Source organism: Triturus cristatus, chromosome 6 (assembly GCF_964204655.1).
Source record: "Triturus cristatus chromosome 6, aTriCri1.1, whole genome shotgun sequence".
NCBI lineage: Eukaryota > Metazoa > Chordata > Amphibia > Caudata > Salamandridae > Triturus > Triturus cristatus.
Window position 1 is genome coordinate 1,428,276,483 of NC_140589.1, and position 576,716 is coordinate 1,428,853,198.

Here is a 576,716-nt window from a genome sequence, read left to right on the forward strand (position 1 = left end):
TTGTGTGCCAGTGTAGGGAGAAATGTAAGGAAATCACGGTATGGCCTAAATACTGTGCACTACTGCCCTTTCTTTTTTATTTTCTTTATCCACAGTATCAAAATATCAATAAAATACATACAATTCTGATAACAAGGCATAAAAGTAATTAATTTCATTCAGTTATACCACAAGATGAAAATTACGCTAGATTGGATTAGGTTATCCTTCAGCAAATCATATGACCAATCATTGCCCCCCATATGTATATACCTAATTTGCGTTTCCTCGATACCTTTACAGAATACAGACTATGCTCCAAATTATATATATTATAAAACCAGGCTCGCCACCTTTCAAAAGTTGGTGCTTCCAGCTGAAGCCAAGAAGACGCTAGACATAGTCGAGCCACCGCCATAGCAATAAAGAGCAGAAACCAAAATTTATACATGGGTCTCCCTTGCTTGAGATCCTCACCAATCCCCAGCAACATCATAGAGGCAGACATTTTAACGCTGACCTCCAAGATTTCTGTCATGAATTTCTCTATATGTTGTATATATGGCTTTAGTTTAGCACAGTCATAGAAAATATGGAGACTATCAGCGTTATCCGTGCCACATCAGAAACATTTGCCAACATTGCCTCTCCCCCATTTCATCATCTTGGCCGAAGTATGATAGAGATTAAATATGGTTTTAAAACACTGGGCTTTAATGTTTGCCGACAAATTTCCCCGGCAATAACAATTGCCTTCTCCATAGACACCCCTGGATCTCTCACTTTTGCTGCCCACTTACAATTTTGTTTTTCCAGATCATCCCTCCTTGAGGCTAATAGGATTTTATAAAGAACCCCTATCTTTTCTTGGCCCCTAATAGCCTCAACTATTTTAAGTGGTACCATTGCCGTGGGTAATTTGCTCAGGAAGTCTCGTATTTGTAAGAATTTAAGAAACTGATTGATAAGGAGAATTTTTTTTTCTGCTAAATCTGTAAAAGCAGCATAATGCCCCCCAGCCTCATAAAAGTCCCCGATTTGAAAAATGCAATTCCGTCTCCAGCTACTAGCGGCTTGGTCATGAAATATTGATGGCAATATGCCTACAGCCGTGGTTGGAGTATAAAAATGTAATCCCTGAATTTGTAAATATTTTTGGACTACATTCCAAACTTTGAAGGCTGCCCCTAAAATTTTAAAACGTGTGCTTTTATAATAGCTCATATCCAATTTCTTGAACAGACAGTTCTTGACCTCTTGACCTAACACCATCTGATAAATTGAGGGAGCCTCAGCCATATTGCTGACATCTTCTCCAGTCAGCATTATCCGCATATTCAATAAGAGGCAAGAACAGTAATAGAGTGTGAAGTCAGGGACTGTCCACCCCCTCCCCCCCTCTCTCTGGGAAGAGTCATAAAGTGCATTACTCTGCGGCGTTTCCCAGGAGTCCACAAGAACTTAGCGCAAAGTGCCTGAAGATGTAGTAGCTGGGCACGGGATACCTCCAGCGGTACTGACATAAAGAAATACAACACCTTAGGGAGTATATTCATTTTAAGGATGTTAGCTCTACCCACCAAGGAAAGATGTAGGCCGTGTCAGCTGTCTAATGACTGCTTTACCTTGGTAGTAATATCCCCCCAATTAATGTCAACCAGATCTTTCAAGTTTTCTCGGATCTTAATTCCCAGATACGAGACCTCATTAACCACTCTAGGATCGCTGGCCATGATCTGTTTAGTACACAAAATCTGGGTTTTAGATGTATTCATCTTATAGCCCGAAACCACGCCGAACTCGCATGCTAGGCGTTCTACTTCAGATATAGCCGTGAGAGGATCCGATGTTATGATGGCAAGATCATCAGCATATGCAAAGACACAGAACTGGTCTTCCAAAACTCGAAAAGGTTTAATCTGGGTGCTTCTCTCTAGCATAATTAAAAAAAGATTAATATATAGGGCGAACAGCAGGGGCAACCCTGCCGTGTGCCTCTAGAAATTCTTTTAGGGTCTGATACCAGACCCATAGAGCAGATCCTTGCCGAGGGCGATCGAAATAGTAATTTTACAGCCTGGATAAAACCCTGACCGAACCCTATCCGCTGCATAACCCCTTTCTTAGTGATGCAGTCCAGACAGGGGACTTGCTGCACTGCACAGTGCCACTCTCCCAAATATCTGGGCCACGGTGTCATGTGCACATAGTGGGAACAACGCATTGAAGTAATCTAATAGTAATCCCAAGGGCCACACTTACCAGTGGCCCGCAATATCAAGTCAATAATAAGCAGTTGGCAACGTAGAAGGTTCAAGCGTTTATTGGCCACAACAGAACTCTACATAGAGGAGCCTCATCGAACCTCACCCATCAGGTGCGCCAAGGAAGACTGCTGGCTCCTTGACAAGATCACACTTATATACATTACAGATTCAGCATACAAAGCATTGTAAGTGGAAAAACACCAGTTAGCCCTAGAGCTTCTAAATGAGCTCATACCATCCGCCCGTATAAGGTTACTATCTTGTTCAGAGAAGGTCGGCCGGGTGACTCCCTTTCGTCTCGGGCACAGAGGAATTTCGCTTAGTACTCCCTACTGCAGATGTGACCTTGGGCCTCGGCCGTAAATACAATTCACCCTGTCTTTAGGCTGGTACGAGCTAAATAATGCAGACGGTGGATAAAGAGAGACACGTGATCTGAAGCACGACCGTTCATGATCCAAGATGGCCACAGTATGGCTTTTCGGCCCTTTCTATCATGCAAGACACAGAGACCAGAAGAGTTACTTTATAAGGCAGTTCTTGATGCATATGGAATAGAGGTACAGTCTAAGATACATTATGCTATCTACACATATTTGACTCGAGTCCCAAAGAACGGCCCTTTTTAGCATAATGTAGCTATCCATGGAACTATTCTTCGAAAATTCCCTCGTCTATTTGCATTATGTCGTGTATCCCTTTCTGAACTAATTGAGCGTTTACCTTACCCAGGTTTGCTTTAGGAGTAGGTAAGGCAAGGCGAACTTGGGTGGCACAATAGGAGCAACAAGCGGGCCCACATTGGATGCAGATACAACAAGTGAAAAGGAAACCTCCTATTCCTAGGAGGACCATGAAGATTTTCCAACCCCAGGTGGCAAGGAGATCCCAGAACCAGCCTGAAATAGACCACGTTCCGGTCTCCGTGTGGATCTCAGATGCCAATCGATGTAACTGCTGTATGGCCAGATGGACCGAGGGGGCGGAGTCAGGTATATATTCGCAGCAGGAGCTGCCAATCACTCTACTTGCTCCTCCGCGATCAGCTAGGATAACGTCTAAAACAAGGCGGTTCTGAAGCGTCACAAGTCGGGTCGCTTGAAGCTCGACTGTGATATTGGTCAGTATCCCAGCAGTGGTATTTACTACTCCCTCGACTACCCTGGACAGCCTTCTAATTTCTTTACTAGTCAAAATGGGTCCCCATATAGGCAGAACTCCCTTTACTATATCAACAAAATGTTGGGCAGGGGTATCAGTGTGATCAGTGGCATCTCCATTAGTTTTTACTGAGTCTAAACTTCGTCGATTCAGCGAGTGGGATCGGTGGTAATCAGAATGCGCTATATAAACAGGCGGGTATAAGGAGGACAAGTAGCATTTACCTGACCATCCTCTGGGAAGCCAAGTGTAAGCATTTTCTCCACACACAAAATATACATTCGGGGGAGTGAGTATAGGTGGGCTGCTAAAGGTTTGTAATCTATAGGTATAGTTACATCTACTATAACCAACAAATAAATGGCCAGTACCACGTATGCAAAAGGGGGATGAGCTATTCAACACGGGGACCGGGATGATTCTTTCATTTGACACATTTCGCTCCTGGAAATATCTAAAATACTTGGTAAAGTTGAAGGACACAAAATCTGATACTTCATCCCTTAACCAGGTGTCATTCTCATGATCCGTATACACATTCATACAAGCGGTAGGATCCAGGGTACCGTCCGTACCCTCAGCATTTGGAGTGAATCCCTGATGTCTTTCTAGGCCAGAATCGGGTCATAATCTTTTTCTGAAAATCGGTGCCCATCAACTGCATAATGTTCATACATCATCGACAAGAATCTAAACCATGCTTCACAACTGCCTAAATATGACAACGGCATTGAAATGAACAGATCATGTTTGTGCATTACTGAGGGGAGGAGCCCACATACCCAGCAGTTTGTGGTATTCGTTGAACTGTGGGTTTGATGCAACATTTCAATGAAAGCATTATTCACATAAGTCTGGCGGTGTCTTTCTTTATGCGGGGCAAAAGTCTGAAAATGGTGCTCCTCGGGGACGGGGTGGTAGCTATCAGGGTATGCACAGGATAGCGGAACTCTAGATAAATGAACATTCTTAAGCATAACATTAATGAAACAACTATTATGACAATAAAAACAATCTTGGCACGCAAGCTCCAAGTAGAAAACATTGGCAAATGTGGATGCAAAGGGCGGTGTACTATGGGACGCTCCTCTTCAGGGACAAAACGAGAAAAAGGATACATTCTCACTAAAAGTCCAATCATAAGCTCGGGGAAACAGAAAATCTATAAGCAGTCCAACCTGCCGGAGGGTGCTTCTTTCCTGTGTCCGTTATAGAGCCTCACAGGCAGACTCCTATTGTTCCATGTAATCACAAAGAGGAAAATGAACACAAAAACTTCTCGCACCGGGGTTGTGCTTGGCGCAACTCTTGCAGAAAGGAAAACTCCACCTGGGCCCCCACCAATCAACCAATGTCTCTATCTTCTTTCTGAACAGAGCAATATCAAAACGTTCCAGGCTCTCAACGGGTTCAGTCCAGTGTTTTTACTTATTCCCAGAGGCTACTCAGGTATCTCACTTTCATTCTCTAGCCTGAGCCTGGGATTGTTGCTTTCGGCCGGGGCCGCAGGTTATAGCGAACATGACCCGGTGTTTCAGGATTAATGAAAAGAACAGGCACAGTAGGGTCAGGTAAGGGATTGAGGGTGTGACTTTCCCTGTCACCTGTTGCAACCCCAGATGCCTGATTACTTTTTACAGATGTCACCGAACTCACGACACCCTCCGCTCGCCCATCCGTTTCTCCTTGGGCTTCCGGGGAAGGTGACTCTTCGGTCGATTTATCGCTTTCGTGTCTCAGCACCTCGCTTTGGTCCCGTTGGTCATCCGGCAAGGGAAGCGGGACCTTTTTTAGGTGAGACACATGGATCCAATGCCACTTCCCTTCAACCTTCACAGCCGTCCTCGTGGCCAGAAGCACCTGGAAAGGCTTGGTCCAGCGTGGGTCTAGACTCGATTTCCGTTGGTAGTTCCGAACCAGTACCCACTGTCCAGGCTCCACGCCGTGTCCAAGACCCTCCGGCAGAGGCTGCAGAACTGCTGCTATCTGTTGGTGAATGGAACGAAGATCTTTAGTCAGTGCATAAAGGTAGTCTGCCAACATAGGGTACTCGATGTCTCTAAGGGATTTTGGTCGCGGCACACCCCATACATTAGCGGGCCTACCAAATATCACTTCATATGGCGATATTCCACTGCGGGAGTGAGGAGTGGTCCTTACAGATAGTAAAGCCAGAGGTAAGAGATCAGGCCATTTTAGACCTGTGGTGTCCTGCAGTTTAGCCAATTTCAATTTTAGGATCCCATTAAATTTTTCCACCAATCCTGCTGATTGGGAATGGCGAGCCGCATGAAACTTCTGCTATATTGCCAGCCCCTTGCAAACATGTTCAACAAGGTCAGCATTGAAATGTTTCCCATTGTCACTCCAGATCACCCGGGGTACCCCATAGCGAGGAAAGAACTCTTTTATTAGGGCCTTCGCGGTGGCTAGGGCAGTATTCTCCTTGGTAGGGTACGCCTCCACCCACTTGCTAAACGTACAAACCACCACCAGAACATATTTAAGATTGTTAACCCGTTCAAACTGGATGAAGTCCATTTGCAGCACCTCAAAAGGTAGGGTGGGTGGCGCAAAGCTACCAGTCAAAACAGGGATGCTACCACCTGGGTTATGCCGTAGACAAATCATGCAATTCTGAACTAGTTGCTTCGCAGTCCTGTGGATGTTGGTATTATACCACACAGGATCCAGTATTGCGCAAATACCTTGAATCCCCACATGCGCAGGACCGTGTGCCATGGACACGACTGCATTCACAAATGCATTCGGCAGCAGCCACCTACATCTTTCTGATAGATCAATCCAGCATCCATTGTCATCCAGCTTTCCTATCTGCTCTTGCCAGTATTGTAGTTCTTCAGGGTTTGCTTCTAATTGCAATTCTCTTACGCTGTCTATAGTGTTGCTGAATGCCTCTGCTTCTATCATTCCTTTATGTGCACTCATTACGAACATGGAAGTGGTATTGGATTGGGCAGTCTCTTTAGCGATTCTGTCCGCAAAGGAATTACCCTTACCTACGTCATCAACTATTGCTTTATGAGCACTGCATTTAACAACAGCTATGGCTTGGTGCAGGGTCAGGGCGGCCAACAACCTCAACACCAACTGACCATTCTGTATTTTCTGACCATGGGATGTAAGGAAACCTCTCTCCGCCCACAATCTTCCAAAGCTATGTGCTACGCCGAAAGCATACTGGCTATCGGTGTAGACATTTATCCTCAACCCTTCACCCAATTCACAAGCCCTCAGTAGTGCGACTAACTCAGCAGCCTGGGCCGATCGATAAGGTACCTTGGCCGTCTCAACTATTGTTTGCAACGTGGTGATCGCATAAGCAGCGGTCGTAGTGCCATTGGGTAACTGAAAACATGAGCCATCGACATACAATTCCCCTTGAGGGTCAGATAAGGGAATATCTGTCAAATCTATCCGCCCCTTCGTTTCTTCTTCTGTCCGAAATATGCAATCATGTATATCTTGACTTTGATCCTCCGGAGGGAGGGGTAGTAACGTGGCGCGGTTCAAGGTGACACATCGTTTGATAGTGATGTGTGGTGCAAACAGGGTCAATTCGTACCCCGTAAGACGCGCACTAGTTAAGTGCTGAGTCTGTGTCCTGTTCAACAATACGTCCACAGCGTGGGGCACCATCACTGTCAGGTCCGTATTCAGGACGAGCCCTTCCGATTGTCGGATCGCCACTGCAACCGCAGCCGTGGCTCTCAGGCAACTGGGAAGTGCCCTGGCGACATTATCCAATACCGCCGAAAAGTATGCACAAGGTCTTTGCTTACCACCAAATCCTTGTGTTAACACTGAAAGCGAGCAACCGTCCACCTCATGCACATAGAGTACAAAAGGCTTCCGGTAATCAGGGGTGCCAAGCACAGGGGCAGAGCAAAGAGCAGATTTCAAAGAAACAAAAGCTTTCTGACATTCAGCTGTCCAAGGTAAAGGTTCATGCACATCTTTAGTCGTTAGATGCAGGAAAGGTTTAGTCAGTAAGGAATAGTTAGGGATCCATTGGTGACAGTAAGAAGTTATGCCAAGCAAAGCGCGGACATCACGTTGCGTGCAGGGAACAGGCATGTTAGATATGGTTAGAATACGATCAGGGGTTAGCCGTCATCCCTCCTTCGACAGGAGATGACCGTGATAGGTCACCTCCGGTAGACAATATTGAAATTTTGACAACGAAACCTTATTACCATGGTCCGCCAAGTGCTGTAACAACGCAGTCGTCGCCATTCGGCAACCATGCTCAGTATCAGAGGCCACGAGAAGATCGTCCACATACTGCACTAAAACGTTACCGGGTGGCAAGGTTAATGTGTCTAACAACGTTTTAAGTGCTTGGCTGTAAATACTAGGACTCTCTGTATAGCCCTGTGGGGCGCGACAAAATCTGAAACTGCGACCTCCTATGGAGAAGCCGAAAAGATAACGGCTATCTTGATGTATGGGAATACTGAAAAAGGCGTTTTTCAAATCAATGACAGAGAAAAATCTAGCCGTCTGGGGAATCATTGTCAAGATAGTAGTGATGTCTGGCACTACGGGATATTGGGGTATGACAATCTTATTGATTTCACGCAGGTCAATCACAAAACGATAAGTATCAGCATAATCAGGACTCTGATCTATCGGGGCCCGTTTAAGAATAGGAAGAATAGGGCTGTTGCACGTGTTAGAAGCCGTCTCTTCCACCACCCCCATGCAGATCAAATCGTGAACAATGGACAGTAATGCCCGCTCCCCTGCAGGGGCAATCTTATACTGCGGAACTCTGGGTAATCGAGCATTTTGTTTCAGAGTGATCGAAATGGGTGGTATGCTCAACAACCCTACATCAGTATCTCCAGTGGCCCAGAGACTCTGTGGAATCTTTGCAAGCTCAGTGGGCAGAGGGTCCGTTTTAGAGAAACATTGTGCGGAGGGAGGTAAGGGTTTCCTAATAGTCAAGTAAATACCGTCTGGAGAGCAATAGATGCAGGCATACAGCCTCTTCAGTATATCCATTACCAAAAGATTCTCACCACATTGTGAAGTCAGAAGGAAAGGTGAGTCAATTGAGATCGGCCCCAAGTTAAGAGAAAGAGGTTGGGAGATGGGGCTTACCACTGGAGTTCCGGAGAAACCAACAGACGTTATTCTGGCCAGACAGAGCAGCCCCAGGGACAAGGGCGTGTGAAACAGAACTATTCATAGCCCCCGTGTCAACTAGAAACTTCCCCGATGCATCCAATAGACGAGCATGTACGTAAGGTCCATTTTGATCGATCGGAATTGACACGCGTCCCCCACTCTGTCCTCGGCTCTCCTATGCCTCAGAATAGCCTGCCGAGTCGTTACTTACACATCCTTCATTATAATACTGCTTCCCTTGACCATGGTCGAAACAATTCTGGCTAGTCTCACCTTGCCCAACTCCTTCCTGTCTCGTATATCCACCTCGACGACCACTGCCACGGCCTCTCCCTTGCCCCCTCGGAACGCCGGTCTGTGCCTGCAACAACGGACACTGAGCTCGCCAGTGCCCTTCCTGCTTACAGAATGCACACTGGTTGATTCCTAAATCCGTTCGTCCTACACCCTGTCCGAGCCCCGCCCCTCACGGGGCGAAGTTCTGTGTTCCCCGACCCCTACCGCGCCCCCTCTCAACTTGCTGTAACAAGACCCTAGTTTTCAAGTCCTTCGATCTCTTTTCCGTCTTTTCCTTACTCTCGTTCTCCCGATGCTCATAGTATTGAGCCATACTTAGAATAGTCGAGGGGGTTGATGTGGTCCAGGTACTTTCCGCAGCCTGAAGTCGAGCTGATATCTCGGGCAACAGGTTAGTTACAAACCTATTAACAAACAGACGTATGCCACCCTCCTTAGACAGATCTTGCCCGCTAAAATCAATGAAGACTCCTTCAAACCTTGTGAAGAAGTCGGACACGTTCTCGTCCTTCTTCTGCTTGCACGCAGTCAATTTGTCCCAATCCACCTTCCTAGGAGGGATTAGGGAATGCATATAGGTTATTATTTTCTCCGGCAAAGTCAATATCTCAGTTCTAGGTTTGTCTCCTGGCTTACGATCCCTATCCCAGTCTCTCAATTGTTCCCATGTTCCCCCAAACTCAGCCACATGATCCTGGTCATGCACCTGCCGCCATATGTCCACCGGCACCAATAGAGCAAAGAATAGCTCGATGTCAGCCAGTGTCATCACCGCCGAGGAGGCGGCTTCTGTCAGTTCTTTATAGTATGCGGTAGGATTCTTTCTGGGGTCAGGCAACTGAGTTTTCAATGAAAGTACCGCACTACGTTTCCAGGGGGTATATACCCATTGTTCCTGGAAACGGGCGTCTACTCTTGGGCGGGTAACTGCCCCTTGTGCGTCTACTATCTCGGTTACTTCAGGGTGATAAATAGGGTGCACCTCACGCATTGGGAACTGCTGTACCCCTGCAGGGCTAGCTGCTTGCAGGCGCAATCTGTAACTGACCAGAGTGTTCACATTCCCGTACACCGCTTCTGGACTTAGCTGAGATCTATGGGCCTGAGTGTGGATATCATATAGGATGGCCGGAGCTCTTTCCCCTTTATAGGCTTGTTCCCATAATGAAATAAGGCGTTGGGCCATATGGGCCAGCGTGTGCTGCTGCATTACTGGTTCATAATCTCGCATGGTGTTCCATATGTCAGTCAGGGTATAAATAGGTTGCTGCATCCACTGGGATGCCTGGACTGCAATAACCTCCTTCTCCTCGGCTCCTAAGGCTGATCGAGTGAACAACTTCCTGCCATCTAATGAACCGGTCGGATGTACTGGAGTTGAAACAGCTGCGAAAGGAGTTGCACTCGCGGAAGAGGAGGTCAGGGCGGAAGGGGAATACATGGCCCCCGGTGACAGCTGTGGAGCTTCAGCTGTCGAGGCCGACAGCAAATTGGGCAATAAGGCCATAATTCCTGAGACAGAGGAGGACAGCCGAGAATGATCAATGACAGGCACAAGGGAGGGGGGCTGAGGTGCCAATGCGACTGAAGTTGCTGTAGAGGCAACTGGCGCCGGCATGGGGTCAACGGTCTTCGCTCCAGCCGCTACAGTAGCAGCTGTTACCTCCAGATACAGCCGTTGCGGAACATACGGGGGTGGTGGTCGCATGTCCAGCATGTCTTCTATGTCATCCTCTGCATTGGGTCGGGCCACATAACGTTTATCAACTTTCAATCTAAACTCCCGATTCATACAATCGATTCCTTTCTCTACCCTTGCTCTGTCATAGGCTACAGCTTTCTGAGTTACGGTCTGTCCCGCCTTGGCTCTCGCCAGCTTCTCCCCCCTCATCCGTCTCTGCTTGGCCTCTTTCTGCCAGGCGTTTAAGGCATCAAACATAGATTGCCTACTGTGCCTGGAGAATAGTTGCTCCTGTAGAAAGGCCACTTTCTTTTCGTCAAAGGAACCAGTCTTTGGCCACTGCAACTCTTCATTACCTTTAGTATACGTATGCCACAGGGTGTTGAACAATATGGGGGCAATTCCGTGCTTCACATACATGAAATGGCTAGGGCTGCCCTCCAGTGGGGCAGGCTGACTCTCGGCCAACCGAGAGTCGCTGGTCCGACAACAACAACCAAAACAATTCAATTTGCTGAAACACGACATGTTGGTTAGTAGACAGACACAAATAACATATAACAGACTCTATGCCACAGATAATATGTATGTCGACATTACTCTCTGCAGTTCAACCTATCCAAATTTGATGCATCCAAACAAAACGAACGGAGCCGAATTATTCAAAAAGGATCAACAAAATCACAACAGGCCGTCGTTCAATAGACTGGCAGGAGACGATCAGACAGGGGTAACCACGGACTAGACTACGGACCATCCCATGACCTCCCTGGTTCACCACTGAGACTGTTCTGATGTAGACCAAGCCGTACCTCAGATATGTCTCGTAGCTACCCAGTTATAGCCGCAGGTTTTTCCGAGTGCAATCCGGCCGTGCATTACTCACAAGTAACAACTAGGCATCTAATCTGTATCTCAAAGCATCACAACGGATCCGCGGAGTCTCTACAGTCAGTCCCTACCGGACCCCCCCTGCAAGACCTCCGTAATTCTCCTAGGGTACTCACGACCCCTCAAATCAAATACAGTTAACTGTTCCAGATGCACCGCTCAACAGCGCGTGCTTCAAACAAATGCACCGCTCAACAGCGCATGTTTCAAACAAACAAATTACTCACCAGGTGCACCCTGGTACGAATGTTCGTTCTCCGCTGCCAACTTCTTACCACCAATATGGTCAGCTCCTGGGTCAAGCCCGTAGGACCCCGGTGAAGGGTCACTAGCAGCAGAGGGTACCCCGAGCGGGAGCACGGAGCGGACGTAGACTCCCCTCCGCCCACCCGGCCAAGACGCCCCCAATTCTCTCACCCGTTTACGGGGAGGGAGAAGACCTTATCACGGGGTCCCTTCGTGGTCGCCAACTGAAGTAATCTAATAGTAATCCCAAGGGCCACATTTACCAGTGGCCCGCAATATCAAGTCAATAATAAGCAGTTGGCAACGTAGAAGGTTCAAGCGTTTATTGGCCACAACAGAACTCTACATAGAGGAGCCTCATCGAACCTCACCCATCAGGTGCGCCGAGGAAGACTGCTGGCTCCTTGACAAGATCACACTTATTTACATTACAGATTCAGCATACAAAGCATTGTAAGTGGAAAAACACCAGTTAGCCCTAGAGCTCCTAAATGAGCACATACCATCTGCCCGTATAAGGTTACTATCTTGTTCAGAGAAGGTCGGCCGGGTGACTCCCTTTTGTCTCGGGCACAGAGGAATTTCGCTTAGTACTCCCTACTGCAGATGTGACCTTGGGCCTTGGCCGTAAATACAATTCACCCTGTCTTTAGGCTGGTACGAGCTAAATCATGCAGGCGGTGGATAAAGAGAGACACGTGATCTGAAGCACGACCGTTCATGATCCAAGATGGCCACAGTATGGCTTTTCGGCCCTTTCTATCATGCAAAACACAGAGACCAGAAGAGTTACTTTATAAGGCAGTTCTCGATGCATATGGAATAGAGGTACAGTCTAAGATACATTATGCTAACTACACATATTTGACTCGAGTCCCACAGCATTGTAACTTGTAGACCGAAATCTCCCAAATTGTCCTGCACTTTCTAATCCGTCACTGGCTGTAGTGATAGAAAGTCAGTGAGTAGCAATGTGTATTTCACTCTCTGTGGATGGATGGAACCACATGACACAAGAGGACCTCATCACCCCACCACCAGTGCACCAAGAGCCGCGTTTGCAGAGTGGTGTAAAAAGGGGCGTGGCCTCGGACCACCTCTCTGCAACGCAGCTCTGTGGTGCATACTGGAGGTACCTGGTGGGCTAGTTGGCCCCCCAGGGACTCTCAGTATTCAAGGGGAATTAATTCCCCAAGATACAATGCACCAGGGGGCGCGTTTGCAGAGTGCTGCAGGGAGGGGGCGGGGCCTCTGGCGAGATACCGGCTTTTTTAATTTCATTTTTGTTTTAAGGGGGCTGTGTTTCCCACTTCTTTTACAATATTTGGGGCCCTGGGGACCCCATACCCCAGAGCCTGATCCATTATTTTCGAAGAAAAAGAAAAATGGGAAGGAAGCCATGCGGCCCCCCTCCTGAGGCCAATTTCGGCCCTAGGGACCCCATCTCCCCAGGGCATGGCCACATATTTACTTTTTTAAATATTTGTTTTAAGGAGGGGGGCTGCGTGGCCCCCCTCCTGAGGCCTCTATTGGCCCCCGAGGACCCCATTCCCCAGGGCTGTGCCTCTTTTTTTTAAATTTAAGTATTTTATTGAGGGAGGGGAGCTGCGTAGCCCTCCTCCCAGGCCACTTCTGGCCCCAGGGACCCCATCCTCCGGGGCCTGGCCTCATGTTGGGGACTGTGGGGGGAGCCCCAATGCCCCCATGGTCCCGCCGGCTCCCCACCTCCTGTGGGAGCCGGCATTTCTTTTGAGCAAGGGGAGCTGCTGACATGCAGCTCCCCATGCTCAAAAGCAATTCTGCTTTGCTTCCTTGAAGCGAGAGCAGGATTCCCTTATCTCGCTTCAAGGAAGCAAAGCAGAGTTTGCTATGGCAGAGCCGGAGCGAACAGCAGTGTCCCAGGGGTGGGCACTCCGGGACACTGCAGGAGCCGACCCTTGGGGGTGGCGGTCCCCAGGGCCATTGAAAGGCTCCTGAAAGGGGGCCGCGCGGCCCTTCTCCCTCCATGTCAAAGCCCCAGGGAGGTGGTGGTACCTAGGGACCGTGGGTCCGCAACAGACCCCCGTATTTAAATATTGAATGCCCCTGGGAGGTGGTGGTCCCTGGGGAACTGTGGGGAGGGACAGGAGCCCCCAACAGTTTTTTTTTAATTTCAGCCCCGGGGAGGTGGCCGTCCCCAGGTCTGCGGGGGCCCCCGCAAATAAATCAATGATTGCCCCTGGGACCTGGCCCACCCGGGGGCTTTTTGAAAACGAAGCGCGGATTCGCGACCCCCTCACGAATTCTGCCGTTTAAAAAAAAATGCTTTTTTGGCCCTGGGGTACCTTGTGGGACCCTTGAGCAGGCCTAGGGGGTCAGGGTGTTTCTACCCTGCCCCCTTTTCTTCTTTTTCATGTTTTTTTCTGATTTCTTGTGACTCAGTTACCGAGTCACAAGATGGCTGCCAACACTTCCTGGTTTGGAATGTTGGCAGCCAATCAGAATTGAGCTCATGCTCGGGAGGTTTTGCAAATCCTCCTTGGTGCTCAGATATCGTTATTTTTTCTTTTTTTAATTTCTCAGGAACCACTGAACGGATTTACACCATTTAACAAAAATGCTCTTTCTGAACCGAGACCTACCTTTTTGCCAAATTTGGTGTAATCCGTTCAGCAGGTCGGGCTGTAGCTTTGTCTAAATTTTCCTATGGAAAATTACATGGGGAAAACCCGTTTTGGGACCACCTTTTTACTCGGCCCCCGCTTGTTGAATCACCCCAAAACTCTCAAGACAGGAGCTGACCGGAGCGCCCCACTAGTTTAGAAAATTTCGCGAAGATTCGTCAAATGGCGCCAAAGTTATTGTGAAAACAAAAAATGCTTTTTGAATAGAAACGAGGTCCTAACTATAACTACCTACTGATGACCGCCAGTAGGTGATATAATATTATCTACTGGCGGTCGCTAGTAGATAGTTATAGTTAGGACCGTGTTTCCATAGGATATCTGAAAATTCTATTTTGAATAACTTTGGCGCCGGTTGACGAATCCTCGCGAAATTTTCAAAACTAATGGGGCGCTCCGCTCAGCTCCTACCCTGAAAGTCTCGGGGTGATTCGTCAAGCAGGGGCTGAGAAAAAAGGGGGTCCCAAAACGCGTTTTCCCCATGCATTTAGTCGAAGGTACAGCCCGAACGGCTGAACAGAATTACTTGAAATTTGGCAGAGAGGTAGTCCTCAGGTCAGGCATGTGCCTTTTGCATATATGGTGTCAATCTGTTCAGTAGTTCCTGAGAAAATTGCAGTTAAAAGCACATAAATATCTATAAGCGCGCACTGTGCGCGCACCGTGCGCGAGCGTAATTCTGATTGGTGGTTACATGTCAGTCAACGTTAAAATCGGTCGAAATCAGGAAGTGTCGGCCGCCATTTTCTGTGTTTTGGTTGTGTGACAGTGAAAAAGAAAGGTGGAGAACATGAAAAGGGGGCAGGGTAGAGAGTTCCTGACCCCCTAGCCTTTGTCAGGGGGTCCCTGAAGGTCCCCGAAGGATGAAAAAAAACTATATACATAGGTAGTTTATTGTAAAATAAATATATTAAAAATATAATAATACATACATAACTTAGCATTTAAAAAACCTTGCAAATTCACTTAAAAAAACCATAGGTTTCACACATGTTATAGTTAGCTGGACATTTCACTCGTAAAAAACCATTGAAATTCCCCCGTTATAGTTAGTTCAGATAACTATAACTCGCGCGACCGCCACTCTATCACAAGGATGATGTCATGAGTGATGTAATATGTGATGTCATGAGCAGTGGATTGGGGCGCGCGAGTTATAGTTATCTGAACTAACTATAACGGGGGAATTTCAATGGTTTTTTACGTGTGAAACCTATGGTAGGAAGCAGAGCACACGCAGGACTTCAGGTCAAACTGCTTTTAATTTTCCAATTGGCTTTGCAGGACGCGTTTCGCTATATTAGCTTTCTCAAATGCTGCCAAACAATTCACGGTTCTCCCGCCATCCCGTTAAGCTGCCTGCCTCATTTTGATTGGTTGAGGCAGTGCTGACGTCGTGCCACAGGGAAAAGCCGAACCCAAGAGTCCAGGTACAAGCGGAGCAGACACCAACGTAAGTACTTGCCCCAGTGGGAGGTGTCTGCTCACGTCTCCCATGGCCGCCTAGTTCATGTAGGTTTCGGTGTTAATGTGAGCGGGATAGCAGTGTCCTGGGTCCTTCACCCCACCCCACCGCCAAAGATCCCGATGCTCGCCTGTGCACACCGCCTGAGTAAGCAGTATGTCCCCTGCGAAGACGCCGTCCATCAATGATAGCCAGGCAATATTCAGGTGTTCCGGTGTCTACCGCATAGTCTGTAGTTACTCCAGCATTTTGCCATACAACCACCGGACACTTGGGGGTGGGTACTCTCAAGGTGCTCGTGGCTCGCACCAACAACATCCACCAATTCTCCCCTCTTTTTCGAAGGAAGCAGAGCACACGCAGGACTTCAGGTCATATATATATATCTATCATCAACAGAGGAAATGCCCGGCGCTAGTTCCCAGATTCCTGTTTTCCTTTCAGGGAATAGTCACACATTGGGTTATGCACTGAGAAAAACACACTCTTTACATCTTAAGTGTCCATGCAAAATTCTATCATTATCGTCCTTCCTTGTTGAGACATGAAACAAGTTGTCTTCAACTTTGGTAGAAGTAACATTTGAAGTACATCACATGCTTGATCACAAAATCACATAGTAGTGGTACAGAAAAGCCAAGCCAACATGTGTTTCGTGAAATTAATTAGCTGCTTCAGGGCTTCAGAATTTCAGTTCTTTTATACTAATAGTCTTCTCAACTCTTGATAAATAGATCCCAGATTCATCCTGGCAATATGCACTGTATAATATAGACTTCCAATATCAGGAAAAATGGCTATAGCCTCCCATTGATACGAACACCAGTCAGTTACCTGTAGCTAAATGATGTACTTCAAATGTTACTTCTACCAAAGTTGAAGACAACTTGTTTTGTGTCTGAACAAGGACGGCCGATAATAAAAGAATTTTGCATGTCCATTATTTGCTATAGCTTGGCTTCCACATCACTCTTGTTTCCTTGCTTTTCATTGGCCATCACCTTCAAAAGAACCCCAGTTTATCTTTCTCTTGTCACTTCCATGGAGCATGGACCAAGTATCGCTTCCTGTCTACAGCCAGTGTCCTTCCATTAGCCGGTTGCTTCTGGAGGTGCTTTTTTTGTTTTATTTATTTTGCTTTTTGCACTCCATAAGAGTGCATGTGTTTACAGTCTGTCTGCCCCGCTGTGCGTCCTTGCTTGTACCGTCCCTTACCCACCCTCCTTCTGCTGTGGTTTCACTTTCTGTTAATATACCTAAAGGCTTAGGAGTCCAAGTATGCTTAGAAACAGACGTTGCGGAATCTGTCAAACTAATAACAAGGTTGCAACTATGTAGGTAGGACATTGCAAAAAAAAGTGACATATTTTATACAATCAGTGTCATGCCTCGGAAACTGACACTAACTTAAGATGCAGTTAAAGGTTTGATTTGGGGAACTAAAGATAGATAATGGAGGAATTACTTTACTAGGAGCCTTGGGTCAGTATTGGGGCTAAATGTCTTGCCTTAGAGTCTGTATTAGCACTTTAGGGCTGGACTTTCAGTCCATATTAGAAAGTCTCAGGGTGTCTACATGCAGTGAGAGCCAGTCTGGTTGAGGCCATTTCCAATAATTTAGCTGTTTCTGGAAGGGGCGAGTTTGCCGAACAGGCTCTATGGCAGTGGAAACTGAAATGTAAGGTCTTCATTCCCTTGCCCCCAGTGTACTTCTCCTGCCTCAGCATCCACTGCCCTAGGTTTAATAAATCATTTGACTCTGCTTTCTAGCTTAGCGTGATGCTAGCTGTTCCCCAACATACCTATCATTTAGGTGTCCGCCTTTAGCCATGACGTATCACAGACCCTTAATTAGACTAGCAAAGACCTCAAAGTACTGCCTATGAGACCAACTGCCCCATCACAACTGTTTTTTCAGAAGCACCAGACTGTCTCATAAATGACCAACTCTGCCTCAGCCCTACAGGTCTTTCAGAAACGCTTTCTTACAAGTTACTGACTCTGCTCCAAATTTACTGCCCCTCCAGAAATACCACTTAGGTGGGCCAGGACCCTCACCCAGTAGTAACTACAAGCACTGGCAAAGCCAATAGCTTTGCCTATGCGAGGTCTATTGGCTTCCTCAATGTGGTTTTTAGCCATTTCGTATTGCATCGTGGCTGCTGTACAGAATGGCTGAAAGAAAAAAAAAAGGCTATGACGTGGTAAACCCTGGCCACATCATAGTGATTAAAAAAACATTGACAAAATCAAATAGTAGAGCCAGAGCAGATAGTCTGCTGTGCAGCATAGCAGAAAGTAAAAAAATAAAATATAAAAAGCACTATGACAGAGTTTACGTCATCTATTGGCTCTGCCAGTACTTGTTATTGCACCCGACAGCCCATAGGTTTTACAAGACAGCCATTGTTTTATTCACTTAGCCCTTATTTTGATTATTTATGGACAGATTTGAAGTTAGACCATCTTCCCAAGCATCAGGGTTCGAATCTTGCAAGGACTGTGTAATGGAGCTACTTGTTAGTGCCCTGATCTATCTCTGCGCATATAGGAGATGAGACCTGAATCCATACAATCATTTTGAAAGCCTCATGCCTAGAAACAGCAGCACTGGCTCAGGGTGGTTTGACCACTAATCATCAAGGAAGAACAAGACAAGCACATTTCTTTCAAAATAAAATATTAGCACATAGGACTGATGTTTTTAATGCACTTTTCTTAAAAGTTGATTCCTGGCGAAGCAAGTGCATGCGCTGTCTCAGGTGAGATCAAAAAAGGAATTAGTGCTGTGGTTGTAGCAGCACTTTTACATGAGGTGGATGTCATTAAAGGTCCAAGCCTTGGATGTGCTCTCTAGAACCTTGATAGTTATTGCTAGTCCAAACAAATAAAATCCCTCATTGCCACAGCATTCCTTCTGCAGTTCCAACTATATGTGAATTCTCCAGTTTTAGGGACTTTCTGTCAAAGGAACTTTTTAAAATGAACATTTGATACATTTCCAATATACTCTTGCACAATCAATACTCATATTCTGCGCAGCCTCACTTAACTGGTATTTTGTGTGCACATTCGACTGGGATCACACTACTGGTCATGAACTTCGCAAAAAGTTGCCATCTCTGCAGAGTTTAGGTGTCTTATCATTTTCACTAGGGTCTCGGTTTCCTATTTTCAGTGGGCAAAAAGTGTAAATCAGAATTAGTCACGTTGTAGCCAGGAAATGGTCCAATTATTTCTGCTCTTGGCATCTGGGTCAAGGAATAAGGATATTTTCTCACACCTGGTTCTGGGCTCTCTCTGGCGGAGTATCAGCTGAAAAATAAAGGCCATTTCCTTCCATACTACAGCTCTTGGTTTCATCCACAACACAGTGGAATCTAGGTCTCTGTTGTGGTACTGGTTCTAATGAATATGTTGTTGGAGGGGAAAATGAGTTACAACGCAGAAGCATCAGCTATTTCCATGCACTTTGTAATGATGTGGATGACCAACCCAAACCAGACTAGGGAATTCGAAGGAAATCGTTGAAGTCTTTGTTCGACATTAAAAACTTTAGAGTGGATTTTTAAAATAAAATAATTAAGATCGAGGGGCTTTTTCTAGCACACCAATTTGAAGTGTCTTTATCGCATGCACAGTGGCACCGTCCCTGCTCTCAACCGTGACAGTTCTGGCTTCTGAAACTAAATCAATACCCAGGTTGTGCTGCACATTTACATTTTGTGTATGTGCACTGTGGGGCTCCACTGCAGAAAAGGCCCCTTCTTTTCATGCCTCTATGTTTACCAACATGTTTTTTAATGAAGTTGAAATGTAATACTGGAAACCACATGCTTCTGATTTCTTATACTTTATTCAGAATACACTTTCTGCAGCAACTTGACATAAGAAAGAAAACAGTAGCAGGTGTACAATTCATAAAACACTGATACAGTAGAAGACACAAATGTTACTATCGAAATATATCTTCACACAGCCGTCAACCCTGAAAATAAACTACTTTGTCAAGTTTTCGAAAGACTTTTTTAGAACATCCACTTACATATATGCTTTCACAACACCAATGAAACATTCACCCAACAGAGGCCTTGACACCACAGTTTGCAGGTGCAGCATCTGTCTGCATAACGTGTTCAGCCTAATCCTGAGTTCCACTAACGTCTTTGCCAGTGGCAGCTGGAACGGATCGGGAGTGGTAGGGCGGAAGGCAGGGGTAAAGAAAAAAAAGAAAACTTCCCTCCCCACCAGTCCAATGCAGCATTGTGGTTGGTCTGAGTGCCATGGTTTGGCGCTCAGCCAGGGAATGGGAGCCTGGGCATGCTCGCCACCCAGGCTGTAATGCAGCCTGAGTGGAGAACATACAAAGTGTGCATGACTGTTTGGCCAGCCCAAGAGGGCCAGCCAAACAGTCATTACACACTTACAGAGTGCCCGCCCACCACTCCTCCTGCCTGCTCTGAGAGCAGAGAAGCCCCAGCCAGCAAAGACGCCGCAGCACGTACAAATAAAATTATAATAACAAGTTATTATTTTATTTTTCCTTCATTTACACTGCTGAAAGCAGTAGGGCGATACTCCACCTTAGCGGAGGAGCCTCCACTGGTCTTTGCCCTCATTCATTTCCCACTGGGTGCTATTCTAACTGGTAAATGCACACTCATATTGATTGCTCTGTGTCTCCGTATTTACCAGAAGTGTAATTTGCTCGTCACTCCAATGTCCGTACTTCAGAATTATGCACTAATAATTTATCTTAGTCCCCATTCCAAGGTGAGTAAACTGAAAATGTGAGCCATTTGCGTGCACAATTTGCAGAAAGTTCAACCTGGTGAAAATCGTGGAGGCAAACATGCAAGGAGTGTAATTAGTATCCAACTTGGAATCCTTATTTAGGCGTAAACCAGTTTGTGCACATATAGGGGCTTGCACCCAACATGGAACATCGCCTTGTATTAGCAGCAGTTTTGGTGGGAATAACAGCATTCATTCTGGAAGAGTAGGTGGAATAAGTTTCATTCCAATAGGCAGGAATATAACTGAATTTCTAGAAGTTAAAATTAAGCCTATTTCCAATTGTCACTAACAAATGTCACAAGGCAACAGACTCCCTGTCCGCCCTATACCTGGGGTTTAGTACAAGTTACAATCTTGTTAATGGAGCTGGAAAAGGGTCCTGTTTCAGAGGAAAGGTTGATTTAAGAGGCTGCCTGAGAAAGATGTAGGGACAATTGAGATGTCTCAGTTTGGCTATGTGGAGAAAGAGCCAGTAGTAGACAACCCTGACAGCTGTCACGGTGCAACTATCTATTCAAATCTTTACTTATGTACCAGAAAATCTATTTCATGAGTACAGTAAAGGTCACTATAAATTCAAATATTTGTTTGCACTTTTAAGAAAGACCAATTAAATTAGCTCACTCAGAAGAAATTAGATCAACACTGTTTTTGAGGGAACACATCTTGTCTGTTTATCGGTTGACCTTAATGCTGAAGAATGAAGTCAAAAGTGTAATCCATCAAGTGGCTAAAAGCCTCCAAGAAAGTGAGTTCAGTAGGACTTCCTGTGACATAAAGTCCTTGTGTTGTGCAAAACAAAGGCTTAAGCAAGAGTTATAAAGCCATGAAAGGGGCGATTTGAACCGCCTTGCATAGCTTTGAAGAAAGGTAACAACGCTACATATGCAGTGGTAGGCATTGCAAGGTTGGAGCATGGACATTGTCAAGCATCCACCTATTAAGTTTGAAGCAGTCCCAGATTTACTGAAATCAGTCACCCTGGAATTGCGCCCAAATGGTACGCCACCCCAACCATGGAGTAATGAGGAGAAATATGTTTATTTTTCCTCGTTACTTCCTCTTTCAATGCATGATGCATTCTGCCTCTCACATAGAAAGAGGAAATTGCCTCTTTTGTTTTTGCGCAGCAAAGTATTCTTTCCATCGCAAAAAAAAAAATCCCTGCCTATAACACAGGCATATTTGTACCATGATGCACGGTGCCAGCATTGGTGCTAGGCAGCCTCAAATGCGGCAGTGCAGGTAGAGAGCTCAAGAGCGTCAGATCAATGGCCACTGAAATTATGCAGCAGTGGAGCATCAAATTATGTGGCAGGTATGACTAAATTATGCAGAAAGAAAAGGCAAATTATACAGCATAGTGCAGTATAGTTTTTGATACTATTACTTCATTTTTGGGGAATTTCTATACATGGTAATTCTGCCTGGGCAAAGATTTCAACTCATTAGAGCAAGTTTAAAAACCAAAATACAGACAAAATCAAAAGAAGACGGACCAGTTAACCTTTGCAAAGGGCCATCCACTCAAGGCAAACCCATGTTGCCCTTTTTTTAGTAACTTGATCCGCTTGAGCCAGAAACTTTTTGTTGTTGTTGTTAAAATCTGCAGATCATGGAGTAAATGATGCATTATATAGCAGATAAAGCAAATCCATAAGTATGCGTAAAAAGACACGGCTGCCGAATCGTGGCCCTGGTAATTTCTTAGTAGATATTGCGCTGTTCAGCTCTCTCCCGTTCACGCAGCACAGCTAATTTGCTTGCTGCCCTGCACTGCATAAACTTTTGCTAGGTATACGTCTTAGTATCAGCCCATGTTGACCCACACAGTGCCTTTGATTTGCTTTCCGGAACAATATGTCTGTAACCCAAGGCAAGTAAAACCATTTTTGTGATAGATTCTTCGACTCCTACAGCGCTGCCACTGCATTTACTTCTAGGACTTGACTTGCCTGAGAACCAGAAGAGCCTTAAAACCTAATTCTACTGGGCCATATTTATAATGGAACCCACTCTCAAATGCCTGATAGGCTCTCACAGGGGTGTAAAACTCCTAAGGTCCCTCAGCTAATCTTTCGCCATCATTACACAACAGAACCAGAGATCTCAGTTGTCAAGAGGCAGCATGAGCGCAAAACAAAAAAAAATAAAAAAATAAAACTCAAAGAAATACTACTACGGTTGGTAAAGTAGCTGAATTGCGTACAATAATGTGTTGTAATCATGCTTTCAACTTTTTCACAGCAATTGTGTAAAGTATAATTGAGAATACAGTAGTACCACGGCAACAAAACAAATGATTTAAGCTGTCAGGTTTATGTGCAGTAATAAATACTCTGATGAAAGAGTAGGTTTGTAGAAACAGCTTGGAAAAGGAAGATTCTTCAAGGGGATGATATGTACCCAATAAGAGCTCAAATAATTACACAAAATACTGTGGATATGATCAAGAACTTCAAGACAATATGTAAATATTACAACATTTACCTATTAACTTATTTTCTGGATGCAACAGACAAGTGAAATTTGAGTCATACTCAAATATTCTGTTATATTTGGAGCTTGGAACACATTTTTCTCAATTTATTGCCAGTAAAGCCAGCATAGATACATGTGTAATTGAAAGAGAGGCGCAAACCAAAAATGGCTTTAAACACAAGGTGAGTTTCATCGCTTGTAGGCGTGCTGGCCTGTTTTGAATCACTGAGGTCTTCTGCTAACATGTTGCCCTCAGAGCAGTGGACAGTACGGTGATGGACACACTTTTGCGACAGCCTCTCGTTTGAAACCAAAATAAGTATTTCATGAACGCATGCGTGCCATTCTCAAGCGTTCATACGAGCTGGCCATGGATGGCAGTATTAGGAGTGTACGGACTGAACTGTGATTAAAAAATGAGCTTTTGAGAAAATTGGGAATCGGAAAATTGAGAGCAACCAATGAAAAAACTATTGTGAACGTTGTACTTTCTGAAGATTTTTCAGCACATTTGCAACGTATAGTATGTGCTTAATCATGTTGGTGTGTGTTTTGGTGCATACTGTGGACAGTGACGAAGGACTGAGCCCAGGTCGGGCAATCTGCAGATTCCCACTGAACTGATCGGCATACTGACCCACCGAGTGGATCGTGCTCACCGCAGTGCAGTTTCGATTAATCACACCGTTTTGAGTTTTGGAATCTAGCCACGTTTTTTTATTTCATTAGGTTTTGCTGGATGTACATGCAGTTAATGTCCAGCGCATGCTCATTCTAGATGGCTTCCATTTTGAGCATTAGTGCTTGGAGACAAAGTGCTTCTTGATGATGGACCCTTCTTAAAAGTTGCATTATTGTATGTACTTGCAGGTATTGCATCTCTGCATGGTAATGGGTCAGCTTACATCTAACTAGTGCCAGGTGAGTGTTTGAGTCATTTCGAGATAACCTGAGGAAAAAAATATAAAATTCGAAGGTAACATGGGAATGTTTCCAGTCCAGGTAATGATTTACTTTATTATCTTTCAACCCCTTCTCAGAAACAATCATGCTGCATAATTCCTGAAGACAGCAACATCGTCCAGTTTTGGCTATAGAGCAGAAGTGAAAGCACTAGTCTCTATTGTGGCTTTGGTCTTTCCTTTAGACCTTGTTGAAGTCGCCTCTGCGGCCACAGCTGTAGATGCAAGACAGCGACTGGAAAGCCAGACATTGGTAACGTGTCAAGGAGAAAAAGATGAAGACCCACATGGATTCCTACAGGTACATGCCATTTATGAGGTAGTCAGACTCCTCGGAGGTTAGTGGGCGGGCTTTTTTCAGTTTCTGCCTTACCAAACGCAGTCGGCATATTACCATAAGCAACAGCAAGGCGGTGATGGCCAAGCCCAAGGCCAGAGGCAACACGGCACCTAGTAGAAGAGAAGATATGACAAAATCAGAACACTGACACAAAGGCATCACAGCCACTTTCAGGTCAAACCCCCTTTACAGCTACATTGTACCTCATATAGTGTAGTGTGAAAAGCAAAATGTTATATTGAAGTGGACATTGTGCAAATAGTATTTAGTTCTTAGCCCAGTCCTATTTCCCCAAACACATGGAATGTCCACAGCGCAGGTCGGATAGATTATAGATTAGAGATATTTATGCCAAGCATGAGAATAGATAACTTTAAAGCCTGGATGCAGTGTACCCCACTAAAGTCTCAACAGTTTCTTTCCTGCACTTTAAACCACAGAGAAGGCGGAAGAGTAGGATGGCCCATCTGAAGAACGTGCTGCTCTAATACAATAGTTGAGTCACAAACTTTTATACTCATTGGAACTTGCAGTCGCCTTTCTCAGTGAAGTGTGAGATATTAAAGAGCAACAAAAATGAAAAACTGGTGGCAGGAATAAGTAACAAAAGGGTCAGTCCTTTACCAGCACACAGCAGAGTAAGGGCCAAAAGGCATCCAGACGTATTACTCCCATGTAAGAAGGCTTAAGGAAGAGTGTGCTGAAGCTCACAAAAGCAGAAATCAAAATCAACCACTGGTAATCATAGCTGCAAACACTGCTCAAAATAATAGGCAAACCTAACTAAGAGTAAGCCAGCCCTTGCTTAGAAGACCTATGTAGAATGCACATATTACCAATGGTGGGCAGAGAAAGAACTAAACAAGTTTGGAATACACAGGCCATTAAACGACGAGGCCAATTGACACATAGAAGAGAGTGTGTATGTGGTTATTTGGGTGTGTAAGTGGGTGAGTGAGTGCTTGTATGGGTGTGTGAGTGGCGTTGTGGGTGTGTGAGTGGTTGTGTGGATCTGTAAGTGGGTTTGTGAATGGTTGTATGGGTGTGTGAGTAGTTGTATGGATCTGTGAGTGGGCGTGTTAGTGGTTGTGTGAGTAGTTGTGTGGTTCTGTGGATGATGTAACCAGTGATGTCATTTGAGATGTCATCAATGATGTCACTGACCATGTCATGAGTGATGTAATATGTGAGATCACAAGTAGTGCATTGCGGGTTGTAAGTTATAGTTAGCTCAGGTAATTAGAACTGCTGAATTTCAGTGGTTTTTCATGTGTACAATCTGAGTCTAACTATAATGTCCCAGGAACCATTGTCTTTTTCAGTGAATTTCTAAGGGTTTCTTTAATTCTATTTCCTAACTAAAACGTCCCTGTAACCTTTGTTTTTTTCAGAGAATTTCTATGAGTTTTTTAAATTTTAATCCTAACAGTAGCTAGTCACTTTTGAGAGTGGGTGGCTGTGTGTGAGCGGGTGAGTGTCTGTGTCAGTCTGAGTAGGTGTGCGAGTACCTGTGAGTGGGTGTATGTGTGTTTGTGTGTGTCTGTGACTGCCTGTGTGGCTCTGTGAGTGGGTCTGTGAGTGCCTGTGTGACTCTGTGAGTCAAAGTCTGTGAGTCGAACAATCAAAGTAGCATTTGTATAGAATTTCTATGAGTTTTTTAAATTTTAATCCTAACAGTAGCTAGTCACTTTTGAGAGTGGGTGGCTGTGTGTGAGCGGGTGAGTGTCTGTGTCAGTCTGAGTAGGTGTGCGAGTACCTGTGAGTGGGTGTATGAGTGCTTGTGTGTGACTGTGACTGCCTGTGTGGGTCTGTGAGTGGGTCTGTGAGTGCCTGTGTGACTCTGTGAGTCAAAGTCTGTGAGTCGAACAATCAAAGTAGCATTTGTATAGCACAGCGAATCGCCCCGGGGGTATCCAGGCACTGTGCTGCAGGTATCATTCAAAGAGCCAGGTCTTATGTCCCTTCCTGAAGTGGTTCAGCGACAGAGAAGTGCAGAGGTGGAGGGTGTTCCAGACTTTGGCAGAGGTGGGAGTTGGATTATCCTTCAGAGCAGTGGATATGTGGTGTCTGAGCAAGGGTGAGGTGTGCGGATCTGAGGTTTCTGGAGGGTTGGTGGAAGATTAGACGGTGGGTCATGTAGTCTGGCCCTTGGTTGTGGATGGCTTTGTATGCGTGGGTCAGGAGCTTGAACTGGCATATCTTCTAGACAGTGAACTGGCTTTCAGGTGCTGGGTGATGTGTGTCCTATTTGACAGATTGATGATCAGTCTGGCCGCTGTGTTCTGGATTGTCTGGAGTCTTTGCATGAGCTCTGTGGAGGTGCCGGCATAGAGTGCGTTGCCGTAGTCGAGCTGGCTGGTGATGAAGGCCTGCGTCACAGTTTTCCATGTGCTGATGGCGAGCAATCAGAAGATTTTGCGGAGCATGAGGATTGTGTGGAAGCAGGCTGAGGCGACAGCGTTGACCCGTTGTTTCATGGAGAGTTCGCTGTCCAGTATGATGCTGAGGTTGCATGCATCGACCTTTGCCGTGGGGGTGGGTCCGAGCTCCTCTGGCCACCAGAAGTCATTCCAAAGGGAGGTATGTCTGCCAAAGATCAGTTTTGTCCATGTTGAGTTTTAGGCAGCTGTCTTTCATCCATGTTGCGCCTTTCTTGACACAGTTGTGGAAGTTAGTCTTCGTCAAGGTGGGGTTTGTTGAGAGTGAGAGGACGAGCTGACTGTCATTGGTGTAGGAGATGATGTTGGCATGCGATCGGATGATGTCTGCGAGAGGAGTCATAGAGATGTTGAAGAGGATAGAGCTAAGGGATGAGCCTTGGGGTACTCTGTAGATCGTATGCTTGGGTTGCGGGTGAAAAGAGGGAGGCGGACTCTCTCAATGTGTCCCGTGATGATGGAAGTCATCAACCTGAGCGCATCGTCCGAGGTTCCAATTCGATGTTGTGTGGTGGGAGACGGTGTGGAAGACTGTGGAGACATCCAGGAGGATAAGGGCGGCTGATCCTCTTCTGTCGAGTGGGGCTCGGATGCCATCTGTTGCCATGATCAGGGTTGTTAGTGGGTCTGTGAGTGCCTGTGTGAGTGTCTGAGTGGGGATTTGAGTGCCTGTGTGGCTCTGTGAGTGCCTGCATATGTCTGTGAGTGGGTGTGTGAGTGCAGCTATGCATTTTGGGCATTTGCATACCTAGAGTATTTAAAACGGAGAACCATGGACTCTGCTCTCACCAGGAAACAACAAGAAGGAAACAACTCTTCACATCACTATCCATCAGATTGTACTCCAATAGATCAACAATGAATTCACCTCCATTAAGCATTTCATATCGTTTTTTAACGTGGAATACAAGAGGAAACACACTTGATTTGCCTTCACTAAGCACAAGAAGTTCGGGTAGTTTGTGCTTTACTGAAGTGGAGCTTCAATTAGGGCTCCTGCTATGTTTGTATTTGTAAGTGTCTCCTGTTGAGGTTTAAATTCAGTGAAATCAGCTCCAGGGCCAGAATTGAATGTCATCTTTTCCAAGAATAGTCCCTAGTTTTGCCTAAAACGTCTACTCAACTGGAGTACTTTCATTTGGTTAATTAGTAAGTGCTACCTCGTTGGGTAAATATCTTGTGCATATTTTGCACTACAGCTGCGTAAAAGACCACAATGTAATGCTTTTAGTGACCTTGTGTGCTTGGAATTTCAGCAAAATGATTGCCCCTCGAGCATCTTCATTCACAAATCTGCGATAACGTGAATCCGCTTCAACAGAAGTTGACGAGACAACAAAGAGGGCAATCTCCACCAAACAGGGGTACTTCCTCTTAAATAAATGAAGTAAGTGCTTCTTTGTTTAGTGGAGATGTCCTCGTATTCCTCTGCATCAATAACGCATCACCAAAATCGACTGGAAATGCACTCGGGCCCTTTTGTCACGCTGTCCATCAACGTGGAGAAAGGCAGAACGACCTCTGCATACTACTAAGGAAAACGGAGCATAGCACCACTTTGCTTACAAAGGCAAGTCAATTTATTCTGTGGTGGAAAAATAGTCTCAAGTCAGATCCCGTTTTTATTTTTCACACTGGCTGTACATAAAAAAGATGTATGTATTAAGAAGTCTCCCAATTACTCAATGTGTATCCCACGATCGTGGAAAATACACATTAGTTGTTTAAATACCCCTCACACACCAAAAGGGCCCTTGGTGTCATGCTTCATCATAGGGGTCTTCCTGCCCCTCTACGGGACAGGGCGTGCTACGACCTACGTTTGCGCGGGAGCACTGTTGTTGGTGAGACAGCTATGTGTGATGCGGGGGTGTGAGAGGAAGGGTCAGGAGTGAATAAGGAGTGAATTAAAAAATACCTGGCTCTCAGGTCTAGGAAAATTTATTTTGCCGGTCGAGCTGGTATTGTTAAAAGGTGGGGTAAGGAGGGTGTAAGCCTCAATGAGCTATATCTCCTAGTGGTGTCGACATGTTTCGAAGCTTCCCCATGCTTCTTCGTCAGGACCTTAAGGATCCCTTCCTGTCACTAACTCTGTTGTGTCAAGTAACAAAGATTGTGAGAGAAAAAAAGAATATGTAAAAGGAAGTAAATAGCCTCCACGATATCAATGCCTTAATAGGTCTTACATAGTCCTATTAACCTAGAGGGAAATAAAAGGCGTATTAATTACGTATGAAGTAGTTCAATCCATTGTGTGAGTACGGTGATCTGTAAAAAAAGGTGAAGAGTACTGGTCTCTTGACGCTATCCGTAACGTTATCACGTGATCAGTGATGAAAGTACTGTGTGACAGATGGACATACAACATTAAACATAACACACACATAACAAAAAGCACACACTCTAATAAAAAGGGGGGACTAGTTCAATGTAATCAAATTCCCCACAAAAGTATGGACATACTTGCTCACAGGAGATAAGTAACCTCATGAGCTCGTGAACCGAGTGGTGGGCGTGCCAAGTGGGCTACCTGCATGAAGAGAGGAACAGGAGAGGCAAAAAGTGGGCAAACGACCAAAATACTAGCGTTGTCAAGATGTTACCTCATTCTCACTGAAGCGCCGTACTTACGACTCCAGGGATCAGTGTCCCGCCAAATCAACCACCCCGGTCGGCTCCGTCGATAGAACTGAATCAGACGGTGCGCGTTATAAATAGCTACATCAATTAGTGTAATTGCGCCTAGGTGGTAAACGCCCAATGCGCGCTGATTCTGCAAACGGAGACCCGGAATCGGAAGTAGACCGTCCGGGTCATTCCGACCAATTGCCTGAACCAGGACCGAAGGGGGAAGGACCCCATGGGAAGGACCTGGGTGTCTTGATCCACTGCCTGTCTAAAATACCTGATCGGATTTAAACGGAGTGGATGTTGCAGTTATCTGCCCATCGAGGCTACCTGATGAAATAAAAATAAGGAGTAGGTGCTCTAGTTGACTAGGACTTGTGATCGGAATGGTCACCCGGAACATCCAAATAAGCCTGGGATTACAGGAGATGGATCTCAGGGACATAGGTGTCCAAGCCAATGCCTGCATAAATATCAGACTGATCGAGAACAGATGGTTGATTAAAGGAATGGCAGGTGTAGTGGCCCAATCGGTTTCAAGAGAGCGTGGTACTAGTGGGCAAGGAGTGTATGAACTAGTACTCAGTCTAAGTGCATGGAGGGATTGGTATAACTCCATAAACGAAAGGTAGGGGTCACATTAGTGATGGACTGAATAGCATGACGTCAATAGGGAGAACCTGACAGAGTGCCAAGAAATGTACAGTGATACAAAAATGATTCCAAGACTAAAAACATTGAACCTACATTCCTAACAATAGGAGGAGGTGGCAAAAAAACCCACATTGGAGACGGAGAGGTACCTGATAGGGACAGTTTTAGAAAAATCGCCCCCAGACAGATCAAAACTACAGTGAGGTTGTAGAGCCTTAGATAGGAAGCCATTCAGTCTGTAGTTGGAATTCTTAAAGATGGAACTGGTTCCATGGTATATCGTCATTTAAACCATGGATGTGAGTACCCAAGCGAAAAACCCAACGCTGCTCTTTTTCCAGAAGGCCATGTTCGCTGCCCATTTGTTCAATCACTGTCCATTGTAGATCATTAACGCCATGTCCACTAGAAATATAGTGGTTGGACATTTTGGTAGTACTACGCCCGCATCTGACATTACTGCGGTGTTCACCAATGCGTGTCTTGATGGGTCTCGTGGTCATACCCACATACTCCAGACCACACGGGCAGGTGATTAAGTAAACAACGTTTTTACTGTTGCAATTAGTAAAGTTCCTCTGGTCCCATTTCTCGCCATTGCGGAATTGAATATGTCTGCTTCTCTTAGTGAGTGGGCAAGTACTACAGTTGCCACAGGGATGATGACCCTGTACTGGAGGTAGCAGACCTTCAATTCTGGGCTGGGATGTATTCTTGGGTCTGGTGTGGACAAGCATGTCCTTCAGGTTGCGACCCCTCTTATGTGCAAACATGGGTTTCGTGATGTTCAAGCCACAGCTGTTGAGGAGACGCCAATGTTTATTCACTATCTTAGTGATCCTGTTGGAGTGTGTGTTAAAGGTGGTCACACAGATGGGCCTTTCATCAGTCTGAGTGACCACTTTGTCTTCCAAGAGAGCTTCCCTGTTGTTATTCCTTGCTCTCTTGAGGGCTTTAGCAATGATCGGCTCGGGATAGTTGGGCTCGATCAGTTTCAGGCGTAGTTCGGATGCTTGTTTCTTGAACTCTTTGACCTCCGTGCAGTTTCTCCGAAGACGGAGGAATTGACCATAGGGTAGATTTATCCTAAGATGACGGGGATGAAAACTGTCAAACAAGAGTAAACAGTTCTTGGCTGTTGCTTTAAAGTGCGTGGTGGTTTTCAATCTGCCCTGCTCCGGGTAGATATTGAGATCCAAGAACACCAGATTGTGAGCTGACACAGTATGTGTGAATTTCAAGAACAAGTTCTGTTGATTGAGCCACAACATAAAAGCATCAGTTGAGTTTATATCACCTTCCCACACAACCAAAACATCGTCTATGTATCTTTTCCAGACTTTGATGTGAGGGAGGAAGGGATTCATTCTGTGTAAGATCCTACTTGTCTCGAGATGGTGTACATAAAGACCCGCTAGACTAGGAGCGAAGGTACTCCCCATGCTGGTACCGTGTCGTTGCTCATAGATGTCATCACCATACATAAAGAAATTACGGGTAAGTGCTAATGATACACATTCCATCACCAGATTGCGTGGAGTATGGTATTCCCACGGGGCAGAAAAAAGTACCTCCTCAATAATGAGTAATGTTTCATCATGGGGCAGGATGGTGTACAGGCTTTCCACATCAAGTCCTATGAGTAAATTCCTAGTAGGGTCAAACTCAATGTCCTGTAGTATTTGCAGGACATTCATGGTATCGCGAAGGTAGGTGCTAGTACCTTGAACCAGTGGTCGAAGGAACGCGTCCGCGAACCTGGACAGTGGTTCCAAAATAGAATTTACGCCAGAGACGATTGGTCTACCGGGGGGGGGGGGAGTTCAGATTTTTATGGATCTTAGGTATCGTGTAGAAGTACGGGATCCTGGGGTTGGTATTGACCAGGAACTCCGCCTCCTTCTTAGTAATCCAATCATTTGCCAGGGCTTCCTCCACCATCGTGACAATTCTGATCCTGATTGATTCGGTAGGATCTATCTGTAGAACGCCATAGTTCCTGCGATCGTCTAGTAGTTTCCTACATTCAATATCATAATTGACTGTAGTTTGTAACACAATTGCTCCCCCCTTGTCCGCTGGTTTGATGATAATATCATGGTTCATGGATAGTTCACGAATGGCCTCCTTTTCTTCCCTCGTGGTGTTATGAAAAGTTTTACTGTTCACTGTTGGAATCTCCTGTATCTCACCCATCACTGCTTTCTCAAAAGCAAGGATCTCCACCGGTAGTGCAGAATTAGGGGGTACAAAGGTGGATTTATTCCGGAGACCTGTGTCCTTTCTCATTATTTCAGTGGTTGGTAGATCGCTGAAAAACACCTTCAACTTTAATTTCCGGATGAATTCATTGATCTCAGTCAGGGTCTTGAATTTATCGAATCGATTAGTGGGAACGAAACCGAGTCCTCTCTCAAGGACCCTGTTTTGTATTGGTGTGAGGATCAGATCAGTGAGATTGACCACTAAGTTCACTTTCGACTTGTTGATGGTTGGGGAGGCATGTTGCTGGTCATGCTCCTGGTTGAGACCCGTGGGGTCTCGGTCTCTGGTGCCGACCAATGGACATTGAATCCCCCTCTGTTTCGTGCTCTTCGTGGCCCTTGGCGTGCCCCTAAAAAAGGTTGCGGGGTGTAGTTATACTCAAATTCTTGTGGTGGAGGTATCCACTGAGGGAAAGGTCCGCCCATCATCGGTGGACCATATGCAAATGGGGGGTAGGTAGGGGGTCCTTGGTAGCCGTTCCAGCCACCACCCCTTTGATAAAAAGGGCGTTGGTTGTAATTACCCCTCCCTCTATTGGACCGTCTGCCACTGCCCCTGCTGGAATTGGAGTTATCTGAGCCAGTATCAGAGGAGTCATGATCATAATTCTGATTCTGATTCTTAGGGACATAGTCGTCTCGTGTGTAAGGATACACTCGTTCGTGGCTGAACCGTGCAGTATCCTTCTTGAGTTTGTTGTATTTACTCTGTTTCAATGTCATCTCAAAATCAGTTATCTCCTGGTTGAGTTCCTCCAGGCGTTTTTTAAGGACACTCGGGGATATATAGGCCTTGAGACGGACTTCTAGGTTCACAATCTCAACCTTCAGTTCCTGTGTTAGTCTGGTAGCTGTTTTTATGATTAGCACTAACCAGTCCCTGGTGCAGTGCCACGAAATTAGTGACCAATCACGTTTAAAGGTTTTATCTTGTTGAAAGATAAACGGTTCGTTACAGACTATCAGGCCCTGGGGGGCTGCATTAGCCCGTAGGTATTCAGTCATTAATAGTCCATGTAAAGCAGTTCTGATCTGTTCTCTCCTCAAATTGGCCAGTTCATCCCAATCAGCATTGTTGGGCCCTGGGTCAGTGTTGCTCAGCCCCTCAAAGGGGTTGATGGCGGCCAGAATCCTTTCAACTTCGTCATCTGCGAAGGTTAATCCCATGTTATCTGCCATCTTGGTATCTCATAGAATGTGATTATAGTGTGAATGAAAGAGGTGTGTGTATGTCTGTCCAAAGGTGCTAGGAGTCCAGTGTCCTAAGAGGTAGTAGTCTAGTGAAGTTTATTATATCAAAGGGGTAGATAGCCCCTGGTCTACGGGGGTAAATAGCCACACGTAGAAAGATGTATCAAAGTGCTGCTAATAGTAGCACTGATGCTAGAAAAACCTAGAGATGTAAAAAACAAATAAACTCCCACAGCTGTACGCTGTCTATCATATAAAGAAAAACAAAGAGAGGAGTAGAGAGGTACCACTCAGCGAGTGGGGGAGGTGGATACTTCCTCCCAGTCAGTTATACATAAACAAAAAGGATCCACCCACAAGTACAAGAGATCACCCAATTACTCAATGTGTATCCCACGATCGTGGAAAATACACATTAGTTGTTTAAATACCCCTCACACACCAAAAGGGCCCTTGGTGTCATGCTTCATCATAGGGGTCTTCCTGCCCCTCTACGGGACAGGGCGTGCTACGACCTACGTTTGCGCGGGAGCACTGTTGTTGGTGAGACAGCTATGTGTGATGCGGGGGTGTGAGAGGAAGGGTCAGGAGTGAATAAGGAGTGAATTAAAAAATACCTGGCTCTCAGGTCTAGGAAAATTTATTCTGCCGGTCGAGCTGGTATTGTTAAAAGGTGGGGTAAGGAGGGTGTAAGCCTCAATGAGCTATATCTCCTAGTGGTGTCGACATGTTTCGAAGCTTCCCCATGCTTCTTCGTCAGGACCTTAAGGATCCCTTCCTGTCACTAACTGTGTTGTGTCAAGTAACAAAGATTGTGAGAGAAAAAAAGAATATGTAAAAGGAAGTAAATAGCCTCCACGATATCAATGCCTTAATAGGTCTTACATAGTCCTATTAACCTAGAGGGAAATAAAAGGCGTATTAATTACGTATGAAGTAGTTCAATCCATTGTGTGAGTACGGTGATCTGTAAAAAAAGGTGAAGAGTACTGGTCTCTTGACGCTATCCGTAACGTTATCACGTGATCAGTGATGAAAGTACTGTGTGACAGATGGACATACAACATTAAACATAACACACACATAACAAAAAGCACACACTCTAATAAAAAGGGGGGACTAGTTCAATGTATATCCATGCCAGAATCAAATTCCCCACAAAAGTATGGACATACTTGCTCACAGGAGATAAGTAACCTCATGAGCTCGTGAACCGAGTGGTGGGCGTGCCAAGTGGGCTACCTGCATGAAGAGAGGAACAGGAGAGGCAAAAAGTGGGCAAACGACCAAAATACTAGCGTTGTCAAGATGTTACCTCATTCTCACTGAAGCGCCGTACTTACGACTCCAGGGATCAGTGTCCCGCCAAATCAACCACCCCGGTCGGCTCCGTCGATAGAACTGAATCAGACGGTGCGCGTTATAAATAGCTACATCAATTAGTGTAATTGCGCCTAGGTGGTAAACGCCCAATGCGCGCTGATTCTGCAAACGGAGACCCGGAATCGGAAGTAGACCGTCCGGGTCATTCCGACCAATTGCCTGAACCAGGACCGAAGGGGGAAGGACCCCATGGGAAGGACCTGGGTGTCTTGATCCACTGCCTGTCTAAAATACCTGATCGGATTTAAATGGAGTGGATGTTGCAGTTATCTGCCCATCGAGGCTACCTGATGAAATAAAAATAAGGAGTAGGTGCTCTAGTTGACTAGGACTTGTGATCGGAATGGTCACCCGGAACATCCAAATAAGCCTGGGATTACAGGAGATGGATCTCAGGGACATAGGTGTCCAAGCCAATGCCTGCATAAATATCAGACTGATCGAGAACAGATGGTTGATTAAAGGAATGGCAGGTGTAGTGGCCCAATCGGTTTCAAGAGAGCGTGGTACTAGTGGGCAAGGAGTGTATGAACTAGTACTCAGTCTAAGTGCATGGAGGGATTGGTATAACTCCATAAACGAAAGGTAGGGGTCACATTAGTGATGGACTGAATAGCATGACGTCAATAGGGAGAACCTGACAGAGTGCCAAGAAATGTACAGTGATACAAAAATGATTCCAAGACTAAAAACATTGAACCTACATTCCTAACAATAGGAGGAGGTGGCAAAAAAACCCACATTGGAGACGGAGAGGTACCTGATAGGGACAGTTTTAGAATAATCGCCCCCAGACAGATCAAAACTACAGTGAGGTTGTAGAGCCTTAGATAGGAAGCCATTCAGTCTGTAGTTGGAATTCTTAAAGATGGAACTGGTTCCATGGTATATCGTCATTTAAACCATGGATGTGAGTACCCAAGCGAAAAACCCAACGCTGCTCTTTTTCCAGAAGGCCATGTTCGCTGCCCATTTGTTCAATCACTGTCCATTGTAGATCATTAACGCCATGTCCACTAGAAATATAGTGGTTGGACATTTTGGTAGTACTACGCCCGCATCTGACATTACTGCGGTGTTCACCAATGCGTGTCTTGATGGGTCTCGTGGTCATACCCACATACTCCAGACCACACGGGCAGGTGATTAAGTAAACAACGTTTTTACTGTTGCAATTAGTAAAGTTCCTCTGGTCCCATTTCTCGCCATTGCGGAATTGAATATGTCTGCTTCTCTTAGTGAGTGGGCAAGTACTACAGTTGCCACAGGGATGATGACCCTGTACTGGAGGTAGCAGACCTTCAATTCTGGGCTGGGATGTATTCTTGGGTCTGGTGTGGACAAGCATGTCCTTCAGGTTGCGACCCCTCTTATGTGCAAACATGGGTTTCGTGATGTTCAAGCCACAGCTGTTGAGGAGACGCCAATGTTTATTCACTATCTTAGTGATCCTGTTGGAGTGTGTGTTAAAGGTGGTCACACAGATGGGCCTTTCATCAGTCTGAGTGACCACTTTGTCTTCCAAGAGAGCTTCCCTGTTGTTATTCCTTGCTCTCTTGAGGGCTTTATCAATGATCGGCTCGGGATAGTTGGGCTCGATCAGTTTCAGGCGTAGTTCGGATGCTTGTTTCTTGAACTCTTTGACCTCCGTGCAGTTTCTCCGAAGACGGAGGAATTGACCATAGGGTAGATTTATCCTAAGATGACGGGGATGAAAACTGTCAAACAAGAGTAAACAGTTCTTGGCTGTTGCTTTAAAGTGCGTGGTGGTTTTCAATCTGCCCTGCTCCGGGTAGATATTGAGATCCAAGAACACCAGATTGTGAGCTGACACAGTATGTGTGAATTTCAAGAACAAGTTCTGTTGATTGAGCCACAACATAAAAGCATCAGTTGAGTTTATATCACCTTCCCACACAACCAAAACATCGTCTATGTATCTTTTCCAGACTTTGATGTGAGGGAGGAAGGGATTCATTCTGTGTAAGATCCTACTTGTCTCGAGATGGTGTACATAAAGACCCGCTAGACTAGGAGCGAAGGTACTCCCCATGCTGGTACCATGTCGTTGCTCATAGATGTCATCACCATACATAAAGAAATTACGGGTAAGTGCTAATGATACACATTCCATCACCAGATTGCGTGGTGTATGGTATTCCCACGCGGCAGAAAAAAGTACCTCCTCAATAATGAGTAATGTTTCATCATGGGGCAGGCTGGTGTACAGGCTTTCCACATCAAGTCCTATGAGTAAATTCCTAGTAGGGTCAAACTCAATATCCTGTAGTATTTGCAGGACATTCTTGGTATCGCGAAGGTAGGTGCTAGTACCTTGAACCAGTGGTCGAAGGAACGCGTCCGCGAACCTGGACAGTGGTTCCAAAATAGAATTTACGCCAGAGACGATTGGTCTACCGGGGGGGGAGTTCAGATTTTTATGGATCTTAGGTATCGTGTAGAAGTACGGGATCCTGGGGTTGGTATTGACCAGGAACTCCGCCTCCTTCTTAGTAATCCAATCATTTGCCAGGGCTTCCTCCACCATCGTGACAATTCTGATCCTGATTGATTCGGTAGGATCTATCTGTAGAACGCCATAGTTCCTGCGATCGTCTAGTAGTTTCCTACATTCAATGTCATAATTGACTGTAGTTTGTAACACAATTGCTCCCCCCTTGTCCGCTGGTTTGATGATAATATCATGGTTCATGGATAGTTCACGAATGGCCTCCTTTTCTTCCCTCGTGGTGTTATGAAAAGTTTTACTGTTCACTGTTGGAATCCCCTGTATCTCACCCATTACTGCTTTCTCAAAAGCAAGGATCTCCACCGGTAGTGCAGAATTAGGGGGTACAAAGGTGGATTTATTCCGGAGACCTGTGTCCTTTCTCATTATTTCAGTGGTTGGTAGATCGCTGAAAAACACCTTCAACTTTAATTTCCGGATGAATTCATTGATCTCAGTCAGGGTCTTGAATTTATCGAATCGATTAGTGGGAACGAAACCGAGTCCTCTCTCAAGGACCCTGTTTTGTATTGGTGTGAGGATCAGATCAGTGAGATTGACCACTAAGTTCACTTTCGACTTGTTGATGGTTGGGGAGGCATGTTGCTGGTCATGCTCCTGGTTGAGACCCGTGGGGTCTCGGTCTCTGGTGCCGACCAATGGACATTGAATCCCCCTCTGTTTCGTGCTCTTCGTGGCCCTTGGCGTGCCCCTAAAAAAGGTTGCGGGGTGTAGTTATACTCAAATTCTTGTGGTGGAGGTATCCACTGAGGGAAAGGTCCGCCCATCATCGGTGGACCATATGCAAATGGGGGGTAGGTAGGGGGTCCTTGGTAGCCGTTCCAGCCACCACCCCTTTGATAAAAAAAGCGTTGGTTGTAATTACCCCTCCCTCTATTGGACCGTCTGCCACTGCCCCTGCTGGAATTGGAGTTATCTGAGCCAGTATCAGAGGAGTCATGATCATAATTCTGATTCTGATTCTTAGGGACATAGTCGTCTCGTGTGTAAGGATACACTCGTTCGTGGCTGAACCGTGCAGTATCCTTCTTGAGTTTGTTGTATTTACTCTGTTTCAATGTCATCTCAAAATCAGTTATCTCCTGGTTGAGTTCCTCCAGGCGTTTTTTAAGGACACTCGGGGATATATAGGCCTTGAGACGGACTTCTAGGTTCACAATCTCAACCTTCAGTTCCTGTGTTAGTCTGGTAGCTGTTTTTATGATTAGCACTAACCAGTCCCTGGTGCAGTGCCACGAAATTAGTGACCAATCACGTTTAAAGGTTTTATCTTGTTGAAAGATAAACGGTTCGTTACGGACTATCAGGCCCTGGGGGGCTGCATTAGCCCGTAGGTATTCAGTCATTAATAGTCCATGTAAAGCAGTTCTGATCTGTTCTCTCCTCAAATTGGCCAGTTCATCCCAATCAGCATTGTTGGGCCCTGGGTCAGTGTTGCTCAGCCCCTCAAAGGGGTTGATGGCGGCCAGAATCCTTTCAACTTCGTCATCTGCGAAGGTTAATCCCATGTTATCTGCCATCTTGGTATCTCATAGAATGTGATTATAGTGTGAATGAAAGAGGTGTGTGTATGTCTGTCCTAAGGTGCTAGGAGTCCAGTGTCCTAAGAGGTAGTAGTCTAGTGAAGTTTATTATATCAAAGGGGTAGATGCCCCTGGTCTACGGGGGTAAATAGCCACACGTAGAAAGATGTATCAAAGTGCTGCTAATAGTAGCACTGATGCTAGAAAAACCTAGAGATGTAAAAAACAAATAAACTCCCACAGCTGTACGCTGTCTATCATATAAAGAAAAACAAAGAGAGGAGTAGAGAGGTACCACTCAGCGAGTGGGGGAGGTGGATACTTCCTCCCAGTCAGTTATACATAAACAAAAAGGATCCACCCACAAGTACAAGAGATCACCCAATTACTCAATGTGTATCCCACGATCGTGGAAAATACACATTAGTTGTTTAAATACCCCTCACACACCAAAAGGGCCCTTGGTGTCATGCTTCATCATAGGGGTCTTCCTACCCCTCTACGGGACAGGGCGTGCTACGACCTACGTTTGCGTGGGAGCACTGTTGTTGGTGAGACAGCTATGTGTGATGCGGGGGTGTGAGAGGAAGGGTCAGGAGTGAATAAGGAGTGAATTAAAAAATACCTGGCTCTCAGGTCTAGGAAAATGTATTCTGCCGGTCGAGCTGGTATTGTTAAAAGGTGGGGTAAGGAGGTTGTAAGCCTCAATGAGCTATATCTCCTAGTGGTGTCGACATGTTTCGAAGCTTCCCCATGCTTCTTCGTCAGGACCTTAAGGATCCCTTCCTGTCACTAACTGTGTTGTGTCAAGTAACAAAGATTGTGAGAGAAAAAAAGAATATGTAAAAGGAAGTAAATAGCCTCCACGATATCAATGCCTTAATAGGTCTTACATAGTCCTATTAACCTAGAGGGAAATAAAAGGCGTATTAATTACGTATGAAGTAGTTCAATCCATTGTGTGAGTACGGTGATCTGTAAAAAAAGGTGAAGAGTACTGGTCTCTTGACGCTATCCGTAACGTTATCACGTGATCAGTGATGAAAGTACTGTGTGACAGATGGACATACAACATTAAACATAACACACACATAACAAAAAGCACACACTCTAATAAAAAGGGGGGACTAGTTCAATGTATATCCATGCCAGAATCAAATTCCCCACAAAAGTATGGACATACTTGCTCACAGGAGATAAGTAACCTCATGAGCTCGTGAACCGAGTGGTGGGCGTGCCAAGTGGGCTACCTGCATGAAGAGAGGAACAGGAGAGGCAAAAAGTGGGCAAACGACCAAAATACTAGCGTTGTCAAGATGTTACCTCATTCTCACTGAAGCGCCGTACTTACGACTCCAGGGATCAGTGTCCCGCCAAATCAACCACCCCGGTCGGCTCCGTCGATAGAACTGAATCAGACGATGCGCGTTATAAATAGCTACATCAATTAGTGTAATTGCGCCTAGGTGGTAAACGCCCAATGCGCGCTGATTCTGCAAACGGAGACCCGGAATCGGAAGTAGACCGTCCGGGTCATTCCGACCAATTGCCTGAACCAGGACCGAAGGGGGAAGGACCCCATGGGAAGGACCTGGGTGTCTTGATCCACTGCCTGTCTAAAATACCTGATCGGATTTAAACGGAGTGGATGTTGCAGTTATCTGCCCATCGAGGCTACCTGATGAAATAAAAATAAGGAGTAGGTGCTCTAGTTGACTAGGACTTGTGATCGGAATGGTCACCCGGAACATCCAAATAAGCCTGGGATTACAGGAGATGGATCTCAGGGACATAGGTGTCCAAGCCAATGCCTACATAAATATCAGACTGATCGAGAACAGATGGTTGATTAAAGGAATGGCAGGTGTAGTGGCCCAATCGGTTTCAAGAGAGCGTGGTACTAGTGGGCAAGGAGTGTATGAACTAGTACTCAGTCTAAGTGCATGGAGGGATTGGTATAACTCCATAAACGAAAGGTAGGGGTCACATTAGTGATGGACTGAATAGCATGACGTCAATAGGGAGAACCTGACAGAGTGCCAAGAAATGTACAGTGATACAAAAATGATTCCAAGACTAAAAACATTGAACCTACATTCCTAACAATAGGAGGAGGTGGCAAAAAAACCCACATTGGAGACGGAGAGGTACCTGATAGGGACAGTTTTAGAATAATCGCCCCCAGACAGATCAAAACTACAGTGAGGTTGTAGAGCCTTAGATAGGAAGCCATTCAGTCTGTAGTTGGAATTCTTAAAGATGGAACTGGTTCCATGGTATATCGTCATTTAAACCATGGATGTGAGTACCAAAGCGAAAAACCCAACGCTGCTCTTTTTCCAGAAGGCCATGTTCGCTGCCCATTTGTTCAATCACTGTCCATTGTAGATCATTAACGCCATGTCCACTAGAAATATAGTGGTTGGACATTTTGGTAGTACTACGCCCGCATCTGACATTACTGCGGTGTTCACCAATGCGTGTCTTGATGGGTCTCGTGGTCATACCCACATACTCCAGACCACACGGGCAGGTGATTAAGTAAACAACGTTTTTACTGTTGCAATTAGTAAAGTTCCTCTGGTCCCATTTCTCGCCATTGCGGAATTGAATATGTCTGCTTCTCTTAGTGAGTGGGCAAGTACTACAGTTGCCACAGGGATGATGACCCTGTACTGGAGGTAGCAGACCTTCAATTCTGGGCTGGGATGTATTCTTGGGTCTGGTGTGGACAAGCATGTCCTTCAGGTTGCGACCCCTCTTATGTGCAAACATGGGTTTCGTGATGTTCCAGCCACAGCTGTTGAGGAGACGCCAATGTTTATTCACTATCTTAGTGATCCTGTTGGAGTGTGTGTTAAAGGTGGTCACACAGATGGGCCTTTCATCAGTCTGAGTGACCACTTTGTCTTCCAAGAGAGCTTCCATGTTGTTATTCCTTGCTCTCTTGAGGGCTTTATCAATGATCGGCTCGGGATAGTTGCGCTCGATCAGTTTCAGGCGTAGTTCGGATGCTTGTTTCTTGAACTCTTTGACCTCCGTGCAGTTTCTCCGAAGACGGAGGAATTGACCATAGGGTAGATTTAGCCTAAGATGACGGGGATGAAAACTGTCAAACAAGAGTAAACAGTTCTTGGCTGTTGCTTTAAAGGGCGTGGTGGTTTTCAATCTGCCCTGCTCCGGGTAGATATTGAGATCCAAGAACACCAGATTGTGAGCTGACACAGTATGTGTGAATTTCAAGAACAAGTTCTGTTGATTGAGCCACAACATAAAAGCATCAGTTGAGTTTATATCACCTTCCCACACAACCAAAACATCGTCTATGTATCTTTTCCAGACTTTGATGTGAGGGAGGAAGGGATTCATTGTGTGTAAGATCCTACTTGTCTCGAGATGGTGTACATAAAGACCCGCTAGACTAGGAGCGAAGGTACTCCCCATGCTGGTACCGTGTCGTTGCTCATAGATGTCATCACCATACATAAAGAAATTACGGGTAAGTGCTAATGATACACATTCCATCACCAGATTGCGTGGTGTATGGTATTCCCACGGGGCAGAAAAAAGTACCTCCTCAATAATGAGTAATGTTTCATCATGGGGCAGGCTGGTGTACAGGCTTTCCACATCAAGTCCTATGAGTAAATTCCTAGTAGGGTCAAACTCAATATCCTGTAGTATTTGCAGGACATTCTTGGTATCACGAAGGTAGGTGCTAGTACCTTGAACCAGTGGTCGAAGGAACGCGTCCGCGAACCTGGACAGTGGTTCCAAAATAGAATTTACGCCAGAGACGATTGGTCATCTGTTCTCGATCAGTCTGATATTTATGCAGGCATTGGCTTGGACACCTATGTCCCTGAGATCCATCTCCTGTAATCCCAGGCTTATTTGGATGTTCCGGGTGACCATTCCGATCACAAGTCATAGTCAACTAGAGCACCTACTCCTTATTTTTATTTCATCAGGTAGCCTCGATGGGCAGATAACTGCAACATCCACTCCGTTTAAATCCGATCAGGTATTTTAGACAGGCAGTGGATCAAGACACCCATGTCCTTCCCATGGGGTCCTTCCCCCTTCGGTCCTGGTTCAGGCAATTGGTCGGAATGACCCGGACGGTCTACTTCCGATTCCGGGTCTCCGTTTGCAGAATCAGCGCGCATTGGGCGTTTACCACCTAGGCGCAATTACACTAATTGATGTAGCTATTTATAACGCGCACCGTCTGATTCAGTTCTATCGACGGAGCCGACCGGGGTGGTTGATTTGGCGGGACACTGATCCCTGGAGTCGTAAGTACGGCGCTTCAGTGAGAATGAGGTGACATCTTGACAACGCTAGTATTTTGGTCGTTTGCCCACTTTTGCCTCTCCTGTTCCTCTCTTCATGCAGGTAGCCCACTTGGCACGCCCACCACTCGGTTCACGAGCTCATGAGGTTACATATCTCCTGTGAGCAAGTATGTCCATACTTTTGTGGGGAATTTGATTCTGGCATGGATATACATTGAACTAGTCCCCCCTTTTTATTAGAGTGTGTGCTTTTTGTTATGTGTGTGTTATGTTTAATGTTGTATGTCCATCTGTCACACAGTACTTTCATCACTGATCACGTGATAACGTTACGGATAGCGTCAAGAGACCAGTACTCTTCACCTTTTTTTACAGATCACCGTACTCACACAATGGATTGAACTACTTCATACGTAATTAATACGCCTTTTATTTCCCTCTAGGTTAATAGGACTATGTAAGACCTATTAAGGCATTGATATCGTGGAGGCTATTTACTTCCTTTTACATATTCTTTTTTTCTCTCACAATCTTTGTTACTTGACACAACACAGTTAGTGACAGGAAGGGATCCTTAAGGTCCTGACGAAGAAGCATGGGGAAGCTTCGAAACATGTCGACACCACTAGGAGATATAGCTCATTGAGGCTTACACCCTCCTTACCCCACCTTTTAACAATACCAGCTCGACCGGCAGAATACATTTTCCTAGACCTGAGAGCCAGGTATTTTTTAATTCACTCCTTATTCACTCCTGACCCTTCCTCTCACACCCCCGCATCACACATAGCTGTCTCGCCAACAACAGTGCTCCCGCGCAAACGTAGGTCGTAGCACGCCCTGTCCCGTAGAGGGGCAGGAAGACCCCTATGATGAAGCATGACACCAAGGGCCCTTTTGGTGTGTGAGGGGTATTTAAACAACTAATGTGTATTTTCCACGATCGTGGGATACACATTGAGTAATTGGGTGATCTCTTGTACTTGTGGGTGGATCCTTTTTGTTTATGTATAACTGACTGGGAGGAAGTATCCACCTCCCCCACTCGCTGAGTGGTACCTCTCTACTCCTCTCTTTGTTTTTCTTTATATGTATTAAGAAGTCTTCAGCTTGCTATCCACAAAAAGCAATGAAAATGCAAAACTCCATATCATAAGATTCTCATTCACAACTTGCTCTTTATTGGGAATGGCTAAAATCTCACCTGGACAAGTTCAGTGAGCTTCAGGAAGGAAAATTTCCTATTTTCCAGGTGATACAAGGGTGCCAAACCCAGCCACAACGTCAACTCTTTCACTGAATCAATGTGATCCCGCTTTGCTCATATAGTAGAACTCCATGTCCCATGACATTATTAATAGGCAAAGGGGGTAGATAGTGCAGAGGTGACAGGCTTTGAGACAGAGACAAGGTGGCATCTAAGAATCAGGCATCCACTGAACCATAAGTCATGGAGGACTGATGAAACTCACAGTAACAGAACTATATACAAACTGAAAACTCGAGAGGCATGTCTTAGTTTTACATCTTCAGAATTTATACATCTTCAGAATATGAAACAATAGCACATGCGGATGGATGGATGAGATGAGTTATAAATGACAACAAAATAATCTTGTGATACATACTCTAAAGCCGGCACTTTGAAGCTCTTGGAGTTCAAAACTTACCAAAGCGCTTTATGATCTGTGTTCCTGACATAATCTCGGGAAAGTAAACTGGAGTGAGTTCTGATTGGGGTTGAAACCTCAACAAAATGGTACCTTGTTGTGTGAAGTAAGCCTACAACGAGTTCCAGCAGAACTACCTCAAGGCAGCAAGATGGAATAAGTAGTGGGGAAAGGCGGGATACCTGAGACAGCATAGGGAATGACTCAGTCTTTAAAAGAAAAATTCTTTGGAGATTGTAGAACTTGGAATCCATCCAATAGTGAAGAGTGACACAGGTCACACCCGCACAGTGGTATCTTCTTGCCACTAGTTGGTAAGAATGGAGCCCCCCCCCTCTTTACACTTAAGTCCTGATGAATGCCCTGGACCCACCTGGGCCAACACGGCAGAAACATGTCGACCGCTTACACTACGGTTAGGGGACAATAATGTCCCCTCACACCGTTTATTGATTTTAATATCATATAGTTACCAACCACATTAAAACATAATTTGATAACTATAATGATTTTTACTCACACTCACTTTCTCACAGGCCCACACTTAGTGTAGAAGTGCATCCCTGTCGTCAGGTGTATGCCCGCCCTCTAACAAACCAAGGTTTTAGAGGGCGAGGACTGGTCAATGATGAAGCATGACACCAGGTGGTGTGTGAGACCAGTTTGTCACATTTTGTGAGATGCCTTCACTCACAATATAACTCAAACCCCACAGTGGTCACTATACTAGGAGCAGCTCTTATTGTGGTTAACAGTACATAATAATACCTGTTAACTCAAATACGAAAAACAGAAAACAAACTCGAGCGCCCAACTCAATATATTTAGAGGCGCCATCTTGGACTTGTATATATTCGCAACAACGGCAGAGCCAGTGAGATTTTAATATAATGTAAAACCGATTCTACAGATCTAAATTACTTATATTTATCCAAGCAATAAAATAGGCCAGTACATAATAATACTGTAATTTTAAAATCTTCATTATAAATCAGAGACTTCCATAATTCAGTTAAATCCGGTTTAGATATGAAAAAAACGGACTAATGCGCCAAATGATTTATTATAAGCGACGTACTGGAATGGTGTGTCTTTATTATACAAGCCACCCCTATAATAATATGTTACAAAATTACTCTGAAAAGAATAATTTGACTCGTTCCTATTTACACATTTATATGAATCACACCCTATTAGAGTTCTATTTACTTCAGCTATTATTTATGTTAAGAAGACACAAAATTAACGATGCTCCATAGAATTAGCATACCCCTCACAAACAAAGAAAGTTCTTATACATCCTTGTGGGATAATAGTTTATCTCGATGCTTATCCCTTTAATAACTGTGATTGGTCTCTACACATATTCATCCAGTCCTTTAATTAAAATCAGAAACACTCCGAGTAATATCCGTTATTTGCCTCACGCGGTTAACTTCCTAGGAAATATTGCAGTTCCTGATCAAAATTTAAACCTTCTTCCACCGCCCGCAAGCGCATGATCCATTTCGCCTCTTGTCTGTGCAATTTGAGCTCTCGATTACCTCCCCGTGGGTCCTTTGTCACATGCTCAATACCAAAGAAAGTAAATGACTTATTTCTACCCTGTTTTTCGCATGTATTTATGTGCTCAGCAATTGGATATCGCATATCATTCTGATTTACAGCTCGTAGATGTTCACTGATCCTGATCTTTAAAGCTCTTATTGTGCTACCCACATAAAACTTCTTACATTTACAGACAATAACATATATAACATACTTCGTGTTACAATTGATATTGGTAAGTATTGCGTACGTTTGATTGGGAATCATAAAAAATGGTTTTGTTTTATCTTGGGCCCATTTACACATGCCACAGTTTCCGCATTTAAAGAAACCCTTCATCCATGGTGTCAACCAGTGTTCTTGTAGTGCTGTTGTTGGATAACTCGGGCAAAGTATTGATCCTAACGTTCTTCCTCTCCTATATGTAATCTGTTGTGTAGTAGCTATACACCCTTCCAGATTCTTATCAGGCCACGGTATACTCCAGTGTCTCTTTAAGCTCTTATGTAGCACATAGCTCAACGTGGTGTAGTCTGTAACTAGTCTTATATGTGTTGATTCTTGTTTATTGGTCTTGTCCAATTTTTATGTATCTGTCCACTTTGTCCTCATTGCTTTCTCTTTGGATTTAGCGATATTCCTTTGTGAATAACCTCTCTGAATAAATCTTTTCTCCATATCCTGTAAACACAATAAAAAATGATCATCTTCACTACAATTTCTCCTGGCCCGACCATTTCGGCTCCTGGAATGGCCCTGATTTGATGGTGACAGCTTTTAGCATGTAGAAAGGAATTGCAGGATGTTGGCTTACGGTATATTTGACTACATATTCTTCCCTCTTTGATATACAATGTCAGGTCCAAGAATATAACTTCAGATGTACTATGATGTGTAGTGAAACGGATATTTACATCCTTGTTGTAGGAGACAGGATGGGAATGAAAACCAGATCATGGAACAAAAAGAACTGACAGTGGACAGATACATTAAAATTGGACAAGACCAATAAACAACAATCAACACATGTAAGACTGGTTACAGACTACACACAGTTGAGCTATCTGCTACATAAAAGCTTAAAGAGACACTGTAGTATACTAAGGGCTGATAAGAATCTGGGAGGGTGTATAGCTACTACACCACAGATTACATATAGGAGAGGAAGAACGTTAGGATCAATACTTAGCCAGAGTTATCCAACAACAGCACTACAAGAACACTGGTTGACACCATGGATGAAGGGTTTCTTTTAATGCGGAAATTGTGGAATGTGTAAATGGGCCCAAGATAAAACAAAACAATTTTGTATGATTCCCAATCAAACGTACACAATACTTACCAATATCAATTGTAACGCGATGTGTGTTATATATGTTATTGTCTGTAAATGTACGAAATTTTATGTGGGTAGCACAATAAGAGCTTTAAAGATCAGGATCAGTGAACATCTACGAGCTGTAAATGAGAATGATAAGCGATATCCAATTGCTGAGCGCATAAACACGTGCGAAAAACAGGGTAGAAATAAGTCATTTACTTTCTTTGGTATTGAGCATGTGACAAAGGACCCACGGGGAGGTAATCGAGAGCTCCAATTGCGCAGACATGAGGCGAAATGGAACATGCGCTTGAGGGCGGTGGAAGACGGTTTAAACTTTGATCAGGAACTGCAATATTTCCTAGGAAGTTAACCGCATGAGGCAAATAACAGATATGACTGGGAGGGTTTCTGATTGTAATTAAAGGACTGGATGGATATGTGTAGAGACCAATCACAGTTATTAAAGGGATAAGCATAGAGATGAACTATTTTCCCACAAGGATGCATAAGAACTAGGATGCTTTTCTTTGTTTGTGAGGGGTATGCTAATTCTATGGAGCGTCGTTAATTTTGTGTCTTCTTAACATAAATAATTGCTGAAGTAAATAGAACTCTAATAGGGTGTGATTCAAATTCTAAAACATATTATTATAGGGGTGGTTTGTATAATAAAAACACACCATTCCAGTATGTCGCTTATAATAAATCATTTGACGCATTAGTCCGTTTTTTATATCTAAACCGGAATTAACTGAATTATGGAAGTCTCTGATTTATAATGAAGATTTTAAAATTACAGTATTATTATGAACTGGCCTATTTTATTGCTTTGATAAATATAAGTAATTTAGATCTGGTAGAATCGGTTTTACATTATATTAGAATATCTCACTGGCTGTGCGGTTGTTGCGAATATATACTAGTCCAAGATGGCGCCTCTAAATATATCCAGTTGGGAGCTCAAGTCTGTTTTTTGTATTTGAGTTAAGAGGTAGGAAACGCATGAGGACGTGACCTGTAATCAGGCAGGCGACGCGGGACCTTAGTTTTTGATGGAGGTAAGAGTGAGAGCTCATGCGAGTTCTGATTAATTTTAAATCGAATTACAAAGTAGATTAGGATTTAAATATGGATAATTTTTCCCTTTTTTAGATACGAATAGCACGATTAAGTGCGGTTATTGAAGTAGCTAATTTGAATACATATATGCTTTCGAAGGAAGCGTGGACCTAATCTGGATATTAGAGAGGAACTACATTGAATATAGAGACCTCCATTGAGATACTGAATAACGGAGCTAAGCGAGATATGTGCGAACATAGTGTAGTTTATATTGCAGTTGCTGAGATAAGTTTAATATCGGCTTCCACCTACAAATGTTAACCCTGCAATGTCCCTATTGAATTCTTTAGGCTTCTCCTCTACCTCTAGAATACTTGCTGGACAGGTATGATTAATATATTTAAGCAACCAGTTTTTTAGCACCTTATGTACAATGGGTGTTTTGTGTGCATTTAGGGAGCACTAACTGAATGCTCACCCCCACACAATTAGTTGAATACGTTATTAATCCTGAGTGAATAGAAGTTTTCATGATGAACCAATGTATATGAGGAGATCTGTTTTGTAAAGGCAATTATTTCAATAGATTTGATAACCACAATTTAGGATATATGGAACTTGGTGCTGCACTGGGTGAAAAAGAATGCAATTAATATATTTTTTAACATAATGTTAAACCATGTACAACAAGTATTACAAAAGTGGTATTTTAATTGTATTTTTAGCCCTAATGAAGTCGCAAGGGTAAACCCATTGTGAGGAAACGCATTGGCTTGTGGCTAAAGAGAAATAAAAGGAACACATCGAAGAACGGGAACTTTGAGTCTATTTTATCTTCCAATAGATAAATACATATTTGTGTTGTAACACTGTGGGCGTGTGCCTTGAAAAATAGTGAATTGTGTTTTTGGGGAAATTGGGGAAAGCAGGGTGTGTCTCCCTTTTTCAAGGGCACCGCAATAATAGAATTGTTCAAAAAGAATTATAGTGCACTCCATTCGAGCGCCACAAAACCAACACACCTACCATTAGTATAAAAAGCCCTACCTGCTGAAAGCTGCCCATGATGTTTGGGTACAATCTTAACATGAAATGACATTATACCAAAAGAAATCCCTGCAGAAATCTGATAAATTAAGCACAAACAGCTTAATCTAAAAGAACCTATGAGCTATTATGAAAGTCTGAAATGCTGCTGTGCAAACCTAAATCAGAGTGCACAGTTAGTTTCAGGTTGATAGGTTAATGGAATCACTTTAATTCTCCATTCAATAAGAGAAATGTTTAGAAATGGCCTAGAGAGTGACACAGCCAGGCACTAGAGAAGAAGCAAGGGTTACACCACTGGAGTTTAATTCATAGGGGCCTGCCACCTCCTGCTCAACTCCTGAACATTTTTCACAACCCATATTCATGCGTGAGGTGGACTCAGTGAAAGGTTACCAAGACGTTTAAAATGGAAGTGGGCAGTTGCAGCTCTATGGACAATAGCACTTGAATGACATGATGTCAAAACGCACAGTGCATTGTAAGTGCTTGGGGAGCCCCCTGGCCTACTACCAAGCAAGTGCTACATGATGTTCGCGCCCACAGAATTCCAGATGTGAAACCAAAATTTTGATCAGGCCACGGGCCTGTAAAAAGCACCTATGAGGGTATCGGACAAGGTAATGTTCCTTAAGGCACCTTATAACATTTTTAGAACACCCATGCAGTTACACAGTCTTTCATCTTAAACTTCAAAGTCACACCTGTTGTTGTAACTCAATATAATGGCTATGGCATCTCAGAAAAGAGTCTGATAAACAGTCACAGTTGCATTGGGATAGCTGCTCTCATTTCAAAAGTAACACAAAAGTAGCCATGCAAATACACCCTATAGCAAAAATGTCCAGAACCTGTCCACCTGCTTCAGGGTCCTCACCATGCTGCTGTGGAGAAGAAGACCATCCACACCAAAATAAACCCCTGGTATGTTAATATTGCATAAGGCCCCAAAGGGCACCTTGCAAAGCCCAAAGGCACATCTGACAGGTGTTTTGTTTGACTAATGCCATGGCTAGAGATCATCAGATAGTTGCAAATGCTTTTGATATATTCCAGGATGGAATTAATAGAAATAGACACTGGTTAGGTGTCAATGACTCATTAACAGAGTTCTTATCAGTTGGGAGCGTGCACTGGTTCAAGACCCACGGATCTGCAAACTGTTGTAACCAGGACAGAAACTGATATTGCTGTGAAAGACAAAGTGAAAGCCTTCACAGCCTATTTTGATCACAAACTCTCCATGGATAGCCAAGGAAATAATATAACCAAATTTTTTATCAGTTGAAATGCTAAGAAAAGGAAGACCCTGGATTTCTCAGGATATATCTTGTACAGGTTAAGCTGTTATTAGCTATGCTGTATCAGTGGGGACATCTAAGGTCAATCTCAGTAAGTTGCAATTGTTGAAGGAATCAGATCAGCTATACAAACAGTATGTGACTTGCCAGGATCCGCTCAGGTTTCCTCTTGCCAATGGATGTAGTACTGGCTAAAAGAAGAGGATAGAACACAGTTCAAGACTCTTATAGTAATTCTTATGACAATGTCGGGTAGTGATGTTCGTTATTTGAAGCAACATGTCACTGCCTACTGATCTGTTGGCAAGCATCTGCTGGTCCCACCCAAATTTATCTGAAAAAAGGCTGGGGGGGGTGGTCCTATTGTAATGACGCACACACTGTGAAATGCTTGGAATGAAGAACTAAGGCAATTGAGCCAGCATCAATCTATTAGGAAAACCTTAAATACTTATTTATTTGAGTGAATTGACTTCCGATCAAATTCTACACACTGTTCTGCTGCTTGGTAAGTTTTAGGAGCTTTATAAATCAATTTGATAATGCAGCTCAGGTGGTCTGCTTCAGCATTATGCTTTTGACAGATTATAAAACTTGCTACACCAGATAGTTGTTTGTATCATAAGTAGGGTGTAGATACAGTATGAGCAATAAGCAGTGTGATTTTGCCCTTAGCTAATTAAATGGCAGAAGGATCAGTGGAAGGCACTTCTTTTTGCCAATTAAATGGCACAAGGATCAGTGGAAGGCACTTCTGTTGTCTTCTGTAGGGATACAAGTTTAAAGAAATTGCCACATCGTGCCACCCCTGCCAACCTCTTTTGATGGTGTCTGTTATGTGCAGTCTTAAGGAGGTCGTCTCCTGACTTCCTTTAAACACACCTTGGATGGTGAGTGTATAGGTGGACTCATGGTGCTGCCTTCTGGCTTCAGTGTGTAAATTACGTCTCGAGTCTTTGAGCAGGCGGGGACCTCTATTTGTTGAATATCAGGCTCTCCATAATATTATTTATCATAGTTCCCGAGAAAGTGTGGAGCCCCCCCCCCACGTCCCTGTGCTACAGATGACCTTGTTTGGCAACAGAAACATGATGATCTGTCTTCCCTACCCCATATGATGGTCTCTGCCATTAGTCACCTTACTTTTGATATGGCTGCACAAGCTCATAAGTTGGGTATGTAACACTATAATCTATTTCAAGGTTTGAGAGACTTGCAATAAATTAAGACACCCATCAAGCCACAGACAAATGTGCAGAACTGCTAGATAAAGAGACCCACAATGCAAGGTCTCCAATGGCCTTCATTACATTCCCAGGACCAGCCAGCGGACATGTTACTTCTGGCCTGTGATTGGCCTGCATTAGACTCCCCCATTTTTTCATGGTCTATTTGACTATGGGCCTGATTTGGATGTCGGTCGGAAAGCCTTCGACCGACATCCTTGGTTTGAGTTCCAACCACCTACATTATTATTAGGCAGTCATTCCGGCTGGCTTCCGACAGGCCCGAGGAGCCCGTCAGCCAGCCGGAAACAGCAACATAATATCTATGGATGTTGTTTCCAACAGGATTTTCATGTCTGGCTTTCCGACATTAAAAGCCTGTTGGAAAGGGACTTTGGGGGTCCCTGGCAGGGCCCCTTCTCCCTCCGGCCTTCAGTTGGGGGCCAAGTGGGCACCTATGGTTCCCCCTGTGTTAATCCCTGCACCATGTGGCAGGCACTGTGAGGTGTCTGTCACACAGTGCTGGGATTTACACAAACTCCCATTTCTTTATGGGAGCTTGTGCTGCAGGTGGAAACCACCTGATAGCATAAGGTCCCATAGAGAAATGGGGGTTTATAATGCGGAACCGCCGACCTATGGTCAGTAGGTTCCCACACCGAGAGGGTGTCAGGCTGACTTAAATCGTAATTAGGGCCTATGCTCTCCCCTCTGGCTTGCAATTAGAGAATAAACTTAGAGACCAGAACATGCCCGGTAAGTATGGCTCCTCATCCAACGTGTTTCATTTTACTGCAGTCGCATTGCATTCTTGGGACTCACTGAAATTAGTTTCTCACCTTTAAAAGAACTATAGCTAAAAGAAGACCCTATAGAAACGCAGTCTAGGACCTGAAAGGCCAAATACTTCAATCAGAAACACAGGAATACACACTTCCTGATCCACTAATACCAGATTTGAAAAATGACATTTAATGTAAGCCAGTTGATGTAAAACACACTGTCCTGTCTATTTAAAGGTTTTATACAGCGTTAGCTGGACCATTGGGTATCAGAGCACTTTATGGTTTAAATCTTTTTTATTAGCATTTTCAAGAGTATCAAGCAAATACAGCAGCAGATTTAAGTCTTTAGGGCAGACGTCTTCAAACTGTGGGGCGCGCCCCCTGGGGGTCCGTGGCGGCATTCTCAGGGTGTCGCAAATGTCTCAGAAAAGAAGTGCAAATGAAGATGGCCTGGAAGCACGAACGTATTCATTTATTTGTCCCGTTTCAAGGCTATCTTCATTTACACGCAGCCAAAGGGCTATAAAAAAAAGCATGGCAACTGTGATTTTAATTGGCATGGGGCAGAGGTCAGTCGGTGTATTGCCAGGATCAATTACAGGCCTACAAAGAACAAAAACATATTCAGTAGCTGGTTTTAAATGTTTTTATTCAACTTTACGTTAACTGCATATTAGAATAATACACACACAAATTAATTAGTGGGAAAGGCACTCATAAAGGATGAAATCTCAGTTGGTTAATGCAATTGCTGCAGATGTCTGTGTGTGTGAGAGAGTCAGAATTTAATCCTGCTTGGTGCAGTGGGGAATAGTGATTTTGTTTTATAATGCTACAAGGTCCCTGTTTTTGACAGGAAGCACTGCGAGTGTCATTATTTTTAAAATGTTACTACACACAGCTTAAGACAGGCTGCAGCAATGATTTAGGCTCAGAATTACAAAGACTTTGCGTAAAGTTTGTGTTACTTTTTTTAAACAAACCTAACGCAAAGTTTATAGGTATTAACAATTCAGTGCAAATCACAATTTGCACTGGATTGTACCCAAATGTAATACAAGGCTGTGCAGCGCCACTGTAGGGACAAGATTTACTAATGCTTTGCAACAGGTTTGCGTTACTTTTGGGATGCAAACCTGATGCAAAGTGTTTTCTTGGGATTTACTATCCAAAGCAAGTCAGGATTTGCATTGGATAGTTTCCCAAAGTAACAGAAAGGCTTACTACATGCTGCCTTGAATTACTTTGTATCAAGGGTTCGTTTCATGGGTAGCACCTGGGTGTCTTTGCAAAAGAGACATCAGGGTTCATATTCCTTGCTTGCATTAGTGCATAGGGAACCCTTGCTGCAGAAGGGACACCGTGTGGGAGCTATTTTTTCTGAAAGGTATAGAGAAACTGTGTCAAGACTGAAGTGATGGCAAGGCACAGTGGGGAAAGGGGTGAAAACTGTGTCAAGACTGAAGTGATGGCAAGGCACAGTGGGGAAAGGGGTGAAAGAGGATCATGTGACCGCCTGCTACTAAGGAATGCATATATCATTAGAGAAGCATTTGGTGTTGTACTGGGGACCAGGAGTGTGAGGGGCTCACAACTCTCCCAACAATGGGGAGTAGTGTTTGTTGGTCAATTTCTGTTTTTGTTTCAAGCATTTACTCTTTTAGAAGCTTCACATTACTGTGGGTTATGAGCTGCAGAAAGAGTACCCCTGAAATGGTGTCACATGCTCAAATCTCTGTGCTTAGTCCTGCTCCTCCAGCTTTTCCTGTCCTTGCCATAAAGTTATGGAGGGGGGCCTGACTTCAAAATATTTAGCTTAGGGGGGCTCAGCGCAACAAAGTTTGAAGACCTCTGCTTTAGGGGAATACAACCACCTAGAGGCGAAACAAATGTAATGCCTTGCTGCAATTGAGACATAAACAAAACCAAGAAGCAAAGGAAACCACCCCCCCAAAGAACCCACCCCACCTAACTCCCCCTCTCATATCCACTCACCCATTTGCATTATCTGCACCATTGTGTGTAAATGAATGCGGTAATTTCTCAGTGTGTCCCTCTGGCTTAGGGACCTCCGCAAGACGTAGGAGTCTGAGATACTTTGAACACGTCAACTCATAGAATTCCTGTGACAATAGCGACACATAAGGGTCCCATACCGCCTGAAATTCCACCTCCTCCCTGCCAGTGACATGGAGATCTTCTCCATTTCAAAAATGTGCCATATCCTGTGCAACCAGTTTGTATGTGTGGGGATGGTCGTTGTTCCCCAGTTAACTAGGATGGCCTGGGCTTCTGCTCCCAGCGCCATACCAATCTGTCGGCCACGGATGGATTTTAAAGGGTAGGTAGGAAATTTTGGGAGCTGTGTATCGAGATGTTTGTCTATATCGTCTATTACCTGAGTCCAATATTGCTGTATCCGCGGACAACTGTCGCTATGTGAAGGTTTAATTTTATTTATCCTGACCGGTGTGTAATACCAGTGTGATGTGATCTTAATTAGCACCTCTGTAAGGGCCGTACTGCGTGCCGTGTGGCGTGCCCAATAGGCTATACCCTCCTATTCTTTTGCGCTCAGTGTCTGCCCCAATTCCTCCTCCGATTGTGCCGGTCCAGCATGAAATGTATGAACCTGAGTTTGAAGTAAGATTGCGTATAACTCTGAGGTAATGCCTTTATCAGACGATTTGGCAAAGAGCCACCTTTTGTACTGGGTCAAGCGGTGTTGCGTATTAGTGCGGTTGGCGGGGTGCATGATCCAATGTCTTAGTTGTCGATAATGGAATCGTTACGATTCCAGGAGCCCAAAGTCTTCACGCAGCTGGGAGAATGAGAGTAAGCCCTCTGAATCGAAGAAGTGGCCCTTGGAGCAACATTCCGACGCTCTCCAGGTTGCAAAATCTGATGCCATAGCTCCCGGAGTGAAGTACGGGTTCTCAAAAAGGGGAGTCAGCAGAGATGGATAAGTGGTCAGACTTATATTTTAATGCTAATTCTATCCCAAGCTGTCAGCATTATTCGGGTTATTGGGGACAAGTACAGGCTTCTTGGTCTATGTACTTTGGGGAGAAACAGGATCTTCCAAAGGGTCATACCCGCCATCGCTCTATCCTGGAAGAGCCAGGGCTTATCCAATTTTGGGCAACTCCACTCCACTAGATATCTCAATAGCACTGCCTTAAAACAGAGTTGTAAATCCGGGATTCCTAGCCCCCGGGCCTCAGGGGGAAGAAAACTCAAGGAGACCTTCATGCGCGGCTTCCGCCCTGCCAAACGAACTGCGCAAGTTCTGACTGGAGGTTGGCATTTGTACCCCGTAGGGGAGAGAGGGGCAGGGTCTGGAAGAGATATAATATCTTGGGAAGGGCCGTCATATTGCAGGCCGCTATCCGTCCCAACCAAGAAATTTGAAGGTGTTTCCACCTCCTTAGGTCACTTCGTATTTGAAGGAGGAGTGCCCCATAGTTGCTGTCTATTGTTGATTGGATCGTGTTGGCTAGGTTAATCCCTAGGTACGGAATAGTCTCTGAGGCCCACAGCATCGGGTACTGGGACGCAGGAAGATCTACTGTACCCTGAGGTACCGAGAGGTTTAGTGCTTGAGATTTAGTTATGTTGAATTGGAACCCCAAAACTGCCCCTAAAGCCTTCAGTTCCCCCATAAAGGTCGGTAGAGAAATAATCGGGTGCGCCAGGGATGCCAGGACGTCGTTGGCGTAGAGTCTGATGGAATGTCTATCTCCGCTAAATGGGACACCGGTGATGTCCAGATGGTCTCGGATCCTCTGGGCCATAGGCTCCGTATACAGAGCAAATAATAAGGGCGAGAGCAGGCAGCCCCAACGGGTACCTTTGTGTATGGAGAATGGGGTTGAAGTAAAGCCATTAATCTGGACTGACGCAATAGGGGCTTGATTATAGTTGAGGATGTGGGTCCTGCATTTGTCCCCGAACCCGAAGTACACTAGCACCTGGGTGAGGTATGGCCAGTGGACCCGGTCGAAAGCTTTCTCGCCGTTGACCGTTAAAAGCATATATTCGCCCTGGAACCTGTTCGATGATATGCAGCGCTCTTTTAGTGTAATCGCTAGCCTGCCTGTGAGGAACAAAGCTTGCTTGGTCCGGGTCTACTAAGAAGGGGAGATATGTGTTGATTTTGTGGGCAATAATACTCGTATATAATTTAAAGTCAATATATAAAAGGGGAATAGGCCGGTATGAGCTGCATCTTTGTTTGTCTTTCCCCGGCTTAGGTAGAACTATTATAGAGGCTTTAAGCATTTCAGATGGGATCGACCTGGGCTCGGAAAAGCAATTTTAGAGTTTTGTGAGGATAGGGGCTAGGGTGGAGCAAAAGGAGTTGTAAAAGGCCGCTGAAATCCCATCTGGGCCTGGCGACTTAGAAAGCTTAAGGCACTCTATCGCCGATACGACCTCCTCAATACGAATGTCTAGGGACTCCGCCTGATCCGGGGAAAGGGCCGAGGTCTTGGCCCCCTTCAGATATTGGGACCTGGCCTCTACGTCTAAATGTTGGCAGTTATATAGGTGCTCGTAAAAGTCCTAGAAGGTGTTCGCTATGTCTGGGCATTCCGTGAGAAGGTCTCCTGCGTAGGAATAGATCTCAGAAACACCCTGTTCTTGTCTTTTAGCCCAGAGGGTATTAGCCAGGCGCCGGCCGCACTGGTTTTCCCCGATATAATATAAGTGTCGTAAGCGGAGTATTCTGCCCTGTCTGTGTCTAACACTGCCAACTGAGCGCGGATGTGGGATAGTTGGCGCCAGACCCTTGGAGCTCCCAAGCGCTGATGTATGCATTCAAGTTCCCTGGTTCAATCAGTGAGGTCCTCTCTCCTTGCCCTACGCAACTTATCTGCTCAAGATATAGCAATGAATTCCACTCTAAGGACAGCTTTGAGTGCTCCCCATAGTGTCGCAGGTGATGTCTCAGTCGGGGGCAGAGAGAGCGAGAGTGTTACTGCTCTGTGGTCAGACAGCGCAGTTGTATGTATTTCTACCTCTTGTGTGAGTGGTGGTAGTTTCTGGGTGCCCAAAAAATAGACCAGCCTGGCATATAGTTTATGGGCATTGGAGTAGTATGAGAATGCTTTGAACTGCGGGTGTTTGGCCCTCCATAAATCCACCACCCCGTAGCTGCCCCAGTTGCACCAGACCCTCCGTGGACAATGTTTCCGACTGGCCGTACCTCTGCGCTGATCTATCTAGTGAGGTGTCGAATACCAGGTTCAGTTCCCCTCCTAGTAGTACTGATTGATCACCAGATCCCAGTGCACCATGTGGGAACCCCTCTTGTTTCTCATTGGGAGCATAAATTGTACCTATCACAAGTGACCTCCCTGCAATGGTGAACCTATATATTAACAGAAGTCCCCTGATTTCTTCTACCTTCTGCTCTACTACCCCTCGAAAGGATTTGGCCACCAAAATAGCTACTCCCGCCGATTTAGAAGGGGAGGACAAAAAGAATTGCTGCGGGAAGGCCCTAGATTTTAATCTGTGACAGTCCTCAAAGAGGAGGTGAGTTTCCTATAATAGGCATATATCTGCCCGTGAGGACTCAAGGTGATTAAGGATCGCTCGCCTTTTGATCAGGTTACTGAGCCTACGCACATTGAGCATTAAAATTTGGAGGCTGCTTCCCATCATGTGGGCAGTAACTGGTTTCTGTTCTGTCTAACCCGGAGGCCCCTACTCTCCTCCTGAAAACCCAGGAAGGTATGCAGTGCATGGTGTCAGTGCAATGTATAAAATAGAGCAGCCCCTGTGTGGGCGAGTGCAGGCCTCAACAAATTCCCTCTCAAAATTAACAACAACAGTAAGGAAAAATAGAAATATAGTTTTACGTCTAGTCCTGTGGTACAATGAAACCACATGGTGGAACCAAAGGGGGATGTAATGTGGTCAGAGGCTCGACTCTCCCTGCCCGCCGCCCCTCCCTTATGTTATACATTATGCAGAGGCTGGGTCCAGGCTCAGGGGGCAACAATTTTGACCAATGTGGAAGGGACTGCCTCCAAAGCTGCCTGCCGATCCTTAGCGATCTCCTATGGGTCTGCCTTGGCTAAGGCCCGCCGCCGTCCTACTGTCTGCCAGCCGTTTTTCTTCGCTCTTTGAGACGAGGGTGGTGTGTCCTCCGTACGCTGCACCTCCTGGGGTTCTATTCCCAGCATGTGGCATGTCTCTGCGATTGAGCGTAATTGGAGGAGCTTTCCCTCCCAGCGGAAAATTAGGCAGAAGGGATGGCCCCACGAGTAGGAAATGTAAAGGCTGCGGAGCTGTGCTGTTGACTGGCGAAACTACCGGCATTTCTGCAGGGTGAGAGCTGTGAGGTCTTGAAAAAGGGTGGGGGAGTGGCCCTGGAAGACAATAGTGTGGGGGCTGCGTGTTTTCCTTAGTATCTCCTCTTTAATTTGAAAGTCATGCACGCAAACCAGTATGTCCGGTGGGTTACAAATATTCTGCCTCGGGAGGCCCATCCAGTGTGCTCTGTCCAGCTGAATCTGAGATTGCAGAGGGCCCCCCAGGATGTGGTGGAAAAGCTCTCGGACAAAGCCAAAGATGTCTTCCCCCTCTGCCCCGGACGCCACTCCCGTAATTTGCACATTGTTCCTCCGGGAGCAATTTTCTAAGTCTTCTAGGTGTGCCTGCATTTCGATGTGCTACTCCCGGAGTCGAATAACCTCTTGTTGAAGGGTCTCTGCCTCTTCCTCGCGGCTCGCTTCCTTTTCTTCCAGGTCCGCCACGCGCTCCCTCAGAGCGTCCACATCTCTCTGGGTCTCCTTTATCTCCTGTGCGAATTCTCATTTTAGAGAATGAAGGAGGTAAACAGTGCCTCCAGAAACGATGTGTCACCGGTTCCTCCGTGGTGTGATCTGGTTGGGACCTTGACCCTCCAGGCAGCATGGCGGTGTCCTCTGGCGTCGTCCCCCCGGTGCAGGGAGAGGCGGTCTTTAATCGAGCAATCTTTTTTGGGGTTGCCGGTTGCCATAGTAAATGGATTAGCTCTGTCAGTCACCCAGAGTCTCCTAGTTCGCCGTGTGTCATCTCGCATATTCGGGCAATTGTCCACTAACACGCCTGGATTCTCAAATTGAGCAGAAGAATTGAGGGGCGACCCCCAGCTCGGGCGGCTGTGTGCACCTTGCTAGATACCCTACTGTTGCGGGTCCGGGGCTGGCAATTGCATAAGAGTGGGCCTTCGTGGCAGCGCTCCACAGGCTGTTACTTGCTGCCTCTCTCTTGTGACCCTGGATCCTCGACGTGCGGTAACACGGGGAGCCGACGGGCCTCACGGTGTGCTCTTCACCGTGTTCGCTGCCCCCTACTCGCTGCCGATAGTGGCACTTGCTTTGCTGGGCCGGCCGGCCTGCGAGTCGAAACTTGGGGGGGAAAGGGATGTGTGCAGGGGGGTATGGGGCACCAGCGAGTCTCCCCGTAGCTCCACTCTGGCACCCTGAGCCCTTCTCTTCCTTTCGCGCCTGGGACGTCGTAGTAGAGTATGGTCCTTTTCCTGCCCTTCGAACCACAGGGGGAGCGTGACATGCCAGGTAATGATATGCCTTCTGCTGTGTGTGTGTGTAGTGATGGGGAGGCGCAGGACAGTGCAGATCGCAGCCTATCTCCTTTCCCTCTTCGTAATTGTGGCCACTGTGTTTGTCACCAGCCTGCAGAGACTTAGCTAGCCTCTCGTTTGCTTCCGGTGGGGCGATAAACTTGGGCTGGTCTGCCCACGAGAAGTTGCAGTAGGGGGGCGAGCCCTGGAGGGCACCTCTCTCCTCCGGTTCAATCTGGACAGCTTTTGCTTGTCCCTGCCTGCTGAGTGTGTTCTCACGAGGCCCCCCCCTCAGACCAAGATCGGCGTGCCCCTCGCAGCCCCGATCCGGCCCCGAGTATAGGCGTTGCAGCTGTCGCAGAGTCCTCCCCTCGCCACTGCCAACACCTCGCCAGCCGCCTCTCAGCAAGTCCGCCAGGGGTCTCACTGATGCAGTCCCCTTTGTGGCTGCCAGTGGCCTTTCCGATGCTGTGTGTGTTCCAAACCGGGCCCTGGAAGCGCTCTATGGGACGGTGGCAGGCAGGAGGGTTGTCAAGGCTCGACTTGCCTCGGCGCCATCTTGGCCACGCCCCCTATCAGAGCACTTTACTGCATCAAGAGCAAGGTAATAATCAAACATTCAATATTATATAAATATAAACAAGGGATGTATAATTCTACAGAGGAGCCCACAATAATATATACATAGAAACAATTCTAAGGCCATGAAGGATGGAAATTACTGAAATGAGGTCTAATCAAAAACAAATTAGGGACCATGGAGAGAAGCACATCAAGGACAATAAAGGTGAACACAAAGAAAGAAGTAGCCAACAGATCAACAGGAGCATGAACTGATCCTAAGAGCCTATTTGAACCAGGTTCAGTTTGATTCATGGGCTCCAGTATTTATTGAGGAGATGGCATTTCAGGTCTGTTTTGAAGCCTGGGAACGAGGGGTTGCAGCGAAGGTCCCTCAGGAGGGAGTTCCAAATGCTGGGAGCATCACCTGAAAAAGTATGAGTCTGAGTAATTTTCCTCTTTAGTTTGGGAGGCACGACAAGAAGAGCAGTGGAGCTTCTCATGGGTCTGGAACTTCCTGCTTTTGGGAGTGTGTTGTCTAGTCTAGGGGAATGAGAGTCAAGTGCTTTGTGATGAGGCAGGCAGTCTTGTAGATGCATATTCCTTCAATGGGAAGCTAGTTTAGGGACTTGAGGGCAGGTGTGATGTGTGCATACTGTTTAAGGTCTGTTATAAGCCGTGCTGCCATGTTAAGTAGTGATATGAGGGAGACAAAATGAGTTTTCGGGGTCCCTGTGAGGATAGCATTCCAGTAGTCAAGTTTAGAGAGGACCAGAGATTGAACGACCCATTTGAAATCGTCCGATGGAATGAATTTTTTTGGGGTGTTTAAGTGTGTAAAGCGCTCCTTTGGCTGAGATTTTTATATTATTTGTCAGTGACAATTTTTTGTTCAGGGGAAACCTAACGATTTAGCTGAGTTGGATAGAGTGAGCAAACAGTTTAGGGCCTTAAGGTCAGTGATCCAACCTTGGATTGGAAGGTGGTTGCTTTTAGAGGAGAATACAATAACTTCCGTTTTGTTGGGGTTTAATTTTAGATGGTTGAATTAAAACCAGGATTGAATCTTACTCAATGTGATGTTAATATGTAGGATGTGGCTGTGTGATTTTATTTTGTAGTAGAGTTGCGTGTCATCTGTATATAGGTGATATTTGATCCCTGCTTGTTTCAGGATGAAAGTAAGGGGTTCCATGAAGAGGTGAAACGTGAGGGGGGGAGTATTGAGCCCTGGAGGACACCAAGAGAGACAGAAGTGGGTTTTGAGAGGCAAGAATTGATTTGGATTTGTTGTGTTCGATGTTGAAGATAAGAAGTGAACTATTTTTAAACTGCGCCATTGAAACTGGAGCGTATCTTCAGTGATTCCAGTAAGGATGAGTGGTTGACTGTATTGAAAGCCGTTAAGAGGTCCAGTAGGATGAGAAGGCAAGCATCTCCATTCTCTAAGGATCGATGTATGTCATCTGCAATGTTGAGCATGGCGGTTTCTGTGCTACAGTCTTTCCTGAAACCAGATTGGAAGTAGTCAAATAGGTTGTATTCGCCTATGTGTCCGTCAAGTTGTTGTAAGATGCATTTCTCCATGGTTTTAGCTAGGAACGGGCTGTTAGAGATGGGTCGGAGGTTATTGGGATCATTAGAGTGTGCCCTGGGGTTTTTGAGAATAGGAGTGATTTGACCTCGTTGGAGGTAATCCGTCACACACCCAGATCCGAGGTAGGTATTAATTATTTTTGTCCAACACGGGGCCATGATGTGGTATAGGTTATGTACTATTTTTGCAGGGAGAGGATCTTTGGTGTGCGACGTCGGCTTTAATTTTGCAATAATATTAAAGAAGCTCAGTCATGGGACTGAAATTTGACCAATTGGCGTTTTTCAAGGTTGTCGTCTATTCCAATTGGCGTTGATTGATTATTGAGAAGTTTGTGTGGTCGGGCTGTCGTGGAGGGAGGGGTGTCAGGGAGAGTGGTTAGCAGGGGAGGAAGGGAAGTGACTTGAGGGAAGGATTGAAAAATTTTAGCGATTTTTGTCAATGAAGAAGCTGGCAATTTTATCACATCGTTCTTTGGAGCCTATTATTTTGTGTGGGGCAGATGTGGTTTGTCATTTGACAATGTTAAAAAGAGTTCTCTGGGCATGTTCTTTACACAGTCAAGTTGGATACGGTAGAAGGAGGCTTTTTCTCTGAAAAAGTGCTTCTTGTAAGCCAACATAGCAGTTCTGAGGAGAGTTTGATGTAATGACGTGGGGTTTTGTCTCCATGTCCTTTCTGCCAGCCTGAGTTGTCTTCTTTTGTTGTTGAGATCAGAGTTAAACCAGGATTTAGATTGTATAGATCTTTGTTGTTTTAGTTTGAGCTGTGCAACTTAGTCGAGAACTTCTGTTATCGCATTGTTGAAGTGGGCAGTGAGCTAATTTGCATTTTGAGAGTGCGGGAGACACTGAAGTTGTACACAAATCTTAGATTCAAGTTCTGTCGAAGGAACTTGTTTGAGGTTTGTGGTCCAAAGCTTATGTTTGTTTGTTAAGTCCACGTGAGGTTTGGCGATGGTCTTGAATTTGAACATTATGAGATGATGGTCAGACCAGTCAATGGGTACAATGTTATTAAGGGAGACAGTTCATTATGTGTGAAAATAGCATCTAGAGTAGCTCCATTGATGTGGGTTGGTTTGCTGCAGAGTTGCTTTAGGTTGTTCATCTTAAGAAAGTTCCTGAGGTGCCTGACTGTGGAGTCTTCGGCTTTGTTCCAGTAAATGTTATAATTGCCCAGAAACAGGTCCTTCAAGTCAGTAGGGGAGAACTGAGTTAGTAGGTCAGATAACTCTTCGTGAAGTCTCTGCTAGAGAATAAGGTCAAAGCACGGCTGAGATAAATTAAAATATATATATGAAAAGTCATTCAGGAAAATGATCTGAGTCTATAAAAGGTTTCAGTGAAATTTGTCAAATAATAGTGATAGCATCCCAAGTAGTTTTCTTGAACAACTTCTTAATGAAAAGACCACTATTTTCACCTCAAAGACAATGAAAACTTTAAGGCATGAATAACGCATCTTGCATAGATATTAAAACTTCTGGAAATGAAATATTCAAATGTGTTTATTTGCACATGAGCTTTGATTTCAGATTCTTTTGTGCTGAATGCACTATTTTTCCTTTTATCAGCTGAGCCTTGAAAGATTCTCTGGTGAGGGACACAGTGTATGCTACTTGAGATCCTTGGTGCATGGTTAAATTACTAAACATTATTGAAACTTTAAAAATGTTGTTCAGGCCTTATAGAATAGCTAAGGCTTTACAATGAATGTGGTATCCGATATAGTGATCGTTCGTGCACTGGTGTGTGTAACCTCAGAGAGTGGTAGGTCATCCACCTCCTGATAGAAAAGACTGCGATAAGGCACAGTATAGCAAGTGCTACGAGGATCCTCCACAACCCCTCCTGCCCAATACTCTTGCAGTACACAAAAGCCTAATCACATGAGAACTACTAACTCTTGGAATAGTAGCCCAAACCAGTGCCCACTTATGCCTGTCTCAGAGGACATCTGAGTTCCACAATATTATAATGGAAAAAGGGGAACTATGCACTGTTACATCCTACACTTGCAATGCCTGTCGCTTCACCATGCCCACTGCCACTCTTGAGTCCTTGGGCGTGGCAGGCAGGAGTAAGCATGAAGTAAGTGAGAGTGAAGGGAACTATTGAAAGGAGGGTGATGGAGTGGTGAGGGGATCTCACTAAGCAAGCAAAAAACAGAAGGATATTAATAAGAAGCAGTACATGTGTTCTAGCCATAATTACTATGTACATACCTTAGGATGATGAAAGCAAAGGAACTGACTATTTTAATTGTTTTCTTTACACCTTAAAATTCACCCGATCTACCCTAAGAATATGTTAGTTAATAAATAATTGGATAGTGCAAGTCAGTTTCCATTTGGTCTCCAGATTTATCCCTTTGTTTGATGGCTGCTTTAACATTCAAGGGCGTGCTTCTAAGGATAACTGTTGGTTTATGCATATGCACATGTATTGCTATATATACGTGTGTGTTATTGACATATGTCATTCTTTGGTGCTGTGTTGTTTGTAAATGGTTGCCAAGGTGGAGAATTGTAACAAAAAAGAGTCACAAGCAGGAGGAATATAACTGTATACTTTTCCCTAATATTGTACATTTCCTGGTGCTATACAGAAAAGGAGACAACCTGACATTGAGTTTAGTTAGTTCATTGTGTGTGTGTGTATATATATATATATATTGCAAAAGGATGACGACGCCGTGTGTGGTTTCTAAACGTTTATTCTTCTGCCGCTACCAAACGCGTTTCAACTGCCAAGCAGTCTTGCTCACTGGTACGAATCAAACAAACGCGGCCATATTTTTAAAGTGCATCACGTGCAAAACAATACTACATCTCCAAATGACATAAAAAACAGACTCGTAGTTTTTTTGTAAAACCGCTCGTATGTGGTGTTAACTTTAGGCATTGTTACTTAGTTTTTTAAACGTTTTCCTAATTTCTTTTTCAATTCATACATTTGCAACATTGTTAGTGTAGTTACTGATACTTTGGTTACTATTGTATATTATTTAACATTTTGTTAAAGCGTTTTTTTGAATCTAGTTCAAGTGAACTTTATCAATACTATTGTGGAAACAAATGTATAACATTCAACTGAAAAAAGCATGTGTTAGACTCTTTTCAAGTTGTCACAACATAAATCACATGTTGATCTTCTGAGTGTGCTTATTTAATACTAGCACATTACTCGCATACATGTACATTCTATTCGTGTCTTTTTACCACTTCATAATACATTTTTCACGCTATACATATACCAATCTTGCCCCTGTGGGCCGATATCATGATTGTAACCATCACGCCCAAGTGGGCTTAGACCGACCTATGATAGTTGCATAGCCTAAAACCATATCTAGCTAATATTTTGAGTCTGTTTAGTTTATATATTTCATTTCTAATTAAAAAACATATTACCATTTGACAGCACTTGACTATTAACATCTACAAATGAGTATGTAGGTCTTCCTCCATATTCAGGCCTTCCGGTTGTTTACAATTTAGTTCTATGATGTATCGAGACTCAAGTCTGCGTAATTTTTTGACTCTATTGCCTCTTCTTACATCTGCTTTCACTGAATCAATTACATAGTAGGTTAGTCCTTTTATATCTTGCTTATGGACTTGCTCAAAATGCCGGGCTACTGGGTATAACTTGTCTCCATTTTTTATCGCCCTTAGATGTTGTAACACACGCTTGTGTACTTCCAGAATTGTGCTACCTACGTAGCGCAGGCCACAAGGGCACTGCAGTACGTAAATTGCATAGTCTGTCTTGCATGTAAACCGGCCTTTGATCTTCCTCATTTCTTTTGTGAGCCCTACTCTGTATTGCGATGTGTTTATGCCATGTAAACACGCCTTACATTTGGCGCACTTGGTGAAACCTTGTTTTTTATTTAACCAAGTCGTCTTTGCTGGTTGTTTTTTCATGACATTACTCACTAGTGCCTGTTTGAAGGATTTTGCCTTACGAAAAGTAATCTGCGGTTTTCTAGCAACTTGTTTTCCAAGCACTGGGTCATTTTTGATTATGTGCCAGTGTTTATTCAGAATTTTTCTCACTTCATCATGTTGTTTGCTAAAATTAGTAATGAACCTACATTGGTTCCCATCATTATTAGCTGATTTGTTCTTTGAATTAAACAAAATCTCCTCTCTTTTCTTTTTTGATGATTTGTTTATTCCATTGGCTATCCAGGTCTCAGGATAACCCCTACTTTTGAATCTTCTAGTTAGGGTGTTCAGTTCCCTTGTGCATTCATCAGGTGCACTGCAATTACGCCTTACTCTTAAACTTTCCCCATAAGGAATGCTTCTTTTTAGATTCACAGGATGGAAGCTGTGGGCATGTAATAAAGTATTGCTAGAGGTCGGTTTTCTGAACAGTTTTGTTTCCATTTTACCATTTGAAATATAGATTGTTAAATCTAGGAAATTGACACTTTCTTTACTTATTTCACTTGTAAATTTCAGATTAAGCTCGTTGTTTTGAATCTGAGCTAAAAACAGTTTAATTTCTTCTTCAGAGCCTCTCCATACTAAAAAAAGATCATCAATGAATCTACTCCAATGCATTATATGGTTTTCCCATTCATTGTGATATTGTACCCGGATCACCTGCTCCTCCCACCAGCCCATATGCAAATTAGCATAGCTGGGGGCGAAGCAGGTGCCCATCGCGGTACCGCATGTTTGGTGGTACAATTGCCCTTCAAAAAGAAAGAAATTACTGGTCAGACACTTTTCGACCATCCTGATTAACATCTGGGTATGGGCCCAATGTTTGATAGATCTGGTGTTAAGAAAGTGCCCCACTGCTCTCAGGCCATCTTTGTGTCTAATGCTTGTGTATAATGTTGACACATCTATGGTTACTAGGAAATAATCATCTTCCCAAGGAAGATCATAGATTCTTCTCAGGAAGTCCCCAGTGTCTTGTATATATGAAGGGAGTGTTCTGGCCAACGGATTAAGAAATGAATCAACAAACTTGGATGTATTTTCTAGTGCACTGCCCATAGCTGATATTATCGGGCGGCCAGGAGGGTTTTTCAGATCTTTATGTACTTTTGGAATTAAATAAAGTACCGGAGTAACTGGGTAATCTATTTTCAAAAACATCAGCTCATCATGATTTAGGAGGGTTTGATCATACCAAGATTTTACCTCGTCATTAAATTGATCATTACTACACAACATAACTGACTCCTCAACTTTGACATAGCAACTCTTGTTGTTCAATTGTTTGTATGCTTCTGTGAGGTATTGTTTCTTCCCCCATAGCACAATATTGCCTCCTTTGTCTGCATTGCGTATAATGCAATTGTCATATGAAGACAGTTTCTTAATCAATACATGATAGGCTTTCTGTTTCTTGTTCAATTTATTCATAGTATAATATGAATGTTTACCCAGATTTTTCAATTTATTTAAAACCAAATCGCTATATACATCAGTTACATCCCTTGGAGTCATTGGGGTGAATTTCGAGCTCTTTTTGAACCCTGATGGTGCATCCTGATAAATGTCAATGTTCTCTTCCTGAGCAATTTGTGATGCACTGCATACAGATTCATTGTCATTTTCTGCCACCAAGGTTCTCATTTCTATAAGCAGGTTCATGTCTCCTACTGCTAAACTGCTCGTCTGTTCTGGTGATTGTTCCACTGGTGTGTATTTTAGCGATGGGTTTGATGAAAAATGTTTCTTTAATTTTAGCATTCTGATGAATTTGAATAAGTCAATGCGTGTTTGTACATAATTCAACTCTGCTTCTGGGCAGAAAGATAGTCCCAATTTCAGAATTTCTTGTTCATCTTTGGTGAGAATAATATCCGTCAAATTGATGATCGTTGTTTCTTTGCTGTCATCCATTACTTCATTTGTTGCTTTTTCGGCTCTCTGCCTCCTGCATGCTGCCCCCTTGCGCCTCTTCGACCTCTGCCTCTTCCTCTTTGCATTGTTTGACCCTGTGTTGGTGGCCTTAGACGCAAATTGTACTTCCTCTCTTCGCGTAAAAAATCAAACTCCTCGATTATTGTGGGTACAGATCTTTGGGCATTTGCTTCTTCTTCTAGGTCTGTGTCGACTTCGGAACTTTGGAGGCTGCTCTGCTCAGACTGTGGCTCGGGGCCCATCATGCTTGCTTTCCCTAGTTTTTGCTTCCTTATGCTGTCGAACTTTCTTGCGAAAGTATAGATTTGGCCTCGATCGTAGTCCTGTTTATCTCGCAAAAACTTCTGTGCTTTGCGTTCCTTTATTGAGATTTCTAATTTTCTTAGCCTTTCTTTGATGTCAATTTTAGATTGTTTAATGGCTTCTTGATTTTCATCTTTGCTCAATTCTTCTAATAATTGATCTATTTCAGCCAAAATTTTCTTTCTGTCTATATCCGCATATTTTATCAAGATTCCCAGCATTCTACGGGAAGCATCGTTGTTGTTAGCGGCCCACTCCTTCAACATCTCCGGGTTGGGCTCCTCGTAGCTTGGTGCTACCATTATTCTTAACCCCCTGGGCACTCTCTGAACTTCAAGGTATCGCTGCAGGGACTTTGATTCCCACCATTTGGAAAGTTCTGATTTTTGGAGCTTTTCTAATCTTTTCAAACGCATTGTAACATTGGATTCATTACTTCCACTGTTGCTGGTTCCAGCCAAATTACTCTGATTCGTATTTGCATCGTTAAATACTTCAAGTGCTGCCTGATGGTTACAATCATGATATCGGCCCACAGGGGCAAGATTGGTATATGTATAGCGTGAAAAATGTATTATGAAGTGGTAAAAAGACACGAATAGAATGTACATGTATGCGAGTAATGTGCTAGTATTAAATAAGCACACTCAGAAGATCAACATGTGATTTATGTTGTGACAACTTGAAAAGAGTCTAACACATGCTTTTTTCAGTTGAATGTTATACATTTGTTTCCACAATAGTATTGATAAAGTTCACTTGAACTAGATTCAAAAAAACGCTTTAACAAAATGTTAAATAATATACAATAGTAACCAAAGTATCAGTAACTACACTAACAATGTTGCAAATGTATGAATTGAAAAAGAAATTAGGAAAACGTTTAAAAAACTAAGTAACAATGCCTAAAGTTAACACCACATACGAGCGGTTTTACAAAAAAACTACGAGTCTGTTTTTTATGTCATTTGGAGATGTAGTATTGTTTTGCACGTGATGCACTTTAAAAATATGGCCGCGTTTGTTTGATTCGTACCAGTGAGCAAGACTGCTTGGCAGTTGAAACGCGTTTGGTAGCGGCAGAAGAATAAACGTTTAGAAACCACACACGGCGTCGTCATCCTTTTGCAATATTTAATTGACTCGCCCCGAGGAGTCACAAGCGACGACGCAACTCTTGTTCAGGAGGGGCAGGAAATACTCGAGGAGCAGGCGAGAATATATATATATATATATATATATATATATATATATATATATATATTACCTACTGGCGGTCGCCAGTAGGTAGTTATAGTTAGGACCTATTTTCCATAGGAAATCTGCAACATTCTATTCCCAATATCTGGCGCCGGTTGATGAATCTTCGCGAAATTTTCCAAACTTTTGACCAGATCTGGTCCGCTCCTATCCTGAAAGTTTTGTGGTGATTCGTCAAGCGGGGGCTGAGAAAAAAGGGGGGTTCCAAAATGCGCTTTCCCCATGCAATTTCCCATAGGACCTGTTGACGCAGCTACAGCCCGAACTGCTGAACGTAATTACACCAAATTTGGCAGAAAGGTAGACCTTGGTTCATAGTCGTGCCTTTTGCTTAAATTGTGTATATTTGTTCAGTAGTTCCTGAGAAAATCAAAAGTAAAATCACATATATATCTAGGCGGAGCCTAACCACACATCTCATCGTGAGATCTGATTGGCTGTCAGCACTTCATCCAAGAAGTGTTGGCAGCCATCTTGGCAGTTAATAGAAGTTTTTAAGACTTTAGTTACATTATAAATCATTTGTTGATGGTACCATACTCATTTTAGGAATTGTGGTATGTTCTAAGGTGATTTTACCATGTGAAAAAGCCTTCTGCTGGGATATCATGAATCATGTTTGAGAGAAAACTATTTTCACATGCTTTTCCCACAGAGGTTTGGAAGGTGATCTATAAGCTAAACTGAGAGCATATTTTCTGTAAATTCACATTATCTTTCTTAGTCATGTGAGAATGAAGTCTGACATTCTCAGTAAAACATGTACATCCAACAAGGGCAGAGACTGTCAGTTGATTCCTTTGTGTTCTACTGCAGCTTCCCAGAGTGTTCCAAAGAACAACTAGAGCGCTAACACTCCTACTTATGATAAACGTATGGCACACCTGAAGCCATCTTGATTGGAATAAAGTGGTAACTCTTAAAACATTTAATTTAAAAAGGAACAAAATGAGGGGGTTCATTTTGCCATAGAATGTATGATTAGTGCTGCAGAAAGAAAAATTAGGGCACATTTTGAGTGACTTCTCAAATCCTCTTCTATTTCATTAAAGAATTCTGACATGCAGACTGAAACATGCACTTTCAATACCAGCAGCAGACTTCCCTGGTGAGCAGTAGCTTTACTACAGTGATCTAATGAGCAACTAGAGTGCTAACATTCTGAATTTATGGCAAATGTGTGACACATCTGAATGCCTTCTTCATTGAATCAAAGTAAAAAACTGACAGTATGCCTACTGAGGAGACTGTAGTAAATGAGGAAATTAGGAAACTTCATAACAAGTCTCCCAAGATGGCCACCAGAGACAAAAGAGCCCAAATGTAGCACAAATATCACCGAGATGTAGCCCAAGTATAGCCCAATGACAGAAATCCCAGAGTCTTTTAAAGAACAACTAGAGCGCTAACAGTCTTACTTATGACAAAAGTATGGCACACCTGAAGCCATCTTGATTGGAATAAAGTGGTAACACTTAAAACATTTAATTTGCAAAGGAACAAAATGAGGGGGTTCATTTTGCCATAGAAATTGTGATTAGTGCTGCAGAAAGAAAAATTAAGGCACATTTTGACTTCTCAAATCCTCTTCTCTTTCATTAAAAAAGTTCTGACATGCAAACTGAAACATGCACTTTGAATACCAGCAGCAGACTTCCCTGGTGAGCAGTAGCTTTACTACAGTGATCTAATGAGGAACTAGAGTGCTACCATTCAGAATTTATGGCAAATGTGTCACATCTGAATGCCTTCTTGATGGAACCAAAGTAAACAAGCATTGAAAATGCAATAGGTCTCGCCCTCGTTTAAGTTAAAGCAATTCTGTTTGTAATTAGGTGGCTTTTTAGCTTTGCTTTTATTAGTGTTTTTCAAAATGTCATGTACATAACATGCATATATGTATATGTATGCATGCATTTATATTTGTATTTATATAGATATGCAGATTATATATATGTGTATATATGTATGTATATATATATACACATACATATATATAAATGCATATGCATATATGTGCATATGTGTGCGTGTAGAGAGAGGTAGAGGTGTAGAGGTAGAGGTGTAGAGGTAGAGACGTAGAGGTAGAGAGTAGTAGAGAGAGAGGTAGAGAGAGGTAGAGAGTAGAGGATGAGTAATAGAAAGTAGAGAGTAGAGAGAGAGTAGTAGAGTGTAGCAGAGAGTGAGTAGGGGAGAGTAGTAGAGTGAGTAGTAGAGAGTGAGTAGTAGAGAGTAGTAGAGAGTGAGAAGTAGAGAGTAGTAGAGAGTAGTGTAGAGTGAGTAGTAGAGAGTGAGTAGTAGAGAGTAGTAGAGAGTGAGTAGTGGAGACTGAGTAGCAGAGAGAGAGAGTAGTAGAGAATGAGTAGTAGAGTGAGTAGTAGAGAATGAGTAGTAGAGTGAGTAGTAGAGAGAGGAGTAGTAGAGAGAGTAGTAGAGAGTAGTAGAGAGTGAGTAGTAGAGAGAGAGTAGTAGAGAGTGAGTAGTAGAAAGTAGTAGAGAGTGAGTAGTAGAGAGTGAGTAGTAGAGAGAGTAGTAGAGAGTGAGTAGTAGAGAGTGAGTAGTAGAGAGTGAGTAGTAGAGAGTGAGTAGTAGAGAGAGTAGTAGAGAGTGAGTAGTAGAGAGTGAGTAGCAGAAAGAGTAGTAGAGAGTAGTAGAGTAGTAGAGAGTAGTAGAGTAGTAGAGAGTGAGTAGTAGAGAGTGAGTAGTAGAGAGAGAGTAGTAGAATAGTAGTGAGTGGTAGAGAGTAGTAGAGAGTAGTAGAGTGAGTAGTAGAGAGTAGTAGAGAGTGAGTAGTAGAGAGTGAGTAGTAGAGAGTAGTAGAGAGTGAGTAGTAGAGAGTGAGTAGAGAGTAGTAGAGAGTGAGTAGTAGAGAGTGAGTAGTAGAGAGTAGTAGAGTGAGTAGTAGAGTGAATAGTAGAGAGGGAGTAGTAGAGAGAGAGTAGTAGAGAGTGAGTAGTAGAGTAGTAGAGAGTGAGTGGTAGAGAGTAGTAGAGAGTAGCAGAGAGTGAGTTGTAGAGAGTAGTAGAGAGTGAGTAGTAGAGAGTGAGAAGTAGAGAGTGAGTAGTAGAGAGAGTAGCAGAGAGAGAGTATTAGAGAGTAGTAGAGAGTGAGTAGCAGAGTGAGTAGTAGAGAGTAGTAGAGAGTGAGTAGTAGAGAGAAGTAGAGAGAGAGTAATAGAGAGAGAGTAGTAGAGAGTAGTAGAGAGTGAGTAGTAGAGAGTAGTAGAGCGAGAGTAGTAGAGAGTAGTAGAGAGTGAGTAGTAGAGAGTGAGTAGTAGAGAGTGAGTAGTAGAGAGTACTAGAGAGTAGTAGAGAGCGAGTAGTAGAGAGCAAGTAGTAGAAAGTGTGTAGTAGAGAGTGAGTAGTAGAGAGTAGTAGAGAGTGAGTAGTAGAGAGTGAGTAGTAGAGAGTAGTAGAGAGTGAGTAGCAGAAAGAGTAGTAGAGAGTAGTAGAGTAGTAGAGAGTGAGTAGTAGAGAGTGAGTAGTAGAGTAGTAGTGAGTGGCAGAGAGTAGTAGAGAGTAGTAGAGTGAGTAGTAGAGAGTGAGTAGTAGAGAGTGAGTAGTAGAGAGTGAGTAGTAGAGAGTGAGTAGCAGAAAGAGTAGTAGAGAGTAGTAGAGAGTGAGTGGTAGAGAGTAGTAGAGAGCAGTAGAGAGTGAGTTGTAGAGAGTAGTAGAGAGTGAGTAGCAGAGAGAGAGTATTAGAGAGTAGTAGAGAGTGAGTAGCAGAGTGAGTAGTAGAGAGAAGTAGAGAGAGAGTAATAGAGAGAGAGTAGTAGAGAGTGAGTAGTAGAGAGTAGTAGAGAGTGAGTAGTAGAGAGTGAGTAGTAGAGCGAGAGTAGTAGAGAGTAGTAGAGAGTGAGTAGTAGAGAGTGAGTAGTAGAGAGTGAGTAGTAGAGAGTGTGTAGTAGAGAGTGCTAGAGAGTAGTAGAGAGCGAGTAGCAGAGAGCAAGTAGTAGAAAGTGTGTAGTAGAGAGTGAGTAGTAGAGAGTGAGTAGTAGAGAGAGAGTAGTAGCGAGGGAGAAGTAGAGAGAGTAGTAGAGTAGTAGAACGTGAGTAATAGAGTGAGCAGTAGAGTGAGTAGTAGAGAGTGTGTAGTGGAGAGAGAGTAGTAGAGAGCGAGTAGTAGAGTGAGTAGTAGAGAGTGAGTAGTAGAGAGTGAGTAGTGGAGAGTGAGTAGTGGAGAGTGAATAGTAGAGAGTAGTAGAGAGTGAGTAGTAGAGAGAGAAGTAGTAGACAGTGAGTAGTAGAGAGTAGTAGAGCGTGAGTAGTAGAGAGTAGTAGAGCGTGAGTAGTAGAGTGAATAGTAGAGAGAGTAGTTGAGAGTTAGTAGAGAGTGAGTAGTAGAGAGTTAGTAGAGAGTGAGTAGTAGAGAGTAGTAGAGTGTGAGTAGTAGAGAGTAGTAGAGAGTGAGTAGTAGAGAGTGAGTAGTAGAGAGAGAGTAGTAGAGTAGTAGAGAGTGAGTGGTAGAGAGTAGTAGAGAGTAGTAGAGTGAGTAGTAGAGAGTGAGTAGTAGAGAGTGAGTAGTAGAGAGTAGTAGAGTGAGTAGTAGAGAGGGAGTAGTAGAGAGAGAGTAGTAGAGAGTAGTAGAGAGTGAGTAGTAGAGTAGTAGAGAGTGAGTAGTAGAGAGCAGTAGAGAGTGAGTTGTAGAGAGTAGTAGAGAGTGTGTAGTAGAGAGAGAGTAGTAGAGGGTGAGTAGTAGAGAGTGAGTAGTAGAGAGTGAGCAGTAGACAGTGTAGTAGAGTGAGTAGCAGAAAGAGTAGTAGAGTAGTAGAGAGTGAGTAGTGGAGAGTGAGTAGTGGAGAGTGAGTAGTGGAGAGTGAGTAGTGGAGAGTGAGTAGTAGAGTAGTAGAGAGTGAGTAGTAGAGAGAGAGTAGTAGAGTAGTAGAGAGAGAGTAGTAGAGTAGTAGAGAGTGAGTGGTAGAGAGTAGTAGAGAGTAGTAGAGTGAGTAGTAGAGAGCAGTAGAGAGTGAGTAGTAGAGAGTAGTAGAGAGTGAGTAGCAGAGAGAGAGTATTAGAGAGTAGTAGAGAGTGAGTAGCAGAGTGAGTAGTAGAGAGTAGTAGAGAGTGAGTAGTAGAGAGAAGTAGAGAGAGTAATAGAGAGAGAGTAGTAGAGAGTAGTAGAGAGTGAGTAGTAGAGAGTAGTAGAGAGTGAGTAGTAGAGAGTGAGTAGTAGAGAGTAGTAGAGAGGGAGTAGTAGAGAGAGAGTAGTAGAGTAGTAGAGAGTGAGTGGTAGAGAGTAGTAGAGAGCAGTAGAGAGTGAGTTGTAGAGAGTAGTAGAGAGTGAGTAGTAGAGAGTGAGTAGTAGAGAGTAGTAGAGAGTGAGTAGCAGAGAGAGAGTATTAGAGAGTAGTAGAGAGTGAGTAGCAGAGTGAGTAGTAGAGAGTAGTAGAGAGTGAGTAGTAGAGAGAAGTAGAGAGAGAGTAATAGAGAGAGAGTAGTAGAGAGTAGTAGAGAGTAGTAGAGAGTGAGTAGTAGAGTGAGTAGTAGAGCGAGAGTAGTAGAGAGTAGTAGAGAGTGAGTAGTAGAGAGTACTAGAGAGTAGTAGAGAGCGAGTAGCAGAGAGCAAGTAGTAGAAAGTGTGTAGTAGAGAGTGAGTAGTAGAGAGTAGTAGAGAGTGAGTAGTAGAGAGAGAGTAGTAGCGAGGGAGAAGTAGAGAGAGTAGTAGAGTAGTAGAACGAGAGTAGTAGAGATTGAGTAGTAGAGTGAGCAGTAGCGTGAGTAGTAGAGAGTGTGTAGTAGAGAGTGTGTAGTAGAGAGTGTGTAGTAGAGAGAGAGTAGTAGAGAGTGAGTAGTAGAGAATGAGTAGTAAACAGAGTGAGTAGTAGAGAGTGAGTAGTAGAGAGAGTAGTAGAGAGTAGTAGAGAGTGAGTAGTAGAGAGTGAGTAGTAGAGAGTGAGTAGTGGAGAGTGAGTAGTAGAGAGTGAATAGTAGAGAGTACTAGAGAGTGAGTAGTAGAGAGAGTAGTAGTAGACAGTGAGTAGTAGAGAGTAGTAGAGCGTGAGTAGTAGAGAGTAGTAGAGCGTGAGTAGTAGAGAGTGAATAGTAGAGAGTAGTAGAGAGTGAGTAGTTGAGAGTTAGTAGAGAGTGAGTAGTAGAGAGTTAGTAGAGAGTGAGTAGTAGAGAGTGATTAGTAGAGAGTGAGTAATAGAGAGAGAGTAGTAGAGAGTAGTAGAGAGTCAGTAGTAGAGTAGTAGAGAGTAGTCAGTCAGTGTCAGTCAGTCAGTGTCAGTCAGTCAGTGTCAGTCAGTCAGTGTCAGTCAGTCAGTCAGTGTCAGTCAGTCAGTGTCAGTCAGTCAGTGTCAGTCAGTCAGTGTCAGTCAGTGTCAGTCAGTCAGTGTCAGTCAATCAGTGTCAGTCAATCAGTGTCAGTCAATCAGTGTCAGTCAATCTGTGTCAGTCAATCTGTGTCAGTCAATCTGTGTCAGTCAGTCATTTTCAGCTAGAGCAGCTCTGCTGACCTGGTTCTCTGGCTCTAAAGCAGCTCTGCTGACCTGGTTCTCTCTCTCTAAAGCAGCTCTGCTGACCTGGTTTCTCTGGCTCTACAGCAGCTCTGCTGACCTAGTTCTTATGCTACAGAGCAGCTCTGCTGATCTAGTTCTCTGGCTCTACAACAGCTCTGCTGACCTGGTTCTCTGGCTCTAAAGCAGCTACGCTGACCCAGTTCTATGGCTCTGAAGCAGTTCTGCTGACGTGGTTCTCTGGCTCCAGAGCAGCTCTGCTGACCTGGTTCTCTCCCTCTAAAGCGGCTCTACTGACCTGGTTTCTCTGGCTCTGCAGCAGCTCTGCAGATCTGGTTCTCTGCTATAGAGCAGCTCTGTTGACCTGGTTCTTAGGCTCTAGGGCAGCTCTACTGACCTGGTTCTCTGGCTCTAAAGCAGGTCTGCTGACCTGGTTCTATGGCTCTAAAGCAGCTCTGCTGATTTGGTTCTCTGGCTCTAGAGTAGCTCTGCTGACCTGGTTCTCTGGCTCTAAAGCAGCTCTGCTAACCTGGTTCTCTGGCTCTAAAGCAGCTCTGCTGGCCTGGTTCTCTGGCTCTAAAGCAGCTCTGCTGACCTGGTTCTCTCCCTCTAAAGCAGCTCTGCTGACCTGGTTTCTCTGGCTCTACAGCAGCTCTGCTGACCTGGTTCTCTGGCTCTAGAGCAGCTCTGCTGACCTAGTTCTTAGGCTCTAGAGTAGCTCTGCTGACCTGGTTCTCTGGCTCTACAGCAGCTCTGCTGACATGGTTTTCTGCACTTACGATGCACGCACCCGACTTCGCGAAAATATATTTAAAAATAATATAAGTTTACTATAAGTACAAATATATTATTTTGATGAATATCTTACACAATCTCTTGCCTTAATATGTATATTAAAGACACATACATATCATTTTGGAACATACATTTTTTGTGCGGGAGTCGCGCACCCAGCGCGCCCCAGCACGTATATGATGTCACGCGGGACCCACAACCGCGCAAACATCTTGTACCGTAATGCGCATGTGTCGCGAATGCGCAGGAGCAGGAGTCGCAGACTGGTCGCATACCAATCGCGCATATCACGTGATATTAAATGTATATGATGTAACTGAAAAACACGCAGCCGTCACACACCATACGCGGATCCTTCATGACTTTTCTAAAATGGCGGCTAGAATGCGCGCACCCACCGTGATGTGTACACTTTGAGTGCGCGACTGCGAAAAAAATTGAATTTTTTTTTTAAAGAAAATAATATAAGTATATTAAAATAAAAAATGAAAACAAGAAAATTAATCAATATTTCAGTTTTAATAAAAAAAATGTTTTTTTGCAATTTTCCGAAAAATATATAATGTTATTTAATGAATAAAATATTTATAAATAAACAGCTAAAAAACTGTAGAAAATCAGTACAAAAAAATAGATATAACTACTATCACACTTAAAAGTTAGCATTTAAAAAACCTTTGAAATTCACTGAAACAAAACATAGGTTTCAGAGACGTTTATTGTTAGAAATTAGCATTTAAAAAACCTTAGAAATTCACAGAAAAAACCATAGGTTTCAGGGGTGTTATAGTTAGCTGCCCATTTCACTCATACAAAACCATAGAAATTCCTCCGTTATAGTTAGTTCTGCTAACTATGACTCACGTGCCCGCAATGCACTACTGATGATGTCACATATTGCATCATTCATAACATGGTCAGTGACATCACTGATGACATCACTGATGACATCTCAAATGACATCACTGATGACATCATCCACTTGACAATCTGATACACCTCATCATACACTAGTACAACCTTTCATCACTCACTGTAAAATACAGAGTACCATATTTGAAACCATTGACACACCAATATCAGTTACTACATACCCACTCACCGATTCCTAAGTCTACACACACAACTACCCATTCAACAACAGAATTATCTATACATGCAGTCATTAATTAATAGAACACTATCAAATGCACTTATACACATATATAGACATTGACACATCAGCAGTCATCTTAGTCGGTTATGCAGTCATCCTACTCACTCATGAAAAAAATGTATCGCACTTAAATTTACTCACTTACACAATTATCCAACAACACCTCATTTATTCAAACACATAGTAACTCATCGTTAATATGTTAAAAAAGCACCATTACAATTATACACTCATTCATATAGTTACTCTCACAATCACTGACTCTTACACATACACCAACTCTCACATACAATGCCTTTTATTTTGTTACTTTGTTGAAGATGTACAACTAAAACATATATTCGCTCACCAGCACACAAATAAATACACTCAGTCACCCAAACAACTGTTTCCACATGCACTCTTAAACCCATACACCTAGTCAATCAACCATTCACACATCTATGCAGTTACACACACCCCATCCAACCACACACAAACTCAGTGTCCCATACAAATACTCACCCAACTAATCAATAACGAATATACACACTCATGTAGTTAGTGACCAACTGATGCAGCACGTTATACAACAGAGACAGTGCTGCACACATTCACATAATTTAGTTACTAATCCATGTATTAAGTGAGACACTTTTAATTACTCACTTAAAAAGACAGTCAGACAGCTACTAAATCCTCCATCCAGACAGTTATATATCCACTCAATCTTCAATACAGATTGGTATATATATAATACATATTTAAATTTCAAACTAAACCACATTCAGTGGATGATGTCATCAGTGATGTCATCAGTGATATCATTTGAGATGTAATTAGTGATGTCATCAGTGATGTCACTGACCATGTCATGAATGATGCAATATGTGACATCATCAGCAGTGCATTGCGGGCGCGTGAGTTATAGTTAGCAGAACTAACTATAACGGAGGAATTTCTATAGTTTTGTATGAGTGAAATGGGCAGCTAACTATAACACCCCTGAAACCTATGTTTTTTTCTGTGAATTTTTAAGGTTTTTTAAATGCTAATTTCGAACTATAACGTCTCTGAAACTGTTGTAACTTATGTTTCCCCGCTGCTCAGCTAGAATGACTGTGGCATGGAATGTTGGATGGATGGAATGTTGGATGTCTGTGAATGTCAGTTGGGTATGGGCTGAGCAGCAGGACAGCTGCTCCTGGTGGGGTTTCCCTTGTTAACTTAAATAAAGGAACTTAACCAATCTACTATAGAAGACCAGTACGTCTTTTTGATTACAACATTTTGGCGATGTTTTGAAGAAGAATCCACGTGTGCCACCTATTGGAACTTAATGAAAGAACTGAAACCTGACAGGTACATGAAATAATAACGAAAGAAACCACAAGGTAAAAGTTTTTTTTTTAAGGAAATTAGAAATACGTATGTACTGCTGTCTGGCACCCAAACCCCACCAGTGACCTTGCCAACGGTCGCCCTTTAACCCAAGCGTGCCAGATACGAGTTTAGTACATGTTTATCGGGGGCAAAGATCGGGCCTCAGTGCTAATTAATGAAGTTTCAGGTTTCAGTGTGATGAATCCTTAGGTGCGTCGATCGGGGGCAAAGATCGGGCCTCGGTGCTAATTAATGAAGATTCACGTTTCAGTGTGGTGAACCTTTGTGTGTGTCGTTCGGGAGCAAAGATCGAGCTTCGGCGTGCATTTTGAAATATTTTACTCGGGGGCAAAGACCGGGCCCCGCTGAGAAGCTGTTAAGCAGTTGGTTGACTGAAAAATACGGGCCCCGTTGTAGTATGTTGATGTTTGGCAGGGATGCATAACATAGATTCTTTGGAAGTGTCGAGCGAGGAAAAAAAAAATCGAGCGCCGGTATGAAGTGAAGGGAAGACTAACACACATGAAGGATGCGGTGTGTTGTGGAGGATTGTGGTGTTCAGTATTGGTATGAATACTGTCGACAGGATTGAGGATTACCTGGATACAGAGATGTGAAAACAAGATTGAATCATATGGCAGCTTCGTCTGGGTTTGATGCACGAACCCGTGCAGATTTGATGAACAGCGCATTTCCTGCTTTGCGGTATTTAAGGCATAAGTCATTGACTGGTTTTTTTGGAATACTTAATTGTTCATCGGTAAAATGATATTTAAAAAAAACAAAGGAATGACAGTTTGTCACTCACCCCAACGGTTTCAGCTCGTGCTTACTGACCTTTGAATTAGCTTGAGCCCAGTATTCTTTACACGCATTGTCTTGCAGCTTTCACGCTATACTGCATGGACGTGCCGACAGCCACCCGGCTTAGCGTCAAGAACGTTCCGCCATCTTGTACTCAATCCATTTTACTCAATTTCAACAAAACTTTATCAGTGCGTGTGAAACATGTATTATTATGGATTTTACGATCGGAGGTTAACAGGTCTGCACCCCTGCATCAGAGCTTCCATTACTCAAAGGTATTTGCTGTAAGTTTTGGTTTATAACGTAAAAGTACAGTCAAGAGCTTCAATAGCTTGGAAACAGGAACGACAGTGATTATTATTTCCCCTGCCTAGAACTGGGACAGCAAGTCCGGGAGTGAGTTAGACAGCCCGGAACTAAAACTGAGATCCCAGATGATGGTCTGAGGGTCCAGACTGTGCTCAGAACTGAGTCAGAACCGAGACAGTGATCCCACAAATGGGGTCAGAGCACACAGAAGAAGCTTAAATAGGACAAAGGTTCCAGTATTGGAAGCGGGTCTGAGAGCCCAGAAGAAGCTGAAGCAGGACAAAGGTCCCACTAAAGGAAGCAGGTCTTAGAGACCATGTTGGGAACAATGTCCCGGAACTTGAAACACAACGGAAAGCCCAAAACACGGGGTCAAAGAGCCCATGTTGGGGACAAAGGTCCCAGAACTTGATCCACAACAGGGACAATAGTCCCAGAAGCAAAAGATTGTTGTGTATGGGTTGGCATTGAGGTGTTAGGCCACTCATTGGTTTGAGTTGTGTATGAGATGGCTGTGTTATGTTAAGTCACTCATTACTACATATTTCTTGTTGGTTGATAGTATGGGGATAAGTCTCCCATTGACTTAGTGTTTGAATGTGAACCACGACGGATAGCCATGTCCCATATTTGGAATTGGGAAGGGACACAGGTCCCAGAAATTTTGAAACACTTTTAATATTGTGTATGAGGTGGTGGTTAATGGTTGGGCCACTCATTGGTTCGAGTCGTGCATGAGATGGCTGTGTTCTTTTAAGTCATTCATTATTAGGTATGGTTTGTTGTATAATGTGTGTGAACGTGATATTTATCGTATCAGTGGTTGTGTTTTGGATGTGTGTGTAGAAGTGTTTTGAGGGTGATCGTCTTCTGACCTGCGGTGCGCACGGTGTGTCCTGATAATTGTATTGTTTTAAGGTTGGTTCCCTATATGCTTCTTGTCGTGCCGGTCTGGCCAACTGGTGTGATCTGTGCCATATGGGTTTTGGTGTGATGTAGGACAGTGGTTTATTCAGGAAGTGACGTGATACTTTGGTATGAATTTAATGTGGTGTGAAACCTTTAGTATAGTTTCCCTGCGAGTTGTGATGTTGTATGGTGTAAAAGAATGTTTTTAATTATTCACTGTGTGCGAGTTGAGATGTAGTATGGTGTGATAGGGAGATGACATGTAGTATGATGTTTATTTTATGTGAGTTTGGTGAGATATAGTATGCTGTGATTGGATATTTCTTCATGTGAGTTTGATGAGACGTGGTATGGTGTGACAGGGTATGAGGTGAGATGTTTATATTGTATTGCATTATTTTCTTATTATTAGTGCATTGTATTCAATTTCTTGACTATATGTTATTTGCCATATTGTCATTATTTTATTGTTTCATCTAATTTATTTTACAATGCGCTTGTTCCCCGTAAAGAAGGGAGATATGTTGTAACTTATGTTTCCCTGCTGCTCAGCTAGAATGACTGTGGCGTGGAATGTTGGATGGATGGAATGTTGGATGTCTGTGAATGTCAGTTGGGTATGGGCTGAGCAGCAGGACAGCTGCTCCTGGTGGGGTTTCCCTTGTTAACTTAAATAAAGGAACTTAACCAATCTACTATAGAAGACCAGTACGTCTTTTTGATTACAACAGAAACCTATGTTTTTTTACAGTGAATATATATATATTCACTGAAAAAACCATAGGTTTCACACATGTTAGAGTTAGCTGGACATTTCACTCGTAAAAAAACATTGAAATTCCCCCGTTATAGTTAGTGCAGGCAACTATAACTCACGCGACCGCAATCCTCTGCTGATGACATATGTGTTTTTATGAAAAAAAAATATTTGCAATATATGTATAGCTAAAATTTAATGGAAGAAGACATGGGCAAATAAGTGTCCAAATACAGTATTAGCATCAGCAGAGGATTGCGGTCGCGTGAGTTATAGTTGCCTGCACTAACTATAACGGGGGAATTTCAATGTTTTTTTACGAGTGAAATGTCCAGCTAACTCTAACATGTGTGAAACCTATGGTTTTTTCAGTGAATTTGCAAGGTTTTTTAAATGCTAATTCCTAACTATAACGTGTGTGAAACCTATGGTTTTTTCAGTGAATATATATATATATATTCACTGAAAAAACCATAGGTTTCACACATGTTATAGTTAGCGGAAATTTTACTGATAAAAAACCAATGAAATTCCCCCGTTATAGTTAGTGCAGGCAACTATAACTCACGCGACCGCAATCCTCTGCTGATGCTAATACTGTATTTAGACACTTATTTGCCCATGTCTTCTTCCATACATTTTTAGCTATACATATATTACAAATATTTTTTTTTCATAAAGACACATATGTCATCAGCAGAAGATTGCGGTCGCGTGAGTTATAGTTGCCTGCACTAACTATAACGGGGGAATTTCATTGGTTTTTTATCAGTAAAATTTCCGCTAACTATAACATGTGTGAAACCTATGGTTTTTTCAGTGAATTTGCAAGGTTTTTTAAATGCTAATTCCTAACTATAACGTGTGTGAAACCTATGGTTTTTTCAGTGAATTTGTACGTTTTTTTAAATGCTAAGTTACTTTACGCCATTCGTGGCGTGCGCGGCCACTTAACGCAGTTCGTTCCGTGCGCGCACGGTGCGCTTCGCGCACCGTGCGCGCACAGTGAGCACGCGGTGCGCTTCGCGCACCGCGCGCCCACTTTACGCAGTTAGTGCCGTGCACGCACGGTGGGCACGCGGTGCGCTGACAAAGCAAGAAAGCACGTCAACAAATCTGTTTCTGCTTTCCTCCGAGACTATGGTATGGGTGCCATTTACCACAACAACTTGCGTTATGACATGCAAGACATTTATAGAGGAGATGGTGTGCACTTCAATGATGAAGGGAACAGAGTCTTCCTCTTGAACCTTAGACTCTGCATCGGTACTTACTTGTAGGTACCACTAAAAAATCATTTCATAAACACAACGGCTCTTTTTAGAGCCCCCTAATATCTAAACACTTAAATCTGATTTTCATTTTTTTTTTTTTTTTTTTCTACCGTACGCTTACCGTAAGCTTACCGTACGCGTACCCCGTGATTTTTTTTAAAATCCATAAATGTTTTCTTTGTACTTTACAGTCCTTCTTTGACCCCCTCACAAATGTAAGGGGGTCTGTAACTCTCCTCATTGCCCCCTTTTCTTGTTTTCACTCTTTTTTTTCTGAGTGAAATACACAAAATGGCGGCCGCCGCTTCCTGGTTTCGGCCGATTCGAATGTTTACTAAGATCTAAGAGCCAATCAGAATCGCGCTCGCGCACGCCACCGTACGCTTACGGTAAGCATACGGTAAGCGTACCGTAAGCGGGCTCAGATATATATATTGATTTAAAGGCTATTTTCTCAGAATCTACTGAACAGATTTACACCAAACCTACAAAAGGCACTTCCTTGACCTAGGGACTACCTCTCTGCCAAATTTCGAGTAATTCTGTTCAGCCGTTCGGGCTGTAGCTCGTTCTAAAGGTCCTATGGAAAAATGCATGGGGAAAACGCGTTTTGGGACCCCCCTTTTATCTCAGCCCCCGCTTGACGGATCCCCCCGAGACTTTCAGGGTAGGAGCGGAGCGTAGCGCCCCACCTATTTTGAGAAATTCGCGAGGATTCATCGACCGGCGCCAAAGTTATTCAAAATAGAATGTTGAGGTTTTCCTATGGAAAAGGGGTCCTAACTATAACTACCTACTGGCGACCGCCAGTAGGTAATATATATATATATATATATATATATATATAACAAGGCTCAGAGTGAGATGAAACGCGTAGATGTGTTGCCTGTGATATGCGAGCATTTTAATAAACACTTTTGCCGCACTGTATGGAGTGCTGTCTCTAGTTTATGCCACTGGAGCGGTTTTGAAGATTTAGCGTCCGGGCGTGGACGCCAGCGTGCATCCTCAGCGAACTGCCTGCACACCCCACATGCAGAGAATTGGCTGCACACCGCACACGCAAAGAGGGAATTCGATATATATATACATACACACACATATATGAACACTTAAGGGTGCCAGTGCATAATGTGATCGTGCGCAGATATGTTTTGAAGCAAGAGAGGTACTAGACCTGATAACGATTTTAGCAGCTTACACAGCAACCCCACACATTTTCCTACTCCCTGCTGACGAGAGGCAACTACCTCGAAACACGTGTCCAGGGATGGCACACGCCACGCATACTTGCATTCACACTCGAGCATAGGTGTATCCGCCGACGCTGACCTTCAGGGACCATGTTCATTGGGGGAACACGACTGGTAGGTGTAGCAGTGTGCGACCAATCTGGTTTAACTTTATATTCAGGCTCCCTTGAGCCGGTGGAGTCGACGGACTCATGGTTACGCACCTGCGCGCTACGAGAGGTACTAGACCTGATAACGATTTTAGCAGCTTACACAGCAACCCCACACATTTTCCTACTCCCTGCTGACGAGAGGCAACTACCTCGAAACACGTGTCCAGGGATGGCACACGCCACGCATACTTGCATTCACACTCTAGCATGGGTGTATCCGCCGACGCTGACCTTCAGGGACCATGTTCATTGGGGGAACACGACTGGTAGGTGTAGCAGTGTGCGACCAATCTGGTTTAACTTTATATTCAGGCTCCCTTGAGCCGGTGGAGTCGACGGACTCATGGTTACGCACCTGCGCGCTACGAGAGGTACTAGACCTGATAACGATTTTAGCAGCTTACACAGCAACCCCACACATTTTCCTACTCCCTGCTGACGAGAGGCAACTACCTCGAAACACGTGTCCAGGGATGGCACACGCCACGCATACTTGCATTCACACTCGAGCATAGGTGTATCCGCCGACGCTGACCTTCAGGGACCATGTTCATTGGGGGAACACGACTGGTAGGTGTAGCAGTGTGCGACCAATCTGGTTTAACTTTATATTCAGGCTCCCTTGAGCCGGTGGAGTCGACGGACTCATGGTTACGCACCTGCGCGCTACGAGAGGTACTAGACCTGATAACGATTTTAGCAGCTTACACAGCAACCCCACACATTTTCCTACTCCCTGCTGACGAGAGGCAACTACCTCGAAACACGTGTCCAGGGATGACACACGCCACGCATACTTGCATTCACACTCGAGCATAGGTGTATCCGCCGACGCTGACCTTCAGGGACCATGTTCATTGGGGGAACACGACTGGTAGGTGTAGCAGTGTGCGACCAATCTGGTTTAACTTTATATTCAGGCTCCCTTGAGCCGGTGAAGTCGACGGACTCATGGTTACGCACCTGCGCGCTACGAGAGGTACTAGACCTGATAACGATTTTAGCAGCTTACACAGCAACCCCACACATTTTCCTACTCCCTGCTGACGAGAGGCAACTACCTCGAAACACGTGTCCAGGGATGGCACACGCCACGCATACTTGCATTCACACTCGAGCATAGGTGTATCCGCCGACGCTGACCTTCAGGGACCATGTTCATTGGGGGAACACGACTGGTAGGTGTAGCAGTGTGCGACCAATCTGGTTTAACTTTATATTCAGGCTCCCTTGAGCCGGTGGAGTCGACGGACTCATGGTTACGCACCTGCGCGCTACGAGAGGTACTAGACCTGATAACGATTTTAGCAGCTTACACAGCAACCCCACACATTTTCCTACTCCCTGCTGACGAGAGGCAACTACCTCGAAACACGTGTCCAGGGATGGCACACGCCACGCATACTTGCATTCACACTCTAGCATGGGTGTATCCGCCGACGCTGACCTTCAGGGACCATGTTCATTGGGGGAACACGACTGGTAGGTGTAGCAGTGTGCGACCAATCTGGTTTAACTTTATATTCAGGCTCCCTTGAGCCGGTGGAGTCGACGGACTCATGGTTACGCACCTGCGCGCTACGAGAGGTACTAGACCTGATAACGATTTTAGCAGCTTACACAGCAACCCCACACATTTTCCTACTCCCTGCTGACGAGAGGCAACTACCTCGAAACACGTGTCCAGGGATGGCACACGCCACGCATACTTGCATTCACACTCGAGCATAGGTGTATCCGCCGACGCTGACCTTCAGGGACCATGTTCATTGGGGGAACACGACTGGTAGGTGTAGCAGTGTGCGACCAATCTGGTTTAACTTTATATTCAGGCTCCCTTGAGCCGGTGGAGTCGACGGACTCATGGTTACGCACCTGCGCGCTACGAGAGGTACTAGACCTGATAACGATTTTAGCAGCTTACACAGCAACCCCACACATTTTCCTACTCCCTGCTGACGAGAGGCAACTACCTCGAAACACGTGTCCAGGGATGACACACGCCACGCATACTTGCATTCACACTCGAGCATAGGTGTATCCGCCGACGCTGACCTTCAGGGACCATGTTCATTGGGGGAACACGACTGGTAGGTGTAGCAGTGTGCGACCAATCTGGTTTAACTTTATATTCAGGCTCCCTTGAGCCGGTGAAGTCGACGGACTCATGGTTACGCACCTGCGCGCTACGAGAGGTACTAGACCTGATAACGATTTTAGCAGCTTACACAGCAACCCCACACATTTTCCTACTCCCTGCTGACGAGAGGCAACTACCTCGAAACACGTGTCCAGGGATGGCACACGCCACGCATACTTGCATTCACACTCGAGCATAGGTGTATCCGCCGACGCTGACCTTCAGGGACCATGTTCATTGGGGGAACACGACTGGTAGGTGTAGCAGTGTGCGACCAATCTGGTTTAACTTTATATTCAGGCTCCCTTGAGCCGGTGGAGTCGACGGACTCATGGTTACGCACCTGCGCGCTACGAGAGGTACTAGACCTGATAACGATTTTAGCAGCTTACACAGCAACCCCACACATTTTCCTACTCCCTGCTGACGAGAGGCAACTACCTCGAAACACGTGTCCAGGGATGGCACACGCCACGCATACTTGCATTCACACTCGAGCATAGGTGTATCCGCCGACGCTGACCTTCAGGGACCATGTTCATTGGGGGAACACGACTGGTAGGTGTAGCAGTGTGCGACCAATCTGGTTTAACTTTATGTTTTGAAGCAATGTTGCTTAGGTCTAATGTGCTTGCATTTGTAACGGGATTAGGGTGAGGTGGGCAGTAATAAGTATTTCTTGTTAATGTATATCAAAGAGTTGTGAAACCTGTCAATTGCAAAATAAATGAAACATTCAGCAACACACAATGAATGTCAATAGCATGTGAAGATGGCTGGGGCAGTGCTGAATACAAAAAAATGTGGGTGGGCACATGGCAAAAGCAGTGATGACATTGGCCCCTACACGTGAACGTACGAGAATGGTCATTGGGAATTACCTTTTATCTTCAGAATTTAATATTTTTCATGGTGCTGCCAATATTCACCGATGTTATAGCGTGCGAGTGACTGACTTACGAGTTCTAATCGAGTATTCTTGTCTCCTTTATTACCTATTTCTTTCCCAGGTTATGGACTAAAAACTATGATAAATGTTCAGACGATGGTGCCAGGTCATTTAGCTAATTTCATTCAAATTGAAGTTGTCCTGCCTTTCGCCCTGGAGACAACTGCAAAATGTTTTTTAAGGAATACAAGTTTTAATGGTGAAAACATGTTTTAAAAACACCCCGACTCGGTGGCTATTGCTATTCTTTTAATGCCTTTGACATATATGCCCCAGTACCACCCAAACTCAATGAGTATTTTACAGGTTCCCATGTACTGCAAGTAGAGTTTTAAATATTGAAAATTGTGCACCTGATCAATGCCCAGTTTGCAAGCTATCGTTTTACCTTATTAGCTCCTCCTTGTTTATAAAGGGATGTACCACCTTGAAAGCTGCTACACTGTTACCCATTGTTTAGGATGCATTTTATGACTGTATATTTGCTCTCAAAACATCATGCTAAGGTATAACCTGCTCTACACGAAATATAGCATGCACAACTAATATGTGACCTTCTACAGGCTCTGCTATTGCCATCTAAGAATGCCCTAATGAAATGTATAGCTCACACCCCACCTACCAATGTGCAATGCATTTACTGATTGTAAAACAAAGGAAATAGCATTACAATATTGTGCTTTTTATGTTTGCTAACGTCCCACAGCCAAACAAAATGATATAGGTGATAACTAATTTAATAATAAACATATTCAGAAACAGGTTACACGATATGAGGAACATTCTAGATCTCAAGTTGGGTTTGTACAGAGTAAGGGATATGGGTAGGCCAACACGAAAAAATATGTTTAACAATAACTCTGTTTCCACCAATGACTCATGTATTCATTTATTTCACGGGCCCTCACAAACTCGAGGCTGTGCAAAAGCTGTACTGTTTTGCACAAAGAAATGAGAAGCATTGACTGTTGCCAAATGCCTCCTTAAATACCTGATTCAGTGCTTTGAGGTTTCAAGCCTCCTCAGACTTGCATTAGTTTTCAAAGTAATTCAAGGCTTCTGCAGAAGGTTGGGGGTGATGGAGAGATCCACTGTGCCTATCACCCAAGGGTTTTGGATGTAGTGGAAAGAGGAAACAATGTATGATGTATTATAGAACAAACTGATTGTGCCTTTGCTGAACTGTCTTGAACACATGCACTTCCATTGCATTTGCTGGTAATAAAATGCACCCCTGATTGACTTATTAAATTGAGTCCATATTACCATTACTGATAACTGATGATCTGACACAACAGTACTGCAACAAACTGAATAAGGCTCTCGTTGCCTTCATTATCAGAAGTTGCAGGCCTTTCCAGACCCACTGGCACAAGCTAGTATCTTCAAAAAGGTGATTGGGTCTTTGTGAAAGCCCCCACAAGACCTCATTTTCTTTAAGATTGCTGCAAAATAAAATTCCAGCCATTCTTAAGAGCAGAAAAGTGTGTCTGTTGGACTTCTTGGATACACAGTGCCCACACAGAGAAAGCAGTGTCACCAGAGCAGCTGTGAAAGACCGCCTGCTCTAAGAGCTGCCTGCTCCACCTGCCACACAAACCGTCCACAGCTCAAGGTCTAGGAAGCCTCCTTCTTTGCAACCAACGGTCAGGTGAGACTGCACATAGGGACACATGAACATACTAGTGACCTTCTCCACGCGTAATGGCGGAGACCTCAGTAAGAGACACCAGGAAATGACATTGGGTGGTTGCTGTTCTGTATACTTTGTGCCTGCGATAATAGGGCCTGTGTGATTCATCATGTTCAAAGAGCTCCCAAAAATCATGGAACTTAATGGAAAACAAGGAACTTTAAATGACTCACTATTGACAGATATTGTGACTGCTACTATTAATCAAGCGAAAAACAATTCCAGACTTGAACGAAGATAAGAGAGAAATTATTATGTCAAATTGATGGAAAAATATGTCTCAGTGTTGAATGTATCAAAATGTTATGTCTGCACACATCCACCAAACAACACCAAATATAAGATGTCTTACACGTGAGTGTCATAAATAAAGGGTGTACGTTGTGTCTTTATGCAGGAGCTGTTGTACGACACAGGACAATATAATACTTCAACAAAGACATCACCAAATAATGTCTCAAGGAGGATTCGTGGAAAGACAATTCAACTTCCTGTATACCCAGAAATACAAGAAAAGAAGAACTGTCATTGAGAATCCTGTAAGAATTTCTGGAACAGGGTTTAGGAACTACAGTTTAGGATTATTGGAGGAAAAACAAGTACTGGACATTTTGCTGGCAAGGGAATTGGAACTGGTATGGTAATTGGACAGAAATATTGCACATACATCTCCAATAACAGTTAAAACGTTCATCACAACATAAACAAAATCCACTGCCTGACACAGAAATATCAGGACACACGAGAAGGAGGCACATGGGAATCATTAACTGCGTCACTCGGAGGGTGAAGCACCTGGTTGTCGAAGCTATAATTAATACTCCTCTGTGTAGTTTTGACAGTTATTTCCCAATGTGGAGAGGGGAGAGGACGTAGCGTAACGGCTCGAGCGGTCGACCTTGAAGCTGGGAAACCGGGTTCGAGTATGGGTAGGGAGGCTCAACATCCTGTGATTCTGGGCAAATCACTTAATCTCCACGTGCCAAACAAAATGAATGTATCCGTCTGTAATGCAACTGGTGCTCATGTGAAGCGCTCTGATACCTTCGGGTCAAGTTCGCACTATATAAAACGTTAAAAAAAAAAGTACTTCCTCAACAACAGCACAGCTGTGCCAGACGCAACAGCCAGCAGGGCAATGTTTAGAAATGCATGCTGTTTATAAAACGCGGTTACAAGAGCCGCAGATAGGAGACACAGAACAAGCATAAAGAACAGAATAAGGAAGAGAGGGACATCATAGCCAGACTGAATACCATAAAAACTTCTGTATTTCGAGCTAGTCCCGAGAGGCACTCCACTCAACGCTGCTGCGTTATAAGTTTACACTGGGCAATCTTACTGACCGTTTGTTTTATTAAATGTTGTGCACCACAGTTTCACCTAAGGGCCAGTGATGGGAGAGAATGTGCTCTTTCTGATGCCAGTGATTTACTGAAGTCCATGAACAGGGGTTCCATCATGGACCGCTCAACACATTTCAATACCTTGGTATATAATTATGCCTCAAGTGGAAATGCTGTGAGAAGAAGGGTAAATAATGAGGCAATACAAGAGATAAAATAGCTGCACCACAGACAGGGAAAGAGATTCAACACTTGCATAGTAACCGTCACGATGGTCACAGTATCGGTGCCAAATGCCATTGGCATGGGTGCACTGTAGAAGGTCGTTTACCAAGGCTAGAGGCAAACAATCTTAAACTGAGGTAGAGGGCAATTTTGTGTCAGAGGAGAATTCTATATCAAGTTATTTTAAACGCAAGATGGCAGAAAGGATTCAGAAGGTGGTTTGGCTTCTTCAGGTTTGTAAGTGTGCAAGGAATATGAAGGTAAATTATCGGCACAGTATGTGCATGGAAATAGTAACAGCGGCTGCATTTCGTGGACAGATTTTAGTATTAGGGTAAGGAAAATGCAGGTGGGTTTGTTGCATGGCGGTCAAGGTGGATTTGAGATGGTTAAATTAGGAAGGAGTTTTGATGAAGAACCAGGAGAATGCAGATGTTGCAGTTAGATTTGCTGAGGACAAGGCTCAGGAGATGAAAAGTGCTTGAGTAGGTCTTAGGGGCTGAAGCTTCCAAGTAGGTTATTACTTGACAGTGCATCTTCAGTCAGCTTTTAAGGGAAAATGGATACAAGGAGCAGAGATTAACAGAATAATTGACTCTTCTCAATGTGTCCTATTCTAGACAGGGGTGTTAAAAGTCTGACGCGCTTAGAACGAATGTTCTATTAAACAAGACCTCCCAAGCTCAGCCATCGCCGCTGTTATTTCCCGCAACCTACGCGGACGCACCCGCCTGACTCCCAGATTGAATTTCTTTCCAAGGGCCCATCAGTACCTCCTAGGAGCCATCGACCGCTCCAAGCATCTCCTCCCTGACGCCACTATGACTAAATGCATTCGCCGAATTTAGGCATTGCATTTATACCAGGCAATTTTTTGTAAATTTTGAGTCCTGATGATGATCCCACTATACTAGGAGCTAGGGATCGAAACGTCACGTCGACTTTCTGTAACAGTACCACATTGTATCCACTGTGAAAATGTTTTGTGGTTGTTGTAGGCCAGAGCTTACTTAAGTTTACTATTGTATTGTAAGCCCCCATGTTTGCTCCCAAAGCCTTTTGCCTGTTATTTCTTCTTTTTATTTCTTTCTATTTTGTTCTTACTCCTTTCTCTCTGTTGAAAACTCGGTACAGGATTGTGCCCTTGTTTCATCAGTCTCTACTATCCTATTTTGTAATTTTGTGAAACTCAAGATTAAATGCTCCTTTGTCCGGCTGGACACAGGAGGAACACACATAGGTCTCATTGAAGTCTATGGTGAAATAGTCACCTTAATTAAGATTACGCTAGGGTCCATTGTTTTCAAAAATATAAAATTATATATTACCAAGACATCCTCATTTATGGTTGACTCACTCCTGTCTACTCAGCTAACAAAATAGCCAAAAACAAAAATACACTACAACTAAATATCATCAAAGCACCAAATGAAGGTTCAGAGTCAAACTGTGGAAAAAGGTCACCTGCAACCCCCCCCCCCCCCGTAAAAAACACAAACAAAAAAACCCGGAACACAAGAACAATAAATAGCAATGGAAAAGAAGATTAAGGAGCTCCAGAAGAAATGCACCGATTGGGAAGACAGGTCTTGCAGGGACAATATACATATCCGCAATGTTCATGAGAATGTAGAAATCCACAAATAATGGACTACTGCAGATATTTATTTTACCACATTATTTGTGAAGATTAGTCCCATGTAATACCATTATATGAGCGCACAGAGTGGGTGCACTCAGATAAACGCCGGGTTTGAGGCAGGGAGACATAATTACAAAATTAGGCTTATTGGAACTGAAAGACCGAATAATGGGAAAAGCGAGATTCAGTGGCGAAATCACATTCAGAAATCAAACGCTGGATTTGTTCAAGACATATCACAAACAACGCGCTATGGCCCTGATCACGGCGGAACTACGACAGAGACACATCTGTTACGAATGGACATTTCCTTTTGGAATATGGTTCCAACTGCAAAATAGATCACTCGTGGTTCACACAGTGGAAAAGCCCCAAGTGATTATGGGACCAGCGAGAGGGATGCCAGAAACCTCCAAAACATGGAGCTAAAGGTGAAGATCGCATAGTAAAACTCAAAGAGAAATAGCGACCAATCGTTGTTTATAAAGGAATGCACCATCTTGAATACTTGTACGGCGCTTTGATGCCAATTAGTGATGGTTCTTGTTTTACAAAATGATGTATGTAAGATGCAAATGTCCAAATGTTTGCTGCTTACCTGTTTCTGGGGCAGGGTGACCTCCTGCTACTTTGCCCTGTGATCTGATTTTACCATTGTCATTCGTAGTTCCTTTAACTTTTCCCAAAGAACTGATATCTGAAAAACAACAGACAGGAGATCAGAATAAAGCTTGCATGGGACACGTGCAGCTAAATTGCTCAGTTATTAATTTACATCGCTGGACATGCAAAGACAAAAGCAAGTGAAACTATTCAGCAATTTTAAATTGAACAAGATAAGAACTTGTATTACACATTTACCCTCCTAAAATTTTTACTTTGAGGAGATTTTCTCTATAGCCCTCCAATGGGCCCTTACATTCCATTTGGTGATTGAAACTGCAGTGAAGGTACATAGGACATTCCTTTTGGGCACTCCCTTTCAGCTTGGAGACAGAAAATATTATGGCATGGTGATTTTGGTAAACACCCCCCCCCCGATAATGGGCAGTGCAGAAGAAAGAAATACAAGGCCATCATGATCCTAAGAGACTTGCAGACTTATCCGAGGGCACAGACAGAACCATATGATAAAACTGAGGAAGGCCAATGTGTCATGAAGGATAAGACTCATTTTTGAGGCAGTCACTATCCACTGCACAACGAGAGACACACACCAGAAAAAGTCAGCACTTTATCCCTTTGGTAATGATATGGCTCATACTCAGTTTATATCTATGTCTGTGATAATCTGGACAGATCGGAGAGGTATAACTGCTCAGGGGATGTTTTGCTGGCCTGCATACTTCAAGGTATTTCATCAAAATGGTCCTATGGGATCACACCTTGTGCTCAACCGCCTAAAAAAGAACACAATCCCACCTATTAAGCTGACTTATTAGCTTTTTGGTTCAGTACTTGGTTTTGGTTTCGTTTTTCTCTTAGTGAGTTCTTGTTTGGGAATGGGAAAGAAGGACGAAGCATCCCATTTTCACACCCTATGTCACCTGGTAACCTACCTCTTCTTAGCTGATCTCTCTGGCACAATAACTATAACCCTGATATTGGCTTCTTAACAATTATAGCCCTACCAGGTTCTGGGTGAATATCCCACTAGTCCCCACAGAGCACAAAGAACAAGTTACTTACCCTCAGTAATGCTATTTGGGGTGTATACTTCCTCACAAGGGGAGAAATGCCCAGGTGTTAGAATGGATCCGGAAAAAATCCAAATCAGTACTCTATCTTGCTCTGGCAATGACGAACAAAGTTGCGTATAAGCACCACCCATGCACACTGTACCTTTAAGGAAACGCATTGTGAATTGTGATTTGAACAAGGATGGCTGGTCCTGCAAATGTGAAAAGACCAGAAGAGCTAACAAATAACCTTTTGCAGTGCCCACAGCAAGTTCTTGCTGGATCAAAGACAAAACACACAACAATACATCTGACAGTTTAGCCTGCTAAGGGTCAGTCTGGGTGGTACCACACAAAATCATAAACTTGTCCCAGTGCTCGGCATACACAGATTTCGTTGAACGATGCCTAACTGCTAGGATAACAACCTTGAGAGGGAGATCAAACGGAATCTCTGTGGATGGAGGTACGCTTGCGCAGGGCTGGATGCATGCAACACTGCAAGACACTGTGCCAACTATGGGTGTAACTGCCATTCATGATCTGCTCAGTGTCGGTGAGTGAGTTTACCTGCCCTGGAATTTAAAGACCTAACCAGGTGGGTCACAATTGGGGTTATTCTCTGATGACACAGCCAGTCCCAGTCAGAGAGCCTCCTGACACAGGACTCAAGATCCCACTCCTCTCAGCTTGTTGCAGTACCAAATGGCAGTGGTCTTATCCATGAGAACCTGCACCAGCCTACCCTTGATGGTTGACAGGAAGGTCTTCAAAGCCAAGCGGATAGTCCCCAATTCCAAAAGCTTGATGTGGAGCAGGGTTTCCGCTCGACACCACACTCCTCTGATTTCCACCTTGCCTAGATGACCTTCCCAGCCCAGCAGCAATGCGTCCATCACCACAGTCAGATCTGGGTGGGATAAGGGGAGGGGCCTGCTGCCAGACTAATCGCAACTGAGCACACACCACTGCAGATCTTTTGCAGTCTCCTACGAAACCTGGATGGAACCTGATGAATTCCCATGGAGCTGTGCGCACTGTGACCTCACACCACTTTGCAGAGCCCACATATGTCACCTGGCAAAGTTGATGAACAGGATACAGAAAGGCAAGAGGGCCCAGAAGTCTGGGAGCCACTCTTACTGAGATCCAGGACTGAGGCTGAGAGATCAGGATCAGAGTCTGAATGCCCTGACCTATGCAGTCCAGGGGAAAGGCACGGAATTGCACCATATCCAGGATGGCTACGATAAACCGCAGCATCTGTGAAGGAGTCAGGTGTGTATTTGGCATGTTAATAGTAGTAACCTAATGATGTTAAAAGGTTTACCATCGCCCGGAGGTGGTGTATGACTGCCTGAGGCAAGCCCACCTTCAACAGCCAGTTGTCAAGGTAGGAGAAGACTTGAAAACCCAACCTCCAAAGTTTTACTGCAACCACCATAAATAACGTTTGTTAACATCCATGGGGCACTGGTGAGGTCAAAAGGGAGCACCATAAACTGAAAATGTTCCTGGCCTACTGTGAACCACAGATAGCTTCTGTGGGCTTGCAGGATGGTGCTATAGAAACAGGCATCCAACAGGTACAAGGCTACCACCCAGTCTCCAATATGTAGGGCAGACTGAACCTGTGCAAGCATCTTGAATTGTCCTTTCGCAGAAAGGCATTGAGAGGTAAAAGTTTAAAATAGGACGAAGACCTCCATACTTCATCAGTACAAGGAAGTAGTAGTAATAATACCCAGTTCCTTTTTCTGAGGCTGGAACCCTCTTTATAGCCTCTTTGACCAAATAAACGTGCACCTCCCATTGCAAGATGGACTTATGGTCATCTGTCAGCGGTTCGGATGTTTGTGGAAGGCGTAGCACGGTAGGCAGAGATGGGAAGGCGTAGCCACATTTGGACACTTTGAAAGACTCATCCATCTGAAGTGATGTCTTGCCACCCCACGAAAAATGGCGGCTCCTGCCTCCCACAGACGGACTGTTAGCTGGAAAGGACAAACTAAAGCAGTTTTTAAGTTGTTGTCAGAGGGGCGGAGGACTGTGCCATGTGTTGTCCATAATGTCCTGGACGTTGTCGTTAGGCACTGCAGCCTGAACTCAAAAAGACTGGTCGCACTGGCAGTGATGTATGATGTTGTCAATAGGTCAAACCCATGGCATATCTTGGAAATGGAGGAAACTGCATTGCAGTTGTGGGGAGACCCAATGAGCGAGCTGTGGCATGACTCTCTTTGAACCTATCTAGAGTCGTATTCACATTCTCACCAAAGTGGTAAGAGTCATCGAATGGCATTTCCATGAAAGATGCCTGGACACCCCCTGAGAAGCCTGACAAACCTTATCCAAGAGTCATCATACATGCCAATTGCCCGACCCAAGCAATTGGCTGTGTCCAGGACAGACTGGATATTAAATTTAGCTGCATCCCGGCCATCCAGAATAGTTTGTGCTAAAGATGTCTGGGGCCGTTGGTAAGATCTGACCAACCATGTCCCATAGTGAATGGGTGCAGAACCCAAGTAGGCAGCTGTCATTTTCTTGGTGTATGGCAAGGCTGGTGATGGCAAACATGCATGCCAAATGCCTCCATAGGTTTGGATTCGTGGTCAGGAGGGTTCGTAGGAAAGGCATTTGGATTGACTTTGCTGGTGGATGCCTAAACCACCAAGCTCTCTTGCGCTGGATGCTGTGTGAGAAAGTCAGTGTTGCTCAGAGCTGGTAGGTGGCAGCGTGTAACCGGTCTATTATTTGAAGGGCTAGAACATTGTTTTCTCTAAGTACCCAAGAGAGTATCCACAAAGGCTTCATTAAAGGGTAGAAGAGTTCGGTAGGTGCATGGGGAGGCAGAAGGACCTCTGTAAGGACATTAGTTTTGACCTCCAATATTGGGAGCTTCAGGTCAAGGACCTCTGTGGCACTTCTAATCACCACTGCAAATGATGCACTCTTCTCTTGACTGGACCAGGAGGAGAGACTAATCCAGTGCTGGGGAAGTGTCCAGACCACTGGCATCCTGTTGGACTATTTGCCAGTACGCTTCGTGATATTGTGGGACGAATTTATCCCCCTCACCATCGAAAGTCTGACTTTGATCTGAGTCTGAGCTGAAAATGTGATTTAGTGTATGGGAGCAACTGTGTAGTAAGAGGAGCACGGTGGAGTTGAAACAATTGGCAACAAGTTGTGCCACAATGGAATCAGGGTGCGGCCTTGGCTGAGATGATTTTGACTCAGAAACGGAAACCACTATAAGTTGTGGATCCTCTTCTGGCGGTATTGATGTTGAAAGGAGCAGCGCAAATTGTGGCACCGGGACCAAAGCCAGCCCCAAAGACAGTGGGGAACCAATGTGGGTTTGAAGGGCACAGACAAGGATGAGGGTAAACCCGCCGGTGGTATCCCAACTGGAGACCCTGGTGGATCCTTGGGGATCAGACGTGTGTCAAAAATGCACAGCATTGCCTCCCTAAAGGCCTTGATTTGATGCGATGTCACCAGCGGACCTTGAAAGGCAGGGTGCATTGAGACCAGACTCAGAATCGGCTTTTCTGGAGTTTGAAAGTGAGCTTGGATGGAATGGGGATACCCTAGTTTCTTCTATGAAGGTAGAGAATGGCGGGAGGAGTAGATTTCTGCTTGGACTTCTGATGATTTTTCCTTTTACTACCAGAAGGCCAAGGCAGGGAGAGGAGTTGGCCTAACGGCTAGTGCGCTCGACCTCGGACCTGGGGGACTGGGTTTGAGTCTCGGTAATGACGCTGAACATCCTGTGATTCTGGGCAAATCAATTAATCTCCCCGTGCCTAACAAAGAATGAATGTGTGTCCTAATGTAACGTAACTGGTGCTATGTAAAGCGCTATGATACCTGATTGGATTCAGGTCAAGTTCGCGCTATATAAAACTCTGCAAAAAGTCTTGTAATGTTTTGCAATGCTGACCTTCTCTTTGCAATCTTGTATGTCCTTTGGGTTCATCCTGCCACAGGAGTCTCCGGTCTTGGAGTCGATCTCTGATCCCAAACACTAGAGGTATATCCTGTGGGGATCTATCACAGACATTTGCTTGCAACAGTCCTTACAAGGTATGTACTCTGTCCTTTTAGAAGGGGACAGTTCCATTGCACTCTTGAAAAAATCTGATTGGAAATAAAATCTGAACAAATTTTATCAGAGATGAAAGAGTAGAGTTCCAAATCTGTGCCAGAATGAGTGGATAGAAAGGAACTGATGTTAGCGCAGAAGAGTGGTGCTTACTGACTGGCAGGAGTAGTACTTTAGAGTTTTTCCGGATCCAGACTGTGTTGGTTTTCTCTGCATGTAGCCAGGAGGCAGAAGTGTCTTAGATCACTAGATGAGATGCCTTCATGCTTCGCATGAGGGGGGGAATCGAAAACATTAATGTAAAACTTAAGTAGGCTGACTGAAGTGGCTACAACGAAAGTCTAGAAACTGAGAAGAATGCTTTAGAAGAAGAATGTATATGGGCAACTGCACCCTCAACCCCTTGAGAAAGCTTACAGTAGGAAAGGGTCAGCTTACTGCAGTTACTATGAACAAGTAATTCTTACCATCTTCTACCTGGAAGAAGCTAACTCAGTACATACAGGGTAAGAGAGCAGGGAAATAAATACCCAGTGCTGACAGTGAAAGGTCAAATGTGTAGTTTTTTCAGATGGCAGGATTCTGACGCAAGATTGGCATTCCACTTGGGTCACTTCATTAGCCCGACCCATCCACCGCAAGAGCTCAGAATTAATACCTAGTGACCTCAACATTTATCAATTATGAAAACTGTTCTTGGAGTGACAGATATCAGGAAGAGGCCATAAGCATTAAGACTCTGGAGATGAACACATAACTGGGCCTGGACAGTTATAGCAGGAGTCATTACAAGATTTTTTTAAGGTCAATTAATTCATCATTTAAAAAATCAAATGTTTAATTTTTTCCATCAGACTGCTGGGATCATTGACACTTTGAGCAAAGGAGACACCTTTGTCAATCCTTAACTATGTAAAGGCCACAAGAAAACCATTCGTGACATGCCATGGATCTTATTACTTTGGACCTCAAAAGGTTCACAATGCATTTGGCCAACACACTAAACCATCGACTTTCCCACTTTACATAAATTGTGCTTAATGTGGATCGCCAAAAAAATAATAACATACAGATAATAGTTTGTCCTAGAAATTAGAGACGAGTGGGAAAGCTAGCAATTATACTCTCTCTAGAACGCTTTTGATTCTGAGAAATGGTCACTTTTCACTCAACTGAGTTGCCGGTACAGGTCCTCCAAGAACTGGAACACAAGAAACCCAATACCGGTTTCGCCCTTATTAGGGCTCATCATCCAGATATAGCTTGGTTCCAGTGGCACAGTGAGCACAGGACCACGTCTGGGCATACCAGTCACACTTAGGATAAGAAAAACAAAGGGATGAATAGTATGCTTAAATTTATCTTGGGCTGGTCTGCTGAGTACAAACTGAGGTGACATGGTGGGTGAAAACCGATGGACTGGAGTGTAACTGAGTAATTGCCAGTAGCTAAGATTAATTCATGCATCATCTTGTTAATGTTGCAGCTGTTACTCAAAGTGCGCTGGGTATGCCCAGACGTCGGTCCCTGTGCTCAGTGTGCCACAAGAACCAAGCTACACCCAACCGAGGAGCCACAATTAGGGTGAAAACCAGTCTTTTTTTTTTTTTTCTTTTTTTTGAAACCGTTTATTACAAGACTCAAAAAATATACAAATATGGGCCTACAACCTTCCGGCCGGCCGCTAGCAATAAAAGGAGCATACGATATACATTTATAAAACACATGGTGCTGCGGCCGAGCATGCACAGGAGGTAACATCGTTGCGAGCCACACTATCCAGACCCCACTATACGGTTCCATTTTAAACTTAAAGAACAACAAATACAAACAAACCCACAAGGCAATCCTCAATCGGAAATAGCAACACGTGCTCCCCTAGAGAGGGGATCCTAGCCATCCATAGGAATCTCAAGAGGGGGGGGAAGAGATCAGAACTAGGGCTGGGTACACCTAATGCCCAGGTACCGGGGGGATGAGTTGGCTAAGGGGACAGGGCCGGCGACGGATCGGGCAATAACGGTGAAGCACAGATTCCCCCGCGGTAGGCGTTCCAGGGGCCCCATACTTTCACCCATGTCGCAGGCTTACCTCTCGCCACATACACCACCTTTTCCCGAAACATGCACCAATCCATATGTTCCTTCCAGGCCGAGACAGTCGGGGGCCTCTGGGATCCCCACAGTTGAGCAATATCACGCTTGGCAACCATATACCCCAGAGTCACCCACCACGTCTGCGGCACCGAGTAATCGGTAGGCTCCCACACATTCAACAGGCATCTCCTCGCTTCGGGCAACAGCGCCACATGCGTGACCACTCGCAGCACCTCATGCACACCACGCCAGAACCCCTCCACCTCCGGGCACTCCCACAAGATATGCAGAAAAGTCCCCAGCGCACCACACCCACGCTTACACAAACCGTCCTCAGCATAGCCCATACGTAGGAGCTTTGGCCCCGTCATGTAGACCCTGTGGAGTATCTTGAGCTGGACGAAACGAAGGCGAGCCGGTATGGCCACCTCTTTCGGGGAGGCCACCGCGGAGATCCAGTCCTCGTCGTCCAGCTCCAGCCCATCGGCTACCCAAGCCTCACGAAGGGCAGTCAACAAGTCTGAGCGGTCGTTGATCAGTCTTTTGTAGATCAGTGAGATCGTGCTGTCAGGGACGTGTCCATCCAGCACTCTATCCTCCAGGGGGGAACACTCCGGGATGGACGCAACGTCCGGAAAGACGGAGCCCAGCGCATGCCGGACCTGCAAATACCGAAAGTACTCGCTGCCCTGCAACTGAAATTCCGTCTGCAGCATCTCGAACGTTTTAAATCCTCCCCTCGTCCAGAGATCCCCCACTTTGCTAATGCCTATTAAATCCCACTTCTCAAAGCCCTTCGAGGTCCACAAGGAGCCCAACCGCTCAGATGCGTATAGTGGTGACGCCCGGGTCAAACGGTCCTTCCACCCCATTGCAGCATTGGCCGCGTGCCACACTCGCACCATGACACGCGTGGGGCCCGTTAGGCGAGCGTCGGGCGCGCTAGAGTAGAGCGCTCGATTATGGTCACCACCTGGAAGTAGCATCCTATCCATTTCAAACGCCGGGTTTAAGGCGGGCCCATATAGGCCCTGATTAATCGCAGCTAGCTGGGAGGCCCAATAATACCGTTTAATATCCGGGAGGGCAATCCCCCCGTCATACCAGGGGAGCGTCAGCTTAGCCAGGGCAATACGTGGCCTCCCGTCCCAGAACAGGCGGCGCTGCAAACTCTCCACTTCGCGGAAGTAGCGCGCTGGGACGAGGTCCATAGTGTTCTGCAACGCGTATAGGAAACGCGGCAGCGACATCATTTTAAACAATGCCGCCCGGCCGAGCGGCGAAAGCGGCAAACGCCGCCAGCGCGCGACATCCTCTTTCAGACGCTGGAGGGGGGGAAGCAAGTTCCGATCGTACCGAGCCTCCGGGTCCAGAGTAATGAAGACACCCAGGTACCTAAATCCCTGCGGGGCGACCTGGATCGGACAGCCCCGCGGGAGGATAGGAGCCTCCCCAGAGAGAACATACACACACGATTTAGCCCAGTTGATGACCAGACCGGAGTTACGACCGAATGAATGCAAAACATCAACCAGTACTATGAGTGATTTACGTGGGGAAGCTAGGTACAAGAGGATGTCATCAGCGTATAGGGATACGCGGTCTTCATACTCAGGGGTCCAGCGGAGACCACGGATGGAAGGCTCCCACCGCAGCCACTCCGCCAGGGGCTCCAAGGCAAGTGCAAAGAGGAGCGGCGATAAGGGGCAGCCCTGCCGTGTGCCCCGGCCCAGCTCGAACGGAGCCGACACTCTTCCGTTCACCACCACCTGCGCCAATGGGCCCGAATACAGCAATTTGACCCAACTGATGAACCCTGGGCCAAATCCAAACTTCGCACGCATCGCCCAGATATATGGCCACTCAAGCGTGTCAAACGCCATGGTGGCGTCTAAGGACGCCAAAATGGCCGGCTCCCGTATGAACGGGGCACGTGCGAGCACACCGTGCAAACGCCGCAGATTAAGGGCTGTGTTGCGATGGGGAATAAAGCCAGATTGGTCCTGATGAACCAAATCGCCCACCACGCCGACCAGCCGATTGGCCAGTACCTTGGCGAGAATCTTGGGCTCCGCATTCAGTAGCGAAATGGGCCGATAGGATGTAACCCGGTCCCGAGGTCTCCCTTCCTTGTGGATGACCACGATTGTAGCCAGACGCTGGTCCGGCGGGAGGGAGCCCACCGAGTGTGCCGCCAGGAACATAGCCCGAAGGTGGGGTGCCAGCGTATCCGGTCGCAACTTGTACAACTCGATAGGGAGACCATTCGGACCCATGGCCTTGCCGGAAGCGACCGAGCGTATGGCGAGGGCGATCTCGTCGGAGGTGGGAGCGGCGTCCAACGACACCCTGTCCTCCCCGGAAAGGGACGGCAGCGCGATATCACTGAGCAGGGCACGGGAATCCTCTTCCGAGCAGGGAGACACCGGGGAATACACCCCATGGAAATAATCCGCGAAGCAGGAGACAATTTCTTCTGGCTCAGTTACACACACACCATCCGTTTTCTCAATCAGCGGGACCACACGATTCGCTCTCTCTTTTTTGTCCAACCACGCTATAAGTTTACCAGCCTTATCACCCACATCATACAGTCGCCCCTGTTGTTCTCTACTGAGGCCCCTGGCCGCCTCCGTGACGAGGGCCCTGTAGGCCGCTTGCTTGAGTTGGAGGACATGTAATGCAGCATCAGTCACCCCACCTTCTAAATTCCCCTCCAACTCGGCTATTTCAGCCTCCATCCGGGTCACCTCCTCCCGCTCGTGCCTCCGGGCGTGGGAAATAAGGGATAGGGCCTCCCCTCGGAGTACTGTCTTGAAGGCCTCCCATAGCGGTACGGCCGAAGGCACAGACCCCACATTCTCATCAAAATATCGCTGAAGGGATTTAATCAATTCAGCGCGAATGGTGGGGTCGCGCAGGTACCAAGGATTGATTGGGACCACCCTACCCTCACCCCTCGGAAAGACATCAAAGTGCAGTAGGAGCGGGGAGTGGTCCGAAATACCCCGTGGAAAATGGCGCACCTCTCCCACCCTCCCAACATAGGCCGCCGGGACAAGGACATAGTCTAGTCGTGAGAGACTACCATGGGCTCCCGAGTGGAAAGTGTACTGCAGCTGCGTGGGGTGTTTTAAACGCCAGCAGTCCACTAATCCAAATGTATCCAAGAGGCCGGGTAGCCACGCCTGTGCCCGGGGGAGGTCCCTAGGGGGGTGACGATCCAAAGACCCAGATACCACCGCATTAAAATCCCCCCCCACAACTAAAAGCCCCCCCGGAAGGCCAAGGAGAAGGCGCCCAAGGTCCGCAAAGGTGGTCGACTGCAGCCCCGGTGGGATGTATACTGACACAAAGACAACCACTTTGCCCTCCAGTCTTCCCACCAAGACCGTATAACGTCCCCTGTCATCGTGGAGCACCTCATCAATCTTCAACGGGAGCGAGTTCTTCACCATGATGCCCACACCCCGTGAGCCAGACGTGAAGCCTGAGTGAGCCACTAGGCGATAGCCACGCCGATTCATGGCGCAGAAGGAGTTGCCAATGAGGTGTGTCTCCTGCAGAAAGACTACATCGGGCGAGATTCGCTTCAAAAACTGCAGGACCACACCCCGTTTGATCCTGTCCCCCAGTCCATTCACATTCCAAGACAACAAAGTTAGTTCCCTACCCCCATCATATACAGAAGCCATCATTCGTCCCCCGGAGAGCACTTTAGAACTAACACAATAATACGTTTGCCTTGTGATAAAAACGAACAACACCCCATCCCTACCCACCCACCCCAACAGAACTCCCCCCTCCCTGCACCCCTGCATGAGCCCAAACAGCCCCCCCAACGTGCAGTGTGCCTGTCGCCCCATATATAGTTAGACTAACTAAACCCCCTAGAGGAGGAGGGAGAACCCCCAATAGACCCAACACAACCTCCATAGGAGGGGAACTTACAAAAACTGACGCAGAATCAAAAGTGGCATCATTTTCGTCCAGAGTGAGGCCCAGTATTAGACCCTCAATCCTGATCCAGCGTGCCGTCTCCCCCCGCCGCCCCCCCCCCCCCGCCCCCCCGATCACGATCCCCGGGCAGAGTATGTGAAAACCAGTCTTGGCATGCTTGTGGTCAAGTTCAGGGAGGTCCTGGCTGCTCGGACTGAGCTGTTCCTATTAGAGCAGGATCAAGACTGATTTGCATATGGCTGGGTCCAAACTGAGGTGGGATGGTGTGTGACAAATGATGAACTGGATTGCGTCCCAAGCGACTGCCAGTGGCTGAGAATAATTCAAACATTCCATTCATGAAAGATTGAAGGTATTTATAGAGCGCAGCAGCTGCTCTAACCAGAGCATCCCAGTGCTAGTTGCCAGAAAAAACAACAGATTGGAAGAATTCCCCCTCAGGAACCCTAGAGATACCATGAAGCGAAAGGAGTAGAAATTAAGAAAGATCATATCTCTTTAAAGAGATGGGTATTCAAGCAAGTCTTAAAATGGTCTCTGGAGAAATAGTCCAAAATATGATAAGGAAGAGAATTCCATAGCTTTGGAGTCAGGTAAGAGAAGGTAAGGTCTCCGATTTGTGTATCTTAGAAATGCACAACATATTTTGGTGAGTCGAACGAAGGTTTCTGAGGGATTGGTACTTTTTAATCTTGTGTTTTTTATGTACAACGGGTCCTTCTGTTTCATCGCCTTAAATGTAAATGGAAGGTTTTGAATCTTATTCTTTGGCTTATACGTAGCCAATGTAAAGTCTTTAAGCTCTTCCTAATTGAGTGCCATTGTGGTATGTTCAGCACCAACCCCACAGCAGCATTCTGTACCCACTGCTGTCTGTCTGTCAGCTCTTAAGGGACCCAAGGCACAGGATATTTGCATAATCTAACCGTGATGTGATTAAGGCATGGATGATGTCCTTCCATGTGTTTCCTGTCAGAAACTTAAGAGTCTTTCTCAAAGCTTTCACTAGGGCAAAGCAAAGTCCAGCAGTGGTCTTGACTTGGGACTTAAAGGTGAGAGTGAACACAATCTTAAAACCCATGAGTTTTTGCATCAGTAGTGGGGCTGGAGGGTTACCCATTTCTGATGGGCAAATGCTAGTCATGTCAAATTTTGAGGATGTGCCAAAACATCAGGATCTCAGATTTGTCAGAGTTAAGCATAGTCAGCTCTTATGCATCCATTCAGCTACTGCCAAAAACACACCTGGAAATACATGATGTTGAAACCCCAGGCTTGTACGATGGAGGCAAGGGGAGCCATCTAGATGTTAAATAAAGTCGAGCTCAGAACCGATCCCTGCAGGATGCCCACTTAACCTCCAGAAATGCAGAAGTGAAGGGGGGTTAGGAATACAGCTTGTTTTCCATTGCAACAAAACGATTTTAACCAGCTCCAAACAGTACTGACAATGCCACCCTTTTCAAGTCGCTGCAGTAGGATGTCATGAGACACCGTATTGAAAGATGCAGCTAGATCAAGCAGCACTACAATAGATTTTTTCCATAAAGTTTGAGACGTGTTTTGATAAAGTCTTGCTCCTCTATGAAGGCCGGTTCTGTGCTGAAACCAGCACGAAAGCCGGACTGCGAGAGATACAGAATATTATTCTCGTCTATGAATTTGATGATTTGAAGATTGACCAAGGATTCAAGCTTCTTTCCTAGCACTTGGAGTAAATAAATGGGTCTGTTGTTACTTGGGTTTAGCGGGACCAAGTTAGTCTATTTTAACATAAAGAGCACCATTTCCTTTTTCAAGCTTGCGGGGATGGATCCAAATTCCAGGGAGAGATTAAAGAGAGAGATAATCTGTAAATTTAGACTCGGACACTTCACAATGTTCATTACCTTGTTTTTGTTATAGTTGCTACCCTGAAAAATTACCAGTAGTCACTTTTTGTGTGCTTGATAATAATTATCTGTCTCAGATTAGACAGGAGCTTGGGCTCGTGAGGAAGGCCCAAACCTACTTTCGGGCAGAAAGCTGAATATGAATAAGTATCTTACCATTGTTCTGTCATATTGAAATCTTTAATTGATTTGCACGTTTAGTGACACCAGGCAAAGTCGTGCCTCAATTAACTTTTTAGCATTGCTCACCATGTGTACAAACGTGTCCAATAAGTGGGGCCACAGGACCTCAACTTGAAGTATCAGTAGAGGGCTTCACAAGCTGCACCCAAACACATGGCCATTATCCACATCTTAGCACATCTTAGAAGCCCTTGGACCCGTAGGCTAGAACATGTAATATCCAGATCACAGACACAGTTTTGATATGATGAGCTAACCATTTCACATAACATTGATCATGCAATGTCATTATTAATCATCATCCTCGAAAAATAGTGCACTTGCTTAAATATTATCCTACCACCTGAACTGCTGATTCTTATCACATTACTCACAAAAAGATCACAGAAAGGTACTATTTAAATACGGTGAAAGCGCGATACAATGCAATCACAACTCAAGGAAAAGTTCATCATGTTTAGCAGCATCTCATGGTCCTATTTAAATTCCATTTACCAACCTACGTAATTCCACTGCACTTCCTATTTATGAAAACAAAGAATGACTAGTCCAAACGTGGTTCAACTACATGAACCTGCATGGCTTCAACCCACAGTTTTCAACCATCACAAAGTAAAATGAATTCAGTCTCAACGACCTCTTGATCAAGGAACACATGACCAAAGAGACCAGGGCACCATAGTACCAGATCTCTCTCCTGATAAAAGTGAAACAACTGCTTGCAGAAACCATACACCTCACACCTGGACGGAGGCAAAGTCTTGCTCCGTGGCCTCCAAGACAACACCCTGGTACACCAAAACGCTGCAGCATACCTTAAAGGGCTGAAGAAATATGACCATATAACCACCACCCTTATGATGAAATCTACTGGCTCCGCCTGCATACATGAATCACCTTCAAGACTAGATAGATTATCTTTAAGCCTACCAGGATGGCACCCTTGACTATCCTGCAAACAAACTAACCGTCTGTACCAGATCACGACACACCTGCAGTTAGGACAAAACCAAAATGGAGATGAAGAACTGTAAAACAAACAGAAAACATGCCTTCTCCATAAAATCTTCACGACTACCGTAAATCTCTCCAACTGATACCGCTGCTATCACAGTCTCAAGCTCTATTTATAATGGAAAGGAACACAAACTACAATTCACAGACCTTCAAAAAGAAAACTGTCAGCTTACTGAAATTACAGGAAGTCACAGAAAACAGCTGAGCTAATCACTCAAATAGTGTGCCTGGATGAAATAATTTAAACATAAAAAAAATATTCTAAAGAGCAATAGTTTGGCATTTGATAGGGTGCTTCTAAACGATGCTAAGTTTACCACATACATAGAGGCTACAAAAATTGATTTTTTTCATTGATTGCAGAAACAAGACAGGGGGAGGTCTTAACTAAAACTGGGGGAGGCCTTACCTAAACTAAAACTAGGACGAGCGCTCTTTGGACGCTTGAGCCCATACAAAGCCATTTCAAGGGGCATCATAACAGAATATGCAATTTGCACAAAACGCAAAAAAGTGCCTAGAAAAAGAGAATTATAATTTCCAAAGAGAAATGTTACAGAGGCTTTTTTTTCTTTTTAAAATATTAAAAAGTTAGATGTGTGTATGTTATTTGTCACATTAGGTTAGCTTTATCAACTGTTATTTCTTAGTGAATATTAGTTGAGTCTCAGATACATTAATATATATAATATGTTAATTTGTAAAACGATACAATCTTCACCTCTAAATGTTACTTGTTAGGTGGCTTCTTCTTAGCCTTAATTCTGACAAAATGCAGATCAATAAATTACATAGAATGCCTAACCAGGTCAAATAATTGGGAGTTATTATCCCACAATCCTGAAATTACATGATGAATAGGTTAAAATAAAAATAAATATGTTACATCAGCACCAGGCCTCCATTAAAAAAAAAAATATATATATATATATTCCTGGAGTCTAGTGGATGACCCCATTAGCCACCAAGGTGGGCAGAAAGGCTTCCATTTTAAAAAATTGGGGGACAGCACTTGCTCATTCCTGTGGGAACACTCCCACCCACCCTGGTATCTGGTGGGTGTATTCTTGCTTCTGAATCGCGGTCTCCCATGAAGGATAGATACCGCTGGAAAGGGAACATTGCCCCCATTCAACCAGTACGTCTCGAGCACCTATCGGTGGCAGAGTTATGCCCCCAAATACCGATCAAAGTGACACCTGTTGCCGCCTAATAAGCACCAGAGTGACAAAAAACATCAAATAATTTCAGGACATGAAGGGAGCTCTTCCCTCGTGTTCTGAATTAATTTTTATAGAGAAAATCCTTCTGCTGCTTGCACCAGAAGGATTCCAACAGCTGTATGGAAAACAAACCGTTCATGTCAGGATCGGATTGGGATCACAATTTGGCCCGGGCACTGCCAAAAAAAGTGGCCTGCATTCAGGTGAAGATGGTGTGAGTTCCCAACATCACCTGGCCCCCACAGCGAGACCCATTATTCTTTACCCACTATGCCGTGATTGAGCAGGGCTGTGGGCGAAGTGTCAAATACAAACACGGTTTCTGGGCTGCATGGGCCACGGGGGAGGGGGGGGGGCGAGGCGAACATGGCTCAATGGCCTGAGCAACACCTGGCCCTCAGGGAGGCCGATTCTGGCACACAATCACCCGCTACCCAGCCCACCATCTGCGTGATTGCTTGGCAGGGCAGGGGGTCAAGGAGAGGCCACAGCTGATAATCGCTGCATGGCATTATCACACGGCTGCCCAGCGAGGCTGCTTTACGCTCCCAGTCCAGTGCCCTCTGTGGACTGGGAAAGGGGAAAAAAATGGTCCACAGAGGGCACTGATATACCGGCCCTTCGGCCAATGCGCGAGTGCCCGCAGTACCAATCCATTCCTGGTTCACGTCCTCTGCATTGTTGAGGTAATGCAGCGGACGTGAACGTCTTGTCATCCTCATAGATGCAGTTTTGGTCCTGGGAAACTATAACTAATAGCTGGCTCGTATTCTTAAAATACTTCCACTGTTTCAAAATTCTTCCAATAGTTCTTAGTAGGGCATGCCCTTTTTTGCATTTAGAAAGATTGTGTGAAAATGTCAGTACCCAAAGATGAAATCCTATATTGCCATGAAAAAGAATACTGCTTATGCTTGTGGAGATAAATTTAAGTTTTCTTATTCGCGAATGCTGGGGATATTTTCCTGGAAGACAGTAAGATCAATAAATCATTTAAAAGAATATGGTTCAAAGGGGAACTCATAGGATTAATCAAAACCAAATTGTTTCTCGTGCTTGATCTTGAAGTAAAAAGTGGAAATTAACTTTCATGGCTGGTATACCAAGCAGGTAAACCTAGCTACCCTTTTTTTCCTTTCTCATTAGAGTAGAAGATAAAGCTTCACTGATGAGTACTGAAGTCTGATTACAATGATCGCTATTACAATTAGTTTGAGCTCAATATGGATGAAAGTCCAACAGTTATAATTAAGGTGCCTAATGTACTCACAGGACAGAACGTTGTGTGAGGCAGATGGAACAATAAACCTAGACCTTAGTCAAGAGCTGTGAATGTACATGGACTATAGACGGATGGAGAAGATCTACAACTAAAATATAGGTTGGCTAGGTAAGAGCAAGCAAGATTAAGTTGTAACTGGGTGTTTTCAGTTTGTTCACTAACTGATAAAAGAGGGGAATAGTGAAAATGGAGAAGCAGTTTCCTATGCCAATTAATCGATTGATTCTCCCGGTTAGACTGCTTCTAGGAACACAGAGGTGATTTGTTTAATATTTTGCACTTGTGCCTGAGCACAATGATCCTCATAAAGCACGTTTAATTTTTTAATACTTTGAGAAACTCTAAACCCAACTCCCATTTGTGATTTAATGGGGCCATCTGCCTTGTTTTGCCTTCTCCTGGTAGGTGTTGCGTTGGCTGAAAAATGATGTCTGGGTGCTCATGTACATTGGCTTCGACCACGTTCCCTCAGGTTATGGTGGATCTAGATATCAGTAAAAAAGAGAAAATAATGTTCCAAAAAACACTACAAACAAAAACCAAAAGAGAATTTTCCAGTGTTCCAGAGAGAAAAACAGAATAAGGGGTTAGCTGCAGAAGCTGACAAAAGATTGTTTTGGTGCCTATAGTGCCAAATCTGTGTTCCTTTTTTGTAAAAATAGTTTATGGAATATATACTGTACTGATAAAAATCAGGTGGATTGGATTATTTGCAAGATTCCTCAGGCCCTCTGTGCAGTCGTGTCTGGTATCGCTATACTGAAGAGATACACAAGGAATACACACAAGTACCACTAACGTTCTCCTTCATGAGGAAGGCCTAAAATCTTTTTCTAAGTTTAAACAAAAATAAGGAACCTTATATTCCCTCTTATTTTTTAGTAGGTCAATTAAATGGAAAGATGTCTGCAACCCATCATATATTGCTCACAGGGATGCTAAAAGATAACCCTTTGTTATATCTGATTGTGTTCCAAAGGTTAATATCAATCACCAGTCAAGGAGAGAAACAATTCCATCACGCACACAAAGATCCCTTAAGGTATGAAGAATGAAAATATATAGATGTTTTGCTGTAATATTTTAGCGGATATAGGGCAGTAAACTATTTGCTCTGCAGGACATTTGTTAAAAGAAATTCTCACCCACTCTCCATCTGTTTTAGTGCTGACCTCTATGAACTTAACACTAAGAGGACCTACAGAATACTGATCTGAATCCACCTTCCCTGATAATATTTTCTGTGGGAGGGAGGTAAAAAAGATAGAGGGTCCAAGTTTCAGAAATTACATTAAACACTACAAGTAAATTATTTGGAAGGCATTTCAAACCGCCAGTCAACACAAGGCATTTTAACCTTAGGCAGCATAAACTCAAAATTATACAGTTAAACCAATTGGAAATACTAAAATTGCTTCTCTTTGTTGTGCCTATTTTAAAAGATGTGGCTGAATCTGTAGACAAGCACAAGATCAGGACAGCTTAGCATAAACTTACAGCGTTCCACAGATTGAGGCCATAATGCTACTTCTGAATTGCTATCCAGAAATAGAGCTAGCCTATCATGATGGGGCAACACTTTACTGACCATGAATCCTTCCGACCTTTGAGACTGATGAGAAGTATTCTCCATAAAGCAGTCTGTTTCATCAAATGTCTTTGGAAATTCAACTGAATAACTCCTCCTTTCATAAAACTCCTGGTGAATTGCAATAATTTTGAGATCCGCAACCTCCTCTTTTACAAGGTGAACAATGGCTCCCCTCTGTACCTTGAGACCGACATCAAGGTGGCCACAGGGCTTCACAAGATGTGCAGCGGTAGCATCGCCACAGAGAAATCAAGGTAGTGCAAAAAGGAGAGCTCAGACACGAGGGAGTGAAAGTTTATCCCATTTGAAATTCGCCAAGCTTTATGCCTTCTCTGCATCACCAAGCTTATTTATATTGGCTTTTCAAGCAGCTTTTTGGTTATCAGATGCAACAGTTCACCTAAACCATGTTCTGCAACTTATCCTCCTTCTTGGTCAAGCGCCTCCCAGCTAATGACTTTCCAGCCCCCCTCCAATGCTGCTCCTCAAACCAGAATCCATCCTCTCTTGTAACCCCCAGCACGGGAACCCTGCTGTGACCAGCCTTTCTGAAGGACCATCCATCCTCTATCTTCTCTTGTTGCACTGAACCGCACTGCACTATTATACAGCGCTCTATTGCTTTGAGGCTTTTCAGAAAGGCGCCCTGCAATGGTTTCAGGAACATGTAACCCTGTGTTGAGTAGTGTGGTTCTCCGATTCTTTAGATTAAAGAATGCCTATTATACTTTAGCATGGAAAAATCCTAACAAATGACTTACATCTACTTATAACATCACATATACAGCATTAGTACTGCAATCATTATTCACATAAGACATTTAATTTGGTGCTTACAGCCCACCAGTGTGCGTGGACTGTGTGCACAATACAACTAGGAAGGCACAATCATTTAATGCACTTATAAAGTGCAAATAAAGTCAAATGTACATTTCACTGCACTGAAAACCCTTTTGATTTAATTACCAGTTCCATGAGTGAGGTCATACAGATCGACACATTTGTTACCATAGGAACATTTAATCAGAGCGCTAAGCCCAGGTTCTTTAACATCTTCGCTATCTGATTGTGGCTCTGTTGATATCAATGTAATGAATTTGCCTCCATTTAATACAAAAATCAAATCAAACCTGGTTTAATGTGTTCGAGGGATGGGGTCTTTGTTTCAGTCTCTTCTTCAACTGCCCCTGGGGGAAAAAAGAAAACTACATAGTTTACTTTCTGTGCACTCTATTGAAAACAACCTTTGATGTAACGGTCTTCATTAATTCATCACATTCTTTGTGAGCCAGCCATTATAAGTACTGTATTTCAGGGGCATGGATTGGTAATATGGCTGACAGCATGTAAATGTGTGATGCTCCAATAGAATCCCTTGAAATTCATGCAGAATCCTGCATACAATATAAAAATCACAAACCTCAATAAAGCAGATCTGAAAGTCAATCTAACCTACTGAATTAAATAAGAAAGGGCCCTCCAGCTCCCATTTTTGGGTGGACCGGTAAGATGCAGTACACTGCGAGACAACACCAAGTGCATAAGAAGCGCAAGGGAGTAAATAATTGAAGATTCTCTTCTGCCGAAACCAGAAATTTTAGAACTCTGAAGGGTATGTTTTAGCGACTCATTGGTTGAGGTATGATATGCGGAAAAGTTACTACGTGATAGTGTCAACAAAGTGTGCCTACAGTGGTGCAACTATGGGTACAACAAAAACTCAAACTTATGCAAAACAATTAAACAAAATTACACAGCTGCTGCACAAAAAGCAGAAAAGCCTGAACAAAGCCGCTATCATAGGAGAAGAAACAATTGCCTGAGCCCTCACCAACAAACCTACTCAATGTCATCCAATGGTCTAGATTCAGCCTGGAGAAAAAAAGACACAATGGCAATACAGATTAACTTAATTATACTGGCGTGAGCAAGGTAGAAAAACAGACAGATAGAAGCACCAATGGGATCTGAAACTTAAAACGTAGAATTGTAAAACAAGATTAGGAAGTTAAACTAAATAACCCAAATGTCGGATACGAGAGTAAAAGATGTGTTACAATGGTCCCGGCAAAATAATCTGTCCTGTGAAAGCAGAGATCAGGTCAAATTAACCAATTCCAAGAGAAATAGGTATTAACATCCTACAGCTAAAGGGGATGTCTTCCTCTTTGGTGCAGCAAGGGCACAGTGCTGGCTCTTCCCCACCTTACACAGACAGCACCGGCTAGCACCATCCTAATCCAGCTACTCCACTTCAGGGATAGGACGACAAATGTCAGCATGTGTGTAGAGAGGTGAAGATACCATCTGAAGGATACAATATCATATTATTTATGCACAAGGTATGACATGGTGGGCTGAACATAAGGGATCATTGAGTAATTTTATCCATTCCCTCCTTTATGATGGGTATGGGGTTCCATGCCATGGGTTGCTTTAGATGTTTCCTACCTGATATTGTATTGTATTGTAATTGCATTTATATACAGTTTACCACCCCATACGAGGCGTCAAAGCGCTTTTTTGGCGAGTAGCATTCTTCTTCGGAACCCATAAAGGATTAATGGTGAATTAGTATAGTGAAATATGAGAGTAATTTGAGTGGTGGATATGTTAGTCAGTTATCTGGATTGAGAAGGATAGAACAGGAAAAAGGTTTGCATTTATATAGTGCTTGCTACCCCTGATGAGGTGTTGGAGCGCTTTTTCGCAGAGTAGCACGTTATTGTGGAACCCAAAAAGGATTAGTGGTGAATTAGCATAAATGAAATATGAAATATATTTACCAACTGGTTGCTTTCGGCTGTTACAAGCATTTGTTGTCTCTTTGTATTTAAAGACAACTGCCAGTCCCTTAATTCTTTATACATTGAATGGTGATCACCTTGTGGCAGGATCTATTACCAGAAAAGATCAAATTGTGCTTTGCTTGTCTTATTTCATGAACACTTGAATATGTCACTTGCTCCATTCATGATTATATGTATGACTCCAATGTTTAAAAAAAAACAGAAGCCAATCGTCATACTCAATTATGGGGGAAAGTAACTACCGACCATGTGAGAAGGGAGACCGCTGAGCTTACTACACCAGGAGGATGAACTTACAGTGCCAAGGTGCTGATACTCATTTCTCCTTTTCCGTTTAGCATTGAAATATGATTCTAAATTATGATCAGGAAAACAGAAGGAAAATAGACAAAAAAGGTATGGAAGGTAGGCCACTTAAATGAGGAATTGCCATCAGCCTGCAACCAAATCTGAAATAAAATTATCCTGAAGGGTTGGCTTAAGTTGATGCACGACAGCAAATGCATGTTTCATTCCAATCTGTTGAGCAGTCGCTATCTGTTTCAAGAATACTCCAGGTACAGTAGCGCTTGGCCGCTTTTAAGTTTATGGCATGCTATTAATTCATAATATATAGGATTAATGCATTGCATTCTATTGAATACCACACATTAGCTTTGGATTCCTTGCGTTATGAAGAGAGGAATAGTTCATGAATCTAGCTATATTACTTATTCTTCATGTGACTTTATTCACGATTAGATTGTAGAAAATATAAAAATACTGGAGTAAAAGATGAATGTAAGAAATGCAGTACTCATATTTCGCATCATGCTCAAGTGTTATTACATCCAGCATGCGCCACAGGAGAGGGTAATCCTCATCATTGTTGGAAACTCAATGAATCCTTATTGTGAATGGAATTTGATTAAACAACGGAAATTCAAGGTTATCTTAGTAGGGAGGAGCAAATGTCATATGTCAGTCTCTGAACATTTACCTAAAAGGCAATCTTAAGGCATATGGTTTGAAGCACAAAACTAGCATATAAAAAATCCTCAAAAATTGGAAAAGTATTTAAGAGATCTGAAGAATATGTGTTTCAAAGGGTATAGATACTTGAAGACAAAGAAGCAAAAACTAAAATAGAAAATACACAAAATACAAAGACAGCAGAATGCAAACTAGTTTGTCTGAATCAGAAATAAAGTCACAAGAAGACAAGTACTTGGAGAATATTAGCCTCAAATATCAGCAAGACAATACTAGATAAAACCACATGAAACATTAGACAGGCCATAGGAGAGCTATTTGTGAAAAGGAAGAACATTTGTGACACTTGATCAATTTTCCACAGTAACTTTTATGTATCTAAAGAGTTCAGTTAGGGTACAGAAGACGACTATTTGAATAAGCAACATATCCCAACTATTAAAGAAACCAAGAGAAAACTGAAGCTCCAGTAACAAATTTTGAAGTGAAAGAAGCAATAAAGAAGCAATAAAGAACTCAAAAAGGGCTAATTGCCCCGTCAAGGTGGCTTTAACAGTCCCTTTTACAAAATCATGTGCAGAGACAACGTCCTACTCTTGTTAAACCATATAGATATAGTGTGGAAATGACAAGTTTACAGTTGAGAGAAAATATCTACTCATTTTTGAAATTTACAAAACAAGTAGGATCTGCTGACTAAATACTGGGCTTCAGGAATAGATCAAGTTGTGAGGAAAATAATAAATAAGGATCAATTCATATTTACAAAAAGGAGGTACATTCATGATATGATTGGCTTAATTTCAGGTATTGTCAAGAACTGTGAAGAGTGCTGTGGTGATTTAAATGAAGCTCAAAGAGCTTTTGACAATGTAAACTGGAATCTTCTATTATCAGTTCTGAATATGTAGTATTTAGATGTTATTCTCTATGTCTGCGATCTCAACAGTGAATAGATTGTTCTCTACAGTCTATAAGGGATGGCATCACTATTATTTAATATCACCTTGGAAATTGTAACTCCCATTTTGAGGAATTGTGAGCGTTTTTGAGGTAATGAACATGGCCTTACAACGATTCAAACTCTGCATTATGGGGTTTGCAAGTAACTATTAACTTCTGATTCAGGTGCAGTCATTATGTGGCCAATATGTAACTTGAGAAATATTTCAGTGTACAGTGAAATGGGGTAAAACAGTGAAAACGTTTCTATTGAAAGGGGATGCCAAACCCAAATATTGAACTTGGCCCTTTAAGTGAGATAAATACTTTGCCATAGCTAGAGGTTAGGATTACAAAAGGCAGGGAAAAAATAACAGAACAAAAAAAAAAAAAGTTCCATATTTGAAGGCATAAAAGTAACATTGAAAACTCATAACACTCTAACACCAGGTTTATAGGACAAACTAAATTTAATAAAACAGATACTCCAATCATAAATCACATAAATATTCACAATAAACGATAGTAAACCATATTAGCATGTGCTAATTACTACTAGTAAACTGTTTACAGGTCTTTTGGAAATAGGGGAAACAAATATTGATCTTGCCCTCAAGCTTATAGACCTCACTGGAAAAGGGGGAATTTGGTTTATGAAACATTTAAAGACATGAGATTTTCCTTCAACCACAGACAAGTTGATGTTTAAAAGTGAAGATTATATTGACACATGTTGTTCGTGATATAAAAAAATAAGTTAATCAATCAATAGCCATTAGAATTAATTTCAAGAGGAAAATGGTTAATATATTTAGTTTAAAGTTAAAAAGAGGTGTATTCTACAAAAATGAAAAGAGTGAAAATGCTTGACACTGACACCAACAAGGCTGGAATTAAGGTAAAGTGAGAAGTCTCATACATGTTATTTTAATGTTAAAGGACTACAGTCTTCCAGGAAAAAACATCAAATAAAATGTCCAGAACTCTAGGAGAAATGATTATGATGGATGAGAAGTTTGTTCATTTAAATGATATTCATGCAATTAAATAATTGCATATAAAGCTATGGATCATAAAACATGTTATGGCTTACAAAAAAAACATACAACATAAAATGAAAAGTTGAAGGCTATACTAAAATTGAGGACTGTATTAAGGAAATATCTCCTCAAGTGACTCTAGAAAGAGTGACATTTTCAGTGAGAAAACGGAGTCCCTTTATTGAAGGTATTTTGGAAATATTTCAGAACTACTTTGATTAGAAATTCTAAGGTGCTAATAAGCTAGACGCCACTAGCGGAAGACTGAATAATTTGCATGAATTTCACTGCACACTGCCCATCACAGTAATTCAACATTTATGAATTGTTGAGTAACCAAGAATTGGCTGACGTATTGAGTATAGTCTGTGTGAAATAGTACTTCCATTGTCTCACTAGGTATTAGGCATATTCAGCAATATCCATCACGTTTGGATGTATGAAAGGCCCTGCATAAATCAAGTAGAGAGTATACTTTTTAATCCGGAAAACAATCATTTCTCTAGAACACATTTTTTTCTGATGCGCAGTAGGCTGCTTGGTAAGGTTTGAATTGTAACTTCCACCATAGATTCATTTTGGTTCGCTCCCCGTTCTCAGAGGTATTAAGTTAGGACAGCATTATCATTTGGCAAAGAGATCAGGAGAGAGAATATTTGAAAGATTCTAACTCTGAGTTCTTTGTAACTAATGCTGGGTCAGTCAACTCACTGAATGGGATTTGTTTAAATCAACTCTCAGAGGCAGGTTCCCCCAGAAGAGTGTAAGAAATTGGAAGCTGGGGAGGATCAGGCAGGATTCACCTGAGAAGGAAGTAAAGAAGCTAGAACCTCCATTAGAGGCTGATGGAGATAAATAATTTTAGGCAAGTTGACAATAAGCAGGTCAAATTCTCTGCTGTCCTGGATAGGCAAACATAACAAGCTTATGAATCAAAAACTATACCGGTGTTCGAGTACCACTGAGTTCGATCCGGTATTAAAAACCTCAAAATCTTCAAAGCAAAAGTACATCTTAAAGGATTCTTGATAATAGCAAGCGTGCACTAAGATCCAGTGTGTAAGAGATTCTGAAAGCATTGTAAAAGCACTACGGTACTAGGCATGATAACAATGAGCCCCATCATAAACAGCATTATGAATGGTTTGGGTTTTCCCCACGGTGGATGGTTGGATCACTAGAAATAAGATTCTAGCTGTCTTGGCTTTTGAAGTCTTTATGTAACTTAATTAACTTCGTTTTGGGGGAAGAGTCTATAACAGACATTTGGCAAATCCTTTATGTTCAGTGAGTTATGTCGATGGCCTGATCAAAGAGCCTAGAACATATAATTCAATCACCTCACTGAACTGTGAATGGAAGCTCTTTTCAAAAATGTGAGGTGCTCACCTCACTTGGGTATCAGGGGCCCTGGTGTACAAATATGAAGAGGAGTCTATTGCTTAAAGATGCCTGTCATTATTGACACATACCTTCATTCACTCCTTTGACAGATCTTACACAGACTTTTGAATTGTCTATTTACATGAATGGCTCAAAGCAAACACTTGACTATATACTCTGTACTTGCCTATCTATTCAAGAAACTAGGCAGGGCACTGACCCACTGGTAGTTTAGTGTTGGGGATTCACATTTGAAAATATTTTGCATTTAAAGAGGAATCCATAAGGTTGTCCTTTGTTGCCAATACTGTTTGCTGTGTCTATTAAACCCCTGAATTAACGGCTCATGTGGAACAATAAAGTTCTACTCTTACGTTTCAAGACTTATATCTACTATTAAAATATACTTGGCCGATTTGATTTACGTAGTTGGTATATACTATCTCTGCTCTGCAGAGCTGATAAAGTGGAAGATTTGAAGTCTAAACACATTTAAGCAAAGAGAAAATGACAATTTTAGATTATGAGTAAGGAAAATCCCAGACAGAGGTTGCTGGGTATTATCTTGTAAAGGAGGTTTCAGTGATCAAGAATGTATTTAACAAATAGTGCCCCCTTTGCTCTGTTTTACTAAGAGGATAAGTGAAACTTGTACTTGTGAAGTTTCCATGGCTAATATTAGAATACTGGTCAGAGAGGCTGCACCATCCTGGAATGTTTCCATGGTCTGCAGGAGGTGACAGGTGGATGGAAGGATGGAAGGACTGTGACCTTAGTGCTAACAGACCACCCTTTTGCACCAGCAGCGAGCCTCAAGCAACCAACTCTCCTAAAAGTGCAGCCAAATGAGCAAAACTTCAGGAAACACATGACAGCCCCTGTTGCCACAACTCTGCATCATCTGAAATGGGCGCCAAAGCATCCTATTACAAAGTGATATGAAAATCTGCATGCACACACAGACAAACGCCTTTCCATCACATTCTCCACTTACCATGGAATAAAAATAAATCATTTTAGTAGAGTTAAAACAATAGGATTCTGTGAGATAGATAAGCCACGTGCCTACCTCAAAAAACTGCAAATACCTATGCTATCTGTTTGAAGGAGACTGAGAATACAGCCTTTTAGAAATGTCAGATGAAAAATAAATGCATGCAATACGTTATATAACAGCATGATAGGCAAAATAATTTACAGCGTAATTTTATCATGCATATATTTTTAGATGAGTACTGCAGAAGCCATACAGCCAGCAAATTAAAAGGGCGAGTGATGATTTAAAGTAGACATGAATTTACCATGAACATCTACACATTCACTGATGCAGTCCGCCTCTTGTAGGAAGTTGTTTTCATTGCCTTTACAGCCACCATAGAAGAAATGCATGCACGTGCCAGAAGAGACATCGAAGTACCAGCGAGAGAAGAGACCCTTGCAGGGGCCAGTGACAGGGGGAGCTAAGCAGCGCTCTGATTTATCAGAGGAACACACAAGAAAAAAAATATGTTTATCATATTCATGGAGAAAACGTTGAAGCAGGACATTAGTAACTCAAAGTGGCAACTAAAATGCATACGATATAACCAACAAGCTTTTGACAACAAAAATGGACATTTTAATACACCATAGAATTAAACAGACATTAACAAGATGAGCAAGATGTTAAGTCATTCCTGGGCTAATGCTACATCAAAATCCCATTACACATGGGGTGTGCGTTTAAAAAGGAAAACAAAAGGGGTAATGGAGTTTTAGATTTCATTGCAGAATTTTGAGTCGTGTCCTGTGTAATGGAAGAATTAAGCAGCATTATAATTCAGGATAAGTAGGAATGGAAAATTACTGTCAATGCGGTAGGTTTACAAGTCTCTTAGCAACAACAATCTTCAGTATGATACTCGACATTCCCCACATCATAAGTGTTATGTGTGAATTGGCACAGCAGAATGGTTATTCTGCCTTCATTATAACTACCAACTACAGGAAAGCCACTTTAGGCAGGGGCAGTGGAAAGGGGAAATTCCTACATTAGATAGTAACTTTTTGTCGTCCACGCTACAGTACTGGATATTAGGTGGAATTGTTGATGCACATTTTTGAGCAATTGTCATAGCCCTCAACATTGTTTGAGATCTCACATTGCTGCGTTTATAAACTTCCCTCAACAGAAAGGTCCTCCCTTGAATTGTGTTTTTCTAACTTTTCCCTTATTAAGTTTTTCATTTAAAGAAATAAGTAAATCTAATCCTGTAAATATACAATGATCACATTTGTGCTTCATGCATAGATTGTTTTCGTTTAAAATACTTTGGCAGGACATCAATGCTCAAAGTAATCATGCTCCTATGATCAGTTTCGCCAATGTTACCTTGCCCTGCTCTCAAGCCATCTTATATTATTGCAGGTCTCAGTTGTACGGACACTTTGGCTGACAACTCACATCCCTATCTAAAATGGATCCCCAGCAAACGCAGAAAGGCACATGTAGAGTTTTGACTTTTTACCTGGTATAAACTGCTCACTGTTTTCCTTCATTTCCGGTATCCTATTCTGCTCAGACCTTTCTTCATTAGGAGACACCAAAGGCTGCTTTCCTGCCCTGGTTTGTTGGTCATTTACTATGTTAGCAACTTTATCCGTTTTAGCCGATTCCATGGTCTTCTTCTCTATGTTGCTGTTCACTGAATGAGTCACTGTTTTTCTATCAGGACCAACTGAAGGAAAAAGAAAACACTGTTAGCACACTTCTGAATCTATCTCCACACGTGGCACTCTCATGCCTAAGAAGGCCTATCTGAATCTCTGCATTTGCATTTTTCAGAGACGCGTGACAATATCATCAGAACAGTGCAAAAACAGCCCCTGCTTTTTTGCCGCCATCTTTCTGAATCAAAAGTCATTGCTGGGAACCTTGTGGTCAGAGACCCCAGCAGTGCTTTCATGTGAACATATGCAAATACTACTGCAACTGTAAATCAATGCCGCAAGGCCTCCTTTCACAAAATATTTTACATGGTTGCTGCCGCAGTGGTAGGTCACAATATTGAGGGTGAAATGGTGACTTAAAAAAATATTACTTCCACAATATCGACTACCACTGTATGTCAAGGCAATTATATACAGGTACCTTGCAGGGGCGGCTCCTCCACTAAGACAGAGGAGCGTCGCCCCACTGCTTCAACTGCAAGCTCAATACAAAGAATAAAATAATAATAAAGCTCAGTTTTTATCATTTTATTTTTGGTTTTGAGCACGACGTTGAAGCCAGGTTAGGTTAGGGGGGGGGGGGCTGGCTCCTGTGACCCAGAGGGAGGAGGAGTAGCGGCTGCACCTTAAATGTGCATGACAATTTAGCCAGCCGTCTTGGCCGGCAAAACAGTCAGGAGCGCTTTGCATGTTCTCGACAGGCTGTATTGCACAGCCTGGGAGGAGAACATGCACAGCCTCCCAATCCCTCTATGAGCACCGAACCACGGCGCTCAGACCAATCACAATGCTGCTGTAAGGGAGCACCGTGATTGGCTAGGGGATGCTGGGAGGCTGTGTGCTTCCTACTGCCGGAGAAGGGGGCACAAAAGAGGCAGCCGGCGGTATGTAGGTAAGTGCTTTTATTAATTTTTTTCTTCCCCCCACCCCCTCTACTCCCACCCGCCTCACCATCCCCGTTCGGTAGCAGCAGCTACTGGTACCTTGAAGATATATTAATAGACTATATTGTAGATGCAATATTTTGGCAGGTCTAACTACAACACAGGTCAACTATAATTTGGTGATATAACACAGACAGTCACTATCTAAATAAGACCCCTACTGATAGTCATAAAAAAAGAAACAATTGTTCAAAGGGCCTTCATCAGCATATCTGACTTTAAAAATAGACGGAGGCCTGTACCATATTGGTAAAATTTCGACTTGCTTCACTTTGGTTGAAAGTGTGGGGGGGGGGGGTTGAGGGTATTTTTATTTTCTCGCTACTCACTTGTTAATGTGTGACATTTCTGTATGCAGTGTGTTTACGTGTGGAATTTCTACATCATATGTATGTCATTTTGAGTGACACCTAACTGCTACTTGAACGTCGCACTAGCAAATTGTAAATTGTAGCATGTTTTGTATTGAGTGTAAGGTTCTAGAGAGAGTGTGATAGTGCCATGAGCTATGCTTGAGGTGTATATTGTCTTTGTAGTTATAGGCCAGGTGCCCAAAATAACGCGTGTGATAGTGTATCCTGAGTTCCTTCTTCAAGAGAGCTACAGGAACAAAAAGCTCCTTTCTGACTTCTATTAGCCAGTGCAGCTCTCTGCGAAGACCCCGTAAACAAAGTCTGACTCTCGATTTTAGGTCCCACTTGCTGACGCATCCATAATGCATTCCCTATAGTGTGCCCATCACAGCAGCCCCTCTCTCGGTTCACCACCACAGCAAGACTTCTTTAGTAACATCCCCGCAGCAGTGCCATGCAAGAACTTCTTAATGACTCCGAGAGTACATAAAACCAATTCTTCGGGTATGAGGAAGGGGTCAGCTTCCAGACTCTAGCTAAGAAACTGAGCTGTTCTGCAGTGCTCTAGAGGCAAAACCAAATTGTTGATGTTATTTCTCTGTCCTGATGATACAAAGGCCTAAACTGTCAAAGCAGCAGCAGGAACAAACAGCACTGGAATGCTGCTGCAACAAACACACACTCGCACCAAAGCGGTCCACTGCCTTATTCTCACAACTTGCATGACTAGTGGTTCCAAAATAAGAGCATGGTCAAACTTTCTTTTCTGTTACAGTGGCTGTCACTAGCACAGGCTTCCACCAGAGGAGGTCTCAAGTTGCTTCTTTATACCACACTAAATAGTGCATCCTGCTGTTATTTCCCTGCATTTCGGAACTTTCCTTTTCATTTTCCCATCAAAAATGCCGCAGTACAAGATCCCGATTAAAGAAATAAATCAAATGATGTATACGTTTAAGAACTCTAAAAACTCACATTTTAAACAGCCTTTTCGGTACAGGGGTGTTTTAACCCTTCTTTGATGCAGCCTCACACGGAGGCATGGGGACTTGACTAAAATACATGCTTTGTTTTGTTTCTACAGTACTCTGCTGTCATATTTTAGTTCTGTCCTTTGATTTATAAAGCTTTCAAATAAAAATGAAAAGGTGCATGTATTTGAACTCAACCTTATTTCCCTACACCCTGTTGCATAATATTTTACCATAGTGATGGCATTCAATTAATTTTACACAATGCTCTGTAATTTTTATCATGCACTGATCAGGACACAGTCAGTTAAAATTGAGTAAGAAAATCCATCTTTGTGAGACCTGTGCCTAGCTGATCTGTTCAATTTGGCTACTGTAATCCACTTAATATAGCTTTAAAATAGACTGACTTATTTCATTTGGGTGTTTAGCTTTTTATCCATGTTCCTGATATCCACACTAGGCCACTTAAGCGATACCAAAAACGATAAATAGCCCTGTGGTGTCACCTTCTGTGATTACATTTCTTCTGATGTCACCTGAAAATGAGAGGGGCTTCACGTCTTCTCTTTCGTTCAGGCCCCAAAACTCTTAGGACCGGCCCTGAGCAGTGCTAGCTCTCGGCGGGGAGCGCGTGCACCTGTTTGAACACTATGGTGCACTGGTGGCTTGAAGCCCAGCACACTCCTATACCCCGCCTTGTGCCCCGGCTGCCACACTTCATAGCCCCTTCAAATCAACACGCATACTCCACAAAAACAGACTCCCCTTGCGCCTCGTTGTTTACTGAGGAAATTAAGTCATGATTGAGACAAATAATGATATTTTGGAAGGGGTGGAGAAGCCTCTGCAATCACTTCAATCACTTTCTGAAAGGGAGTGAAAAAACACAAAAAGGCGAAATGAAACGTTTAATCAAGACCCTTCTCATAACACGATGGCATTATTTACACGAAGGTTGGAAAATGCAGAGCGGCCTACTGCGTTCGAGCATTAGAACTATGTCATCACTGTATCTTTTAAATTACAATTATGCCAAGTATTTTATTTACTAGTTTACCCAAGATGACACACAAAAGTGCATCTAAAAGTAAAATGTTATGAAGTGATAGCAGACAAACTAAATACACGCAGAGGCACTCACTGTCTGCATCAAGGAAGCACTCCCGTCAATGTGTATCTTTGTTGTTCAACGGGCTATAAAAAAAGTTGTTTTTCGGGTAACATCTCTAAGTGTCGACTAACAAGTGTAAAATGTGTGGGCACGAATTTCGGACCATGGTTTCGTCTTTGTGCCAAGTCGCCAGTGTAACTTCACTGCACCACTCTGCACATTATCAAGGGGATAGATTTTGTACACTGAAATAAAGGCGAGAAGTGGCACAGTGGCTAGAGCTGCAGATATTGTAAGATGGGAAACCATGGGTCTGTTGTAAAGTGCTTCAATGTCCCTGGGCCAGGTTCGCGTCATAAAAAATGCAATAAAACGTAAAGCCTATACTATATCCAGCTGTGAAGACAAGTTGTGTAATGGCTATGACAGGGGATTGACATGAAATAAAATGGCAACTACTTTTGAGGGTATGTAGTACTACAGGCCTGGATAAATGCATTTACCTAAATTACAAGCGACTACTTCAAATGCCTAGATCTCCTCATCTCCTAACTATAAATGTCTCCATTTGAGTACAAAATGTTTGAATTGAGCCAAAAACGATCAGCTGTTTTGAGGGATAGAGGTTTAAAGAATGCTTAATTTACTGTACGAAAAGTTGATAACACAGTGTAGAGGAGGTCCGAGATATCCGGCCTGGGGTATTCTCCTTATCAGAATTTGAATAAAGCAGAATAGATGTATGTCTCGATCGTGTAACTAACTTATTTTCAGGAGGGTCTCAATACAGGCATCACTACCAAGGGTGACGGTGGGCTGTGGCACTCAACAGGTCATCTTGTGAGTCTAGAGGCTCAATGGAGGCACGTGCTTGGAATGAAGAGGGCATTGAATAGGTGGCACAGATGATCACTCACTTCTGTACCTCATCCATTCTCACATCTTGTGGGTAGCACAAGCACACAGAATGCTAACGAATGGGTCAGAGATGGTTTGTCCTGTTAGTCATTTGTTTACCCATGATGAATGAACAACGGGTCTGTGTATGATGCTTGAATCATGGCTGCGATGCTTGATAGAACACACTGAGACCACCATTCTGCTCCTTTTCTACTGAAGCCAAAATGAAACCAAAGTTCTTTTCAAGGAACTCCAAAAAAGGCACTTAAATTAAATCGTGAATTTCCAGCGCAAAACAAACCTCTATTTCCTCTTAGGTATATGTTCACCTTCCTATTCTGGTGTCCTTGGACTTACAAGGTATCTAGCACCATGTGTGTCTGGGATTAGTTGTAAACAAAGAAGGCAAACAAACAAAACACAAAGGGAAAATGGCAAAAAAAGTAAAATATAGCCAAAAAAGAAAACGGAGTAATGGCAAAGGGAAAAGGCAAAGCTCAAAATAATAGAAACAACAATTACATTAACAGTGGTCACTAAAACATATTGTAAAACAGACAGCTGTATACGACCAAAAGGCTACATTTTCATTGGCCCCTAGGTGGTTGATGTCTACCGAGGAGATTCATGGTTTGTACCACAGGACAAGTCTCTTTTTGTATCAACAGACGTCACCTTATTCACATAACAGCTGCCAGTGAACTTCTCAGAGTTCTCATAAAGCACTAGTGTTCAACAGGACAGATAATGTGCTTATACTGGTAGACAAGCTGCTGGAGAAGACATACATTTTCCTCACATGGATGAGGAAGGTATTTATGATTTTATTCAAAATGTGTTCTCTTTTTAGTTGAATATTTTCCCGAAATAACGGTTCATCGAATAGCACCAGAAGATTAGCATTTTTCACAGATTGTAATCACTTTAAAACTCACCACAATTCCTGAAATTAGTATGGTAGAATCAATAATACATTGCATCCCAATAGAACAAAAACAGTGGAGCCTTATCACCAAAACAACCATACACACAACAGGTAGGCTTCTTGTACCATTCACCTAAATAGTAACATGAAAAATACACCATCTAATGAACAAGTTATGTAGCTGCGGCAACACTTTCTGGTGGCTGCTTTATTCAACATCAATTCCTCACCTTTGGCATATCCCCAGGATCTAGAAAATTCTTTCCGCAATGCTCCCATGCGCCATTAGGTGACTACATACCACCATGATAGTTACGGAGAAGAGTCACCTCTGTGTGCTGATATACATTTCTTGTAACTTTCTCCTTTTGCGTCTTCATATGTGGAGCGTAAAACAAATTGTCCGAGAGAGTGTGCTGAATTCCTAAGTTGGAACCCTTTTGGACAGTAAAGAGACCACTCCAAAGAATGAGGCGACTGAAGGGCAGTGAAAAATCTGTTGTTATAAAAAGTATCCACCAGAAAGATCATTGCCAAAACTTCTAACCACAAATTCCTCACATTTAGAATGCATACAATAGCAGTACCTCCCAAAGGTGAAGGGTCTGTGGAGTGGATTCAGACCAAAAAGCCCTGCAGAACCAAGAGGATGAAGTGACTTTCCCACCATACCTAACTGTTAAGGCAATAGTGTTTCTTGAACTTATGCACTGACACCCACATCACAACCTGGCAGACGTACAGAACAAGACAACTTACGCTAAACCTATTTGAGCAACCTTGGCCCTGGTGGAATGAGTTGCAGACTTTCTGGGTGGTACTTCTTGGCCAGTGTGTAGCAGATTTTGACGATCCACCTAGACAGGTTACTCTTTTGCAGCGTTTTGTCCTATTTTGCCTCAGAAAATCCCACCAAGAGCTGGTCATCCATGCAATGGACTTTTGTGCATTCGATCTAAAAGCTCATCACCCATCTTCCTCTTTCGAGGGGTGAGGAAGGACAAAAATTTATGCCAGAGTCATCTCCTGGGTCATCAGGACCAATTTGTCTGGAAAGAAGGTGGTGTAGAAGGTTTTACCTAAAACACCTATGGTTCATTCATACACACCGCAGATGTAATGGCAATAAGGAAGACAGTTCTTAGTGTTAAGAACCTTATGGAAAAGTTCATCTCAAAAGGCATGCACAGAAAAATGTCATGACATTTTGAAAACTTGGTCTCAGGCAACTCCACAGGCTCCCCGTACAGAAGAGATGACATTGAAGCTGCTGATTCACACGCTAAAGGCTGTACACAACCAAGGACCCGCGTACATCAAACACCGTCTAAACTTCCACCTACAGCCGAGAAGACTACGCTCTGCCTCCACTTCACTTGCCCAGACTCTCCGCATCTACCGAAGGAGAAGTGGACGGCGCTCCTTCTCCCACATCGCAGCAGATACCTAGTGCAGTCTCCCCCCACACCTCCGGGCCATCCTCACTTACAGAATTTCGAATGACCGTTGAGACCTGGCTGTTCGAATAACCCTCCGGGACCTGCAAGTGCCTGGATAACTTATTGGGCGATTAGCCGTGTTTTATAAACCCTGATTGATTGAACTCCCATTAATGTATAACAAACGCTTTGGGGGCGGGTAACAAGTGCCTCAGACCGTCTATAAAACGCATTACAACTGGTGCCTTAAACAAATTGGTAGGGCTAGTAAACACAGAAAGGCTGAAAGAGTCAACAAAATAACCATTCCCTTTGTACCCCACAAGGCTTTGCTGGGATAACAAAAGAACTTAAGGATTGCTGGCCTGCTGCCGAGGCAGATGTTTCTCCTGAAGTGAAAGCTTGATCAGAGAACAAATACTAAGGCTCAGGTGCTATAGGTAGTCCGGGGTGATGAAATTTAATTGGGCGCAGGCTGGACTAATTTTCCTCAGAACTATAGGCAAGAGAGGTAGCGGTGAAAATGCAAGTTCTCAATAGATGAGATCTAGCTAGGGCATACCCAACTGATCAAAGATACCATGAGTCACTCAGGGATGGAGATGCCACTCATATGCCCCCAGACAACGCCTACTCAATTAGTCCACTTTGGCATTCAGGGACTGTGCAAGGAGATTTGAGACTTGGAAGATATTTTCCTATTCCAGCCACATCCAGATGGGTAATGTCTCCTGGTACAAAATCCAGGACCCCATTCTATCCTGCTTGTTGCCGTACCCTATGGTGGTGGTGTGGTCTGTAGGGACCTGCCCCAGCCTCCGTTTTATTGATGTCAGGAAGGCTTTTATAACCAGGTGAATCACCAGAGTTCCAGAAGAAGGATTCAGAGCTGGTGCTCTGCCAGAGACCAAAAGTCCCTAATATCCTCCCTCCCAGATGGCCTCTGTTAGACCTGGCACCATTGGCATGGGTCTCCCTTCCATTGTTTGCGGTTGCCTCATGTGTTTTTGCTGGTTATAGATGCTTTGGGCACTGTGCCACTGCTGTTCAGTGCCACAGTGCAAGTGCTCCCTAGGGTAAATTGATGTATGGATTAGTGACTCCATGATTGGCTTGATTGGTTTACTTGTCAGACCCTAGTACAGTGCACTGCGTGTACCCAGGGCTTGTAACCAATGCTGCTGGTGGGCTTGCAGCACTGATTGTGCCACCCACCGGAGCAGCTTGTAAAGTGTGTCTCAGGTCTGCCATTGCAAAGCCTGTGTGCAGTCTGGTACTGCCATGCTGACTGGGCAAGGGCACCCACGTGCCAGTCCCTAAACCTTCCCTTTTATACATATTAGTCACCCCTATGGTAGGACCAAGGGCAGGGTGCATTGCAGGTAAAAGGTAGGACATGCCCTGGTGTGTGTGGCATGTCCTAATAGTGAATTACAGCCATTTTCGTTTTTCACTATTGCAAGGCTACCTGTTCTCTATAGGCCAGAATGGGTAGTTTGATTATTACATTTTATAATTCTAACTGACTCAGGGAACATGGTAGAAATTTGCGTTTAGTATGCCTGAACTCAGAATGATAAAATACATCTTTTAGTGAAGTTGGTTTTAACATTCTGTGTTTGAAAATATCACTTTTAGAAAGTAGGTATTTTCTTGTCTAACCACCCAAACCTGCCTCTGCTAGGCTGTGTATTCCTTGTCTGGAGTTTGTGTGACAGGGGCTGGGGGATTCCAGGAGACAGGGTGGGTCAGCACGAGGCTGAATAGAGAGATCTGCATCTAGATAGATGGGAGGTGTTGGACCTGTCAGCCCTAGGGTGGTCTCCCCTTCTATTTTTGTATCGTGCCTCATTTTTTCCACCCTCATTTTTATGTTGGACTAGGTCTCCGGGCGCCTTTTCATTGCCAGGCAGTGTTAAGGTGCAGGTGCTCCCTTCTCCCAAGATGGCTGCCACAGACCCCTGCTACTGCAGGGTGGTCGCTTTTCATAGTAGCACCCTAGCTGCCAGGAGCTGGCTGGGACCCACAACAATGTTGCGATACCAGCCCGCCTTTTTGTCCCATAGTTAGAGCGGGGAAGCTCCTGGAAGAAGCTGGAACCTTCTAGAAGGGAGGTGGGGTTTTACTTTTGCCGCCTTGGCTAGAGGTCACCTGACCTAGGGCTACTTAAGAGTGGGAAGGAAGCTTTTGTGGTGAGTTGGCCATTGGGGTGAAGCAGAGCTGGAAGAATCCACCAGGAGTGTAGGCGGTAGGGCCTAGCCAGGGACTTATGCCTCTGAGAGTGACAGGATTTAGGTACTGCCTCTTAAGTGAGTGAGGTGCCCTGTGAATCCCACTGATCTTGCCCAGTAGTAGGAGGACCCAGAGACTCTCTGCCAGCCTGACTAGGAAGGACCTAGTCGCCCTCTCCATCCCTACCCCTGTAACAGAACCCCTTAAGGGCGCCAGATACATCTGCGCCAAAAGACTTCATCTGTCAACTGAGAACTGAAACCTAACTTTAAGAACTGAGACTGCATGACAAGAGCGAGCTGTAAGCCTTGAATGCCAGAGCTGAGACTGCGTGTCCAAGCTACCCTAGTGAACAAAATACTAAGCCGATTGCCAAGTCACCGGGGATCGACCAGGTACTAGCGCTGTGACCCCCGCGCTCCCTGCCCTGGTCTGGGACCCCCGGCAGCGTGCTCCGCTGAGCACCATATCCTCATCCTTAATTTGAGCCCCCCCCCCTGCGACGACGAAGCCAGCGCGCTCACCGCCGCGGCCTGGAGGCCTGGAGGAGTGCCCTGCTGTGTCGCGAGGCCCAGGCGAAGTCCGGGGCCCCGTCGCTGCCGTCGCAGCCGTGTGAGGAGAAGCGCAAGGTCGGGGCCGAGTTCCCCCAACGTCGTGAGGACGGACGCCGAGACGGAGGTAAGCCCGGAGGCCGAGATCCCCCCTGGTGCGCCCCCTGCTGGTCTGGAAACCACACCGCACTTGGCCCGGGTTGTCCCCTCCGTGGGAATCCCCTCCCCTGCCTGCGCGACGGAGAGACCCCGCCGAGGGATCCTGTCCGTGTCCCCCCTCCTGTGTTACTGAGCGCGGTGCTCTGTGAACTGCACCGGAGCATAGGGACTCGCTCCTCAAGTCCAGTAATCTTCCCCGCTGGAAGCCGTTCAAAGTACTGACTGACATTACTCTCGTGTGGCGCTTCACGCCACCGACTCTGCTTCCTCAGCCGGAGAGACCGGGACGGCGAGTAACCCCATGTGTTATATGCACTGCTCGAAAGTAACTATATGCCAAGGAATGCGAGTAGCGCATTGTGTTATATGCTCTGCTCGAAAGTAATTACATGCCAAGGAATGCGAGTAGCGCACTGTGTTATATGCTCTGCTCGAAAGTAATTACATGCCAAGGAATGCGAGTAGCGCACTGTGTTACATGTTCTGCTCGAAAGTAACTATATGCCAAGGAATGCGAGTAGCGCATTGTGTTATATGCTCTGCTCGAAAGTAATTACATGCCAAGGAATGCGAGTAGCGCATTGTGTTATATGCTCTGCTCGAAAGTAATTACATGCCAAGGAATGCGAGTAGCGCATTGGGTTATATGCTCTGCTCGAAAGTAGTTACATGCCCAGGAATGCGAGTAGCGCACTGTGTTATATGCTCTGCTCAAAGGTAATGACATGCGACTGATTACGAGTCACGCGATGTATTAAATGTTCTACGCAAACGTATCCACATGCAACTGATTGCGCGTAGCGCTATGTTTATATGCCTTGCTTCACAGTACTAGGGGCCCTTGATCACGAGGAGCGCTCAGTTCTACAGGCGCCATGTTAGTGAACCCAATGTGTCCCCTTTCAAGTATTACGCTTAGTTAGACGGCCGGTTCAGGGAAAGACTTTACGTAAGCGCGCACGGCGCTAGAACAAGGTTAGGCACTGCATAGATATCACCCAGAGTGTCGAATGTAATGTCACAATGGTATTATGATTCATGTATTACCTTGTTATTTCCTGAACTGCATCTGACCAGCTATACTTGGATAAACTTGAAGAATTTGCATAATTTAAACGGTGTGGCGTCCCTTATTGTGTGTGACTCTAGTCCATGAGAAGCGTGTGGTGTATGGTTGCTTAACACATAGCCCTCTGGTTGCCCGACCGGCTCGCGCCACGCTACCGCCTATAGGGCCTGGTGACCCCAGGTTCCTACATTGGTGGCAGCGGTGGGATCCTTGGGACTTGTGACCATACAGCACCCTTCCGTGAGGCGAAGGGCGCCACAATTAAACGCCTATCCTACATTTTTTTTGTTCCACAGCTCAGAAACCATTGTTGCTGGATCATTAGTTCCACTGTCCAGGTAGAGAGTGCAAGAAGCCTGGTTAGCTATTGACTTTTGCCTACACCCTAGGAATTTTCTCCTTAGTGTCTAGGTCCCCATCTGCCGGAATGGAATCCCGGTTAGCTGACCTCGAGGGGTACACAGCGAAGCAACTAAGGGAGTTCGCGCAGGAGTTGGGGGTGCCTGGGATGCGGAGAGCCAAAGGGCCGGAACTCCGTACCGCCATTAGGGCATGGGTAGAGGCCCACCCAGACGGGAGAGGGGATGAGGGACAGGAAGCGCCAGAGGCACCTCAGGGGGAGAGCGCCCAGGAAGTCCTAGACATCTTGAAAGTAGACATGTCTGAGAATGTGCCCCCAGGAAGACGTTCTGGGGCCAGTAGTAGAACAGGGTCCAGGAGGAGCGCGTCTCCACAAGAGTACGAGGACAGGAGGGAAGAGAGGCAATTAAAATGGGAGCTGGCCAAATTAGAGCAGGAGAAAGAAAGGGAAAGGGCCAGATTGGAACAAGAAAGAGAGAATAAGAAATGGGCAATGGAGGAGAAGAAGCTGGCGCACGAGCTTCAGTTAAAAGAGCTGGAGTTACGCGCCCTCCAATTGAACGCGTCTAACAAAGACAATGGTGGCAGCATACCCAGGGAACCTCAAGAACCAAAATTCTACCTACCCAAAGAAGTCATAGCCAATTATACATTAGGGGATGACATCATGAAGTGGTTGGAGGCATACGAGGTAGCCTTAACGGCCCATGGGGTACCCGAGAGTAACTGGGGAGGTGGTCTCTACCGGTATATACCTCCCACTGTTAGGGACACCCTGTTATATTTGGCCAAGGCGGATCAGGTTAAGTACGCCCCCAAGAAAGAGGCCTTGTTAAAGAAGTTTGGCCTGAACCCCGAGAAGTATAGGCAGAAGTTTCGTGGCAGCCATAAGCTGTCCACCAAGACATGGGTAGATTTTTTTGATTATGCGAGGAAGGCACTAGATGGTTGGGTGCGTGGCAGCGAGGTACAGGACTACCAAGGGTTGTACGATCTTTTTTTAAGGGAGCACCTCTTGGATAAGAGCTTTCCGGAGCTGCGCCAACATCTGGTGGACCGCAAGCTGAAGGATCCTCGAGAGCTTACGGAGGAGGCAGATATTTGGGTGAGCACCCGGGTGTCTCACAAGGGCCCCGGGGGAGATGGCTCGAAAGGCGGACAGGGTTTCCCCCAGAAGAAAGAGGGGGGAGATAAAAAGGTGGAGTTCTCGAAATGTCCCCAAAATAAGTTTGGGAAGGGAGTAGGAACCCCACCCCCGTCCAATTCCACAAGACCCACTTACCCTGACAGGAGTCAGCAGCCAAGGATTGTGCGGTGCTACGAGTGTGGGGAGATTGGACACTACAGAGGAGATCCCAAGTGTCGCAAGCGACCACCAGCCCCATCGGGCGTGAAGAGTCCCGGGGTGAGTAGTATAGCGCTTGGGGTGGAGCTGCCCTTAGATAGGGAAGGGGAGTGGACAGGCCTGACACTGGTTTCACTCGGGGATAGAGAGGTGGTCCCCGTAGTGTCCCTGCCCCCGAACACTGCTAAATATCAGCAGAGGGTGAGAATTAATGGGGAGGAGGTGGAAGCTCTGAGGGACACAGGGGCCAGCATGACCACTGTCGTGCGGCGGCTGGTGTCCCCAGACCAAGTAGTCCCCGAGGAGTTCCATCCGGCCGTATTGGCTGACGGCAGTTTGAGTCACTATCCAGTGGCTCGTGTTCCATTCGAGTGGGGAGGAGTCAAAGGCCTACTGCGAGTTGCTGTGAGCCCTGCCTTGCCTGTGGGGTGTTTGCTAGGGAACGACCTGGAGCACACCAAATGGAAGGACGTCGAGTTTCACGCTCACACTGAGATGCTGGGATTACCAGGGTGGACTTGCGTGAGCACGCGGTCCATGGCTGCCCGGCATGGAACTCACCCGGAGTAGGAGCCTGGAATCATGGCCCAACCCAAACCCAAACGTGGGAAGAAGAAGGTGGTAGAGGACATACCCCGTGAGTCGGATGGGGAGGCCGCAGAGGTGCCCCCGGAGTCCGCGGAGGTAGATGTCGTTCCTGTGGAGGACTTGCCGACCCTTGCTGACTGGCAAGTGGAAGGAGGGCCTACCCGGGAGGAATTTTGTCAAGCACAAAGGACGTGCCCACTCTTGAGGGTATGCGGCGGCAGGCCGAAGCTCAAGTGGCTAGTCAGGAACTGGGAGGTTATCATGTGTATTGGGAGGATGGTCTCCTATACAGTGAGCCCAGGGTGCCGGTACATGGATCTTCGAGGGCCATAGTGGTCCTCCAGTGTTACCGGGCCTTCCTGCTGGAGTTAGCGCACGAGATCCCCTTAGCTGGACACCTGGGCCAGGACAAAACCTTTGCACGGTTAGTCCCCCATTTTTATTGGCCCAGGATGAGGATTGCCTCAGACGCCTTTTGCAAGACCTGCAAGTCTTGTCAGGCGAGTGGCAAGACTGGGACAAAGTTGAAAGTCCCGTTGGAACCGCTCCCCGTGGTCGGGACCCCTTTTGAGAGGGTCGGTATCGATATTGTTGGGCCATTGGACCCTTCGACCGCAGCGGGACACCGGTTCATCTTGGTTTTGGTGGACCACGCCACAAGGTACCCAGAGGCTATTCCTCTGAGGACCATCACTGCACCGGTGGTGGCGCGGGCACTGTTGGGAATTTTTACCCGAGTGGGATTGCCGAAGGTCGTGGTGTCGGACAGGGGCACCAATTTCATGTCGGCCTACATGCAGGCCATGTGGAAGGAGTGTGGAGTGACCTACCGGTTCTCCACCCCTTACCACCCCCAGACTAACGGACTTGTAGAGCGCTTAATAAGACATTGAAGGGGATGATCCGAAGCCTTCCCGAAGGCTTGAGGCGTAAATGGGACGTCCTCCAACCTGCTTGTTATTCTCCTATCGGGAGGTACCGCAGAAGGGAGTCGGGTTCAGCCCGTTTGAATTGCTCTATGGCCATCCCGTTAGGGGTCCCCTCAGTTTAGTGAAAGAGGGGTGGGAGAAGACTTCACAGAAGCTTCCCCGTGACATTGTCAGCTACATGCTGGCGTTCCGCAGCCAGATGGCCAAGCTGTGGAAGGCAGCCACAGAGAACCTGGAGGCTAGCCAGACCGTGATGAAGGAGTGGTATGACCGCAACGCTCGGACGGTCGAGTTGGACATTGGACAGAAGGTGTGGGTTATGGAACCTGGGGAGCTGTGTGCCCTCCAGGACCGGTGGACTGGCCCGTTCGACATTGTGGAGCGGCGAGGCCAGACCACATACGTTGTGGATGTAAAAACCCCCCGTCAGCCCCTCAGGGTGCTCCACGTCAACCGCCTGAAGCCGCACCATGAGCGATCGGAGCTTGCTCTTCTTATGGTGACGGATGGGAGCGAAGAGGAAGAGAGTGAAGCTCTTCCTGACCTTCTTGCGGCACAAGAGAAGGATGGTTCGGTGGAAGGTGTAGTCCTCTCCCCATCCTTGACCCCAGAGCAGCAGAGGGACTGTCGCCATGTCCTGGGACAGTTCGCCTCGTTGTTCTCCCTCACGCCTGGAATCACTCATTGGTGTACCCATGATGTGGACACAGGGGATAGCCCCCCGGTGAAGAACAAGTCTTACCGGCTCTCTGACCGAGTGAAGGATAGCATCCAGCGTGAGGTGGCAAAGATGCTGGAGCTGGGGGTGATAGAACCTTCCAGCAGCCCGTGGGCTAGTCCAGTGGTGTTGGTGCCGAAAGCGGCCCCACCGGGTACGACGCCAGAACTTCGGTTCTGTGTGGACTACCGGGGGTTGAACTCTGTCACGAAGACAGATGCTCACCCCATCCCACGTGCAGATGAGCTGGTGGACCAGCTGGGAGCAGCCCGGTACCTCAGCACCATTGACCTGACATCCGGATATTGGCAGATTGCCATGGCCGACGGAGCACGGGAGAAGACAGCGTTCTCCACCCCAGAGGGCCACTACCAATTTCGAGTGATGCCCTTTGGGCTCAAAAATGCTCCGGCCACATTCCAGCGGTTAGTGAATCAGGTACTATCTGGCCTGGAGTCCTTCTCAGCAGCCTACTTGGATGACATAGCTGTCTTCAGTAGCAACTGGGAGGACCATCTGCGACACCTCCAGGAGGTATTGCAGGCGCTGCAACACGCTGGCTTAACTATTAAAGCCAGCAAGTGCCAGATTAGACAGGGATCTGTCGTGTACCTGGGACACCTGGTGGGCGGAGGTAAGGTGCAACCCCTCCAGGCCAAAATTGAAACCATCTTGGCTTGGGAGCCCCCCAAGACCCAAACAGAGGTCCGAGCTTTCCTCGGCCTCACTGGGTATTACCGCCGGTTCGTCAAGGGATATGGTACCATCGTGACCCCCTTGACGGAGTTGACCTCAAAGAAACAACCTCGCAAGGTCATATGGACACCTGCATGCCAAGAAGCCTTTGATACGCTGAAAAATGCGATGTGTACAGCTCCAGTACTAGCAACACCCGATTTCAGCAAGGAATTTATTGTACAGACCGACGCCTCAGAGCACGGCATAGGTGCGGTGCTCTCGCAACTCAACACCGAGGGCCAAGACCAACCTGTGGCCTTCATATCTCGAAGACTCCTCCCTCGGGAACGGCGATGGAGCACCATTGAGAGAGAAGCCTTCGCGGTGGTATGGGCTCTGAAGAAGTTGTGGCCATACCTCTTTGGCACTCACTTCCTTATCCAGACCGACCACCGCCCCCTTCGCTGGCTCATGCAGATGAGAGGCGAAAACCCCAAGTTGTTGAGGTGGTCCATTTCCCTACAGGGGATGGACTTTCGGGTGGAACATCGGCCCGGAGTTGACCACGCCAATGCTGACGGTCTCTCCAGGTTTTTCCGCCTTAGTGAAGAGAACTCCCTAGAGGTTGGGTAGCTCTCCCCTCTTTCGGCTGGGGGGGACGCATGTTGGACCTGTCAGCCCTAGGGTGGTCTCCCCTTCTATTTTTGTATCGTGCCTCATTTTTTCCACCCTCATTTTTATGTTGGACTAGGTCTCCGGGCGCTTTTTCATTGCCAGGCAGTGTTAAGGTGCAGGTGCTCCCTTCTCCCAAGATGGCTGCCACAGACCCCTGCTACTGCAGGGTGGTCGTTTTTCATAGTAGCACCCTAGCTGCCAGGAGCTGGCTGGGACCCACAACAATGTTGCGATACCAGCCCGCCTTTTTGTCCCATAGTTATTATTATTATTATTAGAAATTTTTATAGAGCGCGTAGTCACCCTGAGGTATCCCAGCGCTAAGGATCCCTACACCTGTGGGGTCGGGGGTGAGAAAAAAAGGGGGGGGGGACAGCAATTTTAAACAGATGTGGTTAAAAAAATTAAGGGAACAAGTGTGTAGAGTGGGGAAGCTCCTGGAAGAAGCTGGAACCTTCTAGAAGGGAGGTGGGGTTTTACTTTTGCCGCCTTGGCTAGAGGTCACCTGACCTAGGGCTACTTAAGAGTGGGAGGGAAGCTTTTGTGGTGAGTTGGCCATTGGGGTGAAGCAGAGCTGGAAGAATCCACCAGGAGTGTAGGCGGTAGGGCCTAGCCAGGGACTTATGCCTCTGAGAGTGACAGGATTTAGGTACTGCCTCTTAAGTGAGTGAGGTGCCCTGTGAATCCCACTGATCTTGCCCAGTAGTAGGAGGACCCAGAGACTCTCTGCCAGCCTGACTAGGAAGGACCTAGTCGCCCTCTCCATCCCTACCCCTGTAACAGAACCCCTTAAGGGCGCCAGATACATCTGCGCCAAAAGACTTCATCTGTCAACTGAGAACTGAAACCTAACTTTAAGAACTGAGACTGCATGACAAGAGCGAGCTGTAAGCCGTGAATGCCAGAGCTGAGACTGCGTGTCCAAGCTACCCTAGTGAACAAAATACTAAGCCGATTGCCAAGTCACCGGGGATCGACCAGGTACTAGCGCTGTGACCCCCGCGCTCCCTGCCCTGGTCTGGGACCCCCGGCAGCGTGCTCCGCTGAGCACCATATCCCCATCCTTAATTTGAGCCCCCCCCCTGCGACGACGAAGCCAGCGCGCTCACCGCCGCGGCCTGGAGGCCTGGAGGAGTGCCCTGCTGTGTCGCGAGGCCCAGGCGAAGTCCGGGGCCCCGTTGCTGCCGTCGCAGCCGTGTGAGGAGAAGCGCAAGGTCGGGGCCGAGTTCCCCCAACGTCGTGAGGACGGACGCCTGCTGACGCAGAGACGGAGGTAAGCCCGGAGGCCGAGATCCCCCCTGGTGCGCCCCCTGCTGGTCTGGAAACCACACCGCACTTGGCCCGGGTTGTCCCCTCCGTGGGAATCCCCTCCCCAGCCTGCGCGACGGAGAGACCCCGCCGAGGGATCCTGTCCGTGTCCCCCCTCCTGTGTTACTGAGCGCGGTGCTCTGTGAACTGCACCGGAGCATAGGGACTCGCTCCTCAAGTCCAGTAATCTTCCCCGCTGGAAGCCGTTCAAAGTACTGACTGACATTACTCTCGTGTGGCGCTTCACGCCACCGACTCTGCTTCCTCAGCCGGAGAGACCGGGACGGCGAGTAACCCCATGTGTTATATGCACTGCTCGAAAGTAACTATATGCCAAGGAATGCGAGTAGCGCATTGTGTTATATGCTCTGCTCGAAAGTAATTACATGCCAAGGAATGCGAGTAGCGCATTGTGTTATATGCTCTGCTCGAAAGTAATTACATGCCAAGGAATGCGAGTAGCGCACTGTGTTACATGTTCTGCTCGAAAGTAACTATATGCCAAGGAATGCGAGTAGCGCATTGTGTTATATGCTCTGCTCGAAAGTAATTACATGCCAAGGAATGCGAGTAGCGCATTGTGTTATATGCTCTGCTCGAAAGTAATTACATGCCAAGGAATGCGAGTAGCGCATTGGGTTATATGCTCTGCTCGAAAGTAGTTACATGCCCAGGAATGCGAGTAGCGCACTGTGTTATATGCTCTGCTCAAAGGTAATGACATGCGACTGATTACGAGTCACGCGATGTATTAAATGTTCTACGCAAACGTATCCACATGCAACTGATTGCGCGTAGCGCTATGTTTATATGCCTTGCTTCACAGTACTAGGGGCCCTTGATCACGAGGAGCGCTCAGTTCTACAGGCGCCATGTTAGTGAACCCAAGGTGTCCCCTTTCAAGTATTACGCTTAGTTAGACGGCCGGTTCAGGGAAAGACTTTACGTAAGCGCGCACGGCGCTAGAACAAGGTTAGGCACTGCATAGATATCACCCAGAGTGTCGAATGTAATGTCACAATGGTATTATGATTCATGTATTACCTTGTTATTTCCTGAACTGCATCTGACCAGCTATACTTGGATAAACTTGAAGAATTTGCATAATTTAAACGGTGTGGCGTCCCTTATTGTGTGTGACTCTAGTCCATGAGAAGCGTGTGGTGTATGGTTGCTTAACACATAGCCCTCTGGTTGCCCGACCGGCTCGCGCCACGCTACCGCCTATAGGGCCTGGTGACCCCAGGTTCCTACAGGAGGGGTTGCACCTGGGACCTGAATAGGGCTGGGCCTTCCCTCCACAATGCTGGCTCCACCTCCTGTGGTGTGTCTGATGTCCCTGCCCTGCACTGTGAAAGGAAAGTAGGAGACATGTCAACAAAGTGCTCCAGGACTGACCAGAACTGGTTTGGACTAGGCAAAGGCCTCTCTGACTTCAGAGAACAAAGAGAAAAGGAGTATAAATATTGGGACCCAGACCCAAGAACTTTAGATCACTTCTGGGAATCAAGACGAACCTTTGCTGAGGAGAAGAAGCAGGAAGCAGAAGGAGGAGACTACCCATGTGCTGTGTGTTTGGGGGTTGGCCTGCAGTGGTTGCTTCATTACCAAAGAGAGGAGAAAAGGACTGAGTGTGCTTTCTATCAACTTGAAGAAGAATCTCCAAGGGCTTGAACTAGAGCTTGCCTCCTGCCTGAAGTCTCAGGGATACAAGACTTCACCAACCAGCTCCCCCATGAATTTCCTTGCTGGGAAGTGAAGTGCCTGCTGTTGTGCTGGGCCTTCTGAGAGACTCCGTGTCGCTGGGACCTGGAAGCGCGGCGCAACAACGAGAAGCTTGTCGCCGCCGTTGTCATCGCATCGGCGAGGAAGCGAGCCGCCGCTGCTGCTGTCATCATCCCGACGCATCGCCGGAGAAGCGGGATGCTGCCACAGAGGTCATCGTCGCATCACCGGAGAAGCGCGACGCAGGGCCTGTCGCGGCTCCAAAGATCATCGAGTCGCCGCACGGCCGTCGGGCGTGCACGCATCACACCAACGTTCTCGCATCGCAACCAAGACACCATTTTGTCGCATCGCACCGGAGAAGAGTATCACATCGAGGTGCCAGCGTGTCGCATCGCACCGGAGAGCAGTAAGAAACCGACGCATCAACTCACCACACAGTAAGGAAGCGAGCATCAACTCCCCTGCGCTCCAGAAAGGAACCTACGCATCCACTCCCCTTTGAGAGACTATTTTTGAGTACAGTATTGTGGATTTTTGTTGTTCGGTCTTGTGTTAAGTCTATATAAAAATACTTATTTTTATAACACAACCTGTGTGGTGTCCATTTGTAGTGTTGTCACTATTACTGTATGTGTTCACAAATGCTTTACACACTGCCTCTGAGATAAGCCTGCCTGCTTGTGCCAAGCTACCAAGGGGGTGAGCAGGGGTTATTTTAGGAGTGTAGCCCCTTACCCTGACTAGACACAAGGGTCCCTATTTGTCACAGGTACCTACCTATGCCAACTAGAGAGCCCCAAATCTAACAGCCTCCCCAACTCAGCAGATGCATCTGTCTTCACTGTGAACTCTGGGAACGGAAGCAAGAGTGTCTGCACCGGTCAGCCACCACTGTGGATTCTGTGATGTCTCCTTCGAGATCTGAATGGAGAGTGAGAGAAAGCCCTGATCCTGGGCCCACTGGGATATGAGGGTCTACTGAGCACCTGCATGTGCCACCTGACTTTTGGGATGAGGTGAATTAATAGGCCAGAAGACCAAGAAGACTCAGAGACAGCTCATAGAAACCAGTAATAATCCCAAAATATTAGGATCATATTCTGAATGTCCTATAATTGGGGCAGAGGAAAGGCCTAGAGCGCCACTGTACTAAAAACTGCCCCAACAAATGGCTCACACTGCAAGGGGCTCAGGTGGGACTTTGGCTCATTGATGGTGAAATGTAATGATGTCAGGAGTTCCACCTTTATGCAGAAGTGGGCTAAACTGACTGTAGATAACCTGTCTTTATCAGCCAGTGAGTCCTGCCCACTTGGGTGGCACAACTCACTGCAGAGTCCAGGTACTGGGGTCAAGGTAATTGAAGTATTTTCTGTCGCTGAGGGTCTGAACAGGAGAACAGTCAACTAGCCCTTGCAGTCACTTTGGTGTTCCTGGGTTCAAGATGTAGGTCTAGTCCTTCTCACTCAGGCAGCAGGGCAGCAGAGTAGCAGTCCTTCTTGAATAGCAGCACAGTAGTCCTTTGGAGTCTTCCACAGGGCCCATGCTTGCTGTGCCACTGGATTCAAGCTAGCCTCGCTGATGAGGGGGGATGCCCCGAAACCGTTCTCATGATGCTTGTTTCCAGTCTAGGGAAGACCCGGCTTGGCAGTTCGGGCTGGACTGTTCCCATGAGGTGCAGGGTCAAGATTGATTTGCATATGGCTGGGTCCAAACTGGGGGTGGCATTGAGAGCAAAAGAACAATGGATTTAACCCAGATCTCTTGACTGAGGGTGAATGTTTGATTCATTCATCATTCCGTCCATCATTTGTTGCTGCAGCAACTTTTTGTGGCATTTTTAGGATTGTGACTTATTTTGCCATTAAAGAGGGTTTTAAATTTCACTTCTTTAGACATCAAACTCTTTATTCTTACCAGCTCTAAATTGAAAAATATCACTCATTAAGTGAAATGAGGTAACCCAATAATATCCTATGGGAGAGGTAGGCCTTGGAGTGGTGAAAACCAAACTTAGGAGATTTGTACTACCAGGAAATGCAAAAGTTAAATGTACATGTCCAACTTTTTAAATACACTGCACCCCGCCCTCTGGGATGAGTAGGAACTACCCTAGGGCTGACATATGTATTAAATAGGAAGGCCTAGGCCTGGCACAAGGTTTATTTTGCCATGTTGAAATGGATGTTTAAAACTGCATACGCAGGCTGCAATGGCAGGCCTTACTACTAGCATTTAATTTATAGGCCATTGGTACCAGTTTACTAGGGACTTACAAGTAAATGCCATGTGACAATTGGGTGTAAGCTAATTTTATCATGGTTAAAGGAGAGACAACAAGTACTTTAGCGCTGGTTAGCAGTGGTAAAGTTTGCAGATTCCAAAGGCCAACAAAAACAAATTCGGCAAAAACAGGAGGAGTAAGACAAAAACTTTGTGGGAAGACCACCCTAAGGCTGACAGGTCTAACAATTGCCATTCATTAATTGAATTGCTCATTTTAGAGTAAATATTAGGATAGGTTGCAAATAGAAGTTAATTAGGTTTGTAAGACATCAGTAATAAACTCTCTTATGTGAAACCAAGGCTTAAAATAATGATCTTCTCTACTTATTGGTTGATATAGATCAATAACACATACTTTACTAATTTACATTGCATTACTCACAGTTCTGGCAAAAGGCTTCATCAGAACCATCAGGACACTGAACCACTCTGTCACAAGCCAATGTGATGTCTATGCAGCAACCGTCATCGCAGGTAAACTGATAGCGAGAGCAAGATCCCGTGCAGCCTGTTAAAGCAGAACATACAAATAACATTCATGTTCTAGAACTATAGGGAATAAACCTATACATGTTAAATAAACGGAGATTCAGTGGTAAGAAGATATATGAATCAAGGTACTTTTGACTTCCATGCAAAGATATGTAACTACTAGAAAACAAATAATAGTTCTAAACAGTTTACTAGATAGGATTTCCTAAGATTCTCAAATCAACATCAGGAAATGTGCAAAATACAGAAGCTAATAACTTAGAGATGATAAAACCTCACAAGTTGATTCCTGCAGAGAACTTATTTATAATGAAATCTCCGTGCCTATTAAGGGCAAGAAAAAACGTCGAAAATCTCCAAAATACTGTTTGGCTCAAAAGAACAAACTGATTTTTTTTTAATCGGCAAAACAAGCTTTCAGTATTCTCAAAACCTGGTTTTACACTCATGAAACGATTTACTCACGCAAAGATTTTCTAGGAGTAAATCTACAATCAGGGCGGGAAGTGGGCATCACATTCCTTGAATGCCCTGTAAGCTTGTGAACACCCACAGACTTATAAATGTCTCCAAACCTTTGTCACCTGTGAAAGGCAGGAGTAAATCCCTATCCAGGATGGAAAGGTGTGGGGAACACCCACAAAATGGTGGTGGTGGTGTTGTCAGGAAAGGTGTTTCTCCAAAGAGAAAAATGTTTTGGGTTGACAACGAAATCAAAAGGAGCATTGGAACTTGTGATGCCCATTTTATTCATGCAAAAATATATGCTATGAGTTTTTCTCAGAGTACATCATAAAACCTACAGCAGCCTTGGGGTTCCAAGCGTAACCTGGAAACATTTTGTTAATGCCAAAAGTCACAAATCTATAGTTATGCAAGATCCCAAATACACGCAGCTGTAGACTTATTATCTTTTTTTAGAACAAGGCCCAAAGTATTTATTTCTTTGAATGGGTATAAGAAACGGCACACATGACCAACACCAGTGGTTCCCCTTGTTATATATTTAGTGATGATTCAATTAGAAAGACATAAAATATTACTAGGAAAAAAGCATACAATTCAGTGAAGGCACTCCTCCTTTCAGCTTCAGCATCACCTTACGTTGTAGGTTTTACTGGCATAAGTACTGGCAAGAACTCTTTGTGTCGATCAGCAAAATAGGTCTCCTAGCACCATCCATGTTCTGTCACAGACCCATCTTCATTCAGGTATCTGCAGACTGCCAGGCGGTGCCATGAAGCTCATAGATTACGGATTAGGAGATGAAACTAGGTAGAAAAAGCGCACTGAAGTCCAGACTATGATATCCATTGCAAAAAGATGTAGCAATACTACACCTGATAATACTGATTGCGTGGAGCAAATCTGCACATCCCACATGTGATTAAACACAAGATGCGCACCTTGCAGTATCAGTATTAACGTGTGGAATCATTGCACATGGTGACTTTTCAAGTCTTGAAATCAATGATACATATATAAATGGACAGCATCAAATACATCTTAGGTTATGTTATGATTTCGCCTGCGCAAGTATCTGATGTAATTTACTACTAGATCAACTCCCGCTACATCGTCCCTATATTTATCTCAAGTTTTTTTTCAATTCAATTTTCTTTTTTTTGTGTCAATTACATTTTTAGTGTTAGAGTTTCAATGTGTTTCATTTTTTCAACTTATTTTATTTTCTCTTATTGATTCTCTGTTACTTACCCTATTTTTAATATGTATTGCGCTTCATCCTCACAATTATACAACCATCTGCATTTTATTTAATTCAAATTAGCTTTCATCTGTACATTACCATTTTGCAATCACTTAGCTATACCTATAATCATTAAGACAATTTTTGATTATTATTAATAACATCATTTAAATTGTTCACTTTTGGGTGCTAACCCCAAAAAACGCATATTCAGGTTTCAGCTTGTTTGCAATATGTTGCCTTTAATATTTGTATTTGTAAATGTTGTCATTACTTGTAATATTTTAATAATGCATTATTGTTTGTGGGCCACGGCCTCATTTGTATTTTAAACCACTATTGATGATATTTTTAAGTATAACAGTCACCTTTTTTTAAAAAATTAATTCAAATTATTTAACATCCTCTAATGTTATTATATATTATGCTTTTATTTATGTTATTTGGAGGGAGCCCACCTAAAACTTTCCTTTAGTTTTTTACATGTATTCAAAGTAATGTTGAAATGTAATATTTTAACTTCCTCATGTATTATTTTAATTATACTTCAAATGTTTGGTAAACATATTTTTACATGAGATAACTTGCATTCCTGTATAGTTTTTAGGTCGAAACCCACCAGACAGCACAGCTGTCTGCTAGCAAAAGACATACTGGGGGCATGCAAAAAGCTTATCTAAAAATGCATTTTCTCAATTTCTTAAGAAGGCAAGGATTTGCCTTCTTGCATTCACATTTGCTTACATTCTATTAGGTGCCTTTCTTTGGTTTTTAGCCCGAGAAGCTTGTGTTTGTCCCGCCTGTGGAGCATAGCCTGCTTACCATCTCATTGGCAGCTTCTATTCTTCCCCTAGTACAGACTCTCCAGGAACATTTTATTTTTATTTTTGGTGAAGCACTCCATGAGAATGCATGTCATTTCCAGTTGTCTGCCAAGTATGCCTTTCACCCTCCCACCCCTCTTGTGCTTCATGTCACTCTCTCGCATCCATGGGGCTCTCTGCCCCACCTTCCTTATTCCTCCGCATTCACAAAAAAACAGACATTTGCACATTGTGTATGATTACGCTCTCTCTTATACCAATTGTTCTTTATTTACTCCACAGTTTCCAGATTTTATTGGAGCTCAGAACACTTTCCACTCTGGCTTGCGCTATCCCGTGTTAGCTTCCACTCAGTACTGAGATACGTTATTAATATCTCTGTAAACAACTCTCTCTCTCGCGCTGATCAGTCAGTAGTCTGGCCACTTTCCGGACTCCACTTCCTCCGCCACGCTGGAAGCAGCACACTGTGTTCGGATTAGGCGATGGAGCTTGTTTTGCTGTGTCCAGCTGTTCCCACACCACCTGGTGGAGGATTATTTTGTTTGCAGCACACAGACGTTTCATTCTCTTTTGGGCTCCTTTCGACGGCGGTGCACCACCTGAACAACACAGACAATGACCCAGCCCCGTCGCCTGTTACGTAGGAAGCCAGAGAGGTCAGGCATCCCCAAAGCACAAACGAACCCGCAGCCACAGGAGTTCAAGGAACACAGATTTACATTGGTAGCTTTTGAATATACATTATGGTAGAAAATTCACCTACATATGGAACATTGCTTTCTGCAATGAATGCCAAGAATGAATTATCAGCATCAATTTTTGATATGCTGTCGTTGTCTGCGGTGTCACACAAAACAAATGAAAATGGTACCTAACAAGTACCCAAATAGGAATAGTAGTTCCTGTGCTATGCTTATTACCTCTCTAGGTAAGTAACTCGTTCAACATTAATGATGTTGCATCATACCACTAATATGATTACAATTAAATCTATAATTGTATTCGGCATTGTTATTGTAATTGCTATTATTATTAGTTGTTGTATTAGTGGTATTATTATTCGCTTTCATTTTACCCTTTGGTCCTTTTTATTTACTGATCCAAATCTGATCGATCGGTAAAAAAAAAGCACCGCAGTCAAACTGGGGTGGTGTGGTGAGCAAAAGAATGATAGATTAAACCCAGATCCTTGTGGCTGGGGGTGAATGCTTGCATTGTCCAGCATTCCGTCCATTAATTGTTTCTTTTGCATATGTCACCCTAAGTGGGAAGGGTATGCCCAGACGTTCGTCCCGTGCTCACTATGCCACTGGATTCAAGCTAGTCTGGCTGATGAAGGGTGATTCCCTGAAACCGGTCCCAGGATGCTTGCTTCCGGTCCAGGGAGGACCTGCCTTGGCAGTTCGGGCTGGACTGTTCCCACAAGGAACAGGATCACGACTGATTTGTATATAGCTGGGTCCAAACTGGGGTGGTATGGTGAGCAAAAGAATGATGGATTTAACCCAGAACCTTGTGACTGGGGGTGAATGTTTGCATTGTACAGCAACCCATCCATCAATTGTTTCTTTTGCAGCAGTCATTTTGAAGGCGCACAAATTGTATTGTGTGCATAGCATACATAAAACAGGAGGCAGCTGGCAGTCTCATTGGCTTTTTTTTTTCTTTTTTGGTCATGCTGTACTGCACGGCATCAGGAATGCATGGTTAACATGTCCAGGGCGGAGGGAGGGGTCAAGGGGACCCTGGACGCCTTTATTGTAAGAGCAGAGTCCCTACTCGCCCATGAAATCTTACTGACGGAAAAGCGGCTTTCCCTGGACTCTTTAATAGCCAAGAAACGGTCCTCGTTGGGAAACTTAGCCCTTAGTGTAACGCCGGGAGGAACTCTCCCTGACCCCTTGCAGGTGGCGGACCCTAGCTCACAGGGGTCCCTAGATCCAGTAAAGTCCGTCTGCCATAATTATCTCCCCGACTCCCAGGGCGCCGCAAGCTGCTGGCTCTCAACACCCTGACACTGTCTTAGGAGAAGCAGAAAGGGGGGGGCCTAATGCACTCACAACAGTAGTAGCTACTGAATCCAAACAATCGCCTACCAGGGAAGTGGTAACTCGATCAAAAAGATCTCATTTACAGCCAGGCCCAGTAACCACAGGAGGGACGCACACCCCTAATCCCGTGAGTAAGCCTAGTCGCAGAGGACCAACCAAGACCACCAAGAATCTTGAGTGCTCTAAATGCCCAACTTGTAAAACCATAAATGGCTCGACAGGGCTATATGAAGCCACTACAGCACTGGAAGGAAAATTGGAACAGCTATTAGTCCAACATCTAGGCCCGGTATTATTAGCAATTTCCAGTTTGGAATGTATGATAAGGAGGTTGGTAGAACCAATCTCTGAAAAGCCAGATGGGATTTTTCCACAGAGGAGGCAAAAGGGTGGCGGGAACGAAGAGGAGTCACATAGGGTTGCCAGTGACAAAATGGTTACCTTTAATAACGAACTTGATCCCAGTAACTGTAGGGAAGCCACTTTAGCACAAGCATACACTGGTAATAGGCACTCTGGACAAAAATCCAAGGGTAATTCACGCACCCCCCCCGACCCAAACACCGCTCCCCGTAGCCCAAATGAGAACGTAGTCTGGCCCAACACTAGTAACAACACTGTTTGCGCACAGAATACCCCAGGCCTCCCGATTCTTGATTTACCCCCTGCATCCAGTCCCTACACGTTAGTGTTAGTAGGCGTCCCAGGCCTTAATAAAGATGTCGAGGAATCAACTAGCACCCTGATAAATAAGACCATACACTGGGTGCGTAACAAACCACATGGGTTGAGGCTCGAACACAGGCACATCTTAATGGCTAGGAGGGTGGCCTGGATTGGGAATAGTGCGAAAAGATTCACAGGTGACTGCATCATAGTTAATTTTAGACACCCCGAGATGGTGAGAGAACTACTTGACAATCGACACATGAACGGGGGTTTAGAGTCATGTATATCGATGCTACCCCTGCACTTTTTTTATAGGAATAATATACCTGACATTGGGCAAGGATGGCGGGGGCCCTGGCGTCCCAAAAATTGGAGAGAGGTGGCACCTGTATTTGACACAAATAGATTTGCACCGCTCTCTTGTCCCTCCGCATTGGACGAACAGGACTGACTGTTGGAATTAGGGAGCATGGTGCCTGAGCTGGCAAATCCTACCTTGGACAATACTGTAGACGCTAAAGGGATTCCGGAGCAAGTGGCAGCAGCCGCCCCTGGTGTAGAGCAAGGGACGGAAACGGAAGCCAGGCCGAAAACGCCACACGGTCTGGACAAGAGCCCCCCCCTAAGAACGATGCCTAGCAAGATTATGGGTATAGCTCTAAACCTTAGGGATTTGGGGATTATTTCCTGGAATATCTCAGGACTCGCAACCAAGATCCAAAATACTGAATGGTTAGCATTTATAACAAATTTTCAAATCATTTGCCTACAGGAAACATGGGAAACTAACAAAACTGCCCCATTCCTGGAAGGATATAAAATGTTTTGTGTGCCAGCCCAGAAATCCAATATGGGAAGAGCCAAAGGCGGACTAATCACGTATGTAGCATTACCATTGCAGGGGAATTGGCAAGACTTGGGGTGGGATTCTGCATGCCTCCAGGGCATAAAATATTCTTCGGTGGGCCAAAAGCTGATTTTTATAAACTTCTATAACGCGGGACAATCATTAACAAATCTGATGGAATTAGAGGATAGACTGGCCACCCTTCAGAACTCAGGGGACGAGGGCTATCAACTAATTCTTATGGGCGACTTTAATTGCCACCAGTGCCCACATCTGAAATGGGAGGGTGGCACTTGGGATAATTGCCCCTCTATTAAGGGTTGGCACCTGGAGCATTCCAGAGAGGGTCTTTCCCTGAGCACAATATTGAGTGAGTTCGCCCTAACCCACACAATGGATCTGATTGATCGGGGGAATTCTGATGATATAGCCCCTTCCTTTAAAGGAAGAGGCTGTAACTCAATAATAGACTACATTTTCATTCCCACTGTCTTAATACACAGAATAGGCCAGTTTATGATAGTACCCAGCGCATTTAGTGATCACAACCCCTTGGTCATGTCTCTAGTGGACGTTCTCCCAGGCACCAAAACAGATAGAAGGACCACCACGGGTGAATTCAAGGCAAAGGATCAAGGAAGAAGAATTAAATGGGAAAACATCGATGGAGAACAACTCCATAAAGCTCTCCTTGCCAATGCCGAGAATCACTTGTGGAGATGTTTAGATCCCACTGTTGAGGGGACGGATTTGATTGCAGCGTTTGAGGGCACCGCACAGCATATAGACACCCTCTTAAGAAGCAAACCAAGGCCCCAGGCAGATTTCTGCCCTAGGATGGTTCGACAAGAACTGCTCTAGAACCCACAGGGACCTAAAAATGGCACTATCAACCGCCCCTAGGAATAGAGGAGAGATTGCAGCGTGTAGGGCCCGGTACAAAAAGGCAACGAAGTTGCGAAAAATATCCCTACAAACAGAGGCCTGGGAATCCCTGAAAGAGGCTGCAGAGCTCCACGACATGACCAGTTTCTGGAGGATCATAAACGCTCCATGTTTTCAACCCCCAAATAAGCCTCAGGTGGCTTTCCATATTTTGCCAGATGAATGGATGGCGCATTTTAGTGGCCTATACAACCGCGGTGAGTCGGAGGAGTTGCCAAATAGCGGCATAGAATCACTTGGTGATGATTGGTCTCATTTCACGGTCGAGGAGGTCAAACTGGGAATTGAGGGCCTGGTGATGAGGAAGGCCCCAGGCCCAGATGGGATACCCCCGACCTTTTTAAAAGCCAGGTAGATCTCTGGGCCCCGGTATTGACTAGGGTGCTGAACACAGCCACTGAAGTAGGCATGCCCAGATCCTGGTCCACGGCTACGATCGTACCCATATTCAAAAAGGGCAATAAAAACGACCCGCAGTGTTATCGCCCAATTTCCCTTATTGATGTCTCGGCAAAAATTTTAGGAAGAGCGGTTTTAAACCGTCTGTTGACTTGGGCCGATGAAAATAACATCATCGCGGATGTGCAATACGGGTTTAGAAACGGGCGTTCTACCACTGATCAGTGCCTTAATCTGTATCTCTTGACAGCGAAGTACACTGTGGCCAGGGAAGGCACCGTTTACCTGGCTTTTATGGATCTCTCAGCAGCATTCGACTGCGTGAACAGAAGACGACTGTGGGAGATCCTGGTTGCGATGGGCGTCGAACCTGGCCTGATTCATATCTTACAAACACTTCATTTAAATACCACAGCACGGGTCAGATTTGGTGAGAGAGGGGAAGTGACAAAGGACTTTGGGTGCAGTGGAGGGGTGAGACAAGGGTGCATCCTCGCCCCTTTTCTGTTCACGCTCTATATTAATGGACTTGACAAAGCACTCAGAGAGCTGGAGGCCGATTGTCCCTGCATTGGGAGGAGAAGTATACCAGTCCTCCTCTATGCAGATGACGCGGTACTCCTGGCACGCACAGGAAGGAGCCTGCAGACCCTCATTAGCGGTTTTGTACGTTTCATGGCAGACTTAGACTTAGTTCCCAACTTATCAAAGTCTTATGTCATGGAAGCGGGCAAAACGCCCTTAAGGAATTGCACCTTCTCTATAGGCACCCATAAACTTGAGAAGGTAAAAACCTTTAACTATTTGGGGATCATGTTCGATAAGGACCTCTCTTTCAAACCCCTCGCAAAGCACAAATGTAGTCAACACCCGAGAGCAGCGGGGGCAATCATGAACTATGCAAGTAGACTTGGTCGGTGGTCGCCCAACAAAATAGTAACGTTATATAGGTCAGTTTGCTGTGCTAAGACTCTGTATGGGAGCGAGTTGTGGGGTTTTATAGATCCAAGCAAAATCCAAGTGGAAGAAAATAAGTTCCTAAGGAGATTATTGCAAGTACCCCAATGTATCCCCTCATATATCGCCCACGAGGAACTGGGCATTCCCCACCTCGGTGACAGGATACAGCTCAACCCGTTAATTTGCTGGATCAAGATCTGGACAAATCCCGAGGCATTGTTAACTAGACAAATCCTGGAGGATTGTATGAGGGGGGATAAGGGCCTGCTAATACCCTGGCTCAAATACATCAGGGAGGCATTAGATTTATCGGGCCATGCACCCTTTTTCAACAACCCATCCACGCTGGCCAAAAATGACCTGGTTCTCACTAAGGCTGACCACCTACGACATATAGCCAGGGCAAGAGTGGATATAGAAGGCCAAAAACATAGTGTCCGTGACTATCAGCTCACAAAAACCTCCGTGGGGATGGAAGTCTACCTGTCTAACACATACAACAAACAGGATAGATTCCTGATGACTAGATTTAGGTTAAATCTTTTGCATCACATTCTGTCAGTCCCCGCCGGCATTGTGAGCGATGTTAGGACAAAAGGGTGCTGCGGCTGCGATCTGCGATCTCCGCAGGACACCCTTCATTTCGTCCTTCTCTGTCCCTTTTACGCACTACCAAGGTCCCGGTTCTTAAAAACAGTCCTAAAACGAGCTAAAATTAGACAGGCCAAAGTGGCCCTTTTGTTCCTTAAAATGTCGACTGATCCTTTTGTCTTATTTAGCACTGTGCACTTTTTGCAACTTGCAGTCAAATTAAGATTGACCAAAGGAGAGGCCCCCTGAAGCAGACAGTGGACAATTTGTCTGGGAATGATTTGATGTACTCAGATATATTTTACCCCCTTCCATGAATGATTGTCGTATATAAAGGCTTACTGCACTGGATTGTTCGCTTTTATTTTTTTTTTAACTTGTTTATATATAGGGATTTTATATCATTGATTTTACTGGAAATGTATATAATTGATTCATATCACTTTTACTGGAGTCTAACATTGTTGTATGAACTGTATCTTTTATGGATATCTTGTTTTTTATCCGAATAAAGATTATTGACTTGACTTGACTTGAAAACAGGTTACGAAGGCGAGATCTATGGGCTTTGTCAATGCATATAATTAATTCAATCAGCACAGTAGCAATTTAATATGTGTATGTGATTGTGAACGCACAAACTGATTAAAGCAGGCAAGACCATGGGTAAGTTTTATTATGTAGTGACATGCAGCAGAATTAGGAGGAATACACATTGTTGATTGGAGTGTCAGCTACGCCTTGGAGGGCATGAGATGTCATGAAGAGTCAGGAGGTACAAATATGTTGCCGGTACTAGAGTTCATTATCTGAGGCGATAGGCACACTTCAGTTAATTGGGCAAACCCACTGGCCGCACATACGAACTGGAGGTTAGACTCAGATCGGAAACGCGATGGCACAGGCAACTATATTGCACTAGGTTGAGCTTGCCTCGTGTCAAATTTCAATTTTATTGGACAGGTACTGAAGATATACTGCAAATGTTATCAAAGCAGTGGGAGTGGCCAAAGGTGTGCAGAAAACCGTAGTTGTGCAGGTGCAACCACCCAGCAGGATACCAGTGAGGATGAACACCCTTTCACTAGACATGCTACAGCCCAACCAGAGTTACCAGGCACAGGACAGCCCAAATTATAACCACTCCTGCACTAGAAAGAGCACCAGCTCCTGCTGCTACTTCTCACACAACCCCAGCAACCACAGCAGCTCCTACCGCCACCGCCCAGATCGGTTACCGCTTCTCCTACGTCCACAGCAACATCAACAACAACTCCTGACGCAATTGCCACAGCAAGCCAAGCTGTCATAGCCACACATGCTGCCACACTTGCCACTGCAGTCACCTTAACAGCTCTTCCTGCTGACACAACAGCCCCCTCTGTCTGTGCCACAGCCACTGTTGACACTGCAAGAGCAATTCTGCTCCTGTCTGCACTGGAGCTTTCATCATGCCCAGGGAGGTCTGTGAGGAGGTAACCCCACCCACCAAAAGTGACTTTGTGCTAGCCTCCATGAAGGAGGAAGGTGAGACTGCCCTCTCTTGGAGCATTCTGCCATTCTAGAGTCTTTGACTCCTTCACGCCGAGTGCACGAGAACACATCTGGGCCTTGTCCCGCCTTCTGATCCTATTGCATCAGTAATGAAGGACCTCAGACAGCTTATGGCAACCACAGAAGGAAAACATGCGGCCCCTTTAGAGACATATTAGCAGAGGGCAGTGCCCATCTCGACACGGACTTGAATATGGTACATTAAAAAATGATGGTATCTATCATGCAGAAGGGGGACAGATCTGCACAGTTGCCAGGTCAGGTTGGCACAGCAATAGCCGGTGCAAGAACAGAAGTAGAGACACACAGTCTGCCAGATATTCAACAGACTGACTGCGTCAATCCGTGCCTTCACCAACCAGAAGGACGGACGGCACTGCAGGCTGCATTGAAGGGACTGATTAGGACACTGGAATATCACAATATGCTGCAACACGTAGACTACTTCACAGCTAGGAACATTAGCACCACTCCCTCAACGCTGTATCCATCTGCTCCACCTTCTAATCCTCCCCGGCCTCCCCATCCAGATCATGGAGGAGAATGTCCCGTGCTGTCATCTCACAGGGGCAGGAAATACCCCTTCAATGAAGAGTGCTTAAAGGGATCACAGACCATAAGGAGTGTATGACAGAGCAGTTGGGCACGGGATACTTTGGGATAGGACTGTAGGTAAACAGTGTTATGTGAGTGCAGTTTTGGGCATCCAGTAAATTACTAAAAATGGCTGGTGCAAGAAACCCCGCTATGACCGCATTCGCTATGTGTGACGTCAAAGAAAGAGAATATACCAGTGGAAGGACCTTTGGAAAGGGCTGCGACATGCCATGCAACAACACCACTGGGTTCTGGTGTGCACCTCTATTACAGTAGTGGAGTCCATGCAAAATAATGCAGTTCCCACATGATGGAAGGTTGGCAGTCCACACACCAATGTTTGTGCTCAGTTGATCCCCATTGGAAAAGAAGCGGTGTTGTTTGGCGGCCATGCATACCCCAAACGGAATCGCAATCTCAGATAACAGCACGTTCGGGTAGTTCATCCATGGCCGGTTAACAGGACAGCTTTCTCTGACAACTTTGGACCAGTAATGCCATTTGTGCCTGGAGTATGCTCCTGCACAACCAACAGGATGACATGCTAGATCAGAAATCGTTTCTGCTGTAGCTCACTATAAGGAATGGATCTGAGGTGCGTCCATGGTAGTGCTTGCGAGTGAGTGTTACTGTAGACTGCAAATGTCTGGCTCAGTTAAACTGCAGTGTGGAGGAGATATTTCAGCCAGTTGTAAAAAATTTTACATGAAGAACACTACAACCTGATAACTACTGGGTTCAATAAACATCATTTGACTTCTAATTGCGATATTAATGTTAGAGGATAACTTTAGCCCTATTGTCCCGGTTGACTCTCTGTCTGGAGTCACTTTCTTCACCTTATATTTGTTGCCCTGCACCTCCTATCCTCCTCCCAACCAACCCACCAGTCTAGGCCCAAATTCCGCCCAATCCGGCAACAAGTTCGAGGCCAGTAGCCAATCAAAAACTGAGGGTATTGTAATATTTTTAAACTTCATTTTCAAATCATTTTTTAAAATTATTATTTTTTATTCTTTACCCTTGTCCCTGATTCCTACAATTTCTTTCCAACAAGTGCACACTATTAATTGCCATTGTTTCGTTTTCCTACAACCACTGGTAAACCCTTCAATATTTTCAGACCTACACTCGTATTCACTGCGAGCCTGTTTCTGTGGTAGCTGCCTGTGGTTACTTGTCACTGACCCTGATTTAGATAATCACAATCATTTTGCTGCTGTCTTTCAATATGTGCAGCTTGCTGCTACTTTCTGCCCGTGCTAGGGCGGGTTCCTCTTTGTCAGTTGATTCATATCAGTGCTGTCATGTCACTAAACCTCATATAACATGTTTTAACAACTGAGACTGCCCAATCGCAGCACGATCGCAGAGAAGCTGCAAAAGTGCCACTTACCCCATTCAAGGTACGGGGTACGGTTAGCACCATCAGGGAAGGTGAGAAGAACATAGCCAGCATGATAGCCTCATTTCCAGAAAGAAGTAAAATGTCATAAAATAATTTAATCTACCGCTCATGGTTCAACAAGAAACTTGATCAGCCACTATCAGAGGTCCCATTAACGGTGGCCCACTACAGTGACAACTCTCACTATGTGGTATTAGCCAGCCATATTTCTAGAACCCAGCAAATGTCAATTCTGTGCAAAGTATGACCTAGTGTGCAGTACAATTTCACCTACAATATATCTATACAAAACTGTACACATAAGTACAAATATTCTTACGTGAACCAAAAAAATAAAACAAGCATTTGGCAAAGCCAATAACTCTTGCATTTGGGACCTATTGCCTTTGCCAAAGCTTTGCTGATGCTGGGCAGCATCGGCCAAATAATAAAACAGCATCGTGACGTGATGTGTGCATGTGTATTGTGACGCTACTGGCACCTGTGATATTCAGCGGACGTCCACATGCATGATAGCGTATGCATGTGTGCTTACTGGACAAGAGAGTCAATCCAAGATGTTTATCAACGTACTTGAGCAAGCGGAGTGGCATTGCAGTATATGGGGACTACTATGTCCTTCAACAAATGTTAAAAACGTGAGATTAAATAAACAAAATAATTCCGGATGGAGGGCATAAAGGAGGGGAATAGCATCATACAAGGTCGAGAGCAACAGAGAAGATGGTGGGTTGGGAGTGGGTTATTTCGAGGGGAGAAGGGCACAAGGGAGTGATCTGCAACACGTACTCTCCTGGAGTGCTAATGAAAAAGAAAAAAGTTGTTTCCTAAAGTGAGCAGCGGAAGGATACAAGTCAGCCAATTGAAAGGATGGTAAAATAGCTATGCTCCGGGGAAGGAACAAACACCAAAAGAGGAAGGAAAGCCACAAAATAGGAAGCAAGCAAATAGGAGTGACAATATCAACCAATGGAAGCTGTGGGTGAAGCCTGAGCCCACTGTATGTTCTTGTTATAGCCCACAGAGGCAAAGCTTAAAAATAACAAAATGTGAGCGGTACAGCAGGGTGTCATATCTGCTTCATTTTTCTATCGACCAGCGATCCAGTAATTCAAGTCTATTAATCTTAAGAACTTGAAGCAACACCACTGTTACTTGCCACTTTTAATGTAAACTCTCTGGAAGGCTGCACCTTGTCTGTAACAAGGGGTATCCTTTAGTCGCAATTGAGGAGGCCAACGCATGTAGCCATACTCTTTCATGTTATAGAAATTGGGCTTTTTGTAAAGTCCACCCGCAAACAAATGGTTGGCAGTCTTTGTGCATCGCCCTGAGGAGCAGATGAGTTGTTATGATCTGGGCGCACTCAGGGAGAGGTCATAGTCTGGGCATGCACAGGGGCTTATACGCCCAGGTGACCTCACGTTGGCCCTATTTGTTGCTGCTCTCCACCCGGAAACTTCAGAGAATGGCTGTTTCCCACCGACTGGTCCCTTTAATTTAGTTATAATAGAGGATTCCATTAGAAAATATGGTAGAAAAAGGTACATGCTTATTGCACCTGCTTCAATTTAAAAGTGGTCTAATATGAATTTGAGGTAGGTAGGTTTGAAGCATGTTTGGGGTGACGGTGGCCTGATGGCAGCCTTTAGGATTTATCTCTTAACAGGTTTTATCACATTGAGGAGTTTCCGTTTGCTGGAAGGGATTTGATTGTGCTCCATCAAATATGGCTCGCCATATTTATTTGAGGTCAAAGTTTTTACATTTCCGTATTTGTTAAATGGTAAAAGAATATATATCATATGCACATTACATTTACTAGTGGTGAGTCATGTTTGAAAAAGTGGTTGTTAGACCTGGCATCATTGGCATGAGTCTCTCCTCCATTTTTTTCTGTTGGCCTCCTCTGTTTACGATGTTTTTGCTGGAATATTGCTTTGGGCACTGTGCCACTGCTGATCAGTGCCACAGTGCAAGTGTTCCCTATGTTAAATTGATACATTGATTGGTGTTACCATGATTGGCTTGGTTGACTTACTGTTCAGACCCTAGTCTAGTGCACCGCGTGTGCCAAGGGCATGTAAGTTAACTGCTGCTGGTGGGCTTGCAGCACTGGTTGTGCCACCCACAGAAGCAGCTTATAAATTGTGTCCCAGGCCTGCCATCGCAAAGCCTGCGTGCAGTCCCTGACTGCCATGTCGACTTGGCAAGGAAACCTACTTGCCAGTCTCTAAAACCTTCACTTTGCCACATTTCAGACACCCCTATGGTAGGCCCTAGGGCTGGGTGCATTGTTGGTAAAAGGTAGGTCATGCCCTGATGTGTGTGGCATGACCTAATAGTGAATTACAGCCATTTTCGTTTTTCACTATTGAAGGGCTACCTGCCTCCCATAGACCAGAATGGGCAGACTGATTATTAACTCCATTATAATCTATCTGACTCAGGGAGCATGGTAGCAGGTCGTGTTTAGTATCCCTGAACTCAGAATTTAATAACACACCCTTTAGGATGGATGGTTTTTAAATTCTGTGTTTGAAAATAGCCCTTTTAGAAAGTGGCTATTTTCTTGTCCAACTATCCACCGGTCTCTGCTGGTTTGGTGTGTGTGTCAGGGGCTGGGTGGCTCCAGAGGTCTGAATGAGTCAGTGTGGGGTGAATGAGGTATCTACACTTAGAGTGGGGGAAGAGTAGTCCCTGATAGCCTGCCCTCCCTGACACAATGCTGGCTCCACCTCCTGCCGGGCGACTGATAGCCCTGCCCCTGCCAGTGACAATACTGGCTCCACCTCCTGCTGGGCGGCTGATGACCCTGCCCTGCTCAGTGAATAGGCCAGGTGCCTCGGCCTGGCAACACCCACAACAAACCTAGGATGGGGGGAATTTCCCTGCGTGGACAAAGGGAACTAAGCAGAAAAGGGGTATAAAAGAAGGACCCCTGAACCAAAGAACTTAGATCACTTCTGACAAGGAAACCTCTACCAAGGACAAGAAGCCTGCTGATCCAAGGACTTGCCTCCCCCTTCTGCCAGTGTGCTGTTTGCTGGGGGAAACCTGAAGCTGCTTCTTTATTTTTGCCAAGGGACAAGGAGAGAGGAACTTGGTGTGTACTGTCAAGCTTGAAAGAAAATCTCCAAGGGCTGGAAGAGTGCCAGCCTCCTGTTGAAGTGACAGGGCCAAAGGACGTCACCCTCTGCTGGATTGCTAGTTGCTGGAACGTGTTGTTTCCAGTACACAGGGGAAATCTGCAGTCTCGACGTCGCCGGACGCCGCCGAATCCAGCTCGACATCGTGAGTACGGCTCCAGTGTTACGAGCCTTCGACGCCGGCCGCCGGGCCCGATCGATGCCAGTAGCGATGCCAGTGAGTAGTGAGTTCGGCTCCAGCTCCAAGTGACCCCGTCCCGACGCCGGTATCGACGCCAGTGAGTAGTGAGTTCGGCTCCAGCTCCAAGCGACCCCGTCTCGACGCCGCTGCTGATCGCATCGACGCGACGCCCTTCTCGACGCCGTGAGCGCTGCTCCGGCCCGACACCTATCAACGCCGCTGCGGATCGCCCCAAAATCCGAGGCACGATCGACGCCGACCCCTCGACGCCGACCCCTCGACGCCGTGGATCATCGTTTTCTTCATTCCAAATGTACTGTGTTTGTGGGGTCTGTTGCAACTCCAGGCTCGACGTAGCGCTCCTCGCGGTCGACGCCGAACCTTGGGAATATCGTAAACTCGACGTCGTGTGACTCCTGTGGGGGTCACATTGTTGCCAAGAACTGTGCTTTCAGAAGAATACTTACTTTTGTTGCTAAAGAACTATTTCCTAAGAAGAAACTTTACCTGAACTATTATTTTTCCTTCCAAAGAGTATTTATTAAGATTGTGGTATATTTTTGTCGTTATTTGGTCTTGTGCTAAGCCTTATATAAAAATACTATTTTTATAATAACTCCTGTGTTGTGTCCATTTGTAGTGTATTCACTTTATTACTGTATGTGGTCATAAATGCTTAACACACTGCCTCTGAGATAAGCCTGTCTGCTCTGCCAAGCTACCAAGGGGGTGAGCAGGGGTTATCTGAGTGTGTAATCCCCTTGCCCTGACTAGAGAAGGTGGGTCCCTATTTGTCAGAAGTGTATACCTCTGCCAACTAGAGACCGCCGGTTCTAACATTGGTGGTCAGCGGTGAGGATTGAACTTTGCATTTATGACTCATGTGCAGTGATTAGTGTACGCTACATAGTGAAAGCAGACCATAGCGCAGCCACAATCTGTTTTGGTAGGATCTTCTATTTTTGTTCTCCGCTTTCCTGGAGCTTATTTTTTAAACACTGCCAGTTTTGACCATGGAGGATGCCGGAGCTGCTACCCCTGCTGTTATTGTTGTGGAGGAATTTGATAAAAAATTGATAAATAAGTACAAGAAAAAGGAGCTAGAGCAATTTTGCAAGCAGTTTAAAGTTCCTACCACAGGTCACAGAGTGAGAGAGGACTTCCTTAAAGCGCTGAAGGCCTGGTTAGAGGCCAGAAATCCCTCTGATCCGGGGATGGTAGAGGAAGTGGAAGAGGCCATGAATGGGCACGTGGCATCTCCCGGCAGCAGTGTTTCCTCTAAGAGCCTTTCTCCTGAAGAGTTGGAAGACAGGGAGAAGGAGAGGGAGTACAAGTTAGAGATGGCAAAACTTAAATTAGGAGGGCAGTTGGAGTTAGAAAATGCAAGAAGCAAGAGAGAAGCTGAAATGGAGAGCAAAAGAATAGATTTTGAAAGAGAGAAATTAGCGTTTGAACGTGAGAAGATGTTGAGGGAGATGGAGCTTAAAACTAAGAGTTTAGAGTTGAATCCCTCTGGTGGCAGCACTCCATCTGTGCCTACAGAAAGTAGGTTTTATTTTCCCAAAGATGTGTTAAAAGATTACAGTAGAAATGAGGATATTGGTCAATGGTTCAAAGCATATGAGTTAGCATTGTTGGCCCACCGGGTCCCTGAGAAAGATTGGGGAGCGGGGTTGTGGGGTCGCTTTGTCAATGAAGGAAGAGATACCTTGTTGGACATGCCTGCTGAGAAAAGCATGTCTTGTACTCATATGAAAGTTGCTTTAATGTTAAGGTATGGCTTAACTCCAGAAAAGTACCGACAAGCCTTTAGAGAATGTAAGAAGTTGCCTGGTACTACGTGGGTTGAATATGTGTCCTTTTTTTTGCAGAGCCATGGTTGGTTGGGTAAAGGGTAGCAAGGTGGATAGTTATGATGCTCTTTATGATTTGTTTGCATGGGAGCACTTGTCTAATAACTGTTTTCCAGAGCTATGCCAGCACCTTATTGATAGCAAGATATCTAACCCTAGAAAACTTGCTGAGGAGGGGGACCGCTGGGTCAGTACCAGGGTCCACAAGGGTCCACTGGGAGACTCAGCCAAAGGTGGGCAGGGTCCCCAGCAGAAGAGTGGGGGGGACAGGGGTAAACAGAGGGAGTTTCAGAAAGGGCCCCAAAGTAATCCCCAAGGGAACCAAGTGAAGGGTTCCCAGCCTCCCCCTGTAAAGAAGACAGAGGTCCCGACAGGTAAACCTGTTCCCAGGGGCCCAATGACCTGCTACGTCTGTAAGCAGGTGGGACACCGTTATTATGATCCCAGTGTCCCATGAAGGATTCGAATGCACCACCGCGTGCACCCCCCCGTCAGGTTTCGAATGTAGCCCTGGGAGGGAGCGAGATGGGTGCCCCCGGTGGGTGGGGTCCCGCAGAAATGTCCCTGGTCTCTTTAGGAGACGTGGAAATGGTCCCTCCAACCCCTCTGCCTAATAACACTAAGAAATATAGGCAGTGGGTGACCATTAATGGCCATAGGGTGGAAGCTCTCAGAGACACCGGAGCAAGTGTGACAGCTGTCAAGTGTCATTTGGTGTCCAGAGAGCAGGTGGTCCTTCATGCATTCTACCCCGTTGTAGCTGCTGTCAACTCACAGAGTAAGTGTGAGGTAGCTCAAGTTCCTTTTGAGTGGGGGGGGGGGTCTCAGGTACTCTTCAGGTTGCTGTGAGGCCCGCCATGCCTGTTGATTGTCTCCTGGGCAATGATTTGGAGGACTCCCCTTGGGCTAAGGTGGAGCGAAAAGTGCATCTGGAAATGTTGGGTCTGCCGGAGTGGGTGTGTGCGACCACCCGGTCCATGTCAGCTAGTAAGGGTGTTGATGGGGTCCTGGAGCCTGAAAGTATGGCCCAGGACCCAACCATGAAGAGAAGAGGCAGGGTGCGTGGGAAACCGTCCCCCACCGTTCCCACGGTCCAGGAGGGAGCAGACCCTGAGGGGGATGCCCTGGAACCTACAAGGGAACAAGTGGCTGAACTGGGAGACCTGCCCGAGCTGACCCATTGGCAGCAGGATGGTGGTCCCTCCAGGGAGGAATTTTGTGCTGAACAGAAAGTGTGCCCTTCTCTTGTGGGTATGAGGCAGCAGGCCTCAGCCCAAGCGACAAGTGATCAGTCACGATCACATTGGATTTACTGGGAGAACGACCTCCTGTATAGCGAGCCTAAGGCTGCTGAGCCCGGGTCAGCCCGTGTGCTGGTGGTAACCCAGCGCTTCAGAGCCTTCCTACTGGGGTTGGCTCATGACGTTCCATTAGCTGGACATCTGGGGCAGGACAAGACTTATGACAGGCTTGTCACCCATTTTTATTGGCCTCAGATGAGAAGGGATTCAGACATCCATTGTAGGACCTGCCAAACTTGTCAGGCAAGTGGGAAAAGTGGGCGGAAGCAGAAGGCTCCCCTCCAACCTTTTCCCGTAGTCAGTACCCCCTTTGAGCGAGTGGGGATTGACATTGTGGGGCCACTGGACCCCAAGACAGCCATGGGCAACAGGTTTATCCTGGTCTTGGTGGACCATGCCACCCGGTACCCGGAAGCCATCCCTCTCCGCACAGTGACGTACCCCGTGGTGGGACGGGCACTGATGGGTGTTTTCTCCTGCATGGGGTTCCCCAGAGAGGTGGTGTCAGACCGGGGCACCAACTTCATTTCTAATTATATGAAGTCTCTGTGGAAGGAGTGTGCGGTAACCTACAAGTTTACCACTCCTTACCACCCTCAAGGTAATGGGCTGGTTGAGAGATTCAACCGGACCCTAAAAGGCATGATTATGGGTCTTGAAGAACCAATAAGGCGTAAATGGGACGTCCTCTTACCATGCCTGCTGTTTGCTTACCGTGAGGTGCCACAAAAGTCTCTTGGGTTCAGTCCCTTTGAGCTTTTGTATGGACACCCGGTAAGAGGGCCTTTGAGTCTGGTCAAAGAAGGCTGGGAGCAATCTCCCAGGAAACCTCCCCAGGATGTATACAGTTACATGCTGGCCTTTAGGAACCAGACTCGGCGCTTCAGAGATCTTGCTCAGGCAAATCTGGAGGCCAGCCAGGAAGAGATGAAGCGGTGGTACGACCAGATTGCCACTCTGGTTGAGCTTTAACCTGGTCAGAAAGTTTGGGTCATGGCCCCTGTAGAACCTTGTGCGCTCAAGGACAGGTGGACTGGACCATTTGAGGTTGTGGAGAAAAAGAGCAATGTCACCTACTTGGTGGACTTGAAGTCTCCCAGGAACCCCTTGAGGGTCCTGCATGTCAACCGGTTAAAGCCCCACTTAGAAAGGTCCGAAGTGGGCATGCTCCTAGCCACAGATGCTGGAATGGAGGAGAAGAGTGACCCTCTTCCTGACCTCCTGTGTGCAAAAGAGCAAGATGGGTCAGTGGATGGTGTTGTCCTCTCTGACACACTGACCCCTGAGCAGCAGCAAGATTGTCGCCATCTGCTGGGACAATTCCCTGATCTGTTCTCCTTAATCCCTGGTGTCACTCAGTGGTGTGTCCACGATGTGGACACGGGGACAGCACTCCTGTGAGGCACAAGGCCTACAGGGTGACTGACAAGGTCAGAGCATACATCAAGGAGGAGGTCTCCAAGATGTTTGCCCTAGGGGTGGTTGAGTCCTCTAGCAGTCCTTGGGCCAGCCCAGTGGTCTTGGTCCCAAAGGCTGCAGCGCCTGGTGCTTCACCAGAACTTCGGTTCTGTGTGGATTACCGGGGACTCAATTCGGTCACCAAGACTGAAGCGCACCCCATCCCCAGTGCTGATGAGCTCATAGATCGGTTGGGGGCTGCCCGGTACCTTAGTACGTTTGATCTAACGTCTGGGTACTGGCAGATCGCCTTGACTGATGGGGCAAAAGAGAGGTCTGCATTCTCCACACCAGATGGGCACTACCAGTTCCGGGTTATGCCCTTTGGGATGAATAATGCCCCTGCCACATTCCAGAGGTTGGTCAACCAGGTATTGGCTGGACTGGAGGATTTCAGCGCCGCCTACCTGGACGACATAGCAGTGTTCAGCGCCAGCTGGGAGGAACACTTGCGCCACCTCCAGGAAGTGTTGTTAGCCCTGCGCAGAGCAGGCCTCACAATCAAGGCCAGTAAGTGCCAGATTGGGCAGGGTTAAGTGGTGTACTTGGGGCACCAAGTAGGGAGCGGCAAGGTGGCACCCTGCAACCCAAGATAGATACCATCCTTGCACTGGTCTCTCCCCTGAGGCGGAAGCCGGGGGATTTTACTTAGCGTTTAGCAATTTTATCGCATAGTTTTTAACTTTGATGTATACTTTGCTGTTTAACCTTTTTAAATCCTTTTAAACCCTAATTGCTGCTACTTACTTGTTCGCCGCCTTGCCATCACTCCTCGCGCGTTCTGTCACACTCTCGCGCTGTGAAGGAAGGGGCCGGCCATCTTGGGTGAGGGAGGGGTAGCGCTGCAGCTGCTCGACGCCTCACGCCCTCCCAGAGTACTTAACCAGCTAGTTTTTGCATCGCGCTGACTTGCACTGGTCTCGCCCCTGAGGCGGAAGCCGGGGGATTTTACTTAGCGTTTAGCAATTTTATCGCATAGTTTTTAACTTTGATGTATACTTTGCTGTTTAACCTTTTTAAATCCTTTTAAACCCTAATTGCTGCTACTTACTTGTTCGCCGCCTTGCCATCACTCCTCGCGCGTTCTGTCACACTCTCGCGCTGTGAAGGAAGGGGCCGGCCATCTTGGGTGAGGGAGGGGTAGCGCTGCAGCTGCTCGACGCCTCACGCCCTCCTCACACGGATAAATGGGAAGGTAAACTCGTCCGCGCAGCGGGCGAGTGCAGCGGGCGCGCCAAAGGCAAGCCCGTCTGCGCCCGTCCGCGCCTGTTCCGGGCCAGGGGGCCACGACCCCTGTTGTATTCTCCTCACAAATCAAGCAAACATATGACCGCTCAACTCTTATGAGGCTCCAACCCGCCCCCTCCTCACAATGTATCATATATGATCCTTTACTATTAAATAAGGACGCCTACTTGACCTGCCCACACTGCAGCATCATGATCCGGACTTATAACACCATGGTGGCTGTCAATCAGCAGAATGACACCAATGAAGTGGTCACTCTGATGGCACTTATTAATGCGCGCTCCTTAGTTAAACACAGCCAAGAAATTGCTGACCTTATTATCGACAATAACTTGGATGTACTGTACATCACGGAAACCTGGGCAGATGACGCTTCAGGCCCCGATCTTGCTGTAGCAGTTCCTTCTGGTTATAAAGTCTACCGACAGGACAGGCTTGGAAAAAAGGGTGGGGGGCTAGCGATCATAATTCGAGAGTACCTCGAAGTTCGAACCTCACCCATCCCTGTCACTACTTGTGAAGCTATGTATTTCGATATAAAACTTACAGCCCTCTATAATTTTAAGGGTGTACTTCTATATCGTCCCCCGGGGACCAAAGCAAACTTCCTCACTAACCTCAGCGTTATAACAGAGGTCATAGCCACAGAAGCATCGGTTACAATGATGGGCGATGTGAATTTTCATCTAGAACAACTGGAGGACAGGGACACCGCTGCCCTCATTTCGGACCTAGAAATCATGGGTCTCAGACAATTAGTCACCGCCCCTACTCACAAAGCAGGACACACGCTGGATGGTATTTTCTCCAACGCAGAGGGCCTACATATATCACACATCTCGCCCATGCCTTGGACGGATCACTATGCCATTTTCAGCGCTTTAAAAATTAAGGAAGCAGCGAAGAGCAAGGCTGTATCTTCTATAACATCCCCCTTTAAAGTTTGGAAGAATCTAGACCAGGATAAACTCGTAGCATTACTAGATGAAACCTGCCCTATCTTATCTGCTGATCCTATCACCGCTAACAACCAATTTCACGATTGGTTCAGCAAGGCTTCAAATCATCTGGTACCCATTAAACGTTACTCCAGGAACAGAAGCACTCCTACTGCTCCGTGGTTCACCGATGAACTAAGAGCCTTAAAACAAATAAGCAGGAACAAGGAAAGGCAATGGCGCAGAAGCTATGACCCCAAAAATAAGATTATCTACAAAGAATCCTTGGCCACTTATAAATCCACGATTGTGGCTACCAAAAAAATATATTTTTCCGAGCAAATCGAAACATCTAAAAATTCTAGTAGACAACTGTTCACCATTACAAAAACTTTGACTGGTAATGCGCCAGATCTACATCCTCCCCCGTCCCAATTACTTTGTGACGCGTTGTCAGAATTTTTCTACTCTAAGGTTAATAACATCTACCAAGCCTTTTCTTCTCAAAATTACATCAGCAAAGTTCCCCCTGCTTATACCAGCCCCAGTAGTTCCATGACCAGCTTTAGGACCCTTTCCACCGATCAGATGATCACTATCATGAAATCTATTAAATCAGGCTCGGCCTTGGATCCCTGCCCTCCTGCAGTATTTTCCATGGCGATGGACACTACCGCCCCTGTCATCACCCAGGTCTGTAATTCCATACTGACCTCTGGGATCTACCCTAACTGCCTTAAAAACACGCTGATTAAACCTCTATTGAAAAAACCCAGTCTTGACACTGAAGAGCTCAAGAACTACAGGCCCATAGCTAGTCTTCCCTTCCTAGCTAAAGTGGCAGAAAAGGCGATGAATCAGCAGCTCTCAGAATACCTAGAGACAAATCTGCTCTTGGATGACACACAGTACGGTTTCCGTAAATACCACGGCACAGAAACTGCCCTTCTCAAGGCAGCCGATGATATTAGAACCACTCGTGATCAGGGCATGACAGCGTTGCTTGTACTGCTGGATCTCTCGGCAGCTTTTGATACGGTCGACCACAAGATCCTGGTCGACCGTGTTGGGAAGAAGGGTATTGACTATCTGGCTAGAGAGTTGCTCTCGTCTTTTCTAGCCGACAGAACTCAGGTGGTCACCCTGGGACCATATAAGTCAGCTAAGCTGTCGCTCCCGTGTGGGGTTCCCCAAGGCTCATCCCTGAGTCCGACGCTATTTAATATCTATGTGTCGGACCTTGCAAGTATAATAAAGGCATCTGGGATGAGCCTAACTTCTTATGCTGATGATACACAATTGGTATTGGCCATTAAAGATAAAGGGACGGAAGTGGCAGAACGCTTTCAAAATACCATGAGCCTGATAGGAGAGTGGATGGCAGGGAACTGCCTAAAGCTCAACTGCGATAAAACGGAGGTGGTCATCTTTGGACCCCTCTCTCCGATCTGGCCTGCTTTTTGGTGGCCCCCCGAGTTCAGCACTCCACCCAATCCGACCTCCAAGGTTAGGAACCTAGGGATTATTTTTGATGATCATCTCAACTTTATGGCACATGCCAATAAAGTAGCAGCTACCGCTCACCACAAATTAAAGATGATAAGAAAAATCATGCCAGTTCTCCCAGATGCTGCTGCCAAAACTCTGGTGACCTCCCTGGTCCTTCCCTCTTTGGACTACTGTAACTCGCTTTTTCTTAATGGTCAAATCAGAATTATAAAAAAACTACAAACCAAACAGAACACGGCAGCACACCTCCTGACAAGAACACCCAAGTTTGCACCCATCTCGGACACCATCAGGACACTCCACTGGTTAACCATCAAGAACAGGATCACTTTCAAATCTCTTTGTATAATTTATAAAACCCTACATGATCAAGGTCCACGCCCTCTCAAGGACCAACTTAAACTTTATAGACCAACTAGACAACTCAGATCCATGACTCTTAATAATCTAGTGGTCCCACGCTCTAAAACTGTCTCATGGGGTGACCGCCGCTTTACGGTAGCAGCTCCCAAGATCTGGAATATGCTTCCTCATCATATCAGATCCAGCAAATCATTATTTCAGTTTCCCAAGAGCCTGAAAACTTGGTTGTTTAACCAGTAATCCCCCTGGTCTTTCCAATGCTGTGGAGATTCAGTCGTTCAGTCTAGCGCCGAGACGCCTACGGGTATTCGTTCGCGCTCTATAAATGCCAAAATTAAATTAAATTAAATTAAATTAAATTAAATTAAATCCTGGCTTGGGAACCGCCCAAAACCCAGACTCAGGTGAGAGCCTTCTTGGGTCTCACGGGTTACTACAGGAGGTTTGTCAAGGGGTATGGCAACATTGTGCACCCCTTGACCTCGCTGACTTCCAGGAAGCAGCCAAGACTTGTGATCTGGACTGACGCCTGTCAGGAAGCCTTTGACACCCTGAAAACTGCAATGTGGACAGCACCGGTCCTCCAGACGCCCAACTTTTCCAAAGAGTTCATTGTCCAGACGGACGCTTCAGAGCATGGTGTGGGGGCTGTTCTAGCACAGATAAATGAGGAGGGCCGAGACTTACCTGTAGCCTTCATCAGCCGGAGGTTACTTCCCAGGGAACAGAGGTGGAGTGCAATAGAGCGTGAGGCATTTGCTGTGGTCTGGGCGCTGAAGAAGCTAAGACCCTACCTGTTTGGGACTCACTTCCGGGTTCAGACAGACCACAGGCCCCTCAGATGCAGATGAGTGGTGAAAACCCAAAGCTGTTGAGGTGGTCCATTTCCCTACAGGGGATGGACTTTACGGTGGAACACCGCCCTGGTACAGATCACGCCAATGCTGATGGTCTGTCCAGATTTTTCCGCCTTAGTGAGGAGGACTCCCTGGGTGAAGGGTAGTTCTCCCCACATTTCAGCTGGAGGGGACACGTGTTAGACCTGGCATCATTGGCATGAGTCTCTCCTCCATTTTTTTCTGTTGGCCTCCTCTGTTTACGATGTTTTTGCTGGAATATTGCTTTGGGCACTGTGCCACTGCTGATCAGTGCCACAGTGCAAGTGCTCCCTATGTTAAATTGGTAGATTGATTGGTGTTACCATGATTGGCTTGGTTGACTTACTGTTCAGACCCTAGTCTAGTGCACCGCGTGTGCCAAGGGCATGTAAGTTAACTGCTGCTGGTGGGCTTGCAGCACTGGTTGTGCCACCCACAGAAGCAGCTTATAAAATGTGTCCCAGGCCTGCCATCGCAGAGCCTGCGTGCAGTCCCTGACTGCCATGTCGACTTGGCAAGGAAACCTACTTGCCAGTCTCTAAAACCTTCACTTTGCCACATTTCAGACACCCCTATGGTAGGCCCTAGGGCTGGGTGCATTGTTGGTAAAAGGTAGGTCATGCCCTGATGTGTGTGGCATGACCTAATAGTGAATTACAGCCATTTTCGTTTTTCACTATTGAAGGGCTACCTGCCTCCCATAGGCCAGAATGGGCAGACTGATTATTAACCCCATTATAATCTATCTGACTCAGGGAGCATGGTAGCAGGTCGTGTTTAGTATCCCTGAACTCAGAATTTAATAACACACCCTTTAGGATGGATGTTTTTTAAATTCTGTGTTTGAAAATAGCCCTTTTAGAAAGTGGCTATTTTCTTGTCCAACTATCCACCGGTCTCTGCTGGTTTGGTGTGTGTGTCAGGGGCTGGGTGGCTCCAGAGGTCTGAATGAGTCAGTGTGGGGTGAATGAGGCATCTACACTTAGAGTGGGGGAAGAGTAGTCCCTGATAGCCTGCCCTGCCTGACACAATGCTGGCTCCACCTCCTGCCGGGCGACTGATAGCCCTGCCCCTGCCAGTGACAATACTGGCTCCACCTCCTGCTGGGCGGCTGATGACCCTGCCCTGCTCAGTGAATAGGCCAGGTGCGTCGGCCTGGCAACACCAACAACAAACCTAGGATGGGGGGAATTTCCCTGCGTGGACAAAGGGAACAAAGCAGAAAAGGGGTATAAAAGAAGGACCCCTGAACCAAAGAACTTAGATCACTTCTGACAAGGAAACCTCTACCAAGGACAAGAAGCCTGCTGATCCAAGGACTTGCCTCCCCCTTCTGCCAGTGTGCTGTTTGCTGGGGCGAACCTGAAGCTGCTTCTTTATTTTTGCCAAGGGACAAGGAGAGAGGAACTTGGTGTGTACTCTCAAGCTTGAAAGAAAATCTCCAAGGGATGGAAGAGTGCCAGCCTCCTTTTGAAGTCACAGGGCCAAAAGACTTCATTCTCTGCTGGATTGCTAGCTGCTGGAACGTGTTGTTTCCAGTACATAGGGGAAATCTGCAGTCTCGACGTCGCCGGATGCCGCCGAATCCAGCTCGACATCGTGAGTACGGCTCCAGTGTTACGAGCCTTCGACGCCGGCCGCCGGGCCCGATCGACGCCAGTAGCGACGCCAGTGAGTAGTGAGTTCGGCTCCAGCTCCAAGTGACCCCGTCACGACGCCGGTATCGGCGCCAGTGAGTAGTGAGTTCGGCTCCAGCTCCAAGCGACCCCGTCTCGACGCCGCTGCTGATCGCATCGACGCGACGCCCTTCTCGACGGCGTGAGCGCTTCTCCGGCCCGACACCTCTCGACGCCGCTGCGGATCGCCCCGAAATCCGAGGCACGATCGACGCCGACCCCTCGACGCCGTGGATCATCGTTTTCTTCATTCCAAAGGTACTGTGTTTGTGGGGTCTGTTGCAACTCCAGGCTCGAAGTAGCGCTCCTCGCGGTCGACGCCGAACCTTGGGAATATCGTAAACTCGACGTCGTGTGACTCCTGTGGGGGTCACATTGTTGCCAAGAACTGTGCTTTCAGAAGAATACTTACTTTTGTTGCTAAAGAACTATTTCCTAAGAAGAAACTTTACCTGAACTATTATTTTTCCTTCCAAAGAGTATTTATTAAGATTGTGGTATATTTTTGTCGTTATTTGGTCTTGTGCTAAGCCTTATATAAAAATACTATTTTTATAATAACTCCTGTGTTGTGTCCATTTGTAGTGTATTCACTTTATTACTGTATGTGGTCATAAATGCTTAACACACTGCCTCTGAGATAAGCCTGTCTGCTCTGCGAAGCTACCAAGGGGGCGAGCAGGGGTTATCTGAGTGTGTAATCCCCTTGCCCTGACTAGAGAAGGTGGGTCCCTATTTGTCAGAAGTGTATACCTCTGCCAACTAGAGACTGCCGGTTCTAACAGTGGTTAAATCAAAACGATGCTAATCGCATTTTGTCATGTTGTCTATCTATCATGCGTCTTTTCTATCATAGGTACAAAGTGTTTGTGGCAATTCTTTTACCTGGTACTTCTCAAGTTTATATATTACCGAGTATAATAGGCTGAAGCCAAACTACCAAATTGTGATCCTATGTGTGAATAATACCGAGTGCCTACTAATGAGTGATCCTGCTGCACTCTCTGTATTTCTATGAAATCCACTTGCGAGTCTGTCTTCCAGCATGGTTTTTAGGTCTCACCTACGCAGCGCTCATGCGCTGCATAGGCAAAAAGACCTTTTCTGATCGCTTTGGCTTTTCAGCCAAAAACGTGCACGTGTTCCATTGCCTTCAATGGCAACGAATGCACGTCTGGAGATTCACTTGCGGGAGCGCACGGCGCCATAGAGTAGCAATTATCGCTCCTGGCGCTGCTCGCTCTCGCAAGTGGAATGCTTTCACTCGCCCCCTCTTCTCACCCCTAACCCTGCTGCCTCCTTTTAGCGCAAGGAACGCACTTGTTTTTATGCTGTAGCTAATTATGGAAAATAACCATGCCGTGCTTTCTGGTAACGCTAGCCGTGGTGCCTAAGCAGATAAATGTTTTGGAAACTGAAGATTGCTGCCGGTAAAATGTTCCAAAAGTGTTCCTTTTTCATTTTATTTTTAAAAACAGCTGAGACATCATTACGTTTTTCACTATGCTGTTTCCCACGTATAGCATGGTGTTTGCCTTTATTTACTCCAGCAGCAGGGCGGTCACCTTAAAATGCTAGTGTTAAATGTGACGTGATTGTATAGTATTTAAACACATATGACGGCGGAAGTCCAAGTTGGCGTCTCACAAGGGTACCCATGGCCGCCAACATCTGGGGCACTGGATGGAGCTCGAGCCGCAGCATTATTTCAGATGAGACCCGAGGCGCTCCGGAAAGCACACTGAAGCCTGGGTTCTGCATGGGAACAGTGTCCCCCAGTTGTGAGGGTTTCTGTTCATCTTCTCAGGTGCAGCTGCTGCTGCCACACAGCGTCACCACAGATGGGGTGGGGGTTGCAGGTGATGTGGCATAAAATAAAAGAGGTTATCATTTTCTTGAAGGCTTGCTACTCTATATTCAGAATATTGTTTTCACCCTTGTATCGACTGTGATCAGATTCTGTATTTATACTTACCTAAGTTATACCATCTTAAAGGCCTGAAACGTTGGCTACAATTCCAATTGAATCAAGTCAGAGCTTTCTTCACACAGTCTCTACAGTGGCAAAAGTCGGCCGTATGAGTGACACCAGCTGCCATCTATCTCCCATAGTTCCTCTCTGGAGTGTCTGATGCACTGTTTAGCATTAAATAGCTCTTTATCTATTGGGGCGGGCATTGTCTGCACTTCATCTTGGTGTATTTCATAAATTCAAAGTCATTCTGCTTTGCTTGTTACATACAGACATTGGCCCTTCACTCATTCATATGGTCACCCATTCATGTACCGTTCCATCAGTGCACTCAATAACTCACTAATTCCTTCATTCATACAGCAGTGCTCTCATTTATCTGTTCATTCATCCAACTACTGAAAATCATTCTCACATTCATCCATTCACACACACACAACCACACACAAACAATTCGTGAAGATTTACTACAATTTCTGAAGACTTCAATTTATAAGTCTGCTGTTTTGGTTTTGCCAGTGCTTGTTCAGTTTTTTTTTTGTTCCCTTTTTTCAAAAAGGTTTTTCTCTCTGGTTATTGTTATGTAATTATGATTTTTTTTATAAGTTGAAATGATTTCCCAGTGATATCCATCCTCACTATATTGAACCTTTCTGCACACAGGAGGTGGGGAAATAACCTATGCCATCGGCATACTTTTTGTGGAAGAAAGAGCGAGGTTGATTCTTGCAACTACAAGGAACACCCCCAAAAGCATTTTACACTGAGCTACCCAAAATGATGGCCCCAAAAACAAACAAAACAAGCATTGGCATAGCCAGTAGGTCTCGCTTTTGGGACCTTATAAGTGTTTAACCATGCAACAGTTAATGTTGTTGCACCAAGGATGTTGTGCTGCATAACTGAATACTTATAAGGTCCCAAAAGCGAGACCTATTGGCTATGCCAATGCTTGTTGTTTTAGCCATGTGTCCAAGGGCACATCCTACCAGCCTGGCCAGTAATGCATCTTCCACTGTTGCAGATTATTTTCTTAACTGTTGCACAGTGAGTAAAAAGACTGGGTAAAAGCAAACCCTATTATTATAGTACTGAATGTCTCCTTTTTCTCTGGCTGCTTTCACTATGGTTTGCCAGACACTGAGATTTTGCACCCGATTTTTTTTTGTATAGTTTTCACACCAAATGCAGCCCAAGATTAGGTTTCTAGACCCTCTAGCGAAAGTGCAGGCTCAATGACAATTTACCACCTTGAGACAGTAAACCTGATGGACTATATCCCGCAACCCACCTGCACCAGTATTTCAGAATTTCCCTGCATTGGAAAGATGGAACCATTCCTTATTCTCCCCCCCCCCCCCCTTTTTCTCGCCTCTAACTATGTAATCTTAGCGCCAAAGGGTCCTCTTTGAGTTTCTAAGGCGACCTCTCACTCGCATACCTTTGCAGAAGAACAGATGTGTTGTTCTGAATTGAGAAGGTCGTTCTCTCAGCGAGCCATGAAGGCCAGGCTGGCTCCTAGATGCCTGCCTTTGGCCCCCATGAAGGATGTTCACAGCTTCTGCTTGCTTGAACGGAGTTTCTCAGGAAGCTGAAAATTTCCTCTCGGCTTTGTACTTGCCTGAACTGGAGCACAGCTTAAATCCCTTTTCTGATTATTTTTTAAAGGGCAGGCCTCGCATCAAATGCAACAATTAACATTTAATCTAAAGTTAAACTAAAGAAGAGGAGCTTGCTAACGCCCTTGAAAAGTCGAAGGACAAGGCCCGGAGAGGCCCAGGTGCCTGCGCAGAGATTTCAACATCGGGGTAGGCCAGCTGTGGAAGAGGTGGTGCCTCTGACAAAGGTCGGTCCAAAGAGCAGAAAGAAACCATCAGTCCTGTGGTTTTCTAAGAGCTCAAGGAACAGGACAAGGTTTTTTGTCACTCTCTTTTGGAATGATCCTATATGTAATATTTACTTTGTACTAACATCAATTAATTAAAAAATACAGTTACGACTGCTGGTGGATTTGTAATGAAAGAATGGAATCTCCTCAAAACGCCAAAACGAGGTCATAAACTGACATTTGAGATTTGCAAATGATTTTTCTAGCTTATTCAGGAAATACCCAATACAAGACTCTGGGATCAGAAATAATGTGAGGTAACATTTCTTTTATTATAAGTTAGTAACAACTGCAGCTGGATGCAAATAACATAAGACTATAAAATGAAATGAAGGCAGAATACTTGTCATAAGGACTATGGATTACTAGTTAATTGTTTAACACATTCAAAAGAGCGAATGTCATGCTTAGCCTTCTTTGTTCCATTAGCTGAAGATACAAACGAATATATGAATTATATACATAGGAAATTTAACTATCAATGAAAAAGGAACTTGGAAAATAATTTTTGGGACATTGGTTTAAAGGTGAGAGACCAAAAGACCAGTTCGTCGATTGTCTAACTGATCTGTTTACAACTGCATGAACCCTTTTCACAAGGGCAGGCAATTATCTGCTACTCTTAATCTGGGACAAATTAGGAGGTTCTTAGAAGTTGCACTTACAAACATTGCATTGCATTTCTTATGCGGCAACTCTTAAACTGTACTGGGCACATAGAAATAGACATTGTCATAAAGATCATGAAAATACATCACCAGGTTGATTTCTGGTTCTCAGAACTCTACACTAAGGGTAAAAACAGTGTATGTGTATTTTGAAACCAGAATTACAGTACAATACTCTTGGATTAACCCCTTCGACGCTTATGACGGAACGGTTCCGTCATGCACGTCGGTTGGGCTGTGCTTATGACGGAACCGTTCCGTCATGGCCCCGCCCGCGCTCAGAACCTTCAGCACTGCGCGGAAATCCGCGCAGCGCTGAAGGGGTTAAGCGAGATCATTTTGTTTAACAAAAATGTACGACTTGTGCATACGTATAATGATGTGTAGAAAATGAAAAATCGTTATAGATTATAGGTCACTGTTAGACATGGCCTTTTCTGCAGGGTCACCCCCAAACCTTTTGCCTTCCTCCTCCTCCACTTTTTTGCTGAATGAGTTTTTGTTGGGTTTAGGACTCTGGGCACTTTACCACCGCTAACCAGGTCTAACGTGCATGTGCTCTCTCCCCAAAATGTGATAAGATGGACTTATCCACAATTGGCATATTTAATTTACTCATAAGCCCATATTAAAGTGCAATGTATGTGCCCAGGGCCTGTAAATTAAATACTACTAGTGGGCTTGCAGCACAGATTGTGCCACCCACTTTATTAGACTTTAAACATGTCTCAGGACTACTACTGCAGAGCCTGTGGTTGCAGTTTAAATCGCCATTTCGACCTGGTAAGTTAGCCTACTTGTCAGGCCCAAACCTTTCCTTTTATTACATATACGTAACCCCTAAGGTAGGCCCTAAGCCGCCCTCTCGGCGGGATGCAGTATATTTTACAGGTGGGACATGTACTTTTGAGTTTTACATGCCCTGGTTGTGGAAAACCGCTAACTTCATTTGTCACTACTGCGGGGCTTATCTCTCCCATGGGTTAACATTGTGATTGCCTTAAAACATCTTTTAAGTGTCATTTCCAATTGGGAAAAGATAGACCTTTGGAGTTTGGTGTCTCTGAACTCACAATTTATTATCACAACTTATGGTGAAGTTGGATTCTATGTCGGGACTGGAGGCGAGGATTATGCCTTCTCTCTTCACTTTATTAAACAGCAGCCATTATTTAACAAGAACTTAACTACGTTTCCCATGAACACTTAGGAAAAAGTAGTTTAAATAAACATCCAATCAGGAAACAGTCCTGTGGCCTCCAATCAGGGCCATCTCAGCCTGACATAGTCCAACCTCACTGGCCCCTTGTCCTCTTTCTTCGCTCCTGCGCAGCCGAGATAAGTACTTTGAATCTCCTGAGCGTTTGCTCATGTTGCTTATGTTTGTTTTGTATAGTAAAAAGGTTGTCTTTATTGGGGCTCTGCTGCGTCTCTCCGATTATTATGACTGTTGTATTGACAATGCTTTTATAATCATTACTGTGTAGTGTGGCTCTGCTGCGTTTCTCCGATTATTGGTTTATTTTTTTCCCTGACAGTTTATCGCGGGAGCGTTCTCGCTCCTACATGGCCTTTCTCTGTTGCGGCTCTCGGCGCTGACCTCCCGCCGCCAGGGGGCGCTGGAGGCGGCGCAGGACTTCGGCACACGCGTTTGAATCCCTCACTGAGGGGTTTGTTCGGCGCGCTGCAGTCCTGTGAGCTACTGGCCTGAGGGAGACGCCCATGTGGGTCCGTAAGACGATCATGCCGCTTCGTAATTAAGGCCAATCGCGCTCAGATTGCATGCTCTGCTGCCCAAAATTGACACAAGCGGCAGCAGAGTCTGTACTGTGTGTTCGCAACGCCCTGCAAGTGTCTATATTAATCAGGCTTCTGACGCCTGTTGGCACACAACCCAGGCCGGCTTCCCACTGAGACATATTATGGCACCAGATTTTGTGTCCTAGGGCATAGCCCCGTGCAACAGCGAGATCCTCACACAGAAAGCTAAGGCTGTCACCCAGCCCCCAATAAAGTAGTGCCTCTTAGGAAGGCCCTCTGGTCTGCCATCCAGACACCAGTGATAGCGAACCTCATTCAGTCCTGGTATTCAGTTATAATGGACTATGAGGAAGACTCTCAAGGGGGGCAAAAACACCCTGGCCGACCTCTCTTGGGACAACGAGTTTTATGATGCCGTGGATGCATCTATATATAGAGCAGTGGAGGAGGCCATGACTCTCCTTGAAGAGTCTGTCTCGCAAGATCGAACAGGCCTTGGCAAAGTTGTCTTCCCCTCCCGGAGCACCCATCCCCCTACCCGAGTCTCCAGGGATTCCTCCTTCATCAGACAATGTCCCTTTCCCCTGACCAAGCTTGCCTGTGATTCGGGGTGGATTTGGGCACCTTTGATAGGCTCAAACAGGCCTTTCTAGCCACCCAACCAGCCTTGCCAGACACAGTTGAGGGTTTCCCGACCCTGGACAACACGGCCCCTCCCAATGGTACAGGGGACGATGACACACAATCCGGCCAGTCCAGACCATGGCTTCCCTCCCTCTCAGAACACCTCCGACATGCTCGATTCCGATGATATCATCCACCCTCGGTCCTCTGAATGGGCCCCGGCAGACAAGGTCGCCAGTTATGTGGCGGGCGCATTCGCAAGCCTTTAGAAAAGGAGGCCCATAATTGCCTTGGAGCGGAGTGTCCACGGCCCTCCCTGGAGGGTAAGGTGGCACTCACCTCAGAGATCAACACGTGTATGGCCACCTTCCTGCAGAAGTTCATGAAAGATCCCAAAAAAGGGATTGACAGGTCCTGGCGGGCATGCCAGGACAAACTCCTGGACACCTTAGGGCCCCTCACAAAGATCCTGGACATGGCCGAGGAGGCCAAGCAAACAGGCTCCCTGATTACCCCAGAGTCCCTTTCAGGGTGGGCGCAAAGGGCCATTGTATTTTTGGGCAACACCAACTATGCCCTTTCCACGAAGCGTCGCTGCTCCCTCCTCATTAAGGTAGACCCCAAGTTAGGGGACCTGGCAGATTCAGAGGCGGGGGCATTGCACAGGGAGGGATCTTTGGAGAGCCATTTGTCAAGGAGTTAGGTAAATTGTTAAACACCTTTACCTCTCTTGATAAAGCTCAGTCATCGATTAGAAAGGTATTTCCCCGGGTTTTCTGTGGGGCTGGTCGAGGTAGGGGCCGCTCGACCGGCCGCCCTTCCAACCAACTCCCCCCAAAAGGGCAAGGATCCAGACAAGGCCAGTACCAGGACCAGTCCCAGTTCGGGAACTTCTATCCCACAAGAGGCCGGCGTGGCAAGGGCTGAGGATTTCGAGGAGCAGCATCCTCCTCCAGCCCCGGTGAGTGTTCTCCCTTTTTTCTGCTTAGGGGTACGGGGAAGGCTGGGGAATTTTTTCCAGTCTTGGACTTCCATCATAGGGGACGCGTGGGTGCTTCAGACGGTTCAGGTGTTCCACATAGAGTATGTCGGCAAACCCTCTCAAGAGGTCAGGCCCCATCCCATCCAGTTATCTCAACAAGAGGCCACCCTGGTGTAAAATATTTCACGTAATGCAGAATGGAATCAAGCGATATGCATACAAATACTGGGCAGGAAAACGGTGAAATACTATACCTGTGTATTTCCCAATGTATTTGTATGCATATAGCTTGATTCCATTCTGCATTAGGTGAAACATTTTAATATCAACTCCTTTCCTCATACATTTCCAGTAACTAAATGTTTTTCAGGATGGGTAGTCTCCCAACATGGAGCTGCCACTACTCCGGCAATGGCAGCCATTTTGAACTAACCAAGCTAGTCTAGTACTACGAAGCAGGATGACAGGGCGTTTTTTTCCCGCCGCGTGGTTAGGAAAGGGCTTTATAAACGGAACCGGCCCATGCACCAGTTAGTATGTGGTATCCAGGGAGAGAAGTAGGTTAATGTACCAGAGGCGGCTTTGACGAAGTAAGTGGCGGGGGGCTTCTTTTTTCCTACAGATGGAGTAACCTACCCACCTGTGGAGCAGCAACAGGAGTACATGATATATAGACCTGTCCCCCCCCCCCCTTTTTTAGAGTGTGACTACAAGCCCCTCTACCCCTGGCTTTAACCATGATGCAATATTATAGCATCTACAGAAGTACGTCACATGGATTATCTTTTCCAAGATTTATGTTGTACTGTCACGTGGTGTCTTGTTTCACGAGTGCTATTTTACGAGTGGTGTCACCCATTACAGTGTGTGGCATGTTCATGACACACTATATGAGCACATAGGATAGACCATATGAGCACCCACTATATATAGTGCAATATTTTGATAGTTGCATGCACAATTATGCTAATGCGACCTGCCAGCACGGCTGATGGGTCACTGTTTTTAATATATCTTTTTGTTTTCTAATTACAGACACGGATTAATCACTAGAACCATATGTATACAGTGCACATTAGGTGTGCATGGCTTGTGTCCTTATTAAAGGATTCACTAGGAATGCTACACACAGGGCTGGACGCCATAGAGTCCTGATGAAGAGCTATTAGGGGAACAGCTTGAAACATGTTGACAAAAACACATTACTGAGACAACCAGACTCATTAAGGTCAGGTTTCTTCTCAGTAAACGACCCCTGATTTCTAACCATACCAACTAGGGGCGGGAATAAAAGAGTGGGCAACTAGTTAGGTATTTTTAGATTTTCTTTCCCTTTCCACTCCACGTCACTACACTACACATAGTCTACAATAAAAAGTGCTCCTACGTAATTCGCAAGTTGCAGCACGCCTCAACCTGTAGAAGATTGAGAGGAACCCCAATAATGAAGCATGCCAACTTGGGGCAACCCTGGTGGGTGAGGGGTCTCTAGAAAAAAAGTATTTTTTCTAGACAAGGAATTACAACAAATTCTTGCTGTATCCTATCTAATTCCTTAAGGGCAGATTTTCTTTGATATACTCGATTTTTGTCTAACTACGTAACTGTCAGTAGGATAAACCTAGCCTCTACATCTGCCTCCCTCTCTACTTTGGTAACTAAGCTTCACCAAGGTCCTCAGGCCAGCGGTGGAGTTCCTGAGAGCTCGTGGTATACGAATGATAGTATACTTGGATGACCTGCTCCTGATGGACGCATGCCCACACCAACTTCTGTGCCACCACCAGACAGCAGTGGATCTTCTCCAGAGCCTGAGCTTTGTGGTGAACGAGAAGTCGTCGCTCCTTACGCCTTGCTAGAGCTTTACATTTCTAGGCTTCGCAATAGACTCCACTTCCTCCACTCTCAGTCTTCCCTCTAGAAAGGTCTCAAAGATTCGGCATGAACTGAGGCGTTCCCTCTCCAAACAACAGGTGTCACTCAGGCAACTGGCCCAGATAGTGGGTCTCCTCTCCGCCTCGATCCAAGCCATTTTACCGGGTCCTCTCCACTATCAGGCGCTACAGCATCTAAAAGCGGTATTCCTACGCAGAGGCTGCCCATATTCCCACAAGGTGGTACTTTCCGAGGAGGTGCAAAAAGAGATCCAGTGGTGGCTAGATCACATGGAGGCCTGGAACGGCCGAGCGATCTTCGGATTAGCCCCAGACTTGGTTATAGAGTCCGATGCCAACAGAGTAGGCTGGGGGGCCTGATGTGGCGATTTTTGTACGGGAGTTTGTGGTCTACAGAAGAACGAAGATTACATATCAACTACTTAGAACTCCTGGCAGGCTCCTTCGCTGTTTGTTGTTGGACGAGGGACTCTATCCAGTCATGTGTCCTTCTAAAGATGGACAACATTTCAGTGGTCCGGTATATCAACCATTTAGGGTACACGCGATCGAAAGCGCTCTCGGACCAAGGCGCCGGCTTTTGGCAATACTGCCTGGACCGTCAAGTCTCGGTCACGGCAGACTATTTGCCTGGACGGGAGAACCAAGTGGCAACTTTCCAGTACCGCAACTTCAGGGACTCCAGTCTCTGGAAGCTCGACCCGGGGATTTTTGCAATGCTGAACGACCGTTGGGGACCTTTCTCTGTGGACCTATTTGCCTCGAGATTGGACCACCATTTTCCCCACTTTTTCAGCTGGAGGCCAGATCCACTAGCAGCGGCCACGGATGTGTTCCTCCAGGACTGGAGTCAGGAGAAGGGGTACACTTTTTCCCTCTTCGCAATTATCACAAGAGCGACAGCACAGGTCAGGACACAAAGAGCGGAAGTGGTAATGGTCACCCCTCTTTGGAGATTGCAAGTTTGGTTTCCAGTTCTATTGGAACTTTCCTGGGATTCTCAATCCTACTCCCCCAGTTTCTGACTCTCCTCCTGAGCCCCGATCAAATTCCCCATTCACTGATTCAAGGGAACTCGTTGTGGCTCATGGCGTGGCGGATTACAGGGAATGATGGGAGGTCCCAGGCCTTTTGGAAAAGGCTGAAGCATTCATGTTCAAGGCTTAGGCAGATATCACGGTCAAAACATACAGATCCGCTTGGGGAAGATGGTCCCATTGGTGTATGCGACGGAATCTTAATCCCCTAGATGCAGATGTAGTGCATTCTGAATTTCCTGGCACATTTGGCTTCCATTGGCCTAGCTTATAGGTCCATAAATACCTTCCGGTCAGCCATTTCTGCTGGCAATGCCGCTAAATGATGCGGCGATTGGGGAGCACCCCCTCGTTTGCAGGCTTTTGCGAGGTATAAGATTCTCACTACCTCTGGAGCCCCGTTACTTGGCCCTTTGGGATTTGAATCAGGTTCTTAACTTGTTCCTCTCCTGGCAACCTAATCGTTTTCTTTCAAGGAAAGAGTTGTCAGCCAAGCTGTCTATGCTGCCGTGTTGCTGACGTGAGGGTGCAGGAGATCACGGGCAGGATCTTAACCCCTAGCGGAGTAACGTTCACACTCCACAGAAGGACGAAGTGCCACACACGAGTAATCACTTACCCAGAGTTCCCCGACTTCCCTACGCTGTGTGTTGTCCGTTGCCTGAAGGCATATGAGGAAATGACTGAAGAGCTCCGACCTCCAGGGGAGCGACTGCTCCTTATTGCATTGCGCAAGCCTTTTAGGGCAGTTTCGTCGCCCACAATAGCTAGGTGGGTTAGGTAGGTCATACAGGAGGCGAGTATTAACCTTCAGATTTTTGGTGCCCACTCAGCAGAAGGCGCAATGACCTCTAAGGCATTTGACTTGGGACTCCATTAGGAGGATATCCTCAATGCGGCAGACTGGTCCTCGGACTCCACCATTAAAAGGTTTTACTTCAAGCCGGTGCTGGGTATGGCTCATCTCGAGGTGAGCAAGCTTTAAACTAGCATAATCCTCGCCTCCAGTTCTGATATTGAATGAAAAATCTCCTAGCTAACGTAACAAAGTTTCAATTCTGTTAAGGCGAGGATTATCCCACCCTAGGGATTTCATAAGACAATTGCCCTCCCAGTACAAGCGTAAGTAATACAATTTGAATTCTGAACTGTTTGGTCAATGTATTCGATGTGATTGCAGAGTGTCTGATTTCACTGCTATTTGTCCGCAGGCTTTGATGCGTTTCTGCTCGGATGGTGACAATGTCCCTTTGCCCTTGTAGGATCTGAGGCAAATAAACAAGACTCATGAAAGTGATCCAATGGCTGATTTTGCGCAACAAATGAGGACAAGGGGCCAGTGAGGGTGGACTTTTTCGGGCTGAGATGGCCCTGACTGGAGGCTACAGGACTGTTTCCTGATTGGATGTTTCTTTAAACTACTTTTTTACCCCAAGAGTTCATGGGAAACGTAGTTGTGTTCTTGTTAAATATTGGCTGCTGTTTAATAAAGTGAAGAGAAAAGGATTAATCTTCGCCTCTGAGTCCAAATTAAAATTGAAACTTTCTGTTAGCTAGGAAATCTTTCATTTTTAATTAGAAGTCTGAAAATGCCACTTTTAGAAAATTCAACAAAAACAAGAGCAAGCCATAAGTTCCTGTGAACTGGGTATAGCTAATCAGCCACAGCACAATTGTTCACAAGGAACTCTTTCAAATCAAAAATTATGTTTTTCGCAAGGTATTAATGTCTTCAAGCGATTTAAGCGGAATTAGCATATGATGCAGTCAATATGTTTGACATTTATCATTTTCTTTTAAGTTTTATAAGGTAATGACTTCAGAGAAACACATGACTGGAAGTGCCTAGGGTAAGCGTATGTCATCTCTATTAAATTAACAGCCCACACTCATTATTCGCAGTCACACTAATCCCTTATCATAATTACAGTTCCCAGAATCTCCGTCCTGAAGAGACTCCGTAACGATAGAGGGTCGAAACGGCATTGACAAATGATAAAGGATAGTCCAAGAACACTAGAACATACTCAAGGACCTATGATTTACTCAACCTCAAAGGACATCCTTTTAACTCCAAAAACCAACCCCCTGTCAAACGGTCACTGTAGCTGTATTCACTGTTTTGGTTATGGTCACTCCACTGGGGCCACATAAGTCACACATTTTCTGAAATAATTTTGTAAATAGTGTCAATACACAGTAGAAGTTTAAGATGTTTCGTTTTCTAATTCCTTAAAACTGTAGTTGCAAATAAAAGGCACTCACATCGGCTGAAGTCATTACCTAATAAAACGTAAAAGAAAATAATAAATGTTAAACATATTGACTGCATCATATGCTAATTCCACTTAAATCGCTGCAAGACATTAATGCCTTGCAAAAAACATAATTTTTTATTTAAATGAGTTCCTTGTGAACAATTGTACTTTTAGAAAGTTGGCATTTTCTTACTTTAGCTATTTAGTGCCTCTGCCTGTCTCTGAATACACATTGGGTTGGGTGCTTTGTGCATTCCCTCTAGACAGTCACACAAAGGGAAATGGGGTGTGACATTTGCATTCTGGTGGCCCATCAACAGGCTGATGGGCCTTACTGAGGCAAGACAGCGAGAGAGGAGCTGAGACTTGCACCTGAATAAGGCTGTGCCTGTCCCCGCACAAATAGCTGCATACACCCCTGTAGTGATTATGGAACCAGGGCAGGAAAGGCAGGGACTTTCTGATCTTCAAAGGCCTCTGTGAAGTCTCCCCCATTTCAAAGGCACATTTGGGTATACGTACTGGACCCCTGACACCACCAGAATCAAAACTTTGCTGGAACCAAGGACATTCTGCCAGGAAGAAGAGCTGCTGTGTTGTAGGAGGGACTGCTACTTTGCTACCTGCATTGCTGTGGTGGCCAGCTCCCTTCTTCCTGGACGTGAGAAGGACTTTTACATCATTGAACCCAAGTTTCTCCAAGGGCTTGCTAGCTTTCCCCCTCTTTTCTGAAGTCTCAGGGTCATAAAAGACTTCTTCCAATGCTGCTGGTGCTGCTTGACTCCGCCATCTGGGAGTCCTACCCTTGCCTGAAGTGCCCCCTCCAGTTCTGGACCTCAGAAGTGGATTCTGCAGTGGTTTTCTGCAAAAGGCGATGCACTGAACTCTTTGCGCTTATCGGATCCGATGCAGTGCTGATTCGACAACTACGTGGGTCACGACGCGAGGTTCGACAACACAGCACTGATTCAAAGATGCTGCTGCGAGGCTCGACTCTGATGCATCAAACTGACTGCATGAATCAGAACTGATGCAGGGAGTCCTCGAGCCGACACTTCGCCATACAAGGTACTTTTTCAGTGGGCCCTGTGTGGGTCCTGTAGCCATACTGCCCTTCATCGGGGTCAGCCTGAACTTTAGATTTACCCCAGTCTAGTGCGATCTCAAGTAACATTTTAGCGCTAATGACTTCTTAGCACTGATTTCGGATTTAAATTTTACAAATTCATATCTCACCTTCTACTGATTGGATTTTATGTCATTTTGGTCTTGTTTTACTGATGTGGAGGCTTTTTGTGGTATTTTCCCTGTGTTACTGTGATTTAAGTGTTGCACAAATACTTTACACATTGCCTGTTAAGTGAAGCCTGACTGCTCTGTGCCAAGCTACCAGAGGGTGAGCACAGGCTAATTAAGGTTGTGCATCTGACTTACCCTGACTAGGATTGTGGTCCCTACTTGTACAGGGTGCATACTTCTAACAACCAGAAACAAAAACATTTTGAGGATGTCTGCAGATCTATTTGAAACTGGTTTGATGGTTCTAGACTGCCAGACACTTGAGTCATATTAGAAGAACTATTCCTGCATTCCTTGTCCTCGGGTGACAGTAAAAGAAAGAAATGTGGGCTGACCAAATATTTTTGATCTTGGGCATCCTTGAAGGACGATCCAGTTGCCTTTTGTATTAAACTGAATGTTTCCCTATTTAAACCACAGTCTGCCTTTCATTTTGGAATGTGTTGACTTTTCGCTGTACAGACAGAAGCTGTGCATTCTGCCCACTGTTTATTGTAAGACTGCATACATATACACAAATGTTTTTTATTTCATTAGCAATTAGCATCCATTATAATTTGTGTTTGATGCCAGCGGTCCCTTGGCAATCCCTCAGAGAAAATAAGCGTTAAACATCTAGAGCTGTTGGTATATTGAAGCATCTTACCACTGATCGGTTTTTCAGAGAGTCTCATTGGCATATCATTTAGATTTCACCATCAGAGAGGGGGTGCAATTAATTAGGAACTGTAACAAATTGGGTTACTGGCTGGGGTGGTTGAAATCCATCTCAAGCACCAACCACAATCCTCGTCAGAGTGAAGTCACAAGCAAACCCCAAATTAACCTGTGCTCAACCACCGGGTAGCTTTGCACAGAGCAGTCAGGCTTAACTTCGAGGCAATGTGTAAAGTATTTGTTCAACACTTCGAACAGTAATAATGTGAAAACAGATCACAAGGAGAATCCCACAACAAAGTGGAAAAACACAGTCATTTTTTTTTATAAATAAAACAAGACCAAAATGACAAGAATGAGTAGAACCAGTGATATGCAAGTTTAAAGGTTTCAGTGAAAATAGCACCAAAAACCACAAAGCGCCAACTGTGGTTATCTGGTCATGCCGGGCCGGGACAAAGTCACATGTTCAGGTCGACTGCAATGGAGTGAGGGATGCCTACAGGAACTCAGTTAGGCCCACTGAACAAGAGTACCGTAAATCCTGGTTGTGAAATGTTGCGAGGGCCTGCCTCGAGGACGTGTTGCACAGCCGAGTTGATGCTAGGTCCAGGTTGGAGATGCGTTGAGCAGCTCTGATTTAGGGGAGCTGCGAGGCTGCTGTGCAAGGTCCTGCACCTCCAATGAGGAGGACTTGCGATACAAGGTCCTGCGTCGAGGATGCGCAGCACACTGGCTGGTTCCTAAGAAACTGTGTGACTTGTGAGGTGGAGCCCTGCGTCATCACTGAGGATGTCGCAGTCAAGGTGCTTGCGAAGTGAGGACCAGTGTTGAGGATGCGCAGGGGCAACGGCTGTTCTGATAAGGCTGAAGAGTTGGTGCCTGAGGTTCAATATTTATACCTGGTTCCTCCTTTGAAGTGGGAGAAGCTTCTAGAGGTTACCCTTTGAAGTGCACAGGTTCCCTGCCTCCTCTGCCCTGGCTTCAGACTAACTTCAGGGGGCATGCAGTCCTTTGTGTGGTGGCAGGACAGAGCCAATTCAGGTTTAAGTGGGAATACACAAATACCAACTGCCAGCTACACCTAGCCACGTGACCCAAAAACAGACTGCAGGTAAAAGAAATGGATAAGGCATGAAGAAGCCAACTTTCTAAAAGTGGCATTTTCCAATTTGTAATTCATTTACCATAAAAGAGGATTGTTCATTACAATTCCAAATAACTGGATACCTGTTCCCATTTGGAACTTATCCCTATTCAACGCAATAAGGTAATCCCAAAGTTATCCTATGAGAGAGGTAGACCTTGCACACATTTAAGAGTTTTTCACTATCAAGTCATGTAAAACTTAAAATGACATGGTCTTGTTATTAAATACTTTGCCTCCTGCACTCTGGGCTTTTTAGGGCCTACCCTAGGGGTTACTTATATGTATTAAAAAGGAAGGGTTGGGCCTGGCAACAGGTTTATTTTGCCAGGTCGACATGACAGTTCAAAACTACACGCACAGGCTGCAGTGGCAGGCCTGAGACATGGTAAAGAGCTACTTAAGTCTGTGGCACAATCAGCGCTGTAGACCTACTAGTAGCATTTAGTTTGCAGGCCCTGGTCACAGGAAGTATCACCTTACTAGGACTTACAAGTAAATTAAATACGACAATTTGGAAAAAACAATGTTACTACGTTTTAAAGTGTGAACACATACACTTTAGCAATGGTTAGCAGTAGTAAACTGCGCAGAGTCCTAAGACCAACAAAAAGAAGATCAGAAGAAAATGGAGGAATAAGGCAAATGTTTTGGGGGAAGAACACCCTAAGGCAGACAGGTCTAATAGTAACAAATCACAAATGTCATTGCAGTCACATGGACTTAGCACAGCAGCCAAAGAGACCTCAACATAGAGACTTAAATAATTTCAAGGCCTGTAGGCCCAGTGTAGATAATGTATTGGTAGAACCAGCAAAAGGATAGGCTTAGGTAAACAGAAGGTAATGCACATTTATTTTAAAAACGACTGTGAATAGGACATGCAACTAGAAAATACGTACAGAAACTATAGAACATATCATCAGGATTGAGGAACTGTAAAATGACTTTAAATGGTCTGAGCAAGGCAGAGGATTTTAATTGAACATGTGCAAAATAATCATGTGAAGGATGAGCACAGAGGGAACAAAGTGGGATCATGTTATGTTATTCTACACATTGGAATAACAATAATGAATGACCTTCTTTAAGGTTATTGGAATGGTGAGCAGCAGATTCACTCACTTTGAGAAAAGTAAAAAGAATATTAATGGAAGCAAAGTCAACACAAATTAAGCTAATGCTCAGTGACACATTTCTGGAGGAGAGAGAACTCTACGTTGTTTAATGCAACTGAAACATGTACACTTAAGGACGGAGATTGCTCTAGTAGTAGGAGGAAACAATGTTTTTTCCTTTATCATGTACAGATGGTCAGACACACTTCAGTGGCTGACGCAAACAAAAAGGCAATATGCCATTAAAAGTAGAACGGCGATAACCACAAGGTGGTTCAAACTGCGTAGTGACTAATGTGAACACTCCAGGTACAAACATTACTGTTATTATCCATTTGACTACTAAAACATTTTCAACTCTTCCACCGCTTAACACTTTCTGAAATTCTAGCCACCTTTTATTCCCACCGTATGTCTAACTCAGAGCTTTGTTCCCTCATGAGAGGGGGAAGGAAGGATGGCCATGGAGAATCAAGGAGAGCACAAGAGAAACGGGGCTTGCACAAATAATGTTGATGACAGGACTACTGCACGTAAGCAGCTTGTAGTCTCAACTCTCTTCCATCTCTGGCTCAAGCTAATACAGTATCTTTGAAACCTTGGATGAACAATAAATAACATATAAAACTAGGAGAGTTAGTCCTTCTCTACGAATGCCAATTCTGAGACCACCTGGCAAAAGAAATTTAATTTCCCGTTGTGCAGCGAAACCTTCCAAACTACCATATAGCTGCTTTAAAATCCAGTCGTTCTTCAGGATTTGTTTGAAGATCTCGTTGAAGCAGAGTGTGTGCCTACCTTTTTGTGCCAGACGTTTGCCTCTCTTGTATTGGATTCTGTTTGCAGGACTAGACATCCCACTTCTGCCTTCGCCATGATTGCCATGACTGTGGCCTTTCTTGAAAGGGGATACAAAATGAGTTAACGATGTCAGTGGTCACCAGTAGCACCCCCAGGACGTCTTCCAAAGATAAGGAAGTATGTAATGAACTATCTCAGACACTTCCTTTTTTGTAAACTACAGACATTTAAGATCCTATGTTTGGCCAATCTCACTGAATATGTCAGTTGTTCACAGATGTGACTGCACACTCCTGGAAGTCAGTGTCTCTTTTGGATTTCGCCATCTATGTGCCCGAGAAATAAAATATCTCATGCTGGTTCTCATTACCTGGACATATATCTTTCACCTGTGGATATTTTTATGCCCCCGTTTGTAACCGCTTTTAAGCTTGGTCACTTTTGTTTCTATGTTTTGACAAATTTTCCCCAAATCACTAAGAGCAATCAGTAAGAGTAAGTCTCCCTTTATAACTACCTCAGCATGTGTGTTGGTTCCTACTTTTCACCTCAATGCAGCTTAAGACCTGGTCCACTGTCATTCTTCAAACTGGTGGTGATACTTGCCGCCAAGGAGCTGGAACAGCCCCATTCAGCTGTAGCACCAGTGAAGGTACTAGCTCTGCCGGGCGATGCGCAGGCAAGGCCTGCAGGTTGAGGGACCAGCTACGCTAATGATGACAATAGAGACAGTGGGTGCCCTGGCTTGATCATGTAAGGGGCATGGCAGAGGCCAGGTAGTGCTGTGAGCACAAAAAGGGATAGATGCGGGCAGGTGCCAGATGGCATCAGTGGTTGTGTGTGGAGTTAAGGCCCATAGTCAGAAACCTGACACCTGATTCTGATGTGTTGCTACATATGTGGATGCGTGTAAGAGATTGTGATGTTGTGGGGTCCGGATGCACAAGCACTGCTAACTGCACCAAATCCTGTTACAACATGTTGTTGATACATTGACTTCAAGTAAAATATCGTGCCATGTTGTAATGTGATGTCACTGGTATGACTATGAGGAGGAAGGAATGTTTTGAAGGTAGACAGTAAAAGACAGCAGATGGCGGCAGCTCTTTCGGTTACTTCAATGACTCGTGGTTCCTCTTCTTAATACAGGTCCTCGTGCCAGCTCCCCGTGACAGTTCTCCCGTCCAGCTTGCCCGCAGTCCGCTACCCTCTGCTGCCTGTCTACCTGCTGCCCTTTGTTTATGCCCCCTCTGCTTGTTACTTGCTCTCTTTTGCCTTCTGCTCGTTTTTCTGCCCTCTGCTCAGACTTTCTGCTCATTTTTCTGCCCTCTGTTTTGCCTTTTTATGATCGTTTTTCTGCCCTCTGTTTTGCCTTCTTATGCTCGTTTTTCTGCCCTCTGTTTTGCCTTCTTATGCTCGTTTTTCTCCCCTCTATTATGCCCCCTTCTGCCCTGTTTTGCCTTTTCTGCTCGCTCGTTTTTCTGCCTTGTTCTACTGTTTCTTCCCTCTTCCTGCCGTTTCCTCAAGACCTGGCTTTTGACGGAGACCTCGCACCCCAGCGCCGTGATACCCCCAGGGCTGACAGTGCCGCGCTCTACAAATGCTGATTGAGTGATACATACATCTGATGCATAGTGGCTACACAACCAGACCCGACACATTAAAAATGGTGGTAGGTGAAAGTGCTCTGTGCCACGCATTCATTTCACCCCACACAATTAAGTAGGCCACAGTGGCCATTTGAGTACACTTCACAATATTTGTTTTTTTCATAGTTGTACATTTCGAAAAAACATTCATATTCTTAATGCAGGTTTACTTTCTTACTGCATTTAGACTACAGCGGAACAGCAATATTGACTATGCACTGCAGTGGTTAATTACAAGGTCAGAACTACAGAAGGGAACCGGCTGGTGTTTATCCAGTGACTACAAAATATATTTGCACTTTCTTTCTGCGCTCCTTGAAATAGTTCCACCTGTCGTCATCTTATCTATGCTGGCTGAGGCTTTGAGGGAAAAAAAATGTCTGTCGGCAGAACGCAGGGCCACAAATGCACTCCACATAATGTGCTTGTCGCTGCCTACTCCAACACCTACTTAGCACTGCGTTCTAATTATAACGTTTATACTGTCTGGGGGAGGTTACGTGGGGGTGGAAGGGGGTCAGTCAAGAGGCAGTCTTGGCAGAGGGCAGTCTGCCTTATTTAGAGATTCCCATCTGCCTTGAGAGGATCTCTGTGCTGTAAAGGGAGTCCCACGCGGTTTGCGTGTTTAAAGTGCACGCTCGGCATATTTTCTCTCGTAAAGCAGGAGTTGCTTTTTCAACACAAATAAACGGTCCCAACAGGCGTGGAGTTTTCGCCTTGTATGTGGGGGTCACTTAACATTTTCCCACCCCACGTCCCCACGCTTACAATGGTGGACCACCAAGGGAAAATGAGTGAAAGCAATCGCTCTCAATAGTGCGGGGCACCGCAATTGCGACATGGTGGCCCTAGACAAACAGGCCGCCGGGTTGGAGGTTTACATTGACAGAGCCAGCATAGGCGCTGCTGACGTAAGACAGGGCTTTCCTCCTGTCAGCAGACCGAGGGACCCGTGAGTTTGGAAGGAAGGAGTATCGCCGATGATTCGCAGCTGTCCCTCCAAACACTAGATGGGTCTTAAGTATTCAGCAATATTGTGTGGCCTAATAATGTAAAAAATAGGCCTGCACCTTTTAATCCTATTTGACCATGCAACTACGTAGATGCAATTTATTTTAGCACAAGTAGTTATTTTCTGTTGGACATGGTTCATCTCTTGGACATGGTTATAATTTCCTAATGTGCCTGACCTTAGGTACACTCCTCTCAAACAGCTGCCATTACTACTTTATAGGAGTTACTGCTTGCTCTAACAGATCATGTCAGACCACATATCCGTTGTTAGGTATCCTGAGTACACAGTCATTAACAGATGCGCAAATTCCTGCAAATGAGTGACCTATATCTCAGTTTACAATGGGAGAGTATGTGGCCTTAATGTCCTTAAGGCCACATACTCTCCCCATGTAAACTGAGATATGGGTCATAGGAGGTATAGGAGCTGCCGACTGTGGATCTGGAGAACCAGGTTCAAGCCTCGGAGTCGGCTCAGCACCCTGCGATTCTGGGCAAATCACTTAATCTCCCCGTGCCCACCAAAAATTAACGTGTCCTCGTGTAACGTAACTCGAAGCTGTCGCTTCAAGGGCCTAAAACCTTTGATTATTCAATTTTGATTAACTGATCAGCAATACATTATCTACCTGCACTTTTGTCCTGATGATGAGCCTTAGTAATTGGGGTCGAAGTGACATTTGGGGCAGAGGAAATTTCTCCTGACTTACTACATGATTATATATATTATTTACCTTATCATTGTACTCATGTACTAAGATTTCTTTCAAATCTTTTTATGTACGCTGCTTTTTCTTTGTTTTCTTTAATGTGTTTTACATACGCCGTTCACAGGCACTGTTTCATGAGCACGCCGTTCACAGGCACTGTTTCATGAGCACTAAGTGTTCACTTTATTTTCACTGCACCTATTGTTGCGTAATATTGATGCTGCTTTTCACTACTTTGTGCTTTCAGACACTGATATAAACTCAGTAATATATTTGGTACTCCCTTTGGTGTTCTCATTAAGTGTGGAAATGTTTTTACACTATAACCGGTTTAGACACTGTTGCAGATATTATAGACTACCCCAGTCTCAACTGGGCCTACGGGTCCCCTGTGGTTTGTTTTGTCGATATACTTTAGGCACAGGTACGTCCTCTAAAGGAGGGTTCTCACAGGAGCAGCTCCCCTGGCTTGCAAATGGCTGAAATCGGTTTACATTTAGGTGAAGCAAAATGATTTGGAGTAACCTCTTCAATTCCTAAACAATACAAATATATAAGTGTGAACAAAAACTCAACTGCAAACCAGCGGGCAGAAAGAGTTGTTGTCCTGTAATTAATTAATGGATAAACAAAACTTTGTGTTTTGTACCGATTCACTAGACAGAATAATTATATGTATTTCGTATCATCTGGTAAAATTAATATAAACGCAACGTTTTTGGGTCTGTTCTAGAGTAAACTTAAGTTGTCTCGCTATTCTCATATAATCTAAAAAAACTAATAAATATTTTATTCCTTTTCTAGCCATCCCTCTACCAACCATTATTATTGCGCAAGCACATCAAACAAGTGCGGGGGAGAGGACACCAGAGTGGCAGGCACTGCTGCCTCCATCCTGTTGGCACAACCAAACGGATCTGCACTCTATGGGGGCGGACTAGTAGAAATTGTGTATAACTCATTGTTTATTTATCTCGTGTTCTGTATGAGCCATCACTAAGGCACATTATATGTTCACAGCAGTACTTTGCAGTACACGGTTTATCTGGTAGGAAGTCACTCGAGGTCACAAGACTAGACTGCTAACCATGAAAATGTTGAGGTACCGAAGGTATTACTCAGCCTGGAGGACTCCTGGACTCTGCATGTAACTTGCCAGGTTCACTTCATACTTTTCTCTTTTTTAATTGAATTTACAATGACTACCACGTTTATATGCAGCCTCCAAGAAGTCAGCTCCATGTTATTTCTACTAGTAACTTTTACTTTCTGCCAGGCTACCATGAAACCTTAGCCTCATTGATATCCAGTCCAGATAGACAACACTATAGGGCAAGGCGATTACCAATTCCAATTCAGTTATTTTTCAATTTTTTTTAAAGTCCTTCTTAGGTTCAAGTTCGTCGAATACCTTTAGCTAGCCATCCTCTAGGTGCCAGCATTTTTGCTGTGCCTTCTGCTACTGACAGATGGGTCTGGTGAATTGCCCATTTTCATGTCTCGCATAGGCAGCGCTTGCGCGGTCTCTTCGAGACATGCTGCATTCAGGACATAGGCATTCAAAACGAACAGCGCCTGTGGTTGGTTAGTTGGCCTGCCTTTCTAAATTCCTTTACTGTGGTTGGTAAATACTGTACATCTGTCCCGCCACTGTGTGCTTGGTTCCCTCCCAGCGGAGATCACCAACTTTTTTTTTTGGTTGGCCATCTCTGGCCATATGTTGCCTCTTCGCTCGCACACCCTCTCTTCTGTCAATGCTGCCGTCCTTTCTATGTCGCTGCCTGTGATTATAATTATGCCTTTATCTTTGGGTTTCAGGCTTGTTTTCCCTTATCACAGCCTTTTATTGCTCCCTTTCCCTGCCTCCTCACTCACTCCTGTTCATTCCTACCTTCCCACTCGGTATCTTCCCCATAACTGCAAGCCCTCTAACCTCCCTTTCTTCGCTTCAGCATACCATGAATTGCACCCAACATAGTTTCGATGTTTTAATGCTACATATTTCAACTCTTAATTCTTATTCCTCGTCCACCCTCTTGTTGCTTCTTCCAATATATTGCACTCATGTATCAATGCACTAAGAAATATATATGTAAAACTTTCATGTAAGCATTACACTGCATTTCCAGTTATTAATAATGTTCTAAAATATCTGTATAAAATGTAAAGAGTCACGCTTCTGGATGCCTTATTACCATTTTGTAACAAGCATTTGAAATGCATTAGGTCTCGCATTACTGAAAGTTTCAGCTATTGGCGTTGTGAATAATAATGCAACGCCAATTACTCACACTTTCAGTAATGCGCGAGCTATTGCATTGCAATTTTCTTTTCTATTTATTTATTGTTTGGGCAATCACGGCACCCACGCTTATTGCTTAAAAAATAAATAAATAGAAAAAAAACATGTGCACTGCAATAGCTCTCGCATTACTCAAAGTTTGAGCTATAGGCATTGCATTATTAATAGCAACGCTAATAGCTCAAACTTCCAGTAATGCAAGACCTATTGTATTGCAAATGCTCGTTTTATGTTAGCCACAAATTAGAGCAGATACCAGGCCAAAAGTAACCTAATGCTTCATCAAGAAAGCAACATACAACAGCCTTAAAAACACGCTTTTTGAGCGCTCCTTCATTTTGTATCTTCATAAATAACCAGTGAAGATTTACACACACCTGTCAACTTACCAGCATTTCACAGGTGTCGCCCTCCTTTCAATGTACACATTCCTAAAAAGCTAAATGCCACCCTAAGCTTCAAACAGGCACCATCTTTGGAAACCTGCATCAACATTTAAAAATATATGGCTTTCCACCATGCATATTAATAGTATCACCGTCTTAAATATCTGGCCTTGCCCTTCTAGAACCTACTGGTAGATAGGTATGTTTACATGTACAAAGCAATAACCGCTGCAATAACACATGTATGTGGCCGTAGGGAAGCCCAATCAGAGCCTCCCAATAAACAATGCACTCTCCAACATCGGTCTGGGAAGGCATGAGCAAAGGGTGGTAAAACAGACAGAATGAGCGCGTCACGCATTTCTGTTAAGGGCTCAGTTATTTTCTGGACGAGAAACACCACCCTTTTTCTTTTTGTTTTTGTTTGTAACATGAGTGAATTAATATAAGGGTACTTTTTCCATCATTTACTTGCGTTGCAAGCTGGCATGGAGCAGGCTGGCAATATTTGTGTAGCTCTAGACACAGTTTACTTCATATTGACTCTAACACAAGTCGCACACAGCGCCAGTCCTGCTCTTACCTACACTTGTAAAGTCATTGCACAAATTCTCTAAAATTATGTATGTGGTTTGTGGTGCCTGGATGGAACAGTGTGAGGCACAGTATGTTGTCTTTCTGCAAGCAGACCGCATGAGCACTCTCTGTGATGACATGGTGCAAAGACTTTAGGCGGCAAGTTAATGACTTAAAATAATGGAACCTTGCCACACATCAGAGGGGTTAGAAGCCACCAGTGTCAAACAACTCGGACGTCGGATCCTTACAACCTTGGGCTTTGCCTTTTTACATTTTGGGTTTTCAGACACTGTACGAGAGCTGTGACAATGTTTAGAAAGCTAATGAACAAACCTGACGCCAATATAATGTGGCTCCTCTTTAAAAAAAAACATTTAAGGAAGGAAAACCGAGGATTTAAAGAGTGAAGAATTCATGAGTGGGAAGGCATATATTAACAGACCAGGTATGTGTACGTTCCTGTTCCTCCAGAGCGATTCACACATTCAGTACTAAAGGTTTCAGATCATCAATGCCACTGAGAACATGAGTTGCAGAAAAACAATCATACAGTCTAAGCGAATCAGTGGGATAACCTTGAATTTCTAAAGCACACAGCTACCTCCAAAGTGGTTTCCCGGCGCTGGGGGCCCTCGGGAAGATTAAGCGAGCTATTGTCCAGAGTCACATGGTGCTTGGCTGACCTGGCGCCGGGGATCAAACCGTGAACCCCGTGGCCCGGAGTCAGGCACCCTGGCCGCTGTGCCACACCTCTTCCACTCAGCCAATCAGTGGGAGAAACAAGAGGTTTACGAAGAGTAACCTAATATTTAGTTGAGGCCCACTGTAGTTTTTTAGAGCAACCAGTGTCCATTTGTCTAATACATTTTCTGCAGTTTAATGCTATGGTCACAAAAGTCCCACATGGTCAACTCAGTATTCACCATTCAGAGGTCAACCATTGAGAAAAATTACAACACCACGAAAGAACCTCTTTAGCTGAATGAGTGCTTTACAGGCTAAAGGACTTCATCACGGATTATTACATTTGTGTGTGGATGAGTGAATGGGATGCACTACCAAATGTATAGGTGAGTGAGTGGAAGGATGAATGGATCAGACAAATATAAAGGGCTTTATTTAGTGTTTGACAGACGGGACAGTCCATCACCTACATGGCAGATGTCCCGTCCTCTATATTTCAAGTGTATTCTAGCCTGGAATACTTGTAATACCGCGGGCAGGCTAGCTGTCACTTTTTGACAGAGTATCTCGTCCGCCAAACTCTAAATAAGGCTATTTGTCTCCAACTGCTGGAAATGTTTTTTCCAGTCAGTTCTGCAGCTTCTCTTCAGCCAGGTGTCCTGGAGCATCTAATTCTCTTCAGTCAGCTGGGCACTCTTGGAGTCACCAGTCCTTCTGCTCTTTGTTTCCCAACATCAGGTAAAGAGGAGGTCAAACACTTGACCCCTAGAAGGCAACCCCAGTCAGAGCATACCAGCAGGATTCAGGAGCCCTTGAGTCCTTATGCGAGTCCTCCTCTTCCAGCAGGAGGCCAGAGTCAGGAGCTAGACAACAGAAGTATTCTTCCATCAGAGCTTTCTTCCGCAGATGAAGTCTTCCTTAGTTCAGGAATATTCTGAGGAGGTGACAACGGTGGAGTTGTCAGATCTATCATCTGCAGTAGACAGTGAACTGGAGAAATTCTAGCACTCAATCCCAACTATTTTCTCATAGCCCCCCAAATTTACCCAGGAATCCCCGTTTCAAGATGATGAAACTCAGCTGCCACCAAGCATGCATGCCTTCACTTATTAAGCCACTCCGCTATTTAGATGAGCTCTCCTCTAACCTGTCAGGGACAAAACTGCAGCCTGTCTGTTTTGGAGGGTTCTGAGAATGAATAGAAGAATCCCTCCTTGGCATCTCCAAGTCAAAAGAGGTCATGCAAATGCAAAACTTTGTTCTGACACCTGTTCCTGTGCACTCTCAGCTAGCAAATGCCTGCTAAGTGGTCTGTGGTTAACAACAATTGCTCCTTCCTAGGCTCAGGGCAGGCCATTGTGCTCTACGTCACAGTCATTAATTCTCCTAGCTAAGCATGTGTATTCTAGCTCTGGAAGTGTGATGAGAAATGGATTTAAGCAAGTTCTAGCCCAAGAAGCATATAGCACATTTTTATTAAGTTATTTTTCTGCTTAAGTTATCACAAATTTTAAATTAAGCAGAACATTTTTTTAAAACATATTAGTAGCCTTCTTCTATTATGAAATGGGGAATTAAGATTGTAATACCACTTCCGCTTACTAGTGGAAAAGTCTACCAAGGCCTACATAGCGAAATACCTCTTGGGTTTTATTTCAATGTGAGAGCACATTAACCCCAATATGTAGCCTGCCCTGGCTTATAAGGCACACCTTGCGTGGGGGGGAGGGGGGGACTTATGAATATATAAAATAGGCCTTTCCTACTCAGCAAAGGTATTTTTACCTGTCCTGTTTCCCTGCAGTGTATTCAAACTGCAGATCAGTAAGAGCACAGTGGCACTCTTAGCAGACATATATTTTTTTCATATATGTAGGTGGAGTAAATGCAAACTGTCACTCGAGGCACCATTTACAATGGACTTATTTGAAAGTTAAATAAGCCAAATAGGGAATTCTAATGTACAGCGCACATGTTAGAGGGTAGCACAGGCAATATACCGCTGTTTAGGAGAGGTAAAGGGCTCAGAGTCCTAAAGCCAGCAAATCGTAACACGCCAAAAAATGGCAGGGGGTACGGGGGAGGGGCATGACAAAAATGGGATAACGTATTAAATAGCAGAACTAAATAAAATAAAAAACGCATAACCACAACAATCTTATTGAATAATTAACATGTCCTTAGCAAAAGAAGAAGTGAGAGGGCTATGAAAAATGTCACCATGCTGTATCAATAAGAGAGAAGGTCAGTAAAGTGAATTACTTGTTATGGACGGTCGTGGTGGTGTTACTTCCGTGTCACACCCCGGGAAACTTTAGGAGGTGCTGCTACAGTAGGAGACATTTTTTTTCTCTTAGCATTGCAAAGGGGCAGCACTTGGATGTGCAGGCTACCGCAGTTCCCTGTCAGCCTTTTGACTGTAATGAAGTTTCTGCAACCCCGCTCACATATGTTGAAGTTCCAAAGCACCAGGGAGGAGAGACAAGCCTTTACCATTGTGAATAGAACAGAAGAAATATAGAAGGAATTTTACTTAACTCTGCTTTCCTCGGTGTTCTTTTCTTCTAGCCTTTTCTGGGTGGCGGCATGGTCAGACATCTTCCTGATACTAACCACATTTTGTGAACAATCTAAGATGACTTTGAGAACATTTCCTCTAACAGCAATTTCTGTATAAACCATAAATAAAGAAGATAGTAGTGGAGAGGGATGTGTCACAACACACTTGATTTCCAATTTTTCATCATGAAAATTGCGCACCTGATGTACATTTTTGCCACTGTTTTTTCTGCAGCAAGAAACTTGTGGATTCCTGAGTTTCAGAAATGTCATTGCTGACTATTCACTACCCAAATTCATGGTAGGATTGGTACCTTACTATCACTCCTACTTTTTTGTTCTTCTATCGAGAACTTCAAGACTGCCTAAACATTATTCCCTTCCCCTAAGGCTTTTTCCTCCCCTTGGGACTGATTCAAGAAGACATTGGTGACATTTCAGGTGTCTAACTGAGCAGGGTGGCACCGTGGCTACTGGCAAAGGTAACCTTGCATCTGATGGCTCAATGCATCCACTACAGGATTTGTGTTTGATCTCATGGTCACAGGTTAGAATCCTGGTGGGTACACTCAGTCTTTCATCCTTCCAAAATTGATGAAATCCGTTCAGTGAGTTGGGTGAGAATAATCATCTGTTATTTCATGTCAAGATAATATTCAGGATGAACGTGCGCTTTTACAAATACACGTTTATGTTAGGGAATTACAGTTAAACAGAAAGGACAGACCTCTTGGTCCAGCTCTTGACAAGTTGCAACAGAAACAATTTCAGAACCAACTGATCCGTATGAATTCATCTCAGGACATGGCTCAAAAACTGCAATAATGGCCACAGGAACCACAGCAACTTTGTATGGAAAATGTGCCCTGAAACAGACACTTAAAATCCTCTCCACTGATATTCAGGTAGTTCCAACTTATATTACCCGTTTTTTTAGAGACTTTTTAAAATGCAAGGGGTTTTTAGACACTATTATGGAACATTGTGCCTTCCACCGTGCACAGTTTTTTAATGTGTATGCCTAAGTAGGATTTTTGAATGGGCCTCTATCTGGGGTAGCCCTAGCCTCGGCAGCACTTTTAGTGACTGCCTCTGACCAATATGTGAAAACAACAACTGATGGACAGAATGCAGAACAATGTCATACATTCACCCCAGTACAGAGATCTGGGCCTAAATCCATCCTTTTTTTGCTCACCATGCCATTCCAGTTTGGACCCAGCCGTATGCAAATTAGTCTTGACCCTGCGCCCAATGGGAACAGTCTGGCCCGAACTGCCAGGCCAGGTCCTCCCTGGACTGGAAAAAAACATCCTAGGACCGGTTTCGGACTTTCAGCCCTCATCAGCCAGGATAGCTTGACTCCAGTGGCATGGATAGCAGGGGACCCATGTCTCGGCATACCCGTCCCACTCGGGGTGACAAATGCAAAAACAACAATTGATGGACAGAATGCAGAACAATGTCATACATTCACCCCAATACAGAGATCTGGGCCTAAATCCATCGTTTTTTTTGCTCACCATGCCATTCCAGTTTGGACACCGCTATATGCAAATCAGTCTTGACCCTGCGCCCAATGGACAGCTATGCTGCACTCCTGCTAGCATTTAAAAGAATGTCTGCTTGAGTGCCCTGATGTTGAATACTCTGCAGTATAGTCACTTTGTGATATCCTCCAAGGGAATATAGATGTTTTAACCTATGTCACACAGTCCGGTCATTTAGTGGCAGACACTACTTGGGTAAAAAGAACCTAAATTACATTGTTTCATGGTAGCTCAAAAGATGAAATAATGAATTAGGTGTGGGTACCTCCCTGCCAAACTTGCTGATTTCATCAATGCCTTTATGCATATTCAAGATAGACTCTAAGTAAGATGTATTGAATAGAGAAAGCCTTGAGCTGCGTCATCTGTCCCCTTTTAAGCCTATCCTTCGCGTGAGACAGACAGTTCAAGTGATGTTTCAGTTCAAAAAGATGGCGGAGCGCTGGACTGCTTTCAGTGCGGGTATTCTGGGCATTTGGTTTAAGCGTCCTCTATACACACGCAATGGTCCTCGGAAAATGTAAACACACGTCACTTATGAGGGAGGAAGAGATGGATGAACCTATACTGCTGTACATGGGCATGTCTGTAAATAATACAGATGATCAGTTGCTCCTCCTACAAATTACCCTGAAGACCATGGAAGGATTGGCTATTAATATTTCTGCCGTCTTCAATTGTTGATCCAGTGGCATGTTCATAGCGCATGACTGGGCATTAAAATTAATATTCCCACGTTCTCTAAATAGGTCCCAGAAGTTGGTCATACAGATGGGATGGTACTGCCCAGGCTTCAGGAACGGTGAAAGAGATTTTCTTTTCTTTGCTAGTCTCTGTTGGTGGCCACAGAGATGCTTTCTTTTGATTTAATAGTCTCTCGTAATGGTACTACAAGTTTTGCTATACTGTGCTATACTGTCATGAAAGAGGCAAAATCCATATTAAAACTGGGCCACCAGACTGATTTCATTGTCTCCGCTGTTCTGTCACGACCAACGCTATGATACAGGAAGTTACAGGTCACCCATAGAGGAAGTTAAGGAAGTCAAAATAACAACAGGTTTAAATGTAGCAAACCTCTCCAAGTTTACCTCTCATTATCATATATTCTCACAATCTTCATAAAACCATCAGTTCACTCCTTTCCTCCTCATCGGGAGTTTGACAGTTCCATCCCTCTAAAACCCGGCTTCAATGTTCCTCTCAAATCAGTCTGTTCTTTTTCGGAAAAGGAATTAGAGGTCATTAAACCATACTTGCAGGGAAATCTATGGAATCGACTACTTGTCCATTCTGAAACACTCAGCCCAAACAAAATTCAACCCTCATAATAAACCAAGAGCCTTATTGAATAAGTTTCCTACTCAAAATTCAAAATGACTAGCTTACTCACCGATTCCACGTCTTTCCATAGGTAGAACAGTGACCGTGATGTTATCAGAGCTCCGTTGACCAGCAGTGTCAGTAACAGTTAGTTGAAAGGCGTAAGCTCCCTCCTGCAAATGAGAGACCTGAAGCGTTCCTGGCTGGGGCACCTGATTGGAAGGAATTAAAAAAAAAAAAAAATTAACCAAGGCTGGTCTTGTACTTTGTCTTGGAAAAATGTTCTTAATCATTGCTTGGCTACATATTAATATTGAAATGGCAAGGAAGTAAACAATATACACCAATTACTCAGTAAATCATATTGAAACTAATCACATCTAGAATCACAAAGAGTCTTTCAGGGGTGCTCAGGTTTGGGTACAGGATAAATGTTCATGTTAGTGTATTTGCACATAAGGTAATTCTTTTTTTTATCTACACAGGGAAAAGCAATTTGCTTGGAGGCACATGAGCTCCTTTCATCTAGGAATTTATTTTTCAACTTTTAGGTAAGCTACCAAGAATATAGAAACAATCATTGGCATATCCAATAGGTCTCGCCTTTCGGACCCTATAAGTGTTTAGCCATGCAGTGCATTATTCTAGGTGCTGTCCGGCCTGTCTGAAGAGTTATACAATAACTACACACTGGGTGTGAAAGAGACTGAATAGTTTTTGTGCATGAAAATAGAACGGCGTGAGTGCGAGTAAGAAACAGCAAAACTGCTTCTTGAGTATTATCGAGGAAGTTTGGGATTCAGTAGGTTAGCAGTGGAGATGCCAAGAAAGCGATTTACTGGAGAACGATGTGCCTGGCTTTTTAAAAAAAAACATATATACAAGGCAGTAATACACACAGAAAAAAAGTGTCCAAAAATGATAGGGTTAGCTCTCCTAAACGGATAGGCGCTGGCTGGCACAGAAAAAAAGAACGGACATCAGCACGCCGGATGGCGGTTATATTGAGGACGCGGACGTCACGATGACGAACATGAGGCCGACGACGTCACATGGAGACGACCGATGACATCTACTAGCGTGCAGGGGTACTGCTACGAAATTTCTTCCAGCTCCAGCGGGACGCTTGGAAGTTCAAAGGTAATAAACCTGCGGCTAGATGTCTCTATCAGATTTCTGACCACATCCTTGGAGGGAGGTGGCTTAGTGAGACCTTCAGGCCACCAGTGGAATGAAGAAAAATTATTCTTTGCAAAACAAAATCAAATGACTTGACATGCACAAATCAGTAATGATGGTCAAACCGTTATTGTAAAAATTAATGACCAAGATGTTAAATGTGTCTGAGCACTTCAAGCACACCAACTGATAGTGAGGAGAATCCATGCCAACCCACAATATTTTACCTGGAAACCTAACTGAAATTACAATTGATGGCCCACCCTTGGCAGTGCTGGCCACGGTACCCAATATTTGATATCCATCAATATAAAAATTCCCAATGGACTATGTCTCTTGGAGGCAGATAATATATCTTCTGATAAAAGAAACAAAATCCAAATTAACCAATTTAGTACCAACACCTGCAACATTCCAGGAGATACAGTTAAAAACATCTGAGTTAGTATGATTAATCACTAGAAACAAGTGGCAGGTGAGAAGGCTGGGTGGTAATAAAGTTAGAATAAATATTATAGCCCTGAACCTGTACTCCACTACCTTACGATAATATAAAATTATTTTGCCACTTATTTTTATCCATGTTTTCATCCAAAAGGGCAAACAGATTTGAGAGCGTGACATTATAAACAGGACGGGGTTCAGGTGAGCTAGTGTTGGTGTTAAGCAGCATTGTGTAGCTGCTCACAGAGGTCAAGTGCATTACAGTTAGGTCGAGTACATTTTTCAAGTTACAAGACCTGCAGGTCTAGTAAGAATTTGGGGATTTTTCGAGCCCTGTGATGTATACAATTGTAAAGGTATAGGGTTGGAAGCCTTTGTGTTTTGTTCCTACTTAATAAGGATTACACAATATTCAGTGGCTTTCTAGATGTCAAGAAAGCTTTTGATTCTGTGCAATGGGAGTTCATGTTCAGGGTACTAAAACAAATTAACTTTGGTCTGCATAAGATACGCTTGTGGTAACTGGGCAAGGCATGGGAGAATAGTGCCAATTGTCAACGCTGTTGTTTGCCCTGGCTGTGAAGCCATGGGCTTCCATATTACGAATAGAGATGGAGGACAAGGATATACAAACAGGACGCAAGTAGTGTTGCTTTATGCAGACGACACTAGAGTCTAGGGTATATGATGGATCTTGTGTATATCATGGATCTAGAGAGGGTGATCCTATGAATGTACAATTGGTCGACAAGGTCAGGAATTTATCTGGATTAAAAATCAAACTGAACTAAGTGTTGGCTGTTTCTGATGACTTCTGTACCACAGACTGGAAGACCAACTTCCGGATCTGGGAAAGCTATGGCACCCCAAGTCCTTAAAATATCTAGGTATATATGTGGCACAAATGAGTGAGGTCTTGATAGCTGTAAATACAGACAGGGAAGGTGCCCCCTCTAAAATGAATTTACAGCTCAGGTGTGTGTACGCATTCCAGGGTATTATGTGCCAAAATGATAGTCCACAAAATTGACAGTATATTCGAAACGTTCTGATGCAGGGAGGATTCTGCCATAGAAATAAACTGACTATGCTTAAATTGCCTAAGGGGCAGAGCTTTAAGTGGGCCGGGTCTCACTGGTGCTGAGCACTGGCAGTTTTTTAAAGGGGGCCTCGAAACGGGTCTCTATCGGGCTCTGTTTTGTGCCCGGGCACAGGAGTCAGTTTTCAGCAGGCACATCGATGTGCACATGCTCACACTGCTCACTTCTCACTAGTGGAGAAGATATGGCAGGACGTAATGCCAGGTGAGCATTATAGGGGAAGGGAAATCATTTAAATAGTCATTTTCTCTCTGGATTTCCCTACTCTTTTTGAAACTCAGGAGCAGCAACATTATCGTGGTGTCACCAGGGCTGTAAGTGGAAGCTTTTTCAATATTATATACAAGCCATGGATGCTGCTTATTTATCTTATGCAACTAAAAACCATCCACAAAGCCAATAGTCCTGACTTTGTTGTAGGTATGATGTTACTTTTTGTATCATATATCTGGATGCAATGACAGAAACAGCAAAATATGCGTGGCACACTATGCTAAGCACGGATTTTTAGCTTACAGGTTTTTAAGCTATGCCCTTAATTACATTGCCCACGCCCCATAGAGAGACCCCCGTTTTTTTTATCCCACTTAAAGCCCTGCCAAGGGGGATTATTTCTCCCAGATTTTGAACCTTATTATTTGGCAGCCCAGTTGCAGCATTTACAGCTGTGATTAGAAGGCATCCCCAACCAGGAAAGAACACTGTTTTCAAGATGCTTTTGAGAGGCTGAATTACACTATGCAAATTTAATACCAAAAGAGGTAGGCCCAAATCTCCTATTTGTTGTTGAAAAAATGGGGAAAAAATAGTAAAAAGGTAGTGAAGCTACTCCCTTCATGGTGAGGCTGAAATGTGGGTATAGCCATGTTTTCACACGGTAAGATGGGGTAGGGGCTGAAGTGGCGGGCTGAATAGTGGGAAGGTAGAGGTGAGGTCTGTGAGAGAGAGAGTCTATGAGACACTGTGAAAGGGAGACTGCCATGATCGGTCTGTGGAAATGATTATTCTGGTTATAGTATTCTGAAGGATATTGCTTATCCATCTAAACTGTTTAGGTCTGTAAAAGATTTAAAAAAATACATTTCATACTTTTTGTTGCATTTATATCTCTGACCTGGAAGCCTTCAGAAGGTTAATGTTTTCGCAGGTGGAAAGAGAAATATTAATTCTGGAGTGCAGTCAGAAAAACTGAGATACTTAAAGGAAATCTTCAGAGCTTCCCCTTTTACAACTCATACCTATCTTTAAATCATCTAAATAGGTGGCATGTGTTTTAAGCGCTGCCACCGTGTCTTCCTTAATACAGCACCACAAAGGTTTATCGTTAGTGAGTAGAAGTTGGTTAGTGACCACGCAGAAGCACTGCAGGATGTGACATCAGTTTTAAGAGTGTGCCCAACCCAATGCTTTACAGAAAAGTGGTCAGTTTCTGATATTTCTCACTTTCCATGGAGCTTGCTGCTTTGCTCTACTCCTGATAGTATCACTCACGATGTCACACATAAGACATTGAAATGTGACACCGAAGTCTAACGAAAACACTGAAATGCCATGCATAACCATACTCAATCATGGCCGCTAGGCAATGAGCGGGTTTGAAATTTGACTTGTCCTCTCTTTGGTCGTTTGATGTTGGCAAACACGGGAACAGTGCACAGAACGCGTATCCGCCGGGGCAGCGCCTAGGGCGCCCAGCCAGTCACTCGTAAAGGCAGTCGCGAGGACAGGCTCACTCCCACCGCGGTTCAAAGCTCTGTTATCTCAAGAGTAGGTGTAAAGTGCCCAAGAGGGTTCTCTTGGTGCTCACTGCTCCGGGGGCGGATCTGTATAATATCTGTTTGCTGGTTGGTTGTTTATGCAGTATTGTAAAGTGCTCTGATGCCAGCGAGCCGAGTTTATAAAATCACTAAAATACAAAAGTAAATAAACGTATTTCTTTTGTCCCTTTTATGAACACACTAGTATAAAATTAATTATTTCACACCTTCCAGTCCTTAGACGCCGGAAGCAAGAAGGCTATCCTTTCTGTTCTTGGGTACGTTAGCTAGCGCAAGCAGGATTTTTACCATCCTCTGGACAAGTGTCTGAATAATACAGGAGGGCTCATTTTTACCTGACACCAAGCGTCATGGCTGAGCAATCCTGCCTTAGAATTGGTCCCTGGGCAAAGTAACTCTTAGGAACATAAAAAACAAGGCCCCCTCCCCCAAAACACACACACAGCTTCCCTGAACAGGTGTGGATGATTCCCGGAGGGCACAAAGCAGCTCGTTACTTTTATTCTAGGAAGACACCGCTGCGAGCGGTGGTCACATGCCTGGCCCGTGCCCCTATATCAGACCCTGGGGGAGGGTCCCAACTAAACAAACCTTCTACATACGCACTACTGCTCTTCGGAACCGGTGACGGTGGCCTGCCATGAGCAGGCAGAGTTCACACTTTAGTGCTAGAGAAAAGGGAAATAATGTGTGACGGCTCACGAGAACCACATGTTGTTCAATGCCCCCCAGGCATGGACAACACCCTGCCTATCCTCCTCCCCGACAGAAGGCCCTTCTACTAGCAGATGGAAACATAAAAAAAAACCACCAAAAAGACCAAAGGGGACGGGGGCCACACCAAACGAAGGAGTGTCCCTTTCCATATCTCTGCGACTGTTTGACGAACACGGAGACGTTAAAGCAGGAAAAGCACAGCCCGCATCATTCCCACGTCCGTGTGTGCGTGAGTCCCAGCTGTTTGTATGAATGTGACACGCAGCGCTGCAAGTCCCTGAATGCAAAGGGGAAACAAGCATCGGTCTCTTATCTTTATGGGGCCATGTGTTTGCCCCCATAAAGATAAGAAACTGCTTTACGACAGCAGCAAAGCAGGTGAGCCAGTCTGGCTCGGAGAGAAAGGGTGTTAACAGAACACCCTCATTTCCAATGGCAGGCCACCGTTTAGCATAAACGGTGACGCCAGCCAATGGAAGTGAGGGGCGGGGCTTAAAGCCCTCTTCTGAAAGTCCTTCTTACAAAATCTCACGCGGAGCAGGGCTCTGCCCTGCAACGCAACGCAAGACCTAAAAAGAAGCTAAACATGTCCTAAAGTTGAGCAGGCAAGACCGTATTACGCTTGCACCCAAAGCCCTACACTGGCTACCAGGGATGAGAAGAATCACTATGCATTGCACAGCAGGCGATCTATGAAAGAGGATCCATCTTCCTACACGCAAAACTCACGCTGTACATTCAAAAAAGAACCTCAAGATCCAAAATGGAAGCTGCTTCTCTGTTCACACAAAAACACTTGGGAACAAATTCCAGAAGAGAAGGAAGATCATAGAAAGCCATCTAGAACTTTGACAAGCAATAACAACTTGGCTGTTTCCTATATGACGATTCAATAAACTGGTAGGCCACAAGTGACTTGGTTTGCATTAACAACGTGCTAATAAGTGATACAGCAAAGGTTAGAGGCCAGTAATGTTAGAACGGGAATTATCCCCCAATCCATTTGGTATTGAAAAAAACAGCCACTAACTGGTATGCAGTGTGCCACTCAATCTTCCAGGTCCCGATGACGCTGCATCTGCTGTAGTATTGATAGCTACGCCCCTGGCGCTTAACAGTACCTTAATCTCAATCTGTATACTACTCTACGCAGAAGACGCTACTACATGCAGCTGCTACAAGTCTGGTGCCTCATGAACAACATCAAAAAGCTGCACTTTTAGAAACCTCAGCCAACATTTTCTTTCAACCTACACAATAAACAGAGCAGCAACTTACTCAAGAAGTAGTAAAGCGCTTTGGAGCCACACCAGGAGGTAGGAAAATGCTACTGAAATGCTGAAATACAACATTCCTAGCATTTACATTACTTTTCAAGTTCAGAAGCACAAAGTATAAAAAAAATGTTAATACTTACAAACTTATGAGTGTGGCTAACCCACACTAAACATCTGCTATACTGGCTTAACAATAAACACAATACTGCTGGAAACTACCTTACATACAACAGATTTATCCGCACTAAAATTCTATCCAAACCTGGAAATACCCACAGATCATATTTCTGTCGCTTGAAATATTGAAATTTGCATCGGCAGCTGAATGTTAGTCTGCTAAAACTGGCCAAGAAGGGACATTTAAAATGAATGGCAAAAATTTACAGAGCAAGTGGCTATCCTCACAATCAGCAAAAGGTGTTGACCTCTTGGCCAAACTTGGAGAACTTGGTTCTAAATAAATAGTATATTCATAAATATATATAGAGCAGCGAGCTGATTTAGCTTAATTTTGAGACGTTTTCACTTTTAATTGGGTTACCATGTTTGTATGGCTTTTGAAATGAAACAGAGGAGAAGGACTAATGTGCTATCCCAGCTCATTAGTGGTATATCTGGGAGGGGGGTTCCTCTTGCAAGTCAAATTATAATGGTGAGAAGGTCAGAATCGCTGGGGCCCTCGCCCAAATCACTGGAGGGAGATTGTGTGCTAATAAATTTTAATAATTGTTCAGCGTCATACTAGCTCAACTGCAGGGAGTCCCTCCAAAAGGCACTAAGACTATAGCTCTTCCACTACACTATTTCTACGGCCACCGTTAGGGCTGACCCTAGAATTTAGGGCGTACTCAAGGGGATTTAGATCGAGGCCTGGCATTGTAAGTGAGGTAGGGTTACCCTGCGAGAACGGATTTGCCCCACTCTCTGATCTGCAGCAATGTGACTGACTACATCACCAGCCTACCATGGGGCAGGATACTTTGGGCGGTCAAATATCTGTTTCCCCTTCAGGAACTATTAACAGCGAGGTGAGGCAGGAAAATGTATATAAACTCAAGATAGCGACTTCGAATGTGGCGGGTATTACAAGTAAACTGGCCGATGTACATTGGAAAAATATCTGGCAGGGTTAGGTTATCACCTGCTTACAGGAGACATGAGCCACGGAACCGATTTTTATAAATGGGTACAGTTCATTTCAGACTATGGCATCTCCTTCAGTGTCAGGCAGGGCAAAGGGGGGCCTTTTATCCTTGATCCCTAATATAGCTCCAATAAAATTAAAGAAGTGTGTAGGGGAAAGCCCATATTTCCATCTTCTCATTTTCGAGTTTCCTAGCCTATGTACCTGGCTGTTAATAAATTACTATAACAACAACTTTGGGAGTAACATGCACCTAGTTGTCGATCAGGTAAATAAGGCAATTGATCAGGCTTCAAAGTTAAGAAAGAAGAATGAGCCTCTAAATATTATTTGGATGGGGGGGGACATAAACATACGTCCTTGTAAATTTACTCATGACGACTCTGTGGACTGGAGGACACGAGGGGCAACCCGGCCTATCATTTTTCCCATAGTACTTATGGAATGAGTTTGAACCAGACCCTCTTTCTGAGAAATATGGTAATAATTAGCGAGGTCCTTACTTTGTCTGATCTCCCTAAAAAAACTTTCAGGCGAGAAACACAGGAATCAATAATTGACTTTATATTGATCTTTAGCGATAGCTGTAGGTATCTAGATGCACAATTTACGACCTACAGCGATCATGCGATTTTAACATGTGAGATCCCCCTTATCTTTAAGGAAGCAATTACTCAACAGGAAGTAGACCTCCCTTCAAAGTCCCAGCGAAATGGTTACCAACTACGATGGGCCGAGATAGTCAACCTTAATCTTTTCCCTGAATTAATAAGGATTCCTTATGATAAAATTGTATGTTGTCTGGACCTAGGTAATTCCCCTTCAGCCTTGGTATCATCCTTTATAGAACTCTTAGGACAAATAAAGGTGGTACTTACCCGGAACACAAAAGATAAAGCTGTAAAGGCTAAGGGTTGGTTTGACTCACCCTGTTCGAAAATGCAGAAGGCTCTCCCAACAGCGTTGAGAGCCAAGCCCAGAAACCACTCCGCAATTACTTAATTCCAGAGGTAATTAATGACCCTTACTTGAAATTTCAAATGGATCCTACTTTGGATACTAATGTCGGAGAGGATGACTGGGTGGTATTTTTTGGAAACATCTTTTCTCGCAGTGAGCCCTCTGTCCCATCACCAAAATCCTCAGTTGACTATACTCATGTCAATTTAACATTTACGTTGGAGAAAGTAAGGAGTGGGTTGGAGGCGTGCAGTATTAGGAAGGCCCCAGGTCCCAATGGGGTCCCAATAGATCTTTTTCAGGTGAATGAAGATTTGTGTGTCCCCCTGTTAACCAATGCCTTTAATAACATAGCAATAACGGGCCCGCCCCCCTCATGGTCAACCAGCGTGATAGTTCCGATTTACAGAAAGGGCGATAAGGGTAACCCTAAAAATTGTAGACCAATCTCCCTTATCGACACAACAGTGAAACTCATGGGATGCCTCCTTATCGCGAGATATGGGCACAGGACAGAGAAATTTGAATCCAAACCCAATATGGGTTTCGGCGTGGAATGGGGACAGTAGACCACTGCCTGAACCTTTCTTTAATCATGGACAAATACACCAGGGCGAAGAGTGGGAAAAAGTATCTTGCTTTTATGGATTTATCTTCGGCATTTGACTGTGTTTCCCACTCTAAGCTCTGGTGTATAATGGAAGGTATGGGTATCGATCAGGCCATAATTGACTTTATCCGCCAATTGTACTCCAAGGCTTCGGCATGCGTTTGTTACGGGAAAAACGGTGAATGTGCCCGCCATTTCAAGATCTCTAGAGGGGTAAGGCAATACTGCATCCTCGCCCCATTTCTTTTCTCTATTTATACTAATGGGGTAGAGAGGGCCCTTGGGGATGCAACCTTGGACGTCCCAGTCTCAGGCTCTAAGCGAATGCCGATTCTTGCCTACGCGATGAGGCTTTCCTGATGGCCAGAACAGGGTTAGGTCTGCAGAGCCTTATAACAGCTTATGCAGCATTTATGTCCTCGCTGGATTTAAAAGTCAACCGGTCGAAGTCATTCATAATCGTTGCTGGGGCTGGCAAAAGAGAGAAGCCACCACATTTGTATATGGATTCTGGTGAAATTGCGGTGGTTTAATCATTCCCTTATCTAGGGGTATTATTCGACAATAAACAAGAATGGGCACGGCTGGTCAAAGGAAGAGCAATGGGAATGGAGAGGAGTTTAGGGGCAATAAAATCCTTCTCCAAAAAGTTCGGGGCAAAACCATTAATTACAATCAAAAAAATCTATTACGCTAAGGCTAAGTCGGCAACTACCTACGGGGCAGGGGTATTGGGTAGGACACCTAGTGAGCCATTACAAACTATCGAAAACAGATTTATGACACTTAGTGAGCCATTACAAACTATCGAAAACAGATTTTTTAAATCAGTGGTTCCCTTCCAGAATCATTCTCGAACTATGTAATCCACATGGAATTAGGCCTGTTGTACATCACTGATTTTATCAGATCGGGCCCCCTCCAGCTCTGGCTCTCCATTTGGCTCAGGGATAGAGTGACCATAACCCAAAACATAATTAGAGACATCTTAAAGATGGAGAACCATGGCAGGATCAGGTGGCTGGAATATGTGAAACAGGAGCTGACCACTTTGGGCTTGGCGGAGCTTTTTGAAAACCCTACCACCTGTAAGAAGATGTCCAAACAGAAGCTGGCCGATACTTCATGCGCCGGGCTCAATATGTCCACAGGGAAAGGAATTACTGTAAGCAGACATTCCCATCGCCCAGCATAAATTTATCCTTTTGAGGTTCCGTCTGAGTTTAGTCCCTTTAATGCTAGGGTTCCCAGAGAGAACCTTAAACACAGGGAACTGTGCCTCTGCCCCTGCAATTCAAAATCCCTTCAAAATGATCTCCACGTATTATTTTTTTGTGGTTTTTACAAGAGGGAAAGAAATCGATTTATCGTATCTATTTTAAAACAGTACCATTTTAATCAATGTCGGGTCGCCTTATACTTTTTTTAAATCCTTGCCTGATCCTTTAGTGTGTTTTTCATTAGATTCATTTCTGTGGGCATGTAGGAACAAAAGAAGACATTTACAACTGTAAATAGGATATGGATAATTTTATTCTCTCTTTTTTATTAATATGGTTCCTGTTAAGCATAATTTTATTGTAGAATAGAAAGGAGTGTAAATGTATACGCATTCGAGATCTAAAGGAATTTTCTTTTTTTTTTTCTTGTGAATGTTTATATAACACTACTATTTGCATCCCTGTGTATATTTGCTATGTACTTTTATGATCTTAAATGTAAAGATCGAATAAAGTTTTAGAATCGACAGAGTGATGGCTGAAAATAACTGGAAGTAAGTATACTGCTGGTACAGTCTATTCTATTTGCGTTGCAAGGATTGAGGGCTAAAGCGGGGTCGATGTTTGGGGCATAAATTGCAAGGGCTGGTCAAGCTTTGAGCTGAGGAGTTGCTGGATGAGGAAGGTAAGTAGTGAGTAAGGGTCCAGATAAGCATGTGTGGCTGACTGACTGGATATAAAATCACTACGGAATGGAGTAAACAGTAAGTTAAAAAAGTGGAGGGTAAATATTAGCTATTCACAAGACTGAGTATAACGTAGTTACACTGAATATACATGGTTATAACCAGGAAGCTAAAAGCAGAAAAAGTAGGTCTTATATAAGGGGTCAAAAGGTCTCGAAATATTAAATCAGACATTTTTCAAGACAACCGCCGAAAGAAGGAAAAGAAAGGCGCTGCAGCGAGAGATAAAACTAGTCTCTGCAATACCAAGGTTAAATCGACCTGCAAAGTACATTTCTACCTATCTATCTGATAGGAAAGTAGCATTTGCTTTCTCCGTGTGTTTTTCAAAGGAAGGGTCGCTATGGCAATGTGGGCACCAGCGAGGAAATAAAATGTGTAATGCAAATAAGAGAGATGTGAATGCCACTTATTCTCAGTTTGGAGGTCATTCGCAAATGGCTCAGGGAAGTGGCTGTTCTAACACAACTGATCACCCTCGGCTGCCATGAATTAAACTCATCGAAGAACAACTTTCCTCTTGTGTCTAGAGGGTGTCACTGTTTAAGCAGAAGGCTTACCTCCGGTATACAGTGTTCCTTGTAATGCAGAACACTTACCTCCAGGTATACAGAGTTCCATGTAATCCCTCATTGTATCCACAACTTTTTAAATAATGGGACAAAACTACACAAAACACAGTCACAAAAAGTTTTAGTAAACGTTTTAGTTTCAAGAAACCCTGTTGCCAGAGCAAAGTGCAAAACTGCATCGCCTCTCTTTTTAGATCTTGCCTACTAGACAGCGCATGCATATCTTTGAGACGTATTGTCAGCTTCCAGTGGGCTTGTAGCTCTCCAATTACGTGCAATTAATGACTTCATTGTTACTCTCATTTACTTGCTTCTTATTTCCTAGGTCGTGTGGGCTTTCCTTCTTTGTGCATTTGTTCAATCCCTGGACTATGGACGCATTGTGTCATTCCAATGCTCGCTTTCCAAGCGCTACTTTTTTCCTTTTTCTTATAAGCACTTCACGAGAGTAGGTGCGTTTTCTAGTTGACTTCCTCATATAATTTTCTTTCCCCTTAGGAGAGCTCCATGTTCCTCTCCATTTCCCTTGTGCTTCTCCTCAATAGCTCTATATGGTTCTCTTTTGCCCGTTTCCCCCCAGTCCACACCCTCTGTGTTGCTTAACACCCACCAGCGCACCCCGTTTTGCTTCTGTCCTGCATCCCTGTGTTGCTTCCACCCCAACCGTGTTGCTTCTTCTCACCACCTGTAGTCACTTGTTGCTTCCACACCGGCTGTTCTTTTAGCTAAACAATATTGCTTCCCCCAGCTTAAAACAATGCCTTCCTGCTTATTAATTATTTTAGTTACTGATCCAACTCAAACTGTTAAATAATAAAGAATAAACAAAATACATCCATGTCATTTCGAAGGCAAGCATGAGTGGTGCTAAATGGTGCAGCTGACCACATCAAAGGGCTCTTTTTTTATTCTTTAACCATGCTGCACATCATCCATGATGCCGTGCATCCAATGCTAGCTTCCCCAAGATTTTAGACACCATCTTTTTTTCGTTTTATCCTCCTCGCCCTAGTTAGTCTTCATTTCCATACTCACTCCCCTTTATTTGATTGTGCTTTCAAAGGGCCATGTTTTCAACTAAAACTCTGCCTTTCATTCTTGCTACCTGGAAGGTCAATACTATAAGGAATGTGAATACTATAAGGATGCTCTTGAAGTAAGGGTTGAGGGCAGGTCCCATGGAGAGATTTGTACATAGCCTAACAACATTAGATTTATTTTATTGCCCAACTGGCTGCCAGCTTATCTTGCCAGCTCAAATTTTATGTGTTGAAATTGTCTCATACGAGTCTGGCATCTGCACATTCAAATGACCGCAAATAACTTATTTAAAAAAAACGCAGCACCCTTATGTACAGCATTCTAATAAGGGGACATGGCCAAAATGAGAACGACTAAACCTGTTCACAATTTATTTATTTATTTATTAGATTTGTAAAGCGCAACAGCTACCCAAAAAGGGTTTCCCGGCGCATAGGTACAGCAGGACCTGTCAGGAGAAAATTTGCAAACTATTCAGGTTATTGTTCGAATAGCCAGGTCTTAACAGAGTTTCGGAACCTGACGTGGTTTTCTTCCTTTCGGATGAAAAGGTGGAGTGTATTCCAGATGGATGGTCCAAGGTGGGTGAAAGATCTGCCACCCACTCTTGCCAGTTTAAATCTTGGTACACAGAAGTTAGACGCTGCAAGCGAACGAAGATTACGTTTGGGAATGTAAGGATGGGCCAGGTCTTGAAGGTACTTTGGAGCTGTACCTGCTTTGATTTTAAACATATAATTCAGGGCTTTAAAGCGGATTCTGCTTTCCACCCTGAGCCAATGAATTTCCCGACGAGAGCTTGAGACCCCGGTGTTTCTAGGGATTCTGCACAGTAGACGAACAGCAGCGTTCTGGGCAAGTTGTAGTCGATTGACTACCGTTTTGTTAGAACCGAGGTACAGGATGTTGCCGTAGTCCAGCCGTGATGTTATGAGAGCATTAACAACGGTCTTTTGGGTGGAAACGGGCAACTTCCAAATTACTTTCCTCAACCATTTGATGATGGTGAGGCATAGACCCACGACTTTGTTTGCCTGTTGGCTCATGGACAGGGAGCTATCCAAGATGACTCCCAGATTGCGAACTTGTGTCACTGGGGTAGGGAAAGTGGCCATCTGGTCGGGCCAGTGTGAAGGAGTCCAAAGATCTTGATGTTTCCCTAAGAGTAGAATCTCTGTCTTATCTCCGTTAAGTTTTAGTTGGTTTCTTGTCATCCAGTTAAGGATGTTTTGAAGCCCTAATTTAAGGGGAGAAGGGGATGTCGGATCGGCTTCAGATAGGGAGAAGATGATTTGGGAGTCGTCAGCGTAGGTCATAAGGGTGAGTCCAGATTCTTCGGCTAAATCAGCTAGGGGTCTGAGGTAAAGATTGAAGAGTAGGGGACTCAATATGGATCCCTGTGGCACGCCATGAGGGGCATTGAAGGTGTTGGAGCACGCCGATGAGGATGCTATTTGGAAGGTCCTTTCCTCTAGGAAAGATTGAAACCAGTTAAGCGCTTTTCCACGTACGCCATTTCTGCATAATGCCTTGATGAGGATTTCATGGGATATGGTGTCAAAGGCCGCGCTCAGATCTAAAAGCACGAGCGCGACCGTTTGGCTATTATCGAGGAGATGTCGGATGTGTTCCGTAACTCCGAGAAGAGTGGTTTCTGTCGAGTAACCTACTCGAAAACCCAATTGAGAGGGGTGCAAGAGCGAGTTTTCTTCTACAAAGGTGGATAGGACTGCATGGACGTGACGTTCCAAGCATTTAGAGAAGGCGGGAAGAAGGGATATAGGTCTGTAGTTAGCCAGACATTCCGGGTCAGCTGTGGGCTTTTTTAGCAGTGGTGTAATCATGGCGTGTTTCCAGCAGGAAGGGACTGTGGAGAATTCAAATGAGGCGTTAAGCGTGTCAACGATGACTCCAAGGGAAAAATCATCCAGTTGTTTGATAATACTAATCGGGATGGGATCTCTGGGAGAGCCAGATTTGATGTTTTTAAGTAAAATTTTCAGTAATTCTACTGAGATGGGAGGCCATACTTCCAGGGTATTTTCACAGGAGGAGGTCTGTTCCGGGACAGAGGGGGAAGGTGGTACGTTATTGTCGGTGTTAATGTCCCTCATGATTTTTACAACTTTCTCAGAGAAGAAGCAAGCCAGATTTTGACATTGTTGAGTATCCAGAGGGGGAGCCGAGGCTGTGGTATAGGCGCCAGCTAATTCCTTGACTAAATTAAACAAGGTTTTCGGCTTGTTAGTTGCTTCCTTAATCGTGTTTGATACAAAAGAGGCGCGTGTTTTTGCACAGGCAGAGGGATATAACTTCCTGGCTTCATGATAAGTTTTTTTAGCGTCAGGGGCGTAGTCTTTACGCTATTTGCGCTCCAATGCCTTGCATTTAGATTTTTAAATTTTTAGGAGGTCATTGAACCAAGGGGCAGGGTAGCGGTGTCTGTTTCCTTTGGTAGTCGTAGTAGGTAAACAGAGGTCAGCGGCATCATTAAGCCAAAGCCAAAGCCGACCCGTGCGTAAAGGTCTGTTGAATTCCCATCTCGATCCTTGATGTGGAAAGTGCGGCCCCTCAAGATTAATCCAACATAAATCACTAAACTGTAGAAAGATGTAGGTTTATTACAGCAAGAGGCCCTTTCCACCAGTCTTCCACTTACTTGCAGTTTCCACTGCTCACAGTTCCTGTACACCTGTTGCATAGGATACCTCGAGAAGAACTCCAGTCAGCATTTTTAGCCCTACAAAGCTAGACAGCTGCCCCAAGATACCGCACACCTCCTGAATTAAAAAGAACGCACACAAGACTACTTGTGCGGGGAAACAGGGAAAAAGGAATGGGAAATATGTAACCATGGCAGAATTAGGCAACAAAAATAACTCCAAGAATAACTGCATGATAAATGAGAAACCTTCAGTGAAAAAAAGAGATCATAAACTGACGAGAAAGTTACTCAGATATCCTGGACTTTGCAGATCTTCCTCTAGGCAGCCCTCAAATTGTGTGGTTGTTGTTTTTCTTCTTCCCTCGTTTCCGAATTCAAATCCTCTGGCCCAACTAGAGAGGAAGTTGCATCATTGGTAGACACATATTTTTTCTTGGAGATATTGTTTCTTCTCTGAGAGTTCATGCTCAAGTGGGCTCAGTCGCTACAGTAGACAGTGGCTAGTAGACCACAGACAATGGCTGTGGGTATCATTCCATCATGCACAAGATGTGGCATGAGCAATGGCATGTTCAAGGTGTGGGGAGTGCGCCCATGGGCTGTGGTGTACTCCACTGTTATGTAAAACAACATTGCCACTGCATGCCAGCAGCAGGCAAGCACATGTAGAGTCACACTTGAAATAATCCGAATCCACAAACAGTATCTTAGAGAAAGACCGCAAATGTTTGAATCCACCAACACTAATCATAGCACAAGTAGTGACCACAACGTTTCGAAGAAGATGGCAAGTATGCTGAAGTAGAAGTCTCCTGAGACAACAACTTAGAGAGACCGAGTTAGTTGATTGTCAATCAATCAATCAAAAGACCTTTATTCGAATTACTTGAATTCATAAAAGTACAGACATAAAAACAATTCATCATTACAATATACACAACACAATATCTCTAAAAGTTATAAGGAACTAAAACAACAGTCTTTCAGGGATTTTCCATCATATTGCGTACACGGATTATTAATCTTAAAAAGGTGCTAGTGCGAAAAATCAGTTCCTCAGAGTACAGGGAGAGTAACATTTGACGAGACTCCATAAGAGAGAGGGGTCTGTGTTTTCTAAAATAGGGTGTTAAAAACCAGTTAATATATTTTAGATAAAATTTACAAAAGAATAAAAAGTGTAACTCATTCTGCTTACTGGTGCCATCACAGGGGCAAGGGTTGCGGTCAATAGTAGAATTGTAACCCAAAGGGAAACCCAGCATGAATTTTATGGAACCTGCCCTTAGTCGAAATAACAAAGACCTCTCCCAACCAGTCATAGGAAGAGTAAGATAAAGTGGGAGAGGTTGCCTGGGCAGGTCATTCTCAATATATCTAATAACCGTGGCTTTCAATGTTTCCCTTTCCAACCGTTCTGCCTCATAAAGTGCATATAGTGCTTGTTTGACCTCTACCTTATCTTGACAACCAATACTGGAGGGATCTACAAAGAGATCACCTTTATTCACGGCGTTTAATGATTTTAAAACTCCAGCTAACCATGGAATTAAAAGTCCGTGATCACATTTAAGACAGTCTTTAATTATATCTTGTGTTAGGGAGGCTGCGTTATTCCTCCAAATTCTCAACCAGAATAAGACTGGTCTGCTTCTAATGAAATCACAGACATAAGGGAGGTTTAGCTCTTTGTGGCAGATAAATTCAGAGGACGAAATTGGGGCACCCAAAACTTTTCTGCAAAAACGTGTCTCTTCTCGTTGGATGCCGGGATTTTTAGCAGTAGCCCAAACTTCGGCCCCATAGGTGGCAACAGGAACACACTGTAATTTAAACAATTTTAAAATAGCACTGGTTGCACCTAATTTCTTAGGGCGTGGGAGACTCAGTATTGAATTGATGGCCTTCGAGAACTTGCTCGTGGCGTGGGCAGAATGCCCACTCCACGAGTTGTTCGCAGCGAAGGCCACCCCTAAATATATAAAAGAATTTACAGAGTCAAGTTTATCAGACCCGATATGGATGGTGTTAAGTTTCCGTTTACCAGGTCCGCATGACATAATAAAGGATTTTTTAAAGTTCACGCGCAGGTCTAGGCCCTCCATATGATGTACAAAATTTTCCACAAGCACACGGAGGGCATTAGGGGTGCGGCCCATAAGGACCGCATCATCTGCGTATAATAGAACTGGCAAGGGGTGCCCCTGGATAGTTGGGACATCTCTAGTTACTTGTTTTAAAGCCATTGCTATGCCATTAATATAAATGATGAACAACAGGGGTGCTAAAACGCACCCCTGTCTGACCCCCCTGCCAATTTTTATAGCACCAGAAACTTCTCCTCCCGACCCAATCCTGACTTGTGCCCTGAGATCGGTATGGAGATGTGCCAAGAAGTGTACTAAGGGCTCGTCCAGTCCATAACTGAGAAGCATTGACCACAATTTTGATCTGTTTACCAAATCAAATGCGGATGAGAGATCCATGAAAGCGAGGTATATAGGAGAAGATCGGGCGACGGTATACTTATCAATTATTAATTTTAAATTCAAGCATTGCTCGACCGTGCCCACCCCGCTCCTGAATCCCATCTGACATGGATCCAATAGGTCAGAATCTTCAGCCCACTCTACCACCCTGTTGTAAATAACTCGCCCAAGTATTTTTAGAGTATTGTCCAGAAGCGAAATTGTTCGGTAGTTTGCTGGGTCTGACCTGTCGCCCTTTTTATAAATTGGAACGATAATACTAAGAGACCACGTCTCGGGGATGGACGCTCTTGACAAACTATTAAAAACATTATATAAAATTGGTGCCCATAAGTCTGAGCTGTGTTTTATAAAATCTATAGGTAGGCCATCTGGTCCAGGGGCCTTGTTACCAAGGCTCTCTCTAATGGCTGTCGCCACCTGAGAGGGGTCAAACCGTAAATCTCCCAGCTGTCTCAGATCCGGGGTGATTATTTCTTCAGTGGGAGCAGCATAAATATTGGAGAAGTGGGCTTCCCAGGTAGGGCCAGTTATATTGCAGCCAATAGGGGATAAGTTTTTACCCATATCGCGCATTTTCCTAACAGCGGACCAAAATTGCCCGCTGCTCTTCAAATTGGCGCTATCAACCAGGGACTCCCACTGTTCCATCAAAAGTGCCGCCTTCCTTTCAGCTATTTTTTGTTTATAAAATTTCCTAGCTGTTTGTACCTCCGCTGTGTTCCTTGGTTTGGTGGTTAATGCCCTACGTAATTCCCTATTTGCCGTAGAGCAAGCCGAATCGAACCATCTAGGGTCCTTCGTCTCAGGGGGTATGGGGACTAACAAATAGTTTTTAATTGCCACGCATAATTTACCAAAATCGGTGACTATTCTGTGGCAATCCCCATCCATTGATAGACAGGAGTTTACCAATGCTAGGTGATCATTCTTTACACGGTCAAGTAGGGCTTCACAGTCAATTCTCCTCCATTTAAGACGGAGACCGTCACCCGATGGCGTGATGTCTCTTGCGCCATTGAATTTAGCATATACTGGGCTAGGGCCCAAATACAAGGTGACTGTAAGGGGATTATGATCTCCGTATAGGGTCTCTACCACATTTGAATCAGTGACACAGTCTGTTAGGTAGGGGGATGTAAAAATGAAATCAATCGTCGATTTTGAATCTCTCCCTCTAAACGTGGGGGCACGGGTCAACCTTGGGGATTGGCTTGCTTCCATAGCATTGCTAAGAATGTGTTCATTTAAAATCTTAACAAGCTCAATACCTCTGCGATCTGCTAGATCGGGGCAACTTTTGTCCTCTGATTGGTGTTTACCTGAGATTTTTGCGTTAAAATCACCCCCAATAAGAATCCCTGACTTCTCGCCTGGGCCTATGTTCATGTTCGTATCAAGGTGTACCAATAAATTAGAAAGTGCTGCGTAATTCCTATTTGGTGTCGAATTAAAATCATTGTTATAAAAATTGATTAAATAAATCAAGGTCTTTCGTTTATATTCGAGAACCTGAATGTTTGGGTTCCCGAATGATAAGTCCTTAAAAGTGCCACCAGCCAATATTCTGATCCCAATAAAAAGTCCTCCCATTGCTCGACCGTGAGCGGGCTTAGAAGCGGGTACACTAAAACAATGATAGCCCTCTAGGTACACATTCCCTGTAGCCCAAGTCTCTTGAAACATAATGACATCTTTGCCATCCAATAACTGGACCCACTGCGGGTCAGACAGTCTTGATTCAATGCCTGCAACGTTCCAGCTAAGGATAGACAGGTCATAACCGCTTGGCCTGCCTAGATGCTTGACACTGGTGGTCTGACTGTAATTAGTTTGTGGCGTTAATGTTACGTCCTCACATGCAACTGGGAATTTGACAGTAGTAGGCTGTGTGGCCATAGGTTGAGGTGTGATAGTGTTAAAAAATGTAATTCCGGGCTCCACTGAGATCGGGGATACTAACGTGATGCTAACAGTAGGGGCCGGTAGATCAAAAGGTCTGCTGCGGACATTCTCCACCAATGATGTGTCAATCGAGGTTCCAAGGGCGTTGGTAACATTATGGGCCAATAAATTATCCAAGACAGCCCGATTGTTCAGTGGCCCATCCAATTCAGCAGCAGTCGAGGTAGGTAGCTTAGGAGAACTGCAAACATCACAATCCACAGCCATTGGCTTGTGACTAGAGAGTCAATCGACCCCATCCAAGCCGTTCAGGCAATTAAAGCGATTAAAATGGAAGTAGGGCCTGTCCTGCACTTGAAAATTTGGATGTTGTACACGATTCCTATATCTATGTCTATGTTCCACCCTCACCCACTCATCTTGTGTCGGGATACGATGCATATGGGTAGGGGGGAAGAAAAAGGATACTGGCATGGTCTGGATAGTAGAGTCAAGTGACCTATTTATTCCTTTATAAATGTGCCGCACAGTGCCCGGGTCCTTAAAGCTTGTCAGGATACAGTCCCCTATTATTGATTTCCTAGTTTTACCTAACCAGGGGACCCTTCTTACCATAATAATCTCATTGTTAAAATGGGACGGTAGGGGTCGATTCCAATTCAGCCATTTGATGACCTTGTATTTTAGTGATTGGTAATCTTCGATCTCCCCTAGTCTTAAGCGGGGGACGCCTGCTAGGACCACCGTTAGACTATTAGCCTCTGGTGGCAAGTCTGGTCTCCGTGGACTTGGAGCCGGCCGACCCGGGGAGGGTAGAGAGATACCACCTGCTTCTAGATTGCCGTCAATAGTCCCTGAATGGGAACTTTGAGAGGCAGAATTCAATGTCTCTCTGGGCCTATTGGATACATTGCAGCGCGGTGCATGGTCTAAAACAGCCATTAATGGTTGTAAAGGAGGGACAGTAGTCGCACTCTGGGGGGAGGCTTTGTTATTACCCTTCGTAATTCCCTTTTTAGTAAGGTTTCCTGCGGAGGGATAAGGTCCCATATTATTGGACTGCTTACTAACTAAGGTGTTCAGATTAGTAAAAGCTGTTTCCAATAAGGTGAGCCTACTCTCTACTTTTATCAGACTATCGCTAATGGGCTGTAGAAGAGAACGCAGTAGCGATTCTAAGCTCCCTATAGCTGTAGAAGGGTTAGGTATATCAGCCACTGGGATGTTTAGAATAGTAGCTCTAGTTGGACTAGAGACCTTTGAGAGAAGAGCGGTGGGAGCAATCTTATTATCCCTCCCAGGCTGGGGTACAAGTGTGTGTTTCTTCCCGAAATCTAGATGCGACGGTTTGACTTTCCCCCTGCCCCCCGTTGACTTTTTACTACGTTTACTCGGTGGGGGCCTGTGCAGCTCTACCTCAACTCTTTGTTTAGGCTTGCTTTTCTTGGCTGCGTGCGGAGGTGGAGTTTGGGTGACCAGATTAACAAGAGTAGGACAAGTCCCAGAAGGGGTTGTATCTAGGAGTTTTCCAGGGGCCAACTCAGGGGAAGTGGGGATGTCCCGCAATAAGAGAGGAAAGTCCTCAGGGGTCAGAGGTTTTAGACTAAGTGGGGGCGTGCCATCCTCTTGGGTAATGGGGTACGGGATGATCTCTGGCAGGGGCGTATTCTTCATGGAATCAATGGAGCGCCGCCGCTCAGCCCTGCGTTTCTCCAGTGAATTTTCCTTACCTACATCTTCTTTGGTAGGTTTGAAGTACTTGTCCAACGTCCCTGCATTGCAGCCCCCTTCCCTGGCAGTCGATTTGCAAAGTCCTGGAGAGGGCATCCTCCTTGGCTGGTTTTGTTTTTAGGAAGAAAGGGGTATGGCCCGGCCCGGCCTCCTTTGGCCCCTGACGGCCACAGACGGCCCGCCCTTTGCCCGGGCTTAGCCCGGCGCGTCCCACACGCGTCCCGCGAAGCGGGTCTCCCTGTAATTTATGGCGCCTCCTGGCGCTTGCTCTGCGTCACTGCGTCGCGCCGCCGCTGAGGCTGCCGGGAAATGCAGTCCCGGGGCGGCGACGCGGTAGATGGCGTGTCCTCTGTAGTCCCCTGGACTCTTGGCGGTGTCGGCGGTAATGGCGTGGCGTGGCCCAGCAGGTCACAGGTAATTTCTGGCAGCTCCCCCCGCTCCGCCGGTCTCCCTGTAATTTATGGCGCCTCCTGGCGCTTGCTCTGCGTCACTGCGTCGCGCCGCCGCTGAGGCTGCCGGGAAATGCAGTCCCGGGGCGGCGACGCGGTAGATGGCGTGTCCTCTGTAGTCCCCTGGACTCTTGGCGGTGTCGGCGGTAATGGCGTGGCGTGGCCCAGCAGGTCACAGGTAATTTCTGGCAGCTCCCCCCGCTCCGCCGGTCTCCCTGTAATTTATGGCGCCTCCTGGCGCTTGCTCTGCGTCACTGCGTCGCGCCGCCGCTCAGGCTGCCGGGAAATGCAGTCCCGGGGCGGCGACGCGGTAGATGGCGTGTCCTCTGTAGTCCCCTGGACTCTTGGCGGTGTCGGCGGTAATGGCGTGGCGTGGCCCAGCAGGTCACAGGTAATTTCTGGCAGCTCCCCCCGCTCCGCCGGTCTCCCTGTAATTTATGGCGCCTCCTGGCGCTTGCTCTGCGTCACTGCGTCGCGCCGCTGCTGAGGCTGCCGGGAAATGCAGTCTCGGGGCGGCGACGCGGTAGATGGCGTGTCCTCTGTAGTCCCCTGGACTCTTGGCGGTGTCGGCGGTAATGGCGTGGCGTGGCCCAGCAGGTCACAGGTAATTTCTGGCAGCTCCCCCCGCTCCGCCGGTCTCCCTGTAATTTATGGCGCCTCCTGGCGCTTGCTCTGCGTCACTGCGTCGCGCCGCCGCTCAGGCTGCCGGGAAATGCAGTCCCGGGGCGGCGACGCGGTAGATGGCGTGTCCTCTGTAGTCCCCTGGACTCTTGGCGGTGTCGGCGGTAATGGCGTGGCGTGGCCCAGCAGGTCACAGGTAATTTCTGGCAGCTCCCCCCGCTCCGCCGGTCTCCCTGTAATTTATGGCGCCTCCTGGCGCTTGCTCTGCGTCACTGCGTCGCGCCGCCGCTGAGGCTGCCGGGAAATGCAGTCCCGGGGCGGCGACGCGGTAGATGGCGTGTCCTCTGTAGTCCCCTGGACTCTTGGCGGTGTCGGCGGTAATGGCGTGGCGTGGCCCAGCAGGTCACAGGTAATTTCTGGCAGCTCCCCCCGCTCCGCCGGTCTCCCTGTAATTTATGGCGCCTCCTGGCGCTTGCTCTGCGTCACTGCGTCGCGCCGCCGCTGAGGCTGCCGGGAAATGCAGTCCCGGGGCGGCGACGCGGTAGATGGCGTGTCCTCTGTAGTCCCCTGGACTCTTGGCGGTGTCGGCGGTAATGGCGTGGCGTGGCCCAGCAGGTCACAGGTAATTTCTGGCAGATTGTCAAAATGTATGGAAAATGCTGACCCCTCCGTAACGATGTAATGCACTGGAACTGGAATCTGGGGATTGGAATGTTGAAGAATGTGGGGAACGGGAGTTGGGCAGTTAAAAAGGGATATAGCGGTTGTAGATGCTGCTGCGCTGTTCAAGGACAATAAATGTAAAGAGAAGCCTTCTTGTTTTGTGCGGTTTCTTGAAGATTACATTGGCGACGAGCGGGATCATTCACGCAAGCTAATATCTTCATGTGATCGAGTCTAAAGAAGAAAAGACAGCTCTGCCTTCTGGAGACGAATGAGCCGCAACAGAGCACCGTGAGTAATTGTGCTGGTGCAGGTGCGACACGCTATGTCTGTGTGAGCTGCAGAAGTTCATTAAAAGTCATTTTCTTCAAAACTGAGCAAGCCGTGCACATGCACTCAACTCCTCAGTGAATCAGGCAGCAAGTGATGCATGTCAGCATATGAATAGCGTTAAGGACGCTACTCAGGTTAACACGGCGGCCATATTTGAGACATATGAATATCAGCCTGAAGGACTAAAACTGTGTGAAAAAGACACTGTTCAGACTAATACGGCGGCCATTTTAATGTCAAGCAAATATTAGCCTGAAGGATTTCTTTGTATTTGGTGGCCATTTCAAAGGCAGGCGAAAATTTATTTAAGTTGAAATTGAGCAGCCAAACAATGAAAAGAAAGGAGAAACAATAACAAAGTTAAATCCATACTATTTTATATATATATATTCTCATTTTCTTTTCTTTTTCTCTCTTCAAAATAATGTCCAACAGAGAATCAAGCAGTTAAATTAATATCAACACTTATACAGAAATATATAATGGAGAGCAAAACACAGAAACTGTTTCCAGCTCAATTTTTAGAAGACCTTTACCTTTTTAGGTAACTGGTCAGCAAAATATTGTGCAAACATGGGAAAAATGGGTAAGATGATTTGAACATTTTCTAAGTGCTACATGTGGAAAATATACAGATAAACAGGCAAAAGATCTTTTACTTAATTTGGTAGGTAATGATGTTGAAGATTTAATCATCACTATTCCAGAACAAGAAAGAACAACATATAAAGGACTTATTCAATGTTTAAATAACAAATTTGATCCACAAAAGAATCTGGATTTTGAGAGATATAATTTCAGTGTAGCTTTCCAGATTGAAGATGAATCTATGGATGAATTTGTAACAAGACAAAGGAAGTTCGTTACTTTTTGCGAATTTGAAAAATTCAATAACGAAGAAGCAATAAGACTAAGGATAATTCAAGAATGTTCTTCTGTAAAATTCAGAAAAAAAGCTGTTAGAAAAAAATATGATTTACAAACAATATTACGCATGGCTAAAACGGAAACAAGAGCACAAAAGCATGCTGATAATATGGAACATGGCAGGATAAAAGCTGTAGAACAAGTACAGCAAATGTCAAAGAAAGATGTCAGTATTGAAAAGACAGATGCATAATAAAGAATAAAGATTGTGTTACAGGTGTGGATTTTCTGCCCTCATTCAAAAATGTGTCCAGCACTAGGTCAACAATGCAGAGAATGGGGATGATTTAATCATTTTACAAGTGTATGCAAATTCAAAAAAGATAAGAGAGAGACCTGGAGTAAAAAAGAAAACTGGAACAAGCAAACATACTCTGAATATATCAAAAAAAGTAATAGGCAATGTTAAACATTTAAGACAAATGCAAAGCATTGAACATAATTATGAGGATGAAGAGCCGGAACAATCTGAAAGATTATACATGATGTCTGAAGAAAATGGATTTATCCAAATTAACATGATAAGAAGAGAAGAAATTAGGAAAACAGCATCTGTAGATATCACAATCGGTTCTCAAAACGTATCCTTTTGTGTTAGACAGTAGTGCAACTTATAACATAATGTGTGTTACTGTATATCAAAACATGGAGAAACAACCATTTTTAACTCCATCTCATGTAAGTGTTTTTCAATGGGGAGCAAAACATCCTGTTCGGTGTTAAGGAAAATTTGAAGAAACTTTAAAGTATGGAGAAAAGTTAACTAGAGAAGAAATTCACGTCCTAGAAGGTGAAGTTCCTGGACCATCTTTGTTGAGCAATGTAACAGCCCAGGTTAGGGCTCTCCTAGCAATGACTTGCAATATTACAACAGATCATCCTATTTTAAAACAGTACACAGAGTTGTTTGCAGGTCTAGGAAAATTGAAAGATAAAACAATAACATTACATATTGATGAAGCTGTAAAACCTGTTGCACAAACTCATGGGAGAGTTCCGGTACATCTACAAACAAAAGTTGAGAAGGAAATAAAATCGCTTCTTCAACAAAATATTATTGAACCAGTGTCTCGGCCAACACCATGGATATCTCCAATTGTAGTGGTTCCAAACAAAGATACAGAAGACATAAGAATTTGTGTGGATATGAGAGTGGCCAATATAGCAATTGTAAGGGAAAGGCACCCGGGTCCACATTTGAATGACATGATATGTAATATCTCTGGTGCAACTGTGTTTTCGAAGTTAGACTTAGAAATAGATGATCAGTCTTGTTACATAACAACATTTTCAACGCATTAAGGTCTTTTTAGATACAAAAGATTATATTTTGGCATATGGTTAGCTGCTGAACTTTTACAGGAAATGAAAAAATATAATACGACCAGTCAAAAATGCTATGACTTATAGTGACGATATTTGGAAAAAAAAATCCAGAACAACATGATCAAGCTTTAACCCCTTCGGTGCTCATGACGGAACGGTTCCGTCATGAGCCACGGTTGAGCTGTGCTCATGACGGAACCGTTCCGTCATGACCACGCCCGCGCAAGAAACCGTCAGCACAGCGGCGGAATTTGCGCAGCATGGAAGGGGTTAAATGAAGTTTGTCAACAACTTGTAACAGCTGGCTTAACACTCAACCTTGGAAAATGTGACATAAATAAATCTGAATTGACACATATTCTCTCATAGAGGAATGAGACCTGATTCTAAAAAAGTGTCACCTTTAAACTTAATAGCTGTTCCTAAAGATATATCAGAACTATGTTCATTTTTGGGGATGGCAAGTTATTGTTCACAATATATAAAAGATTATGCTACCATAAGTGCTCCACTTAAGAAAATAATGAAGAAAAGTAAAATGTTCAAATGGGATCTGAACTGTGAAGAAGCATTCAAGCAAATAAAACAGGTCTAGAGAGAAGTCTGTACTGTGGAAGAACGGTAAACTATAATTGCTGCTCTTTTAGCTAGGCTTTTGCTTCCACCTCCCTTGACAAAGGAGCCATATGCACTATGTTGTACAGCTCTAGCTGCAATGTTGTGCTCCCTAGCTGAATTGCTTGGGAGTTCTACAATCTCAAGCAAGCCATTCTAAGAGACAGTCGAGGGGAGAAGAGGGGGTGTCGCGCGGGGGAGGGGGCCGTTCTACAATCTCAAGCAAGCCATTCTAAGAGACAGTCGAGGGGAGAAGAGGGGGTGTCGCGCGGGGGAGGGGGCCGTTCTACAATCTCAAGCAAGCCATTCTAAGAGACAGTCGAGGGGAGAAGAGGGGCTGTCGCGCGGGGGAGGGGGCCGGCCGGGGGAGGGAGTTTTAAAATAAAATCAATCAATCCTACCTGACCAGGTCTGCGCCGCCGGCCTCGGGTCCGTTCTGGCGCCAACAGGAACAGCCACATCACTGCTGGGAGGTAGCAAACGCCTCTCAGCCAATCCTGGCGCTGTAGCAGCACCAGGATTGACTTAGAGCAGGCCAGGGCAGTGTTACGCTTTGCCCGCCTGCCCATTAGGAGACCGAGGTTCGCTCTCCTAATGGGCATGCGCCAGCCTGAGCAGGCACCAGTGCGCATGACTGGGCACGGTGCAAACATTTGCCACCATCCCCACTCATGCGCACTTGTGCCTGTGCTGCTGCCTGCCCCTGACAATCATGACTGTCAGTCAACATGACGCCAGACCGCCCACCCCCTTCAGACTCTGAAGGGGGTGGGCGGTCCGACGTCTGACGCATGCTGACTGACAGTCATGATTGCCAGTTCTCCCTCGGAGCCGCTGCGGGCTGCGGCTGAACTTAAATAAAACAAAGAGTTTACGGTGCGGGTGCGGGCGGGGGGGCAACGCCCCAACGCCCCCAATGGACGCACCGCCACTGCATATTAGACAGTAGACTGGGAACTTCATGTGTTTGCGGTGAAAAAGGAAGAAAGAAGCTGCTCACAATCAAAAGATGTCTTCCAACTGGAATGGAGTGATCATATCTGCAACATTGTTATTAGCAAGCTCTCTCGTATTTTATATTAGTGTGTGTTTCTAGTTAGTTAGCGCCTCTCTTTCAAGGACTCTCTTGCCCTTTGTGATTGCTGTATGTTACTGCTGACGGCGATTACTGTTGCCTGCCACTTTGGAGGTGACGCTTCTTTATCCTTCCCTATCTTGACTGGTGTAGTTACTGCTGAATCTGATTTCCTTGTTGCCCCATTGAGACTTACTTTGTACAGTTTGCTACTGCAACAGTAAACCGCCAATGAAGGAGAATTGAGACTCAGCTGAGTTTCATGAACTACTCATTATGGGGAGTTCAACTACTCAAATAGTGACTTTGATTTTGATGCTCCCTTGATCTCACTTTTTTCGGGGTCTATTTATGTTAGGTTTCCTTTTAGATAGAATAGGGATTAATTCCTTTATGGAACATGCTTGTTAATTTGCCTCATTGATGACTCTTCCTATATTTTTATTGATAATTTCTGCAAACTGATTTATTTGATTTATTAATTAAATAAAGGAGAAATAAAAAAAAACCTTGCTAATCTCTTAAAGAGAAAAATGTTTTGTATATCTACTTAAAACTCTCATCATTAACTGAACTTAAACTGTAAATTATGATGATGATTGACTTGATTTGATTTAGCTTCCATTCAAAAATGGTGGCAAAGATCCTTTGCCTTGAAGGAGATTTGGCACAGAGTTGGAGCCCATTCTTGTAAGTCAGAGGTTGAACTGGTACTGGAGAGAAAAATGAGTCCTTCTGCCCTATCAAGGCTCTAAAGGCTTCCCCAATGAAGCAACAGGAAACTCGGAGCAGTGGCCTACATTACAGTCATCACAAGGCAGAAATGTGCAGGCACAACTTTGAATCTTTCAGGATTGTAGTATGGGGCATTCAAGTGTTTATTTTCCATCTGGCCCAACCGAGTGCTTCCTTTCTGTCTATATAAGGTAGCCACAATGACACTATGCTTCCGTTTTCAAGTTTTCACTTAAGTGACTCAGGCATTCTGGGAATATTAATCTTGGCTGACAAAAGCCAAATTAATTGAGTTGAAGTACTGTATGTATGTATAAATGTATTCGATCAATAGCATGATCATTTACACCAGCAAAATCACAGACAGTATAAAAATTCATTACAACATAAAAGTCAAATTTACAATAAAATAGGGTTTCGCATCCTCCATCAGCATAAAAATGTATAAGATTTTGTAATTTCATATGAGATTAAAAGAGGAGAATTCCATGTTTAACTCCAATCTAAAATATGAGAATTTAAATATTCTAAGCCCCAGTGATCCAATAGTGACATTAGGACCGGGTTGCTTACATGATCATTTATCTTTCACAGAATAATTTGTTATCATTTTTGATCTCACCCACCAAGCAAGGACCAAGAATCTAGAGATTGTGAATACGAGCCACCTTGTAGTATCGGACCTAAAAATATGTAAGGCATCCGAGGGGCGTGAGAAGGAAAGCAGACGACAGGCAGGAATTATCCAGGTTTTCCTGCGATTGACATAGGTGGGAGAGAAAAGGATCAAATGTTCTAGAGTCTCAGGAAAAGAGTGACAGGACGGGCACAAATATGTTACAGAGTTGAAGTACTGTATGATCATGGTTTGTAAAGAAACAAATAAACACTGTAGCCTTGGGGTTCTGGTTACATGAAGCCAAGCATACTGTGCCTCCCGCCGACTTTCTTTTTTTAAACATCTGTGCTACCACTGGCTGGAGTTATACAAGATCCATGGTTCTAGAGTAGGAAGCAGGTGTTCCATCAGCACAAACGTATTATAACATCTCGACAAACACCAATTGAGAACAGGAGAGAACAATGAGACATGGTCTAAAATTGTTTGCTGAGATTTGACTGTAGCAAAGGTTTTCACTCATAAATCAAAGACTGCAAGTACCAGGATGGAAAAGGAATAGGTCAGGAGAAACCAATGAGAGTAGACGTTCACAGCTCTCATTAAACCTACAAGTAGACCATGTGATGCCAGTGTTAATTAGACAGCAGGTTTGATTTGTATCGACATAAAGATACTTATGGATATATAGTGGCACACCACCATGTCTTTCCACTATATCAATGATTAGGCTTGGGGAAGCGTTTAATAATATCGAGAAAATAAAACAGTTTATAGTAAAATGTGCAAAATTAAAGCGTAGGCTTTAATGAAAAATAAAAATGCATCTAAATGCAAAAAAAATTGGTAGGCGACCCCATTTACTCCTACTAGGCCTCAAAAGGCTGAAGCAACAGTGCCTGACAAGCTGATGTGACTAGAAAATGCTTAATGTGCATAAGATGTTTATTTCTTGACCTACTCATGGACATGTTTTTCATAATGAATAATAGTTGCATAAATGCTTACATCGAACTCTTCAAAATGTTTCTACTTACACAAAGAACTCTGTCAACTAATGATTAGAGAGCTGTCATTTAGTGAAGATGCAGCATTTCTAAAGGGAATGAAAAATGTGAAAGTCTAAGAGAGTTAACATTGTATTTGATAAGAAATGTTTCACTCAACATGCTGTCTTTGGACTATTGTACTCTTGGTGAGAAGACAAGGATAGATCTAGTTTCCATGAGAGCATCGGAAGCTGACTGGTCGACAGAAGAAAGAGGAAGCAACAGGAAGACTGCAACAATAATTTGTTTGTCTATAATAGTATGTATTCCTAGAGTAAGGTTACCCTCATCCACTCTCAGACCTCTCTGACATCCTTCCCCACAGCACATCTATTTTCCACGCAGCTTTGAGACTCTACTAAGTTTCTTGAACCACTCTCTATGGGAAGTTCTGCTTGGTCGACTATTGAAATAGTGAGCCGACTTTTAATACTGAAGCTTTATTCTTTTTCTCTCACTTTCGAACTGGACCTATTTATGGATTCTGACTGACACCTTTTCTTCCCATCCTTTAATATGGGTTATTTCCTTCATGGAAAAAGCTTAATGCAAACTAATTCGATTTATCAATTGCTTATTAATTGAATATTGACTTCTAATGAGATTCTAACGACTAAGATGGATTAATTCAACTTGTGATTTTAAAAAAATGACTTACTAAAGATTTGGAAAATAAAACCCTTAAATCACAACAAACTCTCACTGTTGACTAAAATTAGATTAGTAAATTGTGTTTATAATTTCATGTGGTGTACAGCTGCTGATTATCCTCACTCAATGTCAAAAGTCCATCCACCCAGATACAGCGGGGATTAGCCCGGATGATCGTGAACCAAGATTTTAATTTAAACTAATTCCCGCTACAGCAGGCTCCATCTCTGATCTCTTTCTAAAGATTTCAGGAGGGTCGTCTTGCATTTATATGTGTGAAGTACAAGCATTAGTGTATTGATAGGCATTTACTTACAACTACTTTCCTAATGTAAGTTTATGTTCTCTGCAGTTTCAACTTTAGTGGAATTGTCAAGGTTTTGTTGATTCTTGGAATGAGAGCGCTTAATAAGGATGAACTGTGATAGATTATTGGCTACTGCTTTTAAGAATTCAGATATTTCTTTATTCTATGTTTTTACACCTCTTTGTGTTGCCATCAATAGTTGCATCAGAATCCATGTGTAAAGTGCAGAACACATCAGACGAGTTTCTTTAAAAGAATCATTATACTTGGGTTTCTCATGTTTGGCTTTTGAAATTATATTTGTGATAAAATTAAGAGGCGCCAAGTATGTCTGACAGACAACACTCGCTTCCCACCTTCTGCTGTGACTTTGTGTTCAATTTGGCAAGGTTTTAAGCATGGCCTTCCATGAAAGCAGGATCTGATTGAAGGGGTCAACAGGATGTTAAGAGGGCCTTGTGGTAGTTGTTCATTTATTTGATTTGACGTTAGGTGAAGGATTTTAAGTTGTAGTCTCCAGCCACCTTAATTCATCCTGGTTCTTAGTTTCTCTTTCCTCCATCCATTACTTAGAAACATTACTTGTTGGTAAAATGCCAACAAAATTGTAGCAGGGTTGCCTGAATGAAGAAACGCTCAACAATAAAATCATGTGGCCACATGGATCGCCCCTGGACTCCACAGTCAACCACACGAAGGCTTGTGGTTAAACATCTCAATCATCTTCCTGTGTTTTCATCTCAGTAACCAAGAGATATCAAAGCAGGGCCCCTCTACCATCCTCATCTGATCACAGTGAAGGAGCAACAAACTAGCAAACGTGTAAATGTTTCTCTTTTGATGTAATTTGTAATGTGCCCCATAGAACTTTGGTCTTCTTTAAGCATTTGTTCTTTAGTGGGGAAAAAGTGCCCGCCTTGAAAATTCTAGCTCGCAGCCGAAGAACCTTATATATTATGCTATGCTATAACTCAGTGCATTATATACAAATGCACTGTGAGTCAAGTGATTGCTAGTGCAACTACTAATGGCACACAAACCAATGTGTGTTTGCCCTGCCTTCACATAGAAGTAGCTTTAACACTGAAGGTTTTGCTACAAGAGGGAGCTGTAACTGTTAAAGGTAATGATGCAGTAATGGCATCTAACCGTTTTTGCTTTGTCTCAGAATTGTACTACGCTCCTCCTTTCGTTCAGACGCATGTAGGTGGGAGGGGCGTCATTTTGAGCGTTATGATGCATTTTACAGATGTGCCTGTTAACCTTTTATCCATCCTACGTACACCCTTTACAACAAAGAGCACATTTACTTAAAAATGCTGAGATCTACTGGTTTTGCCAAAGCTCTTTGAATGTGTGGGCTGCATTGGTCATACCACAAACAGATCTGTCAGTTGTATTTCAATCTGCCAAGAGTAGCTTATTTTATGTTGAAAACACTATTTAAAAAAAATATAACTGGCAACAATTCACAACACATATGGTGCAATATGGTGTTCTAATGAAGCACTGCACGTTTGCCTGCTGACAAGTCAGAATGTCGCAAACAACATCTACTGCTGAAAATGTCAAATAACACAATTACATATCTGTGTATGTGATATGGCCCTTACCATCAACAAATTCAAATACTGCAAAACAACACTATTTTCATAATAGTGCCCGGTATGAATGTTTGTCATTTTCACAATTACATAACTTTGGGTGCAGTATAAAAAGTGAGAGTGAAGGTTCTACAAATAAGAAACAAAGCTGATTAACACAGCCCATTTATGACTTGTGTATCTTGGGCAATAGCCGATCCCTCCTAAAGCCAATCAAATCACTGGTACTGATTCTGGGAACAACAGGGACGCCTGCTGCTTTCTGGGGTGCAGAAACAGTGAAACAGCACAAACATAACTACTACCACATGTGCCACTAGGGTTGCTCCTTGGCTATTATTTTAAAGGTTATATATAGAATACTATGCAAGGAAAATAAATGTGGCACATAAACATGTTATTTAATGCAACTGTCCTATTATGTGAACATTAACACATTACTACAGGGCAAAAGGTCGAATTGCAATTTATTACCAGAGCAGAGGGCACTTGACATACGGAAAACACTGTTAACTGCCTAACAAATTGCATGACTGGATATCACAATTACTTAACACTAAAAATGTAAACATGAAAAACGCCAAGTATTAATACCGCACCACTCCCCCATGGTGTAAAAAACAAAAATCCATTGTATCCCCCCCCCCCCCCCACTCCGAGTGACAAACCTATGTTTTCACAATTATTCTTTAACATTGGCAGCTTTTAAAATAGTTTATCATTCAAACACTTCAGCATGGTCCAGTTATCCCTTTAAAAATGTAATCATAGCCTGGCCTCCATAAGGTGTAAATGTATCCAGAATGTGATCCTGTATCAGAATTGGTTGCGGGTGGGGGAGCGGGACTTTGACAATTAATCAGAATTCCTCCCCTTTGACAACTACTCCCAGCCAGGAAATAAGGGACGCAAGATGTCACTTATGGCCCATTACGAAGTGGGACACCGACGTTCTTTTTCCCCCTAAAACACTGCATTGTTTTCAGCAACATGCTATTCTTGGCCAGTGCCTGGTGCACGCCCTAAGATCAAATTAGACCCCCACCTGCCAGTTTGAAGACCTCTAGCATAACCATATATGCAGATGCGGAGAGTGTAATATTCTATTTATTGCCCTCTTGAGAGAGGCAAGAGGAATCATTACCCAGTTGTGGGTTCACCTCTCTTGAGGTATGGCAACTCCACACACTAAAAAAGTCATTAATAGATTATTATACTCTGTGCAGCCACGTGTGTTTATACCAGAGCTCTCCAAACTGAGGGATGTCTGGGGCTGACACTGATCCGGGGGGGGGGGGGGGGGGGATTGCGGTCAGGTAGCAAGCAGCACCCACACAAGCCCAGTATAACAAAATGAGAAAATATTGTTATTATAACTTAAAGTTAAGCGAGGTACCTCCTTGTGATTTGTAAAATAAACAAAGGTAGAAGTTCCATGGAGAAAAACAATATTGCTATTTGTAGAAACACATATTCAAGCCCCATTTTTGATCCTTACAAAGTATCGAAACATGAGCAAATCGCCGGGATTTTATTCTTAGAAAAAGTAGCAACCAGAGCAGCTAGTACAATGTTGCCTAAATTGTTACCCCATAGGATAAACAGTGGTATAAACAAATATGTAATTAACAGAGTGCCACTTAAAGATCGAGGAGTGGTTAAGGCGACATAGAAAAGCGCAGTTCTGTTCCGCGTTAAAATTTACTAGCACACTGGACTGCTCAGTGCTCACACCGAACAGGTTGCAAGACGATTTAAAGAACGGCTGGCACGCCCAAGCCCTCACCGCGGAAAGGTCACCCTCCAGCAGCCAAAACGAAATGTTGCTGAAAAGAGATCCGTAGCTCTGGCGAGTCGAGCGAGTCTGTATCTGCAGCATGGGTGCACCTCAAACAATTCCTCCTCAGAAAGAAGAAACATGACCCCGGGGCCGTCTGTCATTTCATAGCCCCGTTATTTAGGCGATGCCCTTTGCTTAATTAGCTCAGTACATGTGACATCCATCACGCACAGCTCGTGAGGCCGCGAAATACATTCATGTTGCTGGGAGATGGCTGCACGAAAGACATTGTTTCCCGGTGGTAGGCATCCTTAGGTCTGAGGTGAGAACTAGAAACTGCGCTGGAAAAATGCCCGAGTGCCCCGCCACATACTAACCTACAGGAAACAAGGTACAACGCGTTTCTGTTATGGACAGGAGATACAACGATCTAGCCTGTGCTTTAGTTTAACAATACTGTGTGGTAGTCCTGGGTCCCGTGTTTAGGTCGCAGGAGGTATTAATGTATGAAAGAAGTCCACGACTGAAGCGTTTTGTTCCTAATACATGATTAAAGCAATCTTTAAACCTTAACTAAACATGCGTTCTTGACAAACAGCAGAATGAATTGTTACAGCTACACAGCTCTAACACACGCGACTTTTCGAAATGTTCACGATTGTTGCCTTAGATCCAGAAATTAAAAGAGGTGCTTTGTTCTACGGGCCATGACCCACAGTTTCCAAGAGAAAACAATTTTCTGGAAAGCATTATAAAAAATAAAAAAATAAACATAAAAAAGGAAATAGCTTTGTTAGGTAAACATTCACCACCATTTGATAGCAATCATAAATTTAGCTCGAAAGTAACTAATGGTCTGAAAAAAAATCACACCACCTCCAAAGGTGGTAAAATGCAAGAATACATTAAATTTCAGTATAAATTAAGGTGTTCTTGTGGGTTCTCTTAACTGGGTAGTGCACTTCAACATAGACTCAAATTATCAGGTCTCAGCCCTTAGACAGGGATTGTGGAATACTCCATTCACCTCATGCCAGAGGATAGAAAGGATGGCCGATTTTCTGGGCTAGGTAGAGAGGGTGGCAATAATAGCCCACGGATAGGGGAACTAAGAGTCATACAAAGCAAGAGGTGGAAACGAGTAAACACTTCTTTGTCACATTTAACAGTCTCCATAGCACCAACCCTCACTTAACCAGGCAAGACACAAAGTCCTGTCAGGGGATACCGAGCACAGCAGGCATAAGTAGCCAGAAAATGTGTAGAACCGCTTTTATTGCACCTACTAGTTTTCACCCGTTTTGTGACCCATAGCTTTGTTTTCTTTCCCCCAATTTTCTGGTGGCGAGGTTCCTTCACTTCCACGCCATTCCTTCCGGGAGTCCTTGCTGGCCCTCCTTCTCATCTGTTACCCACAAGACTATCTGAGAGCTTCTAAAAACCAATGTCAGTGTTTCTGTGGTTCTCCGGGAGAAATCCCAGTAAGCCCAAGGACTTGTCACAGCCTCGGTTAGCCAGAACATTTATAAACCAAATATTGTTTCTTGGTTATAATTGCGTTTCTGGTCAGGGGTGGCATTGAATTGTGGGTCTTATTATGTTCTTATATTAACCAAGATGGAGGTGAGAGTTTCTAAGAGTGGATGGAAATACTCCCAGTACTCTGGTATGCTACCCCGATACCTGTGACATTATTAGCATTTGTGTTTCTCTTTATCCCTTCCCCCTTTTCCCCATTTTATGCTTGTTATTACGAATATACTATAAATGGAAGTAAGACTGTACCTGGGAAGGGAGACAGATGTATTGATTTTGTATCGTCTCTGCTACATTGCACACAACAGTGTGCCAGACCCAAACTTTCACAGGATGATTCCTGGGACCAATCCACTCCAGGCCACGTCCCATACCAATTACAAAGATTCAATAAGATCTCAAGGTTGCAGGTCAGCATCAAACCTTTTTGGGTACAATAAATCGACTCGATCCCTTCTTCCTGGGGCACTTGGGAGACCAGGAGCAGCTTACTGCAAAATGCGAATACAGGTCCACATTCAAGCACTGGAGGGCAAGTGAGAATTACGTCATGTAGATTATTAGGAATGGCACCTCTGGAAAAGTTTCAGGGGAGTCAAACGTATTTCAGTCCATCATAGAACAGCGTATATAACCCTTCTTGCTAAACAGATGCAGTTTCAGTCTGATCAAGCCAAAAGTAACTTTATTCTTAGTCTATGACGAAGGATGCCTAGGTGTGCAGCATGTCACTAATTATAAATCACAGCTCCCTATTTGTAGACCATTGAACCTTTGTAGAAAAATCTGAGACAATGTTTGGGAAAAAGATATACCAAACAGGCCGCCCAATTCAGGATTTGACTTTGAAAAAAAAGGCAGAGATGTTGTCTCGTACATTAGTCATTTCCAACAATTGGCCAAGAAAAAGCTTTGGGCCGGTTTACAATCTTGATGGATGGGATAATTTGTCACAAACGTGACAGATGTTCTGTCCACCAAATAACAAGGGGACCGTACCTGAGTCACAGCCAACACAGCGCCACGCAGCAGCTCTCACCTGGCTCCAGGGCTTGGGGGCAGAGTCGCTGGTAGTCTCCCTCGCCGTCTCCTGTTGTACCGAGGCCGCCGTGGAGGAGGACTACAGCCCCCAGCAGCCACTCAGTGACCCGCCCACATCCGGCGGAAAGCGCGCCCGGAGGCGCTACTTCAGTCAAGGCTCCCCCGGTGGAGCGGGGGACCGTACCTGAGTCACAGCCAACACAGCGCCACGCAGCAGCTCTCACCTGGCTCCAGGGCTTGGGGGCAGAGTCGCTGGTAGTCTCCCTCGCCGTCTCCTGTTGTACCGAGGCCGCCGTGGAGGAGGACTACAGCCCCCAGCAGCCACTCAGTGACCCGCCCACATCCGGCGGAAAGCGCGCCCGGAGGCGCTACTTCAGTCGAGGCTCCCCCGGTGGAGCGGGGGACCGTACCTGAGTCACAGCCAACACAGCGCCACGCAGCAGCTCTCACCTGGCTCCAGGGCTTGGGGGCAGAGTCGCTGGTAGTCTCCCTCGCCGTCTCCTGTTGTACCGAGGCCGCCGTGGAGGAGGACTACAGCCCCCAGCAGCCACTCAGTGACCCGCCCACATCCGGCGGAAAGCGCGCTCGGAGGCGCTACTTCAGTCGAGGCTCCCCCCGCGTCGCGGGACGCGCGCGGGCTGAACCCGGGCAGAGGGCGGGCCGTCTGTGGCCGTCCGGGGCAGGAGGAGGCAGGGCAGGGCCACGGATCCTTGATTATCGACGGACTAGTAAGTGAACAGTTCCACGCATATACCTGCCTCACAGGTTATCGCATTTGTCATCATGATGTCGAAGTCTAAGTCATCTAACCAATCTGGCACAGGAGAAAAGAGGACCATGGATAACTACCTGGTAAAAGTTGTAAATAAGATCAACAAAGATCGGAGACTCTCATTGGGTAGATCGAGCCTTGAAGTATCCCCAGTGGACACATTAGCACCTAATACTGAAACATCTTTTTCAGAAAGTTGTAGGGCTAATACTGACACTGACACTGTAGATGTGATTGCCGATGTACCCCTTGATGTGGTTAATGTTGAAAGCATCGGTGAACCTATTTCCTTAAATGACTCATCCCCCCCACAGACTATAGCATCCTGTTCAAAAACCACCCCAACTCCTTCTCCTATGCAGAGGAAAGTGCGGGCATGTAGGAAAGCACCAGTGAAGAGGGTGGTGTCTCACAAGTCTAAAAAGCAGGGTACATCTCAACCAAGTAGGGGGGTTATACCAGATTCGTTAAAAGAAAAATTGGGGACTAATGATAAAGCTGAGGGGGTTTTCCTTCATACAGCCTCAATAGGACATCTGGTATCAATCATTGAGTCTAAACTGGAGGCTTTAATTAGCCCCTTGCTGGCGAAGTTAAATTCAGTCTCTGCAGAAGTAGACAGTTTAAAGGGTCTCTTGGCTTCTTATGAAAATCGACCTTCCTCTTTAATAACCCCTAAACCGGCCGTTTCGGCCTCTGTGGTCCATAATCCAACAGATGGTGCCTTGGGACCCACTTTGCATTTGTCGGGTATTTACAGCAAGGGAGCTTCTATGACTCCGGGGGATAGCAGCCAGTTAAGTCGGCCTATAAATGCGTCATCCACTGCGATACCAGTACTTTCTTCTTCTTCTATAGTCACTTCATCAGGCAAATCATTCTCTGCACGCACATGCCCACAGAATATTCAGAAGCCTGTAGCTGAGGGAGATGCTGGGTTTATCAATTACAAGAGAAATCATATTGTTAATCTCCCACCACAGTGCGCACCTTACGCAGTGGTATTGATTAATGTTCCTGAGGTCGACTCTAGTATGCTTAACTCCAGGCAGGAAACTCACGACTCTCTAAAAAATAAGTCACTTGCCTGGCTCAACAAAAACTGTGGCTTTCCGCTGGCATTTTCTAATGATATTTTGTCTACCCGTAGAGTTGGCTGGATAGGAGAAGGCAGGAAAACTACCAGAGGGGACTGTATCATAGTTAATTTTAAATACCCACAGCATGTGGCAACCGTCCTCCTAAGAGCCGCCTCCCTACCCAACCAAGTTAATTCAGTCTCTGCTAGACATCTGGGTTATTTTTATAGTTATTTGAATTGCTCGCAACTACCACGGTCCCAACAGGATGAGCATTATGAACCTGGTTTAACTAGGGGGGGGGTTGGTTGCCCTCCTAACTTGCCACCGAGAGCCCCGATGTATTTTAATAGAGGGGATATACACGGAAATGAGCCATCTAGCAGGCAGAGGGATTACACCCTCCCCCTTTTTAATCGATATTCTGCCCTGTCCTCATTGGAGGAAAACGACTGACTGTTTGACAATATCAGGAAGTCGAACGATAAACAAGTTATCTGTGACCCGTCTAACATAATAGCGACTGTCCTTTCGCCCTCTCCACTTGAATCTAATAAAGTGGATGCTGTTATGGTGAGCATAGGAACTAAACGGACCAAGATCATAACCTTGCCCTCCATCGCAGACTCCCTTTTAAATTCAGATCCCTGCCTTGTAGAACGAGTAAACGATTGTACAGTGGCAAACTGTGATTCCAATACAGGTTACAGCGTTGTTACGTGGAATATTGCAGGTTTGAAAAGAAAATTAGATTCCCCTTTCTGGCGGGATTTTATTAACATAGGGTATGATATAATATGTCTTCAGGAAACTTGGTGCGAGGAACCTATTTTTATTGAGGGATATTCAGCACACAGTTTGAATGCAGTGAGTTCGATCGCTGGAAGAGCCAAAGGTGGTCTCTTGCTTTTAATATCAACTAAATTAAACTCCTGCAAAATTAAAAGTTGTGTTTCAGTGGATGTCTATTCTCAGGTATTACGTCTAGAGTTTGACAAAGGGAAGATTTGTTGCTGATAAATTTTTATAATAATGTATTCACTGCTGACAGAGGTAAAATTCTGATTCAGCTAGAAAAAGAAATTGTGAGGACACAGGCCGTTTCAGGCCATCAGTCAATCGTCCTTTGGGTGGGTGACTTCAATATAAGTCCTTGTCCTTTTGCCACGAGTAACTTATGTGGATTAAGAAGGGAATGCGGTAATACAGAGGAAAACGATTGTTTACACTTCCCACATTGTGCGTATGGCACCGCCCTAAACATGATGCTAGCTAAGTTTGACTTGGATATGTTAAGTTGCACGAAAAACAGTACTAACGAAAACTGTCCAACTTTTACTGGAAGAGGAGCTAACTCATATATTGACCACATTTTACTGTCTAATGATTGTGCATACTCCAACTTGTGTGTTAATGAGCAAACTTTAAGTGATCATAACAGTATCTCTTTATCACTGCATAGCTGGGGTTACAAAAACATGGATGCCAACAATTGTATTAATAATATCGAGGCAGTAAGACCTAATGGGTTTAGGATTAAATGGACAAAGGTTGTCCCACATGAATTGTTGGAGGAGGTCTTAAGAAAATGCAACATGGAGGTAAATTATTGTATTGGCGATGAGGTAGACTCGCATGTTGTACTTGACCACCTATGTACAATTAATGAAACAATTGACAACCTACTTACAAAACCATATAAGGGGAAAAAAGATATCAACACTGGTTGGTTTGACAAAAGCTGTACTCAGGCTCTCCATGCTTTAAAACAAGCATTGAGCTCCAAACCTCGAAACTGTACAATAATTAAAAATTGTCGTGTTTATAAAACATCACTTATTAAGAGGAAAAAAGCTCTCCAAGAGGAGGCCTGGAACAATCTCAGCTTTGCGGCCGAAATAAATGATAGTAAATTATATTGGCATACTATAAACAGTCCTTTTTTAAAAAATGATATAGTGCCTGAAATAACTTCTCACGTTGACTGTAAATCGTGGATGCATCGTTTTTTAAATATTTTTAACCCGGATAGGTTAATTTTAGATTCCCATCAGGATAATGAGTTTACCTGGCCAAGATTGCCCCTGGCTATTAGCCTGGACGAGGTCTATGAGGGCCTAAGTAACAGCAAAGGTGGCAAGGCGCCTGGCCCGGATGGGGTCCCGCTGGATTTATATAAGTCCGAATTACATCTGTGGGCCCCCATTCTGACCAGGTTATTTAACGCAACAGTGGAGGGACAGATGCCAATTTCCTGGGGCCAGTCCATGATCATTCCCCTTTTCAAGAAGGGCTCCAGGTCGGAGGCAAGTAATTATCGTCCCATTTCCCTACTGGACGCATCTATAAAAATTATGAGCAGAATAATTTTAAATAGACTTGAGACCTGGGCCAAGGTGCGTCTTGGCTCCGTTTTTATTTTCACTATTTATAAATGAAATTGATTCGATTTTAAGCAGATTGCCCTCAGACCCCCTGTGATTGATGGAAGCGTTACTCCTATTTTATTATACGCAGATGATGCGGTTCTTTTATCACGAACACAGAATGGCCTACAACGCCTTATAGATAGATTTGTATTATTTACCAAAGATAGGAAACTGATAATCAACAAGACTAAGACTTTTGTTATGACCTGCGGAAGGAGGGTGAAATCTAATTCTTCTTTCTTTATTGATAAAGTCAAGATACAATCGGTCAACAGTTTTTGTTATTTGGGGATAACATTTTCTAGGGATGGGAAATGGACTAACGAGGACGAGAATGTGAGGTTAAAGATGAATAGAAATACCAGTAGTATTTTTAGATTCGCGGCTAAATTAGGGCAAAGGAGAATGAAAGATATGCTGGCTATTTATAAAGCTAGGTGTATTTCATCCGCTTTATATGGGGCAGGAGTATGGGGACACCATCCTGTTAATAGTTTACAGAATGATGAAAATAAGTTTTGAAGAAACTGTTATGTGCCCCCTCCTCAGTTCCCAATATTTTAACTCATATGGAAGCCGGTATTGACTTTATTATGGACCTAGCTGCATTACGCCCATTGTTACTTTGGCGCTCCATCTGGTCCAAAACTGAGACAGTATTTACACAAACAATCATTAAGGATTGTTTGAACCTTGATAATTTGTCTCGTATACCATGGCTGAGCTATATTTACCACTGGTTTAATCTTCTGTTTGATTGTAATATTCGTCTGAACCCTGAAGCAGCTGCACTGATACCAAAGAAAGATATAAAATTGAGGTTTCTAGCACATAAGAATGCGGCTAGAGAGAATCAGTCAAGTAATTTAATAACAGTTGCTTCCTACCTAGATCTGAATTTAAGGAGAGGTTTCCAGACATATCTTGCGATTGTGACTTATAACTCCCACAGATTTGTCCTAACCCGCCTAAGGCTAGGGATTGTGCATCACTTAGTCTCATTCCCGGATATGAAGATCAAATCTAATATGCTGTGTCCTTGTGATAACATTTCAAAACAAAGCTGCTGTCACTTTTTATTGTTCTGTAAATTTTATTGTCATTTTAGGAAATTTTATTTAAAACCTATCCTTTTAAAACATAAGATATGTTCTACCAAATCAGCAATGAAGTTTTTAACAACTCTGGAAAGTCCTGATACCTGTTTTTTTGTGGCATCCTATGTGCTAAAATGCATGAATATAAGGAAGTCCATAGTCTGTGTCGATTAGTTATATTTTGTTATGTACTTTGCACATTTAGGTATCGCTCAGACTTTTATATGCACTTTGTAGTTTGAGTGAACTCTGGATGAACATTGTATTTTTGGTACTGTTTCTATACTTAGCATCTTTTGCACATCTGCACATATTAGACACTTTATATGGAATCTGCACTTTGTTAAAAATATAATGTAGATGCTTTGCTGGTAAACTAAGTTTAATTCTGAACTGTTCAAGGAAGCACTATGCACTTTAACAATGTTTTTACATATTGTCTTCTGTCATGTTCAGTGTACTAGATATTTTTGTTTGCTATGTATTTTTATGTGTTTTGTTCTGCTTATATGGTTGTATTTTTACATACCGAATAAAGCTTTTGAACGAACGAACAAGTTCCATAGGATATAATGAAATTGCAATTTGGCAGACGGGATATCCGTCACATTTGTGATGGAGCAACCCTGTCCGCCAAGATCGTAATCAGGCCTAGGACAGACAAATCCATCGCTACTGCCTTTTATTAGGTGTTAAAATACGATTTAGAAGAAGCTTTATCTATGGTAGGCCAATCCACTCTGATTCAACATTCTGAATTAATGCTCAACCACAACAAAGATTTGAGAGACAATGGTTTCTGAGACGCCAACCAGAGCAGTACAGAGACAGCAGATGCTCACATCTATGGAATCAGAGATCTCTACATCTATGGAAGAACTATGCAGATAGGCAAGGTTTAACATAGAGCGAAGAAGTACAGAGGCACGTTGATGTTTTTGTATTTACTGTGGCAAGTTCAAGCATTACACCAAGAATTGTTCCAATCTCTCAGGAAACACATCTGATCAGACCTAAGAAATAATACCTGGATTGGGCAAGAAAGGTTACCTGGAATTTTAGATGGAAAATTGCAATAGTATACAATTTACTACATCAGCAAACTAAACTGACAGTCAATTTCTTTGGCATTCTAGTTTGTGTTAGCTCGGAGAACCAGAAAAACAGCAGGAGATAATAGTCAGTCCAGGGTACAGCGAAAGCCGGAGAGATCTCAGCCAGACTGCCCCTATTTATTTTCCCTGACATGCTGCAGTGATGTTATAATAAGGTGGCACTAAAACAGCATAGCACTGCATTCCTCTCCAACCAAGACTTTGTTAAGCACATCAGGACCAAATTTCTCGCTAAAATTTATTTGCCAATATGTGGGTATTTTTTTTATTTTTTTTTTACAGAAGAGTCCCAGTTCATTAAAACGGGTGGCACAGCCATTTTAGAAGGGGGAAAACTGGAAATGAGAAGATAATTGGATTTACCAGTATCAACTGCTCCTTGGTCTGTAACGGGCAATGTAATTTAGCATGTGATTGATAAAAGGAGTCCGGAGATGCAACGACCTATGCAATTCAGAGCCTGGAGTATTAAATATACCCTAGGCTAGACCCACATCGCACAATTTGTTAATTAAATGAATAGGTTATTGGGGACATACTTACCATTGGTTATGCCGTGAAAGAGGCAGCATCTCTGGCCCACAGCTGCACTCCAGGAGCAGACGAGCTTTCCTTAGACATGCTATCTGTGCCCCCACCTAGCGGATACACAGGAGGTCGGTTTGATAAACTGCCTTGTTGCATGTAAAAGACAACTGGACTGCCACTAAGATGCCATCTATCGCGAGGGGTACGTCGGGAGACATATAAACAAAGTACAATCCAGGATTTGCGACAAGCTATTCAAGGCATGATGCTATTACCACTCCTGAATGGCTAAAGAGCATATAACTAGTTATTAGGCATCCTATAGATCAGGGGTCTCCAACCTTTTCTTGTAATAAGAGCTACTTATGTTCAATTAAGCTTTTGAGAACTACTAATAGATTAGTGTTGTAATAGTGACCATATCAGATTAGATTACATTAGTGCCACCATATGCAAGACAACTACCCACCCCCTCAGTGCATTGGGCAGGGTTGCCAACAGTAATGTAAACAAGCATTTGCAATGCAATAGGTCTTGCATTTGCGAGAGTTTAAGATATTGGCATTGTAAATGACAATGCCTTTAATTTATGTTTTAAAACTAACACGTAAATACGAAGAATTGTCATTTACAATGGCAATAGCTCAAATTCTCGCGAACGCGAGACCTATTGCATTGTAAATGCTGCCGCGGCACCCGTGAATATATTTAAAAGAAAAAAAATCATATGGGCGCTGTGCAACAACATAATGGGCGGCGCCCGTGCATTGCAAATGAAGCGGGCGCAGTGATCATTTTTCTGATGGTGATTCGGTTAAAGTAGCAGGACATGATGCTGGCCTGAGGGAATGGAGTGAGAATGAGTATTTGTGTGAATGATCAGGCCACTGATGGTGTGTTTGAAATTGCCCTGCTGTCAGAGAAGTCTGCTGTTAGTGTGGGGACGCCACATTTCAAGGTTTGGCCCCGCAGTAGATTGGGGTTAGTGTGCATCCGCTGGCTTAATGTTCAAAGTTGATCTAAGGAGCAGGATGCTTGGGTTGAGGCAGCTCAGACTTCTATCAGGATCGCAATAAGACACTGTTCCCTTAATGGGACACCCGCACTAGTGAGGCCTGTGGAGTTGACTGCTTCCTATGCGAAGACCTCACACCACAGGCAGGTCTAGGGAGCAATTCTGGCCCACTGCTTTCTCTGAAATGACCTCGAAAAATGTGATACGTGTAACCGTGTATACTGTGACTTTATCTTGCACAAACGCTCATGGTCCTGGAGATTGAGTTTGTGCACAGGTGAAGAATTTCTCAGATGCATAACCATTTCCCCATGACCCCACCAAAAAAAAAAAAAAGAGGTGCGACAGAGCAGTTACTGGAATATTCGGGTATCAGTGACTGAAGTACGCGGTGCCAGAAACAGTGTCAGTGCTTTGAGAAACTTTAGGAGGAAGGGCAGTTTACTTGCTCCACGTTTACTGTCACCATGGCATTCTCGTTTAGGGTCAAAGTACCTATGCTTTGGGGCAGTCGTGCATGTCTTTCATGGCGCAAAAATGACAATAACTGGACCATCAGCAGCGCCTGATATGATGCAGTGGCCAAAAGGGGGTTTGTCCGGACGAGAAAAGAAAACAGTGGCAGTGTACGAGAGAATGACTGCAGAAGAGGGGTTATGGCAGCTAGAGTGTCTAAGATAGCATGGTGCCTGGCAAAGTATATGTTTGCAGCCAGGATGGGATGCAGATTGGGTGGTGTTTTTACTACACTAAGGCTGGGTCTGGCTGAGTGGCTATAAAGCAGGGTAAGTCATGGGCAGAATGGGAGGCGGTGAAAGTGGTGGTGTTCGGCAGACTGACTGTGTTGGCATGGTGTCTGAAGTGTACCTCGCATGAGGCATGTCTCGAGAGTGGCCATGATGGAGAGGATGCATGTTATGTAGAGAAGACTGTGCTCGGCACATGGGAGAGACTAGGCAGAGTATTAGAGTGTATTACGCCGTCCTACAGTCGATAATGGTGCGGTGTTTGGTGGTAGTCACTTTCCAGCAGGCTGACTTAAATCAGGAAACATTCAGGCGAGTAGATGAGATTGTTGTGGGTTTTATACGGTGCCCATGCATATTTAAAAATAAGGATCAAATGGGCGCCGTGCAACAACTTCATGCCCTGCACCCATGCGCCTTGTTTACATTAATTAAACAAAGAGTCCTTGTTAAGGGTTAATACAAGCTATACAGTAAGGACACGGTAAAAGGTCCAGTCCTGATGCAAGGTTACAAATGAAGACAAGGCGGTACTAAGGAGGGACTAAGACGCCTATGAATGAATTTGAAGCCAGCTTTTACGAAGGACACTGACAGAACCCAATAGAAAATATGGGAGAAGAGTGGGCGGGCTTCAAGTCCATACTTTAATACTGCATGCCTCGCAGAGCAGCACATGTGCTGCACAGGCTCGACCTAAAAAGGCTTGGTCAATCTGGAATGCCTCTACATGAGTAATACATAACAGTCATAGCTGCAATGTCTCTTGAACCAAGGTAATATTTGTAAAACGTCTTCCCAAAGCCACATAATTCATCACTCAAATATCAGATTTTAATGTATTTTGGAAAGTTTGACATTTTCTCCAAATATCAGCTTAGGAGTTCTAAAAAAATACACAAATGTTTGTCTTGAATATACACTCTCAATTTTGGTATACATATATTAATTCAACCAAGCAAAAGCTTCTAATTTAGTAGGCTGGGCTAGCCTGGGCTGCACACTTGTGAGCTACTTACAGGTAGATGGAGAGCTACCAGTAGCTACTCGCTGGAGAAGCCTGCTATTGAGATATTGTGTTATACTGTATTGAGTAAGAATAATGAATGTTGTCTATATACCTACAACATAAATACTATTCTTTAGTCCACAAAATAGATTAAAAACATGAAAAGAACAAATCTAACTTTGGCATGCATACAACCCGAAAATGTGATAGTTTTCTGCACCTTCATGTCAAGTGAAGGATCTCCGTGGAGCAAATTCCATTCATATCGGATAATCCCATGGTCGTCTATGCTCTCTCGGCCATCCAAAATCGCCCAATCTGTCGGTAACTGCAGCACCACATCTTGCCCCGCATTGCTACGTGGAGGTTCATCGATATCTGAGGGAAAAAAGTACAGTAGATGAGGGAGAACAAAACTACTTCTGTACATAGCAAATTGCATTGACAGTATTTTGAACATTTTGCTAGAAATAGTAAACATAGCTTTAGGTGTCAGAATGTGGAAGCAAGGCACTCTTGAAAACAAGACAAACATCAAGACAAACATAACTTTATTTTCTATGAGACAAGATCCTTGGAAAATAGACAAACAAAATGTCAATGTAGAAAAATCAAATAGAAATGCACATAAATAATAATAGAGTAACAGATTTCATTGTTATGCCTGTAGTGAATAATGGATCACTACTTGTATGGAGGAACAGGTTAAATACCTTACTGGGTCGTTATGTAGCTTTGAGAGGACAATATGTAAAAAAAACTACACATTTTAAAGATGGGGTTTGTGTGCAGTGGATAGCAATAAAGTCCAGTGAAACTGCTACAAGGGAACCAGAGAAGGTGTCCTAAGAGGGACTGGACGTATTAGTTGGTTATTTGTTTGTTCTTACCATAATGCTAGTCATGAAAGAGGGTCAATGGATCTCTATCACAAATATACTAGTTTCTTCTTAATTTGTACTTGCATTGAGGCTCCCATAAACTCTCCAGGAGAATGGCTCCTCCCCTCCCCCGTCACTGTCCCTTATGTGCTATAATGTTCTCTTCCGCAGCAGGGCACACAATTCGTTTTTTTAATCCTTTATGCTTCCTCCAGGCCTTGCAAGATTTATTGTTTTTCAACAATTTTTACTTATAGTGCAACTAGGGGAGGATGCCACCCTTTGTTTCCTTGCACTCTGTCACCCCCTCACACGCCCTTGGTCTAATTCTGTTTCTGGCAACCATTCTCAAAGAAGTGAATTGAGAAATGCTTAATCTGCAGGTCTTCGTTTGCTGAGTTCAATGTGACCAGTGCTGTGGACTTCTTCAGGACTCACAAGGGCAGCAATTAGCCATATTCCGTCTGGGAGCAGACTTGGTGGCTCTTCAAGGCTGATCAAATAGCTTTGGCATCACAACCTACATAAAGCCCGAAAGATCCTTCTTTTCCATTCTTGCTTGTATACATAGAATGCTTACATTGGTGGCCCTGACTTTATGGCACTATCTCAAGAATAACAGTGGTTTCTTGCAACTTCAATGATCTTTTCAGATATTACCTTTCCTCAGCGTTTATTTTGGCTCATCTTTACTGCCACCTACGTCATCCTTACCACCAGTTTATGGCCATCTTTCTCAGCTTATCACATTTCTTATTGAGGGTCTCTGTATTTTTCTCAGTCTTGTAAAGCATTCACAGAATGCTTATTTTGGATGCAGACAAGTAACTGCAAAATCTGCATTCTCCTTTCATATGCTTCAACTATGCCAAAACTGCTGCTCGCGGAGAATTCATGCTTTTCCCTTAAATGCTCTTCTCCTAGGGTGTCTCCACAGTTTATTGTTCCTGACATTTTCTCTCTGCCACATTGGTCTCTGCTGTGCATGCCCATCTGCATCTCTTCAGCTCCCACAAGCCATTCATTGAACAAATCCCAATGGACCCACCAAGAGGGGCAACCTGCTGTAATCTATGGAGCCAGATGGTATGTATCAGAAGGTATATTCCATACTACTCTTATATTTACAAATTTACATGCACATATAACAAATATCTAGCTAAATGTGTGCCATGGCTTTGACTGGAAATGATATCCAATCCCATTCAAGTGATGGACACAAAGGGTTGTAACCTCTCTTCTATAATGATGCACAATGCATTAAATAATTAGTTCCCCGTCCAATTAAAATATTTTTTCTTCACTGTTTGTGTGCACTGTAGGGCAAGAAAATTAATAGGATTAGAGATGTATACATTGCTCAGGAGATTCAGAGAATGTGGTCATTCCCCATCTTCTTCACTTGACATCAGGTTCAACAGTCAGGTCATCCTGTGGGCTGTGCAAGGCTCTGCTCTTGATGAGGCTCCCATGTCCTGACATGGACTGCGCCAATGATTTGCTAAGATGGTTCCCATGCACATTCACGTTTTTTAGTTAAAGAATGGACATTTTCTTTTATTTTACCGCTCATGTTCATTTGTTGCCCGCAAAGAAAAAATAGATACTATATTTCCTTTCAATTTAAAAGAAAAGCCATGAACTAGAACATATTTCTAAGCTTTGTAGGCTGTAGGAGTGGACCATCTGAAATTGAGGGAGAGAATCAGAATTTATATAAAAAGTTGAGTACATTTCCCACCCTCAACAAGTTTTAAAAAGACTTCTAACAAAATGGAAAGATGTGTGAATTTTCTGTCAACCACATGGAAAGAATTGATCCTACGGCACATTTGTGTTTTGGGACGGTGTGAGGGTGAGACTAGAAGGTGACTAGCAATGGGACATATTACTATCAATCACCATAGATCTCTTGAAGTGACAAATCTTTCTGAGAGATAACACAACATAAACCAAGAGTCTACTCTTTAGCCATTTTGAAAATTCGACATAATTTGAACTTGGGCAATCTCTAACAGCCTAACCAACAATAGAACTGCAGGGATCACTGCTACCAATGAAGAATTAGATTACAGTTCCTTTGTTACAAAGCAGCTTGGAAATTCTATATTTGGACACCCCTTTCCTTAGATGCATGATTCATCCCTAGTCTTGATGTGGAAACTAGATCAGAGCTCTTAAGAATGCAAAAATAATCATGGAGGACGGCTATGAGAGGCTGATTTTCTGGAAAGAAGTACCTTCATTCCAGTCGGGGTTAACGAGACAGGACTGAAATTTAGAGTTGTATTCACTCTATGAAAACCTGTAGCTTGGATTAAAATATTTGTCAGTGTTTTCTATCCACATGTATCGTCATTTGATGTTTGAGTTAGTCAGGTTTCATTCATAGTGCTTCATTGTTGATATGGCAGACATGGACATTACAACATGGCCGTTTGCTTTTTGTACATCTAGGGAGTGACCACAGGATGTAGAAGCCATTCGTAATCAGCCAGACACCAACTGCTCAGTTTTTCCACTCCGGCATTTAGCGAACATGCCAGGTGGTTTGTAATTAGGAAAATTCCCTGGTGCTCCAACCACCTCTAGAGACGCAGAACCTCCTTACAATAGACCAAGTGCTCCACTATTCCTTGTTTGTTGCAGTACCACATGCTGTCTGTGAGAACCTGCACCGGCCTCCCTTTGATGGACGGCAGTAGGGCTTTCTGAGACAGATGAATGGCTTGCAACGCTAGAAGGATGATGTGGAGCAGGCCCTCAGGCCGAGGCCACAGTCCCCTGAAAACTACCTCTCCCAGGTGACCTCCCCACTCCAGCAGGGATGCGTCCACCTTTTACTAACAGCTCTGGGTGGGTAAAGGGAGAGAAGGCTACTGATAGGTCAATATAGTTCAAGCAGCCACCACCTCGTATCGCAAACCATCTCCTCTGAGATATGGTTGGCATCGGTCAAATTGCCATTGGATCTTTATATTTCATAGAAAAGCCTGCATGTGCTATTTGGCGTAGCTGATTAGGAGGACGCAGGAGGCCAAGAAACCTCATAACTACGGAGTCTGAAACATTGGGATCATAGCCCAAATGTCCTGGACTAACTGAGGCAGAGGTAAAGCCATGAACTCCACTGTGGCCAGTATTGTTCACATTAATGGAAGCCTCTGCAAAGGAGTCAGTTGGGCTTCAGCTTATTGAAAGTGAGCCCAACAATGTCAAGAGGTCTGCCATCATGCGGAGGTGGTCCACAACTGACTGTGCTGAGCCCACCTTCAATAACCAGCTGTTGAGGTACATGAATATTGGTATGTCCGTCATCTGAAGACAGACGGAGACAAACTGCCATTTTTTGACCAGTGCTGATGGATCCAAAACGAAGCTCAGCAAACTGAAAATGCTTCTGGTCACTCAAAACAAAAGATGCTGTGGAACTGCAGGATGGGTACTAGAAAATGTGTGTCCTGCAGGTCCAAGGAATCCACCCAGTCGCCTGGGTCCGGGCATACAAGATCAAGACCAGAATGAGCATTTTTAAATTGGCTTTCCGCAAGAAGGCATTTAGATACCATATGTCCAGCATACGGCTTGGGACCCCATCCTTCTTCAAAATGAGGATCTAGCAAGAATAACAACCCCTCCACTGCACAGAAACAGAGGTCAGTACAGAAAAAAAAAAAGGTATGGCATAGCCTACACATTTTGAATGATCTGGAAGACCCACCCGTCAAAGTGGTGGATCTGTAACCTGGGAAGAAATGTCAAATGCATGTTGAATCCATGCAACATTTGGTTTGGTCTCAGCGCAGTATAGCTGTAACTCTAGTGCCTCAGCTGCCTTCCAGACACCAGCACAAATGAGGCACTTTCTTCTGTTGGTGGTCCAAGTGGCAAGTCAAGCTCCGTCTCAGAGGAGGTGACAAGCCCACTGGCATTCTGTAAATCCATATATAAGCCATCCTCAGTATAGTGAGGATGGAGCAAGCCATCATCATAATCATCAACATCCTAGGGTGTCCCCTCGCTCCAGCATAGATTCAAAACCAGAACCAAAAAGTTGATAAAGCCTCTGCTGGCAAATACAACATGGCAGAGGCAGTGCTTTAGAGTAAGGTTGCATAACGACCGGTTGCTATTTTGTAGCGCAACATCAGTCTGGCTGAGCCGAAATTAGTTCAGGGGTCAGACACTGGCATCAGCAACCAATCATCTTCCGGTATCATCATGTAGATGGGAATGGCTTGAAGCTCAGAGCCGAACTAGAAGTCTGGTAAAGGTGTTGAAGCTAGCCGGATAGCAGATCCCAAGGGGACAGACGGTCCTGAAAACTGACCCACAGGCGGTAACCCGAATGGAGGCCTCTGTAGTTCCCAGGGGCCCAAAGGTGCACCAGAGTAAATCAGAAGCACACTGAAAATTTGTAGCATTGCCTCTTTGAAGGCCTCAATCTGCTGCAGGGTGAACAGTAGCCGGGGAAATATGAGGTGCGCTAACACCAGTTGAGGAGTCAGTTTCGTGGTATGTGACCTCAAAGGAGTGCGATGGAGATCATGGCACCCACAGGCCTTCTCTTGGTTGTCAAAGTGGCGGGAAGGAGTCGAGTTCCACTATGCACTATTATGCTTGTGATTGGTCTTGGACTTGAGCAGTTGCAGGAAAAGGATCAGGACCAAGTTTGCACCAGCGACTTGAATCAGGAGCAAGTAGCAAAGGCCACGCCTTCTTTTTGTGTTTGAGGTCATATACCTTCAACTCCAGATCTCAGATTGTATTCGGTGCATGAAGGCACACTTTTTGCACGACTCAAGTTGTGGCCAAAAGCCAGACACCAAAGACACACCTCTTGCAGGTCCGGGCGAACATCTGCTTCCTGCAGAGACAGCATGGCTAGAAACATGATGTTTTGGGGTGGGCCATCATTCCTAGCACACTTGTCTGGTACAATAATTTAGGAAGTCATTAGACAAACCAACAAAGTTGGGAGTGAATCTTGATTTGCATTGGAAAGCTTAGAAAGAAAGGAACCGATGTTAGCATGCAGAGGTGGCGCTTACATGTGGGTCAGCTAAATTACTTTCAGAGTGGTGTGAAGTCAGTGAAGAGCCGCATGGCACCACCTAGTCGCAGTTGAGAACGTTTTCCAGATCCAGTCTGGTGCCTGGGGATATTCTAAGGTGAGGACAGTGCAGTCAGAACTGTTCATCAGAACCATATTTTTGTTCACCATGAACATATTTAAACAAAATAGATTTTGAGGACACGTTGAGAAGGAGTAGGAAGAAGATCAAGATTTCTAGGAAATGCACACAACAGCCATCACAAACGAAAAAGATCATCAGTGTCACTGGGATTAACTCAGAGCGCCCCCAAGTTTGACCTGGGATCTACGCACCCCCTGACTTAACTCGTGGACACCTGTAACTCTGGTAGTTGTAGGAGTAGAATTACCCAGTAATATGCTTGGGAACATGAGGAATCGCTTCACAATTTGGGATTAACGACGAATCAGCAATTCCACACCAAATTACCCTGGTTACTCCTCATCTACCGCATATTTCATGCAGATGGAGTCTCCAGGTGAAAGACACCAGAGCTGCAGAGTTAACGCAGATCTCTTAACTCATAGTCAGGCCCCATTTGAATAAAAAGGAAACTGTAATAGGGTCAGTTTAACCAGGTGTCCAACCAAGGGCTCCCAAGAACTCGTACACTGCTGACAAAATCACGGCTCTCACTTGGTTTAAATGGTGTGCCAGCTGCCTTGTGGAATATTAACACCTCAAGCTGTTTCTACTTCAATGCATGCTGATATTGCCATTTTCTTTCTGGAAACCAGACATGCAGGCCAGTTTGACCGGACAAAAAAGACTTTCCAAATATATCTTTGGCCAGCAGCATAGTAGGTAATAAAAGATCAGAGGAATGCTGTGTAGCACTGCAAAGTAAAGTGTTGAATTGAGTAAGGCCTGGCGAAAGTTAGCCAAGACTCTTACTTCTTTTTCAGATATATTTAATCTTGTTGCTAAACAGGCTTGGATATTTGTACAGCGATTCCTTCTGGTGTCACTTCATCCCAACGTTAGGGTCCCCAGCCTATCTGGCAATCTGGGTCCATGTTTTAGGTGTTCATTGGCATCATTGATGAGTCAAGAGATTTTTGGATATATCTTGAGGTGTGCCTCAGTTTTGCTCAACGAGTAACAGGAGGGAGCACCCACTTACAAAATAGTAAGCCCATTGCTATTCACAAACGGTACATCTATAGTTACTACTGGCAAAAATGACCCAAAACAGTGGTAAATGTACTCCAGCTCGGGCCGGAAGTAAGTCCAGCACCGCCAATGGTCAACCACTGGTGCTGCAACAACCTCCTACTGAACCTAATAAAAGCAAGGACCTAAAATAAAAAGGCCAAAGGAACTGATGTTAAATTAAATTAACTTACTTTAACTTTTTAGAAACATACATTATTTAATGTTAAGCACATTTTATATAAACATCATTATTAGTTTTTTTATAAAATATGGTGAGAACCTTTTTAAATTTTAAAATTAAAGTAACTTCAATGTTTTAAAATATAAATAAATGAATTCTATATATAACTTTTAAAACTCTTTAGATCGTAATAAAAATATCATTTTTTTACATTAGGTGGGACTTTTCAATTTGATCCTTAAGGAAAACACTTTTATTAATATAAGTATTTTAAATTATATTACACGAATTCATATTTATCCTAAAAATATTTCTACTGCTTGGATTTAACCATTAATAATTTTTTTTCATTAACTTACTATAAGGAGATTTCTGTCCCAATTACGGAGGTCTTCAACAAGTGTGTGAAATGAAAAATACAGTTAGAAAGGCACTATTAGCAGTAGCTTTTCAGTTGTATATGACGTTTGTAAGGACTCTACCCCCTGTTTCAGGGAGGGGGTGCAAGTCTACCATTTTGAGTAACTTTACACTCATAAATGGTCAACAGCCTAAAGTAGTAAATTTACTCAGACGTATAAGAGTAAACTTAAGGCATGTCAATTTACTCACGTGTCAGTTTACCTTTGTGAACAGCCCCTATGTGTCAAACCTACATCAATTTAACCAACATCTTCGAATATTAGGTGTGTGAACATTCAGATGCCCACTCAGTCTTCCTATTAAGCATAAACCTTCTCTACGCTCTCATTATAACCTCTACAGGCCGCAGCAAATTTACTCGCCCCCTCGCTATGATGGGTCAGATTTTATCAGACCCAGGTATATTCAGAGCCTCCTCGCCCCTTCTGGTGATCTGACAAACAACAGGTTGTTCTGTTTACTCACAAAGTGAAGGAGCATAAAAGATTCCTTTTGATTTTGTTTTAATCTTGTCACATTTATTTTGTGTTCAGAGACAGAGGTAAAGTCAGTTTACATCTGCAATAAAAACAAATTCTCTGACTGCAAAGTTTGAGGATTTTGTAGAGTGAAATGTCTGACAAATGTGCTGTACAAAAAGTGTGAAATTAAAGGCTGGAGGATGTCATGTTTTCTTCTAACACATTTAAATAGCTAAAAAGGGAACTGCACAAACATTTCCAAATAAATTTCAGTAGTTATGAAAACACTTGTTTTGTAGTTCTGTGAGATGAACAAAAGTATTTTAATAGGATGAAACCAAATCAGAACTGTGAGAAGTTGGCCTGATGTATGATGTCACTAGTTCTAGTGTACACCTTATATCAGTCCAAATACCCTTATGGTGATTGGTTGTAAAGTCAACCTTATAGACCAGCTATCCTAGTGGTAGCATGGACAAGAGCAGTCTTAGGCTAAACTCTGAATGGCATGTGAAACCAGCTGTGATACCATATATAATCCCTTGAATACCAAATGAAAGGACACCACAACAGATATATATATAAAATAAAGTGTATTTATTCTAAGCAAACCCTCAGCACTCTTTATGAGATTAGAGGCAAGTACAACACAGTCTTATTTATGCATACATTAAGTCACACAGGTAAGTAATACAGTTAGGCCCTAGGGGCCACGCAAACCATATACTAAGTAAGTGGTATAAGGACCACGGTCACGGAAATAGAATAGGCCTAGGCCTAGGGAATCGCTGGGGCTACACTACACTAGCGTTAGTTAGGGAGTGGGAGGCCCACGGGATTCGTGTGCAGAGTGGAAACACTCACGCGTAATGCGTAAAAGTCAATAGCAATAGTACAGTTTAGAAAACGGTAGATTTAGGACACTTCCGGAGTAGCTAGGAAGTTGAGACTTGAAAACTAGACACTAGGATAGTCACTATCCTGATGAGCACCGGAGTACCCAAGTTACCTAGCCCACAGGCTGCGGGTGCATAGGGGTGAAGATGCGTCGTTTTCGTCGTCGACTCCTATGGATGCCTGAAGAAAGATGCTGACAGGCAGTCAGTGAAGAGTGTCCGGTGGATCCCAAGGCTGGGATCAAGAAGAGAAGAAACCTGCAAGCAGAAGGGACAGAGTCAAGGTCACTAGCCAGTGACCACGTGGAACCAGGAAGGAACCAGGCGATGTCGTGAAGATTGCAGGTGAAGGTGAAGCTTGTCGCTGCAGCCAGGAGGACCAGGAAGCGTCGAGGACGACCAGGACCAGGAGGCGAGCTGTCCCACGAAGGCTCTTGCTGTCGGAGGCGTCGAAGTTGGACTAGGACTCACCAAGCCTTGGCAAGCGGAACCCACGAAGAACGAAGGACTTGCTTCTGGTGCAGACCAGGAAGGTCTGGGGTGCTTCTTCTTTGCAGAGAAGCGGGAGCCAGTCTGGAGGAGCCAAACCAGCGCAGAAGATTTCAGGGTGCGTCGTCACAGAGGCCACTAGCCAGCGGGCAAGCAACCGGACAGACGCGGCAAGCAGGAAAATGCTGAAGGGCCCCACGCAGGACTCGTGGAGTGTGGGGGGCTGATCTTCGGTGCAGATGGTGCTTGGGGTTGGGGCTTCTCAATCCCCGGTGCACAACTTCGAGGGTACCTCAGAAGCTGCGCTGTAAGTTACTAGCCACTTTTTCCAGGTAGCCGGTCCCACGTCGCTCGTCGCCTCCACGGATCTCAGCTCTGCTGCAGATGTGGATGAGGGTCGGAGAAGTCTGGAAGTCAAGGCTCTGGTCGGGCTCTGCAGTCGGTTCCTCGTAGAACGGTCGCAAAGCAAAGGGTAGTCTCTTGATGGTGCCTGTTTGCACAGGGTAGCCACTCCTTGGCTACAAGGGAGATTCTTCAGTCTTCTTCTTTCGTCGAATGTCGAAGGTCCAGAGTTTCTGTTCAGTTTTGCAGGTTCAGGATAATCTAAAGTCTTGAGGCCCAACTCCCACTCTTATACTAATCTGGGGGGCTGGGATACCTGCTAGGTCACGCCTTATGGGTGGGACCTGGGAGGGGGTGGTTACACCCACTTCCCTTTGTCCAGTTTCGCGCCAGAGCTGGGGCTGGAGTGCCCCAGCGCCGGTTTGAACTGGACTATGCAAGGAACACCTTGTGTGCCCCAGGCATGTCTCATTCCTTTCAGCCCACCCTGCCCCAATACACTAAAGGCTGTCTGGGGAGGTGCTAGCACCTCCCCAAGCAGGAAACCTATTGTCCAGGCCTCCCTGGCTGGGATCACTCCCAGCAGCAGGAGGTCAGACTTGTGTCTGTGGCAGCAGCATCCATTTTGTGATGCTGAGGCTTTGGTTAGAGTTAAACAGCAAAGTAACATTTTAACATGTCTCTCCCTCTAGAAGGGAGGAATAATATCCTCATCACCAGAAATGGTATGGGGGTATTATTCCAAAGTGTTAGACACCTTACACGACATGTTTTGATAAAGCCAAACCATAGTTACCATAACCGTTTAAGATTATAAGGCACTTTAAGAGTATATGGTAGGCTATATCATAGAACAGCTATAAGGACATGGTTCCGAAAGCTGCAGACAGGCTCAGCTCATGCTAGAGCACCATCTCACATGTTACCAAGCACTCTGCCTCCAGGATTGTTAAGGCCTGCCATAGGAGTGACTGATAGGTACACATGTGTCTATATATAAGGCATACTATATCTAAGCAAGGGGTGATTACACGACCTTGCCCCAGCTGAGTGATCAGCCAGTTGTGTCTGATTGGAAGGCCAGACCAGGGGTGGCATAATACATGCTGCAGCCCCTGGGAGGCCTAGGGTACACCTATGCCCTGGGTACCTAGGGTACACTGTACAGGGTCCAATAAGGTGATCCTTACCAATTGGTTATGTACCTAGGGTACATGGAGTCCATTTTAAAGAGAGAGCAGACAGCCTGAGACCCTGGATGGCAGGATCTCAGGCCAACTAAGTCGAAAAACCAGCTAGACACTAGGCAAAAAGTTGGGGGTAACCATAGTCAGATATCCACCTTCCTACACAACCCCCCCCTTCAAACGAAAGGAGATAAGGCTGGCCTTGACAAGGTAAGCCTCTATTGCCTGAGTGGCCATATAAGGAAGAACCAGCACTGGCATGGTTACCCCCTGTCTCATGGTCCACTAAGCAATCCCTCATCCTAAAGATATCATAGGGTCTCCACCATAGGGAATCTCTACCTTTGGTGTGTCTTTGCAAAGTAAAAGGCTGGTGTTGAGATGGAGTACTGAAGTGAGTGTCCTCAAAGTGAGGCCTCAGCTTCCTCCAATCATCCTCCACCATGGATGCCTTTCTTTCTCTAACTGAGTTGCACTGTGCTCTCAGGGTCAGCCTCTGGCTACCTAAAGCTGGAGGCTGGGTCCCTTTTGTGGGCTTACTGGAGGGACAGGTCAGGTTTGGGGCCCTAAGGTCCCATGTTTGCCTGTGCCCAACAGAATCCCTCTGGGGGAGGTCCCTAACTACCTGTGAAGGGGATCCCTCAGGAATGTTTTTACCCATCACCTGGCTAGGGCTACTAGCCAGGCAATCCTCATTCTTTTGATGGGGGGTTCTTGTGGACAGGGGCCCTCTTGGGGTCCACTGGCCTCCCTGACCTCTGCAGCCCTGGGCTGACTGAGGCAGGGTAGAGAGAGGCAGGCTACCTGCACCAGACTGGGTCCCACCTTGGAAGGGGCCACTGACATCAGAGGCTCTGCCAGGCCAGGCCTGGCTACCTCTGGGGCAGTTCCTTCACAAGGGGTGAGGTCAGATCCCTGAGGAGGCTGACCTTTTCCTAATGTCTGGGGAGAGGGAGATTTTTCTTCCTCCCCACTACTCTCTGTTTGTGTGGAGTGATCCATAGTTTCAGGCTTCACTACACCTATATCCGTCTAAGTATGGGCTGAGACCATTACAGCCTTGCCAACCTTTTCAGGAAGGCACTCAGTTTGTGTTTGAGCTGTGACTGTCACAGCTCTGCCAATTTCTACAGGGAAGTCTGTCTGTGCCTGGGCTGTGGCTACCACTGCCCTTCCAACCTTTTCAGGGAGGAAATCTGCTTGGACAGGGGTTGTGACTGGCACAACCCCACTACCCTTTTGGGAAAGGCCTACCATTTTGGAATGGGTGTCTTGTTCAACTCCAGCCCAAGCTGAGAGTTCTAAGTCATTCCCCAGTAAGCAGTCCACAGACAAGGTTGGAGACACTGCCACCCTTTTAGGGCCAGTGACACCTCCCCAGCTGAGACATACCTCTGCCATGGGATGACTGTTCTGTTTGCCATCAATGTTAGTCACCTGGTATGAGAAACCAGGCAAAAGCTGCTCAGAGGGAACTAGCCTATGGGCCACCATAGTGATGCTAGCTCCAGTGTCTCTGTAGGCCTCAGCTTTTCTACCATTGATGTAGGGTTCCTGTCTGTACCTACCCAAAGTGTTGGGACAGGCAGTGAAGTTGGCAAACCCCATGCCACCATCACAGACAAGAGTAGCTGCTGTAGGGGAATTGGCTAAGCCAGGATCCCCCTGTGTTCCCCAAGAAAACCCAACCAATTTTTTGGGGGCTCTCCCACCACCTGGGGGATTACTGCTGACAGTAATAGGTGGTGTGACAGGAGTAGTTGGAGGAACAGTTTTGTTTTTAGCCTGTGGACAACTGCTGTCAGTTGTCCAATGCCCAGGAGTTTTACACACATGGCAGTAAGGCTTTTTAACTGTGGTAGAGGAGGGAGCTTGGGACCCACCACCCTGTGTGGAGTTTTGGGGCCCTGAGGAAGATTTCTCTTTTGCTTTATCCCCACCCTTCTCTTGAGGCTTGGTGGTATCTTTCTTTTGGTCACCACCCTGATTTTTAGGCCTAATCCTGGTCCTGACCCATTTATCTGCCCTCTTTCCCAATTCTTGGGGAGAGGTCAAATCTGAGTCTACCAGGTGTTGATGGAGAAGCTGGTTCTGACAATTACTAAGGATCTGCTCCCTCATAATCAAGTTGTACAATCCTGTATAGTCCTGCACCTTGCTGCCATTTAACCAACCTTCCAAAGCCTTAGTGGCACAATCCACAAAATCAGACCAGTCCTATGCCTGTGTCTTCTGGGTGTCTCTGAACAACAACCTATATTGCTCAGTGGTTAAGCCAAACCCATCTATCAGAGCACTCTTCAGGACTTTGTAATTGTTTGCATCCTCATCACTGACTGTGAGGAGCTTGTCTCTACCTTTGTCAGAAAAGGAGAGCCACAAGATAGCTGCCCACTGACTCTGGGGAACCTGCTGTACTTTGCAGGCCCTCTCCAAAGCAGTCATCCACTTGTGGATGTCATCCCCATTCTGATATGGGGGGACTATCTTGCTTAGGTTTCTATGGTCATAAAACCTATCCCTATCTCTAGGAATGTTGCTGCCACCAGTGGGTTCTAACCCACTTAACTTTTGTTCTCTAGCCAGAGCAAGCTTCTCTTTGGCAAGGGCAAGTTCTTCCCTCTGAATCCTCAGATTAGCTTCCCTCATTCTGGCTTCATGCTCCTTTCTCTCATGGGAAGTCATTCCCCTGTGAGAGGAAGCATTAGAGATGTTAGAGACATGGGAGTGGATGGATTCCCTTGAAGGGGATCTGTCCCTCCTGCTTCTCTGTGTAAGCCTACTTGTGGGTCTGTATGGGGGGACCCCATGCAAACTCCCATGTAAACTTAGGTTAGCCTGGCTAAGTCTTCCTACTTGGCCCTGGCTGTCTACCTCTCCATCTGAAGCCCCATCTGACTCCTATGTGGTGGGTAGACCCTCCTCTGTGCCTAGGGCACCTGCCTGAGATGCCCTAAGAGCATCATACTCCTCTAGGAGTTGTCTTAACTGAAGGAGGGTAGGGTTTGCACCCTGTTTTATTCCTCTGGAGGTACACAAGTGTCTCATCTCCTGGAATGTTAAGGTATCATATCTAGAGGGGATCTTTTGCAGACCTGATCCTCCTGAGAGAGCATCTACTTGATCTCCTCTCAGAGACATGATCTAGTGAGGGTGTGGTGTGTGCACCTACCTACACTAGTTGTATCTACTAAACCTCTCTAGTAGTTGTAGTCAGGGTGTGTTACTCCCTTCAACCTACAACTACAAAGTCCAGTAGGACTTAAGTATAATAATCTATGTTATATGTACCTAGACAATATCTGTGTGATCTTTCAATTCAGTATCTCAAGATTACAATGGTATTACAACAGCAAGCTCAGATCCCAACCGCTGCTCACCAATGTGAGAAGTTGGCCTGATGTATGATGTCACTAGTTCTAGTGTACACCTTATATCAGTCCAAATACCCTTATGGTGATTGGTTGTAAAGTCAACCTTATAGACCAGCTATCCTAGTGGTAGCATGGACAAGAGCAGTCTTAGGCTAAACTCTGAATGGCATGTGAAGCCAGCTGTGATACCATATATAATCCCTTGAATACCAAATGAAAGGACACCACAACAGATATATATATAAAATAAAGTGTATTTATTCTAAGCAAACCCTCAGCACTCTTTATGAGATTAGAGGTAAGTACAACACAGTCTTATTTATGCATACATTAAGTCACACAGGTAAGTAATACAGTTAGGCCCTAGGGGCCACGCAAACCATATACTAAGTAAGTGGTATAAGGACCACGGTCACGGAAATAGAATAGGCCTAGGCCTAGGGAATCGCTGGGGCTACACTACACTAGCGTTAGTTAGGGAGTGGGAGGCCCACGGGATTCGTGTGCAGAGTGGAAACACTCACGCGTAATGCGTAAAAGTCAATAGCAATAGTACAGTTTAGAAAACGGTAGATTTAGGACACTTCCGGAGTAGCTAGGAAGTTGAGACTTGAAAACTAGACACTAGGATAGTCACTATCCTGATGAGCACCGGAGTACCCAAGTTACCTAGCCCACAGGCTGCGGGTGCATAGGGGTGAAGATGCGTCGTTTTCGTCGTCGACTCCTATGGATGCCTGAAGAAAGATGCTGACAGGCAGTCAGTGAAGAGTGTCCGGTGGATCCCAAGGCTGGGATCAAGAAGAGAAGAAACCTGCAAGCAGAAGGGACAGAGTCAAGGTCACTAGCCAGTGACCACGTGGAACCAGGAAGGAACCAGGCGATGTCGTGAAGATTGCAGGTGAAGGTGAAGCTTGTCGCTGCAGCCAGGAGGACCAGGAAGCGTCAAGGACAACCAGGACCAGGAGGTGAGCTGTCCCACGAAGGCTCTTGCTGTCGGCGGCGTCGAAGTTGGACTAGGACTCACCAAGCCTTGGCAAGCGGAACCCACGAAGAACGAAGGACTTGCTTCTGGTGCAGACCAGGAAGGTCTGGGCTGCTTCTTCTTTGCAGAGAAGCGGGAGCCAGTCTGGAGGAGCCAAACCAGCGCAGAAGATTTCAGGGTGCGTCGTCACAGAGGCCACTAGCCAGCGGGCAAGCAACCGGACAGACGCGGCAAGCAGGAAAATGCTGAAGGGCCCCACGCAGGACTCGTGGAGTGTGGGGGGCTGATCTTCGGTGCAGATGGTGCTTGGGGTTGGGGCTTCTCAATCCCCGGTGCACAACTTCGAGGGTACCTCAGAAGCTGCGCTGTAAGTTACTAGCCACTTTTTCCAGGTAGCCGGTCCCACGTCGCTCGTCGCCTCCACGGATCTCAGCTCTGCTGCAGATGTGGATGAGGGTCGGAGAAGTCTGGAAGTCAAGGCTCTGGTCGGGCTCTGCAGTCGGTTCCTCGTAGAACGGTCGCAAAGCAAAGGGTAGTCTCTTGATGGTGCCTGTTTGCACAGGGTAGCCACTCCTTGGCTACAAGGGAGATTCTTCAGTCTTCTTCTTTCGTCGAATGTCGAAGGTCCAGAGTTTCTGTTCAGTTTTGCAGGTTCAGGATAATCTAAAGTCTTGAGGCCCAACTCCCACTCTTATACTAATCTGGGGGGCTGGGATACCTGCTAGGTCACGCCTTATGGGTGGGACCTGGGAGGGGGTGGTTACACCCACTTCCCTTTGTCCAGTTTCGCGCCAGAGCTGGGGCTGGAGTGCCCCAGCGCCGGTTTGAACTGGACTATGCAAGGAACACCTTGTGTGCCCCAGGCATGTCTCATTCCTTTCAGCCCACCCTGCCCCAATACACTAAAGGCTGTCTGGGGAGGTGCTAGCACCTCCCCAAGCAGGAAACCTATTGTCCAGGCCTCCCTGGCTGGGATCACTCCCAGCAGCAGGAGGTCAGACTTGTGTCTGTGGCAGCAGCATCCATTTTGTGATGCTGAGGCTTTGGTTAGAGTTAAACAGCAAAGTAGGATTTTAACATGTCTCTCCCTCTAGAAGGGAGGAATAATATCCTCATCACCAGAAATGGTATGGGGGTATTATTCCAAAGTGTTAGACACCTTACACGACATGTTTTGATAAAGCCAAACCATAGTTACCATAACCGTTTAAGATTATAAGGCACTTTAAGAGTATATGGTAGGCTATATCATAGAACAGCTATAAGGACATGGTTCCGAAAGCTGCAGACAGGCTCAGCTCATGCTAGAGCACCATCTCACATGTTACCAAGCACTCTGCCTCCAGGATTGTTAAGGCCTGCCATAGGAGTGACTGATAGGTACACATGTGTCTATATATAAGGGTAGATATAGGCATACTATATCTAAGCAAGGGGTGATTACACGACCTTGCCCCAGCTGAGTGATCAGCCAGTTGTGTCTGATTGGAAGGCCAGACCAGGGGTGGCATAATACATGCTGCAGCCCCTGGGAGGCCTAGGGTACACCTATGCCCTGGGTACCTAGGGTACACTGTACAGGGTCCAATAAGGTGATCCTTACCAATTGGTTATGTACCTAGGGTACATGGAGTCCATTTTAAAGAGAGAGCAGACAGCCTGAGACCCTGGATGGCAGGATCTCAGGCCAACTAAGTCGAAAAACCAGCTAGACACTAGGCAAAAAGTTGGGGGTAACCATAGTCAGATATCCACTTTCCTACAAGAACACTTTAGTTGGTGATGTTCAAATGCCAAATGTGTTGTTGAAACCCAATTTCCACACATTATTATTATTTATGCACTACATAGTTCATAATATATTTATTAAAAGTAAGTTTTCAAAGATGAACGGAGACACATTCCTGCCCTGATGGCAATGCTACTAGTGAACTAAGAGGCAAGTCAGGGGTCATGTGTACCATATAGGTTGGCTAGATTCATATTATGCATGGAGCAAACGTTGAGTCTATTAAATCAAACCACATAGGCTTTTTTGTACAGCAGGAATGCTGAACTCACATATTGGAAGGTGCTCTTTTATGTGAGCATGAAGAAAAAGGTGGCTCTGCAAAATAAAGTGTTTGCCGAGGGTGACATTCTGAGACCAGTTTATGGGTGAAGTACATTAATTACAGTTAAGTCAAATAAATTATTCAAGTTATTAGACCTGCAAGTCTAGTAACATTTTTATGATTTTTCGAGTCCTGCTCTATAATGACTGCTTGAAATTGAGAACACTAACTAACGGATAAAACAAGTATTAGCAAAGCCAAACAATCTTACTTTACCAATGCTGACCAAGTAACGCAACTGGCTTTGCCAATGGCTGACTGGCTATTTTAAAAGCATAGGAAATAGTTTTCAATATTTCCAAAATATACATCTTGTTGACAATCCCCAAACCACTGATTGGCAGAAGACACCAACGACCTGAACTCATGCCTTGATGCCGCCGAAACATGGATGTCCTTCATTTACCTGAAACTTACCACAATAAGCATTGGAACCATTGGAACCCTTCAGGCCCTAAATCATATTTAGTTGAAGGGCATGAGCCTTCACCATTTCTGCCACTACATCATACCAAACACCTAATTCCTCAGTTACCTCCTAGATTCCAAATTCACCTTTGTAAAGAATGTGCTTGGTACCACTCTCCCCATTATGTAAATTCAAGACCTTTCCATGCCACAACAGCAGCTTTTGCTTTATTGTGTATCAGATAAACTGCAACAAACTCTTTCTGAAAACAAGCACCAAGTCCATACAGGCCACAGATCTCAAAACTATTCAAGATACCGACTCTTCAGAGATTGAGGATCTGACCAATTCATGTAAACGGTCAGACCAATCTCTTACTCCTCTTAAACTGAAACCAGGCCCAGACCCTTATCAAAACACAATGAGTTTGCTAACATGTCCTGGACATAGAGGAATGTTTAAATTAGTCCACTGGCACAAACTTGGGCCTTCACTGGCTTAGTTCAGGGGGTCACACAATCACCTCTTTTGACAACCCAATATATCAAAGATACCCTCCCACCCAAATAAGAAGCAAATCCAAGAGAAAGTGATGCGTTGCAATACTTTATACCACATCCTCGTGAAGTACTTTAATTCTACATCTAAACTTCTCCTTCGAGTGTGTAGTGACCCGTTACACTGTCAATTAGAGTAGCTCAATTCCCGTAAATGCCATCTACGAACCTTGGGATATCATGGTCATACTCACATTGCTTGCCATATCCTGGAACTTGTATTTGCCCATGAAACTGGGACTCAGTTGTTAAGTATGCAGCCTTAATGATGGTCTGATCACTTCTTAATCGTGCTCCTAGTCATCGATTTTAGGTATCACCACGCACACACAATAAGACGGAAACTATGCCACCCCAGTAAAGGCACAGAGTGCATTATGCACCAGGAGAGGAGTTTAGATAACAAGTGGGAGGATGTTTTAATAAAGATATACAAAGTATGCAGGATCATACGTTTTTATTAACAAAGTATACAAATAAACAACGGCAGAGAGAAATAAAATCAGATGTCAAGCAGTAGACGGAAGTGCAGGGCTAGAAATTGTGGGAGGGGGCAGAGGGACTAAGAAATGGAGGCATTTGAGATCAGATGTAAAGGCTTTCAGCAGGGTATCATCCGTAGATAAGGGATGATTATTCCAGACAGCGGGAGTGAAAAGATGAGGGAGCTTATTTTTCTGTTTTTAGATCTGGGTATGTTGAGGGCCATTTGGTTTTTGTCACCCGAATGTGTTCACCTTCTCCTTCCAATAAATATTTTCAATGAAAAAATATTCACAGATGAAACTGTTTGATTACAGGTTATGTGTAGATACAACATCAGGCTATGAAAAGCTTTTTAAGCAAATTTGCATATGAGCATACAGGGCTTTGTTAATAATGCAGAAGAATTTAAGTTTGAGGGAGAAGAGGCATAGAAAGTGAAAGACGATAGCAGCGATATGATTCTGTAGATGACCCTAAAATCCATCAACAAAAATCCCTTTTGCTTACCTGCAGGTTCCGGATTTGGGAGCCGACTTCTGAAAGTCGAACTACTTGCTTCGACAATTACGCCCCCCCCCCCCCCCCCCCCCTCAGTCAGATACAAAACTATAGCAACTTCTGAACAAGCATTGACAAAGCCAATCAATCTGGCCTTGACAAACGGATGCAATAGTTGTTTTGTTTTGCACTTGCAAATATAACTTAAAACGTGACCAGCTGATCCTCCTAATACAAAGTTCAAATTTAAAAAACATTCACCAATGGCTCTGTTATTACTAGTGATGTTCATTATAAAAACAAGCCTTTCAGTTGTGTCATGCATTTTATTATTATTTGTGAAGACCATAATATAATACCTAACCAAATAGTCAAATCACAGACAGCTACAATGTAACAATGTCAGTTAAACACCTTAGAACAAACTTTAAAAAAGAATGCAGGAAAAATAAATAGCCTGTATAGTTAACAAACTAATAAACTAAATAAAAAGTACACTTTGAGGCAGCTTTCCTACTTAGGCAAAATGAAATATATATAGGTGGACGTGAACAATGTGAACAGGCTATGTGCAATCAGTCAAAGTGGAGAGAGTCAATCAGATAAACAGGCTTGCCCCATTTTATATCGCTGTAGTGGGAGGAAGCAAAACGTGAATGATAATGTTACACACCAGAGGATGAAGCAGGCTGACCAAAAGCCCATCTATGTACATACATTATGTATGCTTTTATGGAAAAACAATAGTCATGTGAGACATCTAAAGCGGTCTCAAAAGGTCAGACTGAAAAAGAATAATATTAATAAAACTAGTGTGTGACACTCTACCTTCTTCCCTGCTTATATACTAACAGGACCAGCTCGAGGTCAGGCAATAGCTAAAACGGTGTTGCACACACACAGCTTCTGGCTAAAGCCAATGACACCTCTCATAAAGATTACCTTTAAAACAACCCTGATAGCAGAACAGACATAGTAAATGGGACACCAACTTTTAATACAGGAGTTTTAAAACTGTTCATAGCATCTGTACATGCTTGGAAAATACTACGCAATTCACATACTTGCCGAGGAGCAAACTGAATAACTCCTGACTGAACTGCTGTCTTACGGTCAGAGAGCGTCTGGACATTGATGCATGTTCGCGCAGTAATCTTATTAAAAACAACTGGTTTATGCTTTTACTGAGACAAACCAATGGTTTCCTTAAAATATCCTTCAATCTTCAATAGCAGGGACTAAGCTCCAGACATACCCTCATGGCGATAATGAGGGTGCAAGCACCAGCGATTTAATGTGCAACGTACTTCATCCTCAGCGTACATCATCCTGAGTGGAAGGGTGGAGAAGCCAGCAGATTCTCCAACTGTTGCTATGGCTCTGTTTAGTGACAGATGGTAAAAAGGGCTGATTTATAAGTGTTCATAGTTGGAAAGGAAACTTTATCTAGCAAACAAAGTTTCTTTCAGATTAGGCATGTTTATGATGAGGTTTCCTTTTTATAACAACACTTTATTCATTTTAATAAAAACACCGATGAGCAAATGCCGACACAAGGGCTCCTCACGACATTGTTAGGATTACCACAACCCACGCACCCCGTCTCCCTGCATTCACAACCCCATGGTGTATGATGCTGGTTTTATGTCAGAATATGGTTTGCTAATATATCTGCTGACAGACATATTGTGTCCTAAATAACATTTACAAAAATATTGTCCTATTGGATAATGATATTCTATTATAACACCGCTGGAGCAATACTTTTGTAAACAATATTTAGGAAGCTATATTTCTGTAGATCAGTGCTTCACAAACCTTTCAGAACCACAACCTAACTTTTAGAATGACATTTGGGACCCACCTAGCTTTAATGGTCATGAGGCAGGCAATTTCTTAATGTAACTAAAGAATTATGTGGGAGCGCACCATCATTTACAGACCGCACATTTTCCATAAAAATGGGCACTAACTTTAAACAGACATAACGTTTTACTAACAAAACCATACTTCACGTAAATGATAACGTGTATAAATTGGGTTTAAATTAATAATCATTGTGCAGCGCAAAGTAAAATGTCTTGATTTGTTTGGACCCTATTAAAATCTTTATTTCCATTACACTTCAGAATTACAAAAAAGTGCTCCATTTTTGCTTTCCTAACTGCTGAATGTTGAACGTTCATTTACAGGTATTTATATTGTGTTGTGTGTTACAAAAAAAATGATATCCTATTGCCTTTCCTATCACACTCCCTGCACCCCAGCAAGACTGTCATATAATTCACTTTACTTTTCTTTCTCTGGCTGCAAAGTGAGAGGAGGGCGTAAACACCGATTCCCATGTTAAGAAAATAAGCAACAATTTGTCAGAAGACATAGCCTGACATGTGACCTCGGTCTTTAAAGCGTAACAAATGTAACAAGATAAATACAGATTTTTTAAAGGCATCTTAAAAAAAAAATTGTTAGCGACCTATAGTTTGGGAAACACTGCTGAAGATAATATTTTGTTAACTATATGCTTGTACTGTACCTATGGGACTTAACCACAGCAAACTGCAGGCATCTTTATAGATTCTGGAGGTGCAGATTTTTGTTAAAGAAGTTTTTTATACATACATCTCCACACCAATGTTAAATATGGATGTACTTAATGGTATTTGATAGGGTGAAATAGGCAAGAGAGCAAAACAAAACTGACTTAATACACAAAACAATCTAAAAATGCATAATTCCCTTAACATTTTAACTGTATATAAATTGTACAAGTAATCCCTAAACAGTGCTATTATTTAAAATAAAAAATATAAATCAAACGCAATCTATAGACAGCATCAAATACACAAAGCATTCAAGAAGTAAAGGGTAATCACAAGAGGAAAGACGAAACAAGCAAATATAAACCAATTGATCGATTCCAAGAACTCCACTGATGTGGTGACATATAAACACCATTACTTAAAATTAAGAATACAGTTTTACGAATGATTACCAAATGCCCTCAAACTGTTTCAGAATCCTGCCATTTCCTATATTTAGACTTTTCTCTAGAGCCTATTTGCAACCTACGTAGGTCAAAATTTTAGTCAAACGTTTTGGACTCTCGTCTTACACCATAGACTTGGATATTCCTTTTTGCCAACAAGGGTGCTGTTCTAATGATGCAAACTCTGAAAAAATACAAATATATTTATCAAACTTGAACATGATCAATTTTCATAACTCCTGAGCTTGCTAAAATAACCAACAAAGTTCTATTCATATCTTCCTCAATAAGTAATTTTCAGGCTGCAGTAATAAACCAGTCAAAAGGCCCAACACAAATCACTCACAATGTTAAATTTTTGATAACTTAACTGGATTCTAGTAATTTTAGGAAACTTTTTGTTTTAAACAGCCGCTTATCTCCTACATGGAGAATTTATTTAATTGATAATACTGCCCCTAGAAAAAAACACCACAAACAAATTGTCCTCATTTTCAAGGACCACCATACTTCCAAGATTACAGGAACCAAGCCTGGCCATGACATAGAAAGGTATCGGAATACAGGTGAGTCAAATGAATTAGTCCTTCCAGAGAACTGAAAAAAGTGGGGCTTTTAGAAGGTAATGAAGACAACATAAAAAAATATTTGGATAAGCTATCATGTAACTGAGATCATAGATAATGCCTTTCATGCAACATTACATATTGGCCTCTCCTAGGTTTAAGAAAGAACAAAGGCTCAAGACAGGGAGAAGAGAAATATGCCTCTTGGCAGTCACATCGAATAAGAGGTCGCAAGAAGTGTGTCTGATAGTTCTTCTGTTCACTGATAACCACCAAATCAAGCTAAAGGTGTGCTGCGTGGCCTCAGATCAGGATTGTAGAATCTCATATGGATAGAGGTTTGCTGAGTTATAAAATCACAAAGTAGTGTAAAAAAAAGTGTACTTGAAGAACTGTGACACAGAGTTCTGAAATGCGTGTTTGGAAAAGTTTTAAAGTTATGCAGGGGTAAGACTATCATAGCGGGCATTAGACATAGCTCAAAAAAATCTGTCACTTGCTCACTTTATTACCAAACTATAGCTCAACAGTTGGCTTGTGTGTGCCAACAACTACTACTCTGTCTGTAAGAGTACGAGTGTGCACACTAGAACGAACTGTGGTGCAAAATGAGCATAGTTCTATGTCAGGGAGCCAGAAATGGGGTAGCCCGTGGCGTACACAGCGCAGTTAAATTGATGGGCAGATGCCCAGCACCGCATCACCATTCCCTGCTGGACGCTACCCTCCCCAAGACCATCCAGTTTTGAGGGGGGGGGGGGCTTACAGCCAGCCGGCTGGCTACCTCTAGCCCGCCTCCAGGGGAAGGTGGGCTTTTCCGGTGCAGACACATTTTGGGGGAGGGGGCCGGGGGTAGGGGGGATAAATACCTGTACAATATACAGCGAGGCTATCAAGCGTGTGCTTTCATTACGATATGGAATTCAGGAAGAAGATGGCAATGTGCCCTGACCTAGGCTTGGACCAGAAGGAGGTCCAGCTATGGATGGAGTACATGGGGAAATTCATCCCCCTGCAGAAGGAGCTCTACACCAAGGCCCTCCAGAGACGGGCTCCCATAAAAACCCCACCACCAGGCTCTGAAGCAAACATTCAGCAGCCCTTTAGAGGGCACCAAGGGGGGCTGGCCATAAGGGTTTTGCCAAGAAGTTCACGTCAGGCACTTTAATGCGGTCTCTTGCACCTGGGGAAAAGCATGTAAATTCTACCACAGCTGCTTAAAATGTAGGGCCCGCCCCAGCCTCAACTTGCAAGGGACCAACAAAAAGCGTGCATCACCCAACCAGGCAGTGAGGTTCAGGTAGCAAATACCCAAACTAGTTGTAATCCCATTGCCATGCCCCCCCAGCAGTCCACTGATCCCACCCCTTCCTTATGGACCAAGGGACCCTCCCCCATCAATCTGGTGGCCCTCTGCAGCTTGTTGAAGCACGACCCAAACTTTAAAGAGAGTGTGCCATTAGCGAAAGGGTTCCTGGAGGGTTTCACCATCCCCAACACCGGGCCTAGGGTGAGCAGGAGTGCCTGGAACCTGAAATCCACCCTCAAGCAGCCACAGGTGGTGGACAGGAAACTACGTAAAGAGCGGGGCCTCAGGTGGGTGGCAGGCCCGTTCCTGATTTCCCCCTTTTCTGAGTTTGTAGTTTCACCACTAGGTGTAGCCCCAAAACAAAGAGCCAGGCGAATTTCAATTGATCCACCACTTGTCGCACCCCGCGGGCAACTCAGTTAATGATTGGCTTGACAGCGAGACCTGTTCGGTAACATACAAAATATTTGATGAGGCAGTGGACCTGGTGAGGAGGGCGTGTTCAGGGGCAATGCTGGCCAAAGCAGATATAAAATCAGCTTTCAGACTACTCCCTGTCCAACCCAGCAGTTTCTTCCTCCTGGGCTTCCAGTGAGGTGGTAAATTCTTCTTTGACAAATGCATGCCCATAGGTTGCTTCGTCTCATGCTCCTTCGAGGCTTTCAGCACTTTACTGGAATGGGCGGTGGTGGTGGTGCATCCAAGGGGCTGGTCCACGCACTACCTAGATGATTTCTTGTTCACTGGGAGGGCGGACACAACATATTACAAGTCCTTCTTACACGCTTTTCAGTAGTTAGCGGGTGAACTGGGGGTACCGCTTGCCCCAGTGAAAAAGGAGGGCCCGGCCTAGGATTTCTGAAGATAAGGTAATGTCACTGCTGGCAGACATAAAGATGGTTTTGGCAAAAGAGAAGGCTACATTAAAGGCCATCCAGGGACTACTGGGCAAGCTGAATTTCATATCTAGAATCATTCCAGCTGGGAGCATCTTTGCCAGAGACTAGCCCAGGCAACTGCAAAAATCACCCAAAAACTCAACCTCGTGGGACTTAACAAGGGGCTGAAGGAAGACCTACTAATGTGGGCTCAGTTCCTGAGGTACTTCAGTGGCTCCCTGTTGTGGAGGGCCCCTTGGGCATCCAGTCCTAAGCTGTCCCTATTCACAGATGCATTAGGTATATTCAGGAAAGAATGGTGCACACAGAAGTAGCCCAAAGCATGGTGAAAGAGGTAAGTCAAAGCAAACATTATGGTATTGGAACTGTTCCCCTTAATGGCCTCCCCCCACTTGTGGCCCGCCGACTTAGCCGACAGGGGGGTTCTTTTCTGATCCAATAACATGGCTGTGGTGCAGGCTACCAACTCACACTCTGCATGTCCTATGGTCCGGAGTTTGCTGAGGAAGTGATAGAGATCAGGGTGTGTACAATATTCCCACTACCACGAATAAAGTAATCTCACAGTTACACGCACATGCATACATCATACGCTAGGGCCCATTTCACTAACATACGCTCAAATACTCTACCAGCAATAAACCTGTGGAAGAAAAACACTCCTGAACACCCTGCATCTATATCGAGGTCGATAAGACCTGGTTTTTGTGACTGTCCCTAAGCATAACCTATACAAAATATACAACAATAATCAATAATGCAAACTCAATAATTGACAAGAAAGAATATCCAACACCATGTTTAAAATTATATTGCTTTATCTAAAATTAGTCAAAGGAAATCAATCAGAGTAAATCATTTCTCATAATTACCTATTCTAGCTAAATGTCAGAACGGGTCAGGACAAGTCTCTCGGTAAATGTCTCTCAAGACGAAGTCCCTTCAGCATCAATCCTCAGCAACGCAGATTCGATACGCGGCAAAGGCAAAATGGCAAGTGGCAAATGGCAAGTGGCAAAAGACCCTCTCTAGACTAACATCTTATAGACTCTAAACAATAGAAAGATACATTGGGAACATAGAAAAAATCATAATGTCCGCCGGACTTGCTGAGCAGAGCGAGAAGGAAAGGATGTAACATTGCTACATTTGAGAATCTCCGCTCAGGAAAAGTACACATAGCGAAAACTACGGAACAGGAACCAAGAAAATAAAACATGTATCACAATTATCTTGCTTCTCCTCGGCCATCGAGCCACAGTTCAGAGCTTCTCTCTAAGGCTCCTTTGTTTCCCAAGGCTGCCAAGGACACTTTCACTTCTCTTGGAGAACTCCCAAAAACTGCTGCCGTCCTCATGGAAAGTTTTCGACAAGGACCATGGTCAGTTAGCTTCAGGACCATTTCCAGCAGGGGTCTCCCTCGTCTCAGTTTTCATATTATAAATCACAGCCAGGCTCACTATTCAGCCATCTTTCTCAGGCCAACATAGGCCTTAATAGACCATCTTAATTAAAAGAGACAAAACAACGTCTCTACAGCATAGTGATTAAACAGTGTTAACCCCACTAATACCCTTATGTGTATGCATTTATCTAGCACTTGCAACATAGAAAAGCATTAATTCGAAAAGCATTTTGTGCTCAAAAATAAACAGCACATAGCAACGTTTAAACATGAAAACGCATTTAACTCGCGTATTATTATCAGTCAGCACATTTAAGCACACTCACGTGTAACTCTCCCTTGTTAAAACAAACGGATTGATTAATATAAACGCACTTGCACAAGACAAATAATTAATTATTAATTATTAATACTTAGCACAACGAATAGACATGCCAGAGCTTCAAAAGCCCCAGAATTTTCAAACTGAAAACTCTGCTCCAGCAATCCCCCCTTTGGTGATTTTATCACCAAATAAACCCTAAAAAAAAAATAAAAAAAAAATTTGTGAAAATTTAGTCCCATTTTAGGAGAAATCAGAAATGTCTTTTCCCCTTTACATAACATTAAACACCAGTCACTCTTTCATCATCCCTTTTTGTCTCTAAGTAAACACTCTCCCTCAATTCTTCTAGTTCAATTTCTTGACGTTCTCTTTTCAACCTCTTGTTTTTCTTCTCTTTATTCAATTTCTTCCTCCCTCCCCTGTTTTTACAACACACACACACCAATCTTATTATTAATAAAGCCACAATTATACAAGACAAGGGAAACAATATTCTACCTATAATAGTACTACCTATCTTTGCAATAAAATCCTTAACAGCTATCATTTTATTAGCTATTTTAGTCCACAAACTCTCAGCTTCAAGTGGTACTAATTCTTCATGCAAATCAGTAATATTTTTGATATAGACCTTTAGGTCTCTGCTTTCGTCTGGAATGTAAGTGCAACAATATTGAACTTTCAGCATTCCACAGACTCCACCCTCCTTGGCCAATAGAATATCAAGGGCAAGTCGATTTTGCATAGACATGGCACGTACGGCACTTAATTCCGTATTCACCAAAAGAAACCCTCCAGCGGTATTTGTCGATAAGCGATCAACCACTGTGGACAGTTTCCGAATTCCATAAGCATTCAAAGAAATTCCCACTGCTGGAATCAAAACCCCAAAAATATCACCCACTATTTCAGACCAAGTTTCTCTCTTAAAACGCATTAGTAAGTTAACATCTTCTACATCTGTTACTTTATCTATATGAAAAATCTTTGGAAAAACTAGGCCCACATAACACGTGCCATACCAATGGTCAGGCAACTTGTAATAAGCCTTATTCCCACAAACATAATATACTCCTGGAAAAATTGTATCTTCTCCACCTCTGAAACCCCAACCTGTTGCAATGAAGTATGTATCATGGCACTCACTAGTCCCGACAAAATATGTATCATATTGGGATTTCCTTCTTGTAATACAAAGTTTACCCTTCTGTGGTGCATCTAGAGCTAAAGTTGGACTAGCCCCATTCTTCAACTCTTTTCCCATCTCAATGTCCCAAATTGTCTCACTCACTTTATATTTTCCTGCTTTCTCATGCATGTTCAATCTCCTTTCTTCTACCATATCCAGGAAAGCTTTCTCCTCTCCTTTCAAACTGCAAGTTAAATTATTCTTAAAAATGTAATCTAATGTTAATCCTTTTTCTTCAATAAAAATCTCACCAAAAGTGTTAGCTTCTTTAGCTGGATTCAGCTCTTTGTTCATTGGCAAATGCCCAAAAATACTATCTCTGTTAGACATCTTATAATCTACTTTCCCTAACAAATAAAAAACACTACTTAAAATACTACAGGAAATACCATATGTAGCTGGTAAATGATGATAAGTAACACCCTCTGAAACGGATGCAGGTAATTGCATACAGACGTAGCAATCCCTTACTTCCATTGTCTTCACATATTCATATAATAGTTTCGAAAAAACATTACTAGAAAAGTTATTAATTGACCTATCTTTGTGTATGTAAGTATTACTAGTTCTAATTGGAACTACTTTTTGTGAATTCTTCTCTACATTTGTCACATTCTCTATATGCATTTCAAACTCTACTTTAAAAGTAACTAATAAAACTAAAGCACCCCATAGAAGCATTAATAATCCAGTACAGCAGCAGCACATCCTACACCACCTTTTAAAGAAGGCACATCTATTTCTATTATCCTCTATGTTAGCCATTTTAGTTTAGCCTCTACTACTCCACTACTTTTGGAACTTCTTCAATTCTTCAGCAATTCTTCAGCTTTCAGTTTATCCAAATGATCCCTCTGTTCACTTGATCCAAGTGAATCCTTCTTTCACTCAGTTTGGATACTTGTCATTCTTCACTTCAATTTCTTCAGCATCAAATTGTATTAGATCTCCAACATCAAAATCCTCAGTACTCGACTCTTCTCCAATGTCAGTCAAGAGTACTTTCAGAATTTCACCAGTATCTTCCTCAACCACTTCTCTCAAGATCTCTTCCGGATTATCTCGAGTCACTGTTTCTTCTTTTCCTCCTCCAGACAGTGCCACATAAGACCATTCCGGTGATCTGTACTTTTGGTTGGGTTTTCTTACTCTTTTTATTTCCACTGGTTCGTTTGACTCCTTTGATTCTTCTCCTTCAGCTTTTGAACTTTGACTCGAAACTTCATTCACTTGTTCAGCTTTCGATGTATTTGCTCTTATTATTTTGTATCTCAGCCTCTTAACTCTGTTGTTAGGCCAACGGTCTCCTCTTAACACCTTTTTCGGCTTTATTTCTTTATTACTTCTTTCTCCAATCCAAGTTCTCTTTCTCAGAACTCGACCCTCTGTTTGTTCATCTTCATCATCTGTTTCAAGTGCCTCTTGTTTCCGTTTTCCAGCAGCTCTCTTCTTTTCCACAGATTTTTTCACCACTGTTTGAGACTTCCCTACTCCTGTCCCTCCTCGGGTCTCCGACACGCAATCTTCTTGCTATCTACTTGTCCCTTCACCTAGCTCATCAAGAATGTTCCCTACACCTCCTCGGGGGTCTTCCGCAATCTGTCCCTCTCTATCCTTTCCTGACCCTACTTCTTCAAGTATAATCTCAAGTGGTTCTTCAATCTCCTCCTCTTCTGATTCAGGAGTAGTCTCAGTGTGATTTCTCTTTTCTTTTTCCTTCACTGCTGTTTGAAACCTCAGGCTCTTTTACAGAATTTGATCTCCTTTCTGATACTCGCAGTGGTTCATTCGAAGCTCTTCTTACTTCTTTCCCCACTGATTCTGTATCTTCATCATCGCTGGAATCTGACTCTTCAAAATACTCTTTACCAGTCCCTTCTTTTGGGTTTGGAACTCTCAGAGTATGACTTGCATGTACCCAGTGCTTCACTCCAGCACACTTTACTGCAGTCGTCGTAGTCAGAATAACTTGTCTTGGCCTTCCCCACCTTGGAATCAAGCAATTTCTTCTCCTGTGAACTTTTATCCTCACCCAGTCTCCTGGACTCAGATCATGGGCTTGCTTCTTCTCAAGTGTGGTAGCTTCTTCTCCAACCTGGTGAAACACAGAATGAACTGCGTCAGCCAGGCCTTTACAGTAATCCAAAATCATGTCATCAGTTATTGTCACCAACTTATTGACAGGCACGAATGCATGGCGCATAGCACGTCCCATGATTATCTCGTGCGGGCTCAAACCAGTAGTTCTATCTGGAGTAGATCTCATTGTCATCAGAACTAGAGGTAAAACATCTGGCCATTTCATGCCAGTGGCTAAGCACATTTTTCCAATCCTATTCTTTATTGTGCCATTAATCTGCTCATCCACACCAGAAGCCTCTGGTCGGTATGCACAATGTAGCTTCTGCTGTATTTTCAATGCTTCACAAATCAAAGCCATGAGCTCATTTTGAAAGTGTCTACCTCTATCAGACTCAACTGTTACTGGAAACCCGTATCTAGGAATCAACTCCCTTAACAGTAACTTTGCCACTGTTAATCCATCATTTCTTCTAGTCGGGTAAGCTTCCACCCACCTTGAAAACAAACAGACTACCACTAGAACATACCTTAGTCTGTTTACTTGGGGCATTTCAATGAAATCAATCTGCATTCTTGTAAAAGGACCTCCTTCTCTGCCTATTGTTCCCAGACTCACCACTGTCTTTTTCCCAGTGTTAAATTGCTGACAAACTAAACACCTCTGACAGATGCTTTCTGCAATTGTCCTGAACTTTGCATTGTACCAGGTCTGCTTGAACGACCTAACCATCGTGTCCCTCCCCAAATGTCCCTGGCCATGATACATCCTTGCCATTGACGACAAGATGGAGTTGGGCATCACTGGTCTGCCATCTCTGTAGACCCAAACATGGTCTGTTTCTCTTGGAGCACATCCTGCCTTAATCCAATCTCTTTTCTCTTCCTCTCCTGCCTCATCTTGCAACTGTTTCACTTCATCCCAGGTCTCTAGAACATTAGTAAACATCACAGAGAGAAAAGACATTTCCCCTTCTCTGTCCCTGTTGATGGACTGATTCGTCTTAGCACAGTATTGCGCAACATCGTTGGCATATCTGTTTCCGACCGTTATAAAATCCTCCCCTAGACCATGGGCAGCACATTTTACAACTGCTAACTCCTTAGGCAGCTGTATCGCCTCAAGCAATTTACCAATCATTTCAGCATTCTTTATTGGAGTTCCACTCGATGTCAAGAAACCTCTTTGTAGCCAAAGTTGGCCAAAATCATGCACCACTCCAAATCCATACTGACTATCAGTCAACACAGTCGTCCTCAAATCTTTCCCAATTTCGCAAGCTTTTGTCAATGCTATCAATTCAGCAACTTGCGCAGATTTCACCCCTTTCAAAGGTGATGCTTCCATGACCTCTGAAACTTTGCATACCGCATATGCTGCACATAGCACACCATCATCATTTCTCAGGCATGATCCATCCACAAACAACACATGATCACTCTCATTCAAGGGTAGATCTCTTATGTCTGGTCTTGGTTTTGTACAGTACTCAAGCACATCCAAACAGTCATGATCATCTTTCATCTTCACACCCATATTTTCAATATCTGGCAAAAGCGTCGCTGGATTCACATTCACACATCTCTCGAGAGTCACGTTTGATGCTCCCAGTATCACTTTTTCATATTTGGTCAATCGACTATGTGACATGTACTGAGTTCTGCTTCTTGTCAAAAGAATTGCCACATTGTGAGGTACGAATACCCTTACAGGATATCCCATTATGATTCCCTCACTCTGTTCCAGGCTCCTGCATGTTGCAGCCACAGATTTCAGACAACCTGGTAAACCCACAGCTACAGGGTCAAGTGTCGATGAGAAGTACGCAATAGGCCTTCTCAGTAATCCATGTTTCTGAATTAACACTGAAAGTGCACATCCATTTCTCTCACTGCAGTACAGCTCAAATTCCTTTTCATAGTCAGGCATACCCAAAGCTGGAGCCTCACACATTTTACTCTTGAGCTCTTCAAATGCTGCCATTTGTTCTGCATCTAGATCCAATGGATCCGTCATCTCACTTTTTGTCAGTTTAATCAGTGGCTTTGCTATCAGGGAAAAATTAATTATCCACTGACGACAATAACCCACCATACCCAGGAACATTCTCACTTCTCTCTGGGTCTTTGGAGCTTTCATTTCTCTGATTATCTTGATCCTGTCAGTAGTCACCTTTCTCAGACCTTTTTCAATATTGTGTCCAAGATAATGAACCTCTTTCTTGCAAAACTGTAATTTGGCTGGAGATACCTTTAACCCTCCATCTGCCAGATGATTCAGTAAAGCTATGGTATCTACTTCACAAGCTTCACGTGTCTTTGATGCCACCAGTAGGTCATCAATGTACTGCACTAGTACTGAACTCTCAGGCATGATCAAACTTTCCAACGATTTCTTCAATAACTGATTGAATATCGAAGGACTCTCCGTATATCCCTGTGGGATTCGACACCATGCTAAAATACGCTGGCCAAACCTAAATGCAAAAATCGGCTGGCTATCATGATGCAATGGAATTGAAAAGAACGCATGACACAAATCAATCACTGTATACCACTCAGCATCATGTGGAATTTGATACAGAATCACTGATGGATTTGGCACAATGGGACAACATGCCACCACAATTTGATTAACTTTTCTCAAATCCTGTACGATCCTAAATTTCCCATTGGGCTTTTTTAGTCCCATTATCGGTGAATTACACGGACTACTCAGTAGTTCTCTCAGGACTCCTTGCTGAATCATTTTCTCAATTATAGGAGTTATCCCTTCAATTATTTCTGGTGTCATTTTGTATTGAGGAATGTTAGGATATGTGATTCCCTCTTTTACTGCAATTTTCACTGGATCTACATTATTCATCAATCCCACATCCTCTCCAGTAAAATCCCAAACTGTCCTTTTCACTGTGTCTCTCAGATCTTGAGGCAAATCCTCCGGATTAAACACAGCAAATGCACCAATTAACTCACTTTCTCTATTTTCTAGAGTCACTCGGTACAAAGCATCTTCATCTGGTGTCTCAAAGGCTATTCCATCCGGTGTACAAAAAATTGTGCAGTTCATCTTGCACAACAAGTCCCTACCCAATAGGTTCACTGGACTCGTGTCACAGACAATGAATCTGTGCATGTCTGAAAATTTTTGATTTGTGTATTGGCTACACCAACTACTTGGATTGCTTCATCCGAGAGAGGAAGATTTCTAACATCTGTTGACCTGACAGTTGATCTTGTCGCACCTGTGTCTACCAAAAAAGTAACACTCTCCTCATTTATCTTCCCATCCACAAATGGTCCTGCCTGGTCTATTTCTAGAGTTGCACCAAGTATGCACTCTTCTTCCTCTCCTCGGCACCGTCAATAATCACCCTCAGACTCACTCCCTTCACTCTTTAACAAGTACTGTTGTACTTTGTTAGAACGTCTTGGTTTGTTTACCTGCTCATCATTGTAGAATCCTGATTATACTTTTGTAACCCTCTATTCTGCGGCAAGGGCGGTTTTGGCTCTTGACTCTGCTGTCTCACAACTTTCTGTTGTTGCTGCTGTTGATTATTTCCTTCGTTCTGGTTCTGCACCTGTTGATTTAAAGGTTTACTCTCATTACTCACTAATGGTGGATTAGGACACTCCGATCTCCAATGCCCCAATTGGCCACAGTTGTGACAAGGAAACTTTTTCTTCGCTTCCTCAAGACTTCCTTTTCCTTTTCCTGCATATCTTGGTCTATTCCCTGCATTGTTTCCTGGATTATTCGCTTGTTCCACTAACTGTGCTTCTTGTCTCTCCGCAACTTTCACTTGTGCCCACATTGCTTTCTCTTTCAGCTTTCTTTGTTTTGCTTCAATTTCATCACTGAAGTATTTTGCATGTCTCAGGATCTCATCTACTTTTTTACTCTGCCAATCCACTGTGTGCTCACGAATTCTCTCACCAATTTCAGGTCTAAGGCCATATACAAATCTGTATACAAAGTGACTCAAATCTTTGTCACCCAGGTGTTCATCTCCACTAAATTGTTTAAATGCCAGTATCAGCCTCTCATAAAAAGCATGAACTGATTCTTTTGCTTCCTGTTGTGTTCGATCTATCTTTACCCAGTCTGTCTCTTTTGCAGGTACTTTACTCTTCAGGTATACCATCACCTGATCATACTTCCTCATTACCTCTGGATCTGGTGCCCCTGTTCTTGGGTCTCTTGGATATTCCTCAGTAGGCCAACTCACAACTATTTTACACTCAGTCCACAAGTCTACTGGAACAATTATATCAAACAGACTATTCAGGTCAACCCACAGCACTTTTGACAATTTCACAAACCTATCTACCTGCCTATACCACTCGACGGGCTTTTCTCTCAATCGAGGGAAATCATTCGTAAATGATAAAATATCCTGTCTGGTCCATGGAACATGTACATATCCTCCTCCAGGTATTTCTCTCATAGGATAATTATCCACTGGTTTCTCCTTTTCTCTCACTGGAAATGCTGAATAAGTTGTTCTATCTTCAGTCTCATCTCTTTTCTTGTACCACCTATCCTTCCACTTTTCAACATCACCCCATCTACGCAATAATGCTACCATTTCCTTAATCTGTCCTGTTCTACCAGTAGCATTCAAATTTTCAATGTCCTTCTCTGTAAAATCCATCCTGTAAGTTCTCTGTAAAGCCTTCACTTTATCAATGTCAACTCCCTGTTCATTTGCTATTGCTCTTAGCCTGTCATGTGTATTCCTTGCTCTCCAGGTAACACTCTTACACATAAACATTAGTTCACCATCATGATGACTCTTCAGAATCTCTGTTGGAACTGTCCCTGTGACAAGCTCTTCTAGTTCTACACGTAACTTAGCTACATCAATTACTTGTGAATCTTTATCTTTTTTCTGTAGAACCTTCATCCAATCATTCAAATCATCAACTGTTATTTCAGCAGTTTTTCTCACTGGAACCACTCTCTTTTGCGGTTCTAAAATCGGCATCCCTGAACAACTAGCTTCGCTAGCATCCAATATTTCACTACATGTGTCATGTCTTGATTGTCTCAGGTCATTTCTTTCTGCTCTTTTGCCTGAATCTCCTGAAGGACCAACTGAATTTGTCAGATTATTCCCAACATATGGAATCACCAGTCCATTCTCACCTGTCCTCTGTTTGTCAAACACAGGCATAACTGGACCTATTGTTACAGGCACCGTAACAGCTTCTAGATTTTTCGTTAACTCCCTAATCTTCTCAGTCAACTCTGTTGTAGTTCTGGCTAATTGTCTGGCATTTTTATCAAGGTAATGATCATTTCTTACCTCAGGTGTCTCATTTTCCGTCTCACTAACACAAACTGTATCTCTTATCGGAGAAACAACTGGTGTACTTTTGTCCGGTTCTTGTCTATATGGAGGTGGTCTTTTGTAAATCATGTCATTCAAGACCTCATCCTCATACTCATTAACTCCATATTTTCTTATTTCTGACTCAGGAACCCTTTCTGCCCCTCCTTCAACTGTTCTCATCGGATATAATCCCTCTGACATACTAACATCTCGCCACCTTTTCATTCGATCATGATGAGTCTCACGATCATGTCTCCTCCCAAACATGTACCTATAGTACCCCCCAGATCTTTGTTTCTCTCTCTCATGTACTTCTTCTTCCCATTCCACTAAAGCCTCGAACTGTGTAGGTCTCGGTTTCGGGTCAAGACATAGCATCTTTTCCCGTAAATTTCTCAACACGGCCAGATTAAATGAACCATGTTCTGGAAATGCTAGAACACCATCTTCTTTAGTATACCTAACCCAATTCTCCAACCATATACAGGTATGAAACCCATGTCTTGCAGCCATGAAGGATGCAGGTGTTTTCGGTGGAGGTAACAACTCGCCCTCTCTTGTTTTAACATCTTTATCCTTGCTAAACCACTTTTTAACTTTACCAAAAAATGTTTTCTTCTTCTTCTCTTCTTGATAATACATTTTAGCGCTTACAAAGAACTCTCTACTCTTTCCGTATTATAAATATACAATACGAATTTTCAACCAATAGCAGCGCGACTCACACTAACGCACCAATCCTGGAACGTTTACGTCACTAAATAACTCTTCCAATCCTTGCGCGGCTCACACTAACGCACCAATCCCAGCACGAGCACTATTCTGATCTATCATCCAATCAGAGCGCGGTCTTTCTGACGTCAACAGTCGCTGCAGTTTGTCTCTTGTCTTCTGTCACTCGTCTACCCCTCCTTTACAAAATCTTTTCAGTAGACTTCGTGTCAAAATTTCTACAAAATCTATTAGTTACAACATAAAAACATCTCCATTGTCCGCTTCGCTAACCACAGAATAGTAAAAAGAGTCTATTTCATAAGAAACCTTTCATTGACACAGTAGCACTTCTTCTACTCTGCCCTACTAACATACATTCATTAACTGTTTCCTCTAGAGTCTTACAATCAACTAAATGTACAAACATTCACGCACATTCATACAAAGGAAATATAGTACATACGCACAGAATCCTGCTTCCCGAGAACAGACAATCTGCTCCACTACAGAATTATAACACACATTAACTAAGCAAGCTTTCTTTGCCCAGTTCTTCAAATAAGCTCAGAGAATATCTATTACTCCTCCCGCGATAAGCTTTAACGGAAATCCTTACGGATCCCTGGGACTTAAGACCAGAGTTTCACAGATAACCTTCACTATCATACACACTCCTTATATACCAGAAATATCTAATAGTAACATACGACGATGTCACTGATTCCGAACCCAGACAATGTGACGCGCAACTTCAATTGTCACACGTTATTCCTTACAATTCCGTCTTTCCCAAGAGCAGCATTTACTTCCCTCTGCCCTACTACGGAACTGCTACAGCTTCCAAGTTCCAGAAGCACTACATATAACTCAACATTACGACTCCAACATATAGTATTAGTACATATACCAACATGAATCAATAATCAATAATCAATAAAAACAATCTTATCTAATCAAGACAATCATCAAAAACCATCAATCTCTGCTACCAGGAAATTGATAGAGATCAGGGTGTGTACAATATTCCCACTACCACGAATAAAGTAATCTCACAGTTACACGCACATGCATACATCATACGCTAGGGCCCATTTCACTAACATACGCTCAAATACTCTACCAGCAATAAACCTGTGGAAGAAAAACACTCCTGAACACCCTGCATCTATATCGAGGTCGATAAGACCTGGTTTTTGTGACTGTCCCTAAGCATAACCTATACAAAATATACAACAATAATCAATAATGCAAACTCAATAATTGACAAGAAAGAATATCCAACACCATGTTTAAAATTATATTGCTTTATCTAAAATTAGTCAAAGGAAATCAATCAGAGTAAATCATTTCTCATAATTACCTATTCTAGCTAAATGTCAGAACGGGTCAGGACAAGTCTCTCGGTAAATGTCTCTCAAGACGAAGTCCCTTCAGCATCAATCCTCAGCAACGCAGATTCGATACGCGGCAAAGGCAAAATGGCAAGTGGCAAATGGCAAGTGGCAAAAGACCCTCTCTAGACTAACATCTTATAGACTCTAAACAATAGAAAGATACATTGGGAACATAGAAAAAATCATAATGTCCGCCGGACTTGCTGAGCAGAGCGAGAAGGAAAGGATGTAACATTGCTACATTTGAGAATCTCCGCTCAGGAAAAGTACACATAGCGAAAACTACGGAACAGGAACCAAGAAAATAAAACATGTATCACAATTATCTTGCTTCTCCTCGGCCATCGAGCCACAGTTCAGAGCTTCTCTCTAAGGCTCCTTTGTTTCCCAAGGCTGCCAAGGACACTTTCACTTCTCTTGGAGAACTCCCAAAAACTGCTGCCGTCCTCATGGAAAGTTTTCGACAAGGACCATGGTCAGTTAGCTTCAGGACCATTTCCAGCAGGGGTCTCCCTCGTCTCAGTTTTCATATTATAAATCACAGCCAGGCTCACTATTCAGCCATCTTTCTCAGGCCAACATAGGCCTTAATAGACCATCTTAATTAAAAGAGACAAAACAACGTCTCTACAGCATAGTGATTAAACAGTGTTAACCCCACTAATACCCTTATGTGTATGCATTTATCTAGCACTTGCAACATAGAAAAGCATTAATTCGAAAAGCATTTTGTGCTCAAAAATAAACAGCACATAGCAACGTTTAAACATGAAAACGCATTTAACTCGCGTATTATTATCAGTCAGCACATTTAAGCACACTCACGTGTAACTCTCCCTTGTTAAAACAAACGGATTGATTAATATAAACGCACTTGCACAAGACAAATAATTAATTATTAATTATTAATACTTAGTACAACGAATAGACATGCCAGAGCTTCAAAAGCCCCAGAATTTTCAAACTGAAAACTCTGCTCCAGCAGAAGTTAGTAAGACGCTGATTGTATAGGAACACAGAGTTCAGGGCGAGACACATTGAGGGGCACAGAATAATGCGGCAGATGCTCTTTCTCGATTCCAGTGGCCATGTTTCCGGGCTGCATAGCTGCAGGTAAAAACCTTCCATGGCACCTTTCCCGCAACACCTATGGCACCTCCTGCAGTGGATTCATGGCTCACCATCCTAGGTGAGCTTTCACTTGCCCCTGGAACAAGGGTTAGGGACAGGAGCTACGTCAGCACATTGAGGAGAGTGACAGCGAGCAACAACGGTAGCGCCCACTTGTTGACAGCAATGGTACAATAATTTATTTTATGGGCCAGGGAAGAAAGAAAGAGCCACTCCTGGGTGACTAGCCACCTAGCAGCAGTAGCCCACAATGCAAACTACAGGGTCTCCCAGACCCCACCACCTCTCTCCCCCTCAGAGCAGCTTTGAAAGGATGGGGTCGTTCTGAGCATAGAAAAGCTGACAGCAGAGCACCCACTGAATTTCACATCTTTAAGGAAATGCTGAACCGTGTCCACAGTGCCACATATTCTAGCTAAGAGCCGGCCCTCTTCTCGGTAGCCTTTGTACTAGCCTTCTTTGGGGCATTCAGGTGTGGGGAATTGGTTGTCAGGTGACATCAGCATTTGCTAAATTAAATGGATTTCGTTTAGGCCACTAAACACTCGTTACAAGTTCTTCAAATTCCCAAATGGCTCAAACCTTTATTTTCTGTGAAATGTCTTAGTCATTCAGCTCTGGTACCTCAAAATGCATAGTTAGTGTTTGGGGAGGGTGGCTTATCACCCACTGAGCTTGAAGTCGCTGAGCAAAGCTTGTCTTCTATAGAACAATAACTGGCAGCTGAATCAATCAGCACCTGGATGGGTATTTCTGGGTACAACTGCAAACAATTAGATTTCCAAATAACTCAATTAGTATTTAGATGGGCCTATACTCTAACTGTATAAGTCAGAGGTCTGTGTACTATCAGGGCTAAAGTAATAGTTTTCAACCTTTCATAGAATACAGCTTTGGGAAAAGATAGAAAAAAACACAATATAAAGAAAAAACACAATTTCAGATTCTGTGATTCATAATAAGATGTACATATATATATATATTCACTGAAAAAACCATGGGTTTCACACACGTTATAGTTAGGAATTAGCATTTAAAAAACCTTAGAAATTCAATGAAAAAACCAAAGGTTTCACACATGTTATAGTTATCTGGACATTTCACTCGTAAAAAACCAATGAAATTTCCCCGTTATAGTTAGTTCAGCTAACTATAACTCGCGCGCCCGCAATGCACTACTGATGACGTCACATATTACATCACTCATGACATGGTCACTGACATCACTCATGACATCACTGATGACATCTCAAATGACATCACTGATGACATCACTGATGACATCATCCAGTGAATGTGTGTTTTTCTGAAAATTAAATATGTTTTATATTTATGTATATCTCAAGGTCAATGGAAGAATAAATGGGTATATAAGTGTCTAAATGGATGCTTTTTTAAAAAAAAATCTTTTGTGTAACTGACTGATTAAGTGTATCATAGTGAATACATGGCTTACTGAGTAATGTTTAAATATGAAAATATCTGTATCAGTCTCTCACTTTGTGTATAAGTGGCTGCATGGGTTGGTGAGTAGCTTCATGGGTATCTATATAGGTAAATAGTTCTTTTTTTAAGTATCAGTCTGAGTGTCTGTATGGTTCGGTGGGGGGTATTATGTAGTGCATTGGTGCATGAATGAGTGATTCACTCTTTGTATGTGTTGAAGACAACATGTGTGCAGGACTGTATGGGTGGATGAGTGTGTGTATGGGTGTGTTAGTGAGTGAATGACTGTCTCAATAGTGTCTTTATGAGTAACTACATATCTATTAAACTAGTATATGTGACTATTGGTGTAAATAAGTGAGTATATGTGACAGTGAGAGATTGAAAGAGTTCCTGTATGAATAAGTATGTGTTTCTATAAGTGATTGTTTTTTAGACTAACTATGTGTAAGTTTCCGTAGAAGTAAGTGTGGTGGTGTGTGTATAACTGTATAAGCTAATAAATGTATGTTTGTTTCTTTATTAGCATGCGTGACTATGTGTGAGTAACTCTATGGATGAGTGGCATTGTGTAACAGGATGTATAGATGTATGAGTACATTTGATGAGTGAGTGCATGTATGAGTGACTGTATAGGACTGTTGGTGAATGAGTGGATGTGTATGTGGTTCTTAGAATTACTGAATAGGTTGTTGTAACTGATATTGGTATGTCCATTGTTTTGAAAATTTTAGTTTCTATTTTTGTATGTGTGTATCAAAGGTTATATTAGGGGAAGAGGAGGTCTGCCACTCTATCACAAGGATGATGTCATCAGTGATGTCATCAGTGATGTCATTTGAGATGTCATCAGTGATGTCATGAGTGATGTCAGTGACCATGTCATGAGTGATGTAATATGTGACGTCATCAGTAGTGCATTGCGGGCGCGCGAGTTATAGTTAGCTGAACTAACTATAACGGGGAAATTTCATTGGTTTTTTACAAGTGAAATGTCCAGATAACTATAACATGTGTGAAACCTTTGGTTTTTTCATTGAATTTCTAAGGTTTTTTAAATGCTAATTCCTAACTATAACGTGTGTGAAACCCATGGTTTTTCAGTGAATTTGCAAGGTTTTTTAAATGCTAATTCCTAACTATAACGTGTGTGAAACCCATGGTTTTTTCAGTGAATTTGCAAGGTTTTTTAAATGCTAATTTTTTTTTTTCTTTTTTTTTTTTACATATTTTTATTTTTCTTTTCTATCCTTTTTTAAAGACTATGGTTAAATTTTAAAAATTCTACAATATGTTTTTTTTTTACCATTTTTATAAAATAAACAGGTAAGATTTATTAGTATAACATATTGTTTTTTTTAATTTTTTATTTTTTTTTAATTTTTTTTTAACGTGCGCGTACGGTAAGCGCACGTCTTGCTTTCATTACGTTAGATTTCTACGCTGTTTGCGTTCATTTACGCAATTTGCGTAGACGCACGTCACGCGCGCACAGTGCGTAACGCCTACGCTGCATGCGCACGTTACGCGGAAGTGAAGGGGCGTGCCTGTTTTGCGCATGCGCGCGTGCGCGTGTCTTTTTTACGCGCATGCGTACTTTTGCCGTAAGCGCACCGTAAGCGCTCCGTAAGCGTAACGTACGCGCTCGGTAGGTCATGTGATCAAGAAACAAGACTTTTGATTGGTTTTTACTACTTTCAGTTCTAGAACTCTCCTACACCACACCCATTCCCCTCATTTCTGCTTGTGATCCCTTAGGAGAAGGAGCTGGGTTGTCTTTGTGATACGATGGCAGAACAGCAGAGCTCTTCTGAGAGTGAGGCTAGCAGCACTACCTTGAGTCAGAGAAGGAGGAAACAAAAGACCTCTTTCATATGGGAGTATTTTACTTTTCCAGAGGACAAGAAAAAGGTAAATGCACCCTTAGTGACTTGTAAGCTGTGTGGCCGTGTACTTTCAAGAGGGAATCCCAACAAGAAGTATTCCTTCGGGAATCACACCATGTTGAGACACCTTAAAGATGTACACGGAAGGACACATGCTCGACATACTGAAGGTAACCCTTCAGTAAGTCAACCAAGCACATCCACAGCAGCTCAGCCTGGTCCATCATCTGCAGGGCCGAGTCCATCTTCGGCAGGTCAGGTGAGCCCTTCATCTGTGGGGGGAGCATCTCCTTTTTCTCGTCCTCTGGAAATCAACCATCGGTTTGTGAGGGTTGAAATACGGTGCGCCACTTGTCATGATCTAATTTGTCATAGGGAGACCAGTGTTTCCCTAGTGAACAATAAAATAGATCAGCACATTTGTCGTACCGACTAATATTCCCATTCTTTCTTTCCTCTGTCCCTGCATGAACACAACGGCTCTTTTAAGAGCCAACCTTACCGTTTAACTTTTTTTTATATATTTTTAAAAACTTTTTTTAATTTTTTTTGTTACCGTACGCGTACAGTACGCGTAATTTTTTTTTTTTTTTAAAAAACACTAAAAATCAATTATCACATTACAAGGTCCTTGAGAGACTACAATGAAAAACTGAAAATGTGATTGTGGAGAAGTGGAAAAAAGGGACCATGAAATTTTTGACTTACCATACCCACTCAAAAAAATATTTATTAATTTAAATTTAATTTTAATTGCTTTAAAAATGGTTCTAGTTTTCGAAAATTTTCTATCTCAATCTGAAAAAAAAGAAAAAAGTATTAATATTTAATAAAACATTTTATAATACAGTACACATAATTTACATATTTTTCAAAAAAAAAATTTGCCTTTTTTTTGCTGTTTTCAGAATATATTGCATTTCACTATAAATTGTGAAAGCAATTGCATTCATCATTTAACAGCGGGCAAAAAAAAAATTAACAATCACAAAGATTGTTTTAAAAAAGCCCACAATCTCTTTTTGCATAAACATAACTTTATAGAAATGCATAATATTCTTAAAAAATATCATCTAATATCAATACTTATTTCTTTAAAATACCGTCTGACATTTTTGTTTCAGAAGTATAATCACAAAAATATATCTCAAATAACTCCACAATACATCTGGTTCCATTTCCTTTAGGCCAAATAGTAATTTTAAAATTCTTTTTTGATTAAATTTCCAATGGTAATCCAATAAAAATCTAAAGTTTAAATTGTACAGATCTCACCGATTGTAACATTTTGGTTTCCGAAAGATTAATTAATAATTAAATAAGTCCACAATAGAATTGTTTACCTTTCCGCATGGCCAAATAGTAATTTTAAAAATCTTTTTCGAATAAATTTCCAATGGCAATCCAATAACATTCCAAAATTTAAATTGTGCAGATGTTACCGATTTTGTCTAAATTTTTGGTTTTCCAAAGTTTCATTAAAAATTGAAAAAGTCCACATTACAATTGGTTACCTTTCCATTAGGCCAAATGATAATTTGTAAAATCATTTTTTTTGAAAATTCCAATGGTAATCCAATAAAATGGTAAAATTGTTTTGTACAGATGTTGCCAAATCTCTCTAAAATTTAGGTTTCAGGAAGATTAGATAGGAATTTGCTAAATCAAAAGGCTAACGTTGCTTAAAAATCAATTGGGAATCATTACACAGTGTCCAGCCTTTACAGTAGGTCCTTCATGGAAAATTATTGCAACTGTTACAAAAGTTTTTCCTGAAATTGATAATTGCTGTCCTGTAAACTTCTTTATTAAAGTATCTAATTTTGAACCATCAGCTTTACAGCGTTGCATCATTAAAATTACATATTGTCCGTATTCCTTTAAAATTAACGTTGAAAACATGTCAGATTGACACTCACTGCATTCCATGCTATGATTAGCATCTTTAACTAATTTAGCAAAAGTGACTGTTTTACTTTCTGGCAATGTTAAATAAATAAACCTTTCAGAATCAACATTAGAGCCACATATATTGTAACAGTTTTCACAACTATGTTCCCATTTATAAGAGAGACCAAATAAATTTTCAATGGGAACCCCTTCTTCTTCCAGTACCTGAAGAAAAAACATCAAGAATTCCTGTGCGTCTTGCTGTACATTTTGAGAAAACTGTGTTCGTCCTGAACATACATCTAAAAGTTTTCTAATTTCAGTAGCACTTTCTATTTGAGTTTTATCATTACTCAGCTTTTGAAAAAGGAGACTCAACTCAGAACAGAATCTTTTTCCCTGATTTACTATTATCTGCTCTTGCACACTTTCCAGATAAAATGCAACATTCAGCACTACATTAGCGTAGCAGTTGACACCAGAGCTATTTTCAAAATGACATCCTACAACCTGTTCTTCATTTTCCTTTTTCTTTTTGCTTGCAATTACATCACTCCTCTTTTTTTTTCTCCTCTCTACATCTTCATTACAGATATTCTCATTTCTCCTTTTACGAGAAACTACACGTTTCTCCAACACAGGATACTGACCTAAATGAGGAGCATAGCTTCTTCTTAATCTATTATACTCCTTTACACAATTTGTATCAGCACTAACTTTTGAGTCATCAAAGTCTATCATGAATAAACCTGATAATGTTTTCACTCGTGACAAAGCAACATATGCCATACCTTCTTTGAACACAGTTGAACCAATGTTCACAAATGCACAATCTACAGTCAATCCTTGAGACTTGTGAATAGTTACAGCATATGCTAGAGAAAACGGAAACTGCTTCCTACGTACATATAAGTCTTTCACAAGCATGAAACGAACTGAACAACGACAAATGTCTTTAACTTCTTCTATCTGATCAAATTTTATTTTTAAACATTCAATTCCATCTTTTTTCTGATAATTAATAAAACCCACAACTCTTCCCATAGCTCCATTACCTAAACCTTTTTCAACATCCAAATTTCTCCTTAAAAATACTCTACAGTTCATGCAAACATATAGATTTTTTTCTAATCCAGCTGTTTTGGAAATGTTCTTCTCTAGTGAATCCAATTTATTTTTCAGTGTGCCTGTTAATGTGATAGTAATTCTTCCATCCTCAATTTTGTCCACTGCTTCCAATTTCCTGATATCTTCCTTTTCCAATTTCAAAAGCTCCTCATTGAATATTGAGCATTCACGTAGAGTTGGCATTAAGCAGATGACACTTTTCTTTTCTGCAATGTTCTTGTATATCTTCTCTGCAACTATTTCTTCCTTTGGAAATAAATTATGTAGCAACCGACTCTGTAATGCTTTTGTGCCAGCTTCAGTGAGTAGTCCAATTCTGATATCTTTCAGAATACTTCCATATTCTTCATCGTTTGCTTGCCTCATATTAGTAGTAAGTTCCTTGTACTCAAAGAAGGACCAAATATTTGCATTACCAATGCTTCCCAATGACTTCTTTGTGTCTTCATGTGTCACAGTATTAAACACTGGTTGTCCTTTAACTGGAGTAAGCTGTAGAAGATCCCCAAAAACTATGACATGTTTTCCACCAAATAACACGTCATAGTCTGTCCTTAGAATTTGCTGCATTCTTAAATGCACAAAGGCAAGCATTAAGTTTGATACCATGCTCACCTCATCAATAATGAGAACTTGCATCTTCTTCAATACTCTTGAAACTTCCAAGCATGCTTCTCCAGTTAGCTTGTTGTATTGTATTTTGTTCTCATGCTCCACTGGTAACATTAGCAAACGATGTAAGGTGATTCCTTTTATGTTATAGGCTGCTAACCCAGTTGGAGCAGTAACCACACAAGACAAAGTAGAATCCGTTTTTTGCTGTAGGTAGCTTCTGATGACTTTTATTAAGAAACTTTTTCCAGTTCCAGCTTGTCCACTTACATACATCCTGATTGGTTGAAATGATGTGCATGAGCACTCTTTTTTTTCATGTAGTAATCCGTGATCAATTTTGTTTCTGATCTCTTCATAAATTTGTTGCTGCTCTTCATTCAGTTGTCTTTCCAAATTTGGTAAGTCTATAAATTCTTCTTGAGCTTGATTCATAGCCGTTTCCACTTCATTCATGGCTATTGATGCTTCATTTTCAACGATTGGTTGTCCTAGGGGATCTTGACTGAGTGTTCCTGAACTTTGGCTGTCCTGAGAACTGTCTCTAGCTACTTCTGCTGCAATTGTAGTTTCCTGTTCAATTTCTTCATTTAACATTTGCAGATAAGTTGAGAATGTACTGCATTGTATGCTGTCTTTGCAAGCATTAAAAGAATCTTCATAGCTTTGAAATTCTCCCAGTAGTTCATCCTCTGTACGCCATGGTTTAAACAGCTGTAAAAGTGCCAAGTAGTAAAATTCCTTTTTGTCAGTAGTGTCGCAACTCAGCTTCCTGTGATTTATCAAACTTCCTTTTGTTTGCTTCACCAAACATCCTTCCTCACCAATGACTTTATATTTTCCATTGTTGATGTCTTCTGCGGCTTTCCGTGAATAAATGTAGTTCTGCAGCACTTCATAGAGACACATGTTCTCCAGATGATGACTTCTCTTGGGATAATATGTGTCCAACATGTTTGATTTCAAAATATCTGTACTTTCTGGGTCATTCTCGGCCAAATATTCAATTTCTCCAACAGATTTCAGTACCCGATTTCTCATTGCTGCAAGGCCTAAACTTGCCCAAATTATTCTTCTTGATTTCGAGTAGAGACTTACAGAAGATAACCTATCTGAACATTCGTAGGATCCAATTTCTCGATGCGATAACATCTTTAAACTGAAACTGTACAGCTTCTTACTGACAGTCTTCTCGTGAGAAATCTCTTCCCACATTTCCTTCAATTCTGTTTTTTCTGATTTCGTAATGTAAGACGTTACATATCGAGCAACAGCAATGGAATTGTCAGCTACATACTGTATATCCATGTTAGCATTCCACATGGATAAAATGACTGGGTTGTAGTCATTTATATTTTTTGATTCTTCTTTTCTTTTAAGGTTGTAGGTATTCTTAGGTGATTTTCTTGTGATAGTAGGTCTCACAGATGACATAAAACTGTTTACTCTTCCATTTGAAAGAACAGGTCTAGGAAATCCAAATCGACATTTAGTGTAGTATTTATCTTTGCTCTTGTATTTCCGTCGACAGTATTTTCCACACCGATGACTTTGGAAACGTAAAACTTGCTCCTTTAACTTTTTCTCTTCTGTGCTTTTTGGTATAGCACATGTTGCATATTCTTCAATGTAAGATAACACCGCTTCATCAGCATCTGTTCCAAACTTTGGGGCATCCTTGATCCACAACAGCATATGAATATGAGGAGCACCTCTTGCCTGGTACTCTTTTCTCCAAAAGAAATCCACTACTTCTCCTAGAGGTGGATTTTTTTTATTGCAGATGAAGGACATCATAGCCTCAAATCTATGATTGAAATATCTGCAAACATTAACCGGATCCAATGAGCACAGTTCTCCTGCTGTCTTGTATTCGATGTTTTTAATGTTTGAATTTGCCTCTCGTAGAAAATCCAGTAAATCATCCCAAGCGTACTCAGCACAGCTTAGGGTAAGGAACCATGTTGGTGTTCCTAAATTCCGTAACATGCATTTTAATTCACCATGGCGTCGGTACCAATATTCATTTGTCCCACGCTGACAAGCCATCAGATTGATCAGTTGTGTTTCCAAATGATCATCTCGGTGCTGCACTTTCTCCATAAAATCCTTAGCAGACACATTTTGTAAATGTACTCCACTTTTTAAAATGTGATTTACTGCATAAGACAGTGCAGACAAGTCGCTTTCAAATAAAAGATGGAACAAATAAGGAATACTTTGTCGAAATCTGGGATCTTCAGCATATAGTCTTGTAGTCCGATACTCAGAAGCTGGAATCTGTTCTGGACGTTCATCGTATCGTCCTCCTTTTCCTTTAGGAAACAGCTGGGGAAAACATCGAGCTTCCAAGCTCTCCTCCCATACACTCACGGGAGTTCCTTTTGCTTTCTTCATCTGAAACAGATCAATATTGTCTCCCATAACTTCTTTTGAATGAAGAGGATGTATGCTAAAATGTTCATAAATTTCTTCTTCCTTTGACTTGTCCACTTTTTCAATTTGTCCAGTTGGTGTTTCTGTGTCTTCTTGTAAATCTTCTTCTTCTTCTTCTTCTTCTTCTTCTATATAAATTGATTCATACCATTTGTTATTCCTTTTCAAATACAAATTTGCTCTTTGTACTTTCCGTACATCTACCAGCTCCTGCCAAATCTTCTTATTCTTTGTAGGTACACCATTAACCAGAATAATTAATGGTTCAGTTTCCAAAGTATCCGCATCAATAGTTTCCATATTTTTTTTCAAATCCAAGGGCAAATACACCACTCTACCTTTTAAACCTTTCAGTAAATCTGAAGGAGGTAATTTACCAGTTTTGGGCTCCATACGTACTATGGTCTGGAACGGATGAACACATTGAATGAGTATAGACTCATATGTATTTAATTCAGAAAGTTCAGCAGGAATAGCATCCAATTCTAAATTATTATGTACAGCTCTGGTCGGCATTCTATTTTCCTCTAACTTGTTGTAACAGTATTTACAAATACGCTGATCTTCACCCAATTCAAAACAATTTTCAAGAAATATATATGTGGCAAAATCCTTCCACTTATAATTATCTTCATTTTCACTCTTTCTGTAGAGATCAACATTCCTAGTTTGTTTTCTATAATGAGTTCTGCGGCAACAAATACAAGTAATATTTGGTCTTTCATTAGAGATTATTGCAAATTTTGTTATGTGATCATTAAATGTCTTACTTACAGAGGGTTCTACATTCTCTTCCACTTCTTCCTCATTTACTGTGTCCTTTTCTGCACTGTTTTGTTCAGGACCAAAGTAACAAAACTGAATTTCATCAACAACCTTCTCTACATCTGATACCGATCCACGGAACAGAGCCCTATTCAATTCATCTAACTTTATTGCTGGACTTTTAGCAAAATACAACCGTCTCACAAACTTTCTCATTTCAGTATGATGAACAGCCAGCATCCTAAAATGATGGAAAACACTATTACACACTTTTCTAGATAGACTTGCCAGAGAATGACCCTGCAAACCAGTATTCTCTCTCACTCTGCATGGATCTAGACTTTGAAGCACCTTAATCTTCTGTTTTACACTTTTTTTACTATATTCTCTTAGAAACTCACGATATTTATCAATAGATTCCTGACGCACAGTGCAAATACTACTACAATTCCAAGTGTACACTGGGGCTTTAGGACGTCTCCCCATAGCCTCATCCGCCATCACTTGTACCTCATCTCTTGGAACCATTATCTCCTTCTCCATTATGCAACCATTTTTCACTTCGTAAGCACGACCTCTGGTGTCAACTGCATGCAGCAAACTATTACTTTGAAAATAGCTCTCTTCATTAAAAAAAGGTTCACTACTTGAACTATGCATCCATTTTCCTAAAAACACTTTACAAAAGTTTGTTCTGTTCACTACTCTTTTCCTTTTGCTTTGTGATTTCAGTACATTAACCATTTTGTCTAATGTACGCATCCTATTCAAAATTAAAATGAATAGTTTCCTTTTTAATTCTAATGCCTTTGCTGCAATGGCTTCAATTTCTTTTTTTCTCTTGTAAAATTTTGCCTTTTGCTTATATTTCTTCACATCCTTTATCAAATTGGACATAACACTTCTCTGAAACATTTTTCTACGTATCTCTTTAAACGCTGTTTTTCTGTTTAAGTTAATCTTTATAGTTACAGAAGGTATATTTGCATTAACTAAATTCTCAATTTTTTCCTGTCCTTTTCTATTGAAAACATTCTTTCCAGTACAGACATTTTGTACATTTTTCCTTTTTTTGAATATGTTCTTTAAAAAATCTTTTGCCTGCTTACCAGAAGATTTTTTCTTTTTCCCAACATGAGCATCTCCAACTAACTTAGGTCCTCCAGTTGTCTTCAAATATAGGTTTTTTTTGTGGTCTTTCTTAGTCTGGATTTTGTAGGCATCTTAAATTTTGTTCACTGCTCTTCAGCAATACCTGAAAAAAACTAAAAAAAAATTCCTTTATTTTTATTTAAATATATTACTACATTTTTTATGTTCTTTAGAAATCTTAAAATACTATAAACCCCTTTCCTATAAATGAAAATCACAATAACACCTTCACAAATTAAATATCTAAAAATAATTCCTGTGTGCACACAAAGTCATGCTTTGAAATTAGACAGAAAACGAAATTTCTTTGCCAATTGCAAAGCATACTTTCTACTACTTTTTAGGCAAGTGATAAGTACTTTTACAGACTGACACATTTTGAATCCACTTTTCAGATTCTTAAAAAAGCACATGTCCAAACTGCTTTTTCAGACCAGCACCATGTGTAACCTGGGTGACTGACTACACTCCAGCAAGGGCAACCAGCCTTAGTGATGCTGAATGTATTTGCATTACTGACTGAAACCTCAAACCCCACTCGGTTGTGAATACTATGCATGATTCCAGAGGATAAGCAGCTGGGTATGTGCTAAGAGTCTGCTTCTACACAAAAAAAATGGCTCACCCTTTCCATCTAATGCAAATGTGAAATCTCCAGAGCAATACGCAATAAATCTCTGCCTGTAATTCCTATTTGCACACAGAGTCATGTTTTCACATTAGTCACAAAACAAAATTTCTTTGCCAATTTGAAAGCACACTTACTAGTCTTTTTTTTTGGCAAGTGATAAGTACTTTTACAGACTGACACATTTTGAATCCACTTCTCAGATTCTTAAAAAAGCACATGTCCAAACTGCTTTTTCAGACCAGCACCATATGTAACCTGGGTGACTCACTACACTCCAGCAAGGGCAACCAGCCTTAGTGATGCTGAATGTATTTGCATTACTGACTGAAACCTCAAACCCCACTCGGTTGTGAATACTGTGCATGATTCCACAGGATAAGCAGCTGGGTGTGTGCTAAGAGTCTGCTTCTGCACAAAAAAATGGCTCCCCCTTTCCATCTAATGCAACTGTGAAATCACCAGAGCAATACGCAATAAATCTCTGCCTGTAATTCCTCTTTGCACACAGAGTCATGTTTTCATATTAGTCACAAAACGAAATTTCTTTGCCAATTTGAAAGCACACTTACTACTCTTTTTTTTGGCAAGTGATAAACACTTTTACAGACTGACACATTTTGAATCCACTTTTTAGATTCTTAAAAAAGCACATGTCCAAACTGCTTTTTCAGACCAGCACCATGTGTAACCTGGGTGACTGACTACACTCCAGCAAGGGCAACCAGCCTTAGTGATGCTGAATGTATTTGCATTACTGACTGAAACCTCAAACCCCACTCGGTTGTGAATACTGTGCATGATTCCACAGGATAAGCAGCTGGGTGTGTGCTAAGAGTCTGCTTCTGCACAAAAAAATGGCTCCCCCTTTCCATCTAATGCAACTGTGAAATCACCAGAGCAATACGCAATAAATCTCTGCCTGTAATTCCTCTTTGCACACAGAGTCATGTTTTCATATTAGTCACAAAACGAAATTTCTTTGCCAATTTGAAAGCACACTTACTACTCTTTTTTTTGGCAAGTGATAAACACTTTTACAGACTGACACATTTTGAATCCACTTTTTAGATTCTTAAAAAAGCACATGTCCAAACTGCTTTTTCAGACCAGCACCATGTGTAACCTGGGTGACTGACTACACTCCAGCAAGGGCAACCAGCCTTAGTGATGCTGAATGTATTTGCATTACTGACTGAAACCTCAAACCCCACTCGGTTGTGAATACTGTGCATGATTCCACAGGATAAGCAGCTGGGTGTGTGCTAAGAGTCTGCTTCTGCACAAAAAAATGGCTCCCCCTTTCCATCTAATGCAACTGTGAAATCACCAGAGCAATACGCAATAAATCTCTGCCTGTAATTCCTCTTTGCACACAGAGTCATGTTTTCACATTAGTCACAAAACTAAATTTCTTTGCCAATTTGAAAGCACACTTACGTTTCTTTTTTTTTGGCAAGTGATAAACACTTTTACAGACTGACACATCTTGAATCCACTTTTCAGATTCTGAAAACAGCACATGTCCAAACTGCTTTTTCAAACCAGCACCATTTGTAACCTCGGTGACTGCCTACACTCCAGCAAGGGCAACCAGCCTTACTGATGCTGTATGTATTTGCATTACTGAGTGCAACCTCAAACCCTTAAAGTATTCCTTATTTTTACCAGTACACCTTAATTTATCGTGAAAACATAGTCCATATTATTTTACATGTTCCTCACATTTAAATTTCTCCCAAAACAGAAAATGATAAAACACAACTTCAACAAAAGGAATTCCATTTCTATTATTCATTTCTTAATTTACCATATACATCCCCTCTCAAACTCTAAACTCACCTTTAAAATTAGTTAGCTGTGAAAGAAATGTGGCACTCAAACAGCAGATTTTCAGAGCCAGGATCTCTGTTCTTTACACCTCTCTCCTCTCAGCAGAACCAGATAATGGCAAACTTTCCCTCTCTTTTTCCACACATATACATGTTAATTTCAAATCTCAGTGCTTCCCCCTTTTTTTCAAATGTAATCACACATTTCTATTGGTTGAAAACCAACCCTTTTCCAAAAGTACCCTTCCCCCAACTTGACTTCTGCCTAGTACCCTTCCCCCAACTTGACTTCTGCCTGCTACCATAGCAACAGCTCATGGAACACTGCTGTGTGGAGTTAGGTCAGAAGTTCACCAAACAATGTTTCAATTCCACAGAGCAAGAGTGCTTGACTTTTCAAACCTAACAGCAAATCCATAGTACTGTTCTTTGGTAACACATTTTTCTGTACCAATACAAAACATGCTTCTATTAATTTACACATACAGCCTAGTTTTTATTCTAGAATGGTATGAAACAGCCAATCAGTTCTTTTTTTTATAAAAAAAATATGTATGCCTCCATTTCCAAACTGTCTTTCATTTCTTTTTACCATTCTACTGAATTACACCTCCTGAGTGCATCCAGTTCTCCTTTGAAGATGTTCACAGTGTGGATTGTAGGGCACAGCTATGTCTTCTGGAGTGAAAAGTATGCAGAGAAAACAGATATGGTGAGAGACCTTGCTTTGCCAAATGTAGACATTAAATGGATTGGTCGGAGAGGGTTAAAGTGGCACCAATTGATGCCATTGGTGAAATCCTTCATGCAAATCCAACACCCTGACCTCATAATAGTGCACTGTGGTGGCAATGACCTAGGCACTTTGACTGGGGTAGGTCTGGAAATGCTTATGAAGGACACCTTTGCACAACTGTTTTCACTTTTCCCTAAAACTGCCTTTGTGTTTTCTAACATATGCCAAAGGCAAAAATGGAACTGGTCCAATCATTTCTGTCCGCAGATTGACAAAGCAAGAAAGCACGTCAACAAATCTGTTTCTGCTTTCCTCCGTGACTATGGTATGGGTTCCATTTACCACAACAACTTGCGTTACGACATGCAAGACATTTATAGAGGAGATGGTGTGCACTTCAATGATGAAGGGAACAGAGTCTTCCTCTTGAACCTTAGACTCTGCATCGGTACTTACTTGTAGGTACCACTAAAAAATCAAATCACTTCATAAACACAACGGCTCTTTTTAGAGCCCCCTAATATCTAAACTCTTAAATCTGCATTTCATTTCTTTTTTTTAATTTTTTTTCTACCGTACGCGTACGTTGAGCTTACCGTACGCGTACCCCGCGATTTTTTTTAAAATCAATAAATGTTTTCTTTGTACTTTTCTGTCCTTCTTTGACCCCCTTACAAATGTTAGGGGGTCTGTAACTCTCTCCCTTGCCCCCTTTTCAAGATATCACCCTTTTTTTTCTGAGTGAAACACACGAAATGGCGGCCGCCGCTTCCTGGTTTCGACCGATTCGAATGTTTACTAAGATCTAACAGCCAATCAGAATCGCGCTCGCGCACGCCACCGTACGCGTACGGTAAGCGCACCGTAAGCTGGCTCAGATATATATATTGATTTAAAGGCTATTTTCTCAGAATCTACTGAACAGATTTACACCAAACCTACAAAAGGCACTTCCTTGACCTGAGGACTACCTCTCTGCCAAATTTCAAGTAATTCTGTTCAGCCGTTCGGGCTGTAGCTGTGTCTAAAGGTCCTATGGAAAAATGCATGGGAAAAACGCGTTTTGGGACCCCCCTTTTATCTCAGCCCCCGCTTGACGAATCCCCCCCCGAGACTTTCAGGGTAGGAGCGGAGCGTAGTGCCCCACCTATTTTGAAAAATTCGCAAGGATTCGTCGACCGGCGCCAAAGTTATTCAAAATAGAATGTTGCGGATTTCCTATGGAAACGTGGTCCTAACTATAACTACCTACTGGCGACCGCCAGTAGGTAATATATATATATATATATATATATATATATATATATATATATTAAACCAAATCCCAACTTCACACATGAACAAGCATTGAAAATGCAATAGGCTTCCCCCTTAATTAAGTTAAAGCCATTTGCTTTGCTAATGGTATTGTATAGCAAAGCAAATGGCTTTAACTTAATGAAAGGCGAGACCTATTGCATTTTTAATGCTTGTTCAATATTATATACACACCATAGTTGCTGCTTATTTATCTTATACAACGAACAACCATTGACAACGCCAATAGTCCTGATTTGTTGCAGGTATGATGTTACTTGTGTCGTATATCTGGATGCAATGACAAACAGCAAAATACAAGTCGGAGGGCACACTATGCTAAACACAGTTTATGGGTTATTTCAGTTAGCTGTAGGTGCTGTTGGACAGCTTTCAATCTGGTGAATTTACCACATGAGGCATTATTGCATTTATGAAGAGCTTTAAGTAGGCTGGGTCCTGCCGGTGCTCACTCCCAGCAGTTCTAAAAAAGAAGCAGGTGCAGAGACTGATCCCTGTCGGGCTCTCCATTTTTGCCCTCACCCTGAGGGTGAAAAATAAATCTTAACTCTGCAGCAGTGGCACCCTTCACTGGCTCTGATATAACTTCAAAGAGACTTGCTATAGTTATTTCAGTCTCATCATTTCAGTGCTTAAGCATTTTCTATGTTATATACAACAAAGCCGTAGTTAGTGCTTATTTATCATATGCAGCTAACAACCACTGACAAAGCCAATAGTCCTGGTTTGTTGTAAGAGTAATGTTATTTGTTGTATTACATATCTGGATCAATGACAGAAGCAGCAAATTACCAGTAGGGTGATCCACTACGCTAAGCACAGATTTTTAGCTCACTTTTAAGCCGCGCCCTAATTACATCTGCCTCGCCCCTCTGAGAGCCCCCCTCCCCACAATCTTTTCATCCCACTTAAAGCCCTGCATATGCGGTAAAACCACCCACGTGCTTCAACTGTGCTAGGGGTAATAATCCCGATTTTTAAATTTGAAGGAAGATGTCGCCAATCCAAATTCTGCTGAAATTGAGGACTAACACTACTCTAAAGTTGATAACAATGTTATGTAAAAACACTTAGCATGCGATTCGTTCTATCTAGTGTTTTAGTGAAGAAGTCGGGATTTTCCTTGCATCATAAGTGAGCTCTGTACGTCTGTTGGACAATAACCACGAACGGTGATCTCAGTGTGTTAAATGGAAATAGAAAGTGCCTCAAGAAATCACCCAGGCATGAAGGCTTACTTGACGCCTTGACAATTTAATGGTCTACTATAGCTGAAAGGCTTGTGAAAGAAAGTCAGCAAGCAGTGAAATGGGCACATCACAAATTTAACAAGTTAATACTTTTCGTGCAAACATGCGGCAGGCTCGTTTAGGTCTAATTTCCCCTTATATAGCATTCGCTTGTAAAACAAACAAAAAAAGGCTCAGAGTGAGAGCAAGGAATATTGACTTTGCCAGTGCTCGTTTTGAAAGGGCGTAGCAGATCAAAAAACTTTGGAGCGAAGATTATCCCGAATTACTCACCCGCTGCAAAATAGAAACCCACGGAGCGAGCGACCTAGGCTATACATCTGACAGTACTAAGGCAAATGGCAGTACGGCGCTATATACACACAAACAAAAGTACCACGTGCAGACCAGCTTTTAATGGGGAGAAAGGAAAGGGATGTTGTAAACAAAGGAACAGAATGCCAAATTAAGCTCGATATCAGATGGATAGAAAATGCAGGGGGGTGGTGCGAGGTAATAGTGTGTTGACGTTAACAGCGGGCTAATAAAAAGAATGGCCGGAAACCGGTGCAGGTTATGACGGGCAGCGCGAAAATAAGCAGACTCACAATGTAGCCGTCACCAAGGGAAGACCTGATGGTGGAGATTCGGAAGGCAGTATATTGCGGTGCAATAGTGCAGAGAAAAATCTGACGGCATGGCGGAACGCAGAGTTAAGCGCGGTATCGAGGTGGGGGGGGCGGCGGTGTGCTCAGTGGGTGTACAGTAATCGGAACTAGAGAACGGATGAGTAAACCACAAGAGACCAAGGGTGGTCAGAAACGTTGAAAGGAATATGGGCCGAAACGCTTAAGATGTCAGGGTGAATGGAGGGGAGGGAGAGAATCAGAAGCAGCATGGCGCCATTCAAGCCGCAGATATCCCGTGCCACTGCTCCGGCTATATCACTGATACCGCAACCCCTGGGCAAGGATACGGGGGTGAAAAGGATTCATAACCTCCAGAGCGCTGACCGGAAAGAATCTAGCTCCACAATAGTACTTGTGCCAGATATCATCTTCTTCGGGTTTTATTATTATTTTTATTAAGAGGCCACATGAGGGCAGTGGCGGCCCACGAGCTCCCCTGTTCTGACATGCATGACCCGTCATCCATTAACAGCATCATGGTATGTACTCCACTCCACACCTCGTAGTCTTTCCTCTCTTTTTATCGTGGAAGCATGGGACAGTGGTAATTCAAAGTGAGATTCCGCAGCTCTCTCCATTACCAATCAAGCATGACAAACGGGTTTTATCTAAGGATAAGGGGAACATTTTCACACGTTATAGCTCTGTACGCTCCATAGAAGCACGTGGAGAACAAGCCATCACTGTACCGTTCATGTTAGTGATGGGTGTCGCATCCTGTCCTGCATGCGGCGCGCGCTCCCTGGATGCGGCTCTATTGTTCCGCGTGTGTGGGAATGGCGATGGCAGAGGGGGTGGAGTCTCGCCACGCCTGGCTGAGTTGCTAAGGCACAGTCCGCTTTCACTTTCGTCCTTCGCGAAAGCTTTCTTGTCTTTATGGGGCCATATGTTTGAAACACATGGCCCCATAAAGATAAGAAAAGCTTTTACCACAAACGTAAAGCAACCGAGCCAGTCCAACTGGGACAGCTCTAAAAGAGAAAACTGTACGTCACTAGACGCTCTTTTGCAATGGCTGGCCACCGTTTAGCATAAACGGTGATGCCAGCCAATGGAAAATAGGGGCGGGGCTTAAACACCGCTAGTGAAATCTACCCTAACTCATTAAATCTCGCCAGTGAGACTGCGCATGTCTGCGCAGTCTACGCCAGGCGAGACCTAAAAAGGGGCACGCAATTGAGGATTCTCAAACTTGGCTGTTTTAATGAAGTGTATTGTCCCCAAACCAGGCACGCGCTTTGGCTGAATATATAAATATATATATATATATATCGTGCTCGCTTTCCGTCTTTCCTCCCCTTCGCTCACGATCGGGTGCTTAATTGTGCAGTGACGGATACCGCACGGATTAACAAATCCACAGCTCGTGGCACCAATAAAATGTACCAAGCACTCACATCAACGTTTTCCCCAAGATTTATTTGTGTTCTCTTACACGACCAGACGCGTTTCGGCTGCCGCCTTCATCAATAGTGGCCGGCGCCGGCATGAGACAGATTTAAATACATGTGCACTGCTAAACACAAACAAAGGACACCCAACTTACTCCAGTTTAAGGTGTCGGCCATTACTAAACAGGTCATTTGGTACAGCAGAACATGGGGTTATATATATAAATATATATACACATTCAGCATTCACTTTATATTCAGCCCTGGATGGGCTTTAATATAGACATATTAATTCCCAATGAACCGAATTCAACAATCTTGCCCTGAATGGGCTTAGGTTCATAATGTTAATAACTCCGCATATTGTGGGTAATGCTTAACATCCCTCCGTATCTGTACAAGTTGGTATATTCCAAATCATAATCTAATACCAGTGCCATTGATTCACATAAATACATGTTTCCCAAGAGAGCATTCTCAAAAACAAACTTTCACAGAATTAACTTTACAAATGTACCGCCATTTCCTCATCACTGTTATAACCTCCTGGTTTCTTGGTCTGGTTATCAATAATATGTCTCGATTCTAATCTGCGTAATTGTTGCTGTCTATTGCCCCCTCTCACATTTGTAGGTACTTGATCAATGCAAAAAAAGCTTAGCAGATCCCTATTACTTTGGTGACACACCTCAAAGTGTCTTGCCACTGGATAGGTGACATCCTTGTTTTGTATTGTCCTGAGGTGTTCTAAAATTCTTATCTTGGTAGGGTGGTTCGTACTTCCGATGTAACGTAAGCCACACGGGCACACCAGATAGTACACCGTGTGGCTGGTGTTACAATTCATCAGGCTTTTAATTCTCTTGGGTTCCTTCATTCCTGGTATTGCATACTCTAACACCTTTTTGCTGTTTCTGCATGCCCTACACTTAAGGCATGGATAAAACCCCGCCACTCTCCCAAAGGATTGACTACTCTATTCTCATTGCCACAATGACTTTGGACTAGACTGCTGCTTAAGGATCTTGCTCTTCTGAATGCCATTAGGGGTGCTTTTGACAGATCCTTCCCTATTATCGGGTCTGACCTCAGAATATGCCAATTTTTTGCAAAAATACTTCTAATAACAGAGGCATCATCTGAGTAGTCTGTGATCATCCTTAGGTTATTGACTTTAGCATCTTTTGCTTTTTCTTTTGTTTTTTCTTTCTGTGCACTAGAGTCACAACCTGCTATAAGATCTTTTCTGTGCTTCCTATCTACTTTTGATTTTGCCTCTTCTAAGGTCTCTCTACAATACCCTCGGGCCTTCAGTCTGTTCATACTGTCTTTTGCTGCTGTTTCAAAGTCACATGTACGCATGCAGTTCCTTTTTATCCTTAGCAATTCGCCATATGGGATACTAGTGATGGTCTTCCCAGAATGGCAACTGCTCGCTTGCAGCACGGAATTCCCTGCGGTCGGTTTCCTGTGCAAAGATGTGCATAGTCTTCCGTCCGCAGGGAAGACCTTCAAGTCTAAGAAGCTGACTGATGTTTTGCTAACTTCGCCTGTAAATCTGAGATTAAGATTATTCATGTTTAGAACTTCAATATACTCTCTGGCTGATTGTTCTGTACCTCTATAGACGATAAATAGGTCGTCTATATATCTACTCCAGCTTATGACCCTGCGAGTCCAGGCTGCATTCCTCTCTGCCCAGGCCACCTGCTTCTCCCACCAGCCCACGAAGAGATTCGCGTAGCTGGGCGCGAAGCAGGTGCCCATCGCAGTGCCACGTATCTGTTTGAATAGTTGTTCCTGGAAAAGAAAGATGTTATTCCCCAAGCAGAACTCCACAAATTCCAATAACATTCTATTATGCTCAGCCAAATTCATTGGTCTTGTCCCAAGAAACCATCTAACTGCTTCAATTCCCTGTAGATGATCAATGCTAGTATATAAACTTGATATGTCAAGTGTAATCATTACCAAGTTCTCGTCCCAAAGTAAGTTCTCCACTTTAATCAAGAAGTCTTTAGTGTCTCTGATATAAGATGACAATTCTTTGACGAATTCAAAAAGGAAATAGTCCACAAACCTTGACATGTGTTCTGTTAGACTTCCCAATGACGACACGATTGGGCGACCTGGTGGGCAAGTTGCATGTTTATGCAGCTTTGGGCGATGGTAAAAAGTTGGTAAGCGAGGATGTTTGCATTCTAAGAAGGCATATTCCTGTTTACTAAACATACCTCTGTGAAACCATTTGCTCAACATTGTCCGATAGGCATGGACACTCTCCTCAAAGAATTTCCTTGTCACCCTCTTGTAGTTTGTCTCGTCGTTCAGCTGCACTAAGGCCTCTTTTATATAGTAGTCGTTCGTCATCAGAACTACATTTCCACCTTTGTCGGATGGCTTGCAGACGATGGTCTTGTCTTCTTTCAAAATCCGCAATTGCTTTTCTCTGTAGTTCTGTTATATTGCTTCCACCTTTCTTTCTGGTGTTACAATTCCGGAGTTTAAGCAGTTCCTTAGTCACAATGTCCATGAAGACATCTATAGAATCAGCTGGCATTAGTGGACAGAACCTCGATTTCGGTTTAAAGGGGCTAACTGGATTAATCTGTATCACCCTTGTCTGGTTTCTGTTAAACATCGATGATGGAATCAATGATGTAGGATTCCCTTCATCTGCCAAATCATTTAGTACAGCTAGGGTTTCAAGATCATCAGCTGTAAGATTGTCAGTACTGCTTCTATCTTCAGTGACTCGTGTTGGAGCTAGGCGTTCTTTGCCTTTAAAGTATTTTAACAACTTCATTTTCCTCCCAAATTTAAATAGGTCGATTTTGGTCTGTGTGTATTCAGATGTCTTCGTTGGGCAAAAGCTTAAACCCAGCTGTAACACCTCCTCTTCTGCCTTTTTTAGCTTTCTTGAGGTCAGGTTTACAACTGTTAGCCTTTCCCGGTCTAGCGTTTGTTCCACTGCTTCCTGCTCCGGGTCACTCTTGGAGAGGCGCCGCTGGCGCTTGTGCCATCCGCCTCTCCTCGTCCGACGTTTGCCTTTTTCCTTCTTTGTTGCAGCTTCTCCGGTGGCTTTTCTCTCCCCCCTCTGCCCCACGTTTCCCCGATGACTTGAAACTCCTCTAAAAAAGGGGCCGGCGTGGGGGCTGCAACTTGCACAGATGCAGAGACCCTGCTTTCGTCTTCACTTTGTTCAATATCAGTGACCTCTGCTTCCTCGGTTGGTCATACTTCTTCGCAAATGTCAGGATGCGTCTCTGTTGGTAATCCCTCTCATCTCTCTCAAACGTATCCTGTTTCTGCCGTTTAATTTTAAGTTCGTACTTTGTGAGGCGTTTTTTCATGGCTTCCCGTAGTTCTTCCTGCTTGTTCTTATCGCTATTATCGGCAATCTGTTTCTCCAGTTCCTCAATGTCGCGTAGTGCTTGCTCTCTATCACACCATGCAAACTTTATCAGGATTACCAACATTCCTTTTGTTGATGCCGCCATATGCTCCGCCCATTCCTCGAGCAATAGCGGATTCGGATTCTCATATGCAGGGACTGTGTATATTCTCAGTCCCCGCGGTACCCTCTCCACCTCGATGTAATTTTGGAGGGAGGTAGCCTCCCACCATTTGCGAGTCTCACGCTCATAAAGTTTCTCAAGACGGAAGAATTGATCTCTTAGCAGATTAGTACCAGTGGCCGGTATACGACTGCTTCCACTGTGCTCTCCATTTTTATGTGCATCTTTTTTCTTAAAAATGTCTGTGGCTGCCTCACGTCGTGCCTCCTCATCAAACATTCTCTAAGAGCGTGTTGCTCCTTATTCGTGTACTCTACGTTCCTTCGATCTGCCGAGTTTTCTCATTCGAGCACTCAGCCGAGCGTCGGCTGTTGCTGATCTCCACCAGTCCTCAGATATCTTTACTCGCGTTAAATCCAATAATAGAAATAGCGCGTTACAACATCCCCGCCGTAAACTCTCAGATGAACAATGAGACGTGATACAATGTTACGAGTCTCTTTCACAAACGCTCAGCCGGGCGTTTCTCGTTGTCAACCTTGTATCACCTACGCAGATTCCTCAGACGCATTCAGTTTAAGGCGTTGCGCTACTGCGTTTCCGCTGTAGTTTACCAGACTTACGGTGTCACAGCTTTCAGTATTTTCTCAGCGGTGAAGGGAAATTGACATCGCGCTCGCTTTCTGTCTTTCCTCCCCTTCACTCACGATCGGGTGCTTAATTGTGCGGTGACGAATACCGCACGGATTAATAAATCCACAGTTCGTGGCACCAATAAAATGTACCAAGCCCTCACAGGAACGTTTTCCCCAAGATTTATTTGGGTTCTCTTACACGACCAGACGCGTTTCGGCTGCCGCCTTCATCAATAGTGGCCGGCGCCAGCATGAGACAGATTTAAATACATGTGCACTGCAAAACACAAACAAAGGACACCCAACTTACTCCAGTTTAAGGTGTCGGCCATTACTAAACAGGTCATTTGGTACAGCATAATGTGGGATTTAAGTCAGTATGTGAAGTTAGCATAACGTATCTTGGGCTGTATCTCTACTCCATATGCATCGAGAACTGTTTTATAAGACGGCCCATTTGTTCGCCGTTTCTTGTATGATAGAAAGAGCCGAAAAGCCATACTGCGGCCATCTTGGATCAATGTCAGTCGTGCCTCAGATCACGTGGTTCTCTCTGAACATCGTCTGTATGATTTAGCTCGTACCAGCCTAGAGACAGGGTGAATTGTATTTACGGCTGAGGCCCAAGGTCACATCTGCAGTAGGGAGTATTAAGCAAAATTCCTCTGTGCCCGAGACGAAAGGGAGTCACCCTGCCGACCTTCTCTGTAGAAGATAGTAACCTTATGTGTGCAGATGGTATGAGCTCATTTAGGAGCTCTAGGGCTAACTGGTGTTTTTCCACTTACAATGCTTTGTATGCTGAGTCTGTTATGTATATAAGTGTGATTCTGTCAAGGGGCCAACAGTCATCCTCAGCGCACCTGATGGGTGAAGATCGATGAGGCTCCTCTATGTAGAGTTCTGTTGTGGCCAATAAACGCTTGAACCTTCTACATTGCCAACTGCTTATTATTGACTTGATATTGCGGGCCACTGGTAAGTGTGGCCCTTGGGATTACTAATTAGATTACTTCAGTTGGCGACCACGAAGGGACCCCGTGATAGGGTCTTTCCTCCCCCGTATTCGGGCGGCAGGATCAGGGGCGTCTTGGCCGGGCGGGCGGAGGGGAGTTCGACGTCCACTCCGTGCTCCCGATCGGGGTGCCCTCTGCTGCTAGTCACCCTTCACCTGGGTCCTACGGGCTTAAACCCAGGAACTGACCGTGTTGGTCGTAAGAAGTTGGCAGCGGAGAACGGACATTCGTACCTGGGTGCACCCGGTGAGTAATTTGTTTGTTTGAAGCATGCGCTGTTGAGCGGTGCAATTGTTTGAAGCACGCGCTGTTAAAGCGGTGCATTTGGAACGGTTAACCGTATTTGATTTGAGGGGTCGTGAGTACCCTAGGAGAATTACGGATGTCTTGCAGGGTGGTCCGGTAGGGACTGGTTGCAGAGACTCCGCGGATCTTTCGTGATTTTGAGATACTGATCAGATACCTAATTGTTACCTGTAAGTGGTACATGGCCGGATTGCACTCAGAAAAGCCTGTGGCTGTAACTGGGTAGCCATGAGACATATCTGAAGTACGGTTTGAACTACATCAGAACAGTCTCAGTGGTGAACCAGGGAGGTCATGGGATGGTCCGTAGTCCAGTCCGTGGTTACCCCTGTCTGACAGCCTCTTGCCAGTCTGTTGGGAGACTGCTTGTTGTGATTCTGTTGATCCTTTTGAATAATTCTCCACGAACGGGAGTCAACGGGCTCGGATCGTTTGTTTGGATGCATCAAGTTTGGATAGGTTGAACTGCAGAGAATAATGTCGACATACATGTTATCTGTGGTATAAAGTCTGTTATATGTTATTTGTGTCTGTCTGCTAACCAACATGTCGTGTTTCAGCAAATTGAATTGTTTTGGTTGTTGTTGCCGGACCAGCGACTCTCGTTTGGCTGAGAGTCAGCCTGCACCTCCTGAGGGCAGCCCTAGTCATTTCATGTATGTGAAGCATGGAATTGCCCCCATATTGTTCAGCACCTTGTGGCATAAGTATACTAGAGGTAATGAAGAGTTACAGTGGCCAAAGACTGGTTCATTTGACAAAAAGAAAATTGCCTTTTTACAGGAACAATTATTTTCTAGGCGCAGTAGGCAATCTGTTTGATGCCTTAAACGCCTGGCAGAAAGAAGCCAAGCAAAGACGGATGAGGGGGGAGAAACTAGCGAAAGCTAAGGCTGGCCAGACCATAACTCAGAAAGCTGTAGCCTATGACAGGGCTAGGGTAGAGAAAGGGATCGATTTTATGAATCGGGAGTTTAGATTGAAGGTCGATAAAAGTTATGTGGCTCGACCTAATGCGGAGGATGAAATAGAAGACCTGCTGGACATGCGGCCACTGCCCCCTTATGTCCCGCAACGATTATATCCGGAGGCATCCACAGCTAGTGTATCGGCAGTGGCAAGGACAGTCGCCCCTACGCCGGCTCTAGTTGCCTCCACAGCAACTCCGGTTGCATCGGCGCCTCAGCCTCCCTCCCTCACGCCTGTCACTAATCTCTCTCGGCTGAACTTCCTCTGTCTCGGAAGTTATGGCTTTATTACCCAATTTGTTGTCAGCCACAGCAGCTGAAGCTCCCCAGTTGACACCGGGGGCCATACATTCTCCCTCTGCCTTGACCTCCTCTTCCGCGAGTGCAACTCCTTTTGAAGCTGTTTCAACTGCGGTACATCCGGCCGGTCCATTAGATGGCAAGAAGCTGTTCACTCAATCAGCCCTAGGAACAGAGGAAAGAGGGGCCATTGCGGTACAGGCATCCCAGTGGATGCTGCAATCTATTTATACCCTGTCTGACATATGGAGCACCATGAAAGATTATGAACCGGTGATGCAGCAGCATGCATTAGCCCATATGGCTGACCGCCTCATCTCATTGTGGGAGCAAGCTTATAGAGGGGAAAAGGCTCCGACCATACTGTATGATATTCACACCCAGGTCCATAAGTCCCAGCTAAGTCCAGAAGCGGTATATGGGAATGTGAACACCCTGGTCAGTTACAGAATGCGCCTACACGCAGCTAGCCCTGCAGGGGTACAGCAGTTCCCAATGCGTGAGGTACACCCCATTTATCACCCAGAAGTAACTGAGATAGTAGACGCACATGGGACGGTTACCTGCCCGAGAGCGGACGCCCGTTTTCAGGAGCAATGGGTATACACCCCATGGAAACGTAGTGAGGTACTTTCATTGGAAACCCAGTTGCCTGACCCCAGAAAGAATCCTACAGCTTACTATAAGGAACTCACGGAAGCCGCCTCTTAGGCGGTAATGACACTGGCTGATATCGAGCTGTTTTTTGCTCTATTGGTGCCGGTGGACATATGGCGGCAAGTGCATGACCAGGACCATGTGACCGAGTTTGGGCGAACCTGGGAGCAATTGAGGGACTGGGATCGTAAGCCAGGAGATAAGCCTAGAACTGAAATATTGACCCTGCCGGACAAAATAATAACTTACATGCACTCCCTAATTACTCCCAGGAAAGTAGACTGGGATAAATTGACCGCGTGTAAACAAAAGAAGGATGAGAGCGTGTCTGATTTCTTTACGAGGTTCGAAGGGGTTTTCATTGACTTTAGCGGGCAAGATCTGTCCAAAGAGGGTGGCATACGCTTGTTTGTGAATAGGTTTGTAACTAACCTATTACCCGAGATATCAGCCCGACTTCAGTACCTGGACTACATCTACCCCTTCAACTATCTTAAGTATGGCTCAATACTATGAGCATCGGGAGAACGAAAGTAAGGAGAAAACAGAAAAGAGATCGAAGGATTTGAAGACTAGAGTCCTGTTACAGCAAGTTGAAAGAGGCTGAGGGAGGGGTCGGGGAACACAGAACTTCGCCCCACGAGGGGCGGGTCCCGGACAGGGTGGAGGACGAACAGATTTGGGAATAAATCAGTGCGCATTCTGTAAGCAGGAGGGGCATTGGCGAGCTCAGTGTCCATTGTTACAAGCGCAAAACGGCATCCCGAGGGGCCAGGGGAGAGGCCGTGCTGGTGGTCATCGAGGTGGGCATACGAGACAGGAAGGTGTCGGGCCAGGTGAGAATAGTCAGAATTATTTTGACCATGGTCAAGGGAAGCAGTACTACAATGAAGGGTGTGTGAGTAACGACTCGGCAGGCTATTCTGAGGCATAGGAGAGCCGAGGACAGAGTGGGGGACGTGTGTCAATTCCAGTAGATCTAAACGGACCTTATGTGCATGCCCGTTTAATGGATACACCAGGTAAGTTTTTAGTTGACACAGGGGCTATGAATAGTTCTGTTTCACATGCCCTTGTCCCTGGGGCTGCTCTGTCCGGCCAGAAAAATGTGTCTGTAGGATTCTCTGGAACTCCGGTGGTAAGCCCCATCTCCCAACCTCTTTCTCTTACTTTGGGACCGATTTCAATTGATTCACCCTTCCTTCTAACTTCACAGTGTGGTGAGAATCTCTTGCGGATGGACATACTGAAGAGGCTATATGCCCGCATCCATTGCTCTCCAGATGGTGTTTATTTGACTATTAAGAAACCCTTTCCTCCTTCAGCGCAATGTTTTTTCCAAAACGGACACGCTTCCCCCTGAACTTGCAAAGATTCCACAGAGTCTTTGGGCTACCGGGGATACTGATGTGGGTTTGTTGCACATCCCACCCATTTCGATCACCCTGAAACAAAATGGCCGGTTACCTAGAATCCCGCAGTATAAGATTGCTCCCGCGGGTGAGCGGGCACTATTGTCCATCGTTCATGATTTGATCCGCACCGGTGTGGTGGAGGAGACAGCTTCCAATACGTGCAACAGCCCTATTCTTCCTATTCTTAAACGTGCCCCGATAGATCAAAGCCCTGATTATGCTGACACATATCGTTTTGTGATTCACCTGCGTGAAATAACAAGATTGTAGTACCCCAATATCCCGTGGTGCCTGACATCACTACCATTTTGACGATGATTCCTCCGACTGCTAGGTTTTTCTCGGTCATTGATTTGAAAAATGCTTTCTTTAGTATTCCCATTCATCAAGATAGCCGTTATCTTTTCGGCTTCTCATTAGGAGGCCGCAGCTTCAGATTTTGTCGCGCCCCACAGGGCTATACAGAAAGCCCCAGTATTTACAGCCAAGCGCTTAAAACGTTATTGGATACACTAACTTTGCCAACCGGTAACGTTCTGGTGCAGTATGTGGACGATCTCCTCGTGGCCTCTGATACCGAGCACGGTTGCCGAGCGGCGACGACTGCGTTGTTACAGCATTTGGCAGACCATGGTAATAAAGTCTCGTTGTCTAAATTCCAATATTGTCGACCGGAGGTGACCTATCTAGGTCATCTCCTGTCGAAGGAGGGAAGACGACTGACTCCAGATCGCATCATAACTATATCTAACATGCCTGTTCCCCGCACGCAACGTGATGTCCGCGCTTTGCTTGGCATAACTTCTTACTGTCGCCAGTGGATCCCTAATTATTCCCTACTGACTAAACCTTTCTTGCATCTAACGACGAAAGATGTGCATGAGCCTTTACTTTGGACAGCTGAATGTCAGAATGCTTTTGTTTCTTTGAAATCTGCTCTTTGCTCTGCTGCCGTGCTTGGCACCCCTGATTACCGGAAGCCTTTTGTACTCTACGTGCATGAGGTGGACGGTTGCTCGCTTTCAGTGTTAACACAAGGATTTGGTGGTAAGCAAAGACCTTGTGCGTACTTCTCGGCGGTATTGGACAATGTCACCAGAGCACTTCCCAGTTGTCTGAGAGCCACGGCTGCGGTTGCAGTGGCGATCCGACAATCGGAAGGGCTCGTCCTGAATACAGACCGGACAGTGATGGTGCCTCACGCTGTGGACGTATTGTTGAACAGGATGCAGGCCCAGCACTTAACTAGTGCGTATCTTACGGGGTACGAGTTGACCCTGTTTGCACCACACATCACCATAAAACGATGTGTCACCCTGAACCCTGCTACGTTACTACCTCTCCCTCTGGAAGACCACAGTCAAGATATACATGATTGCATATTTCGGACAGAAGAAGAAACAAAGGGGCGGATAGATTTGACAGACATTCCTTTATCTGACCCTCAAGGGGAATTGTATGTCGATGGCTCATGTTTTAGGTTACCTAACGGCACTACGACCGCTGCTTATGCGATCACCACATTGCAAACAGTAGTTGAGACTGCCAAGGTACCTTATCGATCGGCCCAGGCTGCCGAGTTGGTCGCACTACTAAGGGCTTGTGAATTAGGTGAAGGGTTAAGGATAAATGTCTACACCGATAGCCAGTATGCTTTTGGCGTAGCACATAGCTTTGGGAGGTTGTGGGCAGAGAGAGGTTTCCTCACATCCCATGGTCAGAAAATAAAGAATGGTCAGTTGGTTTTGAGATTGTTGGCCGCCCTGACCTTGCCCCAAGCCATAGCCGTTGTAAAATGTAGTGCTCATAAAGCAGTAGTTGATGATGTAGGTAAGGGAAATTCCTTTGCGGACAGAATCGCTATATCCGTGTGTTTAGAGTAAGCAATATAAACAAGCAGTAATAGGGTCCCATGATACCACCGCTTCCTCGGCCAGTGCCTTGCGGTGTCCAGCTGCTTTGAGGGGTGGTTATACCAGGGAGAGGATATGCATTTTAACAGAAGGTTACCAGTCCCCGCCATGGGAGGTCCTGCTTCCAGCGTTTGAACCTCTCCTTCCATATACGCTTTCTCCTCTTCTCCATTGCCATAATCCTTCAAAGGGGGCACGCCTGTCTCAACATTCAAATTCAAATTGCGGTAAAATGGCGTGCTGCCTGATCGCTGGTGGTGCACAAAAGATAGCACTGCCGCCAGCGCTGAAAATGTGAAAAAATATTCCCCAATCTCCTATGATTGAAGAGCCGGCACTCGAAATCATGGGTATTCTCCCGTTTATTGCATGATTACAATCCACACACGGACACCACAGGGACGCGTTTCAGCAGTCTTGCTGCCTTTCTCCACCTGTCATGCGCCATATTGGTGCCTCTTTTTTAAAGCTTTACATTCGTAAAGAGTAGAAATAGAAAATGCCTTTTTAACATTTAAAAGGGTGCGCATTTATAAAATACAAACATGTTGCACAGTTGCATTTTACTCGAAGATAGAATCACAACAGAGTGAAACCAGCAAATAAAAGTGCTCCAGGGTTTTTCACTTTCTGTGCTACTACGAGCAATGTTTATCAAGTCATTTTTTATGTTTGTTCCCATCACACCTTTAACTGTTGCTTATATATTTATATATATATATAACCCCATGTTATGCTGTACCAAATGACCTGTTTAGTAATGGCCGACACCTTAAACTGGAGTAAGTTGGGTGTCCTTTGTTTGTGTTTAGCAGTGCACATGTATTTAAATCGGTCTCATGCCGGCGCCGGCCACTGTTGATGAAGGCAGCAGCCGAAAAGCGTCTGGTCGTGTAAGAGAACCCAAATAAATCTTGGGGAAAACGTTCCTGTGAGTGCTTGGTACATTTTATTGGTGCCACGAGCTGTGGATATATATATATATATATATCTCCCTCTCAGATTTCAGTGTCAGGGTGCTCCGTTGCAACGGTGACGGATATCCCATCTGTCAAAATATAAAGTCCATTGGAGATTATGGGATTTATATTTCGGCGGATGGTATAGCTGTCACTGTTGTAACGGCGTAACCAGTCTGCCAAAATCTGAATGAGGACCTATATCTTATTTAGAGTCCAAAAACTAGGTTTTGTCAGTACATTTTAATAATTATTATGAATATATTTTAGGGGCATCTACAACCCTCACCTGCACACCAGGAAATACAAACTTTTAAGGGTCAAATGTTTCCCCATAACACTTTAGCAACCTGTCGACATAGAGTGAGTCACCATAACTACTAGACTGAAAAGGACTGGAGAAACTGCCTGGCAACTCCTTCCAGTATTTTGTTCTGCTCTGTATTTTCGATCACATTCCACTGCAGGTTATAGCACAGGCCATCGTAGATATTCATAAAGTATTAAAAATCTCTTGGCGTGAACAAGCATATCTGTCACTTGAACCAAATCCCTCCCAGTACCAGAGAAACTAGTATCCCCACCCACAATTTTGCCAATACTGAGCAGGGGTGAGCATTCACAAATACTCCTTAATCGCTTCCTTGTGGTAATTCATCTACTGTCATGTCATCTCCAGAAAGCTTAGCAGAGGCCATCAATGTTTACCATCCTTTTTAGCACAGAGTAGTCTTCATTTCTAGTCCCTGCCCTTGCATTTCTCTATGAATTGTGCTAACATTGCCTTCATCCTGACTTACTTGACAAAGGACGTTCTAGTTTCGGCGACACCTTTAATTTTGAGCAGGTGTCCTTGGCTACACCAGTATAATGTGTTCATTGACCAATTCAAGGCTGTCTTCAGACAAAGACAAGCTACTCATGCACTCATACTGGCTTACTGTCTTTACAACAAGGCTCTAAAGACATCAGTACATATATCAGCTTGTTCAGTCAATTAAAATTGGAGGTGCCTTGAAAGATTGAAGCTTCCACCACAGCATTTTACCAAGCATTTTAGACCTAATGGACGCGTTATCATCTACTGTGAATTCTCCTACTATTGACTAATTAATCGGCCTAGTCTTGCTATCGACCACTAATAAAAAGAAAGATGCTTGAAAAGAAGAACAATTTCCCAATGGAGGATTTCAAGTGTTCTAATGGAAATTCCTCCAACTATGCTTGATGAAGAGCCCATGCAGATCAAAAATGTGCACAAGTCCCTTTATAAAGCCGAAAGCGACTGCATAGATGAAAGACAAGACAGCGCATTTATTGTAGATAAGCTGGTCACTCTGTGAGAAAATATCCTACGCTGCAGAGAAACTAGAACAAGCAGACCAGGGTTGGGTGATTCCTGCATTCAAGTGTCTGCTGACAGTAAAGCACATTTTCTTTTAAATGTTACACTGGCGACCCTGGTAAGGCCCTTAGTTTGACATAATTGATGCATCAAACTTCCATATTGTGCTACGGGCTTTATGACTACATCAGCACAATCCATTGCTGAATTGGAAATTATCAAGTGCCCAGCTTACTTCAGAGTACTGCAAGGACAATTGTTTTCCTTGCACCACAGATCTATCCTTCAACAGGGTGTTCCATTTTGAACCCAGACGAAAGCAAAGACATAATCTCTGACGTTTTTTCAAATTTCCAACATGTTTTTGAAGAAAAAGGTGCGGACACCTACCTCTTTACAGGGAATATGACTCTGCTATAGATCAGATTCCTGGACCAAAGATCTTACACCAGTGGATCTTTTTACTGCTGTTAAAGGAAGATGAACATCTGAAAAACATACTGCTGAACATTTAGCTAAAAACGTCATTTGAAATTCTTTCTCACTAGCAGGAGCACCTATATTTTTGCCCCAAACGCAAATGGGTCATGAGACTGTGTGTGGACTATCCGGAACTAAATGCAACAATTAGGAAAAATTGACATCCATTACCCTTAATCTCTATTCTCCTGGACCAAATTTGCACTGCCAAAATACTCACTAAACTGGATCTGTGAGGAGTGTATAATTTGGTTTGTATTAAAGCAGACGCTGAATGGAAAAGTGCTTTTAACAACAGCATGGTCATTTTAAATATGGTCATGCCTTTTGGCTAGTGCAATGTTCCTGCCTCTTTTTCAACATTTAGTTAATTACATTTAAAGAGATATTCTGGATGCTTTTTTAATTATCTACCTGCAAGAAATGCAGATTGTGTGAAACCAGGACTGGTTTGCAGTGTCCCCACTTTTTGCCCCCATTTTGATTATTAGATGCTGGTTTTCTGAATCGGATTGTGCCCTGGGCTCTGCTAACCAGGCACACGGCCTGTGCTCTGATCAAAAGTATATGGTAAGTAGGCAAAATTACAATTGGTACTGACAACCTACCTGTAAGTCCCTAGTATAGGATAGGGCATGTAGGTTTAGAGGCCCAGTAGATGTATTGTACTTGAGTGTGCACTGCTGTGGTGCCTGCTGTCATTTTAAAAGCCAGCCCTGCCTTGCAGGCTGCAATTCAGGTAGAATTATATGCAAATCCGACTTTGGAATTAAAGGTACTTCCTAAGTAGTAAATTTCCTTATTTATTTTACATACAGGTCATCCCTAAGGTCTCCCCTAGGTGCCACAGGGGTAGGGTGCCTTGTAACTATAGGATATTATAAAAGAGGTTTTATATTCCCTGGTGATGAAAAAACTGCTAATTCTGTTTTTCCCCGTTGTAATGCATTGGCTCCATATGCCAACGTTGGAATTCTTTAATAAAGTGTAAACATTGATAGGAGCTAGCTAAAATTGAACTAAAGTACTTTAAAGAATAGTTATAATAAATCCAACAACTTGCCATTGTTAGATTTGTTATAACTGTTACAGAAAAGTAGTTATAGAACTTTCTTTTCTGTAAGCTTAAATCCAGCCTTCCAGCTGTGCTCTCCTGATTGACCAGGCTCTGCCAGGATGGGGCAAGCAGTCTTAATGAGGTGTGAAGTGGCCTGCTAAAGAGACCAAGGAATTCCTGTGCAAGGAGAACTGAAACTGCAGAAGCAGAAGGCAGGGTGGGGGTGGAGTAGCCAAACTGGTCTTCAAAGAGGGAATGACACTTTTGGACAGAACAGGCTTACCCACACATCCTGCCCCCCCCCCCCATCCACACAGGAGCCCCTGTAATTAAATTAGTGAAGGGGCTGGAAGGAGAATGTTAGAGAATTTTAGCCACACCAAAGGGTTGGCTTAGCCACATCTAACTCTTCAGGAGAGACTTTCTCCATTTTGGATTTTAGAAGAACAAGAATATGCCACAACTTAGAGTAAGCGGTCATACACCTGGGTGGCACCCTGCATCTCATTGGTCAGGGGTGCCCCGCCTGCTTGACGCCCAGGAACACTGATTAAATATGGGAGCGCTGCACGGCAACTCAGATCCCTGCCTGGAAAAATCAAGACAAGAAGGAGCTTAGATCCCTGCCTGGAAAACTCAAGACAAAAAGGACTGCCCTGCTGGAACCCCTGGTCTGCACCACAAGAGGACTACACTCATAAGGACTGCACCTGTTGCTCACTTTGAAAATAAAGCCCTAAGGACTTTACCTTGCTTCAAAAGGATTGTGGAGGGTCTCCCTGAAAGCAACAAGAAGTAGTAGGAGTGCCCAGCTGGAGTCCTGATCTGAACCCAAAGGACTGCACTCGGAGGGACTGCACCTGCTGCACAATTTGGTACTACAGCCGTAAGGACTGTTCCTGGCTTCACATGGGTTAAGGAGAGGACTCCCTGCAAGTTACAGGTTAACAGAGCCCACCTGCCTCATCTCTACCAAGACGTCCCCATCCTGAAGTGCGTCCGGTGGACTTTTAAGGATTTGGACATGTGCATTGTGGAAATTGTAGTCTGAACATCCCAAGGGCCATCTCAGAGCTTCTAGACCCTTGGATTGGTGTTGTGGACACTTCGAACCCACAAGAGACACTTCAAGAAGACGTTCCAAAAGTTTGGTAAAGTTTGGAGCAACTTTTCTAAAAAGCTCTATAAATTGACCAGATGCATTGTTGGAGTTGGAGTCCCAAATCCCAAGAGTCAAATCAGGGCATTTGAACCCTTGGTTGGTGCTGTGCACCGCTTTCCTGCATCAAGAAACAAATCTGTAAGTAAGTGTAAAAGTGTTACATCGTGTGTGACATGAACTCTGGAATTTGCCCCAGTCCAGTGTGACCTTTGTTAAGCCTTTAAACACTATTTGCTTTGAAGTGCTAGTTTTCCTTCTAATCTTTAAAAATTCATATCTCTTGTTCCCTACATTGGATTTTTGTTGTTTTGGTGTCTATTCGTTCATAAAACTAAAACCTATTTTTTATAAATTGGTGTTGGATTTTTCTTGTGTAATGTGCCTTACTTATTAAATGTACTGGTGTTTTTAAATGCTTTACACGCCTGTGTATTAAGTTAAGCCTGCCTGCTTGTTGCCAGCTACCAAGGGTTAAGAAAAGGGAATAATTTATTGACTGAGCCTTTTACTTTGTTTGTGGTCCTATTACTAGTGGAGTGTCCCTGCTTATCACTAATAATAAACCACTTTCGAACACAGATTTTTCGGAAGCATCTGGTGGAACATCGACACCATGTCCGAGAAGTACTACAAAGACTTTGAAATCATTCTTTGAAACAAACTGAATAAATATATCTTTGAGACACAATCAGTGGCCTTTCTGGGCTTAGCATTTAAAGATCAAGGCCTTAGGATGAATCCACAAAAGGTCTGAAAACACTTTATTGAGGTGTTTTCTACAGCAGTATTCCCTCATCATGCACTTAACCAAGAAAGGTATACCCTTTAATTGCGGCCTGAAATAACAAAAGGTGTTTGAACATCTCAAGATTGTATTTAGTACAGCCCCTATTCTAAAGCATGTAGATCATAGTCTCCCATTCATCACAGAAACTGATTCACCTTTGTTTGCCCTGGAAGCTATGTAGTCTGAGAGAGAGAAACTGAAGCTATGCATCTAGTAGCCTTCGTCTCACACACCTTGACAATGACAGAAATACACAGTCTATGATAATGAGTTACTGGCCATCAAGGAAGCGTTTTCACACTGGTGTCACCACCTAGAAGGGGCTCTGTGTCCAGGAATGGTACGACCAGGCCATAAAAACGTGGAATTCTTGAAATCTATGAAGTGTGCCTGCTCTGGGCATGCAGGATGGATTTAATTCTTATCATCATTTCAGTATCCGATAACCTATAGACCAGGGCACCACCATGGAGAAGCTCATACTTTATTTCAACAGGCAAAACCAGAAAGAAGCCAGCTAGAAGTGCCATACATTTTTGCTAACAGAAAATAAATATATCAGAATTGGAGAATAGCTTAGATCCGAGTTAAGTCTCTGGAAGAAGGCTAACTGGATTCAGGAGGAACCCCAGGAAAGGATTGTCATGGAAGGACTTTTCTTACATAAACACAAATTGTTTCTCCCTACTAGAGAGCTGGAAGAGACAGCGCTATTCTGGTGTTATAATTCTCTAATTGCAGGACACTTTGGGGAAAGAAACATTCTAGACCTAGTGAAGAGACATTTTTGGTGGCCCTCGATAAGAAAAGATGTTGGGTGGTATGTGATAAAATGGTTCACCTGTGCTCAAGTGAAATCTTCTTATAAGACGTTCTTCGACGGGTTGATCCCTTTAACAACTCCAGATAAAACTTGGAAAAAGATCCCCGTGGATTTTATTGCAGATTTATTATACTGGCTCAATCAGTCATTATAGCAATATTTCTACCCTTACATCATCATGAACCATCAGGAGCAGTGGATCACATGGTTGACATTGAATGAGCTGGCTTATAACAACTCACTGCATTTGGAGACACTTTTGGTGCTCTTTCAGTTACTTCATCTGTTACTTCAGTCACAGCTGTCCTTCCCAAAATGTCCACAGTACAGACTAGAACTCATCTATTTGCCACTCCCTGAATTATTATAAACATTTCATTACTCACCATCTCCAACAATCACCACTGTACAAAAAGCAGGACTTGGTCTGGCTTTTCATCAATTTCTGGACCTTGCCTGGATTAGACCCCCAAGTTTACACTGCAGTTTGGGGATCTCTTCCTAATATTGCAACTAGTGGTTCAAGGAGCAATGACACTTGATCACCCGAACGAGTGGAGGATTCACCTAGTATTACATACTTCCAGAATTGAGCTAATAACACCAGAAGCTACTGTCCTCCCCCAGACCAGTTATCAGTGGTCCACAGAGTTTGAGGTACAAGCCATAGTGGAGTAAAATGGCATTTGCGGGATGGTGACAATGAGGGGTATGGAATCCTGTCAGGAATAAAAAAAAGGGGGTTGGAGACCTGGAACTGCCCCAAAAAAACACCTAAAGTTAAGGGTGAAACATTTCATGAAAAAACTGTGGAGAACTGCACCATATAGCCAGGTGTGCTTTGACATCTTTCAGACTAGTAGTAGTGAGTGGTGGGATTTCCAGGATACTGTAGGCATTGGCTCAACTTTAAAAGAGAAATGGTGATAGGTAGCTTTTGGTGTTGCTTTGTCATTTTTGCTTGCGGTTACAGTTAACTTACCATTTTCCCATCTTTCACCTTTTCTTATTTTCAGACATTTTCATTTCCCTCCATTATCTGTCTATTTTCTAATGTCATTGACTTTGGTTCTTGGATTCTGTTTTGGCCTGGTCACACATGCTGTGCCTTTTGTCTTGTTATCTTCTCTTTGCAGAATTACCTTGACCTGGTGTTTGAGTCCCGTCTTACTGGTTTCCTTCCATGTTGGCTTAAACTCACAGCAGCCTGCATTTTCGAACCTGTGAGTACTGAACCCCTAGGAGAATACCAGACATAGTTTCTGAAAAGAGGTGTACCTAAGAAAACCTGCTTGATGACTCTATATCTCTTGCTCATTCCCCCGTACCTCCAGTATTTTGTTATTTGTGTATTTGGCGTTGTAAATAACATCTAGGGAGTGTGCCTGATCATCATCCTAACCAGCTGATGAACACTTCCTAATCCTGACAGGCAGGAGCAGTTCACAGGGAGGAGGGTGGAAATTAGTGGTCAACTACAGGGCCACAAGCTGTTCGATTGGGAGAAGGAATACTGACACCAATTGGGTCATTTCCACAAGCGTGATATACTTGCATGGAACCTTCAATCTGAAGCATCCCTATGAACCCCGGCAGAACTGAACACCGTGCGGATATCTTCCCTGCATCTTTCATCAACTAACATAATGGATCCTACATGGACACGTGTATGTGCTATACTGTCCCCAGAAACACAGTCCTGAAGAGACCCCGTATCTAGAGAGGGTCGAAACGCCGTCGACAACATACAAAAGAGATAGCTTGGATTAAATTATTGTAAATTGTATTAAGCTCGTCCTTTTTTTAAACTCACCAATAATCGTCTCAGTTTTCTCACCATGTCACACAGTACTCACTAAAATAGGTTATGGTCACTTCACTTGGGGTCACAATATCATTTTAAATGTGAAAATATTTTTAAAAATTGCAAATATCTCCATATTCATGTTTAAATAGTGGTTCTGTGAAACAGACCACAACTGCAAAATAAAATTACCTACTTCGGCTGAAATTAAGTATACCCTTAATGAAAGTTTTTTGTCTGCTTTTTAAGGTATACAAACGCATATTATTAATACTGTGACTCATTATAAGGTCATTAATATATCAAAATAACTTACTATGATTAAATCAGAGCAACACCTTTAGTTGCAGATTGTATATTGTTTAATATAAATGAGTTCCTAATGAACACTGTCCTGTACTTCTTTCTCCACAATCTTTAGGGGGCACAGAGGCAGAGCGGTGGGTGGGGGGAGTTATGGAGCGGTTACCACAGTACACAACCTAACACCCCGACCTATCTCAAAATCGAATGCAAAAATATATTAGGAAAGCCATGTAACAGTCATGAAATGACATGGCCTTTGACGACAGCCCAGCCAACCACTGGCAACTTTAAACAAATCCAGACATCCAATTGTTGAATGAGGCTGACATATAGCTACAGCTGTCCACAGGTGAGGCCTAGAAAATCAGTAAATCCTGTACAGGGATGAGGGATGAATCAAAGAAAGCACAGCTACCATTGCCACTTCCAAGGAATCACGTCATATCTTGTGACTTTACATCTTCCATCTTGGTCCCCACAATTCAAGGATTGTGGGGGGTCAGCCCATGGAAAATAAGCATTGACAAAGTCAATAGGGTTGCTATTTCTATAGCATGTGGATTGAGTGTGCACATGCCAAACAAACATCACACCTATACACTGGTAAGCGAGCGCTGACAAAATCATCATAAAGATAAATGCAACATAAAGTAATGGAACCCTTTTTTGTAGCTTCCATTTTTCAGACACTTTTGAGATCATTTGCGCAGCAGTGCTATTGATTTTTCACATTTTCACAGTCACTCATGCAAGCCAATGGAGGCATAAGGACACCCTAAAAATGCTGAAAGAAAAATGGTGAGAGTAAAATACACTCATGGTATGACCCAAGATGCCAATGGCTGAAATGGCTGAAGGTACCAGAGCTAGAGAAGCACATGAATTAAGGAGCCTAACCTAAAGTCCCTTAACGTCAGTAGGAATACAATTTGATTGGCAAGAATAGCTTAGCACCCTACACTCAAATGCTCATAAACGTGACCAGAAAAGAGAGACCACAAAGGTAAATTCAGTGAAAAGAAATAAAATGGAAAATGAACATGGCGATTACTGTGTTATCTTCAGAGTTAAGAAAAAGAAAACAAAAAAGGCAAAAGGACACACCTGGCCAGTTGCTTTGACACGGTCCGACTTTATGCGTCAGAACCAACTATAATTAAACTTGTGACTCAAGCAATCAATCAGTATTTATAAAGTGCTGCAAATCACTCATGAGGGTCTCAAGGTGCTGGAGTTGCTAGCTGCTGCAAAGTGGTCTGTTAATTCGAACAGCCAGGTCTTCAGTTCCTTCCTGAATTGCTGAAGCAATGGGGCGGTTCTGAGGTGCAGGGGAAGGTTGTTCCACGCTTTGGCCCCCAGGTGCGAAAAAAAGCATCCTCCACCGTTGGTTAGGCAGATTCGGGGGTGTCTGCAAGGAAGACTGAGGAGGATCGTAGGTGTCCGGTCGGTTAGTGGAAGGTCCTGCATTTGTTGATGCTGGTCCTATGTTGTGCAGGGCTTTGTATGCATGGATTAGCATTTTGAACCGGCATCTCTTCTGGATCGAGCGCCAGTGCTGCTTCTTGAGGTGGGGGGTGTGATGTTGGTCCTTCTGGAGAGGTCGAGGATTAGTCTTGCCGCAGAGTTTTGTATTGTTTGTGGTCTCTTCAGAGGGCATGCAGTGATTTCTAAGTAATGTTCCCGTAGTCTAGTCTGCTGGTGACGACGGCCTGTGTGATGGTCCTCCTGGTGTCGACTGGGAGTCATCTAAAGATCCTGCGCAGCATGCGTAGGGTGTGGAAGCAGGCTGATGAGACTACATCAACCTGTCTCTTCATAGCTAGCTTGCTATCCAGGATGATAGAGGTTGTGGGTGTGGTCTGTTGGGGTGTGGGGTGGGCCGAGTTCCACGGGCTACCATGTGACGTTCCATGGTGAGGTGTTGTTCCCAACAATGAGGACATCTGTCTTGTTTGTGTTGAGTTTGAGATAGTTGTCCTTCATCTATTCACCGACGTTCATCATACATCTGTGAAACTTGGCTCTGGTAGTGGGGGGGGTCTTCTGACAGTGAGAGGATGAGCTGGGGTCTTCAGTTTAGGAGATGATGTTGAGTCTGTGTGATCCGACGGTGTTGGCTGGGGGGTTGTCATGTAGGTGTTGAAGAGGGTGGGGCGAGGGACAATCCTTCGGGGGACGCCGCAAATTATCTTTTTGGGTTCCGAGGTGAATTGTGGGAGATAGATTTTTTGGGTTCTTCCAGTGAGGTATGAGGCGTGGAGTCTGTTGATCAAGATGTGGTGGGAGACGATGTCGAAGGCTGCTGACAGGTCTAGGAGGATGAAAGCTGCCATTTCGCTGCAGTCCAGAAAGGTTCTGATGTCATGGACAGCTGCGATCAGGGCTGTCTTGGTCCTGAAGTTGGCTCGAAATCTTGATTGGGAGGGGGCCAGGAGGTTGTGGTGTTCCATGTGTTCAGTGAGTTGCTGGTTGATTGCTTTCCAAAGGACTTTTACTGAAAAGGGGAGCAGAGAGATGGGTCGGTAGTTCTTCAGTTCTGCTGGGTCAGCGGATGGCTTCTTCAGGAGGGGCTTCACTTCAGCCTGCTTCCAGACATCAGGGAAGGAGGTCGAGGTGATGGAGGCATTCAGGACTTTCCTGAGCTTACCGCCAATCATCTTGCTCCAGAGGTTGAAGATGTGGTGGGGACAGAAGTCCATGGGTGCACCAGAGTGCATGGAGTTCATGATGGAGATCATGGCTTGACTGGTGAGATGGTCCCAGTGGGTGAGCAGGTGTTTGAGGTATGTGTTTGTGAGTGTGAGCAGGTTGATGGTGTTGGCGACAGGGGGTTGGGGTTTGAAGTTTTCATAGATGGCTGAAATCTTGTCATGGAAGAAGTCCGCCAGAGTGTCACACAGTTCTTGGAAGGGGGTAATGTCGTTCTCAGTGGCTGCGGGGTTGGAGAACTCTTTTGAAGGTGATGGGGTCTTCTGTCTTTTTTTCTGGTGCGCCACTTCCTTTCTAGTTGCATTTGGTAGATTTCACCTCCAGGGTGAACCAGGTGGCTCTTCTGGTAGGTCCTTTGAATTTGGCAGGATGGGTTGGGGCAATTGCATTGGCACATTCTATGATCCACTGGGAGAAATTCTTCGCTGCCTGTTCTGGGTTGGGTGTTTTGTCTGGGAGGTAGGTTGGGTTTTGTGTCTGGGAGGTGGGAGTTGAGAGCGTTGTTCCACTGGTCTTCTCTTATCTTTTTCAGAATCTGAGCGTGGAGCTGAAGGTCACGGTGCTGGTGGGTCCCGAGATGGTGAAGTGGACGCTGTAGTGGTCGGTTCAGGTGAGCTGTGCGACGTGGATTACATGAGCTAGTGAATTACATGAGCTAGTGACAACCGATTTTTTTTCATCTGCCACTTTAACCCAAAGCAACTTGTGCTTGATTGTGCTACCTTTAGAATCTCTGAAGTCATTTAGCTTCTAAAAATGTAAATTATCATTAAAGGATTGAACGTCATAATACGAATCACACACTATAAGTGTGGAGCATCCAGGATCCGTATTTTCAAGTACAAGAAGTAAAGACTACAATTCAGCCAACTGCGCAGTGCAGTCTTCTACAAAAAAAGAAAAATTCTTGTGTTTACAAAGAAGGGTCAAAGACAAAGTTGACATCCAGGGCTGATAAGGAGTGTATCGAACGAGAGTGGAGGGCTGGAAGGCTTTTGCATTAGGAATGATAGCTTTCGTGACGGCCTCTAGGGCAGGCACTGGAGAAACCACAATAATGCATTCAACTTGAGCAAGTGGAAATTCCTTTAGGATGGCCATTTGGACAGCAGTGAGAATTTTTTCAGTAGAAGCAAAACGCAGTTCTGCAGACAAATACAAATGAAACTTATATGCAATGGGTGCTGTTTCACCTTTAATAAAGGTTACATAAGTTCATAGTATTGACACATATATGTAAATGCCCTGTTTCAAGCAAGTCAGACTGTAAAGATGTGAGTGTTTCAGGATGTTCCAATATCCAGCAGGAAGCAAAAAATCAGGGCGTATTAAGGCACAAAACGGTTTAATACGTTTTGCATAGTCAGGTATATATGTTTTGCCAACATTTTAAAATCCCAGCATGGACAGCAACTTTTTGAGCGAACTTTGAGGCTGCAGTTGAGAACACTATACGCGGGTATCCACGCTTTCAACTGTAATAAATGTGTCAGTTGCTTTTGCTACCAGAAATTTGTGGAAATTCTGTCATGGTTTGGTGACCTGTGCCGCGCTGTCGAGGAGAGGCACCGCCCAACTCCTGTTCAGGAGTAGGGTTCTCACCGTCTGTGGCATATTTCGCTGTTAAAGCAGCACCTTTCTTTTTCTGAAAAGGGGGTTTGATTGGAGAACAAATAACATGACCGGAAGGCAGCTGCGTCTGTCCCTGCAAGGCAACTCTAGCTGGTCCAGCCAGCAAGTCGCTTGCAATAAATTGGGTCATGCTTCGATATATGAAAACAAGAACATTGTATAAAGCACGATTCTGTACTAAATTGATATTACCTAAATCCGAATACAGGGTATAGTCCGCTAGTGCCGGCTAGGTAGCCCCTTCAATAATTAATGGGCCCATTGGACAGTGTCAAGCATGTGGGGAAGGGCGCCATTAAACCAAGTCTGGAGCTCCCAGACCATAAGTGGAATCTCAGTAAGAGGAGATGGTTGATATGCAGCAGGAGCTGGTGCAACCGGATATTCATGGAAAGTATTATCATTAGCATCTGCAGCTAGGTAAGTGACACATGAATAAAAAACTTCAAAGAGGAACGCTGCATTCGCTTCAATTACAAAAATAACAGCACCCCCTGAATTGGGAACTCTATGTTGGATTAAAAGATGAGCGACTGCCGGGTGGCAGTAAACAGGAGGAATAGCTACAGGTTGTGCAATAGCTAACTGAAAAGGATTCAAAGCATAGCATAATCAGGGTTATCTAAACCTTTTAATATTCAAGCTTAAAATAAAACAGAACTAGGTGTTTCCTAATAACTGTGGAAGAGCAATCCCTAGCACCACGGACGCCTTTAGGAAAGGTGCAAGGGTATTTTGGATAAGCACTACTCAGGATTCCTGCAAGTACCTAGAACAGAACTATGCTTGGAATCATAGATTATCAGTATGTAGCGACTCATGGATACTGAGGTATCCAGGAGTCTGAATCAGACTAGTTATAGTGCCTCACTTGCCCTCCTAACCTTACCAGAGAAACCAGTGAATTGGCACCCCAGAACACAACACTCTCGACCTTCTCAGGGATCGCGGTAACAGGACACACCCTTTCGCTCTCTCACTCATCCACAATAAGATAAACAGGAAACACAATGGAAGTTTCGAATAATTATTTAAACTATTGTGCTCTGAAATGCAGTATACGTTCCACAAATTGAAAACAAATTCATACTAAAAATACTGTTCGCATGGTTAATAATCCATATATCATGAAAAGCCCTGTCATTTTGGTGGACAGATTAACCTAAACCACCTCCCTTGCTAATGAAGCTAAATTATTATATGTGAAAGATCTCTGGGATTACTGGCAGACCCTGTACCGCAGCATACATAGATAAACGCTCTACATCTCAGCAGACGCAGTGCTCTTCTCTCAGAATGCTTGTTCCATGTGTTTGTCTTTTGCTCATGTGCTCGTCTATATGATAAGACATGTATGCGCATAAACAACAGCTGCATTATTGTGTTATGTCTGTGTGCTAGTGCCTCGCCAGAAAGAATAACAAGGAACATTGTTGTATGATCTTGTCTATGGTGTTCAGACTAAATCCCAGGAAAAGAACAAAAAGGGAAAAAATATACAGGTTCAGAGTGAAAGTACAATGTGGCACAAAAGGAAATGTGTTTATTAAAGTAGCGTGTGCAAAGGAAAATGAGGCCTACAACGTGCACAGTTAGGCTAACATAGGGAAAATTACAATGGACCATGCAGGAAAAACACGACAAGAAAATGTGAGAGTCTGATCCCCTGTGGCTTGTAGCCATGGAGCTGTGGAACACCTGAAAAGAAAATGTGCTTTGTCAATAATGGTACACCACTAAAGTGTGAGGCTAAATCTGACTGGGCAGTTAGATTTGAGACAACAAGCCTAAGACAGAATGTGAGAAGCCCCTTTTTGTGTATACAACGTTCCACTCTACTCTGCACTGTTAAGGCAGCGACCAGAGGCAGATTCTTGCAAGCCTTCTTTCTAAAAATAATACCACCATGAATGAGGAAAAGACTTGACTGTGGAATTCCCTGCAAATAGACAACCTGCTCAGTGTGGCCCATGGGCTAGATCCGGAAGTTCTGAGCCCTGCTGTCTGGAGGATGGCGAGAGAGTGAGCCTGCAACTTTGGCCCAGGTTGACAGTCACCCTCTCTCCAGTCTGCTCCAAAGCCTCTGTGTGTCATACTGATGCCACTACGTGTGAGCTGTATCAAGCAAGTCTTCGAGCCTGTATATTGCAATGATGCCTCTCTCGCAGAATAATGTTGATGTCGATGGGAGGGCTTTTGGCCCTGCATCACCAAGCATCAGGAAGCAGGCAGCCAGGCTCCCTCCCCTAAGCCAATCACAACTCTGCAATTGCAGCGTTGTGATTGGTCTGAGCGCCATGACACAGCCAGGGGCTGGAGGGGTGAGCATGTTCTCCATGCATGCTATAATGCAGGGAAGTGTGCGTGACTGGCTTGGGCGGCCCTGAAACAGTCAATGCGTACTTTGAAGTGGGCAAACCACTTCTCCCCTGCCCTGCTTAGAGAGCAGTGCAACACCGCCCGCACGACGCAAAGCAGCAGGGCAAAATGACAATAACTCTAAGTTATTGTCATTTTATGTTTCTCAAGGCTTAAAAGCAATGGGGTGACGCCCCGGTTCTTCAAACAGTATTGATACCAGTGTGAGGTCCGAGTGCTGCACCATCCGTATTCCCTCTGTGACTCATTCCCTGGTGAGCAGCCATCCAGCACCAAATTCAGAGGATTTTTGCCTGCCACTGCTACCCATAAACTTCTTATTGCACCCTTAGACTGCTTTTTCTGTGTTCCCAGCAATCTTGTACAGAGAGACCTCGGCTAACCAGCACAGTTTATACAGGGTGATACCTGTAAACAATTCTTTTAGAGCCCTGCAAAAGCCAGTCGAAGAGAACTGAATTGTATATTACACTGCACCGAGAACACTGACAAAAGATGACAGTGCACTTGGCTGCAGGGACGGGATTAGCCAGACTTCTGTGTACCAGATAAGTGTGCAAAGGTATAAGACACAAAGACCTTGCAGAATATCAAAGATACACATGCATTAGAACGAATCCCATAAAACCTCTTGAAGGTACTAAGAATATTACCTTAATGACTGTTAGAAATGAGATTTCTGGTAGGCTAGGGCATGCGCCTAAGCCAAGCAGAAACCACCACTCTAGTCAGGGCAAGGGAGTTATACGCTGTAAATAACCCCTGATCACCCCCTTGGTAGCTTGGCACGAGCAGTCAGGCTTATCCAAACGGCAATGTGTAAAGCGTTTGGGCAACACACTCACACAGCAGGGACACACTAGGCACATCACAAAAGAAACTCCACACGAGGTTATATAAAAATAGCCTTTGTATTATCCCCCCCCAAAAAAATACATCAGAGCATAATCACATAAACACACTGTGCCACCTGGCACTAGACATTACTTTACAGCGGATTATATACACTTACAGGGCCAATCGGGCCACTGTCCGAACATCACAGGTAGTGAAAAATAACCAGTAGCTACTGGTAACATTGCATTTTGCATGAACATGTTAGTCAAACATCCTAATCATTAGCATAGCACAGAAGGACATACATTAATAGCTGTGCACCTTCTGCAACACATCCTGCCCCCCAGAGGCAACTGCCTTATGCCTAGGCAGAAATCAGCAGTGCACTACAGCAGGGAAATCTCGTGCCCCCAGGCGTCCTGGAGCACCCCAAGGCATAGTGCCGATAACCCGTAGGAGGCCCGAATCACCTCTCTCCCAGTGTTGCCGTTCACAAGTCTGTGCTTTCTCAAGCGGGGCCCTGTCCTGGGCTCGCCCCGCAATGCCCTCTTAGGGCCATATTGCCCCCGATACCACTCCAATGTGCAGCTGCCCGCAGCCTTGCCGCGCAGCTGTGCAACTAGAAAAATGGGGGGAGAAGAGTCGGTGCTACTTAGGCACCCACGTGAGACTTGCCCATAGCCTCTTGAGGCCGGAAAAGCACAGCGCGGCCCGGGACAATAGGCCCTCTGGTCCCAAGGAACTCACCCGGTCTCCTCTTCCAGGCGGGGGAGGGACCTTGAAGGCTTGAGCCTGCAAGGCTCCACTCTATGCACGGTAGCTGGGCTCCTCACTGGGGCCTCCTCGGGCCTCACCGGTCTCCTCAGCGGGAGGCAGCCTGTTCTTGGCAAAAAGACGCAAAGTTTGCAAAAGGGAGCCCTCAAGGCTCCGGTCCTCCCTCTGGCCACCTGATAAGCCCGTGAGGCTCCGTCCCTCTCTTGCCACGGTCTCGCTCTGGCAGCACGCAGGGCTCTCCTCGTGAACACTGGAGACCCGCCCACAACCAGGCTGCACCTCCGCCTGGCTTCCCCTGCCGGCCACACCCCAAGTCAGGCTCTCCTTGCCTGACTTCCTGTTTCCTGACGCTGGCTCAGAACAGTGAAATCGACAGCGCAGGGGAATAAATGCAGAGGCAGCTCTCCCCACGCTGCAGAATTAATGCAGAGGCAGATCTCCACACACTGCGGAATGAAGCTCCCACAAAGGCTTGGGGGAACACAGAGGGCTCTCCTCGTCCTCACGAGAGCCCTGCCCAAAACCAGGCAGCTTCTGCCTGGCTTCCTGTGTACCATGCAGCTGCTCTCGCCACGTTCTCTGTGAGAGCCCCCTTCTCAGGCTCAGACAGCAGAAAGTGAAGCACCCACCACGCGCTTCTGGTGTGCCGGTGCAGCCCTCTAGACCAAGGGCCCTCAGTCCTCTGAAGGCAGGGGCAGAAATCCAGCACCCACCAAGCGCCGATTCCACAGTCACAAGGGGCAGAGCTGGGCCCAGGCAGGCCAGCTCATAGGGGCCCCTCTAGCAGAGGGGCAGTCCTTTTTGGCGGTTCCTTCTGGTGCCCGGCAGTCCTCTTCGCCCAGATCCAAGTAAGCACCAAACACATGAGGTCACAGCCCCAATATTTATACCACTTTCCGTCTTTGTTCTTCCCCCTGGCACAGGCCTAAGCCCAGTCCAATACAGTTCTGGGGGGCACTCAAACATTTGTTTACAGGGCACAAAAACCATCATTGTCAGTGTAGGCTCTGGCCCCAGACACACCACAGGGGGGCGGAGCCAGCATTGTGTAGTGCAGGCACAGTCCTATTCAGGCCCATGTGCTACTCCTCCCACTACTCCAAGTGCAGATCAACCTATTCAGCCTAAAGCTGACTCGCCCAGCCTCCCTGGAGCCACTGCACCTCACCAGCCCCTGCACTCAAGAGACAGACATGAAATACGCATCAGGCAGGCACAAAGACACATAGCACACAGAAATGCCCACTTCTTAAAGTGGCATTTCTAAAATAGTGATAATAAATCTGTGAACACTATTACGCAGCATTTATTATCGCTATTCCAAACATACCAAACTTGTCCACTCTACTCCTCTCAGGTCAGGAATTACCACTGAAGCACATATCGGGGAATCCCCAATGCATTCCTATGAGAGGACAGCCTCAGAGTAGTGAGAGACCAAAATGGCTGTTTGTCACTACTAGGACATGCCACACAGTTAAGGCACATGCCCTACCTTTTCCCTACAGCGCACCCTGCCCATAGGGCTAGCTAGGGCCTACCTTGACTGATATTAGTAAAAGGGGAGTCAGACGTGGCACCCATTTTATGTGCCACGTCACAGCGGCAGTAAACTGCGTGCGCAGGTCCTGCAATGGCAGAGGCTTGGGACAAGTTTGAAAGGCTACTTTGGTGGGTGGCGCAAACAGCGCTGCAAGCCCACCAGTAGCATTTAATTTTCTGGCCCCGGGTATATGAGATACCACTTTACTGGGGACTGATAGGTAAATTAAATATGCCAAACAGGTGTAGACCAATCTTACCATGTTTTACCATAGAGAGCACACGCACTTTACACTGGAAAGCAGTGATAAAGTGCCCAGAGTCCTAAAACCACCAACACTATGTCAGAAAAAAGACTAGGAGGAAGGCAAAAAGTTCAGTGATGACCCTGCAAAAAGGGCCAAGTTCAACAATGACAATAAAAGCCTTATATCTTATTTTCTTAAAGCATAACAGAACTTGCACATTACATGTGCTGTGAGTGATACAGGAGCAGCTTACAGAACATGTTGTACCTAAAGTACCGCCAAGAGTAAGCCTGACTATCTGACCACACTAGGCCTTGAATGTCAAAGTTAAAGATGAGATATTTGCCAATTCGTAAGCTTGCAGTAGTACAGGTTTCCTTCTTTCCTAAGTCCACAGCAATACTCGTCACAAGAGAGGCCTAATCGTCTTAAAGTCACACAGACCCAGGGAACTGGCCTGACAAGGAGTATAGACAATGGGAAATATTTATAATTATTTGGATACCCAAGAAAACAATGTACTTTTTCAGTCTTATCACAAATGTGGGTTCTTCTCAATGTGTTTACATTTCTAACATTCGGCAAGAAAGATAGAATCTATGCCACCAACATCATGCAGATAATTCTTTGTAATGGAATTAACTAAACATTTTAAATTACTGTTTGCTTTCACTTAAAAAAATATCCACCCTGACAGCAAAAAAATATCTGCCCTTTAATTCGCATGATGGAACTATATTTTAACTAGTTAAGCCTTCTTTGAATATATATATTTTGCTACTTTAATATTGGTATTTATAGTATTACTTATTTATTATTGTTTAAGATTCAACTGCTAATGTGTTTTAGCTATTCGGAGCATTCTTGGTATGTCTGTTGAATTGTCCTATATTCAATTAAAGAAATACATTTGAACAATAAAATGTATGTCGGTGAGCCATACTCCTTTTTGCATCTTAAAGAAGTTGCTTTTCGTCCGGAGATGCAAAAAAAACTTTGGAGGCAGAACGCTTTGGGAGTAGTTGTCATTCTTAAATGACTTTTTGATCGGTGTATAAAATGTGTTTTTGTTATTGGTACTTTAATTTATGTACTTTATTTTGCGTTTTATGTTGTATGTGTTTTGTGGTCTCTAAAACAGCACCTTGGGCTGGTTTTCTACCATATGTTGACGATATATATTTAATACACTTATTTAAGACGCGCTGAGAGATACCAATTAAAGCACTTGCTGCCCTACCCATTCTTAAGCAAAACGGAGCAAATAAGAGCGAAAACAAAGGTTCCAGGGTGCATAAAAGAAGAGATTAAAAGAATTAATTGTGACTTTGTGACTGCACCTGCTCCCTTCCCTGTTTACTCCCTAATCTCTAGAGGCAAAAGGGCCTCGGTGAGCAGCCTGAATGACAGATGGCAACAAACACAATTGACTGCAATTTCAAAGGAATATGCAGTATGAAGCTTTGTGACGTTACCTTGTAAGCTCTTCTGTGATAGGTTAGCACCACTTCCTGGCAAAATAAGGACACGGCTAGGTTCGAAAACACAACATTAAACAAGACAGTCCACGCGAAGCACTGAATGTATTTAATAAGCATTTCACTGAGAGTGATCCAGCAAGGGAGGCCTCTGACGTCAAACCGACCACTCATCGACCACCTCCTGCTCGGAGACAGATTTGCATGACCGTGTGTGCCAGAGAGCTATTTTGAGGAATCACTTATCTGAAAGACAGGGCAGCAAATCAGCAAGTGACAGAAATGTCACATCAACCGGTGCTGAGACCAAAGTGAATTGCTTCTCATTTCCGATTGGCTGAGAACTCTTCTGCATCCCCAGCAAAAGCTCAAATCATTTAAAGGGGAAAGCTGGGTTAATTATCCCTGGAAAAACCACAAATCCCAGTCTGCACATACAATAAGCAGGGACCAGAATTCATGCGTAATGCAAAAATGATGTTAGTATATTCCGTGGCTACACTGTCAAAGATAACATGGAGGCAAGCTGAACGGCAGCTGCAAAGCACAGTCCTCTCTCTGTATGCCAGTGTATGGCCATAGCTTCCAAACCGACAGCAAGGATAAAGACGTTTGACATCTCCTGCACAAATGCTTTCTGAAATATTAAGCTCTTTTTTCATGATAAGCACGAGTGCTAGTGATTACAAAATATCTCTGCAAGAGCAGAATTTGTGAGTCAACAGTTGCAGAACCTGCCAACATGCCTCCTAAACCATTTGAACAGCCTGAATTACAATGTCATATATATTTTGAATACTTCACCCACTCTTTTCTGTACGTTTCTTTATATTTATTATTTGAAAGACAAGTCTTGTCCCATAGCTGTTTTTTGGACTATACGTTTGTTTACCGCACCTTTGAAAATTAGGAACTGGAGTCATTTCATTCATGCAACGAGTTAACGCGGTGGTTGAGGAAGGAAACCTGCAGCTCTCCCTTCTTCTAAAATGTATGCCACTTCTCGAAATGAACTTCTGTGAGGGGCTGACCCTGGCGAAGGCAAAATAGACTTGCAAAACTGTATACAACCCAATCCCCCCAAAAGCTCATTGCTACAAAAAACAAGCATTTAGAATGCAATAGGTCTCGCAATTGCGAGATTTTGTGCTATTGGCATTGTAAATGGCAAGACCAAAAGGCATTGTCATTTACAATACCAACAGGTCAAAGTTTGGCAAAAGCGAGACCTATTGTATTGCAGAGCGCGGTCTCCCTGAAGTGGGCGCCACGCTTAGCATTCAAGCTTTAAATTAAAAAGAAAAGAAAAGCGGAAAGAAAGCACAGTGTCCCTGAAGCGGACGCGGCATTCAGCTCAAAAGTGGTAAAAGCCAATAAGCTTCTGCCATTGTACTGTGAGTGCTGTGGGGGTAGGGGGAAGCCACTTTTAAAGTTAGAACAGCATAGCGCTCCATACAAGAAGCGGCCGCCACTGTCCTGTGTGGGCACGCTGCAAATACAAGAAGCAGCCGCCGTTGTCCCCATTATTCAATAAACAAAATAGTGCTCTTTGACTTATAACGCAGACCGTGTAACAAGCCAAATAAAAGGTCCAGTCATTATGGGAGGTAACAAATGCAGACAAGGCTGTCCCAAGGAGGGACTAAGAAGCCTAATAACAAATCGGAAGCCAGCGTTTACGAAGGATAACGACATAAGCCAATTAAAAATATGGGCGGAGAGTGGGTGGGACTTCAAGTCCATACTTCAATACTGCATGCCTCACAGCTGCGCATGCGCTGCCCAGGCTGGACCTAATGAGACCGCCAAAACCAGGAAACCAAACTCCGTCTGAACCCAAAGAGGCAGGAACATTAAGAGTCAGCCTTGAGCGTGCTACACTGACTCCAAGAGACACCAAGATCAAGTTTAAAGAACCCTGTTTTGTTCACAAGGCTTAGAGGGACAAAGGTCCAAGATATCTACAAAGAAGACAAACACCTCACTTAAGCTGAAGAGGATCCTGCACTCTGAATATGCACATCTCATTACGCAAAGATGATTCAACTGGATCGAACAAGAAGGCAACGTCCTGGAGATCCTGGCCCTAAATTGTGAACACACTGGATGAAAGTCTGAGGGATGAGCCAAACTACATGCGTTTTAGGAAGGGCCTGAAAACTGAAAGTTCAGGGCTGCCTTCAATTGAGCGATCTGTATGTGCAGCCTGCAAAGAAGAAGATAGACTGCACACCCCCAATTAACCTTTAGAATCTACTTCATGCAGTACTGGTCTGAAGTAACCAAGAAGTACAACATAGCGCCCTACAAAACGTAATATTTACTTGAGAATGTTTTTTTTAAATTTTGTCAAGCGTTATCCTCCAATGAAAAGGTTGCTCTGTAATACGACGATCTGTAAACCTGGCTTTACTATCCTCTTTTCTGATATGGAGCGTCACACTAAGCGGTTAAAGCACAGTTGATTCGCAGCCAACACAGGCAGCAAACAGTAAATACGCCTGACGGACTCAAGGGTGAAAATACAATCTACGTCAGAAAAAGGTGAAAGCACACAAACGTTTTAAGCAGACTGAAACTACAATTTCTGGAGGAAATGCCACAAGTCACCGTTCATTTGATGCTCTGTATCATATCTTTGGCTTTTCTGCACTTGTATCTGCCTTTTCATATTAATGTTTAAGGATCAGAGTGATGAGTGTTTCAGTTGTTTACAAACCTACCTGTCCTATGCACTACATACAGTACACATGCACAACGTTTAGGAAAATGTGAAAATCTACAATCTTTTATAAGTATATTTTTGGTACACTATACCAATGTTTCCTGTGCATGTCTCTTATACAACAAGCATTGGCAATGCCAATAGGTTTGGCTTATGGACGAAAGCGCCTTATATGGCACTGATGAGTAAAGGACTGAGTAAGTCATCACACATGGCCTCTGTCACTCATCTTTGCACTCATGCATCCATTCATGCACCAAACTGACTCATTTTTGCATTAACCCTCTGACACAGCCACAATAAAACACATACAAGCTGAACAACATATGCAAGATAAACTAAAGAATGCAAATGGAACTAAGGAAACACGCTGCTGCCTAAACACGGCATGTATATGCTTACAATAAAAAATGAAACTTACCAGTGGATGCCCGTCTTGCAGAGGTATTTTAAATAGCCTATCATTGTTTTAATAATCAAGCCTAGATGCCACATTTAGAAACAACCACATTTATAACCAAAGAGTTGGCCATCTTGGAATGATAAAAGAATGATTCACTAAGGAAAACAGCATTCCATCCTGGTGTCCTTGTTTAGAAGAAGTGGCCAGGTGGGATGAGGCACACTGCACATAAAATGAGTGGTAAGCGAGAGACTCTTTAGCACTGCCTAGACAGTAGGTGCCCTCTTAAGAAACATTAAAATAAAAAGAGGTGAAGCAAAGAAATTAAAAAGGGGGAACTGAAAAATGAGAAGATTCAAAACTAAAGGAGTGGCAAAGCCACTCTGACACTGAAGCACACACATTTTCAGATCAAGGTACACGTGATCAGAAAATGAAGTAATTCACAGTGCAAGAGACATGAGAGTCAATAACTCATGTGAACTAAACCCTTACCCAATGCATCATCCCTGTCATGGGTGGAAGCAGAGTGTAAATGACACCCAGACAGATCTATTGTATAACACAGATGACTCAAAACCCTCTGTTTATCCATATGGATATATATTTATGTATATATGTATTTTTTTTTATTATTACTGGAGTCTGCCAAACAGCTAAAGGAAGATTGTAGCAAGAATTGGTTCTGTGCTAATCTCCTCCCCCTATAATTTGAAAGAGTCAGTGACATTTCACATAACAAAATGCCTAACTATAGGCTTTAATACAAAGAAATGACAATCCACCCTTAAATGCCTATTGATTTTAACATATGCTTCAAACAATCAATATGGCAGGCTTAATGCATTTTCATAACTTTTTATAATAAACAGACCAGAATTATGGCAACAGAAATATTTTCCTAGCAAACCAAACAGGCCGGCTGCAGCTGTTATCATTGGCTTTTCACCACAACCAACTGAGGACTCCTGTACTGAGCATAAGCTTTCCCACAATGAAACCATGAGGCATACAGTCATTGGATTACATAGTATGCAAAATTACAGTTGGCAAAACAAAATATTACCTTTTGTAGGAGGGCCTAACATGGTTTCTGACAGTACAAATCTTCTATACTCATGGTTTGTCAGATGCAATAACCAACAACAAAATTATTCCCTACAAAGGTAATCAGTGGCACTCCATGTAGCAAAATACCTATCAGTAGGCTTTCACACAGTGATTCAACAATCTACACTTAAATGCCTATTGACTTTAACATATGCTTTTCGCAATCAATATATCAGGCCTACTGACTTTAGTGTAACTTTTCATTATAAACAATCAGGCCTATAACCTTTATCATTAGCTTGTCACCATAACCAACTCAAGCCCGTTGTGCTTAGTAATTTATTTTTTCCAGAGTTTTACATAGCCCAAACTAGACCTGAGACATCGGGTGTTAGAGCGTTTCACATGAGCACCAGTTCTGTCACCAGAGGACATATTCATTTATTTTGTTTTGTAAGGCACGGGGAGATGAATAACCCTGGGCGTAGTTCGCGAGGTAGCGCTACGCAAAGCTACGCAAAGTGCACTTCGCACTACGTGAGCTACGCGTAGCACTTCGCGAACTGTGTAGTAACATGTTCGCACTGTGCAAGATGTCGTTTTCAATGATTGCACAGTGCGGACAAGCAACCACCACTGTGCAATCATTGAAAACGGCATCTTGCACAGTGCGAGCTGTAGTTTTCTGCTGCTCAAGTAGATTTTTACTCGAGCGGCAGCTTTCTCAACGCGGACTGGTAGTTTCTCATCGCGAGCGGTCGCGAGCATGCGCGACCACTAGCAATGAGAAACCTGACCTCCTCGCGTTGAGAAACTCGCCGGGAGGTTTATTTTCCACGCTCACGATCGCCAACTTGATGTTGCTGATCACGAACGAGGAAAAAGTCTCGCCGAGATGTCATTTTGCTTGCTCACGGTCGCCAACTTGTCGTTGAGGACCGCGAGCAAGCAAAAAATGACCGCTGCACTACGCAACACTACGCTACGCGTGTTTGCACTGTGCTACGTACAATTCGCGTAGTGTGAAGTAGCGCAAACTTCGCAAACTACGCGAGCATAGCGTAGTGCTTTGCCCAGGCTTAGAGATGAAGTGATTTGCCCAGAATCACAGGATGATGAGCGTCACTGCCGAGACTCGAACCCGGTTCCCCAGCTTCAAGGTTGACCGCTCTAACCGCAAGGCTACATCCTCTCCCAATAGTAATGAACGAGTGACCAACTTATAAAGCGCAAACAAATACCCGAAGTATAAACTTTCTATGAAGCAACCATATGGCAACAGTGATCAAAGTACAAATGTATACAAAATTACGATTGGCAACAGAAAATATAATCTCTCCTAGGAGAGCATATCAAGATTATTTGTAATGCATATCTCCTAGTCCCACAGTCTGTTCGGGTGGAGTACCACACAAAATCCCTTGTAAGATTCCTTGTAACAAAATACCTGCCTACAAATCTTGCAATGTGTAATAACAATCCATCCTTAAAATCCTTAACAAATTACCTGTCTATGTCCTGTAACACAGCGTGATGACAACCAACTGTGAAGGCTTACTGGCTTTAACGTATGCTTTTCACAATTAATAAGCAAGACCTACTGCCCTTGTCATAATGTTTCATAATACGCAGATCAGACCTATGGCATCAGACATAATGTTTCCAGAGCACAAAACAGGCAAATAGCTTGTTACTATAACCAACTCCGGCCCTACAGTTTGGAGTGCAAACTTTTCCACAAGGCAACCATCTGACACAGTCATTAAAAAGGTGTAAAAAATTACAGTTGGCAAAGCAAAATACTCCTTCTCCAAAAAAGGCCTAACGAGGATTCCCACAGAACAAATCTTCTATATCCATGGTTTGTCACACTGCGTGCCCAACACCAAAACCATTGCCTACTATGGTAATCTGTGAGAATCCATTCAAGAAAATACTAAATCGGTAGTTTTACATTCCACACCTAAATGCCTATCAACCGTAACATATGATTTTCACAATAAATACATCAAACCTAGTGCCTTTGTCATAACATTTCATAATAAACAGATCAGGCCTGTAACTATGATCATTGGCTTGCCACTATAACCAACGTATTCCCGCTATATTGAGTATAAAATTTGCCAGAAGCCAAAAAGTGCAATACAAGCAGTCTTTTTAGTGGAACTACATAAATTCGACTCAAAGACTGTAATCAAAGGTATCAATAGGTTGATGGAGCCTCAGCCCCTCTCTCAGTAGGACTCTGAAAGCTCTTTTTTGTTTATAACATAGGATCTGGCACTCTTTGAACGTTCAAGGCAGACCAAAAAAAATCAATGTAGACTAGTATATCCCTGGGCTCTGAAACACAAAACTGCACTCTGAGGTCTTAAGTTAATGATTACCTTCCTCCCATCTGTGCTACAGCCAGAGTAAAAAAAAACGTCAATTATCACTTATCTAAGACCAGGGCCATTGAATGTAGGCGGAGGAAGCTAAATTATGTGCCAGGGCTCACTAAATTACATGGCTAGAAAAGGCAAATTATGCGACATAATACAGCACATTTTGTGACAGTATTCATACATTATTTCATAATTTTACACAGTTTGGGCAAAGGTAAACACCTAAAACAGAAATAAGCATCAGAGGGGACCAGTCAACCGTTTTCAAGAAACTTCTACTGCGTAGCAACACATGATTGCATGTTTTGAGTAACTTTTGATCTGTTTGAGCTATAAACAAAATGTTTCTTGATAAATTAGGAAACCTATGCACATGAAGGTTTAAGTGCCAAATTCATTATTATGTGAAAAACGTTATAGAGGCAAAATCGAATAATTTCAGCGGTCATGTCTAAGACAACATAACAGACTTACAGTGCATTGTGTGTGCCCTTGAATGTTCAAGATCAGACAGCCTTAGTGCTACTGGCAGAGACAACTGGATAAACAGAACACAATGATCGGTGCTGCTTGGAGGGCAAGCATGTTATGTGGAAGAACATACATTCTGCGCAATCAAAACATGTACTCCGGCTACCAACGTATGGTTTGAGCCAAATCCCCTTTCCTAGTATTGCTGCTTAATGCCCTTGTTTAAGCTGATCGCCTAATGTCTGGCGACAGCTTCTGTGTCAAGCCGGGCCTAAAAATGGTTTAAGTGGTCTAAGACTGGGGCAGGCTGTGCACCGTGTCAAAAATTGCTACGGTTGTAACAACCTGATGCCACCTCCGATTTATGGATAAAAGGCGGGAGTCAGTGCTGCTTCAAATACGACGTGGCGATACCAATCATAGATAACACGTTTTTAATACGTCCCCCACAACCGAAGGAAATTGCTCGTTAACTTATGGAGACATTTAGTCCATTTTCTTAACATCTAACCTCAAACACTGCGCATGTGCTATGCTATATGTGCTAAGTTGCACTTTAAGCAGCTGGTCGCTCTTACCCTCCTGCTCTGCGGTCAGTGCTAGCCTCTGCAGGGCGTTGCTGGGGGGCTCTTTCTGGCGGGTGGCACTCTCGTTTACCCGGGAGCTGGTAAAGCTGTTGTAGCCACGGTGTAATGAGAAGGTGCAGACACTGTGGCCCCGGTACGTGCAATCGAAGAGGTAGCAGCTCAGGGCGGGCGCATGCTGGTGGCTTGAAGAGGTGGAGAGCTCCACCACAGCCACAGAGCAGCGTGGCTCTCCACAGCATGCCCCCATGCACTGATGCCAGGTCGACACACCCCCGGGCGCGGCCAGAAAGGTGGCTCCGGCAGCTAGCGAGTCTTTGGTGCGGATGATATAATCCTGTAGGGTGGTAAAGCGTCCCTCACAGCCTTCCTCGCCCAGCTGCTGTCGCCCCTCTTCCTGCATGTGTTGCAGGTGGTGCAGGCCTTGCTCGTCCCCTGGTACCTGTAGGTTGTTTTCGGTACCCGTTGTGGAACCACCCCTTTGCTGTATATCGACTGGCCTACGTGCCTCCCCTTGCACACGGTGCACTGCTCTCGCATCATTTTGGGTTTGTGATTCTTCTTGCAAGTGGTGCACCTCTTGAGTCTCGCCTATTCCCTGAGGCTCCCCCTGCAGGTGGTGCAAATCCGGAGCCTCCTCGGGGCTCAGCAGCTCTCCTTGCTGACGGCGTAGGCTCTGTGCCTCCCCGGTGCTCTGAGGCTCTCCCTGCCGCCGCTGCTGCTGCAGCTGTTGACGGAACTCCTCCAATAGCTCCTCCACGCCGGACACCTGAGCCCGGAGCTGGGACAACGGGGCCGCTTCGTCCTCAGAGGCCCTGCCCTCGCCGGGTCTCCAGTAGCAGCAGATCAGAAGCATTAAAAGGAGCGCAGACCGGTGACTGGCCAGGCCGGCCGCCGGCCCCTGCATGCTGCTGTCAGATGCACCTGCTAGGATGAGCCGCTACTCGAAAAACGGAACATTCACTAGCCGTGCCGCACCCGGTGCTGCTAGTATGTCTGACCCGTATATTTCAGTCCGCCGTCCATTCCAGTCCCCTGTATGAGAGGGAGGCAGAGAACCCCGTCACGGCGCTGGTCGCATCTCCCCCTCTCTCTTTACTGTGTGTTGCTCTGTCTTCCATGACCCGGAAATAGAATCAACGTACAAATTAAATGAAATACGGTCGGGGAAAACCTGAGCGTAGCAACATCTGCGCACCTTTCAGTGTGATCGGATCAAATGGGAAAATAGCGTGCATGACTAGAACTTTCAATTAAAATAGAATTATAGAATGAGTAAAAAAGAAATTCCTTAAACACTGCAGCAGTCCTGATGCACCTTGCCTTTTTTTTTTTTTAATTAAACTGGAGACTTAAGGGGAGCAGCCGACCGTAGAGAGGTCCGCCCCCGTAATTTAGGGAACTGTATTAGTCAGACGACAGCTAGGTTTTATGTAACCCATGGGGGTATATAACCGGACATTTTAAGGTACCGGTGTAGTTGGGAGGGGGGGGGGGGCGTATTGCAAGTTTATTGTTTATTATGGCTTTGAAGCACCTGCTGCCGCTTTTCATTCTTCCAGCAATTTCTGGTTAATATGCCTGTTGTAAAGAACCTGTACCATGCATATTACCAAGTGAATTTAATGTAAATAGGTCGGTGGGTTATTGCTTTTAAAAAAGACAACCTTTTATTACTTGCAGTTTATAAATTAAATTCCTAATATAGAACAGTGAGCTATTCATGAAATAACTGCATGCACACTGCAGAGTATAGATTGGAACATAGATTATTGTTGCAGAAAGGGTACATTTGGGTAGAAATCAATTCTTATTATTAAAGATAACCTCCAACTACGGTGTTCCATTTAAAATTCTGAGTTTGTGGTTCTCTACACCAAGCACTCTTAAACTATACTGCTTACCAGTATGGATGACATGTCACTCCTACAGCTTGTAAGCCTCTGTCTTATGTAACATATCCTATACACTGATTTACAAAGGTATGATTAATTGTCTCTGTAATGTGTGTGTGATGCAAAGTGCTCTGACACCCTACACTCAGGGCTTTAAGTGGGCTGGGTCTTGCTGATGCTGAGCTCCAGCAGTCCTGAAAAGCATGTGGCAAAACAGATCTCTATCATGCTCCCCATTTTTGTTCTCACCCTCGGTGAAAAAAAAATCTTAACTCTGCAGCAGTACCACCCTTCACTGCCTTTCAGGTAACTTCAAAGAGACTCGTTATAGTTCTTTTACAGTCTCATCATTTTTGAACTGAAGTATTTTCAGTCTTATTTACCACTGATCCAGCGAAAGGCCAGGATAAACTTTTCCACATATCAACATATCACTTACAATGGGCCAATACACACATTTAGATTTCCTGATTATTTCGCTGGGGGTCAAGTTTTATTTCTCTTTGATCTGAATTAGTCTGTGCTTAACTAATCTTCACAGATCAACACTCTTCTTTTGGTCATTGGACCATTAGTCGAGTAGTTGATGGTGATATTAACAAATTCATTAATTATCTTATAACTTTATAGTAAAATAATCACAGACTCCAAGTAAGATTCAATATATTTTATCTAATAATTCAATCAACAATGAACGTTCATTGGTACAGATTCACAGTGCAAACTCCATGAACTTTCATGGGAGAGAAAGATTCAGTTATCAAATTTCATTCAAAATACAGACTCTTTAAACAAACTCAAATGCATTAAGAGTGATAGATGAAGAGACAAAAGACACAATAATCTATAAATTGCAACCAATATTTGAAATTTAAGGAAGAGTGATTGTTACCAGACTAAACAGGGAAAACAACCCCTGGCCAAAAGGATTGATGAAGGTCACCTGATTAAGAGTCAGGAGACAAAGACTTGAGGACAGGTGCAGGATAGGATTATACTTTCTAATCTTCTCTAGAAACCCGACGCACCGGAGCGCATCCCTCTCTTACACTTTCTCCATCTTCGATATTCTTCCGCAATTCTTCAATTTAATCTGGCTCTCTCACAGTATTGAATCTTCCCAGTCTGTTCTTCTCTTGCCTATTCCTCACTCAGCATCAACGATTCTTCTCAGCAGCAGCTCAGCTCTCATCATCTCAACACTCAGTAACCTTAAGTCACTCAAATTATACCCTTTAATTTTGCATGTCCCACCCTCACAAGTTGCAAATGTCTGTGAATCCTGAACTGCAATTGGGCCAGAGCAGGGAAGTTGTCATCACCTCATGCGGTCATCCCCAAATCCTTAAATAATGTTTTGTTTAATAACCCCTTCCCACCTAATTTATTCACTTTTCATGACTCTTCCTGTTCCCATACATCTCACACAATAGATAGATACAAATTTGATATAATTTCTTGAGTTGAGGATCTTTTCTCAAGCTCTCGTCCTTGGGTTTTGGCTGACGACCAATGTCCCGGTCAGTGGGTCACTCTCGGTCTTCACTGCGCAGCCTCAACTTTCATTACGTTTCACCCGCCATCTTTCTTTTGACTTAGCATATCGGGCCCAAAACGTTCACTATTGACAAAAGAATCAAAAACAAATGTTAATTTCTCAAATATGTCATTATCACTGTTTACCTCCCCCTTCTATTCTATCCCATGTTATTTTCTTTTTTGTTATGCAAAGCGGTACCAGCAAAAACGTATTTTAAGATCCGGGCAAGCATGTGCCAGACATGTGGTACTTCGAGACCTACAGTTAGCAACTCTTTGCACATGTGTGAGAGTTTTCCTCTCACATGGTTACTTGCACAGGACAGGTTCGCACATGCGCAAAGTGATTTTTGGTTTCAAGCAGGATTTTATTCACGTAGCAAATTATTCTTTGTTATGTAAGCAAGCAAAATGCCCTTTTCCCTTGTATGAATGTCGTATGTAGATTAGTTTTCATTTATCTATGATTTTTATTTGTTAGTGTCTGTTACCGAGAGGTTGATCCGAGCAAGTTTCTTTTTCTTGAATCCTTGCTCCATCAATCCCCCCTCTGATGGCATTTTAAGAGCCATCATAAATTACCCATCATTACCATTTGCCAAGATTAACATTACATTTTAGTATTTACATTTGATTTTATATTTTCTTTATTTCTTTCTTTTATATTCATCCCTTTCATTCAACCATACAGATTGTCTTTAATTTCTTCTAGCTCGATTTCTTCCCATTTTCTCTTTATTCCCATTCTTTTGTTCCTTATACTTTGTTTTAAATTTTCCCTTACAACATGTATAGGTTATTATTATCATCAGTATCACTAATGCTATTGTAATCATAGGGATTACTATTTTCCCTAATTAACTATTTCCAAAATTGGAAAACCAACTACTCAATTTTGACAGACCTTTAGTAAATTTTTCCCATGCACCGTCAACCTACAGTTGGGTCAAATCATTATGAATCTTCGAAATATTCTTGATATATCCCTCAATACCTTTACTTTTATCCGGGATATATGTACAGCAGTGTTGAACTTTCAACATGCCACAGACTCCACCCTCTTTTGCCAAAAGAATATCAAGGGCAAGTCTATTTTGCAAAACCATAGATCTGATTGCTACCATTTCAGTATTAAAACGACCAACCACAGTGGACAATAGACGTATCTTATGAGAATTTAATGTGACTTCAACTGATGGTATCAGTGCACCAAATATATCACCTACTATTTCAGAAAAACTTGCTCTTCTATTTCTTGTTATTCTTTTGCTTATGTCACTCATTTCATTGTTCTTAGTAATGTGATACATCTTCGGGAATACGGTGGCAATATTACAACTGCCATACCATCTTGCAGGTAACATGTAATAGGCATTTTTTCCACATACATAATACATTTCTGGAAATACAGGATCTGTTCCTCCTTTTAGTCCCCATCACCCCATTATCAGGAAGGTGTGTTCACATTCACTAGTACCAATGAATATGCTGTTATACTCAGTTTTTATTCTATGAAGACAGAATTTTCCCATTTTTGCCAAATCCAGGGACATTGCAGCATGAGCCTCGACTTCCTTATATTCCCCTTCTAGCCCATGGAGGTTTATGGGACTTTTGCTCAACCGCTTTCCTTTGAAAATCCTGCCTTCTTTCTTCCATTAAATGTAAAAAAATCTTTTTCTTCATCTCGCAGAAGGCACGTTCAATTATTTCTATGCGCATAAGTTATGTGTATGGGGTTCGTGTTAGAAAGAATTCCCCCATAAACTCTTCATTTCTAGCACTAAGTACTGGATTCATATATCTTCTAATGGGAACTCCAGAGAAGACCAAATCCAGATTACTGTAAAAATATTGTAATTTACCAGTAACATAAAACAAACTTGTTACAACACTACAAGACACAACATAAGTTAAAGGAAGGTGATGATAGATCACACCCTCTGAGACAGACGTAGGTAGTTTCATGCAACCATAATCACTCACATCCATTGTCTCTACATAGAGGTAGAGAAGTTTAGTAAATACATTTAATGACAAATCACTATTTGATTTATCATGATAATACATTCTTTTATCCACTTGGGTTAATTCTGTAATAGTAGCTTTCTTATTATTCTCATTTACTTGCTCACTTATATTTGTGTTATTCTTATTATTAGTTATCATTAGAACAGGTATTACAAGTGTTAATAACAACCACATCAATATTAATATCGTAATACTACATAGACAACATTTAACACATTGTTGTTTTAGCTTAGATTTCGGATGTTCAGTCACTTTTACTTCTGCCATCCTAGATTTCCAAAATTAATCATACATTTATTTTCTTTCTAATAAGCACGTAAATTCTTCGTGTGGTCCCACACTTCAAAGCTTTCCACCTTTGCCTTTCTTTCAGGGTCCTTGTTTAATGTCTTTAATTGAATTCACCTTTTGTAACAAGGAAAAAAATCTTTACGGTGGTCTCAATTCCCTTTCATCAGATTCCTCAAAACTTCAACTTTCTGGTTCTTCATTAAGATCTAGATTTTCGAAATCTTCAATAATGATATAGGTCCACTCTGGAGCTTTCTACTTGGAACCTTTATTCTTTTTGATGACCTTAATGATTTTTTTCTTGTTTGTTCTTGGTCTGCCTGGCTTGAAACCTCACCTACTTGTTCTAATCTCTTCTCTGGTCTTCTTCTTAGAATGTATCTCAGCCTTTTCACTCCACCTGGCCAACAATCTCCTTTTCTTCTAATTCTTTTGTATAGTCTGGCATTCCTAGGGCTGGGGCCTGACACAAACAATTTTTCAATTTAATGAATGCTTCTTCACTTTTATCATCCCACTCAATCAGATCAGTCATCTCTTTTCGTGTCAACCTTATTTAAGGTTTTGCCAATAATGAAAATCCACGTATCCATTGACGACAGTATCCAACCACTCCCAAAAACATTCGCACTACTATCGTAGTCTTTGGCATGTTCATTTGTCGAATTACTTTCATTCTTTCTGGTGTCACCTTTCTGACTCCTTTCTCTATCTTGTGTCCAAGATATTGAGCTTCCTGTTTACAGAATTGTAATTTGTCTGGGGACACTTTGTGTCCTCCTTCTCCCAAATAGTTCAGTAAAGCTATTGTGTCAGTGACACAAGCTTCTCTCGTCTTTGATGCCACCAATAGGTCATCAATGTACTGAACCAAAACTGAATTTCCTGGCATTACTAATGTCTCTAACCATTTTTTCAGAATCTGGTTAAATATTGACGGACTTTCCGTGTACCCTTGAGGAACTCGGCACCATGCCAAAACACGGTCCTCAAACTGGAAGGCAAACAGATATCTGGGTGCAATGGAATTGAGAAGAATGCATGGCCCAAATCAATTACAGTATACCAATGAGCATCCCATGGTATCTGATAAAGAATTACTGCTGGGTTTGAGACTACAGGACAACAGGGTACCACTATTTTATTGATTTTCCTCAAATCTTGTACTATTCTATATTTACCACTAGGCTAATGATTGGCAAGCTACAAGGACTGCCTAATATTTCCTTCAATATTCCTTGTTCAATCATCTGATCAATTACTTGGGCTACTCCTGTTTTCACTTCTGGGCTCATTTTGTATTGTGGGGTGTTGGGGTATATTGCACCTTCCTTTACCATCACTTTGACAGGATCTACTTCTGCCATTAGACCAACTTCTTTCCCTGTAAAATCCCACACATGTGGCCTCACTGTATCTTTTAGTTCATCAGGCAAGTGTCTTTCAGTAAGAAGTGAAAACATCTCATCCACTTCGGTTCCCTGTTTAGCTAGCATCATTTTGAATGCTACTTCTTTATCCGGTGTTTGAAAAGTTACACCATTAGGCATACAGAAGATGGTGCAATTCATTTTACACAACAAGTCCCTCCCTAATACATTTACTGGACTTGAATCACATACCACATATCGATGCACGTCTCTCAAATTTCCAATGTTCACTTCTATTGGTTTTGTGATCGGGGTCCTAATCTGTTTATTTGATACTCCGACAACTTGGATAGTTTCTCCGAAGAGGGGTAGGTTTAGGATTTCTGCTGTTCTCACAGTAGAACGGGTAGCACCAGTGTCCACTAGGAAAGTGATATAATTTCCCTCTACCTTCCCATCAATAAATGGACCTGACTGATCTACCGCCAAGGATGCGCCAAGCACGCACTCCTCCTCCCCCCTCAGGCACCGTCATTGCACCATTACCAATTCATCTGCATCACTCTGCATCCAATATTGTTGAACAGTCTGTGTATTCTTACCACTTTCTCCTCGGAATCCGGAGTTCACACTGTATCTCTGCACATGTGCATTCACATTGTTGGGCAAAGGAGCTTGAGGCACCTGTAACTGGGGAGAAACTATCTGCTGCTAATGCTGTTGGTTCACAACCACCCCATTCTGTATCTGTGAATTTAAAATTTGATTTGCCCCATTATTCTGTTGAAAGTTTCTACACTCATTCTTCCAATGTCCAAGCTTTCCACACCCATGACAGGGATATTTCTTTCTTGCTTCCTCTCAACTCATTCTTCCTTTTCCTTTGTTCTCATTCAAAACTTGACCACTCTGATTCTGTCCATTCATCTGATTGTCAACTTGAGAAATTGAATTTGCTTCTTGGCGTTCTGCTATCTTCACTTGTGCCCTGTTAGACCTGTCAGCCCTTTGGGTGGTCCCTCCTCATCATTATTTATTTTGTCCCACTTTGCCTCAAACCCTGTTTGAATTTTTCCTTTTTGGGAACCACCAGACTTTTCAGTGTTGCTGCAGATTCAGGGAGCCATTTTACCTACCCCTGAAACTTCTGTCTGAGGGCCTGGAGCACAAAATGGTGGCCACCTGTGACATCACCAGCATCCACTGGAACCTACCAGCACCTTCCAGAACATTCCAGAACCCTGTGACAGTTGGAGGCGGTTTAGAATGTTGGGAAGCTAAGAGAGAGAGTTGGCAGTTGGAGCTGGCAGTTGGCACCTGACTGGTGAAGAGTGAGCAGCACAAACTTGAAGGAGGAAGGAGTGAAGCAGCAGGGGTGGAAACTTGTGCCTGGAGTGGGGTCCATAAACCCACCCTTGATACTAGTCCCTACTGACGGAGCCCAGCCTAGAGCCCTGTGTGGGAAGAAGTCAGAAAAACCATCCTGAGGACCTGGACAGCAGGAACAGGCCTTAGAAACAAGAGAACAGCAAGATCCTGACCTGGAAGCTGGTTTCCCTGAAGTCCGACGTCGAGTAGCCTAAGACCTGGAGTCCGAGGTGGAGAAGCGGCGCTGACTGGAAAAGCAGACGTCGTACCCGGAGCCGCCAGAGGTCGAGAGAGGGCGCCGTCAGAGGTCGTGAGGAATACCAGAGGTCGAGGAGGAAGTCACCCGAGGTCGAGTGAGCGGCGTCATCGGAGGAGTGAAGTCCGCCCTCCGGAGTCGTCGGAGACCGAGGTGAAGGGTAACGGAGGTCGGGAGTGAGGATCGCACTCCGGAGTCGCCGGAACCTGTGAGAATCGTGCCGGAGGTCGGGAGTGGAGGTCGCACTCCGGAGTCGCCGGAAACCTGTGAGGAGCACCGGAGGTCGGGAGCGAGGATCGCACTCCGGAGCCGCCGGAAGTCGACATCGAGGCAAGGCCGGCCGACGTCATCGAAGCCGAGGTCGCCATCGGACCGGAGCCGCCCGAAGTCGACATCGAGTAAGACTGCCCGACGCCATCGAATCGGAGGTCGAGATCGAACCGAGGCCGCTGACATCGAGACCGGATCCGCCTGCCGGCGTCGTCAAAGAACTGACATTGTGCCGAGGCCGCCGACATCGAACCGGAACCGCCTCACGGCATCGATACGACTCCAGCGGCGTCGGAGCATCAGAAAAAGGGCAGTAAGTGGAGTAGAGGGCGCCTAAGGCCCTGTGGAGACCTGAGAGACTGCTCTAAGGGGCTAGGGAGGTGGTGGAACCAACCTGACTGTGCCAGGGATGAACTGGGACTAATCTAGAAAGGCTGTGTGGAGAGAGAGAGCCAGGTCTCTGGTATTTTCCCCCTTTATCTACCTCAGTTTAGGCCTCAGCCTTGACCAAGCCAGGGAGTAGACACCCCCAAGCCTTCCACATCCCCACAAGCTGTGCCTGGGCCAAATCAGCCCTTAGGAATCAAAAGTGATCTGTTTCCATGAGTGTCACTGTCAGCTTTTAAGTATTTATTAGGGGCACTGTATTTATTGTATTTAACCTATTTATTGTTCCACTGTATTTATTGGTCCACAGTATTTATTGATGCACAATATTTATTGGTTACAGTATTTATTGCCTCAGAATATTTAATTGCCTGTCTGTATTGCACTTTTATTTATGCCTTCAGTATTTATGATCACCCCTATTTATTGAATCATTAAGCCAGTATTTATTAGTCCTGCACTTTCTAAAAAGTTTGTATATTGTGATTGTTATTTATTTTCTCCAATCAGCAACTAAGAGAAAAAGCAGATAAAGAAAGTTATTTTCATAATTTTTACGGTGTAGAGTCGTTTTTGGAACGGATGCACGCATGGTTATTGTTTGGGTATGTTGTATGCTTAGCACGGAGCCTGATTCCTGACCACTCGAGCCAAGCTACCACAGTGTGTCCGGAAGTCCACCACCACCCCTTCTAGTGTGGGAGTGGGTTTCCAACATAAATTGGTGTTCAGTGGTGGGATAGAGCTGTGCCTACGCATACTCAACAATAACTGTGGGTAGTCCATAGGCCTACACCGGGAGTTTTCTCAAGAGCGGCCTTCCTAATTGTGGGTTTTTGTTTTTTCCAAATTTACTCTGGTGGTGGGAGGAGGTATTATTAAAGGTACCCCCCTGCATAGTTACTGCACAAAACCTGTCCTCTAACCTGAGTGGGCAAGATGGAGTTTGTACTAGAAAATCTAGAAACGTACACTGTGGCCCAACTCAGGGAGTTTTGCCAGCGGGAGGGGGTGTACTGTCCCCCAGGAGCAAAGAAGGGTGCACTCCAAACCAGCTTAAGGGCTTGGGGGGAGGCACGCCGAGAAAGCAAGGCTGAGGAGGAAGACAGGGATGGAGAGCCTGACCCCGAGGGGGCTGAGATGTACCAACCGGAGGTGGGGAACCTGTCAGCAGGGCCCAGAACCATTTCTAGGAAGGGCAGCAGTGCCTCTAGCGGTGGCTTGTCTGAGGTGGAGTTAACAGACCGGAGGGAGAAAAGACAGCTCACATGGGACTTAGCAAGGCTGGAAAAGGAGAAGGAGGAGCAGAGGATGGCCCATGAATTACGACTGAAAGAAATAGATCTTCAGATCTTGAGAATCGGGGCACAACCTGTTCCTAATGGTGGCAGCCAAACCCAAGAGATCACCAGGGAACCTAAACCATACCTGCCAAAGGACATAGTAGCTAGCTATGGAGTGGGCGACGATATCGCCAAGTGGCTAGCGGCCTATGAGGTCTCATTGAGGGCCCATGGGGTTCCAGAGAAGTACTGGGGAGGGGGATTGTACAAGTACATGCCTCCAGTGGGTAGGGATGCTTTATTGGCCCTCGAGGAGGATGAGCAGACCCACTACCCCACCATGAAACTGGCGCTCATCAGAAAGTTTGGACTAACACCTGAAAAGTACAGACAGAAGTTCAGGGGTAGTCACAAACTGGGCACGCAGAATTGGGTGGACTTCCTGGACTATGCGAAGAAGGCAATGGAAGGTTGGATTCAGGGCAGTGAAGTGAGGAACTACGAGGGGTTGTTTGACCTGGTACTGAAGGAACACCTGCTCGAGAAATGTTTCCCTGAACTGCGGCAACACCTGGTGGATAGCAAGCTGACCAGTCCCCGGAAGCTTGCTGAGGAGGCGGACATTTGGGCTAGTACCCGGGTGTCTACAAGGGGGACTGGAGGGGATACTCAAAAGGCCGGACAGGGCGCCCCCCAGAAGAAAGAGGGAGGGGAAAAGAAAAAGGAGTTCTCCAAAGGCCCCCAAAATAACTTCCAAGGGAAGGGAACAGGATTCACCCCTAAGGCTAACCCGCCCCGAAACCCTAATCCTGGCCAGAGTCAGCAGCCCAGGGTTGTCCATTGCTATGAGTGCGGTGGCGTTGGACACTATAAAGGAGATCCGAAGTGCTTGAAACGACCACCCCCTCCCACTGGAGGAAAGACCCCCGGTGTAGCTAGTGCAGTGCTCGGGGAGGAGATGCCCTTAACTAAGGGAAGGGAGTGGGCGGGTGTCACTTTAGTGTCCCTGGGAGAACGGGAGATGGTTCCTAAGATCCAGGTGCCCGCAAATACCGCAAAGTATGGGCAATGGGTCACCATCAACGGCCAAAGAGGGGAGGCTCTGAGAGACACAGGAGCCAGTATGACTATGGTGCGTAGCCAACTGGTGTCTCCAGAGCAGGTAATTCCCGATGTACTCCACCCAGCCGCGATGGCTGACGGCAGAACAGGCCACTATCCAGTGGCCGAGGTTCCCTTTGAATGGGGGGGGGTTGCAGGTTCACTTCGAGTTGCCGTAAGCCCTGCCGTGCCAGTCGATTGTCTGCTGGGGAATGACATGGAGCACAACGCTTGGAAGGAGGTGGAATACCGGACTCACACCGAGATGCTGGGTACACCTGTTTGGGCCTGTGTTAGCACAAGGTCTGCGACTACCCGAAGAGGGAGTTCGTTTCGGCTGGAGCCTGGAACAAAGGCCCAGCCAGCTGCCAGTCAAGGGAAGAACCGAGGGCAGGAGGAGCCTGCCTCGGCGTCCCCACCCCGTAGGACGGATAGGCCACCGGAGGTGGTGGACCAGGAGTCTGCGGTGGGGGACGTTACCAACCTGGAGGACCTACCCATCCCGGCCGAGTGGCATGTGGAGGGAGGCCCGTCCAGGGAGGAATTCTGCCAGGGCCAGAGGGAGTGCCCTACCCTTGAGGGGCTGAGGCGACAGGCCGAAGCCCAGGCAGCAGGGAACGTTGAAGGGAACTACAGTGTTTACTGGGAGGATGGCCTCCTCTACAGTGAACCCAAGGCACCCCTACACGGATCGTCACGAGCCTTGGTAGTTCCTCAACGTTATCGAGCCTTCCTTCTGGAGTTGGCTCACGAGATACCATTGGCAGGACACCTGGGGCAAGACAAGACCTTCGCCCGTCTTGTCCCACACTTTTATTGGCCTCAGATGAAAGTGTCGTCCGATACCTACTGCCGGACATGTGTGTCTTGCCAAGCCAGTGGGAAAACAGGGGTGAAGCTGAAAGCTCCCCTGGAACCACTTCCTGTCGTTAGCACCCCCTTTGAAAGGGTGGGCATCGACATTGTGGGTCCATTAGATCCGCCGACTACAGCTGGTCACAGGTTTATCCTGGTTCTGGTGGATCATGCCACACGGTACCCAGAGGCAATACCTCTGAGGACCATAACAGCACCTGTTGTGGCAAGGGCCCTGATGGGAATCTTTACCCGAGTGGGTTTTCCCAAGGAAGTTGTGTCCGACAGGGGGACCAACTTCATGTCAGCGTATATGCGGGCGATGTGGAAGGAGTGTGGAGTGACATACCGGTTCACCACTCCTTACCACCCCCAGACAAATGGTCTGGTGGAGAGGTTTAATAAAACCTTGAAGGGCATGATCAGAAGTCTGCCTGAAAGCCTGCGGAGGAAATGGGACGTCCTCCTACCCTGTTTACTTTTTTCCTACAGGGAAGTGCCACAGAAGGGAGTGGGCTTCAGCCCCTTTGAGCTTCTGTATGGGCACCCTGTACGTGGACCTCTCAACCTGGTGAGAGACGGATGGGAAAGAACTCCCAGAAAGCTTCCCCAGGATGTGGTGAGCTACATGCTGGCCTTCCGGAGCCAAATGGCTAAGTTGTGGAAGCAAGCTTCTGACAACTTGGAAGCCAGCCAAGCAGTGATGAAGGCGTGGTATGACCACAATGCTCACCCGGTGGAGTTGGAGCCTGGCCAGAAGGTGTGGGTGATCGAACCAGGAGAGCTTAGTGCCCTCCAGGATCGCTGGTCAGGACCCTTTGAGGTGTTGGAGAAGAAGGGTAAGGCTACCTACTTGGTGGACCTGAAGACCCCTCGTCAGCCCCTGCGGGTGCTGCATGCCAACCGCCTCAAACCCCACCACGAGAGGCCCGAAGTCATCTTGATGATGGTGACTGACGGAGGAGAGGACGTGGAAAGCGAGCCTCTCCCTGATCTGTTTGCGTCTCAAGAGAAGGATGGGTCGGTGGAGGGAGTGATTCTCTCCCCATCTCTAACTCCTGAACAGCAGGAGGACTGTCGCCAGGTCCTGGGGCAGTACTCCTCGTTGTTCTCCCTTGTCCCGGGTAGGACTCACCTGTGCGTCCATGACGTGGACACAGGAGACAGCCCACCTGTGAAGTCCAAGATCTACCGGATGTCAGACAAGGTGAAGGCCAGCATTCATAGTGAAGTCACTAAGATGCTGGAGCTAGGAGTGATCGAACCTTCTAGCAGCCCCTGGTCCAGTCCGGTGGTGTTAGTACCAAAAGCTGCACCACCGGGTGCCCAACCAGAACTGAGGTTCTGTGTGGACTATCGGGGACTGAATTCAGTGACCAAAACTGATGCTCATCCGATCCCTAGGGCGGATGAATTGATTGACCGGCTGGGAGCTGCCCAATATCTAAGTACCTTTGACCTTACTTCAGGGTACTGGCAGATCTCTTTGACTGATGGAGCGAGGGAAAGGTCAGCCTTCTCCACGCCCAATGGCCACTACCAGTTCTGTGTGATGCCCTTTGGGCTCAAGAACGCACCTGCCACGTTTCAGCGCCTGGTAAACCAGATCCTCACCGGAATGGAGAGTTTCTCTGCTGCTTATCTGGATGACATAGCCGTCTTCAGTAACAGCTGGGAGGATCACTTGCGTCACCTGCAAGCTGTTCTCCAGGCCCTGAGACAAGCTGGATTGACGATCAAGGCCAGCAAGTGCCAGATCGGGCAGGGGTCGGTAGTGTACCTTGGACACTTGGTGGGTAGGGGAGCGGTGCAACCCCTCCAGGCGAAGATCGAGGCCATCATGGCCTGGGAACCCCCCAAGACACAGACTGAGGTCCGAGCATTTTTGGGCCTCACGGGATACTACCGCCGCTTCGTGAAGGGGTACGGTACCATCGTAACCCCCCTCACGGAGCTCACGTCCAAGAAACAACCTCGACGGGTAGTCTGGACGGAGGCTTGTCAGCAAGCCTTTGAGAGATTGAAGAAAGCCATGTGCGAGGCCCCGGTCTTAAGGGCCCCAGACTTTTCCAAGGAGTTCATTGTCCAGACAGATGCATCAGAACATGGCATTGGGGCAGTGTTATCGCAACTCAACGAAGAGGGTCTGGATCAACCCGTGGTCTTCCTATCCCGGAGACTACTTCCCAGGGAACAGAAGTGGAGTGCAATAGAGCGTGAAGCCTTTGCAGTGGTATGGGCTCTGAAGAAGTTGCGGCCATACCTGTTTGGCTCGCACTTCCTAGTTCAGACCGACCACAGACCCCTTCGTTGGCTGATGCAAATGAAGGGGGAGAATCCCAAGTTGTTGAGGTGGTCTATTTCCCTACAGGGGATGGACTTTCAGGTGGAACATCGGCCTGGAGTGGACCACGCCAATGCAGACGGTCTCTCAAGGTATTTCCGCCTTAGTGATGAGAACTCCCAAGGGGTTGGGTAGCTCTCCCCACTTTCAGCTGGGGGGGACGCGTGTTAGACCTGTCAGCCCTTTGGGTGGTCCCTCCTCATCATTATTTATTTTGTCCCACTTTTGCCTCAAACCCTGTTTGAATTTTTCCTTTTTGGGAACCACCAGACTTTTCAGTGTTGCTGCAGATTCAGGGAGCCATTTTACCTACCCCTGAAACTTCTGTCTGAGGGCCTGGAGCACAAAATGGTGGCCACCTGTGACATCACCAGCATCCACTGGAACCTACCAGCACCTTCCAGAACATTCCAGAACCCTGTGACAGTTGGAGGCGGTTTAGAATGTTGGGAAGCTAAGAGAGAGAGTTGGCAGTTGGAGCTGGCAGTTGGCACCTGACTGGTGAAGAGTGAGCAGCACAAACTTGAAGGAGGAAGGAGTGAAGCAGCAGGGGTGGAAACTTGTGCCTGGAGTGGGGTCCATAAACCCACCCTTGATACTAGTCCCTACTGACGGAGCCCAGCCTAGAGCCCTGTGTGGGAAGAAGTCAGAAAAACCATCCTGAGGACCTGGACAGCAGGAACAGGCCTTAGAAACAAGAGAACAGCAAGATCCTGACCTGGAAGCTGGTTTCCCTGAAGTCCGACGTCGAGTAGCCTAAGACCTGGAGTCCGAGGTGGAGAAGCGGCGCTGACTGGAAAAGCAGACTTCGTACCCGGAGCCGCCAGAGGTCGAGAGAGGGCGCCGTCAGAGGTCGTGAGGAATACCAGAGGTCGAGGAGGAAGTCACCCGAGGTCGAGTGAGCGGCGTCATCGGAGGAGTGAAGTCCGCCCTCCGGAGTCGTCGGAGACCGAGGTGAAGGGTAACGATGGTCGGGAGTGAGGATCGCACTCCGGAGTCGCCGGAACCTGTGAGAATCGTGCCGGAGGTCGGGAGTGGAGGTCGCACTCCGGAGTCGCCGGAAACCTGTGAGGAGCACCGGAGGTCGGGAGCGAGGATCGCACTCCGGAGCCGCCGGAAGTCGACATCGAGGCAAGGCCGGCCGACGTCATCGAAGCCGAGGTCGCCATCGGACCGGAGCCGCCCGAAGTCGACATCGAGTAAGACTGCCCGACGCCATCGAATCGGAGGTCGAGATCGAACCGAGGCCGCTGACATCGAGACCGGATCCGCCTGCCGGCGTCGTCAAAGAACTGACATTGTGCCGAGGCCGCCGACATCGAACCGGAACCGCCTCACGGCATCGATACGACTCCAGCGGCGTCGGAGCATCAGAAAAAGGGCAGTAAGTGGAGTAGAGGGCGCCTAAGGCCCTGTGGAGACCTGAGAGACTGCTCTAAGGGGCTAGGGAGGTGGTGGAACCAACCTGACTGTGCCAGGGATGAACTGGGACTAATCTAGAAAGGCTGTGTGGAGAGAGAGAGCCAGGTCTCTGGTATTTTCCCCCTTTATCTACCTCAGTTTAGGCCTCAGCCTTGACCAAGCCAGGGAGTAGACACCCCCAAGCCTTCCACATCCCCACAAGCTGTGCCTGGGCCAAATCAGCCCTTAGGAATCAAAAGTGATCTGTTTCCATGAGTGTCACTGTCAGCTTTTAAATATTTATTAGGGGCACTGTATTTATTGTATTTAACCTATTTATTGTTCCACTGTATTTATTGGTCCACAGTATTTATTGATGCACAATATTTATTGGTTACAGTATTTATTGCCTCAGAATATTTAATTGCCTGTCTGTATTGCACTTTTATTTATGCCTTCAGTATTTATGATCACCCCTATTTATTGAATCATTAAGCCAGTATTTATTAGTCCTGCACTTTCTAAAAAGTTTGTATATTGTGATTGTTATTTATTTTCTCCAATCAGCAACTAAGAGAAAAAGCAGATAAAGAAAGTTATTTTCATAATTTTTACGGTGTAGAGTCGTTTTTGGAACGGATGCACGCATGGTTATTGTTTGGGTATGTTGTATGCTTAGCACGGAGCCTGATTCCTGACCACTCGAGCCAAGCTACCACAGTGTGTCCGGAAGTCCACCACCACCCCTTCTAGTGTGGGAGTGGGTTTCCAACATGCCCACATCATTTTCTCCTTCAACTTTTTATGCTTTGCATCAATGTCATCACTGCAGTATTTTGCATACTTCAGCATGTCATCGATTGGCTTGCTTTGGCAACAAAGCATATGTTGCTGAATCATCTGACTAATTTCAGATCTTAGTCCATAGACAAATCTATATACAAAATGTCCCATATCTTTATCACCAATGTTCTCAAATCCACTATACTCTTTAAACACCTTTAGTAATCTCTCATAATATGCATGCACCGACTCCTTAGGTTCCTGAGTTGTTCTGTCTATTTAAATCCAATCAGTTTCTTTAGGGGGAATTTTCAGTTTCAGAAAAGTAATCACTTGATTGTATTTTTTCATTACTTCCTCTGAAGGTGCTCCTGTTCTCGCATCTCTAGGATATTCTTTGGTGGGCCAATCAACTGTAATCGTACATTCAGTCTACAAATCTGTTGGCACCACTATATCAAATATACCATCTAGATCTTTCAACAAAACCTTTGATACCTTGACAAATCTCTCCACTTGTTTATACCATTCAATGGGTTTCTCTCTCAACCTTGGAGAGTCATTTGTAAAAGACAAAATATCATGTCTGCTCCATGGAACATGAACATATCCTCCACCTGAAACTTCTCTCATTGGACACATATTTTCAACCTGTTCCACTTCTCTCATTTGAAATGCAGATAACTCTTTAACAATTACCTCCTCTCATTCTTAGACCATCTGCTTCTCCAACGATCTACATCTCCCTATTTCTTCAAAAGATGTATCAATTCCTTTATTTGCTGTCTCCTTCCTGATGCATTCAAGCTCTCTAAGGGCCAAATGTAGGTAGCATACAATTTACCACTTCTTAAATACCGAACTTTACCGATTCGGTATTTAAAAAGTGGTAACTTGTATGTAGGTAATCATTCGGTAAATATTACCGAATCGGAGAAATTCGGTAATTACCGAATTGGTATTTGTCGATTTGGTAATGAGGCATACCTTCCCATTGATTCCTAAGGGCCTGGAGGCCCATAGGAATCAATGGGAAGGTATGCCTCATTACCGAATCGGTAAATACCGATTCGGTAATGGGGGGAGTAAATTCAAGGGTGGCAGGGTGTCACATTGACACCCTGTTGCACCCCTGATTCCTGCATGTGTGCACATGTGGCAGACATACATGCCCTAAGGGCATGTATGTCTGCCACATGGCACTCTTTTTTCAGCAAAATATTGCTTTTTGCAATGTATTCGGTATTTAACACCAACCTATATTTGGTGTTAAATACCGAATTTCAATTCCCTCACAACACTCATTAGAGTGTTACCTACATCTCCTTTCAGGATTCGGTATTTACCGAATCGGTAAAATTACCGATTCGGTAATTTTACCGATTCGGTAAATTACCGAATCCTGAAACATGCCCCCTACATAGCAAATGCCAAAATACCGGTCGGTAACGGGATAATTACCGAAAATCGGCCGTTATCGACCGGTATTTGGCTTCCTACATATGGCCCTAAATCTTTTTTCAGTAAATTCTTCTCTATAGTGCTTCTGTAGTACTTTTGATTTTTCTATATTTATTCCAAATTCTAAAGCCACTTCCGCTATTTTCTCATGTAAATTCCGTGCCCTACATGTTATACTTTTACATAGAAATTACAACTCTTCATCTTCATAGGAGCTAAATCTATCAAGGCCTAGTGTTCCAATGATCATTTCTTCCAAGTCCACCTTTAACTTACCTACATCCATATTCTTTTGTTTCTTCTTTTCTAATTCTTTCACCCATTCTTCTAGATCTTTAGGAGAAAATCCAGTTGAACTCCCTGCCACTGAAGTGACAATTGGTACTTTTCTGTTCAAAACTCTTTTTGGGGTTTCTGTCATAGCCTCAATATTTGGTAGATCCATTAATGAAACATTCAACTCGCACTCACTAATTTCAGCATCTATCATAACTATTTCCTTTCAGGCCCTATTCTGAGAAGATGCTGCAGTGTGGGATTTTGGTGCACCTCGTTTGTCACCATACAATGGGATCACAGGACCAATCGTTACTGGTACTGTCAATGCTTCTGCATTTAGGCCTAACTGATTTATCTTCTGAATTGTCTCCTCTTTAGTTGTGTTCAATGTCTCCCTTTCTTTTTCTTGCGATGCTCGAATGACTGTTGGATCATAAAGAACTTGTGTAACCAATGGAATTCCTATCATGGGGGCACTTGGAGTGGTATCCTTAGCACTTTCCTGACAAGGCGAAGGTCTCTTCATCAAAATGTCCTCTAATAACTCCTCATCCGATTCATTACACCCTATCCCTGTCGTACCCATATGTTTCGTCTTCTCCTTGCTTTTACTCCCTTCTTGATCATCAGCTACTAATACTGGATATAAACCTTCAGTCACTACAGCCCTTCTCCATCTTTTCAACAGATCGCCTCGTGTATCACATGGATATCTGGGTAAAAATCCTCTATTGTTTCTCACACCTCCTCTATATTTCTCGTGCTCAAATGCCTCAACTTCCCATTTATCCAAAGCCTCATACTGTGTCAACCTTGGATTAGGTTCCAATGTATTCGCCCTGTTTCTCAAATTCTGAAGAACTCTTACATTAAAAGTACCATGTTCGGGAAAAGCTAAAACACCATCATCTTTCGTATATTCCACCCAATTCTCCAGCCATACAGACGTATGATTTCCACTTTCCATCATCATATAGGATGCCGGTGTATGAGGAGGTGGCATAAGAATTCCCTCCCTAGTCATTACACGCTTATCCTTCTTAAAGAAATTCTTGATCTTGTTAATCAACTTCATTTTTCTTTTTTCTTTTATTTAACTCACTCGACAATTCAAACTCTTCCGTATTTTCACTAAACTTATTATTCAGCTCTCGTCAAATGCTTGTGCGACTCACACCAACAATCCAATCAGAGTTTACTATGTATTTTCGTCTTCGCCCAATACCAGCACACTACCGATCTATTGACCAATCAGACTTTTCAACACACCTTCTTGTCTGAACAATGCCAGCGCGGCTCTTGTGACGTCAGTATTACTCCTACTACTGACACTCCCTTTACAATTTGCAGTGTTCTCTCGCCCGCTGCTTCGCCCAATACCAGCGCGGATTTCTGTGACATCAGTACAGCTCCTGCCACTGACCCTCCCTTCACAAGGTAATACAACAATTTCTGTTTTCGTCTTTTCATTATAAAATTCTTGTTAGTAACAACGTAAAAACAGCGCTACTCTGTCTGCTCCACTAAACCGAAGATAGTTTCTTTAGGCGCCACAAAAGAAAATTCCTTCCAGTCACTGCGAGTCAAAACCCCTGTTTACTCTTCACTCAAGCTCGGGGAGGACCTGCTTTTCCTCTAGGGATACTCCTCCTTTGAGTAAGGCCAAAGTTTCACAGGCGGGCCCTCTGCTGTCATGCAAACTCTATTCTTATACACTGTAGTCCCTAATGTAATACTACCAGCCCTCCGTAGCTTCTCCGTATTACGACAACAGACGAGTAACCTTCTGCAGTGTGACTTCCATTTATCACACTCTTCTAAATTCCATTCCCGGTATTCCCAGGTATCTCTGTACCTGTACTTCCAGACAACATAAAACGCGACACTAACGTTTAGTGTTAAACGTATAGTCAATTAGTCAAAACAATTGTCAATAATCAATAATCACCAAACTAATCGATAATAACCATCATTCTGCTACCAGAAAAACGAATCCAGCGAAAGGCCAGGATAAACTTTTCCACACATTAACATATGTCTTACAATGGCCCCATAAACACATTTAGATTTCCTGAATATTTTGCTGGGGTTCAAGTTTTATTTCTCTTTGATCTAAATTAGTCTGTGCTTAACTAATCTTCACAGATCAACACTATTCTTTTGGTCAATGGACCATTACTCGAGTAGTTGATGGTGATATTAACAAATTCATTAATTAACTTATAACTTTATAGTAAAATAATCACAGACTCCAAGTAAGATTCAATATATTTTATCTAATAATTCAATCAAAAATGAACGCTCATTTGTACAGATTCACAGTGCAATCTCCATGAACTTTCATGGGAGAGAAAGATTCAGTTATCAAATTTCATTCAAAAGACAGACTCTTTAAACAAACTCAAATGCATTAAGAGTGATAGATGAAGAGACAAAAGACACAATAATCTATACTTTGCAACCAATATTTGAAATTTAAGGAAGAGTGATTGTTACCAGAATAAACAGGGAAAACAACCCCTGGCCAAAAGGATTGATGAAGGTCACCTGATTAAGAGTCAGGAGACAAAGACTTGAGGACAGGTGCAGGATAGGATGATACTTACTATTCTTCTCTAGAAACCCGACGCACCGGAGCGCATCCCTCTCTTACACTTTCTCCATCCTTGATATTCTTCCGCAATTCTTCAATTTAATCTGGCTCTCTCACAGTATTGAATCTTCCCAGTCTGTTCTTCTCTTGCCTATTCCTCACTCAGCATCAACGATTCTTCTCAGCAGCAGCGCAGCTCTCATCATCTCAACACTCAGTAACCTTAAGTCACTCAAATTATACCCTTTAATTTTGCATGTCCCACCCTCACAAGTTGCAAATGTCTGTGAATCCTGAACTGCGATTGGGCCAGAGCAGGAGATCATCACCTCATGCGGTCATACCAAAATCCTTAACTAATTCTTTGTTTAATAAACCCTTCCCACCTAATTTATTCACTTTTCATGACTCTTCCTGTTCCCATACATCTCACACAGTAGATAGATACAAATTTTATATAATTTCTTCAGTTGAGGATCTTTTCTCAAGCTCTCATCCTTGGGTTTTGGCCGACGACTAATGTCCCGGTCAGCGGGTCACTCTCGGTCTTCACTGCGCAGACTCAACTTTCATTACGTTTCACTCGCCATATTTCTTTCGACTTAGCATATCGGGCCCAAAACGTACACTATTGACAAAAGAATCATAAACAAATGTTACTTTCTCAAATATGTCATTATCACTGTTTATCTCCCCCTTCTATTCTATCCCATGTTATTTTCTTCTTTGTTATGCAAAGCGTTAGCAGCAAAAAACTTCTTTCAAGATCCGGGCAAGCATGGGCCAGACATGCGGTACTTCTAAGCGTTTAGCGCTGTTTTTAAAACAGCGTTTAGCGCTGTTTTTAAAAACAAGAATTTTCCCGTTTTTCTATTTGCTTTGGTGTTCATTTGTTTCCCCTGATTTTACTTGTACTACTACCCTCTTACCCGCACTATAAAAAATCTGCATCTACACCGCTGCTTTGCGGATTACTTCATTGGGGAAGCGTGGGTGATTCTCTGGCGGACATCTTTGTTTGGGAACTGACCGGGGAATATTGGGCGCCATTTTGGGGGAGTAGGCGGGCAGTGCAGGCATCGACGCTGCACTTAAGCTGGGCAGTTGCATGCGTCAGCCGGTTAAGCTGACAGCACCACCACTTGCCTCAGACTCGTAAGCGTTTAGCGCTGTTTTTAAAAACAAGAATTTTCCCGTTTTTCTATTTGCTTTGGTGTTCATTTGTTTCCCCTGATTTTACTTGTACTACTACCCTCTTACCCGCACTATAAAAAATCTGCATCTACACCGCTGCTTTGCGGATTACTTCATTGGGGAAGCGTGGGTGATTCTCTGGCGGACATCTTTGTTTGGGAACTGACCGGGGAATATTGGGCGCCATTTTGGGGGAGTAGGCGGGCAGTGCAGGCATCGACGCTGCACTTAAGCTGGGCAGTTGCATGCATCAGCCGGTTAAGCTGACAGCACCACCACTTGCCTCAGACTCGTAAGCGTTTAGCGCTGTTTTTAAAAACAAGAATTTTCCCGTTTTTCTATTTGCTTTGGTGTTCATTTGTTTCCCCTGATTTTACTTGTACTACTACCCTCTTACCCGCACTATAAAAAATCTGCATCTACACCGCTGCTTTGCGGATTACTTCATTGGGGAAGCGTGGGTGATTCTCTGGCGGACATCTTTGTTTGGGAACTGACCGGGGAATATTGGGCGCCATTTTGGGGGAGTAGGCGGGCAGTGCAGGCATCGACGCTGCATTTAACCCGGCCATTTGCACGCGCAGCGGTAACGCGCAGTGGTGTGCGCCCTCCCTGCGCCGGAGTCGCGCCAGAGTCCTGCTCGTCCGCGCCTCGGCTGGGCCCGGCTAGGCTTCGCAGAATACTGACCATGCTTACCGCTACTATTTTACGTAGCTATAGAAGCAGGGTGAGTCCTTGTGGTCACGCTGCCCTGGACCCTCTATCCGGTCCTGTGCACTGTGCTGGATGTAATTTCGAGCTCCCAACTCCCATGCCTATCAGGGCCTTACTGCCCCCACTAGGCGTTACTAACTCTGCAACCTGCACCCCGCTCTCTCATCGCCCAACCACTTTTAAAATATTACACCTAAATGTGAGGTCCCTTGTGTGTCACTACTTTGATGTGTTCACCCTGCTCACCGACGAACAACCAGATATACTGTTCCTAACAGAAACTTGGTTACATGATAATGCCACGGCGGCGATCAATCTTGCCTTGCCTACGGACTACACTATGTTCACCTTACACCGTAATTCGAGAGGTGGAGGGATTGCGGCTGTGGTAAAAACATGTTATCCCTGTCTATGGAATGCCTTAAATATAGCGGGCTGTGAAAGCGCTCACTTCACAATTTCGATGACCTCTCAGTTCACTTTCTCTGGTCTGGTCATTTATAGACCTCCCGGTCCTGACGACGCCTTTCGTTCAGCTCTTCCAGAGGTAGTTTCTTCCCTAGCCCTTAGATCAGCTAATTTCAGCATAATAGGCGATCTGAATCTGCATATGGATGCTCCTCGATCCTCTGCGGTGTGCAGCTTTCTCACAGATCTGGAGGCATTAGGACTACATCAGTTAATTGGTGGTCCTACCCATGTAGGGGGTCATACTTTGGACCCCTTCCTGACGAATCTGGACAACACTAAAGCACTTTCACCTAAACCTATCAGTTGGACAGATCACCATCTGATTGACATTCGGATCAACTTGACAGCTCCACCTTTTAGAAATGTTGCACCTCTTGTTTTTAAACGACCTTGGAGGAATTTGAACCTGGAGGATTTTCATCAGCTCCTATCACAACATCCACCAGAGCTCTCCACTGAGGTTTCATCCGGGTATGATTCCTTTTGCAATTGGCTGACCCAGGCCTTAGACATTTTAATACCAGCAGGCTGGAGTAAGACCAGGCCTGGCCATTCTAGCCCATGGTATGATGAATCTCTTAGGCTCCTTAAGGTCACCTGTAAAAGGGCAGAAAGAGCCTGGCGCAAGGCCTATGACCCTATTTTAAAACAGGGGTATTTGGCCAGCATTAAGTTATACCATCGGGCCATTTGCAAAGCACGTGCCTCCTTCTACTCCTCGGAATTTAGGAACAGTTCTAACCCCACCAAACTAATCTTTAAGGTTCTTAAGGGTTTAACCACTAGGAAACCCACTGCACCGGGGAATGGCTCTCAGGCCCTTTGTGAAGAGCTGGCTTCCTTTTTTGTGGATAAAGTGGATACTATCTACAGATCCTTTCCTCCCCTCACTACTCCCACTGACAATGTTAAAGCTATGAATGTCATCACCAACCCACTGGTAGTGCTTCCTGCTCCATCTCAGGAAGAATTCGACTCTCTGGTGGTGAGGGTCAAATCGGGTTCTCCTATGGACCCTCTGAGACCAGCACAATTCAGGGAATCTGCTGAGCTCTGTCTTCCGTTTCTCCACAATTTAATTAAGCTATCTCTGAGTACTGGGACGGTGCCTATCCTATGGAAGCAAGCTATAGTTATGCCAATCCTGAAAAAGGCTACACTAGATCCAGCAAAGCCGGAACATTATCGGCCCATTTCCTTGCTTCCGTGGGCCTCTAAAATTACTGAGGCTCACGTTAACAATATTCTATCTGCCCACCTTCAACAAACAGGTACCCTCCATCCTTCCCAGAATGGCTTCAGAGCAGGCCATAGCACTGAGACAGCTCTGGTGGCGGCACTGATCCTTTTGGATCTCAGTGCCGCCTTTGACACTGTTTCACATCCTATTCTGCTTCAGAGACTCAGAGAAGCCGGAGTAGAGGGCACGGCGCTGGACTGGTTTCGCTCATTCTTGACTGAGCTTACTTTTAAAGTGCGTACTCCCCCATATGAGTCTTCTCCCCGCTCCATTTCTCAAGGAGTTCCACAGGGCTCAGCTCTTAGCCCGACCCTGTTTAATCTGTACGTTAGACCATTGATGGAGGTGGCCAATAAATGGGGTTTAACCATAGTGTCATATGCTGATGACATGCAATTAGCGGTCACTCTAAACGGGAACACTACACTGGACGCCTCCAACTTTCAAAGCGCCCTTAGGGAGGTGGCAGGTTGGATGACCGATAACCGTCTCCAACTCAATGCCACTAAAACTGAAGTCCTGGTGTTGGGCAAAGAAACTCATCTCTGGGGAGACGACTGGTGGCCATCGGAGCTAGGTCCTACTCCTACGCCAGCAACTCAGGTGAAAAATCTTGGGGTCTTGCTCGACGCCAATCTTTCATTCATACCCCATACAAAGAAAGTGGCGGGCACCTGCTATGGCGTTCTTCAAAGCTTTAGGCCTATTTTTAAATTCTTCGATGCCCCCACTAGCAACTTATAATGCAGGCAATGATTCTTTCCAGATTGGATTATGCCAGTGGCCTTCTATTGGGCACTAACCAAGCAGAGCTCACACGCCTTCAGCATGTGCAGAACGCGGCCGCCCGTATGCTGATTGGTTTGCCTAAGTTTTGCTCGGCTAGGCGTTCTATTTCCGATCTACATTGGTTGCCCGTCAGGCAGAGAATAAAATTCAAAGTGCTGTGCCTGACTTTTAAGATTCTAAAGTTTGCCTCCCCTCCCATTCTAGCCCAGACCATCTCCCTCTACACCCCTGCTAGAGCACTTCGCTCAGCGGGTCAATTTCTAGCTAAGGTTCCTCGCTTTAAAAGAGCCAGAATGGGCGGCCGCTCGTTTGGTGTTCTGGCGGCTGGCCTCTGGAATACACTGCCTGTCAGTATTCGGTCTATGTCAAATCTCCTCTTCAGGAAAGCCGTGAAAACATTTTTGTTTCCCGAGGCTTAGTGGTCATGACTGGTTTGTGTTATCAGTTGTTGTGTTGCTTGTCCTTTACAGCGCCGGGACGCCGCTTGGCAGGGGCATCTGTGCGCTTTACAAATACAAAATAACATAACATAACATAACATAACATAACATACTTCGAGACCTCCAGTTAGCAACTCTTTGCGCATGTGTGAGAGTTTTCCTCTCACATGGTTAATCACATGATTATTTGCACAGGACAGGTTCGCACATGCGCAAAGCGATTGTTGGTTTTGAAGCAGGATTTTAATTACATAGCATATTGTTCTTTGTTATTTAAGCAAGCAAAATGCCTTTTTCCCCGTGTATGAATATCGTATGTATGTTAGCTTTCATTTATCTATGATTTCTATTTGTTAGTGTCTTTTAACAAGAGGTTGATCCGAGCAAGTTTCTTTTTCTCGAATCCTTGCTCCATCACCACAAAGCCAAAGCTGCTGCTTATGTGTCTTATGCAACTAACAGCCATTGACAAAGCCAATAGACCTGACTTGTAGGTAATCCTACTTATTGTATTTTATATCTGGATTCAATCACAGAAGCAGCAAAATACAATTCGGGTAGCACACTATACTAAGCACTGTACTAAGCACAGATTTTAGCTTACTTGTTTTAAGCCACGCCCCTAACTGCATCGGCCAGGCCTCTTTGAGAAACCCTCCAGTTTGTTCATACCACTTAAAGCCCGGCCTACACTGGTATGAGTGGCGCTATATAACTCATTAAATGCATCTGAGAAAGAGTGGTTATGGAGACCTGGGCACTGTTAAAGGGTGGTAGTGAAGGAATCCATGGTGGAGGTGGTCGTTGGGGGGTGCCAACAAACATTGTCTCATCGGGCAACACCAGCGTTAAAGCCCGCCCTGAATGTAGTATTGGTGTTTATTTAGCAGAATGTTACATGTAGAATTAAAAAGGGTATCAATTCTAGTATTTAAGATCACATTTAGAATGTTAGTACCAGATGATGCTGTACCTCCCCTGTGCGTGAACAGGTTCACTAAGCTGTACCAGGTTGCTCAATTAAAGTACTAGTTACCCTAACTGGTGTCTTGGAAGGTTACTACAGAATTTGGCGACGAGTTGAGCAATCTCCCGAACCCACGGATTTCTTTGGTCTGCATCTGTGGATTTGGTGTTTCTTTGGATTTAAAGGGAATTTACTTAATTACAGGTTGTGAATCGTGTTTGGACAGTCGAGGAACTTGCTTGCTTGGAACCAGCTGCTATAGCCTAGAATCCCGGCTGCAGTGTTTTTTGGAGCGTTTCTGGCATTTTTCTACATTCTGCCTTTGTGGCAGTTGGAGTCTGCCCGAGTCGATTTTGAAGGTTGTGAGGGCGCACCTTACCTTCACGTGCAGCTCAGCTGTGCTGCCCTCATGAGCTGTGCATTGTGCAGCCCTCTGGAGCTCAGTGACGCGCCTTGCTGTTGTATGTTTGTGATGTCTGCACTCACTCCCACCACCTTTAGAAACAAGTGCTTTGCTGGTAAGGCAAGCCCAAATTCTTCATGAAAGTGGACCTTGATGTTTATTGACAGTCACAAGTTCCCCAGGCAACCAGCAGAAGTTCCCCGGAAGCTTTATAGGCCCTGCTGGTGCAACCAGGTGCCACCCAACCAGCAAAGGCCTATAGGAGCTTCGGAGGCTGACATGGTAGCTTTGCGCCGGTATTCAGAAGCTTTTCAAGTTCAGCGTGTCTATGGTGACACACTCACCATTTCTATCTGCATTGTCGGCAAGGATGCTTAAGAGGCGTCTGCGGTGACATGCTCACCCGTAAAGGCTGCAAGACGAGAGCGTGTCGGCGGTGATACATTCACCTGTATTATGTATATTTATTTCTAGCATTTGGTGAGCACTCACAATTAAGAGTGGATCTACGGTGATACACTTACCTTTTATTTGCAATTCACTTTCACCATTGCAGCAAGGGGATTTAAGGGCGTATCTGCGGTGATACACTCACCTTTGTGTGTCTTTTTTCAATTTTATTATATGCCAATTGACTTGATATCTTGATTTACTTGCTGTACAGCCTTGTGTTTATTTTGGGGGTACTTTCCTTTTAATTCATTTATGCATAGAGACGTTTACAGTGATCCGCACACTTTGCGTTCTCCATTTCATAAAGCAGATTTATGTGGTTTATTATTGTTGTGGGGTGCAAAGTTTATAGGTTGTTACACCTTAGGTTAAACTTTAATATGTCTATGTCAGAAGCACCCCTGGTGGAAAGTCTAAGTCTGCATTTAAGTTCACCAAAATAATTAATTTCTTCACCAGGTGAACCAGCTATACAGTGGAATGAATGGAAGGAGTATTTTCTTAATTACATAGCCAGTTTAGAGGATTGCAGTGGAACATTTTCACTTGAGAGGAAAACAAGAATATTAATGTTTTTTTTGGGACCTGAAAGTTTGAGGATTTATAACCAATAACAGAAAGGTGAAAGCAGCTTTAGGGATTTAGATATGTTTAAACTAGCTTTACTAGACTTGGATGAGCACTTCCCACCTACAGTATGTTTTGCAGTTATGAGACATGCTTTTTTTCAAAAGAAAAAGGAACAGCATGAATCAGTAGAGGATTATGTGTCAGCACTTCAAAAACTTGCTATTACGTGTAGGGTTGGCAATTTACACAATGAGTTAGTAAGAGACCAAATTGCTGTTTTTGAAAAACAAATACATTCAGGACAGATTGTGGGTGGAAGGAGAGTCTGATCTGAAGGACATGATTGCAATCATGAAGAAAGCAGATTTGTCTGAGAGGTGTGCCAAAGTTACCCTAGCACAGGATAAAAAAGATGGAGGTGACACTGTTAGTATAATATCAGATGGAAAGAATCAGTTTGCACAAAATTCTGGGCAATTTAGCATGAAAAAAGACAGGGAAAAAAGAAGGCAGAACAGTCTTCTGGTATCAAGAATTTAAATTATGGGTGGCCTAAAAAATGGCCGAGTAAGATGTCCTTTCTTGATGCTTCCGGCCGGTGCCATATTCCTTCCTAATCCTCCCAGCGTGCAAGCCTGAAAATGCTGTACGTTCTCTGCACTTTATCCAGAAGGGGCACAGGTCAGGAAAACCCCCCTGTGGACGGCGCAGCTATCGAATTTGCAGATGCCGGGCATGGGCCGGACCCGAGCTGTGGGCTGCCGAAGAAAATGGTGGATGCGCGGCCCTGGTGATCGGCGGGGCTGGGCGGACCTGGAGGTGCAGGGAACTGTTCCGGAATCTCTGTGTCACTGGAGCGGAGGTGTGCTGTTTGGTTCCCCCCTCCTCCTCACAGGAGTGAAGAAATCAGGACGCGGGAGGCCCGGGAATCGTAACCCAGTGGGGTGCCATATCGTCACCCTGCTGCGGCAGAGCTACTGAGGTGAGCGGGCCCTTCCATCGTTCAAGAGAAAATACCTCGGGGGGGACGGAGATCCACTGCCTGGCATGTCGTTCCTGCTCCCCCCTCCATCTCCTGCGGTCTCTATCACCTCTGGGCCCGGACCGGAATGACGAGGAGACCCAATACTGAATACTGAAATATTTATAGAGCGCTCGAATGCCGAGGCGTCTTGGCGCTGTAGTGACACAGGGAGCGGTAGAAAGTAGATCTTAATGTGATGAGAAAAGCCAGGTCTTTAATGCTTTTCTAAAACATTGTTTGGATTTTTGTGAACGTAAGTGAGAGGGCAGAGAGTTCCATAATCTGGAGGCTTGGTACGAGAAGGACCTGTCGCCCCACCACATCCTTCTTATTCTTGGCTGGCATATCAGATCATGGTTGGCTGACCTTAATGTGCGCGATGGCACATAGCGAGGGACAAGTTTAGATAACTCATCTGGTCCCGAGCCATACAAGGATTTATGGACCAAGCAGAGGGCCTTAAATTGTATTCTAGCTCGAACTGGGAGCCAGTGAAGTTCCTTGATAGCTTTGGACATTGGGTGCCGGTAGGGAAGATTTACTAAGACCCTAGCCGTGGCATTTTGAATTGCCTGAAGTTTATTAATTTGTTTTTCACCTGTGCCCAGGTAGAGTGAGTTGCAATAGTCCACTCGGGACATTATCAGGGCGCCCATTACAGTTTTTTTTAACATTGGAGGAATACGACCTGTCTGTGCCAAGAGACCTGCGTGTACCCTTGATTGGCGTCTCGGGTGTGGTCTACCGGCCCTGTGCAGCTTTCCAGCGCCACACCGAGTGGATCTACCCATGTGGGCTGCCTGGAAGAGGTGGGCGCAGCTGCAACAAATCCCTGCGGTGACTGTGCGAGCCCCAGGCCTATTGAGACTGTGGCCTCCTGGTGTTGCGCTAGTGTTGATCACTGGAGTGGGCGAAGGCGTTGCCCTGTGTACTGTCCCTGCTAGCCTCTCTGCCTTTTCCTTTCCCTCTTCGATCGCACAGCCGCTCTGCCCCCGCTGAGCAAGCTCTTCTGGTGCCGTGGGGGCCAGAGGCCCCCTCCTGCTGCCTGAGTGGGACGGCCTGGCTGCTACGCGTCCACATGAAGAGTGTGCAGTTCCTGAGCTTCCTGGGTCTGCTGCCTGCCGGGGTCACGCTGGGCCCCGCCGGGTGTTGTCTACCCCTCCCTCACTTGGGCCGGGGCATTGAGGCAGAAGTGGCTGTCCACCACTTGGGACATAGATTGATTCGAAAGGCGGAGCGCCGCTGGACATGTGGATGGCTTGCTCGTCATCCTTGCTCTCCTGGTGAGTGTGCGCTGCTTGACCAGAGTGGAGGCCGGGGTACGCCTTGAAGGAGGATCAGTTGTGGATGCACCGTCTGGGTGAAGACTCCGGCTTGGATCAGACTGTCAGGGGCTCTCCGGAACCCGGCTGCCAAGAAAAGATAGTGTGTGCAGCAGTACTTGGGTGCCTGTGTCCTCCTCCTTCGCTTAGGATGAACAAAGACGAGGATTCAAAACTTCCCAGGCAAGGGAAAATGGATAAATACACTAAAGTAGTTACCCCACAAGACACCACGCAACCATTGCCAGACGTGCCTACCATACTTCATGCCATACAATTATCCAGAGAAGCACTGGAAAACAAGATCGGAGAGGTATGCTCAGAGGTTACACTTCTGAGGCAGAACCTTTGGAATGTCTCTGAGCGAGTCACTGACACAGAGAACCGAGTTTCTGAGGTAGAGGACTCTGTCAAAGACCTGCAGAAGGCAGTGATGGAACTCCGTAGTTCAAACAATGACTTGTAATGGCGTATTGATGATGCCGAAAACAGGGCCCGAAGGAACAACCTCCGATTCGTGGGTTTTCCGGACACTCAACACATGGAATTTACATAAAGATGTAATAATAAAAGGTCTTCAGACTGACACTGCAATTTTCTTTCAGGAAAACCTGGGAACAGTGGACTCTGGGGCCACACTTTAGGAAGACTGTACTGCGGGACCAGGCACAGAACCGGATATCATGGGATAAGAAGACAGAGCGGGAACAAATAGAGCAGATGAAAGCCAAATATTTACCCTAGAGAAGAAAGCTTTAGATAGGCCAGACCGATTGACCTCCAGTCAAATAGAAGTTCTTAGGATATAGTATCGTGAAATGTCTCAGGAAGAGGCAAAAAAACAGAGACTTGCGACTCTACTTCGCTTATACGAGGTACGGGATAAGGCCTGGAAACTACTGACCTGGCTCAGCAAAAAGGAAACCGACGCCAGATGGATTGCTTCCATTGTGCATGGCCGGGGGGGAGACTCACATTAAGGACACACAGATATCATCAGCATTCGCTTAACACTACACAAACTTTTATAACAAGAAAACAATGACTATCTCCAGGTATCTCCACCCCTAGAATAGATGAGGATGACATGAAGACATTGGAGGAGGACCTCACATTGGCGGGGGCGGGGATGCTGTGAACAGACTAAGACCCGGCAGAACTCCGTGCTCAAACGAACTCCCCGCCGATTTTTAAAAAAAATGCAACAAGCTCCTTTCTGGCTCTTGATGCGGAAAAGGCCTTTGATGTGGTACACTAGCCTTTCCTGGATGCCGTCCTGGATAAATTTGGCTTTGACCCGAAGTTCAGGAAATGGTTTACCATTTTATACACAGAACAGAGATCAGCGGTAAGAGTTAACGGCAGACTCTCATCCGCTTTCCCGATTTTCCGCGGGACCAGGCAGGGATGTCCCTTTCTCCACTGCTGTTTTGCTTTGGTAATAGAACCCCTAGCATACATAATTAGACAACATCCTAAGGTAGAGGCTTTTCGGACTGCACCTGCTGACCAAGGGGAGGAAAAAAATCTCTATATATGCAGATGATATCCTTTTATTCATCACAAACATAGCCACAACGATCCCCGCAGTGTTTCAAATCCTGGGCTGTTTTTCGGGGTACAAGGTCAACTACCATAAATCCATAGCATACAGCCCAAAAAAAAACATGGCCTGGTCACTGCTACCTGGAGATCTGCATATCGCCACCGAGGGCTTCCAATACCTTGGGATCTTTCTTAACCCTAACCCAATGATTTGTCGCACACACAACATACCGAGGATACTTTCTAACTTTAAATAGGACGCGGACAGGTGGAGAGACCTACCACTCACCATAATGGGGCAGGCTACCAGGTTTAAAATGATTTCCTTGCCCCAATTCCTCTACGCACAACAAATCACATATCATCCCCTCCCCAGATCGATATTTGTGGAAATCAAATCTAAACTTCGTGGGCTACTCTGGCTGAAAGGACACCCAAGAATTGCCCTAAAGTCACTACAACGTAATCCATAAAATGGGGGAATAGCACTTCCGGACATCGAGGCATATTACTGGGCGGCCCACCGTGTACCCATAAATGACTGGATACACGCATTAGGGGATCATGCCACCTATAGATTGGAAAGGAAGACACTAACACCAAACATGTTTATGCACTACCTATATGGAGGAAAAGGGACTCATAGGCTGCTTCCTGCTGCAAGAGTTACCATAGTGGTCTAGGATAGGACCACTAAGGTGTTGGGCTGGACCCACAAAATAATGAGGACTACCCCTCTGTGGAAGGGAACATGGTTCAAAGAACTGAACAGGCTCCGGGGATTTGAAACATGGGACTTGCTCAGGATTTCCACAGTGGGAGACATTACTGCTAGAGGTAAACTTAAACCCTTCCCCACCCTCCAAGCAGAATTCCATCTCCACACTTCCCAATTTCTTAAGTATGTCCAACTGCAACATGCATGGGGTGCAGAAGGTATAGAGGACAGCGAATTCCCAGAATATGCACCACTTGAAGGGAGGATACTTCAGGAAGAATTAACAACTAAGGCAGTTTTCGCCACCTACAAAACAATAAATAACAATATGCCTGATACTCTGGGCAAATTAAGGGGGACATGGGAGGGAGTCCTAAGGAAATTTGGAAGATATAGACTGGGAGGCTGCCCTGATGCACCCTAGAGAGGTCGCGATCAAGGCTAGGCTCCGCCTCATTCAATTTAAAATCCTCCATCGGGTCTACTACGATAGAGAGAAACTGCATAAAATGGGACCTGCTGAGTTTACCGATACCCGTGCTGCCAGGCCGCCTTAGGCAACTTCCTTCATATGGTTTGGGCTTGTTCATGAATTGGGGCATACTGGTGGGAGATAATCGATTAACTGAATGCAATACTGGGAATCATCCTTCCACTAGACCCAAAATGTATCCTCTTGGGAATCCCATGCAACATTATTGTCCTCCGACCCCAATTACTCCTGAGTGCACTGGGCCTGGTTGTGGCCAAGAGGGACATCGCACGACACTGGGGCGCACAGGAAATTCCCACACTACAAGAATGGAAGCAGGGTATGGATCTCTACATGGCAGCATAAAGGGTGACATATAAAAGCGGAGGGTGCCCAAAACAATTTACAAAGATCTGGGGCAGCTGGATGAGATACTATGGCCTAACCCGGAGCGTTGGGAACTCACAAACTGCTGCAACAGAGACATTACACTAAAAGGTAAGGGAGGAAGCGAGCTGGGGGTTACAGTCCAATTCCATTATATACTGGGGGTATGGATGTGATTCTGCTTTTGCTATGTACCATGTTGATTACACGGTCACCAGAAATTAGAAAATTGAGCAAACGTGTACAGTCTGGATGCAACTTGTTGTTACTGTTATGTAAACATTTTACATTTTTACAGATATTGTAAAACATAAATATATATATTTTTTTAAAAAGAATATAAATTATGCTTGCTAGAGGTGTGTTGCAGCGGAAAGCTTGCTAAAATTATCTTGCCACATATAATAACCTAATATCTTTGGGCCCGTTTTCTATTACACCTTATTTTAATGGCTTTTATCTGTTACCCACCATTATCATGCAACTTAGGTCCTCTGATGGATCTTTTTGTTGAGCTGAAAGGGACTAGAATACTTGGAAGATGCAGGTAATTATCCTATGAGGAACTGAAATAGATAATTCCTAACCTAACCATAATCTTCACAATTCAATCATCAAAACTTTCTTTAGCCACTTATATAGATTTCTTGTGATAACAAATATGGCCAAAGAATGAGACAGAATCGATAAAGATAATTCAGTAAAAACATTTATCTATTGCCTCAGATTGCATAGACAGAGCAGAAACACATTTGACGTTGGATTTAATGATAGGTTTGGTAATGCAAATAATCACACAGTTTAGCATAGATCAATTTTAGCAACAACGATTTAGCCTACAAAAGAGCATGGGAAAGATACAGATTCAGTTTATTAATCATACAAATCAAGCAAGGCAGTTCGCTTCAGGTCTGTCCTCTGATAACTCAGTCCAAGTTGAAGCTGCAGCACCGCATACCACAGCAGGAGTCAGATAACCCCTCAACCGAAAGGTTATTTCCCGCACACCATTGCCAGCCTGCAAAGCACAGAATTAGAGGTAGCAGATTGAAAAAAGTTTAGTTCATCTGAGTCTTTCATCAAGAGTAAGGGGAAACGGACAAAGAGAGTAATAATATGAATTCGAAAGTGAAACTTACAGCATGCTAGACAGGAAGATAAAAATGACAGCCAACCCCTGTCTTCCCCTTGATGGGGCAATTATATACTCCGAATGTTCCAGGTTTACACCTCCTTAACGCATCAATTTCATTAGTCCATGGGGTTTTCATTGGTCACTCACAGTGGGCTGTTGTGGGTTGATCAATAAATCATACAATTCTGGATGAATTTAGTAATCCTTATTTAAAAATCTCATTAATATTCATTTACTCCATTTAGTTAGCATTTCATCACTTCTACGGAAGTAGGAGGTACTTGTATTTGTCCATAGTCAGTTCGTTCCCAGGTACCTTTCCCTGGGTTTGCAACAAAATTTGCTACAGTTCTATTGAATATGCTTCTAGTGAGAAGTGAAATCATAGTGCTTAGGTGACTACCTCATATGATTTTACATTAGCATAAAGGAATGGAAGACTCAGAGGCCTACATGAAAAAACAGCTGAATCATTATCGTGTTAATATTCATTAAAAGAAAAATCGTACATTTGCATCTTCATTGAATCTTCTTCATTAATTCAGTTATGACTAATTCCACGAATTACATGTCAGTGTTAAGCAGTACTAAAAAAATGTTCTGCCTCGTTTTTATTTGGCACATTACCATGCAAGCATAATTTTTCAGTGCATGTATTATTTTTTCACAGGCGTTTCCAAGGCTCATAATCATTCTATGTCAGTTTTTCTTAGCAAATAACATTTTATACATTTCTCTAGTGCAACTATGCCTATATTGCATTCCTTTTAATGCACATTTGATTGTTATTCACAAAATTCTCTTTATTAATTTCATTTTCATTTTTCCTCGCATCACACAAATACATCCGCATGAAATTCTTGTTTTTTCTTATTTTATTTATATTTTCGTATCATCATTTGTCTGAAACTATGCATGCTTTTACGAAGCAGTATGCAAACTCATGTTGTCGACAAGTAGGTTATTATGTCTTATCCAGTAAAAAGTGTCGTAAATGATTTTTCCAGGTAGGAATTGGTAAAGATAGATGCCAGAGAACATCCATGCTCTATCAGGTGTGATAGTAGTGAAGTCGCATGTGTCAACGGGAGCGATGAAGAAGACTCCACATTGTAAGATAGTGCTGAAGATAATAGTATCAAATGGGAGTACAAAAAAAGAGTGGGGCTAAAAAACTCTGGAGAAGGGGATAATAAACCCCTGTGTTGGATCTCTTTAGGTGAAGTGGTGATACAAGTGGCGGCAGATTTTGGTTCTCCATATACCATTGTGGCAGAACCATTTTATTAGAGTTATTGGGGAACATTTGGAACCATCGGATATTAATCCTGAAAGTTATACTGGAGAGAAGATTGATATGCTAGGCATGAGGCAATTAGGATTCAGATTTAAAAATAGACATACTATATGTAATTTGTATGTGGCTAAAGATGGTCTGTCTGCCCTAGGATGGAAGGATCAGAGAAAACGTAACATTATTCTACGGTACAGATCTCTGTACTGTAGTGAATGTATGACATTGTTCTGCATTCTGTCCATCAATAGTTCTTTTTGCATTTGTCTCCCCGATTGGGACGGGTATGCTCAGACGTGAGTCCCGTGCTCTCCATGTTATGTTATGTTATGTTATCTCAACTTCTATAGTGCACAGCTGCCCCATGCCACTGGAATCAAGCTATCCTGGCTAAAGAGGGGTGAAACCCAGAAACCGGTCCTAGGATGCTTGTTTCCAGTCCAGAGAGGACCTGGCCTGGCAGTTCGGGCTGGACTGTTCCCATTGGGCACAGGGTCAAGACTGATTTGCATATAGCTGGGTCCAAACTGGAATGGCATGGTGAGCAAAAAAACGATGGATTTAGGCCCAGATCTCTGTACTGGGGTGAATGTATGACATTGTTCTGCATTCTGTCCATCAATAGTTCTTTTTGCATTTGTCACCCCGAGTGGGATGGGTATGCTCAGACGTGAGTCCCGTGCTGTCCATGCCACTGGAATCAAGCTATCCTGGCTGAAGAGGAGTGAAACCCCGAAACCGGTCGCAGGATGCTTGGTTCCAGTCCAGAGAGGACCTGGCCTGGCAGTTCGGGCTGGACTGTTCCCATTGGGCACAGGGTCAAGACTGATTTGCATATGACTGGGTCCAAACTGGAAAGGCATGGTGAGCAAAAAAACGATGGATTTAGGCCCAGATCTCTGTACTGGGGTGAATGTATGACATTGTTCTGCATTCTGTCCATCAATAGTTCTTTTTGCATTTGTCACCCCGAGTGGGACGGATATGCTCAGACGTGAGTCCCGTGCTCTCCATGCCACTGGAATCAAGTTATCCTGGCTGAAGAGGGGTGAAACCCCGAAAACGGTCCTAGGATGCTTGGTTCCAGTCCAGAGAGGACCTGGCCTGGCAGTTCGGGCTGGACTGTTCCCATTGGGCACAGGGTCAAGACTGATTTGCATATGGCTGGGTCCAAACTGGAATGGCATGGTGAGCAAAAAAACGATGGATTTAGGCCCAGATCTCTGTACTGGGGTGAATGTATGACATTGTTCTGCATTCTGTCCATCAATAGTTCTTTTTGCATTGGTAATGCAACATATCAAAAGGAATGCCCCAGACGTCATACTGATCCAGGAGACACACATTAAGGGTAGCAAATACAGGGCGCTGGATCGCTTTGGATACAAACTCGTGGCTCACTCAGGGTATACCACTGACGCCAGGGGAGTGGGGATCCTGATGCGGGGGGCCTTCCCATTCATCGTAGATAGGGTCTGGTCCGATGAGGTGGGTTGCTGCGTGGCTGTAGCAGGGAGGTGGGAGGGACGTTGCGTCAACTTCTGTTCATTTTATGTTGCCCCGAAGCTTCAGAAAATCGTTTTTCTAATGATTAGCACAATCCTGATGGGACTATTGATAGGCACACTCCTGGCTGGGAGCGATGCAAATGCAGCTTTGGATCCAGAGCTGGATCGATCGAGTGCCATGATAAGTCAGAGGGAGGAGGGGCTCCTGGCCGGATTCCTGTCGGCCCTGGGGTTGGCAGACGTTTGGAGGGCGCATAACCCCCGACAGCAGCAGTATACATACTACTTGGCGCGTCACGGCTCGCTTTCTAGGATTGACTATCTATTCACACAAAGTGACGGGGTGGGTGACTTTCTCGCGCCTGCGCATCTGGCTCGGGGCATCTCAGATCATTCCCCAGTGTGTGTTACAGTTCAGGGGCCGTGAGTGAATAAAGGGGCATTCCTGAAAATAGACCCTTGGAGATTGAGGGACCCAATACTGAGGAATAAAATAAGTGCGCGGCTCGGGCGCATGTCTTGGCGGTGCAGCATCGCCTCTATGATGTGGGCGATAAGGCATCTAGATTGCTCGCATGGCTCGAGAAACGTGATAGGGAGCGATCATGGGTCACGTCGGTCCAAGATAGGGAGGGCAGGATACACACTACTAGCGTGGAGATAGCAGAGGCATTTGCCGCATACTACGAGGAGGTTTACTCGCCAGTCCGCACGAGGTCAGAAAGCGACTGCATTGAGTTTTTGAGGGATTTTTCACTACCTGAGGTATCGGCAGAAGACAGAGAGGCCTTAGAGTCAGATATTACGGGCGAAGAATTATCAAAGACGCTGGGATCCCTCAAGGTGGGTAAAGCGGTAGGTCCGAATGGGCTACCTGTTGAGTTGTTCAGGGGTGAGGCCTCTAGAATAGTGCCACCGTTATGTGCTATGCTGCAGGAAGGATGGGAGAAGGGCCAACTACCAGTGGACCAACAGACGGCCACTATAGTGGTAATACATAAACAGGGGAGGCCACCAGATAGCTGTAGCTCCTACAGACAAATTTCCCTCCTTAATGTTGAGATCAAGGTCTTGGCCAAGGCCTTAGCAAACAGGCTGATACCGGTTATTACCAATTTGATCCACCGGGATCAATCAGACTTTATGCCGCATAGAAATACGTGGCACAACCTACGCAGGTTGTATGGGGTGTTACACACGACAAGAGACCCCGCGGGCCCGCGGGCCCGCAAACAGCGCTGATGGCACTAGATGCGTTGATGGCCTTCGATAGCATTGAATGGCCATATCTGTTTGCCATGTTAATGAAGCTGGGATTTGGCCCCAACCTCTGCAGATGGGTGAAACTCCTCTATCAGGATCCAATGGCCCAAGTACAAGTCAAGGGGTTGTTGTTCCGGCAGTTCCATCTGCAAAGGGGCATGAGACAAGGGGGTCCCCTATCGCCCCTACTGTTCACCTTGGCGCTGGAACTACTGGCAAATTGGATCAGGAGAGACCCTATGATATGGAGCATTACGGCACCAGTGGGCTGGGAGTATCGCATATCGTTATATGCAGACGGCATCCTGCTGTATCTCGCGCGGCCTTACTACTCTATTGCCAGGGTACTTCACCTCTTCGATCTATTCGGGAGCTACTCAGGATACACGATTAGCTGGGCTATGTCTGGGGTGTTTCTGCTGGTGGGCGTGCCCCCAAGACTGCTGGTGCGATGTACAGCGCCTATAGTTCTGGAGGGTTTTAAATACTTGGGGATCCAGGTGGTACGAGACCAGCCTATGTTTTTCCAAAAGAACCTTAACCCCCAGTTGGAGAGACTTCACAACGATGTACAACATTGGCGGTCCCTGCCACTGTCACTGTCACTGGCAGGCAGGGCAGCCCTCTTCAAGATGATGGCGCTGCCGCGCTTGCTGTACATCATGCAAAGTACCCCGTATCCTATATTGCCGACGGTTTTCCGAAAAATCGCCCAAGAGATTCAGGAATTACTATGGCAGGCGGGCACGCTCAGGATAGCCTTACATAAACTGCAAAGATGAGTTTACGATGGCGGCCTGGTAATACCGGACGTAAGGCTCTACTGTTGGGCAACGCAATTGCAGGTGGTCAATGACTGGGTATACTCCGATGGGGATGAACCAGCATACAGGGTGGATCGAGAGGTCATGCCGGCAGGGAACTGTGAGGCGCTCCTGTATGCACGCCGGAGTGACCCTAACTGGCCCCACACACGGCGACAGTAGTGGCATGTTGGAAGGAGGCGAATCAGGCTCTGGAGTGGCAGAACAAATTAACCAGTAGAACACCACTATGGCATAGTGCTGGGTTAAAAGAGGTCTCCTCGCTCCAAGAGTTTTCAGGTAGGGAGACCATAGGTGTGGAGAGATTGGGGGACGTATGGAGGGAAGGGGCCCCACTCTCGTTTGACCAGCGGGAGTTCGGACTGGTAGAGGCCCAGAGGTACAATTATTTGAGACTCAGACATGCATTGTTGAGGGGTGACTCCTCCCTTCCTGACCATTCCCCACTGGAGGACAGGCTTCTGATCAACCTTATACCTGAGAGAGCAATTTCCACAATCTATCGTAAACTTTTGAACAATCTGCCTGAACACTTGACAGCTCTGAGGGCGGCCTGGACGGATGACTTGGGCAACATAGATGACGAGGAGTGGTAGAAAGCCCTCCAGGGCCCGTGCGAGATAGCAATATGAATTCGCTTTCGCTTGATTCAGCTCCTGCTTTTACATCGCTGCTATTACTCCTCAACACTGCTGCAGAAGATTGGCAGGGCACTATCACCGCAGTGCATCCGAGGTTTGCCCGAATGAGGGCACGTTCTTCCATATCCTGTGGGAATTGCCTAGGATAGCGCAATATTGGCACAGATTTACAGGGATAATGGCCAATGTAGTAGGTGCTGAAGTGCAGCTAGATGCAAAATGGCTGTTGCGTATAATTAAGGGGGAGGTGGTCTGACCCAAACATGTTACCATATGGCTTGTGCTGGTGGCGAGGATCGCGAAACGCAATATTGCTAAGGGGTGGGGGGCACCGTGTCCCCCTTCAGTGACAGCCTGGGAGAGGGACATCGACTGGTGCCAGAGAGCAGAAGAAATGGTATATAAGAGCAGGGGTTATAGTAAGAAATGGGAAAAGGTGTGAGCCCCATGGCGTGCTTACAGGGCAGTGCCGGAAAGCCAAGTGGACATGAGAGTGGCCCCAGACATGTAGAGAATAGTGCCCTGTTAATGAGGCTCCTTTTAATTTGGCAAACAAAGTTTTATCTCATCCCGTCAAGTGTCCGCATAACCTATGTAAGGAAATCTCCAATGTGTATGTTTTTGAAAATGTTAATATGCTGTCTACTGAGCGTGTTCAATAAAAAGAGTTTAAACAAAAAAAATCATCGATTCTGGGAAGAGAATACGGATCGAACTTAGAGACAGAATTAACGGCCCTTAAATCCATACAGAACGTATGGATTTGTCGGGTTTTGGGACCAATACTATTGGTGAAGACCAGCTACTCTGGGAAGGTTTTATGACGCCTATCGTTAACATGTTCTCTATCTCCGTATTAAAGGCCTGTCTTCTGGCTGCAGGGATCCGATAGGGTTGCTGCTTAACAAATTCACCTGGGAGGGTGGTGATAGAATGTTCTACCAAGGAGGTCAGAAAACATAGAGGAGAATGGGCATAAGACCTCCTTAAGGGAGACTTGTTGATCAGTGGTTAGGGTGTCGTTTATGACCAGTTGACCTAGAGTAGTGGAGGCATGGTGTGGGTTTGGGAGGACTAGATTAGTATTTTTGGGAAGAGGTCCTAGCCATTTTTTTAGACTGTTAATGTGGTATGTCTGGGTTTTCTATGGGTCATCTGTAGGCGGTAGGTAGTAAGATCGATGTTCCCCACTATTTCATACAGTCCTTTCGCCTCAGACTTCACTTTGGTGATAGAAGAGGGGAAGAGGACCAAGACCCAGGCATTAACCTGGAGGTGTCTCCACTTCTTTCCTTTGTTATAGAAGGACTTTTGTTTTGACTGTGCTTTTTCTAGATTAGAGTAAGGTAAGTCCCCTAGCTTCCCTATATGGGTTCTCAGGTTTTGAGTATACCTTAAGAGGTTTTGGATTTCTTTGGGTTTTTCTTGTTCCCAGGCCTCCTTGGTCATTTCCAATAGGGTTCTGGGTTGTCAATCATAAAGAGGTTCAAAGGACGAACATCACAGGCTGCTCTGTACCTGACCCCGAATGACAAAGAGGGCAAGTGGTAGGACTAGGTCCCATTTCTTCCCTTCACTGGTAAGCATCTTTTTGAGTGTTAATTTAAGAGTCCAATGATATCTCTCACACAGACCTTCTGTTTGTGGATGGTAAATGGAGGTTTCTATGTGTGAGAGATTCAGGGTTTTACAGATCTGACCCATAAGGCGAGACACGAATGGGCTACCCTGGTCTGTTAGGAACTTTTTGGCAAACCCTACTCGTGAGAAGTATTCTACCAGTTTCTCAGCTATGTTAGTCGTAGTAGGGGCTCTTAAGGGAAAGGCTTCAGGATACCAACCACCAGGGCGTATTGATTTATTTTTCATGGATTTAGGAAGAGGTCCTATGAGATCCAGACCAATCCTCTTGAAGGGTTTCCCTTTTATGGGAAGGGGTTGTAAGGGAACTGATGGTGGTCTGTGTGGATTTTTCTTCTGGCAGATTTCACACGCTTGGCAGTATTTAGTAATGTTGGCAAAAATGCTGGGCCAATAAAAGTGTCTCTACATATTCTGGGTGTTTTTTCAGTGCCAGTATGTCCTGCAAGGAGATGGGAGTCGGCAAAAAGTCACAGGGACTACTAGTTTGGGTGAGTAACTTTTCTTTCCTATGCGGTAAAGGATATCGTTTCTAACATGCAAACAAGGGAAGGTATTTAGGAGGGAAGTGTTAGTTTTCTTGGCTTATTGCCATGCCATCTGAAGCGTGGGGTCATTGGCTTGGGCGTAGCGGAAACTCCTATCTAAGGACCAAGGATCCTGTGTAAGAAGAGTCGAGTGGGCATTGGGTTGGGCCTTCTGAGTATTCATCTTACCCATGAACAATCTTATAGAATTAGTGTTATCTGTTCCTATAATGAGTTCTTCAGGGAGGGTTTCTAGAACACCTACCCTAACTAGAGTGGTACTCCCATTGAGATTTTTCAGAGGAATCTCAGGCAAAGGATACACCTTAAAAACACACCTTATGGACACTTTTTCTCTGGGGTAAGTTGGGACTAATCTACTAAATTGGTTTGGATGACCGACTAACACACATTCCTGTTTTTTACTCCTACTTGATGTTGATTTTGCATTTATGTCCTTCCATCCTATTCTAAAGTGCTCTGATATCCCTCGGGATCTTGTTCGTGCTATATAAGACTTTATAAATAAATAAATAAAATCTAGTAATGCTGTAACTTTCTTATTATTTACCCATAGACTTACATAGAAGCAAGTACCCAGTTCTTCTGTAAAAAGAATGGACTTAGGGAGGTAACTGATGTTCATGAGTTCCTCTGTACTCTTTTTGAGGGGGCACAACCAAGCGATAAGCCTCCAGTCCCCACAGTCGAAACACTGAGGACCCCTGGATAGGAAGGTTTCAGTTTTGTTATTTCGGGGCCTTGTTGGTTCCGGTATGGCTCTAGGGGTTTTCTTGTCTGTTTTCATCGTTCCTGTGGCGGGACATTGGGATTTCTCATTTTCCTAAGTAGACGACCGGGACTGGGCCTGGGAAATAGTCGTGGCCATATCGATGGCTTGTTCAGTGGTCTTTAGTTTAAAAAACAATGTTTTAGGGATGTCCCTGGGAGAACCTCTTTCTTTTCTGAACTTAACTTTATATGCTTCTGAATCCATGCCTAAGTGGTCCAATATTATTTCTTTAATCTCTGTGTAAGGGGTGTTTCCGCCAGCGTTGGCCACTTGATACGCGGCTTGGGCTTCTCCCATTAAAAGGGGGCTAAAAAAAAAATGGCCATGTTGCGAGTGGCAAACCACAGGCTCTAGCAGCTCTCTCAAAGTTCAGCAAAAAGGCGTTGGGTTCCTCCCCTGGTATATACCTTTGAAGCGTTATATTCAGGATTCCAGTGTGTCCACCTTGCGGGCTCTGTTAACGGGTGGTAAGTTGTACCTGATTCTCTGCCACTTTGTGGATCCATTCAACTTGCTATGTCATAGAGTTCTTAAAAAAGTCTCTGTCGGTCTGTGCCGACTTCATTTGCTTTTCTCTGGCACATTCCAGCTTCTCCTGCCCTTTTATGAGTTTTAAATTCTCCATATTCGCAGTCTAATGGAGAGTTGCCTGCATTCTCGACCACGTGTTGGGCATTAGCTGTTAAAGAATGATAGCGGAGCGTAAGAGTTTTCTTGTCACTATTTTATTTCATAGTGAACTGTCACATAAAGGACTGTAATTATACTCCTTTCTTTTCTTCTCTTTGTTTCTCCTATAGGGTCTTCAGGGAATTACCTCCTTCTGTCTTCTGCCAGTCAGTGTGGGTGCCTCAAAAGGGATGGAAATCCTGGTAAGCATCCTTTCAAGTACGCAAATCCTTTAAGGGCAGGGTGGTGAGGGGGGAGTTATCACCTTAACCAAAACCTCCGCCAATGTGTTAACAGCACTGTCTTTGTAACATTCTGTTTTGTTCTTTATGTTTTCCTCAGTGTGTCTCACGCGTCTCCGCACTCCTCCCTACCACCCCCCATAATCGAAGACTCTCCTCCAGGAACGTGGCTGGACAGCTCGTCCCACCGCCAGCTTGCTTCGGTCTTTTCGGCTTTGTCAGGCCATTCGGGTTCCTGTATCTTCTCCGTCCTTAGATGTGGCAGGGAAGATCATCATGTGCGTAGACCCTTTGTCTTGCAGTCCGGCGTATCCTCGATATTGCCGGAGCTGCACAGGTCAGACTGCTCTTCATCTCTTCATATTGGCATCCGGTCGGCGTTCTCCGTGAGCAATCTTTTTCTGGCTCTTCTGGGGTTTGGTAGCTCCGGTGGAGAAGAAAGGGTTCTGATTGGTTGTCTGGTCTCCGTCACGTGACTCTGGGAGGGAGTCCAGCTATCCGGGAAGTACGGTCCCTTAAAGGGACCGTATTCATTATCGTGTTTCTTGTCCTGAATGTTTGACGGCCCTTGTCGGTCAGGCTGTGAATAAAAGAGCAGTGTGACATGAGGAGGGAAGTGGTCAGCTTCGGTTTCTGTTTCACAGTTATCACGAAGCGGATTTGGTACCCCGTGACAAGAACGCAATATACCATGTAATGTAAGGGAGGAAGTTAAATTGGAATTGGATAAACGTATTAAAGCCTGTATTATTGAACCTGTGGAGACTTCCGAATACATTTCTCCATTAGTGGTAGCCAGACAAGCTATTGGCAAAGTTTGTTTATGTGTGGACTTAAGGGGGTCTAATAACAACATAATTGTGGACCAATTTTCGTTACCACGGATTTATGAAATGTTGTCGCTCACTAGAAACGGCAAGTGGTTTTCTACCTTGGACCTTTCTGCTGCTTATCACCAGGTGGTGTTAGATCCTGGCAGTAAACACTGTACAGCATTTTACATGCCGTTTGGATGCTACCTATTCCAACACATGCCATTTGATCTTGCGTCAGCAGCAGTAGCTTTTCAGCAGCTTATGACACTATTATTTGGTCATATTAGGGAAGTAATATTTTTCCAGGAGCACAAACTTATCGTGGGAAAGAGCAGGAGATACCATGATGACGTCCTAAGAATGGTGTTGAACATTCTAAAAGAAAAAGGGCTTACTGCGGAAATTAATAAATGCAAATTTGCAGAGCATGCAGTCACATATTTGGGTTATGAAATGAGCGCTAAAGGTATTAAACCTAAAAAGATATTGGTGGAGGACATTAGTAAAGCACCTTTTCCAAAAAAACTAGGATGAGCTTTGCTCATTCCTGAGATTTTACTCCAAATTTGTGGACATTTTTTCAGAAAGAAACACATGAAATGCTCATGTTGCTTAAGAACAAATGTACTTGTGAATTTTCTGTTCAGTGACCGAAATCTTTTATGAAAATAAAACAGGCAGTTGGCAGTGCACCTACGTTGCAAGGTTTTCCATTCTAATGTAGAAACTTTGTCACTTCGGATGCTAGCGGGAAAGGGTTAAGAAGTGTACTTTCTCAATAAATGAAGAATGGATGTGAAGATGTAAGTGCTTTCACATCTTGGTCTTTGACACCCGCACATGAGAAGTACACTGTGATAGAAAGGGAGACATTGGCTTGTGTTTGGGCACTTGAACATTCTCTCAAATTCTTATGGGGTAGAAAATGTATTGTCCACTCTGATCATAAGCCGTTGACAAAGTTGTTAACTACGGAACGTTTATCTAGAGCTTCTGTATGTATCAGACAGGACTGACATTTATGGGAGACATCTGTGGTTCAAAGGGAAACCCTCTGAACCATTTTCCACTTCAAGGGAACACTACAGTATAACTACTGGTGCCATACTTCAACAGGGCATAGATACACTTGTGGGGACATGGGACCGGAGAACCTGCAACTACGTGGTGCACACTGCCACGGGAATCTGTTGTGCACAAGGATTATTATTGTCATTGAAATGACCGCTCACCCTTCCTGAATTGTGTCCTGCATGGGATGACTACCTGCTGCAGTGTGGCACCCTAAAGTGGGCTCTCCAAGGGCTTTTTGGCTTGCCCCCTGTTTTCTTGAGGTGGTCCCAGGGACATCAAAGACCTCCCGCGAGGGACACACACCATCTACTTGTGACACCTGGAGAGCAGTGTCCTCTTAAGTGCCCACATTGTCTGCTGGATCCCAACTGGTAGCACAGCGTGGAACCAAGAATTGTGCCTCAAGACCAGATTGTTTGTGCTGAAGCCCCAAAAGCAGTGCCCGCATCTAAGGAGTGGGACCCCTGCAGAGTGGGGACCTCAGCACGCATAAGCGTCTTGTTAGTGGTGAGCGAACTCACCGGTTGCGGGATCCTGCATTGCCCACTTCGATGATCATGCCGCATCTGTCTCATGCGACGCACCGACTGCATGCTGATTGTGTGCGGTTTCCAATTCAAAGGTTGCAACCCTCGGAGGTAAGGACGTACCTGTAGTAGTGCCTCATTCTACCTCATTTGGCAATGCTGAACTTGCACCTGTGTGTGTGACTGGAATTGCCTGGTGCGACCAGTATCAACCTGCACCAGGCATTGTACCTCATTTCAAGGCTAGTACGGAATGTGCAACTCTTCGCTGCGGGTGACCGGTTTTGTCTGGTGCGATCCGTATCAACACATATCGGACACTGTGCCTCATTTCCAGGGAGGTACGGAATTTGCAACTCTTGGCTGGGCGTGATTGGAACTGTCTGGTGCATTTTAGAGGAACGCGCACCAGATATTGTGCCTCATTTCCAGTGAGGTAATAAGCTTGCAACTCTTCATTGTGAGACCGGAATAATCTGGTGCAACTTGTACCACCACACATCAGACTTTGTGCCTGGATTGCCTTGGTGCTACTCTGTTCGACGTGTGCCTGATAGGGTGCCTATTTCTTCAGAGAGGCTCTCCTGCTACATTCCCCATTCCTCAATTATTCCTTTTTGGGCCCTCCGTGCGTCAGACAAACTACCCTCTCCTCACCCGGGCCCAACGCGATCGTGCTGCCAGGTATTATTGCCCGGATCAGGTCTGGTTAGTTAGAGTGACTGACGGAGTTGAAGGGACAATTCTGAGAATGATCAGAAGGGGGTCAAGAGACCACCCCCATGCCTCGCAGAACTGGGCTGGTGCCGGAAAGCCCCATGTGGAACCTTTTTGGGTGACTGACTATTGCCCCCAGCCCGCTTCTGCTCCGCATCCTGTGTGTGAACTTCCTGAGTGGTAGAAAAAACCCGATTTGATGACTGTCTTCTAATTAGTCCTGCTACCTACTCCCACCTTCTTCCCTGGGACCCTGACTAAGTGTGACTTTGGCTGCGTATGAGGAGAGGGCTGGTTGTATCCAATCTGTGAGCATAGGGTAGTCGGGGAGAGTTGGAGGGGAGAGGGAGGCTTGGGCCTTGGGGTCTGTAGTTGGCTATCAATTGACCCTGCCGGATATCAGTTGCACTGCATTATGGTGCTGTGTGCGTATGTGTTCAGCACGTTCTGTACGGACCTGCTTGATATCTGTTGCACTGCATATTGGTGCTGAGTGAGTGTGTGTGTGTGTGAGTGACAGTCTGCGGACTGCCTGTGATTATGGCTCACTACAGACACCAGAAGCACCATCACCTAGGCTCCCGTCACCAGCTGCCAGGACTATGGCAACGCCCTATACATAGGGATCAACACCCATCAGTACTTACATTAACAGATTCCATCACTAGATTACAGGTGCGATCCGTATCAACACATATCGGACACTGTGCCTTATTTCCAGGGAGGTACGGAATTTGCAACTCTTGGCTGGGCGTGATTGGAACTGTCTGGTGCATTTTAGAGGAACGCGCACCAGATATTGTGCCTCATTTCCAGTGAGGTAATAAGCTTGCAACTCTTCATTGTGAGACCGGAATAATCTGGTGCAACTTGTACCACCACACATCAGACTTTGTGCCTGGATTGCCTTGGTGCTACTCTGTTCGACGAGTGCCTGATAGGGTGCCTATTTCTTCAGAGAGGCTCTCCTGCTACATTCCCCATTCCTCAATTATTCCTTTTTGGGCCCTCCGTGCGTCAGACAAACTACCCTCTCCTCACCCGGGCCCAACGCGATCGTGCTGCCAGGTATTATTGCCCGGATCAGGTCTGGTTAGTTAGAGTGACTGACGGAGTTGAAGGGACAATTCTGAGAATGATCAGAAGGGGGTCAAGAGACCACCCCCATGCCTCGCAGAACTGGGCTGGTGCCGGAAAGCCCCATGTGGAACCTTTTTGGGTGACTGACTATTGCCCCCAGCCCGCTTCTGCTCCGCATCCTGTGTGTGAACTTCCTGAGTGGTAGAAAAAACCCGATTTGATGACTGTCTTCTAATTAGTCCTGCTACCTACTCCCACCTTCTTCCCTGGGACCCTGACTAAGTGTGACTTCGGCTGCGTATGAGGAGAGGGCTGGTTGTATCCAATCTGTGAGCATAGGGTAGTCGGGGAGAGTTGGAGGGGAGAGGGAGGCTTGGGCCTTGGGGTCTGTAGTTGGCTATCAATTGACCCTGCCGGATATCAGTTGCACTGCATTATGGTGCTGTGTGCGTATGTGTTCAGCACGTTCTGTACGGACCTGCTTGATATCTGTTGCACTGCATATTGGTGCTGAGTGAGTGTGTGTGTGAGTGACAGTCTGCGGACTGCCTGTGATTATGGCTCACTACAGACACCAGAAGCACCATCACCTAGGCTCCCGTCACCAGCTGCCAGGACTATGGCAACGCCCTATACATAGGGATCAACACCCATCAGTACTTACATTAACAGATTCCGTCACTAGTTTACAGCTGCCCCACAGTCTTGTTGGGGCATTTTTGCTGGGCTTCGTGTGTTTCAATAGCAAGACAACACATCAAAGCAATACAGTAATCACTCATGCACTTCGTCTTCCCATGTATAAGTAGCCAGCAAATGTTCCATATTGAAGTCCATTACCGAAATTGTTGTTTTCCCTATATCTGTGCTAGAATGTGTGTGGACCATCTCGTCAATCACACCCACCTACAGCATATGTCAACGTCACCTCTCTATACCGTATCATCACGACCCAGAGCCCAAGTCACTGGAGTCCAAAAACCTACATTGGAAGGAACCAAAACTTCACTAGAAGCTAATTAAAAACACTTGTTTTACCTCATATAAGTTTTAATACAGCTCAGAGCCTGCTGCAGAGATCAGATAAAGAGAGAGAGCGCGCCACAGTGGGGGTGTCATAGAGGTTGAAAAACCGTTTGACTATGATTTCAGTCCTTCTGAATCCAATAGAACAGACCACTAGGTTAATGCACATATTTCAGAGTTCAGCATCCTGCATGAAGCTCAGGGTTTGCAATGCTGTGGGGCCTAACTTAGTTTTTCATCCTTCTGATGTTGATGGGCTGCACTACACCTCATGCTTAGCTAGCCGAATACAGCTGTGCAGAGAGGGGGTCCCTATTATTATGGGCAACTGTAATTACATTTGAACGTATTTTCAGATGTACATGATGTGACATAAATGCATTTCACATGTATTTAAAAGTATACATGGACATATAGCTCTACATGTACAGCCAAAAATGCATCTTTGGCTTTAACACACAAGACATACAACTTAATAGGGCCTCTTAATTTTTACAGACAATGCCTACAAATCGCCAAGATCCTTGTCTTATTTAAGGAACTAAATATATAACACTTCACATAATTCAGTACACTTCAGTCAGCAACACAAAGGGACATTGCAGCCTGTGTTTCAAGAAAAATTAAAAAGGTAGACAGAGTCACATACACATTTCAAACATGTACCTGGTCCCCTGGTGGCCCATAGAGTTGACCATATACGGAAAGGACCTCCCCTGCCTGCTTCTCCAGCTCCTGAAGCGTGAAGGCAAGGGCCCTTTCCCAGAAACACGTCATCATAGTCCCCAGAGGTCAGAAACAGCAGCAAAAGTAGAGGAGATCTTGATAGCTGCAGTATTAGGAGGCAAGTGAATTTTTTCCAAACTGCCGTGTATGCAATGGGCGTGATAGTCAGCGGCGATGGACACAGCTGTTGGTTGCTTTCACACATGTTGGCCTATAGCAGTGTCTGCCGTGGAGTACAATGTCCAGTAGGCGCTCAAGTTCTGCAGCGGACGCGCACTTACAAATGTCCTGACAGCGAGGTCAAGCAGCAGCCATTTTGGTCTTCAAATAAGGCTTTGGTGATGGTTAAGTGCATTACCACCACTCAAAAAGGTGGCTACATTCTCACCACATTTAAAAAAATCAGAGGATTCATGTTTGTTTAAAACCACATTTATGTGTAATGTGTTAGTAGCGTGTTGTTAACACATCCATTGATGCTATTTTAGGCAAAAATGTGTTTAAAAAAAAACGATATGTAAGTAATACATTACAAATGTATTAGTTTCAAAATTAGATTTTTTATTAATTTTGAAAGATAAAAAAGGACATTCAGATGTTGAAAAGTGACAACCACAATTTTTACATTGAAAAAATATACAGTGAAAGCATATATATATTGTGCACGCCATGACATTTGTGGGAAATAGCATAAATGTATATGTTGAAAAAGTTCTCAAAATGTCATTCCTTTTTTAAGTTGCAGACATTTGAACCTGGAATAGTTAGGAGACAATAGCTTCAAGTGTACCACCCATTTCCAGACTTGGCCACCATGAAGGAAAGGGATATTATAAAAAAAATACACATTGAATAGGCAAACTATAAGGGATTTATGTCATCAGCTGGAGTCTGATCTTCTGCCACACAACAGAAATACCACAGCTATTACACCAATTGTCAAGTCTTGGCAGTACTACACTTTGTGGTCACAGGATCATTACAATACACTGTGGCAGTATCTGGTGGGATGTCACTACCAACTTCAGTGTTGTGCTACATGAAGTTTGTGTGTCAATGATGAGACACATCAACAGCTTCATCTCCTGCACCCCAGAAAAGACCTGGCCCATCATTTCTCCAGGAACTGGGCGATGTTGGCCTTGGTTATACTGACCCTACTGGCCCTACTATGATGGCCCACCGAACCTCGACCACTACCCCTTACCTCACTAACCAGTGGCCTTAGCACATTGTGTCCCATCCGAGTGGTTCCTGGCTGGAATGAAGGTGATGGTGGTGTCTCCTCCCCGGCCAGGACTAGGGGGGCACATGATGGTGCTTCTTGCGCTCCGTCCACAGGAAGTGGAGAAATCTGTTGGCTGTGGTGTTGTTGCAGCTGGAGTGGGAGGTGTAGTTGTGGGCCAAGTGAGACTCACAGGAGCGGTCTGCCCAGGCTGATGCGATGGACCAGGCGTGTTGTGTTCATCCAAACTTTCTGCTTCAGAGACATCCCTGGAGGTCTGCTCGTGAGCTGGAGTGGAGTGATCCAGAGTGACAGATGTTTGGCCATTTGCTGTGGCAGTTAGACCTATCAGAAATGTAAGAGGAAATGTTTCAGTAAAACTGTGGATTACAAATCCAATGAGTATGGAGCAACTATAATGTAGACACCTAAAAGGGAAAAGGAATTGTATTTCATGATTGAATCTTTCAGTGTAAAATATCTTTAGCACGCAAACAGTTTATGTTTCATACAAACGTACTTAAAAACAGGAAAGAAGATGTCCTGGAATGAAAAAAAGCATAATTAAGTATACCTCATATGTAGCAACCATTTAACACAGCACAGTAGAGAGGAGGAATGTGAAATTCAGCATTCCAAGGCCTAGCAGGCTAAAATACCGGCATTTACACAACTTGGAGAGATGCTTAGAATTAGGCCTTATATGAACTGTGCATAGTTCAGTTTTGAGATATGCCACTTGTATTCGGCATAAAAGTTTAGATGGCATATATTATTAAGGTCAACAAATGTTGTTTTGTGGTACTAATGACCTCAATTCACTTACATGAGAAGAAAATGACACGATCCTGAAAACACCACAAACTATTTTCAAAACAGAGCATTAAATAGAAATTGATGAATGAATGACGCTTTAGCATATGGGAACATTTGTTGAAAAAGGGTAGAATGAGCAAAATTAAATGGCAATAGTTGTCCCCTACATAGAAACAAGGCATTATGGAAGTTGTCGTTTTTTCAAATCAACATTCACAACACTTGAAGCGTTGTACATTGAACATAACCTGTGTAAATCTGCAATAGTAAGAGAGCAGACATATATGTTATTTGGAGTAAAAATACTTACAAGCACCATAACATCAGGTGCAGTGTGAGGCTAATGAAAAAGCTGTTCTCCTAAATACAACTATATATTTAAACAAACAGGTCAAAGAAAATGTTTCTGATATCTTTAGGTTTTTATGTCCAAAAAATTGTGCATGACGCATTAGCAACAGCTAAAGTCTAAGGAAATAGGAAACCTGTGTTTAGTAACACATTGAAAGGTCTAACTTTCCAGACTCCACTCTACCAGGGATTCCTGTCAAGCCTTCAAGATGTAGGTTGGACAAGACCTTCTCCTCCCAGGGCATGAGATGGATTGGGGGCTTGGAGAACCACAACCAGTCCTGTGGGCCAGCATGTGCTGCTTGGATGCAAATGAACATAGTCTCCCCCGCAGATCATTCCACTGCTTCCTAATTTCATCCTGTGTGTGCAGATGCCTAGCTGCAGCATTCATCCTGTCAACTATTTTGTTCCACATGATCATTTTCTGAGACATGAGTGTATTTTGGACTTCTACTACAAACAATTGTGTGACTACTTTTATGATTTCATCCACCGTGACTGACAACTCTCCCTCTGTGAAATGAGGATTTTTTCAACCAGGCACTATGGAAAAACTTATATACTTAAATGAAATTCAATGAACACAAGGGAACAAATTAAATTTTAAAAATAGGGAGAACAAACAGGGAGAACAACAAAAAAACCTGCTTGATTTCTTGGAATCAGCTTCAGCCTTGTGGTGCTGCGGATGGCAAAGGATCATGGTCTGAAATTGAGGGTGTTTTATAGTGTAGTGTTCACAATTGTGCAATTAACACCAGGTGTGTGATGCTAGCATCACTACTACAGCCACAGAAACAGTGCAATGCTCACCGCATCCCGCAATGGTCTCAGTTTGTCGGGCAACCGCCAAAATGAGGCCGCCAGGCCAACTGTATTATCTAAATAGGCTTGGCACAACCCCACTGCCCTGATGGGGATCGAGTACTATTCGCCAACATTGGAGTCTGTAGCGTCAGTTGTGGTGAGCTGTGACCGCAACTGGAACTGCTCTGTCGACGGTGGCTGCGAGTCAGCCCACATGTATCTATATCCTGCTGATGGTCTGCAGTCAGCTTAACAGAGTACTTGGGACCGCCGCCTCAGCGGGACGGCGGTACTACCGTCAAGATCTAAATCAGGCCTTATGTACAGGAAACCAATTCAGCGCTAACATGCATTCATGTGCGCATTTGTATGGCATGGATTTTATGTTTACGTTTGCCAGTGCTGTTGTACTTCTGTAATACTACCCAGATGTTTATGGCTGGATTGACTTGTATTCACTAATGTATGCAGTGTCAATTTACAGAGGCATAGGCAGCATGGCTACTGCCAGACTGAGCGCCGCCGGAGCCATACGATGCTCCCACAGACAGCTCATCTATTTAAACACAGCAGTCATTCTTGGTGCTTTTTCGACTCATTTCTACACTCCTCAGTGTTGGCCTACAGAAATGTGTGTCACTCTGTGATTGGCCACGCCATGTATGTATGAACTGCATCGCTAAACACTTATTAGGTCCCAAGGCAAGACTGAATGGCTATGCCAATGCTTGTTTTAATTGGCCGGCTGGAGAACTCTGGTCCTTAAGAGGTTTAATGAAATGTAAGCTAATTGTGTTGAAGGTTTGGAAGACCCCAAAAAATATTTGTGCCATTGTGGCTGCAAGAAATGTTGAGTTTGGCTAGTTTGACTAAGGATTCATCCAGAGAGCTGTGGCAGATTTGGTTGTTTGATGATATTTGGGGAATATATTTTCGACTTTTGCAGGGCTCATTTGATGTTCTTATAGATTTATTCAGGCCTGTGCATGTCGATAAAATATTGTTTCTTGTTTTAAATGTATACATGTTTAGCATGCCGTATCAATAATCATTACCTACATTTACCAAACAACCATTTTGCACGACATTATCCCCGTTGCCAAGTCCAAAACGCATCCCTCTTTAGACTGTCATGCTCTATACAGTTCTGTACCAGTTAAATAGTAGTTTTTTAGTTCTCAGCTTTCATTTAGGATAGGATTGTGTCTTCAAAACATCTATAATTGAGCTCATACATCTTCTTCTATCCAGTTCATTCCTCAGGGACATTAGTATTGTTTCCAACGTTGTATTGTGATGTACCTTGTGAAGACGTGTGTCTTTTTTTTTTTCCCGGTGCTTTAATATTTCCTCAGTGGGCCCCCTATATCTTTAGGTTTGGACGCATCTGGCTGAAATGACGTATATACGTTGACCCAAATGATGCAAGTCTCAAGCCACCCTTTCAGTCTTTGGATGGGGCCTTTACACCAGCAGCTTCGTAGGTTGGACGGCCATTGCTATTAGCTTCCTGACAGTGTGTGGGGCCTATTTTAACACAGTCTTGCTTGAGATGAGTGGGTCTGACTCTACTGTGAAGTCAAAACATGTGGACACTGTTTCGAATCCTTAGGTACACGAGTCCCTTATTGACGGACACATTCAAATTAAGTGTATAACATCGGCCTGTGCATGTCGGCATCTGCTATATACGCTTCACTAATAGAGGGACTATCTAGTGTTAGAGTATGAGAGTGTAGTGTATCCAGTGTAGTGATCTGAAATGGATCCATATCTGCCTGTAATTTGATTAAATGTGGACCATCTCTGCACAATAGATGTATGTTTCCTCACTCAGCATCAGTGCTATATCCATTTGCCACTTCTCTCTGCGTTTCTCTGTATTATGGTGAAAGCCTCCAGTAAACTTGTGTATAATCAGGCTACCCATCACCTCAAATCTATTCACTTAATTATCTGTGTCAGAGTCGAAATAGGCTGGCTCTAGAGGATAGGTATCACATACACTGTTTACTGCGTTCTTAATCTAAAACAGCCGCGGTCTATGCAGGTAACAGCGGTGGGGTGGCGTTGGGGGTGATTTTGAAGGACGATGCCAAGGGAAAATTAATTATTTCTTTAATTTTCCCTCTGTGTCGTCCCTTGAAATACCCCCCAACGCCGCCCCACCGCTGTTACCTGCAGGGACGCGGCTGAATTCTAAAATAAGCGAATATGTCCACAGCTGTGGTGCCCCTTCAATTGTATAGTGTGAGAAAGGGATATTTCTGTATATGTGTCCCAGCAGAAATAGTCACACCTAGTCGAGTGATTCTGACGCAGTTTTTTCACCTGTCAGTGGTTAAAGCCATTATTCCATAATGGTAACGTTGTAGAGTATAGGTTGTCTAATTCCTCCTCTCTTACCATATCCTGCGAATCCCAGTTTGTAGTCGCTACTGTCTTTACTTCTGCACTGGGTCTTGATAGCACTGCCATTAGGACCGTCTGTAATGTATCCACCGGAATCTATCTGTCCAGTCAGGGCCGACTTTAGCGATGATGAGTCCCGGTGTGACAATCTTTTTTGGCACTCTCCCACCCCTATATGACCTCCCTCTAGGATTCCCTCCCTACCACCCAGGCCAAAGTGCCCCTCATCACGCCATAGTTTCTCTCTCAAATACATTCAATTTATTTTAAAGCACTGGTAAAGGCTGGATTTACCATTCCACTCAGCTATCCACATAAAATGCAGATCTGTCCTTTGTAACAGGCATATTAACCCTTTGCACAACTTTATGGCAAGTCAAAACTGCCACTAGACAAAACTCTGATCCCTCTCTCTAGCAGGAACATTAATCACAATAGTTATCATGACATTTTTATTGCTGCCTGAAACTCTGCAGCTGGTGCTTTTTAAATCATACATTATTGCTAAATGCAGCGCCCCCCCCCCCTTAAGTCTGTGCCCCTCCTTCTCATCATCGCCCAGTGCGGCCGCACCAGTTGCGCTGCCCTAAAGCCGGCCCTGTTCTCACTCCTGTAGCAGGTGTATAGGTTGGGCATTGGGTGATACCAGACTCTTGCAAATTAGTTGTATGCTGCCAAGTAATAAAGTCCTAGGCCGGGGGCTGCGACCCCTCCAAACAGAAGCTAGCGTGGAGTTTTTCCAGGTTATGTGACTGCTCTCTTCCCTCCAGACAAGTCTTGTTAAGTACGATCTAAGGTTGACAACGAAACGTTTTTTAAGTGAGATGGGGACATTAACAAGTCGATATAATAATTTAGCAGGCATTGCCATTTTTTTAGGGCACTTTGCCAGCAATCAAAGGTAATGTATAGACCTGGGCGGTGAACTCAGCTCCGTTCGCAGAGTTTGCAGGGTTTTCTGCACTCCGCGGAGCATGCAGAGTTCTGAAAACTCTACTCCGTGGAGCGGAGTTTTTTCCTCGCTCGCCAACGTTAAGTTGGCAAGCACGAACAAGGAAAATCCAACGCTAGACCACCTCCCAGCAAGATTTCTCAACACAGGTGGTTGCGGATGGTCGGTACCACTTGCGTTGATTAACTTTCTGCTCACGTTGAGGAAGCTGCTGCTCGAGTAGAATTCCACTTGAGTGGCAGAAAGAAGCAGCGCCTTCTTGCGCTGTATCTGGTGCTGTTCACTCTAATTTTACAGCGCAGGACAAACACCCGGTGCTAAAAATCAGCACGAACGGCACAGTGTAATGCACTCCACAGCGTGCAGAACTCCGTGTAGAACGGGGGAGTTTTTTGTCACTTCGCAAACTCTGCCCAGGCCCTAGTAATTTGATCCACCTGTCAGTGTCCTTTGACATTTTCTCTACCACCGGTCCATAATTATCTCACAGCCCCGGCATATTTTAAATCCCAGGCACGTAATCATATTATCCCAACAACATAGTGGCTCTTCTGGATCCAGTTGCTTATTAGTCAGGATAAGAGGGAAAAGCTCCTGTATCTTCAAAGTGATTAAGATTCCTTGAAATCCCTCCGTAGGGTATTATTGCCTTTAATATTGGGCATTAGTTTATTATTAATTGACTGATAAATAATAAAAAAATCATCTGCGTAGATTGATGTAAGAATTTCCCTGTTTTAAATGGGAATTACTGCTGCACGTTTCTTCTCCTAGCCTGCATGCTAATGGCTCCGTAGAGATCACAAAAAGAATGGAGGAAAGTGGGCGCCTCTGTCGTGTTTCCCATCCCACCAGAAACGGTTCTGACATTAAACTGTTAATGGGAAAGAAATCTCGCCTGAGAGGCAGCATATAACAAACCAAATAGTTTTAAGACGTTCACTGTGAGAAGTTGGCTTGGTATATTCTGTTCACTAGTTATAGTGGGCACCTTGCCCCAGTCCAAACGACCCTCATTGATGATTAGGTTAAAGACAACCTTTATTGAAAGCGGTCCTAGTGGTAGCTATGGCGAGCAGCCTTCAGGCTAAGTCTAGGAGGAATGCAAATCAGCTTTGTTTACCAGATTATAACCTCCTGAATGACCAAATGAAAAGAGAACCACACAAGATATATATAAAATGTATGTATTTATTACCAAACACTCTCTACTAACCTCTTTATGAGATTAGACAACAAGGTACACAATATTAAAGCACTAGAACGACAGTAAATAGCACAATACACAGTGGGCTCCAGGGGGAGACCAAACCATATATTATGAAAGTGGTATAACAACCTGACTAGACACAGTGCCTAGAGCACGTAGAATCGCTGGGACCCCAAGGAACCACCCAAGGTAGTGACACAGAGGACCCATGGGGGACGCGTGCAGTGTGAGAACAAAGTCACGAGCTCCGTACAATCCTATGGGAAAGTCGCGGTTGGAATTTTAAAGATTAAGGACACTTAGGAGAGGATTTCAAGCAAACCCTTTGGAACATAGAAGGTTCTAAGGCCAGCACCCTTGAGAGTTCTGAGGTACCCGTGTTACCTATCCCAGGAGAACCGGGTGCATAGGGGTCAAGTGGTGTCGGAAACGCTCGTTGATTTCAATGGCGTGATGCGAAGAAGCGCTGCTGCCGGCAAGTTGAGAAGTGTCTGGTGTGATCCAAGCCTGGATCGGAGCTGAGAAGAACCTGAAAGCAGAGGGGACAGAGTCTGGGTCACTTCACAGTGACCAGGGGCACGACAGACGAATGTCCACCAATGTCGGGTGTTTCAGGTGAGATGAGTTGAAGCTTGACTCTCCAGCCACGGGGACCAGGAGATGTCGACGATGACCAAAGTCTGCAGGCGAGCTGTCCCACGAAGGATGCCGAGTGCTGGGGGTCAGTGTCCGGATTGGAGACCAACAACCCTTGGCAACTGCAACCCACACGGTTAGAGAAAAGATGCTTCGGTTTGGAGCAGCAAGGTCCTGGGGACTCCCCAAGCGATAGAGAGTGAGGGAACGTCTGGAGCAACCAGGAAAGCTCACTGAAAGTTAAAGTTCCCTTCTCAGGGACCCACAGGTCGGACAGACCAGGGGTCGCAAAGGGACCTCGAGAGGAATCACAAAATACCAGCCCACAGAACACTTGTGTGTGTGGGCTGGTAATCTTCAGTGGAATCACTGCTCGGGGTCTGGACTACAAGTAGTCCAAAGCACAGTCTCAGGGGTTGCCAAAAAGCATATGCTGCTGCAAATGTGCACGGTATCCAGGGGTACGGGTTGCACGGTCCCCACGAGGGCTACGGGTCTCAGGTTTGCTGAGAGCACTAGTCAACCTTGGGGAAGCTTGGGAACCCACCTCCTGTGTTGCAAAATCTTCGGAGTCCTTCAGGAGCTGCATAGATGCAAACCGGTCGGATGCATTTCGGGTGCCTGCCTTGCAGGGGAGTACTCTCCTTTACTCCAAGGGAGATTCTTCGGTCATCAAACGTAGTGTAGATAGTTGAAGTACTTGGTTTCTGTAGCAGTTTCATCCAGGTAAATCTAAAGTCCTGTAGCCAGGGGTTCCTACTTTATACCCAAGGAAGGGGTGGGACAAACTCTGGGGACCCACCTATGGGAGGGTCAGGACAGAGGGGTGGCTACACCAATGTCCTTTGTCCAGTTTCGCACCAGAGCAGGGGCTGATAGCCCCTGCAACCGGTTTGAGCTGGACTATGCACAGGGACACCAAATGTGCCCCCATTGCAGACATCAAAGCACTCTCAGAGTGCACCCACCCACCCAGCCCCAATACACTAAAGCCTATCTGGGAGGTGGTCACACCTCCCTGTGACAGGAAACCTATTGTCCAGCCTCCCCTGCCGGAGTTTCGTCCAGCAGCAGGAGGGCAGACTTGTGTCTGTGGCTGACAGCATCCATTTTGTGATGCAAGGGTTCTGTGAAGCTGGTACCGGGTGTACCGGTGTTGTCATATTTCTCCCTCTTGTAGAGTGGAATCATACCTCCCACACCAGTTACTGGTGTGGAGGTATGATTCCAAGGTGTTTGACACCAACCACGACATGTTTCCATGCAGCCGTTTTAAAGTTAGCATTTACTGCGAGGTTACAATGCACTTAAGAGTATATGGTTTGCTGCATCACAAACAACCCCGGAATAGAATTTACGAAGACTGCAGAGGGGCTCTGCTCATGCATGGGCACCCTCTCACATAAAACCCAGCACCCTGCCTTCAGGATTGATAAGGCCTGCCATAGGGGTGACCGATAGGTTTATATGTGCAGTGATATGGAGAGATATAGTGAACCTATATCTAAGTAAGGGGTGCAAGCACCACTTTACAAAGGCTGCTGTAGCAGACCTGTTGTGTCATTTCGAATGGTCTTCCAGGGCTGGCATAATACATGCTGTAGCCCCTGAGAGGCCTCTGGGGTACCTATGCTCTGGGTATATAGTATACCATATACTAGGGACTTATAAAGGTACCCCAGAATCCAATCTGGAGTGTACCTAAAGTACATGCAATCAATTTACAGGAGAAAGCAGCTAGGCTGGGGTCCTGCATAGCAGGATCCCAGCCAGTCTGAGTCAAAAACAGTGAAGCAACAGCAAAAAGTGGGGATAACTATAAGAAGCAGATCCTACTCTCCTACATTCACCCAACCCGAGTCTGCGCAGTGTTGCCAACAAAAATGGCCGTTTAGGGGGCTCACAAGCCTTCCATGCTTCGAGTTCACAAAGTATTGTAAAGTGCACATTGTAATGTGTATATATACGTGCTTTGTAATTTGTATATATGTATATTTACTAACTTGAATTTCACTTTCGACGGACTTGGCTGCAATTTATTTTCTGAAAGATTTATAGTAATTTATATTTGTGAATATGACTGTAAATGTTTTTTAGATCAATACATTCTTTTGAAACATGACAGAATGAGTTTAGGAGAGGCATTTGTTTCAAAGTTGATTTTAAAGTATTCGAACCTTGAGTCTTTTGACCCTTTTTAACACATTTGTAATGGTGTTTATGGTGATGATTGTGCATTTTTTATATATATTCTATAAACTTGGTTTAATTTGATTTGCTTTAGTATAAAGAACTGTCCAAGAGTTAAGTCCTCTCGCGGGATCTTTGGATTAAAACGGTCACACTTACAGGGAGGGATTTTTGTTTTCAATATGTTTCGTATACACCCCCTCTGCAGTGCACGCCCATTTCCTCACGCACCAAGGTCATGAGAATGGAGAAGTAATAATGTGTGTTACATCCAATCAAAGAACGTATGGTAATACACAAGTTGAAGTAACATGGAATACTGGTGTCTAAGGACATACTGCCCAAATATCCGTTTTGTCTGAGAAGTCAAAACACAGGCTTGTCTCAAAAGCGAACATACTCAAATCCATCACACAGAAATGTTACACAGAGGAATTGTAAACATAAGGGTATCAGAGGCCACAACCGTAAAATAACCAGAAAACCTAAAAATCATTATGTGCAAATATACGTCACTTACGAATGGTTATCAGTCATTGGACACATAACGAACTGGAAGGCGATTGGCTGTCCCTCACTAATGCCAGTTCCTAGACATCACACCTAACACTGACTTTTCAGACCAGGCACGGGGTATAACCTCTAATAAACCATTCAGCTATAATCCAAACAATAGAACTCCCTAAAAAAAAAAAGCTCTTTGGGTCCTTGGCTGGCTCTCATGGAACATTGTCAGACTATGGGAAAATCTTAGTACAGCTGGGGATTAATTGAACAAACTATTGTGAAACACCAAGCTGTATACCTTCAAGAGACTTTGAATCCTGTTGTACTGAGGATTAATTGACCAAAGTGTTGTGAATCACCAATCCATATTGTAATGTATTGTAATTGTATTTATATAGCGCTTACTACCCCTAATGAGGCGTCAAAGCACTTTTGGGTGAGTAGCACTCTACCTTGGTAACCAAAAAGGATTAGTGGTGGATAAGTATAGAGCAGTGGACATGTGAGTCTGTTAGTTGGATTGAAAAGGATAATGGTGGGATAGATAAGGAAAGAGTCTAGAAAGTGTTTACTGGGAGATCATAGTAGTAAGATGAGGTTTTGGATGAGTCAAAGGAGGGATGTTTAAGGGGAGAATTTAAAAGAGTGGAGGAGGGAAGAATCTTTAGAAATGGATTAGGGAGATCAGAGTAATAAAAATGAAGTTTGGGATGAGTCAAAGGAGGTATTGGTGAGGGAAGAATGTAGAAGGGTTGTTTGCAAGATCATAATATGAAAATGAGGTTTTGGGTGATCCAAAAAGGGATAGAGGAGAGAAGAGTCTATAAAGGGTTATTTTGAAGATCATAGTAGTAGAATGAGGTTTTGGAGGAGTCAGAGAGTGAGATAGACAATATATTGAGAGAGGGATATGGTGAAATATAGAGTAGAACATTGGAGAGAGTCAGTTATTATTTTACACTAGGAGTAAAGTAATAAATATATAGATACATGAGTACAAATTATGATACATATTTATATCAAGAAATACACATATCTAGATATACAAATATATTCAAATTAAATGTTTATATACACAAGGACATGCTTTACATTTGTGTTTGAGTATTATGGTTATGTAGGAAAGAGCAAACACTTGATTGATCTTCTGAGGATAAGATAGTTAGCTGCGGATCTTATTTTTAGGGGGTAATGAATTCCATAGTTTGGCTGCTTGAACAGAGAAAGATGCGCCACCTTTTTTTTTTTCATATATGGTGGGATTTTGAAGTGAGGTGCCAATCTGGAGCAGAGGTTCCTTTGTTGAATGTATCTGCTGATTTTATTTCTGATGATTAGCGGTCCTGTTCCATGGTTTGCTTTGGGGGTGATACAAAGCAGCTTGAATGTGGATCTTCTGATAACCTATAGCAAATGGTAGAGTGCCTCCAGGAGACTTGGAAAACTGTTGCCCTGAGGATCATCAATTTTCAAACATTAAAAAAGCTGTCTAGACCTAGCACCAGTGGTCACCCATGTGGTGGTTTGGTAATCATAATCAACAATTCATTGAACTACAAAACTAAATTAATTTCCACTATTTCAAAGCAGATTTTGGTAGTCGAAATTAAAATTAGAGGCAACCAAATCCTGGTAAAATATATATTGAGCTTCAATATTTATCAGCAACCTGACCAGAAACTCGTAAAATACAAGTTTGACACATAGTTTAAGGAAATCAAGTTCCTAGTTTCCACGAATATCTTAATGCTGCTCATAAATATAGGCGATTTTAGCTCAAATCTCCTCCTAGAGTAAATCATATTTGAGACCTTACTAGAATGCAATACTTACTTCCAGATGCTCAAGCATTATAATGAACAAGACATATGTCCCCTGTACAATAAAACACAACACCCAGGATAGCGTATACAGTCTAACATGTGTTTAATGCAAAGTAGCCAGCGAGCAATCAAAAATAGTGCTGCTTCAATGGGCTAGAGCTTTGCCCTTGATCAGTTGGAGTATGTAATGCCGAAATACACACAACTTGTACACATTTTTATAGATTTTCTCCCAATTCAAGCTAATAGGAGTGAGACCACATGATAAAATTGAAGTTCGAAGATAACAACTAATGAGCAAATGCCAGGATCGTCTTGTGCGAAGGAATGTGAGAAATCCTTGCCAGTGTTATCAAGTAACACTAACAGGAGCAAACTCAACTGTTTTGTAAAATCCTCTCTTCAGTGAGCCAGCCTCAGATTGAGGCTACTTTAGGCTACTTGAAGAGCAAGAATGTTGCTAAATTCTTATTCTGAAAGCCAATAGCATGGTATAAGGAAAGCAAAATACTGAACTTTACTCAAAGAAGTTTCTACACTCAGCAACATATTTACATTAGCTGTGTTAGCCAACAAAGGACAATTTACCTTTAGGAGAGACTTTTTTGAATGCTTTTTACACTTTGGTGAATCAATCAAGCTCGACTGTGGTCTAAATTACAGATTTGGGGCATCAACAGTGCATTACTGAATCTAATATTACTGTTCCACACTGAATGGTGGATGAGTTATCTACAAAGGCAGCATATCACCGAAGAATTCAACACTTACTTGCCTGAAGCATGGGTGCTTTCTTGCACCTCTACTGTGTTGCCAATACCTATCTGATATTCCTTGATTCTTGAGAAAAGTACCAGAATTAGGCTCACAGTCCATTTCTAACCTAAGAATGCTCAAATGAGAGACTGCCACGTGATTGAATGTATGGTTTAAGTTTAGGGCCATAGCTCGCTTTGGCAGACTCCTCAAGCTATGTTTATTGCAGTTTCTGATTCTAGATCAGGCAAGAATGTTATATGTGAATCTGGGATGGCATTGTTATGGCAGCTCACCTGACTGTATACATTTCTGTCTTGCATGTAGCACACAGTTTGTGTCAGGAAATGAGAGTTACTGTTTAATAGACCTGGCGTCTTTGGCGTGTGCTTCCCCTGTCTTTTTTGCTTAGGATCTCATTTTTGACTGTGTGATGCATTTAGTTTTTGCTGGTTTTAGGACTCTGGGCACTTTACCACTGCTGACCAGTGCTAACCTGCAAGTGCTCGCTGTTTAAAATGTATCTGTAACTGGTTTATACATGATTGGCCTATTTGACTTTTTAGTAAGCCCCTATTAAAGTGCACCAGGTGCTCACAGGGCCTGTAAATTAAAAGCTACTAGTGGACCTGCAGCACAGATGGTGCCACCCACATGAGTAACCATGCAAACATGTGTCAGACCTGGCACTGCAGTGTCTATGTGGGCAGTTTTGGACTGCCTTGGTGACTTGGTAAGTGTAACCACTATCCAGGCCCTCACATTACCTTTTACTACATGTAAGGCATCCCTAAGATAGGCCCATGGGCTGGGTGCAGTGTATTTAAAAGGTAGGACATGTACTGGTGTTCCTGATAGTGAAAAACTGCAAATTAAACTTCGTTTTTCACTATTGAAAAGGCCATCTCTCCCATAGGTTATCATTGGAAGCTACCATGTAACCTCTTCACAAGTGTAACTTCCAATTGGGAAGAGATAGAGATTTGGAGTTTGGGGTCCTTGAACTCACAATTTAAAAATAAATATTTTAGTGAAGTTGGTTTTTAAATTGCACGTTTGAAAATGCCACTTTTAGTAAGTAGACATTTTCTTGCTTTACCATTCTGTGCATCTGCCTGTCTGTAGAATTCACGTCTGGTTTAGGCTGACATTTAGACTGTTTGTGAATTCACTCTAGACAGTCATGCAAAGGGAGGTGAGGTGCGCCTTGCATATCCTGGTGGGCGATCACCAGGCTAATGATCCTTCATGAGCTAGAGTGGTGGGAGGAGTTGTCACTGACACCTGAATATGACTGAGTCTGTCCTCACACAAAGCTCTCTCGACCACCCTGTAGTGTGTCTGGAGCCAGGACAGGGGAAGGCAGGGTCATGTACACTACAAAGACTTTCCTTTGAAGTGTGCCTACTTTAAAGGCAGAAACTGGTATAAGTACTCTGAAACTGTGACAACAGATCTTCAGAACACTTCTGGACTAAAGGAAATTCTGAAAAGAAGAAGAGCTAAATGCTCTAGGATGCACTGACACTCTGCTGGTGGCTTTTTTGTGCTGGCCTGCTACTTGCTCCTTCTGTCTTGGGCAGTGAAAGGACGGGACTTCGCTTTATGTATCCTGCTTCCAAGGTTCTCCAAGGGCTTGTGTGTGCTTGCCTCCTGTTAAGAAGTCTCAGGGCCATCAAAGACTTCACCTAGCAGTGCCTGGTCTCTTCTGCTGAGAGCCCTAACTTGCCAAGTGTTACCAAATCCAGTTCCTGTCCCTTGGAAGTAGAATCTTGTTAACCTGTTAAGAAAATCCATGCATTCACTCTCAGTACCTGTTTACCCGATGCAGCACTGCCGTGCGGCTGAAGAATCAATGCATCACTAATGTGCAGCCGAAGAATCCAAGCAGTGCTTGCTGTGCTGCTGAAGAATCACCGCAGCCAGAGACCCGAGCACTTTGTCGCTGAGGTCCATGGCACCCGCTCCGATGCAGGTTCTGCTGTGCGGCTGAAGAATCGATGCATCACCTGCTTCATGACTGTGAAATCAATGCTGCATCTGCTCTGCCACATCGACACAGAGCGTCTGGATTTTTGATGCATCGTGGATAGGCGACAAGTTCTTCATCCATGTTGCCCAGCAGTAAAGAACCAAAGCCTTATGTCCGGAAAGTGACGCATCACCCCCCCTCACAGTAAGGAACCAACGCATCACCTAGCTTGACAGTAAGCAACCAAAGCATCATCTCCCCTGGCAGTAAGGAACTGGCGCATCACTTTCCCTGGGAGTAAGGAACCGACGCATCAATTGATTATCTGGCGCTTCACCTCCATTGCGACTGTTTCTGTCTTTGATTTTGATGCATCCCATTTACTTTGTGCTAAAGGTGACACATCCATAGATTCCTATCTACTGAACTGATTTAAACCTTTTAAAAATTATATCTTTACTTGTGTATGTTCGATTTTTGTTGCTATGGTCTTGTTTTATTCCGATAAATATTGGCTATTTTTCTAAATTGGCATGATGTTGATTTCTAGTGTTTTCACTATGTTACTGTTTGTGTTTGTACAAATGCTTTACACATTGCCTCTGAGATAAGCCAGAATGCTCGTGCCAAGCTACCAAGGGGGTGAGCAGGGGTTATCTTAGCTGTGTGACTCCCTTACCCTGACTAGAATAAGAGTCCCTACTGGACAGGGTGCAAATCTCTGCCAACTAGTGACCCCTATTTCTAACACTTTTTGTAAGTTAGGGGATTGTGGTGGTGAGTTAGGTAGACAAATCTCTCCTGTAAGGTGGTTTTACATGCTGAGTGTGCAAAGTCATTAATAAATGGGGTTGATGTCCTTGGGAGATGCCAGATGACAATAAGAGATGCAGAGGTGGTACTTCCCATGAGAGGGGCTAGTGGATATGACAGTCTCAGACTACTTATATCTTGAATGTGTAACAACTATAAGGGGTTGCCCTGGAATATAAGGGGTCTGGCAATGCTTGTTAAATGCCTAAATATGATCTCTTTCTTGAGGCTCAGATTGATACATCATGCCTGCTTGCAAGAGACCCAGTTTACTTAGGTACAGCCTGAAAACCTATGTAGGAGAAGGAGAGGTCAATTGTTATGTACAACATGTGTGAATGTAAATGTAAATGTATGTGTCTTGTAAAGCGCACTGCTGCCCTGAGGCGTCGTGGCGCTGTAGACCGCTGGGGAACCCGTCCTGGCTATCCCTGTGAGATGGTCCCTCCTGGGTATCTCCAAGGTGAAACCAGGCCTCCCCGGCGAATGTGGGGGGCCGTTGTGGAGATGAGGCAAGCTAATGCCCAGAGTTGCCGAGTGTGTTCCTGGTTAGAGTAGGTACCGAGGCGAGAATTATCGAGTCCGTTTTTGACCCTGGTCCACGACCCTGCCGCGTCGGGAATTGAACCCTGGTCCCTGGCCGATTCTCTGCTTGCGGATTTGCCGCCTCTAACCAGTGAGCCACACCTCTCCACTATTCAGAGAAATCGAGGATTGCTGGTTTGGATTTCACAGGGGTGTCATATAGAGTGTGTAAGGTCTCCCTGGATGATGAATGGAGATATGTAACTTTAGCGGGCCTTTGGACAGTGCAAGCTTGTTGATGGCTAGCATTTATGCCCCCAACTCGAATCAAATTCCATTTTTGCACACCCTTGTCAGGATCATGACAGATGTGGTTGACGGGCGATTACTGTTGGGTGGAGATTACGAAATGCCACTGACATGAACTGGAATACAACTGTTCTACAATGATACAAAGCCCCTTGCAGGACAATTTCCTGGCAGTTCACAACCTGAACTATCCACTAGGGGTTAGTGAAAGCCTGGAGCAAACATCACCCAATGAAGAGAAATTACTCCTACTACTTCAGTATGCACCAAACCCATACTAGATTGGATATATTTATGTTTTTACCCTATACTGAGCTATAAATTGGAGACACTGAGTAAGACAATGCCTCATCACAGACCTTTGTCACTGCGGGTGGAGTGCAGCAGACCCCACCCAGCAGTGCTGACTTGACGACTACCGGTAGAAGCACTTTAGATACCCCACCTAAAGCAGTATTTGGGGATTACATTACTCCCTATTTCACAGAAAGAACAAGGGCACATAGAGGAATGTGGCCAAGCCCTTCACTCACATCTTTAGGTTTTATCAAGCACAAAAGTTGAGCAGTTTTCTTGTGAATGCTGTGAGCATTCCATACCAGAAAGACAGAGTTATATTTAGTCTTGGCTGACATTGTAGGGTCCAACCCAGCCGGGGTACTCACCAATGACTACGCCACTCACAAAGCTTAGTATAATATGTCTATATTCTTGGAACCGCAAAATGCCATCCAGTATAGTATCAATAGATGGCGCTTGTGGCAGAATACTGCTGCTTAGAACCTATAGCAGGTTGTTCTGAGCCATCAGTATAAATGACAGTCGCATATTGATCAAGAGGTAGAAATGAAGAAGGCTAAGGATAAACATGCTCATATTGCAAGAATTTGTGTGTTTGTAAGGCAGGGTCAAAGATGAAGTCTACATCTACGGCTATTAAGGACATAGCCCATTGTATCCTACGAGGATGGAGGATTTTTGCGTTAGGAACACTAGCTTTGGTGACAGCCTCTAAGGCTGGCACTGGAGAAACGACAATAATGTGTTTTCCTTGAGCAAGTGGCCATTCTTTGAGGATGGCCATCTGCACAGTAGTCAGTATTTTTCAGTAGAAGCAAAACACAGTTCTGCAGTGGAATATAAATGTGATTTATATGCTATTGATATTGTTAAAGTTGACATATGTTAATCCAATTGCACCGGGCAAAACATGGATGACTACATTTGTGGTATTGATACATGAATGTAAGTAGCATGTTTCAAGTAATTCAGATTGTAAAGATCTGAGTGTTTCAGGTGTTTTGATGTCCATCAGGAACTGGAAAAATTAGGGTGCATTAAGGCATAAAGCAGTTTAATATGTTGTGCATAATCAGGTATATATGTTTTGCTAGAATTTAAAAATCCCAGCAGAGACTGTAACTTTTTAAGTGTACTTGAAGGTTGCAATTCTACACATTTCTCCAGAAAGTGAAGGGCAAGACTCTTTCTTTCATTGGTAATTTCATATCCAATGAAAAGGACACTCAAAAAGGCTTTATTTGATTTCTTGAAGTTAAAATTGCAACAAAGTTCAGCAAACCATAATATTATGCAATCCACGTTTGCTAAATATGGGTTCAAGTCATCATCCATCAGGTAGATATCATCTATGTAGGACAAAGCATCTTGGCCTATTTCGTGAAGAATCAACACAATTCTGGCTACAAAAACTATGGGGCTATTCTTATAGCCCAGGCGAAATCTAGCATAGTGCATTTGAAAGCTTAGGGCGCTAAAGGCGGACTAGTCATGGCTCTCAGGAGCCAAATTGTGACTGAGAAAACCATTGGAAATATCCAAAGTGGTTTTATCTTTTTTACGGACTACTTTATTAATAACAGTCTTATTATGTGTATTTTGCACTGCAAATGTGCATGTATGACTATTCAATTGTCTATAGTCTAAGACCATGCAATAGGAATTATTATCAAACACTCTCTGGTACTCCAGTTGGGAAAGAATTTCCTTAACGGGTGTCTTAGCATCCTGTTTAATAGGATACTGTGGTTGTAATTGAGGTGAGGACCTTATAGGAATGACCTAGTAAGGCAATTCTTTATCCCAACCAGTATGGTTATGGTAAAGTGCAGGGGCCAATGCAAGGGCCCATTCAGATGCATAAGCGTGTTTGGCTTTGCCTTGGACAAGGTGTGAAAAAGAAGGGAGAATTACATCCTAATCTTGGGGGGATGCTAGTACAAAATGTGGGGGTCAGTGGGCCTCCAGCAAGAGAATGCCGTAAGATGTAGTTAAATTATCCAAGAATATGTCTTAAATTGTGCGTTTAACGTCACCTTCAATTTGACTATCTAAAAGATATAGTCTGTCCAGAGGGCCTACACGCTGTCCGTGGTTTCAACCGTGATACATGTTTCAGCGGCTTTCATCACCAGAAATTGGTGGAGATTCTGGCGTACTATGCTGCCATGCTGTCGAGGAGAGTCAGTGCCCAACTCCTGTTCAGGAGGAGGGTTCTCACCGTCTGTGACATATTTTGTCGTTAAAGCTGCAACTTTCTTTTTTTGAAAAGCGGGTTTATATAGAGGAGCCCTGTCCTCCTTGATCTTCATGTCAGACGAGCATTGTGTCTCCCTTGTTGGTTTCACACACTTTTCTTGTCTGTGGTCAGATCGAACTCCTCTGTCGTACTGTTGGTCAGACGAGTCCTAAAAGGACTGAGGAGAATGGGGATCAGGAATCTGATACCTGTCAGGGGTTTTGATTTTAGTGCAATCATGAAAATCATATCGTCTTTCAGAGGACTCCAGGGGTGGAGAACCACCATCCTGTTTACCTTTCTGTTGTTATTGTTTAGATTGATCTCATGTTTTTTTTAGTAAACTCACGGGCAGGTATGGCATCCTTGTCAGTGCTAGGCTTGACAAGTGCAGGACCAAAGGTTTAGTTCCAAACTATTACACCCTAAAGATGTATATACATTAGCAATAATGACATGCAACTTGCATTCGTGGTTGGATACCGCCACCATGGCAAGTCACTGGCATATAGCCAAAGATGCTGCATCACCTTTAACATTACACATATTCATTTCGGCGACAATGGTAAAACTACCCACAAGTTTCATCCCAAAATCTAGGGCAGACCTGCCCCATGTTTATTCTAAATTAGTTTGGGGACGTTCGGTAGAACAGCCATTGAGAGAGTGCCATGACTAACTGTGTAAACATTGTAAACAATAGGCCCCCAGGTATGGCAGTCCACTAGAGTGGGAACCAGTCCAGCTCGGAAGCACATGGTGAGAATTCTGTGCTTGTCTTGTGGTCCCGTAAGGGGAAACACAGCTTCAAGTTGATCGATTTTCTGGGCTATCCCAAATGGTATTTCCTCACGATTTGTGGGTCATTTTCCCATTACTGAATGAACAATTACAGGACTATTGACAGGTGCGGCTGGCAACTGGGCTTGTTGTGCTTGCAGGCCAAGTCTAGCTAGACCAGCCAGCAAAGTATGTGAAATATACTGAGTCTATATAGGACAACAAGAACATTATACAAAGTGTCAGTTTGTACCAAATTCAAATTACCTAAATCTGGATACGGGGTATAACCTGCTAGTGCCGGCCATGTGTCCCTCTCTTTACTAAGGGGGCCCATTTAAACAGTCCCAGGCACATGGGGAAGGTCGCCATTGAACCAAGTCTGGTGTTCCCACACAGTAAGAGGAATCTCAACAAGTGCATATGGGTGATATGCAGCAGGTGCCTGGGGCATTGTGCATTCATGAAAAGTAGTATCATTAGCATCCACAGCCAGAAATGTGACCCAGGAATAAAATACTTCAAAGTGGAACGCAGTGTCCGCTTCTCCATAAAAATCACAGGAGCACCTGCTGCTGGTCATCCATGTTGTATTAAATGTTGAGTTACCGCAGGGGGGCAGTTAAAAGCAATACCAATGAGCTGCACCATAACTAATTATATAGGATTCAGAGCATAGCAAAAACATGGTATAAACCTTTTAGTATTCAAGCTTGAAAAACCAACAGGTTTTAAGTGTTCCCTAACAACTGTGGAGGACAAATCCCTAACACCCGGCACGTCTCTGATAAAAAGTGCAAGGATATTGTGGACAAGATCAAGCACTACTCAGGGGTTCCAACAAGTAAGTACCTGACCAAAAGTTGGAGGCGCCATGTTGCAGGGATTCTGCTCAGGAACAGAACTATGCTTGGGATCATGCACCTTTGGCATGTAGGGACTGATTCATCATATCACTTACAGTGTCTATGTGCCTGAATCCTACCAGCTATAGTGCCTCACTTGCCCTTCTAAGTTTACCAGATAAACAAGTAAATTGGCACCCAAGAGCACAACAATCTTTTGCTCTCTCACTCATACTTGTCCACAATAAAATAAACAAGAGACACAAAGGAAGTTTAGAATATTTATTTAAAGCTTTGTGTCCTATATTGCAGTATTCATACCACAATTAGAAAACTACTGCATATTAAAAATACCGCTAGCATGGTCAATAAACCATATCTCATAAAAAGCCCTGTCATGCTATGACAGAATATCCTAAACCCCCCTTACTTCTACTGAAGCTACATAATTATATATCATAAGATCTCTGGGGTTAGTGGCGGACCCCGTACCTTAGCATACACAGATGGACATTCCACGTCACAGCTGACATAGCAATCTTATTACAGAACAGTCGCTCTGTTTGTCCACCTAAACTCCTGTGCTCAGTTATATGACAAGACACGTGTGCTCATAGACAGCAGCCGCATTATCGTGTTATGTCTAGGTGCTAGTGCCTGACCAGAGAAATAACAAGGGGCCATGTTGTTTGACCTTGTCTATGGTGTTCACAATAAATCCCAGGAAAAGAAGAGAAAACAAAAACATATGCAGATTATGTGCGAAAATACAATGTGGAACAAAAGCAAATGTGTTTATATACTAACGGGTACAGAAGAAAATGTAGCCTACAACGTGCACAATTAGGCTAAATAGGGAGAACTGCAATGGGCCATTCAGGAAACACATGGCAACGGAGCTTATTATAAAATGTCTTCATTCTTCTGTGTGTAACCGTGAACTCAACATTCTAAACATGCCTTTACTTCACTGCGCTCTGATGCTTACATCACAGTTCGATAGAGTCCCTCAAGAGCCACAAAGGTTCCGTCATTACAAACTACACAACACTACAGAAATGACGGCTGGTTTCCTCGTTGTGGAAAAGACTGCTGATGAGGTTTGCCACAGTTGTCAGTACAGAGTGAATGTTCATTTTGGTAACAAACTTTGCAGTCTTCACCATAAGTTCCTATCAGTTCATGACACTGCTCATTCCACAAAAGGAAACAGGAGCAGTTGGTGTTGAAGGATTGCCTTGCTTAGGTTTTTCACGTCTGCATAGGTCCTGTGATCCATGCTTGCTCTGTTTTGATCACTGTGTGAGGATTGGCTTCAGATGCTGTGTGCTGTGCTGAATTTCTGGTCATATGTTTCCTGCTGCCCCAGGTTGGTTATAAGTGGATGATGGGATGAATTTTGTTTTTGCTGTGGTATCTGCTTTTAAAATTCATCCTTCTTTGCTGTCTGCAGGGAGAGACAGTCTCAATAGCTTGCAGGGTGATATCCAGTGCAGTTTGCACATCGCGCTGGTTCGGAATTTCTATTTCAAATGCATTGTTTGGAGGTATGATTCCCTCCTCAGTGTACACATTGTGGTTTCTGATGGCAGAAAGGAGATGTGTGCCATAAATAAATAATCAGTTGTAACACATGATGATGAATATAGGCCCCAGCTAGGCCCGCAAGACACAAGGGTTCGCTCTCCTGTAACGGAATCTATAAGGAAGTTGGCACGGAAACTGCAAAGTACAAACACAGCATTTATTAACCCTTAAGGGTGGTCCTACAATCCACACAACACTCTTCAGTATTGCATGGAGTAGCACACAGAACTTGCGTACATAGTCCCCTTTTATACACAACAGAGGGGCTCATAAGTGGGTGGATACAACATGAGGCCGAAGAACATTACCATTTATGGTCATTCTCAATACTGAATCAATACATGGGCGGAGCCAACACACTCCTTGAGCCCGCGAAAGGACATGGTCAGGCAAGGCTAATTATAACAGATGTGGTTAAGTCTGGGCATGCGCCAGATGGACAAGAGAGAGCTATTTATAAACTGTTACTAGGCAGATTACAAGAGCAACTAACACAGAGGTCGGACTCTCCTCGTGGCGAACACGTGGCAGCATGATAATACAAAATGGAGTCCAAACTTCGGTCAACATAACGGAGAAAACATGATCTAAAGGGAAAGCATTAATGTCTTCAGTAAATGCTTAATCACATTCTGTTTCAATTTACAACAGACGACCCTTTCAGCATTTACTGAAGACATCCGGTTTCCAAGAATCATCATATATGTCAATTATCATCATTCCTTTAACCTCTTTAGCTAGACGCTTCTGGTGAGCAACATCGGCAATAGCTTTCTTATCCGGGATGCAGAATGAAATGCATACAGAACAGCACAATGGTCCACATTGAACACACATACAGAAAAAGAACAGAATTGCTATAATAATACAGAGACCAGTTAAGACCTTCCATCCCCAGGCAGTAACCAACGCCCAAAACCATCCAGAAAAGGACCAAGTGCCGTTTTCTGTGTGGATTTCAGCTGCTATTTTATGCAGCTTGTTAATGGCGTTATAAACGGATGGCGTATGATCAGGGATGAACACACAGCAGCTACTTCCAATAATTTTACAGGCTCCACCTCGATCAGCTAGCATTACATCTAATACCATACGATTCTGTAATGCAACAATCCTAGTTATTTGTAACTCTTCCGTAAGATTCCCAAGAGCAGCAGCAGTCTGATTTGTCACAGCTTCTACCACTCTTGTTAATCTTCGGATCTTCCTACTATTCAAAGCGGCTCCAACAAAGAAAAACAGTCCTAAGTTAAAATCAATATACTGTTGCAAGCTGGTATCGGTCTGATCCACATCATCAATTGATAGAGTACGTTTATACCTATTTACAGTCACATTATTCAACAATTTCAAATCCTTATGATATGACGCGGGTGCTAGGAATACAGGAGGTAATAGGAATGATACATAGCATACCCCAGACCACCCAGCCGGCAAACGGTAATAACCTTTATTTCCACATACAAAGTAAGTATTATGGGACGCTAGGAAGGTACTGTTGTTCAACCCGTCAATATTCAGTACAGTTATGCAATCACTGACACCAACAGGGATAAAACCCACACTCTGGACACACAGGTCCGCTTGAGCTTGTGCCACTTGGATCACGAATTTGTCCTTCCCCACAGTGTCTCTGGTGTTCGTGAAGATATAGGGAATGGATTCATTGTCCGGTCGGTACTCTTCCCATTCCCAAATTGTCCCATTCGCTTGTGGATACCCATTCTTGTCTTGATGGCATTCTCTATTAAGTCTGAAAAGCAATCGTCCCACTGTCGGTTTCCGAGTGGCAAAAAGCAAAGTGTACCATGCTCTACAAGAGCCATTATGAGAGAAAGGAAGTGGTATAAATGGCGTTCCTCCTTTCTTCTGATGGGCTGGCATCATCCCACATATCCAACAGTTCGTAGCATTCGTAGCAACGTGGGTATGATGCAGCATCTGGATGAAAGTGTTGTTCAAGTAAGATTGTCGATGCTTCAACTCTTGATACGGTAATGTATAAAAGTAGTGCTCCTCAGGCACCGGAGTTGTCAACACAAGTGTTTTCCGAGCAGGAGTTACCTCCTCCACAAACCATGTGGTTATCCCAACAACAGCTACTGTTAGCATGAACCCCAACGCACAAAGGATTTTCTTCTTCTCCATGTCAAAAGAAACAGTACCCTGATATCTTCCTGAAACTAAAAAGTCTGTCAGAACTCTTCCCCTTGGGCAGTGGTTGATTTCTTCACCAGCGGGCCAAGACGGGTGTCGCTACACTAATGCAGGGCTGATCCCCCCCCCTTGCCTCATCGGCTCTCCGTTTCACTAACCCAAGGGCCGTTCTGACAGTATGTCCCGGCACTGGAAACCTTACTTCCTTGGTCGAAGATGATATCGCCTTCCTCCAGAAGTCGTGTGGTCCGGAAAGAGCTCCTCAGTGTCTCGTGGCTCAGCAGCACGGCCTGTCTCTGCTGCTAGGATTTCTCGTTGATCGGTCAGCACGGCAGACTCCACCAATCCGGGCGGTACCTTTCGACAGTGCAAGGAATGGATCCAATTCTTTCGGTTCGAGACTCGCACAGCCGTCCTCGTTGCAAGGAGGACTTGCTCAGGTCCTACCCATCTCGGCTCCAAACTGTTCGTTCTGTCGAAGACTTTCACCATAACATGATCTCCAGGCCGGAGACCATGTCCTTCGCCGGTAGACCGATCAGGGAGCGCCTCTCGGACCTGTTGATGAATAGAAACCAAGTTATCCGTTAACTGTGCCAGATAATCGCTCATCATTACACAAGGTACATCATACACAGCCTTAGGCCTTGGTGGACCCCAAATGTTCATTGGGCGTCCGAATACTATTTCGTACGGCGTAAGGCCGGTTCGAGAGTGTGGCACTGACCTAATTGACAATAACGCCAGTGGCAGGGCGTCTGGCCAAGTCAAAGACGTTGAAGCTTGGATTTTGGCGATCTTAAGCTTCAGTGTACCATTATACTTCTCGACTAGTCCGGCAGACTGGGGGTGAAACACGGCATGAAACTTCTGAGTGATGCCTAGGCCCTTCAAGACATACTTTATAACATCCGCTACAAAGTGAGGGCCATTATCACTCCACAGAAGTCTACAGACGCCATATCGAGGGAAAAACTCTTTTAGCAGTAGCTTCGCCGTGGTCATTGCAGTATTGTCTTTCGTAGGGTACGCTTCAACCCATTTGCTGAAAGCGCAAACCACTACTAGAACATACTTCAAATTGTTACAGCGCTCAAGCTGGATGTAATCCATCTGCAGAACCTCAAAGGGTGCAGTGGGTGTAGCAAATCCTCCTGCTGGAGTTCGAGTGCCTTTCCCTGGGTTATACTTCAGACAGATCATACAGGTCTGCACCACCCTCTTTGCCGTGCTAGCAATCTCTGGATGCTCCCAGACTTGGGTAAGCAATTTTACAATTGCGGAAGCTCCAACATGTGCTAGCCCATGTGCCATCTGAACCATAGGTTGTACAAAGGCCGTGGGTAATTTCCATCTATCCATCTGCTTATTTCTCCAGCAACCCTCGTCATCCAGTTCTCCTTCGCTAGCCCATTGTTCCCGCTCTTTGTCAGAAGCGGTCCTTTGTATTTCTCGCACTTCCTCCTTCGCATCATGCCATCTCTCCACCTGTGACTTCACTACATACATGGCAGTAGTACCGGGCTGCATCGCAGTCTCCCGTGCTACTCGATCCGCTAACGCATTCCCTTCTCCAACTTTATCAACCACTTTCCTATGGGCGCTACACTTAACGATAGCAATTTTCTTTGGGTATGTCAATGCAGTTAAAAGATTATGAACTAACTCTCCATGCATTATCTGTACTCCATGTGACGTTAAAAACCCTCTCTCCTTCCAGAGTAGGCCGAAGTCATGCGCTACTCCGAAGGCATAGCGGCTATCTGTATAAACATTCACACATAATCCTGTACTGAGCTCACATGCTCGTGTTAATGCTATCAGTTCCGCTGCTTGAGCTGATTTCTGTGGTATGCGTGCTGTCTCCACTATCGTGTGTAATGTGGTAATTGCATACGCTGCTGAAGTCGTACCATCTGGTAGCTTCAGGCATGATCCGTCTACCCACAACTCTCCATCTACATCTGAAAAGGGCGTATCCTGGAGATCAATACGACCCTTTGTTTGTTCCTCAGTCACAAGAATACAATCATGCGCTTTCTGCGCCTCAGGCTGGGTCTCGGGGTATGGCAACAATGTGGCCGGGTTTAATGTCACGCACCTTTTCAACGTAATATGAGGAGCCAAAAGCGTCAGCTCATATCCCGTTAAGCGGGCACTGGTCAAATGCTGCGTCTTTGTTTGATTGAGCAGGGCATCCACAGCATGGGGAACTAACACCAACAATTTATGGGACAACACAATTCCTTCACTTTGGCGTATTGACACAGCTGTCGCCGCTACCGAGCGAAAACACCCTGGTAATGCTCGGGCGACAGGATCAAGCACAGCCGAAAAGTATGCACAAGGGCGCTGCTTGTCGCCGTGCATCTGCACTAAAACTGACAATGCACATCCATCTTTCTCATGCACATACAACGAAAAGGGTTTTGCATAATCAGGGGTCCCTAACACTGGTGCTGAACAAAGGGCCTGTCGCAGTTGCTGAAAAGCAGCATCACACTCATCTGACCAAGGGATTGGGATAGGCGTGTCTTTTGTCAAAAGAGCTAGTAATGGCTTAGCTATGTGTGAAAACCCCAATATCCACTGTCTACAAAAAGAAACAAGGCCCAAAAATGCACGCACATCCTTCTGCGTGGATGGTCTCGGTGTGTCCAAAATTACTTGGATACGATCTGGTGTGAGTGCACGTCCCTCCTTAGACAAAAGGTGACCTAAATAAGTCACCTTTGGTCTACAGAATTGCAATTTCTTCCTAGATACTTTATGATTGTGGGATGCTAAAAAGGAAAGTAGGGATAACGTGCTCTTCTCACACAACTCCAGGGTGTCAGCCGCCAACAAGATGTCATCGACATATTGAATGAGGGCGACCCCCTCGAGTAAAACAAAGGAATCCAACTGTCGTTTCAAAGCCTGACTGTAAATACTAGGGCTTTCTGTGTAGCCTTGGGGAATTCTACAAAAACGATAAGATCTATTGTTTAATGTGAACCCAAAAAGAAATCGGCTATCAGGGTGAATGGGAATGGAAAAGAAGGCATTCTTCAAATCAATCACTGAAAACATGGTCGCCGTAGGCGGGACCAAGGTAAGCAACGTCGTGATATCGGAAACCACCGGGTACTGAGGTATCACGATCTTGTTCACCTCCCTCAAATCAATTATGAACCGATAGACCTTTGCATCCGTGTCCTTTTTCAAAATAGGGAGAATCGGACTGTTACAGATATTATAGGGAACTTCTTCCACTACCCCTACTGCGATCAAGTCTTGCACAATCTGTATGAGAGCCTCCTCGCCCTCCTGGGAAATACGATACTGCGGGAGGCGTGGTAACACCGCCCCCTCCTGGACACTAATGTGGACCGGAGGAATCACCATTTGTCCCACATCTGTGTCCGAAGTCGCCCATAAAGCACGAGGGAGGGTAGCCAACAACGCATCCTCTGATATCGTACACATCCGCCCAGACCGGGGGTAGTTGTCATTTAAGATCACCCTCACACCCTCAGGGGAGCAGCGGATTGTAGCCCTAAAGTACTTTAACATATCAAGGCCCATAATGTTATCCGGTGTATACGGAGCAAGCAGAAACGGACAGGGCGCAGAAAAAGAAGCAACCTTAAATGTAAGGGGCTGTGAAAGAGGGCTTCGGGAGAGTGTACCGTCAAACCCTACCGATGTAACCATTGAGCCGGATGGGGGAGCCCCCGGAACCAAGTACCTAGACAATGCACTACGTGTCGCTCCTGTATCCACTAGGAACTGATCAGTAGAACCTAAAACCTCAGCCGATACATAAGGACCCGTCTGATCGACCGGCACCTCAACTGATTCGGACCCCCATCCAACGCATTCCTATGCATGCTGAGAATCGTGATATCCCGATCGATCGATGTCCGATACATGATACTGGTGCTGGCGATCGAAAACATTTGAGCTATCTCGGTGCTGCCCAGCAGTATCGAAACGGGCATTATCATTAGAATTCCCTCTAAAGTTCGAGGAACCCCCTCTACCTCTCGGGCCACCCGGAGTATGCCCCTGACGTGAAGCATGCAACACTGGGCAATCCCTGGCCCAATGGCCCAATTGCTTACAATACGCACACTGGTTCCTATTCAAATCAGATCGGCCCGAAGGGGGACCATAAGATCCGCCCCTTCCTCTATTATTACCCCGTCGGGGCGGGCCATATACTTGTGCTAACATCACCTTAGTCTTGAGGTCTTTCGATTTCTTCTCTTCCTGGCCCTTCGCCTCGTGCTCCTGACGCTCATAATACTGAGCGATAGTCAGAAGGGCCGTCGGCGTCGCGGAGGACCAGGAACTCTCGCTCGCTTTTAACCGGGCCGCAACTGCCGGTAGCAGATTAGCCACATATTTATCCGCGAAAAGGTGGCGGCCCGTGTCGTCAGTAAGCGACTGGCCACTAAAATCATGAAACGTCTCCTCAAAGCGCGTAAAGAAGTCCGCAACTGACTCGTCAACTTTCTGTTTACATGCAGCTAACATATTCCAGTCAATCTTTTTAGGGGGGATAATCGTCTTCAACTTAGCCACAATAGCCGCAGGGAGATCTAAAATATTCTGGGGTGGTTTCTGTGCGGGCTTCCGTTCCCTATCCTCATCCTCAAGGTCAGACCACCGGGCCTTGAAGGCAACCGCATCATCTACCTTTCGGACAGAGCGCCACGTATCCGGCGGTAGGATAAGGCCAAAGAACAGGTCTATATCCGCTAAGGTCATAATGCAAGAATTCAAGGCCCCCTCGACTTCTTCATAGAAGGCCGCTGGATTCTTACGGGGGTCAGGTAATGCATTCTTTAACGCCATAACATCGGCCCTATGCCATGGAGTATAAACCCAATTATACACAAAATATCCCCTTGCATCGGCGGAGTTAATGTCCGAGCTAGTCCCCGCTCCTTTAGGAGGAACATACAAAGGCGCCGCCTCTCGCATTGGTTTAGCATGCACTATGTCATCCTTATCTGACTGGGAGGTGGATGGGTGGCCCCCTGCTGCAGACGAATCCGACTGCTTCTCCTCCTCCGTTTGTTGGCGTGCTTTCTCTCTAAGGGCCAGCACCTCGTCCCGCAAAGCGAACAGCCGCCGAGCCGCCTCAGGAGCCTTAGGGGGAGAAAAAACACCATTACGTAATGCTCCGGCATCCGAAGACACTTCGTCAGGCTCAAGGACACTAGAATATTTTCGGAAAGCAGCAATTACTTCATCCGCGAAATGAGACAGAAAATACACCCTCTCTCTATCTTGCCACGACCCCCAAGTATGGAACAACTCCTCCTTAGACATCTTGCCCTTAAGTGCACGGAGGGAAAGTTTCCGAAGCTCAGCCATATGCTCGGCCGATAACATGGACCGTGTGTCTACCTTACCCGAAGCCGGGCCAGAATCTTGCGGCCGCGGAGCGGATGCGCCAACATAAGGGGGCGGAGAGCGATCTAGTAAATAAAAATCATCATCAGGATTATTAAGGACAGGATAAAGTGGCTGACGAACAACATATTGACCCGAGACCTGTAGCCTACGCTCTTTCTCTTGTCTGTCCGTTTGCTCTTTGTCCTCCCGACGCTTCGCTTCCTGCGCTCGCACATGATCATTCTTCCGTTGCTCTTTATCAAACAGCGCTTTCTCACGTTTCTCTCGCTCACGCACTTCCTTCACCCATAATCGCACACACTCAAACATATCCTGACGAGCACGTCGCTTACACATACACTGTTCCACATACTCAATCTTACGTATATCAAACGATCCATACAAAGGCCATCGCAACTCAGGATCCTTCTTCGTGTATTTCCTCCATAGCGTGCTGTACATTATGGAAGAAAGACCATGCTTCACATACATATCCCTATTAGGAGTCCCCTCTGGGGGAGCTGGAGCAGATTCCTCGAGGTTCAACCGGTTACCAAAACAGCAGCACCACTTACGGAGTGCGCTAAAAGCAGGCATGCTAGGAATAATGCAAAATATGCAATATTATAAGGAAAAATGGCACTTAATCGTTGCGCCGTTCAAAGTTTACACAGCTCCGGAGAAATCTCTCCACATTACCTGCCTATATGTGTTGCAACGCATATATTTTCACAAAGACAAATTCAAAATATGACTAGTCATCATCAATCAAACTCAAATAGCCAACCCAGGCTTCAAAAACTCGGAGCAAGTACCGTACAACGGTTCTTACCAATCAAGAGTCCAGGTTCCAACTGCCAAGCTCCACAATCGCCCAAACGGCTCTCACGGCAGGACCGACAGAAGAGGTCTCAGTCGATGACCGGCGCCACCCAGACGGTCAGCTCGGAAGGGAAGGAAGAAAAACCTCGGGATGCCAGGGCTAAAACGCCGCTGGCAGTGATCACGTCCCCGGCCAAACTCCTCACCTTCGTCGCGACCAGTCCTTCGAGCATCCGAGTCGCCGATGAGCCCCACGTGACGGGCGCCAATTGATGAATATAGGCCCCAGCTAGGCCCGCAAGACACAAGGGTTCGCTCTCCTGTAACGGAATCTATAAGGAAGTTGGCACGGAAACTGCAAAGTACAAACACAGCATTTATTAACCCTTAAGGGTGGTCCTACAATCCACACAACACTCTTCAGTATTGCATGGAGTAGCACACAGAACTTGCGTGCATAGTCCCCTTTTATACACAACAGAGGGGCTCATAAGTGGGTGGATACAACATGAGGCCTAAGAACATTACCATTTATGGTCATTCTCAATACTGAATCAATACATGGGCGGAGCCAACACACTCCTTGAGCCCGCGAAAGGACATGGTCAGGCAAGGCTAATTATAACAGATGTGGTTAAGTCTGGGCATGCGCCAGATGGACAAGAGAGAGCTATTTATAAACTGTTACTAGGCAGATTACAAGAGCAACTAACACAGAGGTCGGACTCTCCTCGTGGCGAACACGTGGCAGCATGATAATACAAAATGGAGTCCAAACTTCGGTCAACATAACGGAGAAAACATGATCTAAAGGGAAAGCATTAATGTCTTCAGTAAATGCTTAATCACATTCTGTTTCAATTTACAACAATGATGTGGCCCCCTCTTCACTAAGGTGTTTCTGTCATAACATGCAACTGCAGTCTTGTGACCATTGAAAGGTCTGTGAGTTTCCTTTTTTCGATGGGTGATAGGGTTACTGGGAATTTTTTATTCTTTTATGTCTTTGAAAGAATCTATGTAACAGTCTTCACTGCAGTGGCGGTTTCTGAGTCAGGGCATTGGGGCTCTGCCCCCTTCACTTTCACCCCCAAGGTTGGTGTGATGTTCCACAGATAAAAGGACTCAGCGAGTAAGGTAAGAATACGCTGCGTTTATTATCATAAACCCCATCCAACGACGAAGTCGCTGCAACTGTCACTTCACGAAATTCCCACAGCGAGTACATCGTGAGAATTCCGAGCGTGACATCATTATACATCATCACACTTCTTCCTTATTATACAAAGAAATGTAACAAAAATGAAAGCAAGAACAAAAGAAGTTAACAGTAAAGAAAAACTAAGAAAAGACAAATGCATTTTTTTTCCCTTGAAAATAGAAGACCAGCTCAAACTATAAAATCTTTGAGATAAGCCAGTCTCTTGATCACTCTAGCACTACGTCTATGCGTAGGCGACATTCTTCCAGAAGAACTAAACGAACACTGACTAGCAGAATTACCTGCAATTGTGAGAGGTCTAGATCTGGAACAGAAAAGAGGATTAGATATTTTGCGTATAACAGATACTCTGTTTTTGTTCCAAATACGACCATCATGAGTCTTGACAGCATTTTTAAAACATTTGATGACTTGTAACTCTTTTGTGAACTTGGACCAATCTGCACATCCCTTGGGAGCGCTGATCTTCACAAAATCACCAACACCAACTTTCACCTCCCTCACACACTTACGAGAGTCAAAATCCTCCTTTCTCTTCCATTGAGAAATTACCTCCTTCTCTCTCCACAAACCAGGGGAATTATCTACACAACCTTTGCTCCAACTCATCCACCCAGGACACACAAGTGTGGAAGGAGATCTACCTTTGAATAATTCAAAAGGTAATTTCCCTGTAGAACTATGAGGAGAGAATCTATAATCCTGAAGTCTTTTTGACAACTCTTTTTTCCAGTCCAAACCATTCGCTCTAGCTAATTGAATGCCCTCCTTTAAAGTTTTGACCACCCTCTCAATTGCACCATTAGTCTGAGGATGATACAGAGAAGATTTTTTATGGACAATTCCACACCTTTTCAAGAACAACTCTGTTTCCTGAGAACAAAACTGCACACCATTATCAGTGAGCAGAAATCTTGGAAAACTTTCTCTCAAAAATATATTCTCCAGAAACGTAATAATTGCTGAAGACGAGATATCCTGTACACAAGAAACCTCAACCCATCGGGAATACAAATCTAAAAGCACAATTACATAAGGTGTGGCATGCTCACCCCTAATAGGTCCAAGAATATCCATAGCAACTTCTTCCCAAGGATAATTAGGCAAAGATCTACACACCATAGGCGGTTGACTGGTTTTGAGACCTTTATCAGAAACCGAGCATTCTACACAATCTCTAATCAAACACTCTACATCATGATCAAGTGTAGGTCACCAAAAGTCCCTTCTAAGCCTAGCTTTGGTTTTAACAATACCCATATGTCCTTCGTGGACCAAACATAAAATTCTCTTTCCCATATTTTCAGGTGGAATTAATCTTGTGCCCCTCAACAAGAAACCTCTGTAAACCGCTAATTCGTTCCAGTTCTTTTCCCAACATCCAGAAAACTCCTTAAATTGAGAACTACAGGTTGAACCAGAAACAACAATGTCCCTAATCTTAACCAGAGTGATATCCTTAGTCAGATCCTCCAACCACTCTTCCTCGCTAATGGATCCCTCTGTTACTTCACATACACACACACCTTCTTCTAGATCCTGATCTTCATAACAATCATAGTGGACAAAATCTAGATCAACAAGTCTGGAAAGACAATCTGCTGAGAAATTTCCAACTCCAGGAACATATTGAACAGTGAAGGAGAAATCTTGCAGTCCTACAACCCATCTCCTAATGCGTGATGAAATGGAATCAAGACCTTTTTTTGCAAAAACCTCCACCAAAGGTTTATGGTCTGACTGAGCAGAAAACTGAATACCCCAAAGAAATTGCTTAAACCTCATGATAGACCAGAAAACAGCCAATGACTCTCGCTCAATTACAGAATGATTACGTTCAGAATCCCTAAGAGCTCTAGAGATACAAGCAATTAAATTCTCCTTTCCATTCTTAGTCTGAATTAGTAGGGCACCTAAACCTTTTCCACTCGCATCACACACAACTTTTGTATCATAGGATGCTTGAAAAGATTGTAGGGAAGGATCATTGTTTAAATCTTGTTTCACATTGACAAATTGTTGACTACACTCATTACTCCACACAAATTCCGTATCCTTCTTCAACAGTTTCCTCATTTGATACGTTTTGCTAGCAAAGTCTTTTATGAAACGACTATAGTATTCTACCATTCCCAAAAAAGATGAGAGTTCATCTTTTGTCGTAGGTTCTTTCAATGATTTGATGGTGTCAATCAGTTCTTTCTTCGGCTGAATACCAGAAGCAGTAATTTTATATCCCAAATAATTCACTTCGTTGACTCCAAATTTACACTTCTCAGCTTTAAGTGTAAGACCAGAGTCCTGAAGTCTTTGCAAGACTTGACGAACACGTCGATTATGCTCTAAGTAATTTTTAGCAAAAATGATAATGTCATCTTGGTAACATTTCACCCCATGTTGATCTTTGAGAATCATAGACATTGCTCTTTGAAAAACTGCAGCCGCAGAAATTAAACCAAAAGGCATTCTTTTAAAGCGAAAATTGCCAAAAGGAGTCGTAAAGGCTGTCAAGTCTTGTGAATTCTCATGCAGTTCCACCTGATGATAGGCTGACATCAGATCTAATGTACTGAAAACCTTAGCATCCAAGAAAGTGGTGATCATCTCTTCTATGTTGGGAAGTGGAAATTTGTCAACTACGACTTCTTTATTTAACGCCCTCAAGTCCACACAAAGACGAATGTCACCATTCCCCTTGCGTGCGACAACAATAGGAGCCAACCAATTTGTAGCTTCAACTTCTTCTATTACACCTCCATCTACCAATTTCTTAAGCTCATTCTCAACTGCTGTCTGAAGGTGAATGGGAATCCTTCTTACTTTGGCTACTACAGGAACAGCATGATCTCTAAGTCTAATCTTGTGTTTGTAACCAACAAGTTTCCCAAGTTTATTCTGAAACAAACTCTTAAATTCTCTGACAAAAATATTATTAGAGTGCTCAACATGATCAACCTGTACCTGTGGGTTTTTATTCGGATGTAAACTAACACCCAACTCCTTTTGATGAACCCAACCCAACAGATCATCTCCCTTGCAGGATACATAGACTTTGCCAGAAGTGATCCTCCCACAAACACCAATCTTAGCAGTGAAATAACCCAACATGTCAATTTTGCTCCCTCCATACCCTCCAGGTTGAATATCCATTTCACAGAGAGATTTATTATCAGGAAACAAATTTCCAAGTGTATCCTTCGAGATAATAGTAATGCGAGAACAAGAATCAAATTTCATTATGATCTCCTTCCCATCAATACTAACCATCTCAGAAGGGAAAGCTTTCGCATCCTGACTACCTTGTAATAATATCTCCTGACAAGACTCTTTGTCTCTGTTTTTATAAATCCTCTTATTCCTGTTCCTGCAACATCTACTAAAATGTCCCTTCAACCCACAAAAATTACAAGATTGTGACAAAGCCGGACAGGATTTGTCATTAGCTCTATGTCCATTATAACCACATCTGAAACATGTGACATTCTGACTATACTCTTTACTCTTTACCCCTTTTTCCTCAATTGATTGTTTAGTATTCGACTCACTCTGAGTTTTGACACCACTAGACCTAATCACTTGAACTTCAGTAGTGTCTTCTTTCCCTGTAGAATTAGAACTTACAGCTTCTTTCTCTACCTTAAGTTCACTTACACATTTCAAAATGTGCTCAACTTGTTTTGCAATAATGATAACCTCTTCCAAGGGAGGATCATCTTTCATCCAAAGTTCCTCTCTTATTTTATCACTGTTGCAGCGAAGTAAAAACTGATCTCTAATTCTTTCTCCTAACAACCCATCAAATTTGCATTTGGAGGCTAATTTCCTCAGCGAAGTTATGTAATCCTCAACTGACTCTTCTTTTCCCTGACATCTTAATCCAAAATGATACCTTTCTAAAATCGTACTTACACGTGGCAAGTAATGTTGGTCTAATTTTGTCATTGCAATTTCATATTCATTTAAATCACGTGCTAAAACATGGGGAAGATCAGGTAAGTTCTCCAAAACATCCTGTCCCTCTGCTCCTAAACAGTGTAACAATAATGCATGTTTTCTCTCTGCACTAAGATTAGTGCCACAAACACGCGCATAGTTGCTAAAAACCTTTTTCCAATTTGACCATTCTATAGAAGGTTCACCAGGAGAGGAGAGAAAGAAAGGAACAGATGTAACATTCTGCATTTTCCAAATTTACGAAAAGTAAGAAAGTGATAAAAAATAAAAAATAATATCTGATGACTACTAAAACTATATTATATAATCATCTCTTTGCAATGAAAACATTACTACAAATCTTTTAACACTCTTATTAATGAAACTGCAAGAAAATTAGTCAGTTTCACCAGACAATGTTGAACTACACAAAAATAAATTACTATGTTCAACCATATAACTGCTAATATAATATTAATGATTTCCTAAGACTCCACTAAAACTTCCTGAACTCCTTTATATCCGTAAGTATTCCTTGGGTCAGTTTTTGACCTGTTTCTTATAGTATTTAATCCACTCCAATCGGTTCACTCACGTAGCGCTCTAGTTGTTGTTTCTTTTTTTTATTACTTCCTTCAACTACGAAAGAGCATGCGCCGGACACGTAACAACAGAGGGAGAAGAGTCGTTCCTCCCGACATGCGCATAAACCCAGGTTAGAGAGAGAAGAGTCGTTCCTCAAAACCTGTCAATACAATTAACAATCGTACCTGAATGTGGTGATTTACCCGCTACAAAACACCAACAACTTCCGAGTATCAAGTCACTGACTGCCGTCGATCTTGAATGTGACCGAGATCTCTCGTTGATGTCGTAACCACATATACCCAACGATCAGGCACTACAAAAACCAGGAGCGCTTCAACAAATGTCCATAGCTCCTCACAGCTCGGCTCGGCTGGAGACTCCGCTATCTTGAGTAATGATTGCTAAACGAAACAACGCCTTGTTGGGGTACTACCGGAACACCGGAGATAAGCATCCCATCCTCGTCGGCCAAATGTGATGTTCCACAGATAAAAGGACTCAGCGAGTAAGGTAAGAATACGCTGCGTTTATTATCATAAACCCCATCCAACTACGAAGTCGCTGCAACTGTCACTTCACGGAATTCCCACAGCGAGTACGTCGTGAGAATTCCGAGCTTGACATCATTATACATCATAACAGTTGGCCTTTGCCAAAATTTAAAAACAAACTCTTTCATCTGTTTTAAAAAAAATATTGTGCACCCTGCACACACATCCTTCTTTGGGCCGGGGCTGTTTGTTTTTTGCTGTGATTAACTCTCATGACATAGTGCCAGCGAGCAATGCTGATGCATGCTATTTCCCAAACCTGCTGCCTGGCCGTGGGGCCACAGCCTAATGTATTTGCCAAGCGGAGGGGCTCACAGCCCTGAGGATTCTGAGATCATCAGCTCAGCAAAGACATAGCCTAAAGGACATGTCTCCACCCCATAACAAAATTAGCCACGGGCGTTTTAGACTAAAGCCCTGTTGCACTGGGGCTGCACATCAATCAGCGAGTGGCAAAGATGGTCACCCCACTCTTTTCCAACTCATCACAGGGGTGTGGTCCCACCGTGTGATGAGTTGGGAAAGGGTGGGGTAAAGGCTGCAGGCAGGCGGGAGGCTCTGCTTCCCGCGCTGCTGTTAACAGCAGGACCGTGTTGACTCCATTATTTGAGCTCCACTGGTGTTTGTATTTCACAGGACCTGCACTGGCATCGAGGAGCTGGGTAGCAAAAAGACAAGACAGTGGAGGGGTGGGGGGCAGTCTGGCTGCGGGGAAGCCTGTACTGAGATTCCACTGGCCATAAATCCGCTCACAGGGGCCTGTCTTCAGCCCCTGCCACAGCATCTCCCAGTAAATCACTGTGAACAGTTCTGGTAGTGAAGAAAGTGACATCTTTACAAAAGGCAGCCCCATATTTCTACTATTTGCATAAGAGCGTTTTCCGATATGAGATAGTCTGAGAATGCGCACTCAGAAAGAGCTTGTCACAGCCTCATGTCTGTGTAAAAATGGCTATACAAATCCTGTGTCTCAAACTACGGTATGGCGTGCAAATCCGAGATTTTCTTTCAGGCAGTGAATGTCTATGTTGTTACATGTGACCCTTGCGAAATTATCACCTCTGTCAACTCTAAAAAAATAAATAGAACCTGGAACATCCGTGTTGACACCAAATGTGGCCAAATCCGGTAGCTCGGTTTGCGTGTGCGGCGTGGTTTGCTTCAGGCCACTTAGGTTTGCATTCAGCACGTTTTCAGCTTTCCTTCAATGCATATGGCAACGGGACTGAAACATTGCCAAAGGTTGATATATGGCGCTGTACAGGATCAAACTATTTCTTTAATAGTGTATGTAGAGAAAAAGGAGTGCCTTATCCACAGTTGAATTTTCATATGGGTCTTGCCACAACTGTTGAACTTATTCAGAGAGCCTCCCAGGGACAGGGAAGTGGCAGGGGTTAATATAAGACTCAATCAGTGTCTGCACTGATAAAGTACTGCGCCTGCTGCTGCCTGGCAATGCACTGGAGGTGGCTGTGGCCAAGGCCCACGTGGTCTTGAACTTTCAACTACAAATGGAAGGTGCAATGCTGTGCTGATAATGTTTGAAAAGGATGATTAATGCAGCCCTGATCTCTTCAAATAAATGTCAGGTCCTGTGTCTTAAATGTGTAGGCTGAGACTCTACCGTGATTTTGTACTTTGAACATGACTCATTACTACAGTAAAGTACTGAGTGCAGACAAAAGCTTTTCCTGTTTAATATTATATTGTATCTGGATATCATCCCTATGTAGTAGGTGCAGCATTTAGTGAAATATCTTAAATTATTTCTTTATGGAGTCCAACCACTGTTCAGCGGCCACCAGTCAAATTAACATAAATCTCCCTTTAAACTTCCAGTGCTACTCAATAGAGGACTGCAGTGTCCTATTTTCTTTAATGATCTTTCACTATGAAGAGGTGTGGCGCAGCGGCCAGGGCGACTGACGCTGGACGCTGGGGATCACGGTTCAATCCCTGGCTCCGAAGGCAGGGGTCTGCCCAGCACCATGTGACTCTGGGCAATAGCTCGCTTCATTTTCCCGACGGCCCGCAGCGCCTTGACACCTTCGGGTAATTGTTTGCGCTTTACAAATACTGGACATTTACATTTACTATTCAACCCTCAATGTGCTTTCCTTCAAGGCAGCACGGTGCTCAATTTTATATTTTTAAAAGTAATGGCTGTGGGTTCGCTTTAACTATAAAGGCTGCGATATTTATTTAATCAATTTGCATCGCAGCCTGCTTTGACTATAGCGGCCGTCCTTATTTATTTAATTTGCAGCGCTATCAGCTTTAACTATAGTGGACGTCCTTTTTTATTTTTTGTACAGGATGCCTGTGCACACGTAGTCGTAGTTTGCAGATCAAGTTCCGCGTATCTAAAACTATGAATTATTAGGAAAACACAACACAAACAGTAGGCCAGAATATATATATAAGAATACTCCAAGTGTCACGTGTTCTCTGTGTTTAATGTAGATCCATAGGCTGGGCAATCGATCTACATTAAACACAGAGAACACGTGACACTTAGAGTGTTCCTATATATTATCTGGTCTACTGTTTGTGTTGTGTTTTCCCAATATTTCATAGTTTTAGATACGCGGAACTTGATCTGCAAACTACGACTACTTGTGCACAGGCATCCTGTACAATTTTTTTTTTACCTTGTGTCTGTTTCGGGGGTTTAGGGTTATCCCCCCGCTTGTAGCACCGTATACCGCTTACGACCTTTTATATACTGACGTACACACGAGTAGGCGCCACCGCATACCACATGACTTCAACCCGTCCTTTTTTATTTGTTTAATTTTCCAGCACGGTGCACTTTAACTTTAGCGGCCGCGCTACAGAACCTTGGTTTGTTTAGTTTTTATTTTTGGGTGAAATCACCCCATACTGTGCTTTCACTTTAATGTTGGCCACGCCCCTTTCTTTAGACGCTGCTCAGTGTAACCTGAATAGGGCGAGGAGCATCCAAAAAGATTAAAGTGGTCTCACATTTGCGAGAGTTTGAGCTAGTGGCATCATAAATAACAATGCCTTTTATGTGTGTGTTGATTTTAAAAACACATAAATAAAAGACATTGTCATTTACAATGCCAGTAGCTTCAACTCTCGTGAATGCGAGACCTATTGCATTGAAAATGCTTGTTTGAATTAGTTGCAGCTCTTAACTAATAAGTGGCAGCATCAAATCAATGTCTAAAAGAGAACAGCGGACTAGGACTCAGAGCCCAATAGAGAACTCCATCAAAAGTTCGAAACCAAAAGGGTTTACAAGCAGTTTACATACTGGTGGCCATCTTGAACAGAATGCTACATGCATTTGGTGTATTAAGACTATGCTGATTCGGCATGTTTCTACACTCTTCTGTGAATCTGCATGTCAGTAAGGACCATGGCATATGTAGTTCCAGGGCCGGCGCTAGGCATGGGCAGTGTGGGCAGCTGCCCAGGGCCTCGCACTCAGCCCACCAGCATGGGGCCCGCACTAGTGCATGACACAACCAGTCCTTTTGTATCCCTGCTGATCCATCTGAAAGAAAGGTGTCTCCTTGTAATTGGCCCCATGGGAGGGTGGCCCTCCCTGGACCTCTCAGAGATGGTGGGGGTAGGCCTAGAGAAGGGAGACACTTCCTCTTGTGCGCCAGTTGCAAGGAGACACATTTTGTAGGTGTGGCCTGCAATTAGGCCTCCTCCCCGGCTGCCGATTCAGAGACACTGCGGGAGGCCCTTTGTCCAGCACTTTAGTGCCCCCACAGTTTTAACTCTCAGCCCACAAGCAATTCTCACACCTTCAGCCAGATAAGAGCTGTAAAATAGGTGCTTGGAGGAGGCTGAGAGGAGGAGTTGCGGCCCAGGAGGAGTCTGAACAAAGCAGCTCCGGAGCCCTGAAGGTGTCACTTATGTAAATTAGAGATGCCTCGCACCTTCCCTTTGGCCCGGGGCCCCGAAACGCCTAGAACCGGCCCTGTGTAGTTCAGCATTTAAATTAGGAAGTGTCTGTAATCGGAACAGTTTGTTATATGCCTTCTCTCCATATTTGTGACTACGTATTTGAAAAAAATCATTTGTAAGTTTATCCTGATGTCAACTATTAAAGACAAGGCAGCATGGAGAAGGATGGAGGGACATCTCAGATGACTGAGAGTGAAACATACAGGAGACACGAGCCCCCAAAATGGCAGACATATATAGGTGTACTGCAGCATTGCTCATGCCCTCCAACATAGTGTCAGACGGCCTTTGTCGGGTATTATGCAATATAATGTGTAACTATTTGCAGGTTTGCAAGTTTGCTGGGGACGGGAGTGGTGGTAATAAGGAACAACTGGTGGGCGAAGAAGAATGTTTTTGGATATACAAATTGGGTTCAGCCAGGGATGAAATGAATAAAGATGAAGAGATCTTCTTACTTATTGTTCTAATAAAAATAAAGATATCTATAATATATTCTTTTTGTACAGATACATAGTCAATATAATTAATTACACAAACAACAATTCATTCACAAATCTTACTCTCCAAACCTCACACAATCATACTATTATACATCTGTCTTCCATACTGGTGAAAATAACAATCATTATAAATAAATATATTACAGCAGACTGATTATTGAAATAATGGTTACAGAGTAGTGGCCTGACGTTTATTTTGTTAATTAACAATATATGTCAGGCCACTACTCTATTACCATTATTTCAATAATCAGTCTGCTGTCTGCTTTAATATATTTATTTATAATGATTGTTATTTTTATTAGATCAATAAATAAGAAGATATTTTTCTATTTGATGCATTTTTCGTCTCTCTGATTGTCCTAGTGTGTGCCTCTAGTTTTGTGACAAGAATCATTAATTGACTGAGTCTTTTTTATTTGTTAATTATTTCATCCCTGACTTGGGCAAATACTTTTGTTCAGGTGACTCTTTTTTCTTTACACTAAAGATGAAGGGATGCATGCGTTCTTAAATCGCAAGCACATAAATAGAACCGTACATAAAACTCACTTGTAATTCAACTATCCGTGTGCCAATACATATCATTTTGAGTTTATATCTTGGCTGACCAACAGATACATAGGTATAAATATAATCTTTACACACTCTTGACAAGCAGACCAATATCAGTCCAAGTAGGCAACCGGTATTCTCATTGTGAAATAAAATGAGAATCAAAGTGTTGTAGTTCGAGATATTTTAATGAGCTTTCAACTTGTTAGGAAGAAATTACAATTGTAAAGTGTGATGGTGGGAATGCAAGTATTCTATTCCTTGAAAAAGGAGAGCTAGTTCCCGGCTAAAAAAACAAAAAGATAATAGTAACTCATGTTTTTTATTTCTCTGCTTCGTTTCTGCTTTTGATTTAATTGATTTTAAAACGTATTATTAACTTTACCTCAAATGGCGATATGTTTCAGTAGTCAAATTTCAGCAATATCAAGCAAATATCAATACACACGTCATTGCTCACATACATTACCCATCATCTTCTAAACTAGAGCCTAAGATGCAACAACTGAACAAATTCCAAAGAACCAGACGTCTTTTCATTTGCAGCTACTAACCACAAGATGGCAGGCCAGGACAACTTAATACTGACAGCTATTGGATCTTCAATATCCAATGGCACGATGATGAAGGATGATCCAATAATGTGCGTACCAGGTTCCTAATTTCTGTTCCCGGACGGTCATAAAATGAGATTTGAACTCGTCGTGCTCTTCAATCCGACCACAGATTTACACCATAGGAATATGAGCCCACTGAAGTATTAAAAGGGCTATCATTGCATTGAAGCATCGGTGTTTATGTGTCTCCAGCAGGCCTAAGGATGCAGTGTTTCAAGGAGAAGAATGTGATGCTCGGATGACAGTGATACACTACTATATGGAAATGCACTAACTTCTCGACCTCTAAAGGGTGAGATACTAAGTAGGCCCTGTAATCATACACACCTGGAATCTGTAGTTTATAGCTCTCAGGAAGGGAGACTACAACATTATTTTACTGGGATTTGAACTTGAGATCTGCAGACTACATGCAGATCTAGGAACATTCTACACCCAATCCCACATTCTCCGTACGAAGGAGATCGGCGAATGGAGAACCCCAAAAGTGGGAGAAGGATACAGGTGAAGTAACTGAGGGAGGTGAAAATCTATCACAGAAGAGGCATTATTCCAGGATCAGGTTGGATTGGAGTAACTCTGATAAGGGTGCAGGGATAACCTGACCCACATGAAGCTGCTGCTTCCAATTACAAAGACTCTAAGGAGGTTCTGTTCTGATGGAGGCAGCATCAATCAATCAATCAATCAGGGGTTTGTAGCTCGTGCTCACCCGTGAGGGTCTCAAGGCGCTGGGGGGTTGGGGGTGGGGGGGGCGAATGGGACAGAGGGAGCAGATCCGGATCAGTCGAAGAGCCAGGTCTTGAGGTCCTTCCTGAACGTGTGTAGGGTCGGGGAGCATCTGATGTCAAAAGGGAGCTTGTTCCAGGGCTTGGCTGCGAGGTAGGAGAAGGCTCTCCCCCCTGTCCTGTTTCTGGGGAAGCGGGGTACCTCTGCCAGGGCGAGGTCAGCAGAGCGGAGGTTCCTCTTGGGTATGTGGAGACATACTCTGTCGTTGAGGTATTTGGGTCTGATGTTGTTGAGGGATTTGTAGCATAAAGGGAGAAACAGAAATGGAAATGGTGGAAAATAAACTAGAGCTGGGTAAATGATGTGATTAAGTAGAAACAAACAATGTAATACTAGGTTGTATTATAGTGATCTTAGACAGAGCTGCATTAATTCTATCGTGTAGTCGATCTGTATGGCCATATTTGGATTACTGCGCAGCATTGTAGTTACCACACTATAAAAGCATTTAAATAATTCGGAAAATAGGTAGGAGGATGGGAACATTGATTAAAGAGCTTAATAGCTTATTGTATAGATAAAGACAAAACTCTTTCTTATATTTAACTTTTTACTGCCAGGGTGTTTGCGCCTCTCTGTGCTGGACCCATCGGCATCGACTTTTTGAAACACATGTACCTCTTTAGTCTCTTTTTGCCCCCAAAATGCTAAATGTGTCAAGAACTGAACTAAAAAAAGGTCTCTGTAATTTCTCAGTGGATTGCTGGATTCGTCCCAGTAGCCACAGCGCGGCCCTGTACTTTATTGAACATGCGAAAGATGCCAAGCGTCTCTATAAGAGGGCCGCAATTAGAAGGAAAAAGCCACGAGAGAAAAAACACTCCTTGCATGATGCAAGGATGGACTTTTGTCTAGCTTCTTTATTTAGGGCACGCTCTTACTTACATATACCTAATTGCTTCACCTGGGAGAGTTGGCCAGGTGCGTTCTGTCCTGGTCTCATCCTCGTTCGTGCTATCTGTCGTGTCAACTGTTCTTACATTGCAGATTTCACAAACATTGTACATTCCCATGATCAGCCTGGATTACAAAAGGTGGTTTCATACTCACTTCTAAGTGCTGAAGCTCCTTGAGGTCAGTACGATGCTCACAATAGTCCTTCTACAGATACAACTCATTCTTCTTGCCCTATTAGCACAGAATGTATGGGCAGGGGAGGGGTGGTTAGGAAATGCCGGCAAAGAGACCTGACAGATGGACAATACCAGAATAGTTATGTTGTTAGAACCTCCTCCTAAACCCTTTCTTCTAAGCACTTTCTAATTATTAATTTGTACTTTGCTGTCAAACCTTATCATTTTTTAAATCGATATCTTAAGCTTGTGTCATTTTCTAAACAAAAATGCGCAAACCTGCACATAGTTTAAACACCAACATTTTTTGCCAGTAGATAAATAATATGATAGCATACCACGAGCACAATCTCCAAAGTCCAATGAACAATCAGGGTTTAGCAGAGATTTCAGCACCCTAATGTAAGAAGTCATAGAGGAGTCTTTTCAGTTTGTTAGTTTAATTATCAATAGTTCTTTTTTCTGTGCTGTCAACACGCAGCAACCTGAATTGAAGACACCAATCGGGACTTCCCCGAAACATAAAATCTGTTTGTTTGCACAGTTCGCCCTCTTCTGGCCTTTCTTGTGTTTACACGTTCACATAGTTCAAACAAAAGCGAACATTTTCCCACAGAACATTTTAATGAGCGCTTTCAAATGCATGCGTTTCCTGGGTCATTAATTATCGTCTCTCAATCTGAATTGCCACATACTCCGAGTTCAACAAAAGAAGCAACATTGTTTGGGGCAACTCACTCTGATTCCAGTCGAGTCTCCTCTTCAGCAGAAATGTTCTTAAACGTGTAGAGCGTGACTGATGTCTGCCTCTCACTGGCATTTCAATACAATAGTGAGCAAGGACGTGTGGCATAACTGCCAAGTTTTCAGATTGCATCTGAGTGGCAGGGCCGGCTTTAACGTTGGTGGCGCCCTGTGTGACAATGTTAGGTGGCACCCCCCCAATGGCCACCTCTGCCACGGATTCCCTCACTAGTACCCTTTACCACTGCCCCTAAAGTCTCCATAACCACTGTGTCTCAGATTAATTTACTTTATAGCATCACTCATACCAGTTTAAGGTGTCAGAGCACTTTACATCACACACACATTGCACAGAGACAATCATATGTCTGTAAATCAGTGTATAGGAAATGTTACATCAGACAGGACAACAAGGTGTAGTGTAGGAGTGACATGTCATCGATACTGGTAGGCAACATAGTTTAAGAGTTCTTATTCTGGGAAAGCACAAATTCAGAATTTAAAACGTAACACCATTTTTAGGGGTTCTCTTTAATAATAAGAATTGTTTTCTTCCCAAAGAACCCAATTGGGAAGATTAGGATAATGAAAGACTGCAAAAAAAATATAGCTCTAACATATACCTTGCAGTTTTCATGCAACTCTTTGATGACAGTTAATAGCTCAATGTTCTATATCAGGATTTTGACTTACAAACTACAAGTAACAAAAAGAGCTCTTTTACAGAAGCAGTAACCCACTGACCTATTTACATTATACACATTGTACACGTTATTAGCAGCAGGCTTAACCCTCTGTGCTACCTTAGGATGGGTCAAAACTTCCACTAGACAAACCTCCGGTCTCTTTCCAGGAAGACGATTAATCACCGGAGTTATCTTGACATTTTAATTGATGCCTGAAAATTGTTGGAGGCCAGGAACGCAGCAGCAGGTGCTTCTAAAATGTTAATATAGTTGCAAATATGACGTCCCCCCCCCCCCCCCCCAAGTCAGCGCCCGGTGCGGTGGCACCGATCACACCACCCTATAACCGGCCCTGCTGAGTCGTAATATCATCTTTTAAGTGTGCTCGTGAGTGACATTACACGTCTTTAGTGTGGCACTTAGAATGAATCTTAGTTACGATTAAAAACAAATAGAACAAGCATTTGCAATGCAATCGGTCTCGCATTTGTTAGAGTTAAAGTTTTTGGGGTTGTAAATGATTTTTTTGTTACGTTTAGTTGTTTGTAGTGAAGTGGATGTAAGTTTGTAGTGGAATTGTGTGGTGCTTGAATTGGAATTATTAGTTGCTTGAATTGTGTGGTTTGGAATTGTGTGCTGTGTAGTATATTTGTGTATTGTAAAGAAGTGATATGAATAGTTAGGGGTGAGAGATGTATAAAATAGATAGAAAGTAAGAATGAGAGGGACAGGTAGTTTGTGTATGAAGTGGTGAAGGAATAGTTTATTAAGTAGTATAAATAGTGTGTTAGAATAAGAGATAGAAGGAGAGAGAATGTTAAAGATGTACAAAGAGGTTGCGGTTGTATATGTAGAAGCAATGGAAAGAAGAGGAGAAGAGTGTGTGTTTGTTATTATTTGCAAGTTATTGTATTGTAAGTGTGTATATAGATATGAAGTGAATTAATATTATTAAAATTATAAATGGTGGGTTAGTGTGTGATAGAGTGAGATAGTGGTGTGAATGAGAGTATGAGAGAGATAGAGTGAGTTGTGGGACGGTTATTTGTGGGGGGTGAGGTGGAGTTCTACCTAATACGAGGATGTAAAGGTAGGTAGTACGAGTTAGTAAGCAGTTTAGATATGTGATAGGGAGTGTATGGTAGGGATGTGAGGGGGCAGTGTAACTGTGAATAAGAGTGGGATTGGTTGTATGATGGCAAGATGATAGTGGCAGTGTGTGTGTGTGTGTTGGAGAGATGATAGCGTTTTTTGTTGTGTGCTCAGTGAAGCTTTTTTCTTCATGCATAATAAAGTATGTGAACTGGTGTAAGTCTTCTTTGATTATTTCCATTAAATGCACATGTGTAATGTATGTAGAAAATAGTGCAAATGGCACAGCAAAAGTTTAATACTGCGTAAATCTGCTGAATAAAGTAATTTAAAAACATATCAATTGGATTTTTTTTTTAAATAAGTGTCTTCCTCATATATGTTTACACACCCATACTGTTATATTTCAAAACAACAAGGAAACATATTAATGAGATAGCGACCAGCTTAAAAAACAGATATTTTTCCTTTTTTTTCTTGAAAGGTGGCGAGTACGTGTTTCTACATTTTACAGAAATTTTCCAATGAAGCATCAATACAGCGTGTGTACTAATTTAAATAGTATCTGCTTTTGGACACAAAAGAGAGCAGCAAAGTACATTAAGTGGAAATATTGCTGCTGCCACATTTAAATAAAATTACATTTTAAGCATAATTCAGCTGGTCCTTCCTATGCAGCATAACATCTGCTTTTCACAACAAAAGTGATAAAAAATGCTATCATCCCAGCACAGTGTTACAAGCCGTCTGTCTTTTCCATGGGAAGAGATGTGAGGGCATATCATCAACGAGGCGATAAAAAATTATCGCCACTTTTGCGTCCGCTTTCGGGTGAAAAGCGGCGATAATTTATTGCCAAATCAGCAAGGTCACGCTATCGCGTGAAACCTTGCATTCGCGCCTGAATTCTGAACGCCCAGCTTTGCATCTCTAATGAGATGCAAAGTGGGCGTTGCTGCCCTGACATGACTGGAGAAATGTCGCTAAGCGACATTTCTCCTATCATCAAGCCCCACGCTAAGAAGCATAGCGGCAAGAAAAGTAACGATAACCCCTGTTATCGCTACTTTCCTTACGCCTGCTTCAAGACTGACTTAGCCATGATATCCTATGGGAGGTGGATATCATGGCTAAGTTTGCCTTGCCCTCTCATCAAGCTAACGCCAAACTTTGTGAGATTATCACTGGATTTCCAGCGATAATCTCACGTTTGGCAGTTAGCGCTAGGATTTTTATCGCTTTTGAGATAAGCGTTGCTAATAGCACGCTATCTCAGCGATAAAAATCCATGTTAGCCGGCGATAATTATCCTAGCGCTAAATGCGTTTAGCGATAATTATCGCTGGTCCTTGATGATATGCCCCCTTATCTTTTAGTTTTATAGTCCCTGAAGTCTCAATAATGAATGTGGTTTAAATAGTGTGAATTGCCCAAGATCACAATATGTTAAGGTGCCACAAGACTTATATAACAATGTTATTGTGCCCAAAACTCCAGAAATGTGCTTAATGCAATATTTATGATCTACTATAGTGGCAGCTGGGCCCATTCTAATTAAGGCACTTATAAAGCAAAGCAGATACCTTCAAAAACACTTCCCGAAGGAATGTTTCTGTATCACTTCATATATGACTACATCCTTTTGGCTCCTAGCACCCAAAAATTGTGAGCACTTTGAAACAAAGACTATGTTGGTGAAAGAAAGTAGAGATGTCCTATATTTGGTAAAAAAAAAAAACTCATGCAACTACTCTGAAAAAAAATACATCCAAAAGCTTTTTACATGTATATGGGCGGGGTTGGTGGATGAATGCTTGTATTGTACTGAGGTCTACTTCCAGTGTGCACGGTGCTGAAGAAAGGGTTATTAGCTGTGCAAACACAAAGGAATTGTTTACTTGCCACTGTGCCTCAAATGAAGTGCCTATTTGAAAACAAACTGCATGTAACAGAGCCCACACTAACAATTGTTTTGCATGTTTAGAGATTGGGAACTGTCCCTTTAATGTTTTAAATATTAATTGTATGCTGCCATTTGATATGAAATTGCACAACAAAACATTAGTGGTGTGGGGGAAGCTGGATTACTCGGCGCTTGGGCCCCAGCCACATTGAAGGTCCTATTGTTTAGTGTCTAGTCTGTAAATGTTTACTTTGTTGAAGATTTATATACCGTCACCTCACACGAAGGACTTTGAGCACTTTAAATAAACGCAAAGTGCATTACCCATGAATACAGTAGTAGTACCCAAATTAGTGTAGATGAATAATACACAGTGGCAACAAATATTATACAGGGATGTGCTCTGCTTTACTGCGCGCTGCAAATACTTCATTGGAGCAATATTTCCATTGCATGTTTTCCTGTTATGTGAGTTCCCCCCAACCTCACACTTCGTCCAAAAAAAGAAATAACTTAGCCCCAACATGAAAAATATGGAAATGCTGTTTACACATTTCTTAAAAATAAGATACCTGGGTGCTAGCTAAAGCTTATTTATTTATAAATAAAGCGTGTGTGTTGGTGAAAAAAATATTATAGCGGCCAGCCCCCCAAAAAAGCTGATATTTTTTAAAGGTAATAAGTATGTGTTCCTATTATTTACACACACCATCCAATTTAGCATCACTACAGCAGGTGTACTAATTTAAAAAGTATCTGGTTTGGGGCAAAAAAGAGAGAAGGAAAGTATACTGAATGGAAGAAATGATGCTGCTGTCACAAGTAAAGAAAATATTTTATTAACCCAAATTCTGCTGCTCCTTCACATGGCTCACAACATCTGCTTTTCACAACAAAGTAATAAAAAGACAAGCATCCCTGCATAGTGTTAAAAGCAGTCTGCCTTTTCTGTGGGAAGAGATCTTATCTTTTGGTTTTACAGCCCCTGAACTATCAACAGGAATATGGCTTAAACAGTGTAAATAGCCCAAGATCACCATATGTTATGGCGATGCCGAAACATAAAAGACAACCTCAGTAACAATTTACACATTTACCCCTTTTTCGGTAGGTACGTGGAGAGGAAACCCATTTGGCCAGATTAACAGGATGTTAAACAGAGGCCGTGATTCTAACCTTGTTTCCTGTGTACTGCATTCCATTCCAATGTTTTATCCTTCGAAGCACTGGAGTTAAAGCGTTAATGCTCCTGCAGAGACTGAGCCAGAGCCCAGGAAAGACGCAGCAGAACATAACGAGTCTGGGGAGGAGGAGGAAGAGGCTGGGAGGGCTGGTGTAGAAAAAAGACAGACCCGGGGTCGGGTGAAAAATCAGTGTTTTGTCTACAGCATCCTGGATACAATGTTGTTGGTTTATAATGTCGGAATTACATTGTCAGAGATGCCAAGGCACGTCAGGTGTGAGTAGTTTATGTCCCGTGCATTCTGGGAATTGCAGTTTTGCTTTCCAATTATAGATGAAGGACAAGCTTTGCAGAGAGATGGAAATGGGAATAGATGGGTAGCTCGGCACCAAACAAGGCAACTTGAGTGAATAGGCTCAAAAGCAGGTTTCATTACAGTATTCAGGTTCTGCGTTTCCTATCCTAAAATCAGGACTACAAGCACCATAATGCAATGAAAATTGACGTAGCCTGGTCGAGTCACTCCAATGGCAACAGTGCAGCACAGAACCTATTACTACGTCAATTATGCAAATAAAAGAAGCAATAAAACAAGATAACATAATGTAAATAAATCAAACAATTAATAAAACAAGATAGCATGATGATGTTTTTACAAATTGAACAAAAAGAAACTGCATTGTTTGAAAGAAGTTGAATCCCCCTGCAGCCAAGGTTGATCGGATCCTTTTCAGTCTCTTGATGGGTGTAGCGCACATGAGCAAATATTGTTGAAAATGACTACCTATGATATTCTGTGTGCGGTAGCGGGGTAGTAGAAGACGGGGGGGGGGGGGATAGGGGAAGAGATTAAAAAAAGTGGATCCTAACAAAATTGACTCCGAGATGGAAGGCTCATTCTGCCGGCAGTTGTAAATGAGAACAGCGAAGACTTGAGAGAGACAGAGGCTTGAGATACACTGGGCAGCAGCATTTATATATGTGGCAGCGGGGCTGCTTGTAACACTCCATTCATTCAGTGAGCAGAGGAGAGTGCAGGCCGGAACCCGTGGCAGAGAAGGGAGCCGTGAAGAGAAACAGAGCATGATTGAACAACATTGAGTAGAAAATAGACATGGGGGCTTCAAAATGACTAATGACTCCAAGAGGTGAAAAAGGAGCTGCCTGAAAGCGTTAGTGCTCCTGCAGAGCCTGAACACAAGCCCAGGAAGGACGCAGCAGGACCTGATCCGGAGAGAAAGAAGAGGTTGAAAGGACTGGTGGGGAAAAAGACAGACCCCAGGGAAGGACAAAACTCACCACAGTTTGGCTCCTGTAGCCTCGGTAACGGTGCTGCTACTCATGTTACAAAGCGCAGCCGATAACCTTGCGGTCCATAAAATAAAAATGTAAAAAATGCATTTGGCTTGGTGAAATTACAAACATTTTTAAAGTGGCGGGTGGAAGCAGCGAAAGCAAACAGGGAAACGCTGTGTTTGTGTGGAACAGCGAAGCGACAGGCTAAATAAACAAGCAGTGGGGGGTTGAGGGGGTGAAAATGATGACAGGGAAGCAATAACATTGAGAAGAAATGCAAATGCAAAGTCTGTTAGGAAGCAGTCGCCATTACTGAAGCTGGCGTCCTGTCCATTAATTAAGTAAATACTTCTTGGACTACTAATGAAAGCTCCCCAGTTAAGATACATGTAAAAAGGCCAGTCCAGATGGGAGGTAACAACAGAAGACAAGGCGGTACTAAGGAGGGACTAATAAACCTATTAACAAATCAGAAGTCAATATTTTCAAAGGACAATGATGCAAGCCAATCAAAAATATGGGTGGAGTGTGGGCGGAGCTCCAATTCCATACCTGAATACAGCAGGTCTTGAAGAGACAGCGCAAGCACTGCCTAGGCGAGACCTAAAATCACTGTAAAAACATATATATTAGAAAGTATCTCTATTGATTCAACATGCTTGGAGATGTAGGACAACAGTTCTTCAACTCTTATTGGCTGTATTATTGGCTGTAGACCTTTAAAGCAGGTGCCATGATAAATAAATGTTAAACCTGACTTTTCCAGCTGGCTTATCCCACCACTTTTGGCTTTTTGTCCTCCTGTTTTGGACCCTGTTTCTGTTGGTTTTATGACTTTGTGCACTTTACTTCTGCTGATCAGTGCTAAAGTGCATATGCTCTCCCTGTAAATTGTGTTTATGGATTGGTGATTCCATGTTTGGCATATTTGATTTACTGGTAAGTCCCTAGTACAGTGCACTGTGTGTGCCCAGGGCCTGTAAATCAAATGCCGCTAGTGGGCCTGCAGCACTGATTGTGCCACCCACACTTGCCACTGCCTGTTCGGAGTGTGGTGCTGCCATGTCGACCTGCCACCAGAGAACAAAGGAATTTGTGCTATGAAAAGTGGGGCCCGGACCCCAGATGTTTAGATCACTTTTGGACTTTCAGAGAAACTTCTTCCAAGGAGAAGAGTTGTAAGAAACTGTAGGAGAATACTGCCCCTTTGCTGTGTGCTGTCTGGGATTGGCCTGCAGTAGCTGTTTCTGCCAAGGAGAGGAACTGTGTGGGTATCCTGCTTGAGAAAGTATCTCCAAGGGCTTGGAACTGGAGCTTGCCCCCTGTTCAAAAGGTCTCAGGAACTGCAAAGACCTCACCATCCTTCTGGGCACCGTGTCTGGAACCGCTGGTTTCAGTCGCAGCATAAGAAAAGAGAAACCGACTCTGTCACCGAATCTGTCACAGGATTCCGTGTCCTGAAGGCCCCGCAGAAGGCACTGCCTCACTTGGGACAGTGTCCTTGGTCTCACCCATGCCGTCTTGATGACCGTCAGCGAACTGTTGCTCGCACCGCGTCCTGTGTGCACCGCATTCCGCACCACCTCGCTTCACCCTGCCTGGACGTCACTGACACCGTCGCTGCCTGACCAGTACATCGACCGGCTTCATCACCTGCACTTCAGCCTGCCAGAACCGCATCGAACACTGCCTCACCCTGCACTATAAGCCATGGCCTCACCGATGCCGTCTGGACGATCGTCGCCGAGCCGTTGCCTGCACTGCATCGTGAGGGCACCGCACCCTGCACCGCTTCCATTTGTGAAATGCAACTGCAACGGTTGCCCTGACCGGCTCGTACCATCATGTCGGCCGCAACGAGAAAGGTATGGTTTTCGAGCCGGTCTTTGCTGTAGCTGACCCGCACCGACTCGGTCGGCTGGAATTGTTAGACACTGTCATTTTCAGCATCGCAGTAGCCCCGGATGGAGATACCGACTCGGAAGAACTGTGTTTTTCAGCTATTTCTGCAATTGAAAGGTTATCTTGCAAAGTAACTATTTTTACAGTATTGTATTGTGGATTTTTGTAGTTTTTGATCTTGTTTGGTTTAGATAAACTTTGACTTCTTTTTCCAAACTGGTGTGATGTCCATTTGTAGTGTTTTCACTGTGTTACAGTATGCATGCACAAATGCTTTACACACTGCCTCAGAGATAAGTCTGTCTGCTCGTGCCACGCTACCAAGGGGGTGAGCAGGGGTTATTTTAGAAGTGTATCCCCCCTTACCCCGACTTGGAACAAGAGTCCCTACTTGGACAAAGGAGCAAACCATTGCCACCTAGAGACCCCCATTTCTAACAGGTAGTAAACAAAGGAGGGCTGCTGCTCAGCTCAAAGGATCCCTCAGCCTTGTGTGACAAAGTGTTCCATTACGGGAATGCGGGAAGGAATAACGATTTTCGTTAGTTTGATCCTTGATGCGTGGCACTAAGCACATCTGTTTTGGGTGGGGCTGCTTTTATAGCATAGACTGGCCCAAGTTCTATCTGTGAAATATAAGGCTAACATTCCCCTATGTGATAGCTTTTTTTGGATGGATGAGCATGGAAACAGTAGGACCACCAATGACCCTGAAGTGAGCCCAGATGAGGCAGACCACAAAGATGTCTCCTTTTAGGCTGAGTACTGGTTCTGTGATTACCTGACTAGACATGCCCCCATCGACTAAAGTGAACTTAGAGGTGTGACATGGCTGAACCCTGACACCCTCAATAAATGGCTCCTTTTCGTTTGAGAACTGAATAATTCTATTCATTTTTAGGTTTCACCTGCATAGCGCTTGTGAAATCAATTGTATTCAATATAAATCGTAAAAGGGGCTTACATCCCACCCCCATGCTTTTCATTGGTTCCTGTGCTTGCCGCTTTCTTTTCCACAGTTTCTATTGGCTGTAACACACTATTTCGTGTTGTTCCTGTGTGTGTTACTCTTATCGGTCTCCCATCAGCCACGTACTATGTTCACTCACTTTGGTGGAACTTCTTTTAAGCGTTTCGGCCTGCTGTCACTACAAAAGCTACACCCTTACTTTGAAGTTACAGCGCAGCCTGAGTGCCATGGGCTTAGCGTGTGGAGACCTCGTAATCCCGGTTCTGCATGCTGGTAAGCCAAGCTCTGATTGCAATGAGGCAACGTGCACTCACCAGTCCCCTCGGGGCCAAAGCAGGCACCCACTCTAGTTTTTATATTTTTTTCACGATCGTTGCTTGTTTTGAACATGTTTGTCTACTGCAAAATGCTTTTATCTAGTTTCTTTTGTTTGATTTCGTAAAAATAAGCAAATATATTTGAACTCTGAAAATGAAATGTGCAGGACCTGCTTCAGGCACTTCTGGGTGATTTTAATCATACATTTTGGCAGACACAATGGCTGATTGTATAAGGAGCTCTGTGAAGTGGCTATCGCTACTTCGCTTGTCAACTTGAAACGCCGGCACTCGTTTTCCTTCCTTTGTGTCCATTTTCATCACACTGTGCAACAGCACTCACTAGTCCCCCGGGGCAACGCGCACTCACCTGTCCCCCCAGGGCTGAAGAAGGGACCCACTCGAGTACTCCCTTTAATTTGCTGACAGTTAGTGAAAGGAACAGTGACACAAAAATACTTGGGAATATCTAAATTATATTATCTGCTCATAGCAGTTCATGAAAGCTTACACTACAAACGTATCTGATATTGTTGGTCACACACTTTCAAACAGAACTATTTTAACCTTGCCCTGAATAAAGATGGCGGAAACGAACGTATAGCTTGAGGGAGGCATGGAAGTAGTGGTAGGACGTTCCTTACAACCACTTTCTTTGAGCCATTAACAAAGATGGCAGGAGTGAGTCTGTTTAATCTGGTTTACCTTTTACCCAGAACTCCATGCAGCTGAACTTGAACTGAAATTGTGGCAATGAGCCTACTTAGGAACGTTTTGGGGGTCACTACGAGGCTAAACAGCCAGCAAAATGCTGTACCCTGTGAAAATCTGCTGGGTTGGAGTGGATCGAAGATACCTATCGGTATGGGAATTTGATAAGTAGAGGTACGGTTGCTTCCTTGCACATTGACCTGCTTCACCGGCTTGTGACCTTGCTGGGGACAGAAATGACGAGGGACATGCCTACCCACACTTTACAATAATACCTTTTATTGCTTGACAGGTGCAGTTGTTTTGGGTGACTGCATTAGTTTCTAGCGCAGTACACCCCGCCTATAGCTGCCACAGAGAGCTTCTCTGTGTCTATCCATGCCTTCATTCAAGTAGCTCTGGGCACCTTAGGCTGGTGCATCGCTGGCCACAGGCTTCTGTCCCTCCTGAGCTACCCACACCAGAGCCCACTAGCCAGTGGTTGATTTTTTTGCTCCACAGCGGTGATCTATCACTCCTCTGCTGCCTGATGCAGGAAACTGTTTCCATGCTGCCCAACCCACCATTTTAGCCTTCAGTGACTGTCATCTTTGTTTGCCCTGCAGCCTGCATACCATTGCCCAGAGTCGGCCGAATCCATCAGATTTATGTCCCTCCCTGACTCCTAGAGTCCACACCCACCATTGATGTGCCTTTAAAATGCTTGCTTGATAGCTAGCACACGAGAGCGATAGTCTGTAATATTTGGGAGGCTAACTCCCGCGCCCATTGGCCATGCCCTACAAATACATGATTGTGCTGCCCTGTCCATCACTTGCTTGTTAACTTGGTTACTATTCTGGAAAGAGGAGTCTTTGCTCGTATAGGGCAAGATGCATCATGGGGTTTTTCCCTTTCTGTGTCTATGGGAAAATGTGTTCATGCATATGGCCCATAGTGATTTAACTTGATAGATTTTGCATCATTCTTGGCAAATGACGTAACACAGGATAAAAAGCCTGTCCCTTCCCCTTAGCCATTGTGTGTCGTAGGTGCCAATTACAGATTGATCAACACACATGCATCAGCCATTACTTGAAAGAACATGTCAGTCTTGAGGAAAGGCATTTGAAGTGGTAAGACTTGATAGTGTCTGTCTGATATGGTGGCACCCTCCGTAAATAATTCCACTCCAAACTACCAGGGAGTCACGCTTGTCTGAAATATGAACACATCCAGAATTAAAATGTGTTAGCCTATGGAGTACTTCCATTGCAATGCATGGCTGGGCAAGCATCCTCCGCACCTCTCAAAACAGCATACATGCCACACGTTCATTTTTTTAACAACATGTTGCACAGTGGCACTACCTGCTGCACAACATGGCTTACAGTTTTTTTTAAAACGCTATGGCGCCGCCAGCGTTGACCGTGTCATAAGGCTTTTTATCTTTAAGCCATTCCGCACAGCAGTTCGCACTGATGTGTAACATGTCTAACAAAACATTGACAAAACCTAATGTCCACGCTTTATAATACCATCAGTTACTTCACAGTATATTACCTTTCCCAGTAAACAAGTCATACCACTTTTACGAAGTTTCAGTAACTTATATTGCACAACTGCTCACTAAGCTAAATTTTACAACAAAGAAAACTCTTACTATTAATTACATTAGGGAAACTTAATGCATATACCAATGGTTGTTTGACAAGATATGGGATTATTATAAAACAAGATGCTCTTGCCAATCACCTTCATGCGGTTGCAACAACACATCCCCCACTGCTCATTTCCAAGCATCATTCTTAACAATGAACTTACATGTATCAGGATGACAAAATGAGAAAGTAAGTAAACAATCTCTTGAGCACATTGAAAGCCCTCTCAGCCCGAGCATTCCAATGACAATGACAAGCATCCTTTTTTCTTCATAACTCAAGTAACATTACTGGTCGAATCCACAAAATTCTTCATAGAATTACATTAATAATTTGCAAAACGTTTAGTTATTTAACACTGGTAGGAGTGTTACAAAATAACTGTTGCGGGCGTTGAACATAGATAAAACGAACCATTCCATCTAAAGTCAAGATACTAAATCTCCTTTTTTTAAATGTAGATTATTTTGGATTACAGGTTAACTGATATATTTGTAGCCTGAGCAACACTCCAGGCACATGATCTTGATGTTCAATAACAGTCTTTGAAAAATCCGAATATAATAAAACTAAATCAGTAAAAAATGATTTAGGGCAGCAAACAAATTGAATATGTGAGCCTTTGTAAAATATCTGGAGTATTGTCTAATCCGAATGGCAATAGTTAAAAAACAAAAGTCCTAAAGGGGATGTTAAGAACTGTTTTCCACTTGTCGCCACCTTTTATCTTTAAAAAAACAAAAAAATAAGCACCTCACAAATCACAATTAGTGAATTTTGGTGCCCGCTGTACAGATTCCAAGTTAACTAAGGGGTAGAGAACACTGATTGTACCTTGATTTAATTATCCTCTAATCAATATACGGTCTAAGGTCTTTATCCTTCTTCAGAGCAAAAAAGAAAAGCTTCTCCAGCTGTACAGGTTGGCCGAGCAATCAAATAATTTTAATAAATTATAATGTAAATATGCTTTAAGGATCTCTGTCTCATTCTTGGTCAGGGAATAAATTTGCTTAAATGGTACCATAGCACCAGGTTCAAATGGTATGGCACAGTCTTATTCTCTATGTCACGATTCTTCAGCGTAGATCAGGAAAGATGGGTTTTCCTGCACCTACAGTTAAGGCTCTTTTCCCTTGTATGCTTGTTACCAGGTCTATTGGCAAATGGCGCACAGCGGACTACATGTCCCAGAATCCCTTGGGACAGAATGCTGGTAGATGGATAAGGAGACGCCTGGATTTCTGCTCCTATAAAGCCCCTCCCCTTCCTGAGGTCGGGGCTTGACAATCTCACCTGTTTTTGAGTTCGATTAAGTGGATGGTATTCCCCACTGGATTTCTGGTTTGGATTTGTTGTTTCCTGATGAAGTTCTTTCGTCAAGCAAGGCAATTGCTTTCCGAGGCCCGGGCTTTCTCCGAGGAGTGTTCCAGCTGGTTCACATTAATCACCGTTGCTGACATTTCTTCATTCCGAAGTGTTTGAAGGGTTGCTTTTAAAGTCAGAGGATTCTGTTTTTTACCAATGCTGGAAACACAAGGTATTTAACCTCACTCGGAAAGGAAGTGCTGGAGTGCTCCTTCTGCTTTTTGAAACAGTTTAATTTCGTAATTATTTCCACGCTGGTCTTCTCTTTTGGAGCCTGTGCTTACAATCTACACTGTGCTTGCAAACAGCGGTTTGGCGCGCAATTGCTCAGTGGTATTGAACTTGAGCTAGTGACTACTGCGTGCACAACTTTATTCCTTCGCTCTAATGCTGTGCTATTAACAGCGATTTTATGCTTGTTTATGGTACTATTCATAGTCCTCTTTAGGCCCCATTTACCGTGACTTTGTTTGTTGATTGAAATCATCCTTGGGTTCAGTGAGCTCATAAACTCCCTGGCATTCCAGTTCATCGTCTCTCAGTGTATGGTCTCACTGGGATTGGATAGTCTCAGAACCTTCTCTAAGAGTATTGCTGCATGTTATATTGTGAGTATCTGACTATAGGAGCATCCTGTTGTGTGATATCAATGAATCCCTGAGTTATTTCTCATATCCCTCTCTGTTCTTTCATCTGCAGCTTATGTTTGTGGGGTGACTTCTGAAGTTATACCGAGCTATAGACCAGACTCCAGCAGAGTTCATTATTTTATCCCTTTTCCCTATTCCCCCGGGGTGCTTCCTTGCATAGCAGTGTATACCTACTCTGTGTGTGGTTGTGCTACGGGAAGTAGGGGAACTTCTCTATACCCCGTCGTCCCCGCTGGTGGTACTAAAGGTTAGTGGCATTACTTGTTTTGGCGCTGCTGAAACATCCTGACACTCTATGAGGAGAAATCAAGCAAAACTCAGGTTTAGCAAAAACTGTAGCATATGCATGATACTAAAGAGTTTTTTTTTCTTGTTTTTATTTGTGTGAATAAGTTTATTGTTATTAGTTAATGAAAACCATCACAATACAAATTAGATGTGCATATAAAAGAAATCCTTTTCTTAAATAATCAGTTTTTTTAAAAGTCTAGATTAATGTTACCACAATAAGAGAGAAAAAAATTATATATATATATATATATATATTCATGTGTCGGGCTCGTTCCAAGCAGTGAATGAGTGTTGGACTTTATGTTTAGACCAGTAAGCAGGCACTGGTAACCGGCACGCCCTTTCGGTCAGGTGTGACACGTAAGCCAGCATCTTTTGGACTTTGTATTTAAATACGTGTCACCCACCCAAGCGGTTACACTACCACGGTGTTTATATTCACTGCACGCGGAGAGAGGCTGCAGTTTTTACTGCGGGGGATACAATTGGTCTCAGCCTGAAATCTCTCATCTTACTTGGATCCGCAGTTTGGTGAATGAGGTCCGGATGCCAACAGGGGACACCACTGGGAGTCTGGTAGAAACCGCTTACTGAAGTGGTCACCACGCCGAACTTCATCTACCAGCATGCAGCGGGTCCAAGCCCAGCACGAGGTGCATCACAGTATGCAGAGGAGGAGCTGAAACATCTAGCTTGTGGGAGTGGCTTCAGTAACATCAGGAGATTTAAACCTGCCACAGTTGTAACGAACTGTTTGAAACCAGGCACTGAGGAAAGCCTTACGGCTGAAACGCGTCTGCCACAGCGTTTCTTGAACTCTGATCCCTACGCGCTGTAAGTGATTTGCTGAATAAAATCCAATTGTTTTAATCCCTGCATGTGTCGGGCTCATTCCAAGCAGTGAATGAGTGTTGGACTTTATGTTTAGACCAGTAAGCAGGCACTGGTAACCGGCACGCCCTTTCGGTCAGGTGTGACACGTAAGCCAGCATCTTTTGGACTTTATATATATATATATATTCACTGAAAAAACCATAGGTTTCACACATGTTATAGTTAGCGGAAATTTTACTGATAAAAAACCAATGAAATTCCCCCGTTATAGTTAGTGCAGGCAACTATAACTCACGCGACCGCAATCCTCTGCTGATGACATATGTGTCTTTATGAAAAAAAAATATTTGTAATATATGTATAGCTAAAAATGTATGGAAGAAGACATGGGCAAATAAGTGTCTAAATACAGTATTAGCATCAGCAGAAGATTGCGGTCGCGTGAGTTATAGTTGCCTGCACTAACTATAACGGGGGAATTTCATTGGTTTTTTATCAGTAAAATTTCCGCTAACTATAACATGTGTGAAACCTATGGTTTTTTCAGTGAATTTGCAAGGTTTTTTAAATGCTAATTCCTAACTATAACGTGTGTGAAACCTATGGTTTTTTCAGTGAATTTGTACGGTTTTTAAAATGCTAAGTTACTTTACGCCATTCGTGGCGTGCGCGCCCACTTAACGCAGTTCGTTCCGTGCGCGCACGGTGCGCTTCGCGCACCGTGCGCGCACAGTGAGCACGCGGTGCGCGCCCACTTTACGCATGCAAGACATTTATAGAGGAGATGGTGTGCACTTCAATGATGAAGGGAACAGAGTCTTCCTCTTGAACCTTAGACTCTGCATCGGTACTTACTTGTAGGTACCACTAAAAAATCATTTCATAAACACAACGGCTCTTTTTAGAGCCCCCTAATATCTAAACACTTAAATCTGATTTTCATTTTTTTTTTTTTTTTTTCTACCGTACGCTTACCGTAAGCTTACCGTACGCGTACCCCGTGATTTTTTTTAAAATCAATAAATGTTTTCTTTGTACTTTTCTGTCCTTCTTTGACCCCCTTACAAATGTTAGGGGGTCTGTAACTCTCCTCATTGCCCCCTTTCCTTGTTTTCACTCTTTTTTTTCAGAGTGAAATACACAAAATGGCAGCCGCCGCTTCCTGGTTTCGACCGATTCGAATGTTTACTAAGATCTAAGAGCCAATCAGAATCGCGCTCGCGCACGCCACCGTACGCTTACCGTAAGCGTACGGTAAGCGTACCGTAAGCGGGCTCAGATATATATATTGATTTAAAGGCTATTTTCTCAGAATCTACTGAACAGATTTACACCAAACCTACAAAAGGCACTTCCTTGACCTAGGGACTACCTCTCTGCCAAATTTTGAGTAATTCTGTTCAGCCGTTCGGGCTGTAGCTCGTTCTAAAGGTCCTATGAAAAAATGCATGGGAAAAACGCGTTTTGGGACCCCCCTTTTATCTCAGCCCCCGCTTGACGGATCCCCCCGAGACTTTCAGGGTAGGAGCGGAGCGTAGCGCCCCACCTATTTTGAGAAATTCGCGAGGATTCGTCGACCGGCGCCAAAGTTATTCAAAATAGAATGTTGAGGTTTTCCTATGGAAACGTGGTCCTAACTATAACTACCTACTGGCGACCGCCAGTAGGTAATATATATATATATATATATATTCACTGAAAAAACCATGGGTTTCACACACGTTATAGTTAGGAATTAGCATTTAAAAAACCTTAGAAATTCAATGAAAAAACCAAAGGTTTCACACATGTTATAGTTAGCTGGACATTTCACTCGTAAAAAACCATTGAAATTCCCCCGTTATAGTTAGTTCAGCTAATTATAACTCGCGCGCCCGCAATGCACTACTGATGACGTCACATATTACATCACTCATGACATGGTCACTGACATCACTCATGACATCACTGATGACATCTCAAATGACATCACTGATGACATCATCCTTGTGATAGAGTGGCAGACCTCCTCTTCCCCTAATATAACCATTGAAACACACATTCAAAAATAGAAACTAAAATGTTCAAAATAATGAACATATCAATATCAGTTACAACAACCTAATCAGGCTCTTTTAAGAGCCAACCTTACCTTTCATCTATTTTTTATATATGTTTTTAAAACTTTTTTTTGATTTTTTTTTAACGTACGCGTACGGTACGCGTAATTATTATTTTTTTAAAAAAAAACACTAAAAATCAATTATCACATTACAAGGTCCTTGAGAGACTACAATGAAAAACTGAAAATGTGATTGTGGAGAAGTGGAAAAAAGGGACCATGATATTTTTGACTTACCATACCCACTCAAAAAAATATTTATTCATTTACATTTTTTTTTAATTGCTTTAAAAATGGTTCTAGTTTTCGAAAATGTTCTATCTCAATCTGAAAAAAAAGAAAAAAGTATTAATATTTAATAAAACATTTTATAATACAGTACACATATTTACATATTTTTCCCCAAAAAAATTTTGCCTTTTTTTTGCTGTTTTCAGAATATATTGCATTTCACTATAAATTGTGAAAGCAATTGCATTCATCATTTAACAGCGGGCAAAAAAAATAGCTCCCCCTTTCCTACTAATGCAACTGTAAAATTACCAGAATAATACGCAATAAATCTCTGTCTATAATTCCTCTTCGCACACAGAGTCATGTTTTCACATTAGTCACAAAACGAAATTTCTTTGCCAATTTGAAAGCACACTTACTACTCTTTTTTTTTGCAAGTGATAAGTACTTTTACAGTCTGACACATTTTGAATCCACTTTTTAGATTCTTAAAAAAGCACATGTCCAAACTGCTTTTTCAGACCAGCACCATGTGTAACCTGGGTAACTGACTACACTCCAGCAAGGGCAACCAGCCTTAGTGATGCTGAATGTATTTGCATTACTGACTGAAACCTCAAACCCCACTCGCTTGTGAATACTGTGCATGATTCCACAGGGTAAGCAGCTGGGTGTGTGCTAAGAGTCTGCTTCTGCACCAAAAAATGGCTCCCCCTTTCCATCTAATGCAACTGTGAAATCACCAGAGCAATACGCAATAAATCTCTGCCTGTAATTCCTATATGCACACAGAGTCATGTTTTCACATTAGTCACAAAACGAAATTTCTTTGCCATTTTGAAAGCACACTTACTACTCTTTTTTTTGGCAAGTGATAAACACTTTTACAGTCTGTCACATTTTGAATCCACTTTTCAGATTCTTAAAAAAGCACATGTCCAAACTGCTTTTTCAGACCAGCACCATGTGTAACCTGGGTGACTGACTACACTCCAGCAAGGGCAACCAGCCTTAGTGAAGCTGAATGTATTTGCATTACTGACTGAAACCTCAAACCCCACTCGCTTGTGAATACTGTGCATGATTCCACAGGGTAAGCAGCTGGGTGTGTGCTAAGAGTCTGCTTCTGCACCAAAAAATGGCTCCCCCTTTCCATCTAATGCAACTGTGAAATCACCGGAGCAATACGCAATAAATCTCTGCCTGTAATTCCTATTTGCACACAGAGTCATGTTTTCACATTAGTCACAAAACGAAATTTCTTTGCCAATTTGAAAGCACACTTACTACTCTTTTTTTTGGCAAGTGATAAACACTTTTACAGACTGACACATTATGAATCCACTTTTCAGATTCTTAAAAAAGCACATGTCCAAACTGCTTTTTCAGACCAGCACCATGTGTAACCTGGGTGACTGCCTACACTCCAGCAAGGGCAACCAGCCTTACTGATGCTGTATGTATTTGCATTACTGAGTCCAACCTCAAACCCTTAAAGTATTCTTTATTTTTACCAGTACACCTTAATTTATCGTGAAAACATAGTCCATATTATTTTACATGTTCCTCACATTTAAATTTCTCCCAAAACAGAAAATAATAAACACAACTTCAACAAAAGGAATTCCATTTCTATTATTCATTTCTTAATTTACCATATACATCCCCTCTCAAACTCTAAACTCACCTTTAAAATTAGTTAGCTGTGAAAGAAATGTGGCACTCAAACAGCAGATTATCAGAGCCAGGATCTCTGTTCTTTACACCTCTCTCCTCTCAGCAGAACCAGATAATGGCAAACGTTCCCTCTCTTTTTCCACACATATACATGTTAATTTCAAATCTCAGTGCTTCCCCCTTTTTTTCAAATGTAATCACACATTTCTATTGGTTGAAAACCAACCCTTTTCCAAAAGTACCCTTCCCCCAACTTGACTTCTGCCTAGTACCCTTCCCCCAACTTGACTTCTGCCTGCTACCATAGCAACAGCTCATGGAACACTGCTGTGTGGAGTTAGTTCAGAAGTTCACCAAACAATGTTTCAATTCCACAGAGCAAGAGTGCTTGACTTTTCAAACCTAACAGCAAATCCATAGTACTGTTCTTTGGTAACACATTTTTCTGTACCAATACAAAACATGCTTCTATTAATTTACACATACAGCCTAGTTTTTATTCTAGAATGGTATGAAACAGCCAATCAGTTCTTTTTTTAATGAAAAAAATATGTATGCCTCCATTTCCAAACTGTCTTTCATTTCTTTTTACCATTCTACTGAATTACACCTCCTGAGTGCATCCAGTTCTCCTTTGAAGATGTTCACAGTGTGGATTGTAGGGCACAGCTATGTCTTATGGAGTGAAAAGTATGCAGAGAAAACAGATATGGTGAGAGACCTTGCTTTGCCAAATGTAGACATTAAATGGATTGGTCAGAGAGGGTTAAAGTGGCACCAATTGATGCCATTGGTGAAATCCTTCATGCAAATCCAACACCCTGACCTCATAATAGTGCACTGTGGTGGCAATGACCTAGGCACTTTGACTGGGGTAGGTCTGGAAATGCTTATGAAGGACACCTTTGCACAACTGTTTTCACTTTTCCCTAAAACTGCCTTTGTGTTTTCTAACATATGCCAAAGGCAAAAATGGAACTGGTCCAATCATTTCTGTCCGCAGATTGACAAAGCAAGAAAGCACGTCAACAAATCTGTTTCTGCTTTCCTCCGTGACTATGGTATGGGTTCCATTTACCACAACAACTTGCGTTACGACATGCAAGACATTTATAGAGGAGATGGTGTGCACTTCAATGATGAAGGGAACAGAGTCTTCCTCTTGAACCTTAGACTCTGCATCGGTACTTACTTGTAGGTACCACTAAAAAATCACTTCATAAACACAACGGCTCTTTTTAGAGCCCCCTAATATCTAAACTTTTAAATCTGCATTTCATTTCTTTTATTTTATTTTTTTTCTACCGTACGCGTACGTTGAGCTTACCGTACGCGTACCCCGCGATTTTTTTTAAAATCAATAAATGTTTTCTTTGTACTTTTCTGTCCTTCTTTGACCCCCTTACAAATGTTAGGGGGTCTGTAACTCTCCTCCTTGCCCCCTTTTCAAGATATCACTCTTTTTTTTCTGAGTGAAACACACGAAATGGCGGCCGCCGCTTCCTGGTTTCGACCGATTCGAATGTTTACTAAGATCTAAGAGCCAATCAGAATCGCGCTCGCGCACGCCACCGTACGCGTACGGTAAGCGCACCGTAAGCGCACCGTAAGCTGGCTCAGATATATATATTGATTTAAAGGCTATTTTCTCAGAATCTACTGAACAGATTTACACCAAACCTACAAAAGGCACTTCCTTGACCTGAGGACTACCTCTCTGCCAAATTTCTAGTAATTCTGTTCAGCCGTTCGGGCTGTAGCTGTGTCTAAAGGTCCTATGGAAAAATGCATGGGAAAAACGCGTTTTGGGACCCCCCTTTTATCTCAGCCCCCGCTTGACGAATCCCCCCGAGACTTTCAGGGTAGGAGCGGAGCATAGCGCCCCACCTATTTTGAAATATTCGCGAGGATTCGTCGACCGGCGCCAAAGTTATTCAAAATAGAATGTTGCGGATTTCCTATGGAAACAGGGTCCCAACTATAACTACCTACTGGCGACCGCCAGTAGGTAATATATATATATATATATATATATATATATATATATATATATATATATATATATATATATAATACCTACTGGTTATAGTAGTTATAGTTAGGACCTAGTTATTATAGGAAAATGGCAACATTCTATTCGCAATAACTTTGGCGCATATTGATGAATATTCGTGAAATTTTCAAAACTAATTGTTTGTTGAGATCAGCTCCTCTTTTGAAAGTTTGGGGGTGATTCGTCAAGGGGGGGCCAAGAAAAAAGGAGGTCCCAAAACGTGTTTTTTCAATGTTAATTTCCATAGGAAACTTTAGACAAGGCTACAGGTCGAACTGGTGAATGGAATTACCCCAAATTTGGCAGGGAGAAGGGTCTTGGTCTAGAAAGCACGCTTTTGTTTATTTGGTGTAAATCCGTTCAGTAGTTTTTGAGAAATATCGAAATTTACAGATATCGATATTTGGGAATTCTGCCATCTGATTGGCTGAGGCGTTACAAGCACAAGCATGCTGTTGATTGGCTGCGAGCGCTGCAAGCGTTTGCAACTAGGAAGTGTTGGCCGCCATTTTGTGATTCCGTTGAAGCGAGTAAGGGGGAAAAAGGGGGAAAATGTGGGAAAAAGGAGCGTAGGAGCACCTTTGTGGGGTGTTCAGGGTGTGCTATAGAGGGGGTGCGAAGTGAACTAATCCTACCTACCGGTGTGAAAGTGCTAGGCTACGAAAATTAAGTGAGGTATTGCCTAGAGTGTGATGCTGCTAAGGTGAGGTGGTGCGGCACTCGGGGATTAGAGTGTGAGCCTAAATTGTGTGTCTTATGCTGTGAAGTCATGTGCCGTGACCGCTGCAGTACAGCTGTGGAAGTAGTGTCAGCATGTGTTTATAACTACTAGGACGAACTACTGACCTGCACTGGTATGAAAGTTCTGGGGTACGGAAAATATGTGAGGTAGTGTGTAGAGTCTCATGCTGCTAAGCTGAGCTGCTGCCGGACTCGGGGATGAAAGCGCGAGCCCAAACTGTGTGTCATATGCTGTGAAGTCATGTGCTCTGGCCGCTGTGCCACATCTGTGCAAGTAGTGTCAGCATGTAGTTATAGCTACTTGGAGGAACTTTTGTTTCGAACAATGTAACTTGTGTATGGTGCTTAGGGGTGTTATATAGGGGGTGCGAAGGTAAATTTGTGTGTATGAAATGAATTTGGTATTTGGAAAGTGGAAAGCACTGACTCCTACGGGTCTGATGGCGCTGGGGGCGTATGGTGAGGTGCTGTTGGAGTTGGGAATAAAGCTGATGAACTACTGACCCCTATTGTGAACTTTTAACGTGCACGTGCCGTTGAATCTTCGATAAAATGTTGCAAAAGTATATTGTTAGGTGAAAAAAAATGATGAACTTTTAACCTGCAGGTGTCGTAGAAGGTTCCAGAAAGTGTGGTGATAAAATAGGTTGAACTTGTGACCTGTATGTGGCGTGGAATAATAAGTAGCTTTACGGAAGGAAAATTCAAAATTAACCAATGGAGGTAAATTTTGGAATGTCGTTGAAGGAATGAAGTATTCTGATTTGTTCTTTACATGTAGTTATGTGTGGAGCGACAGAGAAATTGTGCCATTCCTGGTTTCATTCTTGATGAAGTCGGAGTTTTACATGTACTATGTGAGAAAGAGAGAATTGTATGCGTGTGTCATTTGAAATCTGGATAACAACTACAAAGATGAGTTAGAAATGAACAAGGTGTGTTATGTCTTTTATAGTATTGATTAAGTATTTGAGGTGATGTTTTTAATTTTGAAAGTATTTTTTGTTTCAAAGTAATATAGTGTTAGTAAAGTGTGGTGTTTGATATTGGTTATGAAATATGCATAACATTTGAGCTGTTGTTATATCAGTATTTTATATATGTTTAGGAATTGTTCACAGAGAAGAAGTGTAGTTTGTCATCTTTTTATGACTGTATTGTTTTGAAATTTTGTTACAGCGTTAATTTGAGTTTGTAATGTATTTGGGGAGATAAAGAAAAAGTTGCACGTTTTGAACTGATACTTTTTGTGGAAATAGTGGGGTAGGGGAGGTGGTGGTAGGAGATGTATGTATTATTAAGTTAAAAGTGATAAAACGAAATGCAGAAATGTTATGTGGGCAGTTTGTGGTCTTATTTTTGACACTGAGAGGTAGGTTTGAATGTAAGTCAGGGTAGGTTGTTGTACAGTGGGGCCGTGTACAGTGTTTGGAGATTACATGGAGAGGAGATGGAGATCGGAAAAGTGATACGTTCCTTTTATATGTACGCATAGTTTGAATCATGTGATCCTAAGATGAGATAAATATGAATATGGTTTCTGGTTTGCATTTGGGTATAGTGAATAGTTTTTGTAGTTTCTGACTAGTGAATAATAAAAAGGTAGATATACTGAAATAAATAGTAGTAAACGTATTAATTATTGTCTGTTCTTATGGAATAGAAGTAGTTGGGGAGTGCTTCTTTAGAAGAGATGTTTTATAAATGTGTGAGAGATAAAAAAATGTAAATGTGCGGTATATTTTCTGTATGACCTTGTTGACATTAGAGAACTACATGTGATTATGAGTGATACTATTTGTCAGGCTCTGTCACTGTGGCGGATATATGTAGGTGTTGAAGTGGTTCGTGTTTTACTGATGGTGAGCTTCACTATCTCTTTTGAGACACTCGTCAATTTATTCATTCCATTTAATATCTTTAATATAGATACATTAAAGGGGCTGTATGTCAAAAGTTTGGGAATTAGAACTTTTGTTTACTCTCCCCATGCCCTGCTATACACTCTACAGAGTGTTTCAACGACTTTCGTAACATATAGATGTCTAGCTAGTAAAGGTGGTGTAGTTTGACTGGGCCGATTTATAAACCGTGCTATGGATTGGTTTATGTTTACCCACCAATTTGCATGTTTGAATACTTTTTGCTGATAAGTGTTCCGGCAGACACCTGTTAAAATTAATGTCGTGTAAGGGTATAGTGGCGCTACTGGGAATGGTGGGGGTTTCTGTTTGATTTTGTATGGTTAAGCAAGGGCGGGGGGGTGTGGGGGAGGTGGTTATGTTGCTGATTGAAACACAGAATATAGTAACGTGCCGATGTCGAGCTACTAAAGGTGATCTAGCACCACTGGGATCACTTATAAAGCGCCCTATGGCATGGGATATGTTTTAGTCGCAAATTTGCATGTTTTAATAGGTTTTGCTGATGAGCGTTTCGGGAGGCATCTGTTGAAATTAAGCCTCTGTTTGGCTATAGTGGCGCTTCTATGTTTGCTGGGGCTCTTTCTTTTATTGCGTAAAGTTAAGCAAGGGCGGGTGTTGAGGTGGTGTAGTGGTACTGTGACTATTTATAAACCGTCTTATGGTATGGTGTATGTTTGAGTTGCAAAATTTCAGGTTTTAATAGGTTTTGCTGACGAGCGTTCCGGCAGACACCTGTTGACATTAAGTCTATGTATGGCTATAGTGGCGGTAACGGGAGTGCTGGGGCACGTTGTTTGAATTAGTAAGGTAAAGCAAGGGATGGGTGAGGGTGGGGGAGGTGAGTATGTTTCTGATTATAAGACGGATATTTGTAACGTGGGCATGTATAGTTACTAAAGGTAATATCGTTTCACTGGGCCCATTTATAACAGTGCTATGGGATGGTTTATGTTTTACCCACCAATTTGCATGTCTGAATAGTTTTTGCTGATAAGTGTTCCGGTGGACACATGTTAAAATTAAGCCTGTGTATGGGTATAGTGGCGCTACTAGGAATGGGGGGGTTTCTGTTTGATTTCATACTGTTAACCAAGGGCAGGGGTGGGTGTGGGGGAGGTAGTTATGTTGCTGTTTGAAATACAGAATATAGTAACGTGGAAATGTGGTGCTACTAAAGGTGATGTAGTACCACTGGGAGCACTTATAAAGCACCCTATGGCATGGCATAGGTTTTACCCGCAAATTTGCATGTTTTAATACGGTTTGCTGACGAGCTTTTCAGGAGACATCTGTTGAAGTTAAGGCTGTGTATGGCTATAGTAGCACTTCTACGTTTGCCTGGGCTCTTTCTTTTATTGCGTAAAGTTAAGCAAGGGCGGGTGTTGAGGTGGTGTAGTGGTACTGTGACTATTTATAAACCGTCTTATGGTATGGTGTATGTTTGAGTTGCAAAATTGCAGGTTTTAATAGGTTTTGCGGATGAGCGTTCCGGCAGACACCTGTTGACATTAAGTCTACCTATGGCTATAGTGGCGGTAACGGGAGTGCAGGGGCTCGTTGTTTGATTTCGTAAGGTTAAGCATGGTATGGGTGGGGGTGGGAGATGTGCGTATGTTGCTGATTATAAGACGGACATTTGTAACATGGGCATGTGTAGTTAGTAAAGGTAATGTAGTTTTAGTGGGCCTATTTTTTTTTTTTTTTTTTAAAAGGTTTTTATTGAACAGAAAAAAGGATACAAGCATGGGCCTACAACCACCAGGGCCGGCCGCTAGAATCAAAAAGGATCACACAGTGTTAAAGTCATCAACCGACCCATGGTCCCCAGCCCATTACAGAAGCTCCAGGATACTCCTAAGGGAATCAGGATACATACGTTTACCATAAATAACAACTAAAAACAAAAGGCGAGGCGTAGTGACATGAAGTGGGTGTCAGACTACAGCAGGGGGACCCTACATCCGACCACCAGATGGCGGTCAAGGGAAAGGAGGACTAAGAGGTCAGGGGGGCCACGGGAGAGCCAGGTCTACACTCGGATATTCCAAATACGCAAGGAACCATCAAGGGTCAGGGGGACAAGGCAACCTCGGAAGTGTCCACCAGGGGGGGAGCACAGATATTTCCCCGATACTGATTCCATTGCCCCCAGATTCTACCCCATGCCCCCGGTTTACCACGAGCCACATACAGTGGGCCTATTTATTAACCGTGCTATGGTATTGTTTATGTTTTTCCCGCAAATTTGCATGTTTGAATACTTTTTGTTGATAAGTGTTCCGGCACACACCTGTTAAAATTAAGCCTGTGTATGGGTATAGTGGCGCTACTAGGAATGGTGGGGGTTGCTGTTTGATTTCATACGGTTAAGGAAGGGCAGGGTGGGTGTGGGGGAGGAGGGTATGTTTCTGATTAAAACACAGAATTTAGTAACGTGCAGATGTCGAGCTACTGAAGGTGATGTAGTACCACTGGGAGCACTTATAAAGTGCCCTATGGCATGGTATATGTTTTACCCACAAATCCGCTTTGCTCATGAGCGTTCCGGTAGACGGTTGTTGAAATTAATTTCTTGTATTGGTATATTGTGTTTACAAGGTTTGGTGTGGCTCTTTCTTTAATTTTGTAAAGTTAAGGAAGGATGGGGAAGAGAGTGGTGCAGTGGCAGTGTGCCCATTTATGAATCGCTTTATGGTATGGTATATGTTTTTCTGGCAAATTCCTGTTTTAATACTTTTTGGTGATGAGTGTTCCAGAAGACAGGCACAGAAATTACACAACATTTCTGTGGATAAAACATCTTCGTGCTGATAGACACTCTTGTACTGTGGTAGAAGGCTGATAGCGTTGATGGAAAATTATGAAACTTGCTGCCATTGTAGATTTTAATGGAAGGTTACACTGTTTGTTACTATGGTGTAGTTAGGGTTCAAAGTGGGGGTGCTCTAAAAGGGGGGGCAAAGCTCTTAAAGTGGTGTGGGCTATGCAAGTTGGGGCGTGGTCTAAATCAAGATAAGTATCATTGTGTGCTTTAGAAAATCCTCTCCAATTATCGTAGGTTCAGAAAAAAACATTGTTTAAAGGATTTCCCTTTCTTCTACAACGTGGGTAACCTAGTGTGATGTCTCCAGTTCTCAGAAGTGAGCAAAATAAGCATGCGTACATCGATGTGCAAGCTGTCACTGCAGTGTAATAAAAAAAAATAATTGAATATCTTTTAGAGGGCCGAAAATAGAGCATAGTAGAGAGTCGTTTGGAGGCTGCCTGAAAATAAGTGCCGGTCCCCAGACCCGACCCAATTAATGCGCAGTATCAATGCATCCTAAGCACTGCGCCATTCAACCATCTTTTAATTGATGGATATATTCCTACTTATATATCTAAAAAAATAAATCTGTTCGTCCGCTTATCTTAAGCATCTCTGAGCGCACTCGCCTATAGTAAGCACTGTGCCATTCATGCAGCGATACGCTTATATATGCATAGATATATCTGTTCCAGAATCAATCCTAAGCATTTATCAGCCCACCCATCTATCGTAAGTACTGGTCTTTGCATTCATTCATCCTTCCATCCATCCATACATTGATCTATGTATCTATCCATTGATGCGTCTGGCCATGCATCCACTCGCCCTTTATTCAACTATACGTTCCTATTTCTGTGCAACGTCCGCCCTGATCTTAAATACGACGTATCATAATCATCCAGCTACCCTCCCAAGGCGTTGAAAAGGCTTGCGAAAAGCATTGACAGGCAGATTTTTTAATACAGAATAACAAAGCTTTGAGTTACTCTTTGTGGAGCATACTTCAACACCGTTCTCTGGTGGTGTTTTAAACAAAGGTACATCGAGCGAAAGAAATGTAAAGGAGCTTTTAAGTGTAATACGTTAATTTAGAAACATAACGTTTTGTTGAGTTGTTTATAGGTACACTGTTTTAAAGTGGCTGTGACTGACAGATACTGAATACCTGTACTTCTTATATTTGAGAAAGTATACCAGAGAGCTAATTTGGGGTGGTGAGAACCTTGAGTTCTATATTTCTATGTGAAGTACAGTATACGAATATAAAAGTAATTGGAAAGCTTTTGTGTTCATATTAAAGAGGGGGTGTGAGAACTTAGTGAGGCAGGCAAAGTGTGTGTTTTCGTAGCACTAAAAGAAGAACGTGTGTAAGGTGAGAGCAGGTTCGTGCTGGAGTTGCCTTGTTGTGGTCGTTTGCAGAGGCACAACCAGAGGGAAATTTCGGGGGAGCCTAATTCTTTCAGCAATAGGCAGAGTGGGCATGTAGAGGTTGTAAAAAGGGGTGAAAAAGAACAGAGTCTCCTTTACAAAAAAATGATGTTTTGAAGACCGGCGAAGTACTCGGGTGCGGCTCTGTGTGTGCGCCCGGGAAGCTGTGTCAGAGAGTCCGGGGCAATGGGCGTTGCGCACCTGGTGGTCTGTCTGCTAATCACCCCACGATGTTGTTGCTGGTGTGTTGCAAAAAGAGAAGGGAAATACTTGGCATGATGTCTGCACTTCTAAGTAGTGAGCAATGTGCATGCTCCCACAGTGTCACTGCAGTGCAATAAAGAAAAAAAATGGATTACGTTTGTGAGGTCGGAAAATAGAGCCCTATAAAATCCCGTTTCGAGGCTCCCAAAAATAAAGTGCTGGTGGTCACATCCCCACAGACACCTCCTCCAGTTAAAGCCCTGGGTGCAGTGTTATGTTTGCGAAGTTGTTGATAAAATTGTTAGGTAATAATGGAAATTTTTATGTGTGCTGTTTGGTTGATAATATCCTTCTAAGTACATAGATTAAAATGTAAAAAAAATGCTATTTATAAAGTTGTGTGCGGTGGGTTGCAGAGAAAGTGGTGTGGGGTGGTTGGTTGCAGAAGAGAGGTGAAAAGTATGAGGTAGTGCAGTTATATATAAATTGTAAAGGAGTATGTAAATAATTAAATAAATACTTGCTGTATGTTCTATGGCACTACTTGTGATCCTAGTGGTCATCTGTCATGCTCCATCACGTTGCAGCACTGTGTCTGGAAGTTGTTAGTGGAAGTTTTGCAATTGTATGTTATTATTTTAACATAGTGAAGAAATGTGAAAAATAATTGAATCTATTTTTTGTTTTCCAGAAAATTATTTCATTTGGAAATGCCTAGAAGAAGTGAAAAAACAGAAAAAAGAAGAAAAATATATATTTGACGAAAAGGAAAGATCTTGAAGTAGAAAAAAATGCGAATAGTAGAGAAACTGTTTGTTCGAGTAAAAGCAAAAGACAATTTTTGCAAAAATTATTACGAACATTTAATGAGAAACACATCACACAAAGCAAAACGAAGAATTTTTCAAGTAAGGTGAAGCAGAGTTCAATTTCAAATACGAGGAAAAGGAAAGATGATAAAGAAATAGTATCTGGTACTTGGAGACAAAAACAATTTCAAGAAATTCGTCAGAGACTTTTTCGATCTAGAGTGATTCAGAATTTATTGAATACATGCTGCAAATATAATAGAAGAATGTTCCAATTCAAAAAGAAGCAGCGTATTGAAAGTATAGTGGATACTGCTTTCAATTTGAAACAGAAGTTGTTCATTTTGATTTTAAAGAGAATGAAAGTATTGGATAAAATAGTCAAAGTATTGAGAGACAAAAGTATTAAAAAAAAAGACTTGTGAACAGAACCAACTTTTGTAAAATCTTTAGTGGACATTGGAGACATACTTCTAGTACTGAGCCTTTTTTTAATGAGGAAAGTTACTTCCAGGAAAATAGTTTATCATTTGCAGTTGATAATGGAGGTCGTTGCTACGAACTTCAGGATGGTGTTCCTCTTCCAAAGGAGGAAATGGTTGGTAAAAGTGCAGAAGACTTAATAGCTGAAGAAGTGCAAGGGAAACGTCCACGAGCTCCTGTGTATAAGTGGAGTTGTAGTAGCATTTGTAGTATTCAACAGGAATCCATTGCTATCATGCAAAATTAGCTACGAGAATATACTCAGAAAAGTATAAAACAAAAGATCAAGTTGTTACAAGGACTAGATCCATGTAATTTAAGAAAATATACTGAGAAGTATAGGCATTCTCTGGCTTGTCTTTCAAGAAAAGTTTGTAAAAGTGTTTTTCATCATTTGAGGATGTTAGCAGTACACCATTCAGAAATGCGGAACTTTGTAAAGAAACTGTACTATGTAAAAAGTTCTGCTTTAAGTTTAAGTGAACTGAATGGAAGTCTTTTATATGGTTCTTTATCAGATGTTCAAAAAAAGTGTGATGATATTGAAATGCGATATTTTGTTTCAGAAGAGCAGTTCATAGTAAGTGAAAGTTTGACCATTGCAGATGTTGGAGGAGATGAGAAAGTACTTAGCACTGATCAGTTTGAAGAAGAAATTGGAAAGTTTAATGTAGTGTGCTCTGAAATACCAAAATATGTTTGTGTTTGTTGTCAATGTACTCATTATAAAAGTCAAAGTAGGAATGTTGATTTGTATTTGAAAAGTTAAAAGGAGAACAATGGTAAGTGGGAAAAATTTGCAACTTACTTGTTTGTTGAAGGTCGATTTGAGTTAGATAGTGATCAACGTATATGTAAATATTGTTACAACTAATTAGAAGAGAACAAAAAGCCTGCTAGAGCAGTGCATAATAAGTTGGAGTTAGTAGCTATTACGCAGGAGCTGGCCAAATTGAATACATATGAGGCGGTTCTAATTCAATCTGTTCATCCTTTTCAAACTATAATTCGGATGGAGCCTAAAACAGGTAAACTGCCACCAACAGACTTGCAAATAGGGCTGAAAGGAAGAGTGGTGTATTTACCTTTGGATTTTAAGAAAAACATTGAAACTATTGCAGGAGAGAAAGAGGAAGATGAGGCAGTAGTTATTTTAGTAAATGGTGTATCCACAAAGAGTCGGAAACTATGGCAAGAATTTGTGGATGTTAATAAAGTTGAAAAGGCTACCTTATATCTTATAGAGAACAATATTTATTACAAAAATTTAAATGTGGATGAACAGGTAATACGTTTAGAAGATGATTTTGAAATTTCAAGTGGTAAAATAGAGAAAGTGGACAAGTCAAGGACTGAAGAGATTTATGAACATTATACAATATGTCCTTTGCATTCAAAAGAAGTGATGGGAAGTAGCATTGAGTTATTTCAAATGAAAAAAGCACAGGGACCGCCAATGAGTGTATGGGAGAAAAGCTTGGACGCTCGTTGCTTTCCACAGTTGTTTCCTACTGGAGAAGGTGGACGATATGATGACCGACCTGTACGGATTCCAGCTTCAGAATATCGGTCAACAAGATTATATTCTGAAGATCCTAGATTTCGACAGTGCATTCCATACATATTTCACCTTTTGTTTGAAAGTGATCTGTCTTCTCTCTCGTATGCAGTGAATCATATACTTAAAACTGGAGTTCATGAATCACTTCTTTCTGCAAAAGAATTTGTGGAGAAAGTTCAAGAAACAGATGAAAATTTAGAAGCACAGTTAATCAATTAGATGGCATGTCAACATGGAACAAATGAGTATTGGTATCGTCGTCATGGAGAACTCAAGTGTATGTTACGGAACTTAGGTACACCAACATGGTTTGCCACACTTAGCTGTGCAGAGTATGCATGGGACGATTTGCTTGAGTTTTTAAGAGAAGCGAATTCTAATATAAGAAATGTTGAAATAAAGACTCCTGGTGAACTGTGTTCATTGGAGCCTGCAAATGTGTGCAGATATTTTAATCATAAGTTTCAAGCAATGATGTATTTTATCTGTAAGAAAAAGAATCCACCTCTTGGAGAAGTTACCGATTTCTTTTGGAGAAAGGATTATCAAGCAAGAGGTGCACCTCATATACATATGCTAGTATGGATCAAGGATGAACCTAAATTTGGAAATGATTCTTTCATCGAACAGTATGTGACATGTGAGATTCCAAGAGAAGGAGGAGATAGAAACTTGGGACAGCAAGTTTAACGTTTCAAAAGTCACCGTTGTGGAAAGTATTGCAGCAGAAAATACAAGTCTAAAGGAAAATTTAACACCAAATGTGGGTTTGGTTTTCCCCATCCAGTCATTTGTACAGGAAGAGTAAATTCTTTTTTTTTTCTGTGAGGCACACAGTAATCTCCAAAGAATACCTGCAACTAAAAAAAGAACAGAAGTGTCAAAGTATATCAATGACTACAATCCAGTCATTTTAAAAGTGTGAAATACGAACATGGACATCCAGTATGTTGCAGATAACTCAATTGCTGTTGCACGTTATGTTACATCGTACATAACAAAATCTGAAAAAACAGAGATGAAACAAATGTGGGAAGAAATTGCACAAGAGAATAGTCTTAGCAAAAAATTGTACAGCTTTAGTTTGAAAATGCTTTCCCACTGAGAAATTGGATTGTATGAATGTTCAGACCGCTTGTGTTCTTCAAGTTTATATTCAATGTCACGAGGAATCATTTGGGTAAGTTTAGGTCTTGCCTGCAAATGAAATAGAGTGTTGAAATCATTGGAAGAAATTGAACAATTAGCAACAAATGAACCAGATAGTACAGACATTCTTAAAACTAATATGTTGGACACATACTATCCGAAAAGGAGTCAACATCTGGAACAGTTATGTCTGTATGAAGTACTTCAACATTACAGCTTCAAAAGAAATGTTAAAGAGAATTTAAAAGAAGGAAAGTTTGCAGTAGTTGGATGCCATGGTTGTTTAGTAAAACATGCAAAGAATAATCTTATAAACCACAAGAAACTTAGTTGTGAAACTCCAGATAAGCGAGAATTTTACTATTTAGCACTTCTGCAGCTGTTTCAACCATGGCATAGCGAAAGTGAATTACTTGGAGAGTTTGACTGCTACGAAGATTCTTTTAATGCTTGTAAAGATAGCATTCGATGTCCAATTTTCCCTACATATTTAAAAATGTTGAATGACTGAAGTTGAACAGGAAAAGACTATTATAGCTGAAATAGCTCATGAAAGTTCTCAAGATAGTCAAAGTAGTGGTCCATGTAGTCAAGATCCTCTTGGAAAACCAATGCTGGAAAATGAAGCAGCGATTGCTATGCATAAACTCGAAATTGCAATGCAACAAGCACACGAGGAGAATATAACATCGGAAAAGTTAGAAGAACAAGTAAATGTTGAATAGAAAGAAATATATGTGCAAGTGAGAGAACGGATAGAACATGGTTTGTTGCATGAAAACAAAAGAATGGCTGTGTTCATCTTTTAAACCTCTTCTGATGTACATCAGCGGTCAAGCTGGGACAGGTAAAAGTTTTTAAATTAAAGTTTTGACCATTTATCTTCAAAAAACTACTGGTTCACATTTATGTTGTGTGGTAACAGCTCCAACTGGATTAGCTGCACACAATGTTAAAGGAGTTACTTTGCATAGATTATTGATGTTACCAGTGGAGTATGATAATAAATTAGAATATCAGAAGTTGTCTGGAGAAGCTTCTTATGAAGTGTTAAAAGTGCTGAAGAAAATGAAACTTTTAATTATTGATGAGGTGAGCATGGTCTCAAACTTAATGCTTGCTTTTGTACACTTAAGAATGCAACAGGTATTAAAAACAGATTACGACGTTCTCTTTGGGGTAAAACATTTAATTGTATTTGGAGATCTGATACAACTAACCCCTGTAAAAGGAGAACCAGTGTTTAAAACTCTTCTACATGAAGACACTAAGAAATCTTTGGGGTGTATTGGAAATGTGAATCTGTGGTTACATTTTGAATATAAAGAACTCAATCAGAATATGCGACAAGCAAGAGATGAAGATTATGCAACTATTCTAAAAGATGTAAGAATTGGTGTTCTAAGCAAACATGGTAAACAAGCTTTTCAAAGTTGTATACTAAAGAACTTGTTTACAAATGAAAACACACCAGCAGAAGTAATGTACAAGAAAATGAAAGAAAAAAAAAAGTCTATGGTTTGCTTAATGCCTACAGTGGAAGAGTGTTATACATTTAATAGAGAGCTTATGAAATTGGAAAATCAAGAAATAGTTCACATTGAAGCTATTGATAAAATAGAGCATCAAGGAATAACAATTGTTCTTTCAGAAAAACTATAGACTAAATTGGATTCTTTGGAAAAGTCTGTATCAAAAACTGCTGGCTTAGAAAAAAATTAGATGTGTGTTTAAACTGTCGGGTAATTTTGAAGCGGAATCTGAATGTAGAAGAAGGTTTAGTGAATGGAGCAATGGGGAAAGTTGTTGATTTTGTGAAATATCAAAATAGAAATGGAATCGAATTTTTGAAAGTTAAATTTGATCAGATTGCAGAGGTAAGACAGATTGCACGTTCGTCCGCACGTTTTTGCTTGTAAAAGACTTGTATGTTCGTAGAAAACAGTTTCCCTTCTGTTTAGCATATGCAATAACGATTCACAAATCACAAGGTTTAAGTGTAGATAATGCTTTAGTAAATGTTGGAAAAACTGTGTTTAAAGAGGGAATGGTATATGTTGCATTATCTCGAGTTAGAACGTTGTCTGGTTTGTATTTAATTGATTTTGATGAGAACAAGGTCAGTGCTGTTATTAATTGTGTAAGAGAATATAATCGTTTGATAAGGCTTTATGCTCCCCATTTAGGTGAATATCCTATTTATGAGAAACGTGTTGTGTGTTCAAAATGCAAATATGTTGAAGAGTTAACTATGGTTGAAAAGCAGAAAGAAAATCAACAGAAAAGAAAAGATGTAAAGAAGCAGTAAATACAAACAAGTGATGATGTTGTTGGATACCAATTAGAAAATGCTTCTGGTGTCAACTGCTATGGTAATGTCATTCTAAATGTTATAGTTTATCCTGAAGATGTTTGTGGTGAAATTATGGAAAGTCAGGAAAAAACTTTGTTCTGCACTCTACACTTTATTTCAAGAATTGAGAACTGATAGAAGTAAGATTCATTCTGTTTCTGGTATTCACCAACTGTTGGATACATGTACTGGATCTTTAACCTTCAGTGCTAATATACAGCAAGATGCACAAGAATTTCTGATGGTTAAGCTTGGAGTACTAGAAGATTAAGGAATTCAGATTGAGAGTTTATTTGGACTCAGTTACAAATGGGAACATAAATGTGAAGAGTGTTTATTATCTTCAAGGACTATAGTTGACAGAGAACGATTTTTATATTTAACAATACCTGACTGCAAATCTGTACCATTTTCCAAATTAGTAAAAGAAGCTGATCATGAGATGATGTGTTCTCATTGTAAATCAAGAATGCGATCTGCATTATGCCTATAAAGATATGGAAAATATGTGGTTATAATGCTGCAACGCTGTCAACCAAATGGAAGAAAAGTGGAAACCAAAATTAAAAATGTTGTTGCTAATCAAGTATCTATTTCTGGAAGAACTTTTGCAACAGTTGCTATTGTTTTTCATGCTGGAAGTACTGCTACATGTGGACATTATACATTTTATTTAAAGTGTAATAATGGTTGGAGTCACTAATGATACACACTTGGAAATGAAACCGAGATTGCCTTATGAATTATCCAACTCATACTTAATTTTTCTGAAACAAAGATTTTAGATACACTATTCGGCTTTAATGGAAAGGTGTATAGATCTTTAAGGAATTCATACTGGATGCTTTCAAAGCAAAATTTTTGATACATTATCTGGCGTATTGGGAAAATGTGCAGAGAAACTATGTAAGATCTTTAAGGAATTCATAATGGAGGCTTTCAAAGTGAAATTTTTGATACATTATCTGGTGTATTGGGAAAATTGTGCAGAGAAACTACGTAAGATCTTTAAGGAATTCATACTGGATGCTTTCAAAGCGAAATGTTTGATACATTATCTGGCGTATTGGGTAAATTTGCAGACAATCTACGAAGTAAAGGTAAGCTTTGAACATTTGAAGTACTATTGGATGTGTTATTCGTGTTGATTTTGTATTATATTTGAGAGAATTATTATTATTTTTTTTTAGCAATGTAGTTCATTGTTTTTTTTCCCCCTGCTGTTTATGATGAAACTACACTGGCATCACTGTGAATAGTGAAGTTAAGTAGTAGCTGATGACATCAAAAACGGGAAAACATTTTTTTATCTGAATGTTAAATTGTTTTGTATTATTTAAAAACTCATTGTAATTTGTGAAATGTATTACGTTACATAGTACTTTTGCAGTTTATTTTATGTAGTTAAAAAGTTAGAAAAAATAGTATTAATGACAAATACACAATAGTAGTTCCATATTTAAAAAACCTTTGAAATTCATTGAAAAAACCATAGGTTTCAGAGATGTTATACTTAGAAATTAGCATTTAAAAAACCTTTGAAATTCACTGATAAAACCATATATTTTACAGACGTTTTAGTTAGGAATTAGCATTTAAAAAACTTTAGAAATTCACTGAAAAAACCATAGGTTTTACAGACGTTATAGTTAGGAATTAGCATATTCAAAAAACCTTACAAATTCACTGAAAAAAACATAGGTTTCAGGGACGTTATAGTTAGTTGGACATTTGACTCATATAAAACCAGAGAAATTTGCCTGTTATAGTTAGTTGAGCTAACTATAACTTGCGCGCCCACAATGCACTGCTGATGATGTCACATATTACATCACTCATGACATGGTCAGTGACATCACTGATGACATCTCAAATGACATCACTCATGACATCACTCATGACATAATTCACGTGACAATCTGATGCACATACTGATGTTCTAATACAAACTTTGATACACCCATTGTAAAATGCTGACTACTATTTTTGAAACCATATACAGAAGAATGCCATATACTACATAGCAGTCACTATTTCCTAGATCTACACACACATCCAGTCACTTATACATGTAGTTACTCATCAATAGAGGACTATAATATGCACTCATACATCTATACATGCAGTCAGACGCTGCCACTCATCCATAGAGTTACTCACACGCCTAGTCAGTAATGCAAAGAATGAATCACATACCCATTTAATCATGTATGCAGTTATACACACCAACTTCGTTATTTTTAGACATACCACATCACTTATTTATACTGATACTAACACATATTTACTGTCTTATATAATCACTGATAGAAGCAGACACTTATTTATACACCCACTCTTGAAATACCTTAGTCTCACGTATACTCATTTATATACTTCAACACTCACATATAGTGGCTTAAAACATATGTAGTTAGTCAAAGATATACCACTGAGACACTTATTCACTCACCAACACACCCATAGATACACTAACTCACCCATACAGCCCTTTCCAGATGCACTTTTTAATCCATACAACCACTGAATCACCCACTCAGACCTCTATGCACAGACTCATACACCCACCCACCCACACAGACACTCAGGGACCCATACAGATACTCAGACAACAAATCAATAACCTATATAGACACTCATGCAGGTATTCAGCAACCCATGCAGTTGCTGACACGTCAATGGAGAGACTAATACAGACTTTTACACAGTTTAGTCACTAACCCATGCATTCAGTAAGACACGTTCAATCACTCACTTATACAGTCAGTCACACACATACAAAATGATTCCTTTAGGCACTTGTAAATGCATTCATTCTTCAATACACCTTGGCATATATATATATATAAAACATATTCACATTTTATAGAAACACACATTCACTGGATGATGTCATGAGTGATGTCATGAGTGATGTCATTTGAGATGTCATCAGTGATGTCATCAGTGATGTCACTGACCATGTCATGAGTGATGTAATATGTGACATCATCAGCAGTGCATTGCGGACGCGCGTGTTATAGTTAGCTCAACTAACTATAACAGGCGAATTTCTCTGGTTTTATATGAGTCAAATGTCCAACTAGCTATAACGTCCCTGAAACCTATGGCTTTTTCAGTGAATTTCTAAGGTTTTTTTAAATGCTAATTCCTAACTATAACGTCTGTAAAACCTATGTTTTTTTCAGTGAATATATATATATATATTTTCACTGAAAAAACCATAGGTTTCAGGCACGTTACAGTTAGAAATTAGCATTTAAAAAACCTTAGAAATTCACTGAAAAAACCATAGGTTTTAGGGAAAGTTATAATTAGTTGGACATTTCACTCGTACAAAACCATAGAAATTCCCCCGTTATAGTTAGTTCAGCTAACTATAATTCGCTCCCCGCAATGCACTGCTGATGACGTCACTCATGACATGGTCAGTGACATCACTGATGACATCACTGATGACATCTCAAATGACATCACTGATGACATCATCCATGTGATAATTTCACGCATCTTCTCACACCCTAACATAACTTTAGGTACACCCACTCTAAATTACAGACTGCCATTCTCAAAACCATAGACACTCCAGCACCAAAAACTACATACCCACTCACTGATTCTTAGGTCTACACACACATCCACTCACTCACCCGTACAGTCACTCATACTTACGGTCACTCAGTACAGGACTATCATGTGCACTCATACACCTATATAAACACTCACACACCACCACTCATCCATAGAGGTACTCACACACCTAGTCAGTCATGCAAATAATTACACTCCCATTTACTCACCTAGACAGTTATACACACACCAGCTCACTTAGTCATACAAATACTAGCACATTCTTACGTTCTTATACAATCACTGATACAAGCAAACACTCATCCATGCAGCTACTCTCACAATCACACACTCTCACTTATAGACATTTATATACTCTAACACACATATATACTGTCTTTCACATATGTAGTTATTTACACATGTACCACTGAGATATACATTCACTCACTAACACACTCATACATACACTCACCCACCCATACAGTCCATCACAGATGCACTCTTGAAACCATGCACCCAGTTAATCACCCACTCACACATCTATGCACAGAGTCACACACACCCCACCCACACAAACACTCAGGCACCCATACAGATACTCACAAAACTACTTAATAACTCATATAGACACTTATTTAGTTATTCACAAACCCATGCAGTCACTTACACTCCAACAGACAGACGGATACAGAGATTCACACAGTTTAGTCACTAACCCATGCATTCAGTAACATATGTTTAACCACTCACTTATCGAGTCTGTCACGCACCTAGTAAAACATCCATTCAGACATTTATACACCCACTCATTCTTCAATACGCCTTTACCTATATATATTAAACATATTTCAACTTTACAGAAACACACAGTCACTGGATGATGTAACTGACCATGTCGTGAGTGATGTAATATGTGACGTCATCAGCTGTGCATTGCGGGTGTGTGAGTTATAGTTAGCTGAATTCCATGGTTTTGTATAAGTGAAATGTCCAACTAACTATAACTTTCCCTAAAACCTATGTTTTTTTCAGTGAATGTCTAAGGTTTTTTAAATGCTAATTTCTAACTATAACGTGCCTGACACCTATGGTGGGCCAACTAGCCCACCAGGTACCTCCAGTATGCGCCAGGGAGCTGTGTTGCAGAGAGGTGTACATAGGCCACACCCCTTTTTACAACACTCTGCAACTTAGCTCAGTGGCGCTTATTGGAGGAACCTGGTGGCTATTTGGCCCAGAGGGGACCTCAGGATTGAAGAGGAATTAATTCCCCAACTTATAACGCACCACAGGGCGTGTTTGCACACATGTCACCTCAGGCCCTGCCCCCTTCCTTCCCACTGTGCAAACGTGCCCCCTGGTGAGTTGTGAGTTGGGGTATTAAGTCCCCTTGAATCCTGAGGGTCCCTGGGGTGCAACTAGCCCACCAGGTACCTCCATTAAGCGCCACAGAGCTGCTTTGCAGAGAGTCGTAAAAAGGGGCATGGCCTCTGAACACCTCTCTGCAATGCAGCTCCCTGGAGCATACTGGAGGTTCCTGGTGAGCTAGTTGGCCACCAGGGACCCCCAGTATTCAAGGGGAATTAGTTCCCCATCTGCAAACGTGCCCCCTGCAGGGAAGGGGCAGGGCCTCCGGCGCGATGCCAGTCTTTTTTATTTATTTATTTTTATTGGCCCTGGGGACCCAATCCCCCAGGGCCTAACCCCTATTTTTTATTTATTTTTGTAAAAAATTGGAAGGGGGCCACGTGGCCCCCCTCCCGAAGCCATAATCGCCACGGGGACCCCATCCCCTGGGGCATGGGCAGTTTTTATTTTTACATTTATTTCGAGGGGGGCTGCGTTGCCCCCATCCACAGGCCATTTATGGCCCCAGGGACACCATCCCCGGGGGCCAGCCTTTGTTTTTTTTCTTATTTAATTATTTTAAAATATTGAGGAGGGGGGCTGCGTGGCCCCCCTCCTGGGCCACTTATGGCCCCGGAGACCCCATCCTCCGGGGCCAGCCCTATCCATTGGGGACCGTGGGGGGTTCCCCAATCCCCCCACGGTCCCGCTGGCACCGCGCGTCCTGCGGGAGCTGGCATTGCTTTTCCACACGGGGAGCTGCTAAGATGCAGCTCACCGTGTGGAAAAGCAATTGGCTTTGGTTTTTGGCAGAGAGAGCAGGTTAATAATGCAAAACACAAGACCTGGTAATATCAAAGCACTTTTTTGATTACATGGGATTAGTAGAAGGGTAATGTGAACATCTATTACACCATCAACAGTAGTTCTTATCAAGTCAAGTCAAAGAGAGCTTTATTCGATTTCATATTTAAAACCATAAAAGCACAGTAAATACAACATTCACATGTTAAAGAAAGTAGACGGATAAGTCCAAATAATTACATCATAATAAAATATTATTGTTTAGACATAAAATTACAGGGAACTAGGACATAGAAGATCTGCATCTAATTACGTATTTTAAAAACTTAGATACAGCATTAATAGTCATTGTATCTTCGAGCATTAGCAGTCTTATAAAAGCTGGTCTACACTGCCTTAGGCCCCAGAATTTTAATAAAGGAATCAAGTGTCTCTTCCTCCCCCACGCATAAAATTTACAAAACAAGAGACTATGAATAGTTGATTGGACGGAGAGGTCATCACATGGGCATTTAATTAATTGTGACGACCAGTTGTTTATATCAGGGAATGTTATTAATCTATAATAACAGTCCGTTCTCAAGCGGGCCAATAACATTCTGTCATAACAAGTTTGGTCTGGCGATAAATAAAGCTGTAGTACAAATCCCTGGAGGAGTAACTGATGTTGTGAGACCGATTTTTTAGTCCTTTCTTTAAGCCATCATTGATTTTCCAAGAAGGCAAGGCAGTGGCCTTTAAATTCCTTTCTCGAAATCGCAGAAAGTGAAGTAGGGTTATTAAAATAATCTAGTAGGCCCATGTTTGTTAAAAAGACCTTTATATATGATAGCCACTGAATATATTTTGCTCTTTCAAGATTAATGCAATCAAATAAAACAGCTCTATTTAAGGTGGTAGCTAATGAAGTCCATATCTTATACCATAGCAGCAAAGGACTAATTTTGATCAGATCAGATATATAAATTATATCCAATTCCTTGTGGCACACATACGTAGAAGTGGACTTGGGAACTGCTAACAAATACCGGAGGAAAATATTTTCCCTTACTTGGATTTCCCGGCAGTCTGCAATGCCCCAGATACCAGCCCCATAAGTAGCAATTGAAACACATTTAGCCTTATAAATGTCTATTAAAATACGGACAGGTCTACCTCCCAGTTTATTTGCGAACTGTTTCAAAGCACCAATTGATCGAGCAAATGCTAAATTCCTAGTATTAACAGCTGGTGTCCAGGTGCCCCTATAATTAAATAAAATCCCTAAATAAGATAAGGTATGTGTTATTTCTATCTTCGACTGATTTAAAAAAGTATTGCAAGGGACTTTAGCCATTGATGTACAGCTCATGGTAAGAGTTTTCCCAATGTTGATTTTTAGACCCCTAGATGACATAAAGGCTGAAAAACTATTTAACGCCTTTTGGAGGCCTAATTGGGTTCTAGCCATGATAACCGCATCATCAGCATATAATAAGATAGGAACGGCCTCGCCATTAACTTGGGGATAATCTACTTTCTGCTTTAGTAAAAAATCCGCCACTCCATTTATGTATAAGTTAAAAAGAAAGGGAGCCAGGATGCAACCCTGGCGTACACCTTTCATAATTGGAAATTTATTGGTGCATTCCCCTTTTTTACCAAAACGGACCATTGCTCCTGCTCCTCGATACAACTCTTTAATAAAATTTAAAATGTTCAAATCAATGCCAAGTGCGATTAGAGTAGCCCATAAAACCTCATGGCTTAAGCAATCAAAGGCTGAACTTAAGTCGACAAAGGTCATAAAGAGGTTGCCCTTTTTAGCTATGGTGTATTTTGCAGTTATTATAGCCAAGTTGAGTCCTTGTTCGACTGTGCCTAAGCCTTCCTTAAAGCCATATTGAAATTTAGAAAGAATGTTACTATCATTAGCCCATATTTGCAATCTGTTTAGGATGAGTCTACCTGCTACTTTCATCAGCGAATCGAGCAGCGAAATAGGTCTGTAACATTTAGGATCGTTACGATCTCCCTTTTTGAAGATAGGGACAATTATCGCTTCCTGCCAAGACGTAGGAAAACCCTTTTTATTATAGCTGTTTAATAAGTTGGTTAGGAGCGGGGCCCAAAGGGGGATATTTTCCTTAAAAAGATCTATGGGGATCCCGTCCGGTCCCGGGGCTTTGTTTTTTGAGCTTTCAGATAAAGCTAATTCCATCTCCGTGACAGAAAAAGAGATCTCTAGAGGGAAGCCAACATTTGAAGTGGACACGCTATTATTCGACTCTTTTTGGTAAGTGGTTAGTGGATTAGGCAGATCGTCCTTCTTATAAAGTTCAGTGAAGTGATCAACCCAAACAGATTGTTCAATTGCCAGGTCTATCACGTCAGCTTTTCTATCCACGAAAAAGGGAGCATTTACCGCTTTCCAAAACGCAGTGTTATCTCTCAAGCAAGACGCCTTTACTAAGGCAGCCCAGGCATTCTCCTTGATCTCTTGTTTTCGTTTGCGTAATGTAAGTTTATATGCTAATCTGGCTTCTCTGACCTCTGATTGATTTCTAGGCGTTTTTTTTAGGGATTGTTTCAAGATTGCGTGGGCTTTACTGCAATCAGAGTTAAACCAGCCCTCTGTTTTTGATCCTCCCCCTTCTCTAAGCGTTCCGGTCAAATTATTAGATATTTGCGTAGCGATCTCCTGGAAAGCTCTAATGACCGCATTGGGGTCTGGGGAATCATCCAGGCATGTCAATATATTAAGATATTGATCAGTAATTAAGCTATACAGGAAGTTAACAGGATCAACCATTTTCCATTTTATAGCATATCCGTTTCTTTTCGCCAGTTGGATAGAATAACCATAGAGATTTTCTACTATGTTTGGTATTTTTCCATTGGTCAACCCCGCATCAAATGTAGTGCTAATGGGAAAGTGATCACTCATAGCAATATCCTCGGTATTAAATGTGAGGATGTTGCAGCAATGGCTAGTAGTAGTTAGTATAAAATCTATTGTAGAACACAGTCCATGGCCATTAAAAGTGGGTTGAAAATTAATTTGTGGGTTGCAAAGCTCAGTCACAAATCCCAAGTTCCATTCATAGATTAAAACGTTCAATAGATTACCTAACGAGGAGTGCTCAAAATGAGTACAACATTCACCAGATTGATTAAACAATCCACAGGCACCCGTACTACTATGTTGGCATAAATGACAGTTAAAATCACCTAAAAAAATAATACACGTGTCTTTATGGTCCACGTCTGTCCCATAATGAAGCAAGTTATTTAGATCCTCAAAGGCACGTTTAAAATCTTCCTTTGGAATGTTATTATAAAAATTTATTAGGATGATTTGTCGTTTCCCTCCAGAAAGGAGGGAAAGGATCTGATAAAAAACATGACCGTCATTAGTCAGGAGCTTTATGGTCGCGTTTATGGTGTTAGAAATATATGTACAGAGGCCTCCCGAGGATCTGCCCCTCCTAGACTGGACTGCAGGAGTGGAATATGTATGGTACCCTTCGATATGGATCTCTTTATTTTCCCAAGACTCTTGCAAACAAATAACATCGAATCTATCAATGAAGTCTCTGAAAATTGGGTCCATTACCTTATTTGATAGACCCGCAATGTTCCATGATAACAAGGTTAGTTTGCTACATTGGGGGTCTCTTATCTGCTCCATAACAGGATGTTTATCGATCCCACCACCTAATTCTAACTGTAGGGGTGTAGCTCCTGTATCCCTTCCTCAACATGATCGGGATTGTTGGCTAGGCAGTACATATTCGGGGCCAATATTTATGGATCCTGAGAGATCACCACAAGATGACTCTCCTGCGGGAGGACGTGGAGTAGTATGCCTCACTTCTGCCTCGGATTCTGGTCTCTCGGAAATAATCCCTAGATTTTCATTTGGTAAATGGTTTCCTCTTATAGTTGGCTCGCTAGAATCCCCGCTGGGGGTACCCTCGGAAGTAGTAGGCGAGGGGAGTCAATCGACCAGTTCCAAGGAACTAAACCTGTTTTCGGTCGGTATTCCTCTCCAAGTATCCATTGGGCGTACTTGTCTGGTTGTGTGCCAACCCCGGACCCATCTATCTGCTACTCTATCTTGAGGGCCTACCATTCCCCTGTTTTGGTCAAAGGCTGGTTCATGGCAGTTTCTAGGTGGATAGAAAAAGGACAAACGCTTGGTTACAATACCTTCGTTGTTAAAGTGGTTGTCCCATGAGCAGATATAATCGGCCGTATCCGGGTTGTCAAAATTTACCAAGATGCAGTCCCCCTCGATAGTTTTTTTACCTTGCCCTACCCATGGTACTCTACGTACCATTAGGATCTTACTTGACCTGTTGGGAGGCAATGGCCGTCTAAAATTGAGCCAATGTTGTACCTTGTTTTTCACAGATCCTATAGGTTCCTCTACGTCCTCCCTCAGCTCTGGTACCCCTGTCAGAATCACCAGGTATGGGGTTACTTCCGGGGGCAAGTCAATAGGTAGTTTCTGCGGCGATAACCTTCCAATATGGTTTCCCTTAGGGGCCAGAACAGTATTTCTAGGTGAGGTGGCCTTCTGCCTAATAATTTGAATAGATGTGCTAACATTATTAGGTGAGTTTGTCTCTGGGATGGTGGGATCAGTAATTAAGATAGGCTCTTTTAAAAGTGGACTTTTGTTTGACCGCATATCCCCCATTGAATTATTATTAATAATTAGGTTCCTTTCTCCATCTCTTTGTAGTCCTGACTTGATCAGAGGCTTAATGAGAGCAGTCAATTCAATTAACTGTTTTTCAACGCTCTTTAGTCTAGCCTCTAATGGAGAGAGATACGATTTAAATAATTTGCTCATATGGTCAAATGTTTTAGTATCTGCCTCGGTGACCGTAATAATTGGAGTCAAACTAGGGGAGACGGTTATACGTTCGGTGTCCATGGCGACATTATTCATGTCTGGCCGAGAGTTACTACGCACAACCTTTGATTGTTCTTGTCCCCCCTCTTGAACGTTTGAAGATAGCTCGTGGGTCACCTTTTCCACGGGCACTGTCAGTTTCTGGTATTTCCTAGGTTTCTTAACATTTCTGTTTTTTCTTTTCTTGGCATTTTTTAAAGATTTAGATATGGCACCCTCCTTAATCCCCCTCCGCTGAATATCAGTTGAAACTTCTATCAAAGGGTCACAAGAAGAAATCGAGGACCTGTCTGATTCTAAAACCGAAATGAATTCGGAAGCTGATACTGACAGGTCCACCATGTTAGGGAGGCTCTGTCGTACCGCCTGAGGATCTATGAAAACCGAATCATTAATTTGTTTAGTTGGAGTTTTAACTGAAGCGAAATGACCCATAGAGGAACGTTTAGCTAGTGCCAACTCCTGGGAGACTCTACGTTCCATGAGTGCAATCCCTTGGTCAATGACAGAGTTAGCTCTAACAATAAAGTTATCCAAAGGGCCAGTAATACTGCTTGAGTCCGCTACTGTTTTGCTCCTACTACCTCTTGCTCTTGTGGTTGCCATAGTTGCTATAAATGGTAAAAACAACAGGTTGCCAAATACAAGCGGGAGGAAATAAGATAATTACAGTATATAGAATTGAAAATGTTAGGGGGATAGCCCGGTCTGGTTTTAATCGGTCTTTAACGGGCTTAATCGGGCCCGCCCATGGCCCGGGCTTCGCCCGGCGCACGTCCGGCGGGCGTTCCGCGGGGCGTAATGCTAATTGATCTTTATAGTGTGCCAATGGGAAGAGGGGGAGGTGTCCGGGAAGAGACCTCAGGTGATGATAATTACTCCGCTGTAAGGCCTCGCAGTCCCTCACGCCCACAAACAAGCACTGGCGATGTCGATGGAAATGGCAGAAACAAAGTCCCAAGCTCGAGCGGCTCCCGCGAGGCGGGGGCCGCGAGTCGTTTTAAAGGTAAGCCAATGAGCTGGGGGAGTGTCCGGGAAGAGACCTCAGGTGATGATAATTACTCCGCTGTTAGGCCTCGCAGTCCCTCACGCCCACAAACAAGCACTGGCGATGTCGATGGAAATGGCAGAAACAAAGTCCCAAGCTCGAGCGGCACCTCTGTTTATGTAGTTTTGAAATCTGACCATAATCAGATATCATGTGACCGTCGTATTATTGATGTCCATGCCCGCAATAATGATAGAGAGCGAGAGGCTGGAATCAGTGAAACGCTGCACCCCTGAATGTTCTATGACACTTACAAGAATCACAAGGGACTAGAGAGATGGGTAACAATACTGTGCAGAGATAAGCCCCACTGAGAGTCCTGTTAGAGCTTCACCACATAGTCTCTCAGGGCAGGGATGCTGAATAATAGTGAGGGCAAGAGAAGTGTTCAGCAGGAGCGATAAGCGTCAAGCAATTCCCAAAGTTCTGAGAGGTGTCCCGGCAAAGAAATGAAACAAAACGAGCTTCCAATGCTCGATATATGCAAAGAGAAAAAGATGCGAGCGCTCCACCTGCTGGATTCAATTGGAATGACAGTCAGCTCTCCTCGTAAAGAGCTATAACTCCGTGGAACTGCAGCAAGCAGGTGACGGCAATTTTACCAAGCGCCGGCGTTCTTTAACAGGATACTCTTTGCGCCGTAAACAATAAGCCACATCCAAGAAGCCGCGAGGTAGCGGCACGACCGCTCAGGGAAGGAGAGGTCGAGAGTCTCTCCAGAGACCGGAGAAGCTGGAAACTAGGTAGGAATGGAGCACCAAGCTCCGTGAGGAATTCCCAAATATCGGAAGGCAAAGGTTTATTCAGGAAGGCGTGGTCCCTCCAAAGGGAAATGTTTACCTGAAAGTGACCGCTTTGGCGTCCTTTTTGGAGACGGAAACCCGATGGGCCATGGGCCTGCTGGCGTCCTCCAGTTCGTAATGCTGCTCGGTCATGAGCACCATGTCCCGCGGAGTGAACCGCCGCCTCTTCCGCCCCCCTCGGTCCCTCTCCTGTGCTGCCACTGCTCCTCAGCGCTCAGGGCGGGAATCCGACAATTCTTGCAATTTCTAAATATTAGGTTCTTTGGCACAAGGGATTTTGTTGATAGTTCATGATAAGAACTACTGTTGATGGTGTAATAGATGTTCACATAACCCTTCTACTAATCCCATGTAATCAAAAAAGTGCTTTGATATTACCAGGTCTTGTGTTTTGCATTATTGACTGAGTGGAGGGTGGCCTGGTATATTTTCCCTCTCAAACTCCTTTTTTGAATATAGAGAGAGCAGGTTACCTGCTGTCTCTTCCAAAAACCAAAGCAGGGGTTGAGAAAAAAGGGGAGTTCCAAAACGTGTTTTCTCCATGTTATTTCCCATAGGAAACTTTAGATACGATTACAGCCCGAACCGCTGAACGGAATTACACCACATTTGGCAAAAAGGTAGCTCTTGGTACAGAACAAGCCCTTTTTTTAAAATGGTGCAAGTCTGTTCAGTAGTTCCTGAGAAATTCAAACAATAGAGGTCAAAAAATCAATTTCCCATAGGAAACTTTAGACACGGTTACAGCTGAAACTGCTGAACGGAATGACACCAAATGTGGCAAAAAGGTAATCCATGGTTCATAAAGCGACCTTTGTTTAAAATGGTTTAAATCCGTTCAGTAGTTTGAGATATTAAAGGAAAAAAATCTTTATATATCTGGGCGGGACCTAACTACACAAGCACAAGCTTGGCTCTAATTGGCTGCCAACACTTCAATCCAGGAAGTGTTGGCAGCCATCTTGGTGCAATGCTTTTTAGGTCTCACCTAGCGACCCTGCGTATGCGCTGCTCACTAAACAAACACCACTGCATTGCTCTAAACCCTGAAACACCACCCCAGCACGAACCCCTACACTGCCCGAACTCCACTGCACTGCCCTAAACCCTGAAACACCACCCCCAGCATGACCCCCTACACTGCCTGAAAACCACTGCACTGCCCTAAACCCTGAAACACTACCCCAGCATGACCCCCACACTGTCCGAACACCACTGCACTGCCCTAAACCCTAAAACACTACCCCCAGCACAAACCCCCACACTGCCCAAACACCACTGCACTGCCCTAAACCCTGAAACACCACCCCCAGCATGAACCCCTACACTGCCCGAACACCACTGCACTGTCCTAAACCCTGAAACGCTACCCCAGCATGACCCCCTACGCTGCCCGAACACCACTGCACTGCCCTAAACCCTGAAACACTACCCCCACAAGACCCCCTACACTGCCCGAACACCACTGCACTGCCCTAAACCCTGAAACACCACCCCCAGCACGACCCCTACACTGCCCGAACACCACTGCTCTGCCCAAAACCCTGAAACACCAGCCCCAGCACGGCCACCTACACTGCCCAAACACCACTGCACTGCCCTAAACCCTGAAACACCAGCCCCAGCACAACCCCCTACACAGCCCAAACACCACTTCACTGCCCTAAACCCTGAAACACCAGCCCCAGCACGACCCCCTACACTGCCTGAACACCACTGCACTGCCCGAAACCCTGAAACACCAGCCCCAGCACGACCCCCTACACGGTCCTAACACCACTGCTCTGCCCAAAACCGTGAAACACCAGCCCCAGCACGACCCCCTACACTGCCTGAATACCACTGCACTGCCCTAAACCCTGAAACACCACCCCCAGCAAGTCCCCCTAGACTGCCCGAACACCACTGCCCTAAACCCTGAAACACCACCCCCAGCACGACCCCCTAGACTGCCCGAATACCACTGCACGGCCCTAAACCCTGAAAAACCACCCCCTGCATGAACCCCTACACTGCCCAAACACCACTGCACTAAACCCTGAAACACCACCCCCAGCACGACCCCCTACACTGCCCAAACACCACTGCACTGCCCTAAACCCTGAAACACCACCACCAGCATGACCCCCTACTCTGCCCGAACACCACTGCTCTGCCCTAAAACCTGAAACACTAGCCCCAGCATGAACCCTACACTGCCCGAACACCACTGCTCAGCCCTAAACCCTGAAACACTAGCCCCAGCACGACACCCTACACTGCCCAAACACCACTGTTCTGCCCTAAACCTTGAAACACCAGCCCCAGAACGACCCCTACACTGCCCGAACACCACTGCACTACCCTAAACCCTGAAACACCAGCCCCAGCATGACCCCCTACACTGCCTGAACACCACTGCACTGCCCTAAACCCTGAAACACCAGCCCCAGCACGACCCCTACACTGCCCAAACACCACTGCTCTGCCCAAAACCCTGAAACACCACCCCCAGCATGACCCCCTACACTGCCTGAAAACCACTGCACTGCCCTAAACCCTGAAACACTACCCCAGCATGACCCCCACACTGTCCGAACACCACTGCACTGCCCTAAACCCTAAAACACTACCCCCAGCACGACCCCCTACACTGCCCGAACACCACTGCACTGCCCTAAACCCTGAAACACCACCCCCAGCACAAACCCCCACACTGCCCAAACACCACTGCACTGCCCTAAACCCTGAAACACCACCCCCAGCATGAACCCCTACACTGCCCGAACACCACTGCACTGTCCTAAACCCTGAATCGCTACCCCAGCATGACCCCCTACACTGCCTGAACACCACTGCACTGCACTGCCCTAAACCCTGAAACACCAGCAGCAGCACGACCCCCTACACTGCCCGAACACCACTGCACTGCCCTAAACCCTGAAACACTACCCCCACAAGACCCCCTACACTGCCCGAACACCACTGCACTGCCCTAAACCCTGAAACACCACCGCCAGCACGACCCCTACACTGCCCGAACACCACTGCTCTGCCCAAAACCCTGAAACACCAGCCCCAGCACGGCCACCTACACTGCCCAAACACCACTTCACTGCCCTAAACCCTGAAACACCAGCCCCAGCACGACCCCCTACACTGCCTGAACACCACTGCACTGCCCGAAACCCTGAAACACCAGCCCCAGCATGACCCCCTACACGGCCCTAACACCACTGCTCTGCCCAAAACCCTGAAACACCAGCCCCAGCACGACCCCCTACACTGCCCGAATACCACTGCACTGCCCTAAACCCTGAAACACCACCCCCAGCAAGTCCCCCTAGACTGCCCGAACACCACTGCCCTAAACCCTGAAACACCACCCCCAGCACGACCCCCTAGACTGCCCGAATACCACTGCACGGCCCTAAACCCTGAAAAACCACCCCCTGCATGAACCCCTACACTGCCCAAACACCACTGCACTGCCCTAAACCCTGAAACACCCCCCCCAGCACGACCCCCTACACTGCCCGAACACCACTGCACTGCCCTAAACCCTAAAACACCACCACCAGCATGACCCCCTACTCTGCCCGAACACCACTGCTCTGCCCAAAACCTGAAACACTAGCCCCAGCACGAACCCTACACTGCCCGAACAGCACTGCTCAGCCCTAAACCCTGAAACACTAGCCCCAGCACGACACCCTACACTGCCCTAACACCACTGTTCTGCCCTAAACCCTGAAACACCAGCCCCAGAACGACCCCTACACTGCCCGAACACCACTGCACTACCCTAAACCCTGAAACACCAGCCCCAGCATGACCCCCTACACTGCCTGAACACCACTGCACTGCCCTAAACCCTGAAACACCAGCCCCAGCACGACCCCCTACACTGCCCAAACACCACTATTCTGCCCAAAACCCTGAAACACCAGCCACAGCATGACCCCCTACACTGCCCGAACACCACTGCACTGCCCTAAACCCTGAAACACCAGCCCCAGCACAACCCCCTACACTGAGCGAACACCACTGCACTGCCCTAAACCCTGACACACCAGCCCCAGCACGACCCCCTACACTGCCCGAACACCACTGCACTGCCCTAAACCCTGAAACACCACCCCCAGCAAGGACCCCTAGACTACCTGAACACCACTGCACTAAACCCTGACACACCAGCCCCAGCACAACCCCCTACACTGAGCGAACACCACTGCACTGCCCTAAACCCTGACACACCAGCCACAGCATGACCCCCTTCACTGCCCGAACACCACTGCCCTAAACCCTGAAACACCACCCCCAGCATGACCCCCTAGACTGCCCAAACACCACTGCATGGCCCTAAACCCTGAAACACCACCCCCCGCACGACCCCCTACACTGCCCGAACACCACTGCACTGCCCTGAACCCTGAAACACCACCCCAGCACGACCCCCTACACTGCCCAAACACCACTGCATTGCCCTAAACCCTAAACACCACCCCCAGCATGACCCCCTACTCTGCCCGAACACAACTGCTCTGCCCTAAACCCTGAAACACTACCCCCAGCATGAACCCCTACACTGCCCGAACACCACTGCTCTGCCCTAAACCCTGAAACACTAGCCCCAGCACGAACCCTACACTGCCCGAACACCACTGCTCAGCCCTAAACCCTGAAACACCAGCCCCAGCATGACCCCCTACACTGCCCGAACACCACTGCTCTGCCCTAAACCCTGAAACACCAGCCCCAGAACAACCCCCTACACTGCCTGAACACCACTACACTGCCCTAAACCCTGAAATACCAGCCCCAGCATGACCCCCTACACTGCCCGAACACCACTGCACTGCCCTAAACCCTGACACACCACCCCCTGAACGACCCCCTACACTTCCCGAACACCACTGCACTGCCCTAAACCCTGAAACACCACCCCCTGCACGGCCCCCTACACTGCCCGAACAACACTGCACTACCCTAGACCCTAAACCACTACCCCCAGCACGAACCCCTACACTACACAAACACAACTGCACTGCCCTAAACCCTAAAACACTACCCCCAGCATGATCCCCTACACTACACAAACACCACTGCGCTACCCTAAACCCTAAATCTACCCCAAGCACGACCCCCTACACTACACAAACATCACTGTACTACCCTAAACCCTAAAACACTACCACCAGCATGACCCCCTACACTACACAAACACCACTGCACTACCCTAAACCCTAAAACACTACCCCCAGCACGACCCCCTACACTACACAAACACCACTGCACTACCCTAAACCCTAAAATACTACCACCAGCACGACCCCCTACACTACACAAACACCACTGCACTACCCTAAACCCTAAACCACTACCACCAGCATGACCCCCTGCACTACACAAACACAACTGCACTACCCTAAACCCTAAAACACTACCCTCACACCACTGCACTACCCTAAACCCTAAAACACTACCCTCAGCACGACCCCCTACACTACCCAAACACCACTGCACTACCCTAAACCCTAGAAAAGTAACTACCACCCCATGCCCAATCCCCATTACCTCTCACTCCTCGTGGTTCCTCTCTCCTTGTGGTTCCTGCTTCATGTCATCTCTGAGGGGCAGTGCACGTCGTTGTGAGGAAACGGATCAGCCTCTGTTTCCTTACAATGACGTGGATCGTCTACATTATTTTAGAACTCATGGTCATTTACGATACATACCTTTACAACAAAATTCGTTGTAAAGGCATGCGTGGGAAATGACCATGCATTCTAAAAAAATACGTAGTAATGACATCGCGATGTACAACGCATGCGTGGTAATGCATGCGTTGTAATGGTATCACGAAGTAAAAAAGTCATTGTAACGGCTGTTTACCGATCAAAGCTGACCCCTGTTCTTCAGTGAGTCATTTATTTGATAAATTAGGAGGAAGGAATGTGTTTTTTTTACCGGAAAGTGCATTCCAGGCTGTTGTATTGTGAAAGTGTCCGCGTGGGCAGGTTTCACTTCCAGTGAGAGAGTGGAAGAGTCTGTTTGGATCTAAAGGGGTTCTGCTGTTGGACGGGGCCGGCGTGACACGTCATCAGAAAACACAGCTAATGAAAAGCATTGTCCCCGAAGTGTGGAGCAGTGCCATGAGAGGTCAACGAGTGTGCGTCCCACCGCAGTATGACCGTACCGCGTGACCCATTTGCTGCCTCCAGTGTACAGAAGGCAGAAGCGGCATCCATCGCAGGTCCTCTTGAAGACTGTTGTAGCACTAATTCTACATTTTGGAACGAGGGCATTTTAACCTTGTTGTTCCTGCCGGATACAAAGAGAAGATCCTGTGTTATTCAGTGCCCTCGTTACCTTTTCTGCGGGTAGTGGTGCTTGTCACTTTGCTGGCCCGCCGGTGCACACGACTGGGCTCCCCACCTCATGTGCCATCTGCAGGGCCTCTGCCCTCGGATCACTGGTTTCGGTTTCTGGAGTGGCAACATAAACAGTAGCTCCCAAAGGACTAGCCCGAACACATAGGTGAATATCCCCTGCGCCAGCATTCCGTGGAAATTCTTTACTAGCTCTCCCACGTCGAAGACAATGTCATAATTGTACGGCTCCGCTCGCGACACCGTATGACTTCATAGGAGCCATAAGAGGACCTTGTCGGCGTGCTGTCGTCAGTTCCACCCATTTTTTCCATGCCACCGAGGTAAACTGGTGGACCGACACATTTTCACATGTATACATAGTATACTATATATATATATATATATATATATATATATATATATATATATATATATATATATATATATATATATATATATATATATATATTCACTGAAAAAACCATAGGTTTCAGGGGCGTTATAGTTAGCTGGACTTTTCATTCGTACAAAACCATTGAAATTCCCCCGTTATAGTTAGTTCAGCTAACTATAACTCGCGCGCCCGCAATGCACTGCTGATGACATCACATATTACATCACTCATGACATGGTCAGTGACATCACTCATGACATCACTGATGACATCTCGAATGACATCACTGATGATATCACTGATGACATCATCCAGTGAATGTGTGTTTTTCTGAAAATTACATATGTTTTATATATGTATATCTCAAGGTCGATGGAAGAATAAATGGGTCTATAAGTGTAAATGGATGATTTGTTTTTGAAAAATTGATCGTATAACTGACTGATTAAGTGTATCTTAGTGAATACATGGCTTAGTGAGTAATGTTTAAATATGTAAATATCTGTATCAGTCTCTCACTTTGTGTATAAGTGGCTGCATGGGTTGGTGAGTAGCAACATGAGTGTCTATATAGGTTATTAGTTGGTTTTTTGAGTATCAGTATGAGTGTCTGAGTGTCTGTATGGTTCGGTGGGGGTATTACGTAGTGCATAGGTGCATGAATGAGTGACTCACTGTTTGTGTTGAAGACAGCATGTGTGCAGGACTGTATGGGTGGATGAGTGTGTGCATGGGTGTGTTAGTGAGTGAATGACTGTCTCAATAGTGTCTTTATGAGTAACTACAAATGTTTTAAACTAGTATATGTGACTATTGGTGTATATAAGTGAGTATATGTGATAGTGAGAGATTGAAAGAGTTCCTGTATGAATAAGTATGTGTTTCTATAAGTGATTGTTTAAAAGACTAAGTATGTGTAAGTTTCTGTAGACGTAAGTGTGGTGGTGTGTGTATAACTGTATATGCAAGTAAATGGATGTTTGATTCTTTATTAGCATGAGTGACTATGTGTGTGAGTAACTCTATGGATGAGTGGCGTTGTGTGACAGAATGTATAGGTGTATGAGTACATATGATGAGTGAGTACATGTATGAGTGACTGTATAGGACTGTTGGTGAATGAGTGGATGTGTATGTGGATCTTAGAATTACTGAATAGGTTGTTGTAACTGATCTTGGTATGTCCATTGTTTTGAAAATTTTAGTTTCTATTTTTGAATGTGTGTATCAAAGGTTATATTAGGGGGAGAGGAGGTCTGCCACTCTATCACAAGGATGATGTCATGAGTGTTGTCATTTGAGATGTCATGAGTGATGTCATGAGTGATGTCACTGACCATGTCATGAGTGATGTAATATGTGACGTCATCAGCAGTGCATTGCGGGCGCGCAAGTTATAGTTAGCTGAACTAACTATAATGGGGGAATTTCAATGGTTTTGTACGAGTGAAAAGTCCAGCTAACTATAATGCCCCTGAAACCTATGGTTTTTTCAGTGAATTTCTAAGGTTTTTTAAATGCTAATTCCTAAATATAACATGCCTGAAACCTATGGTTTTTTCAGTGAATTTCAAAGGTTTTTTAAATGCTAATTTCTAACTATGCCTATAGAGATCGGACATGTGAAGAAAGAAGAAAAAACACACAGAAAGAAAAAAAAGAAATGCAGAAAGAAGCAACAGAAGTACTCAAAGACGAAGAAAAGTGCAGGAAGAAGGATAACGTGCAGAAAGAACAAACAGAAGAGCAGAAAGAAGCCTTGTTGCAAAATCATCCTGTACCCTCAACTTTTTCAGACGGATACTGGTGGTAACTGAGTCTGACTAACCAGTCCTAGAGCCAGTGCTATGTTAAAACACACTCAGAATACAGTGAAAACACCTACATACACTAGGGAACACTATGCGTTGGGGTCCCCCTGTGATCAGCATGACCTCCTCTGTAAGCCCCTAGTATATAATAAGGCAGGGGATTAAAACTACCTCTTAAAACGCGCCACAGGGCGTGTTTGCACACGTCACCTCAGGCCCCGTCCCCTCACTTCCCCACTGTGTAAACATGCCCTGTGGCCGTTTTAAGTTGGGAGATTAAGTCCCCTTGAATCCTGAGGGTCCCTAGGGTCCAACTAGCCCACTAGGTACCTCCAGTAAGCACCACAGAGCTGCGTTGCAGAGAGGTGTAAAAAGTGGCACGGCCTGGACCACCTCTCTGCAACGCAGCACAGTGGCGCTTACTGGAAGCACCTGGTGGGCTAGTTAGCCCCCAGGGGTCCTCAGGATTGAAGGGGAATTATTTCCCCAACTTAAAACACGCCATAGGGCGTGTTTGCACACGTCACCTCAGGCCCCGTCCCCTCCCTTCCCCACTGTGTAAACACGCCCTGTGGCCGTTTTTTAAGTTGGGAGATTAAGTCCCCTTGAATCCTGAGGATCCCTAGGGGCAAAATAGCCCACTAGGTACGTCCAGTAAGCGCCATTGCAGAGAGGTGTAAAAAGGGGCACGGCCTGCACCACCTCTCTGCAACGCAGAGCAGTGGCGCTTACTGGAAGCACCTGGTGGGCTAGTTGGCTCCAGGGTCCCTCAGGATTGAAAGGGAATTATTTCCCCAACTTAAAACACGCCATAGGGCGTGTTTGCACACGTCACCTCAGGCCCCGTCCCCTCCCTTCACCACTGTGTAAACGTGCCCTGTGGCCGTTCTAAGTTGAGAGATTAAGTCCCCTTGAATCCTAAGGGTCCCTAGGGTCAAACTAGCCTACTAGGTACCTCCAGTAAGTGCCACAGAGCTGCGTTGCATAGAGGTGTAAAAAGGGGCGTGGCCTCAGAACACCTGCCTGCAACGCAGCTCCCTGGCGCATACTGGAGATACCTGTTGGGCTAGTTGGGCTAGTTGGCCCTCAGGGACCCTCAGTTTTGTTGAAAAAAATAAATTTGGCCCTCCCAAGGCCTTAATCGGCCCCGGGGACCCCAACCCCCGGGTCATGGCCTTTTTAAAAAAAAATTCTTTAGGAGGGGGCTGCGTTGCCCCCCTCCTCAGGCCACTTATGGCCCCGGGGACCCCATCCCCCGGGGCCGGCCTTTGTTTTTTATTATTTAAAGAAATTATATATTTATAGAAACACCTAGGACATGCTGGACAAATCGTATGTACCGATCACCATGACGATTTGCGTGATATTCATTAAAAGGCGACTATGCATAGAATTAATCCACATGGAATGTATTTACACCGCTAGTGAAGCTCTGATGTGTCTGACGCCCTACCGTTCCTAATCCCGGTGCCCCTGCCGGTGGGTACTCTCCAAGTAGACACCCTTGTCGTTTATTTATACAAACATGGGTAGCTATTGACGGGCACATTTAATATACACGCACACCAAGCCATTCAAAGGGGATTCGACAAAAATTCGACCAAACTATGCAAGAAACCCCCCTCACGGTTAATAAAACACACATCCACCGCCGGATGTGTAATACTTTTTATTTTACTCTCTGGAAAGGAGACGAACCTCACTTGACAGTCACAGTGTGCTCCTGGCTGAGCCCAATGCTGTGTTACACCCACCAGTGCCCGCCGAGTGCCTCACACCTCTGTGTTGTATTCCACCAGCTAGTGCATATGCTATGACACTCTCTAGCCCATGTGCACTGTAACACCACCCCGTGAATATGTCATGCCACACTTGCCTTCGCACGGGTTATATTGCCCCATCTAACGTGCCTTCCTCGATGCCTATGTTATAACGCACAGCGCTATGCCATACATATTACAATCTGGGATCCATATCTTTGTCACAGTGCATATGCAACGTTACACTCCCCAGAACATATTTTATATTACAACTTTAGAGACTAGTTAGGTTACACAACACTGCCCTGTGCATATTACACTCCAAGGCGCATATTGCATAGCACACGCTAGTGCCTGTGCTATCTCGCTCTCTCCAATGAATCTGTCATTGCGCACAATGTATTGCATATTATATTTCACGCCCCTGTTCATCTTATATCACACTTTTTGGTGCATAGTTTATACCATATACTATATCTAGTTTTCATTTTCAATCGTGCTCTCGGGACTATGTTATATATAACACTGCGTCCACCTACCCTTTTCACGGGCATTACATTTTGTGATGGGGGTGGAGGATCAGGGGATGTTTCTGCCAAGTGAGCCCGGAGTCACAGTCCCAAACGTCCTCTTCTTCCTGAATAAAAGTGAGATTATGCTGCATACTTGTTCATATTTTAAGTAGTTCGCACAGACACACATTTTAAAAACAATAAAGTTCCTAATACCCACCTTCTCTGAACAGTTAGCTTGCTGCCCCATCCACCTCCTCCCTATCCTCTGTTGTCTGAATCCATGGACTAGCCTCCTCCCTCCTGCCATGCATGGTCTGATGTGCTGCCACTGCCCTGCATTTAGCATGATGTACCAGTCCACTCATCCTGCCCTCCATTGCCCAATTATATGGCCCATCATTGACCTCCTGCTTAGCCTCTGTGCTTTGCTTGCTGCCCCTATTCTCCTTCCCCCTGCCCTCCGATGTCTTTGTGCATGCCCCTGCTCCATCCTTTTTGACCACCATGTTCCATGGACCTGCCACTCCTATCTACTCTGAATGTTCTGTTGAGCTGCCACTCCCCTACCACCTGCCTAGCATTGTCAGATGACTGTAACCTGTCCCTGCCACCTCCACCCTGCCTGTCCACATGCCATGCCCCTATCCCCTTCCTCCTGTCCTCCATGGTCCATTTTACTGCCACACCCTTTTGCCCTCCCTGGTTTGTTGTGCTTCAACTGCTCCTCCTGCCTGCCCCGCGCGGTCTGTTGTGAGGCCCCTTCCCCTGAACTCTCTTGTCTGTGCCCAGGTCCTGACCCTCCCTTCTATCCTCCATGGTCCTTTGTGCATGCCCCTGCATCCTCCTTCTTGCCCATCATAGCCATTGTGCTGCCACTAACCCTCCCGCTTGCCATGCATGGTCTTCTGTGCTGCCATGGCCCCTCCCACCTTCCCTGTGTGGTCAGCTAGCTGCCCCTGACCCCCTCCCACCTTCCCTCCATGGTCTGTGTGTATGCCATCATAGTCTCATTGTTGCTCTCCATGGTGTGTCTTGTTTCTAGTGCCCAACCTGCCTGACCTCCATGGTCATCTTGCTGCTCCTGCCCTGCCCCCTTGCCCCCAGCCCTCTGTTTCCATGTGCAGATCCCTATTCCCTCCCTCCTGGCTTGTCTGTTCCATTGTAATGCCCCTGATCCGTCCCGCCTGTCCTTTATGGTCTGTTATGCTGCAGCTTTCTCTCCTGTCTGTCCATTATGGTCAGCTAGCTACCATTGCCTCTCTCCCCTCTGTTCTCTGTTGTCCATGTGCATGGTCCTGTCCCCTCCCGATTGCTTTCTATGGATTGTTGTGCTGCACTCCTGTCCCGCATGCGCTGTGTGGTGCATTGTGCTGCTGCAAACCCTGATGCCTGCCCTGTAGGGTCAGTTTGGTGCACCTCTCCATGTCCCTCCTGTCCTCTGTTATCCGAGTCCATGTCCCTACCCCAATTCCTCCTGCCTACCATGATCCAATGTACCATACTTGCGAACATTTTGAACTTGGTAAGAGGGAGATTTTGAAAAAAACCTGGGGTATTGATTTTCCCCTTTGAGTTACATTGAAAAAGAGGAGATTGTAGACAGGAGACAGATCAAATAAAGCCTATTTGAGCTTCAAAACATTGGACGTTTCCTGGCTGAAACGGGTCTGTTGGCATGAATGGTTGTACTACCACTACCTCTTCCTTCTGCCCACAATGGACTATTATATTGCCACAGCTTCTCTTGCCAGTCCTGTATTGTTGGTTTGTTGCCCCTGCCCCCCTTTCCACTGCCCTCCATAGTCTGTTGTGCTGCCACTCCACTTCCTGCCTGCCCAGTGTGGTCAAATTGTTGCATCTGCACTCTCCTACCTGCCTTCAATTTTCAGAGTCCGTGCCCCTGGCCTCTGCCTCTCAACAGTATCCCAATGAACAACTAGATTGCTAACATTCTATATTTATTACAAAAGTGTGGAACGCCTGACGTCATCTTGATGTAATCAAAACTGTAATACCTAGAGTATTTCCTTTAGAAATTACTTATATGAAAGGGTCTTATTTGCATCAAAATTATGGTTAGTGCTCTAAAAAACTAAGATGAGGATATATTTTCTGAGTTTTCAAATAGCGACAAAGAACTTTGAAATTATTTGTAATCTTTATGTTTTTTTATCCAGTTGACCACTTGATAAAATGTTGCACCTAGGGGAGAGGATGTGGTGTTACTTCCAGAGCTGCAGACTTTGCAACTGGGGAACCAGGTTGGAGTTTCTGCTTCAGCTCAACATTCTGTGATTCTGGTCAAATCACTTAATCTCCCCATGTCTACAACCAAAATGAATTTGATCTTGTGTGATGTAACCATTGCTCATGTAAAGCACTCCAATACCTGACAAGTCTGCACTATATAAAACTGCAAATACACAAAAAATAAGTGTTTTGCACACTTCTGTCATTGGGCTACATGTGGGATACATCTGGGTGATATTTGGGCTACATTTGGGCTCTTTTGTCTCTGATGGCCATCTTGGGAGATTTATTTGTTATGAAGTTTCCTAATTTCCTCATTTACTGCAGTCTCCACAGTGGGAATACTTTCAGTTTTTTATTTTGGTTCCATCAAGAAGGCATTCAGATGTGTCACACATTTGCCATAAATTCTGAATGTTAGCAATCTAGTTGCTCATTAGATCACTGTAGTAAAACTACTGCTCACCAGGGAAGTCTGCTGCTCGTATTCAAAGTGCATGTTTCAGTCTGCATGTCAGAATTATTTTATGAAATAGAAGAGGATTTGAGAAGTCAAAATGTGCCCTAATTTTTCTTTCTGCAGAACTAATCATAATTTCCTTGGCAAAATGAACCCCCTCATTTTGTTCCTTTGTAAATTAAATGTTTTAAGTGTTACCACTTTATTCCAATCAAGATGGCTTGAGGTGTGCCATACTTTTGTCATAAGTAAGACTGTTAGCGCTCTAGTTGTTTGTTAGAACACTCTGGGACATTCTGTCATTGGGCTATACTTGGGCTACATCTGGGTGATATTTGTGCTACATTTGGGCTCTTTTGTCTCTGGTGGCCATCTTGGGAGATTTATTTGTTATGAAGTTTCCTAATTTCCTGCAGTCTCCTCAATAGGAAATACTTTAATTTTTTTACTTTGGTTCCATCAAGAAGGCATTCAGATGTGTCACACATTTGCCATAAATTCTGAATGTTAGCACTCTAGTTGCTCATTAGATCACTGTAGTAAAGCTACTGCTCACCAGAGAAGTCTGTTGCTGGTATTGAAAGTGCATGTTTCAGTCTGCATGTCAGAATTTTTTAATGAAATAGAAGAGGATTTGAGAAGTCGCTCAAAATGTGCCCTAATTTTTCTTTCTGCAGCCCTAATCATACTTTCTATGGCAAAATGAACCCCCTCATTGTGTTCCTTTTTAAATTAAATGTTTTAAGAGTTACCACTTTATTCCAACCAAGATGGCTTCAGGTGTGCCATATGTTTGTCATAAGTAGGACTGTTAGCGCTCCAGTTGTTCTTTAGAACACTCTGGGAGGCTGCAGTAGAACACAAAGGAATCAACTGACAGTCTCTGCCCTTGTTGGATGTACATGTTTTACTGAGAATGTCAGACTTCATTCTCACATGACTGAGAAAGATAATGTGAATTTACAGAAAATATGCTCTCAGTTTAGCTTATAGATCACCTTCCAAACCTCTGTGGGAAAAGCATGAGAAAATAGTTTTCTCTCAAACATGATTCATGATATCACAGCAGAAGGCTTTTTCACATGGTAAAATCACCTTAGAACACACCACAATTCCTAAAATGAGTATGGTACCATCAACAAATGATTTATAATGTAACTAAAGTCTTAAAACCTTCTATTAACTGCAATGCTTTTTAATGAGGTGCTATCATGTATTTTGGTCGCAAGATGGCTGCCACCACTTCTTGGATGAGGTGCTGACAGCCAATCAGATCTCACGATGAGATGTGTGGTTAGGCTCCGCCCAGATATATATGTGATTTTACTTTTGATTTTCTCAGGAACTACTGAACGGATTTACACCATTTAAGCAAAAGGCACGAGTCTGAACTGAGGACTACCTCTTTGCCAAATTTGGTGTAATTCCGTTCAGCACTTCGGGCTGTAGCTGTGTCAACAGGTCCTATGGGAAAATGCATGGGGAAAACGCATTTTGGGACCCCCCTTTTTTCTCAGCCCCCGCTTGACGAATCTCCGTGAAATTTTCAGGATAGGAGCGGACCAGAGCTGGCCAAAAGTTTGGAAAATTTCACGAAGATTCATCAATCGACGCCAACGTTATTCCAAATAGAATGTTGCGGATTTCCTATGGAAAAGAGGTCCCAACTATAACTACCTACTGGCGACTGCCAGTAGGTAATATATATATATATATATATATATATATATATATATATATATATATATATATATATATATATATATATATATATATCCAATCGAAACTGCTCCCCAATTGAAGATGCCACACACTATCGTTTTTTTCACTTTTATTTGGCAGGCAGCAGCGAACTCAGTTATGACCTTCCAGCGTGTCATCCGCCATTAGCGCCATACGCGTTTCGGGTTCTCTCCCTTTATCACTGGCTTGGCTTTGCGGTGGAGAAACGGCTGTACACAATTGTCCCCCTCACGGTTTTGAATGGCATAGTCCCGCCCCAATGGGCGTGTGCATGCAGTGCACCTTGGTTAACGTAGTTCAGGTAAGTATGACCACAATGGCTGCGGCCGTTCTTTTCCCCTCCATAGATTTTAATCCCATCGGGTCGCTGTTACGGACAAAGACAGGTTGGCTGCTAAGTTTTCGCCTGACCAAAGCGGTAACGATGTTCCTGTGCGCGCCTCAGACTCAAGGCGCAAGGACCTGCTGCAGTCTGCAGTGGGGCGTCTTCGTGGCCAGAGCGGGCCACTACATATCCAATCGAAACTGCTCCCCAATTGAAGATGCCACACACTATCGTTTTTTTCACCTTTTATTTGGCAGGCAGCAGCGAACTCAGTTATGACCTTCCAGCGTGTCATCCGCCATTAGCGCCATACGCGTTTCGGGTTCTCTCCCTTTATCACTGGCTTGGCTTTGCGGTGGAGAAACGGCTGTACACAATTGTCCCCCTCACGGTTTTGAATGGCATAGTCCCGCCCCAATGGGCGTGTGCATGCAGTGCACCTTGGTTAACGTAGTTCAGGTACGTATAACCACAATGGCTGCGGCCGTTCTTTTCCCCTCCATAGATTTTAATCCCATCGGGTCACTGTTACGGACAAAGACAGGTTGGCTGCTAAGTTTTCGCCTGACCAAAGCGGTAACGATGTTCCTGTGCGCGCCTCAGACTCAAGGCGCAAGGACCTGCTGCAGTCTGCAGTGGGGCGTCTTCGTGGCCAGAGCGGGCCACTACATATCCAATCGAAACTGCTCCCCAATTGAAGATGCCACACACTATCGTTTTTTTCACCTTTTATTTGGCAGGCAGCAGCGAACTCAGTTATGACCTTCCAGCGTGTCATCCGCCATTAGCGCCATACGCGTTTCGGGTTCTCTCCCTTTATCACTGGCTTGGCTTTGCGGTGGAGAAACGGCTGTACACAATTGTCCCCCTCACGGTTTTGAATGGCATAGTCCCACCCCAATGGGCGTGTGCATGCAGTGCACCTTGGTTAACGTAGTTCAGGTAAGTATAACCACAATGGCTGCGGTCGTTCTTTTCCCCTCCATAGATTTTAATCCCATCGGGTCGCTGTTACGGACAAAGACAGGTTGGCTGCTAAGTTTTCGCCTGACCAAAGCGGTAACGATGTTCCTGTGCGCGCCTCAGACTCAAGGCGCAAGGACCTGCTGCAGTCTGCAGTGGGGCGTCTTCGTGGCCAGAGCGGGCCACTACATATCCAATCGAAACTGCTCCCCAATTGAAGATGCCACACACTATCGTTTTTTTCACCTTTTATTTGGCAGGCAGCAGCGAACTCAGTTATGACCTTCCAGCGTGTCATCCGCCATTAGCGCCATACGCGTTTCAGGTTCTCTCCCTTTATCACTGGCTTGGCTTTGCGGTGGAGAAACGGCTGTACACAATTGTCCCCCTCACGGTTTATATATATATAAGCCCAATGCTGTGTCATTCCTTGCTCGAACCAACAGCAACCACGGACAACTTTCTGCTTCCCAGACAATCTTTATTTGGAGCACAACAACGACCAACTCGACGCGTTTCGGGATAGATTCCCTTTCACACAGCGTTGGGCTTATATGTTGAGGATTGCCACCTCACCGCGGACCACCATCGCAAGTGAGTAAGGGAAGGCTGATTACAGCGTTCACGCTGTTGTTGCGGTTTTGGATATATATATATATACAAATGCATAACCAATAAAGGCATAAAGAAATAGCAACAGATCAAGCATTTCTCACTATTAAAACATAAGCATGATTAAGACATATTAAAAACATTCATACCAAACAGTAAAAGCATCTTTTTGGTAGAAACAGGTGGACAACGGGAAGGTGGGTGGGACATTGGGGAATCCACAGGCAGAAAAAGCTTTACCGAAGGTAAGTAACTTGCTCTTCTGATGGATACTTCTGCCTGTTGATTCCTCACCTTTTGAATAGAATCCACAAGCCGTATCTCACCCAGAGTAAGTAGACCAAAACATCTTGCAAAACAGATCGAGCAAAATGGCCATCCCTCCTTACCGCTGATTCCAATAATAATCGAATAATTTTAAGTCGAAATTATATTGAAAATAATAATACTTTAAAATACTTTTATTAAATTGAGACGAACACTTAAAGGAAAACTTTTATTTATAATTAATTTAAAGATATTTCATACTTAACAAATTACACCGAAGTTACGACCCCAGCGCGACTTTTCAAAATGGCTACCGGAATGTGCGCAGCCATCATGAAGGGTGCGCGACTTCTGTATAATATTTTTTTTAAATAAGAATGAATATAATTTTCCTAACTAAAAATCATTCACAATTTATTTTTTTTAAATATATATATATATATATATATTACCTACTGGCGGTCGCCAGTAGGTAGTTATAGTTAGGACCCCTTTTCCATAGGAAAACCTCAACATTCTATTTTGAATAACTTTGGCGCCGGTCGATGAATCCTCGCGAATTTCTCAAAATAGGTGGGGCGCTACGCTCCGCTCCTTCCCTGAAAGTCTCGGGGGGATCCGTCAAGCGGGGGCTGAGATAAAAGGGGGGTCCCAAAACGCGTTTTTCCCATGCATTTTTCCATAGGACCTTTAGAACGAGCTACAGCCCGAACGGCTGAACAGAATTACTCGAAATTTGGCAGAGAGGTAGTCCCTAGGTCAAGGAAGTGCCTTTTGTAGGTTTGGTGTAAATCTGTTCAGTAGATTCTGAGAAAATAGCCTTTAAATCAATATATATATCTGAGCCCGCTTACGGTACGCTTACCGTACGCTTACCGTAAGCGTACGGTGGCGTGCACGAGCGCGATTCTGATTGGCTCTTAGATCTTAGTAAACATTCGAATCGGCCGAAACCAGGAAGCGGCAGCCGCCATTTTGTGTATTTCACTCTGAAAAAAAAGAGTGAAAACAAGAAAAGGGGGCAATGAGGAGAGTTACAGACCCCCTAACATTTGTAAGGGGGTCAAAGAAGGACAGAAAAGTACAAAAAAAACATTTATTGATTTTTAAAAAAATCACGGGGTACGCGTACGGTAAGCTTACGGTAAGCGTACGGTAAAAAAATAAAAATAAATAAATGAAAAGCAGATTTAAGAGTTTAGATATTAGGGAGCTCTAAAAAGAGCTGTTGTGTTTATGAAGTCATTTTTTTAGTGGTACCTACAAGTAAGTACCGATGCAGAGTCTAAGGTTCAAAAGGAAGACTCTGTTCCCTTCATCATTGAAGTGCACACCATCTCCTCTATAAATGTCTTGCATGTCATAACGCAAGTTGTTGTGGTAAATGGCACCCATACCATAGTCACGGAGGAAAGCAGAAACAGATTTGTTGACGTGCTTTCTTGCTTTGTCAATCTGTGGACAGAAATGATTGGACCAGTTCCATTTTTGCCTTTGGCATATGTTGGAAAACACAAAGGCAGTTTTAGGGAAAAGTGAAAACAGTTGTGCAAAGGTGTCCTTCATAAGCATTTCCAGACCTACCCCAGTCAAAGTGCCTAGGTCATTGCCACCACAGTGCACTATTATGAGGTCAGGGTGTTGGATTTGCATGAAGGATTTCACCAATGGCATCAATTGGTGCCACTTTAACCCTCTCTGACCAATCCATTTAATGTCTACATTTGGCAAAGCAAGGTCTCTCACCATACCTGTTTTCTCTGCAAACTTTTCACTCCAGAAGACATAGCTGTGCCCTACAATCCACACTGTGAACATCTTCAAAGGAGAACTGGATGCACTCAGGAGGTGTCTTTCAGTAGAATGGCAATATGAAAAGAAAGACAGTTTGGAAATGGAGGCATACATATTTTTTTCAAAACAAAAAGAACTGATTGGCTGTTTCATACCATTCTAGAATAAAAACTAGGCTGTATGTGTAAACTAATAGAAGCATGTTTTGTATTGGTACAAAAAAATGTGTTACCAAAGAACAGTACTATGGATTTGCTGTTAGGTTTGAAAAGTCAAGCACTCTTGCTCTGTGGAATTGAAACATTGTGTGGCGAACTTCTGACCTAACTCCACACAGCAGTGTTCCATGAGCTGTTGCTATGGTAGCAGGCAGAAGTCAAGTTGGGGGAAGGGTACTAGGCAGAAGTCAAGTTGGGGGAAGAGTACTTTTGGAAAAGGGTTGGTTTTCAACCAATAGAAATGTGTGATTACATTTGAAAAAAAGGGGGAAGCACTGAGATTTGAAACTTACATGTATATGTGTGGAAAAATAGAGGGAAAGTTTGCCATTATCTGGTTCTGCTGAGAGGAGAGAGGTGAACACAACAGAGATCCTGGCTCTGATAATCTGCTGTTTGAGTGTCACATTTCTTTCACAACTAACTAATTTTAAAGGTGAGTTTAGAGTTTGAGAGGGGATGTATGTGGTAACTTAAGAAATGAATAATAGAAATGGAAATTGTTTTTGTTGTAGGGGGAGCGATTTTTTGGTGCAGAAGCTGACTCTTAGCACACAGCCAGCTCCTTTCCATGTATAATCATGCACAGTATTTACAAGCGAGTGGGGTTTAATACAATCTTTGTGATTGTTATTTTTTTTTGCCCGCTGTAAAATGATGAATGCAATTGCTTTCACAATTTATAGTGAAATGCAATATATTCTGAAAACAGCAAAAATAAGGCAAAAATATTTTTGGGAAAATGTAAATATGTGTACTGTATTATAAATTGTTTTAAAAATATTAATACTTTTTTCTTTTTTTTCAGATTGATATAGAAAATTTTCGAAAACTAGAACCATTTTTAAAACTATTTTTTAAAAAAACAAATGAATAAATATTTTTTCAGTGAGTATGGTAAGTCAATAATAATAATTGTAGTCTCTCAAGGACCTTGTAATGTGTTTATTGATTTTTAGTGTTTTTTTAAAAAAAAAAAAAGTACGCGCACCGTACGCGTACGGTAAAAAAAAATAACATTTTTTTTTTAAAAACATATGTAAAAAAAAGATGAAAGATAAGGTTGGCTCTTAAAAGAACCGTTGTGTTCATGAAGGGACAGAGGAAAGGAAGCATGGGAAAATTATTCAAAGCGACAAATGTGCTGATCTATTTTGTTGTTCACTAGGGAAACACTGGTCTCCCTATAGCAAATTAGATCTTGACAAAATGTGCATCGAATATCAACCTTCCGGAATCGAGGGTTGATTTCCAGAGGGCCAGCAAAAGGAGATTCTCCCCCCACAGATGAAGGGCTCACCTGACCTGCAGAAGAAGGAGTCAGCCCTGCAGATGATGGTTCAGGCTGAGCTGCTGTGGATGTACTGGCTTGTCTTTCTGAAGAGTTACCTCCAAAAAGATGACCATGTGTCCTTCTGTGTACATCCTGGAGGTGTCTCTTCATGGTGTGATTCCCAAAGGAATACTTCCTGTTAGGATTACCTCTAGAAAGTACACGCTTACACAGCTTACAAGTCACTAAGGGTGCATTTACCTTTTGCTGGCCTTCAGGAAAAGTAAAATAATCCCATACATAAGAGGGCTTTTGTTTCCTCGATCTCTGCCTCAAGACAGTGCTGCTAGTGCTAGCCTCACTCTCAGAAGAGCTCTGCTGTTCTGCCATCGTATCCCAAAGACAAACCAGCTCCTTCTCCCAAGGGATCACAAGCAGAAATGAGGGGAATGGGTGTGGTGTAGGAGAGTTCTAGAACTGAAAGTAGTTTCAACCAATCAAAAGTTGTGTTTCATGATCACATGACCTACCGTACGCTTACGGTACGCTTACGGTACGCTTACGGCAAAAGTGCGCATGCGCGTAAAAAAGACACGCGCTTGCGCGCATGCGCATAACAGTCACTCCCGGCACTTCCGCGTAACGTGCGCGTGTAGCGTACACGCGTACGCGTCCCACGCGGAGTACGCGCGGCTACGCAAATTGCGTAACTATACGCAAGCAGCGTAGGAAAATTACGGACGTTGCGTAAACCGTACGCTTACCGTGAGCTTACGGTACGCGTACTAAAAAAATAAAAAAAAAAATAGAAAAAAAGTACTGCAAATAAATTTTACATGTTTATTTTAAAAAATATATAAAAAAAAACATATTAAAGAATTTTAAAAATTTAATCATAGTCTTTATAAAAGGTAAGAAAATTAAAATAAAAATATGTTAGAAAAAATAGAAGAAAAAAAAAAATTAGCATTTAAAAAACCTTGCAAATTCACTGAAAAAACCATGGGTTTCACACACGTTATAGTTAGGAATTAGCATTTAAAAAACCTTGCAAATTCACTGAAAAAACCATGGGTTTCACACACGTTATAGTTAGGAATTAGCATTTAAAAAACCTTAGAAATTCAGTGAAAAAACCATAGGTTTCACACACGTTATAGTTAGGAATTAGCATTTAAAAAACCTTAGAAATTCAGTGAAAAAACCATAGGTTTCACACATGTTATAGTTAGCTGGACATTTTACTCGTAAAAAACCAATGAAATTCCCCCGTTATAGTTAGTTCAGCTAACTATAACTCGCGCGCCCGCAATGCACTGCTGATGACGTCACATATTACATCACTCATGACATGGTCAGTGACATCACTCATGACATCACTGATGACATCTCAAATGACATCACTGATGACCTCACTGATGACATCATCCTTGTGATAGAATGGCAGACCTCCTCTTCCCCTAATAAAACCTTTGATACACACATTCAAAAATAGAGACTAAAATTTACAAAACAATGGACATACCAATAACAGTTACAACAACCTCTACAGTAATTCTAAGATCCACATACACATCCACTCATTCACCAACAGTCCAATACAGTCACTCATACATGTACTCACTTATCATATGTACTCATACACCTATACATCCTGTTACACAATGCCACTCATCCATAGAGCTACTCACACACATAGTCACTCATGCTAATAAAGAATCAAACATACATTTACTTGCATATACAGTTATACACACACCACCACACTTACTTCTACGGAAACTTACACATACTTAGTCTTTTAAACAATCACTTATAGAAATACATACTTATTCATACAGGAACTCTTTCAATCTCTCACTCTCACTTATACTCACATATATAAACCAATAGTCACATATACTAGTTTTAAACATATGTAGTTACTCATAAAGACACTATTGAGACAGTCATTCACTCACTAACACACCCATACACACACTCATCCACCCATGCAGTCCTGCACACATGCTGTGTTCAACACATACAAACAGTGAGTCACTCATTCATGCACCTATGCACTACGTCATACCCCCCACCGAACCATGCAGACACTCATACTGATACTCAAAAAACCAACTAATAACCTATATAGACACCCATGTAGCTACTCACCAACCCATGCAGCCACTTATACACAAAGTGAGAGACTGATACAGATATTTATATATTTAAACATTACTCACTAAGCCATGTATTCACTATGATACACTTAATCAGTCAGTTACACAATCAATTTTTCAAAAAGAAATCATCCATTTAGACAGTAATATACCCATTTATTCTTCCATCGACCTTGAGATATACATATATAAAACATATTTAATTTTCAGAAAAACACACATTCACTGGATGATGTCATCAGTGAGGTCATCAGTGATGTCATTTGAGATGTCATCAGTGATGTCATGAGTGATGTCACTGACCATGTCATGAGTGATGTAATATGTGACGTCATCAGCAGTGCATTGCGGGCGCGCGAGTTATAGTTAGCTGAACTAACTATAACGGGGGAATTTCATTGGTTTTTTACGAGTAAAATGTCCAGCTAACTATAACATGTGTGAAACCTATGGTTTTTTCACTGAATTTCTAAGGTTTTTTAAATGCTAATTCCTAACTATAACGTGTGTGAAACCTATGGTTTTTTCACTGAATTTCTAAGGTTTTTTAAATGCTAATTCCTAACTATAACATGTGTGAAACCCATGGTTTTTTCAGTGAATTTGCAAGGTTTTTTAAATGCTAATTCCTAACTATAACGTGTGTGAAACCCATGGTTTTTTCAGTGAATATATATATATATATATGTGTGTGTGTATAGAAAATAAAAAAACATAGGATTGAGGTACATCAGACTTACTAATTTTCATTTAAAAAACCTTTGAAATTTACTGGAAAAACCATATGTTTCATGCACGTTATACTAAATTAGCATTTAAAAAACCATAGAAATTAACTGACAAAACCATAGGTTTCAGGAACGTTATAGTTAGTGGGACATTTCACTCGTACAAAACGATAGAAATTCCGGCGTTATAGTTAGTTCAGCTAACTATAACTCGCGCCCCCGCAATGCACTGCTGATGACGTCACATATTACATCATTCAGGACATGGTCAGTGACATCACTGATGACATCACTGATGACATCTCAAATGACATCACTCATGACATCATCCAGTGACTGTGTGTTTCTGTAAAGTGGAATTTCTATGGTTTTGTACGAGTGAAATGTCCAACTAACTATAGCGTTCCTGAAACCTATGGTTTTTTCAGTTAATTTCTATGGTTTTTTAAATGCTAATTTCTAACTATAAAATGCCTGAAACCTATGGTTTTTTCAGTTTATATATATATATATATATATATATATATATATATATCTATATCTATATATACATATGCCAAGGAGTATTGAAGAAAGAGAGGGTGTATAAGTGTCTGAATGGATGATTTAGTAGGTGCATGACTGACTGTATAAGTGAGTGATTAAACGTGTCTTACTGAATGCATGGGTTAGTGACTAAACTGTGTGAATGTCCGTATCAGTCTGTCAGTTGGTGAGTGACCAGCTGCATGGGTTGGTGAGTAGCTACATGAGTATCTATATAGGTTATTGATTGGTTGTCTGAGTATCTGTATGGGTGCCTGAGTGTCTGTGTGGGTGGGTGGGAGGTTGTGTGTCTCTGTGTATAGATATGTAAGTGGGTGATTCACTGGGTGTATGGGTTCAAGAGTCCATCTGTGAAGGGCTGTATGGGTGGGTGAGTGTGTATATGGGTGTGTTGGTGAGTGAATTGATATCTCAGTGGTACATGTGTGAGAAACTACATATGTGAAGGGCACTATATGTGAGTGTTGGAGTATATAAATGACTATATGTGAGAGCGAGTGATTGTGAGAGTGGCTGTATGGATGAGTGTGTGCTTGTATCAGTGATTGTATAAGAGAGTAAGTATGTGTTGGTATCTGTATGAATTAGTGAGGTGGTGTGTGTATAACTGTATAGGTGAGTAAATGGGAATGTGAATGATTCTTTGCATGATTAACTAGGTGTGTGAGTTACTCTTTGGATGAGTGGCGATGTTTGAGTGTCTGCGTAGGTGTATGAGAGCAAATGATAGTGCTGTATTGATAAGTGACTGCATGTATGAGTGACTGTATGGGTGGATGAGTGGATGTGTGTATAGACCTAGGAATCAGTGAGTGGGTATGTATTAACTGGTATTGGTGTGTGTATGGTTTCGAAAATGGTAGTCTGTATTTTAGAGTGGGTATATCAAAGGTTATATTAGGGTGTGAGGAGGGACATCAGATTATCACATGAATGATGTAATCAGTGATGTCATCAGTGATGTCACGGACCATGTCAAGAATGATGTAATATGTGACGACATCAGCAGTGCATTGCGGGGGCACGAGTTATAGTTAGCTCAACTAACTATAACGGACAAATTTCTCTGGATTTGTACCAGTGAAATGTCCAGCTAACTATAACGGCCCTGAAACCTATGGTATTTTCAGTGAATTTCTATGGTTATTTAAATGCCAATTTCTAACTATAACGTCCCTGAAACCTATGTTTTTTTCAGTATATATATATATATATATATATATATATATATAAATATATATATATTACCTACTGGCGGTCGCCAGTAGGTAGTTATAGTTAGGACCCTGTTTCCATAGGAAATCCGCAACATTCTATTTTGAATAACTTTGGCGCCGGTCAACGAATCCTCGCAAATTTTTCAAAATAGGTGGGGCGCTACGCTCCGCTCCTACCCTGAAAGTCTCGGGGGGATTCGTCAAGCGGGGGCTGAGATAAAAGGGGGGTCCCATGCATTTTTCCATAGGACCTTTAGACACAGCTACAGCCCGAACGGCTGAACAGAATTACTTGAAATTTGGCAGAGAGCTAGTCCTCAGGTCAAGGAAGTGCCTTTTGTAGGTTTGGTGTAAATCTGTTCAGTAGATTCTGAGAAAATAGCCTTTAAATCAATATATATATCTGAGCCAGCTTACGGTGCGCTTACGGTGCGCTTACCGTACGCGTACGGTGGCGTGCGCGAGCGCGATTCTGATTGGCTCTTAGATCTTAGTAAACATTCGAATCGGTCGAAACCAGGAAGCGGCGGCCGCCATTTTCTCTCTCGCTCTCTGAGTTGGGCAGCAAAAACGAAGCCAAAAAATGGGTAAAGAGGCAGTTTCGTCACATCCTAACCACCCAGCATTGATATAGGGGTCCCCAAACAACCCTCAAGCCCAAAAGAAAAATTTTTTTTTTTCGGAAATTCACCGATTACGCTTACCGTACGCGTACGGTAAAAATTATATAAAAAAAAAAATTATCCACTTTCTCCCCACCCCGTGTGCAAATGGTGCCCGAAGGGCACCATTTGTGCATGGCATATAACAACAATAAAATTAACAAAGAATACATTTCAAAAAGATGCGTATAATATGTCCCCCATGTGCGCACGGTGCGCGAAGCGCATCGTGCGTACATGGCCCATCCCGCATAATGTGGGCACGCGGTGCGCGCAGCGCACCGCGTGACCACCGTGTGTGCACGGCACTAACTGCGTAAAGTGAGCGCGCGGTGCGTGAAGCGCACCGTGCACGCACGGAACGAACTGCGTTAACTGGGCGCGCAACGCCACGAATGGCGTAAAGTAGCTTAGCATTTAAAAAACCGTACAAATTCACTGAAAAAACCATAGGTTTCACACACATTATAGTTAGGAATTAGCATTTAAAAAACCTTGCAAATTCACTGAAAAAACCATAGGTTTCACACATGTTATAGTTAGCTGGACATTTTACTGATAAAAAACCAATGAAATTCCCCCGTTATAGTTAGTGCAGGCAACTATAACTCACGCGACCGCAATCCTCTGCTGATGACATATGTGTCTTTATGAAAAAAAAATATTTGTAATATATGTATAGCTAAAAATTAATGGAAGAAGACATGGGCAAATAAGTGTCTAAATACAGTATTAGCATCAGCAGAGGATTGCGGTTGCGTGAGTTATAGTTGCCTGCACTAACTATAACGGGGGAATTTCATTGGTTTTTTATCAGTAAAATGTCCAGCTAACTATAACATGTGTGAAACCTATGGTTTTTTCAGTGAATATATATATATATATATATATATATATATATATATATATATATATATATATATATATATATATATATCCACTACCACTCGCCTTCACTTTTCCTTCAGTCGAAAACAAACGAGCGCAGACCCAATGTGTCTCGTGCAGTATTATTTATTTAGCCATTCTCCGCCATGGTTTTTTTTTTTTTTTTTCTCGTGCAGTATTATTTATTTAGCCATTCTCCGCCATTACGCGTTTCGGGCGATCCCGCCCTTGATCACATGACAACTCTTTGGCTGATGACCGCTCTTTTTAAAGTGCAAGTGCTAGTGAATCATTTAATGGACATAGAAAAAACACATGTATTGCACCATGGCAGATAGATACCATTTTAAACACAATAACTACATAATGTAGATGTATTATTTCACTAATCGTTTTTTACATCATGTAAAATAATTTATAGGTATCTCCATATCATAATATTTGCATAAATGCCTAAAATGTGCTTTACAATATGTCCAAGAAAAATTATTATACAAATAAAAGTGCCCTATCCACAACAATTTAAAGTGCAATTTACCCAATAAAATCAATAATAAATACATTCAAAGAAAGCTAGTTGGTGACCACTGAAGATTGCAAGCAAGCTACTCAAATCTGATTGAGGCATGATATCAGTCCTCAACCTAGATCTGAACAGAGTGCAAAAACGCAAGAATAAATGTAAAGTGCATAAAAGGCTCAGGATGATAGATACTAATGCCTATATTAAAATATTTCAGGTAGATCCAACAGAAACTGTACATCAAATAATAGAAGCATATAATACGCTTTCTATTGCCAATTTCTAAAATCATTCCTAAAACATAATTATATATACAATAAATATATAAATATCATCCTAAAATATTACCTAAAATATTCTTATCCAAAACATATTATAGTGAAGAAGATCCAATAAACAACCATTCAGGGAGGACCATAATCAAACAAAGAGGTAAAACCACAAATATAGAAAGAAGACCCATTCAATTGCAGTGGACTATCATTTGCAGTGTCAGGCATCTATAGACATTGTTTCTCTCTCTCTATATCTTCCTTACAAAGTTTTAGAGACAAGTACTATATTTCATAAAAACGTATAAAGGTCTTCACTGTTATTGAGCCCCATGGGGTGTTTGGAATCCAGCTGTAAGATATATATTGTTTCAAGTCTTCTTAGTTTGGATTCCCTATCCCCTCCTCTTTTTTGTGGGATGACTGTATCAATAACATAATACTGCAAGAACTTCGGGTCACTATTGTGAACACTTTTAAAATGTCTGGCAACCGGGTAGCTTTCATCATTATTGCTAATTGCTCTCAAATGTTGCAGGATTCTTTTATGCACTGGCAGTTTTGTGCTCCCTACATATCTCAGATTACACCTGCAGGTAAGCACATAAACAGCAAACTCGGTCTTACATGTGAGAAAATGCCGAATATCACATGATTTAGAACCAAATGCTGTAACATAATTCTTAGTGTTGATTGCGTATTTACACGCTTTACAAGATGTACATTTAAAGAATCCTTTTCTCATTGTTAACCAGGAGCCTTTATTACCTATTTCCAAGTTGCTTCTGACTAAAGCCATGCCCATACTGTTAGTTTTTCTAAAGGCGACTGAGGGACTATTGGATAATAGTTCTCCAATTATAGGGTCGTCTTTCACAATGGGCCAGCTTTTTCTCACAATATTCCTTATTTGTTTTTCCTGACGTGAAAATCCTAAGATCAAGCGAATGGGTTCCTGCGCTTTTTTCGAGTCTGATAAAGCCCCTTTCTTTTTTAACAGGTCCTGTCTTGCCAAGGATCTAGATTTAATAATGGCAGACTCAATAATCTCTGAGCTGTAACCCCTGTTTAGGAACCTCACACGGCTTTCACCCTGCTTTATAATACACTAATTTTCCTCACTGCATATATATATAGTAATATGCTGGTGCTTTGGTACCATACAAAGAAATAGATGAAAAAATCAAGGACCAATAACAGGTGGGTGTGAGATGACACCAATCACCAAGGTAGGTGGGCAGAGAAACAGGCACTAGAAATTATACCTACATCGTGCCAATTGAGTCCACAACATATTGTAAATAGCAGCATCTGCCTGGCCATGGAGTGAAGGGAAGGTTCCAAAGTAATTTAAACATAATGCACAAGTGGGCCAGCACATACAATGATATTCGTAAAATAACTCTTTCACGTAAGTGTCCTTGCAAAAGGATCCACAAATGCAAATTGTGACTCCCAATATAACCTCAGCTTCTGTAGCTCCCATTGGGGAATAAATGATCCACTGTATTCTGACATGTGTAAAGTCAGTGAGCATACCGGGTCATCTATCATGGTCAAATTAATAGTGATAAAGTTGTGCACAGAAAATCCAGGAATACTGGACCTTCAGAAAAAAAGGAGAGAAAGAAAGACTCTTTTATGAGACAGTGAAAAGTGTACATGGTAAGAGCAAAGTAACAACAACAATGCTATAAGTGTAATATAAGAAACGTTATTGTGAAAGATGAAAACATGTTTAAAATACTGCATTTCATATTGCATACAGTAAATAAGGAGAAGAAAGTATTACAAATCGCTAAAAATTACACCTAGCTAGTGCACCAGAAACTTCAGGCAGACTATATTCTAAACCAAAGGTCATCAATTATCCCAAATGGACAGACAGTTTTTCTATGTTGAGCCTTGTCGGGGTCTTAGTATTAAGGCAAATAATGTAATCAGATTCAATGCATCTAAGGATTGGATTCTGTCCCTTCAATGATGAAAAATTGTACTTTGGCTATGTCTCTGTTGTGATGAGTGTTGAAATGTCATGCCACAAGGTATTATGGGTCTACATGTGTTTTGGCCCTTTGGTGTTCCAAAATTTTCTGTTTGGTAGGATGGACAGTACTACCTATATACCATAGGTCACAAGGACATTTTAGGATACAGATAGAAAAATTGAACATCCATGTTAAATGTGATTTTATCTTAACATCAGATCCATTGAGAGGGGATGTATAGTCAGTTACAGCTATGCTGCATTCACAGGCTTTGCAGGAGGCGCAGAGGTCGAAGTCTTGTATGTTGGTCCAACTATAGGTCTTGGTTCCTACACAGCTTTTACTTAACCTGTCCTTTAGGGTGATTCCTTTACTGAATGTCACTTTGGGATTGTCATCAATCACATCAGTCAGACTTCTTTCTACAGAGAGGATAGGCCAGTGTTTACGGAGTATTCTTTTGATTTCCCCAACCTCATTTTTTAATGTGGTTATGAACCTATTGGTGTTAGTAGATTGTTTTGAAGGGGATGTTTTGGGAATCAGCAGATCTACTCTTTTCATGCTTAGGGTTTTTTGGCTGCCATTTCAAAAATAGCAAGTTTGTAGCCTCTTGCTTTGAATCTTAGGGTCATCACTCCGCATTCCTTGCTGAAAGCCATATCAGTGCTACAGTTTCTATGTTGTCTTAATTATTCCCCATATGGGATACTTTTAATGAGAAATTGGGGTGGCTACTGGTCACATGGAGCACTGTGTTTCCAGCCGTGGCTTTCCTGAGGAGGTGTGTAGTCAATTTTCATTTAATTACCTCAATGGTAATATCTAGGAACTCAGCAAGAGGTCTTATGCATATGGGAAGTGAGACCAATATTGAAGGGATTATCATTTAGTTGTTTGACAAATTTAAGACCTTCAGATTCTGTGCCCTTCCAAATAACAAAGAGATTGTTGGACTTGGCCCTTCTGGCAGGTTCACCCCTGAACTTTTTGCTTTTTATTGGTGACTTGGTGTGGTGATTTTTGGTTTCTACGCACTTTCCCTGTGTCCCAGAGGAAAGTGCGTGTGCATTCTGAGTGCATGTGGTGAGATAGGCCTGTCCTCCCATAGGAATGCATGGGGAATGTATGTGTCCCTAGTAGTTCCTGATGCGTGGGGTGTGCAGGCCTGAGTTTGGTATGTGCGGACTCGTGTGATTGAATGCTACGCGATGATGTGTGCGGCGTGCATGTACCTAGTATGGAAGTGCCACTTCTAGAAGTGGGCACTTCGGTGTGCAGTGTAAAATGTGTGGCTTGTCTGGCGATTGGCTGGTGGAGGTCATGTGACGGACTAGGGAAATCCCCAGGGTCAGGAGGAGTCACCCAGTGGTGAATGGGGAGTTTAGCATACTGATGGCTGGGGAGGAGTACACCTGGGTCCTGAATAGGACAGGGCTTTCCCCACACAATGCTGGCTCCGGCCCCTGTGGTGCGTCTGATGACCCTGGCCTGCCCAGTGAATAGGGAGAGGGGCTGAGCAAAACAAAGTGCTCAGGAACCTGTTGTAACTGGTTCGCCCCTTCCCTGCACCTTCAGACAAAGACTTTTACTGTATAAAAAGGGGCTATGTCCCCTTACAATTTGTTCTCTTCCAGGATCCTGAGGGGGGCTGCTGCTGCTGGAGGCCAAGAGGAACCGCCACTTTGGACTGCCTTCCTGCCTGGAGGGCCCAGTGAGCTGGCCCCTGGCCCAGCCTTGCCCCCCTGCCCACCTTCCTAAAAACTTTGCTGGATTTGGATTAGTTTGCCCTAAAGCGCTGGGAGCGCTTTATCTGTGTCCCTCAGCGCCTGGAAGCGCTCTGATTTGCCTTTAGCGCTCAGGGGCGCTTTATTGCTGCCAGCCGGTGCCCACCCGGCGTTTACCCCGCTTATTTAATAATTTGATCGTGCGGGAGCCCACCCCGCATTGTGGTGTGCTCGCGGGTGCCCACCCCGCTAATTTGTTTATTTTACGGCGGGTGCCCACACCGCCGTATATATCGCATCTGTAGAGGGAGCCTACCCCTCGTTGCCGCTGAGAAAGTCACCACCGCGGCCCTTGGGCAAACCGGAAGTCAGGCGGCCCGTGTTGGGACGTGGGCGGGACGTGGCAGAAAACAGGAAGCGGACGGGAGCCTACCCCGCGCTCCTGCACTGAAGCCGGAAATCTGTGCTGAGTGACGCGGGGCTCCCGTGAGATCGAGGGAAGCCCCGCGCCGAGAGAGAGGAACGGAGTCCCCCCTGCGAGCGGCCCGGTGAGTAGGGGAGGGCCCGGGGGGCTCCGCGGGGCCGGTACTCTCTGTTACAGAGCGCGTGGACGCTCTGAACGAACGAGGGCATTTTGTGTAAGAGCCGTCGAGGCTCCACCATATGCGGGGGCATTATTTCTTGAGTGCCGAGGTCGCTCCACCGAACGGAGGCAATTTGCTTCAGAGCCCACGAGGCTTCAACGTTGGCCCCCATGGTATAGTTTGGAGCGTTGCACGCTCCCAATGTCGGGGGCATTTCTTTTGCACTCGGAGCGGCCCCGGAAGACAGCGGGCCGCTCCCATCCATAAGGGGGCATTTCCGTTGTGACTGAGTGGGCCCAGATGGCAGCGGGCCACTCCCACCTTGCCCCACAGTGACGTGCAGAGCCACGAAGGCTCTAGGGGGTATTTTGTGCATTTAGAGTCCAGGAGAGGCTCCAGGTGCGACAGATTTGTGTGGAAGGGCACAGTGGTGCCCACACCCCTTTCCCCAGCTGCCCAGCACTTAGTGGGCAGCTGCAACGTGTAGGTTGTGCCTGGCGCGCCCTGGTTTGCGCAGCCTGCGCAGGCGTGCCCTAATTCTGCTGGACATAGGGCGTCCTAGCCCCGACAAGGCCAGTTGGCCTAGGGACTGCCACAGTGGTGGCTAATGTGAGTTTTGCGCTATTGTCCCTAACCTGCACCTCTGAATGTGTTTTTATGCGTCATGTGCCTTGTTTTACACCTCTGAATGTTTTTATGCGTCATGTGTAAGGTGCGTTTACCCCTACAGGTATTGTGATACTTAGGTGGTTGTTTTCTCCTAGTACAGGTGGTGCTAGTGAGGTCCTGGTTCCCTGCGCGATATTTTCCTAAGGTAGTTAGGGTTGTGTAGGTGGTACTTACCTGTTACCAGTAGTTACTGGTTGTGTGCTACATGTTCTATTTTTAGTGCTACAGTGATTGTATGTGCTATGTTCTAAAGTATTATTCTTATGTTCTAAGTGCTAATTTCTACCAAGTGCTAATTCCTGACAGTGGTCCATGTGGCCCTGTCCCCTGTATATATAATCCCTTGTAAATTCTGCCCGTGCCTGTTGGCACATTGTAAAGTGTGTGTTTTATCTAATGTGTTTTGGTATAATACAAAGGCTATTTTTATAGAATACCTTGTGTGGAGTTTCCTTTGTGGTGGACCTTGGGTGTTGTTGCTGGGTGCGCGCGCAAACGCTTTACACATCGCCTCAGGGATAAGCCTGTCTGCTCGTGCCAAGCTACCAAGGGGGTGAGCAGGGGTTATCTTTGGCGTGTAACTTCCTTGCCCTGACTAGAGTGGTGGTTTCTGCCTGACTTTGGCGCAAGCCTTAGCCAACCAGAAATCCCATTTCTAACAGAGATCATCAATGTAACGTGCCCACTTTACGACCTTAGTGTGAAGACTTCAAGGGCTCGGCTACCTGCTGCTCCCACCAGCTCATGAAGAGTCTGACGTAGCTGAGAGCAAAGCAGGTATCCATCGTAGTCCATTGCCTTTGCCAGAAGATTTTTTCTTAAAACAGGAAAGAGTAATTTCCCAACCAGAAATAAATCATAAATAGAAACATATCTGTGTGAAAGAACAATGAAATAGATCTGGCTCTAAGAAAATCATCGCATGCTGCAATGCCATTCTGGTGTTTGGTACTCATATATAAGCTGGTTACATCTAGAGTCATCATAAGATAATCCTTTTCCCACTGTACTCCTTCAATCCTGTTCAAAAAGTTCCTTCTGTCTTGAATGTATGATGGCAAGTCTGCCACAAAGGAGGTGTTTTTAAGTAAGTAGTTGATAGAAGATACAATGGGTCTCCCTGGGGGGTTACTGGGACCATTGTGAAGCTTGGGAAGAAGAATCAAGAACAGAAGAGGGTCCCTGAATCGCTAAATGTAAGGAGAGGAGAGCAGGGAACAAATTGAAAAAAGAACAGAAAACCTCTCCTTAACAATTAATTCATGCACAGGTGATACATCCAACCTCAAAAATACATTGTCCCACTACAACAGTGATAGTACATTTTTTATTTATCAAAAATATATTTTTTTTATTTAAATTTTTAAGTTATATATATACATACATACATTTATTGATAAACAACATCAATCTTATACATGATTTAAACACACTTAGAGCCCCAAGAGCATGTTAAAAAAACATCTCAAAACACAGGCAAAACACCACAAAGCATACAAGCCACAATCATACACAACATGATCATACCCTTTCACAAAACCAAACTGGACACATAATCATGTAACATAATTCATTCCATAAATACATTGAGAAGGAGAAAGCGCAGACGCACGTTTTGGAGTGGGGTAAAAACCCACAGTTCCTTCATCAGGGTGACTTATTTGGTGGTCAACTGACATCCAAGCATCAAAAACATTTGTTGCACGTGGTGCAAAGGGCTCTTTTTAGCAATGGCTATAGATTTATGTAAAAACAATGTTTTCTAACGTGGCAGGAACTTGAGATAAACAGTTCCAGATGGATCGGCCCACGGAGATTATTTCTATTCTCAAAGGAGGTGTTGCCAGTGGTACGGACTCTCGCTTCCACTAGTTCATCAAGAATGATAGTCGAGAATGTAAAATCAAGGGCCAACAAGAGTTTCGATCATAAAATATCCAGATCGAGATGTCGCGATTCTATATGTATTTAATACCACCCGGTAGTTTAATTTATGGCTCAAAGATAGTTAATGTTTACGGGGGCTCAGTAGATTTACAGGAAGAAGTGGACTTCGGCCACAAACGCTCAATGTGACTGATAGGACAGACGCTTGCGAATGTTGTCTGTTCCAACTTCCAAATGGGGCTCCTTCTCTGCAAGGGGAGAAGATACGATACAGGATAGGAATTCTAGGGTGATTGCAGTGTAGGGAATTGAATGCCTCCCACTCAATCCAACATTTGTCACGCCACTCCACTGGATAGTCATAATACATTTTGTTGGATTTCCTAACATTTTCACATGTAGTGATTTCATAAAAGTTCCCATCATTGAGGTGACGATACCCCTCTTTGAGATACATTTCTCTGCTGAGGACAATCGCATTGTTCCCTTTATCAGACTGTTTGATCACAACAGAGTTGTCATCTTGGAGAGTTCTCAAAGCTTCGCATTCAGCTTTGGTGAGGTTGTCGAACTGCATGGTCTCTTGCCAGCTAGTTTGTTTAAGGTCTTTGATGACCATTGATTCAAAGGAGTCGATGGCATCATAGTTCATCTTGGATTTCAAAGTCGATTTTACCTTGAATTCACTGGGGCAGTTCATTTACAATGTCAATTTCCTTGTTGTCCAGATTAAGGAATTTGTCTCCTGTATATATGGATTCTGTGTCAAGTTCGACCAAGGTGAAGAGGTTATTGACATCACTGATGGAGAGCTTGCTCACTTTCTCTTTAATCAGGGGTTTTGGGGCAGAAGTACCGTTTATGGAAAACCACTTGTGTAACTTAAGTTTGTGTGTAATCTGAAATAAGTCAATACAGCAACGGGCATAATTAAAGTTACTTGTAGGGCCAAAGGAGAGCCTCAATTTAAGTAGTCCTACTGCAGTATCAGTCAATGTCCGAGAGGACAGGTTCACCAGATTGATTGCTTGTCTCATTGTTTGTCCAGTTCTTTCTCCCCTTGTTACATTTCTCATGGGGGAGGGATTTTCTATTTTGTTTGCTCCTTATTGTTTTCCTCTACTTTTGCCTCTGAACTTGCATAGGCCTCTTCCCTGCCTCTTCCTCTGTCCTTGAGCCAATTCTGTTGATTCCTTTACTTTCCCATTAATTGGAACTCCTCCCATAAATTTGATCGGTTATTATAGATATTCTGGTGGCATTACATGAGGGCATCATTTTGTTTGTTCAGTCAGATCACCGACACAATATTGTGGTAAATAAAATAGTTGAAAAAAAGAGTGAGTCAAAAATATCATTTGCCAAAATATTGTGTCCCTATACTTATAATGGTAAGTACAAAACTATCATAAATAAAATAGTATTTCACACTAATATCGTTTAAAAACATACAAAAATATCATGTTTTAAAACATACATAGTTTAAAATAGTAAATTTTAATATATAACATTAACATAATTTAAATTAAATAAATATAAATAATATTTAATACAGTATATAAATATATACGTATATAAACACACACATATATATTTTTGTATGCTTATCCATACAAATATATATTGTAATACTATTATTTGAAATATATTGTACATTATATAAAAAAAATTATATTACAATATTTACACCTATGAAAAGCATATAACCATAGGTTTCAGGGGTGTTATAGTTAGCTGGGCATTTCCCTCGTACAAAACCCTAGAAATTCCCCCGTTATAGTTAGTTCAGCTAACTATAACTCGCGCCCCCGCAATGCACTGCTGATGACGTCACATATTACATCACTCACGACATGGTCAGTGATATTCACCGAGTCGATGAGTACGAAAAAGTCCATAATTCAAACATATACCTTTCCTTGAGGCCAATTGGTATTTTTGCACTGTTTTTTATGCAAATTGTCCAATGGTAATCCTAATAAATTATAATAATAAATTCCTCAGAGAATGAATTATCTTCCTAAAACTTTGGCTTTAAAAATATTAGGTAGGAATTTGGTAATTCACTAGGCAAACGTTGTTTGAAAACCAACTGGGCATCATTACAAAGTGTCCAGCCTTTGTCACATTTTAGATAGGCAGTGTAATGTCCATATGTTGTGGAAGGACCATCATGGAAAATTATTGCAATTGATACAAAAGTCCTTCCTGATATTGATAGCTGTGTTGGTACAAATTGCTTTATTTAGGTATTCAATTTTCTTCCATCAGCTGTATAACGTTGCATCATTAAAATGATATATTGTCTATATTTTTTTAAAAAATAATGTGAATAACATTTCTGATTTACATTGGCTACACTCCATGTTTTGATTTACACCTTTAACTAATTTATTGAAAGACACTGATTTACAGTCCGGTAATGTTAAATATAGAAATCTTTCAGTGTCTACATTAGTGCTAGATGTATACATGCAATTTTCACAATGATGTTCCCATTTGTAACAAAGGCCAAAAATATTTTCTATTTCTACACCTTCATTTTCAAAAATGGTAAGCATATACATGAAAAATTCCTGAGCATCTTGTTGGATATTTTCCGTAAATTGTGTAGAACCAGAACACACATCCAAAAGATTACGAACATCTGAAACAGTTTGTATTTTACTTGTATTTGTTGTCCATTTTTCATAAACAGAATGCAACAAGGAACAAAATCTTTTTTGCCGATTCTGCATAATTTGTTCTTGCAAACCTTCAAGATAAAAAACATTGACCACTACATTAGCATAGCAGTTGACACCTGAACTATTTTCAAACTGATAACCAACAATCTCTTCAATAGTGTCCTTTTTCTTTTTACTTGCAATCACAACATTATCTTGTTCTTTTCCATTCTCTACACCTTCAGTACAGATATTCTCAAACCTTCTTTTTCGACCAACCACACGCTTTTCAAATACAGGATATTGACCTAAATTGGGAGCATACGCCCTTCTTAACCTATTATACTCTTTTACACAGTTTGCATCTGCAGTAACCTTTGTATCATCAAAATCATTAAAAAACAAACCAGATAATGTTCTGACTCGCGACAAAGCAACATATGCCATACCCTCTTTAAACACGGTAGATCCAATGTTCACCAATGCACTGTCTACACTTAATCCTTGAGATTTACGAATAGTCACTGCGTATGCCAGATAAAATGGAAATTGTTTCCTACGGACATATAAATCTTTAACAAGCAAAAAACGAACTGAACAACGACCAATTTCTTTAACTTCTCCAATCTGATCAAATTTAATTTTTGATAAATTAAATTCCTTCTTCTTCTGATAATTAACAAAATCCACCACTTTACCCATTGCTTCATTAACTAAACCTTTTTCTACATCCAAATTACGCCTTAAAATTACCCGACAGTTTACACGTGCATATAGAGTCTTTTCTAAACCAGCCGTTTTAGATATCTTTTTTTCTAAAGAATCCAGTTTTGTTTTCAATTTTCCCGTCAAAATAATAGTGATTCCTTCATGCTCTATTTTATCGATGGCTTCCATTTTTATAATTTCTTCATTTTCCAGTTTCAATAGTTCTTCGTTGAATATAGAACACTCGCGCAGTGATGGCATTAAGCAGATCACTGATTTATTTTCTGCAATTTTCATGTACACTTTCTCAGAAACTACATTTTCATTTGGAAACAAATTGGAAAGTAATCGACTCTGCAAAGCTTGTTTGCCATGTTCTGTCAGAAGTCCAATTCTTATATCTTGAAGAATACTTCCATATTCGGCATCATTTGCCTGTCGCAAATTTTTTGTCAGTTCTTTGTATTCAAAATATGTCCAAATGTTCACGTTTCCAACACTACCGAGAGACTTTCTGGTATCTTCATGCGCTAGTGTTTTAAATACCGTTTGTCCTTTTACCGGAGTCAGTTGTAGTAGATCTCCAAAAACGATGACGTGTTTTCCTCCAAATAAAACGTCATACTCTTTAAGAATTTGCTGCATTCTTAAATGCACAAAGACAAGCATCAAGTTTGAGACCATGCTTACCTCATCAATATTGAGAAGTTTCATTTTCTTCAGGACTCTTGAAACTTCACAACAAGCGTCTCCAGATAACTTGTGGTATTCCAATTTGTTCTCATGGTAGCATTAGTAAACAATGTAAAGTATACATAGTGGATAGTTACTTTAAACAGTCCTTGTCAAAAGGCATGCTTCACTGCATGAGTACCTGAATACTGACTGAAACATTAGAGTAATGCAAGGATAGTACCTGAATGAATCTTTTAAGGGTTTGGGTTTTTGTGCAGTAAAGATTACTACATGGTGCCGGATGAGTCACTAGAGGAGAGCAAGGGGATTGACAGGGTGTCTGCTGGAAGTGTATGGATACTGACTGGCGAATTGAAGGTCTGAAAGACAATTGTGTATGTGGTTAGAGGCCTACATGCATAGTGGATAGGCGTTTGAATCAATGCATGTGCTAAGACCTGCCTCACTCCATTAGTCCATGGATACTGACTGAATGTTTAAAGTATTGCAAGGAGAGTGCCTGCATGAATTTATAACTGTTTCTTTTTTGGCACAGTTAATGGATTACTTCATGGAACTGAATAAATCACTTAACAAGTGGGAAGGGAGTGACAGGGTGTTTGCAATAACTGTATGAATGCTGTCTGGGGTATTGAAGATGTGAAAGACAAGTGTGTAGGTGACTAGAGGCCTGCATGCATAGTGGATAGACGTTTAAACAGTCCATGAGCTAAGGCCTCGGTCACTGCATGATTACCTGGGTACTGACTGAATCATTACAGTACTGCAAGGAGAGTGCCTGGGTTAATCTTTTTAAGTTTTTGTATTTTGGCGCAGTGAATCGATTAGTACATAGTGCCAGATGAGTCACTAGAGGTGTGCAAGTGGACTGAAAGAGTGTTTACTGGAGTTTATAGATACTGCTGGGAAATTGAAGGTCTGAAAGACAATTGTGTAGGTGGTTAGAGGCCTCCATGCATAGTGGATACGCATTTGAATCAATCCATGTGCTAAGGCCTGCCTCACTCCATTACTACTTGGATATTAACTGAATGTATACAGTATTGCAAGGAGAATTCCTGGGTGAATTTATAAGTGTTTAGGTTTTGGCGCAGTAAATGGATTACTACATGATGCTGAATGAGTCACTAAAAGAGTGTGAGAGGAGTGGCAGGGTGTTTGTAGGAACTGTATGAATACTGTCTGGGGTATTGAAGATGTGAAAGACACATGTGTAGGTGGTTAGAGGACTGCATGCATAGTGGATTTGCGTTTGAATCAATCCATGTGCTAAAGCCTGCCTCACTCCATTACTACTTGGATATTAACTAAATGTGATTCTAGACAAGCAACACTATCCCTTGGAGTTTAGCAAAACTCATTCACTACTCTGGAAGGGGTAAGTGGACTGCACACAATCTACATATTTCAGTACTGCACTTTAGTGTCAAAGCCTGGCTCATTTTATGAATGCATAAGCAATGACTGGCTTCTAATCCTACTAAAACTTGACAACATGACAGGTTTTAAAACACTTATCTGTCAGCAAATACACGATGTTACCAAATGCTTCTCACACAATGGTTACCCAAATGCACACAGACTCACAATGTGATTCTAGACAAGCAACACTATCCCTAGGAGTTTACCAAAACTCATTCACTACTCTGGAAGGGGTAAGGGGACTGCACACAATCTACATATTTCAGTACTGCACTTTAGTGTCAAAGCCTGACTGATTTTATGAATGCATAAGCAATGACTGGCTTCTAATGCTACTAAAACGTGACAACATGACAGGTTTTAAAACAGTTATCTGTCAGCAAATACACGATGTTACCAAATGCTTCTCTCACAATGGTTACCCAAATGCACACAGACTCACAATGTGATTCTAGACAAACAACACTATCCCTAGGAGTTTACCAAAAGTCATTCACTACTCTGGAAGGCGCACATTCTACATATTTCAATACTGCACACTACTGTGAAAGCCGGACTCATTTTGCAATTGCATAAGCAATGACTGGCCTCTAATGCTACTCAAACTTGACAACAAAACAGATTTTAAAGCAGTAATCTGCAAGCAAATACATGATGTTACCAAATGCTTTTCTCACAATAATTGCCCAAATGCACACAGACGCACAGTGTGATTCTAGACAAGCAACACTATCCCTAGGAGTTTATTAAAACTCATTCACTACTCTGGAAGGGGTAAGGGGACTACACACAATCTACATATTTCAGTACTGCACTTTAGTGTCAAAGCCTGACTCATTTTATGAATGCATAAGCAATGACTGGTTTCTAATGCTACTAAAACTTGACAACATGACAGGTTTTAAAACAGTTATATGTCAGCAAATACACAATGTTACCAAATGCTTCTCTCACGATGGTTACCCAAATGCACACAGACTCATAGTGTGATTCTAGACAAGCAACACTATCCCTTGGACTTCACCAAAACAATTTCACTACTTTGGAAGGAGTAAGGGGACTGCACACAATCTACATATTTCAGTACTGCACTTTAGTGTCAAAGCCTGACTCATTTTATGAATGCATAAGCAATGACTGGCTTCTAATGCTACTAAAACTTGACAACATGACAGGTTTCAAAACAGTTATCTGTCAGCAAATACACGATGTTACCAAATGCTTCTCTCACAATGGTTACCCAAATGCACACAGACTCACAGTGTGATTCTAGACAAGCAACACTATCCCTAGGAGTTTACCAAAACTCATTCACTACTCTGGAAGGGGTAAGGGGACTGCACACAATCTACATATTTCAGTACTACACTTTAGTGTCAAAGCCTGACTCATTTTATGAATGCATAAGCAATGACTGGCTGCTAATGCTACTAAAACTTGACAACATGACAGGTTTTAAAACAGTTATCTGTCAGCAAATACACCATGTTACCAAATGCTTCTCTCACAATGGTTACCCAAATGCACACAGAGTCAAAGTGTGATTCTAGACAAGCAACACTATCCCTAGTAGTTTACCAAAACTCATTCACTACTATAGAAGGGGTAAGGGGACTGCACACAATCTACATATTTCAGTACTGTACTTTAGTGTCAAAGCCTGACTCATTTTATCAATGCATAAGCAAAGACTGGCATCTAATGCTACTAAAACTTGACAACATGACAGATTTTAAAACAGTTATCTGTCAGCAAATACACGATGTTACCAAATGCTTCTCTCACAATGGTTACCCAAATGCACACAGACTCACAGTGTGATTCTAGACAAGCAACACTATCCCTAGGAGTTTACCAAAACTCATTCACTACTCTGGAAGGGGTAAGGGGACTGCACACAATCTACATATTTCAGTACTGCACTTTATTGTCAAAGCCTGACTCATTTTATGAATGCATAAGCAATGACTGGTTTCTAATGCTACTAAAACTTGACAACATGACAGGTTTTAAAACAGTTATATGTCAGCAAATACACAATGTTACCAAATGCTTCTCTCACGATGGTTACCCAAATGCACACAGACTCATAGTGTGATTCTAGACAAGCAACACTATCCCTTGGACTTCACCAAAACAATTTCACTACTTTGGAAGGAGTAAGGGGACTGCACACAATCTACATATTTCAGTACTGCACTTTAGTGTCAAAGCCTGACTCATTTTATGAATGCATAAGCAATGACTGGCTTCTAATGCTACTAAAACTTGACAACATGACAGGTTTCAAAACAGTTATCTGTCAGCAAATACACGATGTTACCAAATGCTTCTCTCACAATGGTTACCCAAATGCACACAGACTCACAGTGTGATTCTAGACAAGCAACACTATCCCTAGGAGTTTACCAAAACTCATTCACTACTCTGGAAGGGGTAAGGGGACTGCACACAATCTACATATTTCAGTACTACACTTTAGTGTCAAAGCCTGACTCATTTTATGAATGCATAAGCAATGACTGGCTGCTAATGCTACTAAAACTTGACAACATGACAGGTTTTAAAACAGTTATCTGTCAGCAAATACACCATGTTACCAAATGCTTCTCTCACAATGGTTACCCAAATGCACACAGAGTCAAAGTGTGATTCTAGACAAGCAACACTATCCCTAGTAGTTTACCAAAACTCATTCACTACTATAGAAGGGGTAAGGGGACTGCACACAATCTACATATTTCAGTACTGTACTTTAGTGTCAAAGCCTGACTCATTTTATCAATGCATAAGCAAAGACTGGCATCTAATGCTACTAAAACTTGACAACATGACAGATTTTAAAACAGTTATCTGTCAGCAAATACACGATGTTACCAAATGCTTCTCTCACAATGGTTACCCAAATGCACACAGACTCACAGTGTGATTCTAGACAAGCAACACTATCCCTAGGAGTTTACCAAAAGTCATTCACTACTCTGGAAGGGGTAAGGTGACTGCACACATTCTACATATTTCAATACTGCACACTACTTTGAAAGCCTGACTCATTTTGCAATTGCATAAGCAATGACTGGCCTCTAATGCTACTCAAACTTGACAACAAAACAGATTTTAAAGCAGTAATCTGCAGGAAAATACATGATGTTACCAAATGCTTTTCTCACAATGATTGCCGAAATGCACACAGACTCACAGTGTGATTGTAGACAGCCAACTACTCCTTGAACAAAATACATTTACTAGTCTACAAGATGTAAGGTGACTGCACACATTGCATAAAATCTTGTACTACACATTAGTACCAAAATGTTTCTCTCAAAATGATTCCTAAATGCACACAGACTCACTGTGTGATTCTAGACAAACAACACTATCCCTTGCACTGTTCCAAAACGCATTTCTTAATCTAGAAGGAGTACTACATTTTGGTGTAGAAACGTGACTCATTTTGCAAATACATAAACAACGACTGGTTTCTAATTCTACCCCAAAAAAAACCAGCACAGTTATCTGTATGCAAACACATGAAAAACACAAATGCTTATCACAGAATGGTTTCTACATGCACACACTGACAATACGTTTGTAGACAAAAAAAAGTACTCAATGCACTTTAGCAGGAGAAATACATTAGTCTGAATAAAATCAAAATACACCACATACATCCCCTCACAATTAAATAACTCACCTTTCAAGTTGTTTTGTAGATTAAGAAGTATGTCAGTCACAAACCAGATTTTCTTCTACAGAATCTCTGCACTGTGCACCTGTCAGCAAAACCAAAGAATGGAAACATTTCCCTCTCATTTTGCACACATATACATGTAAACATCAAATCACATTCCTTCCCACATTAATTCAAAAGCTAACACACATTTCTATTGGTTAAACATTTCAACCCTTTCCAAATGACATAAATTTGAACCCTAGCCCCAATCTGCATTCTGCCTGTTACCATAGAAACCGGTCATGGAACACTTAACTGAGCACACACGTCACAAGTTCAGCACACAATGTTGCTAATCAAAACAGCAAGTGTGCTTGACTTTTCAACATATCAGCTTATCATATATAATGTTCCTTTCAATCAGTTGTTGTTAACCAATAAGAATCATGCGTTTAAAAAACAGAAACATGCAACCTAGTTTTCAGTGTAGAAGGTTGTCAAACAATCAATGATTTATTTTCTTTTTTCAAAACTGCATCTTAGCCACCATTTTAGAAAAATCATACTTTTCAAACTGCCATTTCATTTACAGAGACCATCTGAGTGCATCCAGACCTCCCTTCAAGATGCTTAGAGTGTGGATTGTGGGACACAGCTATATTTTCTGGAGCAAAAGGTATGCAGAAAACAAAGGCATTCACAAAGACCTAGGTTTGCCAAATGTAGACATTAAATGGATTGGACAGAGAGGGTTAAAGTGTCACCAATTGATGCCATTGGTAAAATCCTTTATGCATCTCCAACACCCTGACCTCATAATAGTGCACTGTGGTGGCAATGACCTAGGCACTTTGACTGGGGTAGGTCTGGAAATGCTTATGAAGGACACCTTAGCAGAATTGATTTAACTTTTTCCCAAAACTGCCTTTGTGTATTCTAACATATGCCAAAGGCAGAAATGGAACTGGTCCAATCATTTTTGTCCACAGATTGAGAAAGCTAGGGAACATGTGAATAAAACTGTTTCTGCTTTTCTCCTATAAAATAGAATGGGGTCCATTTACAATAACAGTCTGCGCTTTCATATGCAAGAGATGTATAGGAGAGATGGAGTACACTTTACTGATGAAGGAAACAGAGTCTTCCTCAACAACTTTAGACTCTGTATAGGTATTTACTTATAAGTACCAAAAAGTCTCAATTAACACAATGGCTCTTTTTAGAGCCACTCAAGAACAAAACACTTAAGCTTGATGTTTATCTCCCAAAAATGTCAGGATTTTTTCCTTGGGGTCGCGCACCCAACCCGTTAGGAACAGCGCACCCTACGCAAGAGAAATCGTGCACCCGATGCGTTAGGATGCGCGACTTCTAATTTTACCGTAAAAAATAAAAATAGCCCCTATCACTAATTTTTATTATCCCCGGGGACCACATCCCCTGGGGCTTATAAAAAACGTTGGGGACCACGGGGGGAGCCCCAACGCCCTCACGGTCCCAGCCGGCTCCCCGCGTCCTTCGGGAGCCGGCATTGCTTTTCCACATGGGGAGCTGCTGACATGCAGCTCCCCGTGTGGAAAAGCAATATGGTTTGGATTTTGAAAGAGAGAGCAGGTTTCCCTGCTCTCTCTTTCAAAATCCAAACGAAGTTTGCTATGGGAGGGTGGGAGACTCCCGCCCTCTCATAGCAAACAACAGTGTCCTGGGGGTGGGCACCCCAGGACACTGTAGGAGCCGGCCCTGGGGGGTGGTGGTACCCAGGGCCTTCGAGGCTCCAGGAGGGGGGCCACGCAGCCCCCCTCCCTCAATAAATAAAGCCACGGGGTGGTGGTCTCCGGGGCTTGGGGGGGCCGTTCAGCCCCCCCACCCTATTTATTTTCTAGCCCCGGGGGGTAGCGGTCCCCGGCGCTGGGGCCCCCCTGGGCCCCCATTAATTTTTCACACATTTGCCCCTGGGATTTGGCACCCCGGGGGCTAATTATTAAGGAAGCGCGAAAGACCATGATTCATTTTTTTACGGCCGGGTCCGCGCACACTGCGCTCATTTTGCCGTATAAAAAAAAAAAGGGCCCTGGGACCCCCTAAGCAACTCTAGAGGGTCAGAGTATTTCTACCGTGCCCCCTTTATATCTTTCACACACCTATTTCCCTTACTTCTTCAGCCTCGCTTCTACCGAGGCACAAAATGGCTGCCAACAGTTCCTGGTTTCGAATGTTGACAGACACTTGACAGCCAATTAGCATTCAGCGCGTGATCGGGAGGGTGCACGCACGGTTCGCAGAGGGTGCGCTCAGGGTGCGCATAGGATGCGCGGATCCTCCGAGGCCATAGATATATATGTACTTTAACTCTAATTTTCTCAGGAACTACTGAACGGATTTACACTATTTAAGCAAAAGGCACGAGTCTGAACTGAGGACTACCTTTTTGCTAAATTTGGTGTAATTCCGTTCAGCAGTTCCGGCTGTAGCTGCGTCTATAGGTCCTATGGGAAATTGCATGGGGAAAACGTGTTTTGGGACCCCCCTTTTTTCTCAGCCCCCGCTTGACGAATCACCCCGAAACTTTCAGGATAGGAGCAGAACGGAGCTGGCTAAAAGTTTGGAAAATTTCGCAAAGATTCATCAACCGGCGCCAGACTTATTTGTAATAGAATGTTGCAGATTTCCTATGGAAAATAGGTCCTAACTATAACTACCTACTGGCGACCGCCAGTAGGTAAAAATGTGAGCAAGGCTCTGAGGAGCCGAAACTTTATGGCCGTCGCTTTTGGTACTCAATGCACTTTAGCAGGAGAAATACATTAGTCTGAATAAAATCAAAATACACCACATACATCCCCTCACAATTAAATAACTCACCTTTCAAGTTGTTTTGTAGACTAAGAAGTATGTCAGTCACACACCAGATTTTCTTCTACAGAATCTCTGCACTGTGCACCTGTCAGCAAAACCAAAGAATGGCAACATTTCCCTCTCATTTTGCACACATATACATGTAAACATCAAATCACATTCCTTCCCACATTAATTCAAAAGCTAACACACATTTCTATTGGTTAAACATTTCAACCCTTTCCAAATGACATAAATTTGAACCCTACCCCCAATCTGCCTTCTGCCTGTTACCATAGAAACAGGTCATGGAACACTTAACTGAGCACACAGGTCACAAGTTCAGCACACAATGTTGCTAATCAAAACAGCAAGTGTGCTTGACTTTTCAACATATCAGCTTATCATATATAATGTTCCTTTCAATCAGTTGTTGTTAACCAATAAGAATCATGCATTTAAAAAACAGAAACATGCACCCTAGTTTTCAGTGTAGAAGGTTGTCAAACAATCAATGATTTATTTTCTTTCTTCAAAACTGCATCTTAGCCACCATTTTAGAAAAATCATACTTTTCAAACTGCCATTTCATTTACAGAGACCATCTGAGTGCATCCAGACCTCCCTTCAAGATGCTTAGAGTGTGGATTGTGGGACACAGCTATATTTTCTGGAGCAAAAGGTATGCAGAAAACAAAGGCATTCACAAAGACCTAGGTTTGCCAAATGTAGACATTAAATGGATTGGACAGAGAGGGTTAAAGTGGCACCAATTGATGCCATTGGTAAAATCCTTTATGCATCTCCAACACCCTGACCTCATAATAGTGCACTGTGGTGGCAATGACCTAGGCACTTTGACTGGGGTAGGTCTGGAAATGCTTATGAAGGACACCTTTGCAGAATTGATTTAACTTTTTCCCAAAACTGCCTTTGTGTATTCTAACATATGCCAAAGGCAGAAATGGAACTGGTCCAATCATTTTTGTCCACAGATTGAGAAAGCTAGGAAACATGTGAATAAAACTGTTTCTGCTTTTCTCCTATAAAATAGAATGGGGTCCATTTACAATAACAGTCTGCGCTTTCATATGCAAGAGATGTATAGGAGAGATGTAGTACACTTTACTGATGAAGGAAACAGAGTCTTCCTCAACAACTTTAGACTCTGTATAGGTATTTACTTATAAGTACCAAAAAGTCTCAATTAACACAATGGCTCTTTTTAGAGCCACTCAAGAACAAAACACTTAAGCTTGATGTTTATCTCCCAAAAATGTCAGGATTTTTTCCTTGGAGTCGCGCACCCAACGCGTTAGGAACAGCGCACCCTACACAAGAGAAATCGTGCACCCGATGCGTTAGGATGCGCGACTTCTAATTTTACCATAAAAAATAAAAATAGCCCCTATCACTAATTTTTATTATCCCCGGGGACCCCATCCCCCGGGGCTTATAAAAAACGTTTGGGCCCACGGGGGGAGCCCCAACGCCCTCACGGTCCCAGCCGGCTCCCCGCGTCCTTCGGGAGCCGGCATTGCTTTTCCACATGGGGAGCTGCTGACATGCAGCTTCCCGTGTGGAAAAGCAATATGGTTTGGTTTTTGAAAGAGAGAGCAGGTTTCCCTGCTCTCTCTTTCAAAATCCAAACGAAGTTTGCTATGGGAGGGTGGGAGACTCCCGCCCTCTCATAGCAAACAACAGTGTCCTGGGGTGGGCACCCCAGGACACTGTAGGAACCGGCCCTGGGGGGTGGCGGTACCCAGGGCCTTCGAGGCTCCAGGAGGGAGGCCACGCAGCCCCCCTCCCTTAATAAATAAAGCCACGGGGGGGTGGTCCCCGGGGCTTGGGGGGGCCGTTCAGCCCCCCCACTCCATTTATTTTCTAGCCCCGGGGGGTAGCGGTCCCCGGCGCTGGGGCCCCCCTGGGCCCCCCATTAATTTTTTACGCATTTGCCCCTGGGATTTGGCACCCCGGGGGCTAATTATTAAGGAAGCGCGAAAGACCATGATTCATTTTTTTACGGCCGGGTCCGCGCACACTGCGCTCATTTTGCCGTATAAAAAAAAAAGGGCCCTGGGACCCCCTAAGCAACTCTAGAGGGTCAGAGTATTTCTACCGTGCCCCCTTTATATCTTTCACACACTTATTTCCCTTACTTCTTCAGCCTCGCTTCTACCGAGGCACAAAATGGCTGCCAACAGTTCCTGGTTTCGAATGTTGACAGACACTTGACAGCCAATTAGCATTCTGCGCGTGATCAGGAGGGTGCGCACACGGTTCGCAGAGGGTGCGCTCAGGGTGCGCATAGGATGCGCGGATCCTCCGAGGCCATAGATATATATGTACTTTAACTCTAATTTTCTCAGGAACTACTGAACGGATTTACACTATTTAAGCAAAAGGCACGAGTCTGAACTGAGGACTACCTTTTTGCTAAATTTGGTGTAATTCCGTTCAGCAGTTCCGGCTGTAGCTGCGTCTCAAGGTCCTATGGGAAATTGCATGGGGAAAACGTGTTTTGGGACCCCCCTTTTTTCTCAGCCCCCGCTTGACGAATCACCCCGAAACTTTCAGGATAGGAGCAGACCGGAGCTGGCCAAAAGTTTGGAAAATTTTGCAAAGATTCTTCAACCGGCGCCAGACATATTTGTAATAGAATGTTGCGGATTTCCTATGGAAAATAGGTCCTAACTATAACTACCTACTGGCGACCGCCAGTAGGTAAAAATGTGAGCAAGGCTCTGAGGAGCCGAAACTTTATGGCCGTCGCTTTTGGTAAATAAATACTGATTGCACTTTACCTTGGTCCGTGTACCCTGCTTTTCGACGTCCGGAGGATTACCGAATTCAACAAGCACGGTAATCAAGATATATATATATATATATAACACAAACTATTAACAGATTAATTGTAAAATAACAAAATAATTACCAAATAAATAAATGATAAAACAATTCAAATTAAAAAAAGCCATCTACTAAAAATATGTATTTTTTAAAATATATACACACACACACACAAATATACATTAAAAAAACAGATAATAATAATAGATCTATTTAACAATATTAGAAAAGTGTTGGCGTCTGGGCATAATAGATATACTATCCCCACTCCAGTCTGTGCAGCAGTAGAAAAAGCTTTGGACATTGGAGGGGTTACATTTTCTATTCCCACTACAGTCTAAGCAACAGTAGGGAAACCATTACATTTTGGAGGGGTTACATTTTCTATTCCCATTTCAGTCAGCACAACAATAAGGAAAGTGTTGGATTTTGGAGGGGTAGGATTTATTATTCCCACTCCAGTCAGTGCAACAGTAGGGAAAGCATTGGGATTCAAAGTGTTTACATTTACTCTTCCCACAACAGTAAGGAAAGTGATTAACTTCAGAGAGGTTTGATTTACTATTCCCACTCCAGTCGAAGCAACAGTAGTGCATTGCGGGGACGCGAGTTATAGTTAGCTCAACTAACTATAACGACCGAATTTCTCTGGTTTTGTACGAGAGAAATGTTCAACTAACTATAACGCCCCTGTAACCTGTGGTTTTTTCAGTGAATTTGAGAGGTTTTTTAAAATGCTAATTTCTAACTATGCCTACAGAGGTAGGACATCTGCAGAAAGAGGAAGAAAGGTGCATAAAGAAGAAAGAAAAATGCAGAAAGAGGCAACAGAACTCCAGAAAGACAAAGAAAGGAGTAGAAAGAAGCAAGAGGTATGCAGAAAGAACCAACAAAGGAGCAGAAAGAGGACTTGTTGCAAAGTCATCCTGTGCCACCAACATTTTGCTGTGGTAACTGATTCTGACTAACCAGGCCTAGAGTCAGTGCTATGCTAAAAGACACTTAGAATACAGTGAAAACACCTACAAACACTAGGGTACACTATTGGTTGGGGTACACATGTGATTGGCATGACCTCCCCTTGTTGCAGGGATTCTGCTTATGCACAGAACTATGCGCAGGAAACCAGGACCTCAGAGAATTGTGGTGTACCAGAAACTCCCCTCAGAACTAAGAACCCCTATCCGACTAGCTTAGTGTCACATTCGATATCCGAGATTTGGCTCGGCGGTCCCAATGTATAGACAACCCAGAACAAGCGACTTAGATACTCTCAGGAGTGGTGGGAACCCAAAATACCCGTTGGTAGCTATATATCAGTCCACAACAGAATAACAAAGACACGGTGAAAGTTTAAAGAGTTTATTTTATAAACCTTGCGTCCTAAGATGCAGTACTTTGGCTAACACAAGCAGACAAATGGTTAGGATCAGCACCATCAGCATTGTTACAATACCATAGAAAATGAAAGGAGCAATCATAATAATAATGACCGTGGAACACAACCACCCTCCTTTCTCTAGCAACTAATAAGGTATTATTAGACTAATAGAAGGTCTCTTAGGCTTGCATGGGGGACCCCATACCTTATAGATCAGCTTAGTGGAATCACATCACAGAATCAGCTAGGCTCTTCCTGCTTCAGCTCTTCGTTTCAAATGTAATGGAAAACATGCTGCTCTGTAATATTAAAGGGCTCGTCTTTCAGGTATTGGCAGCTGTATGTATGTTATGTCTAAAAAGTGGTACGATCAACCTGAACACAACAACCTGCCCCGTCTAGTGACCCAGACTCGTTCCTTACACGGTGTACAGACCAAGGTCACTACTCGCTGTTAAGGATGTTAAACAACAGACGGTTCTCATGTGAAGCAAAGTCGAGTCAGCAGTACTCGAATGAATAACATGTAACAACAGTGTCGCGTGCAAAAGCAGCAGAAGCAGCAAGCTGGCTTTCTAACAGCCATCGAGGTTAAGCTAACTTAGCGTTGTACATAGGGCGTGGTTAACCCACACTACATCCCCCTTTGATCGGACTACTAACCACCAGGGGCGCACTTATCAAGAACGCAGAGTTCAAGTTAGAAAGAACGGAACCAAGGGCATGAACTATAAGTCCATATAAGGCAAGTGTAAGTACGAAAGAAAAAAAGAAAAAAGATGTCGTCAGGTGGAAAAAACCATGAAAAAAATGGGAAAAAACGACACCTCCCGACACATCAGGGGTCGTACATGACAAATAGTCAATCCATAAAAGTATAGGCACAATAAGTTGCAACAGCCTCCAAAAGGAAATCATTGGAGCGTTCCGCAAAAGTATCTGCCATCCAGTTCAACAGGGGAAAGGAACACACGTGTTCACTCACAATCGGAGCTTCCAGCACCACACGGGGACAACAGGAAGGTTCCTCGATATAACTTCGTTCCAGAAAGTCAATCACAGCCTCTTCGATGGCCCAATTACCAAGGACTCCATGTGCCGCACCCAAGGCCATAAACCCAACACCAGAACATTCAGACTCATGAGCCGTTAAGGGGCCCATCAGTTGACCAAAGTCCGGTACAGGTGACACCGAGGTTGAAAGGCACAAATCCAGAGCCCACTGGAAAGGACAATCCAGGCAGTGAAAGACGGGTTGTACACAAGTAAAGAACGGAAACCGGAAGGACAATCCATACACGACACTTAAAGTCGCCAGGGGCAACGTGCCATAGTATTCAAGCATCCGGTTGCGCAGATGAAACAGCTGGGGCATGTTGTCTCTGTACGCAAGTTGCGCAGCCATTGCGTAGAACGCAAACCAGCAAAAGTATTCCAGCAATAAGGGCAAGAAGCAAAGGAAGACCTCCGAAGACGCTGGAAAAAATAGAATGAAAAAATGCGGGAATCACACCAAAAATAGTCTGAAAGGAGGTCACGAGGCCGGAGCTCACTAGTTTAAATAAATGGAATATGCCGGTCGTAGACGAGGCATTAAAGATAGTCTGTATCAACGTTCCAAAATGGAAGGGGAGGTCAGTATTCAAAAGCGCCTGCACCTCCGTGCGGGTGTTTGTCACGTGAAGAAGAAAGGTTTCACCGGATGAAGTTAAAGCGACCTCCCTTTGAGACAAAAGAGCCCTTATTCTGCTCATTTGGTTGAACTCTGCGCTCAAGGTTGGAATCGAAGGCCAGATAGAAACATCGAGCCGGCCATGCGGGGGCGGGAAAAGGACATTATTACAGCAAACTACACGCTGCGAAACAGTGACTATGTACGGAAAACAGTCCAGCTAAAAAACTCCAGAATGTTTCCCTTTTCTTCCTGATAGAGGTGGGATTTCTTCCAGGGGGAGCATACATCTTTTCCAAGATAGTCCATTTCAGGTCGGTGTCCTTGTGATTCATGCTCAGCCAGTGGTTAACTAGAGGGGCGGATGTTTTACTAATGCGAATATTAGACCTATGTTCGCAAATTCGCAGTCTTATTTCCCGACTCGTTTCACCGAAGAAGAAGAAATCCCACCTCTATCAGGAAGAAAAGGGAAACATTCTGGATTTTTTATCTGGACTCTGTTTAGCATGGCCTAAATGAAATTATCTTATGGGAGAATGCCATCATATAATCGCTCTGACTGTGACCCAATCTTTCGCCTTTTATGATTATATATGAACCTATTCTCTCTCATGGAGGATGGACTTGGTCCATTCATTTATTCATCTACAAATTAAGTTTATTTTTGGTCTGACCCTGGACCTGTCGCACTATGTTAAAAAAAATCTCCATTCCTTTTTGTGGTGGCTTTCGTTAATTCTTATCTTTATTAATCCTTTGGGATTTATCTTCATCTCTTTGGATTCGTTGAGTATCCACCGTTCCCATTTCTATTTTGCAACCATCCCTATGCCCCTTAAGCCTAGGTTAGCTTTCGGTGCAATCGTAACAATTTGGATGATGTTTTCAATACTATGGTTACCAGGAGGGAGTATTGATGCCCATTTTGTAACTCTATTTCTTTTCTTGTCGTAGTCTTAGGCAGAGATAGCACCCCTTTATTATTTCCATTAGCCATTACGAAAGACTGCTATACCTATTTGGCTTAGCACTGATTGTGTAGCATCATTATTCTTTCATTCCATATTAATGATTCTAAGATGGCGCCATGTTTTTGAATAGCGTGTAGAGCTTTACTCACCCCATCCTCTTTCTATGTTTAGTCTCTTCCCTCCCACCCATGGCCTCATTGGTCGGTGGCCAATTGATGACAGGTATTAGAGAAGGGCGGGTTTCTATAAGCTTCTAGCGAAAGTTACTGCTACGCCGTTCCTTTGCCGTCCCTGCGATATCGACTTATGTGGGATCTGGACCTTGCATGAGGCAGTAAGTATTCTGTGTGAGTTCTGTATTTAGCAGACGTTAATTTGTTAACATCCACTTACGCAAACGTAGCCTCTATCCTTCTTGCCCATCTCCGCACTCTTTATTAACCAGTAGTTGCTCCACGGCAGCTTTTAATGAGTTGACGCTTGCCTACCTAAGCTGATTGGTGTGAATATAACTCCCGTTGTGCCCGCTTACGGTCTCTATCAGCGGCGGACTGTTTAAATACGGCGCCCTATACGTGGCAGTCCCGACCAGAATTTATAATTATTTTGTGTCCGTGTAATCTCCATACCGGTCTTAGAACTGCATGTAAAGGTATTGGATTGTGCTAGGCTGTCCCTAGTTAGCCCCAGGAGCTGCACCTAATTTATCCTTGCTTGTTCTTCTTTCTTTATAGAAACTCTGTGTATGCTTGCCAGCAACATTCCTGATATCGGATAGCTGGTTACCCATTTGCCAGTGCTAAATCTTGTATTTCTATGCGCCTAATCCCACAAGATCTCTATTGAAGCCTTCTTGGCTCGCGCCTAGAGGGAACCATCATTGATCCAAGTAGGTTGTTTATTAAGTATATATAGATCACTTTTGTCGTTTTTTTGCCATACTTAGTTAGGTCCTTGCAGAATATTATGTCCAAGGAGATACCGGCAGATTGTTAACCACATATAATATTAAGGATACTTATTGCCTTTCCTAGATTTCGGGTGCTCATGACTTGAGCATATACCTCACGTCCACCTTCCTACTATAAGAAAGGAATTTCCCTTATTGTTGAGCTTGACTGGACGCTCCCACGGGACACCGAACTGCGTTGTCATATAGGTTCGGCGGTTGGATATCCACCGCCTTCCAAGGACTTAGCTTTTAGTATGTATTATCATTGGTCGTTGTTTTTCTCATCTGACGGGCGTAATATCCTTTCTATGCACTTGAGAACCTACAATATTGGGTTCGGTGTTTTCTTTTTTAACCACCTTTGTTGTAACATGAATTTTGATAACACATCAGTCTTTCCTTTTCCTTTCTGCCTAACTCTATTCCTTCGACCTTGGTGGTTGGATTCACCGTTTCTTATCATGCTACACTTACACACTAGGGGTGATTTGCTCTTTATAGCTGCTGCTGGACCCGTTGGGCCATATTTATCGAGTTTTTGAATCATTAGCTATCTGTGAATAACTGGAATCGTTCTGGACTTAAAGATATTAATTTTGTCTTTGAAAATGTAATTATGTCAACATACTATATTATTTGCTTAATTTACTTTATTGTATTGTTTTATATATGTCTATTTGATTTTCTAGATCTTGTTTTTGCCCCCTATTATCCCTGGTCTACGCCCTGATGAAGGTGGGGCCCCCGTGTGGGTCCTATACCAAAACGCGCGTTGGCGCTTGATTTGATGACCTTCTCCCTTTCCGAGTACCATCTGGCCTCTTCTGGATGAGATACAACCAATTCATCCATTTGAATACCCAAGGATAATTTGCTCTCACCCCCAATTTGATTTGATGCAATGAATGTGGTTTCGATTGAGTGTATGTTTGGATGATTTTGAGTTTTATGTGGGGCATTAACCATGTTTTTGATTAATATATATTTATTGATGGGTTCTGATTGTTTGTATAAAATTTACATATGTACATTCTTGATATAAAAAACATTTGTATAAAATTGAAAATGAGTTCTTCAACAAAAAAGTAAAATAAATACAAATGTCTATGTTTATACCTATAATCTTTTTTGAGTGTTTTTCATTTTTATTGGTCCATTCCTTTCCAGTTCAGCCTTGTATTCTATCAGGTACCTATTTATTAGGCCCTAATACATACCTATTGAACCGGTCTTGGTTTCTCTTCTGAGTATTTTTGCTATTTACCCCGCATATACCGGTTCTTTATTGCTCTCTTGGGGTCCCCCTCTCCTATTGGTTTCCGACGTGAATAAGCCACGTGGCCGAATTTAACTCGGCAATAGAGAAAGGCAAAGGTTCTAATTTCTCAATGTGCAGTAATGAATAAGTGGCATCTTTCATAGACATAAACTGTTGCTTTGTAGTCAAATTAAAAGGGAGGAACAAAGAGGAAACATTCATGTAATCCCATGGAACTTTCCCTGCCTTTAACGTCTGCAAAGTCCATGCAAACTGCATAACAGAACGCAACTGATTCTGGCCATGGTATAATACAGACAAATCATCCTGCACAATATCTACGACAGGTGAAACAATATTATCTAAAGTGTAAATCCTAGAAGACAAGGTATTTATACTATTATCAATCACAGCCAACACTTTTTCCATATTGGCTTGGTCAATAGCACGTAATCTGGAGGCAGCTTCAATTTGCGACAATTTCCAAACTTCATTGTAAATAGCATATACCCATCTTCTGGACCTGCCTACTGCAGGACCTTTAATAAAATCATTCAAATCAATTTTATCGTCTAAACGTGACAAATGTAGTTTAACAGACGCCAGTGTGGAATGTTGCAGCCATGACTGGCATAACTTACCCACAGAGTAGGTAGTTACAGTGTGTGATGATTCAAAATGAGGATCTACCCTGACTTGAGTGTAGCCAGGTGTCAGTGCTAAAAATCGACGTTGACAAGAATCTGAACCAGTTTGCCAAACCAACCAACCCTCAGGATTTAATGCCGAAACATTAAAGGTGGAGTTGGAAATAAGGGACTGCAATTTAAGAAGGGAAAGATCTGTGTAATTACCCCAACCGGGATAAGCACCCAGATCCGGGATTGCGGGGGCATTCATCCTTTTAGACGTAGATAAGCCAAGGCAAGTCGTCTGAAAAATAGATGAATTTAAAAATAACATGTGGTTAGGGATAAGACAGGCACGATGCAAAGCTTCTGTCCCCTGAACCTGCCACGGTTTAGTACCCTAAACCGATTTAAGATCGACAGTAGTTTTCCATAGCTCGTAGCCTCCGACTGCCAATTCGTCCATAAAGGACTTGGAATATAATAATTTGGTATGTGTCAACCGTACCTTCGAGGCGGTTTCAGGCGCCATCTTAAAATAAAAGGAGGCCGGCTTAGACACACTGAAATCCGAAAAGTAAGTGAACTTGTTCACTAACGTTGCAGAACTGCCCTGATGAGGGGTCGGACAATGTTCCCATTGTGTGTAATTAACAAAATTCCGAAATGTATTTGCTCTGTGTAGGAAATGTGTGCCATAATGTTGATAACAAAATTGTTCACCATAATTAGCAGAATTTAAATATAAATCCTCAGCATCAAATGCAGCATAATATTTTAGATCAGAAAACAGTGCTTCTATTGCGTGTACATCCCAATCATCAGATCTAATATTCTGTTTAACGACATCACCCATAGAAACACGAAATACATTAGGCACATTAATCACTTCTGTAGGTCCATGAATTTGAAATTTAACAGCATCCCAAGCAATCCCATCACGCACAGGCCAGGCAGTAATGTTCACAAAAGTCTGGTCCCTTTTCATAATGTGTGATGAGGAATGGGGGGCCAAAGTTCCAGCAATGGATTCAATCGAAGATCGCTCATTCAGGTAGTGTCCATTTATAATTTTAAAAAAACACTACCACAAAGCCAATTGTCATGAACAAAAAAACACAGATTAGCACCAGCCAGATGTAAGTCCATGGTGCCACTAAAAAATGTCTCTTGAACCAGGCAAAAAATATAGCAACTTTGGATGGGGCAGTGGAAGTCATTGATTCAGTGTCAAAGGAAGAACGGGACTGGTCAATCGCTGTTGAATGTAAAAGAGGCAATGGAACACTTGCAGGATAAGCATACTCAGGATCATCAGGCAAACCACCATCAACGGGCGGTATAAGAGGGGAAGCAACAGCTTGCATCTCAACTGCAACCTCAGGCATGATGGTCGAGGGCGGCAGCACAACAGAATTTCGCAGAATGGAAGGGCAAGAAACTGAAGGTGTCATACTATGAAGTATCGGCCACTCGCTGTAGCTTGACATTGTCAATCGAGATGTACCTGTTTTCCTTGCGACCAGGAAGTGGTGGTAAAATGACTGTACGGGTACCCTGGACTCTAAGCACCGGGACTGGTGCACGATAAGAGGGGCCAAACTCTTTCTTGTTCTCCACCTTCTCACGGACCAGATCACCAACTCGAGGTAGCCAGCCGACTACCGGAATCTGGAGCTCAGCTTCGCATGTAGAGGGTACGTGTTCCTTCGCCAGAATGTCTCTTGCTTCTTGTAGATTCTGTAATACAGCACAGTGATCATCTAGGTCAAAAGGCGCGGCAGCCGCCGCTATGTCTAGACCCTCAAGGTCTGGAACAAACATTCGTATTCCAAAGAGCATCATGTATGGGGTCCGCCCACCCAGAGACCTTCTAGGGAGCTTATTAAGTGCACGTTGCACGTCATACAAGTGGGTCAGCCAGCTTCGGCCTGTACCTAACACCCTTGCTGTCAAAGACTGCTTTAGGTCACGGTTCATTCGCTCCACAACACTATTGCCCTCAGGCCGGTATGGAGATGAAAATTTGACTTGGACCCCCAAACTTCTCATGGCTTCTTTGTAAGCCCTAGAGGCAAACGCAGGGCCCTGATCAGAATGAAGGGTACCACATGCAAAACTCCCAATAAAGACATGCAAATCCTTGATGACCGTCCGGGCATCAGTACTCCTTTGCGGCCATACCCACAGAAAACGTGTGCACGAATCCACTGCAACCAAGATGTACTTGTACGCAGTTTCAGAGGAAAAAGGACCGCAGTGATCTAAATAAACACACGCAAGTGGTTGATTAGATATAAACAGCTGCGTTTGTGGCGGACGCGCGACAGTGGAAGGTTTCATCTGCTGGCAAATGTCACATAAAAGGACATAAGCTCGCGCTTGTTTGTACAAACCGTACCACCAGTAACGCTGCTGTAAAAGAGATACAGTCGCCGAAACGCCGGCGTGCGCTGACGCAACACCTTCGTGGGCAGCTGTAATCAGAGATGGTCTGCAGTCCGCGTTGGGAATCAATCTGTCACCAAAGTCGTTAATCCTCACTAACGGGACGTTATCAGGACTTAAACGATAATGGTAGCGGGAAGGGAATCCTTTCGGAAAGCCCGTCCCTGTTTCGGACGCAGCAATAGCTGCCAAGATGTCATCATCAATCCTAGTTTTGGATCTTGTAACTGCTGCTACTAAATATGTCGCCACTGCGGGTTTTGCTGCCTCGTCAGCCAAACTGTGACAGCATGGACACCAACACGCTGGTGACCAAGAGTGTGAACTACATTCACGAGGGGCAGGCCTTCTTCAAGTTCTGCCACTCGAACCCAAAGCATCTTGTGCTTAACTGTGCTACCTTTCGAATCATGAAAGTCATTCTGACTCCAAAAGTGTAAATTCTCGTTGTATGACTGAACACAATAAAACGAGTCACTCACTATAAGAGTGGTGACCCGAGCATCAGCAAGCTCCAGTGCAAGCACCAGAGCTCTCAGCTCTGCCAACTGCGCGGTACAATCACCCAATGACTGCGTATGCACGACATCAGACTGGAACTCAGTGTTCACGAAAGTACCTACTACAATTGCGCAGGCCGCTGAATAGGCGTGCTTTGATCCAGTTGCGGGTTGCGCAAACCCATCAGTGTATATGACACAATGGTACTCCTCGAGCGGGAGCAAAGACAGAGGAGCAGGATGAACAAATTCATACTCCAAGAACTCCTGTGTCTGTAATGCCGCGTCAAAGATATATGTGACGTCAGACGAAGTCAAGGATGTTGCCCATTGTATCCACCTTGGATGCAAAGCCTTAGAATTTGGTACACTGGCTTTAGTAACCGCCTCAAGGGCTGGGTACGGTGTCACCACCAGCATGTGCTTTCCCTGTGATAGCGCTCGCTCTTTCAAGATCGCCATCTGAACCGCTGTCAGCACTTTCTCGACAGCGGAAAAGCGCAGCTCAGCCGAAGTGTACAGATGAGATTTGTAAGCAATGGGGACTGTGTTGCCCTCATTGGACGTCAAGTAAGTGAAACCCACCGCACCCGGTACGATTCTAATGACCAGGTTAGTGTGGTTATCACGAGTTCGCAAAAACTTTGAAGCTAGAAGATCAGACTGCAATGCTTGCAAAGCAGCTGAATGCTCAGGCAGCCAACAAGATTTGGTATAAGTAGGTTGTACCAAGGCATAAAGCGGCTTGATACGCTGGGCATAATCAGGAATGTAGGTACGACCGAAATTCAGAAAACCCAGCAAAGATTGTAATTTCTTCAGTGTCAAAGGAGTACTGAGGCGTGCGCATTTCTCAAGGAACTGCGGAGCCAAGCCTCGACCCTCATTATTGAGTTCGTACCCCAAAAACAACACTGTGAACTCGGCAATGTGGGACTTGGCAAAGTTGAACATGTAACCATAGTCAGCAAACATAGTTATTATGTTATCCACACAAGCAAGGTGTGGAAGCAACTCATCGTCCGTGAGGTAGATATCATCTACATACGAATATGCTTCCGGGTCAATCATCTCCAAGAGTGAGACCACACGAGCAGCAAAGACCCCAGGGCTGTTTTTATAGCCCATTGGGAGCCTCTTGAACCATTTTTGTTTGCCACCCGAGGTAAACGCTGTCCACTCATAGCTATGAGGAGACAGGTTGTGGCTAAAAAAGCCATTGGAGATGTCAAGCGTAGTTTTAAAACGTTTTCTCACAAGACTATCGACGAGAGCCGAACTGTGTGTATTCTGTACAGCACATGTCCGGCAGTGCGAATTTAAGTGCCGGTAATCCAAAACTAGGCGGTACGATCCGTCAGGCTTTGTCACAGTAAATAAAGGATTATTCATGGGTGACACACATGTTTCAATCACTCCCTGATATTCCAATTGTTCAAGGATAGACGCGACGTGAGACCTAGCCTCGCGACGCATGGGGTACTGGGGTTGTGGCTGGGGCTCTGACCGCAACGGAATCTTATGATTGGGAGAAAATTTGTCCCAACCAACCTGAGTACGGTACAATGCAGGCGCAAGCACCTGCGCCCACTCCCCGGCTAACCTGTTAGAATGTTCCAACGGCACAGTGTGCCCAAAGGAAGGGAGGATTACCACCTCCCCTCTAGGAGCCTCCAACACGAAAGCCGGGGGCCAATCCGCCTCCGCCAAAAGTATATCATAGGTGGAGGTTAGTTGATCCCAAAACACCACTTTAATTTTACGCTGTACGTCACCTTCAATTAAAAGGGTAATTTTAAACATTCTTTCAGGGGGAGCTACGCGAGTATCAGCAGTTTCAACACTTACAAATGTATCAGTTGCTTTCGCCGCCAGAAACGGTCGCAGCGCTTGTCGCACTATTGTAACTTCCGCCGCGCTGTCTAGCAGCGTTAGTGCCCATGTCTGGTTCAGAAGCTGTGTCCGTACCATCTGAGGCATATCTCACAGTCAGTGCAGCAACTTTCTTCTTTTGAAACGGTGGTCTTTGACGTGCAGACTCGTCTTGTTTGCCTTTACCGTCAGTCTGACGGGGCTGCTCACGACCTTGAGCACCCTTTCCCTTTCCACGATCTCCGCCACCGGATTGATAAGCCGATGTTTCCTGTGAAGAACGAGGAGAGCGTTGTTCAGGAACCTGAAATCTATCAGGTGACAATGTTAGAACGATCGCGCAAATCATAAGTGCGTTCACTCTGTGTCTGCACCGGTGATGCAGAACGAGACCTCCGTTTCTCTTGCTGCTTCCCCTGTTTCTTAGCTCGCCAACTTTGTTTTGGAAAGTTGGGCTTTTCGTCTTTTGTGGACGAACTCACTTTAGGCTGCTGTACTGCAGTCGGAATGACTACGGCGGGTTTCACACCCAAGGCGCTACGACCCACCATTCTGTAGGCTTTCGCTATAACTTTAGCGAACTCCTTTGGCCTGTCGCCAGGATCCACAAGTGCCATCATATTGCACACCTGGAATTGCATGGCATCTCCTTTGAGGTTGCCCATAACCATGGAACTAACCACATCGAAGCTATCGAAGAGCCTCAATCCCAACTCAATCGCTGCCTCGGCACCATGATTGTCTTGGACCTTCTTGATGACCGAGGGCAGTACAGACATAGACGGAGTGCTGTAACACTTCGCATAGGTCGCAGCAAAGACCTTGCCCCAATTGTCACAGTCGACAATATCCGGGACCAGGTCCTTAGGTAATAATGTTATAGTGAGTATCCTGTGTTTATCCACAGGAGAAGTATTGGGAAAAACGGCTTCAAATTGATCAAATTTTTCAGCAAGCCAGTAAGGGAATTCATCCCTCTGCTGGGGGCGCTTGCCGACAACCGAATTAACCATTACTGGACTAATGACCGTCGCATGATGGTCAGTCGTGTGTCCCGCAACCGCAGGCGCCCCCACCTGCACATTGCGAGAAACGTACTGCACTAACGCCCTATGGACCGTAATCAGGGCAGTGTGTAGCACTCTTAACTCCGCCACCGCCACAGTCATGTAGCGGGGATGGGGAGCATAACCGGCTAGCACCGGCCATGTGGCCCCTGCAATTGACAACGGGCCCATTCTCGCCGGCGCTACCACATGGGGGAGGGCGCCATTAAACCAAATAGTATGCTGCCAGGCACTAAGGGGAATTTCAAGTGTCCGATAAGGGGCATAGACAGCAGGCATCGCGGTGTGAGTATAATCGTGGAACAAATTGTCATTTGCATCCACTTTGTCAAACGTCACCCAAGAGTAAAACAACTCACAGTAAAACAAGCCATCATCCGGGACCCCATAGACCCTCAAATGTGCGGTCTGGGGAACCCTACTATGCGCGGCAACGTTGACCGCCATCGGGACACTTGAAAGAACAACGAAAAGCTATACTGTAGCACTGGGGTTCAGGAAAAGAAAACCTTTTTAATTATCAAGCTTGAAAGAACCTTTAGTCGAAACCTAGGTAGATTAAGCCGTCAGTCAAGTTATCCGGAAACTAGAGTGAGGGCGTTGTGGAGTAATAAAAGCACTACTAAGGCATTTCAGATCAAAAGACCAAACGTTAGGTGCGCCATGTTGCAGGGATTCTGCTCATGCACAGAACTATGCGCAGGAAACCAGGACCTCAGAGAATTGTGGTGTGCCAGAAACTCCCCTCAGAACTAAGAACCCCTATCCGACTAGCTTAGTGTCACATTCGATATCCGAGATTTGGCTCGGCGGTCCCAATGTATAGACAACCCAGAACAAGCGACTTAGATACTCTCAGGAGTGGTGGGAATCCAAAATACCCGTTGGTAGCTATATATCAGTCCACAACAGAATAACAAAGACACGGTAAAACTTTAAAGAGTTTATTTTATAAACCTCGCGTCCTAAGATGCAGTACTTTGGCTAACACAAGCAGACAAATGGTTAGGATCAGCACCATCAGCATTGTTACAATACCATAGAAAATGAAAGGAGCAATCATAATAATAATGACCGTGGAACACAACCACCCTCCTTTCTCTAGCAACTAATAAGGTATTATTAGACTAATAGAAGGTCTCTTAGGCTTGCATGGGGGACCCCATACCTTATAGATCAGCTTAGTGGAATCACATCACAGAATCAGCTAGGCTCTTCCTGCTTCAGCTCTTCGTTTCGAATGTAATGGAAAACATGCTGCTCTGTAATATTAAAGGGCTCGTCTTTCAGGTATTGGCAGCTGTGTGTATGTTATGTCTAAAAAGTGGTACGATCAACCTGAACACAACAACCTGCCCCGTCTAGTGACCCAGACTCATTCCTTACACGGTGTACAGACCAAGGTCACTACTCGCTGTTAAGGATGTTAAACAACAGACGGTTCTCATGTGAAGCAAAGTTGAGTCAGCAGTACTCGAATGAATAACATGTAACAACAGTGTCGCGTGCAAAAGCAGCAGAAGCAGCAAGCTGGCTTTCTAACAGCCATCGAGGTTATGCTAACTTAGCGTTGTACATAGGGCGTGGTTAACCCACACTACACCCTGTAAGGCCCTAATATATAATTGGGAAGGGGGATTAAAACTACCTTTAAGTCAGCAGTGCAGAAGCATGCTTCTTTAAAGAGTAGTCGTTTTTGCAGAGTGGTAGAGAAACGGTGCTCGGCCTCTGACCAGCGCTCAGGAATTCTGTTGCGTAGGACTTACAGGAGGTACCAAGAGGGCTTCTAGGCCCCCAAAGTCTCACAGGAGTTAAGTAGACTTCATCTCCCATCCCATAGTCTGCCAGGAGGTGCGTTTGCAGAGTGGTGGAGGAAGGGGGCATGGCCTCCGAAGACGTCTTTGCAATCCTACTGCGTGGGACTTACTGGAGGTATCAAGAAGAGTACTTGGCCCCCAAGGACATCCTTGGGGTCCAACTACCCCTCCTATTACCTCCAGTAAGTACCACACAGCAGGATTGCTAAGTTCTCATAAAGGGCCACGCCTCCTTTGCCCACCACTATGCAAACACATTCCCTGGCATGCTCTTCGATGGGGATTGAAGTGCCCTTCACTGCTGTGGGTCCTTAGGGGCCAACTGGCCTACCTCTTACTTCAAGTAAGCCCCAAACAATGGGCTTGCTAAGAGGTGGTCACAGGCCACGCCCCATTTCTCCACCATTCTGCAAACACGTCTCCTAGTACACTCTTGGTTGGGGGATGAAGTCCCCTTTCCTCATGAGGATCCCTGGGGGCCAACTAGCCCACCAGGTACCTCCAGTAAGCGCCACACAGCTGGGTTGCTGAGATTGTTCTGAGGCCACGTCCCCTTTTTACACCACTCTGCAAACGTGGCTCCTGGCGCACTGCTGCTCGGGGGATAAAGTCCAGTGGTGCACTGAGGTCCTCAGGACTCAAGTGGACCTCATCACCCCACCAGCAGTGCGCCAAGAGGCACGTTTGCAAAGTGGTGTAAAAAGGAGCATGTTCTCGGACCACCTCTCTGCAATCCAGTCCCCCAGGGACTCTAAGTTTTCAAGGTGACTTAATTCCCCAACATAGAACGCGCAAGGGGGTGTGTTTGCAGAGTGGTGCAGGAGGGGCAGGGCCTCCGGCGAGATGCCCGCTTTAAAAAAAATTATTGTTAGAAGGGGGCTGTGTGGCCCCCCTCCTTTTAATATTTTTTTGGGCCAAGGGGAACCCATCCCCCAGTGCCGGCCACATTTAAAAAAAAAAAAAAAACAGGAAGGGGGCCACGTGGCCCCCCTCTAGAAGCCGATTTCAGTCCCGGGGACCCAATCCCCCAGGGCATGGCCTCCTTTTTTTTAAGTAATGAGGGTGGGGGGCATGTCCCTCCCTTCCCTGGGCCACTTTTGGCCCCGGGGGCCCCATGCCCCGGGCCTGGCCTTCTGTTTTTTTTCTTTCATAAACAAATACTTAAAAAGGAGGGGGCCGAATGACCCCCTTCCAGGCCGGCCTCATGTTGGAGACTGTGGATGGAGCCCCAATACCCCCACAGTCCCTGCCGACTACCCACCTCCTGCGGGAGCTTGCATTGCTTTTGGGCAAGGGGAGCTGCTGACATGAAGCTCCCCTTGTCCAAAAGCATTCTGCTTTGCTTTTTGGAAGCGAGAGCAGGTTTCCTGCTCTCGCGTCCAAAAGCAAAGCAGAGTTTGCCATGGCAGGCTGGGAGCCTGCCATAGCAAACAGCAATGTCCTGGGGGTGGACACTCTGGGAGGTGGGCGGCCTGGGGGTGGCGGTCCCAAGGGCCATCAAGGGCTCCTGGAGGGGGGCCGCGGGTCCCCCTCCCTTCATTTGCATAGCCCCGGGGAGATGGTGGTCCCCGGGGCCGGGGATCCGTAATGGACCCCCATATTAGCATACTCAATGCCCTGGGGAGGGGGTGGTCCCCAGGGCAGTGTGGGCGGCTCAAGCCCCCCTACAATAATTATTTATCAAAGCCCCAGGGAGGTGGCAGTCCCCAGTTCTTGGGGGCCCGTGAGGCCCCCTGCCCTTATTTAAATAAAGCCCCGGGGAGGTGGCGGTCCCCGCGGCAGCGTGAGGGGGCCCACGAGGCACGACCCTTATATGAACAAAGCCCCAGGGAGGTGGCGGTCCCCAGTGATAATGGGGGGGCCGCAGGCCCCCGCTTTATAATCAAACATTGCCCCCATGACCTGGCCCACCTGGGGGCTTAAGAATAACAAAGCATGGAAGCCCGTGCTTCGTTTTCTTTGTTTTCTCAGCCGGATTTGCGCACTCAACGTGAATTCGGCCAATCTCCTTTTTTTTTAAATGCTTTTTATTTTGCCCTGATGGTCTTGTGGGACCCCCTGAGTAGGCCTAGGGGGTCAGGGTATTTCTAACCTGCGCCCTTTTCTTGTTTTTCATCTTTTTTTCACCCTTTTTCTTGTGACTCGGTTACAGAGTCACAAGATGGCTGCCAACACTTCCTGGTTTGGAGTGTTGGGAGCCAATCAGAGTGAAGCTCATGCCCAGGTGGGTTCGGGAATCCTCCTCGGTGCTAAGATATTGATATTTTTATTTCTTGAATTTCTCTGTAACTACTGAATGGATTTACACCGTTTTGAAAAAAGGTTGCTTTCTGAACCAAGAGCTACCTTCTTGCCAAATTTGTTGTAATTTCGTTCAGCAGTTAGGGCTATAGCCTGTTCCAAACTTTCCTATGGAAATTAACAGGGAGAAACCGCGTTTTGGGTTCCCCCTTTTTTCTTAGGTCCCGTTTAACAAATCACCCCCAAACTTTCAAGACAGGAGCTGACCGGTGCGGGCCATTAGTTTTGAACATTTTGTGAAGATTTGTCAACCGGCGTCAAAGATATTGGCAAAAGAAAACCTCCAGTAGGCAATATATATATATATTGCCTACTGGCGGTCGCCAGTAGGTAGTTATAGTTAGGACCAAGTTTCCATAGGAAGAACATTTTTTGTTTTACTTATAACTTTGGCGTCGTTTGATGAATCTTCATGACATTTTCCACATCTAACTCTTTGTCCATATCAGCTCCTATGTGGGAAGTGTGGGGGTGATTCGTCAAGGGGGGCCAAGAAAAAAGGGGGTCCCTAATCGTGTTTTCTCCAAGTTAATTTCCATAGGAAACTTTAGACAAGGCTACAGGTTGACCTGGTGAACGGAATTACCCCGAATTTGGCAGGGAGAAGGGTCTTGGCCTAGAAAGCACGCTTTTGTTTATTTGGTGTAAATCCGTTCTGTAGTTTGAGAAATATCGAAATTTACAGAGATCGATATTTGGGAATTCTGCCATCTGATTGACTGAGGCGTTACGTGCACGAGCTTGCTGCTTATTGGTTGTGAGCCCTGCGAGCGGTTGCAACTAGAAAGTGTTGGCCGTCATTTTGTGATTCCGTTGAAGCGAGTAAGGGGAAAAAAGGGCAAAGAAAGTGGGAAAGAGGAGGGTAGGAGCACTGTAACCTCTGTGGGGTGTTTAGGGTGTGCTATAGACGGGGTGTGAAGCAATGTATTCACCCCTAGCGGTGTGAAAGTGCTGGGCTATGGAAATAAGTGAGGTATTGCCTATAGACTCTGATGCTGCTAAGGTGAGCTGGGGCGGGAGTCGGGGATTAAAGTGTGAGCCCAAATTGTGTGTCTTATGCTGTGAAGTCATGTGCCGTGGCCGCTGCACTACACCTGTGGAAGTAGTGTCAGCATGTGTTTATACCTACTAGGACGAAGTACTGACCCGTAGTGGTCTCAAAGTCCTGGGGTACGGAAATTATGTGAGGTATTGTGTACAGTCTCATGGTGCTAGGCTGAGCTGCTGCCGGACTCGGGGATGAAAGCGTGAGTCCAAACAGTGTGTCATATGCTGTGAAGTCATGTGCTCTGGCCGCTGTGCCACATCTGTCCAAGTAGTGTCAGTATGTAGTTATACCTATTCAGAGGAACTTTTGTTTCGAACATTGTAACTTGTGTATGGTGCTTAGGGGGTGTTATACAGGGAATGCGAAGGTAAATTCGCGCGTATCAAATCAATTCGGTATTTGTAAAGTGCAAACTACTCACTCCTATGGGTCTGATGGCGCTGGGGGCGTAAGCTGAGCTGCTGACGGACTTGGGGTAAAGCCGTTGAACTACTGATCCTTACTGGTCTGAAATTGCTTGGTATGGAAATTAAGTGAGGTATTGCCTAGAGTGTCATGCTGCTAAATTGAGCTGCTGCTGGACTCGGTTATGAATCCATGAGCCTGTGTTTGCTATGCTTTGAAGTCATGTGCTCTGGGCGCTGTGCCACACTTGTCCAACTTGTATATGGTGCTTAGGTGGTGTTGTACAGGGAGTGCGAAGGTAAATCAATACGGTATTTGTAAAGCGCAAAGTACTCACCCCTATCGGGGAGTCGAGGTGACGATCAAAGAGAGAGCTCTGTGCTGCAAAGTCAGATGGTCTGGCCGCTGCATCACAGCTGTGTGGAGAATACATTTTGGCGAGGGTCCGAGAGTTGCCGTTACCTGGCCCTAAAATAGCGGGCCTAAGTTGTCAGTTATAGGGTGGCTCTAAAAAGAGCCCTTGTGTTGATTAGGTGGAGCTACATATAAGTGCGGATGCACAGCTTCAAGTTATTCAGGAAAACTCAATTTCCGTGATCTGTGACGTGTACTCCATCACTTCTGTAGATATCAGCCATATCAAAACGTATGTTGTTGTTGTAGATGGACCCCATTTTGTGGTCTCTGAGGTATGCAGACACAGCTTTGTTGAGTTTCTTCCTAGATTTTTCAATCTGAGGACAAAATTGTTTTGACCATTTCCACTTCTGTCTTTGGCATAAATTGGAATATACACAGACAGTTTGAGGGAAAAGTAACATCAGTTGTCCAAAAGTGTCCTTCATAAGCATTTCCAAACCTACCCCAGTCAATGTGCCTAGGTCGTTTCCACCACAGTGCATAATCATGAGGTCAGGGTGTTGGAGATGCAAACAGGTTTTAACCAAAGGCAACAATTGGTGCCACTTCAATCCTCTCTGTGCAAACCATTTAATGCCCACATTTTGTAAACCTAGGTCTAAGTCAATACGTCTCTGTTCTGCATACCTCTTGCACCAGAAAATATAGCTATGTCCTACGATCCACACTAGCATTTTGAAGGTATGGCTGGAAGGTATGGAAAGATGTCTGTAGCTCATACAGTTCCTTGGTAGAATAAGAGATATGTTTAAAGATGGGGAACTACTTTTTATTGCCATACAAAACGATACGTGATTGGGAGATAAAAAACATTCTTTTTTAAAAGTAGGGTGCACATTTGTTTTGTGAAAAAGCATCTTTGTGATTGGTTAAGAAAAAGCAGTTTCAACGTGGAGTGCATATCATAGGATAAATGTTGTCAACTCAACCACACCTGCTACTTGCATTTGGAAGGCACCGTTCGAACTTAAAATAATCGTGAACTTTTAACCTGCACGTGACGTTAAATGTTGCTAAAAAATATGGTTAAGTTTAAAAAGATTGATGAACTTTTAACCTGCACGTGTTGTAGAATGTTCTAGAAAGTGTGTTGATAGAATACGTTGCACTTCTGACCTCTATGTGTTGTTGAATATTTAAATAAATATTTTAAAAAACTGTTATGGAAAATTAAAAAGAAACCAAGAGAGAGAAGGTTTGAAACCTAAAGGAATCAAGGAACTATTCTAATTTGTTCTTTACATGTATTTATGTGTGGAACAACAACATTATAGACAGAACAGCACCAGGAAGAGGAAGAAGCAGGGAGTGGGGGGACGGGGGAGATGGGCAGAATGGCAGACATGCACAATTAAGTATAGCACAAGTATAGACAAACAATGGCCAAAATGAAACACACCAATAAGGAGCACAAGTCACACAACTCGTCAACATCACACCAGTGAACGAGCATAGAAGTGAAAACCACTCTGCATTCATAGAGGATGTGTACAAAGGCGGGTCATTGGTGTTGTGGGATGTCTGCGACCGTGCTCATCATGGATGAGATGCCCAGTACGTGGAACATGGGCGAGTTCACTGTCTGTTACATTGCAAACAGCTGCTCCTCCCTCAAGCTCCCACACTTTTGTACGGTGCGCTGTTGTATCTCGTGCACTCATACGGCACACCATTGTAATGCCCATTTGCGCATGTGCTGCTGCATTCCAACTACACCATCACAGTGCCGTTTGGAGGTGGTGCATGCCACTTTACAACATTGACTGCTGCGGCCCTTGTGGCAGGACACACCAGAACACAGAGACACACTTACCACACTTCCTGTACACGGAGATGTCCGAGAGACCCCGTTCCCATTGTCAAATAGGCACACCCCTGCGCTGACCTGTTTACTCTGGACCAGCACACGCCAGAGTGCATGCTGGAGGATGCGTGCATAGCTACATGAACAGGCTCACTGCCAACGCTGAGGTGATAGCACACTGTGATGTTGCAGGGCTGGTGCCTATCATGCTAACTCAATGACCAGAGGGACACACTTGCTCAGATGTGGGTTTGGGGGGCGTTGGCGGTCCCTGAGTTGTTCCGAAGAGTCTTGTGGCCCTCATGGGTATCCCTGTATCATGATCATTTATTCTATGGCACCTGTGGGTGTTCTATTGTGGCTCTTGGCTGTGTTCTCTTTCATGGTGCAGGTAGTCGTCCTGCTTAACACCATCAGAAAGCAGGTGTAAAATCCCTGGTGCAAACGTGGCTTATCGCTGGAATTTGTTTCGCATTGCAGTTGGTGTGAAAGTTGTGATGTGATTTTTTGCGTGTGCAGGACAATATACGAACTGGGCAGTGTATTTCGTCAAGATCCAGCACCTGACGCCCGATTCCCAATCAATATAAATACAATGAGGTTTCGTAAATTATGTTGTGTGTACAATGTGAGTGCAGCCACTACATCAGTGCAATTCAATACAGGATTTTAGTATTTAGAATAAATCGCAAAGGTGCATCTCGTGTCTTTTTGCACGGGAACGGCTAGTCTGCATTTTATTATCAGCACTTTAGTGGAAGTAAAGTTGAGATAAAGCTAACACACTATTCAGAAGTTAGTGGAAACTGCAGACATCACCAGTATTCCAGCGATAAGTCCTCCAAAATTTAAGACCATGGTGGACTTCATCAAATAACAGTAATAAGAACAAGAAAGAGTTACACAGCAGTTAAGAAAACAACGAGAAACATTATAAAAAAAAAATTCCAAACTTTATTTTTTTATTAACATTTATCAACGATAAAGTAATAAACAAAATGTATCAAAAAATACAAAGTAACAAGGTGGAACACTGCTGTGGGGACTATGGATGTGGATGACAGAGCCTGGAAAATAAAGCACAAAATAAGGACGTGTGTAATGCGCATATCAAAGGAGAGAGACATAGAGAAAAAGAGAAGGAAAAGAAAAGCCAGAGAGAAAAAGAGAGGGAAGGAAAGAAAGGGAGTGAGAAAGGGAGAAGGAAGAGAGAGAGTTAGAGAGATAGAAGGAAAAGAAGGAAGAGAGAGAGAGACAGAGAGAGAGGGGGAGAGAGAGAGAGAGAGACAGAGAGAGATGGGGAGAGAGAGAGAGAGAGAGGGGGGAGAGAGGGGGGGAGCGAGAGGGGGAACGAGAGAGAGGGAGAGAGAGAGAGAGAGAGAGAGAGAGAGAGAGAGAGAGAGAGAGACACTGCCGCCCCTGTGCATCCATGAGCAAATAATTACCTGGTGCCACCGGAGTGTGCAGCAGTGGGCACCCCACGTGCCCGTCAAAACTCATCCCAGATATGTCTCTGAGTCCTGAGTAATGAATGGCGGAGACCACATCAGGTGCTTGGTGGATCGCACAGATGTCGCTGAGTCCTGAGTCATCAATGGCGGAGACCACATCAGCTTTTGGGGCCGTTAAGCCTGTGGAAGTTAAGTTTGTGCCACGTGGTGGTAGGCCCTGATGGCCATATGAGCTTCAGGTGGCACTAACCCTGTGCATCTGAATTCTGCGCCAAGGGGTGGTAGGCCCCTGAGGGATATACAGATTAGGGTGCGAGTAACCTTCGGCGCAAGTTTTGAAAGACTCTTTATGGTTGAGACACGTGGAGCATCCGGCATCTAGTCAGCACCGGCAATAAAGGATGTGACGTTGTCGATCTATTATATTTGCGTGGTCACATGGCCTGTGACGCATGTGCCAGACTGGTGTGGTGTGTGGGTAAAGCTGCCCTCAGGGAGTGGGCAGGAGATGTGGAGAACTAGACCACTGACCTGCACAGGAACAGCGAGTATGCCTGCGACAGGTAGGTATGTGGGGCCATCGTCGGAACGTAATCTGAGTGGCGTGGAGTGGCGTACGGCGGAACAGGGCAGGGATAGCTACAATGGAACAGACGGCTCGTAGTACTGCGTCTGTGAGTGGAGTGGATGGGCCGCAGCTGTCCCTCTGCGAGCCTGGGTGCTAACTGTTCATAACTCACACTACATAAGTATTGAAAAATCATTTTGTGATTCAGTCCGTCAGCTGGCATTTGTCTGAGGTATTTGTGAAAACATATCGGAGTTCTTTCTGTGATAGATACCCCTTTGACGCTGCCTCTCCCCACATCAGCAGGTAACGCACCCTCTTCCCACATTACCATCATACCCCTAACAACCTTCTTGGGCCCGGAAGTGTCCCTGTGCGGTTGGACAAAGAAGAGTCTTAGACATGTATAGATTTACATATAAAAAAAATTATTTAAAGAAAAGAACAACAAATAAGACTCTGGTGCTGTGGTCGCTGCCACAAAGTTGGGGTCACTGCCATTCAGGACTCAGGACACAGTTACACATGTGGGATCGGTTTGTGTTAAAGAGGGTTAGTGGGACTACGTGTTGCCAGCCTTGCATATCGAAATATGCCTCACAAATCGAAGGGAGTATGTTGTGTGGTTGCTGCCTCGGACTTGGGGTCACTGCCATTCAGGACTCAGAGCACAGTTATACATGTGGGATCGGCTTCTGTTAAAGAGGGTTAGTGGCACCAGAAGTATTGAGAGTGTATGAGCCTGTGATGATGCTTGGTGTGGACGGACCGCACTGGGAGCAATGTGGCTGTGCTGTAGAACTGCATCATGTGGAATCACGACTATCTGAATTGTGAGGCCTGCTGATCGTAGTGTAGGCCATAGGTAGCGGTGAGCAAGGGCCCACAGCCATGTGCATATGTTGGTGGCCTCACCGGCTTGCGTAGTGCAGGTTCAGTGGCACCACTTGTCGCCAGCCTTCAATATGAAAATACTCCTCACTAATTGAAGGGAGTGTGGTGGTGTGGTCGCTGCCATGAAGTTTTGGGTCACTGCATATGGAAATATGTCTAACTGATCAAAGAGAGTGTGCTGCTGTGGTGGCTGCCATGGACTTGGGGTCACTGCCATTCAGGACTCGGGACACAGTTACACATGTGGGATCGGCTTGTGTTGGACAGTGTTAGTTGGCACCATGTGTCCAAAATTCAAATTGCGAGGTCTGCTGCCCGCAGTGTAGACTGCTGAGTGTTCGTTTGTACTTGAAAATGAATTTGGTGATTGTACTAAAGGTATAACTGAAATAAAAAATGTTCAAGAAGAAAGCATACTAAAAGGATATTATGTAGATTTGAGGCCTGTAATAGTTACTTGCCTAGTGGACTCTGTAGTTAATGAATGAAGAAATAATTTTCATTGGGAGCGCTAGTGAGTGCAGTGTAGTCGATGATGAAAAGATGAAATAAGTATAGAATACACTGAAGAAGTGTTGTATTTTCTGAGTACAATCTTGTTGTTAGAAATTAGCATTTAAAAATGGAATTGTGAGCTGTACTGCCTGCAGTGTAGACTGCTATTCCATTTTAGTTTTCATTTGAAGATTAATTTGGTCATTGTAGTAAAGCTATAACTGATATAAAAAAAAGTTCATGAAGCAAGGATACTAAAAGGATAATATGTAGGGTGTAGGACTGTGATACTTACTTGCCTACTGGAGTCTGTAGTTGCATATGGAAATACCCCTCACTGATCAAAGGGAGTGTGGTAGTACGGAGTTGGGGTCACTGCCATTCAGGACTCAGGACACAGTTACACATGTGGGATCAGCTTGTGTTGAACAGAGTTATTGGCACCACGTGACGCCGCCGTTGCATATGGAAATATGTCAAACTGATCAAAGAGAGTATGCTGCTGTGGTTGCTGCCACGGACTTGGGGTCACTGCCATTCCGGACACAGTTACACATGTGGGATCGGCTTGTGTTAAAGAGGGTTAGTGGGATTACGTGTCGCTGGCCTTGCATATCGAAATATACCTCAGTGATCGAAGGGAGTGTGGTGCTGTGGTCGCTGCCATGGACTTGGGGTGACTGCCATTCAGGACTCAGGACACAGTTACACATGAGGGATCAACTTGTGTTGAACAGGGTTAGTGGTAGTACATCTACATTCCTAATTTGAATTTTATAATGAGTACTTCAGCAATAAATATAAGCATAGTTGGGATTTTCAGCAGAAACTACTTTAAACTTTATTATTTCTTTTGCAAACTTCACAACAGTATTATCTTCCATTTGTTGATCAACACCTAGACATATCCAACTGTTATTTTCTGTACAGTTCTCTTGACTAGCAAAGAAACGTAAGTCTATATCATCACTAATTTGTTTTATAAAATTTATATTAAAACTCGATTTCGTGCCGCAGGAAAACCTAGACTTATCCAGATGGTTCCTGTTGACTTTGAATATAAACTTGCAGATGTCTATCGATCCGAACATTGGTAGGATCCAATTTCTCGAAGTGAAAGTATCTTCAAACTGAAGCTGTACATTTGTGTACCAAGTGTCTTCCCCTGTGAAATTTCTTCCCACATTTCTTTCAATTCTGTCTTCTCAGAGTTGGTAATATATGATGTGACATAGTGAGAAACAGCAATTGAGTTATGTGCATCATATTGTATGTTCATATTTGCATTTCACATCTTCAAAATCTCCGTATTGTAATCATTATTGTACTTCAATGCTTCTGTTCTTTTTAAATTACAAGTATTTTTGGGTGATTTTCGAGTGATGGTATGTCTCATTGCTTACATCAAACTGTTCACTCTTCCTTTGGAAATTACTGGACGTGGAAAGGGAAATCGACAGTTTGTGTAAAATTTATCTTTTGCGTTATCTTTTCATTGGCAATACTTTCCACATTGATGACTTCGATATGCAAATACGCCACACTAATCGAAGGGAGTCTGGTGCTGTGGTCGCTGGCAACAATAGTTACTGCCATTCAGGACTCAGGACACAGTTACACATGTGGGATCGGCTTGTGTTGCAGAAGGTTAGTGGTACCATTTGTCGCCCACAGTGTAGGGCAGAGGTAGCGGTGAGCTAGGGTCCACAGCCACGTGCATAAGTTGGTGACCCTAACAAACCTTGCGTAGTACAGGTTCAGTTGCACCACGTGTCGCCGGTCTTCCATGTGGAAATACCCCTTGGTGATCGAAGGGAGTCTGGTGCTGTGGTCGCTGACATTGAGGACTTAGGACACAGTTACACATGTAGGATTGGCTTGTGTTGAACAGGGTTAGTTGGCACCACGTGTCGCCAGTCTTCCACAGTGTAGGCCGGAGGCAGCGGTCAGCAAAGGCCCACAGGCAGGTGACGTTGACTTGAGCTGCACAGATTGGGAGCATTTAGTCTTCTTAACCCATTATAGTCTCTTACACAATTTGCGTCGTTACTAATTTTGAATTGTGAACCATGTAACTCCAGTGTAGGGTGGAGGCAGCGGTCAGGATGGGTGCACAGCCACGTGGCGTTGAGTTGAGCTGCACAGTTAGTGGCATCTGGAGTACTCAGCGTGTGCGCACCCTGCGATGAGACGTGGTCCTGGCGGGCCGCAATGGGAGCAATGTGTTTTGTCTAATGAATTCTGCGTTGATAAGGCCACGTGGCGATGACTTATGGTGCAGTGAGCTAGTAGTACCTGAAGCACAAAGCGTGTGCGCACCCTGCGATGATGCGTGGTCTGGGTGGGCCGCACTGGGAACAACGTGTCCTGCGAACTGGACTGAGATATCTGCAATCACCTCTACATCTGAATTGAGAGTCGTGCTGTCCGTAGTGTAGATCGAAGGCAGTAGTCTGAACAGACATAAGTCTGCGGTGGTGTGCCGCTGGGTTCGCAGGGGCCCTGTGTCAAGGAGGCCTGCGGTTATGGCGGTTGCCACGTGCTAGGGTGAGGGCTGCCGTTCTGACAGACTCATTGGTCTTCCCACAAGTGAACCACGCCTAGGGCCTGGTCTATTTATTCATACTCCTACGCTGGAGTGGCGTACGTTGGAGCAGCTAACTCCGCTTCCAATTCCAGGGGGGACAACACAGCTACATGACCGAGATCTTCCCCACTGCCTGAGGTAACATGGTTGCCTCCACTGTGCACTACACTACAAGGATCAATAGAATATCTCCACATGGAGAGGTTTGTGCTTTGCATAGTGAGGCCTGTGCAGCACATGAGCGTTACACTTGGCATTGTGTGCTTTATCAGTGATGGGTGACTTGCCTCCTTCATATATAGTTTTTTGCTCATCTCCCAACATTCAGCTATTGTGTGGCTGAGAGGCATGGCATTTTGGGAAGGTCCGTTCTGTTTTGTGCTGCCTTGGTGGTAGTAGGGGGGATGGTCCGGGGGGGGAGGTTTTGGTGGTGGTGGTGGTGGGGCTGGGTGTTGTGGCGTTGTTGGGTGTCGGAGCTGCATGATTAGTAGCTGTATCACGTGTTGGTCTTTAGATGTGGCTGTTAGTTGGGTCAAAATAACGGAGTAGATAGTCAACCTCTTTACAACAGTTAAAGGTTGATGTTAATTTGTTATGGCTAACTCGGCTTATCGCCTGCTTTTTGGATCGTATTGCAGATTTGGCTGGTAGTTGAAAATATGGGGAAGTGGTGTTTTCGTGTGTTTTTTTGCACGGGAACGCCTACTGTGCATTTCATTGACATTAGATGTGGCTCTTGTTTGTGGCGATTTTGTATTGATGGAAGAGTGGTGAGATTTGCAGTTTTCACCAAGTTGAGAATGGGATGATAATTAAAAAAACACAGAAAAAAGATAGGTTCAATGAATGTTATAAATAGAAATTAGCAATTAAAAATCCTTTGAAATTCACTGAAACAACCACAGGCTTCAGGCACGTTATAGTTAGAAATTAGCATTTAAAAAACCTTTGAAATTCACTGAAAAAACCATAGGTTTCTGGCACGTTATAGTTAAAAATTAGCATTTAAAAAACCTTTGAAATTCACTGAAAAAAACATAGGTTTCAGGGACGTTATAGTTAGTAGGACATTTGACTCATATAAAACCAGAGAAATTCGCCTGTTATAGTTAGTTGAGCTAACTATAACTCGCGCCCCCGCAATGCACTGTTGATGACATCACATATTACATCACTCATGACATGGTCAGTGACATCACTGATGACATCTCAAATGACATATATATATACACATATATATACACATACACACATACAAACCCAGCAGCCCGCATTTAAAATATAACAGCAACATATACTTATTACACAATTTATATAATTAATATTCAATTAAATAATTATTAATTGTTAATTAATTATTACTTAATTAACTTCCTACCCTACACCCTATACCCATACAAACTTTACAACCTGCTACAGCACTATAAATTACTAGCAGCAAGTAAATTAAAAATTATAAATTACTTACAGCTAGAAACTATATTTTAAAGAGTGATTAACAATTGTGCAAGTAATAACATAAATATGAATATATCAACTAGAACACATTAAGATAACTTTAAAATATTTTTATAACTATATTAGTGAAAAGAATATTAGCAAAAACGATATTCTTAACTACAATATTACTTACCTGAAAAAATGATATTCTGATAACGATATTTCTCTATCATGATATTTTTGTATCCAAATATAATTTTTTTCAAGGTTTCTTCTATCTAATATTTTGTCCAAACGCCATTCAGCCGATACCACTCAAGTACTGTTGTAGTCCAGGATACACTTTTCTGACGGATGTCTCCAGACAATGCACAGTAACATCCATTGGTGACTCACCATCGAAGGACATCGACAGATGAATGTCCTTATTATCTGTGACTTTCACAACTAGGAGATCGACGCATCTCACTGTATATGCTTCCCTCATTCTTGTTTCCATGCTGCCAACTGAGCTGGAAGGCCTTTTCTATCTTGGTGCATTGTGCCGCATGCCAGAGTTCTGTTATTAAAAAATGGCGGGACATCAATAAATGCTAGCCACGATGTAACATAGGGCACAGCTAGCTTCAAATGGTTTTCTCTGGAATAATCAATGATTTGGAACATTGAGAAGGAACCAACTGGCAATAACTGCCAGAATATACTCTAGGTATTGCATTTAATCAGTTAAACGTTCACTGATGTTTATTTTTTGCACCATACAAAAGGTTTTTCAGTGTCATATATTGATTGCAGAGTGTACAAGATTCACCCACTGTTCTGGAGAGGGGTGTTCTCCTAAGGAGAGATGGCCAGCAAGAGGTGTAATTTTGTGCATCTGATTAGTTTTTGTGGATGTTCTTTTTGGGAAGGACATAATGTTGTCACCGTATAGAAGAAATTGCAGGAGAAGTTGATAACGATTCCCACTCATTATAGAAGGAAACAAAGGAGAGGAAAGAACAGGATGCCTTGGTCAAGGCTAACATGAGACCCCAATAATCTGTACCTCAACTGTAGCATTTGAAACCAATGACCATGACTTGCACAGAAAGGCACATTAGGATGTTACTGGAAAAGCTGTTCTGCTCACAGATTTGTCAGGGCCACTCTTTGCTCAGAATGAGTGTCACTGAAATACACTTGGAAAAATTGAATAGGTGAGAAATACTGTATTTTGTGTAGCACTCCTGCAGCTGCAGAGAATGGGAGAATGGTGAACTTATAAAAGTTGGGAGCCGCCCACTGATAGACTAGTAAGCAGTTAAGACATGCAGTGACATTGCAAGATGAACTAGACTCACAGGGGCCTATTTGCAAGCCTCTTGCGCTGCAGGTGCATCACTTTTCACATTGGAAAAAGTGATCTACTGGCAGGGCCGGACTGGCCATAGAGGGCACGGGGTGTTTTCCCGTTGGGGCGCCAGGGTGGGGGCCTATTTTGGGCCCCTGTGGGCCATTTTTGTTACAGGGCCATTTTTGCAGCGTAGCTGCAAAATCTGCTCCTGTAAAAAAATCAGCCACACCCGGCCCTGGCAAATAGCTCAGCCGCACCCCCCAGGGGCCGGTTTTGGTTCCCAGTCTGGCCCTGCCTACTGATGGTGCAAGGGGCTTGTAAATAAGACACACTGAGCACATTTCAGGAAATAGTAAGCACAGGATGTGAGTCTGGGGCATATCCTGCATGTGGACTTCTTCATTTGGCACATTTTCATCACTACTGATATTAGGGTCGGTCTGACTGGGCACACACTCTGAGCCTCGGTACTTATCAAATTAGGTACTCATCAGCACTGATTTCTGATTGTGTTTCTGCTATGTCTATTCCATCAACATTTCTGCCACCTCTTTAGCTTTGTATCTGCATGGCATTTTTCATATAAGGGTAAGAGTTTGTTCAAATTATGGGCCCCATGTATGAAAGATTTTTGCATTCCAAACGGTGCGATTTGGTAAAATTGGCAGTCTGCGAATGCAAAATAGCCTTTCATGATGTAGGAAAGGCTTTGCAGTCGCAATTTTAGGTAATCACAAAAATTTCGATTACCTAAAATTGAGAATACAAATAAGCAATCACAAATTGTGATTCCCTTAGCACATGTATGAAGAATTTTCTAAATGCAAGCTGTGCATTTAGTAAAATGCAATTACCATTGATCTCAAATCGATGGTAACGTGCAAACTTCGAAAAATGCACAAAACTGCATTTTTCAAAGTGCCATGTAGCGCACAGTTGGGCATGTGTGCCCTTTACATGTGCACATTTATTTTCTTGGGGGTGCTTCAGGGGGGCCTTAGGCCCCCAGGCACCCTTGGCTTTGCATTAGCTAAATTGCGACTACCAATTAGGTAATCGCAAATTAGAAATGCAAAACCATTCACACGTATGAGCCTTTTGGCCCATCAAAACAAATGGAGTAATATTACCTAATAGTGATTCGCTGTTTACCAAATCACTATTAGGTAGCATTAAGGAATCACAAAATCTTTGGCGATTCCTTACACACATAGCAGTTTGCGATTACCAAGTAACGATTCTGTAAACATCACTATTTGGTAATTGCAAAACACTTTTTAGATAAATGTGGCCCATGTGTTTTTTTTTACTCAGTGTTTGTTATACAGGAGACAAATTAGCTATGAAACACGAGACAACACTTATTCTGGAGAACTGCGATTTATTTTGATTGCCACAAATAAAGAATAAACTCTCCAAATGTAGTCTGGTGTGCTAATTCCAACTGTGTGTGCTTGTGTGTACATTTGTGGGTATGTGTGAGGGATGAGTGTGTGTATTAATGTGAGGTGAGACAAGAAATGTGGCAATATTATTGGGAGAGCATGTGTGAGAGAGATGTTCACTAATCCTTTATGGGTTCCAGAGTAGGGTGCTACTCGCCAAAAAAGGGCTTTGACACCTCGTCAGGGGTAGTAAGCACTATATAAATGCAATTATATTACAATACATACCAATACGTGTATTTATGAGAAAAGTGAGCAGTGTCTTTTTTCCTAAAAGCAGTGAAAGTGAATACTGTGTTAGAGGATTGTGGCCTATGTTAAAGTGTGTTAAGTAAGGGTGCTAGGTAGTGAGTGCTGTAGTTTGAAGCAGTGTACAGAAAAGTAGATTTGTGCCTGAGCACGAATGTTGTTGTGGCTTTGTGAGAAAAGTTATATGCGTTTAATTTTTCTAAATGGCTTGAATGACTTCAGTGTGTTTGGGTGTGTTGGTTGTGGGTAAGCATATTTGTGAGACGCAAGTACATTTGTGAGAGAGGTGAGTGGTGTCTTTTTTTCCTAAAAGGTATGAATGTGCTTTCCTGAGCAGTTATGATAGATGCAGTTGTGTGAGTCAAGATGTGGGATTGTGAGTGTGTGTGTGTGTGCCCGTGCCGTGTAAGAGTGGAGTCATGCCTGGCGAATGGTGATTGCAGAGTGGTTGGAAAGTAGCATGGGTCTTGTGAGAGCAAGGGGCGGGATCAGTGACAGGTGAAAGAAGGGGAACAGGTGTTAAGTGAGTTGCAATGTAGGGTGGGTGGACTCAGGGGATAGGTGTAGGGGGAGTGCAAGGGTAGGTAGGTGGGTGGGATACCAAGGACAAAGAAGAGGAGATTGTAGAGGGATGAGGAGCCTGGGACAGAGAAGAGATGTCAGAGCAGAGTGGGGCCAGATGTGGGCACTCATGCAGTGGTTCCCTAGCCCACATTAGGGGTGATTACATAGGGTGGGAACCCCAATTTTCTTTTATTACTGCACCCCCGCTACACTATCTGATTTGGGGGTTGGCAGTCGAATTTGGGGAAGCAGTATAAAAAGGGGTTTGGGGTGCATTATGAAGGGTGATGGGGACACAGAATGACATGCCTGGGTAATTTTGGGGTGGCTACCCATAGTTTTTATTGCTCCCGTCCTCCATTGTGGGGTGCACCACAAAATGATAGGGCAACAGGTGGGGCTAGGGGGGGAAGAGGTTTGTGACAGTTTCTATTACCAACCACAAGGGGGCACCATACAATCCTTCTGTGGTTATTGTATTGAAAGGTACAACAAGGAGAATGTGGGGGTATTTTTGCCTGTAGGGCTCCCCAACATTTTACTGCCACCCTTCCCCTCCATGCGGCATGGTATAGGGATGCTTCGGAAATTTCTATTGAAAACAGACAGCATAGGGATTTCCGCTATGAAATCTCAGAGCACTAACATTTGCTAAATAAAGGGTTACAGTGGAGCAGACGAATGAGGAAGGGAAAGGGTACATGTGGCAATTGGTTGTAAAGGTCATGGAGAATAATCATGGCATGGCATGAAAAAGACAGCAGTGCATGTATTGGCAGTGGCTGTAGAGAGTTTGGTGTGCTCTTCAAATTATTTGTCCTCCTTACGTTGGGTATGATCCACAGACGGAAGGCCAGGCCTTCCTGTTAGGCGGAACATGTATTCATGATTTGAAGATGTGTAGTCTGGGTGTGCTGAGAGGGGCTGTACAGAGTCATAGTGCCTGTATACCCGAGCAATGTGCATTCGACCGGTCTCTTGAGACTGAACAGTTACAGAAGCAGCTGGGTTACTGCCGGAATGTAAATGGAGGGAACATAGGAAGAATGTTTGTCTTCACTCAAAGGATTGAAACGTGGTTGGTGCACTAGCAAAGCTGGAGTACCAGGAGAAAACATTTGAAAGTTAATGAGATGGTGGTATCCAGAGGTCAAAAAAGGTGTCAGAGACACAGAGGTATGAGGATGCTGGTCCCACAGTGAGGGGTGGTCAAAAATCCCTGCTAACAATTTCTGTCCAACCATGACCAAATGTTGTGCAGCCTGGCTCCCTCTGTAACTTTTCCCCAGGATCTCTCTATCCTGTCAATGAATGACGCAAGCTTCCCAAAGTTTTTCTTGGCCTCATAACCACGAAGGAGTGCCTGACATTTCTGGCTTAAGGATACTCCCAAAGGGTGTGCCACTGACATTCTCTGAACAACCTCACTAACCATGCATATTTATGCACCAAACATGGCAAATATTTACACCTGCAAAGCATCATATCACACTTGTCAGGTGGTGTAAGTGTTTTTATTTGAAGGAAATATTCATCTGTGCTTCGTCTCCTATCTGAGGACTATGAAGCTGCTGTTCCTCTGTCACACGTCCCTACAAAGAGACAAGTGACACGCTTACTCAGTCACCCAGCAAACATGTATGCTCTGGCACTTTCATCTTGCTGTTTACCTTCCAAACATTCCCCCTACTCCACAAAAACAGGCCAGCCATTCCACATTACTCATTCACTCAGTCATCTCAGTCCTCCACTCCATATGCTGTGCAAGACCAACATGAACAAGAGGTATGTCAGAAAGCAGAAGAAAAGCCTTGGTGTGCTCTTATGTTCATACTGCTGCCCTCTAGTAACACTAGAAGGCAATTGCAGCATAATAATTGGACTGAGAAGAGGGCTGTTCTATGCAAATAATGTCCGCCCATGCTGACTTTCTTCTGAGACGGTGGGCGGCTTGAGCTGTGATACATCCTCCAACATATGCTCTTCAGCTGAATTCGAAAGCAGCCTATCTTAGGCTAAGGATTTTGCCACTCGAAGGTAGCACATGGGGGCATCACCCTCATTTAGCAGGGTTCCAAATGCCTGCAGTTATCCTTTATACAGAACATGGGTGTTCGAGCGTTTGAGGGCGTCCTTCAAAGGATGGAAGGGGGTGTTTAAAGCCCCGGACCTCGCCCCGGACCTCGCCCCTTTCTGTACTTTGATGCCCATCCCTTCACCTGCTGCAGCAGGCATGATTCAGACCTGCTGAAGCAAAGGCCTGACTCTGCCCTTTTCTGCCTCTTGAAGAAAACAACCTATCTAGCTTCTTATTGCACCCAATAAAGGGAGTCTCACTTGTCTGAAACTTTACCAATCGTTTCATTAGCCATAGCTCATACTTCAGCTTTATTCATAGCCAACCTCAAAAGCACCAAACCTCTGATTTCAGAGAACGTCTCACACCAAAATAAAAAATCACCACCATCCAACTTAATTTACTATGAGTGTAGCACCTTCCTTGGTACAATACACCAAATTTCAACGAGAAAGAATGAATACATTGATAAATGAAGATAAGGCTTTGTCTCTATTGCACCTACTTGAGAAAAGGGGGGGTTGGTAGGAGGTCATGAGGGAAAGGATTTGTCATTTTGGGGGGCATGGGCCTAAAAGAGGTTCCACTTTTCTCCTCTGTTTTTCCAAGTGGAAATAAACTTAGCAAATGAAAAATAAAAGCACTGTGTGAATATTTACCACCTAGAGCAGTGTTTCCCAAACTGTGGTCCGCGGACCCCCAGGGGTCCGTGACACGTTCCCAGGGGGTCCACAAGCGGCAGTTTTAAAAGCACTTCAAAGCTCCTTGAATAATCTATAGTTTTCGGGCAACAATAAAAGTGTCAAGATGACATCCAGTGATTAATGTACCTGCTGGAAAGAGAGGCGCGTTTTGTTCAGTAGCAGGTTTGACTCATCTAAGGTAGTGCAGAGGGTTAATATGCCTGCTGCAAAGAACGTGTACCATGCATTTAAAAGTGGGTTACTGCTTTTGTCACAGAGATTTTTTTGTTATTATTGCAGTTTATGAGTTACAATCATAATCTAGCACTTTAAGGTATGACCTGCCATCAAACAGCTGCATGCAAACTGCATGGTACAAATTAGTATGCTATCTTTTTTTCCTAGTCTTTCATAATCCTCATATTGCCACAAAGGTTTGTTTGGGTAGAATTAAACTGTTAGAATTAAATTCAAAGCTAACCGCTATGTTACATTCTGAATCAAGATTTTGTGTTTCTCCACACCAAGGACTCTTAAAAAATGCTCACCAGTGTGGATGACATGTGAATCATACACCTTGAAGTCCCCTTTGCCTTATATAACATAACATTTTCTATACTCTGATTAACACACGTATGTTTCATTGTCTCTGTATGTGTGTAATGTAAAGTGCTGTGACACCCTACACTTGTATGAGAGATGCTATAAATCAAATGAAATACAGGTGGCAGAGAGGCTATTGTGATAAGCGAGGCACTGTTGGAGAGTGATAGTGAGGGATTCATAGAAGACCCCAAAAAGATTGTTGTATTGGTACATTCTAAGGTCATCATTTACTATGCTTTAAAAGCAAATACATTTCAATATATAATAACAAATGTGTTGCAGGATTCACAATTTTTTCCCAAATTTTCTAGGTGGGAGAGCCCCCCAAAGTTTGCTTTGCAGTGTCGAGGCTCACTCACTGCACTTAGTATTGGGACTGGTCTGACAACATTTGCCAGAGCTTCTTTGGGTTTCCAGTCTGGCCCTGGCAGGAGCTTCATACTGCGAAATAGAACCAAATATTCAAAATTTAGTCGCCGAGATGCAGCACTAACCATCCTATTAAATGTTTTCGATTTTGCCAATTCTTTCTTTATAAAATATTAAATCTTTAGTGATTTGAGTATTTGTTTGGTGTGCACAGGTGTGTGTTTACTTTTTTCAAACTACTGTTTTATTGTTTGAAATTTAAATCGTACAAATTGTTTGGGGGTCCTCGGCTTCTAGTAGTGACTCAATAGGGGTCCTCAGGAGTCAAAAGTGTGGGAACCACTGACCTAGAGATTCTGTGAAAGCATTGGCAGGATTCAAGACCTTGTCCTGTGTGAGCCTGTGCCATCATAAGCACAAGACTTACCACTGAGTTATCACTTCTTGCTATTCTAGACCCTTGCAGTAGTAACTATAAGCAACATACAGGCAATGGTGTCATTGCATATGGATTCCTTTACACATGAAAAGGATGACTTCATACAGATGAAAAGAAAAAATAATTTCCAAACTTAAAGAAATTAACATTGCCTACACTTTTAACTGTGCACACAGTGTCATTGAAAGACAAGGGATCGAACTCCTAATATTCAGAATAAGAGTCTAATACCTTAACCATTCGGCCATAGCACCTCTTTACCAACCTTCCTCAAAACTAATATATGACATTCAGATCAAAATCCCACTCCTAGGTGGGGCAATATGTTAGTGTATACCAACAGTACCATTGTTTATAATGTGGAATGGAAGGACAGAGAGAGGGAATGAAAGAGAGTATATTTTTTTCAGAGGGGTAACGAGTTCTTCAAAAGAGATATATTCAAACAAGATGAAAAGAAAATATATTTTTCATCCTTTTCAAAGAAATTAACATTTCCAACACTTTTACCTGAGCCCACAAGGCCATTGATAAACCAAGGATTGAACATCTACTCTTCCAAGTATTATTCCAAGACCTTAACCATTAAGCCAGAGTGTCTCTTTACCAGCTGCCCTCAAAACTAACATATGACATTCCGACCAAAAACCCACGCCTAGGTAGAGCAGTATGTTAGTGTTCACCAACAGTACTATTGTTTATAATGTGGAATGGAAGGACAGAGAGAGGGAAGGAGAGAGAGTAGATTTTTTTTCGGAGGGGCAAAACGTTCTTCAAAAGAGATATATTTAAACAAGATGAAAAAAAATATTTTCCTACCTTGTTAAATAAATTAACATTGCCTACACTTTTAACTGAGCACACAGTACCATTGAAAGACCAGGATTTGGAAACATAATCTTTAGGTTAAGAGTCTAAGTGTTTAACCTTTGGGCCAGAGTGCCTTTTCATCTGTTTAACCCAAAACTTCTATATGACAATCAGATCAAAAACCCATGCATAGGTAGAGCAATATGTTAGTGTATACTAACAGTACCAATGTTTATAATGTGGAATGAAAGGACAGAGAGAGGGACTGATAGAGAGTAGTTTTTTTGAGGGGTAACAAGTTCTTCAAAAGTGATATATTCAAACAAGATGAATGGAAAAAATATTTTCCAACCCTGTTGAAGAAATTAAAATTGCCTACACTTTTAACTGAGCACAATGTACCATTGAACGACCAGGGACCGGAAACCTAATTTTCAGTGCAAGAGTCTAAGACCTTAACCATTAGGCCAGAGTGACTCTTTACCAGGGTGCTTCAAAACTAATATACGACATTCGGATCACAAACCTCTGCCTAGGTAGAGCAATATGTAGTGTATACCAACAGTATCATTGTTTATAGTGTGGAATGGAAGGACAGAGAGAGGGAATGATAGAGAGTAGATTTTGTTTCAGAGGGGTAACAAGTTCTTCAAAAGAGATATATTCAAACAAGATGAAAAGAAAATATATTTTCCAACCTTCTTAAAGAAAGAAGCATTACCTACACTTTTAACAGAGCCCACAGTGCCATCGATAGACCTGGGATTGAACATCTGATCTTCAGGGAAATAAGCTAAGACCTTAGCCATTAGGCCAGAGTCACTCTTCACCCGCTTGCCTCAAAACTAATACATTACATTCAGATCAAAAATCCACGCCTAAGGTATAGAAGTATGTTAGTGTCCACCAACAGTACCATTGTTTATAATTAGGGCTCCCGGTTTTATGGTATTTATTTTTTTGCCATTTCCGTCTGTATTTATCCATATTTATTTTTGGGGCATTTTTTCTGTATTTATCCACATTTATTTTTGCTATATGCAAAAGACGAAGCTACAGCTAGTATTTTTCCACATTTATTTAAATTGACAATGCACACATGCGCTCACTTAAACTAGCGATTTGCTGTGGCCTTAGCAGTGCTTTAAATGGTCTGTTACTGAGTAATTTGAAAAGGAGAGGACCTGTGCTTCTCAGTTCTGCTATAAAACACTTTAGAATAGAGTACAAGCACTTATCAGGAGCAAACATGTGCCAGTGCTTCTGTATTTCCATCTAATGCCCTGGGGTGGAGGTTGGTTGAGATGCGTGGAATCCAGGGCGCCTGCCGTGAGCTCGAGCTGCCGGGATCTGCAGGCTGTGGGATTACACGTCATTATGTCATGAACATGCGGAGTGGCAACACAGAAAGGGGGGGGGGTGAGCAACCAAGGGCGCCAGGTGGGAGTGGGCGATCGTGATGGACACTCGAGGCAGACACAACACATCTGCCGGGGGGGTGGGTGGGTTAAAGGCATCAGAG

The 576,716-nt window shown here is 43.9% G+C and overlaps 1 protein-coding gene across 3 annotated transcripts; it reads right to left on the reverse strand.

The window, feature by feature from the left end:
• Positions 1-19,641: 19,641 nt before the first annotated feature.
• Positions 19,642-346,799, reverse strand: LRP11 (LDL receptor related protein 11). 3 transcript variants are annotated; one of them, XM_085612480.1, is made up of 9 exons: positions 345,673-346,799; positions 249,219-249,376; positions 202,370-202,511; positions 144,217-144,342; positions 122,361-122,570; positions 121,155-121,325; positions 113,837-113,893; positions 94,271-94,369; positions 19,642-24,494 (listed from the first exon to the last, which is right to left on the reverse strand). In XM_085612480.1, exons 1-9 carry the CDS (start codon positions 346,583-346,585, stop codon positions 24,340-24,342), a joined length of 2,031 nt encoding a protein of 676 aa, XP_085468606.1. In that variant the 5' UTR covers positions 346,586-346,799; the 3' UTR covers positions 19,642-24,339. The 3 variants fall into 3 exon arrangements, with proteins under 3 accessions (XP_085468606.1, XP_085468605.1, XP_085468607.1); XM_085612479.1 differs by having other exon boundaries at positions 113,837-113,911; XM_085612481.1 differs by lacking the exon at positions 121,155-121,325.
• Positions 346,800-576,716: the final 229,917 nt, after the last annotated feature.

Bases quoted from the DNA above. Each gene is read 5' to 3' on its own strand.
- LRP11 (XM_085612479.1), bottom strand. From the start codon at position 346,585: ATGCAGGGGCCGGCGGCCGGCCTGGCCAGTCACCGGTCTGCGCTCCTT. The intron at 122,571-144,216 runs GTGAGTAATGCA...TTTTTCCTTCAG, and splicing joins TGAAGCCTTTTGCCAGAACT to TTGGTCCTGATAGAAAAACA. The intron at 94,370-113,836 runs GTTTGATTTGAT...GTTGTTTTTCAG, and splicing joins CCTCGAACACATTAAACCAG to ATATCAGTTCTTTGGGAAAA.